Source organism: Petromyzon marinus, chromosome 3, assembly GCF_048934315.1.
Source record: "Petromyzon marinus isolate PM22_M1 ecotype Great Lakes invasive population chromosome 3, UKy_Petmar_22M1.pri1.0, whole genome shotgun sequence".
In the NCBI taxonomy this organism is placed as follows: Eukaryota; Metazoa; Chordata; class Hyperoartia; order Petromyzontiformes; family Petromyzontidae; genus Petromyzon; species Petromyzon marinus.
Window position 1 is genome coordinate 2,219,957 of NC_133669.1, and position 554,058 is coordinate 2,774,014.

The following is a 554,058-nucleotide window of genomic DNA, read 5'->3' on the forward strand; positions in this document are numbered from 1 at the left end:
GCGACTTGAAATTGAATTCGGCTTAGTTGAGCTGGAAGGGCTAACAATGAACTTGTCTTGCGTTCGCGATGTGCAGAGGCGTGTATACTGTGCACCCGTGTGCCACATTTGGATCATTCTGCAAGAGGAAATGTGGCTCTGGCACTGTGCGTGGGAGATTCAACGGTGGACACGTCGTGTGTGTTGTATGTCCAAGACATATCGCACATTTTAACGTAACTGGTGACAACAAATGGAACACACAAAAACGCTTTAAAATTGTATTTTAACGCAGGCCGACGTGCTCTTTCTTGTACACGACGCTTGTATAATGGGTTCAATAAAAAAAACAAATGAGGATTTGAGAAAAAGGGTTAGCTAATAAGCGCAAGACCGCCAAACGATACTCTCGACCAATAGCTTTCCTTCAATTGACTTCAGTGCATACTATCACGGGGAAAAAAAGACAGGCACTCTTGTACATTCCGCATATTCCAAACGTAGTCCAGAGAGTTGATGATGCTTGGTGGCACAGACTGTCGCAGCTGAATAGCCTCCACTGCTGCGTTCGAACGGAGGCAGTGGCTATCGCTCATGATATTGGCCACGCGCTAATACCGCGACCTGAACGCGTACATAATCGAGGCACTTGAGAAAAAAAAAAGACATTTTAAAGGTAAAACAGCAAATCTTTAATTAACTTTCCCAAGGTCTGCCAAAGCATAAAATCAGGACAGTCAATAGGTTACATAAGTGACCTATATTCGTGACCTCCTTCCAGTGGACGAGGAAAATCACGCGCAGGTTTATATATATATTGTTTTACTTATACAATTAATGTCTCAGACGTGTCGGTGTGCAAAAAACAAATACGCATATTAACAATGCCAAAATAATTACAATAAAACGAATTGCTGTATAGTCTTGGATCGTCGCTTGCGAGTGTTGTTGTTCGTCCGTTTTCTGGTCGCGTGTACGTGGCGGCTACTCGCAGTCTGTATGCTGCTCACGAGGTACCGCTCTGTGCGCTGCTGCAAGGCACGGCGAAGCTGTTCTCGTCTGCGAGACGCGGGCTCCTTTCAATACCTACATCAGGAAGGGGCTGCATTGGTTTATTCATGCATACATATTGGTTAGTTATATAAATTAAGCCATGTCTCGGTCGAATTCAATGCGGTTTCAGCTTCTAAACAATGCATGTTTGCGCAGGCAATGATGAATATGCACGGCCGTGTCGCACCAACAAATAAAGATCCCCCGTGTAGCCTTAACAGACTGTAGGGGCAAGTGCTGTTGGCGAGCACCTATGAAGGCCGGAACGGTAGACGAGGGGGTGGGTGGCCAGCACCACGCCCGACCGCCTTTGTCTCGCCAGTGGCAATGTTTACACACCGCACCAGGTACTCATTTGAGGCTGAGTCGACCTAGGGGAGGCCCGGGACCGGTTCAGATAATCGTCACTGGTGTTGGCCGTGTGCGGGAATCGAACCCGGGTCGCCAGGTTCACAGCGTAGCGCGCTAACCGCTACACCACCGCTCCCTACAACAACACACACGCCAGGATACACGCGTGTTTTGTCTACGTGCTACGTTTATGCAGAAGGAATGTACGTGATGTTTCCCGAACACCATCAGTCAGACAAACCATATAACACCATCGAGGTCTTCCCATCCTATTAGTGAGAGCATAAAATGCCTGTTATATATGTTTTATTTAATCGACCTATCCTTTTAGTCATACATACACTGAAGCGGCAATGTAAAAATACATCGATCTGAATGCACGTACATGATGTTTATTTACGTCGTGGTATACTCTCAGTGAGAATAATCATTACCAGCCCTTTCTTCAATCCAATTTTTTGTTGCTCGTCTGAAGACGTTGTCCAGACGTACCTCTATCTTTCTCAGAATAACATAGCTTGACACCCATACACCATGGCATACTTGTATATTAAAACAACTGCTGCCATTCGCCACTAATTCATTCGTGGTGACATCGCTTTGTGCCTGGCTCGGTACGCTTCGAGGGCATGTGGAGTGGCCAGAGAGGCTCGCTGGTTGGAGCAGGTCGCCGCACAGACCCGGGCATTGTGGGTCAGCAGGCGTTGGCGTCTGGGAGATGCGCCGCTTTCCGCTCTCTCCATTGTGCCCGGCTCGCCGTATTTCAGACGTCCCGACTTTGTCGTGGGCGTCGCTTCTCTGTCTGCCAATCGTCTCCGGAGAGGAGCAGCAGCTGCCAAGTGCCCCGGAGCAGCGGGGAAAGAAGCGCTCACACCTCCTGCGTAGCCTATTCACTAAAATGCTGATCCTCCAAGTCTTTTGACCTCAACGGTGGGCGGCTGATGGGAGTATACAGTGAGGGAAAAAAGTATTTGATCCCCTGCTGATTTTGTACGTTTGCCCACTGACAAATAAATGATCAGTCTATAATTTTAATGGTAGGTTTATTTGAACAGTGAGAGGCAGAATAACAACAACAAAAATCCAGAAAAACGCATGTCAAAAATGTTATAAATTGATTTGCATTTTAATGAGGGAGATAAGTATTTGACCCCCTCTCAATCAGAAAGATTTCTGGCTCCCAGGTGTCTTTTATACAGGTAACAAACTGAGATTAGGGGCACACTCTTAAAGGGAGTGCTCCTAATCTCAGCTTGTTACCTGTATAAAAGACACCTGTCCACAGACGCAATCAATCAATCAGATTCCAAACTCTCCACCATGGCCAAGACCAAAGAGCTCTCCAAGGATGTAAGGGACAAGATTGTAGATCTACACAAGGCTGGAATGGGATACAAGATCATTGCCAAGCAGCTTGGTGAGAAGGTGACAACAGTTGGTGCGATTATTCGCAAATGGAAGAAACACAAAATAACTGTCAATCTCCCTCGGCATGGGGCTCCATGCAAGATCTCACCTCGTGGAGTTGCAATGATCATGAGAATGGTGAGGAATCAGCCCAGAACTACACGGGAGGATCTTGTCAATGATCTCAAGGCAGCTGGGACCATAGTCACCAAGAAAACAATTGGTAACACACTATGCCGTGAAGGCCTGAAATCCTGCAGCGCCCGCAAGGTCCCCCTGCTCAAGAAAGCACATATACATGCCCGTCTGAAGTTTGCCAATGAAGATCTGAATGATTCAGAGGACAACTGGCTGAAAGTGTTGTGGTCAGATGAGACCAAAATGGAGCTCTTTGGCATCAACTCAACTCAACTCGCAGTGTTTGGAGGAGGAGGAATGCTGCCTATGACCCCAAGAACACCATCCCCACCGTCAAACATGGAGGTGGAAACATTATGCTTTGGGGGTGTTTTTCTGCTAAGGGGACAGGACAACTTCACCGCATCAAAGGGACGATGGATGGGGCCATGTACCGTCAAATCCTGGGTGAGAACCTCCTTCCCTCAGCCAGGGCATTGAAAATGGGTCGTGGATGGGTATTCCAGCATGACAATGACCCAAAAGACACGGCCAAGGCAACAAAGGAGTGGCTCAAGAAGAAGCACATTAAGGTCCTGGAGTGGCCTAGCCAGTCTCTAGACCTTAATCCCATACAATATCTGTGGAGGGAGCTGAAGGTTCGAGTTGCCAAACGTCAGTTTCGAAACCTTAATGACTTGGAGAAGATCTGCAAAGAGGAGTGGGACTAATTCCCTCCTGAGATTTGTCCAAACCTAGTGGCCAACTACAAGAAACGTCTGACCTCTGTGATTGCCAACAAGGGTTTTGCCACCAAGTACTAAGTCATGTTTTGCAGAGGGGTCAAATACTTATCTCCCTCATTAAAATGCAAATCATTTTATAACATTTTTGACATGCGTTTTTCTGGATTTTGTTGTTGTTATTCTGTCTCTCACTGTTCAAATAAACCTACCATTAAAATTATAGACAGATCATTTATTTGTCAGTGGGCAAACGTACAAAATCAGCAGGGGATCAAATACTTTTTTCCCTCACTGTAGGGTTATAAGCTAATTTCAATTAGCACAATGTTGACACTCCTCTCTGGGCAGAATGCAATGTGAATCCCCTGCTCTCCCATCCTTTGGTAGGCAAAAAGTGAAAAGTATGAACATACTTTTGTAAAATTTCTACTTTGCCCAAAATTGTATTACAGTATTATGTAGCGTCAACCATGTTGTATTATTAGTATAAATGGGGTTGTTATCATCAATGTATGGGCGTCACGTTTATATAGGGTTGCCACGTCTTCCACGGACCAAACCCGGACACATTTCTCAGCCAGCGCGAGGTCTATCGTCAAATATTCTGTTCAGTTACCATAATAACGTTCAACACAATTCCACCCGATCTCGGCAGAGCACACCTCAACTCGAACGCAGTCACCAACTCCCCGGACAGGTGGCAAACCCTGGCTGTACACCTCCTTGATGGCGTGCGCACTCTCGCGGCCTGGTTGAAACTCGCGGCGTTCTTGCTGAGCGCGAGAATGGGTCCTTTAAGGCTGTGAATCAGAGTCGCCGAAGTCGACCTTCAGTTAGAATTAGTCAGCTGTGAGTTAAACTTGATGACCTTTTGACCGAGTGGCTCGTTTACCATCACGAGCGCGTTTGTGTTCGCACGCACAGAACGCCCCTTGAGACACAACTAATTGGGAGGAAGGGGTGGGGGGGGGGTAGTGACCCGGGGGGGTGACCCTCTCCATTTATGGATGTCTGACAAACTGCAAAATAATTTAATAACGCCTAATTACCAAACTTAAACTACGGTTGCATACAATTGACACATAACACAGTTGATTAACGCCGAACAACTTATATAAACAACTAAATATTAACAATTTAATTACACTTGAAATAAATATCACTTACGGTGAAGTTTAATCAAAGTCGCGTACCATCGCCATGCAGTGGTGGTGGAAGTCTGAGGTTCACTGCATATCGGATTCTCAAGAGATTTTCTGATGGGCTTGAATAATTTATTTCGTTTATATGCATAAATAAATGTGGACACGTGAATTCCACACAACTGATGAGTGTATATCGTAAGAACTGCGAGCGCCCAAAGGCGCATCAATTGTATTCATTACAACGGTCAGAGGATAGTGCCTTTAACTTCCTCTCGCGTTTCCTACACCTGGGTAGCGTGGAGTCCACGGTGGAGATCGACTGCAGGCGACAGCATCCTCCTGCTCGCATCTTGGTTAGCGATTACGCAACGTTTTTTTTGTTTTAATTTCTCAAGTATTCATTTCGGGTAAGCTCTCTGGCTAACCCCAAATTCCAGCTGACTCGAGTCTCGCTTTGGGAGTTGTTTTTTTATCCTGATTAGCATCGTTACTATCAACGTACGGTGTGCAAGAAGTTCAACATGCATATGAAATCTAGTGCATGTGCTACATATGTTGTTTGCATGTTCGACCGCACAGCTGGCTCCCTTGATTTAATGTCACTCCGATAAACAAATATTTCAAGAGCCCGTTCATGGGCATTCCAATGCAATGTCCAATTAGTTTAGATATAATGAGAGGCTGATAGATAGGTAGGTGTGATCTAAGGATGGCTCCCTACTGGTTAACTGATTATTGTTTGATAACGATAGCCATTGCTGCTGATACAATAGGGTTGTTAACGAATTTTCTGTTGATTTTAGAGCTTGTCGTAAAAAATCGAGGCCTGACTAACAATTCCATAAATCGATATATGCTATTGCACATATTTGATTTTTATACAAGTGGAAAAATAAAAAAAACCCACTAGTGAAAGAGAAATTAATTTGTAAAAATCAAAAGCTGCAATACTTGACACCATCAAACATCTAGTACTCAATGATATTGAACATACTTGCAAGCAACGCACGAAATCGCAAAAAAGAAAGCAAAACCCCATTCGTTTTCATGATTACTGCCAATTCCGCACAGGAGGTGGTAAGATTATCGAAATGCTTTAAACATCGAGGAGCACGAGTGAAAAGGTGCATGCACTCACTCGATCAACGCGCCCCAATACAACACCACACGAAGGTTTCCCATATCACCTACCTCTAGCTCCCCCACCCCTAGCTCCCCCACCTCTAGCTCCCCCACCTCTAGCTCCCCCACCTCTAGCTCCCCCACCTCTAGCTCCCCCACCTCTAGCTCCCCCACCTCTAGCTCCCCCACCTCTAGCTCCCCCACCTCTAGCTCCCCCACCTCTAGCTCCCCCACCTCTAGCTCCCCTACCTCGAGCTCCCCGAGTTGCTTTTGCGCACCTCCATGATTCCAGACGTTACGGTTCAGCCTCTTTACCGAGGTGGGTAATCAGTATAATTACGAAGTGTGTGTTTTTTATGTAGTATCTCAATCGACAGAGACTGTAATTCATAAAGGCATAATTTGTCTAACTCTCTTGATATCGGAGAGAAACTGTCACAAAAATGTCAATGTGGTGTCGGACATCCTCAGACGGAACGGACTTTCTCACGCACGTGGGGACGATGGTGACGGTGCGTTCAGTTTTGTGTAGTTACCAAACCATTGACTTATTCCATAAACAAACCATCATTTCTAAAACCATAATTACATTCCAAATTATACCCTGTATGTTTTATTGGGATGATTTACACATTGTGACTGTGAGATTGCCTAATTTTGTCTAACGGCCCATTACGTAGAGAAGGTAACAACTAGGGATCATATGACCACACGATCTTTTAAACATGTTTATTAGTGGTCCATGCCTCGCATAGTAGAGCAAATAACACAGGTTACACCTAACCCGATCATTTATCCAGTGTCATTTGAGTCTAGTACGATCTGTACACCATCCGGATAACTGAAACCCCATCGTTTTTGGCTTACTTCTCATGCGCCGGTCACATCCTGTTGATTTAGGTGTGGCTACCTAAACCGATATAGGGCTGGTTATATAGCATTTGGGACACTACATTACTGCTACATGTTAATCACCAATTATTTAGTTGACACTGAATCCCACGCTGAGTTCAACAACAATGATGTGACTGGTGTTTCCTGGAAATGCTTGGACATCACTCTCTTGTCTGTGTGATGAATAGGTGTTTCACTGTAACATCACACTCCTTCGCCTTAGTCATGCTCACGAGCCAGCCCAGCGAGAGGTGAGCATTGGACAGAGTAAGGAGGGCCAGTGTTTGTAGTCCATTCAGAGGATATGATTGACTGTTGAAGCAAAGTATCTACCTCTCCTACTACACCCCGTCGAGTACTCTCATATAAGCGCACAACTTTATCTATCTGTGATGAACGCTGCACTTTCCATCGTTTTCATGCAGGGGGCGCTGCGAACTTACACGCCCCCTGCATGAACGACGTAGGCGCAGGGACAGACGTTCGATTCCCTTGGAATCGATCTGCAGACGGCGTTCTTCTCGCACGGCCAGCAGCTCTATGTCGCCTTATCTCGATCCCGCAATCCCAGACAGGTGGAAGTCCGCATCGAACCGAACCCCCAGCAAGGCCATCATCTACTTAACGACGATGGAAGATTCACACGAAATGTCATTCTCAATGAAGTCTTCCAGATGTAAAATGATATAAGCTTTTAATGAAGAAATACAATTTTCTAATTCAAAACATAATACAATTCAAAGATGTTTCATTTTCAAACTTCAAAACGGAGCATCGGGTGCTTGCGTGAATGCGTCGTTTGTGTGCAATTTTTTTCGTGACTTTCCTGGCCAAAGGCCGTAAATGGTTGTTCGGGGGTGCCATAGGCACCCCGGAACAACCCCGAGTACTTAATAATAACCTACACTGATCATTTATAGAAAGTGGAATTCGTGTCAATATGGTCAAACACATACAAGTGGAAACTAAGATTACTGGAATAAAACATCTATCAAGTTAAAGGACATTTGTGTGGAACATCGGCAGCCATCTTGGAAAATGGAAGCGATTTTCTATTTTCAGCTGGCTTTCTTTATTTTTTCCTGAAATATAAAGCAACGAGAATGCTCATGGCAAGCTTCATGCCTGTATCATCATTCGGACGATTCCTAAAAAAAAATCCTCTCATTGTCCTCTCTACTTTTAGGGCAGATATTGGCCGTCACTCTGTGTCAATTGTGCAGGAGCGGTAGTGTAGCGGTTAGGGCACTGCGCTATGAACTTGGCGACCCGAGTTCGATTTCCCATCACAGCCAACACCAGTGACGATGAATTGAACCGGTCCTGGGCCTCCCCTCGGTCGACTCAGCCTCAAATGAGTACCTGCTGCGGTTTGTAAACATCACCACTGGGGAGACAAAGGCGGTCGGACGTGGTGCTGGCCACCCACCCCCTCGTGTACCGTTCCGGCCTTTATAGGTGCTTGCTAACAACACTTCACTTGCCCCTACAGTATGTTAAGACTATACGGGGGATCTTTGTGTTTTTTTTTTATTGTGCAGGAATCGCTGACGAAGTGTGGTGGTGGCAACAATGGCTCTGGCCTTGATGATGTCTTGATCTTGGGTGATCATTTAAAGTTTTAACCGTGTCACAATTTACTTTCGCTCAGAGTTCTATATATCATGCTGTTCTTAGTAAATGCCGCAGCTGCTTGTGGAGCATGCAATGTGGATTTGTTTTTTTAGGTTGGGCTAATGCAATTTAGTAAGAACCTATGACTGCATCATTAGACCTCCTTTGCCAGTACCAAAATGCAATAATAAGGTTTTCCCCCTTTTTTTCTGGCAACAAAACTGAAACCTTTTTCCAAGGATTCATGTCTGCATTAACCACAATACCTGCAGTCAAAATGCAAACAAAAAACATACTATGATAATATATGCATTGTCCTTGAAACTGATTGGTCTACACCAAGGGACGGCTTTCTTTTGAGCCTCGACGCCAAAAGGAGTCATTGGGTCGAGCACCAATTGGGTCGAGGCTCAAAAGAAAGCCGTCCCTTGGTGTGGACCAATCAGTTTCAAGGACAATGCATATATTATCATAGTATGTTTTTGTTTGAATTTTGACTGCAGGTATTGTGGTTAATGCAGACATGAATCCTTGGAAAAAGGTTTCAGTTTTGTTGCCAGAAAAAACGGGAAAAACCCTATGATTATTATTATAACCTATGACTGATTAATGAATTGCTGATAAGGGGTTAACTCCAAAATGGCTCTCAAAACAAAATGTTGATTCTGGTGCCATTTCTCGACAAGTAATGTTTCTCGGTCACCCACTTAATGCAACAGTCCCTTATTTATACATAAAACATGCATTGTTGTAAAGTTCCCAATAAAGTAGTTTTGTTCACTGAAGTAAGCTGGTGTACTTACGTAAGGGAATACCATTCAATAATCTATTTAAATAGGTCAGAAACCCAGTTGCTACGCTGTCGGATACTGTCCGACTAACAGCCTGACTGGTGTGTGTTTTTTAGATTTTGATATTTCAACAATCCATCAAGAATGACTCCAATGTGCCTGACTAGAGGTGTGACAGGCTAAAGTGTGTGTATAGCAGACAGGTAGTTTTATGATTCATGAATTCCAGAAAGGTTTCTTTGGAGAAATTAGACCCAAACATATATGAGGGTGGTGTTGTTGTTAAATATTTTACACGTACAGTCGTGTAGTGAATCCCTAAAATGTTTGTTACCAACTCTCCAAATTTCAGTGGACAATTTACAAGATGCAAATCCTGTTTCACTCACATATACATCGTTTGCAGTTCACGTAACGAGGCAAATGTTATGATGACAATGATGAAGAACTTGATCATACGTGCAGAAGGCCAAACTCATAAAACATGGAACAAGGCAAGGGATAATTACGACAATAATGCTTATGATGGGGTGATAATGTTGATCATTATGGAGATAACAATGATTGAGCTGCTATTGCTGCTGATAATAATAACGATATGATGAAGCTAAACACGTGATATTAATTAATCGTGATGTTCTAGATAGTGCTCATATGTTTGCTGACTTTAACGAGGATAACAAGGACGAGTAGAATGGTAATTATGATTGTGATGATACGTGGCTTGGGAACAACATACAGCAGATGGGCTGTTGGTGGTGGCAATGATTAAAAAACACAGGATGGGACAAACACATAGGCGGGATACAATCCGATATATTAAAAAAAACATTCACGCTTTGCTTGTTAACGATATCGACGGCAGATCTTAGAACTCGGAAAGGATTTTTTAAAGGGTCCGGCGATCTGTTCGAGCGGGTGCAGTGTGGGTGAGTGTCGGGGCTTGCGAGGCAGAATCTCGGGCGGGGAGGCAGTCACGGACACAGAGAAGGTGGCTCGGAATAAGTTCTGGCTCGGGACAAACATTTGATTCACTGTGACCTTAATGTTGATCGCGGTGAAACTAATGAAGCTGACTATGGTTACAGATAACTCAGAACACGGTTATGATACTGGCGTTTGCCTTCATCTGTTAATGGTTTAAATATGACCATAGCAAATAAATTACACCATACTGTATAAAGATCGACCAGTGTGCGAGATGAGTGGGTAGGTCAGGGGATTGATGCCCAACTCACAGGACTGAGCCAGTTCCACTGGATCCAGATTGATTTCTGGAAAACTACATTGTGTTCAAATGCAAATCTCAAATTCCGTTATTAACAATCCAATGTATTTTGTTGTTGTAGATTTCCTAAGCTCGTGGCAGAATCCAAACGGATTCGCTCATCAGGACGACATTGTAATGGCTCGCGTCAACAATTTATAACGTAACGGGGAAGTGCTATAATCTGCAATTTCATCATTGGACGAGGTATCAAAGGGGAAATTGCAGATTTGATAAGTTGAAAAGTATGTCTAAAATATTCAGCTTGTCACCTGACCCGCGGCATTCTCTTAGTTGTGCCTCCTTTCACGCGTTACGTTTTGTAGCGACTATATATTTTTTTACTTTTAATGAAAACAAATACTGTAATTACAATTGGTATTAATATTAAACATGCGGCCTCACTCACCTCGTTTTCATTCGGAGCACCAAGGTGAGTAGCAGCACAGTCCCTGAAGGCCCACGGTCTCAGACCATCTGCTACCATTCGGCCATCTGGTGAAACTGGTGTGCGACAAGACTGCATCGAGCGACGGACATGCAAACCAGTCGCAAAGAAGCCGCGGTCAGATGTTGATTCTTTAAAAAAGAAATGTATCATCATCTCACGCGGACACATTTGAACGATGTGTCCATTAGCGGTGACTGCATCCACGATAAACATAGCGCTTAAGAGTCTGCGGCAATATTGAGCTGCTCCGCAATACTGCTTGGGGGGGATTCCGCATCCATCTCGCCTCTCCTGCTGCAACGAGATCGACACAATGAACGGTGCTATTTGATGAGAAGCGTGGACGATGTTTCTAGATTTCATTTGATCGCTTATTAACACAGCAAATTGTCCGACGGTGCAACGTGCAGGACACCGCATGGCGGCTTCATTTGTGACTTCGAACATTAATTTCTAATCATCTCCGTTGGCTGTCCATCCTTGAAGGTCAGTGGACAACGGGAAGAACGATGTGTCCCTTGGTCACCTTGCATCGTAGGATTCACAAGCAAGATGATTGCGTATAAGAGTCGTGATCGTCACGACTCTTTACCCATGCCGTACTCTATCCACTGCTGGAGTTTGGCCTTCCCAGTGCCCGTTACCATCTCTCGCGGTCATGTGATGCAGTAACCAATCTGGCTCCGGCACATGAGCCGATCTTATTCCTCAATCTCTTCAGTCGCGGTCCTCTCGAGCGTTGTTCGCTCCTCTGACTGCCACTTTGTAGTTAGTCTCCACCCCCGGTCACCGTCCCTTCTAGCCATGGCATCCTGCCCACGCTCGCTTACTTTTCCTAATTAATCAATGCGATGTCTCTAATTTTCATTTGTTTTCTGATCCATGTGCTCCTCGTTGTGCGTATCAGTGTGATTCCAATCACACATCTTCTTGTGCTTCCTTGCACACTATTCAGGTGTTGTTCATTATTGTAAAAATATAGCAGTTTTTAAAACACACAATATAATTCGAAGCCAATTTTCTGAAAATATATAGTCCAATTAGTTGTTCAGTATGTGGTCAGAGTAAAGATATGATCGCATATGATTCTCTGCCAAACCGATCAGATCACTCAATTTGCTCAAATTGGAAACAATTGCATTGGATCTGATCCTGAACCAAACCAATGTATTTCTATCTCCCACGAAACCAACCAGCCCCAATCCCCCCAAAGAGATGATTGGTTGATTTGATGATTTAAGCTTAAAATTCAATGGAATTGATTCAGAAATTAAAAGCTTATATGGCGCCTAATTACATAATTGTATGTATGGTGTGGAGAGCAATGTCCTTAGGTGCGATTATAAACCATGACAATAACCGATGTGGCAAAAGCACAACTGACATGTTTGGTTTTATGGTAGACAGATTAAAATGTGTTATGAAGTCAGGATAATGCAGACGTAAAGGAATTAAGATATATTCTTGGTTCTTTCGGTAAAGTCACGTAGAAGGGAAACAATAAAATAATAAAAATATAAAACAATATTGTTTCCCTTCTACGTGACTTTACCGAAAGAACCAAGAATATGAATCCCTGCAGTCACGAAAGCTTTAAATCAAGAATTAATATATATAATATTGTTCAGAGGAGATGAAATCATTACCATAATAGCATTTATAATGATGATAAATATAAAATGTGTGTAGTATTTTATTCAACAAGCTGGACCAACATGATATGAATACACAATCATATTATTATTTTCCTTTACGAGCACACGGACTGTATTAAAACTAAAACCCAGCACGAATCTGCGTGACCACAATGGCCAGCGCAAGAGGAAGTTGTACAGATACAAAATAAAATAGGGGGCAAAACAGAATAGGGAGATTTTGGGGGGGGGGGGGGGGCGGTGGGAAAAGCATAGCGACTGAAAGGATGGGTTTAAAAGCAACAGCAAGGGAGCTAGAGAGAGAGCGAGCACACACACACGAGCATGCAGGAGAGAGAAAGCCACTGCCGGGGCCACGATAAGGGCCTCCGCGCAGAGCCAGACGTCAATCGATTAAAGCCTGCGCATGGGAGCGGAATAATTGGCTCGAGTCCCTGTCGGAGGCGGTAATCGAATCTGAAAATTACGAGCGACCCGAGGACAGGACACGGATGCTCCCCCTCCGCCCCCTTTTCTCCATGTGGGTTAGCTATCTGCTGGGATAAAAACTAACAAAAAAACAGTTTTTTTTTAATCCACATGCCACGTGCTCTGCCCGGTGTGCCCCGAAATGCAGCGCGCAAAAGCTCAGCTTTAGCGGAAAAAGTAATGAATAGTAATGAGCCATAGGTGGCTTTTTTATTTTTAAAGCTCACAATATGGCAGTTATTTTGCATATCCGATTTGATCCTTTTTACCCCAAATAAGGTGGCACTTTTTGGGCCAGCTGTTATCTCATAATATTTCGTTAATAATAAAAAATATGCGATATATGTCTAAGTATTCATTTCCAATTGATGAGTGAATTTAAAAGCGTTAAATGTGAACACCGCAATTGCAATTCCTCGTAAATATACCGACCCGGCTTACCATGCCAGAGTCCTCCCCTCAAGGCAAAAAACTAAATTCACATTAAAAAAAACGTGTCGCAGAGTGCGGCGTATTTTAGAACGGATTTTGTTTAAAAAAAAAATTTGAGTGGCGTGGTGGACATCGCAGACCGCTCATAGTCTGTCGGTTTCATAGAGCAAAGGGGGGTGGTGGCAAGAGTAGAAGACACCTCAAATAAAGCACCGAGAGAATGTTCTCTTGCAGGGTCGTTTCCCAGAGCAATGGCACTCTCGACCACACCATCGCCTGTGTGGAGAGAATTCCAGAAATGGCAATCGCGTCGCGTCTCGATGCCAACGAGCAGTCGACGCCGATGGCAGTGGGAATTTGGCAGCGGTTGTTGGGACCATCTTCGGGCACGTGTAGACTTTAAAAAATGTGCCTGTAATGCACGTGAAGCTGAAATAAGCACGTTAATGTGCTGCTGCTACTACGCTATATTAGAGGCCATTCACACAGATGGCTCGCCCGGTTGGGTTCAATGTCAAAGCGACAGTTCAACCGGGGCGCGTTTTTTGCTTTCACGAAATATCGCAAACCGCGTACAATTTGATGGTTGTAAATCGTACGGTGAAGCTATTTCAACACGACGGGGTGTTTATTTTTTTACGTACGCATTTTTTTTTATTTAGGCGCGCAAACATTGTGTGTTTTTTTTCTTCATAATTCTCGTAACCCAACCAACCAACCTCCTCCATTGTAGCACGCACACGCATGCAAGATGTGTGTGGGTATAATAACGAAGACGCCAGCAATTGGTTGGGTTTGTAATTAAACAGCCCCCGAAATACGCCACCAAGCCCCCCATTCAGTTGCTGCAGTAGCGGCAGCAGACGAGAGAGGGGATGGTTGTTGTTGTGTCTGGCGACTCGTCGCCGGTATATATTTCATCAGTCTCACGTGCTCCAAGGTGATTTACAGTACACGGCAGACATTCGAATCCTCCTCCCCCCCACCACCACCACCACTAACAAAAGACAAAGATGCCCCGTGTAGCATTCGCAGACTTGCGGGGCAAGTGCTTTTAGCGAGCAGCACCACCACCAACCACAACGGCGCTCACCCTACCCCCCCTTTCTAACACCACCACCACCGCCCACCCTACCCCCCACCACCACGACCGCCCCCCCCACCACCACCACTACCGCCCACCCTACCCCCCACCACCATCACCCTACCCCCCACCACCACTGCCCACTCTACCCCCCACCACCACCACTACCGCCCCCCCCACCACCCTACCCCCCCCCCACCACCACCGTCCACCCTACCCCCCACACCACCACCACTCACACCACCACCCTACCCCCCACACCACCACCACTACCGCCCACCACCACCCACCCTACCCCCCACCACCACTACCGCCCCCCCACCACCCTACCCCCCCCCACCACCACCGCCCACCCTACCCCCCAACACCACCACCACTACCGCCCACCACCACCCTACCCCCCACCACCACCACCACCCTACCCCCCCCACCACTACCGCCCACCAGCAGCAGCATGTTGTGTCGGCCCCACGGGCACCCTATTTGCAGGAAAAGCGCATTAGCTGAGTCAACCGGCAGACTAATAGCGGCGTCTGCACACTGCGTGACGCAGCCTGCACGAGGGCCAACCACAGCAAGGCGAACTGCACGGCTTTTTTATTATTTCTCTCTCCCTTCTCTCTTACCCCCCCCACCACCCGTGATACGAGCGGTGCGTGCCACAGCTATAAGATCACTACGACTGACTTCCCCTTCACCACCACCACCAACCAACATCACCACCACCGCCGCCGCCACCACTCCTCAAGAGATATTGTATTGTTGGTCGCCACCCAGCCACTCACCCACCTCTCTTCTCCTCCTCCTCCTTCTTCTTCTTCTCCACTCTTCTCTTCGTGTTTTTTTTGTGTGTTTTTGCCCCACTAATTAATGGTCAACTATTTGCCGGCCCGGAGCCTCCACAAGAATCCCAGGTGAGGATGCTGCTTTTGCAACCTTTACTCCTTTCCTGCTGCCTCACTTTGTGCGCTCTTCATTCTTTAATGATCCCATCGCTAAGGCGTCGTCGTCATCGTTATCCTTTGTTTTTAAACTAACTGCTCTGTATTTGCGAGAGGTGTTAATCCGGGTGGTTTTACATCAGATCATTTTATTTGTCAATCTGCTGTAGCCGTACAAAAGTGAGAGTTGTGCAGACGTCTGTATGTCTGGGTGATACCACATCGACACATGCACAGACCACACAGGAAACCTCAACGTTTCCGACATGATCCATTGTGAGGATTACGTCAATCATAATGAAACAAAATGTAGAATTAAGGAAATTGTTGAAAAGAACACCTTTTGACAGCCGCGATCTTGCAAGACCCCGAGGTGATTATGAAACGTATCCTTTCCCCAGAGCTTCCTGTTTTGCCATTCAAATTGGGTAGAATCTGTAAATGAACAATGTTTGTCAATACAAAGTGGCCTTGTCAATTCTCCCGGTCCTCTGCAAGAGCTGTACCGAGGCTTGCTGGGCCCTTAGGGGGGGAAGCCAGTCCAGGTGACACCGATATTAACACCTACGGCACCGAATTTTGACTACCACTACTAACCCCTTCGATGAGCACGGATGGCTACGTACCGTACGAAAGAAGTTCAATGTACGTACCAGGGTTAGGGGTTCGGCCGTGGGGAGAGAAAAAAAACCTCTTGGAGATGTTGAAATAGTTACATAACAACTTGGACGTGGTGGTATTGTCTCAAATTGGTTCTTGAAAGCAAAAAACAAAGTACCTTTTTTGCATTCCACGCAAATGTATTCTTGTGATTATCATCATCCAACAACAATGTTGCGAGACAATATTAATCAAGTTCTTCATTGTAATTAGAGTCGTGAATAAGTTTGTGCACGTTGATGCAAGGGGATATGGTGCGTGCAGGTTATAGCAATTAGGCCATACACACAATTGCACTTAGACTGCAAAGTGGAATGTATGTCACCGTGATTTATGTTTTTAAATGTAGAGATCCCAGCAGATAGCAGCAACATAATATTCTATGATACATTTATTCTTGTAATGAGCTGCAAAAGTATGCCAATTAGGAGTGATTATGCAGATTTTATAACCCCTGTAATAACTGAGAGATAATAGTAGAGGATTGTGTTGTAGCAAAATGTGAAAGTATGCAACTGAAATAATGTGCACCGCATATTTAACTACCCACAAGTTTATGTAACAATTCTGCATCTCAAATATTTGCAATTTCAATGCATTGCAGTATACATAACGATTGTTCTGGGTAAAGTATTCCCATAATTGAAGCCTCTGGATTGCTGGAATAAAATGTTTACGGTTTAAAGTCTGATCATTATTAACAAGTAATATTGTTTACACGTGTGTGTGTGTGTGTTGGAACAACTTTATATATGATTGAGTTAATATCAAATTGTAGTTCTCCAGAACATAAGAATACAGTCTGGGTCATGTTACATAACATACATGCGAGAATGCCTGTTTAATGTAAGATGTTTCACGTTTAGGGTTTAATGTTTTATCAAATTTGCTTGCATCAGTGTGACGATTTTGTATTGTTGGGGGAAAATGAGTGATGTGTACAGTACATTACAAACTACTCTATGGGTATAGAGAGATTGAAATTTTAAAAATGCCAATTGCAGATTGTGGCTTATGGGACTACAAGTGTATTGATTAACATTTACTGAACGAGCCACACACTGATTCTACCGATTGGTAACTACAAGAAATATACGAGTGTTCTTGCAAGGAGCCCGAAATATTTAATTGAGATCAGTCTTAACATTTTTGTTTCAAAACCAAGACGACAATCCGAGCAATTTGACTGTAAAATATGTATGGTTCAACTGTGGTAGAAAATAAAAAAAATACAATTACCGCATAGCTTTTGCAGTTTATGCATCAATGTCAAACACATTCTGACATCGCTGTGTTTAAAATTGCTCTGTATCGGTGTTGTGTAGAACTCCTACGGAATGAACACCGCCAGTGAGCCCGTGGTATAGCCACACGGGGTCCTCTTCTTGTGTCTGGATTTTGTGTGGAAAAAAACAGACAAATTCATACAGTACGGAGCGTCGGCACACGTGGTTGAGACGTGGATTTTTTTTGTGTTCTTTGCTGTTCACATTGTCTCCCTCCGCCCGCACTTCGACAATGATGCTCGTCAATTTTACCCGATCAGAACCTTAAAAAAATATATATATATTGCTGAATGGGGTTGAATTAATTAATTCACCTGTGCCCCCTTTTTCTAACGATATGTCTGTCCTGTGTGGGTTAGCTTGGGCTCCTTCCTCCTTGAGTCTTAACCCCTTGCCAACCCTCACCATTTGTTGAGAGGTGCAAGGGGGTTCATATAATACGATCATCACTTTTCTGGCACATTTGAAATAAAAGCAGAAACCCTCACAATTTGCAAAGAGGACTCAAATGAATTGATCATGAAGTAAATGTTGTGTTCGGCAATGCTTTACGAGTTATTCATGTGCTGCCACCCCCCTCCAAATACCCCCTTCAACCCACACGAACAAGCATGGTGAAGTATGCCCAAACAGCACCCATGACTTGTCACGGCATACGCAGGGGCTCTCATCCAGCAGTGGATTGAAAACGGCTGTGAACGTATTATTATTAATGCGATGATAGTAACAACGTAAGATAGCCAACTTAGACATAAGTTGTTCCACGACGTACAGTGTACTACAAATATTACATTTATTAAGTTTCGTCCGAGAGGTTTCGTCGATCGAGGAGATGGAGCAATGAAATCAGTTGGGGTGCAGGTGCTGGGTGGATTGTTGAATCGTAGGATCACGAGAAGAGGTAGCGGCTTTGGGAGGGCCTTCATCCAGCAGTGCAATGACCACGTCTGACGATGATGAAGTGCACTGGAGCTGACTGGAATCGGCTGTAGTGACACCCACCTGTGCTAAGATTCAGCAGCAGCATCTGGAGTTGGTGTACGATAGAGGATATGTGGCACTTAATGTCAAGATACTGAGGTACACCTTCAATTATGGCTTTGTGAGTAAGCTAACTGCATTACCGCGTGTGACACGCGTATGCTTATGCAGGGGACAGAAGCGATGCTGAGCAAACGTACAGCTAAAAACCCCTTGCAGGGGTAAACTGTTGCCTGAAGCGTTCCATTTTTTAGGCTTACGAACTTCATTTCTAGCCTTAAAATCTGGATTGAGAATTCAAACGAGGTAGAATTTAATTCAGTATTTAGTTCGACCTGCATCGTAGAGTAATTATGTTTTAAATCTAAATCCACGAGTCAACAGCAGTTCATGGAATATCTCCAGTACTTTGTTTGCTGTATATAGAAGTGGATTTAAGAGTTGGTGGAAAAGTAGTTCCCACCAATTTCTACGTGAATAGCGATGGTCAAACCAGCAGGTCATCATGAGAATCTGTCCGTTTTCACTCTTAATGTGGTAAAACCTTTACTCTTTCATAAACCTCATGGGGATCGCTTGTGTTGGGCGAGTCGACTCCACAGAGACTGTCACAGCACCAAAGCGAGTTTGCGGCTCATTCGCACGATCCCCCAGAGCTCCATTTGATGACTCTGTCCCAGGAGTTACTTTTAAATTTTAACACCAGAATTAGTCCAGAGATTAAATTGTAACATAGCCATCGGTTAAGTATTACAGTTAGTATGCACATCCTCGAAGAGTAATGTTTCAAGGCCACGTTCTGGTAGTTTAGTATTAATTTTAATTAATGTTGCTCCCTAATTATAGTTTCCTCATGCACATATGATTCCTAATGTTTACATATGCGTAGATTTGAACTATTGTGAGTGGCTTAGAGGTCAGAGCGTTGCGCTGGCACTGCTGAGATCCTGGGTCCGAATCAAAGCAGCCACCCATGATTAAAGCTGCTTCTCAAGTCTACCAATGTTAATGGTCTTGGCCTGGTCAGTGAAAATCCCATCACCTAAAATGTTGCGTCTCACTAAATTTGGATAAATTCCATCTCTGGGAATTAAAACATATTGGCTTTCGCTGTCATGATTTCATAGCAGGATTTGGAGGAAAGTACAGCCCCTGCCGAGTAAACATAAAATGCCACCTGAAGGGCTTTTCAGAAGTTCTGAGAATATCTTATTTTTGTAACCGTTATCTGTCACACGGGGTGGTCTGCTCTGGCAGATGTTTGGATGGATTATTTGCTTTATGACTTTACGTCAATAACTCGATTGAAATAAAGGTGAGGAAAAAGATACAAAGTAGAAGGATATAACATTACTGCCTGATAGAATAATGTAAACAAATGTATTTGGTTCTAAGTTTAAGAAACCGAACATCAGAGTGGGCAACTTGTTAATACCAATTAGATTCCAATACCATAAAGAAAATCAATTATCGATTCGATATGAGGTTTTGCAATTAAAATGGGAAACAGAACACAAACTATTAAACTAGGAACGCTTTATTGGGAAAAACCAACGTTGAAGACTTCCAAGAATACGACCATACAAGAGGAATTTACCAACAACGTGGAGAATTCCACAAAATGTCCTTTAAAAAGTTCTAAGAAAAGGGTTGGAGGAGAATACGAGAGGGAAACTGGAAGGGGTTGAGTCCTAATTAGAGAACGCGGGCAGAAAACAACCCAGCAGAAGGGACATTACTATGATTATTATGATTATAATTGTGTTCCTGATTGCACTGCGACAACAGAACTTTAATAAATGACATAAGCTCTTCTAGTATCAAACAGGCAAATATTTACGTACGTGGTAAACGGACTGTTACACTAAGTTATATTGACAGCAATATTCACGGTTGATATGCCGAGTTCTGTCTGTTAAGTTATTCAGCAAATTCCTGCAGTTCATTTCCTTTGTTTGCTATCATTGCCTCAGTCCACGGCAAATCTTGAGATTGTGAATCCTTTATCCGTTCATGCTCATTCATTTATTTCTCTCTCCAGTACGATTTAAAAGACCCACATCTTCTTGGGTTGCCGTGTGTGACATTGTTAAGAACGTATCTCCCTGTCCACCTCGTCTTCCGATTTCTCTTTTGCCGCCTTCTGTGCATAATCTCAATGTAGCAGTAAGCTCCGAATTTGCAAATGGTTTTTGACTATTTACTTTTTATTTTATTATTAAGCCCTCGGAGAGCGAGACCTTCGATGACAGCATCAATTTCCACATAATTAATGCCTATTCATGGTTTATTACAGCCAGGCATAATGGCACTTGACGTGTTTTTTTCTCTGTGCACTTATTGCTAGTGTCTATGTGATCAATGGTATGAACCCTTTTCTGAATCCAGAATCTCTTAAGTTGCTGAGTCTCTATAATGTCTATTATTCAATTTTCTCTGGTCTTCGAGAACAACACAGTACACACACCTGATAGGAGGCTAATGCCTCTGGCATCCTGAACACTAGTCATTTATCATTTTTTAAACTGCAGCAATAATGTTTTGAGGCATCATTCCACAGTTGAGTTGAGGCATGTCATTTCCACGTTAATATTTCTGCGGAATTCCTCCAAAGGATTTCTCCAAAAATACATGCGAAGATATTTTCCAGCAAAAGTAATTGGGAGAAATAATGGACATGCCGGAATAGAAAATAATCGACAAATATTCTTTGAAGTTTTCAATCTTTAAAGAACAATACCATTTTAAATACACCTTATTTAAATATCACAGTTTTGCATTACTTGTCAAACTGGTATGTATTGGTCAAGCACCCCAATGCTGAGGGGTTACCTGCACATCTCTCAATCGGGATTACATTGCAGTAGCAGCAACATCGCCCCCTACTGTGAAAACTTTGGCAGGACCCTCTTGAAAAAAGTGTTGAGAGACTTTTCTGGATAAACAAGCTGAGTAATGATCATACATAGAAACAATAACCCCACCCTCCTCGCTTTGTTTGCATTACTCAGCACACTGAAGGTGTTTGATTACACAGCGCAAATATTTTAAAGGCAAAGGATTACATGTGGATTACATTTGGTTTACAATTGTAATTTTAAGGATTTAAATTACTGGATGCTATAATCCAAGCCTCTGATAGCCTTACGTTTGAAACATACATAATCTAATCCCCTTTTTTAAAGGAATTAGATTAAAGGGATTAGATTAGACTAGTACTGTAGTTGCTTGACTTTAATACGGTGATAGACAATTTTGGGATTATTTTGGATTACAATTGTAATCCTGAGACTGTAAATCGCCGTGTCCCCTGAACCTTGACTCTCGGGGAGACTCCTGGCTCGCATCGGTGCAGTTCTCTTCGGTTAAGCTGGCAACAAACATTTCAAAGCAAGGTCACTGCCCAAGGAGAAGACCTCAAGCCAGATGGCAGGACACACTGAGAACTCGACAATGGAGGTCAGGTGGCAACTGGGTATGAGCCGAGGGAACTTGCAACAGGAAACGGTGTGGTTGGTGGTCGCAGGTATGACATCTATTGGCCATAAATGACTTCTTCACATTATTTTTGTTGTTATCAAAATACCATAATTATATTTTGTCCCGTGTTGGCCCCGCACGGTTGCTATCGGAACGCTTTACGATAGGCAGAATGTTCAGGAAAAGTGTGATAATTGGGGAAGGGTTTGACAGTGGATTGAAGATGGAGTGATGACGTGTCCCTTATAATTACGACGGTTCCTAATTAGCTGTCTCATAGCATATCAAACAACCGTTAGGACATTAAAATGTAGACATGTTGTTGCTTGTTACATTAGCAGCATTCATTATCGGTGTGTATTATAAATGACATGTTATATATAATTATCAGATTCTCAGTCCCGTTACGATTCTCGCTTGGAGCTAAATGCCATTGCGGTGTGCTGGGAGAAAAAAATATTCCGGGCCACATTAACAGCACGACAATACTGTACCCACACAAGTATATACTGTACATGATACTGGTGTGAAATATAAACAGCAGAACTACGTCTGTAATGAAGGTGCGGTGGGTGCATGTATATTTCTGCATGTATATCTGCAAATGTGCCTATTTATATCGGTGATGCTTTAACTATCATGACTTTACAGTAATTAAATAATAGCCCATTCAGAGTCTGTTTAAACCGTCTTTGAAGTTTTCTTTTATTAACATCCAATTATCATGCAAATGATCAGATTATGCGTTTTACATGAATTATCTAATTAATTTATTTTGCCACTTTTTCATGTCACGTGGCAGTTACAAGATTTACGATTCATTGGATTATCCTTGTTTTCTTGAATTTTGTGAATCCAATTTAGGTTGTTGGTAATCCTTCTTTAAGATAATTGGATAAAGATTATTCAGAGGACTGTTTATTCTCTACAGTATATATGTATATCACGGGTCGATACAGGTACACCTATAATCAATGCTATTCTCCATGACAATTACCAATGTATCAATCAGAAATCACATTCATTTGACGCTCATTTGATTTTACAGGAAATCTTTTTTTTCTTAATTCATATGATGAAATAATCTTTAAAAATATTCCCAAAAGAGTAAACATTATTTTCGCGAATCTTAAAATCCGCGATGCACCGTGATAAATGCTCCAAATTCGCGGATCTTGAGAGTTTGTCCGCAAACAATTAGCAAATTTCAGGAGTCGTCTGTCAAGTCACGAAAAACTCCAAAACTTCGTGAAACATTTGCGAATGTTCGGAGTTTCAACGTGAATTATGAAGACTGAAATGGAGTGAATCTGTAATATAAGTCGACAGTACTGTGGGGGTTTGATTTTTCTTGCGTTCACCAGACCACAGCAGCAGGGAACGTAAGTTGGCTTGCCACGCGGGTAAAAAACAAGACGCAAGTTTTTTTTATTGGGGGTGTTTTTTTCTCCTTCCACACAACCAAACTAAGAAGACGAAAAAACACGTTCCCCTGGCCGGCAAAGCACATGAAGGCGATGAGAAAAAGTACGTTCACTCCGAATCGTCTTCTCGCTGGTTGGAGGTAGATCTCAGAATGAGTTACTTGGACACTTGGACCCCTGGGCCTTGATAGCCCCTGAGACCCCAGCGTGGGGGGGAAGGAGACCCCGGACCGGGCAGCCGCGGCTGCTGCTCCTCCTCTTCCTCCTCGCCCTGGCGTGAGACGCAGGCGCCTCCCGGGCAGGAGCACCGCTCGCCACAACTTCAGACATCGACGACTGCCCCGGGAGGAAATCTGTGCAAAAAGAGCTTTACAGCTCTTCGGATTCTTCCAGTACGAATACATTTCTGATCGTGATCGTGCCGATTGCCTCGGCGGTAGCTCGTTCCTGGCGAAGGCGCCTCAGGAGAGGCCTGCCCTCTGCGCCCTCCCTTGGGGAGGGACGGCCTTCTCGGGAGAATTCCAGCAAGCCGGGTCGAGCCGCCCGCAGCAGCAGCAGCAGCAGCGAGGCACCCCGCACGGCCCTCTCGACGCCAGTCTCCTTCTTTCTCCACGGCGTCTTCCTTGGCCGCGTTTTGTCGCCGTCGTTTCCGCCGCCGGCCGCTGAGCGGTGCAACAGGAACGCTCGACTCTAGGCACCGTCTAGGTCTGTGCCTCCAGCAGTTAATTGTTAACTGTGCGAATCTCTAAGGCTAGGCCGTAAAAGTAAGAGAAGATTCCCAAAGGTGCCTTAAATTGGCATTAGGAGCGTCAGGTATATATTGCTCTGTGAGGCTCGGCTGAAAATGCAGAATCCAAGTATATAAAAAAAGCAGCTGGAGTGGCTTCGTTCTCAATTAGTATCAGGCAATGGTGGAAACTCCATGAGCCTATGACAGGAAATGAATCCAGCCATAGGACAACTGTTGACCTTCAACATAGTGGTACCCCATTTTATCAACCTCAGATGAATGATTGGTAGAGTTGACCCCTGAATGAGAGTTAAACCGACAGCCCTCCTACTGGGAGTCATGTTGCTCTACCTGCTGCACCAGCCGAGTGAAAGCTGAATCCGCAGAAGGCTTTGAACGGCGTTGCCTTGTGGTGGGCTTGGCAGTCCTCACGTGAGTGCATGCCTATTGAGCAGTGGGATCGTAGATTAGACAGATTAAACATAATTCAATTAACCTTATCATTGCAGCCAATATCTGAACGAGTCCGAGCGCCCAATACCAACGTCACATCCTTTTACTGACCGTCACGATGACAACGTGTACGGTCAATCAAACATCATGGCCGTTCGTGGAAATTGGGAGGCCTTCATCCAGCAGTGGATTGACAACGGGCTGTATATTAGTATTACCACTGCTGCATTGTTATCGTTGTTGATCTTGTATAGCTGCATGACACATCGGTTGAAAGCTCCCCGCTGAAATGTGTTTCGCCTATGCTACTTTGTGCTGCTGCTGCTGCTGCTGCAGTGATTGCATTGCTGCTGCAGGAGCAATGCGATCCTAGATTTAAAAATAAAAATATATATTTTTTTAATCGCGATCTTTTGTTCCACCTGAAGGCGCTACCGGCTGAAACTCGAAACACCGTGGGTGCACCGCAGCATTTTTTTACGATGGGAGCTGTGGTCACCGGTCACACGGGCACCCCGATATACAGACCTTAACAAAGCAGCATCTAAACAAGCCAGACGCATCGGAAGAACAAAAGGGGATAATATGGATTTTGGTGGAAGAGTAGGGGGAGGGCGTGAGCAGGAGGGCGGCTGTGGTGAGAAACGCAGCACACTGTACACCAAACTATACATCGCTAGAAACAATAACACGCAGAGGTGGCAATTCGCGCTTGAGAAGTGTTGGAAGCATCGCCGCCACATCTTGTCGCACTGTGTGGACTCCAAAATAGGTGGTTAGTTTTGGCCGCGGTATTATCCACGACCACTGTAATCCATCGGAGCCCTGTGATGTTCCAATGCAGTATACAATCAACAATGTTGTATTGCAGTCATCACCACCACCTATCATCGACCGGAATTTCCACAACCATCTTATTTTTTGGTGCTGAAAAGCAGACTGCCATAGGTTGGTATCATAATGAAAAGTTACAAATTTACTAGTTTCAGAAAATCATAATATATCAGTAGGTTTAAGGTGGCCAAGCAGCTTAGCGGTTAGAGCACCGAGCCAGCGTTGTTGAGAAACCCTGGGTTGGGTTTGAATCTGAGCAGACATTTTTGATTAAACTGGGTTTCCAAGTGTTGAATAATTAATTAATTAATATATTTCACCCAAAAAGTCCCTTGAGATGCACCGCCTTGCGTGCAAAGCGTGTCCACGTTGATGAATGGTCTCAGTCCGTGTCAACAATTGGTGAAAAAAAAAAGCCATCACCTTAATGTGGCGTTTCACTTCAGGTGGCCCACGACAACGAGGGTACGCGATTTGAAACATTCAGCTTGATAGACATATGGATGAGCAGCCTTTGCATGGCATTAAAAGGGGTGCCCCTAGGGTGACTAAAGAGGCCGATTGGAGTGATGTCAAGGCTAAGGCAGTGCGTCACTGTCACAGAGTGATGCGCTGCTTGCTGCTGATTTCTGAATAAAGAGTCTTCATCTCACGATGACACCAGAAGCACAATCGCAATATAATTGGGGGGGGGGGGGTGTGCAACGAAATGTATAAGATAATGATATTACATTTAAATAGGTTTTGGGTTGGCATTGTTATTTAATCAATTGATATAATGACCTTTATATAACCATATAAGAGGCCATTGCGATTCATAGGGGCATTCATTTGATGCATTTTATGAGTTGTATATTATAGTTTGAGCTATGGTACTAGTACAAATCATCAATCTTTCTCTCTGAGTAAAGTCCTGTTCTCATGAAATTGCTGAATACTGCCTAAAAATGAATGCACACACACACTTCATAATTCCCACCCTGTGCAGTGTACACAGACAAGACGTATCCCTATGTGCAACATATTTGGCGGTGCTTATCGCCATTGGTGGTCTCACATCAGCGGTGGTGGATATTCCACCGTTCTATGCCAGGGAAGAGTTTTGCCATGCAAAGGCAGAATACTTTTTATTTTCACACTCGAGTCGACTATCGACTCTGGGTCGTATCCGTGGGGATTATCCGGGTCGTGCTCATCCTGTGTGCATCTTTGGTGCACGTTGGTCTCATTATTGGCTGCTCCTCAATCATCGAGGGTCAGTGAGTCAGTGCCCACATGACTACAAACACATCAGCAAGTAAAACGATTACTGAAAACGGACAATACATTTGACATTTCCACTACCATTCGATGTAGGTAGACAATGTTTTTAATGAGACATTTTTTTTGCATTATCCACGTTTTTGTTTTATCTGGTTGACTGTAATTTGTGCTAATGTGGAATGTACTGCCGAAGGAGGGATGATACAATTTGTAATTATAAACCCATCTGAACGTGACCCCATGTCGAGACACCGCACCACAGCCACATTCTAAAATAGATTTCTGGCTACAACAAAAAAAAAGATAACCGTGACTGCCACAGACCGAACGAACGCTCTACTTGTGCATTCTGCAGAGACACTAACCTTCTGGGACTTATTTATAGCAATGTAGCCAGAGTAATTTACAATTTCTCTGGCAATCCACTGTTGGGTGAATGCATCCCCAGGCCGTGTCAGGAACGTGGGGGTTGTTTACTTCACCACGCCGCCGTTCAGCGCGGGTTAATTAGCGTACACCCAGCACCGGTTCAGACATCAACTCGCCACTGACATTAGCCCAAAAGTCCAGGAATAGAACGCAGCCTTACCAGGTTCACGGCGCAGCAGCGCGACTACCGCTGCACCACCGCTCCAGCCTACAACGTGCGAGAGAATGTCGTCAGGCTACCCCGTGACGGAGTACTGACTGGTGGGGACCTGCACTATGCACCCCGAGATACACGGTGCAACAGGATCTCAAGGTGACGAACGGCCTGAAGAGGGATGTTGGCAGTTGGGCATGAAGAGGGCCCACCAGGGTCAGCCCGGCTCTGTCCACCCAGCAGTGGGTGCATCAGTGGTGGGGTAAAGTATGGGTATTTCCACCTCTTCAAGGACATCTGGCCAGAGCGGAAGAGTAGGGGGGGGGGGGAGGCTTTCTAAAGCTCCCTCTAGTAGGAGGCCCTTCTGTCAAGAGTCACGTAAGCAGGCAGTTTCCAGGCTGCGCCTTTACCAGTTACATGAAGAGGTAAGGAGGGGCGTACGAAACCAACACAACGAGAACAGCGTTAGTGAACAAAGTCAGTGGCAGGCGGGAGAAAAGAGGTATGTCTGGAGCCTGCGCTTGAACGTGAAGAAGAGAGCCTACAGTCCGGACAGCCAGCGTGAGAGGTTCCCAGACTAGTCTAGCTGCAGCAGAGCAAGTGGATCAGCTTCCCATTGTATGTACTGTATATTGAATTTCGTTTGCACCGTACGTAAGCCAACCGTGCTAAGCGGAGGTGCATTGAGCAGTGGCTGGTTCGGGCAATCGTACAATACACGACGGCGTACGTGGACGGCAGTGGGAGCTAATGCGGCTACATTGTTATAATGGGGTGGTTTGGGTTGAGGCTCGTGGGGGAGAGGGGGAGGGGTAAAGATGTTGAAGGAGAAAGCAGATGATTTCAAACGGCGACATCACGATCAGCGATCTATCAAACGGCGCGAGGAGCGGTGACCGACCACTCACTCAGTGCGGGGGAGGGCACGGGCTGGGGGGAGCTGTTGGTGGTGCTGGGAGAAACCAATGGGGCGCTATGATGGAGGGGGGTAAAGGGTCTAGACGCTCCTCGGTCGATTTGCCCAGTGGCACTTACAGCTTCCCCCCCCCCCCATCCGTCGTGGCGTCACCCTTGGTCGTGCCTCATCCTGTCTCAATCTAATTTTTCCATCCGATTTTTTTGCGGTGAATTCACTTAAACGCGGAGAGCGGTCGGGGATGTACAAATGTGATGCACCGATCCGATGCGCAGATCCTGTGCGCTTGCGTACGTGCACGCTGTAGTATACACGTACAAGACAAATACCATATCCCGTTTACCTCGTGCAAGTAATCTTAGTGTACACCCATGGAGAGGATTGAATGTTTCTCAATATAACATTTGAATATGGTTCACCTTTAACGACGACATGTTTAAATAACAACAGGTATACAATGAACCATTCCAGAGCGACTGAATTTTAAACTTGCACATTGGCGTTTACAGTGGGTGTAGTGGTCGAAAGCGATGAGCACACTGCACTATGAGCTCGGTGGTCCGAGTTCGATTCCCAGTCACGGAATAACATCAGTGGCAAGTGATACCTGGATCGGTTCTCGGGCGCCCCCCCCCCCCCCCCCCCGGCCACCGTTCACAAATACACACTGACCAGCGTGGTGAAGTATGGTCAAACAACTCCCATTACCAACATGCCGTGGGGGAGGCCTTTCTCTGCAGTGCAATTGACAAAAGGTATTTAAATGAACGTTTTAAATCGTGACCGTTGCAGTCTGAGCCGTGAGTTCACAATCACCGGGGCCGATCGATGGTTGTCATTTGGCATGCGGTCTCAGCAATGAATGCGCATGAGGAAAGAGTGGGGAAGGATTTTGTGTAAGAAGCATTGCAGAGCAACAGCGTTACATAAGAAATGCTCTAATGATCCCTCTGGATCGTTCGCAACTGACGAATATTATTACAGTAAAGCCGTCAAGCCTTACACAAATGCATTATAGCCGAAGTGCTGCTGCAACACATCCACTGGAATCAGAATATTTACACTGGAGGAATCACAGATGCGCTATGAAGCTATTTTTCAGACATGTCCAGAATCAGCGGTGCCTCGTGAACTCACCACCAGCCGCCATCTTCTCATATCTTTACTTTATAAACTAAAATGTGTTTTTTTTTCTATTTTACCAGGTAAGGCCCACTGAGCTACACGGCTCTTTTTCAGAAGCGACCTGGCCACAAATGATGAGCTCAACGAAGCGTGTTACTACCATTGTCGTGTGTATACCAATGGCGTTCAAACACCCATCGACCCAAATCGCGCTCAGCAATCCATAGATTTATCTACGATAAGTTATCCATAGATTCCAAGGAGTATGTGTTGAGGTAGTTGATTCACGTAATCATAGTGGGCAATTCATATTCAATATTTCCATTGCATTTTGTGAATGCACTGTCTAGCCCTATTTAATAGTAGTAATTTTCAGTGCTTTTGTCAGGCCACTACTGGATGAAGCCCTCCACATGCCAAGGCTTGTTACGGTTGTTTGACCATACTTCACCATGCTGGTCAGTGTGGGTTGGTGGAGGGGGGGGGGGAGGCCCAGGACCAGTTCAGACATCACTCGCCGCTGACGTGAGCCATGGCTGGGAATCAAACTCGGCTCGCTGGGTTCACAGTGCAGTGCGCTGTGACTATTTTGTGTCAGCCACAGCTCTGCCCCAAAAACCCCACCCTGTTAGCCGTCGCTAAACATTACAAAATAAATCATGTGTGAATATTATTTAATTGCGGCTTGACGCAAATTTTTATTTTATTTTCTCGGACTCCTAGTCGTGTACATCGAGGAGTCTGCTGGCTAGCAGCAGTTATTTTTTCTTCTCTAGGTATGTGTGAATCTGCAATGGCTGGCATCGTACACTTTGGGCACCCCGATAGGCGTTTTAACCCTTGCGGAGTTGCAATCGTCGGGTGCTATTTGGTTGCGAGGTGTGGGGGGGGGAAGTGCGTTGGGTATTTTTAGTCCCCGCGTGTCGCTCCGGGATGTGCACTAACAAATCCCAGGGGCCGGTGTCGCCGCAGATTGCACGGGGAAGGGAGGTGGTTCATTTAAAATGGTTGCGCTGTCAAAAATGTTTACCTTTGCTTATTTTGATTTTGAGATTTCTTGAGTAATTTATGAATGCAAATTGAACTCCCGTGCTGCCGAGATGGCAAGTGGGCTGGACCCGTTCACCCCTCTTTCCCGTATACTTGAGCACGCACGAAATAAAAACTTTAACTCATCAACGGTGGTTGTGCAAAACTCCTGTCATCATGGAACAATAGTAGAGGTGGGGAGACTTGAGAATGGAATTGCCCTCCTGGTGTAAACTAGGTGGAATCATTTCTACAACAGATAGGAATGATCACTGTTGATTAATATTACACGTGTGTGGACATTGGATGTGTGCATTAGATGTATATACCCTCATGTGAACAGTTTTTATACCCCAAAACCACTGCATTCTGTTATTTTCCAGGATGAGTCTATGCTGCTCAGAGGTTTTTGGGTTGTTGCATAAGGTTGTTGTGAACCTCTTCCAAGAGGAAATACATATACAGCCATCTACGTATCTCATCAATACAGGTAGCGTTGGTTGCTAGGTAATGGTGAAACTATGGAGGTTAGTGGTGGTGCTGTAGATGGCACACTGCGCTCTGAACCTGGCAACCCGAGTGTAAAATTCCCGGCTAACACCAGTGGACAGTAAAATCTGAACCGGGCCTGGGCACTTCCTTTAACAAACCTGGACTGACCAGCACAGTGAAGTATGGTCAAACGATGCCGATGACTGTTACCGTGTGGAAAGGTCTTTACCCAGCAGTGTATTGATAAAGGGCTGAAAATTACGTATTGATTGATAGACGTTAGCACAACCAGGGTCTGTACCAGCAATGCTGCAATGGCTTGAAGTACTGTCCAGGTAATTTAAAACAGGATATAACGTATGTGACCATCATTTATATACGAATCGTATCGAAGGAATCGTAGTATTCATGAAAGTCAGATAAAGTGGACCCCCAACTCTCATGCGCAAGGCGTAGGTCGATACGGTGTGAAGAAGGGAGTCGTGAATCCCGATTCATGTTATTTTGGGGGGAGCAGGAATATGGCCAAATTGATGCAAAATCTCAGCGCAAATTAATATTTCCCCCACGATTCTGGCAGTCCTTATTACGTTGCGCGCGGTTTCCGCCACGTCTGGTTTTTGTTGACAGTTTGGACCAATCCAGAGTGGTATCGGAGCAGCAGAAGCACGTAGTGGAAGAAAGAGCCCCACTTTGACACGATGCCACTGCTGAGTGGGAGTGGTGGAAACCAGGATAGGGAGACTTTATATTTGCCTCGAGCATCTGTTAAACCCTGCTCAGCCAATGAAGAAACGCGCGCGCTTCGGCGCGAGTCCCTTTGTGCGCGTGTGTGCGCGTGCGTGCGTGCGCTTCGCGCGATGAGTGGTGTCAAAGGTCACGCGCCGCACGAGGATAACGGCCACTTGGATTTGATTCCTGGCCAGGAGGCACTGCAGAGGTGGCAACTGATATCTCAAATTGGCCTCGGCATCTCCGCAGGTTAAATTAGCTCAAAATGAAAACCTGGTGCGGTCTGTCAAAATCAACAGTGGTGAGACAACGGCTGGCTGGGTACGTGTGGTGCACGCCAAGGTCTCCGCTTGCATGCAATGTTAAGGTTTAATAGGCGCTCGCAAACATTTTGTTCACCGACGTGTGCGTTTGCCTTTGCTCTCGGGGCCTGATTGGATAGCCCATTTAAAGAAAAAATATACGGTTTGTACGTTAGCGTCATGACGGTACAATATTTATAATGGGGGATTCGTTTAATATTCAACAAAGTGTTTGGCCAGATATTGCCCCCTACTTCTGCCCCCAGCACCGCCTGGAGTAGGTGCAGTGGGGGTGCTCAGCCAGCGGGGGCTCGAAGAAGAAATTATTGTTGGGTGCGTCACGCCACGAGGTACACGACCCACTGTACAGGGTGGTCCAGATGTCTTGTGACGGCCCCCCAAGTGGTCCAGATGTTTTGGGACACCCCCCACCCCACACACAATGAATTGACCCCTAAAATATTTTCCTTTGCATATTAATGTTTTAAATAAACCTTACTTCGAAATATTTAGTCTTAAGCGACCGAAATGGGGGGGGGGGGGCACAATACATCTGGACCACAGTGTAACTGCATGCTGGACGAGCTACTACATTTGGTTTCATCACTTGTGTGAAATAAATAAACTGATTGCAATTCTAATTACTGTACTTTGGGAGTATTTTATTGAATGATGAGCTCTTAGATCTGTATTGTACAAGAATCTTGAGTTTGAGCTAATATTTGGTGCACCCCTCTCTCGCTTATGAATCTTGGCCCCCCCTGAGCAGCTTGAGGGTGAGGTGAGGAGAGAGGTGGGAGTGAGGTCAGGGTGGGATGAGGGTTGAACAGGTAGGGTGAGGGATAGGTGGGGCTGAGGGATAGGTGAGGGATAGGTGAGGGATAGGTGAGGAATAGGTAGGGTGAGGGATAGGTGGGGCTGAGGGATAGGTGGGGGATAGGTGAGGGATAGGTGAGGGATAGGTAGGGTGAGGGATAGGTGGGGGTGAGGGATAGGTGAGGGATAGGTGGGGGTGAGGGATAGGTGGGGGTGAGGGATAGGTGGGGGTGAGGGACAGGTGGGGTGAGGGATAGGTGAGGGATAGGTGAGGGATAGGTAGGGTGAGGGATAGGTGGGGGTGAGGGATAGGTGAGGGTGAGGGATAGGCGAGGGTGAGGGATAGGTGGGGGTGAGGGATAGGTGGGGGTGAGGGATAGGTGGGGGTGAGGGATAGGTGGGGGTGAGGGACAGGTGGGGGTGAGGGACAGGTGGGGGTGAGGGATAGGTGGGGGTGAGGGACAGGTGGGGTGAGGGATAGGTGGGGGTGAGGGATAGGTGGGGGTGAGGGATAGGTGGGGGTGAGGGACAGGTGGGGGTGAGGGACAGGTGGGGTGAGGGATAGGTAGGGTGAGGGACAGGTGGGGTGAGGGATAGGTGGGGGTGAGGGATAGGTGGGGGTGAGGGACAGGTGGGGTGAGGGATAGGTGGGGGTGAGGGATAGGTGAGAGATAGGTGGGGGTGAGGGATAGGTGAGGGATAGGTGAGGGATAGGTGAGGGATAGGTGGGGGTGAGGGACAGGTGGGGGTGAGAGATAGGTGGGGGACAGGTGGGGGTGAGGGATAGGTGGGGGTGAGTGACAGGTGGGGGTGAGGGATAGGTGAGGGACAGGTGGGGGTGAGGGGAAGGTTGCGGTGAGGGTGGGTGAGCAAAGTCTGTGTGCAGTAGTGTTACAGTAGATGCGTGTGCATGTATGTGTGCGAACGTGCACGTGTCAGAGCGGAGCAGTAGCACAATGGTTAGCATACTGCGCTACGAACCCGGTGACCAAAGTTCAATTCCCGCCCACGGCCAACACGATTATCTGAACCGGTCCTGGACCTCCCCTAGGTCGACTCAGCCTCAAACGAGTACCGAGTGCGATGTGTAAGAACTTTGCCGTGTGCCGGCCTTCAGAGGTGCTCGCTAACAGCACTCGCCCGAACAGTCTGTCAAGGCCATAGAGGGGGGATCTTTGTCTTTGTGTTCATATTATTGCTTTGCTTCGGCAGGCTTTACACTCAACCTGCCTGAGAATGAAAAAGTAGCTTCGGCGACTAGACCGTTTTATATTTAGCTTACTCACTCTGGCACGATGGCCCCATTATATAATCCTGGCGGCATCAGAGACGCTGTCGTCATCTGCTGTTGGCTGTTTGTTAGCAGACGAAGCCCCCCCCCCCCATCTGAAAATTCACGGATGAACACCAAGCCGGCAACCATTCTGCAAAGTGAAGGGAATTGAATCCCGGTCTCGAATGCACGTGGAATTGAGTTTTATTTTAAAGAAATCTGCGCGTGGAAAATTCCCGCTGCGTTGTGAACGAGGGGACGAGAGCATTCAATAAACAAAGATCACAATGCGCTGAAATAAAGAGAACACCCTCATTTTTTTTTGGGTGGGGGGGGAGTAGGGAGCCTTGGGGTCGTTTGAATAGAGGTCATCTTAAGAAGGACATTCGCTGTCCTTGTGGTGCTCACTCCCAATACAACCACCAGGAGCCGTGGTGGTTGTTGTAAATGAGCGGCTGGTGTGTGTAGTAAACATCGCCACGATGGAGACAAAGGCGGCCGGGCGTGGTGCTGGCCAGCCAATCCCCATCGTGTGGCGTGCGGGCCTTCGTTAGGCACTGCTACTCGTGAACAGCACTTGCCCCGAAGTTTTGTTAAGGCTACACGGGGGATCTTTGGCTTGTGTTGTAAGCAAGTGGGTGAAAAACAAAAGACTTTGTACCTCGGCAAAAACCTTGCTTCTCTCTTCCACACTGCTGGCCATGTGGTTCAATATTATTAACACTGAATGGAAAAACCCCGACATTGGTGTTGTTATTAACACCAACAACTACAACAGTGACGGATAACCTTTTTGGAAATAGTGCATATTATTATTTCCGATATTTGTGTGTGTTTTTTTATTATAAATAACTATTATTAATCATTAGGGCTTGTTACCTAATGTCTTGCACGCGTGAAACTAAGTAGCCTCAGCATGGGGGAGGGGGGGGGCTTCATTCACGGCTGTTAATGTGGTCGAGTTAAGAGTTTTTTCCCCTTCTTCGTTTTTCATTAAACAAATATCTGCGGCTCCTTGGGATCCGTGGATAACGAGGAATCGTGCCGCCCCCCCCCCCCTTCCTCCTCTTCGCGTCGATGTCTCCACACTTCGCCATCGCCTCCTTCCTTCTGCCAGAATCCTCCAGCCGTCGTCGCCGCACACGTGGTGGGGTTTAATGTTGAGGATGTGAGTGTCCCCCTCCCATCTACATGCAGCATAGGGTAACACCCCCCCCACTCTCATCCATGCTCCGGAGCGAGAACTTTGGCCCAGGGCATTGCATATCTTGGCAGTGGCAGCGCACGCTGCTTCACACTTGCAAGGTTTGCGTAACTTGGGGATGTAGCAGCAGGAAGTAGTGGCACGGCACGGTGGTGGCATCAGTGTAACTCGTCTGATGGGACTTCCCTTGACTATTATTTGCGTAAAAAAAAAAACTTGTATACGATGGAAATTAAGATTAAAAGCATTCTCCACAGTCGAGGTTTTTTTTTGGGTTAGATCGCGGAAATAGGAATGTCTTTAAATCCGCCACCACCCAGCCAATTATTAAGGTTTGTCACATAAACAAAACGTGCCAATTAGTTACTATTTCAATTACAATTGTAAATGTTGTGGGTTTACTCTCAAACACACCACTGTGCTGAACTAGGAACTAATTGGCACGTTTTGTTTACATGGCAAAACGTGACAAAACGAATTGGCTGTCGGGTGGTGGCGGGTTTAACGACAAAGGCGATCTAACCCAAAAAAACCCTCTCATGGATAATATTGGTCGTGAAATCCTACATGTCTAAATCATTCTACGTGCATTGCTATATATGAACAGGTAAGGTTCACTCTCACTTGAGAGATGAGGGTTGGAGGATCAGAACAATAAAACATTTGTCATGGAATGATTGTAGTTAATTTTAATGTCAAGGTATGTGGCCCACAAGGGTCTGAAACTGGAAGCCGTTGGGTTTCAAGTAAGGATGCCGTGACTGTTGAGCAATGGTGACAGATAAATGTAAATAGGCTTCGTGCTCGCTCTTAGGCATTAGATGTATAACAATGCATCTCTCCAGCAACTCAATTAAATATCACGATTTGGGGTGGCGATTTGATTCATAATTCCAATTTGTCATATTCGCATGTTTTCGAGTCTCGTTTCTACACTCTTGTCTGCTTCTATTAGCCCAGATGTAACAATAGCATAGCATTTGCATATAGTATTCATAATTAGTAAGAGAGTGATTTTCATATGCATGCCTAGCATGTAATGATGCATCATTTGATTGAAATCCATTGTTATGCTCACAATACACTTTCACCAAGTCATACGTGCGGAAGTCAATTATTTGTAATTTATGCACATTTTGTGTAATGACATGCTAATGGTATATATATATGTAGGCCAACAGGGTGAACAGACATTAAATGAGACGTAAAAAATGAGATATAAAAAAAACAATTGATTATTTTCATAAAATTGTCAAGTGGGTGAGTCATAGCTTTCCTACATCTAGCAATGTAGCTCCAGCATCAGCAGCAGCAGCCATGCCATCATTATCACCATCATTACCATCTTCAAGGTCATTATCATAATCTTGTTATAATCATCCGCAGCATCGAGTGACACTGTCAATTTATGTTTCCATCGTCGTCGTTCGCATCGACAGCATGATCGTCAATCAGCAGCAGCGGTTGCGACATCATCATTAATATCAGCAGTAGACAGGGCAGCAACAGCATCATATTCATCAGCATCCGTCATCAGCAGCAAGATTAGCAGCTTCATCGGGCAACAGCAGCTGAAATATTGTCAGCAACAGCAGCTGAAATATTGTCAGCAACAGCATGAATTATCATGAGCACACAGTCGCTGCTGTAGTTGGGTGCAGTTGTGCATGCATATGATCCAACTGTTTGATTCAACAACGCTTGTGTTATTACAAACAGCTACAAGGCATAACTCCCGTCATGCCTCACATGCATGTTACGTGACCACCACACTTTATTTATAATACTCTCAGACTTGTCCAAACCACAAACTTAAAATAGTTGCCCGTTGGGATAACCTCATTAAAACTGTGAAGTACAGCCATTAATGTTTGATATATGTCTGTGGGAACTTCATATGTGACGATGACTTGGATTTACGCTACGGGACCCTCAATCTAATTTGCCTAAGGAAGACAGTAATAATACAGATTCAACACTTTGTGTAAATGATGAGAAAACCCGTCAACAACAGAATGCACGCAGGATGGTGATCAGTTGTTTTTTTTTAATAACAAAGGTGACTGCTCACAAACAGCTGGGAGGCATAACTCCCATCAAGCTTTGCATTTCACGTGATCACCACATTGCATGCACGTCACTCTCAGCCTTGTCCAGACCACCATCTCTGTAGCAAAATTTGTGGCTGCCTTGTTACTTAAGGCCACCAACTGATAAAAAAAAGTAAAGAAATGTGGCCGTCCCAACAGGCAGCGGAAGATGGGATGGCCAAGTTGGGATGGCCAAGTGTTTTTGAGGCAAGGGTTTTGGGATCACGACTATTTGTGAATAAGGCTGAGCTGCTCAGGGCATGGGCAGTAACAACAATTGGGTATGTGAACTCATGTGCGAACGTTTGTTTGTAATTGCCTCTTAAGAATAAGCTTTCCCTGGATACTCCGGTTTCTATCCATGTGCAAAAACTCATTAAAAATAGTGTTTATGCTCAGTGGGGCTTTACTGGATAAATAAATAAGTTACAGTATCATCAGTAACATCAGCAGCAGGTTAGCAGTCGCAACATAATAATCAATATCGTCATCTTCATCATCATCACTGTCAAAATCATCATCATGATCAACATCATTGCATCTTCACCACTGGTCTTTTTCCACGTAATAAAACTTCCCGTAGTGGCTGGAACTTCAGCACCATTGTCAAATCTCAGGTCGGATGAAGTAAACATGAACTTTCACCTCATTCACAAATCCCCTTTAGATAAAAACTAATTTAGGATGCTCCTAACATCACCTGTTTATCCGCAATACCAGAGATTCATTGCAGTGCTCAAACTGTTATCTTGTGGTGCAAAACTGAGCACACTTTTATTGTTAAGCGGGTATGTTTCACTCGGCCTACCCTAAAACGTGGACGTATTGAATGGATTCATCGTCTTACAAATACAGATTAGAATTATAACAAATTAAGTATTTGTCACGCATCATACGGTTACGTGTGAAGTAAGAAACAGGAGCTGGAGATGTTGATGATGATATAAAGAGGTGTTATATTGAGAGTAGGAACTGACTAGATAAGGCGAGAATTATAATACCAATACATGCCAGTCATATTTAAATCCACAGCTGGATGGTTTTCACATGCACTGTCATAGTTGTTAGACCATGTTTCACCATGCTGGTCGGTCCAGTTTGGTGATGCAGGGGGGTAAGGGACCGGCTCGGATCTTGCTTCTCACTGATGTTAGCCATGGTGGGTTTAAAGGGCGGTGGCACTAACCACTGCTTTACTGCAGTCACAACACGGCTAATACTGCAGTGAACAGTGAATGCGAACATTTGTAGAAGAATTAATCGTGAGATATTTGGAAATAATATTGTTAAAGGGGGATGTGTGCCAAGGCACCACAAAATTAATGACAACATTGTCAAGGCTATGAGAAGTTGGATGGTGGAGGTAAGATTTGTTTGAATAAGGAACACATTAAGACCCAAAATATGATGTTAAATTTACAGATGGTTTTGCACGCATATTTATAAAATAATGCTAATTAGGTGAAGTGACCTCTGAGAGAAGGTGAATATTAGTGACACGTATTAAGACTAAGACTATCAATAACGCAGGCCGTCAAATTATGATGAACACAAAGTGGCTTAGGCAAAAAGACTCATTGTAGAGGATTACATTTTTACAAAATGTTCAGGTGTTGATGGATTAGGTTGTATTTGGACAATGTTTTGACATTGGGGAGAGGGTGATGCTGCCTCTATCCCCAGTGCATCCTGGGGAGAATGCAGGATATAGGAGCAGGACTCGAATCAACACGCCACCACAGTGACGGTGACAACACCGTGGCACTCGTACCAGGCTGTGTACACGGCAAGGCCACAAGGGAGTGTTGGTTGGGTTGCCATTGTTCACAGCATGGTTCTTTACAGGAGAGATTAGAATATTAAATTAGCCTCCTACCATGGCTCTGCCCGACCACCGATACGTAGCTTCAGTTTCGAACGTTATACTCTACCGTGCGGCAGACTCTCCGTCATTAAGCTAATTTCCGGTGAGAGCCAACCGATAGAAAAGTCAATGACACTGAGGGCGCAGCAGCACGGAATACTAACGAAACTGGGTCGGCGTGAAATACCGGCCCCTACGACGCAGCGGTACAAGGCACTGGTTTTGAGGCTGCTGCAGCGGCGCCAAATGTCAGTTCTCAGAACACAACAAACGCGGCACGCCGTTGCAGAGGCCACAGAGAGCCCCCGGTAGCCAGAGGCTCGCAACGCATTGGGACACGGTGCAAAAGGTCGGTGGGCCCGAGCGCCCGGAAGAGAATCAAAACGTCAGCAGGAAACTGCCCGAGCAGAGCCAGCGAGCCCACGTGAGCTGCCTCGGACGTCAGGGCCCTTGATCAACTGCATGCCTCCAAGGGAGCACACTTTGCACCTCCCATTAGCGCGGTTGGCTACGTACGGTGCGAAAGAAGTTCAACACGCATGCAGGCGAAGGCCTTGCCGAGGGCTGGGGCCTTGCCGGGGGCTCAGATACACACACAGAGCAGGGCCCAGGATGATAAGTGTCTCTCGAGGAACACATCCAGAGGGCTTCCTATCAAACTCCCCAAGAGGACACACCTGTGAGCAGGAGAGCTCCGTGACATGAACATTCATGAACTTAATAAGAGTTTGGAAACATGTGTCAATAAGGGAGCTTGTGCTCACAAGAAGCGGATGATGAAGGAAACGAAATATAGGGTAAGGATAAAGGCAGAGCTTACCGCTCCCCTTTGGATTCACGTTCCTCTATGAGGAAGGAAAGTAGTTGGCATCAACTGAGCCGGAAGATGACCCAAGAAAGTATCTTCTTTGGTTCTTTCGGTAAAGTCACGTAGAATGAGAATAAAATGATAAATTGATAAAATAAAATAACACAATAATATTCTCACGACGTTTCGGCCACAACACAAGCGGCCTTCATCAGGTGAAGGGGACGAGACTGTCTGGAGGACAGCGTTGGAGTGAGAAAGCCACGCTGAGATCACGACCTTTAAGCTTAGAGTCGCGGCAAGCTTAAAGGTCGTGATCTCAGCGTGGCTTTCTCACTCCAGCGCTGTCCTCCAGACAGTCTCGTCCCCTTCACCTGATGAAGGCCGCTTGTGTTGTGGCCGAAACGTCGTGAGAATATTATTGTGTTATTTTATTTTATCAATGTATTATTTTATTCTCATTCTACGTGACTTTACCGAAAGAACCAAAGAAGATGAATCCTTGCAGTCACGAAAGCTTTAAATCGAAACCCAAGAAAGTAGTTCCCCAAGGCGGGAATGAAAACATTTAAACCACGTCTCTTTTTTTCTCGAGGGTGAAACTGTCCAAGGACAGAGGCAAAAGATTAAAGTTCTTCACAAAGCAGAATAAGCATTCTTCCTTTAACAGGATAAATATTGTGCAATCGTTGTTTGATGATGAAGAAATTCTGCCTTGGATAATGTTGTGTGGATTTTGGAGGTTTTGCTAAGTCAGTAAAAGGCGGTTTGTACGTATGTGACGCACGTGGTTCTGAAGCGTTGTTTCTGATCGTTCAGCTGCTTTCTACTGCACTGTTGCTTGCACCTGTACTGGTTACTTGCTGTTCATGCCAGAAAGCCCTTACACGAAATGAAAGCATTTCCTCATCCAGATATCACGTGCCAGAGGAAGTCCAACACGTCTGCCATGCATTGCATCACACGGTGTCATAAAATAACCTCACAGGAAAATACACCCCACGTGACTTTTGTCTGTAAATCTGGTTTATTTTATATATATTCTTCATGTTATGTTTTCAACCACAGAATTGACAAACATCATGCGAACAGGTGGGCGTTAAAAAAATCGGGAAGCACGGAGATCGTATTTGTTCAGTGGCGTTGTGAACGTCATAACTGTTTGGCGTTGTGAACGTCATAACTGTTTGGTGTTGCTCCGTCACGCGTGATGTGCGCCTTTGTTTTGTTCTTATTGTCCGCAGCATGGGGATGTGCTGAGCTGCATCGTACGCAGATCCCGCTCATGACCCGGCATGGACGTCACTGCAGCGAGCAAGGGGACTCCGTGCTAGGGGTAAGCAAGACCCACACATGGAGCGGCACCACCATACTCTTCTGCTATAAACATTTTTTGTTAAATTTTACCAGGTAAGGCCCACTGAGCTATAATAGCTCTTTTTTTCAGAAGCAACCTGGCCATCACAAATGATAGCTCAACGAAGTGGCTTATCACGTGGAGATTTATAGCAGCCAAATACTCTAAACGCGCCGATTCTAAATGTGGAGGGAAAAACCGGGAGGACCCGGAGAAAAATCCACTAGGGCAAACGCGGCAACGCCGACGGCCGACGGTTCCGCAGCCGCGTTTTCTCCCCAATTGTGGTTTTCCGGGCCTGCCCGTCCGCTGAGAATTTCTACTCTCAAAGCTTTTGCCACACACACTACTGCGGGCAACTCGTGAAGACGTCAACAGTAGTTCGTGGGGAAAGCTTGAGCAAAGAAACGCTCAAAAACGGAGCTTAAGCCAGAAAACCACCCGGGGGGGTAGGGGTTGGTCGGTGGGTGGGGGGATGGTGGGGGGGGGTTGGTGGGGGGATGGAACACTCTCTAATCTGTTGAAATCTTCCTCCACAAAGCTCATTATGGAGATGAGGTGATATACTTCCCAAAGCGCATTGTGTGTGAGTCTCATGCTTTTTTATTTTATTGCACGGTGCGTGTAGTATAAATTCATAAAAAAAAAGTTATGACAGCCATTTATTTACCTAAACATTTTGACTCAGAAGCTTTGAAAACACCCGACCGTAAAAGTTTGTGATTCTCTTTCATCAGGAACGTGTTTAAAATGCTGGAAATTTAAGAACGGCTAATTCTCCACAATGCAACTCGGTCCTGAACATGAGGCACTACACAGGCTTGGTTTTTTACAGAGTCATATAAAGCCCCCCCGTATTACGGTTGATGCCAAACAAGGAGATCTATTTTCAAAAAGCAAAAAATATATTCTCATTCACCACCAAAAAAAAACACACGTGTAAAATTTCACGGATAAACATGCAAAGGTCTCTCAAATTACCTTTTTTGGATCACCCCCCTTTAAATTACCTTTTGTATTGGCCATATTTAATCGCTATTTATTTTTATTTAATCCCGACGACGACGAGGCAAGATTTAAAGGTTTACCCGAGGAGCGGAAGAACGGAGAATGTGAGCTCTTGCAATAAAGAGTCAAACTGCAGTGGAGAAAAGTTAGAATCGATTTTGGTTTCAACAACACTCCTTGCATACATTTCGCATTCATCGTTGAAATGTATGAAATTACTTGATGAGTCAATAAGTGTATGACATCACCTGGCGTTTGACCTAAAATCTTGATTCCGATTTCAAAAGTCTTCACTTTGAACCAATGAACGCGTGCAGCTCCAAAACAAAAGTTATTGTCGGTGAATGTTGAAATGATTGCACGTGTCTGTGGATATGCTTGCATTTGATATTAATACAAATTGAGTCTTAACAAGGCTTTGTTTATGCCGAATTCTATCAAGGAAAATTATATTTCCTTTCAATTTTGATTTAAAGCTTTCGTGACTGCAGGGATTCATATTCTTGGTTCTTTCGCTAAAGTCACGTAGAAGGGAAACAATAAAATAATAAAAATATAAAACAATAAAATTCTTACGACGTTTCGACTGCAACACAAGCAATCATCATCAGGTGTGAAAACCACAACAAGAAAATTTGAGAAAAGTGGCGGTTTTTTTAACGTTAGCATCACGGAGAGAGATTTGACAGTTTGTTCAGATGGACGAGTCCATCTATGTTCGGCAAAGAGGAGGGGGGAGACAAAAATAATGGATGCGGTCTGAAAGCCACCTTAAGCGTGATCAATCAATTAAGACCCGAAATGGTTTATCAAATCCTTACAATGATTGCTAGGCCAGAATCCATCTTCTCGGTTGAAATTGTCTCTGTGTTTGTATATGTGGATAGCCTCATGAACGAATCTCTCACGGTAGCCAGATGGCTTGCAAAGAACCTCTGTCTTGGAGAAGTCAATGTCATGTGAACCTACTGAATTATAACAGTGATCTGTCTTTGGAACCAATCGCCACTGCAATCACTCGAGAGAAACTGCACGGTTGTGTTTTAATGACCAATGGGATCAATCGTTTGTAGTGATAAGGCCTCGTAAGGTCTCGGAGAAGGCAATCCTTTGGATTCAGCAGCCACAGTAGGGCAAGGCGATCAGCGCGACACGCCAGTCTTGAAATCTGCTTCGAAGCCACCGAATGTCTTTCTCTGTACGTGACAACCACGTGGTAAACATTCGCGACAAAGCGCACAACGTCACGAGTGCGTGTGACGTCATCGCACACTCTGTCCTTGGCATAACAGCAGGTGCGTACTTATGAATAGTAAAGAGATCACGAATGGAATTTCACGGTTAACCCGAATGTCTTGAGCAGTCCCCGCCTCGTCCTCAACCCACCCCCCCCCATCCCTATCGCACTTCACACAATTGATTGACATCGTACCAGCATGCAGCATTGATAAGTACTTTGCCCAGATATATAAATAGGCCTGTAAACTAAAATTACTTTTAGAAAACCAACATGCGTATGTCTACATTTGTCAATGTCCTGGTTCTGAGTAGCATCCAGCTGTTGTTTTCACTGCAAGATTCCAGTAGCGGAGTTAGGTGTGGAGTCTTTCATTGTACAGATACATTTGTTTATATGAGAATGTATAAAAATAAATATTCTTCCATTAATGTGTTATTGTACGACATAGTCACGTTGTATTTGCATTGATGGAGCGGCTGTAGTTTTACATTTTTATTGTATTGGCCTCGGCTATCACAATAACCACTGAGAACCTCGTTATCCGTACAAAAAACATAACCATGAAAATGAGATAAAAATTAATAAAGTAGCATTCTGATATATCCCCGAAAACCCCGAAGTACAAAATGTTAAAGCTCAGCCATAGGCAAAGAGATGAATATTCAAACTTTAGGAAATTACATTAATTACCTTCTAAGTGACCTTGAAAACAGCGTGGAATGTAAAAAAAATATTGTAGGTATAATATACTCAGCGATCACTAAACCCCGAGTTGACCCAAGTTGTGTTACTCTGTTTAATTTGAGGCTTTCGCATTTTGGCGACATTACACCGTATTTGTACCCGACGATAAAAGTACCATTTTAACCATCGAAAATGTAGTTCCCGATAACCTTAAAAAAGCGGGTGTTTAAGTATAAAGACACGGCAAATTCTTTAAAAACATAATTGGATCCAGCTGTCAGAAAAAAAAAACTCTCAGAACAAAATCGTGCGCTTCTGTATTAAAGTTTAGTAGTTGGCCATGTTGGGGACGTCACACATTATGCTCAAGATGAGGCCAAAATCTGCAGGTTGTATTTTTTTCCCAACCAAGGAGTCCCATGCTCCTCCACGTAGGAAGATTAGGAGATTAGCGGCTATTTTCATGTTAAGAAAATGGTTCAAATTGGCAATAGCCACTCAAACGCTTAGCTAAATCCATCTTTATGCCGTGTGGAAAGTATGTGCGTGCAAGCTTACATTGTTCGCATGTTGAGCACTGTAAGCTTGCGCGGTGGTCTCATGGGAACCAAAATGACCATAGAAACATGTGGTTGGCTTCGTAGAGTGTGAAAGAAGTTCAACATACATGCATACAAGGTTACAGGACAAATGAGATTGGCTGGTTGGCTCTATTCTAGATTTGAAGCTTTCGTGACTGCAAAGTAAAGTCACGTAGGTAAAAAATAAAATAACAAAAAAATTATCACGACGTTTCGGCCACAACACAAGTGGCCTTCATCAGGTGAAGGGACCAGACTGTCCAGAGGACAGCGTTGGCGTGAAGACAGCCAAGCCCAGGTCGTGTCCTTTAAGCTGTGTGGGAAGAAAACAAAAAATGCCTTGACAAAGGAATTAGTATAAAATGATGTACTGGACCGGCACGGTGGGGGGGGGGGGGGGGGAGTTTACATAATGTTGGTGTGAAGGGAAATAAGCTGCTGTGAAAGTTTGGGATACCACTACTTGAATAAATATACTGTACCATTGAAAATTAGTTTAATGTTTGGTTTGATTTAGAACATCTTTCCAATGATTTCTTAATTTGAAACCATCCTCGGTTGAAATTGTGTCTGTGTTTGTAAATCTGAATTGCCTCGTGGACAAATCTCTGATAAAAACCCGTGGGTTTGCAGAGAACCTTGGTATCAGAGAAAACTATATCGTGATAACCCACAGCGTTGTAGCAGTGATCAGCTACGGCAGAATAATTCGTTCTGCCGTGTTTCAAATCTGATTTGTGCTCGCGAATTCGGTCAGAGACATGTCGTTTGTCTCCCCGATGTAGCAGTCACCACAGGTGCAGCTCAATTTGTAAACCCCAGGGTACTGTAAGTCAGGAACGACATCCTTCACGGATGGGATCAGGTCACGGATTTTGTGTACTGTATTGGTACAACATGGACTAGACCCCGATACACCTGCGCTGATTAGACACTGCCTCACCAATACCTACTTTACTTGGAATGGCACCTTCTACAAACAAAATGAGGGTACCCCCATGAGTTATCCCTTATCACCAGTGATAACCAATGTTTTCATGGAGAAATTTTAATCAGACGCCATCCAGACTTCCACCCTCAGACCTTCCCTGTGGAAGAGATATGTGGATGATACTTTCGTCATTTGGCCACATGGCCTCCCAGCTTTGAACCTTTTCCTACACCACATCAATTCTAGACATCCCGCCATCAAATTCACCATGGAAGTGGAGAAAGATGGCAAGCTACCATTCTTGGATGTTCTGTTTGAGAGGAGACCTGATGGCTCACTGGGGCATTCTGTCTACAGGAAACCCACCCACACAGATTCCTACTTGAAACCTGATTCCCACCACCACCCAGCTCAAAATAATTATCTCATCAAAACGTTATTCCACCGGGCACATTGCATTTCGGACCAACACCACCTGACCAGTGAATTAAAACATGTACACCTGGCCCTCAAGAGAAACGGATACTCTGACCGTACCATCCGTCAAGCTGTTTCTCCCTCCATACAGAAACAACCACTTGATACTCCGGTCAAAACCATCACACTACCATATATAGCAGGCGTTACTAAAAATATCTCCAAAATTCTAAACACAAGATCCTGGTCCGGTTCAATACAGTACACAAAATCCGTGACCTGATCCCATCCGTGAAGGATGTCGTTCCTGACTTACAGTACCCTGGGGTTTACAAATTGAGCTGCACCTGTGGTGACTGCTACATCGGGGAGACGAAACGACATGTCTCTGACCGAATTCGCGAGCACAAATCAGATTTGAAACACGGCAGAACGAATTCTTCTGCCGTAGCTGATCACTGTTACAACGCTGTGGGTGATCACGATATAGTTTTCTCTGATACCAAGGTTCTCTGCAAACCCACGGGTTTTTATCAGAGATTTGTCCACGAGGCAATTCAGATTTACAAACACAGACACAATTTCAACCGAGAGGATGGTTTCCAATTAAGCAATCATTGGAAAGATGTTCTAAATCAAACCAAACATTAAACTAATTTTCAATGGTACAGTATATTTATTCAAGTAGTGGTATCCCAAACTTTCACAGCAGCTTATTTCCCTTCACACAACATGTAAACTCCCCCCCCCCCACCGTGCCGGTCCAGTACATCATTTTATGCTAATTCCTTTGTCAAGGCGTTTTTTGTTTTCTTCCCACACAGCTTAAAGGACGCGACCTGGGCTTGGCTGTCTTCACTCCAACGCTGTCCTCTGGACAGTCCGGTCCCTTCACCTGATGAAGGCCACTTGTGTTGTGGCCGAAACGTCGTGATAATTATTTTGTTATTTTATTTTTTACCTACGTGACTTTACCGAATAGAACCAAAGAGTATGGTTGGCTCTAGATGAATAGGGAATAGAACGCATGTGAATTAAGATCAAGGGCACATCAATGCCGCTGCCATTAAAGCTGTCCACAGCTCTGAATTCATGGAGTCATGGTTGCTGTTTGCAACACCCGTTGTCGCACATTTTAAGTCGATCCTAATATTCACTTTATTATTCATTAATTACTTTGCTTCCAATATAAATGTGTTTTCCACCTTGGGAAGGGACTTTTATTCGTCGATGGTCAATTCCATTCAAAGATAATTTAAAATACAATGGAAGCATGTTGGACAAGGAGATTTCTCGTGCATTGCTTCTCTGAAGTGCAATGCACTTGGTCCACTGATGCCAGATTCTCAAAGCATACATTCAGAGCACTGACTTCACTAGCGTTAGAAAACTTTTTCTTCAAAAGTGTCTCTTTAACAGCTGAAAGATGTGGAAGCCTCTGGGAAGCCACGGGTGGTGAGTATGTGGAGGGGTGATTGACCAATTCGAATCTGGCTTTACAATCGGCAGCTGTGCCAATTCAGGACTCGTGAACGTGGGGATGATTCCCCGAATGAAACGGTGCACTACATCGCAATTTTCCTCTACATTGTACTTTGGCGTCATTGAATAGTGTTGTGATTAGGCCTACATACATCCTCCATAGTCCAAAATCACTGACTCCATCTGCATCCCAGCCTAAAATAGAAGTTTAATTATTTGTTGTTGAGGTTCCACTGAACTCTGGTTTTCAGATAAATATTCTGGACCCACGTTTCACCCATTGTTTCAATTTTGTTGATAAAAACTGACTGGATTTTGTTTGTACTGGTCCGCGAGTCCATCACTATGCCCGACTTCTGCTTCACTTCTTGTCACCTATATGAACATTCTCGGTTACCGCCTTGCATATACTCGGTTTTATCTTCAAGTTGTTCGTAAATGTATCTTGTGTGGTACCATAGTGAAGGCCAAGGGTATCATAAATCGGTATTATGGGCAGATTATGGTCTTACATGTTGAGATCGTGGTGCTGTGTTGATCCTTCTTGAATTGTGGAGGTTTCCGGAGTTGTACTCAATGGCAAAAATGCTGTATAATATTTCGATTCCTCGAAATTCTGGTGGCCACAGTAATAAAACTGTTCCCGATCTGGCAGCCAATCAGCAGCTGGGGGAGTGCCTAGGGAACTAATTCCGTGCGTCCTGACATCATCACGCGAGCCCCGCCGACGGGCTGGGCTGACCAATAGGGCTGCCTTTCATGAGACACGCATGCACGTACAAACAGGTGCAAAAGCAAAGCGCAAATGGATTTCTGCACAAACAACAATTATACTGGTTGATGTTGATAACAAAGTGTTGTTTCTGTTACCTATGACAAAAATGAGGACAACGATGTTTCTGTTGCTGATGATGAAGCTGATGATGCACACATGTACACACAACAAGTCGCCATTCACTACAAAGTGGTGGTGACGTCACCGCAGTGGTTGTGCACAACAACGCACACAAAGATCGCCTGCATTGTTAGCAAACACCGATCAAGTTTGACTCGGAACTGATGTGTGCGAAAGGTGGTATTGTCAGGTCACACCTGCCCGCCTTTATCTCCCAAGTGGTGATATTTACGCTGCACAAAGTACTCCTTTTAAGGCTGAGTCGACATAGGGGAGGCCCATGACAGGTTCTTATATACTCACTTGCGACTGATGTGCATGGCTGGGAATTATACCCAGGTCACCGGGTTCACAGCTCAGCGCACAATTCACTTACTATGTTCCCCACTTATTCACACACACACGCCCATACATAAAAAAGACAAAGATCCCCCGTGTAGCCTGAACAGACTGTAGGGGCAAGTGCTGTTAGCGAGCGCCTATGAAGGCCGGCACATCACACGAGGGGGTGGGTGGCCAACACCACGCCCGGCCGCCTTTGTCTCCCCAGGGGCGATGTTTACACAGCGCACCCGGTACTCACTTGAGGCTGAGTCGACCTAGGGGAGGCCCAGGACGAGTACAGATAATCGTCACTGGTGTTGGCCAGGAGCGGTAAACGAACTCAGGTCGCTGGGTTCGTAGTGCAGCGTAGCGCAAACCGCTACACTACCGCTCCCCTACACACGCGGTCACATCCACACACATACCTGTACACAGCCACACACTAACATACGCAGACATAAGCGCGCACGTACACATACGTTCATAGAGCTTTTATAAAGACCAAGTACTGTCAAGTGTGAAGTGGTGGCGTAATGGTTAGCACACAGCAGTACTTACCAATCTAGCAAACTGAATTCCCATTCCCGGCTAGTCCAAACCTCTCCTGTATCACCTGCACGTCACTCCCACCTGGTACGAGCACCTGGTGCAGTGGGTAAACATCAGAACAGATGCACACGCCTGTTACCCGGCGTTTTGGGAGGCGAGGGTTGGTGGACCATCGAGGAGGCTTGTGATTCTGAAATTACATTCACATGCAGCACTCGTCTTCATTAATATATTAAACACCTGACATTCTTACACTATCGCCATCTGGATGTCGTGTATTATATTGACGGTAGTTCACTTTCCCATCGGAATATTACATTTGCATGTTTAAGCAATCTGCCCATAAATAGACGAAATAATACATTCGGAGAAGCCCACATTTCGGTGACCCTTTTTTAAACCGTTGACAATGCAAAACAAATGTTCAAATGTATTCACGACTGAACTACTAAAGTATTTATCTTCTTGGTTCTTTCAGTAAAGTGACGTATAAGGGAAACAATCAAGTAATAAAAATGTAAAACAATAAAATTATCACGACGTTTCGACTGCAACACAAGCAATCATCATCAGGTGTGAAAAGCAATCATCATCAGGTGTGGTTTTCACACCTGATGATGATTGCTTGTGTTGCAGTCGAAACCTCGTGAGAATTTTATTGTTTTATATTTTTATTATTTTATTGTTTCCCTTCTACGTGACTTTACCGAAAGAACCAAGAATATGAATCCCTGCAGTCACGAAAGCTTTAAATCAAAAAGTATTTATCGTTAATATTGTGCGCCTCGCTCTTTCTCTGTTATCAATATTTTTTTATTCATTAAAAAAACCACCTTCGGTAATTGTGGTGATGGAGTAATTTTATAAAGGCTATATTGTAATCCTGTGAGGTGGGTAGGCCTGAACATAAATACATTATGAAGCCTCTCTGGAATACAGAATTAATCTTTTGTATCGAGTGGTTGTCCATTCCACGGAGTATCTCGCCCATCTTCTAAGACTCAAAAGTAATGCACAAAAATCGGTTGTTTTAAAGTTTTATCCATGTGTTTAAAGTGTCTGCATTATGCGACTTCTGAATCCGAGGGTTAATTTCATCACCATGAGTTATTAACTGCAGCGTTGAACAGAAGTCGCCATCAACATCATCGATCTTGTGCATCGGGCCTGACTAGTGAATGATATGTTTTCATTTGCTAACGTGTTGCTGTAAGTATTCTCAGTTAACAATTAGAACTTCAGTTGAACTCTGTATATTGCACCCTTAATTAGAGACACCACTCACTCTTGCAAACAATCTCCAAGAATTACATTTATCGTTTCCTGTGTCCATGATTCTCCGAGCAATTAAAGTTCTCACATTAAGGGGGCACTGCCGTGAATGTGTACCGACCCATCTATTCAAGGTGTAAAAACGTGCAACCGTTACGTTTTTTTGGCTTTGTTAATGGCATTTTTGTTCCTTGGTGAGAAAAAAAAAACAACAACAGAGCTTGCATGTACACCGTGCACTGAGAAAAACAGCCTCATCACCTTTGGACCAGAGTAACCATTAAAGAGGTCACAGTTTAGTGCTTGAGAATTGCAACCCTGACCTGAGAGAGTAAGCGATGAGCGTAGAATGCCACAGGCCCCGCGTAAGATATTGCGAGTTTGCATGCTGCGTTGTAGTACAGTGGTTCTACAAAGTGCCACATATACATTTCAAACAACAACAAAATGTTTACTTTCAAATAACAATTAGTAACTACAGCACTCCCCTTATCCGCAACCCTATGACACGCGACCGTTGTTATCCATGGGAGCTGCAGAGTTCACGGAAACTCTTATTTACCATGGCCCTACGCTTCCCATTATCCGCGATTATCCGTGGGGTTTCCCATCCTGCTTTGCGGGACAGCTTCCTGTCATCCACAATTGTATTTGGATATGAGGAGTGGCTCATTAAATCTAGAACTTTTCCTGGAGGCAAGTGTAATAAAATCATAACCATGCCGAAAAATAGGATCTCTGATCATGATCCCCCACTTCACCCTAGATAAGAGGGATTCTCCTGGACTCTCTATAGTATATACAGTATTGTGAGTGACGTGTGCCAGAATGCACCGCTCATTCATTGCTGAATTCATTCACACGTCCCCTTTACATGAAACATGACGTGCAGCAGCGTTCTTCGCTCATTTTTAGAGGGGAGCCACTTTCGCCGATAAGACACCATCAGTGTGAGGGCCGCTACACATTTTAAACCATTGTTGGGTTTGACAGCAGCAGCACGATGGGGACGTGTTAACATTTGCGTATTGTCTGGGGCCACACGTCAGGGGCCGCACTCAAGGCCATCATTAGGGGCCGGCCAGTGGCCTGCGGGCCTTGCATAGGAAGAACACTGACACATATAGACTACAAAGACAAAGATCCCCCATATACCGTTTAACAGACTTGGGCAAGCATTGTCAGCGAACGCCTATTAACGCGGGCACAGCACCTGGCGAGAGGTGGGTGGGGCGGTGGGTGGCGAGCACAATGCCTTTGTCTCCCCAGCGTTGATGTTGAAACACTGCACCGTGCGCTCATTCAAGACAGTCGACCTCGGGGGCGGCTCAGTACCGGTCAGTGATGTTGGCCTTGAGAAGGAATCGAATGCATGTGGCCGGATTAATAAGTGCAGTGTAGAAACTACCAAATAACTGCTCGACAGATACAACAAATAATCATAATCCACACATAACTGGTGAATAATCACTGAACGTGAAATAAACTATTTGGCTGTCCATCTATCAGTCCCGTACCGTTGCTTAACTGGAGAAAGTGGTGATGCCCAAGAGATTATTTAAAAAAAAAGATATCCGTGGTCGGCTAAGTTAATTTATATTATTGGTTCTTTCGGTAAAGTCACGTAGAAGGGAAACAATAAAATAATAAAAATAGTATTATTTTATTATCTTTCGGTGAAGTCACGTAGAAGGGAAACAATAAATAAAATAAAATATATTTTTATTTTGTTTCCCTTCTACGTGACTTTACCGAAAGAACCAAGAATATGAATCCCTGCTGGCACGAAAGCTTTAAATCAAAATTGAAGTTAATTTAATTAAGCTTTACAACACATAACCTAACGGAGTCATGAACTGTTCAATGAGAGGAACTAAACAGCGTTTGAAGGCGAGTGCTGATATAGCAGCAGCTTTGAGATTGGCAAAACCAATTTACAGGCAGCAGTTGTGGTGGTGTCACGCTTTAAGGTGGGCCACACTTCTTGTATTTACACTATACAAAAATATACATAATTTAAAGCTGCTTGGAATAGGGAACAGTTGCTTACAGAACTGAAAGGTAATTATCATACCACTAGATTTATCATTATAATTATTATTACTCCGCTTGTTTACTCGGGAAAGCCTTCGCCGAGTCTCAATACTTTTTTTCAGGAGGGTACTGCTACGTTTTCTCAGTAGGGGGCGATGTTGCCGCTGTGAGTAATCCCAATTGAGTACCTTGCAGGTGATTTTGCAGCCTCGTGATGTTTGGCGAGTAGTCACAGGTTACGCCATGGGTGGTTTTTTTTTATCAGCTTCTGTTACATAATGGGGGATAGAAAGGAGTGCGCACTCCCTACGTCCGTTGAGCATTCGAAGTAAATTTAATTATTACGCTAGCATCGAACCCTGTGTGGGCATCTATTATTACAATAAAAAAAACGAAGGCATGCAGAATGCATGTCAGTGAGATAATATGCATGAGAGATAGAATCAAATGGAATCTGTGGTAAAATCACGATCCCCAACTGACAATTGAATCGTGCAAGGGAGTGAACTGTTGTGAGCCGATGGAGTTTTAACAACTTCTAACAAAAGTACAATGGCGACCTCATTGCTCCCCCCCCCCATCGCGTTTGAGAGATGCAACGATTTGCTCCCCTCGCGATTCCACGAGTAGCCGTCACTCACGGCCATCCATTAGTTCGTTAACGCCGTGGTGAATATAAGAGCCTCGGGTGAAAGGAAGACGTCACCCAAATCCATTGCATAAAAGATACCAACAGAATCAAGTCGGCTCTTGCACCGGAGGTTTTATGCGTCTATCATGAGCTTAAAGGATCGATATTTTCCGATGGATTGATGCGTCGTCATGCCAAGAGTTGTTTGTTATTATCCCACTTCCCAGCGTCTCTTGTTCTGCCAATCTACAAATTACTTCGTCCCCCAAGTCTCTCCCAACTCGTCTCACTCCCCCCACACATTTCGCAATTTTGTAACGCAATAATCTCCACAGTTCACCAATTAGGGTGGCGATACTTTAAGCTTTCTTAGCTGTGATCAAAGCGTTCCTCGAATTAAACATTTTGTAACTTGTTTGTGTTTTATTTGATTACCATAAGCACTCAAACAAACCCTAACCCTTTTAAACATTAAAAAAACCCCAGAACATCTCTACAGTCCGAAAGCACTGCGATTTCCTTTGCGAGACACGGTGGATAATGATGTAAGCGATCCGAAAGTGACTACCTGCATATCATATCACATCTACCCACACGCCAATGTTTTCCTGGCCTGCATTGAGGACGCAGCTTTCGTACATTTCTCGACGATCGCAATGAAAATACCCCGTCGGGCTTGTGGCCAAAAATAAAATAAAGTACGGTGCCGGACGACCCCCACCACCGGCACAGAATTTAAAGCTTGCTCTTTTCGACCGAAAAGCAATTCGTTTGTATTGCAGAATTTGCTGGTGTCCACGACAATGTGGCTGAGCAATTTCACGTCTCCGACTGCCAGCGCGGCGGTTACCTGCGAATTTGCCTTACCTCCATCCACGCAACATTTCGGATTAGCGCAGATAATTGAAGGAATTTGCCATTCAACTTCTCATTGCTGCAAATAAATTTCGGGTAATTGGAGTAACGATGTACCTTCCTGCGGTGCATGCTGGGAAAAAAGGGCAGGTCAGTGTCCATGGATAATTGGATTAATTTGACTCCAGATTGATGCATAATTGGAAGTCTGTGAAAGTGCAGTGGGGATCTTTGACTCGTATCTCTCAGTGTGTCTGTCTGTTATCTCTGCACGTATATCTGTAAAACAGGGACATAGAGACACATGGAGATGCAGAGAGATAAGACACCCACATGCACCAGGAAGCACACACACAGACCCACCGACAAGCACACAGACACGCACCTCAATCAGTCCGTTCGGACAGAGGTTGCGTTTTTTGTTCACTGCAGAAACTGCTAACTTCACACACAATTAACAAGTCGAGACGTGTGTAGATGACGCAGTGACCCATACAGACGTGTACATACATACATGCACACGTACAAGCACACTCATACACAATCATATATACAAATATACCTCTCGCAAAAAGTACACCGTCGGGGCGTGGATAATAGGCGTCACAGGTAGTAGGGGAACAGATAAGAGGAGTTCTCTTGTATTCACACAACCAAGCATGTATGCACAATTACATACATTCTGGAGTAATAAGAATAATTTATAAAGCACCCTTAAGCAATCGTTCTCAGCGTGCTATATCACGGACGATTTTAGTAAGCAGTGCACATTTAAACACCCAGTATTTAAGATAAAATCCCATAGCTGTTCACCGTACAGTGTGAGCGGTGTTTTGCAAATAGACTAATTAATTGTAATGATTGTAATTATGTTTAGAATGGGGTGGGAGCAGTGGTTTGTGCACTTCGCTGTGAACTCAGGAACCCGAATTTGATTCCCGATCGCGACCATCGTCAGTGGCGAGTTGACACCTGAACGTAGTTGCTGGCTTGAACCCCTTTCACCAACCTGCACTGACCAGAGTGGCAAGATACGATGAACGTATCCCGCTGAATGACCAAGGGCTGCATTTCTAACCAGAGTTCTAGCCATAGCCTGTTCAGTTGTTGCGTTTGAATGTCCAATGTGTGTTTTTTCTTTTGTTTATATCTCTCTCTCAAGTCCCCTTTTGTTCGCCCACAGTGAGCGAGGGGGCCATGCGGCTGGGTGGGATGCGCCCAGCCCACAGGTGAACCTGCGTGGCCCTCACTCGCCGTGGGCTGGTTGTGCATCCCACCCCAGTACTGGCCGACTTACAGGGCCCACCGCCATCACCACACCACCAACCCCCAGCCCGGAGCTGCACTGTTAAATCCATCACTGCCATGGCGGTGGGCAGGGAAGGCCAGTGCACAGACGCACATGAGAAGCAACTAAAACACTGCTCGTCAAACTACTTCGAGAGGAGATATAAATTGAACATATTGATTGAAATGTGTAACAACGTGAATGTGAACGAAATGACTCCTCAAAATTTGATATACTTTGTTTTTGGTCCTAAACAACAGACTTATTATTTTTAAAAGACGACGAATCCACTGGGCCAGGCATGAGTGCATGGCATGTCCTGCACCCAGACATCACTGTGTGCAGGACAGAGCACAAGCATTACCATGACTACTGTACTGTAACTCAACCGATGCCTTTGGTATTGCTCAGCAGGAGTATTCAATTTATCAATTGGTCTTTTGCCAGGCGAAAGGCCATTAAAACGACACTTCTCTTGCAGGGGAGGCAGGTAGAAACACGAGGGTTGCCTCTCAGAGAAAATTCTTTATAATTGGGATAAACATTTGTGCTTAAAAAGGTTGGGAACATGTCCCGTGTATGCTTTCCGATGAAACATCACCAAATTAAAAACGCAGTATAAATGAAATGGTTACCCACAAACGTAATGCCTTTTTTAAACTCTTAATAACTAAAGTCGTACGGCAGAGACAAAGCTGTGGCCTAGAACGCTCAGAGATCCCACGACTGCCCTTGTCGACCAGGGGGCCCCAACCCCCGGGCCACGGACCGGTACCGGTCCGTGGCCTGTTAGGAACCGGGCCGCACAGCAGCAGCAGCAGGAGGTGAGAGCGGTGAGTCCGCGCGTGGCCCGCTCCCATGATTTTATTATTCACCACTTCCATCCGCGCCTCTTCCCGCACTGCGCGCTCGTTTCAGTCACAGTGTTGGTAAGCCCACAAAGCTCTAACCCCCTAGTAGCCAAAATGAGTAAAAAAAAACAAAGGTCGCTGCAGAGCTTCTTTGAAAAGGGGGAAAGACCCAATGATAACCCCCACCTCCTCCCCCCGGTCCGTGAAAACATTGTCTTCCACGAAACCGGTCCCTGGTGCCAACAAGGTTGGGGACCGCTGTTGTAGACAACAGCAACAACAGCAGCAGTACTGGCGTTGAAAATGGCGGCGAACAGTGACACGCACATGGCGTGGCAGCGTGGTGCGATCGAATCGTAACAACTCCGCACGTGGTGCCGATTTGCTTTCACCCGCAGCAAAGATAGTTTACGTGCCATGCATCACTGTCATGTGCTGCTATGAGCAATATGAGACTGGGTAAAATGAATGGAGATCGGAAACTATTTGATTACGGTAGGAATCCCTTAATCCTGAATCTTTTACCGGTGACCATTTTCTTTTGGAACAAGGTGCAGCAGCTCATAGCTTGCAAAAAGGTTTCTGTTTGATGTTTTAACATCTTAAACACCTGTTTTATTGCCAGAAAGGGTAAAACCTATTCCTTATATTTTGATACTGGCAAGAAAGTTCCCACGTTGTAGCTGCTCACCCCGAGCTATAACTGCCCTGATAGTGGCATTGTCTTTGTGCTGTTCTTTTTGCGTTCTCTGGTCTGACACTGGTAGTGAGACTGGGCCCTAAAGAAGGCTGTCTCTGGTGTAGACCAATCAGTTTAAAAGACAATGCATACATTACCAGAGCATGTTTGTTTGCATGTTCACCACAAGTATCGTGTGGTTAATGCAGACTTCATTCCTTGCAAAAGGTTTTTGTTTAGTGTTTTAGATGGACTCGTCCATCTAAACAAACTGTCAAATCGCTATCCGTGGTGCTAACGTTTAAAAATAAATGAATAAATACAAACCGCCACTTCTTTCAAATGTTCTTGCCGTTGGTTTTCACACCTGATGATGACTGCTTGTGTTGCAGTCGAAACGTCGTGAGAATTTTATTGTTTAATATATATTTTATTATTTTATTGTTTCCCTTCAACGTGACTTGACCGAAAGAACCAAGAATATATATCTTAACACCTGTTTTTTTTTGCCAGAAAGTGTGAAACCTGTTCTTATAGCTCATAGTCTTTTGACAAACTACTGTTGTTGTTTGCTTTTCTGGTCGAGCAGAATGTTGTGAACAGCTGTTCACATCAACGGGCCGTCATCTCATTCTTCGACCAAATCTCTTACAACTTGATAGGGCTCTACATTTATTTTTGTAACATCCCCATTGTCAAAAAAAATATTGGTTTAGAAATGTTCAAAAATAAAACCCAACAGGGTCATAATAATCATCAGTCAATCTGCTGCTGGCTGATCACTCCCCGCCCCCCCCCCCCACCAAGGCATCACCATCTGTGATGATCCTGTAATCTGTAACAATCCACCACTAGGCACCTCCATCGTTCCATCTCCTCTGCGGTAAACGTCATCTCGGACGAGTTCCATACTTGTGCTGCCATTCCGTCATTATTCTTGGCCCTGGGCCATGACGACTTCCAGTGACGCGTCTTGCATAAGCCCTCTTACTTTTCCTAACAGGTTGAACGATGGTATTAACCTGCGTACGTTATTTAATCCATGATCCGATTTATTTCTCAATACAATTCGCAAGCAGCAACGTTAACAGAAGTCCCTAATTGCTGAGCGAAATTTCTGTGTTGTGACCTTGTTCTGCTCATGCTTATCCAGAGTCCGACTTTGCTGCCTTCTTTACCAAGTTCTTCTATCATATCCCGCACCTCGCTCCCATTGAACGTGATAATGACTTTGACATCGGCAATGCTGGGGTTACCGTCTTGCCATGAATAGGTAACACTGTTTCTACGAAACATTTAAAAAAATACCTTTTGTTTTTGTGAACGTTGCTGAAAGTGCGTCACCCCGTCGTTTTCTACGATGTACCTTGGTACTTTATTCACGTTATCGTAATGTGGCTTTTCTGGCTGTGTAAATGGATATTATTTCTAAATAGGGTTTTATTAAGGGCTCTGTTTGTGAGAGCTTGGATGACTTCATTGACATCTACCGAGTCAAACGCTTTCTTGTAGTCTACACAGTTTGGGCACAATGGTGATTTAAATGTATCGGTCTGTTACAAAATCTTATTCATATGTGGTCAGTGGTATAGAAACCTTTCCTAAACCCCGCATACTCGTGTGGTTTGTATCAACTTTTTATTCTGTTCCGCAACGATGTGCGTGAACGATCTGTACATGTGCGACAAGAGGCAAAGGGGTCTGTAGTTTAGTAGTGTTTGTTAATATATTTAATTCACCCTTTTTGAACCGAATGGTGGACACATTATCCTTCAAGCCTTTTCGTGCATTTCACTTCTCCCGCTAGCATTCTGGGAAGTATGGCCAGAAGGCCGTTTTCCTTCTGCCCGACCGACAAAGTCCCGCTACTTTAGACCCCAAGACAAAACGCAAATCCCAAGTGGCGCCAACGCAAAAAAGTGGGCGAATGAGCACCCCCTCCGGCAAGCGCCAGCAGCGCTGCCGTCACTTGGGAAGGTACACCGGGTTCCCCATTCCGTTTTCCTACTGCTGGCCGCCTTGCTACCTCATTTCCCACCTGGACCACGACCGGTAATGAGCCAGGGTTTACCGACTTGATTTTTTTTCACCCTGCCCAACTCCATTCTGTGGATTCTTCCCCTCCGCCACCTCCGGTGCACCCGGAGTATAACCAGGGCCCTATGCCTAGAACGAGACCATCAATCCACTTCTACATCCAGGCAAGTGGGTCAGTACCATTCAAAAACAGGGCACGAGGCCTTATTCCAAAGTTTCCATGGCGAAGAAGCAATCAGGGGTCTACAGAGCTGAGGAAGCTCATTACATTCCTCAGACTATCAACATTTAAGAGAGTCACTTGGCTCGATCTCACAAAAGCCCTTCAACCACATGGCAAGCTGACCTTGGTGGAGTTGCAGGATCTATATTCCCAATGCACCCATCCATCCACTCACACCATGATCAGTACCTACGCTTATCTTCCGGCGGCTCTTCCCTTCGGTTTTGGGTCGTCATCACGAGTATTCACCAAGGTCCTATCCTGATTGCCCTGACAGCAGTGATCAGAGAGCACATTATACATATAGATCCCTATCTAGGTGCTAACGCCTTTATCATCTAGGGGCCATCAATTTGACCGACCATTGTCTCATTTGCACTCTCGGACAAGAAATATTACTCTCCTTGCCCAATCGGCCCAAGCCTTGCAGTCTTGAGGCAACTGGGTCACAACGTCCGCCACCACAGAACTTACACCGGGGGGCTAGCCTACACATGTGACCAATGCGATGGCTCCTCCTCCGCAGCTGGTACCCCGCTACGCGATAGACTGAAACAGATGGTGACCCTCACAGACCAAGCTATCGGACAATCTCCTGCCGAAGCTCCGGGAGGCCCGCCGCCGGACTCCATCCTGAAGACAGACGGCACCGGCGCGGTGGGGGGGGGGCGGGCTGGGGGGGGGGAGCGGGCTGGGGGTGGTGCCCACGTTCAAGAGAGTCCGGTTCAGGGCGGGTGGCCACCTCACTGCCATGGGGAACAATCAATCTCCTCGAGCTTGGGGCCTGGCGCTCCGCCACTTGCAGCGACAGACACGACGGGAAGTTGATCTTGATCCGCTGCGACAACACAACGGACTGTGGTCGCGGACTGAAGCCTGGGAGTTCCTGCGCCAGGCGGAGACCCCCACGCGTGGCACTCAGGGCGAGCCGCCTGGCGGGCACCGGGGACGTGGTGGGCGGACGCACTCAAGAAGCGGTCCGTTAGAATTGAGGCACTCGTTCCTCAAATGTGCGTTTGCGCCGAACCAAACATGTTCCTGCAATATATGAAGCTGCATTTTGAATCGCTAATGAGCTGTACGGAAATGATGTGTAGTTAAGAGAAGCCAGCTATGGCAGTTGGTTTTTTGGTATTTTTATACCAAGAAACATTAAAAGGCAATTTTCTTCAAATTTAATTTTACATCATTATCACTTAAGGGGGGAGTGATGGCACAGTGGTTAGCACAATACACTATAAACCCAGCTGAGTTCCGTTCCCCAGCCGTGGCTAACATCAGTGTCAAGTGTTATCTGCGCTGGTCCTTCGACATCCTTTCAGCAACCTAGAACTGACCAACGTGGTGAAGGACGGTCAAACAACTCGCAGGACTGACATGGCGTGGGGATGAAGGTATCCCCCAATGCCAAAGGGCTAACATTTTTTTTAATTTATATCTCCGCTTCTTTTCTTTATATTTTCGGCAATGACTCACCGTTTGTTAGGAAGTTTTTTTGTTGGCTGACCATCAAACAAAGACGGTCGCTGCATTGCACGGCGCTTTCAAATACATTTCTGCGTCCGCCTGCAATGCTCTTCCTTCTGACATTAGTAAACCACTGGAGCTTACACACTTTTAAATAGAGAATGAAAACTAATTTATTTACAAAGCTTTTTAATGTTTCGTTTGTTGTCCTTCCCCCGCACATCCGATTATCGCGGTTGGCTACGTACGATGCGAAAGAAGTTCAACATACATACAGCAAGGATAGGTGACGAGACGGTTATGTACCAGCAGACAGATCATGACCTGCAGGTTTTGCAAAAAATACCAGTTTGTCGATTCGTTTTTTGACAAACATTTTTTTTAAAAGAAAGACGATCACGTGGCTCCTGAAAGGGGAATATGCCCCACCAATGCCCATCGATAGTCGCCTAGTCGGGCAGGTGCCTTCTTCCAGAAGCAGAATGAATGTTTGCCTCCAGTCACAAACATCTGGTAGAATACAAACCGAGCAAATTAACATCAGATAACTTTATCAGAATCGTCAGTTAGACTGGAGGAATCCGATGAGCTACAAAGCTCCTTTTCACAGATATCCAGTATTTCACAGATGCACTTCTAATGCAAGGGCAATTCTGGATGTATCTTCTGCATGAGGAGCGTGAGAGAATGGGGCAAGAGAGAGAAGTGAGAGGGGTGAGGGCGGGCGCTGGCTGGAATCACGGCCTTCCTACTCGTTACCATTTATTATGGGGGAGCGGTGGTACGGCGGTTAGCACACTGCGTCATCAACCCGATGACCTCGGTTTGATTTCGGACATGGATAACGTCAGTGGGGAGTGATCTCACAGCCGGTTGTGCTCCTTCCTCGCCTTCTCCCTCACTAACACCTCGTGACCAGCGTGGTGTCGTACGGTCAGGCACAGCCGCAGGACCGTCACGGCGTGGGGGGGGGAGGCCTCCATCCAGCAGTGGGCTGACTGCAAGGATTCATACTCTTTGGTTTTTTCGGTAAAGTCACGTGGGTAATTTTTTTTATAAAATAAATGAATTACATTTTTTTACCTACGTGACTTTACCCAAAAAAACAAAGAGTATGATACTCTTGACTTATCAATGTACTTTGAGGTCTATATACAGACTGTATCAGTACAAACTGTATACGTGGTGCGTTTTTCTCGGTCATTATTCAAAATTGTAGTTGTACCCATGTCAGCTGTAACATGGCCACACCTTCAGTTGATTAAAATGATGGCTAGATTGTGCTATTTTGAATATGCTACATATTCAAAAATTGTTTGATATTGGCAGTGGTACCTAAGCAATAACATTGTGGCCTTCAAAGGAAAATATATAGGCATTGCTCCTTCCTCATATCACGTAAAATAGGTTCTTGTTATACGTTCATACTGGTGGGGGAAAAATATATATCCCACCATGCTTTACCCCTTCATTTCATAGGCATGCATGAGGTGATAATGCACGCATATGTGAATGGGTGATGGGGTTTGTCATCGGCGTGTTTGTGTCTTATTGGTAGTTTTCCTCGTTCCGGATTGAAACTAAAATAAAGTTATTCCCCTTCATCAGCCATACCTCAGTCTATCTCCATTTGTCTCGATTCTCCATTTGTCTTTCAGCTGTAAATAAAAGTCCACTCAACGCACTTAAAACAAAATCGTTCCCATCGTGGTGTCTCACGAATTTTAGGAGGAATTGGTGAAGCAACTACAAAAATCCGCAAGTAATTTGGGGATTATGGGAGTTTTTAGCTTTCTAAAAAAAATCCACAAGCTCGCAGATATTGAAATTCGTGTCCTCGCGGATTCGAGGACTTGCCAACAACCACTGGCCTTGCAGATTTATGATTCACGATTATTTGGAGGTGCACTGCCGTTTCAAAGAGAAAACACGTGTTAAACATTACATAAAACTGTGCTCTGAATTATATATTGTGTACAGTAATTGGAGCAAATATGTGCGTGTGTGGTGAATGGTCAAACAATATTGTACAATTTATAAATCATTATTACAAATATTTCCAGTGCAACTCTTTGCATGCTGAAATAGACACGTGTACAGCATGTTGATAGCCTTGATATTTGTTGTACCTAATGTACTGTAATAAATCTGGCTGGAAGCTGCCACTCATCATCGTAGCTTCATTACAGATATTCATTTGCATGCGCTACAGGCATTATAATTTTTTTTATGTTTGTTACCCTTCAATGTTGGAATCATTTTAATATTTCCAGCCCATTTTGTGTGGTTTTCAGAATGTATTTCAGATTTTTTTATGCGTTTGAATGTATTTTTTTAGGCTATCATTGGTGTTTTACATGCTTTTTGTGTAAAATATAAGGATATTGTAAAAATATGTTTAGGTTGTAATGTCAGTACAGTATTACAAATCCCATGTCTGGATTTCGCATTTTTGCTATGCTCGTTACAGACGTGATTTATATATATAAAAACTTTTCCATTGTACTGTCTACGTTTGTGCTTTGAAATGAATTTATTCAAACGTATAGTCTCATTAAGAAATATTTACAATGCTACATGATATATTTAGTATCATTTCATTCCTTCAAACCAAGGACATGGCCACTATTAATATGAACAATTTAATATTTTTTTTAGTTTCAAATTCGTAAATGCATATTTTATGTTGACTTGTGTGTATTTTCATCGTTGTATTTTTTTCCCATAGTGCACAAAAAATAAAACACGTTGCACACTACCTAACGTGGATGCATATATATTTTTGTTAAATACGGACTTTACACAGTTGCAGCCTCGTGCGTATTCCTGCGGCGTCTCCATCACTAATTGGCGCAGTGATAAATGTGCATCCTGAAACAGGAAATGTCACACAACACCCCGATCCCTTTGTTGCCATTCTACACGAGCGGGGAAATAAGAAATGCGACGTGAAAATTCCCAAAGAAGGTGTCAAAACGGCTGTACGCCCACCAAATCCTTATCATAAACGTTTTTTTTTAATGCAACGGGGAAAAAATATATGTATTCGCAAGCGTTAATGGCACGCGTACGCGCTGATGATATTTGCTCGACGGATTTATTTGCACCCCAATTGTTACTCCGACCGTATTGTGAAGAGAATAAGGTTGCCTCTGCTTGCAGCCCGCAATCCCAAACCCTCAAACAGTGCCAACATCACGTGGTGTCTGCAGACGGTCGCCCCCCTTAAAACCACCCACACACACACACAGCCCCCCCCCCCCGGCGGCTCTCGAGCCAACCTCAGCCACTACCCCTCGGCATCCTCCTCCTCCTCTTCCTCGCCATCCCCAACCCAACCCACCCACCCCTTCGACTGCCTTGCACCCCGCTGGGGACCGCAGATTACGTCAGGGCTGATCAGCGTCAGATGACTGGGCAAGCCATGCACGCGGAGCAGCACATGTCTCTTCCACGAGCCATTGATTTTTTTTGGGGCAAACCGTTTTTATATATGTGTACATTTTTATTTTATTCTTCGTCTTCCTTCCACTACCCCGGTTGCGGAAGCCACTGAAAATTTAATTGCAAAAATTCCATTTTGAAATTCTACGCCAGTGTTTTTGTGCCAAACGAAACCCGGTAGCGTCTTTATTTCACGGATTAGCGTTTTTCTATCCCCCCCCCCCCCCCCCGTAAATAATAAAATCCATAAATGGTGTACACGGAACGTATTGTAACTACGTGTATATACAGTACGTACGTCTATAAATAGTGTACACCGTGCACGCCGCACATACAACGCACATACAGTATTCACGACTGCAGTGGGTTCTTTAAATCCAGCACTGCCAATGTGGTTGGATGCTCGCCGTGGCACCGTGGGGTTTAGCGGGACTGGGCTTGCGATCCCGAGAGATCGCCACGGTTCCATCTTCCGGCGGGGCAGCTGATGAAACACGATGGTGGCGGGTTACTCAAAGAAGTCCCCCCGGCTCTGTCCATCCAGCAGTGTCGTCAAAAGGCTTCACCCGCACACAGTTAAGTCGACCGGCAGGCCATGTGCGGTGGGGAAAAGTGTGGGTATTCCCACCTCTGCCAAGTCGTCTGGTTAGCGTGGAAGAGTATGCAAACAAAAAAACCACGGCTCTCTAGAGCTCCTCCGGAGAGGGCCTCTCCACCAGCAGCAGTGGCGTGAGCAAGCAATTGCAGGGGCTGCACCTTCAACTTTGGCTGTGAACGTATTGAATGTACGACAGAGAAAAAAATATATATCCAAAATGGGGATGTGGAACGGTCGATGGATGGTGGTGGTGCAAGTGTTGTGGGCCTGGGAAGCATTGAATGAAAGCTCATCACAATTCTCTCCCTGTTCAGCCTGAAAGGACTTCAATCGAGCACTTGCTGCCACTATTTGTTTGATCATCTGCATCCTTCAATGCAGAAGAAACTTGTCCAAATGATTAGCCATTACAGTGGCCAACAACTTGAGGGAGGTGAAGAGACACCTGCGGAGAATCGTGGAGGACGCGACGGCGAGGAAGGTGGAGGGAGACAAAGCCAGGAGGCAGATGTGGCAAACGTGGAAGAGGGAGACACAAAACATGAGGGCAGACACGAAGATGACTGGAGACAAAGAAACATAAATTTGGACAATAACAGAGAAAATAAGAGTGAGAGGCGGAGATAAAATTAAACAAAACTTAGAGACCGATGGACAAACATGGAGGGAAAGCGAGAGGCGTGGAGACAGCCATGGATGCGCAGACACATGCGGAGTCTCGCACGTGTCAAGCGGACTCTCGACTACTGACGAGTGGGCCACAATTCATAGCGGTGACATAATATTGCGATCGCTGTGGCAGCAGACCCAATGTGACCACCTTGGTTTAACAACACGTGCAGTTTAAGCTGAAATTTGAAGGATTTTCTTTAGTTGTATCTTTTTCCCCCCCACTTCTATTCCGCGGCACATGATCTGAAGTTGAGAAAGCAACGGAAGTATATCGCCCCCACAACACAGAGAGAGTTACAGAGTGACTCTGAAAGTCCCCCCCTCTAAGTGATGCCTTCTAGACAATACGGCAGTGTCGGTCGGTGGCTCACGTATTTGGTGTCTCACGTATTTGGTGTCTCACGTATTTGGCGGCTCACGTATTTGGCGGCTAATGTATTTGGTGGCTCATGTATTTGGTGTCTCACGTATTTGGTGGCTCACGTATTTGGTGGCTCAGTAATTTGGCGGCTCACGTATTTGGCGGCTCACGTATTTGGCAGCTCGTGTATTTGGTGGCTAATGTATTCGGTGCGGAGGTGCTGGCGCTGTGGGAGCAGAGGGCACAATTAATAAATTTCAATTAATCAGTTATGCATCATTTTAACACTGCTATCCTTGCCAATGCCACCACCATGAACGCAATAATTCCGGCTATCCTCACCAACATCGTCGTGTCACTACTATCCTCATCACCACCAGAAGTAATGTTCTCACCACCTTCATCATCGTCATCCAATACCTACCAAACAATGTATATCATCATCAGCAAATGCATATCTCCATTATCATCATTATCGCCACTATCATCAATAACATCCTCGCCAGGCCAGGAAGCATTGTGAAGGAGCTAATGTAAACATTTTACAGCCCTTTCTGAATCCATTGCAAGATGAAGGCCTACCCCTGACTTGTCAATCATGGCGATTGCATGACCATACTTCACCACGTGATCACTGATATCGATAGCCGTGGCCAGTGATCACACTCACCACTGTTAACGGGCCACTGGGTTTCAACCCGGGTCACCAAGTTCCAATCATGGTGCTCTAACCACCGCAGGGCGGCTTCCCCCGATAGACTGCGTACAATCACGTTGACTCTTGCACACGCAATAGAACGCACCTACCGTGAGCTCGTCAACCGATGGTGCACCTCCATCGCACACACCGCCAATGGCGCAACGACACGCAGCGGCTTTGTGACGTCACGCGCGAGCAAAATTCCACGGAGTTCTGTTAGCAGCCGAGTGGCTGCAATTGGAGAATTAAATGTGGATCGTCCAACTGGTGAAGGAAGAGGCCTGTACTCGGAGGAGAAAAAAGTAGAAACGCGCGGCAGGGAGTGAGCGACCAAGGTGTAGCGCAAGTGCAGGGTTGTGATGGGAGATGTTTTTGTCTGCGGGTCGAAAATAATTAGGGCGGGAGCCGCTGAGTTGTTGGAAAAGTGCGTGGGAAGAGTGAGGAGAAAGCAAAAGGTGAAGTGGGTGGATTATAATGAGGGGAGAGCAAAAGGGCAACGCAGAACCTGCGTTTATATGAGGGCAACCTTGTTGTGAAAGCATGTCCGGTCGATCGCAACTTAACGCGGCAATTCATTTAAAACATCCGACTTCAGTCCTGAAACTTGTGCTCCGAATAGACCGCTGAGGGGAGGGAGTGAGGAAGGCAATCGTGATGATGATGGTGGCGGTGAGAGTGAGGACTACTAAGGGGAAGGAGGAGTGTGGTGGGTGTGGAAAAGCGGTGGTGGCAGAGGAACCGGAGACGAAAGAGCCTCGACCACTTTTGTCATTACGAAGATAACATCCCGAGGCAATGACCCACACTCGAGCAAGCAACCCAGAAGGGTTATTGTCAAAATAGGTGGCTTTTTACAATGTATTGTCACGAGGGAATTAGTTGTAATTACAAAAGAGGCTTACGTATTTTCATTATTTTCCTTTCACATCACTGCCAATGCTGGACTTGAAATATTAAAGGCGGGAAGAGGGTTGTTAAAGAGATGGAGAGCAGGTTCTGGAAATAAAAATTGCTATTGCGCGTGTGAAGTATACACCCATGTACATGGCCTCTTCTCCACAACGATACGGACAATGGCCCGATCGGATGAATTGCACGTGAGATTGGTTTCTAATGGGCCAGGACAGCCTCGTTTAGGGTTTGACAGTGGATCCTATATTCCAAGGGCTGTGACACATGCTGCATCTTGCGTGTCACATGTGCGACAGGGCATCATTCCCATAAAGCACGGGGATGTCTCTTACTGTCAACATAATGCCCAGATTGCTCAATATACTCGGACACCCTCTTTGTCTAACAATTATCTTATCTCAATCATTGCCACTGATGTTTATTTATGACTAGTAGCCAGCGGTGGACTTTGTCAGATTTCTATTCTCTTTGGCTTCACACTTCAAGGGAGGTGAATTACTTTGTTTTACGGACGAGACTTAAAGCAATGTGTGTTCCTGTAATAACGGAGATGCTACGGACCTCCTCAATGCAGACACCGCCGTTCAAGTTCGAGTTTTCAAGTTTATTTTGTTTAACCAGGTCAAAACTCAAGGTACAGACTCTCATTTTTCAGGAGTGACCTGGGGCATTAAGTTTGCCATCAGGGGGCGATGATTGCTGCTTGCATGTTTAATACCAACTAACAGTTTAACACGTATGCGTTCGTGACCAATTGTAAATGTTGTGGGTTTACTCTCCAACACACAGGTGTGCTGAAATAGTAACGCATTGGCACGTTTTGTTTACGTGATAAACCTTACTAACTGTCTGTATTGGGTGGTGGCGGGTTTAACGACACATTTGTTTACGCAATCTAACCCAAAAAACCTCGATTATGGACCGCTCGAGTCATTTTCAGAATCGGCAAATTTGGACCCCGACGCCTACTCTTGGGATCAGGGCATCTTTAGCACTCATTGTCAAACCGACGGCGGCGCGAGTTCTTACAGTGATCACACGCCGTGACAATGATCAGGGCTGGCCAGTGGATACGAACCGTGAAAGCTCTGCAACAAATTCCGAACGAACGCGCTAATGCTAGACCACATCACCGCCCCAGTCTGGCTAATGTTGGCCAGATAAGTCATGCAGAATCATTTAGTAATAAGGATAACCTTTAAACGATTGCAAGCTTTGATCAGGAACAATATACTTTATTACATAAACGAGTAATCTGATCAAACGTAGGTGCTATAAAATGCAACCTAATAGTAGCTTGCTCGTGAGGCTGAAGTTTGAGAATGTGATGTTCCATTTCCGCAATCTCAACAAACTACTGCAATAGACAAGAGACCAAGGCCGTTGATGCCACCACACCTCTCTCACCGCCGCTTTCTACCTTCCTCCAGATCCCACAGCTGCTTTGACAGTAAAAACACAGCGACCTCCATAATCTGCCCTCAAGAGTGTCCCACCATTCGGTCTTAGGTCTTCCCCTTGGTCACCATGCTCGCGGAGGCCACTCCAATGCCCGTCTCGGTAGCCGGCCCCCTCCTCTATCCTTCAACCACGTGGCCGACCCAGCATAACATTTTTGTCGGCAAATCGTATCGACAACTCTGACTTGGAATGTTGTCTTCCGGACTCCTGTCTTGCCACAAAATTCCTGGTATTCGTCTTGAGAAACCTGAGCTCAAAATGCGAGCAAACTTCAGTGTCTCTCACAAGCCACCCATTAGAGCGCATTTCATAACACCTCCGATTTCCCGTACCTCCGATTAGCACGGTTGACTACCTGAGGTGCGAAATAACTTTTCAACATACACACAGTTTGATCAAATTCCTCCACTGGAGCGCATTTCATAGCACCTACAGTTTGATCAAATTACTTATTTACTGCCCAAAGTCAAATGTCCGCAACTTCTTTTCAAGCTGCTTAGTGAGTCTCCAGATCTTGTGATCCCTACGGAAATGCAGGCGACACTCCCTCCCGCCTCAAATACCCATCTCCTCTATGCTCAAGATTCTGTCCGCCCGGCAGTGTAAGTGGGTGTGCCACAGCAGGTCGAGACGGGATGTTGTGCGTGGTGGGGTAAAGTGTAGACACTCCCAATGCTGCCACAATGCCGGGGGTCCAGCATGGGAGAGGCCACCTCCACGGGAGGTCTCTGGAGCCCCCGATTGCGGTACGCCCTTCAACCAGTGTCCACACTGTGGTGGTGCGAGCACGGCAATTGCAGGGCTGCACCTTTATAATGTTTGTATTACCCGTGTTGTTTCTGAAATCGAAGTACAGTACGTGCAATGTACCGTATTAGCGAAGTGTACAAAGACAAAGATTCCCCATATAGCGTTAACAGACTGTTGGGGGAAGTGCTGTTGGCGAGCACCTGTGAAAGCCGGCATGGTACACGAGGGGGTGGGTGGCCAGCACCACGCTTTGTCTCCCTAGTGGCGATGTTTACACACCACTCCACCAGGTACTCATGAGGCCCAGTCGACCTCGGGGAGAGATAATCGTCACTGGTGTTGGTGGCCGTGAGCGGGAATCGAACTCGGGTCGCCGGGTTCGTAGTGAAGTGAAGTGTATGCACCGTGTCGCCAGCATTAAACACAGTGGCAGTACGAATATGGAGGCAATCTGCATAGCGGTAGTCGGAGATGCCAAGACTCTGCAGCAAGGAACCTGATGGCAACAGAAATATGTAGATAGCCTGAGGAAAGAACCATTGGGAACATCAGTCTTGAGGTTCGTGCGGCAAGGTAATTCACCAGTCAGACAGGAAAAAATGAGCCATTTCAGAGGTATAGTACAGGTTCCACGATATTATCACAGCCATTGTAACAATATTGAATGATCTTATGGTATCGAACGCCGAAGGGATACATGACAGAACAAAGCTAGGCGGGCGACATCTGCAGCTATTCTTTAATAACCGATGACATTTAGAAGAGCAATATAAATACAATGACGCTTTCAAAATTAAAAATGCAATTAAGTAGCCGAGTATTTAACATGATTGACGTTTCACAGCAGAAACTTCAATAAAGTTAAATAAATATTGCAAAGTTGAAAGGGGCCTGTGATTTGTCGTAAGGGTTGGGTGGATGCAGACTATAAATGGTCGATAATGGTCTGGTAGACTTGTTTAAAGATTTTTTTCGAGCCAAACTGAATGTTTGACCAATTGGAAGAAAGATGCAATTATTTATTTTTACAGAAAAAGATCGGTTTGGAATAGGCCTATTCTCCAATGGGTTATTTTAAAATGTTTGCTTATTTCCTGAATTTTAACCAAGGAGACCTCTTTATGAGGAATGCAACACACATTTGTAACGGGAGCATGGGCAGAAACGTCTAAGCCTCTGGTAATATCAATAGAATGGAGGAATATTAATTCCTGCAGTCACGAAAGCTTTAAGTGAAGATTTAGAATGGAGGAAACCAGACGTTTACTCTCATGTGTTTTGATCTTTACACTTCTCGGTATCTATGAGTGCTACTTTGTGTGCAGAAAAAAGTTCTCCTGCATATAAACCGCAAAACACATGGTGAATGGCGTGCTTAATTTTACGAAAAGACTGGTTCACTCAAGTTTTTTGGAATCAAGAACATAGCTTAAAGTGAAAGTGGTATCCATAACAACAGCCATCCCACATACGAGAGCAGCAGCCCAAATCTTGTCTCATTAGGGTGTCTTAGTTTGGCACGTAGTCTTGGACAATTATGCTAAATATATATAAGCCTACTACAATAATCCTAAACCGGCTAAATAGCATTACAATGTATATATATATTTAGAAGCAAATAAATGCAATAACTACTCCCACTCAGCATGCGTTAATATAGCAAATTAATTGCAGCTTTTTTTAAGGCAGCCCAAATCTGCTGATGTTGGCTCTGCTTTGTATTGCATGCCGTTACGTCACGTGGTCATTACCAGCTGGGCGATTGGTTAACCCGGGGCACATGAACCTACGGCCTCATTGAAATTGGCCACCTTGTCGTCCAGTGGTGCTTGATGAGCATTGTGAACATCCGATGACGCTTTCATCACCACCACTACCACCACCATCATCATCATCAGCCAGGATCAATCCACTGTTGGATAAAGGCCCGCCCCCAAGCCGTTGCCATATTTCACGATCCTGCGATGTGACAATCCACCCGGGCAAGTTCCGTTTCCCTGGCTTGCCACTCTTGTCATCATTCTTGACCATCGGCCGCCGTTCCTTCCAGTGACATGTCCCCTTCCCTGGTGCCGCTTGGGTGTTCGAAACAGAACGACTGTGAACTTTGTGTACGTTCTCCGATCCACGAGAAAAAAAATTACGCCTCTCGACGTCATTTTACGATTGCGCATCGCTCCACGCTTCTTTGTGAAATTTTCCAGAGGTAAAACCGCCCGAAAACATCACGCCAAGACTACCTCGACAGACTTGGTAGCCTCCAGTCAAAACACGTGTGGTTCAACCTTGAGTTGAAACTTAACATTTTCCACATCTGCTCCACTCAGGAGTCTGCTCAACGTTGCACTTAACTCCAATTACGGTGTGATACTTATAATTACTGTCATTTTAATTAGATTTATGCAATATGCAGCATTCACATACACAGCAGAACTCCTCTCATCTGTAATGAGTGGCGATTGTCATCATTAAGAAAAATAACGGATGAAACGAATGTTAGTCTTTTGATCTGCCCAAACAATAAATATTCTTACAGTTTTCAACAAATCCATGTATTCACTTATCACAGATGACGGAATACATTTAGCCCTCGACTATACAGAAACTGGTATGAACAAATGGGTAACGTGCAAATGTTTCCGTTCTCAGGATTTCTCGATGTTTGGTGTGCAGCGCACAACAACGGATTCCGCTTTACTTGGTGTAAATCTATTTCAGACAACGCAAGTCGGTGCCTTAAACCAAAATTGTGCACACTAAAAAAACCGTGTACAATTTGTGCGTGTGCAAACTGGTTGGCCGGCGACGTCGCAAGTGGCGACGATGACCGACGGGTCAAGAAGAATAATAACAAAAGTTGCGTTCAAGAAATGGAACGCACCTGAGAGGCCACTGACCACGGAGATGGAGCAATGAATAGTAACTCGTGCGCTAGTTGGAGGCAGATTTTTTTTTGAGACATGGTGGCAGCTTGGAGAGGTCTTTGTCCAGCGGTGGATTGATCATAGCTGCTGATGATCAGCACTAACACCAACCCGTCAAACCAACAGCAGCGAGGGGTTGTCTGCCTCTTACGTATAATTCATCTTGCAGGAAAGTAGGCACCGTTTCTGCAATTAAATTCACGTTCAACATTATAGGCAATTAAGTCGTTTTTAACCCCCCTCCATCACACAGTGCAAAGGGGCAAGACCTGGCATGCTGCACGCACGCACGAAGGAGCGGGATGTGAACGTAGCTTCCATATTTAAAAGAGAATGCCACGCAGCGAGCTCTGTCTGCAAAAACCGAAGCCCTTGAACCCTCATCCTGGGAGATTGGCAACGTCGTGAGTAGAAGTCATCTGATAGTGATGGGATCCCTTACCGTAGAGTTAAAATGCCAAAGGCAGATTCAGCCCATTGGCCACCTATTAGATGGCGTCGGTATTCTGAGTATTTGTGGCATTACAAAAATATGAGCCAGCAGTAGGGCAGGAGCATCCACAGACATTGGGGGAGGAGAAGCCGCTGGTCAGTTGCCTGCAAGCAACCAACCACCAATTGCTATGTACGGTGCTGAAGAGGTTCAACATACATACATACATGAGCCCCAATAAGATGTACCATTGCACCTGTGATGTCAATTGGATTAACAAGATGCGTATAGTTCACTCGGGTACTGTGTTGGCTGTTAATAGTATCTGAGTAGAACCTGTATCTCCAAATTAGAGATCAATGTTGAGTGGAAGTAAGGATACTGCAACAAAGAAACAATATATTAAACAAGGAAGTTCCCAGGTTAATGTAAAGGTCAAAAGATTGACAGAGCACTTCTATGTGGGAATACTACCAAGTGAATTTAGCAATTAAATAATACGAATAGGGTTGTTTAAGATGCCAATGGACCTTTTGTAAGTTGTCAAACAGACAGCAGGAAGAAGGCGCATAGGGGATTCTCATTAGAGTCATAATACGATTGTAAAGTGTTACCAAGTCTCTGCCAGTGGGTAAACAGATAATAATTTATATAAAATTGAAGCATAGTGATGCACCATTGGTTGAAGCCTGTGCAAAAAACCTAGGCTGCATGAGACAACACAAAAAAAGAGTGGGAAGATGAATGGAGTGTTTCCTGGATGAAGCCCGGGCTTGGCTGGTGGCCTCCTGATTCAGTCGCAGCCACACGAGGGGACATGCGTTGTATGTTACCCACCGATGAAACGGAATGATGAGCGCAGCTCACATGCGGGAGCTATTTGGGCTGTTGCATCGTGTGGTACTGTGAGCAAAGGTGATGGATTGGGGAGGCCTTCATCCAGCGGTGTATATTGGCGATCATAATTGAGATTTTTTTTTAAGTTCACTCGTAATTAGAAAATGTTTCGAAATGCAATACACATTTGAATAGATCTTAAATTGGGCAATGCATAATTGTATACCTAAAGCCATAGCATCGCCTACACGTTTATAACAATGTAAAACCAAGTAACTGCTTACTGATCACTGCATAGCATGGACATGCACCAACATATATCTCAGACTTGCTTCAGAAGATATGAACCATAATGTGTGCAAGGAGGCCTGTAGATAATGCTCTAAAACAAATATCTACTTGTAACAATTTGGCAAGCCACAATCTCTGTGCTAGGGCAGTGGCAATTGTCTATCTTAATACTGTTAATTCAATAATGGCTGAACACAATATTACGAAGATAATATCCGAATTCATCTCTTATTTAATAGGTTTGAGCATATTGGTTAAGGTGCATTGTAAATGAAAGATAATATATCATATTATTGTGGGCTTGTATAAGTTATTACTTATGTAAAAGGAATGTATACGTTTGATGAGCGAACGCAAAATTATCAACTTTAAGTGGAAGCAATTAACCCTTAACTGCCCAAGCAAGCAAAGCACATACCGAAGAATATATATTTTTAAACGACTGTACAGTAAATTTTGATTTAAAGCTTTCGTGACTGCAGTGATTCATATTCTTGGTTCTTTAGGTAAAGTCACGTTGAAGGGAAACAATAAAATATAGTCCAATGAGGCCCAGGATTCATTCTGAAAAGATCAGATTATTGGGAGCAGATTTTGTTAACTTAGTATACTGTATAAACAACAAGCAATTATTTTATTTAAAAAAAACTAAAAATACATGTTTACTATTTTTTAGTTCTCAGTAAAACAGCCAAAAAGTACCGTAGAAAGCGTTGTCTTTCTATTGAAGCGCGAGATAGTTTTAAAATGGCGGCAGGTGTTTTACAATAAAATGGCCGCGGTGAAGGTGTCTGGGGCACAGCCCAGTAAAGCCCAGTCCCAGCGCCCCGTAATTCCAGGGTTCTCAAGGGGCTCCGCTCTGTTTAGATACCTGGTTGAGATTGGCGGCCAGTACTTGATCTTTTTTGTTCTAGTTGTAGTCGGTGCGTCCTCTCATGCTTGCTCTCCTGTCATATTTGGATAGTGCTTGGGCAGTCCTCATTGGGAAAAGAGGCCTCTTATTTAAGATTTACGATTCTAAAAAAGAACGCATGAGAGTAAAGCATGCTAGGAACTAGAGAGTCCGAGTTAGCTTTAGATCACTTACGCACTTCAAGATACTTTCATTTTACGATCCTTGCCAGTAGGTTTTATTCGTGAAGCACCAGGAGAGAAAATGTAAACACTGCTTACAAAGACTTCAAATATATCTTAACAGTAATATCATCAGAGAAGCCAATTAACTTGTTTACTGCGTTACTAAAAAAAAACTCCTTCAGGATACCTATAATTTCTCTATAGGACAACTACCATAGACTTACTCACAAAGTAGAGTTTATATTTTATTGACCCCGAGAGACAATGGAAATTTGAACAAATAACCAAAAATCAAGTGCTGTGTATAATGCACCAGCTGGATGGCTAACTGTATTAAATACTAGACATTTCCCATTTTATGAGATTATTTAATTTGACTGCCACCGAGTGGCTCACGCATATATTGTTCTTCTGGCATTTACTGATAAGTAATCCAAGATGGTTGAATTGCCCAAGAGACAGAGTCCACAGTCCACGTGTCAGATTGATTTGTTTTATCATTCAAAGCACCAGGTTCATGAATGCAGAGGATTACATAGCTTTATTTTCTTTAAATGCTGTGAGTTATCATCTGTGAAAGAAATTATCTGTCTTTACAGACCTGGTATGGCTCGGGTTGAGTGTGGACACAGCGATGGTTGTGAGTAGGCCATGCTCGATAGCTATTATTAGTATGCTTGTTCACCCAGCAAAGCCTCACTTGACTCATTTTCAGGAGGGTCCTGCCAAGTTTTCACATTAGGGGTAATGATTTCTAACGTATGATCCCTATTAAATGATTTGCGGGTAATTTGTCAAATTCGGATGACTCAAGCACACCATGGTTTTCTCCTGCGAATGACGTCTAAGGGATATTTAAGGGCCATCGTGTAGCAGACAAGATGTGCTATTCTTAATACACCTGCACGCACTCCCATTCCCCGTTAACGCCGGCCGCCATACAGTGTATATATATAGGCGCCAGTAGCCAAACATCTCGCAAGATCTGAACATGTGCATATTAAAATGGCGGCGCTTCCGCTCTATTGTGACGCGCCACCATCTCTTTGGCTATTGGTTGCTATAGGATCCCACTGTCAACCGATTGGTCCTCCTGTGATCCGCCCCTCCAACAGACTAAATTTTCTTCCTCATGTTTATAGGGCGTGCACGGCGGCGTGACGTTAACTCCCGCGGCTTGGTATACACAAGTTCGTAGGTTCGATGTCGACACTGACGACTGTCTATTTGGAGTTTGCATGTTCTCCCCGTGGTCGCGTTAAATTTTTCTCCCAAGCCCTCCGGTTTTCGCCACCACATTTATAATCAACGTGCGTCTCGTGTGCATATTTGGCTGCAATAAATGTCTGCATCGTAAGGCACTTCTCATTGAGCTATCATTTGTGGCCAGATACCTCCTGAAAAATAGCTACGTAGCTCACTGGGCCTTACCTGGTAAAAAAAAAAAGTTGAGTTTTGACATCTTTCCCCTGATTGGATGGAATTTTCTATCTTCGTCATTTAATAAAATTCCTCACTGCCTCGCCTCGGCACCTCTTAGCTCACAAACAACCTTCTTAGCCGTTCACACGCGACCTTCCTCCCCACGCCAGCGAAAACACGCAGACACCGCACAATGACAACCGAACATCAGCCCCTCATTCACATTATCATCTCAAACACCACCCTTACCATCGCAATTCAACCCTATAACTTGGTCACAACAGAAGCGAGGGTTGATGAAACATTGGCAACATCATGGGACCTACTTTGCCAGTCACAAAATATAATAGGGATTTTTTACCCTTTTTTCTGGAAACAAAAACCTTTCACAAGGAAGCATGTCTGCATTAACCACAATACTTGTGGTCAGAATGCAAACAAAAACACACTCTGATAATATATGCATTTTCTTGGTTCTTTTGGTAAAGTCACATTGAAGGGAAATAATACAATATATAGACAGAGGTTCTTTGCAAGCCATCTGGCTACCTTGAGAGATTCGTTCATGTGGCTATCCACATATACAGAGACAATTTCAACCGAGAAAATGGATTCTGGCTTAGCAATCATTGGAAGGATTTGATAAACCATTTCGGGTCTTAATTGATTGTTCATGCTTACGGTGGCTTTCAGACAGCATATTAATTTTTCGTCTCCCCCCTCCTCTTTTCCGAACATAGATGGACTCGTCCATCTAAACAGTCAAATCGCTGCCCGTGGTGCTAACGGTTTTTAAAAATAAATAAATACAAACCGCCACTTCTTGCAAATGTTCTTGCCGTTGGTTTTCACACCTGATGATGACTGTTTGTGTTACAGTCGAAACGTCGTGAGAATTTTATTGTTTTATATATATTTTATTATTTTATTGTTTAGCTTCAACGTGACTTTACCGAAAGAACCAAGAATATGAATCACTGCAGTCACGAAAGCTTTAAATCAAAATGTAATATATGCATTGTCTTTGAAACTGATTGGTCCACACCAGAGACCAGAGGACGCCAAAAGGCGTATTCTGACCACAAGCAATGTGGTTAATGAAGACATGATTCCTTGTAAAAGGTTTTTTATGTTGCCAGAAAAAAGGGTAAAAAAAACCTATTCTCAATCATACGCAAGTTGTCAAACTCACTTCCCGTTCAGCATCGAGGTGCCATGCCCTAGCTCCTCAGAATGCGGCAGTGTGGACTAATCCCCGTCTGTTCCACCAGTAATTGATCATGTTGTCCCCTCTGTGCGTGGGGTTTCTCCAGGTGCTCCGGTTTCCTCACGTACAGTATATAAGCACTCAACTAATTTATTGGCTTAAAAACATATTTTAATCTATGCGTCTCTGTGTTTGCAGAATGTGCAAAGGCCCTTCATCACAGCACACACACATCAGTAGCAAAGGAGAGATGCTCTTTCCAAATTGTGGGCCTGTCTCTCCATTAATGACCACTGTTGACTTGCCGAATGAGTATGTATTTTTATTGACCCCCGAGAATAATAGGGAATGCCACTAACAAGCCTACCAAATAAATCGGGTGCTCAGACCACAGCACCCTATGGACCAGATAACATAAACACTGTGTTTATCTGCATACAATCAACTCTAGATTGTTAAGGATCATTGGGAGTGAGTTGCTTGGATAAAAAAAATACGGACAATGTAAATTAGGCTTAATAAAGTATCTATTACCTACATAGAATATATCGGTTGTTTTTCATTGCTTCTTAAAGTTATTGGTTTACTTGCCTACATGTCCGCGGTCTCGTGGGCTGGAGAGCAAAGCCCCAAATGCTTTTGAATACATGACACGATCATTAAAATACGCGTTAAACGCATTTATTCGACTCTAAATGCGATAAAGTGCGCTAAAATAACGATAACTTTGAACAGTGTCAGTACCATGTGTTGTGTATGTTGTGCACTGTGTGGTGTAGTAATTTACAGTACAGTACTCACCAATTAATCGTGCTGCCCTCACAAGAAAACAATAATCCCGAGCGTCGAGTGGCAAAAACAACGCCTCGCTAGGCATTCTATTGCTGGACTATCACCAGCACGGCTGCAATACAGTACGCTGTACAATACTCCGAAAACACGTGGCAAATACAGTTGGGTGGGGGGGGAGGACCACGTGGTATCACTGTGAGACCACGTGCTCTCACGGGGCAGTCACGTGCTCTCACGGGGCAACCACGTGCTCTAGAGGGGCAACCACGTGCTCTCACGGGGCAACCACGTGCTCTAGAGGGGCAACCACGTGCTCTAGAGGGGCAACCACGTGCTCTAGAGGGGCAACCACGTGCTCTCACAGGTGGGGCCGCGTGCTCTCGCAAATTTAAACATTTGGAGATAATTTAACAAATTTGGACCATGACGGCAAGCACAAAATGGCCGGCTCTTGCGTTTGACGTCACGTGATCTTCAACGTCCACTCGGAGGCAGAATGCGTATGTTGCTCGCTGTATTTGTGATTATTACAGCCGCAGTATACTAAGGGGAATCCGACGAGCTGTGAAGCTCTTTTTCACAATGTCCAGTGGGGGCAGGTCAGAAAGTTACAACAGCAAACAATAGAAAAACACGATGGGGGCGCAAAGTAGAGGAGGCGTGATACTCAGGGCGGCCCCCAGATTCGAACCGTGAGCCCTCTGAAACGAGCGGGGGGAACGCGCTGCCGTCACGTGACCGCCCCAATCACTGTCACCCCTCCCCCTGCTCACGCCCCATTAGCCCTCCCCCCCTCCACCCCGACCCCCCACCGCTTCACACCCCAACCCCCCTCATGCTGTTAGCGCCCGGCACCCCCCTCCACCCCAACCCCCCACCGCCTCGCGCTCACCCCCCCCCCATTCCCCCGCGCACGCTGCTAGCGGCGTTGCCCCCTCCACCCCCCCCCTCTTCCCCCCACTCACACCGCGCTGTGAGCGCGTGCTTACCCCCCACCGCCTCGCGCTCACCCCTCCCTCCCTCCCTCGGACTCGGCGTCGCCGCTGAAGCTTTGGGAATGCAAAGTGGCGTAGCCACTTAGCGGTCGCCGGCACGGATTTGTGGCGCACGTGAGGGACGCCTCGAGGTGTCTGCGGACAGACGCCTCGAGGTGTCCACGGACAGACCCCTCGAGGTGTCCACGGACAGACCCCTCGAGGTGTCCGCGGACAGACGCCTCGAGGTGTCCACGGACAGACCCCTCGAGGTGTCCGCGGACAGACGCCTCGAGGTGTCCACGGACAGACGCCTCGAGGTGTCCGCGGACAGACCCCTCGAGGTGTCCACGGACAGACGCCTGGAGGTGTCCACGGACAGACCCCTCGAGGTGTCCGCGGACAGACACCTCGAGGTGTCCACGGACAGACGCCTCGAGGTGTCCGCGGACAGACCCCTCGAGGTGTCCACGGACAGACCCCTCGAGGTGTCCACGGACAGACCCCTCGAGGTGTCCACGGACAGACGCCTCGAGGTGTCCACGGACAGACGCCTCGAGGTGTCCACGGACAGACGCCTCGAGGTGTCCGCGGACAGACGCCTCGAGGTGTCTGTCCGCAGACAGACGCCTCGAGGTGTCCGCGGACAGACCCCTCGAGGTGTCCGCGGACAGACCCCTCGAGGTGTCCGCGGACAGACCCCTCGGACAGACGCCTCGAGGTGTCCGCAGACAGACGCCTCGAGGTGTCTGCGGACAGACGCCTCGAGGTGTCCGCAGACAGACACCTCGAGGTGTCTGCGGACAGACGCCTCGAGGTGTCTGCGGACAGACGCGCACTCAAGAGACACAGTCTCGGGCGGGTATCCCAGCGCGTGCAATACGCGGCGTCACACGTATCGCGTTAACTGTGAAGGGAAAAGCGTGCATACGCATGGATTATGTAACGCTTTTTAAAAAAAATGCGTTTTTCATCGGAAGTACGTACAACAAATAGCGATCATATTTACAAGTGCTGTAGTACCCAACCCCCGTTGCATGAATGCTTAAGAGTTGGAAAGCGTTTTTAAGTATCACACCTCCACGTGTATGAATGTCACACATTGGATATTCACAGTGAATTATCGGGGGACGGCTGCGTCCCGAATGGCAATGTCATTGTTGCTTGGCTGGGCCTATGAACTTCCAACACTTGAGAACCCAACGACTGGACATGTGTGATTAAAGAGCTTTATAGCTCATCGGATTCCTCCAGTCCAAATAAATATTTTGACTCTTGACAGTCATGATTTCCCAGATTCAACGCCTGGATGGATCTCCACACCAATGCTTGCCTGGCTAAATCCTAAACGAATGTTGGCCACCTGGCCACAACTCGGCGGTCGTTTCAATCGTGATGGCATCGTCCTGTTAGACATGGGCATTATCCAGGGTGTCGGCCATTCCACTGCAGTTTCCTATGTTTTCATGCAACGAATGGTAATGGAGTTTAAGAAGATATTGGGCACTGTACACAAAATACAAATGGGGTTTTCTTTGTGTGTGGGAGGCATTTAAATTAATTGCCCATTAAGAACAAAATCACCTCTTAGGCAGATTAGCTCAAGGGCTCTTGGTAGGAACCACTTTTGCTTCTCTTGAGTCACACAATCTGGTGCTTTGCAGGAACTCTAGCTGTGCCCGTTCACTGCATACTTTCCTACAGCCATATCCTCTTATAACGATGCTATTGGGAATGCAGCAAACTTTCGTCATATCGTAATAAAATGGAGCCCACCAAAATGAACACAAATAAAAAAAAGCATAGATATGTGCAGTCCTCTCAATATAGCAGTGAAATTTACCAGAATAGCACTTTAGTCCAATTTACTTGCGTTTTATCGTATCAAACTTCAAAAACAATATCGCTGCCAACAACAGTTACATTAACTCCCAATGCATTTGCAAGTAGAGACACAGATGAAAGACTACACGTTGTACCTGGGCTTGGACTCATAAGCATTATCGGTGTTGTTTTAATTCACTCTCTTCAGACAAATCTACAATAACTTTTTCATAATCGAACAAGTTATGAATGAGTGACTCAAGTGCCTAATTGCCTATGCTGGAGCACTCTGCCATCACTGCTTCGACCATGGGTTGGAATTATGCCACCCACCCAAGATGATTAAGATTACAGGATTAAAGATATGTTGTTGGAAGATGGTCTAATCCAAGCGACCATTGACCCATCAAAAAACACCACAGTGCAAATTTTGTTTGAAGATGTCAGGCTTTGACTGCGTTGGGAGGGATTTTCCCGCACAGCCACGATGTCAATTGTTGACTCGTACAGGACAAACACAGTCTGGAGGTCATAGTAAGGTACAGAAGATACAGGATATCAAAGGTCTGATGTCCCTTTCAGGCCATTTTGAATTACACAACAATTTCCTCCTCGGTTCTTTGAAATAACGACTGGTCTACAGGAGTAATGCAGTCTGGAGGTCACGTTCAGGAGCTGCAGCGACACTTATTTACAGAAAGTTAAGATATCAGTGGTTGTAAAAACTGAGATTTGTCAATTTATCCCTCCAAGATTGTAGTTATTAAAAAATGTGTTACAAAATTTTGACCAATTTTGCATGGAAAAAAACATGCATTTTGCATAACTGATATAATCAGATACTGCAATGATAAAAAACACAACATTTGAAGTCCTATGGGGTTATTGATTTATTTTAAATGTGCTGTAATTAATTAGGACTCTGACTAAAAATGTGTAATGCTGAATGGCAAAAAATGCATGGGTTTAGAAGACTATGCCCATATGTTTTCCAATTTAAGCACAGTATTTGCACAATGCCTCACCACCATATCATGTTTTAGAGAATTAATGAGACGATGACAGAACAAGATGTGTCAGTTATTAGCTCAGAAATTGTTAGTTTGTCCGTTCGTTTTTTTAGCTGATTCAAATTAAATTGTGTTTTAATGTGTGCTGCTGCTAAACAAATGCTTCATAAGGCCAGGTTTATTTTAAGAATCTTAATAGTGTTTTCTGTTGTGATTTCATGATATTTGCATTTGCCTGTTTGGGACTCGTTTTACTGAACGGGGGGGGGGGGGGGCAGTGGGAGTGGACTTACATTTTGAACTCCCTTACTACTCTCCTGTCCCAGAACAGATATAATAAGCAGACCTCACGAATATCGCTTATCCAATGCATGGAGCAAGCAGTAGCGGCGCTCATTACGTTTTCTCGTGCGCGTCACGTACGAGTGAACGTCACTCCGTTTAAAATCCCATCGTCCCTAACCCCCCGGTCCATCTCGGAGCACCATTAATCTCACGCAGCATGCTGGCTACTTTCTCACACACATTGTACGTCTTGCAACGAGAGAGGTTTGCACTGTGACTGCAGTAGAGGGCGAACGTTTGCTCTTGTGGACACGCTATGACTGCAGAGAGATTCAGTGGGCATGTTGTTTTATTTATAACGACTCATTGCCATGTGTTACCATTATGACTGTGATGGTCACATGGTAGTTGCAAGATCTTGCGGAGTGAAGAAAGTGCTGGAAAGGTGTGGTGGCACCAATAGCTTTGGTTATGATGACATCCTGATCTTGATTTCAAAATGTCCCCACCAAATGTACCGAAATCACATTACTCCTACGTACAGATACAATTTGATTCCCGAAAACTCATCCCAGTACAGTTCATACTGTGATCATAATTTACACAAATGCCCAAACTTATCAAAATGGTCTTAATATTGATATTTAACTTGAAATTTCTCACTTTCTCATCTCACATTTGTCAGCTTTGCAAAGTCCTCCTTCAAAAGCTAAGACCATCTCCAGTCTACCGCTAATTTCCGTGGTATTTTTGATCTAGTACAGTAAACCCCCAAAGGTAGCGTATCGTACTAAACGGTAAATTGCATTGTTGGTTTGTTTTGCAGACACGAGGATTGCAGCACTCAACTGCAACGGACCTCTGAGTCTCCGACTGCTCGAGATCACGATGCGGGATCAAGCGTTGAGTCTACTACTCGCCAAGGCAGACACATGTTAATGGTACAACATCAATCCCCACGCTGCCAATAAAACAGACAACTACACAGTTAACACAGCCCCATTGTGCCCGTGCCAACAACTTCAGCCAGGACCACAAAAAGTATTTTTTTGGGTCACTCCTTTCCAACGTTTGTGGTAGGTTTACTAAAAATTTACCTTCAGTAATTCTTATTTGCTTCTTTAAACTTCCATGTTATTACATAATTACATGATAAACGCATGGATTGCAGGATAAACTCTTCGAATTACAATTGTTACGTTGAATTCTGTATATATGTTTACGTGCACAAACATTGTAACAAAAAAACAGTTCAGTTACAGAGTGGTCGTGTTCTTCATATCTCATACATAACAAAAAAACGCATTACATTACGCGTTTGGCAGAAGTATTAAAACCCTTTTTTGATAAGGTTACGTTTTAAAACACCTCATGCTGCACTACAGTACTCATATGTCCTGTCCCAGTAAACGTGGAACGTTGGGCCTACGTTAGTCCAACGATTTAAACCACGTGCCAACATTGGTGCATGTTTTATTGGAGTCTTATGCGTGAATTTGTTGTTGATATATGGCATTCATGAATGCAGCAAGTGATTGGCTTGCATTTAAAGTAACTCCACAATGACATAGTTGTGTAAATGCTGGTATTACCAGATGATGCACACACATTGTTAAGTACGATACAAGGCTGGAAGCCTCTGCCTGGTCCACCATTTTCTCTCATCCATTGCTGGGAGGTTGTGGTGTGAACTCTCCCACTCATGAAACGTGATTTTATCCACCGGGAACTTCCCATTTTACCATCCAGATTTTCTGGAGGATCAACATTTTCAATAATTCATAATATAACAAATGTCACTTTATAAAATTAGTTAATATGCACATACTGTATACGCATTAGTGCCTCGGAATCTTTGGAATTGCAGTGCAATATAAATGCAGATTATTATAGTATATTGGCAGCTTCACATCACCTTGGGCAAGCACATAGCCTGTTGTGACTAATTAGATCATGCTAGCCAGTGAAATTGGGCTTCGTGTTTATGTTGGATTTATAATGTCCACATTCCAGTAATCACTGCTGCAACTGCAGAGATTGTCCATAACCTGTGTTTAATCAAATCAGCATGCTCCACCTCTGCTGCAGGCTGCACAGAAAATTAACGATCTTTCTTAATGGCTGCAATGGTTTTTTTTGGGTTAGTATTCAGTCTGCTAACGTGACACGTTATTTGGAACTTGCCTTAAATTCTTCAATTTTTTGCATGTTATAAATTTCGGTGGAGTGTTGCAATAGTGTGTTGCATAAACTGCATACGTTAGTGATTTTCCATCAGTCTCATCTTAATACAAAAGGCCAAAAATTGTACACGAACAAAATAAACGAATGGCTTGTCGTGCGTGCTAAATTCCAGTGGGCTGAAAGCAGTACAGTGACATTTTGTGCACATTTAAGCAGTACTCTATGTATTTCATGCTGCCGTTAATGCACTATTTATTGTAGGTACTGTATACTATCGGCAACAATAATACAGGAATATGCGAGAGTACGTGTTGCAAATTATGCCATTTAGTTAAATTGCCAGTGTTAATTTCCCAAGAATGACGTTTTAACGCCAGTGCAACGAGGAGACAGATAGCTTGTTCCATGACCTGTCAATATCTTAATCAAAAGATTGTCTCAAACTCACCAAGTTGCCTTTGGTTGTAAGAGATTAGAATAACAATGAAATGCCTGTGTCTGCGTGTGTGCGCTATTATTAAAGTGCAGAAAAGCCCAAGCACCTGGATTGTTTATTGGATAACACGATTAGTCTACTTTCAGTCATACGTCACGTTTCATTAATTCCTCATATTAAACTAAATACATGAACATAGGTGGATTAAATAAGGCTGAACTCGTATGTGTAATGATTATAATCACAATTATGACAGGTAGATGCAAATAATACAATATTATAGGATATACTCATGTATCATGTGAAATGACTCTTTGGTCATACCCATACTAGGATGTCATCCTGCTGTGACATCTGCAGTATACCCACATGCTTGATGTGAACTGCTGCATTGCTATGTGAAACACAATCTTTAAAACACGTGCAAGATTTGCCTGCAATTGCCCAAGCATGAGGGACTGCTCACGTCATAGGCACCCACTGCTATTTGTCTCTGCTGGAAAGACCAATGGTGGGGCAATATTCATAACTTCTCTTGGTCAGCTGCATTTCTGGGAAGATGGTGACGAGCACTTGTTGTTGAAAGTCCACGCGAAGTTCCATGTCTGGTCACTCTCACCACTGTGAGATGTGTTCGATATACAAGTACTGTAAAAACTAAATTTGTTCACTTCTGCTGAGACACATTGGAAAAGATGAAGCGATATAGGCGCATTTCCATGAATAACGAGAAGCCTTTGATCTTTTTAACCAGATAGCACCGTGGAGACGATTAGACCTCAACAACAAACCACCGCAGTTGAGGTGCATTACCGGAGGCATCACAAAATGGCAGATTGGAAAACTACTTTTAGCTTATTCTTGGGTCTTTCGGTAAAGTCACGTAGATAGGTTAGAAGAAAATAACCAAAAAAATAACAAAAAACTACGACGTTTCGATCACAACACAAGCAATCGTCATCAGGAGAAAAAATAGCGGGAAAGCTGCTGAGGCAGGATGTTTTAAAGGTTTGAAATGGTTGTAGCCCAAGGGTCATAAGCGATGTGGGCGGGGCTAGTGATGTTAAAGTGAGAAATTTGCATGTCAATGTAAGATCGCAGAGCTACCTCCACGACGAGGAAGCTGCGGAGGTGGCCATTGTATTGTGAGAGATCAGCATGTCAATGTAAGATCGCAGAGCCACCGCCACATCGAGGAAAACAAGCAACGGTGGCTGTGTTAGTGAGACGTTTAACCTGTTAATGTAAAGACATTTAACCTGTTAATGTAAAGACATTTAACCTGTTAATGTAAAACCAGAGTCGAAAATAACTACTAACATCGGAAGGTAGGATGGAAACATCACAGCCAGTTATGACTTAAACTCGTTAATAACGTCCTTCCAATGATTGCTCAGTTTGTACCATCTTCTCGTTTGAAATTGTGTCTGTGTCTATATTTATGGATGGCTTCATGAACGAATCTTTGTTGATAGCCAGTGGGCTTGCAAAGTACCTTCATCTTAGAGAAATCAATTTCGTGTGAGTCCACCACATTACAACAATGATCAGCCACGGCCAAGGTATTGGTCCTACCATGTTTCAGATCTGCTTTATGTCGCTTAGTTTCCGGAATGTAACTACTGCTGCAGACCCAGCTTAGTTTGTAGACGCCGGGGTATTGCATGTCAAGGATCACATCCTTCACAGATGGGATCAGATCACGAATTTTATGTACTGTGTTAAATCGAACCTGGATTTTGTGTTTGCTCATGATTTTGGACATCTTTTTCAGTGACCCCTGCTATGTATGGCAAGGTGATGGTTTTTATTGGGTCCTCAGATGGTTCTTTCCCAACGGTAGGCTTTACGGATTGTGTGGTCTGAATACCCATTCATCTTGAGAGCTTGGTGTATGTGTTCCAGTTCACTGGCTAGGTGATGATGGTCGGAAATACATCGAGCTCTATGGTGTAGAGTTTTGATGAGGGAATTATTCTGGGCTGGATGGTGGTGGTAGGAATCCATATGGGTGGCTTTCCTGTAGACAGAGTGTCCCATTAAGCCATCTGGTCTCTTTTCAATTAAAACATCCAAGAATGGTAACTTGCCATGCTTTTCCACCTCCATGGTGAATTTGATGGCTGGGTGTATGTAATTAATGTGGTTGAGGAATTGGTTCAGAGCTGGTCGGCCATGTGGCCAGATGACGAACATGTCATCTACGTACCTCTTCCACAAAGACGGATGTAGAGTGGATGCCTGGATGTCATCTGTCAAAATTTTTTCCATGAAAACATGTCTTTACATTTACAGGTTAATCGTCTCACTAACACAGCCACTGTTGCTCGTTTTCCTCGATGTGGAAAGAGATCTTACATTGACATGCTAATCTCTCACAATACAGTGGCCACCTCCGCAGCTTCGTCGTCGTGGAGGTAGCTCTGCGATCTTACATTGACATGCAAATTTCTCACTTTAACATCACTAGCCCCGCCCACTTCGCTTATGACCCTTGGGCTACACCCATTTCAAACCTTTAAAACAGCCTGCCTCAGCAGCTTTCCCACTATTTTTTTTCTTGATGACGATTGTTTGTGTTGTGATCGAAACGTCGTAGTTTTTTGTTATTTTTTGTTATTTCCTTTGAACCTATCTACGTGACTTTACCGAAAGACCCAAGATTATGAATTCCTGAAGTCATCAAAGCTTTAAGTAAAGATTTACTTTTTGCTTCTATAATACCGTGAACCTGCGAAGTTTATATCGTTCACCTCACTTTTAACAACAAGGTGAGCGAGCCCCCGTACCCTGCCAGGAGAGTGCCCACCCCGTGTCACGTGATGCGTGCGGAGCAGCGAGGTCATCACCAGCAAGTGGTGGATCATGTGGGGGGAACACCGTGGTGAACTGTTGGGAACGTGGCTATGTTCACAATGTCATCTACTTCATCACCCCGGTGGTGAATGAAGGCCTCCCCATGCCATATTTGGACTTGGATAGTTCGCCTTTAGGCGTTCTCTGCTCTGACACTGGTGAGAGTCGAGACCATAAAGAAGGCCGTCTCTGGTGTAGGCCAATTGGTTTCAAAGACAACGCAATTATCAGATCATGTTTGTTTGCATGTTCACCACAAGTAATGTGGTTATTGCGAACGTGATTCCTTACAAAAGGTGTCTATTTGGTGTTTAAACACCTTAACACCCGTTTTATTGCCAGAAAGGGTAAAACCTATTGTTATTTTTTCATAAAAAGAGTAGAATTGACAAAATTATCTCTTATCTGTGAATCAGTGGAGGTTTGTATATAATGTAAGAATGTGGGCATTAAAATAATATATGAATAAGTGAAGGTCTTTGTACCAGAAAAAAAGTTTTAATACAAGAAAATGATGTGGCCATACAGTTTTACTTAGGAAGTGTGAAATATAAAGAATCATATCTGAAGCAATCAACATTGGTTTGCACTCCAATCATTAATCTACTGTACGTTGACTCATGAATTCCCCCCCCCCCCCACTTTGTGCAATAGCGCAGCTGCGTGGTCACCACATCTGCGCCTCTATATAAGGAACGAAACAGGTGGACTTCTCCACAAATCTGGCTGTCGCCTGATGAAGCTGGTTGTAATTACTGGCGAAACGTTGTACTCAGTTCGTAAATGTTGTGGCTTGGCTCTCCAACACACCGGTGTAGTGCTGTACTAGTGACGAATTGGCCACGTTCTGTTTACGTGACAACCCCTTACTAGTTGGCTGTGTCGGGTGGTGGCGGGTTTTAAAACCTCTATTATGGGTTTCTATACTTTTTCAGGCGAGCCATACATTGGTACATTTGGCCAATTTTTACGTAAGGAGTGCTTAGCACGTGGTCTGAAACCGGAGTACCCAGAGAAAGTCCACGGGGATACGAGGTCCCACAGATAGCTTCACGAACCTATTTGGTTATTTTGAAATTTCCTGGCCACCTCGCAGCCCAGAAGTATTAGAAGCTTCACAAAAGTACAAGATCTCCAACCTTCACAGACAAAGCATTGGATTACAGGCCTTTGTATTGTTTATTTTGCATATTTACTGATATTGTATGTATGTGTGTTGAACTCGCACCATACTCAGCCAGCCGTGCTAATATGTATATGATTAACCACTTGTCAATACGGTACCCACTTGATCTTTTATAGTGTTCGCGAGACACAAAAAGGACTTTACCGCAATAGTTAAATATGGTAAATGATACATAAAACCACAAGTAGATATATGATAGTCTCAAATAAAATGTTGCAATCTCTTATAAAATGATGACAACAAAAGCCTTTCCATTATGCAAAGTCTTCCTTATTATATGAAATTTAAATGGACAAGCCGTGTACCCAGAGGAACCTGCATTTTGTCATGCAAAAAATTGCATGTGTATGATTAATTTTTCATCCATTTAATATTCATTATATGCTAAAAATGGCATAACCATGAATATTAAAGTATACTACAGTATAATAGTAATATATATAGGAATAGCACAGTGACATACAAAGACAAAGATCCCCCATACAGCCTTTAACGGACTGTTCGGGCAAGTGCCGTTCGCGAGCACCTATGAAGGCTGGAACGGTACATGAAGGGGCTGGGTGGCCAGCACCACGCCCAAACAGTGGCATATGACGGTACAAAACACATGTACATTCATATCTACATTTTACAGTGAGTTCCTGTATGCCCTTAAATATATTTTTATTCACATTTGAGATTTCGTGCGTCGACCTTCCATGTTCCATCGCTGTGTCCTCTGCCATGCAAACTGGGTGTTGCTGACACAGCAACGTGGTCGCTTGCAATATCCACATTGCACCTCCGATCAGCACGGTTGGCTACGTACGGTGCGAAAGAACTTCAACCAACATACATACAAGGTATATGAGGCAAAAGGCAGTGCGCATGGACTTTAACAATAAGCAATCATTTAGTACATTTGGTATACTTCCTATAACGCAGTGACCATCCCCAAGGTGTTGTGGTTCACAGATAAAATCTGCAAGTAAGGATCAATGTCGCTATGTGTGCTCTCAATTGAGTCATTTGAGGGGTGATTTTTCAAAGTTTGTCAAATTTCAACCGTGACGCCGGAATACAATGGTCTATTCGTTTCAAATTACGTAGGGTGTGGGGGATCCTTAACGTCCACCGTCAAGCAGACAGCGCGTGCTTGTGAGGTTCATTCACTCGCAATATTGCCCAGGGCAGCCGCCGGAATTCGAGCCACGTAGTAGCTCTGCTACCGCGAGGCCACGTGACCATCCTTTAACATCGACGAAAAGTGGGAGCACATTGCATAAAACATGCGCAAAGGTGCATTGTGCACTCACAATAAAATATACGGCCCACGTGCCCAAGGTGTGCGACCTATCAGCGGTGCTCAGAGCACGGCGTTTTTTTAAATCTATGCATGGAGAACAAATCAATGGACTCGTGCCCTGTGCACACCGCGAGGATGTAAACAGCGCCTGTGCCCTCCAGGACACTGGGAGGGGCCCCCTGTCTCATCGCCAATGCATTTGTCCACAAGAGACGAGGTGAAATTTTAAAATTCTCATTTGACCTTGGCTTCGTGCAATCTGATGGAAAGCCCGTGATTCCTCCGTGCGGTATCTCACGAATGTTGAGACTCTAATAGACCATGAGCCCTGCTTCATGCTGGTCGTAAGCGTACAGGACTTGAAGTGATGGTTGGCCTGTCACCGGAGAGACCATTTGAGTCGAGCTGTGTATTATGTATATACGTTGAACTTTTTTCGCACCGTACATAGCCAACCGCGGCAATCGGCGGTGCGGGGGGAAGGACACCAATCTAAACACAAAAAGCAGTTTTGTTAAATGTTGTTTTCAATATAGATTGAAGAGTGCATAGCCCGAGTGGCTTCCTAGTATCAGAAGGAAGAGCATTCCAGGTGGCCGCAGAAGCGCATTTGAAAGCGCTAGCCAAAAGCCGGTAGCGAGGATGATTGGAGTTCGCGTGATGGTTATTACAATAAGTGGCATTTATACAGCGCCTCCCAACCTCGATTCGCAGCAGTGACTCAAGTCGAGTTAGAATGCAGTAGCAGTGAGACTCTTCCTTTTAAACACTGTGACTCTATAAGGCCTGCACGTTTGGATACATCTAAATAATTGCCACTACTGTTATATACGCCGTAAGTAGCATGACACTATTTTGTATATCAATGACACTCAAACATCACACATACAAAAGAGCTATTCCATATATGTTTTAGATTATAAGAAATAAAAAAAAGATTAGGAAGAAAATCGTATTCTTCTTGATATGTACCTTGTTGTAAAGGGAAAAAACCCATAAAGTAAATGAAGAGTACATAATATACAGGCAATTAATCCTGTGCAGTTTAAACTGAAGTAAGTTGACTAATACGGCTGGGTTGAATAGCGTATAATGACCATGGCAGGAACATAATTTGGAATTGCAGTGCTGCGCCTTTACCGTTTCGGTGAAAAAACCGAGAGGGATGTTGTGAACGGGGATGTCTTTTGCGGACTTTAAACCGTGACACACACCAGTTGCAACACTTTAGAAGTTGAAACGTAATAAAGAGCTTTCACTTCATTCATTAAAGTAACATTTGCCATTACATTTGTTTGAGGCGTGATCTGAAAGTCCATGGGCTGAAATACGACGACTCGATGCAGACGCCGTCCGCGAATGCACCTGGGAGGAGTAGATGTTTGCAAGAAGAAAAATCATGGAAGATAGAGGATTAATGATCTAAAATCAACCCTGTCAGATTGTGGTAGCTACTGATAGCAGCTGCCCGGGATGTAAACCCCTGTGCAGCGATTGATGATGATCATGACGACGATTATGATGATGGCTGACGGCAATGATCACAGTGATGGTCATGATTGCAAACTTGATGATGATGATGGATGTTGATGATTATGGGTGCTGATGATGAATGACGACACCCCCGCGCACGGAGAACGGACGAGCGCACGGATCCTGGGTTGGGTGTACGACGGAGGGGGGTGGGGTGAGTGGCCACCGCACAGACGGCGCTGGGAGGTTGACGAACGCGCGCTGTGCACCAACCACGCCGGTGACACGCGGCGCAGTCTGCCGCGTGCGTGCGTGCGCGCGCGAGACGTGCGGAGGGCACAAATGTGTGGCGGAGATGCGTAACGCGTGAGCGGTGCACACGCCGTGCTTTTTGGCACAGCAGTACCACTCCCTCCGGGGGGGGGGGGGGGGCAGTCGGTGTACGCGACTGCCTTATTTGGCGGTGCTGTGGGAGAAATTGTTCCTTGGGGGTAGCGGGGAGGGAGGGAAGGAGGAAGTGAAATATATGTTTGAAATAAACTGAATGCAATTTTTTTGGTACTGAATGAAATGTCACAAAAATAAAATAAAAAGGAACGCCCATAAAGAAGGGGCCTTAGCAGATTCACCGATCGCGTGAGTCCACCGTGCGTTCCGGTAGCGGCAGCACCTTGATGTCGTGTCGGCTGTGGGGAGTTTGATGAGAAGGAGCTGGGCCAAGAGGCGAGGGTGGCATGCAGCCCCACACCCACCACGCACCCACTCCCTTAGCCGCCACCCAGACCACGCTGCTTGCGTGCAGCACACAACACGCACGCGCGTGTGTGCTTGTGCCACGTGCGTGTTGTGCTCATAAGCCAATGCGGGATGATTGCGAGAGGGCTGTGCGTGTTCGTAAGCACACGTGCCGGCTTCACGGTGCAAGAGGCCCGTCTGGATGTCTTGTGACCCCCCAATGAATTGTCTGGTTTGTTTTGTCAGTAAGGTGGTTTATTTAAAACAGATGTGAATATGCAAGACTTTCGGGGTCAATTAATTGGGGGGTCACAAGACATATAGCACACCCTTTCGGTGCAGGGAGATTTTGTTTTTTACAAGTGGACGTTGGGGTAAGATTATTGATGTGACCAAGCTGGATGTGTCAGCCGCTAGCACCAGAAATACAAAAATTGTGGATGTGAAATTTATCAGAGGTCGTGTTTGATTAAAGGCCGAAATAGTGATTGTTGATTTCTACTTTTAGCTTGCAATTTAAACGGGCATTAACGCAACGCACATTTGCGGCACCAGCTGAAATGATGAAAGGCGGCAGTGCACAGCAGCACACACGTGCTTGCAAAACAATTAAGAGATGGGACGATTACGTCGATCGCGGGCACAGCTGAGAACAGCGATGTTGTTTCCCGATCAAAATTGTCCGAGCGATGAAACCGATAATCAGGAAGGGGAATCGATTATTGAAATAATCAGAAATCTCAGCTTCGCAAACAAGATGTGACTTTGTAAATGTAAAAAAACTAACACAGCCGTGTATTCTGCAATATTTACACCGTGTAAAATGTTTACACCGTGTACGGAAAAAATACGTAGTGTAAATAAATCAACTCACGTTCAACTATACATTTACAATCTAGATTTGAAGTTTTCGTGACTGCAGGGATCCATACTCTTTGGTTCTTTCGGTAAAGTCACGTAGGTATATAAAATAAATTAAATCACGACGTTTCGGGCGCAACACAAGCGTCCGTCATCAGGCGGGGACAACCACAGCAAGAAACAATTGCTGAAGTGGGCAAAAAGGCTGCTGTGACAAGAGGTTATATAGGTAGGAGAGGGGCGAGGAGCAAGGGAGGAGAGATAGAGAGGTGGGGTAGGGGATTTGTGGTTGTCCCCACCTGATGACCGACGCTGGTGTTGCGCCCGAAACGTCGTGATTTAATTTATTTCATACCTACGTGACTTTACCGCAAGAACTCAAGGAGTATGGATTTACAATGAGTGAAATAGCCTCTCCCACTGTGAGGCCTTGCAAAACTGGCTGGGAAGCACGTGGGTTCCGTTTGGCAGGAGCACGTCTCGTCGTGACACGGGTCCCTCCATTTAATTACATTTTAATGTTGGCGGGTTTTTTTTTTATTACCCCAAGTACCGACCGAGGCACGTGGTTACCTCTGAGCTCACGACGAGCAGCGAGCAGCATTGGAATTCCAAGCACTTCTTGTCTAGACTTAGATTAGGCAAGGTTAAGCTTATATGTATTTTTTTCCTTTTCCGTCTTTATTTTTTTTAACCTTATTCGATATATATATTTTTTATTTGTACAGCACGGTGCAGTGTTCGAATTTAAGTAATTAATTGCATTGACATATTTTAGTTTTTAAAATTCCATGAAGAAATATCTTTGCGCCTCTTTATTTTAAAGCGTGATTTTTGTTGATGACGTTTAATCTTTGAATATTGTTATTTGTGATCCATTTTCATTGTATATTCCGTTTCATGTTATTAAACTCTGACATTTATTTGAACCAATCCTTGTGGGGTTTTTCCGTACAATTTCTGTTTCTTTCGTTAGATTTTTAATGATACGTTCCCTCATTTACTTCTGACTTTCTGTTGCTATTTTTTTGTGTATTTACATTGCATCTATTACACATTAAAAACAATATGTTATGTTAGGAAAACGCACGAGTTTTGTATGTATGTACTTTTTGGCCCAATATGCAGGTCCTGGTGCACTGCTAATACCGCAAGACCAGTTGGAAACCTACGGTTTTTATCCAACAACAGTAAAGGTCCATGACAAATACAATATCTTGAAAAGAAGGTATCTGAGAGTCAAAAATTACATTCTTAAGAATGTATATTAATTTCAGAAGCTTCAGTGGCAGGTTTGCTGCATTCCTCCCAGACAACACGAAGGCCCCTCTAATTTACTATCTTGCTTCCTTGTTTTTACCCATGGGCTGAACATTTAACACGTACTTGATCACTATTATTCTATTAAGCAACCGTGTAAACAATCGTACTGTAGTAAATTGAAAAAAAAGTTTTGCTGGCTGGCAAGCGGAGAGTGGGCGGTGGTGATGTCACCACGCTTATCTCCGTTATGACGTTGAGCCGGGTTTGTGACGTCATACCCCCTCCCACCCACCCAGCTTCCACTGCGGCCATGAACCCCTTACGCATGCACGGGCAGTTGTAGTGATTTCAATACGTCATGATTTTTTTTTTACATGAGAAATATATTAAAATTAAAACCTAGGTTGGCATCAACATTTTTTTTTAAATTCAAATATCAACCTGAATAATAATGTAAAAAAGTAAACATGTCAACTGCATTTTATGAATCCTATTCCTCAAGCCTGTTGAATAATTATAATCGTCCTTGGAATATTTGTCCATTCCATTTCACATGCTGGTCTCCATACTTGTATATATATATTTATTTTTTGTGAGGAGGTGAGAAAATGATGTACATACAACATGACCCTTTTAGAGCAATGATTAGGTCTTTTTTTTTCAGCAGACAAAACATTTTTTTTTAATTCCAGACTATGATGCAGTGTGTTTCACCTGTCGCGCAGACGCAAGTCACGATCCCCTGCCAGCAGAACCAAGCCCGCTGCTTTGCTCTCCACAAAGCTGTAGACCAGCCTTCACCACTCTCATTTCACCTGCACTGTTTGCAACTCTGGAGGTAATTTACACGCATTGTCTTCACGCAGACTCGACTCAAAAGCAATGCCGTACGAAGCGATTTAATAGAATAAATGCTGCAGTAGACGCTAAGCGAGATGTTAATATACTTCTCGACCCACACCGACAAAGGCTGCCATGTTTGTCATATATATTATTAATGAAGGGACTGTATGAGACAGTGAATGTATTAATGTGTAATGCATTGGGAATTTGAAATAAAGTATTGGTATTGACAGGTACCTGTTTAAGATGCTGACATTAGCCCGTGTTGGTGAACGGATAAGCGCATTGTGGCAACGCAGGAGGATAGGAGTAAAGTGAAACGTTGCCGCAAAAAAAAATAGGCTGGGCTGCTTTTGGTCATTGTTTACTTTTCCAACAAAAATATAATGAAATCAAAGTCGTTATTTGGATTTGGAACATCCAACATTGGTGCTGCAAACCAACAGCCAACGTTGGTAATTTATCTCTTTATTTTTTTTATCAAGTACCCTCTTGAGATATTTCGACTGGAGACCCTTCTAGCGGCAGTGACATGAGCAATGCAATTGCAAGGATGCATCTTTCCCTCTGTTTACCAATTGTAGAAGTGGCTGTCACACAGCTGATTGATTCGAACGCAGCAATCATCCACTAATTTATTTGGTAAAATTATCAAAGCGCTGCCAACTTTCACGTAACCTGCATCAACTGTAAGAGTCGTCCAGATTTCAAATTTGGAAGATGTCCCACATGGCATTGCAGATACCACATCATATAGGTTATATCAAATTGCAGCCATTCCTCGTTTTCAAGGTCTTCCATGAGAAACAAATGAAATTCATTTGGCCAGCACTTGTCGAATAAAAAAAGTCCCTGATATTTGAACTCGTGTGAATATATGCATGACTGTTAGTGGCTGCTGCCTGGACCTAACCCACATATCGCAAATAATATACAGTGCTATGGTGTGCCTCTAAATATACCCGTCTCTTATGAGTGAGGAAAGGGTATTGTGACATGATAGCCTCAGGTCCGCACCTCCGATTAGCACGGTTGGCTATGTAGGGTGGGAAATAAGTTATACATACAAGGTCAAGGTTTATTTCTAAGTCCCGTTTTTGTGTTTGTTTAATGTGAAAGCATCATTATATACAGACCTTAAAATGTAACCACGAATCCTACTGCTCTTTTCTTTTATGTATCTTAGAGTCCATTACAAGCGTTTGCCGAATTGGACATTCATTCCACATTTCTCTGCACAATATAATGTTATATTCATCGCAGTCTAGAGTTAGCTATTTAAATGAGCTCACAATGCGCTGGCAAGAATGTTTTTTCATTGTAAGGGAGTACAAAGGAATATCGCCCACAATAGTCATGAAGACGTACAACCAAATCGATCTCTGCAAGGTTCCGTGTACGCCGATGGCTGCTAACATCAAACATGAAAAGTGCTTTTATAGAAATGTACGATGTTGCGCATAAAACCAATTACATGCATAAGCAAGCTCATTTGTTCAAATGTACTGTCATCGTGTACAGTGCCAATTAATGTAGGATGAAGCTATGTGGTCAAATTAATCATTGCTCAGTCGTCGAATTGCGTGCACTCGCAAGCCACTGTAATTGATTATTGTAATTGACAAACATCGTGTCATTGCATCGATGACAATTTTATTGTCGGCTTTCGTGGTCTCGGATGTTTGTGATAATATTATCGGCTCTGTGCGTATCCAAACACATGAAACACACCCTTTTGAGATGCGTGTGAGACAGTTAAACATGTAACGCGTTATAATACGGGTATCAGCGATGCTACCCACTGGTGTGATGATTGGCACACTGGAATTTCAATACCGGGGCGTGGCAGCTGCAACAATAGAGTAAGTTTTTTTAAATTCACCACCCTGCCGTCTGCTCACCCAGCATAGTTTTTTTAATCATTCATTTGACCAGGTAAGGCGTCCCCACTGAGCTATGTAACCTTTTTTCAGAAGCGACCTGGCCATCACAAACGATAGCTCAACGAAGTGGCTAATCACGTGGAAATGTATAGCAGCCGAATACTCTAAACGCGTGATGTTTATTCTAAATGTGGAGGGAAAAGTCCACGCGACCACGGGAAGAGAGACACGCAAACTCCAAATGTGCAGCAGCAGGCGTCAGGGTCGGGATCGAACTCACGACCTCCTGTGTACCAGGCGAGTGAGTTAACATCTCATAGCCACCGTGGTGCCTCCACTATAAATGAGTACGCCGCAATTATCCGATGGGCAAGACACAATGTGGTGGGGCAAAGTGTCGGTGCCACCAACCTGCTCGAAGTCGTCAGGCCAGCATGAACGAGTAGGCTAAATACCCCTCCAGAAGGGCTTTGCACAGCACCATCGAGTGGAGGGGCCTTCCGCCAGCAGTGACGTGACGATCAACTGCAGCCCTGTGCCCCTAACAGAGTATAATCAATTGTTAACGTTTTAAACGTGTTTTTTTATTATTTAGCATTCGTAAAAATTTAGACATTTTATTCTCGAACAAAATCATTGAACGGTTACGCGAATTTGCTTGTACCGGAATGTATTTTAAAAGGGGGGGGGGGGGGAGATACATGAAAAGAGCTCGTATGAATGACTGCCATTGTTGTGTGGCCGGAAAGAAGTTAACACGGCACACTAAATAGTCTCGCCGCATTACATTTGACAGCAGTCTGCAAGCCTGCTGTCGTTGCCTCATCAAATGTATGCATTTTTATATATATTTATTATTGCATCGTTTAATCAGTTTTACATTCACGGTATAATGTGCGCCACGGTATTTAGGAAACAGAAATAATTAGACCCCCTATTGGCAGATCGCATATACAGTCGCAAAGTAATTAATTTATTTTCCCTATTCTGCGGTGAACAAAAGCAGAGCCGTTCCGAATGACAACCTGTGTCAGAACTGTAACGCTGTAATAATTCAGCACCACAGTTAATTTAAATTAAACCATGAGAAGCTACTGCGAGTAAATAAATAATATGAACTCAAAATGTTCATTGGGTGTTTTAGGGATCAAACACATTCATGCATGAATGATTTGTGATACATTCGCAGCTATAAGGCTATATAGCAGGAACCTTGTGTGCATGCGTTGCAGTCTGCTCGCTCATTGAATCTTCCCGGGTTTTTTTTTCCCTCCGTTAACTCATTGTATCTTCCGCCCCGACCAATATCTGGTTTCTCAGGTCAACCCCCTCCGCGCCCCTACCCCCACGGATAGCCCTTTGAGTGGGACCTGATTATTATCAGATTAAAATATTCCCTTCAGGCCAGTTTAACACTCAAATCATCGACCTGAGCTTGGGCCGTACCGGGGGGGGCGGGGGGGTGGGGGGTGGCAGCCCGCGTCTCCGTAGCGGCACGTGGCTCTTTCAGGACTGCTTTGTGACGTCACCTTACTAAGGGTCACTATCGCCGTCTCGGATTCACCACGCAGTGCATTGCGGCTCATGAAATATTAAGATTTTTTTTTTTTAACCGAATTGGAACAAAAAGTGGCTCTTCTTGTTATTTTGGTTGCCGACCCTTGGGGCATATGAATACATATTTATATCGGGTGCCGTATATAGTGTAGGTGTTTAGATGATAACATGCATTGCTATATTATTATAAAACATTATTTTATTGGGCCCTATATAACTCGAGTGTTCAGGCATCGGTAATAAAAACAGATAATGAATGCCAATTGACTCTGAATTCTTTAGAGAATGAATTTATAGGTAAGCTATTTATATTTTTAAAGTCGTTTATGCTTGTAAAAAAATTGCCAATACATTATTTGTGAATTTTATTATAGTTTGCATATATTTACCAGCATTAATTTAAGGATTACTATCCGTCATATCATCAAACACAACATTACACGATTTATTTGGCTTCATTTGGTAGGTAAATGTCCACAGAATCGGCTTATAATACGTACAGTAATGTAAATCAGAAACCAACCAACAAGATTCTAGATTTGAAGTTTTCGTGACTGCAAGGATCCATACTCTTTGGTTCTATTCGGTAAAGTCACGTAGGTTAAAAAATAAAAAGAGGCAATTCAGATTTACAAACACAGACACAATTTCAACCGAGAGGATGGTTTCAAATTAAGCAATTATTGGAAAGATGTTCTAAATCAAACCAAACATTAAACTCATTTTCAATGGTACAGTATATTTATTCAAGTAGTGGTATCCCAAACTTTCACAGCAGCTTATTTCCCTTCACACCAACATTATGTAAACTCCCCCCTCCCCGTGCCGGTCCAGTACATCATTTTATGCTAATTCCTTTGTCAAGGCGTTTTTTTGTTTCCTCCCACACAGCTTAAAGGACGCGCCCTGGGCTTGTTTGTCTTCACTCCAGTGCTGTCCTCTGGACAGTCCGGTCCCTTCACCTGATGAAGGCCACTTGTGTTGTGGCAGAAACGTCGTGATTTTTGTTGTTTTATTTTTTACCTACGTGACTTTACCGAATAGAACCAAAGAGTATCAACCAACAAGATGCATGTTGCCTTGCCTGCAATCACAATTGTACACTTTTAATCGAATTGGTTGATTGTTAGAATCATGGCATTGTGTCGAACTGGGCTGCATGGAACCCAGCGTGGTGTTCAGGCAAGAGGAAAGGGCCCGTTGGGGCCTGACCAGCTCATTGGATTCGCCAGTGAAATGTACGGCCCATGCCGATGTAATCCATTTCTATGGCAATTCTGTCAATAACGGTCATTTGAAATTAACCCTGGGACGGGCCAGCCGGTATCGACCAGAATCGCCGTTAACCTTTACGACTGATGCCCAGCAGTGTTCGTAATTTCATTCCCGATTGCTGCGTGGCATTCAGGCAAGACGGGCAGGAGGGGGTGGGGTGGGGGGCTTGTGGGGCATGGACGGCCGAATAGGCTGACCTGGGTATGCTCCTTGCATGGATGAGACAACCTTGGTAGTGTGGGAATTCCATCCCAACAATGGATATGTATTACAATCGGGAATTACCCACAGACGAATTGTGACTTCTGCAGAAATCAAAGACGTCTAGTGTACATTTAAACATTTATCCGTTTACTATGTTTTATGAAAGGTTAACTTTTTAAACTCGAAATGACTCAATTTGGATGATACATTGCAATCATAACCCCTGATTGCAGATTAGTGCCCCAGGTCAGTCGTGCAAATGAGACTAGCCTGGTCTCTTGAGTTCTCGCCAGCCTGGTTAAACAACATAAACTCCAAACAATATACTGATAAAAATTATTTTTAAATCAGTAACAATGGAGCTAACATGTTTTAATTGGAAATTCAAATGAATGTGCCAATTTTTTGTCTGCAGCTGCAGCCCACCTCTACGTTTTTGTTGTTAATATTAAACAGTTTGATTGCGAGAAAAAAAATCTCCTCAATTCAATCACATTCTTAGCTTTTTTATTATTTTGTTGTTTCTCGAGGGACATTGCTCGGCTATTGTTTAGGATCTATGTAAAGGTAACTTTGCCATATATATTTGATAAGCTCTTCAACCACAATTCCATTTTTTTTAAAACATAAAATAAATTGGGTGTTAATTCATTCTGTCATCCGTGATATTGTAGATAAGTGATCCCAATTAAGGAAGGGTTTTTTTTGCCAATAATAGGTTCCCGATCTGCGAATTAGATCATTTGCAACCCTCTCTCTTTGCATCGCCAAAGACAGAAGTTGTTTACACAAACATTATTACTGAAATGGTACCTTTCTTGTGAGGGCTTGGCTTTGGGGGGGTCATGAAGCCATCTTTGATACACCACTAGCAGCATGTGACCAGTCTCATGAGCTCTAGTTCACAGATTACCAGCAACATTTATTCATTTTGGAATCATAAAATTAAGGTCACAAGGTCATCATGGTCACTGTTATAAATGCTACAACATCTCGCCATTGCTTCCCATGTTCTGCCAATACCGACATTTTTGCACATTTCATGGCCTTATCCACTGCCATATTTCTCACGACTGGGGATTCGTGAAAACATATCTTATTTGCAGCCCTATTCCGATCACGCGATTTTGTTTCTCTCCTCCTGTTCATGATCCTCAAGGTATGCAGTCAAGTCATTCACTATCTAATGATCTTCCCTTCGAATGGAAACCTCTGGATGCCACTGCTTTTTCTCTGCCGATAAAACGATGGTGTGTATTTGTGGCACTGCCAAGTGAAGTACCAGAAAAAAAGGTTCTGTGTGTACTTTTTATTGCTAATTCAGTGGCACACAACAGCTCCTGTTCTGTTTACAAACAGGGCGAACCTGAACACAGGCCGTGTCCCAGTTCGCGTGTTCAGACAACCCCAGGAACCGAGCCGCGTTTTCTACAGCCACCCATATACAACAGGAGCCGACACAATTACCCAGGCACACCCTGGGCAATGAATGCTTTCTTTCTCTATCCCGCCAATCAGATAAGCATTGTTATTATTTAATCATCCCGCATCCCGATTGGATCCACCTGTTTCCAATCAGGCAATGCGACAGACGCCTCTGGGATTTCCAAGAGCCGGCAAAGAAGTCTGCGGGCTTCAAAATAGCCAACGCTTTTTTTTGCTTCTTTGGCAATAGAATGCAATGCTGGCTCGACCAGCACCGCGAAATGGGCAACCCTTCCTGTTGCACTGCCCCACGTCTTACACCCGTGTCCTGGCCATTTCACCCTCATTTCGTTTCATATATCTAGAGTGCTTTACTGTCAGATTGTATTTAGAATTTCCAAATTTCCTTTGCTAACTGGCCATGAAATTCCCAGCCTCGCCCTATACACAAAGGCTGCATGCTTGTTACTCTGTAAAAAAAGATTCAAGGGTGAGGGTCAGAGCACCCAGGTGGGTGCCACTGAGACCTTCGGTTAAAATCCGTTGCAGCCCCCCTTGAAAACAACAAATGTCTCAATTGTAGCGAGTTGATGGTCTCGGCCTGGTCACAAATAACCCGTCATTACAGTAAATGTAATTTTGCTATTATGCTAAGTTCTAGCTCTGAGAATGAAATATATAAGTTTAACTTTCACCTGATGTATACTTTGTCTCTCACAGGGCAAGCGGTAAAGTGCTGCCTGCTATTGTGGAAAATAGATCACTTGAAGAGATTTTAACAAAACAATGGCCGAGGTATACCTAGCTCTGCGATCTTACATTTACTTGCAAATTCCATCTCTAGCCCCGCCCACTTACCCTTGGGTTGTATCCATCTCAAACTTTTGTAACCTATGGCTGCAGTACCTCTCTCGCTATATTTCTTCCTGCCCCAGCAGTCCACTTACTGTATTTTTTCACCTGAAGACGAGTGCTTGTGTTGCGATCGAAACGTCGTGATTTTTATGATCTTATTATTTTTCTATCTACGTGACTTTACCGAAAGACCCAAAGAGTATTTCAGCAGTAGTTTTGATATCGGCAGTATTCTGTGATATCTCCTTTCCAGGAATGTTCTCTAACACAGGGTGATGCACCACTCTCTGAGGGTTCTCAATAGGGTTATCTGTCCCATAACACGATGCTGATAGCACAATTGAGTTAGAATTTGGGGGCCATATTCCATCCCACCTTGGGCGGTAGACGCAGTGCATTGTGGCCATGGAGTAGATGGGGGTGGGGGGCATGGCTCCAAAAGTGGTTGGATAGTGGGGCATGGTGGCACAACTCTTGGATGGTTAATGTCACATAATTTACACCAATGTGTGGCAAAGAATCACCACAAAACCTCGCCAGCCACACCAAGGCTGGAAGGGATGCCGCTGCAGCGTGAGATTGTAAATCCGGCCAGAGGCGTGGTCTGCCACATACATGCCCTCACACACACACACACAGCCGTACATACGGATTGATTGGATGGAATAACTAGGGACACCATGAAACTATTAACTATTTTTTAAATTTTTTACCAGATAAGGCCCTCTGAACAATGTAGCTCTTTTTCAGAAGCGACCTGGCTGCAAATGATAGCTCAACGAAGTGGCTTATCATCATCACGTTGAAATTTATAGTAGCAGCCAAATACGTTAAATGCATGTTGATTCTAAATGTGGAGGTAAAAACTGGAGGACAAGGGGGAAAAATCAATGCGACCAGAGGGAGAACATGCAAAGTCAAAATATACAGGAGGCGTTAGGGTCGGAATCGAACCCACTAACCTCCTCCATACGAGACCTTGGCATCAAAGAAGCGGAACCAGCTGATGGAGCTGAATTAGTGGACATTTTTGCATTTTTTTACGTATAAATAAAATGCATTAGTGAAATGATGCTTCGAAACGTCGTGATTTGTTTGATATTAATTTATTCCTACCTACGTGACTTTACCGAAAGAACCAAAGAGTATGGATTCCTGCAGTCACGAATGCCTCCATCATTCTTTGATTTAAAATTGGACAGAACCCGATGTTGCATTACAGACCCATGAGCCTTTTTAGCACGCATATATACGGTGCTGTTAATGAAAAACTTAACAATGGTAACGTTAGAGGATACCCAATAGAAAAGGGGGTTCAGCCATTGACTACGTGTGGAATATAAACTATGACTTGGATTTTATGATAGACAAATTACTATAAAATTCCACTGGGCCTAGCTTTTGTAGAATGTGGAAAAGAATTTGATTCAGTGGAATCGACAAGGTCGTTGAACGACAATGAAATCACTATTGGAGCAATGTAACTGGAAAACACAACAGAGATATGTTTAGCTTGGACAATTATTGATGGTGGGGTCAGACTCAGACAAAATTATAGAATAAAGAGGCAGTGATAGCAGGATGGAGTGCTTTTGTTAAATTAAATTTGACAATAAGCAACGCAAGATTGTGCCTAAAGGGTTGCAATCAATCTGTGTGACCTGCCGTGGCATATGGATTCGAGACATGGATAAAGGGGTATGGAAAAAAGCTGAAAAGTACACAAACAAGAATAGACGAATGCATGCACGCTGCGAATTGCGCCGAGATACAGAAAGCGCAACACGTGGTGGATCAAAGAGCAAATGCAAGTGAAAGACACGATATTGCCTGTTAGAAAGGAAAGTGGGCTTAAGCAGGCCAAGTTCTCGAGAAGGCATGACAGCAGATGGGCTAATTTGGAGACAGAATGGCGGCCAGAGTATAGAGCACATGCCCGAGAGGATGTCCACTGTGGAGATAGAGCGGTGAGATCAGCCCATGCCGCGTGAGCAATGGCGGACTGTGGCATCGCAGCACCGCGAGGGATAGCAATTACATAGGTACCTCTTCATTAAACGGTGGCTAAAACATGGCCGATGATGATCGGAGGTGCGATAGAGTTTTGAGAGAAAAACACGGTTCTTTTCCTATGCACAACGTCCAACACACTAAGCGGTGCATTTTCAACATCACTGTAAAATTAAATGCATGCATGCACTGTTCAAGTGAACTGAATTATGCATAGTATGTACTCTATGTACTGTAGTCATGCAATTTATCTGCTGACTTTGTTGTTAATAGATGACAACATTAATGGATATGAGCATTTATTTAAGCTAAATAAAGAATGCAATCTTTTTTTGTTGTTGTTGTAAATTCAAACATCCCGTGTGCCAGAAATCCTAAGCCATTAAATTCTGAACACCTGGCAGATGCAAGAGGGCAGCTATCTTTAATTATTCATGGCCAAGCGACGCAATGCCATCGACGTTGCGTACGTTCATCGCGTTCATCAATGACTCATCCAGCCATTTTGGAGTGCCGATAGTTTGATATCACTTCTAGTACCTTCTTATGAGCTCTTACCCCCCTTATTAGTTAAACTAGACGTTTAAACACCCTCGATTATAGTTTTATATATATAGAATATAGGCCGTCGTGCACTTTTGTTTATTCTGCAGCCCGGTTTAATGCACGTTTGGACAAATGCATTGATGAGTAGTTTGCACATATGTTGCCTAATAACCTCTACCAATAACGATTTGATATGTGTTAACCTACAGCAGTAACTAAGCGTATAATCCGCATTATGATTTTGGTGGTCAGATTGATATTTTAGACTGTCCCACATCACAATCGCAGTCTAGGTGCAAATCTCGAAGGGGAGCCCAACAGCATGCAACTTTCTACAGTAACCAGTCATTACTGTGGCAAAGTTTACCTTTGATGTTGTAGGGTGCTGTCTAAGGGCTAAGGAATGGTTAAGGCGTCGGTTAAAGGTCACTGGAAATGAGAACATTGATGGCTCCATTTTATTGTGTTTTAATCAATGTAATGGATATGGAGGAAATTCACATTAATGTGGAAATACCACTCATAACGGCACGTATTAAGGTGTAAATTAAGTTACTTCATTTAATAATTCAAGCCTCAGAATCTTTCAGGAATGTCCAGAATTTAGGGATTTTTTTTACAAATTATTTTTGAGTACGTATAAAGAAATATATATGTATAACTCAGACATTTCAAGGGGAACAACGCTGAACATTCCACACAGACTGGTCACGAGACCATTTCTTACACTGCCATCTCCTGGTCCGTCTTGCAGCCCAGTGGGTCACAGCACACGTGATTGAACCTGAATTATTAAAATACTGTTACCCTTTCTCCGATTTAGAGTTGGCCAACGCAACGCATAACGGCTGGACAGGTGTAATACAAAATAGCGGTTCAACGTTACGCAGAAGTAGGAAAAATAGAATTTCAATATCTGTACTAGTTTGGTTTCGTTAAGATGATCAGTTTATAAAGGATAAAATGTACTTCTGTGCTTTCCTCCATACATTTATGTAATTATACGTTAGTTACGTTTTTTTTTAAAGGTATGGTTTTGAAAGCTGGCATGTCGGCACCCACGTCACTGTTTGCTTTTAAAACCACGTTTCCGTGTTTTATTGCATTCACAATTACTTGTTTTGATTTCATTCGCGTGTTCATTTATTTGCAATGTTAATTTACGCGGGTTCGGGATCGTGCACCTCGCTCAGTACACGCGAGCCGCCACGAGAGGGCAAGAGTTTCCCAATCGCGTCTGGTTCGCGTCGAATTCTGTGCGCAGACATATTTCGTTCACAATCAGTTGGTTGTTTCATTGTAACCCTTTGGGGGGTGGAGGGGAGTGGGTAAAATGAGTATCACTTTAGCGGGAAGACAACATTTGTGCTCCCATGGAGGGAGACAGTCCAACGACATGGATTCGATGAAATTTCCACCCGTGGCGTCGGGGGCCCCCCAAGGAAGGCAAAGCAAATGCCCCCTTTGGCAATTGTAGTGGCGCAGGGTGGAACCGCTTTGACCTTTGACTTTAAGTGACTCGTTAATGTGCCAGGAGGGTTTATGCAGGGCGGGGAAGAGAATAAACATGTGGGTTTGTTGTTTGTTGTTGTTGTTGAAAAGGGAGGAAGCTAAGATCGTTAAATATATTTTAGGTTGGGGGGGGGTGGCAACGTTTTGCGGAACAAGTAATGACCAACGCGTGTTTGTGGATGTCAACAAAAAAAATGCGAGCTCACACGCGGTTGTCTCTTTCTGAGACAAAATGGGTAAAAGGGCTGAGTGCCTTTGTGTCCAAACGAGGATGTTGTTTTGAAAGAAAGGCGACGATTTTGGGAGGCTGTGGATATTTTGTATTGTTGGCGTGGGTCAAGTCAATTAGCTATGACACCAGGCAGAAAATGCGTCATCTCCACCGTCATAATTTCCAAAACACTCCCACCACCACCACTGCTCCAAAATTGCCAGTCAGTGACTGCTTCGACAATGGCCTTTCAAACAATGGAGTAACAAATGAGGTGAGAGAATCAGGACAATCCAGTCATGGATGGTATGCCTAATCACATTATTTTTTCGAACAACAAGCACTGCTATATATATATTTTTTCCACCCCGGTAAGAAATAGCGAGTATGTGTTTGGGGTGCCAAGTATAGATTAGTATGTGCGGTTGAGGCTAGGAAGATTTTTTTTTTACACGCGGTGCCGAGTCTGGGCCCGCCACCCCGTGCTCTCTACTCCTCCTCCTCCTCCTCCACTGTCTGCGCCGCACTCTTCTGTCGCCGCTGGGCCTGAGCGCGGGAGCGGAGCGGGGATGGGGGGAGGGAGCTGAGTGGGGATGGGGTGGGGAGTGGGGATGGGGGGAGGGAGCGGAGCGGGGGATGGGGGGAGGGAGCGGAGTGGGGATGGGGGGAGGGAGCTGAGTGGGGATGGGGTGGAGAGTGGGGATGGGGGGAGGGAGCGGAGCGGGGATGGGGGGAGGGAGCTGAGTGGGGATGGGGTGGGGAGTGGGGATGGGGGGAGGGAGCGGAGCGGGGGATGGGGGGAGGGAGCGGAGTGGGGATGGGGGGAGGGAGCTGAGTGGGGATGGGGTGGAGAGTGGGGATGGGGTGGGGAGTGGGGATGGGGGGAGGGAGCGGAGCGGGGATGGGGGGAGGGAGCGGAGTGGGGATGGGGTGGGGAGTGGGGTGAGGATGGGGTGGGGATTGGGGAGTGGGGATGGGGAGGGAGTGGAGTGGGGATGGGGGGCGGAGTGAGGACGGGGGAAGTGGGGATGGGGTGGAGAAGGGATGAGGGGGGGGGACCGAGTGAGGATGGGGAGGGAGCAGAGTGGGGATGGGGGAGCAGCGGAATTCAGGATGGGGGGAGGTAGGGATGGGGATGGGGGGAGGTAGGGATGGGGATGGGGGGAGGTAGGGATGGGGATGGGGGGAGGTAGGGATGGGGATGGGGGGAGGTAGGGATGGGGATGGGGGGAGTGAGCAGATTGTAGGAGGGCAACAAGCCACCACCATGTCGCACCAATTGGTAGAAGCAGTGGAGAATGGAACGCTTTTTTTATGTTGCACGCAAACTATTTGCGAGAGCATCGAGTGTACGCGTACAAATGTGGCGTGCAAAGTATACGTGATGATGCATTGAAATATATAGAAAGTGCATGCGCGTACATCAGACTTAATCAGCCATAACAGCGACCACTTACGAACGTACAAATGCTATTAAAGCGGCATAACATCTGGGTATTTTGTAATGTATGGCAAATAAACTCATTCTCCCTTTCACCATAATTGCAGTTACAGGTTCCACGGCCATTACATGGGCTTTAATGGGTGTGAACACATATCTCTGGATATACCATGCTTAGTATTGTGTATGTACGTACAGCAATATATATTGTTACGTATTAAACATAAATGCTGTTTCAGCAATATACAACTAAACATATAAAACATGTAAGATGGCAATTTGTTTCCATGTCTCCCATGCCGTGGACGGGCTGGTTGAAGGATGAAGTGAAATTTGTGAGCAAGCGAATGTCCCCTCACACGCGTGTGGGTTTTCCACGCAACCTCCGATTAGCACGGTTGGCTACGTACGGTGTGAAAGAAGTTCAACATACATCCGTACATGTGTAGCGACATCGCGGATACCACTCTGGTGTGGGTGTAGTAGCGGCCCTAGAGGGGCTCGGTCCGCGCTGACTGACAGTGCTGGATGGCACCACGCTTGGCGTGCAGTGCCAGCCCCTACAGGACAGGGTGTGGGAGTGCCGGCCGTAGGCAAGGGGTTACAAAAGGCCATGGCACTCTGGTTGACCCGAGAGGACACGTGACCGGTTAAGTCTACATAGGGGCCCCGAGTGGGGGCTAGGGGCGGTCACGTGGTCGGGGTGCAGATCCTGCTCGGGGATTCTGTAAGGTGGGCGTGGCCAAGGGCGGAGCCAGCAACGCCGCATGGAATATTAGCCGGGTCCCCCAGAGGGACCAGGGTTGTTGTTCATCCTGAAGAAAGCTTCGTCTACGTCCCACGTTCTCCGAGTCTCCGACACGTGGACCTGGACCTGAGCTGTGGTCCCGGTCCGTAGTAGCTAGTTACGTTGTCATTCGTGTAGCTAGCCTGATGGTGGTCAACACCAGGCTAGCTACACCAGTCACGTAGTAACTAGTGTAGCTAGCCTGGTGGTCACCACCAGGCTAGCTACAGCAGTCACGTGGTAACTAGTGTAGCTAGCCTGATGGTGGTCACCACCAGGCTAACTACACCAGTCACGTGGTAACTAGTGTAGTTAGCCTGGTGGTCACCACCATAGGTTGTTACTCTGTTAAGGGGCAGTTACCTCGTGTGTTGGTGTTAAATAAATCTGTTGCCACCAAGAGTACGTCTGCGACTCAGTTGAACTCACTGCAGATGATTCTGGCCTATGTTCCTTTTGTATCTGTGTTTTGCTGAGTATATCTGCTTCGGCGACTCCATACACGTCACTACATATGCACGAGTGCATTACGGACAACAGGTTTTTGTAATAAAGAGGATCATGGATATAAAAAAAGTTCTCCCGTTACGTGCACACCTCTGAAACATTCTCACTTGAGAAGTCCCACCCTGTGCGCAAGAGAAACGTCAACGAACGCAGTGGGCCACCTTCGATACGGTGACGCTCCCCACACTCTTTCATCCTGACTTCTGTGCGCACTTCTGTTTTGAGTGCGAGCGAGAAGGGAGGGTTTGCCGGGGAATGGAATGTTATTGACGGGGCCCTCTCGCCCATTCGCCGCACGTGCTGAGAGGGGGCAGGAGTGGGACGGGATGTCGGGTCGATATTGTAGGGTTTTTTGTTTCACTTGCTTCTGTGCAGGAAGGAGTTATGACGGGATTCTTTGGTTTTTTAAAAAAAAAATAGAAACAACACGACGTCTATGAACATGAAATAAAATAGAAAATATTTTTTTTCATTCAATAATGAGAATCATTAAAATTGATTGGTGCGAAACGAAAAAGAAATCCAATTTCCGAAACACGATGGTAAATAGGTCACATGGAAAGCAGGTGTTTGTATATAGAGACATTCAAGCGTATTCCTTGACACCACGCAGATAAACACCGCCAGACCAGCGTTTGGACAAATATTTAAGCTATTCACATTCCTGCAACTATGGTTGTTAAATGCGTAAGCATTGCCGTTATCTATGCCTCTTCGTGACATCTCTATCTTTCATGTATCTCGTGTCTCGCTGTATCACAGCGGTATTTCGTAGCTAAGTGTTGCATTAGATCGGGGCGGTGAACTGGCCCTGTGGCAGTGCATCCGTCGATTGTTGTCGAGGTTCACACTCGACGGCCGCCCTGGTTAATACTGCGGCTGTAATAACCATACAAAGTGTACAAAGTGTGTCTGCTTGACAGTGAACGTTAAAATCAAAAGAAAAAATGCCCATATATTTATCATTTGAGAATCCACAGCAGCAATCATCACCCCTCAATGGCAAGTTAGTGCCCGCTTGCTCGGCCAGGCGCTGAGTCACCTTGTGGCCGCAGGGGCAGCTGCCACTGGGAGTGCCCCCTTTCAAACGTTTTGAGATGCGATGTCAAGCGCTCTCGCGAGACGCCCTTAGCACAAAGGGCGCTTGACTCTCTATCAAAAACAACTCATTCTCATCACACGTGCGGCCGAATTCAGATCCGAACACGCGCGTCCCACAGAATGATAAGGATCACAATCCTATTTTGGCTTAAATGTGTCTCTAATTGAATACGGGCCGGTGCGCTGCTACGGCGTTGTCACAAGCACAGCGGATATAATTAACGCGTTTTGTTTATTTCGATAATGTTGTTGTTATTATTATTAGGCGGTTTGCACGTGGCCATTCGGTTATTCGAATCCGGACATGACGAGTCGACGCCGCACGTGGGCTCTTGGCGGCTTACACAACAACAACAACAAAAAATGCCTCGTTCGGGAAAACCGGCGGAGTTCTGTCCCGTGCAGGTCCACGATTCGACCCCTGCACTAAAGCAAAGTCACCGCCGGTGATTGATTACTTTAATTACCGCCCCGCCGAAGGGAGGCGCGAGTGGTTGGAGCTCGCTTCCAATGAGCAGAGTCTCGGTGCCGTCAGGGTGAATTGTTTTTTTCAAAGCCCCCCCAAAAATCGACAGTGCTGCGTATGCTAACGTACACGGTACCTTCGATGTAGCGCGGTTGGCTACGTACGGTGCGAAAGAAGTTCAACGTACATACAGTGCCGCGTATGCCGTAAGATAGTAGTTAGGTGATGTACGGGGGATTTTTCTGAACATTTCTCACAGCTGTAAATGTTCGACGAAAGGCCCCAGCACAGAGCAATCATTGTACGTGACGTCTTACATAGACACACGATAATATCATCTGTTATGCCTATTCACGTGTACCGAATTTCACCGATGTATTGTACCAAAGATAACACAGCGACTCAAAAATGCCGTATGAATTCGGTACGAATATAATATTCACCTAATACAGTGCAAAAATGTAAGTGTTATCAGTTGTAAACGTGTCTCCGTATCACAGCCATACACAAATTGTATTGCTAGTAAAGAATAATTATACAACCTACAGTACTGAACGTGTATTTGATGGTGTACCGTCGTTTAGTATTTGTACTGTATGCCAGTTTAAAAGAAAAAAAGCGTCGAGATGACAAAAAGTTGTTGCAGAAAAGGGACATTTGTTAAATCCAGCTCCAAAAAAATTTCGGAAACTATATAAATGGGTATAGAACAGTTACAGGTTACTGTGAAACAAAATATCACTAATTTACAAGGGGATACTGAAAAGTCTGTGGTTTGGGACATGACCTTGAAAGTGGAGTGTTATTTCATCCACGCAGTCCTCCCCTTGATGTATAATGTACATGGTTCAAGGCTTTAAGCACCAATTGGAAGAGCTATTGGTCTCGATCGTCAGACGACTCATTCATCGCATCACTGTGTCTAGCTTTCCCCATTCCGTGATTCGTTCAGCGTGGAAACAAACACGAGAGAGCCAGGTGGGGTGAGTAGGGCAGGTGATCGATGATCATCAATTCAGATCCAGCATCGTGTCAGCCACGATATCTCGGCACCTGTGGACTGGATTGTAGTCCTTCTAAAACTACCATGACGCACCTCACAATTTTCGAAGCCCTTTCCTTTTGCATTTCGCAATTTACGCGATTCTGAGTTATGGTTCTGAGTTATGACACCCTGGGATGGTGCCTCCATGCGCCAGGGAATCAACGCGGATGACTATCTGCGTACTGCAAAATTGAGGCCGACACTTTGCCAGTGGATAGATCGGAAAGAAGAATGTGGCATGGATCAAGGAGAGAATGTAAATCAGTGAGATCGTATCGACTGTTGAGGAAGGCATTTCGGCTTGGGAAACACATTGCGGGAACATACGATGGCCATTGGAAGAGGCTGGGTGATGAAACGGCCGACAATTGGAGATAACAGTCCCATGCGACCACCACGGAGATGGAGCGATGACATCGGTACAGTGTCATGTGCAGGGTTGAGATGGATCGTGGCATTGTGGGACCATGATGGGTAGTGATGACGCGGGGAGGCCTTCATCCAGCATGGCTAATGATGACTTTGCGAGCAGAGGACTCAACTGAAAAGTATTATTGGGACCGATCAATGGGATTTCCACCAAATACTCGACTCTTTGGTTTACAGACCGCGTGAAGGATTGATGTTTCATCTTTTGTCACAGGCCTTGTGAAAAATGGCCATGAGATCTTCGCGGTAGTGGTCAGTGGACATTCTGATGCACACATTCTTGGACGTGCGGAGTCGCCATTGCTTGGCGAGACTTCCGATTTGGTTCTTTGTCCCGTGATGGTCCAATTGAAATACAATTGGGGAAAAGAACAAGTTTGAAAATGACGATGTCATAGCTGCTGCCAGCACATTATTCTCAACAGTTAATTTGACAGACAAACAGGATCATTTCAAACTTCATCTTTCATCTCTCGCGATCTCGTGTAAACAGCTTCCTCGTCTCTTGAGCTCTCACCGGGTTAAACGAAATCAACCGGAAACTTGAAGTCGGCTGTCACGATGTGAAAAGTCCAAACCAGTAGATTTGTATCATTCACTCGTATCGACTGGCCACCAAAGTCTTGAAGGTACAAATTCTCCTCAGGGTGCAAACATCAGTGGAGAGCAGCGATAGTATTTTCCAAGCTTTAAATAGGGAGTCTCTATGCCTCTTTGGCATAACATGTACAGTGAGGGATGAAAGTATTTGATCCCCTACTGATTTTGTACGTTTGCCCACTGACAAAGAAATGATCAGTCTATAATTTTAATGGTAGGTTTATTTGAACAGTGAGAGACAGAATAACAAAAAAATTCAGAAAAACGCATGTCAAAAATGTTATAAATTGATTTGCATTTTAATGAGAGAAGTAAGTATTTTACCTCCTCTCAATCAGAAAGATTTCTGGCTCCCAGGTGTTTTTTATACAGGTAACGAGCTGAGATTAGGAGCACACTCTTAAAGGGAGTGCTCCTAATCTCAGCTTGTTACCTGTATAAAAGACACCTGTCCACAGAAGCAATCAATCAATCAGATTCCAAACTCTCCACCATGACCAAGACCAAAGAGCTCTCCAAGGATGTCAGGGACAAGATTGTAGACCTACACAAGGCTGGAATGGGCTACAAGACCATTGCCAAGCAGCTTGGTGAGAAGGTGACAACAGTTGGTGCGATTATTCGCAAATGGAAGAAACACAAAATAACTGTCAATCTCCCTCGGCCTGGGGCTCCATGCAAGATCACACCTCGTGGAGTTGCAATGATCATGAGAACGGTGAGGAATCAGCCCAGAACTACACGGGAGGATTTTGTCAATGATCTCAAGGCAGCTGGGACCATAGTCACCAAGAAAACAATTGGTAACACACTACGCCGTGAAGGACTGAAATCCTGCAGCGCCCGCAAGGTCCCGCTGCTCCAGAAAGCACATATACATGCCCGTCTGAAGTTTGCCAACGATAATCTGAATGATTCAGAGGACAACTGGGTGAAAGTGTTGTGGTCAGATGAGACCAAAATGAAGCTCTTTGGCATCAACTCAACTCGCCGTGTTTGGAGGAGGAGGAATTCTGCCTATGACCCCAAGAACACCATCCCCACCGTCAAACATGGAGGTGGAAACATGTTTTGGGGGTGTTTTTCTGCTAAGGGGACAGGACAACTTCACTGCATCAAAGGGACGATGGACGGGGCCATGTACCGTCAAATCTTGGGTGAGAACCTCCTTCCCTCAGCCAGGGCATTGAAAATGGGTCGTGGATGGGTATTCCAGCATGACAATGACCCAAAATACACGGCCAAGGCAACAAAGGAGTGGCTCAAGAAGAAGCACATTAAGGTCCTGGAGTGGCCTAGCCAATCTCCAGACCTTAATCCCATAGAAAATCTATGGAGGGAGCTGAAGGTTCGAGTTGCCAAACGTCAGCCTCGAAACCTTAATGACTTGGAGAAGATCTGCAAAGAGGAGTGGGACAAAATCCCTCCTGAGATGTGTGCAAACCTGGTGGCCAACTACAAGAAACGTCTGACCTCTGTGATTGCCAACAAGGGTTTTGCCACCAAGTACTAAGTCATGTTTTGCAGAGGGGTCAAATAATTATTTCCCTCATTAAAAAGCAAATCAATTTATAACATTTTTGACATGCGTTTTTGCGGATTTTTTCTTGTTATTCTGTCTCTCACTGTTCAAATAAACATACCATTAAAATTATAGACTGATCATTTCTTTGTCAGTGGGTAAACGTACAAAATCAGCAGGGGATCAAATACTTTTTTCCCTCACTGTATCATGTAACACATGTATCATGTTACATCATGTTACATGATACATGTATCATGTAACACAAGTGCAACATGCAAGTAACGACGCATAATATTCACGTATTAAATAAAATATCTGACAATGGGGAATGCCACACGTACTCGGCCGATGTCAATCAAACTGTGGCCAAACCGTTGTTTTTGTTTTCAGTTGACAAACAAACCCCATACTTTTCTACATTTTATTTGTATTAATTTTAATTATGAATTGGAATTGCAGACAGATAATAGAGATTTTTAAAAAACTATATTTTTCAAAATGTGTTGCTTTGACCAAATGTAATTCGAAAAGACTGGCCTTGACTGCGTATTAGTTGAAAGCTTTTTCCTTAGAGTGAAAGAATGTCACTCACGTATTTGTCATTAAGTATGTCGTTTGCAGGGTTGATTTACCATTTGAAGTGCCCCCAACAACATTTCTCTTGGTTCTTGCTTTTAACATTGAATCATAAACCTTTTAAAATATTCTGCAAACGCTGAAGAGCATAAACCATTACAAGTATGTGGTGGTACATGGTTACCAAAGAAATAAAAGTGTCCCTACTATTATTGCTGCTCCTCCGGATCGAGAGGAGCCAGGTGGTTCGGGTTCCCAGTAAGGATGCCCCCTGATAGACTCCCCCTGGAACTCTACCGGGCAGCACGTCCCACTGCGCGAAGAACCCGGGGCCGGTGCAGGACACGCTGGCAGGACGATGTCGCTGGCCTGGGAACGCCTGGGAATTCCACGCGAAGAGCTAGTGTCTGCGTATAGTAGTGCATAGTGTAGTGTAGTAGTGCTAGAGTCCATCGCCAGGGAAAGGGAGGTCTGGACCGCCACTACTCAACACGCTGCTGCCGTGAACGAATGGACATTTGTATCATCTGAACTATTGTCGAGTTTTTATTATCCTTTCATTCAATGCAAAGTCCTGTTATTTTCCTGCATAATTTTAAGTATTTCACCTTTTTAAAGCGGTAATTGCACACGTACTACATCTTGATATTGCAAAACATCAAAATACACACGTACAGTATCTCGAATTGATTAGCAGAGGCATAACAATAGTATATAAGGATTATGTGAAAGGATGACGGTTAAATAAATCTATAGCAATCAAGCACTGCCATCGCTTCCAGTCACGTCTGTCACTCTGCCCCACCAACTTCCTAAAGCCTCGTGTATGCAGCGCTCTTTCCTTTCAGCCCACGAATGTACGATGCAATCGCCATCCGTGAAATACTTTTCCACTCGCGCCTTTCACATCCTCACGATATATTGCACTATAGGGCCGTCCATAAATGACGTCACGCACCTGGGGCGGGGGTGAGACATGTGTGACGATGGGGTTTGAGAAATGTGACGTCACATCAAAATGCGCAACTTTAAATAAATATAGACAAACGTTCTACTTAATTAAATAGACTTTTAAATAAATGTTTTCTCCTACAACATCAGAGTGCAGCGCCACATTAAATACGCACTACAATGACAATAGTTTAAAGCGATTTGAAGTATGTGTTTTTTTTGGGGGGGGCAGAGCTTTGTGACGTCATATTTGAGGGGGGGGGGTCTGACTTTTTGTGACGCCGTGTGACGAGGGGGCGGGGTCAAAAATCGTCCAAAATCGCGTGACGTCATTCAGCGTGCAAAGCTTAAGTAGAATCCATATGCTCTAAGATGTACATACCCTGTGTGTCCAGTTTAGTATCACAACCAGGGCAGCATAAAGACGCACGCATTCAACCGAACGCACCTCCATGTGTACCGACTGCACAACCCACTGTCGGTCTTGCAATGCCATGGCACGTGTGCACACACTTGTAAGTGGAGTTTTGCCAAACAGCTCAATATAGGACCACAGAACTTGGGCATACGTTGGTATCGATTCTGGCTGTCTTCGCGCTTACCTGTCTCCTCGTGCCACTGAAATTATTCTCTCCTTGAGAGTGAATGAAAAACCGTGCGCGTTACAATGTTTTAAAGTTTTTCCAATTAATTACAGGGGGAGGAAATTTTGCTTAACCTCCTTTGCATCACGAGCAAATGGCTTGCCCACGGTTCACGGTTACTACCAGTGAACGTCAATGCTTTAATGGGGGGGGGGGGGGGGGGTACTGCATTCGCAAAGATGTAGCGAATGTAATTTGTTCGAGTCGCTGCGCGCCACGGCCTGCTGCACTATGATGCGTCAAGTGACGCGGAGTTGCGTCGCTCGACGCAAACGCAACTGCTCGCAAACTGTTCGCAGACTAATTCCACGGGGGAATGTGAGCGCCACGGGATGGGCAGACGGAGAGGAGAATAGGCTCGTGGGAAGGAGGTAGTAGTAGTTTAGGGAGGACAGGTGGGGTAATCGTGTGAGCATCATTAGCTATGCTTATGATTGACTGTTGATGCTGACGTGACTCGTGATTTCAGTGAGCAGGAGTTTCTAAGCTCCTCTACCCGTATTGACTCGTTTTCATCTCTGGCCTGTCGATCGACGCGGCTTCATCGACGGTGTTTAACTATTGATATTGCACGGCCATTAACAAACAAAAAAAAACTTGGCTTATGTCAGCGGTGTCATTAAGCGCCCTTCATTTATGACATGCTTTTTTTATCAGGGTCTCAGGACTCAAAACTCGCATTACAAATATACTCACGATAAACAAACAGATGAAGCTCTTTCCTCCGTCCAATTCAGCACCTGGCGATATGTCGACATTTAAACAGCATCAAGGACCAGATATGAAACTGACAAAACAAGAATCCTCACGTAATATTAATTGTTGACAGTGTTGCGTGCAACATACAAAATGGACACGACTGTAGTTGGTCAAAAGTTTGCTATTTTCTTTTGTGGATTACCGGTAAACGCTGGACTTGCGAACCAGAGGGACGCAGGTTCGATTCCATCTCCAGGCGCGGCGGTGGAAACAATGGAGCGAGCTGCCAGTATAAATTGGTTCACCAGAGTGGTTCGATCGGCATTTTGACCCACTAATAAACCGCAGGCATCTCGAGTATTGCATTGTGGAACAATACCACGTGATATCGAGAAGCCACCCACTTGAATAAAGAGGAAAGGAAGTGCTCACTTAGCGGGCATTTCACACTATTGATCCGGTCGATTCGTTTTCAGAATATCCTTTTTAGAAATACGAGTGGACGTTGAATCCTTTAGTAATCGATCAAAAAAATCGATAATAACACACGGCTTCAATGACATTCTTTGAGTCCCAATTTCTCATACTTTTTTGTATGTGTTTGTGAGAAGACATAAGCGTACAAAAACAACGGAAAAATAATTTCTCGCCAGCTCATTATTAACAACTCCCAAGTGCACAGATATAACGTTTTGATATATATTCAGCTGAAATCCGCCCTGACCGCCTCCTACCCTGTTCCTACAGCTGTCTGTCTACATTTGCAATTCCTATTCTGACTCTGGTGGAACAGCATGCTTCACATCGCGATAGCCTCGAGTCTTGCCATCTGCCGCGGGGGTGGCTGGTCTCGTCGCATCAGTGTCTGCCCCAACTCAGTTGTGGTCGTTGTTGTTGTTGTTGCTGCTGCCCTGCATGGCCCGAGGCGAGCGGGGGGCGGGGGTTCACGGAGGGGGGGGGGCGCGGTGGTGCTGGATGGTAACGAGGAGCAGCAAACACGTGGAGGAAATACATTCGGACGATGCACGCCAAAAAGCTACGCGCTCTATTTCACAATGTGATTAAACAAAACACGCAACAAAAGTGATAGCTTTGAGCGACGCGTTAACAGCGTGTTCATGATTTGCGTAATAAATTAGGAGCTTTTGCAACACCCGAGTAGAGTATTGTTTGCGCGTGATATTTTTGGATGAGTCGCCACTTGTTGATGCAGGTGACCCTTGTAAGAGACTGTTTCAGTCTCGTTGGCGTCTCACCTCTGGTGAAACTGACTGGCTGATGTAGACACATTGTTCTGAAACGCTATTATTGCTTCTCGTATGCGCCAGGTTTTTTTTAATGTTTGATCTTGTCCATAGATTTGACATTTTAAACTTGCCTCCGTCTCCGCTTCCTCCCATTCGATGTGAGCAGGGGCAAGAGTGAGCAGCTTTGGTAGAAGTGGTGTCTCTGATATAATCTTGTGTAGACGGAGTTCAACATTACCATTGTAAAGTTACCATCATTCAACTCTCGTAAGTACATGCACTATAGTCCCTGCCTAACATTTCCCCATAACCTTGCGCTGTCTATATCCAACACCATTCTTCTGAACTCCAGTTTTCTCTATGAAATTTCTGAGTTTAATTTTGTCCTAAGAACATGGGTCAGACAAACTGTTAAACTGATTAACATAGGGCTGGTGTGGATGAGCTCGTGGGTTCGAGCACGACCCTGACGCCTGCTGTATATTTAAAGTTTGTATGTTCTCCTCATGGTCACGTGGATTTTTCTCCGGGTCCTCCAGTTTTCCCCTTCTACATTTAGAAACATGCGTTTCGAGTATTTGCTATAAATTTCAACGTGATAAGCTACTTCGTTGAGCTATCATTTGTAGCTTCTGAAAAAAAAGAGCTATATAGCTCAGTATAAGAGCTATGTAAGTAAAATAAATAAAAGTTAATATTAGTTTATCACCCCTCTGACTCTTTATGGCACCTTTATATGTTTTCTTGAGCGATTTTAAACCATTTCATTTTCGCACCCACTCCCATTGTCATTGTAGCCGCAGACAACGTTGGCTACAATGGAAAGTTCGCCTTGTGTCCAGTCGTAAAGATTACGGGCAAGACATTTACCCACCCATAGTTGTGCACGTGCATGTTTTTTGGGTGTTGTTAATTCTCGTCTGTAGTAAAACCTTAACGGAGCCAGACTCGAGTAAGCAAGACTTCTGGGGAGGCAAAAAAGGCTACCAGAATAAATTAATAAAGTGAATCGGCGGACAGGAAGTTTAACCTCCTTTCTTCTTAACATGGGCATTTATTAACGGAAAAAATGGCAGGTAAAATGCATATGAAGTCAACAAAATGGTAAGCGCAAAAGATTCAAGCACATTTAATACACCCAAAGTGCAACTTCTTAAATAAAATAAAAATGCAGTAGTAATTAGAGGATTCTCAGCAACCAATGGCTGGATTTTAAAGTGGGTCTAACTACACCGTACACACATGAAACGTAATATTGCGTATTATATTCTTCAGAATTATCGTTACAGAATAAAAGTTATCTTATCTGCAATTATAAAAGGGAAGATGGTAATTGGTTAAATACAATTATTTTTCCGAGTGTTGATGTGTTTTCATCGAGTGTGAAAAATGTTTTTTCTGTGGCTGTGCAACATTAAGATAATAAAGCAAACCACTTGAAATCAACAGCCACGAGATACGCGCTGGCGCCTCTGGTGCAGTAATTACAGAAACTATACAGCTTAAACGTTTTAAACAATCTATAGTTAGTTAAGACATAAACACTGATCCCCAAAAATGCAGGAATGGATGTCATTCAACTCTTGTTCTGTCACGCAAATAGAAATGTCCACAGAATCAAGTGTACCTCCAGATGAGATGCATAGTCGAAGGGTAAAATACACACAGATCTCCATGGGTTTATTGAGGCGATGGCACATCCAGTGCATTATTAAGGCGATATCGTTTCATTAGACCTCCTTTGACAGTACCAAAATGTTATAATAGGGGTTTCCCCTTTTTTCTGGCAACAAAACTGAAACCTTTTTACAAGGATTCATGTCCGCATTAACCACAGTACCTGCAGTCAAAATGCAAACAAAAAACATACTATGATAATATATGCATTGTCCTTGAAACTGATTGGTCCACACCAAGGGACGGCTTTCTTTTGAGCCTCGACCCAATTGGTGCTCGACCAGATGACGCCAAAAGGCATACAGCTCAAAGAAAATGCACTATCAAAGTAATGAGGGCTCGGGGTGAGCATCTACATCATTAGACCTCCTTTGCCAGTACCAAAATGTAATAATAGGGTTTTTCCCCTTTTTTCTGGCAACAAAAATGCGTGTTTTTTGTTTGCGTTTTGACTGCAGGTATTGTGGTTAATGCAGACATGAATCCTTGTAAAAAAGGTTTCAGTTTTGTTGCCGGAAACCCCCTATTATCGCGATATTGTTTGTTAGATTTGGCTGAGTGTACTTTACCAGACGTAGCAACACCTTATCAAAAGTGTCCCACAATCAAGTGTGTCAAAATATACCAATGCAAGATTGTTAACTGCACAGGAAACCGAGGTGAGCTTCATCAAAAGGTGTTATTGTGGCTACATCATCAATCCCAACTCATTGCACGGACGGCATACAGTGAGGATCCTATGGCACGCGGTGTTCCTGCTTTGTGCACTCAGCGGGAACACACAACATAATTTAGCTGCGAGTGATGAGTTAGTTAAAATGGAAAGCATTAATCCAGTCATTAAATTGATCAGTCATGAGAAGTGCTGTGTCAGAGCGTGTCTAGAGACTGTCGATCTTAGTTGGTTTGCTGCGGGAGAATCTTAAGCGTGATTGAAATCATGTTGCACAGGCACGGCCTGAACACTTTCCATTCTTGAATAGAACTCGTCAACATCGACAAAGTGATCACCACGGCCACTGTCGCTGATGCCACCACAGTACGCCCTTGCCACTTACTTCCTGCCAGAGCCGACAATCGATACACGTTCTGTAGCCAACCCCAAGCTATCCTGCTAAATAATCTCACCTTGTTGATGTAGATCTTCCACTTGGCTGCCTGTCCCGATAATATGCCCTCCATCTTAGACGTGCACCCTATCTATCACAATCTCCTCCTGCTGACTACAACTACGGCTATTTAGTTATTTCCACACTTTATTCTTAACATCCAAGCAGCTTGCTCGATCCTGCCGTTTGGAAGCCTTATCATCCTCCACATACACCTCAGCAGCATTCAAAAGTCGGAAGCATATTTGCTAATGGCTTTGTTAAAGTCCATCTCTTTGACCTGCGCCGTAACATCGACTTTGTTCTCAACTCAAACGCCCAACTCTCAACATTACAATTGACCTCGACAGTCTTCCAAGTTGGAAGAGATTTTACTGCGCGACTGGGTAACACATTCCCTCAGAGTCTCACTGTGCGGAATGATCAAGAAGATTGAAGTTTGCTCATGCGAAAAACCAGTGTGGGTTTGTAATAGGAGAGTTTTTAATGATTACATTGTTTTTACTGTCAGGCTACTCATATATATTGCGAATGTGGGAAGATCTTTGCATTAGTTTTGTAGTCTTTTAACCAAACATGATTACGTTTGGAAATGAGAGTTCTGCGAACATTTGGCGTGTTGTGATATTCCAGGTATGACAAGCCAACTGATTAAGAGCTTGTATGATTGTATTAAAAATGTGTTTCATGTCAGGAAAGACATTTGGAAAGGCTTGGGGTAAATTGATAAATGAGATTTTATATGAAGATTACTGAATTGATTGGTGACCCTGAATCATGGCCGTGCATTTGTAGCTGGTGAATCTTCTTGTTCACATTTGACCATTAGGTAGACTTTATCCACGGTGCGAGATTGTGGAATTCGTGAAGTAACAACAAATGTATCTAAAATTATTTACGTTATTTTTTTAACATCACAAACCTTTCGGCACTCTTTCCCGTTCCATCGGTAGAAAAGGATTATAAAGACGTTGCCACGGGTAACCTTGTCAAGTGAGCGGTTATTTCTTTATTTTTACTCGAATGTGAAGTAAAAAAAGTAGAAATTCAATTGTAAAAATAACTTAGTATGCAGTGACAAAAAATCAGTCTAGCCGTTATTCTAAAATATTAACGACAAGCAGATCTGATTATATATTGACTGTAAACTGGATGGTACATTTTAATTTCAGCGCATTGTTATCTAACTGCTAATCACAATAAAATGTTGGTTTCTAAACCATAATTTACGTAACACAATTGCTTTTAATTTTGCAGTTCATGTCATACTTAGTAGTAATATTTGGTCTGGACATCGCGTTCAGCAAAAGGCGTGCAATTTGTAATGTAGCAAGTGATAGTGGCTTTTTGACGCGCCAGCGGTGGCAGATATATTCATCGCTGTCATCGGTTTTCTTGATTATGAACTTCATCCAGATGTGCTTTTAGTTGTTTATGCAACACTGTTCTTTTGTATTATTTGTTACTCACGTTTGTAAGAGTTAATATTTTTTGTTACCTACAAATTGACACGTGACACTGAGTTTCGTCGTTCTCCCCAGCGTTCTCACGCGCAGCAGACCGCGCCTTCTGATTGGGTCCCTTCCACTAACTTGGAGTCTGTGACGTCAGGGGACAGAGGTGGGGGGGGGGGGTGACCCAGGGGAGGGGCCACGTGGGTGGGAGCGCGCTCGGTGGGGGTGGGGGGCAGCGTCTCGTGTGCCCGGCGAGGCGAGGGGGATCTGAGGAGCTCACTCGGGGAGGGGCGTGCGGGTGAGTGGGGGGGGGGGGGCAAGGGTGCACGCACGAGCGGGGGGGGGGGGGTCCCTTGGGGGTTGGCACGCACGAGGGGGGGTGGAGGGGACACCCGGGGTGGGGGGGGGGGGTGTTAGGGTGGGGGTTGTAGCTCAGCGATGGCTACTTAAGCTCGTTAAAAATTAAGGGCTCATGACCATGTTGAAATTTGACATGTGGTTGTTTACATTTAAAAAAATCGCATATTTTGTTTTCCACAAATAGCAAGCGCAGATCTTCTTGTATGATAAACTAATGTTGGCAAACTATTCCAGACAACATTGAACATTTGGTGTACGGTGCTGTGGGTTGTAACATGACAATATTTTCAGGGAGGATCCAACCGACTTGTCAGCTATTGCTTTGGCCCGTGCATTCAACTTTGACACTTTCAGGTGGTCTCTGACCGCGCCACGCGTTTATTTCAACAAGTCATGCGCTCGTTCTATGCAATGGCTTTTCTCTGACTCTTCAGCATATATGTACCAGATGACTGTCATTTGTATTTTCCCATTGCACAGCCAATGTCAGTCAATAGATTCCCAGCTCCCCAGCAACAACCCTGTAATTGGCTGAAACTTCAGCCACAAAGTCCGATTGCTTGTTGCAGGATTTTGGAATTGAAACCGATGTTGCTCCCTTCCATTCCCTGCCTCCAGAGTGTGCAACTTGGGAATGCGCTAGGAGATCTGAGTATAAGTGACACACACCAACACCTCCGATGCGATGTCACGTTCACCGTGGTCGACACAATCTCCTCCGATTACCACGGTCGGCTACGTACGGCGCGAAAGAAGTTCAACATCACACACACACACGCGCGCGCGCGAGCGAGCAGTGCGCTACGACGGAGTGGGGAATTTTGGTGTTGAAATGCAGCACGAGGGTTGTGACGGATTTGAAGTCATGAAGTAGGCCGCTTGGTTCCCGAACGGAGGTGGAACGGTGGCGCGCACTTGCGTCGCAGTGGTTTGAGGCTAGCCGTCCGTTAGTTACCCTCAGAATGAATGGCTGTGAGGGTCAAGTGCGTGATTGGAAAGGTTGGCGAGGTCTAGCTGAGAGACATTTCCTTTGTTGTGGCGTCTTCTCGTGGAATGAAAACGTTTTTGTTGTTGTTGTTGTTGACGCGTTTGCCAAAAGAGAGCTTGACACTGGGTGGGGCGTGAGAGGGTGAGGCCTGGGAATGTTTAATGGATGTTGGTCCAACAATGCGGCGTTAGAACACAGCCACCTTTGGGTAAGCCCTGTTCGTGGACTCATTAAGTGTTGTTGCATTGGGTTTGCATTTGTAGCGAGCTGTCTTGTGGTTAGTGTCAGGCAGGTCACGTAGAGACCTCTCAATGTATGGGTTATTTTTGATGGCTTTATTGATATCCTAAGTTGCTTTGGAGAAAAAGAGACATTAAGACTGACATTTCCTCATTAGCAGGATTTGTGTACTTCACTTGAGCACAGGCATGTAGACGTTTAATGTTCTCCTGGATTTGCCCTGAGGCTTATTTTATATATATAGTTTAACAAACAGGTCAATTTAAGTGTTCTACCATGGAAACAGAAAGAGATCCGAATTTTGCTAATGTTTTGGTTGGATAGTTGAATAACTGTATGTTTTCCAGATGCTTAGGCCTTAGGCCTGACTTGTGCAATTGCAGCAACACTTACAAGTATCTCACAATGGGACTTCCAAAAATGTGTTTGATGGAATTGATGACATTGCAACACTACCTTTATGAACATTACACTATATTCGCAGATCAGCTGCAAGATTACATCACAATTAATATCAAACCAAAACTCCAGATGTATCTAATAGGGGTGTTTCTCATAAATATTCTGTTAAGATTTTTATATACCAGTTTTCACTGAAGTTCTATTGGATATTTTCAACGAGTGGACCTATTTAAATGCATTCCCAGGAGCATTAAACACTGTCTTGTGCATGAACAAGATGTTAAAAAAGCAAACACTACTTTATGGAAGTCCAGTGGTTAATAATGTCCCCACTTCAGGACTTAGTGCCAAAGGCTTGGGATTAGCGTAATCGTTCGACTGGTTCAAGCATTGATGAAAACTCTGTGGAAATGTCAGGCTGCGGTGGTGATGTTTACCGTTCCACCACCCAAAGTGAGAAAATTTCTCTAAAGGGAACAATCAAAGAATGGCCGAGATGCTGCAAATAGAGAGTTGGACAGCTGAAGACAAATAAAATACATGAAGCGTTTTCACGATCCCAATAACCCTGCCCTGGTACCACGACGGTGGCACAAAGCCCAGGGGTAACACTGGCCGGAGTAACACTGGCCGGAGTAACACTGGCCGGAGTAACACTGGCCGGAGTAACACTGGCCGGAGTGGACACTGGCCGGAGTAACACTGGCCGGAGTAACACTGGCCAGAGTAACACTGACCGGAGTAAACACTGGCCGGAGTGGACACTGGCCGGAGTGGACACTGGCCGGAGTAACACTGGCCAGAGTAACACTGGCCGGAGTAACACTGGCCGGAGTAACACTGGCCGGAGTAACACTGGCCGGAGTGGACACTGGCCGGAGTAACACTGGCCGGAGTAACACTGGCCAGAGTAACACTGACCGGAGTAAACACTGGCCGGAGTGGACACTGGCCGGAGTGGACACTGGCCGGAGTAACACTGGCCGGAGTAACACTGGCCGGAGTAACACTGGCCGGAGTAACACTGGCTGGAGTGGACTCTGGCCGGAGTGGACACTGGCCGGAGTAACACTGGCCGGAGTAACACTGGCCGGAGTAACACTGGCCGGAGTAACACTGGCTGGAGTGGACTCTGGCCGGAGTGGACACTGGCCGGAGTAACACTGGCCGGAGTGGACACTGGCCGGAGTAACACTGGCTGGAGTGGACAAGTCCAAACTAACTAGAGTCCAAGAACCAACGTATTTCCTCACTGGCATGTGTAATGAGGAGGACATTCCACATTATTATGGCAGGAGTTAGTTAATCTTACCGGGCAGATAATGGGCTGGGGTTGACCGCAATACCCCGAAAAGTTATTTAAAGGGCTCAAGTGTATGTTGGAAAAGGAGGAAATGAATAAAACTGTAGGGATGGACACGAACTATGCGTGGAACTAGAAAGAATAATAAATATTGAGGTGAGATAAGGAATGAGGAAGAGGAGACGTCATTTGGTTCAACTCGATGACCAGAAGTCAACGATAATGCCGGTGTCACAAATGTAGTTGAACCATAAATGGCATTCTACCTTTGCCTCAGCGGGAAAACCAGTTGTGGTACAAGAGATCAGCTGGCGTATTACAACGGGTGCGGCATTATTATTGATTTTAAAACATGCCTGTGAAAACACCGCGAAAACACGTTCAGTATCACTAATAACAGCAACAACAACCATCGCGACAGAAGTGATTCAGGATATCGTAAGATAACGTACATAAACTTTGACGGTGTGTTTTCATGAATTTTTTTTATTTTAAAGAACAGAAGGAGGAAACATCAGCATACCTGGTAAATGCTTTACAAATAACCGAGAAAGTAAAACATTACGATTAAGGTTGCATACCACATGAACGAAAATATCACTGCCTGATGAAATCAGGAGCTAAGACAGCTTATCCAAGAGAGAGAAGTTGCCCATTGTCCAACACCACTGAGTCTCTAGGTCACCGCACGCCACGTGTTGCAATACACGATGACGGCAATTAATAAACATTAACGTCATAATGATAACAACTACTTCCAAATGTACATAGTTACGGGTATTAACAGCAAATGTGGTGCCCACCTCATCTTCGTTAGAGGTCCCGGTCTTACGAGATTCTTTGCAAGACCCTGGCATCATAGCGAGAATTTCCGTTTGCGCCTAAGCACGATCGGACACCACACCTCGTTCTCCCGAGCGAACAAATGCGAGAAAGATGAGTGGCCCCCTCTTATGCCTCCCTTCCAGGGCCGGTGAGAGGAGGGATGCTGGGGGTGAGCCCTGCGTCACCAAATGCTCCCTTTGACACCACCCAAGTTCACTCTCCTTAGCGGCATACATTATTATTGTGGTGACCTCCCCACACACACACAACAGCTCTGCTGCCTCCCTCACTCCCTCCCCGGCCGTCTGAGAGGAGCTGGATGGAGTCAGCAGCCTGCTGCCTTTCGAGTCATGGCTGAAGAAACCTAGCATGGAGTGTAGTTGTTAACAGGTGAAAAAGTATGGGGGATCGGACGTGGCGGAGGGAGCTTGAGTCAGGGACATGCCCTTGGGTAGAGAATGCAGGATGAGAATAAGAGAACCCTTAAATAACAATGTACCTTGTGGCTGCAACATCAGCGGTGGCTGCAGGTGGCAGAGAGATGAACACGAGGACAATATTATCTTATTGAATCCCGTAACGATATATTTTGTGCAGTATTTGTTGTTGTTGTTATCTCTCCTGCAACGGAGTTGCCCTTCTCAAATCTTGTTTGATTTATCTTGTTGTATGTCGTCTTGTTTTTTTTTTCTCTCTCTCTCTCTCTCTCTAATTTTGGTGACCCAGATCACGATTGCAAATGAGAAGATTCTGGTCTCTTGAGTTCTCACCTGGTTAAACAAAATAAAGCAAGCTAAACATCCGCATGATCCATCATCATTATCATCATCCTTATTCATCCATTCTAATCATCATCATCATCATCTGCCTCTGTCATCCATCAGCGTCGTCTTCATCGTCCATCCTCGCATCCATCATCGTTATCCCCTGTAGGCGGTGCCCTGTTGACACCCGACCTCCAACGACGACCCCAACAGTCTTCCCGCACACGTAGATAGTCGATACTCCACAGCGTCCTCATGATCGCGGACCTCGGAGTGGTCCCGCCGTTGCCAATCACTCTGAGCAGCTTGCGTGGCAACAATGACTGGCGATGGCAGAGGCGATGATGACCCACCATCTTCTTGTCATCATCATACACTTCGTCGACAGCAGTGACTGGCAACAAAAGGATGGTGCTACGGCTCTTTTTAATGTGTCCATTTCCCAACGTAAGCCAATTGTGCTATCTGCGTTGTGTCTTGAGATGGAGAATCCATTTGGAAATCCCTTAGAGCAGTGCACTCTGAGAGTCAGAGAATGGCTGCAGAAGACATTTATTATTAGACTTCTGGAAACAACCCCAATCGTGGTCTTTTTACCCTTGACAGAGCAGGGGTTGTGCTTCCCCCATACACTCTGTTATGAGATTGCTGTAAAGGCAAAACCACATTGTATGTGATGGGGTTTTTTTTCGCTTGCATTGGTAGCTAGGCTGAGACCATTAACTCACTGCACCTGAGAAACTGGATTAATCACAATAAGGCTGACTGAGTTGATTATCATTGTCAACTTCATCACTAAATCTTGACTTAAAGCTTTCGTGAGTGCAGGAATTCATATTCTTTGGGTCTGTCGGTAAAGTCGCGTCGATAGGTTCGAAGAAAATACAGAAACGACGACGTTTCGATCACAACACAAGCGATCGTCATCAGGAGGCAAAAACGATGGGGAAAGCTGCTGAAGCAGGCTGTTTTAAAGGTTTAAAATGGGCGTAGCCCAAGGGTCATAAACGAAGTGGGCGGGGCTAGTTATGTTAATGTGAGAAATTAGCATGTCAATTCTTGACTTAAAGCTTTCGTGACTGCAGGAATTAATAATTTCGCTGTAATTAGGCGGAGAGAAAACGCTCTCCGCCTGATGACGAGCGCTTGTGTTGCGATCGAAACGTCGTAGTTTATTTATTTATTTGATTTTTTATTCAATTTGAACCTATCTATGTGACTTTGCCGAAAGACCCAAAGAATATGAACTTCATCATCCACTGTCATCATCATCAGCTTTACCATCATCGGCAGCAGCAGATCTGAATTAGGAGTGATTTGGTAATTCCTATTAAAAGCTCCCATGAAGAAAATGTTCGCAAATTATCCAAAACGTCTGCAGTGCAAGCCTATCTAAATCCAGTTTGATAAATTCAAAAGTGCACATTTAATTTGAATACATTTCACACTTTTTTCTCAGCTTGAAAATCCCCCATCATTATATGCACGTGATCATAAAGTGATGTGTTGCAATTTCATTCCAGACGATGAACACTTATACGGCATTTATTAAAATCCGTTTGTAACGTAAAGTGAACAGCGTGCCATTGGATGCATGAATCTGCAAAATGGCATTTCTGTAGACAAATGCCAGGATTGCAATAATGAGAAACAAGGTTGGATTTGAAAGCAGGTTCCATCATTGCGAGGTTCAAAGCTCTGTGAGTCACGGTGCTCACGAGTGTTTGTGGTGGTTGGGAGGTTATTCGACTTATCAACGCGCTGCGGTTACAATGAATACATTTCTGCGTGTTGTGTATTCCCTGCAATCCAGTAGCACGCCCACAGATACATTTAGATCAATGATGTGTTATGGATGGGGCTAAACTTGTACATTTCCACAGTGGGAATAATGATGGTGTCTCCCATTGCAAGGCACAATCCTTTACAATTCGAGACAATTAATTTGAATCCTGCGTGATTTATTTAGGGTTGTGTGAATTCAATTGGGCAGAGTAGTGGTTCAGTGGCGAACACACCGTGCTATGAACCCCGCAACCTCAGTTAAATTACCGGCTGTAGCTTCATTAGTGGCGAGTCATTTCTGAATCAGTTCCCGGGCCCGCCCTCACTAGCCCACACTGACTAGATTGGTGAAGTATGGTCAAACAACCGCTATGACCGACAATGGCGCGTGGAGCTATTCATCCAGGGGCTGTGAATTAACAAGGGACCGTACATTTAAACGTAAGCTGTATCAAGTAATTAAAACGATGCGTGTGTCCGTTCAAAGCGATGTTTTTCTGACTTTGTTGAATGCACTTTCAAATTAGTAACCAAGTCGATTTCAAATGGATGGACTGATTTGGATTCAATCGCAAGTTATTCAAATCTGTATTCTTTGGGTCTTTCGGTAAAGTCACGTAGATAGGTTCAAAGAAAATAACAAAAAATATTTTTAAAAAACTACGACGTTTCACAAGCGCTTGTGTTGCGATCGAAACGTCGTCGTTTTTTTTATTTTCCGCGAACCTATCTACGTGACTTTACCGAAAGACCCAAAGAATATAAATTCCTGCAAGTCACGAAAGCTTTAAGTCAAGGTTTAGTCAAATCAGGTTCTGCAGTTTTATCTCGAGCACCGTACGATCTGGTCAAACCTGGTGTAATTCAAACACTCCGTGAATGTTGAATAAAAAAATCGCAGTTAATTCAAAAAGGTAATTATCCAAAAAGCAGAAAAGTTATTCAAATCATATGCACACTTTTTTTGTAATTCGGTAATTTGGTTTTTAATTCATTGCATGGTATTTGACTCGTGGGCACACTGGTTATGGGGTATTTTTTAAAAATATATTGATACCCCTCCACAATCCCTCTGATTTGCAAAAAAATATATAGAGAGACGGAACTATAGGTGAAGAAAATTTTCCAAATAATTTATACAATTTTTTTTTACGATGTCAAATATGCTCAACGCGTCATGCTTACGATCGAGCGCTTGTGCGGCAACGGCAGGATGGACGTGGCCACGCAGGGAGACGTGGGCGATCCGATGGGGAGGGAGAACGCGAGACGGACACCAACGACGGGGATCAAAGGGGGTACGCTGCCGATGAGACGGCGGCAGCAGCGGCAGAGTACAAAAGAGGAGAAAGCAACAGGAACGAGAGCACAAAATTTGAAGCGGGGCACAAAGCAAGGTACTATAAAGAAGAAAAAAAGACGCAAAAGTTAAAAAAGAAAGGGGCACGCAGCGCACACGATAGAGATTAAACACGAGACAGATGAGGCGGCGTGAAAGGGAAAACGGCGCAAGTGCAAAGCGTAAAAAAGGTCCGAAACAAGACAGAAAATACAGCGCAGATGACAAAAAATGTATGTCTGATTCAAGAATAGAATCTGTACCTCTAATCGGATACGATGCATCGAATTGCCAGCTGATGGAATCCTTCCTCATTTACGATTGATCCTTTGTGTCCTCCACCCGACACAACCAATTAATTAAATTTATCACGTGACGAACAAACATGCCGATGTTACTACTGCGTCAGCACACGACCGGCTTGTTGGAGAGGAATCTCGCGACATTTATCAATCGTGAGTCAATTATCGGTCGCGAAAGCTCACGTGTGGAATCGTTCCTTTTTTTCCCGGTGGATAATATCAATTTAGAACCCAAATTCCATCTCACTCGCGAACTCCTGCAAGTAAGATGATATAGGTGGGTGTTTGTTAGGTCCCCTGTGTGTCCACAGCATCTCATCTCTGGGGACTGTTGGCAGACCTCCGGCTTACGGAGAGGCCCTGTGGACATCAGGAAGAGTTAGGCATCGCCCGTGTCTCTCGTCTCTCTCTTATCTGCAAAATTTCAGATAATCTAAAGGCCCTAACCCGTGGGTCATAGACATTGCAGACAAAAAGGGCCACGGGTAAACGGAGTTGCACAGTAATGTACGCGAGTTTCGGTTGATGACATTTTAGATGCCACGAAGGGCAATTGTTGAACTAAACCTGGTGAATATGGATCTTAAAACAATTGTGCCGCTTATTTTGTGAGACGAGGGCATGCTTCACTTCCGACATTGTTGTTCGACAAATGAACCTTATGGCGGGACCTCGGGGTCCCGAATAAACGGAAGTAAAAAAAAAATCGTCATTTATTTATTCTCGGCGACTCCGTCGCACCGCGCAAATAAACGCCGCGACCCACCTGGCGCGGATCGTTCTGTTGTCGTGCCGCCCAAGCGCAGCAGCAGCAGCGAGGACGAATGCGCAGAAGAGCTGAACAAGCGAATGCACTCCATGCTCGGGTATGGGCAGGATCGTAACAAGTCTCATCCAAAGCTGCTCAAACTGCCTACACGACTGAAGTCCTTTATTTTGTTATAACGGTATGCATAATACAGTGAAACTGCTCTCTTATCTTCATTATTATTTGTGACCTCCCAATGTCTGCAGCCAGGATCAATCGATGACAATCTTATTACCTGCAGATATTTAACAGATGAGATGCGTTGCACCGTGAATTCCTCCTGTTTGATAATACTTCTCTTGTCCGCATGCATCTGTGCAGATAGGTTTTTTTGTGGTTAAGCCATAGTCCCCACATACCGCTCGTGTCAATGCGGATAAGAGGAGCGGCGACCCACTACTCTGTAGAGTAACATTGGTATAAACGCTTGTTACAATATGAACAGCGCATTGAAAACGCGTACTATTTTACGTACTGTTTACAAGGCGTGTTTACAAATCCCAAATGAGAAACACGATGATTGACAGAAGGGTGTAAATTATTTTCTCTAGTGTATTTAAATAGAGGTACTGCAGGTAAATCGTTTTCAGCTTTAAAGGCATTGCTTAACAAGACAACACTTAAATTTTGATTGAAAGCTTTCGTGACTGCAGGGATCATATTCTTGGTTCTTTCGGTAAAGTCACGTAGAAGGGAAACAATAAAATAATAAAAATATAAAACAATAAAATTATCACGACGTTTCGACTGCAACACAATCAATAATCATCAGGTGTGAAAACCACAGCAAGAAAATTTGAGAAAAGTGGCGGGTTTTTTTCACGTTAGCACCACGGAGAGCGATTTTGGCAGTTATTCAGATGGACGAGTCCATCTATGTTCGGAAAAGAGGAGGGGGGAGACGAAAAATAATGGATGCGGTCTGAAAGCCACCGTAAGCGTGAACAATCAATTAAGACCCGAAATGGTTTATCAAATCCTTCCAATGATTGCTAAGCCAGAATCCATCTTCTCGGTTGAAATTGTCTCTGTGTTTGTATAAAACACATTGGTGAAAAAGAGCAATGTTTTTGATTGCATTATACCTATCACCCAGGAATGTCCTTAGCGCTAGTGACGTCACTCCACGTCGACCAGCCCCCCTCATTAATATTCATGAGCAGGTGACGTCCTCCAAATGGACACCCCCCCCATTATTATTACCTACCATAATGAGCCAAGAATGTCTGTGTGCAACGCACGTGACGTCAATCCACAACGACCAGCCCCCCTCATTAATAATCATGAACAGATTTTGATTTAAAGCTTTCGTGACTGCAGTAATTCATATTCTTAGTTTTTTCGGTAAAGTCACGTTGACTTTACCGAAAAAACTAAGAATAATCATGAACAGGTTACGTCTTCCACATGGGCCCCCCCCTCATTAATAATCATGAGGAGGTGACGTAACTCCACATCGAACAGCCCCCCTCATTAATAATCATGAGCAGGTAACATCACTCCACATAGAGCAACCTCCCCCCTCATTAATAATCATGAGTTGACGTCCTCCCAATGGACACCCTCCCCCCCCCCAATATTTAGCGGGTGACGTCACTCCACATGGGGGGGGGGCGAGGCGCCTCCTCCCCCCTCCTCGGCGTCAACTGACAACCCTCACTACAAAGGCAGAACCCTCACGGCATCACGTGATCTCCGTAACGCTGTTGAGACATCAAAGTAAAAAAGACGTCATGATGAACAAGGGATTATAACCTTTAAATGAAATAGGTCTGTAACCGCGGCCTTACAAATTGCACACGAATTGATGCAATTAATATATCACTTCGCCGGCTGAGTTTTGCTTGCAAGTTTCAGATTTACTGTAATACACCCGTCCTTGGACGGGCAAAAGGCTAGTAATATAATATTTATGCGAGAGCCGGGGGCTTATGGGACCCCGGGGTCCCGCCATAAGGTTCAAATGTTGAACGAGTGAAGGATTTCGTTTGAGAATACTCAGAACATCAGCAGACGGATACTGGTACATACTCATGGCTATATTTATATCAGTCTGAAATTGATGCGCGACAGCTAAGTATGTTTGAAGTGATCGCATAATTTGAAACACGACTGGCGTGCATCAATTCTTCTCGTAATAGTTGTTTTTTTATCAATGGAAAAAATACTGAGGGGGTTCCTTTATTTTAATCAAAATGATGAGCGGTTGGGGGGGGGGTCTTAGGAGAAAACCTCTACACAACGTGTCGTGTTGCAGCGTATTGTTAGGGTCATTCATGACTCGAGACATTCTTGTCAACATTTCCCTGATAGGTGAGATCATTGGTGAGCTAATCGTGGCGAGTGAGACGAGCGGTGAATGCGTTCTTAGCTTCGTCGGTGACTTGTGGCCAACGCTTCTGTCCGACTCCAGCAAATGTAATGCAGATCACGTGACACATTCTGCGGTGGAGGCTGCATCCAGTGTAGATTTAACCCCTGCATCATATTACATCGGGTATATGTGTCTGTAATGTATTGTTTTATATATATATTTTGGGGGATGGGTGGGATAGAATTGAATGAGTACATTTTTTTTTCTGTTTTATATCTGTACTTTATTTAACGCAATTTGTGTCACTAATATTTGTTTATGACTTTTGTTGCGGTAACGTTTTGGCCAAACCGCTCCAAAACTCAAACTGAACAGAAGCTTTGAAAATATAACGTCAATACGTACAGTAAGGATGTGAATCGTTCTTCTGAAATATAATACGCAGTCGGTATTTACACGCGCACCTTGTTCCATCTCAAAGTGGGTAAACATTTTACTCTCTATCAAAAAGCGTCCCACGAACGTTGCCTCGGTGTGCGGTAGTGGTGGGGCAGTGTTCATCTCCGTCGGCAGTTGTGAGCCACTGGGGGACAGCTCTCACGTTCCTGTGGTGGGCAGCAGTCTCCCCACATCGTGGTACTATGCTGGCTTTATCGACCCCAAAGTGATGATGAGTCAGGTTTGGCGGTTTTAATGGTTGGGTTGAATGCATCATCGTGATCAAAGCTGCAGTAAGTGCAACAGCTGTTTATACTGTAAACATATGCAATGAACAAAACGTGAAGAGGGAAAATAGCCAATTTCAACGTATTCAACTTTCGACTATGATTCTACTACTCGCAATACATGCGGTGAATTGTGCTCACATTAATCGATTCAGTATGCTTATCTTACGCAACTATTTAAGTGTAATGGAGTGAACAAAACTGCACGAATGAGACAAAACGGAAGCAAAATTAGTAATAAGACAATGACATTGTTTTATGTACACATACGAGGAATCGATCTCAATATTCTCCCTGTTAGCCAACAGTCTTTGTCGGCATCACCGGAGTTACAATTTCCCTGACGCTGGGCCAGTGTTCTCTTCATTACAAGGCCCCGCGGGGGCCAGTGGCGGCCCCCCAACAATACACAAATCGTGTAAACACCCCCCATCATTTTTTTTAGATGGACTCGTCCGTCTGAACAACCTCTAGTCGCTGCCCGTGGTGCTAACGTTAAGAAAAAAACCCGCCACTTTTTTCAAAAAATGTCTTGCTGTGGTTTTCACACCTGATGATGATTGCTTGTGTTGCAATCGAAACGTTGTTAGAATTTTATTGTATTATTTTATTATTTCCCTTCTACGTGACTTTACCGAAAGAACCAAGAATATAACCCCCCCCCATTCATGATCGTCATCAACGTGCTGCTGTCAAACCCGACAATAGTTTCAAATGTTTGGGGGGCCCTTCTCACACTGATGATGTCTTATTGGCCAAAGTGCCCCCCCCTCTCTCTCTCTGATAAATGAGTGAAGAACACTGGGCGTTGGCAGGGGTTCATGAGCACAGCTAACTAAAACAGCCAACAGATTCGTCAATAACACTGCCTTAAACATAAAAATGTGTATTATAATAGGTGACGTTTTAAGCAATGGCTCTCATGCACAGCCAATCGCGCCCTTCTCTCACTCTCTGTGCTGTGAAGAAGGACCAATGCCAAATCATCACCTATTATATACCTTTTAAGGCAGTATTATTGACGAATGTGTTGAAATTCCCATACAACTCTGTCACAGCAGTGCCTTTTCCCGTCCCAGCAGTGCCTTTTCCCGTCCCGTATATTTTATATATATTGCATAAGCTGCAATCGGTATCATAACTCATAACCAAATCCATAAAATAATGGAAAAAATAGTAAAACAATGAGGTTATAATCTGTATATCCTGAAGAGATTACCGTTGTCATTAATTATATTGATCCAGTTATCCACAATTTCCCACAAGTAAGTCGTAGGCTACCTGTGTTCAGCTGGGCCTACTTGGAGAGTAAGAATCGCTCGTGGACGAACGTGAGTTGTAAACTCACGCCCAGCCTCGTCGTGGATTAGACGATGTTAAGCAACAGGGATAGAGCAGCTATCGCTTCCTGTTATGTATGCCTCGTTTGCAGATAAGCACTTCCATGCCATGTATTGTGCGAAGACTTGGATAACAGGAGTTGAGATTAGGACTATGGAGAGTTATTTTTCTATGAAAACCAATTCTCAAGGTTGTTTTCAGGCCATAAGCAATATGCTCGATGCACTGCTGGTCACGGGCGAATTTTTTTGTCAACTTGGTTATTTTAATATTTGGTGATGAATTAGGGACTGGTTTAGCGTTGTTATTAGGATCCTGGCATGCTAAATGCCATTTTTGTTGTTGTTGCTGTGAGGATGTATGCATACAGTAAGCATTTTTGTGACATTTCGAGTAGTATGTGTGTCGCAGCCGACTGTTGGTATGATATAAATTGTGACCAAACGGGCCAGGCATGTATTCAAGTGTGGTGTGTGACCAGTTAACGAGATAATAAAAATGCTGTTACATTTAGCGACCGGTGTAGTGGCCACCACCACCCTACTCTGAACAGCCTCGGGAGGGATGAGGAAGGAAGGGAATTGTGGGAGATGGGGTAGACATGGTCGAGGGAAGGTGGGAAGCCGGGATGATGATGATGGTGGCGGGGGGGGGGATGTAGGGGGAGGGTGTAGCAAGCACTGCGTGCACATGGGAATGAGTTTGACAGACATGCGGAAATACATGCGCGTGTGTGCATTGGTTCGTACACGTGAGGTGTGTATTGCAGCCTTGTGTGTGTGCGTGTACCGTGTTAACACGTGCATGTTGAGCATGTAAACGGCACTGCCGTACCGGTCTTCATGAGTGCCAACAGCACTTGTACCAACAGCACGTTCAGGCTATATGGGGGATCGTTGTAATTTTGTCTTTGTTATGCATTATATGTACGTGTATGAAAGTAAATATTTGTGTTACAGAATATATGTCATATGTGTGATATTGTATATGTTAGAAAATAACATTGTATTAAACAGCACAGTACTACTCTATATTGTAAATTAGGTGTATGGGAATGCTGTACATATGTCCGTATTATATGTACCAAATTATCTATATTGTATTTTTACCTGTTTTATAAGAGCAGTGTGTATATACAGTATGTGTATATATGGACCACAAGTATATAAATATTATATTTTAATTGAACTGTATTGTATTTACTCCTTTAAAAAAATGTGAGATCCTAAATTTTGTATTTGTTCTTTTTTTAAAAATCAATGAGTAGCGTGCGTGTTGATAAAATATAAATACACGATACATAATGCATACCCTTGAAAACTAAAATAACTGAGTACTACATTTAAACTGACATTTGTTCATCTTAAGAGGGCGTATTAATACGAATGTGTTCTTGCACCAGTAATATCAAAATGATTACATCAATGCACTTGTGTGCTGTATGCTTAGCGAATATGCAAAGGCAATGAATCAGGGGGTGGTGGTTGTGGTTCGAGTTCAAATCATGAGCAGGAGGTCACACCAGCCCCATTTTCTCCGGGGTTGATAGAACCATGCGAGCGACATTGGATGTCCCATGGGAAGACCGGCACCCGTGTAAGAATGTGGAGTTTCCAGTTTTGGCTCAGGCCAAACCAATGGAGGCGGCCACTTCTCAGTGCTCCCGTCAGCACGGGGGACACGTGAAATGTTCCTGAAGCTTTAGTCAATGGAATTCTGAGATATTTTGTGGTTCTGAGAAAATTATTCCAGGCGACATGTAAGAGAGAAAGGTGCAGGGTGCTAATGAATCCTGCTTTAACGACTGAATGCATAGATAAATAATGTGGGTACATCTTCTCGTGTCCTACAACCGCAGTCATATGTGAATGCAGTGTCGGGCACGTGATGATATGGACAGCAGTGGATAGACCTTGGCTTACGGTCTATCCACTGGCCAGGTCCTAGACGTTACACAGCTCTGCCCCCTCCAGGATCCGAGGGGGAGAGAGAGAGAGCGATGGATGTTTCACGGTCTGCGTCTCACCGCAGCCACGTGTGTCAGTGACAGCGAGGACTCGAGGTGATTGATGTTCCCTTTCTCAGAAGGACCTTCTCTTCCACGCGAGCCACTCATTTTCAGCGATTTCAAATTAATACTCACAAGTTATTTATTATTAAGACCACTACTACAGTACTCCGATAGCAGTCCAGTTTAAAAAACACCTGCAAAAAATGGTCACGTATGAATTATATCGCCCATTTTAAAATATATATTTTAACTTAACAATACGGTACAATAACAATCAATCAACGACTCGCATATAATGTAGCCTGATATTAAAAAAACCTAATTAACAATACCTATACTGTACTGTGTGTACTGTGTGTCTGTAACAGCAGCCGACCTTAGGTCGAGAGATAACGAGATAATGTAAAGCGAGAGGAGACGGTGACGTGGGATACATATTATATTATAAGCGAAAGAAGCCGCGACGGAGATGCTGTGGGTAGGCGCACAATGTGGACGCGCGCCATGCTTACAACAGCAGCCGACTTCAGGTCGAGAGATAATGTAAAGCAGGAGGCGACGTGGAATATTATCTGTATTATAAGCTCATGCAGAGGCGAGGAATGTAGACGAACGCCGGCTGCTGCTGCTGCTGCTACTGCTGCAGCAGCAGCAGCGATCGATAACCCCCGGGTCAGACAGAGAGACAGAGAGAGAGAGAGTTGTGTGAATTGGTTTGGGGAGCAGAAATCAATAGCATCTCCTCACCGTCGGGCATGCGAAATGTTCTTCTCTGGCGGCGGGAAGGGGACTGCTTTGATTGCGAGGATGTATGGACAAAACATTATATACAATGCACGGTTTTTACTGCCTTTTAGCCCAGCCTCAGCCGGCTATCAAAATCGCTCAGATACAAATGTGGCGTCGTCATAATTTGGACGGGCTACGGTGTTCCATAATGAGGCTTTGCTCTCTTTTTTTACTTACTTGCTTGTCAGTGCTCTGAAAGCTCATATGCATTTGAAGCTTAATTTTGTCTAATTTAATTGTATATGGGCTTCACAAGTATTAAAAAAGCGCTATAATTGCATAACCACCCTAAATGCTCTGCACAGTCATAATTGCCAAAGTGATGTCCAACTTTAAAAGCGCGGTGAGCCTCGACTTCCTCGCTATATTTCAACGTGGTAAATACAATCCGTCCTAAAATCATAAAAAAAACGTGTTTCAGTGTCACATGTATTAAAGACGATTTGTTGTTGTTGTACGTAGAAGTCACGTTTACATTCCGAAGCGGTGTAATGAGCCCGCGCGGCCTTTCGAGGGGATCTCGTGCTCGTGAGAGTGGCGTCTTATCTGCATCTTAATGTTGGCTTTCTGGCCCAAATCATAAGTCGTTTTTTTGTCTATTGTTGTTGTCCGTGTGTCACGGCTGTTTTCACCTAATGCGCTTTGTGTGGGATGGATGGGACGCGTCCACAAGTGCACGATGTTATGCTGCTGTTGCGCACCCAACAACAACGCCACAAAATCTGCACAACCAATTAATTACACCCACGCACGCGCACGCACGGGAGGATATTATGAAGCGTGAAAGCCCTTCCCTGCTAACAAGGCCCTTGCACCCCCCCCCCCCCTCGATTAGACACCAACAAGGACCGCAAGATAGACTCTCCTCCTCCCCCAGACGAGCCCCACGTGTTACAGCTACACGCACTGCATGGCAATGGCTCGCTTGAGTGGAGAAAGCGATAGCCTACCGATGGAGTACGGGCGAGGGAAACCTTGAGAGGCGCCTGTTTGCTATTTGGAAGGTGCCTTTGGTCACCGTAATGATCCTGCGTTCGAACGTCTTGGCGGCACACTGATGGTGCACGGTATAAATTAAAGCAAACATTCGCTCGAGAATTATTTACTTCGCCGCGATTCGCAAACCCCCAGTCAGAATATCTTGCGAGGTGGTGGCGTTGCGTCAACATCAGTTCTCGTGATGTCGAAGCAGTCGGAAGATGAATAGTGAGTTAAAATTTTGATTTTAGACTGTGTTATGGTGCACCGGCGCACTGCCAATACCTCGATTTCCAGCTCATCCAGATTCACAAATACTGGCGGCTACCTCGACCGGTTTGCCGCGATGAGGATAACCTCGACCCTGTTATCTCAGAGTCCTCTCAGACTTGTCAGCGGGTGTTCAGTGCCCCCGGAAATCTTTCTTGCTTAGTTCCCCGGTCTCTGGTAGCTCATTTAATGGGTGGTGCGCTCTCCAGGTACCTGGAGGCTACGGCCCCATGCTCGGTCTGGTGTGACACTGGGGCAATCAGGGGTAGTGTTCTGGAGAGGGGGCTGCCCTCTGCTGCCACGACGCTAGACTCCCCTCGGTCTGCTTGGTTCGTGGCTGTCTGGCTGAACACAGGATATTTTGAAGCCTGATCAGGCATCACGACGTTTGTCATATGCACAAAACCTTGGAAATACCAGCATCCATCCAGGTAAAGCATGGAATCTTCCTCATTTGCACAATTAAATGTCGTATTTGTCAGCCCTCCACCTTTAAGATTGGTCTTCGTATCCAACATACTTTCGGGTTTCTAGCCTATGAAATGCTTCGGATTTTGACTAACTACTCGCAGTAACTTGTCTTTTATGTCAACAAATACGAACCAATCTCCTGGATGAATTACCCAACAGAGTACAACACCCTGCATACTGCTCACATACTATATATCATGGCCTTCCGCTTCATTCTACTCTGGAGATTTCAGAATGTGTGCCTATAGTCATCTAAGAAGGTTGGAAAGTAACTCCACGGCAATCCACGTACAAATCCACATACAAAGCATTTGTTTTTACACGTGCAGTTTTGGGTCAACTCAGCCAAAAATGAATGACAGCCTGAGTCATGAGAGATATCAGAGCGCTGAGCTGGCACCGCCGAGATCCTGAATTCGTACCAAGGTGGCCACCCGTGATTTAAACTGGGGTCCTAAGGGCAGTGAGTTGATAGTGTCAGGCTGGTCATCAATGACTGCACAACACAATCATCAATTTATATTAGTTTTTTCCCACTTGATTAAACTAAATTCAATTTCTGGTAATAACAAGTATTTATAATATTAAATTTGCCCGCCACTGCGTGAAAGGTAAAATAAAATTAAAATGCCACTTCAAAGAAGTACCAGTAAAGACCGGCTTCTACGGGTGATTCTGGACACCCTTGCAAACGACCCGTTTAATCTCGAGGGAAATATTTTGATATATATTTTTAAAAATCCTCTGACACAGAGGGTGCGCTGCTCTGCGAGATTTCCAAAAAGGATTATTAATTTCTTGACGTGACGCCAATAACAGAAATGGAATAAATTGTGAGAGAAAAAAACATATAGGCGTGAGAAGGCGTGGATAGAAGAGACCAACGTGTATTCTCAACACGCGTTCCTCTTGATTCAATACATACATACAATACGTACAAATGCTGCTCACACCACCCATAATTCGCCCATTGTAGCCACACCTTACCTGATTTGGCCGCCGATGCTTCGACACAACTTATTTTCAAACCGTCACCGAACTGAAGTCCTGACCGTTCTTTTCATCGAGGCATCTTGGTCCTGGCACACATCATCTCATTGTTGGATGGATCCCATGGGATCGGCGCTGAACCGCTGAATCCTGGCCAAGGAGCTAACTCTTGTGGCGATCAATGCAAGGGCCACCAAACTTGGAGCAGCACGGCCCATAAGCCATTTCGTACCAGAATCACAATTGCTTGCCCTTTGCTGCCATTATCTGATCAAGACTCACATCTTGACGTAACCCAGGTCGCCTTTGCAAAAGAGGCAATTTTTCATCCGTCTCAATGGATTTATTTCAACTCCTGGTTAAATAAATACAGGATACAGCATCGTCTGTAATGAATCTGGCTTCGTATAACGCATGTGAAAAGGTAAACATCGCCGTTACAATGTGCATCTATAGGTCTTGGAGGTTCCAACGTCTCTTGCAAGTGCTCACCCACAGAAAACAGATGGTGGGATGCTGTGAATCTGCTCAAAAAAACAAATTCAAACGATACGTTGAGTGCCAACTATGCTATGAAGTGGAGCAACTGATATGTATGTTGAACTTCTTTCGCACCGTACGTTGCCACCCGTCTAATAGGAGGTACGGGTATGAGCCCAAATAGCGCAGAAGGCGAACAATTAAAACGTGTTGCTTTATAAACTACACACGCGCGCACACACAACAGAGCATGTCCAAACTATCCCAGTGAGCCAGACACTGCAGTCCGTGTATGCAGTGGGCACGCTTTGCTTCAAACCCCTGTCTCACAATCTCGCGTCGACCACTGTGGACATGACAGCCGCGATGTGCCCCTCTGCAAAGAAGAGGTGGCAGCTGGTAGCTGGGGATCCCTCCCGGGGAGGGTCGCTCTATCCTCCACGCGTGACTGCGTGGCCCACTCTCTACTCGCTCTGTCCTTCACACGTGACTGTGTGTCCCACTCTCTGCTCGCTCTGTCCTCCACGTGTGACTGCGTGGCCCACTCTCTACTCGCTCTGTCCTCCACGCGTGACTGCGTGGCCCACTCTCTACTCGCTCTGTCCTCCACACGTGACTGCGTGGCCCACTCTCTGCTCGCTCTGTCCTCCACACGTGACTGCGTGGCCCACTCTCTACTCGCTCTGTCCTCCACACGTGACTGTGTGTCCCACTCTCTACTCGCTCTGTCCTCCACACGTGACTGCGTGGCCCACTCTCTACTCGCTGTCCTTCACACGTGACTGCGTGGCCCACTCTCTACTCGCTCTGTCCTCCACACGTGACTGTGTGGCCCACTCTCTACTCGCTCTGTCCTCCACACGTGACTGTGTGGCCCACTCTCTACTCGCTCTGTCCTCCACACGTGACTGTGTGGCCCACTCTCTACTCGCTCTGTCCTCCGCACGTGACTGCGTGGCCCACTCTCCGGTCACTGCGGTCACTGCGGGCACTCCGGTCACTACTCGCTCACCGGCAGACAGTCACCTCCTCACCACTCGTATCTCGCTACTTCCACGATTGCTGTTCCCGTGGCAGCTCGAACCAATTTTTTTTTTAATACTAAACAATTGTTTTTATTTGACCAGGTAAGGCCCAGAAGCAACCTGGCCACAAATGATTGCTCAACGAAGTAGCTTATCATCATGTGGAAATTTATAGCAGCCAATACTCTAAACACATGTTTCTAAATATGAGAAAAAAAATATGGAGGACCCAGAGAAAAATCCACGCGACCACAGCGAGACCCACGACCTCCTGTATACCAGGCGAGGTAGTTAACATCTCCTAGCCACCGTGGCACCCCACCCCTTGATTCATCCTGCCATAACGAGGACTCGTTCTGCCACAGCGACTGTTTCGTCAACTTCCACACTGTGCTCATTGGTTTTTTCGGTAAAGTCACCGAAAAACCAATGAGTAAGTTATGCAGTCACGAAAGCTTTAATTCTTTATTTCCACACTGTACTCACACTGCGGGTCACAACACCTCTCTTGTTCGCTTCTTCCCTCTCACGCTGCTCCACATTGCGATTCTCTCGCCACACTCACCTTCCTCGACGAGCTCTTTGTGACCTTGCTCGATTCTGAAAACCTGCTAACTCGAACCGATCACAACTTTGTTCCTGCTGATCGTTTCCGCTTGACGTTACGGGCCTTTGGGCTTGTGCTCAATAACCGCGCTTAAATAATTATGAATAAACAAACGCTCTTCTTATCATCTGTCTTGCAATTGTTTGCCAAATGTGTTCCAAATACATAAAAAAACGCCAGAGTACTGAGCGTCAGACACACGCCAAACACGTGGAATTTCATTTCTCACGCAGGATTTGACTGCCGCGCGGCATCCCTACGAACTGGGCTCTCAGACTTTGTATCCCCCTCCTACCTTAACACGTCCGTAGTAGCAGTTTTTTTTCTCTTCCCTCGACCGGCGTTGCAACCAGACGGGGAATAGAGCCATCGGAATTACACATTGGCATGGACCCTGCTCCCCCGTGCAGTCCTGGAGTAATGTCCCTCGTAAAGGGCAGATGGGAAGGTTTGTAAATATGACCACTTTTTCTGGTGTTGCTCACAAGCTGATGTTCCTTCTCTCTGTTTGGTTGACAGCCACTTTATTCGAATGTGAGAATAGGGCCCAAGATCTGTGATTTGAAAGCATAAATATCACAGTTTTGAGATGCTTGTTATCACGTAACATTAGAAAGCTGTTCTATCGTAATGTTTTATTCAAAGTTTCACGTTGTTTAATGTTTCAAGTATGTGTATTATATTGTTTCATGTTTTAACGTGCATTTTTGTATACTGTTATTGTGTTCACAATTTGTTCAAAGGAGTATTTTAGCGTCCTCAAATTGCAATATAGGTTTGTCTTTAAGCAAAGTATTATTTGCTTTTAAAATTGTGCTTTTTTTTACTCAAGAAGGTCTGAGTCTCAAGACTTTTCAGACCATATTTCAATGTGTAATCCCAATTTTGTAATTTGCAGGACATTTTTCAGCATTGGGATGTTTAGCCAATGCCCACGACATTGTATATTATTGTTTTAGCTATGGGAAGAAACCAGGAGAACCTGGAGGAAACAGAAGGAGAGAACATACAAACTCCACGCAGATACGGGCCAGAGTCAGAGATCGAACCCAGGCCCTTCTTGCTCTGAGGCACAAGTGCTACCACTGCGCCACACTGAAACATATGAAAAGTTTTCGCGATTCATGAGAACGTGCTTTCAGCTTCAACTGGCTTTCCACGACAAAGAATGGCAGAGCTCGACAATGCCGAGCCAATAATCTGTGTCGCTCCTAGGCAGATACAGATATTTCTGTTAGACCAGCGGAGATGTTCCGACTAAGGGTAGATGTGGGGGGAAGACACGCTGAGCCTTCTCATGCTGTTGATACCGTCAAGGGAAATCCTTTTTTGTCGCTAAGTGGCAAACACTTTTTAAAGTTTCTCATGCACCTCAAAGTTGCATTACCAAGTAAAATAAAGAGCTGGTTTACACCAGGATAAACGAAACAGAAAAACATTCACGTGGAGCCGAATGTTTCCCACGAAGCGGAAACTAATTGAGCCTCTCAGAAGAAACACGTTCAGCTTTTTAGCACATGGCAATGTCCATCGTAAAACCCCAGAAGCTCTGCAGATCGTATCACTTCCCCACAGCCGGGAACGGGGGTTTACCCAGCCAGTAGCAGCGTCAATGTCGTAGCCTCTCGTGTGCCTTTGCCTCCGTCTTCAGTTTAGCAGTACTTGAGCAACAACAACAACCACCACTCACCACTAAGTGGCGGTGACGTCACCACGGCGCCTGTGCCAGGCTATGTGTACGTTGAGGCCATTTGAAGTGTGGAACGCCCGCTGGCAGGAGGTCACGGGGCAGACCCAGCAGGTGCCATGGGTCGACTGACTGAGATGACTGAGATGACTGGCTGATGCACCAGCTGTGCCCCCTACTGTGCCACCTTGCTGTGTTTTATCCGCCCGGCGTTCCGCTCGTTGTTGTGAGCGTTGCTCCTCTGCCCTCCAACTGCCCAGTAGCGTCCTTCATGAGCCTCCTCCACAGAGGCCGATCTTGACACTGCTGGTACCAGTCATCGGCAAGTCCACTCAGCTCCACATCCTCCTGTACCACATCACTCTATCTCTTCTCTAGCCTGTGCCACACCTATTTAGCCCCCTCTATCCGGCTGAACAAAAGCTGTTTAGCCATGTGGTGATTGGGCATGCAGGCTACATGACCCAGCCAACGCAGCCTTGCCTGCAGGAGGTGCTCACGGATGCGACTTTGTCCAGATCTTTCAAGGATTTGTGAGTTCCTCACACAATCCAGCCTGGTTAAACCCAGGATGGATCGTTGGCAGGCCAGCATAAATGTTTCTAACTGGCGAAGATGTTCCATTAGGGGGGTCCACGTTTCGCAAGCGTAGAGAAGGAAGGGAATGACTGTGGCCAAGAAGACCTGAAGCTTCGTGTGGAGCAACAGACCAGGTAGCTTCCACACAGCGTTACGCAACTGATGAAAAGATAATGCCTCTCGACTGATTCGGAGAGAGACCTCTGCTGTTAAACCGGAGCCGGTCATGAGCACACTGCCCAGGTATGGGAAACTCTCCACTCTCTCCACAACTGCCCTATTACCAATTGGGAGTTGTGTGGGTGGATTGACCGATGGTACAAAATACCCAGGCAGGTGCTTAGTTTTGGTGGGGTTGATGGTAAGGCCCCACCTCTAAGTGGCAAGCTCCAGGTTCAGCAGCAGCGCCTCCAACTCCTTTTCTGAGTGAGCAGCAATTACCAGATCATCGGCATACATAACATGGTTGAGCAATAGGGAGCCATCCCTTGACCGCACCCGGGCAGCCTCCCATTGTATCTGTACCAGATGGAAATTCCTCCAGTACAGCTATTGAAGGCCTCACAAATTATGTGGTCGAAATAGATGTTAAATAATGTGCGAGCCAGAGGGCATCCCAGTCGCACCCCAAGGTGTACAGGGAATGGCTCCGACTCCTGGCCACGTAGTTTTACCTGGGCCCGCTCACCATCATGAAGGTTCTTAATGATCGTAAGCAGAGTGTCAGGGACTCTGAAGCACAAAGAACGACCCAGAGCCCAGGCCTACTGATGGTATCATAGGCCTTGACGAGGTTAATAAAGCAGAGATGTAGGTCTTGTTGGAATTCCCTACACCTATGCTGTAGCAGACGGACAGAAAATATGGCATCTGTGTAGGACCGCCCTTTCCTGAAACCGCATTGGGGCTCTGCAAGCCTCTTCTCAGCGTGCCTAGCAAGGCGATGTTGAATAATCCTTGCCAGGTCCTTTCCCGGCACACTGAGAAGTGAGATGCCCCTATAGTTGTTACAGTCTGTGCGGTCCCCCTTCTTAAAGAGGGGGACCACCAGGGCATCCTTCCAATCCTGCACAACCTGTCCAGTGGTCCAGACTGTTGTTATGATGTCATGTAGGGCAGTCTGTGCACAAACGCCACCCTCCCTCAGCATTTCGCTTGGGAGATCATCTCTGCCCGGTGCCTTTCCTGGTCTCAGACTCCGGATTCCCTTCAGTACTTCCTCAACAGATGGCACCTCAGCCAGCCACTCACATGAGGGTCACTTCTTCTTCTTCCAATATTTGAGGCAACGCAGCCTCGGCAGGGTCACCCCCACTTTATGCCACGTTGTTTTCTAGGCTGAGGGATTTCCCTTCACCCAGGACCTCAGAAATGCTCAGCAAATCTGCGAACCTGTTCCTGGGGGTCAGAGATTGGATCACCATTCTTTCCTCTAATGATGGTAATAGGTGTGGCGCTGCAGGTTATTTTTTGGATGGAATTAAAGAGCGATTTGTGATCGCAGGCCATTGTGGCAGACTCCATCTCCTCAGCAACCCGCGAGCACCACCCATCTTTGCAGTGCCTCACGGCTCTCCGAATCTCCGAGCGAAGGCTGCGGTAAGCCTCTTCATTCTCCGACGTGGGATGCTGTAGCTGATGAGAGTGGGCCTGCCGCTTTTTCTCAGCTAGCCTGAACACCTCCTCTGTCAGCCAGGGTCTCTGGGGAGGTCTGGACCGTGTACCCTAAGCAGCCATTGCAGCTGCATGAGCCACAGTCCTAAACCTCGCCCATTTCCCCTCGACATCAGGAGGAGTCGGGGACGATACCAACCATAGCCGCAAGCGATGATGAAATTCTCGCTTGCAGCTAGCTGAAACCATGCCACTATGGGTTTGAATGGGGTCCTGGGTGTACACCCACCACCGGAGTGGAAGAATGGCAGGCTCATCTTACAGATGACAAGTCAATGGTCAGTGGGCAGATCAGCTCCACGGTAGGTCCTGGTGTCAAGGACATGGGCCCGCATCCGCTGTTCCGTCACTATGTAGTCCAGCAGATGTTCTTGCTTGGATCCGGCATGCATCCATAATGTTGTGTGAATGCGCCGATGCCGGAACAGCATGTTGGTAATTACAAGCCCATGGGCTGCACAAAAATCGAGCAGCCTCCTGCCATTGTTATTGAGCTGATCTGGCCCATGCCTTCCAATTACTCCAGACCAGGTGCCAGCATCATGACTAACTCGGGCATTGAAGTCACCCAACATGATGACTCTATCCCGAGGGGCCACTTTAGCCAGCACCTGCGACAGGAGGTCATAGGAGGCATCCGACTCTTCGGCCTTGCCTACATCCCTCCACGGATGTTCGTCTTTGGTGGGACCATAAGGAACCACGACCACCACTCCTCGCCTCTGGTTGATGGGAAGGCGAGCCCAAAGTAGCCTGGGGCTTACAGCTTCCCACAACTCACCACCACGCTCCCACGTCCCCTTAATTATTTTGTTCAGAAGAAGAGCCACTCCCTGTTGTTTGGCAGTCTCCTGCCCTGAGTAGAGGACTGTCCATCCGTCATGGTGGCAGGAGCCAGAGCCGATCCACCAGAACTCCTGAATACCACAGAGATCCAGGCGGTACTGGTCCAGCTCCCTACAGAGGAGTGGTAGCCTCTCCTCCGCAGTGAGTGTTCGAACATTCCACGCGGCCACACGTAGTGGTTTTTTGTTGTTTCTGGAGGAGCCCCGAGGGTAAGGATTCAGTCTCCTGGCTCCGCTAAATGGGGTTTGGCCAGGAGACGTCATAGACGCCTGTCCCCCCGGGGCCTCCAGAACAAGCTTAATACATTTTTAAACTCGTAGTTTAGTGGTAGTTAATTGAAGGTGGAGGGGTTACCAGCCGCTCGCACCCATCCAGAGCCCCCATTTGGCCGCTGTGGTGGACACAGACGCCATGAGGGGAATGGCCAATTTAAGTTGGCCCTCCTCCCACGGCACTGCCCACCACAGCGTTGCCCTCCGGCACCACGAGGAGGTAGGGGATTGTTTTTGCCGGACTTGAGCATGCAGGATGGTACATGCAAATTGCTGAATGAATCCAGTTGCATGTACTTTGTGTGCCGTTATTAGCGGACACTTTTGTCCGCCGTTTCTTTTTTGCATTATTTAGACCGACTATGCCACTGGGCTCGGAACAGCGGCGCAGTGGTTAGCCCGCTGCAACCCTGGTGTGATGAGTTAGATTCCCAGACACGGCTAACACCAGAGATGAATGATATCAGAATTCTCCTACTCTGCACCAATTGGTGCTGACCAGTGTGGTGAGGTATGGTCAAACCCCTCCCCCCACCCCCACATGACCAATGTGGCATGACAAAGTATTCATCCAGCAGTTGATGTGTATATACTCCTTTGGGATATACATGATTGTAATTATTGTCACAATGGGATCTGAAGTTATTTACTGAAGGGTATATTTATCTGACAGAGTACGTTTATCTTGTAAAAAGAGTGGGGGAAATATCTAAACGTGATGGGAGTTTGCCGTTGACTACATTTCTTTAATTTTCGGCGTAATACACACAATATATAAAACAGATTATTGAAAAGTAATGGATATTTCCTTTGCACAGCACCCATCACTATTTCTCACCAATGCTCCACATGAAAGCTCTTGTCATCTCATTGCTATATAATATTGCACCACAAGGTGATTAGTCCGGAATAAGATTATGTAGTGTTATTATTTTTTTTGCAAATAATTGTTTTCTTTTGTTTCTAAATGTCTGGGAAACGTGACTCTTGAGTTGAAATCTACTCTTCGGTTGGCCTTAGAATGCCGCTGCACGTTGAGAGTTTATTTAGTTCCACGGATGGTCCCGTGTAGCCAGTTACCTGGCCATTTTACACAGCAGATCCGTGGTGCTGCTTGGGCACAACAACAAAAATATCCATAAGTTACTGAACAGTAGTTGAGTTCTTGTTCCACTTTTGATAATTAGTCTTTCCTGACCAAAAAGGTATCATCCAATATTAAATAATTACAGCAGGAAGCTTACGATCCTGTGGACAGTCAACCCACACACGCATATCTCCCCCCCCCACGCCACCCCGCATCACCTCTCTCTCCCTCGTCACCCCCTTTCTCCCCGTCTCCGCCTTTCTCCCGTATCTCCCCCGTCTCTCTCTCCCGCGTCTCTCCCACCGGTGTCTCACTCTCTCCCCGTCTCCCCCTTTCTTCTATATCTCCCTCTCTCCCTCGTGTCTCCCTCTCTCCCCCGTCTCTCTTTTCTTTTTACGATCAGAGGAAACAAGAAGATGCTCGGTGTAGTCGGCACTTTGCTCTGTTCATCATTTCGGTTTTTTATGCTTTGCGTTATGTAACCCCCCCCCTTTTAAATGAAAGACACAACAACATATATTTTTCTTTTTTTTCTGCTCTCCTTACCCCTTTCCTCTCTCTCTACCCCCCTCTCTGCCTCTCCTCTCTCTCTCTACCCCCTCTCTCTACCCCCCCCCCCTCTCTCTCTACCCCCTCTCTCCCTACTCTATGTCTATGTTCCCCCTTTGTTCTCTTCCTCCCTCTCTCCCACTCTCCTCACTCTTCTCTCTCCTCCCTCTCACCCCCCTCTCTCCCACTCCTCACTCTCCTCTCTCCCACTCTCCCCACTCTCCTCTCTCCCACTCCTCACTCTCCTCTCTCCCATTCCTCACTCTCCTCTCTCCCCCACTCCTCACTCTCCTCTCTCCCACTCTCCCCACTCTCCTCTCTCTCCCACTCCTCACTCTCCTCTCTCCCACTCTCCTCTCTCTCCCACTCCTCACTCTCCTCTCTCCCTCTCTCCCCACTCTCCTCTCTCCCACTCCTCACTCTCCTCTCTCCCACTCTCCTCTCTCTCCCACTCCTCACTCTCCTCTCTCCCTCCCTCTCTCCCCGTTTTTTTCCCTCTCTCCCTCGTCTCTCTCCCGTCTCTCCCCCATGTCTCCCTTCGTCCCCCGTCTCCCCATCTCTCGCCCCCTCTCTCCTCCGCTCTACCCCTTTCACAGTTTAAACATTATATTTGATCAACAAGACGCATTCGGAAGGGCAGAGCTCTTCCCGAAGACTTATATAATGTGCTGCACTTATTACACACGTGTGACAAGCTTTTAAATAGACTCAGAATAAATACACTTTCATCGTGACTTCTGTTTCATGTAAATGGGATCCCTTCTATATGAATTAATGCTTATTGGCTGTTACAGATGATATTTTTTTTGCTTAAGTAGTTTACCTTTAGGGTTATCTTCCTTTTATCTGAGGCAATGAAATTGTCGAGAATGACTGAACTGCTCTCAGCAGTAAATACATTTGTATTCTTTGGGTCTGTCGGTAAAGTCACGTAGATAGGTTCAAAGAAAATAACACAAGCGATCGTCATCAGGAGGCAAAAGAGATGGGGAAAGCTGCTGAGGCAGACCGTTTAAAAGGTTTAAAATGGGTGTAGCCCAATGGTCGTAAACGAAGTGGGCGGGGTTAGTTATGTTAATGTGAGAGATTAGCATGTTAATGTGAGAGATTAGCATGTTAATGTGAGATATTAGCATGTTAATGTGAGATCGCAGAGCAGCAACATCGAGCTCGGAGAGCGAGGTGGCTGCGATAGTGTGGGAAATTTTACCTGTTAAAGTAAAATCAGAGAGCCCAAAATAACAACAAACATCGGAAGGTGGTAGGATGGGAACATCACAGTCAGTTATGACTTAAACTGGTTCATAAAATATTTCCAATGATTGCTCAGTTTGTACCCATCTTCTCTATTGAAGTTGTGTCTGTATATGTGGATGGCTTCATGAACAAATCTTTGTTGATAGCCAGTGGGCTTGCAAAGTACCTTCGTCTTTGAGAAATCAATTTCGTGTGAGCCCACCGCATTAAAACAATGATCAACCACGGCCGAGGTATTAGTCCTACCATGTTTCAGATCTGCCTTATGTTCACGAACACGGTCCGAGACATGTCGCTTAGTTTCCCCAATGTAACTACAGCCGCAGACACAGCTTAGTTTGTAGACAGCGGGGTATTGCATGTCAGAGATCACATCCTTCACAGATGGGATCAGATCACAAATTATATGTACTGTGTTAAATCGAACTTGGATCTTGTGTTTGCTCATGAATTTGGATATCTTTTTGGTGACCCCTGCTATGTATGGCAAGGTGATGGTATTGATTGGGTCCTCAGATGGTTCTTTCCCAATGGTTGGGGTGATAGCTTTACGGATTGTGTCGTCTGAATATCCATTCATCTTGACTTCAATGAGCGCAATGGTGTCAGGCACAGGAACTTTGGTAAACAAAGAGACTACATCGAAACTAACGAGCAAATCACCTGGAGATAGTGAGATGTCCTTAATGATACCAAGTGAGCTGAGTTAAGTACAGCTGAGGTGGTCTTACCAGTGAAAGATCTAATAGTCAAGATCTAATAGTCAACTATTAGATCTTTTAACCCGCTATATTTTTCACCTGATGACGATTGCTTGTGTTGCGATCGAAACGTCGTTATATTGTTATTATTTTATTATTTTTTATAATTTTTTCTATCTACATGGCTTTACCAAAAGACCCATAAAATATGAATTCTTGCAGTCACGAAAGCTTTAAGTCGGTGATTATATTGTTGGTTTTCCTAACGAGGCTGTTGGCGGGATCTCTTTTAATTTTTGTATAGTTACCATCATTAAGTAGGTCCTGAATTTTGTTATTGTATGTAGTTTTGTCCATGATGGCTGTGGCATTGCCCTTGTCGGCTGAGAGGATGACGATGTCATCTCTCTATTTTAATTGAGAAAGCTAAAAAAAGGAGAGATCACACCGTCGTCCTCTCAGCCTGGTATAAACTGAGCAATCATTGGAAGGACGTTATCAACCAGCTTAAGTCACAACTGGCTGTGATGTTCCCATCCTACCACCTTCCGATGTTTGTTGTTATTTTCGGCTCTCTGATGTTACATTAACGGGTTACATTTCCCGCACTAACGCAGCCACCTCGCTCGCCGCGCTAGACGTTGCTGCTCTGCGGTCCTCCATTAACATGCTAATCTCTCACATTAACATAGCCACCTCCGTGTGCTCGTCGTGGAGGGCGCCCTCTGATCTTATATTAACATGCTAATTTCTCACATTAACACTTCGTTTATGACCCTTGCCTCCTGATGACGAACGCTTGTGTTGTGATCGAAACGTCGTAGTTTTTTGTTGTTATTTTTTATTTATTTTCTTTGAACCTATCCACGTGACTTTACCGAAATAACCCAAAGAATATGAATCCCTGCAGTCACGAAAGCTTTAAGTCAGTAAATACATTTACAAACAACTCGGAATGAAAACAACAATACGAAATTAAAACCTTCCTGTTGTGTCCTCTGATGACCTCTAATGAGACCCAGCACTGTTAAAGTCTGACGTCACTGCGTGTGAAGCTGACTGGAACCACAGAGTTGCATTGAGCAGGGAGACCTGCAGTCTCCAGGGTCAAGGCAAAGTATACTTAAATAGCGGTGCAAATGGTGTGAACAAGCGACAATGGCACACACAGTCGCCATTAAAGAATGCACGGCCATTACATGGAGTACAAGACAATTAAATGCAATTTTAGAGAACACAATAACCTTTGAAATGTTTGTCCTTAAAAATTTAGATGATTGCAAAACACAAATAGACTTGTACGAGGGAATCCGCAAGATGCGGCACATTTGCAAAAAAAACGAGATGTGATTGCGTTTGTAAATTTTCTTAAATGACGTAAATTCGGGATAACCGCATTTTCAGATGTTCAAACATTTACACATATGTTCGTCCGTCGGTGAAACAATCAGCGATTTTTCGTGTTGGCAAAAGCCACTTTTCTGTTGATGTCAAATCAGGGCAAAATAGCGACAGAACCCTCATATAAACAGTTCTCCACTTTTCATTTGAAGCGGTTTCCGCTGTGCGGAGAGGTGTTTGTGCACAGGAGCCGTGCACGCCACCGCAATGCATGCACGCAACGTTCCACTTCTTTCACACCCTACATAGCCAACCGTGGCTATTCGGAGGTGTGTGGGGGGGGGGGGGGGAAGAGGACAACGAATTAAACACAAAAAAGCAGTTATCAAGAAATTAGTTTTCAACCTCGATTATTTAAAAGTGGATGGCTCCAGCGCCTGCCTAATAGTGGAAGGAAGAGCGTTCCAGACGGCCGCGGAAGCGCACCTGGAATAGTGCGATGCGGTGGTCGTCTTTGTTCGATGGGCGGCCAGACGCCGCCACTGCGAGGATGGCCCGGAGTTGGCGTGCTGGTTTATGCTCTTTGGCGACATCAGCTAGGTGTTGCGGTTCATTTGTGGCAAGCACTTCGTGTGTAACGGGGTAGGCCGGGCAGGGAGAGCGCGGAGGTCCACGTTTTCGTGGCTTCTGTCAGGGACGTATGATGAATGCTACGAATGAATGAATGGACGTACTGCGTGAACTTTTGTTAATCCGCTGTTGGATGAATTCATCCCCATGCAACGTCGACCTTGGTGTTTGACCACATTTCACCACGTTGGTCGGTGTGAATAGTGGAGATGTCCAAATTGATTATCAAATAGCCTTGAGCAAGTGGTGGAGATTCCACATTCCCATGGTGTGGTTACTCTTTCCATAGAATTCGAACTTTAGACGTCCTGGCTGGATTATGGAGCGCAAGATATTCGGTGTTAAAGAATGTACATACATTAGCAAAAGGCCAGATATTAATATATGCTGAAGAATGCTCATTGCTCAAGATTGTTTATTTTTGTTGTTGTTGTTGTTGTTGCTGAAGACGCATTATTGTCTCGACAGCAATGGAGAAAATGTCCAGCGTTGTTCTTGTACGGCTCTTGCAGCAGGACGTGAACCGATGGCTCAGGAGGTTGTTGCCACCTTACTCGCCTCACGAACTCGAAGGTTTCAAATTAACGTTCTCGTTCGAGGTCACCTGCACCTCATCATGCCTCAAGGTTGATTAAATGAGGACCATTTTAAATGAGGTCAACGCTTGTTGTCCCGTGGAGAGATTGGCACCCGTAACAGCAATGTGAATGTTCCACCACTGACTGAGGCCTATCAACCGAGATAACCACTGCCCACTCATTATTTGTACACTGGGAGACAATTTTATTTTTTTATCAACGAAGTCAACATACACGCTGGAGTGGCGGTACAATGGGCAGCGCACTGCACTCAAAACCCAGCCACCACAGTTCAATTCCTGGCCATGGCTGATGTCAGTGGCAAGTGGTATCACACTGGGAAGACAAAGATGCCAGACATACCCCCCCCCCCCATGTACTATAATATCACTTGCCTCCTTTCGTCTCCAGTCTACAAGGCTACACGGTGGATCTTTGTATTTGTGTGTCAGGAGTAAGGGACTAATTGGTTGACTTGGTCCCGGGTGGGGTCTTCACAAGAGCGTTATGAAACCTTTGGGGGGCTTTTTTATTTTCCTGCCTCCGTCTTAGGATTGTGTACATTCCCGATGGAAACGTGGGCTCAGTCTGATTTCATTGCTATTGGGATTTCTGGGTGAATGCAGCAGAGCGCACTATTACTGTCACTTTTAATAAACACGTGGGTGAGGCTTGTACAGTGGTGCAGTCATGGAAAGCTTAACAGCTTTTAACACCTGTTAATGATGTGCATTTTAATATCCAGTAATTGCTACAAAAGTTTTGAACTTGTTCAAATTTTGTGATTGGCAGCATCGTGCCTCTTGCAAAACAGCATTATAAAAATTGTAAGATGTGCATTGGCCATTGTGAAACAAAATAATATATTTTAATCTATTGCATGTATTACTTGTCAGAATGCACCGTAAATATGTTATTATTTTCATTAAAAAATGTTAATTACATTCGAGGAATTATATCGACAATCGTGGTGAAGCAGACATAATTCACTGCGGCAGCATTTGCTCCACGAGTACATGCAATACAACAGCGACAACCGCTGTTCGCCACTAAGTGGCGGTGACATCACCACGGCGCTTGTGCCAGGCTAGGTGTACTTTGAGGCCACGTACCATGTCGAAGGCTCGCTGCGGGAAGGAGCTCAGGGGACAGGTCCAGGTACCATGCATTGGCTGAGGTGACTGGCAGATGCAGCACCTGTGTTGCCCCGCTGTGCGGCCCCGCTGTGCCGCTTCGCTGCCCGGCGCTCCGCTCGTTGTCTTGAGCGTCGCTCTTCTGCCCTCCGCTGTTGTTGGAGGGTGGCTGCCTCCAACTGGCCAGTAGCAGCACAACCGTGCACTATACCCGCACCTCCGACGAGCATGGTTGGCCATGTACGGTGCGAAAACAGTTCAACTATATACAAATTGCATTTGTTGGTTTTATGCTACATTCAAAGGTTGATGATAACATGAGCCATGGGGGAGTTTATTAAGAAAATAAGTTTAAGTCAATAATGATACAATTTTAAATGACTTGGTAATGTCTGAAATATGGTGAAGTGATAGAGCACTGGTTGGCGCGCTGCCATTTATTAATGCACAAGGCTGATAACCTAGGTTATCACGGGTGCGATACGAGTTCAAATCCCCGGCCTCGGCTAACATCAGTGGCAAGTGAAATTTGTGCTGATCCTGGGCATCTTCTTCACCAATTTGCACTCACCAGCGTGGTGAAGTATAGTCAGACAAACATCCATGATCGCATGGCACGGCGAGACTGTAATCGAGCAGTTGGTAGATAGAGGCTTTTAAAATATAATTAATGTCCGAGACATTTTGGATTCTCACAGCTTGGCAGAAATGTAATGTATGTATAAAATATAAAGACCATAGGACTGTATATGGCCATTACTATGGTCATTATCCTGCAATATGGTTCCCACATATTGGGGTGAAATTCTTCCTGCCTCGGTGAGAACGACCACAGCACGGGTGCAGCTGCAAGATTGATGATGAGGCACCTTGCCCTTTTATAATCGGCATGGTGCACATGCTTCATTACGCCTGTCTGTCTGTCTGCCTGCCTGCTTGCCTGCCTCCCGCGCTGGCAGAGAATGCCTCCCGCGTGCAATGCCCTGAGCTCAGCCAGCCAGTCTGGGCAGGCGCTGAGAAATCTGCTGTCGGCTGCACAATTCACGCGGACTCTGCCAACCGCAGCCGGCAGTGGAGGTAAGGGGATGTGAGCTCAGATGGATACCGTTTGCATCGAGCTGACCGTTTGGGCCGCGTCCATCGATGGGCGTCAGTTGACGCTTCGTTATGACCGGGTGACGAAAAAATAGCGTCTGAAAAGTCGTGCTGGATCAACATGAGAAAGGAAAGGGGGTTGTTGGGAAGGAAAGGAGGCTGCGAGAAATTTGGTTTGTGTGACATGAAGCAAGAAAACGATTATTTCGCTTCTATGTTGGAAATCATTTAACCTTTATTTGTTTAACTCCTGCATTTCCCTCGAAGTTGAATTTCATGAAAAGACTGTTATACGTTCAAATGTATGTAAATGAAAGAGAAAGCGTGATATTTTAATAACACAAGGCACCCTAGAAGACAGCTGGATTAGAGATGTAAATTATATATTGGGTAGGTTGTATTTTTCCTGCATAAAACCTTTTAAGGTCCCTATGATACTTGATGCTACCATACATTCACACATCTTTTTTGGCGACGTGATGTACTTTGATATTTAATTTAAATGTATAGTACAAAGCCCAAAGCTAAACCGGGCCTAAATGTGAAGCCTCATGCTCCGCTGTAGCCCACGCGTCTGTGTTCATCGGGACACGCATTTCCCTGGCACACATGCGTGCGGCTGCGCTTGCTCATATACTAACCATGACACGTGACATACTTATAATCAAAATTGCAATGCATTCATCAATAACACTGCCCTAATAGGATACATATATATGTAATAGGTGACATGTTGGGCAATTCCCCTTCTTCATGGCAGAGGGAATTGTCGGGTTGTTGTTTGTGTCTGTGCGGCACTGCCAATGCAGTATCGCAAAACATTTATAATCGGGCTGATGTATCGACCTATATGCCACCTACATCATGCACCCTCCACTACAATTAGACGTAATCTCACATTGTGTGTGAGTGTCCCGTTAAGTTGGCTTTAGCTTATCACTTGTAATTAGAATGCGACATTGGAGGAGTTAAGTATTATTATTTTATTAAAACCACGATACATTCAGGCCATTTCAGAGGAAATCGCCACCAGCGTTCTTCACTGGGCAATCTTTGAAGGCACCATTTTCTATCGTCGTCCGGGCAGAATCTGTCACTCTGTGCCAGTTCCGGACAAACGCCGTGGCCGCTCATGGCAAATGTCTCGCCGCCAGAGTCGAATGCCGAATGACTATTGCCCTAAAAATGGCTTGCGCTACGTCCTTCAGGGTATGCAACACTGCCGCACGTAATTAGAACACGTTAATAATAATAATAATAGCACTGTATGTTGCTTGACCTGCGCTTGTGAGACTCACTAGAGCACTAGATATACCCCCCATAATTGTATACATTAGATGTTTGAGCGTGAAAATAAATGTATATACATTACATGCGTACACATTACATGTGTACACATTTATGTGCACGCTCAAACATGCTGTTACCTAAATACATCGGTGTGCGATACATACATATCGATACGATTTTATGAGTTCCCAGATGCGTTTAATTAATTGAAATTGGTTACACGTGATCAGTTGGACAAATATACCCATACAGCAACGGCATTCCAAGTCAGTGTAGAATGTGCGAGTCTCTCGTACTGCAAGATTGTTGGCCTTCTCTCTCTCTGTGTGTGCATGTGCTCTCTCGTCCTGTCATGATTATCGTCGCTGTGAAAAGCTGCCTCACACCCATTCCGTGGCCCACCTGCCAATATTTCAGGGACCGTGGACCTGCGCTGTTAGAATATTGATCAAATTATGTTGAACATACAATGCCTCTTTGATTGATTGTTTATTGAAAGCAATAGGATCAATATGTAGGGTGTACTCGGAGGAATAATTCATTATTAATGAATCATTATTCGCAATAACATGGTTGCTCAACCTATGGTATGACAAAGATTTAATCAGAGTGTTGTAGTTTAGTCTTTGTAAACTCACGCATGCTTTTTGGTGCTTGTGCAATTTTTGCTCACTATTCTTAAGTTACGTTTATTTCTTTAATGATTTTTGTCGTGACTTTCTTAACTCTTCTCTATCTTACTCTGGTATTCTTGATCGTGTGTATTGTTGAAGTAACTTGCTGACCCACCTCCTACTGGACATCTGTGAAAAAGAGCTTTATAGCTCATCAGGTTCCTCCAGTATAAATAACTGAAGAGAAGAAAAAGTCCAAGCCTCTGGCTGCTGTTCTAGCAACTTACTGACTTTGTGGCCTCGCAGGTTCAAACCCAGCTGGGTGTATTATTATTATTCTGTTAAACAGTACAATTAAACATGCATTATAATTTGTTTTGTCCCAGTAACCGTAGTTGCATTAGTAATTAATGTTAACATACACGTAATAACAGAGGTTTCTGTTAACTATTAAACCCACTGCACCCCATACATTTCATTTTCTAGACGACTTTGAACACAACCTTGAATTCCCAAGCAGGGGAGCGAACCTGGCGAGCAACAGAGCAGTATATAATTAATAATTAACACGCTCTGTAATTAATACACTGTAATTAGGTTTTACTATTTTTACACTCATTAACAACTAAAAGTAATACGTTTTAAAATTGTTGGGCTAAGCAAATAAATTAAAGCAACATACTCCGATGTCTAATTTTATAATTTTATCTCAATTAAAACCAGATCAGATTCTACTATGATCAGCTGATTGGATAAGATCAGTGCAAGGGTGTATTTGGGGCTGCTCAGATTATCTTGGATTCGTTCAAGCACGCACCCGCGATACATTTAACTTCACAAAATAAATATCTTGTTAGAAACAAAAACCGTGCTCAATGACCATTGTTATGATGGCGATGTCGCAGCCTTTTCTCACTGCACTGCCTCCACAGGCCTTATGAGGTTGTTTTACCACACGGGACTTAATGCTGCTCCATGTAGGATCGCTTTAAATATCGCTCATCCCCAAAGTGAGCCGTGGCTGGGAATGTAAAGTCTCGTCACCAGATTCCGTAGCGCGACGCAGTGCATTCACCACTCCCGTGCCACCGCTTCACCCGCAGTTGTAATATTCAGCCACGGGTCTATCAACTGCTGGATGAAGTCCTCCCTCAGCCAACTGCACCTCTCACGATCCTGCCATGTAATAGTCCACCTAGCAACATGCCCTCGAGGAGCTGATTTCATCCCCGCGATGGGCGTCTCTCGGATGCGTTCCATTCCTTGCCTGCCACTCCGTTATTACTCTCGACGACCATTCATCGTCCCTGACAGCGACGAGTCCTGTCCAAGCCCACTTGCTTCTCTTAGCAGTTAGGACGATGTCATTAGCCTGCGCGTGCTCTACAATGCAGTGCTTCTCTTCCCGTCCCTCAGTGTCATTCCAAGGGTGCAATCTCTCCATAGTTTTCGATTTAAAGCTTTCGTGACTGCAAGGATTCATCTTATTTGTTTCTTTCGGTAAAGTCACGTAGAATGAGAATAAAACAATAAAATAAAACAATAAATTTCTCACAAGTTGTGGCCTTGTGTTGTGGCCGAAACGTCGTGAGAATTTTATTGTTTTATTTTATTATTTTATTCTCATTCTACGTGACTTTACCGAAAGAACCAAAGAGGACTCTCCATTTTGATTTAAAGCTTTCGTGACTGCAGTAATTCATATTCTTAGTTTTTTCGGTAAAGTCACGTTGAAGAGAAACAACAAAATAACAAAATATATATAAAACAATAAAAAAATTCTCACGACGTTTCGACCATAACTCAAACGGTCATCATCAGGTGTGTCGGTTTGCATAAATTTATTTTGAAAACGGCATATTTATTTATATATATAAAAATAACGTTTGCGTCAATAATAACGTTTGCGTCACGTGACGCAAACGTTATTATTTTTATATATATAAATAAATATGCCGTTTTCAAAATAAATTTATGCAAACCGACACACCTGATGATGACCGTTTGAGTTATGGTCGAAACGTCGTGAGAATTTTTTTATTGTTTTATATATATTTTGTTATTTTGTTGTTTCTCTTCAACGTGACTTTACCGAAAAAACTAAGAATATGAATAGGACTCTCCATATTTCCTTTGCGGACTCTCTCTGTCATTAAGGACCATGCCTCTGAACCGTACCTCACATCGGGGTAGTAACACGTTCGAGTCTAACCTTTCTTCTCGAGGCACACTGATGCGCTACTTTGCATTCCCACGCCGCAGCGTCCTCCAACGCACTCCAGTCTGCTTGTCGTCCGACTAATTAGTTCCAACGTTGTGGTCCCGGGGCGTCCTTCAGGAGCATGCCGTAGGGTTCGCGGACTCTGCTGGAGTTTCCATTCGTGTCCGCTCCGACAGATGGATTTGTTTCACGAAGTTTTGCTGTTTTGCTGGGCGTCTTGCTGGCTCGTTCCCATCGGATGCAATGATGACGATGCCGTCAGAAAATCTGAGATGGAAAAATATTAATTACGATGGGTTAATTACATGACTACGTTATATAACGGACGTCATTTTCCCTTAAACCCATTCGCTTTTGACGTGCTCGCTTGCATCCGCCAGTGTTAGCAGTATGGCAGGGGTTTTTTTTGTTCTAGCTGTTGTCCTAAATGAATAAACTACTGTGTGCTGTAAGCTTTGATTAGTATTACTGATTGGCGTAAATTACGGACTTACATTGTCAAATTATGTTACGGAAGTCACGTTAACGGCGTACACAACAGGCACAATGAGTCACAAGCAATCCACGTGATTGAAACAGGCAATGAATGCACCGCGTAAGAAGGAGAAGAAGAAGCAAAAACGACCTCCGCCGTTTGACAAAGACGCCGCCGGGAGGCTAGAGCAGCCCGACTAGTGACTCGGGGCTCGCTCGCTCCTCCTCATCCTCCGTGCTGCTCCGGGCAGTGCTGCACTCTGTTTGGCCACCGTGTCAACAACAACAGCACGCGCACGGAAAGTCCGGGGGGCCCGGACAGCCGGCAATGCAATAGCCCCCCCTAGCCACCACACGCCGCCGGTGATGTGCAGGCGACAGAGCCGCCAGACAATCTCACACAGCCTCACGCCCTTGCTGATGGCCACCTAACGTGGACAAAGCCGATGCGTGTGTGAGCGAGTAAGCGCCGCCCATGCTGCCACTAAACAACACAATGTTAATGCGGTCTTGAGCCGGTTTGCAAAAGGGCAACGATGCTGGAGCCCTGCGAAGCTTGTTTGCTTGCCGAGACGATGCGTATTTAGCATTTGGGGCTGTGGGGAGACCATTCGGGTCTTTTGCCTTTGCTTACGGTGCAAAAATAGAGTTCCAGTGCTAACTACGTGGGTAAACATGTCTCTGATATCATGAAATACTGACCAGTTATTTCTGTTATTCTGATATGTTTTTTAACACGTGTGTTTGACTTTTTCCATTGTTCCCTGGCAGATGGAATTTGGTGCTGGGGTTAGAAGATATTACACTCAGCCGAAAGGGCTTGTGGGTAAGACTGCACTCGCATACATTAAACACAGTAACTGCGCCGTGTATACAATTATAGACAACGGTTAGTTTGGCCAGAGGCTGACTTAACATCCTGTATGACCAAACTATCTGGCTAATACAGAGTTCAGTGGCCACATGTTTAAATGCACGTTTTTTTACGCCGCATTTTATTGCATAGTGATGTAAAAAAAAAGTGTTATTGTTTTATCTGTTAAGGGTTTTATTCAGTTTTATTCATTCTGGGTTTTTGTAAGGGTTGGGCCATTTTATGTAAAGTGCTGTCAAGCAGTTTGTGAACGGCGCAGTGTAAAATATGTTTCATGGGCGTGTGTTGTAATTCACGATTTTAATTTCTCCTTTCCCTGTTTGTCTTTTCTTCCGAGCTGAGTCGTAAGAAAGTGGGCCGATTTAATCAGGACCTGAATACAAAGCTGATATTCAGTTCCCCTCCTGCTGTAATAGAGCTCGTTTATCACCAATACATACACACGCCAGACTGCTAGTTAATGTAACACTACATGAATATGGTCAAAATACTCATAAATAAATAGGAATATAATAAATTAATCGTCCTCGCGATTCCATAAATTGCCACACGATACAAAGTTCGATTGATGTGTTGCTATTGTAATGAGTGTAGCACCTCTGGCGGATGTAGTATTTAAATGAACCAATGACATGCAACTACATACCAGTTAAAACTAATCAATTCTGAGACGCACCATTCTATGCGTGTGTCATGAGTGTCTTAATTAATTTTAATTGATGCACGGTTACATGTCTACAAAACAGTGAGGTGTGTCTATCAACACTCTCGTGGCTTACGACTCGAGCGTCTTATCAGTTTTACGTGACAGAGGATTTTCTCAGCCTTATAATACGTGTCCCTTTTTACGGGCGCGTAAAAACTCGACTAAAACCAGCCGGTATGGGATGGTATGCCGCCAATAGTTTCCCATAAAGTCTCCCTTAAACGCCTTCCGTTATCTGACGTCCATTTACTTTCTTGTCGTCATTTGAAGTCTGTCACCACGATTAAACTTTGCAATCAAAAATAAACTCGTACATGATCCCGAGTCGTTCCCCACCAACACCGCCGCCACCACTCCCACGTGCAATTAACAATATGGTGGCGGCCACAGCCATTTTACAAAAGTGACTTTGCTTACCAGTTGCCCAAGTGTGGTCGTTTGACATTGCATCCCACAGTGGGATCACGATACATACTGTACATAAGTAAATATATGTATGGAACTATTGTTTTTGACATTGCTACAGCCTCTCACCACGTGTGGGTCAGAAGATTATTTTTGTAAACGTTCACAATGTTTTGTTGATGGGATCTTATCACAAGATAAACATCTCTGGAGCTCTTTGTGGTTAAGTTGTTTATCCTACTCTGCTTTTTTGCATGATTATTTTTTTTGCAAACGGTCATAAATCCAATTAATCATTTTATTGACCGCTCATACCTCCCACACTTAATACAGTTTTAATTCCTGGTTAACAAGCTCCCAGCAAATCCATGGCTTGCAAAACAACTCCTGATTCACTCAGAGCCAATGTTTATTTGATCCTGTATTGTGGATTTGTCGATATTGTTCAGTGTCACCTGAATATATATATTTTTTTACCAATGCTTGTATTTATTACGAAAGCGGGAATGGCTCATGCTCATCGTCTGTCTAATGAGAAAATGAAGGGCCAACCACTTCACCGTTCCACACCTTCGTAGAGTGGAATAATTATTTACATTCCCTCAAGTATTACGTGTATCTAATCCACCACGGACTAAAGCGTACTGTTGTACTAGCGATTTCATAGTCCACGCCATAGCACATCTTACCTGATCTCGTTGATGACTATACATGATAGAGGACATTTTTTTTTAAAGAATCGCATGCATCCAGTGCAGAATGCAAGAGGCCGTGATCCTTGGTGTGACGTATGTATATCTACGTGGAACTTCTTTCGCACCGTACGTAGGCAACCATGCTAATCGGGGGTGCGTGACATCGCCAGCGAGCCAAGGGGTTACGTAATTTGAATAGTGTGTACCTGACAGTTATAAGAATAAACAAACATGATTACCAAGGAGGCCATTACCATTTTAGATTAACACCATTCACGTACCCGATTAGTTCCCGCACCTCCGATGAGCACGGTTGGGTAGGTACGGTGCCAAATAGGTTCAACGTACATGCCTTGTAATTACTGTAATGTGCGTTGCAGGATATAGCAAAATATTTTAAAAAGCAATTTTTTTTCTGCAAATGAATACATCCATAGATATATAATTCGTATTGGAAGTGATTATTCTGTTGGATGAGTGTCAAACACATCTTAGATGCTCCAACGTTCTGAGAAAAATGCTCAGACTGTGGCATTTTCCAAACGGGGAAATTGGCTGTAATTTCGTTGCATGGAACCGTTCGAATTTCGGGGCAGTGGATTAATCTCTCCTCATTTGAATCCGCTTGGAATGCCATTTTGCAGTGCTACCCTTCCTGTGGTGGTAATGCATAACCGCTGTACGTACTTATTATGAAACAGTCCATCAGAGCAGAATGTAGGTCAGCAGACATGCTGAAAATTGTTCCCATTGTTTTGTAGCACACTGGTGTACTGCACATGTTTGAAGTATCCATATCAGGACTTAAATAACACATTGAACACGATACTTAAAACAAGTTTAATAATGTTATGTACGTGCTGTTAGCCCACTACCGTTGACTCGTTGCAGTAATAGTAATGTCAAAGAATGTGGTGCAGTGTAACACACACACACATTCTCAAAGTCCTGAGTCCTACTATACATTATAGATGAGTAAAACGCCCACTCCTTTATTGATGCTATAGATCAACACCGTTACACAACTCTTACGTAACTTTTATGTAAACACAGCAGCAAGTGGTGAGCCAAATCTTCACCAGTCCTGCACCTCCCCCACCCTCCACCTCCACCAACCATCACTGCCTAGCTTGGCCAACTATGGTCAAGCTATCCCCGCGACTAACACAGCGTGAGGTACGCCTTCATCCTGCAATGGATTGACAAAGATCGACAAATAAAATAACCGATTCGTATGTCAACATTTTAACGCTTTCTCAAATGGTCCAAATCGACGCTTTGCAAAACGACGCACACGTCGGATGTATGGGCCTGCGCCGAAGTGTGTACAATATCCAGCCACGTGATGCTGCTGGTGTTGAGGCAAATGACTCGCTCGCCCTTAGAAGTTTGCAATTCCAATTTCACATTCTCAGTGACTCGGCCAAGCATCCACCCTGGCCTGGGAACACGGAGTACCACGTTGCGGACAGTAAAGAGTGGTCATCCTTTAAACGAACTCATCCCTGTTGAGATTAAGCGGATGTTTACAATGCCGTACTGACGCAGACATATCAACAATATTTGTATCACCTTATATACGTGTGTGAGTATATGTCGTGCTTTTTACGTCTTTGTCAAAGGTATGTTGTAATCCATTGTTTGCCGTCTACTTCTGATGAAGGCAGGCATAAAATAAATGTCACATGCAACGTAATTATCCTCAAAGCATTACCCCGAACCGAGAGAACACCAGTGAATGGCATTAAAATACACATCTTGAAATTATAATTGGGAATTATAAATGTATTTAAATATAACCGTATTTCAAGAAGTAGGCATAATAAGGGCAGGGCAGGTGCGAATTGAGAGGGCGAGGGAGGAGGGAGTTGTGATCAAGGATTGTGAAAGAGGGCTTCTTCAATATTTATTTGTTTGCATGAGCAGGTCTTGGGGGTGGGTGTCCAGAGAGCAGTGGTGTAGCAGATAGCGCTACGCTGCGCGACGAACCCGGCAAACCGACATCGATCCCCGCTCACGGCCAACACCATTGACGATTAAATTTTGATTTAAAGCTTTCGTGACTGCAGGGATTCATATTCTTGGTTCTTTCGGTAAAGTCACGTAGAAGGGAAACAATAAAATATTACAAATATAAAACAATACAATTCTCACGACGTTTCGACTGCAACACAAGCAATCATCATCAGGTGTGAAAACCACAACAAGAAAATTTGAAAAAAACGCCACTTTTTTCAATCCCGGTGCAGCGGGCAAGTCTATCTGGGATGGGCGAGTCTATCTGGGAAGGGTGAGTCGATCTGGGATGGGCGGGTATGTGTAAAGGGCGAGTCTATCTGCGATGGGCGAGTCTATCTGGGAAGGGCGAGTCGATCTGGGATGGGCGGGTATGTGTAAAGGGCGAGTCTATCTGGGAAGAGCGAGTCTATCTGGGATGGGCGAGTCTATCTGGGATGGGCGAGTCTATCTGGGAAGGGCGAGTCTATCTGGGATGGGCGAGTCTATCTGGGATGGGCGAGTCTCTGTGGGATGGGCGAGTCTATGTGGGATGGGCGAGTCTATGTAGGAAGGGCGAGTCTATCTGTGAAGGGCGAGTCTATCTGCGACGGGCGAGTCTATCTGTGCAGGCCGAGTCTATCTGGGATGGGCGAGTCTATCTGGGATGCGCGAGTCTATCTGGGACGGGCGAGTCTATCTGGGATGGGCGAAGCGAGTCTATCTGGGATGGGCGAGTCTATCTGGGATGGGCGAGTCTATCTGGGAAGGGCGAGTCTATCTGGGATGGGGTAGTCTATCTGGGATGGGCGAGTCTATGTGGGATGGGCGAGTCTATCTGGGATGGGCGAGTCTATCTGGGAAAGGCGAGTCTATCTGGGATGGGCGAGTCTATCTGGGATGAGCGAGTCTATGTGGGATGGGCGAGTCTATCTGGGAAAGGCGAGTCTATCTGGGATGGGCGAGTCTATCTGGGCAACAGCGAGTCTATGTAGGAAGGGCGAGTCTATCTGGGATGGGCGAGTCTATCTGGGAAAGGCAAGTCTATCTGGGAAGGGCGAGTCTATCTGGGATGGGGTAGTCTATCTGGGATGGGGTAGTCTATCTGGGATGGGCGAGTCTATCTGGGATGGGCGAGTCTATCTGGGGTGGGTGAGTCTATGTGTGAAGGGCGAGTCTATCTGGGATGGGGTAGTCTATCTGGGAAAGCCAAGTCTATCTGGGAAGGGCGAGTCTATCTGGGATGGGGTAGTCTATCTGGGATGGGGTAGTCTATCTGGGATGAGCGAGTCTATCTGGGACGGGCGAGTCTATCTGGGATGGGCGAGTCTATCTGGGGTGGGTGCGTCTATCTGGGATGGGCGAGTCTATCTGGGGTGGGTGAGTCTATGTGTGAAGGGCGAGTCTCTCTGGGACGGGCGAGTCTATCTGGTACGGGCGAGTCTATCTGGGATGGGGTAGTCTATCTGGGAAGGGCGAGTCTATCTGGGATGGGCGAGTCTATCTGGGAAGGGCGAGTCTATGTGGGAAGGGCGAGTCTATCTGTGAAGGGCGAGTCTATCTGCGACGGGCGAGTCTATCTGGGCAACAGCGAGTCTATGTAAGAAGGGCGAGTCTATCTGGGATGGGCGAGTCTATCTGGGAAAGGCAAGTCTATCTGGGAAGGGCGAGTCTATCTGGGATGGGGTAGTCTATCTGGGATGGGTGAGTCTATCTGGGATGGGCGAGTCTATCTGGGATGGGCGAGTCTATCTGGGATGGGTGAGTCTATCTGGGAAGGGCGAGTCTATGTGGGATGGGCGAGTCTGTTTGGGATGGGCGAGTCTATGTGTGAAGGGCGAGTCTATCTGGGAAGGGCGAGTCTATCTGGGATGAGCGAGTCTATCTGGGATGGGCGAGTCTATCTGGGATGGGCGAGTCTGTTTGGGATCGGCGAGTCTATGTGTGAAGGGCGAGTCTATCTGGGAAGGGCGAGTCTATCTGGGATGGGCGAGTCTCTCTGGGACGGGCGAGTCTATCTGGGATGGGCGAGTCTATCTGGGATGGGCGAGTCTATCTGGGATGGGTGAGTCTATCTGGGAAGGGCAAGTCTATCTGGGAAAGGCGAGTCTATCTGGGAAGGGCGAGTCTATCTGGGACGGGCGAGTCTATCTGGGATGGGGTAGTCTATCTGGGAAGGGCGAGTCTATCTGGGATGGGTGAGTCTATCTGGGAAGGGCGAGTCTATCTGGGATGGGCGAGTCTATCTGGGAAGGGCGAGTCTATCTGGGATGGGCGAGTCTATCTGGGATGGGCGAGTCTATCTGGGATGGGCGCGTCTATCTGGGAAAGGCGAGTCTATCTGGGAAAGGCGAGTCTATCTGGGATGGGCGAGTCTATCTGGGATGGGCGAGTCTATCTGGGATGGGCGAGTCTATCTGGGCAACAGCGAGTCTATGTAGGAAGGGCGAGTCTATCTGGGATGGGCGAGTCTATCTGGGAAAGGCAAGTCTATCTGGGATGGGGTAGTCTATCTGGGATGGGGTAGTCTATCTGGGATGAGCGAGTCTATGTGGGATGGGCGAGTCTATCTGGGATGGGCGAGTCTATCTGGGAAAGGCGAGTCTATCTGGGATGGGCGAGTCTATCTGGGATGAGCGAGTCTATGTGGGATGGGCGAGTTTATCTGGGAAGGCCGAGTCTCTCTGGGATGGGGTAGTCTATCTGGGATGGGCGAGTCTATGTGGGATGGCCGAGTCTATCTGGGATGGGCGAGTCTATCTGGGAAAGGCGAGTCTATCTGGGATGGGCGAGTCTATCTGGGATGAGCGAGTCTATGTGGGATGGGCGAGTCTATCTGGGAAGGGCGAGTCTATCTGGGAAAGGCGAGTCTATCTGGGATGGGCGAGTATATCTGGGCAACAGCGAGTCTATGTAGGAAGGGCGAGTCTATCTGGGATGGGCGAGTCTATCTGGGAAAGGCAAGTCTATCTGGGAAGGGCGAGTCTATCTGGGATAGGGTAGTCTATCTGGGATGGGGTAGTCTATCTGGGATGGGCGAGTCTATCTGGGACGGGCGAGTCTATCTGGGGTGGGTGAGTCTATGTGTGAAGGGCGAGTCTATCTGGGATGGGGTAGTCTATCTGGGAAAGGCAAGTCTATCTGGGAAGGGCGAGTCTATCTGGGATGGGGTAGTCTATCTGGGATGGGGTAGTCTATCTGGGATGAGCGAGTCTATCTGGGACGGGCGAGTCTATCTGGGTTGGGCGAGTCTATCTGGGGTGGTTGAGTCTATCTGGGATGGGCGAGTCTATCTGGGGTTGGTGAGTCTATGTGTGAAGGGCGAGTCTCTCTGGGACGGGCGAGTCTTTCTGGTACGGGCGAGTCTATCTGGGATGGGGTAGTCTATCTGGGAAGGGCGAGTCTATCTGGGATGGGCGAGTCTATCTGGGAAGGGCGAGTCTATGTGGGAAGGGCGAGTCTATCTGTGAAGGGCGAGTCTATCTGCAACGGGCGAGTCTATCTGGGCAACAGCGAGTCTATGTAGGAAGGGCGAGTCTATCTGGGATGGGCGAGTCTATCTGGGAAAGGCAAGTCTATCTGGGAAGGGCGAGTCTATCTGGGATGGGGTAGTCTATCTGGGATGGGGTAGTCTATCTGGGATGGGCGAGTCTACGTGGGATGGGCGAGTCTATCTGGGATGGGCGAGTCTATCTGGGAAGGGCGAGTCTATCTGGGATGGGCGAGTCTATGTGGGATGGGCGAGTCTATCTGGGATGGGCGAGTCTATCTGGGAAAGGCGAGTCTATCTGGGATGGGCGAGTCTATCTGGGATGAGCGAGTCTATGTGGGATGGGCGAGTTTATCTGGGAAGGTCGAGTCTATCTGGGATGGGGTAGTCTATCTGGGATGGGCGAGTCTATCTGGGATGGGTGAGTCTATCTGGGAAGGGCGAGTCTATCTGGGAAGGGCGAGTCTATCTGGGAAAGGCGAGTCTATCTGGGATGGGCGAGTCTATCTGGGAAGGGCGAGTCTATCTGGGATGGGCGAGTCTATCTGGGATGGGCGAGTCTATCTGGGAAAGGCGAGTCTATCTGGGAAAGGCGAGTCTATCTGGGATGGGCGAGTCTATCTGGGATGTGCGAGTCTATCTGGGATGGGCGAGTCTATCTGGGCAACAGCGAGTCTATGTAGGAAGGGCGAGTCTATCTGGGATGGGCGAGTCTATCTGGGGTGGGTGAGTCTATGTGTGAAGGGCGAGTCTCTCTGGGACGGGCGAGTCTATCTGGTACGGGCGAGTCTATCTGGGATGGGGTAGTCTATCTGGGAAGGGCGAGTCTATCTGGGATGGGCGAGTCTATCTGGGAAGGGCGAGTCTATGTGGGAAGGGCGAGTCTATCTGTGAAGGGCGAGTCTATCTGCGACGGGCGAGTCTATCTGGGCAACAGCGAGTCTATGTAAGAAGGGCGAGTCTATCTGGGATGGGCGAGTCTATCTGGGAAAGGCAAGTCTATCTGGGAAGGGCGAGTCTATCTGGGATGGGGTAGTCTATCTGGGATGGGTGAGTCTATCTGGGATGGGCGAGTCTATCTGGGATGGGCGAGTCTATCTGGGATGGGTGAGTCTATCTGGGAAGGGCGAGTCTATGTGGGATGGGCGAGTCTGTTTGGGATGGGCGAGTCTATGTGTGAAGGGCGAGTCTATCTGGGAAGGGCGAGTCTATCTGGGATGAGCGAGTCTATCTGGGATGGGCGAGTCTATCTGGGATGGGCGAGTCTGTTTGGGATCGGCGAGTCTATGTGTGAAGGGCGAGTCTATCTGGGAAGGGCGAGTCTATCTGGGATGGGCGAGTCTCTCTGGGACGGGCGAGTCTATCTGGGATGGGCGAGTCTATCTGGGATGGGCGAGTCTATCTGGGATGGGTGAGTCTATCTGGGAAGGGCAAGTCTATCTGGGAAAGGCGAGTCTATCTGGGAAGGGCGAGTCTATCTGGGACGGGCGAGTCTATCTGGGATGGGGTAGTCTATCTGGGAAGGGCGAGTCTATCTGGGATGGGTGAGTCTATCTGGGAAGGGCGAGTCTATCTGGGATGGGCGAGTCTATCTGGGAAGGGCGAGTCTATCTGGGATGGGCGAGTCTATCTGGGATGGGCGAGTCTATCTGGGATGGGCGCGTCTATCTGGGAAAGGCGAGTCTATCTGGGAAAGGCGAGTCTATCTGGGATGGGCGAGTCTATCTGGGATGGGCGAGTCTATCTGGGATGGGCGAGTCTATCTGGGCAACAGCGAGTCTATGTAGGAAGGGCGAGTCTATCTGGGATGGGCGAGTCTATCTGGGAAAGGCAAGTCTATCTGGGATGGGGTAGTCTATCTGGGATGGGGTAGTCTATCTGGGATGAGCGAGTCTATGTGGGATGGGCGAGTCTATCTGGGATGGGCGAGTCTATCTGGGAAAGGCGAGTCTATCTGGGATGGGCGAGTCTATCTGGGATGAGCGAGTCTATGTGGGATGGGCGAGTTTATCTGGGAAGGCCGAGTCTATCTGGGATGGGGTAGTCTATCTGGGATGGGCGAGTCTATGTGGGATGGCCGAGTCTATCTGGGATGGGCGAGTCTATCTGGGAAAGGCGAGTCTATCTGGGATGGGCGAGTCTATCTGGGATGAGCGAGTCTATGTGGGATGGGCGAGTCTATCTGGGAAGGGCGAGTCTATCTGGGAAAGGCGAGTCTATCTGGGATGGGCGAGTATATCTGGGCAACAGCGAGTCTATGTAGGAAGGGCGAGTCTATCTGGGATGGGCGAGTCTATCTGGGAAAGGCAAGTCTATCTGGGAAGGGCGAGTCTATCTGGGATAGGGTAGTCTATCTGGGATGGGGTAGTCTATCTGGGATGGGCGAGTCTATCTGGGACGGGCGAGTCTATCTGGGGTGGGTGAGTCTATGTGTGAAGGGCGAGTCTATCTGGGATGGGGTAGTCTATCTGGGAAAGGCAAGTCTATCTGGGAAGGGCGAGTCTATCTGGGATGGGGTAGTCTATCTGGGATGGGGTAGTCTATCTGGGATGAGCGAGTCTATCTGGGACGGGCGAGTCTATCTGGGTTGGGCGAGTCTATCTGGGGTGGTTGAGTCTATCTGGGATGGGCGAGTCTATCTGGGGTTGGTGAGTCTATGTGTGAAGGGCGAGTCTCTCTGGGACGGGCGAGTCTTTCTGGTACGGGCGAGTCTATCTGGGATGGGGTAGTCTATCTGGGAAGGGCGAGTCTATCTGGGATGGGCGAGTCTATCTGGGAAGGGCGAGTCTATGTGGGAAGGGCGAGTCTATCTGTGAAGGGCGAGTCTATCTGCAACGGGCGAGTCTATCTGGGCAACAGCGAGTCTATGTAGGAAGGGCGAGTCTATCTGGGATGGGCGAGTCTATCTGGGAAAGGCAAGTCTATCTGGGAAGGGCGAGTCTATCTGGGATGGGGTAGTCTATCTGGGATGGGGTAGTCTATCTGGGATGGGCGAGTCTACGTGGGATGGGCGAGTCTATCTGGGATGGGCGAGTCTATCTGGGAAGGGCGAGTCTATCTGGGATGGGCGAGTCTATGTGGGATGGGCGAGTCTATCTGGGATGGGCGAGTCTATCTGGGAAAGGCGAGTCTATCTGGGATGGGCGAGTCTATCTGGGATGAGCGAGTCTATGTGGGATGGGCGAGTTTATCTGGGAAGGTCGAGTCTATCTGGGATGGGGTAGTCTATCTGGGATGGGCGAGTCTATCTGGGATGGGTGAGTCTATCTGGGAAGGGCGAGTCTATCTGGGAAGGGCGAGTCTATCTGGGAAAGGCGAGTCTATCTGGGATGGGCGAGTCTATCTGGGAAGGGCGAGTCTATCTGGGATGGGCGAGTCTATCTGGGATGGGCGAGTCTATCTGGGAAAGGCGAGTCTATCTGGGAAAGGCGAGTCTATCTGGGATGGGCGAGTCTATCTGGGATGTGCGAGTCTATCTGGGATGGGCGAGTCTATCTGGGCAACAGCGAGTCTATGTAGGAAGGGCGAGTCTATCTGGGATGGGCGAGTCTATCTGGGAAAGGCAAGTCTATCTGGGATGGGGTAGTCTATCTGGGATGGGGTAGTCTATCTGGGATGGGCGAGTCTATGTGGGATGGGCGAGTCTATCTGGGATGGGCGAGTCTATCTGGGAAAGGCGAGTCTATCTGGGATGGGCGAGTCTATGTGGGATGGGCGAGTCTATCTGGGATGGGCGAGACTATCTGGGAAAGGCGAGTCTATCTGGGATGGGCGAGTCTATCTGGGATGAGCGAGTCTATGTGGGATGGGCGAGTCTATCTGGGAAGGGCGAGTCTATCTGGGAAAGGCGAGTCTATCTGGGATGGGCGAGTCTATCTGGGCAACAGTGAGTCTATGTAGGAAGGGCGAGTCTATCTGGGATGGGCGAGTCTATCTGGGAAAGGCAAGTCTATCTGGGAAGGGCGAGTCTATCTGGGATGGGGTAGTCTATCTGGGATGGGGTAGTCTATCTGGGATGAGCGAGTCTATCTGGGAAGGGCGAGTCTATCTGGGTTGGGCGAGTCTATCTGGGGTGGGTGAGTCTATGTGTGAAGGGCGAGTCTATCTGGGATGGGGTAGTCTATCTGGGAAAGGCAAGTCTATCTGGGAAGGGCGAGTCTATCTGGGATGGGGTAGTCTATCTGGGATGGGGTAGTCTATCTGGGATGAGCGAGTCTATCTGGGAAGGGCGAGTCTATCTGGGTTGGGCGAGTCTATCTGGGGTGGGTGAGTCTATCTGGGATGGGCGAGTCTATCTGGTGGGTGAGTCTATGTGTGAAGGGCGAGTCTCTCTGGGACGGGCGAGTCTATCTGGTACGGGCGAGTCTATCTGGGATGGGGTAGTCTATCTGGGAAGGGCGAGTCTATCTGGGATGGGCGAGTCTATCTGGGAAGGGCGAGTCTATGTGGGAAGGGCGAGTCTATCTGTGAAGGGCGAGTCTATCTGCGACGGGCGAGTCTATCCGGGCAACAGCGAGTCTATGTAGGAAGGGCGATTCTATCTGGGATGGGCGTGTCTATCTGGGAAAGGCAAGTCTATCTGGGAAGGGCGAGTCTATGTGGGATGGGGTAGTCTATCTGGGATGGGGTAGTCTATCTGGGATGGGCGAGTCTACGTGGGATGGGCGAGTCTATCTGGGATGGGCGAGTCTATCTGGGAAGGGCGAGTCTATCTGGGATGGGCGAGTCTATGTGGGATGGGCGAGTCTATCTGGGATGGGCGAGTCTATCTGGGAAAGGCGAGTCTATCTGGGATGGGCGAGTCTATCTGAGATGAGCGAGTCTATCTGGGATGAGCGAGTCTATGTGGGATGGGCGAGTTTATCTGGGAAGGCCGAGTCTATCTGGGATGGGGTAGTCTATCTGGGATGGGCGAGTCTATCTGGGATGGGTGAGTCTATCTGGGAAGGGTGAGTCTATCTGGGAAGGGCGAGTCTATCTGGGAAAGGCGAGTCTATCTGGGATGGGCGAGTCTATGTGGGATGGGCGAGTCTATATGGGATGGGCGAGTCTATCTGGGAAGGGCGAGTCTATCTGGGAAAGGCGAGTCTATCTGGGATGGGCGAGTCTATCTGGGCAACAGCGAGTCTATGTAGGAAGGGCGAGTCTATCTGGGATGGGCGAGTCTATCTGGGAAAGGTAAGTCTATCTGGGATGGGGTAGTCTATCTGGGATGGGCGAGTCTGTCTGGGATGGGCGAGTCTGTCTGGGACGGGCGAGTCTATGTGGGATGGGCGAGTCTATCTGGGAAGGGCGAGTCTATCTGGGAAGGGCGAGTCTATCTGGGATGGGCGAGTCTATCTGGGATGGGCGAGTCTATCTGGGATGGACGAGTCTATCTGGGGTGGGTGAGTCTATGTGTGAAGGGCGAGTCTATCTGGGATGGGCGAGTCTGTCTGGGACGGGCGAGTCTATCTGGGACAGGCGAGTCTATCTGGGATGGGGTAGTCTATCTGGGATGGGCGAGTCTATCTGGGATGGGTAAGTCTATCTGGGAAGGGCAAGTCTATCTGGGAAGGGCGAGTCTATCTGGGATGGGCGAGTCTATCTGGGATGGGTGAGTCTATCTGGGAAGGGCGAGTCTATCTGGGAAGGGCGAGTCTATCTGGGAAGGGCGAGTCTATCTGGGATGGGCGAGTCTATCTGGGATGGGTGAGTCTATCTGGGAAGGGCAAGTCTATCTGGAAATAGCGAGTCTATCTGGGAAGGGCGAATCTATCTGGGATGGGCGAGTCTATCTGGGATGGGCGAGTCTATGTGTGAAGGGCGAGTCTATCTGGGAAGGGCGAGTCTATGTGTGAAGGAACGAGTCTCTCTAGGACGGGCGAGTCTATCTGGGAAGGGCGAGTCTATGTGTGATGGGCGAGTCTATCTGGGATGGGCGAGTCTATCTGGGATGGGCAAATCTATCTGGGATGGGCGAGTCTATCTGGGAAGGGCGAGTCTATCTGGGACGGGCGAGTCTATCTGGGAAAGGCGAGTCTATCTGGGAAGGGCGAGTCTATCTGGGAAGGGCAAGTCTATCTGGGAAAGGCGAGTCTATCTGGGAAGGGCGAGTCTATCTGGGATGGGCGAGTCTATCTGGGATGGGTGAGTCTATCTGGGAAGGGCAAGTCTATCTGGGAATAGCGAGTCTATCTGGGAAGGGCGAATCTATCTGGGATGGGCGACTCTATCTGGGATGGGCGAGTCTATGTGTGAAGGGCGAGTCTATCTGGGATGGGCGAGTCTGTCTGGGATGGGCGAGTCTATCTGGGACGGGCGAGTCTATCTGGGATGGGGTAGTCTATCTGGGATGGGCGAGTCTATCTGGGATGGGTGAGTCTATCTGGGAAGGGCAAGTCTATCTGGGAAGGGCGAGTCTATCTGGGATGGGCGAGTCTATCTGGGATGGGTGAGTCTATCTGGGAAGGGCGAGTCTATCTGGGAAGGGCGAGTCTATCTGGGAAGGGCGAGTCTATCTGGGATGGGCGAGTCTATCTGGGATGGGTGAGTCTATCTGGGAAGGGCAAGTCTATCTGGGAATAGCGAGTCTATCTGGGAAGTGCGAATCTATCTGGGATGGGCGAGTCTATCTGGGATGGGCGAGTCTATGTGTGAAGGGCGAGTCTATCTGGGAAGGGCGAGTCTATGTGTGAAGGGCGAGTCTATCTGGGAAGGGCGAGTCTATGTGTGATGGGCGAGTCTATCTGGGATGGGCGAGTCTATCTGGGATGGGCGAGTCTATCTGAGAAGGGCGAATCTATCTGGGATGGGCGAGTCTATCTGGGAAGGGCGAGTCTATCTGGGACGGGCGAGTCTATCTGGGAAAGGCGAGTCTATCTGGGAAGGGCGAGTCTATCTGGGAAGGGCAAGTCTATCTGGGAAAGGCGAGTCTATCTGGGATGGGCGAGTCTATCTGGGAAGGGCGAGTCTATCTGGGCCGGGCGAGTCTATCTGGGAAAGGCGAGTCTATCTGGGAAGGGCGAGTCTATCTGGGAAGGGCAAGTCTATCTGGGAAAGACGAGTCTATCTGGGATGGGCGAGTCTATCTGGGAAGGGCGAGTCTATCTGGGAAGGGCGAGTCTATCTGGGACGGGCGAGTCTATCTGGGATGAGCGAGTCTATGTGTGAAGGGCGAGTCTATCTGGGAAGGTGCAAATTGTAGGCAGGGGAAATTCCACGGAGGACTTTTAAAAAGAGTGAGGCCACTCTTGGAGTTGACCCGAAATTATATGGGGAGCCATTGGGGTGGAGTGGTGCAGGTGAGAGGTCTGATTTCAGTATCGTGGATCACCTATAGTTAACGGGGAGTGAATTAAGGATGCCATGCAAGACACACCATCAATAATCTCCTAGAAAAGGAAACGAGTATAGAATACCATTATGTTTGACCCTTACTGATTAAGAAAAGCTGCTTGTGCTGACTTCAAGCTTTCGTGACTACTGGAATTCATACTCTTTGGGTCTTTTGGTAAAGTCACGTAGAAAGGGAAAAAGAAGTTACTAATTATTATTTTATTATTAATGATTAATTTCTATCTACGTAAAAAGGTACTGGAATTAATTCTACAATTTGGGGCTGTGGTCCGATTCAAGAATGGATTATCTCTTGCTTTGTCTCATGTATCATGTAGTGTGTTGTCTGTCTGATTTGTTCTGTCTGTCTCATTAGCATAATCTCCTTCATTTATTCCATCTTGTTTGTATTGTCCGTGTCATTTATACTCCGTCTCGTTAGTGTTGTCCACCTCGTTCTTTTGCACATCATTGTCCATCCCCTATGTTCTACCTTAATTTATCTTCGTCTCCTTCGCATCGCCTGCATCGCCTGCATCCCGTTGTTTGTCTATCCTGCGTCGTTAGCATTGCCTGCTTTGTTTCGTCTCGCGAGCTCACGTTTCTACGTAGCGCTTTTAATTTGCAACGAATTGTAATAGGCAATCCTTGCGTGCTTCGACGCATGTATCACGAGCAAAAACAGATTGGACGTTGGTGGATGAATCGATGCATCGTTACATGCCTAGAGATTATCGACACCATCTGCAAAGAAACGACCGATGAACCGGGATCCCATGGGCAAAATACAAATCCGAGACGACGCAAACAAAGGAGACTCGCTCACCCTCAGCTCTATTATGTATGACGCCCCGTATGTATATACGGTGGTGTAGTTACATTCGTCTGTGACTGCATGTTTTTACGCTGTTTAAAAAAAAAATTGTATTTAAGCACAATTATTCATCCTGTTTGCAGTATGTTGTCGTGTTAAACAGTTGTTGTAGTTGTTTTTGCTCTTTTTAGTTTACAAATTTCCCTCCACCCTGCAATGTCATGTAAACTCGCCAACACGGCCAACTGTCTAGGATTGTGGTCTGCGAGTCTCTATGTAACTCTATGGGTCTCTGTGTAACTCTGTGGATCTCTATGCAACTCTATGGGTCTCTTGGCAACTCTCTTTGTCATTATGTAACTACATGAGTCTATGTAACCATATTGATCTTTATGCAACTCTTTGAGTCTATGTAACTCTATGGGTCTCTATGTAACTATTGAATTGCGTTGTCTTGGGCTGTGGTCATCCTTGTAGAATAGCTGATTATCTCAATGGGGCCTAATCAGCTGAGTTAATAACGTCTTAGATATACGCACATCAAGCCTGTTCACAACAACAAATTATTAGTTTTCTACCAAAAACTGCTTTGGAGAAATAAAGCCATGAATATAAATGGAGAAAATACTATATCCATCTTAGCTTTGCATGGCGATATAGCCATTACAGCAACCAATGAACATTAATCACAGGAGTTGTTTGAAGGAGTGCATGAAAAGAAGGCTGTAAATGAAATTCACGATGAATATAGGCAAAACAAAAGTCACGTGAAGAAAGTTTGATGGACACATAAAATTTTTTTTTGGCGAAACACATTTGCAAACACAACAAACGATGCAAACTCAATACGAGTCGTTCGGAGCAGGCATTGTCTACCGTCCATTGCTGTCAAACATACGATGCCATATTTGGATTTGGCGCCCTTTCAACCCTACAGACACAAACTTTTGCTGTCCTAGGGTTGACAACAACAAAAACTTCAAATGTTGATGGCCAAAACTGTATTATTTGTGTTTTACGGATTTCAAACTGCAATGCCAGACTTTAATTCAGCACACATTAAAACCTGCATAGGGGAAGGCTCGTAAAGAAATGAACGTTGAAACTTTGTTATTGTCCTCCAATAGGCAGAACAATGGACGCTGTACACATATTTTGGTTTCCATACATTTTAAGTTATAAGCCAGATGATTGGAGCATATTTGTGTCAATTTATAGCCCTTGAAGACGCTCACTTGAATTTACGCTCAGCTACTCGTAACCCAACATTGAGATGAGTGTGGATCACGATACAAAAAAAAAGGGAAACAAGAGCGGGCGAGGGTGCTTTTGGGTCGCTGAATCTGATTTTGAAAAGACAGCGTACCGGTGTGCACGAAGGGAAGAACGCAGTTGCAACGACGGCGCATATCGCCGGCTGTGACGTAACCATAATGAACGTGGACAGTGACAGAGGGAACGACGCCGCACAAGGTGAAAAGTGCACACAGAAGTGTGGAAATAATAATATTCATGCTCAGCATTTGCACGGAAAGACAGGAAGAGGAAACGCATGTATCGGGAAGCAAACACATTGGAGACATGAAAGCAAGTGGGCTTGGGCAGGACAAATCAGCAGAAGGTATGATGGCCGATGAACAAGACTGGTGATGAACGTGCAGCCAAATGAGTGAACCTCCGATTAGCATGGTTGGCTACGTACGGCGCGAAAGGAGTTTAAGGTACATATGCACAACCTGCCCGAGCACATGACCACCATGGAGATGAATCGATGAGATCGATGAATGTGAAGGAGTGAGATGTACGTTGGCATTGTTGAGGGACGGTGGTGGTATGGGGGAGCCCTTAATCCAGCAGTGGATACATCGTGGTCTAGGCGAGCTGTGATGAAGACAGCAAATAAAGGTCTGAGCAGCAATGGGAGAATAAATAGCAGATGCAAGCAATTTTGGTTGCACAGTATTTGTTTTATACTTATGCCAATATTTTAGCTGGATACAACTGTACTTTGAGATGGAATATCTAATTGGCAAGGGTGTCCAGTGTGTCACGTGATACATGTAAAGCAAACACATCATAACACAAAAAATTTCTAATCTACAACTTATGCAGTGTATGTTTATACAATGTCAAACACATTTGTTCGGCTTCAAGAACAGAAACAAGACAGCCGAGGCAGTGTGCATGCATATCACGCAGCAAATAAATAAATAACTAAACAAATCGACGCACAACCACGAACAAGATTGATATGGTGCACACCGTGGGTTCGTATATGGAATGTTCTCTAGCTGTAACAGTCGCAAACAAATATAACAGTTGCAGCTGTAACACCCATGTAAGTAAGTGGTTTAAAGGGAGAAGGATGGTTTGGGATCAAGGATGACACTAATGTTCCATATGCTAATTGCAAAATTGATATCTGAGTTTAAGGGGAGCATGGTGTAGCATAAATCTTTACTAAGGACTGACTTATTGCCAATAAGGAGGGCTTATGTTTAGTTACTCTTAGCCGTAGGAGAATGTTTTGGGCTGATCGCAGACCAGACAGAATCAAGAGAAGAGTGAGGCAATGGAGATTCACAGCGGAGTGTCATCAGCAGATACAGTACATTGAGATCGATGTCGATACTGGAGGTGAGTTTGCCAAATGGAGAAGATACACTGAGAATAGGGCAGGACTTCAAACAGAGCATTTTGGAACACCGTTTGCAAAGTATGAGCAAAAGCCTGCGAATACTAACATAGTCTTGAAGGAATCTGAGGAAGGTTGAATGATCTATGGTGTCAAAGGCTGCGATTCGGTTCAGATGATGGAAACAGAGAAACACAGTGATTGGAGGATTGGACACGTCGTTGAATAGACACAGGAAGACAGTCCAACCTTGGATGGATTACCTTGATGGAACCAAGATTTTCCTGGGCCATGGCAAAATACATTTGTGCCCAGATTTCTCGAGCCAATGAAATTGTCCAAGGTGCTGAATCTGGGCAGTGCAGCCGACCCAACTTTAACCTCATATGCATGATCATTGGGAACTGCATTAGAACCAAGCTAGCCAGGAGCATTGGTCCCAAGCTGTCTGTCCCCACATTGGCCCATCTGGTGGAACGTTGCACGATGAGATTTTGAGGCAGGCCAGGGAGCTCACTTAGGGGAAACTATTACCCCCCTGTGACATCCTGGGGTCAACAAGGAAATGAGACACATGCCAGGACATCACTTGCCTTGCTCAACCACCCAACCACGTTCGTTTTAAAACGACACTATATGACCGCAGTGCTTGGAGAGAGAAAAAAAAAAACAATTGCATGCAGGCATTAACTTACAATAACGTAACCCCACTTTACTGCCGTGTTAATCTTTGTCTCCCGGTGCGGCAATTGAAAAAATGGGGCACTATCTTAACCGTCCCCCTTACCCCACCGCCTCTATCCGACCAGCAGCATCAATGGGGACGGTGCCATCGTGCCGTTGATTGGCAGGTCGCGTCTGGCGGCGGAAATTTGTGGGTAATCCCATCTTTCCCATCTCTCCTCTTCCAAGAGATGGGAGTACGGGTACTAACGTTGAGTACTATACGTAATTACCGAGCTTACATTTTTTTTATGCAGAGGAACATTGCGAAAACATAAACACTGCGTACTGTAATGATGACCATAGATTGTACTGTACAAGTTTAACTGAAATAAAACATGCCTGGAGCATCTGCTGTAGTCGCCTGCATTAGAAGATTACAAAACATTAGGCAATTGCCGATTAGAGATTCAGTCTGTGAAATGGAAATTTCAACGTGATGGGTCAAGATTGTATTAGAGAAGCACTCATCAAAGAAGAATTAGCCTGGCTGGTGGTGGTGGCGGCTACGCATGTCCATGATCGAGCACTGTGGAGGCGGGGGTTGGTGGATCACACACAGAGGTGTCGCTAAAGTTCCCTTCCTGTGGCCTTCGATGTGCCACAACCCCTGGCTTGCCAGGAAAAGGTGGTCCACCAAATACGTGGACTCCACCTGTTCCTTCTGCACGGTGATATAATGTTTACGCCTCGCGCACACGTGTCGTTTTTTTTTAACCGGGTGCTCCGGTTTCCTCTCACATGTCGACACTTAGTAATTGGCCGTTAATCTACCGTTACATATAGAGGACTGCAGAGCGTGGGCAATTATTGATGCCGGCTCACCGCGTGGCTGCCTCCCTGTTTGTCTGTGGTTCTCTGCGCCTCTGACTCACGTTCTGTCTCTCCGAGAGTGAATGAACACTGTGCGTGTGACAGGTTTAAATTATTATTTTATCATGATTTTTTTCCACGCTCGTGCGACATCATGCATATCGGGGATTTTGGCGTGTACACATTTCACGAAGACAAATATTAGTGCGTACATACACTGTATGCATACACGAGGTTAGTGAAAAAAAATGTTCAGAAAAACAGACAAAAACCACAGCAACCTAATCTAATACTTGCCAAATTATTTGCACTGCAATAATAACGATTGCCTCTTAGATATGATCCGAAATAAGCTTCCCCTATATATTGACAAGACAGGCTTGTGTGGAATGGCGATGGCAGAAGCATGAATTGTGTGAAATCGAGCCCACTGTGAATAAAGCCGCATGCACTTTCACAGAGCTGCATACAAAGTGTGATGTGTGTGTGTGCCCTGCCGTCTGGAAGCGATGCTGCTGCTGAACGCTGCTGCTGCATGCATGCTGCATGCACAGTGCTGTGTACTATTGCAACCTCCTTTCCAATGCTCGTGCACAACTGCAGATTTTGAGCGTGCACCCTTTACAGAAACGCAACTGCAAGCTGCCCGTGCTATGTTGCAGCGGCCAACCCTGCACATGCAGCTATAAATACACGTGCACCGTGCCGGCCTCCTTGCTCATTGCACGCACGTCCAGGGGGATCCGTGCGTGCCGCTTGCATCCTGCAGATGTGCAGGGCTGCTGTGCTTCGCCATAGCATCGTTGCTGTGCAGCTGTTGTACCACACGGTACTCTATAGTGCTGCGCCGCTTCACCGTAACATGCTGTCCAGAGTGAGCGCCAGACACTGCGCTGGCTACATCTGCACGCATGCCGCACACGTGTTGGCTTGTTAGGCTTGAGTGCAACACGCATGCACGGGGAACGCCTGATTTCATGGTCCATAACATTGCTTGTCAAGGATAATGGGATACATTTTTTTTCCGCCCCACATTTTTAATCATGGACACCGTGAGTCAGGGTAGAGGGGGAGACGTACCGTTATGCTTGGGTTTCAAACTGGAATTGCAACAAAATAATATTTCACAATATAATTTTTTGGGGGGGAAGAAAAGTGTGGGGTATTTTTGTTTGCTTCGTTTCTTCTTATTCTTAATTATCGACCTTGCAATGATAAATCTTGACTTAAAGCTTTCGTGACTGCAGGAATTCATATTCTTGGGTCTTTCGGTAAAGTCACGTAGATCGGTTCAAAGAAAATAATATTTGAACCTATCTACGTGACTTTACCGAAAGACCCAAGATTATATAATAGTAAGATATGTTTTACACTTTGTAAAATATACTACGTCGGACGAGGCTTGGCGAGAATAATCTCGCTGTTGGTTATGTAACAGGCACGTTACCGAAATGGCAAAGAGGGTGGGAGTTGTTCTCCGAGGCTAAGAGGCTGGCCACTCCTCCCTGAAATTCATCTCTTGACACAGCAAACGCAGTGGACTTGGAATGCAGAGAAACGCCGGTTCTCTCTCCCAGCGCGGTGGTTTGGACAACTAGGTCCTCGCACGCTGACGAATGTGCGGACGGCTAAATAAGTTCGTGCAACACAGATTGGACGCGATTGTGATTGGGCATCGGATTTCGCCAAGTCCGTCCAAAAAAACGATTGTTGCGACCGTAACTGGACGGCATTAGCTTAAATGAACTAAAAGTTTGCCGTGTGTCATTAAAACAAATTGTACACAGGCAAGTGATGTATAATACTGCATTAGCATATCTCAGCATTGTTTCTTTTTGTTACAATGAAAATCTAAACTGTAGCCCGTATCTGAATACAAATCACAGTATCTCCACGAAATGGCATTTATCGATCTGGTCTCATTATTGCAATCAAAGCGCGGAAGGAATATCTGCTCGTTATTACTTTTTCTGCTTTTGCACTCTTTAATTTGCAATCGGCAAGTGAGGCGAGCAATCGTGGTTTTCCATAGATTTCCAATGGGAAAACCAAGACTGTAAGCTTCTGGTCGACTTGGGTGTTTTTTTTCTTCTTCCAAAATGACCATCGTGTTTGCAATTGTTACGTCTCCACACGGCGGCGTGCAGCGACCTCCTAGAGCGAGCGCTCTCGTCACGTTCCATGCTGTGAACCTTATAAAGCCCCGACCCTTCACCTCTGCCATCGTGGAAATCTAAAAAAATTATGATTTTTTTATACCAGGTAAGGCCCACTGAGGCGTGTAGCTGTTTCTTTAGAAGCGACCTGGTTATCACAAGTGATAACTCAACGAAGTGGCTTATGACGTGGAAATATACAGCAGCCAAATGCTCTCTCAACGCATGTTTCAAATATGCAGCAGGTGTCAGGGTCGGGATTGAACCCACTGCCTCCTGTATACCAGGCAAGGTAGTTAACATCTTGCATCCCTCCTGCGCGTTACATTTAAGGATGGCGTGAAAGGGGTTTGGCATGCTCTTCATTTCCGCCGTGATTTGTCCGTGATTTCCCTTCGGCTGCACATTCATGGCCAGGCGTGGGATGTGGTATCAACGGAACGTAGAGGAAGTCTTTTCCAGTTGGGCCTCTTTTTTAAAATGAATAATGGAGTCCCGTGATGAATTACTCCTGGTGCGCAAATAACAGCACTTTGCAGTTATTTGCCCAACAGGATCCATTGCACTCCGCAGATAACAAGAGTTGTGGATACAAGGGTCGTAGATAGGAGGCATTCCACTGGAGTTAAAGTAATTTACAGTAACATTTCAGTATGGGTTTCTAAATAATATTGACATGGTCACAGAGGGTGTTCGTTTTAAGGGTCTCGAGTGTGTTAAGACTATAGTGTAAATGAAGTGCCCTGTGTGTGTGATTTACATAGAAGCTTGCAATAATTTTCCCTCCCCCACAGTACTTTGTGTGTCCTTTCATGCGCTGCTTTTGTTTAATTTGAAGTAAACTTCCGTGAGAACGTTTGACGAGTCTTGTTTTTCTCGTGGTAGCAGCAAGTGGCTATCTAGCACGGTATCCGGCACCACTGCACATGCCTTACCAGTCTTCTCCACCGCTGCTCTTGCTAAACAAACAAAAAATAGATAACACTGGCCATCCAAATGGCTCTGAAGGTCAAAAGCATACCACTCATTGCTGGGATAGAACTTGAGGACACCTCATCACGCTGGTGTGTACGCTTAGCTGTGAGGCTCCAGGGTTAGCTAATGTGTGCACAACGTGACTGGCCCGTGATATAAGATTGCTCAAGCAGGCCGTTCGAGTTGTATCGCACACATACACAAGACAAAGCTCCCCGTATAGCCTTAGCAGACTGTTGGGGCAAGTGCTGTTAGCAAGTAGCACCTTGGAAGGCCGGCACGGCACACGAGGGCGCGGGTGGCCAGCGCCACGCCGGGCCGCCTTTGTCTCCCCCAGTGGCGATGTTTACACACTGCACCAGATACTCATTTGAGGCTGAGACGACCTAGGGGAGGCCCAGGACCGGTTCAGATAATCGTCACTGGTGTTGGCCGTGAGCGGGAATCGAATCAGGGTTGCTGGATTCGTAACGCAGCATAGTGCTAACCGTTGCACCACCACTCCACACGCATACACACATGTACAAACTCACTCCTCCACAATGCTTCCAATTTTCCTGGGGACTTGGAGCCCTGCTGGCCCCGCAGTTATCTACTTAGCCTCTTCATTTTCTTCCTTACGATGAACGGAGGGACGGTGTTTGTTTTTACTCTTCCCATTGAGCCGAGTAGCAGGGGTGGTTGCTCTGCTTCTGAGCATCTCATTTGGCATTCCCAGCCAACTGCTAACGCCGCCGGTGTAGCAATCCCAGAATATTGAGGCAGGGTCCATTACAGATGTAGCATTCCTAGAATGATGAGGCAGGGTACATCCCAGATGTAGCATTCCCAGAATGATGAGGCAGGGTCCATCCCAGATGTAGCATTCCCAGAATGATGAGGCAGGGTCCATCCCAGATGTAGCATTCCTAGAATGATGAGGCAGGGTCCATCCCAGATGTAGAATTCCTAGAATGATGAGGCAGGGTCTATCCCAGATGTAGCATTCCCAGAATGATGAGGCAGGGTCCATCCCAGATGTAGAATTCCTAGAATGATGAGGCAAGGTCCATCCCAGATGTAGCATTCCCAGAATGATGAGGCAGGGTCCATCCCAGATGTAGAATTCCTAGAATGATGAGGCAGGGTCCATCCCAGATTTAGAATTCCTAGAATGATGGGACAGGGTCCATCCCAGATGTAGCATTCCCAGAATGATGAGGCAGGGTCCATCTGTTGTATACGGCCCTTTTTCAACACATCCCAGATGTAGAATTCCTAGATTGATGAGGCAGGGTCCATCCCAGATGCAGTATTCCTAGAATGATGAGGCAGGGTCCATCCCAGATTTAGAATTCCTAGAATGATTGGACAGGGTCCATTACAGATGTAGAAATTCTATAATGATGAGATAGGGTCCATTACAGATGCCACACATTTATTTAAAATGTCTGTAACAATAAAAGATGAACCCGTTTATGTTCATCTCGCTACAGAGCACACTGCGCACTACCAATGGCTTCCATGCTTCACTCCGAGGGTGCCTCCTGCTGCCAAACCACATTGAACACTGTTTAAACGCACAGTGTTCACCAGTAATAAGTGATAACCACTGTAAGCGAATAATTCCTGAATTATTCCCTTAAAGTGCTTAAAAGTGGTGGGCATTGTTATTATTATGATGGCTTGCCATGTTACACCGCTATATATATAACAAAAATTTTTTTAATCGAGTCTAAAGTAAGTGCCAACATCATTGCTGGCGAGCTAATGCTAATAACGCGTACTACCCAGGAGTATAGAGTTTAAATGGGGAATCCTTGTTGTCTTTCAATGGATGTCATAATAGCAGTTGCCTAAAGGCACGTTTTCAATAAGTAAAGCATAATGCTGTTTATAACATTTTTTTAAAACGTAAGGGACTGCTTTGGCAGTGGTGTATAAAAAAAATATGCTGATAAAAACTATACAACGCCTGGCATTAATACCTCAGTCTATAATAATCACGTGGAAACTGATATAGTTGGAAGTTTCTCTCTTCAGATTGCAGAGAAAGGGAAACCACTGTGACCATTTTGACTTTCAATGAAATGGAAACTTTCCTTGAATAAGACCCGAAATACTATTGTATTATGCCTGACGTGTTTGTTTTTAAGAAGGGTCGTAGCCCAGAAGGTTATATTATTTAATAACAAGTGAGGTAGTGATTTATTTATATGCCATGCACTTGTCATATATATGATGTAACATTGTTATGTAGAGATGCGCTAATTTCCGTCATGTGACCTGTACCTAAATATTAACGTGATCTGTAGGGTGTCCTTCATACATTTGTACGAGTGACATTTCTGACTTTTTCTGCTGATCTGTTTCTCTCTTTTTTATCCAGTTGAACCTACGGATTACTTCAGGTAAATATTAATGTCCATTAACAAACCATCCCCGGTGTTTCTTACGCATCCACCTTAGAACCAAATCGCCAATCACCGAATTGTTTATTTTCCCCTCTTTACCCTCCGATACCTTTGACATCTTCGGTCGTTTTCACGCCGTCTCTTCTGTCTCTTCCCACCTTTTCCTCGTGTTTTGTTCCCCGAGTTCAGCGTGTTCTGTCTTTCGTTTGACAGTCTTCCCTTTAAATAGCTCCCTCTTTTATTTGCTTAACGTCCCTCTTTGCGGTTTCAAGATAACTTGTTATCTTTTTCGCTTCTTTGTCCCATATGTTCAGTGCATCGTCCATTAGAGGTGGTAGTTCATTTTTTTTAATGGAAATCAATTGAATCTTTTTTTTTGTCAAGGAATTTACATTTATTGCTTAAAAGCAGTATAAATTATCCTGCCTCTTGAAGACGATTTTTGATGTTAGCTATCTCGGTTTGTCCTTGTTATTAGTGGCAACGTTCAAGTGTACATTGCATCTTACCAGCCGGCGATTACTTTCATGTGTGTTGAATTTGCTGAGGATAAAAAACATATCTAACAATCCGGGGTTGTCCGTCAGAATTGCCAATATAATTTATAGCTTTTCCACTTCTGCCTCCATTTTCGTTTTTGAGACCGCACTCTGCAGTGAAGACTTTTAACCTTAATATCCACTACAGAATGCATTACATCATGTATGGATGTGGTGGGTATGAGTAATACACAATAGGATACAGTAGCGTATACTGTGCATACAATACCAGGTGCTGCCGTTAGATTTATACTTGGCAGTGGGCCAATCTGGGAGTGACATTTCTACAGAAACTGTGATGGTTGGATTGCTATAATAAAGCATCTCCATACTGATTATGGCACATATTCTTTGGGTCTTTCGGTAAAGTCACGTAGATAGGTTGAAATAAAATAACAAAAAAGAGGGGGACAGCTTTTTCTTTCCTGATAACGAACGCTTGTGTTGCGATCTTAAACGTCGTAGTTTTTTTGTTAGTTTTTGTTATTTTCTTTGCACCTATCTACGTGACTTTACCGAAAGAGCCAATGAATATGAATTCCTGCAGTCACGAAAACTTCAAGTCAAGATTATGGCACCGAATAGCGGCAGGGACGTGGAGTTGGCAAACTAACTGTGGCCTACTCCTCGCCTGCCCTACAAGTTGTTTATTTATTGAGGCTTTTTCAGTAAGAGAGTCAATTATTGAATTCATACTCAATTTGAAAACTCAATACTTACAACAACAAAAAACATCTCACCAAATTACAACGTTCATCTATCATTTTATAGATGTCTGTGACGGCTACTACTAAACACGTTGAAGAATTCAATAAAAAAAATGGACGCACATACTTATATGCTTTGGACATGCGTTGTGCCATATAAAAACACATTTTAACATGTTGAGTTCAGGCACTTACAATATACGTCTATCTTTTGACCTATTACTCATTTCCAATATATTTAAACGTTTGCTTTTAAAAACAACCCCCCCCCCCCCCCCCCGAGTGCGTGATGGTGATAAGGCTGCGTGAGTAAGTTCCAACATGATTGGATACAAATGGTCACTTACAGCTGGCTTTAAAATGGTCACATTTTAGTTTATGGTAAACGTAAACCGGCAAGATGCTGTGTAATTACATCCAAAAACTTTAATACGAATAGTAATGTTGTTTATGTGTGGTTAATCAACGTGTCCACTTAATTCTGTCCATATATTACTGCGGTACCAACAACAAAGAAAATGCTATTGAAAGTCCGTCCTGTGTCAGATCCATTCGCGAATTTGCCACATTAACCGGTTCCATCTGCCGCACCGTTCATGGTTACTGGCACCTCTGATTAGCGCTGTTGGCTACGTACGGTGCGCACAAAGTTCAACATACGTACGTACTGACACAGAATGCGTTGCACATGCTTGTAATTTCTTTCTGTTTCCTCAGCTGTCCACCGTACAACTGTGATACAGGAGGGCACCTTGGTGGGAAATTGTTTTCCAGACACAGAAGGTATGACATTGAATTGAAGCCACCATGACCAAAATGATACTGAAATATCTACCCATATACGTACAGTATATTAATAAAACACTGTACGACAGAGTTTTCATTTAAACCACTGTAAAACAAAATGATAGACAAATATAACAATGTGTTATCAAGTTGAATCTGATATTACTTATCCACTGATTATGAAAAATAAATTATGGATAATATTTGGGTTAGCAAGCGTTAAGGGTGTTTTAGTCTGGTACAGAAAAACTAAGCTGTGGTGGTCACTTAACTAGTTGGGCAATGTGGCAGACCATCCGATTCACGATGATAAGTTTGTAAGTTGCAATCCCAGTTGGGAGTATACTGTACCCATGATCTTTCCAGATTTGCTAAATTGAATAACAATATGAGAAGCCAGAAGTAATTTTCCTATGGCATAGATGATGAAGCCCGTGACCACAAGTTGCACTTTTAAAAGCATAAAAGTGCAACTTGTAGTGCTGCCCCTTTGATCAACAATAAAGAGGACCGGTGGCAAATTTTATCTCTGAAAATCAGGGTCAGATTTGGCAATTTAGCGAGTGTTTCTGTGATGTCCCAGTGGAAAGGGAGGCCCGAGGCTCACACACATCATTGGGCAAAGGGAGAGATGACGTTGCCAGAGTTGCAGGGCCTCATTGGGTAGAAGACATAGGCACAATCCCTGTGCATTCGAGACAAATGTGTCCTCTGTCAAGGACGCGTGGAGTGTGACCGGATAAACTAACAGGCGTGGATGACCTCTGTGGCGAGCTGCTTATGGAGGGGAGTGATAATAACAACGGGTGAGCCGCTCTGCATGACGTCAACGCAACTCCCTTGGACAACGGGACGTGTTATGTACGCGAGGGCTATTAAGATTTCCGTGGTGGTCTCAAATTATAAGAGTAACCAAGGTTGCACCGATTGTAACGCATATTGGGGAATCTCTCTTCTCGTCATACTGGGTAAGGTGCTGGCGGAGGATTATTCAACATAATTTTGTGAGGCATGCTGAGAATCTTGCTGAATCCCATTGTGGGTTCAGCCAAAGGATGCCCTCCCACTGGTTAACCATATTGACTCCCTGCGTGCAATGTACACTCATGACCTGATGATTACTGCACATGCTATCAAGTTAGAGAAACCCTGCTGTTGAACCTGGAGCTTGATTCAATGAGGTGGGATGTTACCATCAGCCCTACGAAATCCAATCACTTCACCAGACACACTCGCCGTGTTATTCCACCCGCCTCTTATTAAGGGGAGGCGGCTGTTTAGAGGGTCAAGGACTTCTTTTGCACCTTGCAGGATGTTCGTGGGCAACTGGAATTTGGAAGCAGATATCTCGATCTGAATAATCGCACAGAATGGCTGCGTGATCCAGGTTTATTTATTGGTTTAGCGACGTGTTGGTGGCTTTATACTGAAATTAATGTCATGAACCCTCTAACGCCCACAACAAGGTTGTTACGTTTACAAAGATGTCATTCATACTTGGCCAGCGTTTTGATGATCAGATTGTGACTGATGAAGCTCCTCCTCGTTTCGAGCTTCATCAGGCGGTCGGCTCGGACATCGAGCGTGGCCCCTTCACCTCACTCTGTGCTCGAATATCCAGCCCCTGAAATCAGAATCAGAATATTTATTTGTACTGGAGGAAATCCGATGAGCTATGAAGCTCTTTTTCACACATGTCCGGTCGACCAATCGCCACATCGTTGGTCGCTCTTTGTATTTCGATCTAGCTCATTATAATGTTAATTATCTCCGATAGCTTAAAAGAGAACATTGTAAATGGTCTTCAACGGACTGCTATTTCAATGGGCTACTTTTACATCCGTTAATACATTCAAATATGTTTTCTTCAAATAAGTCAATTTGATTTCAAATGACTTCATTTGAAATGGATGCCTGTTGAGCTCTCGTGCCATTACGCTTGAGTGGTTATCGAGTCATTGTTTTTACAATTTACTTGTCAGGTTACATATATATTAGTTGCATTGGTTCTGTTGGTTTATAATTGAGTGCAGTTTGTAGTGTAGTTTTATATTTACTTATTATTGATGTGTTACCAAGCAGCGTTTCGTTTTTTCTTGGTTCTTTCGGTAAAGTCACGTAGAATGGAAATACAATAATAACAATAAAACATAACAAAGTAAAATTCTCACGACGTTTCGGCCACTACACAAGTAGCCTTCTTCAGGTGAAGAAACAGGTCTGTCCAGAAGGCAGCGCTTGAGTGAACGCTGCCAAGCAAGGACCGCGTCTCTTTAAAGGTGTGTGGGCGGAGTAAACATGTGAATTAGTATATTACCCAGCCCCCACCTCAGGAGCGGAGGAGGGTGGTGGCTGGGCACAGGAAAACACCAAAGCAGAGCAACCAAGGTGCGTTGCTCTGTCCTGTGCTGCACCATAACCATGTTATAAACTGGACTACTATACAATATTATACCTTCCAATCTAAACTACATGGTATAATATCATATCCATAGACAAATTCCACCTTTGAATTATACAGTGCGTTACTTTACACTACCCTATACTTTAGACTATAAAATATTAGACTTGTAACATTACACTATGTCTTATTCTATGAACCCAACTATATGCAATTGCATAGTGAATATACAGTAGTGTCTTTCAAGATGTATATATTTAACCGTAAGTGATTAAAAGGTATCAGTTAATGCATTGTTTTGTTTTAGAGGTCCTCGTGGTCTGTCGTGGCTTAAATTATTTATATATATTGCAATGCTTGCTGGACACATTGCATTTCTGCCTCCGAAGCGCTCCGCATCGGAGGCTGTTCTTGCTCGGTGCAGAAGCGTCTTCGTGAGGTTAGTCCGTCCGTTGTGGATGGTGGTGCGAATTCTCTCGTCGGTCCACATCAGTGTGAGTGTTCTGCCTGTGCGCACCGTGTGTGCCATTCTCCACTGAGGTTTGTGCTCAATTGGTACATCAAAGAAGGGGAGTTTACCACTTCCTTTCACTTCCACGGTGAAGTTAATTGCTGGGTGTCAAGAAATGTTCTAAATGTACCGCGCGTGCGTGTCCCCATGTGGTCAGACAACTCAGTGTGTCATCTGAAAGTAGCCCGTTGAAGTCCATTGAAGCACGTTCGAAATGAATTTCATTGAAGTTGTTCGAGATCATGTACGTATTAAAAGCATCCAAGCCAGAATTAAAAAGGAGCGGGGGTGACCCCCCCCCCCCCCCCACACGTAGCGACAGTTGGTGACGTCAGGGAGGATTCTCGAACACCGACGAAGCTCAAAGCCGTTGGAGAGAAACGTCGCCGATCGTTGGGGTCCGGTTTAGTCACGAAAAGTCGGAATGCCTCCAGCGAGGAGGAGCTTTATCGGTCACAATCTCATCATCAGCACACTGGGCACCAATACGTAAGATATCTGTAAACGTGACAATCTTGTAGGGTGGTGGAGGGTTCATGACAAGGATGTCGGCATAAATTCACCACCACCACGTGGCCGATCCCCAAAACAAATATGGGCCATTGCTGCATTGGGTACGAAAAACCCTCGAGTTGAGTGTGATTGTGAGCCGGTTGGGCACGAGGAGATGACGTGGGCACGAGGAGGTGACGTGCCTGAGAGGACGGTTGGCTACGTACGGTGTGAAAGAAGTTCAACGTACATGAAATGAACGTTGGCTAGGACAAATTGCTTTTGAAAATCGCTCTTAGGAAGATTAGTTACAGAAATATTAAAACGAATGTAAGATCATTAGTATGTAAACAGGCAAGGATATATGTAGTTAATTAAACTTCTGTGTAATTTTACTTATTTAACAATGAATTATATCTTCATGGGCTTTCTATATATAACAATACGTATATACACATTTTTTTTGTAATATGCCTCATAGTATTTTATATTTCTTTGGACAGGAATAATCAACATCCTTTATGCAGCCAAAATAATCCATTACGATTCCCGAGCAGCTGTTCTGCGCAAAGAAATGGCCAAATATTAACTTACACAGTCCCATCATGTAGTGCAGTACGACGTTGCATATCGTTGCAAACAAATGATAGTTCAACTTTGGGGTACAATTTCGGAGCGCCACAGCGGTGAGATGTTAACTACCTCGCTCGGTATACAGGAGGTCATGGGTTCGATCCCAACCTTGACGCCTGCTGTGTATTTGGAGTCTGCATGTCTCTCTGTCTCTTTCATCATCATGGTGGCTATGAGATGTTAACTACCTCGCCCGGTATACAGGAGGTCGTGGGTTCGATCTCAACCTTGATGCCTGCTGTGTATTTGGAGTTTGCGTGTCTCTCTCTCTCTCATCATCATGGTGGCTATGAGATGTTAACTACCTCGCCTGGTATACAGGAGGTCGTGGGTTCGATCCCAACCTTGACGCCTGCTGCTGTGTATTTGGAGTTTGCGTGATCTCTCTCTCTCTCCTTGTGGTCGCGTGGACTTTTCTCCGGGTTCTCCGGGTTTTCTCACCACATTAAGAATCAACATCGCCACGCGTTTAGAGTGTTTGGCCGCTATCAATTTCCACGTGATGGTAAGCAGCTTCATTGAGCCATCATTTTTGGCCAGGTTGCTTCTGAAAAAGAGCTATATAGCTCAGTAGGTCTTACCGAGTAAAATAGAAATAGCGAACTTAGCTTAGCAATAGGACACCATTGCAGCAACTTTGTGTATTTACCAACAGGCCAGAAACCGTCTCTTTTGCATGGAGACCAAGGATGTGAGAGTAGTTACCGGAGGACGGCCATTTCGTTGAATAATTAAGTCAGAGTAACAGCTTCATCAATTTATAATTTGAGCTTCAACACCATTCCACAATCAACGGCCTCCCCTCAAAAGCCAGGCGCCGCCGCCGCAGCAGCAGCAGAGGCCGTTTTGGTAAATCTCCGACAATGCCACCGATGTGGGTGACGGTGACGCTCCGAGTGAGCTGGGCTCGAACGCGGCGCCCACGGAGGTGACAGCGCAGAAAGCGAATTCCCAAAAAAGAAACCTCCTCCTCCTCCGTCAAGCCCCCCCCACCTCCTCCTCCCGCCGCGCCTGCCTGCGTGTGGACGCGTTTGACCGCGGCCGTGGTGACGCGGAAGGCCACGTTTACATTCCCCGTGGCTGCCGTTGAATTCCCCCATCGTGCACACCGCCCGTCAATTGATGTCTGCCTCTCCCTAAGCCAGCCGCGCGCTAAAATAAGCACCTCGTGCAGTCTGTTACCATCACCACGAGGGATACGATGGCAGGACATCACCGCGGCTCCCATGTGTAGCGCGTTGGCCATCACAGTTGCTCTCGAACGCCGCTATTCCCGGCAGTCGAACGGGGTTAAAAGGCGAACCCTCTGCGTGTGCATACGTGAGTGCGTTGCATGTGTGAAGGAATTCGTCTGTACACGTACGCGTACACGCGCGCGTACACGCGCGTACGTGTACACGCGCGTGCGCGCGCAGGCAGGCAGTGTTAACAGGATTCGTGTTTCGATGTCTTACGTAAGGGCAAACGAGGTTTGGAATTTGCCGGGGTGGATTAGTGTCGTTCTTACTGACCAATCACACGCCTCACCACATTTGTCTCCCAGAGCTGTCAATTATAGCTTTGGGCACCTTTATTTATTTATATTAAAGCCGAGGTGACCTATGGCGTATCCTTGCACCGTCTTGCAGCCAATTAGACACCAAACGGGACGGATCGTATCTGGGGTTTTTTTACTCCTAATTAGAGATACACTCATCAGGGTCACTGAAAAGCCTCATAATCACTACGCTACGAGAAATCCCCGAATTTCTGTTGTGCGCACAGTACTATAGTTCTTTCAGGACAACAGCGCCCGGTGTCTTACATAAGCACCAAATAAGACAAAGGTGATTCTATTTAGATATGATTTGAAAATGAGGAACATTGACATGGTTTTAGAAGATTGTGTGTGTTGCATAAGAGTCTGCTTTGTATTCAACGCCATAAGAAGCCATATTTTGTTATCCTGTAACGTTCGTCATATGGAGTAACTAAACCCTGCCACCGAAATGTGGAATTGGCTAAGGGTCTCTAGCATTATTTGGTGCCCTTGAGATTTGACAGTTGACAATGCACCGTGAGAATCATCACGGACGTATGTTCCGGATTGCTTGATATCTCAATTATCGGGACTAAATCCGAAACGAGTAACGAGTAGCCTTGCCCATTACTGCCACCGGCCGCTTGAATGTCGAGCCGCCTCTGCAGGAACATCCCCACGTCCCCATGTATTGTGTTTTGTTCCATGAGTGGGCGAGAGATCGCGTCACTGTACACCCCGGCGGTGCGTAGCGTCCCTCCGCTCAGTGCGCCGAGACTCTCCGCTCAAGGTCAAGGAACGTGAAAACTCCCATTGAACGTTTCCACAGCGGTCCCTTTGGAGAATGTGGGCAGCATCACAGCGTATGGCAATCATTATTTAATTAGTCCCCCCCTCCCCTCCCCAAAAAATATATTTAGCCAGTAATGCGGGGTCCTGCATTTGGTGATGTTTAACCAACACCCAACGACGTTGCACGGCATTAGCTTTCGTGACTTTGTAAACGGCAAATGAATTGCGTTTTATTTTACGCTCCCCTGTTTCACGTACGTATACGACTGCCTCTCTGTTTATGAGCAGCCGCACGCAAATCCCCGCTGCATTAACGACAAGAGCCTCTCGCAGGCGGGCAGGGCAGTGCATCATGTGGCGCACTGTGCCATGCGCACCCTCGTGCCAGCTCTCTCTCTGCTGCTGCTGCTGATGCCACCATTTGCTCTCAAAGCAACGGCACTGCGAATTCATTCGCACCTCCGATTTGCACCGGTTGGCTACGTACGGTGCGAAATAAGTTCGACACGCAGACGTACATAGCACAGCAGCCACGGAGTGAATGAAAAAAAAACATCGTGAGCGTCGAGAAGACTTTTCACAGCTCCATCGCGCTCCATCCCTGCACACCCCCCCTACTCTCTTGTTCCTCCGGTTTAGCTCCCCCCTCCCTTCTCTTAAGCCCCCCCTGACTATCCCTGCCCCCCCCATTATAAACCTGTGGGGAACCACACGAGGAACTGTTTCCGCATGTAGGGACTCATTTGCTCGTTATGCTCCTTTACCCGGCAGCCGTGTGGAGTGGTTCTCTCTCCTCCACAATTGCAGTGGCTCTCAATTCGATTCAAGAGATTCATTATTTTTGCCTCTTGCTAAAGAAATGCTTTTTTCTTCTTACCCCAGTTTATTCCCGGTTGTGCTACCAGTGTCATGCCAGACGTTGAAGAAGCCATTCGCATCTTTTGCAGAGCAGTGCAATGTTTTTTGTTGTTGTTAGAGAGCGTCCTGCCGAAGTGGATATCACAGAGCTACTTTTGAGCCACCTTCAAGTGACCCTCTGGTCCACAGATTAGGGGGCAGCACCTCCTCCCCCCCCCCTGCTCTGCCACTGACATTAATGTCCGTCGCACGAGTAATACCGATGTTTTTTTTTATACTCAGAGGTGAAACTTATCCCAATTCAGCGCGTGATGTTTTGAGTGCAAGGGCATTGTCACAAATATAATCGTCGCTCTCACACAAGCAGTTGCGAAATACAACACTGATAATATACTCGAGTTAAGTCTGTCAAGCGCGCATTCTCATCATCATCGTAGCGCTGATGTATGCTCGCTTAATGTTGCGTCAAATTCAAGTTATTTGAGCTGCAGTTTCCCACTGTTTTGCCGTTTAGTAAATCTCTAAAGGCTGATATCGTACAACTTGTGACGGTTATGTATTTTTTTTAAGTTGGTTATGGACTTTTCACAACGTAACAAGCTGCGTGCATGGGCGTGCATCGCTTGAGCCAGGCAGGCCCCTACTGGATGATGGGCTGGCTGACACGTTAACAAGTGGCCTTTTCCCAAAATGTCAAGTTGAACACCGTGTATACCGATAGACTTGTCAATTTGAATTCTACATGACACTTGGGGTGTTTTAATGCGAATACAACATTTAGACCTCGGTTTCATTCTTTAAAATATTTTCAAGGATGTGGCATGATGGAACACGCTCAGTCAAATATTAGAAGACTACACAATGCCAACTTTAAGCGACTCTCCCCTCTTAGTTAAAGACGGTCACCACAAACGAACAACAAAACCTTGCTGATCATCCCGTTATGCACACTCCGATCATCCTCTTAGCGGCTTTGGCCTATCCGTCGAACAAAGATGGTCACCGCATCGCGCGCATTCAGATACGCTTCTGGAGCTATGCACTTTTACGTCATCTCGATTGAAAACTCATTTCTTTAGAACTGCTTTTTGTGTTTAGTTTGTTGTGCTATGTACAGTGCAAATGAAGTTCAACATGCATACATAGTTCAGAATTGCCAAAGAGCGTCTCAGGTACACTGGTTCGAAGCCAACATTATTTGTGTTTCCCACTGCAACACGGCGATCGTCAATATGTTACAGTATGAGTACAACTGTCTTCCCAAGTTACTTTGAAGAATCCTTCCGTTGTGGCGCGCATTCCCTTCGGACAAAGCTGCACGTTACTTTCGACAAGAATTAACTAATTAATCATCCTTAATCTGTCATCATCAGCAGCAATAATGGATGACGGCTTTCCCCAACGCCGACACCATCCATCACGGTCTTGCGATGCCAAGATCCGTCTCGCTCCTGCTCATGAGCTAGTCCAGTGGTCGGCAACCAAAAATAACAAGAAGAGACGTATTTTTTTTCGAATTCGATAAGAAAATCAACGCTTCAAGAGCCGCTAATGCACGCACGTGGTGAGTACAAGACGATGGTGGTCCTTGACAAATAACACGTCACGACGACGCAGTGCTGAAAGAGCCGCGTTCGGCTCCGGTGCTTGTCCCGTCACACAATTGTGTTCCCGCCTTTGTCTGCCATTCCGTCACCAGTCTTGTCCATCGACCAGCACCGTTTCCCTGCCCAAGCCCACTTACTTTCCTTCGCGGTTTGATGCCTCCAAGTTGCGTTTGTTCTCTGGTCTATGTGTTCAACCTTTAGCGTATCATTCCCAGCGTGCACCCATCTCCACGTTCCTCGGTATACTTGTTAGTTTTGCTGCTATAGTTTTATTTTTCCGTGTCCACGTTTGTGATCCGTATGCATCACAGCAAGGGGGAGGTAGATGCCAACCGACCACGAGCGTGAGCCGGAATGAGGGGGTTTTCTGCCACCAACAGCGTACCTAATCCGAACCCTAGAAAATAACCGCATGGAAATTAAATACCATCGTGCCTCGCTTTTCTACGAGTACGAAAAGCTATTCGATTCAGTGGAAGCTTCGACTCTACGTGCACAAATTTCAGAGACGTTGACTGTCTAAGCAAAATAAAATATCTGAGAAAACGATGTAAATTATCATACACTTGAAACAGAGTTACGCGACGATCACACATGTCACAGTATTATACACTCATCGATTCTTCAGTGTGGCACGTATACGGCGTCTTTTGTATTCTTTGTCCCGTTTTTTTTTTGCTCAGTCCGATTGTCCCATTATCCTCGTCTGATCGTCGTTTGCACGCATTTCAGAATCACATGCTCTTCGTCGGATGCGGCTGTTGTAAGCGTAAGAATTCACTGTACTTGGGAGAATTGGATGCATCGTCACCATCGTGCTTTGATGAGGCAGAGAAACCCGAGCCACTGCCGGGTCTCCTGTTGCAGAGAGATTCATTAATCAGAGCCCGCAGCAGAGACGCGCACTTCCCTTCCCAAAGAGCTCTTCTCAGACCAAGGCTATCAATAACTGATGATCTCTAGTTAGGTGAAACCAACGTGTTATTTACATATACTATTGAAGCTCTTACATGTGAAATTATGTGCAGGTAAATTACGTATCTAATAATTATTGCCCATGCATATATATTTTTTACCAGCTGGTTATGTAATGGGGTCATTTGACCCTCATGGCCCCTAGCCCGGGGAACCAAATAATACAAAATGGGCCGAGCCAATTAAATCTTTTATTTCTGGGACACTATTTTTGTTTCCAGGGGTGTACTTCAACTCCGCGACTGGGGTACCAAGCAATCCGAAATCAGTGCCACACTTCGCGATGTCGAAACGCAGACGAGGACGATTGCTCTGAAACCCTGAACGCTCGCAAGCACCGTAGTAGTGGTGGTGGTGCATCGTAGTGAAACAGCTCGAGATGAGTCGATTGCCGCGTCGCCGACCATCAACAGACTAAAAATTACTGCATCACGGACATTATGCGGGGTACCGCCATAAGGTTCATTTAATGTGGACTCTAACATTACCAACGATACAATTTAAATGGCAAAAGTCTTGCAACATGTAAAAAAAAACACCCCATAATTTTTTTTTAAATGTGCTTATAAACAAAATCAACCCAATGCTACGAATTATGTTTACTCATGACAATTATAAAGGTAATGCGATTGGGAAGGATGTGCTTTGTTTTATCTTCAATATAATCACCTTCTGGCACATGCAAAATGCGATTCAAGACGCATTTGGCAACGCATTCCTAATAATTCACTTGGCAAATCACATCCCTTTAAAATGGCTGCCCGGGAAGTGTGGTTTGGAGTGGGGGAGTGAAGGAGATCACGGGGGGAGAGAGAGAGATGGTACCTCGGGGGATCCATGACTACGGTTGGTTATTCCTTGGCTCTGGCAGACAGTGTTGCCTTGTTGTGTGAACCTTTAATGAGCCATTTGAGACGTAACCGATCGAGGTAATTTATAAAGATAAATTTGCCGAAAAAAAATTCCGCCCGTGCAGTACTTCGCCTATTGTGAAGGTCATGAACCTTGTTACATGTTTTGGACGTGTCGGTAATGTTAGAATGTGGCTGTGCTTCAAAATTGTAAAAACAAGTGCTTAATTATGCTTCATAAAGGAATATTTTGATTACTATATACTGTATTCATATCAAGCGGATATGAACGCGTAAGCCATGCACACATATAAAGCATTGGTGAAATCTCTACACTTGACATATTTATACAGTAACTAGTAACTAACAAGTATATCACCCGAATTTAATATATGCTGAATAACAATGATGAATTTAAAATGAACATACATCTATGAACCGTTGATTGGCTTTCACAATGACGTGAGCGTTTTCTTGTTAGTATTCAGAAGTTTCACCTACTATGCAAGTGGAACTTTATGTACGGAGTATGGACACATCTGGGGACTAATTCGTGCATTGGCAGAAGAGGTCACGAAGAAAATCCTCACCCTTCAAGTGTCCAAAAAGTCCTGATTTGTCACGCAAACGCACATAAACACACAAGCGCACATGCACGCACACACACACGTACACACGCACACGTACACACACTACGGGAGAGCTTCACGTCGTGCCTAAATTACTGGAACACAGAAAAGTGCCTTGATGGTTTTCCACTATTGTCGGTGACTCGAGACATTTTAGCATTGTATTACAAATTCAACAGACAAACACGAACCCCCCCCCCCCCCCCCCATCGACATTAGAATCTGGACCTCTATGTTTGATACCGCTTCGATGAGGCTGAAAAGCAGGGATGAAACACGCGCCGACTAAAAAAACATGTGCACGCACATATATAACATACTTAGGATAGGTGCTGTATGTATAAACGTGGGTGAGCTATGCCAGTGACAAGCGACTTACCGTAAGCCATTGGGTTCAAATTCAGGCCAATATTCGACTGGGCACATCGTCCCTCCGAGCGCGGTGAGGGTTCACAGCGCAATGTAAAGTACCACAGTCATCGTTGCACGGATGATTGCCTGGTCCCTGGCGGAGTAATGTGGAATATGCACCACTGGTGCTCGTCTGCTCATTTTGGGATTCCTAAAATCTACATAAACTTCAATACGGGCACGTGTGTGTCTGTGTTCACTTAAGTGAGCGTAGTTGTGTGCACTCGTTACACACACACCGCCTCACCTTTTCTCGCATGGCTTTGTCATAATTTTATCCCAGATGACACTCGTCACTCCCAAGCAAAACATCTTCCTCCACGTGGCAAAAAAAAAATGATCACACAGGCTGGGAGGGGCGGTTTCTTCTGAAGGGGGCACTTGTCCCTTCATAGGGCAAGGCACTTTTGTCCCTTCACGGCAATTGCCCCTCGAGAAGAATAAGTGTTCAAATAAGGCACGAGGAACGTCACGGTGCAGTGTTGTCTCCCGCTGAACCCAGACATGTCCTCTCGCAAGGGCAAGTGAATCCTGTGGAAGGGCTGTGCACAGCTTGACCAAGCTTACTGGACATCTGTGAAAAAGAGCTTCATAGCTCGTCGGATTCCTCCAGTGTAAATGCATATTCTGATTCTGAAACTTAACAAGCTCACTAAACATCAGTGAGGGCATTGCCACCACCGCTGGCACCACTAATTCCCATCGCTTCCTTGGTGCCGCCAGAGCCCACAGCTGTTATGCAGATTATGCCAAAATGCCAAAGTTCACTTTATAATTTGGAATTAAGCCTTTCCCTTAATCACGTACCTTTGGGTACCGCCTACAATGCGTGACTCAGTAACGTGACCTGACCTGCACACGTGCCCAGACACCTTCCCTGGAATCCTCATTACACATATCCGTCTTGAGCTACCGTACCCTTTCCCGTTCCTCTTGGCATGTAATGGTATGATAATAGCATTCACACGGTACTACGGTAACATTTTCCTACTCCATGCGGCCAAGAATACCTTCCACATTGCCGGCAGCGTTTTATTGGCCACCATCTGTCTCAGCGGTAATACTGCTCACTCCCGTTCCCTACCAAGTTGCAGCTGTTTCTATTGTTGTTGTGACCTCTCATAGGGTTATATTCTCTCCGGCTTCTCATTATTGTTCACCTTTGGACAATTACTGCTTCCCTTACTTCTTGACGCTTCTCAGTAACTTTCTTGAGTCTGCCAAACCTCCAAGACTTCCTCCGTCTCCAAGAATCCTGTGCAGTTGTTAACCCCATATTCTTTTAACATACGTCCCCCATCGTGTAGTCTTGGCAACTTCAGAATGTCTCCCACACCCGTCTTTCAGTAATGCCTTCAGTGGTTCTGCTTTGATTCTTGTGGAGTAGTTGGATGTTCTTATCCTGGCTCCTGAGGTTTTGGCTGAGATGGATCCACTGGGATAACAAGCCTCCTTCGTTAAAACTTTTTATTCAAGTCATTAGACCTCCTTTGCCAGTACCAAAATGTAATAATAGGGGTTTTCCCCTTTTTTCTGGCAACAAAACTGAAACCTTTTAACAAGGATTCATGTCTGCATTAACCACAATACCTGCAGTCAAAATGCAAACAAAAAACATACTATGATAATATATGCATTGTCCTTGAAACTGATTGGTCCACACCAAGGGATGGCTTTCTTTTGAGCCTCGACCCAATTGGTGCTCGACCAGATGACGCCAGAAGGCGTACAGCTCAAAGAGAATGCACTATCAAAGTAATGAGGGCTCGGGGTGAGCATCAACATCATTAAACCTCCTTTGCCAGTACCAGCGTCATCTGGTCGAGCACCAATTGGGTCGAGGCTCAAAAGAAAGCCGTCCCTTGGTGTGGACCAATCAGTTTCAAGGACAATGCATATCTTATCATAGTATGTTTTTTGTTTGCATTTTGACTGCAGGTATTGTGGTTAATGCAGACATGAATCCTTGTAAAAAGGTTTCAGTTTTGTTGCCAGTCAAAAGGGGAAAAACCCTATTATTATATTTTCATACAAGTGTTCAGTTACTCTTGGATGATGCGGCCTGGTCTGTCTGTGTTTTGTGAAAGTACGGAAATCCTGCATAAATTCACTAGAGTACTTATCTTGACCGCATTATCCAGAGGAACAGATTGCCAAACTCAAGCAGTATTTATGCAACTGGCACTGACCTGCGATGTGTTGGAATTCACGTATTATAATCAGGAGGACAACAATATGCGCTTCGAAGGCTCTGCATCCCCCGTCCGAAAGCACAGAGCAGAAGCTTCTTCCCGCATTGAGGCCTTCATTGTGCAACGGTTGGAGTCGTTCCCAATTCCCCGCTTGGAGAGCAATGGATCATAGAAATACCGATGGGGGTGACTTCGTGCCGATCAAGAGACCGTTCCACGAGAGTGAAGATCCTATGCCACGTGATAGGAAAGCAGCAGCAGCAAAATTCCCTGGGCTCCAGGTTTTTTTACTGCTATGGTGCCTGCAGGGTGGAGCATTCCAAGGGTACAAACACAGCTCTATCATGGCTATCACGGATTGACACTTTACCGTAAAGAGTTAGGATTGGGAAGGGAGCTCGCTTCGGCCGGGGGGGGGGGGGTGTTGCCTTTGGATTATTTTCAGATGGTGGATTGTGCTACGCGCCGTCTGTACACATACTTTCACACATTCGACTTTTTTTTTCAAGAAGAAACGTGACGTGCTCCCGTTCCTTAAGTTCCTCCGAGTAAAAGCAAAATTTGCAGCAGCATGTTGATTACAACTGCAACTTTTTACGGAGTCGGATTTGTAAAACTGCAGTGAATGGCATTGCAAGAATGCAACGGAGCTGCGATGAAAAGCGAGCATGGGCATTTCTGCGGGAGCTTAGCCATCATGGTATGTGGTTTTACGTTGGGTAACGTGGCAGAGGTAATACAGCGGTTTGGGCATGAGTCACTAATTTGCCCTTTGAAAGGAAGGCGTGCACGTAATGTATTGCCCAATTTGCAAGCAGTAAGTTTTAAATTAACTTAAGAATCAGCAAAGTGTCCAGGACCGAGCTTGAAAGTTTCCACTACACTGCTGGGACCATGGACAATCGCATCAGTTCTCGGAGAGAGTTCAATTACGAAAGGTTTCCAGACATCCAATCCTGAGAACAAGACAGGCTTCAGTCGTGGGTAAAACAGAAGAGCTCTAATTGTTTTTTATTGAAGGATAAACTTGAGTGTCATTGTGAGACATTCTCAACATTCAAATCAAGACTTTGGAATGTATTACCCATGGAGAGCAAATAGCCTAAAACAACCTTGCGGCATGCCAAATCCTCTACGGACTGGATTACAGAGTTTTCAGCAACGAGGTTTTAGGTATCTGAAAATTATTCTGTATGTATATTCAAATGACATGGTAGCATACATGCCTATGTATGTATGTATGCTACATTTATTTCGCACAATGCGCCAACCGTTCTAATCGGAGGCGCAGGGGAAAGACAACAAACTAAACAGTGTTTGTATTGTGTGAGATGTATGTCCTGCAATCAGTCCGGTTTAGATGAGACTGAGCAATGGGACAAGTTGTGCGTACGGTCGGGTGTGAACAGAGTGGAACAGGGGCTCATGTGCACGTGCTCCTATTTTATTTGGTATTTTGAACAGTAAAAAAGTGACATTCATGACAGATCACCTGACTGTGGGTAGTAAAAGTGACGCGCGTCTCTGCGGGCGTCGTGAGCCGGTGTGAGGTTTGCGTCTCCTGCTTGGCATTCAAAAAGCTTGGAGTTTTGTAACAAGACTCACACTTAGTATTGCACCGTATGTTGTTTTAAATTAAAAAAAACGAATACACACTCTACACTTATACGAATATGTATAACTGAGATAGATTCAACCACAATGTGTATTTTAACCGTTCAAAATAGTTAAAAAATGTACTATTCCAAGTTGGGTTGTCAACCCAAACCTGCTGGGAATGTTTCCAAGAGATGTACAGTAACGTATTGAGCAGAGCAATAGTCTTGGCTTGGGATGTTTCTTCAACTAATCGCGGTGTCTTTGATGAGTCGCTTCAGAGTTGCTGTTTCAGCGCACTAAATTCCATTGGCAATACCGTTGGCACTGACACGACATGTTGAGAATTAGAAACACGGTCTGGTGTCAAGACGTAGGCAACCGAGTTAGATTGTCGGTGGTGGCAGCTCACATCAGTTGTGAGATATACCTGAACCAGTCCTAACCTCTCTACACCATCCTACACTGCCAAAATGGTAAAGTATAGTCAAACGACACTCATCACTGGGGAGGCCTTCATCCCGCAGGCGAGCGTAGATAATAGGAAGGCGTGCAAATCAATTCAGGGCAGCAGATAATATGAGGGCAGCTCAGAGGGTTTCACTCTACTGCTATTTTACACGGTATAATGGGAACTCATTAGGGTTCATGCAATCCCAGTAAAGGGGATAAACATTCAACTGGAATTCAGATTTCAAATGTCTGTTTTTTTAACGAAAGTATTTTTTAATAAGTGTATGTGGCCATACTACTGTTCCAGTTTAGACAATGATTGTGTTAACCTGTGCACCTAGTTATGAGTCAGAAATGTGACGCTTGCCAAAACGTTGCGAAAGTTTGCATTCGAGACTCGGCTCTAATATCGTAGCCTGACGATATTAGAATAATTCTTCATTCAGCGCGGTGCTGCTGCTGCTGCTGCCTTCAATCCAGGGGCTGTTAATACCCGGTGGTAGATCGTATAGGAATGCGTCTTGAATCACTAGGAGGCGTGAAATGATTTACCGCACCTCCGCTAAATCCCCTCGCGTCCCCCCGCCCAGAAATTCAAATGAACACAATTTCAGGGTTGCAATTCGATTCAAAAATCGATTCCCTTTATCATTTTCTATGTACCGTACATACCATCTGCCGCACGCGTTTCGTTCTTTTGCCCGTACTATCTGTGCTGCGTTTCTTGTTCGTGTTGTCTGTCTCATTTAGACTATCTGCCTCCTGGGCTCTGGCTGCCACGTGTTGTGTTGTTTGTCTAAGTTTGTACGGTCCATTGTGTTTGTACTGCTGTCCTCATTTGTACTGCCTCGTGTGTGTGTGTGCCCATCTCCTTTGTTTCACCTGCATTGCCTCTCTCATTTGTGCTGGCCTGTCTCATTTGTTCTGCCTTTCCTCATACAATCTGCCTCTTTTGCATTGTCTGTGTCATGTGTTCCAATTACCCGTGCGTGTGTGTGTGTAGATATATCATTTGCTCAAACCGTAGTCGTTTCTTCTGCTCGTGATGAGTGGGTAGTGAGTGTACAGATGGATTTGAGGCAATGGACCGATGCAACGTTTCATGCAACGTTGCAGTACCAAAGTTGTGCATGGCGAGGAGGCCAGCCGGCATGCTAACGCTTAAGCAGTTTTCAAGTTCATTTCAATGTAACCAGGTGATAACTCAAGAGGCTCATTTGCTAGAGGTCGCCTGGGTCACCGAAAATGACACGAGCGACGACGTAGAACAAAGTGCAACAATGATGCAAAGAGAAATCGGAGCAAAAATAAGCGTTTTGCAAAATAAATCGAAATCAGTGCATGAACATAAATCAATATTTACGCCAATTCATTTTAAATTTCGGACCATCCGACGCCAATTCTTTAAGTTCGGTTCTCGGCTCTTCAGATCGATTTGAGGATTTTAATCAGTGCCCGAAGGATGTCGCCGGAACGTCGCCGGGGCAGAGATCGAACGGCGCCGGGGCAAGAACGGATCCCTGCGGGAGTCGGCCGCTCGATCTCCGTGGGCGCTGCTGGCAGCTCCACCAATAAGGGGTGGGCGGTGAACCGTCGCTCGCTCAGTGTCTCCGCCACGAGTGTGGCTGTGGGTGGCGACGCTTCGGCTGGAGAACCCCTCCGCCGTACGGCGGCGCGTGCCGAGGAGAGGTCGAGGAAGGCGGCCAGCAGCGCTACCGCTACCCCCACGTGTTCCCTCAAGTCCGATTTGAATGCTGCGGCGTGTAGTCGTTCAGAGTTGGACGAGGAACGTCACGAGCGTCTGAGCTGAACGTGTGAAGGTGCGGAGCGCACAAGCACACACACACACACACACCGAGGTAACATAGGATTGACCGTGTTGTCAAGGGCAACACCTTGGCAATTGTGGACAGGGAATTTAATAATGAAAACCCTTGTATCCATCTATGTCAAGCTAAGGAATGCATGTAGCATAGATAATATTTTTTAGCCGGAGCTTGCTTCACCCTCGGCCCGATTAAATCGAGCTCTTTAAGTGAGAATTGAGGGAACCTGGATAGGGCCTTGGGTGGGACTTAGTTGGACCAGGAGGTATTACTGAGGATGGTGGAGATTTGGAGGATCAGGAGAAGGTGAATCGTGAATTTCATGGGTGACATCTAGTGTTGTATAATCATAAATATGTAGGGACCTGCATAGGTAGATAGAGTTGCAGTCGTTATATATTCGCCAATACATTTTTCATGTGAAGGAAATATTTTTCTTTAACGGAGTGCTGCCTTGCTGGGGCGAAGAAAGCTGAGTGCCTTTGATGGCTGATTGTCAAGTCTTAATAGCGGGAGTGGCACCCAGGAAACGTGACGCATCTGAGAGGTCATCCACTGAGGAGATGGAGCGATGCAGTCAGCCCATGTGCAGATGCCGGATGGATGGTTGCATCGCAAAATCGTGAGAGGTGGCGGCGGCGGCTCTGGCGAGGCCTTCATTGACAAGTGGTGGATTGAACTTTACTAATAATGATGACAAAATGAAATATATTAAGCAGAGGTCATATCTGCCGGCTAATGACCACCGCCCTTAAAACCTCTCCCTCTTACACATTCTCCTTCACATGCCTTCCTAAAACTAAGCAATTTTTATCGTACCAGGTAAGGCCCACTGAGCCATATATCTATTTTTCAGAAACGACCCGGCCACAAATAATAGTTAAATGAAGTGGCTTATGTGGAAATGTCTAGCAGCCAAATACTCTAAACGCACGATGTTGATTCTTAATGCGGAGGGAAAAACAACAGAGGAACCGGAGAAAAATCCACGTGACCACGGAGAGCGAGAGACACGCAAACTCCAAATATACACAGCAGGAGTCAGAGTTGTAATTGAACCCACGACCTCCTGTATACCTGGCGAGGTAGTTAACATCTCGCCACCATGTTGCCCCCACAACCCTTTCTGCAAACTCCCGCCTCTTTGCTCCCTTAAAAATGCTACCTTTACACATTGTGCCCGGCTGGTGGGTGGAGATCACATGGTCAGTCTGGCTGCAACTGGAGATTATTCCACGTAGCCATAGCGACGGGACCTCCCTGGGTATCGTTACGGGCTGTCGTAAATCGGACTGAGCTGCTAATGGGCCGTCTGCGACACCTGAATACTGTATTTCTATGCAGCTTCCTGCACTCATTATTCTCTAGGCTGCTGTTATGTTGAGCCGAGTAGCCAGTTTGCGTTCAATAGCTGTTCCGGTCAATTATAAACATTATACGAGCTGACTCCTTTGATAGACTGAATGTAATAATTATAACAGGGTGATTTGTTATTTTTTGTGTTTTTGACGGTGTAATTTTTAACGCACTTGGCGTGTGAAATTCAAAAGAGTTACGTGATTGATTAACTTGATGCCAACATATTAATCTTTTTGAAAAATTCCCGTGGAACAAATTTGGAATAGCAATGCAGACCTGCGCCGTGGATGCTCATTAACTGCAGGGCGTGAAATGCCCTGGCCCAGCACGTTGCATCGGCAAGTTACATAACCGTTCCAAAAACACTCGGACGGGTGCAGCCGGTTTGTTCCATTTACAAACCCGACTACGTACAGAACTTCAGTTTAATCGTCTGAAGCAAATACATTTTTTTTATCCACTGCCATTGAGTATTTAGTTCACATGATATAAATTTACATAGCATCTGATCATTATTTGTTTTTTGGGTTTCGCCACAATAACCTATGTTTTAAGTTAGAATAAGTATATTTAACGAATGACGCATAACACAATATTTTCAATAGATTTAATATTATTGCTTCATCACTCTTATTTTTCAAGCCTTCTTGGTTATTTCTTTCATCATGAGTAAAAATATATATCAGTGGCAGGTGATACAGTATATGAATCATCACTGCCATTCCTCCTTCACCGACTTGTACCGACCAGCGCGGTGAAGTATGGTCAAGCAACCCCCATGTCTGACACAGCATAGGGAGGCGATCATCTAGCAGTGGGTTGACAAGACGCCTGCAGATTATTGAAAAAATATATTGTTAAATGTTGCGGATTAAGTTCGTGTTATTCGTGCATCCACTCGAGGCACTAAAATTCAATGCAATGCTAACTAAAACGAATAATTGCTTCTTAAGTGACCGTGAATCGCGACAACTCATCAATTGAATATAGACATTCAATCACACGCACTTTTGTTCTCGAATTCTCCAGCTATACGCTGTTATTTTTCCATTAAAACCGGACAACCGTCAACCATTTGTTCTCTTTATCAATTTTATCTCAAGTCTGAATACTCCCTGAAGCAGCGCGATCGTCCTGATTAACTCCCGTCTTGGTCGCCGCTCTCGCATCCTCGTGAAAGCGGTCGTGGCGGTGTTTCCTTGCCCCTTGTCAAAAAAAAGTTACTCTCATCGGGAAGCCCTCCGAAGTTAAATTCGTAACCACACGTGTACGAGTAAACTCCCGAGGGTGGCAAATGGTAAAGGTAAAAAAAAAATTCTAATTAGTTTGCTCACAGAGGGCCACTTTGCCTAACAATGACAGTGACTCATGCCAGGCGGAACTGGTTGTCAGTCGGAAAAATTCTGCAAGAGGCGCCTTGTCAGAATAATTAGGCTCGGATGAGATTTCAAGCAGATGCAATGGGGGCCAGGAGCCTGCCACACACACACACAGAGATGGCGAATTTTTAGCCCAGCATGAATATTTATAGTTTTTGCTTGGGTGCGGTAGGAATTGTCGTTCAGGGCACAGATGGTAGGATGCCATGAGGTCAGCAGAGGACAGTGCGAGAGGTACATATGTTAATGCGGCGATGAGAAATGTAACTGCAAGAACGTCTATTTCTTTGTGTCCGAGAAAATGTACGGAGCGTGCAAGGCATTGAGAGGGCTACAACATTATTGCCTCCTCGTGTTTTGTTACAATATTGTTTGAGTTGGAGACACAACACTTCGGCGTGCGGGAAGGTCACAGCAATGGCGAGTCCCCTGCCGCTCGGTTACTTCTACCGAGGTGCTACGGACGGCGGCAGTGGAACATTCATTAAAAAATGTTATCAGTGAAGGACATAAAAAAGCTGGCCACAGCGATTGAAATCTTGACATCTTTTTTGCCGTTTTTTTACATTTAATTCCTTAAACTCTTCATTCGGTGTTTACCGAGGATTTGATGGCAGAAAACAGTAAAAAAAATATATACAATCAAGCCAGACCAATTATGAGTGAGCATTTTCGGCGATGGGAGCTTCAAGTTTATTTTGTTAACCAGCTGAGGAGCTCAAGGGACCAGAATAGTCTCGCTCGCCAGAGTGACCTGGGGCGTTAGTTCCCGATGATTGCTCGACGTATAATCCGAATTTGAGTCATTTGCGGTGGTACATTTCCGAATTTGGCAGATTTGTACCCTGACGCCGCCGCCGCACGCCGGCGTGCTGTCGTGCGTGGCGTCACAGGGATCCCCAGCGTCTCCTGTGAAGTAGACGGCATGGTTTTTGTGTGCGTGTGTTGGTGTGTGTATGTTGAACGTCTTTCCCACCGTACGTAGCCAACCGTGCAAAAAAAAAAGCAGTTCTAAGGAAACGGGTTCTCAGTGTTGGTTTGCAAGTTGCGTAGCTCCGGTGTCTTCTTAATATCGGAAGGGAGAGCGTTCCAAGCGGCTGCGGAAGCGCATCTGAAAGCGCCGCGCGATGCGGTGACCTGCTGCCTTTGTTCGATGGCCCGGCCAAAAGCCGCCACCGCCGCCAGGATGCCCGGAGTGCCGTGCCGTGGTTTGTTTCTTGACGAGATCAGCGAGGTATTGCGGTTTTCATTTGTGGCGAGCGCTTTCGTTGTGCGTGACGAGTGCGACCTTCTAATGGCTGTGCCACAAGCAGCGGGCGGCGCTGCCTCTCGGCCGCGAGGGGTCACGATGTCCGGCATCCCGCAAATAATTAAATAACACGTAATTACTACGTGCCAATCACGTTTACATGCACTGTGATTAACACCTAGCACTTTTAATTAACACGCACCAGCGTCATGAGAATGAACAAAATAATTGCATCTTAATATTTACAAATGAACGAGGCTTAAGAAATTACCAATGTACTGTTTATGATCTGAGTGAATGGTCATCACCGTGAAGCAGAGGTGGAAGGCTGGGGTTCGGTGGATGTGGAAGGCTGAATACATTTTCTGATGGGCTTGAATAATGTATGCATTTGTATTTGTAAATTAAATGTGGAGAAATGAGAGAGAGAGAGAGCACCAACAACGCATGCCGATGACCGTGATATCCACAGGCACGGGTTCACTCGGAATAATGCACTGTATTTATTATAACAGTTGGGGATAGCATCTTACATGTCCCCGTGTTGACAAATACACCTCAAATTTCCTTTCATTATCATAGAGTTGACCCCAGATTTACTCGAGTCTGCCTCTGAGAGGTCAACATATATCACCGTAGAGAAAAAACACTAAATATGACGACGGTGTATGTGAACCGCCAAAACACCTTCAGTTATGATCAATATATGTGTGTCTGTGTGCAATAAGCTACAAGAAGGAGCGGAATGGGCGTTAATCAAATGACTATTGAGGCAACGTTGTGCGATGTCCCCCGTATGGAAACAAGGTGGTGATCACCTAAACGTTGGAAGCTAGGTTTTTCAGTTTCAGTTTATTTATTTTCAGTTTATTTATTTTGGTATAGCCCTGTGAGCCATTCGGCTCTTGAATCGGGTGCAACCACAACAAACAAAAAAACAAAAAAAACGAACAAGAAAACATCTTAATGTGACTACGTGACTGTGCAAACAGAAAATCCATGAAAAAAAACAGCAAAATATTCCTGTGAATAGCACCGTACACCAACGCTGTGTGCAGCAAAATCCCAGGTGGTGAATGCAACCAGATACAAAGATAACACGAGGCCAATGGAAGAAGAAAAAAACAGCACGGTACACAAGCTTCGGGAATTAGTGATGGGCCGCATCGATACGGGAAAGCCAGCCAAGACAAAAACAGATTCCTGTAGTGGTGATTAAAGTCCTGGGGGAATCAGTTTTCAGAGGCGCGGCAGCTTGTCTTGTCTGGCGAACAGAAGTTGCTTGAGAACGATGTTAGGAAGCGCAGTGTCTTAGGAAAGGAAATTTCCATGAAGATGGCTTTTTTAACCAAAAGGAAAGTCACTACGAAATGAAATGTGAGTGTTGCGGCTCGTCAACAGTCGTCTCTGCTTGTGAGATATAATTATTGAATAGAGCTGTTGTTATAGGTTACATTTAGCTGCAGCTGAGGAGTGACTCCTTTAAAGAATGATTGCAATCGGCTTAACAGTAAGAAACAGAGGTGTAAAATGGTGAATCGGTGTTTAACGGAGGGGACCGTAAGGAAGGTTTCTACATTTTGCAAATGAATAAAACTGGTGACCAATGAGGTATTAATGACCTAAAATGAACAAGACAGAGTGTGTTGGAAATCGATAGCCACGAACGCTCGAATTGGTAAGGTGCATCATCTGATCTGACGTCTGTTTAAAAGCTCTCGAGATTCAATAACCCCTCTGTTCGCCTTCGTATGTTGTTTATAACGTGTATTTACGCGATGAGACTTTTAGTGGAGTAGTTTTCCCAAAACCTCAATTTATAATCAGCAAATGGCCGCCCAGGTCATTGTGTGCAACCCTTTATAAACCACGTGAATGAACTTCAGGACCAATGTGTCCTAACCTGTTTAACCTGACCACAAAGTGTAACTGTTGCTGCTCAGTAATAAGATGCTGCCATGAGTTAGGGTTGATGATTCCTTCGAGGGCTGCACTCCGATGGCTTTAAAATCCACAACTCATCCATAAGACGTTTCCAGAATACATTTCATACATATAGCGGTGGTCTTTTATGTGAACAAACCTGAGTGAGAATAACCCCTGGGTGCACAGCTGAGCACTGCGTGAGGGACAGGTGAGTTGCCGCTATAGGTTTAAAAAAATATTGGTTTAAATAATAATATTGGCCAGAGGATTGCTGACAATACGTATGCACGTTGAACTTCTTTCGCACCGTACGTAGCCAACCGTTCTAATCGGAGGCGCGGGGGAAGGACAATAGAACTGAACGCAACAACAACAACAATAACAACAAGTTCTAAAGAAATGAGGGAATGTAAAAGTGCACGGCTCCCAGCGGGCTTCCTGAATATCGGCAGGAGGGAGCGACGCAACGGGACGGCGACCGCCGCCTTTCGTTCGACGGTCGAGCCAAAGGCCGCGTCCGTGTCACGTGGTTGCTGAGCGCCGCAAACCCTCACCAGGGAAGGGGCACAGCGGGGGGGGGGGGGCACAGCGAGGGGGGGGGGCACAGCGGGGGGGGGGGGCGGGCACTGCAGCCCCCCCCCTCGTTGCGTGCGGCCTCTGCCTTTGCTGCCATCTCGTGGCCCTGTGCGGAATTGAGTTGGTGCGCGATGGAACTTTTTTTTTTTAGAAAAAATCTTGCCCGAAACGTCGCCCATTATACATGCTCATGAACTGAATTGCATTTGTGCGTTGTTGAAGGACGTGTTGAGTTTGTTGTTTTAGAGTTTGCGTTCGTGCACTACTGGCAACGCAGCGTCACCAAATAATTTAACTGTCATCATCAGACTGTCATCCTGCATTGGAAACAAGTTTTGCTGGATCCATATACTCTTTGGTTCTATTCGGTAAAGTCACGTAGGTAAAAAATAAAACAACAAAAATCACGACGTTTCGGCCACAACACAAGCGGCCGACACGTCGTGATTTTTGTTGTTTTATTTTTTTACCTACGTGACTTTACCGAATAGAACCAAAGAGTATGGATCCTTGCAGTCACGAAAGTTTCAAATCTAGAAGTTTTGCTGGCTGGAGGCAGCGAGGGACGGATGCACGGACGTCCACAGTTCTGTAGTAAGGATTGAGAATGGGACCTCCTTGTCGAGTGAGAACTCGGTTGGTCTCGAGCAGCGATATCTTGCAGTGATGAGAAAACCCATCATAATAAAAAAAACTCGCAAATGCGTTTGCCAAAAGCACTCGCCCTTTCTGCGTTATGCAAAACCCATCGGCAGCAGCTCCCGAAGTACTGCACTGTGGTCCTGTTGTCTTACATCAGCGTCAAGATAGAATTGATCAAATGTAACTGATTGACAGGCAGCGGTGAGACGAGAGCTAGGCAACTGTGGACCAGCTTTGTCCTGATTAGGACTCATCAGCGCACTATAGTCATCAATGTTCGCTGCTGCAAAGTCTGCCCCTGTGAAACTAGAGAGTGCCCACATCTACACGATGGGGTCCATTAGCTTGGCAAATGCCAATAATAATCAAATCTGTAGATGACAAGGAAACCCGTCAACATAACAGATGGATAGGACAGGCCGGAAAAACGTCGTGTTTCCAACAAGATACAAAATAACGCGAGAACAGTACCAGGAGGAAGTTGACAGAGGAGTCGATTTGTCGTGCAGTGTGGATGTGTGGATGTGTCGGTACCTTAACACTGCTTGCACCGTGCATCGCCGTGAAATGGTACGTCTGCATGTAGCAAACATCAGAAATGAACAGCACAGGTACTCGAGTGTGTGAATGATCACTGTGGCAACAAAAACAACTGCCACTCTCGATCGCAACATCGCCTACAAGACCTCAGTTCGCCCTCCTCGTCCATGCACGGGGAGGAGACAAGGTGGAGCAATCATTCACCGAGCCGGAGGCGTTTGTCACGCACGAGACGCCCTCTGGCCTCCCACCGTTCACAAGAGACGTTGGGCATTTATACATAACAATATATACACACACAGTGCAGTGTGCAATTCCCTCTGCCTGCGGGAAGTACATACTTCTTGGTGTGAAGCCACATCGGTATCGGGAGATGTTGGGTTCTCACCAGACTGGTCCCTCATGTGCCACTGGGTTGGCAAGATCTGAATTGCGAGGACTCCCACTTGATCGCCAGCTACTGGAGAGTTTCTGCATTAGCGGGGGGCTGCGTTAATTAGTAATTCGTGGTGTTAATACATTATTCTGAAAATGTCCCACCCATCGCAGCACGCATGACGCAGCATGTTGCTGTTCGTCGCGTAACACAATTGGCAGCTCTTTGCAGATAATGTGAAGGTAACTGCTTTTATCCGCAAATTCATCGAGGAGGGGTATCAATGCTCATTCGCAACAGGAAAATGAAAGATCCCGCCAACCTTTTCCCAGCAGCAAGATAACGTGCCAGCTGTTTTTGACCCTGGCGAGGGATGCCGTTTGCAGTGTCTATCTCCGCTCCTGCCAAAAATTACACTCATCACTCGTTTAAGTGCAATCATCAAGACTTCACGTATTAATACAACTCTGAGACGCTATGACACAAGCTCAGCCAGATGTAAATTCCGCAGCGCACTACCGTAATCCATTTTATATATATAAAAAATTGTGACAGTTTTGTTATTCTGTAATCCAAATTAATACTTGCAGTTCTAATTGAGCAGTGTGGGTAAATTAACATTAATGTGACGGAATATAATTGCAGTATATCACTCAAACACGCCAAAACAAAGGGAAATAACAAATGTATTGTCAACACTTAATTTCACACTATACATAACCATGTAAACATTTACTTTATATTCTAGATGTCATCTTTTGTTTATGCAATTCAAGTTTTAACTTGCTGTGATTATTTTTTAAAACATATTAAAGCATGCACCTTGAATCTCTACACCACTACGATCTTTACAATCATCCTGCTTTTCTTGATATGGCATTAAGGAGACCTTTATCTATTTTGTTTATATCAGTACTTTGCATTCCAAAATATTGCCACTTTAGCCAACACGCTTGCCCAGTGCACAGAAAAAATCCTCAACGTTTTTTGTCGTAGCCCTGAAAGCAAATACAAACTTCAGTTATAAATCTTTTAAATACAATTGTATAGTTGAACTGGATATCTGCTTATTTATATTGCATTTTGGTACAGATGTTGTACAGTACATTTCTTAGTTATTTATCTTCACTATATAGATAAGGTTCCACGGATTGAGTTGCTCATTGGCAATCTTGAATGCAGAGTTTTAGAAACTGGTAAGAGTCATCTCTACCAACTAAAGTCGAATTGATTTCTATTGTTTACGATCGCAATTCATTTTATTCAAACACCATAGACGTTTAAAGTATTTTTTTATTTTGATACTTTGCAGTGTATTTGCAAGACATTCGATGCACACTTATCCATTGCCCTCTTACCTGCGACTGCGATTATCCGTGGCATCAAAATGGTCTCTGTGGATAGTCACTTTATCCGCACAATTATCAACCCTATTGTCCACGATTATTCACGTTTTTTTTGCGATGGAGTCAACGATGCGTATACCAGGATCGGCAAAGTTCCTTCTCCACAACTGCACGGATAAGGGGATTTCTACTGTGTATAGCTTCATCATATTAACAGTTATCGACACTTTATTACTTTAACTCCTGCACTTGATGTATATGTTATGACAGTCATTTCCTTATATCCAAGTATCCCTTGTGAAATATACCTTTGTCTCAATGCTGTTCCCAAAGTAGAGCTTCCATAGGACGTGAATATCCCTCAGCACTGTATCTCACCGCGCGTACGCATGCGGGGCACGATGGATAGGGGCCTTAAATGGCACCTGCCATCAGGTGATCTGCACAGCATTCAAGGATATTGACTGCTCGAAAATAGACATTAGATACCACATGCCATCGTAATGTGATGATTTTTACATGCGAATGTTAAGTCATAAAAGCTCAGCATGCGTATTATAGTTTATCGTCTTATATCACCTGCCAACACGTTTGGGAACATTTAGCATTTTATGGAATTGTTTAAGCATAACGTTTTTATTTTTTAATCACTATTTAATCTCAATATATTCAAATTGTGCTGTCAGTGGCATGCGATGATGAGATGTCCTTTGGGAACTCTGAGAGTCAGCAGTGTTAGAGAATGACCCGTGCAAGGTGATATCAGAACTCTCAAGTATTCTCTTTCGGGTTAGACCATTGACTAACATTTTGAGTATGAGTGGCTGTGAAAAAAATCCTCCGTAACTGAATAGATATAATAACTCCACTGGAGGTCCCTTCAAGTGATCGTGTTGATGGGTGGGACTTCATCTTCCCACGTGACCTGCTATAGGGCTGTTGGCCACGTGGCAGTCAACACTTATTAATTTTGTCATTGTCAGAGCTGGATTTTTAAAAATACAAAATTAAGTAACAGACTAAATGTAACGTGATTATGTGTGCGTGTGTGTGTGTGCAATCATTGATGGCTGGACCCAGTTTCATAAACTCACTACACTTAAGAACCCAGTTTTATCGTGGGCGGTTGCATCCTGGATCGGAGCCCAAGGCTCGGCGCGCAGAAGACACCCGGGTCGCCGGGCCATCTCGAAAGCGCAGCGGCACCATCGTCCGAGTGTAACCCAACGTACGCCGCCGTCTGTGTGTCCGTTCGCGTGTGTCCCGACAAACGCAGCTCATATGGCTGCCCACTGCCGAAGAAGCGGCGCAGCATGGACAAGGCAGTGGTCGCCGCACCGCCCCCTGGCAAGCGCCGCTACCGATTGCTCAAGCTCAACGGCTCCGCGCAGGAGGAGTTTTTTGAGGTTGAGGAGGAGCCTGAAGAGTCTGATCGTGGGGATGCCACCCTCGAAACGGAACGCCAAGATGATCGGCAAGGAGAGGAGGAGGAGGAGGAGGCGGGACGGAGAGTAGGGGGTGACGGAAGCGTAGAGGAGTGCGTGAAAACGAATTACCATGACGAGTCAGGTACGGTCATTTACGTTCGATTTCAAGTGCCCCACTATACATGTATTTTGTTAAAATACTTGCTTGAGCGGTTGTATCATGCTATCTCCCTGGCTTGTCTTAACATAATATGTATTTGCTCTGCATCATATGAATGTGTTTTTACAAATGCAGCAATTACAATAACTTTGGTATGTTTATTCGTTTTCATAAGCAGTGGCAGTTCAACACAATTGGTATATTTTCCACTATGACATATCGGTGAAACACAGAGACAATAATTTATCAAATGAAAGCAAAAGCTGAAAATAATGCACGTAAACTTTGAGAACTGCATGCTTCAATTCCACTGAAAGACAAAAAGAGGAACAGATGGATATGCTGACCCGACCATACTGGACATCTATGGAAAAAGAGCTTCATAGCTCATCGGATTCCTCCTCCAGTCTAAATATAGACTCTGATTCGAATGGGAACAAATATACACACGTGAGAGACATCATCATGACTGTCTGGGAAAGTGCAGTCAGTGGATTTGAGCAGGACACATCGTTGCGAGAGATGATGGCCAATGGTCAAAACTGGTGACAGAATGACAGCGGAAGGGAGATAGACATCCCCAAGAGGACAAAGCACAGTGGCGTTGGAAAGATTAAATGAGCTCATGGTGCTGGACTGAGATGGATTGTGGCATTGCGAGTCCATCAGGCAATGTGGGGAGGCCTTCATCCTGTGTGTTGAACTTTTTTTGCACCGTAACGCAGTCAACCGTGCTAATCTTGCGGTTCATAGATCGCTGATGCTGATCATGATGGCAATGACAAATATGGGTTATCACCACATTAAAACTGCTCTATTCCATTATTCAATTAATACCAACGCTCGGCATCTTTACAGTGGGAAGTTTTGGCGAATCTCACGAAAGTTTTGGCTTATCTCACAAAACAGAATAAAGACGAGCACTGGCCGGATAGAAGATCCACTGGGGATAAATCAGGATATAGATCTGTGGTGCCTTATAGTCTGCGATTGTTTCCCGGGATTTCGATTAATTGAAGTTTGCTCCAATTTGCACTATTGCGATCTCATTTGTACAAAAAGTAAAAAAAATGCATATGATGAGTTGGCATGGAACATACTGTATATCTTACAAAAACATTCACCGACTGGGGCTAACTTGGCACTTGATACCAACTACCCTTTTTACTGTTTATTTAAAAACATTACGCTGGGAAGACATGAGTAAAGTGTTCACTTTGGTTTGGGAGTACTGTGGTTAAAGTACTTTAACTGTGTGGGGCTGCACACTGTTTTGCATCATTTTATGCTTTGCTTTCTTTGACAGGAAGATAGCTCCCATTTTTGAACTACTGCTCATGTAACCACCGCAGTTTTTTTTATTGGACTTTCCAGCTGTAAACTTGGCATGAAACAAAAAGCGTGAAATATTTTTGTTTATATAAATTTCCCCCCCCAAATTTTACATTTCCAGCATTATTTTTTGTATGTTGTAAATTCAAAACTCCCAGTCATGTGAACGAGGTGAGAGCAAAAAAAAAAAGTTCCATGAATAATCAATGAGGCAGGCCTCATGTATTATTTGTGAGTGCACCAATGCTCGTCCTGCCTTATGTAAAGGTGAGAGTGGTGCAAAACAGTGATGTCACCTGCTGTTAGCATGCATTGGATGTTGTCTGCGGATGCATTAATTCCATTGCATACACACAGCATGTACGTATGTGTGTGCTGAACTTCTTTCGCACCGTATGTAGCCAACAGTGCTAATCGGAGGTGCGGGCGAGGGGGAAGGACAACAAACTAAACACGAAAAGAAGTTCTAAACATAGATTTAAGAGTGCATGGCTCCAGTGGCTCCCTAATATCGGAAGCATAATGAATAATGAGAATCATCGTCCATGGTCAATCCACTGCTGGGTGAACGGCTGCACAGTCTCGCAACGCAGGGATGTCACAATCCACGTAGCTCCTCCTGAGCTGATTTTATCGCTCCGTCTCCACTGTTGACGTGCCCTTGGGCAGATACCGTACCACATATATTTGTAATTAAAACGTAGAGTATATATAACAATACATTATTATGTACTGTATGTAATAATGTATTGCTGTATTACACGAAATAATATACAGTATGTAGTAAAGTTATATGTCGCTGTGTTCATGTTGTGACGTACCATTTAAACATATTACTGTCGCTTGTAGTTCGGTTTAAATGCCTGAGATGCATTCAAGCAATCAAAGGCATATTCCTAATTCTTAAGTTTCAGTGCAAATGTCCGACTCAGAACCCAAAGCATTTCATATTTAAGATTTGATGAATAAGTTTTGTCATGTTCCAAATGTTACTCATGCAGAACTAGAATCGCAGGCGATATCACGGAACTCCTCCTGATATCCCTCGTGCACACAAGAGATGCTTGCGCTTATCACGGATTTTGCAAATGGGGATGTTTGTCACGTCACAGGCAACCCCGCAGTTAAGCTTTTGATGATCAGAGCTGAGCTTTGTGCCAAATTAAGTCGAAACCCAAATTAAATAAGCGGGCATTTTGGCACACATATCGTCAAGTCTGTCCTCCTAATTAAAAGCATAATGATTATCTAAATGTTTGATTCTTGGATGAAAATGTTTGAACTTAAAAAATCCACCTTGTGCCCCTTTCTCATCCCTAACATCAGGGGTACTCGAACTGCTCAGTGTTTTAAAAGCGGAACCCTCCAACAGTTTGTATCTGGAGATTTTTAAGGGTGCTGAATCAAATATGACGTCATCCTTCTTTTGGTATTTTCCGGAAGATCGCGAGAGTGTGATGCTTGTACAGTGAGGGAAAAAAGTATTTGATCCCCTGCTGATTTTGTACGTTTGCCCACTGACAAAGAAATGATCAGTCTAAAATTTTAATGGTAGGTTTATTTGATCAAGGAGAGACAGAATAACAACAAAAACACCCAGAAAAACGCATGTCAAAAATGTTATAAATTGATTTGCATTTTAATGAGGGACATAAGTATTTGACCCCCTCTCAATCAGAAAAATTTCTGGCTCCCAGGTGTCTTTTATACAGGTAACGAGCTGAGATTAGGAGCACAGTCTTAAAGGGAGTGCTCCTAATCTCAGCTTGTTACCTGTATAAAAGACACCTGTCCACAGAAGCAATCAATCAATCAGATTCCAAACTCTCCACCATGGCCACGATCAAAGAGCTCTCCAAGGATGTTAGGGACAAGATTGTAGACCTACCCAAGGCTGGAATAGGCTACAAGACCATTGTGAAGCAGCTTGGTTAGAAGGTGACAACAGTTGGTGCGATTATTCGCAAATGGAAGAAACACAAAAGAACTGCCAATCTCCCTCGGCCTGGGGCTCCATGCAAGATCTCACTTCGTGGAGTTGCAATGATCATGAGAACGGTGAGGAATCAGCCCAGAACTACACGGGAGGATCTTGTCAATGATCTCAAGGCAGCTGGGACCATAGTCACCAAGAAAACAATTGGTACGCACTACGCCGTGAAGGACTGAAATCCTGCAGCGCCCGCAAGGTCCCCCTGCTCAAGAAAGCACATATACATGCCCGTCTGAAGTTTGCCAATGAACATCTGAATGATTCAGAGGACAACTGGGTGAAAGTGTTGTGGTCAGATGAGGCCAAAATGGAGCTCTTTGGCATCAACTCAACTCGCCGAGTTTGGAGGAGGAGGAATGCTGCCTATGACCCCAAGAACACCATCCCCACCGTCAAACATGGAGGTGGAAACATTATGCTTTGGGGGTGTTTTTCTGCTAAGGGGACAGGACAACTTCATCGCATCAAAGGGACGATGGACGGGGCCATGTACCGTCAAATCTTGGGTGAGAACCTCCTTCCCTCGGCCAGGGCATTGAAAATGGGTCGTGGATGGGTATTCCAGCATCACAATGACCCAAACACACACGGCCAAGGCAACAAAGGAGTGGCTCAAGAAGAAGCACATTAAGGTCCTGGAGTGGCCTAGCCAGTCTCCAGACCTTAATCCCATAGAAAATATGTGGAGGGAGCTGAAGGTTCGAGTTGCCAAACGTCAGCCTCGAAACCTTAATGACTTGGAGAAGATCTGCAAAGAGGACTGGGACAAAATCCCTCCTGAGATATGTGCAAACCTGGTGGCCAACTACAAGAAACGTCTGACCTCTGTGATTGCCAACAAGGGTTTTGCCACCAAGTACTAAGTCATGTTTTGCAGAGGGGTCAAATACTTATTTCCCTCATTAAAATGCAAATCAATTTATAACATTTTTGACATGCGTTTTTCTGGATTTCTTGTTGTTATTTTGTCTTTCACTGTTCAAATAAACCTAACATTAAAATTATAGACTGATCATTTCTTTGTCAGTGGGCAAACGTACAAAATCAGCAGGGGATCAAATACTTTTTTCCCTCACTGTAGCTGCTCGTGAATGAAGCCCGCTGCCAATTATCAGGAAATCATATCATATATTGAGACCTCGAATTAACATTGTAATTTTTTTAAGGTGACAGTTTTAGAAAGCCTTCAAAGCTAAATAATTTGCCTTTAATACGATAATTTAACAGCAAGTGCAGCAATGTACGGCAAATTAACTTCCTATCTTTACAACAGCATGACATTGCGTAAGCGTCTGTGACAGCACCTGCATTATACGAGATATATATACTGACTTTTGAATTTTGCTCTCTTGCAGGTAACCGGTCTGTGTTAGCGGTCACGCAGCTAGATGATGTAAGGGATGACAGCAATCCGGACGAGTATGGAAACTATGAGGAGTTGGTGGCCAAGTCTCTACTGAACCTGGGGAAAATTGCAGAGGAGGTGGCCAATAGTGCAATGAATGAGCGTCGAGGCAGCACTGGTAGTTCCAGTGACAGTGAAGACTCACAAGACTCGGACTGGAGGAGTCACAACCATCTTACGGCACTGGAAGCTGATACACAAGGAAACCGGGGCTTCTACTCAGAGCAGGAGAAGCCAGGTGAGAACTTTCAGATTCCCGCAGACGGGCGAGATGGCGGTGGCAGAGATGAAGTAGAAGATTCTGTATGTTTGAGCAGCCTAGAATGCCTACGGAATCAATGCTACGACCTGGCTCGCAAACTCAGTGAGTATTCGCAACAGGAAGACGAACGCCCGCACCCGGGACCTGCCACCGACGACAACGCCGACGCCTATAACGGAAGCAGCAGCAGCATTAGCGTCAGCAGCAACGTGTGCGAAAACCCCCTGTCGGTACAAACGCAAGAACACGGCTGCTCAGACATGGTCAACCTCCTCAAACTGGAGGAGCAGCTGAACTCGAAGTCTCCCACCTTTGAAATATCCCCGTCCATGGGGGGCAGCACGGCCAGAGACGACGAGAGCGAGATCAACGATATTGACTGCGAGAGGGACAGCGAGTATGAAGAGCACGAGCGCGACGGGTGCGGCCTTGACAACAGGAGCGATGATAGCGACGACTGCGAAGAGGGCGAAGATGAAGACTCGACAAGTTCTGACAGCACAGATCACTCAGATGAATTTGATTTGGTTAAAGGGAACCTTTGCCTTCTGGAGAAAGCCATTGCTTTGGAGAAGGAAAGGTCAAAGGTCACCAAATCTAAGCACACAGCGGAAGGGCACGTTAAGTACTCCAGAAAGGGGAGCAGAGAACCAAAATATGGAGCAAAAGCGGCAGGACGAATGAAATCGGCTGAGTCCCACAACAGAAAAACGTATCATTCAAAAGGTAACATTCAACAACAACAGAATAACCACTCTACGTTTCCACCACGAGCATACAGTTGCCACTGATTAGCGCTAATGCTGCACTTCAGTACACACGCATTACCTGATGTAGTTTCTTATTAAACGTCTTACACAACCAATAAGTCCGATGCAGTCCAATTCTGCATTACATTTTTCATAAGCACTCATTATTAATAGGATATGAAACACGATGTGTAACAGGGGTGTAACCATGCACCGATTCATCAAATAATGATTATTAAGTTCGCGATACACGCATCAACTTGCAGACCAATAAACGTTATACAATTCCTACATGTTGTATGTAATGGCTACATGTGACTCCCTACAGCCACTAGAGGCCGCTAAAGTGACCACATTATTAAAATAATGGATTCTCGAATCAAATCGCGACCCTCAAATGCAACGATCCCGATTGCATCGCCAGAGCTGCAAATTGTTACGCCATCGATGTTTTACTCATCCCTATTACAATTCCATTATAAATAAAATATCCTTCAACATTACGGATTCCTTTTAATTCGGACAAAACGTTAACTTACTTTGGCTTTGCATTCATGCCATTTACTCTGCATTTTCTATCAACATCGAGCCGACTGTTAAAGGAAGAAGTTACAACATACGCCTTTTCTCTGACAACTTTTAAACATCTTATTTCGGTGCAACTTTCACGATGCGAACTTTGAGCTATTTAACTTAAGCGATTTGCTCTGAGGTTGCTGGTGAAATCGATCAGAGTTTGACAAGCAGGTGATTGATTTAAATTGCTTGGGAATTTATGACTTAAAGGAACGCAGCGCATAAAGCATACTCATGTGATCGAACTCCACGTGGCGTGAGCTGAGACAGGATAGGTTTTGTGCTTTGTGAGTTTAAATTTTCTATGGAGATGTGCATACATTTCCTCCTCTAACTTATAGATTATCTCTATCATGAGTTTTAATTTCATATATCTAAGCGCTGATTGGTACTTCACAAATAAAAACATCGATGCATAGATAACGTTTTGTTTCACCAATAAAAAGCACAAGAGAGTTTAGGCTCATTTACGGGCCTTTTGTACCAATGTTTTCCAGGCGAACGTTGTTTCAGCAGGGCTTTCTTATTTTCGGGACGCTGTTTAATACGTCCCGTGATGTACATGGAAGGCTTTTCCCTATAAATGAACATCGAACAGGCCCCACGCTGTTTATGATACCTGGAAAATGAAAACTACTACAATTTTTTGGCAGCTTCAATGCTGCTTAGTCCTGAAGTCTCATTGGCTAATTTACCTAAACGTTATTTCATTCCGACAGTTGAAAATTTTAAATATTGCGATGCCTGGAAAATATTTGTCTCTACATCTTAGAGCACGTAACTACAAATCTCTTGAACAATTGTGACAAAACTTACCAACACAGTTTACAATACCATTGCCTACAACACAATTAGCAGGTGTGCATTAGGGTCCAAACATGTGAGTTTTATGCACACGTAACTCGTGTGCCCATTTGTGTGTTTGCATTTTGGCCACACACGCATTTCTTTGCGTAGTTGAATATCCTCTATCAAAATCGAGGCTCCCTTAATGGATTGTATTGCCAAGCTGTTTACATTTTTGGTGCTGTATTCGAAGCTTTTCTGTTGTCGTTTAAGTGTGTGCTGAGAAACAACACTGACGTTTCTCAGTTCACTGAAGTGGCAAGCACATCGCACCGTATAACCTGGATTCGTACAGCATCAACGTGTGACTGCATCCGAAGATGCTGTGCAGAAACAGGGCGCCGATTTATTTCATGGAGAGGGGGGCAATCATGTGAAGAGGAAACCGAACGACGGCCTGGAGCCTGAACTTGAGCAAGAAGGGATTTGAGAGCACAGGTGGTGTGGGAGAATGGACTTCCAGACTTTGAAGGGCAGCAGAGGTGAATGAGCGACCTCCCGTTGGGCGAAGGTCGGCTGGGGGGCTTGGACAGAAAGCCTTGGCTCCCGGAGCCGAGAGGTGCGTGGAGGGGAGTGGTGAGATAATAAGGAGAGAAGGGTAGGCAGGGGCAAATCCACGGAGGATCTTGAAGTTGGTGAGTGCAATCTTGATATTGATCCACGAAATTGATTGAGAGGCGGTGGAGGGATTCGAGCATTGGGGCGGTTTGGCCTCATTTACGGGTGCGGGTGGTGAGATGACTTGCAAGGGGCATTTTGTTGAATTTGCAGACGAGGGATTTGGGAGAGGCTGTAGAAAGGGAGCGTTGCAAGTAGTCGAGTCATGACGCGATCAAGGCATGGAGTAGCACGGTCGGCTTCGTACGATGCGAAAGAAGTTCAACGTGCACACACACACATACATGGACGAGGGTCGTAGCGACAGGAAATGGCGGATACGGGAGGCGTTGCAGAGGAGCAGGCAGAGTGAGATGCGTGGGAAGAGACCGGGAGCCAATGCTGCTACCACCACGATCGTAGCACTCGTCCACAGTGCAATGCACTTTAATCTATAGTTCACAATTAATGCACAGAATGTGAGAAATGCATTTTTTTACATAAAGAGAAGATTTCCTTTAACCGTTAAAAATCAAGATAAATGATAATCAGACAGACGGCTTGATTAACCAATCAGAATGTGACGCCGTGTTAGATGATCGCATTCCTGACCCTGAAGACTGTCGGCTCAGTCACGTGATCCGATTTCAGTTTGTGAACCGAAATGAATTTGGATCCAATTCTCTAGAATGCGGTACCGTTGGTGCGCGCATACTTTTGGCACGGTGCTTTACATAATTGCCATGAAATTGATGGAAAGGCTCTGCATTTTCGGAGTGTTTTTATTTGTTAAAATAATGCCTTGTAATCAACAATGAAGGCATATCTGCCAAAGTTTGCCACGCGGTCTTCTTCATCAGGACTATTCTATGAAAGAGTGTGATAACATTATCCTCAGAATCACAAAAGCTGTCATCACTATTTTGAAGAACAGTTCTAATGTAAAACTTAATATCAATGCAAGTCACGTATGCCTGACATCCAATCAGTTGGGTGAAATGTGAGTAAAGACTCCTGATAATTATAAGATAGTCAGGAGAAAAAAAAAAAACCTTTCCTTTTTTTAAGGGCAAAGATTAGTTAAAATCGTACATTAGACAATTTTTAAGCGTTCATATGAATAATGCACAGCCCTCTGTCCGTCTACTGCCGGATGAACGCCTTCCCACACCGTGTCGGCATTGAATCTTACTTCACCACACTGGGCAGTGCGGGTTGGAAAACGGGTGGAGGAGGTCCCAGAACTGGGCCAGAAATCACTCGCCACGGACGATAGCCACGACCCAGAGTCGAACTCAGGTTGCAGAGTACACAGCACAATGTGGTAACCACTGGCCAACCTTTAAAATTGGTCTGTTAATGAAATCGTACAATGTAAATAATTCAAAATACCTTACATAGAAAATTAATTGCTTGTTTTCCACCTTTAACCATTTTTAAAACGTAATTAATCACGTGGCTTACCACGTTCCTCAAGCCGCGAATTTTTTTTTTATCGTCTTCACATCGCGACTGCGTCGAAGCACATCGGGCTACACTCGCTCTGCATATTTTTTGACTCCACAGTAATAATAATAATGATGATCCGCGATTAGCCTTGTAATATTATTCGGTGTCTCCAGTCCCTGGGCCCCCTCGTACACCGCTGGCGCTCTCCACGTGAGCTGCACTCACGCTGATGGCCTTGATGCCCGGCTGCACGGTTGCAGGCGGCGTTCTTTGAAGATCCGCCAGTGTCCAAGCCCCCAACGCTGCTGCTGCTGTATTTGATGCCTGTAGAAGCTGGCCGTGTGGCAAGGCAGCGTCCACGCTGGTAGCTGCAAGGCACGGATAATGTTAATGAGGATGATGGGGTTTTTTATCCAAATGTTTTTCCCATTTTTTTTACTCTTATTATTTTGAATTCTGAATATCAAAATTATCAATTGAATTCTGAATCGCAAAATTATCTAAATTACGTCGTGGTGTGTTGTTGTTTTCTTTAAACCTATCTACGTGACTTAACCGAAAGACCCAAAGAATATGAATTCCTGCAGTCACGAAAGCTTTAAGTCAAGATATAATATCAAAATGAGTTTAACCTTTCACATAGTTGACATACTTTACGTGTTTTTATTTATTTTTCACATTCATGCCATAAATTGCAATCATGATGTTGTTGCGTCTATACGTACAATATAGGGGTCATTAGTGCAGAGTTTTATTCACTGTCTACAGATTGTAAATGTTGTGAATTTACTCTCCAACACTCCGGTGTGCTGTACAAGTAACGAATTGGCATGTTCTGTTTACGTGACAAACATTACTAATTGTCTGTGTCGGGTGGTGGCGGGTTTAACGACACATTTATATATTTACGCGATCTAATCCCAAACAAAAAACCTGTATTATGGTTGGCTTATACTTTCAGCGGTGAGCAATTATAAACATGAAAGAGCAACTGCATTGGCCACTTCGGATTTTGTTTGGTTAAATACAGTATTGTCCGAACAAATCAACGTTTCCCCCTTTCTGCGCTTACCCGGTGATGTAATCAGGGATGTGTTGAATGAGCAGGGTACCGGTCGGTTCGACTGCTCATGCTTGCAGATGCAATGAATGGTCCACAGTATTTCATACCAATTTTGAGAGAGACAAAATACGAGCCGATTTTTTTTAAATAGAATGCACAACTCTAAGTATTTAAAGGTGTAATTTAGTTTTCATATAGTTTTATCCGATTGTATTGTAGTAGGTGTTAATAGTAGAAGGTAGGTACAAAGAAACACACATGCAGGCATTGTAATTGAACCATACATCTAAAACTAAACACGTTTGTCAATAACACTGTGGCCTTAAAGAAAACATATAACGTGACATTACGGACTCCTTATATTGTAAGTGTGTGTTGGTTTGGCTCTAGGCGCTTCGGGCATTAACAATGAACCCTAAGTATCCTAATAGTGCCGAGGTCTCTGTGAACTCAGGGAATCAGCACTGGTGTATATGAACACTGCAGGCGTATGCACACTCCAGGCGATGTATATGAACTCTACACGAGTCGCATTCAGCTGTCGGAGCATTTGGAATGAGCAATACACTTAGGATCCCAATACAGCGGTATTCTCCCTCTGCAAGCCGTACGAATGGAAACGTAACACAAAATCCCTACGTAGGTCTGCATCCACGAGATTTATGTAAAGGGCTCGTCCCTCATTGCGGTTCTATCCCATTAAGCAGTCCTATTCGTTGTGGTCGAACTCACTCGGTTTAATTGTGAAGACAGATTCCATAATTTGCGTGTACGTCTCACGCAAGTGTCGCTGTTTGCACTTTTCAGTCTATGCAGTCTACATGTTAACGGTGTAAACATCGGTGTCCCAGACAGGGGGAGAGAGCCACAGACCATATGCATTATTGGGCAAATCCACTGAAGCGTATGGTGAGGAAGTGGGGGGGGATTTCGTGATTATAGCACACTTTAATGGAATTGCCCGGCAGCATGCTCCATCTCGCCCGTGGATCCGATTTTTTTTTGGTCAGCTTTGTAGCCTCTTTTTGCCTGGGTTTTGCGCTAATGCGGAGCATGGATATGAACATTGGGGACTGGAGCAATTATGGGGGAAAAATGGAGAATGCACCATCAAACAGGAAGCGTTAACCGCTGCAGTCTGTAATGCATATGATGCAAATTGTGTGTCGGTAATGAGGAGAGTGCTCTGCTTCGTGTAAAAATAGATATGCTGGTGCATGTCGTGCACAGCACAATCGTATTTGCATGCGAATGTTTTCGTACGTTGTCTCTGACCTTGCAGCAGTATCCGTGCAGTTTGCTGATAATTTCGTGCTACTTTAACAATTATATATAATACTAATTAGTCACCCTATGTCAGTCCACTACTGGAAGAAGACCTCCCCATGCCACGCTGGATATGGGTGTTAACCATAAAATATTTATATATAACAATTGTTCGTCTTAAGGACCCCTTTTTCAGTAGGGTCCTGTCAAGTGTTTGCAGTAGGGGGGTGATGGTTGCTGCGACATAATTCCTTCAAGCACGTCGTACGTGACTCTGTAGGCTTATGCGACTCAATAGCTCACTCCTTAAACACATCAGCAAACTGGTGGCGTTGTGAGTGGAAGATGACGAATCATAATTACAAAGTTGTAATAATGTTGGGAGGCAAAACAGTGCCTTGCAGGAAGCCGGAGTTAATGGCGAAGGTATCAGAGTGGCTACGTTCAATTGCTGCATATATCAGAACGTTAGAAGTCTAAGCTTGCTGATTTAGAGTTACAAATTATGTTTAGCTTGGCAAGTAGTGTACGATGCTGGACACGATCAACTGTTTTAGGAATGCCAAGGGCTGTGATCATGGACTCGAAAATGTACAAGGCTTGAGCTCCAAACATGATGGACACGAGGGTTGCCTGTAGAACCAGCTTGACGGAATCCATACCAGTGGTCACAAGGACGTGGTCGTGACTCCACGTGATGGTAGAGCTGATTGTGATGATGTCCACGTTGTTGGTACCATGTGGGTGCTGGTTGACAGCTTGAAGAGCAAGTTGTGAAGCCACGCGTGTTGAGCACAGTGCCTGGTGTGCCATGAGGACCACAAGCCCCAGACGTATTAGGTTTGGAGAGTACTCGACGTACATCAGTCACTGTGAAATCCTCGTTGGGGGCTTTTTCTGTCATAAGGAATCACTATCCAGGTGGTATTTTAATTTTTGCCAGAGTGAAATGTGATGGCAAATCGAAACCACGCAGATCAAGCGTACCTTTTGCATTCATTATTGGTGCATGCATGCATACGCTTATAAAGGTGTTTATTGCTTTTCCACGTCACAGCAGGTATTACACATTGTTTAACATGTCCTTCTTTAGACACATTGATATGTCAATTTTCATTACCCAGTTTCAGCTTTCCAAAAGCACACCTACCTGTTCCTATCTAAAGAGTAATATGTTATATGTACGTAAAAACGAATCATACAATGACACTTTGTTGTTCTATAATAACGACGGTGATACAAATGACGAATTTTTTTTAATATTCAGCTTCTCAGCTCTTCGTCGTTAATGATGAGGGTGTAACTGCCGAAAAGAAAAAAAACATGGAAAAACGATTCGTCAGCGACACCTGCCTTAAAAAGCAAAAGTGTCGTGTTGTTTGAACAACAAATAAGAAAACACGTGCTACGCATGGAAATTACGTCTTCGAGAAATGTTAAAGAAAGAAACACCGTGCAATATTGAAAAAAAACGACATGAGGGAAAAATAGAGAAGCCTCGAATGGCTGGAGGATTCCAAATAACTTGATTGGAACGTGACGATTTATCCCCTCCCAGCAATAATTCATGCTTCTGGGTCATGCTCTTACTCAAGAATAGATTAATTGTGTTGTGTATGCTGTTTTGTTTGTATTGCATGTCTCATATCCTCTGGTATTGTTTGTTCTGTCTTGTGCATTACATTCGCCTAAAGGTTACATTAGCATGCAATTTGCATATTCCCCCATTAACTTTAAATCATCAATTTGTAGGCGCACAATCGCATGCATGTACCGTGAACATAGGACGTTAACTTTCATTGATTAATCGATGCACACGCCTAAAGCTTGCCAAAGGCTCAGCAGGAAGCTTACAGTGACTGGGCCGGAGCCGGGTTTGCTGAGGGGAAGAAAGGAGGCCTACAAAATTGGGGTGCTGGGAAGAAAGCCGGAGTCGAATCTTCAGGCCGAGATGAGAGGGGGCAGTTTGGGGGCGCAGTGGGATTGCACTTTGGAGTGGCGGGAGAACGTTTGGGGATTACTTACAAATATGGGGCTCACAAGGTCAAGTTTGGGAACCGCATACACGTACACACAAAACAGCAATGACACCCCCCCCTCCGGAAGATAATAATTGTGAAACAAATATATTTATGTTTTGAAGGCATTAACGTGGACAACACATTGCTAAAAGGGACAAGGATGTAAATGCTGCTCAGCGTAAAAAGGAGCGGAAGCTCTTGGCAGCCGTAGTGGAACAAATAAGAGACGGGAGAGCGAAGTAGAATCAAGGCACACGTGGAACAGATTTCTGGCCCACACAAGGGCCCATGGGCTATAGCAGCAGCATAGGCGGTGTGGGCATGACACTTGCCAATGACGTCGGTATGAAACTTGCATAAATGTTAGCTCCGAATGATTAATTATTTCGCAACATTAGGATCTGAATACGGTTGGCTCGTGACTGGAGTGCATCTACTCTTGAAGCAGCAGTCAAACGAGCCTGCAGTGGTGTGGTGATGTTTCATTTGAAAATCCTTTGAGGTTGATTTTTTTAAATTTAAAACTCACACTTGGCCAAGATCCTAATGAAAAAAAAAACTCCAGCCACAGAAATGTGTGTGGTTGTGGGCATGCTGCCATACTAGCCAGAGTTTGCATTCTATCCACGCAGCACTGGGAGACGTAATCCCCCGTCTGTCGCATGGCGGGCACTTCGCTTCACGGCTACATTTTTTTATTTAAATGTTCGCCCCCAGCCCCTCTCGCCCCACCACCACCCCCCTTCTTGCAGTGGCACCTCTAGATATGGGCCCTTGTAGATGAGCCAAAAACACGGTGGGCAGCGTACTGGAAATTCAATTTCCTAGATGAGGAATACCGGGGCAGGAGCAGTGCAGCCTCTTTAAGAAAGGCTTAGACAGGCTTTGCACCGCATTATAATTTGTCTTGCAAAGATTTGCTCAATAAAAAACGTACAAATGCAACGCTTTACTGGGCTGTTACATGACGCACATTTGCTATCAGTTTGTGACGTAATTAAAACTGCACTTAATGATCATCTTCGCGTATAAAATGACTTCATATAAACGTTTGCAAGAAAGGATTTCTGAATTAATTGACAACTAAAACGTGCTACGATACATACAATAGGAAGCACATACATCGTTTGGCGAACATATATCGGGATTGCTGTGCCATCTCAATGCCTTCTTTAACGATATAAAAGTAGCTGAAATGTGTAAACAAAATACACGTTTGGGACGGCATCGTTATTTATATGCCATGCCCATTGTTTAACAAACTCTCTCTGGCGTTATCTCCACTTGCAAGATGTGAAGAATCAGCTGGCTATCGCCCCAAAACGTCGAGACAATGTGGAATGGCATTCCTACAGTCTGCGTTCCACCTCGCATTTATCTGTTCTTGCTTCGCCACTGCCTTGGCTTGACACCCCCCTGCTGCTCACCTCTAACAGTGACACCGCCACGGTCTGCTAACAGACTCTTCTTATCTGCTTGACTCTGCAACCACCACAATCATTCCCACCTGGTTACCAACCCTAGTTCCCTATATCACAGCTGTTGTTCGTGCCTTCATCTGGTTTCTCTTGCCCCTTAGTAATACTGTCGCCATGCTGATTCTGAAAAAATATAAATACATCCATTAATTCCTGCAAACTGCCACATCTGCATTAAGCCCGCTACATTTGCAAACATCGTTGGAAGGATTAATTTATTCCCACCACCTTTGACATCTCTACATCCATGGTGTCCTAATTGTTTAGCTCTGTCATCTTTGTACCTCTCCAATGACCACGGTTCTCTCTCCCTGTTCTAATCGTAACTGCAAGTTGTAGAATAATTAACCAATGCATCTTCAATGAACACCTTAAAGACTGCAGACATATCCTGCATACGTATCTCATGATCCTGCTAAAACCCCTAAGCTTACTTGTTCGTTGACTCTACAATATATTTTACTTTCGTCCGAAAAATCCACCAGTTTTGGTATTCTCTATGTGGTTCAATCCTCAGCCTGCTCAGCTTCTGCTTATATCCACCACTTTCCTACTCCCTATTCTGCTGAGATGCCTATTCATTATTGTCTTCTCTTACGTTCTACTCTGTGGCCTAACAAAACCCATAACCCTCGAAAATCCAAATAAACCAGAACGCCACTGTAAGGCTGGTCGCGAAAACCCATGCACACATCCCTGCCATTGGCTTCCAAAATCCCCAGAGAAACTACAAAATCACATTTACTGCTTTCAAAATCCTCTGTGGACTTTCCCCTGCTTACCTCTCCGAATTTATGGCACTCTGTTCACTCCGTTACCCTCCCTCTGCAATAACAACGGCTGCCTTATGTCACAACCCCACAGACAACATCCACTCAATGCAAGGTTGTCCCTTCTCCTATGTTGCTCTGAATGCCTGGAACTTCTTCCCATGGCCGTCTGTATGTACTGCTGACTTTTCTCTTTCCCTGCACTCTTCTCGACCCTGTGTTTCCCCCTCCGATAATGTAGTCTTGTGCAATGGCCCTGTAGCCACCACTGTCCCATACCAAAACAATTGTCTACAAATACATTAATTTCCCCTATCACATCCCTCCATCCATGTATTTACATTGGCGTTATTTCGCACCGTACGTAGCTAACTGCGCTAATCGGAGGTGCGAGTGATGGATCCTATCTTTTAACATCATCTTGAGATAAGGTCGCATTGAGGATCATCATTAACGCACGTTATATTGCATCAGTCGTGCGGTGAATATTCATTTCATATTCTGTTCATTAACACAAGGCAGCCATCACAGCTGTCGTTATCCATTTTTTTTAACATCGCCCCTCTCGCCTGGCTCTTCATCGCTGAAGCCAAGCAACGTGCAATTCGCCGTTTGCCTGCATTGACGAGCAGTTGTGGCGATTCCGTGATATTTAACCTTGCAGATGCTACACAATTATCATTGTATTAGAACTATTTTTGTTTTGCTGGCTGTATTTTTTTGCCTGGATTCCTGCCTGATTGACTGTCTGGCTCGGCGAAGTGCGTGGTGGTGACTGTGTGATGACGTTGCCCGCATCCCAGCCGTGTATCCCGCGCGAGTGCGCATTGCAAATGTGCATTTGAGACTTTCATATTGTAGTGCTAAGCGAAGGGATGGCTTTGCACTCATTGAACACAGCAATGATGGCAGAAGATAATGAGTGATGATGATGATGACTCCGCTGTAGCTGATGATGATGATGATGATTCAAACATATCCCAACCCCACAAACCCACGCCGACCCCTATACCGTGGCGATTCAGCGAGCCTTGCTTGCAAAGCGCTCGAGTTCAGATGTGCACCTACCATGTGCACACCCCACCAGGCAAAGGACACAGGTGCCACTGATGTTTGGAATCTAATTCATGTCACTGGGTTTGTTGCGAAGTTCGTGAGCCACTGTTTTCTGGCTTGACAAATAAATGTAATTTTTTTTTTATTTTGGAAGATCAAAGCTAAAACATATTTTATTTAGCAATGTCAAAGGCTGTAAAGACAGCCCACCTGAGGAGCAGCGATGCTTAGGCCACCGGTTAAAGGACTGGCAGCCAGAGATTATCTTAACATTTTGGTGATGATAAACTATTTTGAACAAATATGAAGTCCAGCCCTGTGTCAACCCGCTGCTGGATGAAGACCTCCCCAAAACCATTCAGTCATGTAGCTTGACCATACTTCACCACACTGGTAAAATATGGGATGGTGAAGTGGAGGTGACCAGGTCCTGTTCCGATATCATTTGCCACTGATGTTAGCCATGGCCGGATCATGATGTGTTTATATGTGCGGGGAGCGGTGGCGCAGCGGTTGCGCTACGAATCCGGCGACCCGAGTTCGATTCTCGCTCACGGCCAACACCGGTGACGATTATCTGATCCGGTCCTGGGTCTCCTCCCCTCGGTCGACTCAGCCTCAAATGAGTACCTGGTGTGGTGTGTAAACATCGTCACTAGGGAGGCAAAGGCGGTCGGGCGTGGTGCTGGCAACCCACCCCCTCGTGTGCCGTGCCGGCCTTGATATATGCCCGCTAACAGCACTTGCCCCAAAAGTCTGTTTCAGGCGATACGGGGATCTTTGTCTTTGGAGCGGAAGTGTTTTGGTGAGCACACCGCGCTACGAATCCGACGAGCAGAGTTCGATCTCCGCTCATGACCAATATCAGTGACTGTGAACATCCGAACCTGTTTCGAGCCTCCCCTAGGCACTGTGCACATGATGCTTGCAACATGTCACTTTGGATGTATGGGCTGGTGGATCACGTGGCTGCCAGATGACCAGAAGACAGTACAGCAAGTAGATTCTTTAATCTATTTGTGCGGACATTTTGAGTATTGTACCCCGCCAGCATGGTACGCCACTTTCGTCCCAAATACCAAACACTCTTCAAGACGAGGTTGTGGACGTGAGGCTTTCCAGGCAACACTACCTTCTCTGCATCATCTTCGTCATCATCATCTTCATCAGCAGCAGCAGCAGAAGTTACATCAGCAGCAGTAGTGGTGACAACGCCGTCGTTTTCATCATCATTCAATTAAAGCATCACAATCATCAACGGAATTGTTTCCATCACTATCCTTGTCTTCACCATTTTCATCATCACTTGCAACTTCTCAACGTGAGTGCCTGTGTGTGATTCCATTTCACCGCTCCCGAAAAGTTTCGAGCACCAACAAGTCCTGCTTTAAATGTTGTGCATACATATGGAAGAGGGGAAAAAGCGACAGATTGGAGGTAATTATTGTGCACATAAATTAGAGAGTGCATGGCATGGGCTGCCATGCCCTCTTGACACGTCCATGTACAGGCCCCACTCCCAAGGCGTGACCGACTTTGATTCGGCACAAGTGTGGAAGTTTCCGCTTATTTGCCCACTGTGGGTCACTCGACACGCACAACTGTGGTCCCTGGCATGGCTTGGGGAGGGTTTAGAGTCGTCAAAATTAAAAGTTAATAAAAGTGTGAAATCAGGGCCTCTACAGCAGAGTCGGCGGGGACATGGCAGATGAAAGCGATGATAAACGGAAGCAGCTAAGAGTTGTGCAAAGTTGATAAATGTATCAGGAGAGTTCTGGCTCAAGAATAACAATATTGTTTCTGTTGTTTATTGCAAGCTTTCCCTAAGTATTTTGAGAGAAGCATAAGGGAGACGGAGTATTTGTTTTCTGAAAAGGATTACTTCATTTTTTTTGTACGCGTTAGCTAAACCACAACAGATTTTGAATTAATATTTCTACACGTGACTGCATCTCCGTATGACCGTCTGCTCGAGTGACATTCCAACCGCAGCCACCTTGTTCACTGCACCACGTGGCTACAGACGACAATCACGTGGCGTGGCGGATGCGGCGAAATAACCAAAGCGGCGAGTAGCAGCAGCAGCACGCTGCTCCGTCGTGTTTCTGGTTGCAGCGTCTGTCAGTGTCGTTGTGGGCCTTTGGCGAAGACTTATGCTGTTTTTGTTGTAGTTCCTCGTTTTTAATTCGTATTGTGAATAGCCTCATTGAGTCTCAAGACGTTTTTTTAAGGGTCAAGTTTTCGGATACATATTCTTGGGTCTTTCGGCAAAGTCACGTAAATAAAAAAAATAGCTCGCGACGTTTCGATTGCAACGCGAGCAATCTCTCACCTGAAGACGATTGCTTGTGTTGCGATCGAAAGACTCAAGAGTATGAATTCCTGCAAGTCACGAAAGCTTTAAATCAAGAATGTTTTCGGATGTTTTAGCAAATACCGGTTACACTGTATGTTTGTTTTTGCTATTGAGGGAAACCCGAAGAATCCAGAGGAACCCCCACGCAGAACTGTGGAGAACATACAAACGCCACCGAGAAAAGACGCCAAGGTTGGGAATCGGACCCAGAACCGTCTTGCCCCAAGGCGCCCACCCTGCCTCCGACTAAACAATTCTCACGCCAATGAACGCTGCGTTCTTCGTGAAAGAAGAAGTATTATTATTAAATAGGTGTACACGATTACAGTAGAAGCAATCTCATGACAGCCGTTACGAACTTGACTTGCCCTCCATGACGCCTACATTAATTCACATTTCGTTATTTCACGAAGCAGATAATGGTTGCTTCAATTGACAAGTTCTGTTTCGCTCTGCCCTGCGTTCTCTTTTGTCACCCTCACAGCCATATAATTTACCATTCATGAACATTAACTCTGAAAATAAACTCAGCTATGAAGAAAGGTACACAAAAGAAGGGCCATTGCCTAAAACATTGACGATTACATATATTTTTTGAACGAATGTGTAGTTTTGTTGCTGTTATTTGTCCTTGTGCACCACTGCTAATGCAGTATCGTCAAAATATAGTTTATGAATTTTATTTTATGAGGCGGGGGGGGGACTCCCCATATTACATTTTATTCTACAGGGAAGCCAAATCACAATGAGATGAGATGATCATAACATCGGAGTGGTCTGTCACCAATATCGCACCATTGCATGTCTGCTGGGTCCCGTAATTGGTTGAATGTAGATGCTTGACCTTCAAGCTCTGCTCTTACAGTGTCCTATCATCTGGCGTTTGGCCCAATCCAATAGTTCTGGGTTGTATACATACCTTTAATTGTTTAGCAAACCTTTTGTACGTGACATTTGTATCGCTCATTTATTTGGAGCCTTTTATACATTCTTAAATAACTTCCTGTAGTTCATTTTCATTGGTTTTCAAAATAACCATGTTTTCAGCACACGAAAGATGATACATTTATATTTATGCCTATTTCACCAATCCAGTAATATATAATGCGTCAATGTGAATAGTCGTGTTGAGAGTACATCTCTCCGTGATTCTTGTGCTGACTTGCATTTTGTTATTTTTCATGCAATACCACAATGAACTGACTCATATTCATGAATAGTTTTGATAATTTATAGATATTTTTATTGAGAGCTTGAATGACTGCATTCATATTCACCGAGCCAAATACCCTCTTTATAGTCTGCAAAAGTCATAATGTTGTTTTCATGTTATTTTTTTCTACGATCGTATTAATGAAATATATGGTTGGTTTGCTTCTAATTTGTCCATTCAGTTTGCTATAATGTTCATGAACAATTTATATGTGTGGTAGGAGAATAGTGAATGTCATTATTCAAATCGTTTTGGCTCCCATGCTGAATAGCAGAATGATTGAGGCATCCTTCCATGACTGGGGTGTTTCATTTCAGTGTAAAAATTGACTAATTCGCTTTGCTAAGTTTATTCAAACAACCAGCTCTCCACTTCTTCGATGCAGTCCAAAGTTACGAAGCAGATTTCCTCCCACGGCAGCGTTTACTTCTGACACCTGGAATCTGTGATGGAGTCGTGGATGTCATGGACATCTGGGGGGATGTGCCTCTCTGCGAGAGTTCTGAATGCATTCTCCATTGTCTCGTGACAATGATGCTGATAGCACAACGGGAACAACATTGGAGCAATAGACAAGAAACATTTTAATGTTTAATGGGGGCTTCATGTGAAACAAATATTACGCAAGTACGATCCCACTCTTTGTGCATCATCGCAGACAGTTACAGAGGGCTCTTTCAAGTACGCTTCTCCGATCATTTACACGGATAAATTGGGGCAAATGAAGAATATATGACCCCATTAAAACATTTGCTCGTACCATTTTCATGTTTGGAGTTGCATAGCTTCCTATTATGATCCATGTTATTGTGATACTGTGACCATATCGCAGTTATCGCAATAACATGTATCATGTTGCGAATCTGTCACATACTGCAATATGACAATACCACGCATGACCTCAAGTGTATCACTTCCAGTATTATATGGTCTCAATTCTAGGAAAAAGCAGAAGAAAGATTACGGGTCTGGAGGCTACGTGGCGCCGACTCGTTTGTGAGCCAGATTCCCACGTTGGTGAAATGTAAAAATGCATCACCTTGATTGACAGTGGTTCGCCCCATTGTTGGTGACTAAGATTTGTTGTTGCTGTTGCCAAAAATCCGTTGAAAAGAAACATTTTCCAACGTGTAACCAGGCCCCTTGGCCGCCAACTTTGCCACTTCTTCACTTTTGTTGCGAATATATTGACACAGGAGGTTGTGTTGAAGCCTCACTTCCCAGTGGAATTACTTTTGACTTGTGGCAGTGGTAGACGAGCAAACCGATGCGATCATCTCTAGACGTAAAAGGCGTCCGTCGTACAATAACAAGGCGATGCACGGACTCCGATGTAGCCCCCGTGCGGCATCCCAGTGCTCCCTAGAGAGTGACGTGGGTTGCACGTCACGCGAGGAATGCATTGTGGGTAATCGCCAGGTTAAAATAGTGGTAGAAAATTAGATGCTCGAGTGCGACAACCCAGAGCACAGATTTGCCAAGGCCTGAATGTTCGTCGATTTAGTTTGAAGGCGATAGAAACTTTACACGTACAAACAGAAATGCGTCAGGTTGCATGGTGACATCATATTACTCATGGCACGTTTCACCCAAAAACCAAACGTGTCGTGATGAATATCAGCATCCAAAGCGAATGGGTAAAATGTGTAAAAATGTTTCAGAATAAAGCTCCTAGTCCCGCATGTTATATTATGCTTGGAGTGTGTATGTGTATATTTATCGGCAACAGATCAGTGTGATTTGTAAAAATGAGGATGTCCATTTTGCAAATGACAACATAACACAAATGGCACTTGGTGAACGTTTTTGTTTGCATTTTGTAATCGCAACATTTTGGCAAGAAGTGACTTAGGCTGATGGCCCTTGTTTTCTTCAAACGAAGTCACGTGATCTGTGCAATGTACAGAAGGAAGGCTTCATTTTATTTATCCTTAAGGTGTTTCGAAACTACGGCAACACATTTTGGCTACACGCTTTAAATTTTGCGCAGTTATGCGGAACTTGCGCCCATGGGCACGCGCTCTGCTGTTTTTTGTGCACGAGTACATTGCGGAAGCCACACGTTAAAGTGACGGACGTTAAAATAAATAAAGTTGGTAACAAACTGTCAAACCAACGGAAAATATGTTTGGGAAAAAAACGTCCCCGCCTATTCTAAGCTAGCCTTCATGACTGCATTAATTCCCCAGTAATATTGGCAATTTAATTAAAACGGGCCACCAGTCAAGCAGACATTCCTGCTAAGTTTTTCCTGGAGTTGAGCCATTACACATTCGGGCCGATTTAAATCTGAACTTTAGTCAATGAGCAGTGGCTAGATGATGGCTGATGATGAGTGGCGATGACCCTGGTAGAAGAATGAAGATGGAGGCCTTGTATATGACAAATTTTTCGAAAATGCTGCAAATAATGTCATTTGAAATAATGTCCACTCTTAGTTCTTGTGACACTAAGTAAATTCATTTTATACATGTTTTTTTTTCCTGAAGACGACCGCTTGTGTTGCGATCGAAACGTCGTGTTTTTTTTATTATTATTTTCTTTGAATCTATCTACGTGACTTTCCCGAAAGACCCAAAGAATATGGTTTAAATGCATAACATGTTTGTCCTTTATTATGGTTACGGTGTGTGTTATCAAAATATTTATAAATTAAGTGTAATATGAGCCACTAACAGTTCAAATCGAAAAAATATCGATGCTGAAGACAATTTTTTTTTGCCTGGTTTAACTAACATGCTGTTAAATCGTTCAGGCGAAATGTTGTGGGGGAAATTTTCGAGGCGGGGCATTTGTTAGAGGGCACTTGGCTACAGAACCCGGCGACCTGAGTTTTGACTGTCAGCCAGCGGAGACCAACGCGCACACACACGGGGAGTGATATCGGACCCACTCACTGGCACCCACCCACACTGAACCGACTCGCACATTGGCCAGCGTGGTGAAGTATGGACAAAGGACACGCGTGACCGACATAGCGTGGGGAGGGAGACCTTCATCCAACAGTGGGTTGATTAAAGGGCTGTACATTTCTAACGATTGTTATTACCGTTTACAGTGCAGTCATTCTTTTGGGAAATCAACGTGTACCATTCATCTGTGTGTTGTAAATCACTGGACATTACATATATAGTATTATAGGGTTTATCATATGATGTATTGTTATTAAAGGAAGAGGCAGGCCACACTACAAAATTACCGCGTCCCAGGCTGTGAGTTCAAAGCTTCTGTAATGAGGCAAATGCGCAGCCCAGAAATAGCTCGCTCGTGCCACTGCTGCCAGAAGGGCTTACACTGGAGGCAGAGCCGTGGAAGAGCCCCTCTATAGAGAGAGTACATTTGGCCTGACTCTTCTATACCAAGCCAGACCTTGCTGGTTGACTTATCCGTGGCGAACACGTTTGCCCTGCTGGGCCGGTGGGGGGGGAGGATTTAAATACATTTTAAACTGCCGCACCGTGAGACGGAGTTGAACCGGCGACCCCCTCTGGATTGCAAGTTTCCATCGGTGCTGCTAACCCGTTGCTGTAGACTTGAGTAGATATGACGGCGTGAGAGTGGCGTCCGAGGACGCCACGATAACGCTCTGGTGACATCGATGCTACGTCGGCCGCGCTCTGTTTGTGTCCCGCCAGTGCGGGGACCATCACCGAGGCATAACGTGAAAGCGTTGCTTGTTCGTGAGGCCGCAAACTCCGTAGACAACCCGAGAGGCTGTGTTGTCTTTTTTTATATATAGTGCACCATACCTACAAACCTCATTTAACCACGCAGACGTCTCTTACTTAACTCTGTTGCAGCTTTAGGGTGTCTTAGAGAGCCCGAATTTACGTGCTCTTTTAATACAGATTTTAAAAAAGCCATAAAGTGCAACGATTTATTTCTCCAGGAATTTTATTGGAACAAGTTCAGTTAGAAATCAAAATGAGGACGTTTACAAAATGTAAAAGTGCTTTTTACAACTCTTATTTAACGCTGGGGGGGGGGGGGGCAAAAAAATAGACTGCCTTTTGCTCATTTTCCACATGTTCTAAAACACAATTCCTTGTGTGTGTGTTTGTCTTGTGTGTCTGTGTGTGTGTCTGTCCGTGTGTCTGTGTGTTTGTCTTGTGTGTCTGTGTGTGTGTCTGTCCGTGTGTGTTTGTCTTGTGTGTCTGTCTGTGTGTGTCTGTCCGTGTGTGTTTGTCTTGTGTGTCTGTGTGTGTGTCTGTCTGTGTGTCTGTGTGTTTGTCTTGTGTGTCTGTGTGTGTGTCTGTCCGTGTGTCTGTGTGTGTGTGTGTGTCTGTGTGTGTGTGTGTCTGTGTGTGTGTGTCTCAGATCTGCGTGGGGATCGCAGAGAGAGTAAGTGCCCCACTCCTGGCTGTGACGGGACGGGTCACGCCACGGGCCTTTACCCGCACCACCGGAGCCTGTCGGGCTGCCCGCACAAGGATCGCGTCCCGCCCGAAAGTAAGCCCTCTCGCTCCTCAATGCCGCCAGCGCCGCTCTCGGCAAAGGATTCCCCGTGTAGCCCTAACGGACTGTTTGGGGCAAGTGGCTGTTAGCGAGCGGCACCTATGAAGGCCGGCACGGCACACGAGGGGGTGGGTGGCCAACACCACGCACGGCCGCCTTTGTCTCCCCAATGTTCATGTTTTACACGCCGCACCAGGTACTCATTTGAGGCTGAGTCGACCTAGGGGGAGGCCCAGGACAGATTCAGATAGTCGTCACTGGTGTTGGCCGTGAGCAGGAATCAAACCCGGGTCGCTAGGTTCATAGTGCAGCGCGCTAACCGCTACACTACCGCTCCCCACACTGACACACACACTCTGGAATACCTACACAGCAGCATCATCATCATTGTGCTGCTGCTGTCAAACCCCCGGTGGCTTCACACGTGTGGCGGCCCTCAAACTGACGATGTCTTATCGGCGAAAGTGACCCCCCTCCCCTCTGAAAATGAGTGAAGAACTCTGGCCTATAATAGAGGGGTTTTTTGGGGGGTTAGATCAAGTAAAGACGATCTAACCCCAAAAAAACCCTCCATTATGGATGCTTTTGGTCGCGAAAGCCTACGTGTTAAATTAACTCTGGCCTACACCACCTTAACCGTTTTGAACTCTTACACCGTCGCAACGCTTTAAATCCCATCATCGTCTGTGTTGAACGTGCTTCTCCATCATATTTGTAATTGTTCGGGAGTTTGATTGTTTTTTTTTAAATACTGGAATCGTTCGTTTAACAAATCCCCTGCAATGAGAACCGGGCACCCGCCACCCCCCTTTCACTGCATCGTACCCATGGTACCCTTCGCCAATGATAGGTTTTGGTCTGGCATCTTTTTCATTTGACGCCCCTCGTTTCTGAAATTACTTGGTCTCCCAACTGAGCCTTCATTGAACTCTGACCATAGCGGTGTTTGAATATAAATTGATGAATGGGGCTGTTGGAAACCTTTTGTCAACGTCAAATAAAGAAAAGCGCGGTTGCCTTGCTCAGACAAAGTTGCAATTTTCTTTACACGCACAAAGTTTGCGTGGTGCAAACTCCCTGTACGGGGCTTCAGCTGATTTACTCAATTAGCGTGTGACGTGCGTAAACATTATCGCATTGAATGTGTGTTTCGCGGGTCGAATGGGCAGTGTCACCGTTTTAACGTGCTCTTTTAATTCTATGCTTTTTTGTTTGTTTGGATTGCTCACCCTTTGACAAAACCCGACGTGAACCCAGTCCTCGCTCTGCATGAAAACGTGTTGAAGTGTCCCACGCCTGGCTGCAACGGGAGAGGTCACGTGAACAGCAACAGGAACTCCCACAGGAGGTGCGTACGCACCGGACATCTCGCGCACCATCTATGCAGTGACCACATGCACCGCTATCGGTGGAATTAAATGTGGGCAGGACTCCGTTTGTTGCCGCGACGGTGGCAAGATGTTAACTACCTCGCTTGGTATACAGGAGGTCAGTTCGATCCCAACCCTCACACGCCTGTATATATGGAGTTTGCATGTTCTCTCTCTCCATTGTCGCGTGGATCTTTTTCTCCAAGTCCTCCGGTTTTCCCCTCCACATTTAGAAACGCGCGTTTAGAGTATTTGACTGCTATACATTTACACATGATAAGCCACTTCTTGTTGCCAGACCGCTTCTGAAAAAGAGCTATTTAGCTCAGTGAGCCTTAACTGTTCAAATAAATGAACATCATTTTTAGTCCATCAGCCTAACGGCTATCCAGATCAATATTAATCAAGCAGCATTTGTTTTTAGAAAGCACCCCCAAGACCGGTTTTGATTTTCTGGGTCTCATCAGCAGAGCCAAGCTTGTTAAACAAGTGCTGCTGAATGACCAGCTGACATTGACAATGGTTGGATTGTGTTCACTCTCCGGTGTAAGTAAAGATTAACGTTATGGAGACTGTAATGTATGTGTTTGTATGTTGAACTTCTTTCGCACCGTACGTAGCCAACCGTGCTAATCGGAGGCGTGGGGGAAGGACAAAAAACTTAACACAAAAAGCAGTTTGAGATAAATGAGTTTTGAATCTAACTAGTAGCTCTTGTCCAAGACATCCACCAATATCGCCAAAAATCTTAAACCACATGCGAGAAAGTTGTAGTTTAAGTCAGGTTATTAAATAAATAAACAAGTTTCAAGAAAACTTGCACTTTTAGTTAAATAAATATGAAAGTAAAGTGAATGCAACTTACCTGTTTTGTATTCCCCTGTTACGTGCACATATTTTACCCATTAGTGCTTTACAAACGTAATTATACACATTTTAATTCTCTAGGACAAATACACAGACATTTCATGCCATCTGCTCTCAAAACCAGAATTGTGCAGACTTGAAAACCAGAAGGGGACTCCACGTATGTTTTCCCGGGGCAGAATATGTAGCAGCGTGCATTGGTGACTTCAGAGTTGTCTATCACTGCGTCACCGCTACTGTCAGTTGGTCACATTGCCTCAAATGTATTGAGATAGTGGCTGAGGACGAGAGGACCACAATGCACTTCTTCAGGAAATGCTGATGTTTTGTGCATATGCACAGATGGTGTGTGATCTTTACATGTTTCTGCGTGCTATTTTATGCAGTTTTCAGTTACGTGCTATGTAAATACAAATGTTATTGTTACGTGGCGCTGAATGTACTTTTGAGAAAATATGTTTGCCGAGTAAGGGGGATATTGTCCCTCTGCTTCTTCCGCAGGAGATGTACAGTAACTAGAAAATATTTCTGGGGTTCATATTACAGAGCCTGATGAATTTCTGGTACATTCGTATTATACCCATGCCTAACTCCCAGTACAGCCATATCATACCCGTGTTTAGTCATAGTCACATGCTTAAGATGTGCATTGCGTAACTGCAGACAGTTTAAAAACAAGTCGACTATGATTTCAACTTCCAAACTTGCAATTGTGAGTCAAGTGTTCTAACACAGCATGACTTAGCTAGATTTTATATATACTTTGTTTCACCATTTCACCCTCTTATCCACTCAGATTATCATTGCATTGTTCACCGTGCCATTAAGAAGGGCCTTGTTTCCATGGGTATCATGTAAGCCATATGTGTAGCAGCAAGAGATTCCCGTGTGTATGGATAAGGCTTGGGTGATCACGATATAATTTTCTCCGATACCAAGGTTCTTTGCAAACCCACGGGTTCTTATCAGAGATTTGTTCACGAGGCAATTCAGATCTACAAACACAGACACAATTTCAACCGAGAAGATGGTTTAAAATTAAGCAACCATTGGAAAGATGTTCTAAATCGAACTAAACATTAAACTAATTTCAATGGTACAGTATATTTTTTCAAGTAGTGGTACCCCAAACTTTCGCAGCTCTTATAAATTCCCTTTTCACACCATCAATAGGTAAACTCCCCCCCCTCGCGCCAAACGGCAAGTCCACCAGCACGTACATCGGCCAATCAAATGGTAATTTTTATGCTAATTTCTTTGTCAGGACACCTTGTTTGCTCGCACACAGCTTAAAGGTCCGTGGTCTGAGCGTGGTTGTGTTTCGCTAAATTATCCTGTTTGATTTGTACTAGGTGCCTCGGTGAATGTATATGCTTTAACTTTAACATAGCCATTTCTGTGACCAGTCACAAGCTAATCACTCAGCCATTTCAATGCTAAATTATATGCTAATTCCTCTGTCAAGGCACTTTGTTTCTTCTCACACAGCTTAAAGGTCGTGATCTGAGCGTGGCTTTTTTTCACTCTAGCGCTGTCCTCCAGACAGTCTCGTCCCTTCACCTGATGAAGGCCGCTTGTGTTGTGGCCGAAACGTCGTGATTTTTTTTTTTACCTACGTGACTTTACCCAATAGAACCAAAGAGTATGGATAAGGCTTGTCCATTTAAAGGTAGAACAATATACGTCCGCAGCAGTGTGACATTTTAATTCCACCAAACACCGCATTTTGAATAATTACAGAAGCATTTGCAAGCGTGAGCATCTCAAGTAATCCACCATTGACCAACGGTGAGGTCATGTGACACTTTTTTTTGTGATGTTTAACAGCCTCCCAGTATATTCTTGGTTCTTTCGGTATAGTCACGTAGAAGGTAAACAATAAAATAAAAAAAATATAAATAAAACAATAAAATTCTCACGACGTTTCGACTGCAACACAATCAATCATCATCAGGTGTTGAAAACCACAGCAAGAAAATTTGAAAAAAGCACTTGATGCATCACGCCACTTTTTTCAAATTTTCTTGCTGTGGTTTTCACACCTGATGATGATTGCTTGTGTTGCAGTCGAAACGTGATAATTTTATTGTTTCATATTTTTATTTTATTGTTTCCCTTCTACGTGACTTTACCGAAAGAACCAAGAATATGAATCCCTGCAGTCACGAAAGCTTTCAATCAAAATTTAGTGTTATAAATGTTGGAAATCACAATATGAAGGGTAATGCGGGCTTTGTCATACGCCTCTGCTGTTAGCTCTCTGCAAAGTTGTAATTACATTTCACTGATTGTCTTCTTTAGAAGAGTGTATGGCACAATATGAGTTCATAAACACACGAGTAAAGTGTTATGCAAGATTTGCTGGCCTTGAGACAGGCTTTTAGCATATTGATGCAAGTCAACCACTTGACATGAGTATTTGTATATGCACTTAGAAAAGTAATTAAAAAATCATTAGTGTGCATTACATATATGTTATAGCCATTTACATGGAGCCATTCTGCATTTAATTTTTGAAACACTTGTCTTACATGTGAAGCCGTTTGTAATGCTGCTGTTAACGCGAGTGTGTTTTGTAAATTCGCAAACGTTGTCAACAGTTTGACATTGCGGTGTTAAAAAAAAAACCTTTTAAACTCTCACAGAGGGCACATGATGTTGGTCGGCAAAAAAATAAAGTCTTGAGAGTTTGTTGTGCATGTTGTGTGTTAGCGTCGATGTGCGCCTGAAAATGGTGGACTGTTATTTGTATGTTGGACTTGTACGTATGTTGAACTTCTTTCGCACCGTACGTAGCCAAACGTGCTAATCGGAGGTGCCAGGGTAAGGACAACAAAACTAAAGCCAGAAAGCAGTTCCATTGTGTGGCTTCCTGATATCGGAAGGATATTTCTACTGTGCCGGTCAATACTGTGAGTTTCATCGGTGGCAATGGCGATGACAGACCTGTGTAACATCCCGTGGCAGATTCCGCTGTGGACACGAAGAAGGCGCGACAATATGCTCCACACTCCGTTTGTACCATCAGCTGCAGAGCAGCCAGCTAAGGAATTGCTAACCGCTCTGTCCTTCCTGGAAGAGTGCCACAGTCTCCTGGTTTCACTCTCGCCTCTTTCTTCCACGTGCATTACTCTTCCTCCTCCTCCTCCATCTTATTCTCCGCGTGCATACCGAGTCGGCCGCCGAGGTGAAGTGGGTGATGGCACAAACACCAGGGAATCTACGAATTGAAAAGCAGTTCCTTTTTCTTCCTGCCACCGCTTACGAGACGCATCGAGCGCTTTTGCCGAGCCCCTTAACGGATGAAAGCCCTCTCCGCACCCTGTCAGTCACGGCGGTTGCTCGACCATACTTCACCACACCGGTCGGTGAACGGCGTTGCCCTTCACCAAGCTGCACTGAAACAGGTTCGGTGACCTCAGGTCGACCGCCAGCCGGCCGGTAATTGAGCTTGGTACACCAGGTTCATTGCGCAGCGCATTATTAATTCATTAGTGCTGCAATCTCGCTCCGCCAAATGGAGGTGGTACACGGCTCTGTAAATGCTCGTACACAATCGTTTCCACGTTGGCGTTTGCGGGGTGGCGTGCCGATGACAGTGGTACAACTCGTAATAAATTGCACTGTAGGCTTCACTCTGCTGCACCCTACCCTGTTCTAAGAAATTAGTTCAGGAGATGTGTTAACACCAAGCCCTATGAAATCACTTTACATGGCAGTCAGTCAGAGAAGCGCGTGTCATTGCCTCCTGTCAAATTTCCCGACACCTCCTTCAAGCCGAATGAACGTAGACACAGTGCTGTTCCACTCTCCAGGTGCCTTGCTCAGAATGCTGCTGGTGAGCACTCTGCTAAGGTCTGCACGGGCGTAGAATACCAATGCGCCCGTGGTTGTTGTAAGGATAGCTTTGTGCATGCGTGAGATTGCTTGCGAGGGTAGTGGCCTTTCTGCGGGTGGTGTGTTTCTCCTGGCCCACCGCGGGCTGTATGTTTGTGTACGTGTCCAACGCCCCGCAGAGATGAAAAAAATGCAAGTTATTTAACGTCACTGCACTTGCATGGCTCCAAGATATTTGTATTCTGCTCAACGTCGAGCCGCCGACTGGTATGTTAGACGGTTCTGATCAACGTTCATGGCACCTCCAGTGTTCCAGTAACTTGCCAGCCTATCGTTCTGGCGGCCTAAGACGATTTGTGCCACCAAAATTGAATGACACGAGCCAACAGATGGTTCCAACATTTTCTGGCAACTCCACTGTGCTAAGCCCCACTTACTGAATGTGTTGTTCATGCTGGTGGATGTATCTAAATCAACCTCTTCGTTCCACGATTGAGTTTGCGATGGATCCTATGAGCTAAAAGGAACACTCGTGACTAGTACGCAAATGCGTACCCTCCTTACAGCCACGTCATTCCACTGTGCTTATGGGTTCTGATACGTACAAAGATGCTAAGACTGCAGAACAGTGCCTCCGTTATAAATCAATGCAAAACCCCAACCATACGTTAGCTTTGCCTCAAATGTCCTTGACCAATGACCACATCCCTTTCTCATTCTCTCAACACAAGGCCTCGGATTTGTCGAATGCTTAATGGAGGACACCCTAAGACCACAGGAAGAATAAGATCGACAACGATGCCTCGCAGAGTTGCTCAACCTTCTGTAGTGTCCACTCCTCCTGGTCCGACCTCTTCCTCTTGTACCTTTTCAGAAAAAGTCTTCATATCCGCGCATGCTGTACTCTTCAAGTAAAGGGATTATGACCGCAGTAATTCCTTCATTAAAATGCAATGTGATTGATTTGGAAATCACGTTATTAATTACAGAGTGCTATTAATTTACAATTTAATTGGACGTTAATCATTTTATCTATATCAATTTCAAATCCTTAAGATGCACTTTGAGTCACAATTTAAATGTTGAATCGCAACGATAAAATTAATTGCAAAGTGGCCGCGAATCTATTGGGGTATTTTTAAACTAAAGCAATGGGTTAGTTTTAAAAACGAACAAACATAAGGGGCTGCTTTGGCAGTGGTACCCAAGCATTGATGGTGATATTTTTATTACGTTATCGCGATCACGTTATCGCCAAGAAAACATCTCTTATTTAATGACATGTGATAAAAAATATAAAAAAACGGTTTCTCTCGTTATTTTGTATCTATGCAACGTTTAAACAATTTGCAAAGCTAAAATGAGTGCAAGACATCATTGGGTTCAGTAGTCACATCCATCGCCCAACATCCTCAGCACATCAACATAGGATATTCTGTTGATAAATGTTCTTAATTACCATGTGCATTTAATTCCTTTCCGTTAATGCAGTAGCAGATATCAGGAAAGTAATATTCAACAGAAGACTTAAAGAAGAAAATGTATTACTAAATTAATCCATAATAGAGGTGGTTGGGTTAGATCGCGTAAATATATAAATGTGTCGTCAAAACCCGCCACCACCCAACATAATCAACTAGTAATGGTTGTCACGTAAACAGAACGTGCCATATCGTCACTTGTACAAGCCACAATCTTAGTAAATGTTGTGACTTGGCTCTCCAACACACCGGTGTGCTGTACTAGTGACGAATTGGCCATGTTCTGTTTACGTGACAACACTTACTAGTTGGCTGTGTCGGATGGTGGCGGGTTTTGACGACACATTTATATATTTACGCGATCTAACCCAAATACCTCTATTATGGATGATATTGGTCGCGAAAGCCTACGTGTTATACTAAATAAATGTTACAAAAAATATGTGTATCTTAACACATGTTCGATGTTGCAGTGTTTCTACTGTATATTCTTAACTATAATATCGTTGATGTGATTGCTGTTATTGCATCGCTAACTTTAAGCAACAGTGGTCGTAACGATTATTTACGTTGTGAATGCTCTGGGTGCTACACAGCCTCACTCCCGTTTGCGTCGCTGATACCGCTGTACTAAGAGCAAGGGGCTATAGCCATAACAAGTACGAAGAGCAATTAGTAACAGAGCATCCTTTCTCTATTTTTTTTTCCAGTGCTGTGAAAGGTTAATCTGGGAATGGCTTTGGATAGTGGGCGTGAACTACATGGACCCAATCATATATTTTGGGGTGGGTGCTACACCCTTGTAAGGTAATCTCTGTCCTGAGCACTGTGCAATATATTCGGACAACTATGAACATTAATTGAACGTCGCGTGTGACGTGTTTGAATGGTCGTTAGAGAGGCTTATTTGGGGGTTAGATCGCGTAAGTATTAATGTGTCGTTCACCCGCCACCACCCGACACGGCCAATTACGTAAACAAAACGTGCCTCGGGAGAAACCTTAAAAATTGGCCGTGTCGGGTGGTGGCGGGCAAACGACACATTTACACGTACGTGATCTAAGCAAAAAAAACACTCTATTATGAATAATAAATGTTCGCGAAAGCGTTTGGATATATTGCGTGATTCGCTTAAACTGCCATTCGAATTTGTGCAATCAGATTGAAAGCTGCGAGTAGTTGAAGTCACGTGTTGTCGGTGTACCCCCAGAGGTTAGGGATGAAATAGATACCCAAAGAGGAACTGGCCAAACATATCGAGCAAGACGCCTGATAGTGTTTTGAGATTGCCTGATGCTTTACTTGAGGTAAACATTTTTGAAGATGCTATTTTTTGTTGGTCTCTATCTGTCTAGGCATATAGCTGGAATGTATTTGTTTCCTGTGCTATTTAGCACCACCTTTGCCCAAATAGTTCCGTGAGGCTATACATGAGTGGGATACAGATGCAATTAGATGCTGATTAATTACCACTTGCTGTCTTGGGGCGGTTTACCGTGTTATGTGTTCCGATGACCTGGTGATAATCGCTCATTGTGATAGTGAGTTCAAAAACCTATCGTTCCGAATTCTACCTCAAGGTCGATATTGACTGGGTTAAGGTTGTCTGGGAGTATAATCGGTTTAAATTAGTGAGACATTCAGGCATGCTGTGTGTGCTGGATGTTCTTATTGTCGTGACTTTAACAGTTTACCCACGAAAGCCTCACCGATTCTCATAACACTTTAGCAGGTGCATCCAAGTTATCGCAGTAGGGGTTGATAATCACTCTGTATGAATGTCGTAATTTATGGTCCCATTTATATATCTCTATCAAGAAGGTTTCTTTAAGCAGAGAGCACATTCGTGCTACGACTACAACTGAGTTTAGTGGGAAATGTATTGAATAAATGTTTAGCTTTATTTGTCAAGCTACTGCTGGATAAAGGCCTCCCCATGCTGTGTTGATCACGAGGGGTGTTTGACCATACTTCACCACGCCGGTCATTGCGGATTAGTAAAGAAGGGAGGGGTGTCCATGACATGTTCAGATGTCACTCGTCACCGATGTTGACATCCCGCGATATAATTAGTATATTAATGTATATTTTTATATGCGTATAGTATATATCTGTACCGTTTCAGGACGCCCAAGAAATATCTACAGTGAGGGAAAAAAGTATTTGATCCCCTGTTGATTTTGTACGTTTGCGCACTGACAAAGAAATGATCAGTCTATAAGTTTAATGGTAGGTTTATTTGAACAGTGAGAGACAGAATAACAACAACAAAATCCAGAAAAACGCATGTCAAAAATGTTATAAATTGATTTGCATTTTAATGAGCGAAATAACTATTTGACCCCCTCTGCAAAACATGACTTAGTACTTGGTGGCAAAACCCTTGTTGGCAATCACAGAGGTCAGACGTTTCTTGTAGTTGGCCACCATGTTTGCACACATCTCAGGAGGGATTTTGTCCCACTCCTCTTTGCAGATTTTCTCCAAGTCATTAAGGTTTCGAGGCTGACGTTTGGCAACTCGAACCTTCAGCTCCCTCCACAGATTTTCTATGGGATTAAGGTCTGGAGACTGGCTAGGCCACTCCAGGACCTTAATGTGCTTCTTGTTGAGCCGCTCCTTTGTTGCCTTGGCCATATGTTTTGGGTCATTGTCATGCAGGAATACCCATTCACGACCCATTTTCAATGCCCTGGCTGAGGGAAGGAGGTTCTCACCCAAGATTTGACGGTGCATGGTCCCGTCCATCGTCCCTTTGATGCGGTGAAGTTATCCTGTCCCCTTAGCAGAAAAACACCCCCAAAGCATAAATGTTTCCACCTCCATGTTTGACGGTGGGGATGGTGTTCTTGGGGTCATAGACAGCATTCCTCTCTCCTCCAAACACGGCGAGTTGAGTTGATGCCAAAGAGCTCCATTTTGGTCTCATCTGACCACAACACGTTCACCCTGTTGACCTCTGAATCAATCAGATGTTCATTGGCAAACTTCAGACGGCCATGTATATGTGCTTTCTTGAGCAGGGGGACCTTGCGGGCGCTGCAGGATTTCAGTCCTTCACGGCGTAGTGTATTACCAATTGTTTTCTTGGTGACTATGGTCCCAGCTGCCTTGAGATGATTGACAAGATCCTCCCCTGTAGTTCTGGGCTGATTCCTCACCCTTCTCATGATCATTGCAACTCCACGAGGTGAGATCTTGCATGGAGCACCAGGCCGAGGGAGATTGACAGTTCTTTTGTGTTTCTTCCATTTGCGAATAATCGCACCAACTGTTGTCACCTTCTCACCAAGCTGCTTGGCACTGGTCTTTTATCCCATTACAGCATTGTGTAGGTCTACAATCTTGTCTCTGACATCCTTGGAGAGCTCTTTGGTCTTGGCCATGGTGGAGAGTTTGGAATCTGATTGATTAATTGCTTCTGTGGACAGGTGCCTTTTATACAGGTAACAAGCTGAGATTAGGAGCACTCCCTTTAAGAGTATGCTCCTAATCTCAGCTCGTTACCTGTACAAAAGACACCTGGGAGCCAGAAATATTTCTGATTGAGAGGGGGTCAAATACTTATTTCCCTCATTAAAATGCAAATCAATTTATAACATTTTTGACATGCGTTTTTCTGGATTTTGTTGTTATTCTGTCTCTCACTCTTCAAATAAACCTACCATTAAAATTATAGACTGATCATTTCTTTGTCAGTGGGCAAACGTACAAAATTAGCAGGTGATCAAATACTTTTTTCCCTCACTGTAAATATCCTGAGTAATAATAACAATGCAATTGCCGCAATGTTAAAGCGTTGTAGCGGAGAACAAAATGTGCTGTCCTTTTCGCCTTCGTATTCCAATTGCGCCGTTGGCACCACGACGAGGAGACGGGGTGGGTTTCCGGACATCTCTCACGGAGCAGGGCCACTCCGCGTGCTCGACAGTGGCTCGCGGTGTCGTCGACGCGCTCCTGAGACGCTTCAAGTGACCTCTATTTATCCAGACACTAGCAGGCACACACATTCCCCCTCCCCAACACTCGTGCGTCGTAGAAATGGTTGATGTTGCATGGCAATGGAATTGACATTTTTTTTATTCTCAGTGATGGAATTTAGCCAAAACGTTTTTTTTTTCTAAAACCCTATATTTTATTGAGTTATTGGTCACAAGGCTAAGACTATCAACTCACTCCATTTGAGACTCGCGTTTAACCATGGATGGCTGTCTGGATTAGAATCGAGGATCTCAGCAGTTCCAGTTGAGCGATCTGAACCCTCAGCCACCTGGCCAACTCACATTATACTCGTGCGTACGGATGTTGAACTTCTCTCGCACCGTACGTAGCCAACCGTGCCAATCGGAGGTGCGGGGGAAGGACAACAAACTAAACACAAAACGCAGCTCTACTTGTGTGTATCAGCCAGCCCTAACATTTGGCTTGCTTTCATTAGTAACTTTTGCTTACGACTGCCCGGTTTGAAGTCTTCATGGCAGGGTTCATTTACCTAATTCACAGCATAGTTTAGAACACCGGTTAACAGCAGTTTATTGACAGATACACGTGTACTTCCCGTATCTCCGATTAGCACGGTTGGCTATTTGCGGAGCAAAAGAAGTTCAACATACATACATCCGTGCTTACCTGCACGCTCATAAAAAGTTTGTACCAATTCACGAGTGTGTTAATTAGGTTCAAACTCAACCTACCCCTTTTTTTGTGTGTGACTGGATTTAAAGTCAATAGATATACCATGGAACAGAGATCGTGTTTAGTGTTTTCCTTGTGACACTTGGAGAGATGCAGAGAGAGGTGGTGGGGGGGGGGGGGGGGAACGGCAGGGACCGCGCGCTCGTGAGACAGTCCGAGTGGGGCCACACTCGAACTGCCCTCGTGACTCGTGCGGCACAACGTGCTACGGAATCGTAGGTTTCCCCTTGCCAACGCAACGGGAATATTGTCGTCATAGGTTGCACTGCGTTGGAAATTGTCAGACAACAAGAAGAAGAATTTTGAGCCCGTTCGGCAGGTACGGAAATGCAGAATTCATTGAAAGGTGATTGCGAACGAGAGGAATTCTACAAACCATGCGAATAATGAATTATTTTTTTGGGAAAATACGCCGTCATTTAGCAGTGTAGCAAGGATACTGTGAGCTTTTCCTAATGAATAACATGTGTAGCTAGTAAGTTTAAAGGTTTGATACCCCTGCATTAGGGTTACACAATGCTCCCACCATGAAGCAGAGGGGATGAGATTTATGTTTTAATTAGTAAACTTTGGACAAAACAAAGGAACGTATTTTGCATACGGTATCTTACATAAGCATCATTATTGTGCAAATTTTACCAACATTAAAAGTGAAATACTCCATTAACAATTTAAATGGAATGTGTCCATATTTAATTTTAATTAAGGACAATTTGATTTATGACCTTTCATAGCAGATATAATTAAATGAATTAATCTTTCCTATCGCTTGTCATACGAATGTCACAGTATTAAATTTGTTTGATTAACAAAAAGTGAGGTTAAATCATAATTGCAGTATATCTTTTTGTCGAGATTTGTTTTAGGGATCGGTGGTGGTGGTGACTTTACGCTGCCATATCCTTGTCATGGACCCTCAAACACCCGACAAGATTGTCACGTTTACAGATATCTTACTTTTTCGTGGCCAGTGTGTTGATGATGAGATTGTGACCGATAAAGCTCCTCCTCGCTGGAGGCTTTAAGACTTAAGACTGACTAAACCGGACCCCAACCAACGGCGACGTTTCTCTGCAACCGCTTTAAGCTTCGTCGGTGCTCGAGAATCCTCCCATGACGTCACCAACTGTCGCTACGTGTGTGGGGGGGGGTCACTCCCTCTGCTTTGTCATTCTGGCATGGATACTTTTTCATACGTGCATGATCTCAAACAACTTCGAATTGTCTCAAACAACTTCGACGAAAGCCATGTCACTGTACTTCAACGGGACTTGCTATTGGAAACCTCATTTGCCAGTAACAAAATATGATAATTGTTTTTTTACCCTTTTATCTGGCAACAAAAATGACACCGTTTTTACAAGGAGTCATGTTTACATTGACCACAATACCTGCGGTCGGAACGCAAACAAAAAACAACAACTCTGATAATGTATGCACTGTCCTTGCTACTTCAATGGGCTACTCTTAATGTGTTAGTTATATCAGTGGTTTTTGTCTTCAAAGAAGTCCTGTGAGCTTCATCCACCTGTGAGCAGTATTGGTTAGAATTTGATCAGTACATTGTACACGTAGAAATGTCTTTGTTAACATTACTATCTTGTTTCTGTGGTGTAGGGTTAATGCCTTTGGAAAAAAACAATATGTATATATAAAACCTCTGTATGGAAACATTTTTCAGTTTCACACTTATTATTTTCTTCAATAAAATATCTATGTAAATCGAGTTTTTTTCGAGAAGATTTTTAAGAAAGTACTTTTAACATATACAAACACATTTTGTCAGACAAGTGCCTTATTTTTGTGTTTTCCTATATCCGTATACGGATTTTCAGAAAATGAAATATCAAAATGCGTAGCGCTGACCCCTGCCGGCTTCAAGATGAATGTAGATGTGCACAATTCCTCATCTTTTTCTCACTGCCTCAGTGCCTGGGTGAGGCACGAGCTAACCTGAGTTAAGGACATGGTAGATTGATGCCTCTTGATGGTCCTGATCTTTTACAATAATTTAAGTTCATGAAGCGCTCCCTTAAACAATCGTTCTCAAGCCGCTATGCATGGAAAGGCGGAAATAGTTTAACATCAACCAAGGAAAGAACAAGAAGTGAGAAAGACGTTTGGAAGTAACTAAAGACAGAGGCAGACATTTTAAACAGATACGTCTTTAATCTTGATTTGAAGCTTTCGTGACTGCAGGAATCCATACTCTTTGGTCCTTTCGGTAAAGTCACGTAGGTAGAGAAATAATAGATCACGACGTTTCGATCGTAACACAAGCAATCGTCATCAGGTGGGACAACCACAGCAAGAAAAAAAACTGCTGTGGAAGAAGAACCAAAGAGTATAGATCCGTCTTTAGTCGAGATATAATTTTATATTCTTTAAACAATCTTTGTAACCATTCTCTTTTGTTTTCCATCTTGCCTTTGTCTATCCTGGCTTCCGCACTCTAGCCTGTCGGGGTGCCCCATTGCAGCTGCAGAAAAACTCGCCAAAACCCACCACGTGAAGCAGCAGCCCAGCAGCGAGGGCCTCAAATCCAGCCCGCGGTCCGACCGCGTCCTCAGGTAACGCTCGTCGCATTTGCCGGGTTCGCCTCACGGATTTTACAAACAACGTGTCTCTCCCTCTGCCGCTCCTACTGGCTCTGGGGCACTGCCTCCCATCCACCAGACTTAAGAGCGTTCCCTTTCACCTCTGACCTTGTCTGTCTTCCGCACTCAAGTTGATTCATCGACATTTATACAGGGTATGTATATATAAAAAAACAACTTTAGATATTTACGCCGCAGTTTTTCACGAGGCACAGTTTGCGTTTAGATGCCATGTAAATCCAGATTTGTGTTTACTGTGTACGCGATGTTTCCTCTGTGTGCTAATTGACGCTCGAGACACCCTTACAAATGAGGTTTTCCATCTCGAGGTGTTATCCGGGTGAAATATTTTAACTAAAGTTGTTTTATTTGCATTCATAGTTACAACAAGCCCATTGATTACCGCAGATGTTGTGTTTGTTTGTTTACATATTCATTACTGTATTTACAAATTTACACCTGTATTGTTGATTATCAGTTACCAACACTTATATACCTCTGAGGAATTATTGACAAAGTAACACATTTCTTGCAGGGAAAGTTTTCAGTCCTTCAACTAACTTTCGTTGTTGCTCAGCTAAGAAGTAGGCGCTAATGCAATTGAGCCACTGAGCGTCGTGACCAGACTACGGTTCCTCGCACACCCCCAAGTTGATTCAATTTTATAAACTTGGCAGAGTGCATGAGAATGTAGATGCAATTAAGCACGCACACCTTAAGCAGCACAATTATCTAATTAGCGTGACCTTCAAAGCGTGACATCATGCACAATTGGGCACAGGTAACATCTGTCTGTAGCTTGAGTAATTCTCAGTTAATAGTACACATTAGTGAACAGGCACACATTAGTCTGAATCTTTAATTGCATTAATTTATATGAGGGTAATTGCTGTAACCGGTCTTTTGTGATGGAACTATGCACCATTTGATGCATGATTTATTGGAGTTGGTCGTGAAAAAATTGAGTTGGCCATATTATAGCAAAGTAGATTGGTGGTGATGTAGTTAGCGAACAGTGCGCTGGGTTCCCAGCCACAGTTAACGTGACGACTGATATCTGAACCGGCCCTGGGCCCAACGCCCTTTACGAACACGCACTCCACCAGCGTGGTGAAGTATGGTCAAACAATCATCGCGGTGGAGGTCTTCATCCGACAGTGTTTTTTTAATTTAAAGAATGGCTCTAAATTATTACGTAACTATTGTAATATTTCGCACAAATCTCTGAACGTTAATTTGACTTAAGCTCATGGCCACTTCAGACCCCCAGAGGGTGGCAGGCAGAAGTTGACGTTCCCGCTCTATGCTGCCCTGCATGGCATGCAAGCGTTAGAGAACTCTGTGGGTGGATCATTGGTCACGGGGCATGTGAAGAATGTGGAGTAGCCTATTGACAGCTACATCGTGACGACACTGGCCAAGAGAAGTCGTATTCTTCTTATTCTTCTTGTTGTCGTGTGGCTGCTGATGTATACGCAGAGCAACAACTACAATCTCACATCGAGGTGGTCAGGGAGTCAGCGGAGTGTGTTGCCGTGGTGTCTCCTTTGTATTTGTGGATCGGACATTGCCACACATATTAGCCATCGTCATCATCATCATCATCAAGTGGAAACTGCCAAAACGATGAATAATAAATGGAGAAGTGTGATGGCCATCCTCGTTGATTTAGTGGCACAGGGCAGCAGAAGACAAAACTCTCTTGGCGGGGCTCACCCACCACGGTCGAGGCTCTGCGAGGATGCTGCGTGTGGCGACTGGCGCGGCCACCTGTTGAAACCGCAGCTGCCTAGCGTCAGAATCAAAATATGTATTTATACTGCACGGGGTCAGAACGTTACAACAACAAACAGTACAGAAAAAACGATATGAGTGCAAAGTATAGGAATGGTAAACAAATCACTAAAACAAAAACTTTTTATTTTATCAGGTAGAGCCCACTGAGCTATTAGCTCCTTTTTCAGAAGCGTCCTGGCCACAAATGATAGCTCACCGAAGTGGCTTACACTGCTTATCTTGATCGCACGCAAACCATAAACCCTCAGCATTGTTTCCCAGGCTACAGCTCGACAATCTCACAATCTAGGAATAGATTTTACCCTTTTAACTGGCACAAAAACTGACACCTTTATTCAAGGCATCATGTTTGCAATAACCACAACACAAGCAGTCAAAATGCAAACCAAAAAGACAACTCTGATAATATGCACTGGCAAAGGAGGTCTCATAATGTAAATCTCACAATCACCACCCGCGTTGGATAACTTTGTTGCATACGATCCTGAACAATATGGTGAGCTGAGGTATTTTTAAATAAAGTTAAATTATCATTACAGCACTCTTGACTTACCATTGGCACTTGTGCACACATCAGCAGTTTCCTTTCAAGCCTAAAAGCACTCGTTAAAAAATAGCACGGGCATGTATGTACGTATGTTGAACTTCTATTCACACTAAATGTAGCCAATGGTGCTAATTGGAGGGGCGGGGGAGTGGGGGGAGGGATATTTGAGAGATTCTCACAGCTTTGGCTCGCTCCTCGCTTACTCGTGGGACATTCTCACATGTTTTTCTCGACTTGCAAGTGCGTCAAATTACTGTTGTGTTAGCATCCCTCTCCTGGTACTTCACCTGAAAGAGTTGCCCCGGGTCCACACAATCTCATGTAAAGGTGCAGCCCTGAAATGTTGCTTCCTCACTCCACTGTTGGTGGAAGGGCCTCCGACTCGAGCGAACACCGCCAAAACGAATGCCAGTCTAGCCCTCCACGTTTGCCCAGACGCGTTCGAAGAGACGGGCATACCCACACTTTACCCCACCACACGTGACCTGCTGATCGACTAAATGTGGTGGGACCTATTTATACTGACGGGGGGGGGGGGCAGAAGTGGTGCTGGGGGCGGGGGTGCTAAGCAAAGAGTGGTTTAGGGCCTCACTCTGAGGTTTAGCTTTTTAGATGAGTTTATTTTGTTGAGATCTCGAGAGACTAGGATACTCTGATTTGCAAGAGCGACCTAGAGTGACCTGGGGCATTCGCCTGCCAGTTGGGTGCCCATGACACCAGCGCACGAAGGCCGACTATTACGGACGACGTCAGGGTACATTTTAACATCCACCGCGAGTGGAGCAGACGGAGCGTGTAATCATCCGTGATTGTTACACCAGCGCAGTATTCATCGGGGGTGGGGGGTGGTGGGTCACCGGATCCTCTGCAACGAGCGGTGGACGCGCCAGCTTTGGGCCCATGTCACTGCCCGTGGGAGCATTCGTTGAAACGAGAAATAAATGTACGACCGATGTGGCTGTCAGCAGACATCACAGGAAGCTGCCTCACACGTGACAGTCATTCTGCAAGAGCTCGTCCGCCTCGCACCGTTGTGGGAATGACCATTATAGTAATAGGGTTTTACCCTTTTATCTGGCACAAAAACTGACACCTTTATACAAGGGACCATGTTTGCGATAACCACAACACAAGCAGTCAAAATGCAAACAAAAAAGACAACTCTGATAATATGCACTGTCCTTGAGTTTGATTGGTCCACACCCGAGACGGCTTTTCTTAGAGCCTAGTCTCCACTGGTGTTGGACCAGAAGACGCCAAAAGGCGTGCAACTCAAAAACAGCACACCATCAAGAGTATTGAGAGCTCGGGGTAAGCATTTGCATTATGAGACCTCCTTTGCCAGTAACAAGATATAGTAATAGGTTTTTACCCTTTTTTCTGGCACATTTTTTGTTTTCCCCCCCACCGCCCCCTCTCCAATCACAGGCCCATGTGCTATGTTAAGCAACTGGACATCCCAGGCTACGGTGAGAGGACTAACGTGTCGCCCGTGACACCTCGCTCGAACCTCACCAAGGAGTTGGAGAAGTACTCCGAGAGTGTGTATGAATATCCGACATTCGATGTGCCCGATTTTGGAAAGTGTGCCGTACTATCCAAAGGACCCGAACGGGAGTCTTCACCGCTGACTTACACGGGTGAGTCGCGGATTCTTCGCTTCACATATGTCACTGCACCGCTCACTCTGGCCCGAGAACTGGGGTTGCTTAAATATGACGATACTATGATATAGCCTATGTATGTATGTTGAACTTCTGTTGCACCGTACGTAGCCAATCATGCTAATCAGAAGTCCAAATATAAGATCCACAATAATCCTAAGTCTGCTTTGCAAATTATCCTCATATCATAATTATCGATGCTCAAATTTGTTTTGATCAGATTAATAACACATCAGATTTCAAGGAAGTTGAAAATAATAGGAATAGAAGAGGAGTTCACAACCAACAAAACCTTTTCTACATCTAATTTTATTAAGGCTATGAACCGACAGCAGAATACTCAGAGAGAGTGTTTGAAACATTTCATGAAGACATGAGAGATGCTATCCACTTCTTCTCTATTCGCTGACTGTAAAAATACGACCTAAAGACGTTTTATCAGGTGATTGAAAAAGGGGATGCGAATAATTATTTTACGATTGTTGGTGGCATAAAAAATGACATTGGATTGAAACTCGACGATTATCTGAAACGGTCCTGGGCCTCCCTTAGATCGATTCAGCCTCAAATGAGTACCTCGCTGCGATGTGTTCAAACATCGCCACTGGGGCGACAAAGGCGGCCGGACATGGCGCTGGTCACCCACGCCCCTCACGTGCCGCGCCGGCCTTCACAGGTCCCACGGCACTTGCCACAAAATTTCTGTTGAGGCTACACGGGATGCCGTCGCCTTTTATCCGCGTGCGCAGGTGACCACTACGTCAAACCGCTGGCTTCGTGCAGCCCGGCGGACAGCGGCTACCCGCCGAGCTGCAGCCAGCCGGCCAGCTTCGACTACATCCACGACGACGAGGCAGCTCACATGGCCGCGACAGCCATCATCAACCTGTCCACGCGCTGCTGGGAGTCGCCGCAGCCGCTCTTCAGCCGCAGCCAAGAGCTCACACCCACGCAAGTACGTCGCCAACACCTCCTCGGCCTAACGACGTTGCATCCTGCGGTGGCGGGCTGTTAACTACCTCGCCTCTGTCCAGCCAGCATGATAAAGTGGTTCACCGCAGCTATTTGATGGGCAGGTCGAATAGCTGTGGTGCGGCACCATGGTGGCGAGATGTTTACTCCCTTGCCTAATGTGCAGGAGGTCGTGGGTACCGATCCCGACCCTGACACCTGAATATTTTGAATTTGCATGTTCTCCCCGTGGTCGCGTGGATTTTTCTCCGGGTCCTCTGGTTTTTCCATCCACATTTAGAAACATGCGTTGGCTGCAATAAATTGCCACGTGAAAAAACACGTATTTGAGCGAGCATTTGTGGCCAGGTCGCTTTTTAATCAAAATAAAAATTAGTTTTTAGTTTATTTGGGTTAATAGCCCACTTTCAAGCAACTGCTGGATAAAGGTGTTTCCATAGCTGGATCGGCCATTGGTTTTGTTTGACCATACTTCACCACGCTGGTCAGTACGGGTTGGTGAAGGAGGGGGCGCTGATGTTAATTAAAACCCCCACCACTCCACCAAAGAACCATGAATAATAACAATATCTAATTCTTGCATTTATGTTGCATCTATAACGTAACAAAATGTCTCAGAGAAGTTTTTTTTGCCCAGAGGACCTCCTAATGGCAGGTTATCGTTGCGTGGCACAGGGTGATCCAGGAATAACGTGCCTGAGAGTGGAATAGAGTACTGTGTTCATCGTCAGGGGTTAACTGCCACAATGTAACCGAGGGCAAATTGGCTCCCAGAGTGTGAGTGCGGTGTTATTCCCGTGAATTGAAACTGAAATGCTTCATCAATATGGAAATAATGAATTTCTTACTGGAAACTGAAACATAAGTAGTAGTATAATATTGAAAAAAAGTACAATTTCGATGAAAGAGAGCTGGTCACCAACTGGGATTTCAACTCACCCCAACCACCGCACCAGCTAGCCGGACTGCACTGTTGCGCGGACGTACATTTGTGCAGCCGAAACAAACGCTCAAAGACTGCACAGATCCATAATAATGCTCCACAACAATGCGCAATAGAGTTTCAGTCTTTTTATTTATTTAAAATACGTCATTAACATTGCGGACGACTCTGCATAGAACTAATGAACGACTCGTCCGCAGAGGATTCTCTGGCGTCGGTAACAAACCGCTGCAATTGTTATCATAATTATGATTCCTTTTTCGTAAAAAAAAAAATAATGTCTTGCGCAGAGTCAGCCGCTGGACATGGGCGAGAGAGGCAGCATGGAGCTCGGCTTGAGCCAGAACCGCGAGCTGGTCGGTGGAGGCGGTGGCAGCAGCTTGGTGGGCTCGCCAAGCCCGTACTCCCTGCACAGCCCTGGCGCCAGCCTCCTGGGCGGCGGGGGGCGCGCCTGCCTGCTGGCCGACGCTCACAACCCGTGGGACACCCCCGGGGACTACCCTCCCCACACGGGGAGGCCCATGGAGGCGGAGCCGCAGAAGGAGGTACGCAGTCCGTTCTCCTGTAACGCGTCGGTGTAGCGCGAGGCGAATCGGATGTAACGCGACGACTGCATTAGGGAACACGTTTATTTTTATTTTTTTTACGCGGATGAAAATTGGGCACAACGCGATCCAGTGAACGGAACTACGTCGTGCGAGTAGGAATAAGCGGACCTGCGGCTGCCTTGGCGTAGCGTCGCACAAGGCGGGATGCTGCTGGATGCTTCTAGATGCTACCCACGCACCCTCAGTCTTTGTTCAGCCTGCATATGCATCTCACGTGTTATCGCGGGCGTTATAGGAGAACGGACCGCAATATAGCTACACCACTGAATGCACAAATGGAGAACTAAAAACTCTCCGGTAGTCTGCGACTTGTGGTCATCCAAAACAGAACGCACAACATATAACGACGCAATGGCTCGATCAACAAATATGAAGGAGACATCACAGCGATACACTCCGCTGCTCTTGACGCGCTTATCTGGCTTGACCACCTGAATTTGAAATTGTGGTGGTTGCTCTGCATCTACATCAGCCGTACGAAAGAAGAATGCGCAGGATACACGGTTGGGGTGAAGTGGGAGGGGGGGGGGGGTGGTGCGTGATGAATCAATTATAAATTAATCTTTCTGTGTTGTGTTGACTGCAGAGGAAAGTACACATACAAATCATCATCTGCCATGATCCATCCACTGCTGGATGATGGCCTCCTAACTCAGATTGTGTTGCTCCATCCCGTCGGTAGACATGCTCTTGGACACGTTGCAGTCTTTGGCTGCCACTCCGTCATTATTCTCGGTCATTGTTCTCCGTCATTGTTCTCCATTATTGTTCTCTGTCATTGTTCTCCGTCATTGTTCTCCGTTATTATTCTCCGTTATTATTCTGCGTTATTATTCTCCATCATTGTTCTCTGTCATTGTTCTCTGCCATTGTTCTCCGTTATTATTCTGCGTTATTATTCTACATTATTATTCTCCGTTATTGTTCTCGACCATTGTCCACCGTCCTTTCTAGCGATGCGTCCTGCCCAAGCCCGCCTATGTTTCTTAACAGTTTGGATAACGTCATTAACCTGCGTGTTCTCCAAGCCAGATGTTCCTCTTTCTCTCTCTCTCGACGTAATTCCAAGCGTGCATCCTTCCTTGCTTGTATGTATGTATGTTGTATGTATTTTGAGCTCCTTTCGCACCGTACCAAGCCAACCGTGCTACTCGTAAGTGCACGGGGAGGGACAACAATCTAGTGTCACTAAATGATGCTGCTGCTCTATGACCACACCAGGTTGAAGACTTGCCAGATTTTATGGAGGAGAGGAGATATTCAAGAGAAATCAGCTTACGAGGACCCAAAGTGAAGAATGGTCATTGTAAAGATGGCAAGAAAGAGATTATTGCGTGAGTACTTATTTTTGTAATAACCAAAGTTACCCTGGTCACTGCAATCGCCCGCTTTCACATCCAATAAAAAAAACCTGTGCAGAAATTACCTATAGAGGGGATAGCCCAAGTTGGCATTGCATAAGCTGTAGTTTTATTTCAAATTCTCCTCTTTATTTGGATGAATGAAGTGTCCTAGATATCAACAATCTTGCAAATTTTACGGCAATTATCACACTTGCCATGACAAGCTCTCCATTGTTGCGTGTAAGTGCACTTCGATTGTCACACTCGGCTTGGCAAATATTGGTACCTGACTGAAAGCTTCGAGGCCTATGGACAGATGGGGATGTATTTTGACCAACTGAAGTATATGGGTGCTCTTTGGACTGACGATTTAGCACAATACTGGCATCACACCTGAGTATCATGTATATCATTCATATCGGAGAGTCTCATTAGCCTAATAGACTAGCAAAGCGCTGGTACCAAGCACCTTTTAAGATATGCACTAATAATAATAGTTTAGATTGATCACGCGCACAGCTTTCCCTCACTCTCGAAGAGAGAGGACAACTCATAAGCCACGAGGAACCAGAGACAAGCGTGGAGGCAGCCACGCGATGAGCAGGCGCCGACATTTACCCACGCTCTGCGGCCCTCTATATATGTGCGAGGAAATCTGATGGCTCGGAGAAAACCAATGCGTACGAGGGGGAAACACTCTATCCCATACAGACGGAATAGGTGGAGTACACATTTATTGCCCTGTATACTCCTGGCGAGCCAGGGCATAGCACCACGACACCCATGGAAAGGGAATTTCACAACATATTTGTGTGGTAATCCACCAACCCTCACCTCCACAGTGCTGAATTACAGGTGTGCGCCACCACCACCACCACAAGATGGCGTTGCTAGGACAATTCCCTGGCCACCTTTGTCTCACAAGCTATAACTTTGGCGCAATGCACCAGGTCCTAATTATGAGGCTGAGTCAACCAAAAGGTGACTCAGACCAAGTTGAGATAGCAGTGTTTACTAGTTTTACGCATGTCTAAAACTTGTACTGAATCATGATAAACTGGCCGCTAAGAAGGCATGATAGGTTCAGCTCAGATTGTGTACCAAACAATTTTTCGTGCATACACTGAGGATGTCCTGCAGGAGGGGCCGTATAAAATCAGGGGTCAAAAATCATTTTTTTGAGCGCAGCCCCCAGTGAGGATCTGCTAGCTTCCTACAGGCCATGGAAACTTTGTGGCCCTTGGGCAGTAGGTTGCACACCCGGGAGGTTACACACCCGGCTCCAGATGTTCCTCTGAAAGAAGGAGCACATTGAGGAAGGAGCGTGGAAAAGAGATGGCATCATCTGCCACCTTTTGGCAGAATGGTGGGAAAATACTGGCATTAACGTCGCTCGTGATTCATCCATTTCTCCATGCCTGCTTTCTGTGACAGCGCCTAACATAGAGGAAACATCGGTTAAGTCCAAAAGAGGGATTTGGTCCACTCACTTGATTGAGTCTGTGGAGCTTTGCGTGTTATCTCGGCGGATGCATAGGTGTCCTCCAAGTACTCCAAACACTCATAACCGGAATTGGTCAAAATCTCAACACTGAATCATCTTAAACATTAGTTTTTAGGCTTTCCTGGGTAAATACTAATTACTTTATACTTTTGCATACCTCGGTGTTCGTGCTACTTGTTGCGTGACCACATCGAGGAGAGATGATTGTATGTAAGATCGCATACACACAAGGTCGCCAAGCTCCCTCACTATTTCACTAGATGAAAAATTTTGCGAGAAACCTTAGCAAGCTGTGCGTTGTCGTTTTGCGTCTCCTCGGCAAAAGGCGTGCACGCCAGTCGCCTACATGGTTTGGGCTGCCTGTGTGAATCTTTAACTATTTAACTGTCCTTAGCTTTATCACCGGGGATGGAATTCAAATTTAGAAATGGTAGTTTTCAGCCCTCCTTCTATGCACATGCCCTTCTCAAAAGCGCATAGAAGCATGCAAATGGAAGCACGTTTTCTGGAAATATCGCATATATCATTTGCCAAGGTCTTCGTTTCCTAAAGTCCTTGTCACGTGTACTCTTTGTCGGACCTTCATCTGATGCTTTGGGTGGCATTCAAAGTTCATGTATGTAACAATGGATGGACTCGCCCTGGGTTGTGGGCGCTGAGCAAGGCGACTTTACGTTTCGCTGTGCACCTGTTCGTTCCACCTCACGGGGGCTGCCAACAGCCGGGCCCTCGGTCCCTGGCTTTAAGACATCAGCTAGCGAGCGCCTCCACATTCCTTGCTCAGCTGTGTCATCTTGAATCTAAGCTACGTGCCAGCGCAGCCTGCCTTCGTACATCTGAAAGTGTGGTTACCAGTTACCTGGTTTGTATCCACTGATTATTTCTAGGGCCCCTAGCAAGAAGCCGAGATGCTTGCTGGCAGCGTTCTAGTAAAACATTCAACCGTTCTCTTATGTGTATTTAACTTTCAAACAGTTCATTACCAACTGAGAAAATAGGCCTTGACCTGTACCCAAGAACAAGAGATGATTTGGCCAAGCAAGAATGAGCGAATTATACTTAGAAACGTACACGTATATCGACGCACAGATTCAAGTTTAAATGCCATTTTCTGGTGGTAGAATCATGTTTGTTTTTTGGCAGTTGCCCAACTCCAGGGTGTGATGGAAGTGGCCATGTCACTGGGAACTACGCATCACACAGGAGGCAAGTGTCACCTGTAGGGTACCCAACGTAAACCAACGGAGAAACCGAACAGCACAACCACAACCATCGTCATCGTCACACTCACTGTCGCCCACCCCGTCACTGTCCTCCTATTGCCATTGTCATCGTCATCACCATCATTCAAAATTGCAAACTGCATAATTTGCAAACTGCTGTGCATATTATATTGACTTGTTCATATGTTAACATTTTGGTGTTCTGGTTCAAATTTGATATCTGTGCATTTAAAACTGTCATGTTAATTAAATGACCAAGCAAACTTATAACGATTCTTCGAGGAATGGGATGGATCCATCAGCCAACAAGCCAAATGTAGATTATATCCAAATCCGACTTGATCCACTGTACCCACAGCTGAATATGAGCACTTCTGATTCTCAGTATGATGACAAGAGTAATGAAGTGTATTAAAACGGTAACCTTAGTACCTTTCTAAAAATACACATACAAATCTAGAATACTTTAATATGCAGCTAACATCTAAAACCACATATACCATGACATGATACTGTACACACATTGTACACAAACACTCAAACACAGGTCATGGACATTGATATTACATAAAACAAACTTGTACTTTCATTTATATATGGTGTGGTTCCTCTTATTTATTATGAAGTGGGGTATGGCTTTATAGTTATGTTTACACAATTCTAAGACGAGAAATTGCACTTGAATAATTTCTAATTATCCATGAGCCATGTTGGTGGTCCTAGTTTACTCTACACCACACCATAGGTGTGCTGGATATGGGGCAATGATAAGACCATGTACAATAAATTATTTAAAGACTGACGTAAATATTTTACATCCCCCAAGGCTCATTATATTTATCGCGAGAGCTCACGATGATGTGAAATCGATACGAAGGACTCTCCTAGCCCAGTTCGGACATGCGAAGACACGGGTGAGACGAGACGATTTTATTTTTGTCCCGCCCTTCTTTGCAGACGAATGTGGGGAAAGCAAAGGGTCTTCAGTCTGTGCTCCTTGTGTGCTCAACGCGTCTTGTATTCATCAATGCGACCCCCCCCCCCCAGTGAATTGCACCGCTCCGTCTCTACGCATAATTAGCAAAACCTCTCCCTCTCCGGAGACAAAGGTGGATGATCAGATGACAAGTTACAAACAGTTGTTGTTTTTTTAAATAGCAAATGTGTGTTTAGTTATTTATTTCCAGTGCGTGGTGCGGTGGTGAGCTTAACCACGATTCCCAAAATACCATTCCTTGGCAACAGCTGGCAGCGCCGCCATTTTGTGAGTGGTGTGGTTGACTGACTTGATGGTGGCGGCTGCTTCTGTGGGGGGTCTGGGCAGCAGCTGGGAAGCCAGGGGGGTCAGGGGGTCAGGCAACGCCAGTCCAAGTGATGCACTGCAATTTTTATATCTTCGGGCAAAAGAATATCGTGCAGTTGGAGAACGCCCTGTAGCAGAAAGGGGTAATGCACCCTCACTTTTTCATGGGTTTGATTCCTGTTTCAGGAAAATAATTCAAGGTGTTATGTCTATCGCATTTAAACATTACTTAATACATAAAGCCTTCATTAACGTCTGCTAAGCATTAATTCCATACTAAAGTTGTTTTTTTATTGTAAATAAATTGTTAGCCCAAGTGTGTCATCCTTAGCCATGATCTATTTACTGCTGGATGAAGGCCTCCCCAATCCACCACCATCTCTCACGGTCCTGTGATGCAGAAATCCACCTCGCTCCTCGCACCGGCTGATTCCAGTGCTCCACCTCCACAGTGGTGCCCTCATGGGCTTGGTCGTTCCTCGGTAATCAGACGCGAGCCCATCTCGTTACCGTCTCGTCGAAGCCCTCTGACCGTAACAGTAAATATGGTGTCTCTAATTTGCGTTTGATGTCCGATCCATGGGTGTCTTTTTCCATCTCTCTGTGCTATCCCATGCTTCTTTATGCACTCTCCAGCTTTTGTTACATTCTCTTAGTCAGTGCCCATGTTTCTAACCGTGGTCTGATCCCTCTATGTGTTGCACAATACAATGCGATACAACTTATCATACGTATAGGCAACTGCATCTCAATACGTTGTACAGAAAGTAGGACCTCTGGATCACAGGTTACACAGGGAGAAATATATATATGTATAATACAAAGACAAAGTTCCCCCGTATAGCCTTATCAGACTGTTGGGGAAAGTGCTGTTAGCAAGCACCTATGATGGCCGGCACAGCACACGAGGGGGTGGGTGAAAGAACACACACAAACGCACGTCTTATATACATACAATAATTGTGGTCAGTGATGGACAAAAGAGAAGATATAATCATTCATCCTAAACTTAAACAGCAGTAGTAGGCAGTCAGCAGCATGGATGGCTGAGGAGAGAACATTCCAGATTATAGAGCAGCAGCAGAGAGTGACCTCTGACTTATCAGAGGTCGTCTCAGGGTTTCAAGAAGAGGCTCTGGTTGCAAGAGTGGAGATCACACCCGGCCAGGATGAAGTGAAGGCAGTGAGAGCGGTCTTGTAGTCGATTTATACCACTGGATTGAGAGCCATTGAAGGGTAATGAGGATTGGGGTGATGCGGTCTTGATTACGAGCGCGGGTGAGGAGTCTTGATGGACGTGAGGCCGTAGATGAGAGCGTTGCGGCTCAACGCAGTCGCTGGGGAAAAGAAGTGGAGGATGCGGGAGTTGTTTTGTGTAGGTAGGAGGTACAGCGTCCTACAAACCTGAGAGATGTGGGAGGAGAGAGGCAGGAGGTCTTTGAATAAATGAGGACTCCAAGATGTTCTTCATATATTTTTACTCTTCCCCCAATTCATCCCGTCCGTGACTATCAGTGTCGCGTCGTAAGACAAAGCGTGCGTTCAAAATCATCGGAAGATGTTTTTATACTGAAGGAATCCGATGAGCTATAGAGCTCTTTTTGTCACAGATGTCCAGTCGGGGTGGGTAAGAACGTTAGAACCTCTCGTGTTAGAGAACGGCCCACAGTAAGAACGTTACAACCTCTCGTGATAGAGAACGAGCCACGGTAAGAACGTTACAACCTCTCGTGATAGAGAATGGCCCACGGTAAGAAGGTTACCACCTCTCGTGTTAGAGAACGGCCCACGGTAAGAACGTTACAGCCTCTCCTGTTAGGGAACGGGCCACGGTAAGAAGGTTACAAACTCTCATGATAGAGAACGGGCCACGGTAAGAACGTTACAACCTCTCGTGATAGAGAACGGGCCATGGTAAGAACGTTACAGCCTATCGTGTTAGAGAACGGGCCACGGTAAGAACGTTACAACGTCTCGTGTTAGAGAACGGCCCACGGTAAGAAGGTTACCACCTCTCGTGTTACAGAACGGCCCACGGTAAGAACGTTACAGCCTATCGTGTTAGAGAACGGGCCACGGTAAGAACGTTGGAACCTCTCGTGTTAGAGAACGGCCCACGGTAAGAACGTTACAATGTCTCATGTTACAGAACGGGCCACGGTAAGAACGTTACAATGTCTCATGTTAGAGAACGGGCCACGGTAAGAACGTTACAACCTCTCGTGTTAGAGAACGGGCCACGGTAAGAACGTTACCACCTATCGTGTTAGAGAACGGCCCACGGTAAGAACGTTACCACCTGTCGTGTTAGAGAACGGCCACGGTAAGAACGTTACAGCCTATCGTGATAGAGAACCGGCCACGGTAAGAACGTTACAACCTCTCGTGTTAGAGAACGGCCCATGGTGAGAACTTTACAACCTCTCGTGATAGAGAACGAGCCACGGTAAGAATGTTACAGCCTATCATGTTAGAGAACGGCCCACGGTAAGAACGTTACAACGTCTCGTGTTAGAGAACGGGCCACGGTAAGAATATTGCCACCTCTCGTGTTAGAGAACGGCCACGGTAAGAACGTTAGAACCTCTCGTGATAGAGAATGGCCCACGGTAAGAACGTTAGAACCTCTCGTGTTAGAGAACGGGCCACGGTAAGAACGTTACAACGTCTCGTGATAGAGAACGGGCCACGGTAAAAACGTTAGAACCTATCGTGATAGAGAACAACCCACGGTAGCAGACAAATACGACTCTCGGAGAGCAGCACAGCCCTTCGTGTTATAGAGAACAGGCCACGGAAGCAGATAGACACGTTTACTAAAAGTATGTTTTCACAAAGCCCCACTGAGTCTCAACACTTCTTTCAGGAGGGTCCTGCAGTTAGAGGGCACCGGTGTATTGTGTGTTTCCCGATTAAGTAATACGCGAGTATTTTTAAAATTTGGTCATGTTGGACCATGATGCCAGCACACGATGGCTGACTCTTTTTTTTCCAAAAGACATCACGCGATCTGTAATGTTCACTGTAAAGCAGACGGCACGTATTTGTATGGTTAATACGCCCGCACGATTAACCAGGACGGCCTCTCCGGTTCCAACCTTGAACCTCTGAAACAAGCTGGTAACTGAACCATGTGTCACTGCTCCGGCATAACGGAGCTGCCTCTAACAATCCCACCAAGTCATCAGTGCCCCCCCCCCCCCCACATTCGAAGGCAGGACTTCCCCAGCCGCTCAGCATACGAGAGGAACGTTCGCCACGTCGACAGTCAAAACTGATCTCTTAATTATCTGAGCTGCAGTTGATCACATTTCAGCGGGGTGCAGTATTTATGATGTGACGGGGGGGGGGGGGTGCTTGTGAAGTCGTTGACGCCTGGGCTGAGACCATCAATTCGCCACACCTGAGCGACGATCCGGTTTAATCACAGGGCAAGCTGCCTGGGATTCGAACCCAGGATTCTCGGCGGCTGGCAGCTCTTGAACCCTCTTGGGCGATGCGTGTGAAGCATCGCCCCCGCCAGTGTCCGCCCTCCGTAACGACTGCGGCTCCAAGCGAACGATGCTTGCCACCTGATCCGTGCTCGTGTGTGTCACCATTGGGCTCACGCGAGGGTTCTAGTTAAAACCGTGAACATTATATATTATATATAAAATTATAAATTATATATATAATTATATATATATATATATACGTGAGCAAACCCAATTAATTATTCATCTTCTCCGCGCCGCTTCACTATTTTAATGTCCCACCGTTGCAGGATTTACGTCGGGTAAAAAAACGACACGCACCGGCAACACTGCCACGTTTTACTGTAAAGCTTAAGGTGAGGTAGTATATAGTGTATTTATACAGATTACGTTACAAGATAGACACTGTAAATGTGTGTATTACATGAACATATTGTGTGTATATATATGAAGACACGTAACATACTCTTTGGGTCTTTCGGTGAAGTCACGTAGATAAAAACAAATTACGACGTTTCGATCGCAACACAAGCAATCGTCTTCAGGTTACTATTTTTCTATCTACGTGACTTTACCGAAAGACCCAAAGAGTATGAATTCCTGCAGTCACGAAAGCTTCAAGTCAACACAGAAAATACTCATACGAAATACATGTACATATAGAGACATATTTATCACATATACTCTGATCCATGAACACACAACAGTCCTACAATTAAAACTCCTATTATCTGTGCCCCGTATTACCCAACCCTTCCTATGCCGTGCCAGTTAACAATTGGGCTTTGTGGTTAAGAAGACATAGTAGTCACAAATGGGTTGCACTGCTTTGCAACATAATAAGAGGAATTATATACAGTACACAACAATAATGACGGTGGCCAGATCTTTCAAAAAAAGATCTCTGAGCTCACCAAATCCAGTCTCGGTTAATGTTTTAAAGCTGGTTTGAAACTGGTTGCCAGGCCATCGTTTCACGAGCGTCGAGACAAAGGCGGCAGGACTTGCGGCCGAGAAGACTCGGAGCATCGTTGGAAGACAGAGAAAGCAACATCCGCACAGCGTTATGCAGTCTATTCAATCTCGGGTTTGAGATTTAAAGATAACGCCAGGTTATCGATCTCGGGTTTGAGACCTCCGCTGCCAGGCTCGGCTCGGGCTGGACAAGAGCAACAGAGCCCCGGGTATGGGAACTCCTTTCCCTCAATGCCCTCCACAGCCAACCCCCATTGCTCACGAAGAGTCGAGGGAATGGAGTGTTTAATGGAATCAAGTACACCCCGGCAGGTGCTTTGTATTTGTGGGGATGCTGATAGCGAGGTCACATTATCGTGACGTGATCCAGCTTCAGCAGCGGAGTCTCCAACTCCTTCTCAGTGGGCAGTAATTTACCAGGTTGCAAGGCATGCGCTAACAACTACACCACCGATCACCCCACATACAGCGTGTACATAAAAACGCGTACATACATAAAGACACGCACGTACATGTAATTGTGCCCCACACATACTCGTGCTCAAGCGTAACTCTGTGTGCCGTAAGTGCCAAAAAGTCATCGCACTTGCCCACCCTCCTTGCCAGTTGAAAGAGCCTCCACCTGTGTGGCTGGCCACAGAAACGTCCTTGGATCTGACGGGGATCTGGAAAATGGATCTGGATCCAGGAGATCCCAGCAAAGCCACAGACCTGGATCCATCCCATTCCTAACGATGTAATACGTCAGCCAAGATATAACTTCAAAAGGAGTCATGTTAATAAATACCCCCTCAATGGGATTTTTTAAAGTAAACATAGATTACTTTCCATTTGCATCAGATACATTTATTGTCACCTATACAATAGCACAATTACATATTAACGAATACTATACGACAATATTTCATAATGTAAAGGAGTATTTCAACTTTATGACTAGTTGTAATCGAAGCACAGATTTTTATTTATTTTATACGTCTGTTAATGTTTCCCATCTGTTAATGTAGGGGCAAACTGCAATGAATAAAGTAAACAATGTAGTTGTATTTACAGTCTCTCTGGCTGCCCACTGGCAGACAAGAACATCAGGAGCATTATCACCTCCAACACTCAAGAGTTAAAGTAAGTCTGTGGACCTTCTGTAATTGTACATGTAATACCACAGAGAGAAAGCAATAACACGTATCTTAATGGGCTATGCTGTTCCATTATACACACCTCTGTCTACGCTGCAGTGTTGTAATAATTTATTGTAACTGAAACCTTTTTGCACTGCGTAGGGGGCATGTCCTCATCCAGTAATGTGATTGAAATGGGAATATGCGTTATATGTAATTAACAGATGTTATTAACATATATAACAACTTTATCTACAAAGTTATTTTCGGGGGTAGGTAATTGTAGTTATTTAAAGGTGGGAATGTAGATTGTGGTGGTATATTTAACATGTAATGTTTTTTAAAATATTTTACTCAAAGATGAAACTCCTCTATATTATGGTTATAGCGACAACAATTTGCATAACTTGTACGATTGTGTGTGTGTGTAAACGAACAGACACACGTTGTCGATAGATCTCCAGCAACCAATATGCATCCTGAATGTTTAAGGCCATTCGCCAAAACAAGAAAATCCACACTGGCACGCATGGCATTTGCTAGATACATCTTAAAGAAAAATCCCAACATAATGTACATTGCAGGAACAACGTGTTATGCCACTCAGACTTGAGTAATCATGTTAGCATAATACAAATAATACATTTATACCATGCCCTTCATACGAGACCCAGTCTAAAGCACCGTATATTATACACATCCTACACACTTGTGTTCACACCGCACTCAACTGACAGAAATGCAAATTCACCCAGGTAATGCATTCAAGCACTGATCGCACTTCTCGTAAACAATATGCTGATTAAACATTCCTTAATAAAGGGCCGTATTTTTTTGTGCCTGGCTTCAAAAACGAGACATAGAGTTGCGTGACCGCAGTTGTCGAGGAAGATGCGTCCGAAATATGAGAGCAAATTTGACCGAAGCGCTGTCACTAACAGGGGCTAGATGGGTTTGGAAGGACTGTCAAGAGGTAAGAGTTTTCTGATTGCAGTGCCTGAGATGGTCCGTACAGAGTGATGAGTTCAGTCAAATATTCATTTACAAATCCATTTTAGCGTCAAGATAGGTTGATGTGTTATTTCACTGGAGGCAAATAAAGTTGCATGATTTGGCATTACGATCACATTTCCTGACTCGGCAAATGAGTCGAGCGGCTTCACGTGGAACGTGTTTTAGTTGGTGCTGAGTTGAGTGAGCAAGACCACAATTGTAACACACTTCAGTTGGGATATTAATCGGCATTGTTCTACTCAAGGCTGGATGAACTCATGCGTTCATGGGGCATTTCTTCAGGTTTTCTATCAAGGAGTAACCTTTGGTAGGCAAATGCTACGTACACACGCAACGGTTTTGTAGGAGTATAGGATGTGATTTTGGAGTCAGTGTTAACGGACATGATTTTGTGATGAATTTAATATTAATGAGAATAGGGTTTCCCCTTTTTTCTGGCAACAACACAGCTGTGTGAAGATGTTAAAACACCAAACTGAAACCTTTCACAAGGAATCATGTCCGCATTAACCACAATACTTGTGGTCAGAATGCAAACAAAAAACATACTCTGATAATATATGCATTGCCTTAGAAACTGATTGGTCCACACCAGAGACAACTTTCTTTTCTACACAATAACGCGTTCAATATAAAACCATTAAAAAGATAACGTCACATCAATATATAAATCAGCTTTGACAGCTGCTACAGACACTGCAGGGTATTTCATTCACACTTCCCTTGCAGCGCTATTGCGAAGATGCCTAATGAAGTGATTTGTTTACAATCAAGTGATGTTTGCAATAGCTTAGAACTTATGTACTGTTCACCAAATGTGAACACTAAAATAGTGGTAAATGTCCCCTTTTTTTGGGTGCTTGTGAATAACTTTATTCACGCCTCCATCATCATCATCAACCTACCTCTGCTCCAGCAAAGCCGCCGGGTCGGTCAGTCAGCGTGCAAAGCTTCTCCACATTCCTTTATCTTCTCAGGTCTGCTCTAGTTGCATCATGGGACTGTGAGCCATGGTGACGGCTCTGTGACGTCTTCATCTAGCAAGGGCATCATACATCGTGGCTGATGTGATGATGACCGATGATGACGATCATCATTATCATCACATCAGCTTCTCGCCAAACCACTTAATCAGTAGCGTGAGGGGGCCCTGCGATTACTGGCGAGTCCGTCAGGGGCCACTCGTAGACATTGTACCACATGGTGCATCGCTGAGCACACCCATAGAGCAGGTTCATGATGATGAGCCACAGTTCGCGGGCTTTCAGATGCACTTCTGCGGCTATCTGGAACGCTTTTCCTTCCAATATTAGGAAGCCACTGGAGCTATGCACTTTTCAGTCATCTAGATTGAAAACTAATTTCTTTTTAACTGCTTTTTGTGTTTAGTGCGTTGTCCTTCCCCCGCACCTCGGATTAGCACAGTTGGCTAGGTATGGTGCGAAATAAGTTCAACATACGTACATACACAGTTGTCCTTTAAATATCAAGGCTTTTTCAGTACAGCCCTGCTTGGCATGTCTGGTCAATTATTTATTGAGTATTTCACAGGTAGGGTATCCTCAGAATTAACACATGCCTAAAGGGAGATAATTCAGTGTATCTGCACATACAAGGCAGCATCCAATTGGTGTACTGCCTCCTACATGTGTCTCACAGATGGGTCCCTCTGGCATGCAAAAGAGAACACACGATCCGCTAACCCCACCTCTAGACCACCACATTGCAGGCGTCCGCTACCATGGTCAACTCTCTCAATGGGCTGTCACGTGGTTAAAGAACATCAAACAATTAAATAATACACTGGCGTCGATGGCGTCACAATGGCAAGAACGTCTGACGTAATGAGATATGTTTTGACTTAAAACTTTGGTGACTGCAGGAATTAATATTCTATGGTTATTTTGGTGAAGTCACGGCGGTAGAAAAAAAAATAACAATAAAATAATAAAAGTAAAGTGAATAAAAAATATCACGACGTTTCGATTTCAACGCAAGCGGTCGTCATCAGGAAGAGGGAGATTAGCCTCTGAGGGCAAGCTGTTTATAAAGGTTTAGAGATGGGCGAGGCAGCTAATGTTAATGTGGGAGAAAGCTTCGACACCCGCAGTATGTCTACACCAATTACTTTCCTGTAGACAGAATGGCTTATTGAGCCATCTAGTCTCTTTTTTATTAGGACATCCAAGAAAGGTAGCATGCCATGCTTTTCTACCTCCATGGTGAATTTGATTACATAAAATCCGTGATCTGGTTCCGTCTGTAAAATATGTGATTCCGGACATACAGTACTCTGGCGTCTACAAACTAAGTTGCCTCTGTGGTAGTAGTTATATTGGAGAAACCAAACGACATGTCTTGGACCGCATTCGTGAACACAAAGCAGACCTAAAACACGGTAGGACCAACACCTCGGTCGTGGCAGATCACTGTTATAATTCAGTAGGCTCACATGACATTGACTTCTCCAAGACAGAGGTTCTTTGCAAGCCATCTGGCTACCATGAGAGATTCGTTCATGAGGCTATCCACATATACAAACACAGAGACAATTTCAACCGAGAATATGGATTCTGGCTTAGCAATCATTGGAAGGATTTGATAAATCATTTCGGGTCTTAATTGATTGTTCACGCTTACGGTGGCTTTCAGACCGCATCCATTATTTTTGTCTCCCCCCTCTTTTCCGAACATAGATGGACTCGTCCATCTGAACAAACTGTCAAATCGCTCTCCGTGATGCTAACGTTAAAAAACCGCCACTTTTTTATTGTTTTCTTGCTGTGGTTTTCACACCTGATGATGATTGCTTGTGTTGCAGTCGAAACGTCGTGAGAATTTTTTTGTTTTATATTTTTATTATTTTATTGTTTCCCTTCTAAGTGACTTTACCGAAAGAACCAAGAATATGGGTGTATGGAATTGATGTGGTTGAGGAATTGGTTCAGAGCTTGTCGGCCATTTGGCCAGATGACAAACGTGTCATCTACGTAGCTCTTCCACAGACGCCATCCGGGCATCCACTCTACGCCCGTTCCTGTAGAACGTGGTGATATTTTATTCACTTTATTTTTATTATTTTATTGTAGTTTTTTTCTATCTACGTGACTTTACCGAAAGAACCATAGAATAGTAATGTGATACGGTTACGTAAAGGGCACTGATCCAGAGATATTGATCTCGTTGGCCAATCAAGTGGCCAAACAATGGATATAAAATAATCATGAAAAACAATGGGGTTTACTCTTTGGTTCTTTCGGTAAAGTCACGTAGGTAACAAACAAATAAATAAATAAAATACATAAATGAAAACAACTAAATTAAATCACGACGTTTGGGAGGCAGCACCTGATGAAGGAAGCTTGTGTTGCCTCCGAAACGCCGTGATTTAATTGAGTTTTCATTTTAGTTTTATTTATTTATTTTTACCTACGTGACTTTACCGAAAGAACCAAAGAGTATGGATCCTTGCAGTCACGAAAACTTCAAATCAAGATTACAATCGGGTTACACCTTCCTCTATAGGTCGGCAAAACATGTAATGAATCCCGGATGTCACAGTAATACAAAAGACATGAAGCACAACTGTGACACCCCATCTTAATGGGGTGTCACAGTTAAAGGTTGTTCAGAAAGTATGAATCTCATCGTGCCTTTGCATGGTTAAAGATGGTCTCTCAGGCCCGTGAAACGTTGATTCTCAGGGCGGCTGCGCCTGGTTAAAGCGCGTCAAGAATGAATGCAACAGAATGGGATGTCATGGTTAAATAAAGGACATGAATAAATAATGTCATGGGCTCTGGTTAAATTGAGGACATCAAGAAGACGTGATTTTCAGTGAGGTTATTCCTGGTTCAGAAAGTCTCATGAAGAATTAATGCATCAGAATGGGATTTCGTGGTGGAATAAAGGACACGAAGGACCCTCGTTCAATGAACAAGGTGTGCAAATAATACATCTCAAAGGGGTCACACGGTAAAGCACACACTGTACTTTATAATAGGGTGTCAATGTTAAATTAAGAAATAATAAATATTCATGGGCTCTTAAATATAGGGCGTTAAGATAATAATATTCTCAATGGGCTCTCATCTAGTTAAATAGAGTGCATGAAGGCCGTTTTTGGAGCTAGGTTTAGGCATTAAGGTTTGAAAGGTAAATATTTTGCTATGAAGGTACCACCCTCCCTTTGTAATAATCCAATGATGTGGCTCAATAAACAATGCCATTATGAGTACAATATATGTGCACATTACGAATGGATATTGTTTAGTATATTTTGCGCGAATTTATTTTTTGCTGATTGTTTCGGTATGTAGGTGTCGGTAGGAAGGGCTTTGTATTTAGAGAATAATGATCCTCGTACGGGATGGTGAGAAGGAGGTTCATTTATGCTGTGTTCACAGAGCAAGTTTGATGGACTACATGAAACCATGCTGATAGTGTAGAGAGGTTAGCATCAGTGTTGTGTTGGAGGCAGGCGTAATGTCTGTTACCGCATGGATGACAGAACTCGACTATTTCTGGGGGAAATATATTTTTTTATTTTCATTTAAAGCTTTCGTGACTGCAGGGATTCATATTCTTGGTTCTTGCTGTGGTTTTCACACCTGATGATGATTGCTTGTGTTGCAGTCGAAACGTCGTGAGAATTTTATTGTTTTATATTTTTATTCTTTTATTGTTTCCCCTCTACGTGACTTTACCGAAAGAACCAATAATATATGTTTTATTGTTTAACAGCAACCTCGGTGGCTGCTTTACAAACTAATGGAAGTGTAAATATGACCCCTGTGTTTGGTGGAATATCAATGTGATTATATAAAAGGAGGGTACAAAAATGCACCAATTTACAAAGATGGAATCATCTGGAAGTATATTTATTTTCGTTTACAAGTAAACAATGTGGGGTGGCATCATCATTGTACTGCTTTTATTATCTCTGTCCGCTTAAGGTGTCCGACCCCTGGCTGTGATGGCTCGGGGCACATCAGTGGCAACTATGCATCGCACAGAAGGTCAGTAGCTAACCCACATTTGTCATATTCAGTATTTAATATCTAAAGTGTTACATGTGCCGTCCGTTTCGTGTCGGTGAATGCGTAACTACTTGCCGTCTTTTTTTTTACATAACTGTCAGTCAGTATGTGTAGTAAAATTTTAAGAACTGAAGTTACAGACATGTAGGAATGTGGCAGAGTAAAAATTTCCCACCACTTTCATTACCAACCTGTAGCCTCGATTTGAATAATCCATAAAGTCGTGTTTCTGAAACGGCCCTTCTTTATTCCGAGGGCCCTATTTATGTATTACTTCGCAAACGCTGTTACGCGTGATTTCACAGTCGGCAACGTATACACAGCGTTGAAACAAAGTCCTCAGGCAGACATCAGCTGGCATAGCCATGAAGTCACGTGGCAGCCCCCTCCTCCTGAACCAGGGCCTGGCTGCCCGGTGCACCGCCCTTGTACCTCACAGCCAGAGGCAGCGAGCGCTGTTGTCTCCAGCTCCGCACGTTCGCACAGCGGGCAGCTGTCCCAACGTAGAGCATAGAGGAGCTATGCCTGTATCATAGGGGACCTATGCTATATGCCTATGCTATAGCCATAGGAGACCTATGCTCTGCTATAGACAAATATTATTTTTTACATCCTCTGCTGAGACTGCACATGATCCATAGATGGACATTTTTTTAAATGTTTTTCTTGTCTCAGCATGGGTGTATGGCTGACCGAAACTTGAAGTTTTAATGATGTTGGTAGCCATGAACTCAGCTGACCTCAAGCTATTCAAGTAATCATAACATAGGCGAAGCAGATGTATCCCTTTAGAAGAGGTTATATGAGAGCTGTTGAGCCAGTGCCCACCTATGGATTGTTTACCTGGGTTCATGTCCACTCGTGACCTCTGCATCCTAAATATGTTTACACAAGCAATCCCTTTTAAAACAAAGAGTATTGTGGTGTTTGTAATGCAGTCGGGCGGCACCGCGGTTAGAGCACTTTACTCGCGTTCTTAAGGTTGTGCATTCACATCCTGGTCAGGGGTTGAATCAGGGACTCCGTGGTCTGGAGATGTTATCTCCCTCACCTGGAGTGCAGGAGGTCGTGGGTTCAATACTTTGACCCTAACGATGCCTGTTGTGTAGTTGGAGTCCTCATGTTCTCTCTCTCTCCCTGTGGTGGTCACGTGGATTTTTTCTCCGGATACTCCAGTTTTGTCCCCCTCCACATTTAGAATCAACATCCGGTCATATTACTTGGCTGCTTCTATAAATTCCCACGTGTGATGATGATGATATCAGCCACTTCGATGAGCTATCACGTATGGCCAGGCGGGTTTTACCCAGGAAAATAATATAGTTTGGTTTTAGTTTTTCATCCCTCCGGGGTTATTGAAATTATTAGTAGTTTGTAGGAAGTCAAGAGTGTTCGTCCTGTGAAGGGACAGGCTCCCTGACTATCAAATGTGTATTTATCCCACTGGCTTAGGGTCTCCAATGAATAGAAGCCCCACTCACTGACCAGGGTGACATCGACTTTGAACAGATACAACTGCACCTTGATAAAAAAAATAAACCTCAATTAAGTAAAAAAAGCTCACGTAATTGAAATCTGTGTTTATATCAACTCCCATGATCACATTACAAATTATTAAGCCACGAAGATGGAATTTTATCCCAAAAAAATTACTTGGTATTATTTCGGAAATTAGACTTTTATTAGATGTATCTGAAAACTGCATTTCTTTTTAAATCAAACTTGACATGAAACACGTTAGGAGTGAGGTGTAAAAAGGAGAGACAGGAGAGACAGGACAGAGTCCCTGGGAATTGGAACAGGACAGGGAGACAGAATAGTGTCACAGAAAATAGAAATCTAGTGTCAGAGGTAAGAGCCACGGGGAGATTCATACAGAGCCTCGTTGCCATGAAACTATAATGCCACTCTGTTCTTGTTGGTATTTTTATTTGTTATGTTTCCATTGACATTTTCTCTGAGCCTTTTGTCAGTGATGGGAGGCAGACTCGCCTGAAAACTTTGGCACTTGTCCTCTGTACGCACCGACTGCCGGCAATCGTTCCATTGAATTGGGCAGCTGTATCTCAAGACACTACGTGCCATTGGAGGCAAAGGCTCTCATATAAACATTGTAATACATCATTGAACACTTGTACACTGCCTAGGAACTGTGTTCAATGAAGCATAGTTGAATTAATAATTTCACTGCACCACTGCACGTTTAAAAGTACAGTTCGTCTGCTCTCGAAACACGTACCTTTGATTGTCCTTCCCCCGTACCTCCGATTAGCACGGTTGGCTACATACGGTGCGAAAGAAGTTCAACATACATAGAGTTGATGTGCAGGAGTGAGATGGATGGTAGCAGCACTAGGCCTTGAGGGATGGTGATGGCGTAGGGAGGCCTTCATCCAGCAGTGGATAAACAATGGTTGTTGCTGCTGCTGCTGAAATAAAATATACTGTATATACATTTTTAAATAATTATATAAATTTACTTAAATTGCTCAATTAAACCATTTATCCTCACAGGGTGAAAATATTCCACAACACTTATGGACAAAACATTCATCAAAAAGCTACATTACTCTCAAATACAACCACAAGGGAAGGGTAAGTGATAAAAAACATATTTATGAGCTGAAAAAAGGGAATTGTGGACATAAACAACAAATATATCGAGACAACGATTACTTATATACGGTGGGAATATGCAGGGGGGGGGGGGTGGGGACGTGAGAAAGTAAACAGCCTTCAAGCTCAGAAGGAAGATGACGTTCTTTTTTTTGCCTGAAAGTGGAGGGGGGGGTCAAAGAGGAGGAGGGGGTTAAAGGGGGGTGGGGTCAAAGGGGGGTGGGGTCAAAGGGGGAGGGGTGAAAGGTAGGGGGGTTCAACGGGGGGGAGGGGGGTTAAAGTTGGGGAGGGGTCAAAGGGGTGGGGGGCAAGGGGCAAGTGAGGTGGCATCCACAGTGATGAGAGCCAAGAGGAGGGCGTTCTAAGCAGCACACACAGGGCAGGTGAAGGAGAGACTTCCCGTTGAGCAGCACACATGACGCTTTGCTCATCAGTGATCCCTAGGGTTTTATTGTACGTCCACTGCAGGGCACAGAGTGCACGTTGTTGCTATAATGAAATTGCTAGGATCATTTGCTGGGATGAGTCGGCTAACTCTGTTGTCCTGGCTCTTTGTCTGTTCCTTCTGTTATTGAAGTTGTTGCCGTATGTCCAGAAGAACACTAAGCATCACCACCATCGATCCAGAGTTCACCTTGCTGTCCAGCATCTCTCAACTCATGGAGACAGACATCCTGGATACACGTTTACAGCATCGATATTCTGCATTTTTGCCTTCACTATCTCTCGTCTTTAATCCACTAATGCTTTCATCTTTGAACATCCCAATTTCCTAACTTACAAACTATACATAATCCGCAATGCCACTTGAACGCTTATCACTGCACCAATACACCGGATCACATTCCCTTCTCATGTCACTGTAGCCACCGCCTCTGGCTCTCCGCACCAACACAAAGCCTTCTCTTATTACCTTGATTTCGCCCCAGATGTATCACAGGTGTCAGGAGAAATTTATAAGTGGAAGATAACTTGTTTATAAAGTCAATGTTGTTACAATTACTGATGAATGTTATTGCATTCTTGGTTCTTTCGGTAAAGTCACGTATTATTTTATTATTTCCCTTCTACGTGACTTTACCGAAAGAACCAAGAATATGAATCCCTGCAGTCACGAAAGCTTTAAATCGAAATTTTATGTTATTGTAGATAATGCACGCGGGTTTTGGGGAATAAGAAGTGTTGATTTAGGACATGGTTGTGATGAACAACATTGTTCACTTTGGAGGAGGAGCTAGGAGATCAATGTTGTTGATTAGGAGACGGGAGTATGAGCCAGGATTCACTTCTGTGATACTGCACGGGTGGGAGAGTAGTATCTTCACAAAGCAACTGGAAAAGGACGCTGGGCCTTTGAATGTCGATACACATGGAGGACACTAGGAATATCATGGCCGGATGACACAGGTGACTTGAAAGTTCGGCACATAAATCGGCAATAATGTACTGTGAACGTAATCGTGAGCAGGTTACAGTGGATGGGCAATGTCTGCAGAATGGATGAGAGCAGATGTTTGAGACAGGAAATTGGAGATGTCACATTGAGGTTGGTGACTAAGATGAAGACCAGCTGGTGGGTTATAATAAGAGCTGTTGGATGTCGAGTGAGCAACAGGGGAGGGAATCAATGGAATGGCCCATGATGCCCACTTGACCGTGGCCTTGGCCTCTATGGACTGTGTACTGATGGAGCACTGTTGAGCTCCCACGTTGTAGCTCACCGAGCCACCTCGGCTGTTCACAGAGCAGGCCTGGCAGCACGCTTAGTGATTCCACACGGTGTAGATGCATTCAACACCTTTCCAGCTCACTCTGTATTTTGCAGAACAATTCTGTTCAGTTTGGAGCCGTGCGATGGGGACAAACTGAGACCGCTTGGTTGATGCCGTGACCGTGGGGGGTGGGGGGGGGTTACGCCATCTTGTCGTGATGCTCTCGGGCAGAATCCATTGGTCTCACCCCTGACTTTTGGTAATAGCTTTTGTTCGAAAACAAATTTGGGTTCTGCGTAATTAATTCGCCTGGTGGAATAACACCAAAAATGGACTTGTGAACTGTGCACAGTTTGTTTGACAAACAGTTTTCGGTTCTTGCATCCTATATGGTTATAGAAATATTCCACTCAGCACTGCATTGCCACCTTTCCTCATGCGCACGTTGATGGCCAGTGGGACATGAATCGCATAAACTGGATACCCACCTAAAAATCAACTCCTAGATAATTTTTTTCCAGTTTATTTATTTTGGTATAGCCCTGTGAGCCATTTGGCACTTGAATCGGGTGCAACTTCAACAAACAAAAAACATAAACACGAACAAGAAAAACATCTTAAAGTGACTATGTGACTGTGCAAACAGAAAATTCATGAAAAAAAAGCAGCAAAAGAAGGCATTTGGCCTAATCTTCCACGCTGGCCAGACGTGTTGGAAGAGGTGTGAGTACCCACACATTACCCCACCAAGCGAGACATGCCAATCAATGACTAACTGTTGAAGACCCAACCCATGTAAACTGCTGCTGGCAGGACCGAGATTGGGTGAGTTTCAGGAACTGGACCATTGTTTCAAACGCCTGCACGGGGCGATTGAACCAGACCGGCGACTTCTGGAGTGCAATCCTCAATGTGCCCACCGTTACACCGGTGGGCAGTCGTGGAGGAAAACATCTCCAATTATAATTTTTCAAAAAGAAAAAATCGAAAACAGTCCAAAAAAAAAATCAGCGGACGGATCTTCCGTGGGGAGGTTATTTAGTAACGTGTACGCGCATTCCACGATGCTTCCTTGCAGGTGCCCTGTGCCGGGCTGCGATGGGCAGGGCCATGTGACAGGCAAGTACGTGTCGCACCGCAGTGCCTCCGGATGTCCCATCGCCACCAAGCGCCAGCACGAACGCTTTCTCAGCGGGCCGCAAGTGGTCCCATGGAAGGCCAGCAAGGGAGATGGCGTCTCCTGCCCCACGCCGGGATGCGACGGATCAGGCCATGCCTATGGCAGCTTTCTCACCCACCGCAGGTAAGTTTGGCTTCCCTGTAAGTCACGAGGCTTTGGGAGGAACGTCACCGTGCTTTCTCGGGTGTAATGAGCATGGTACTTTTTTGGCTTGCGCTGATTGTGACAAGTAACTATCCGTGATTGTAGACGTCGCCGAAGTGGCTGGGTTAAGACAATCTTGGCGAGATTTGAAACGACAGAGATTAGTTCACGAAAATAAAAGCAGAATAAAAAAAGGAGCGAGCGCGGGGTTGCCACGTGGACACCGGCCGCGCAGCCCGCCACACGTTCTGCTGGTCGCGACCTGACACTTGTCTTTGAAACATTTTACTTGTAAGTTAAGTACGCTGTAACTAACTTATACACATAATTAGTTACCGACCGCAGAATACCGTATGCTTCCTTGCACAACTTCATTAGTGCAAGATAGTATCGCGGGAAGAGTATTTTTTTAAAAAAATTACCCTTCATTTTGTTTTTATCTTTTTGTACCCTTTTCCGGCATACTCCAAATTCCGGGTCACCCGAGTCTGGCTTTGAGAGCTTTTACCGTACTTGCCACTGTTTCCGAGCAATGCTTTATGAGACAAGCGTGTACCGGTTGTTTGAGTAGACGATATGTTAATACTTATCTTGATATGCATTTGTTGGGTGCAAATTCTGTTGGTCAGGTGTATGAGATAACTTAAGTACTTCAATTAGAGTTGACAGGGTCGAGTGACACGTTTAAAGTGCATTGAAAAACATAATTCTGAATCCTACTTTACCATCCATCTAACTCACCGAAGGTCAAATCGTAATATAGTAAATCAAAAGTGTGATGGAAATTCCCCGTAAGAGACAACAACCATTTTTGGTGGACAGTAAATTTAAACATCGTCTCTTCCAGCCCTACAACTCTGTCTGTGTGTACAGGCATATACCAATAATATGTCTCATTGCTAATTGAGAAATTATTTTTCCTGTCCATCAACTGAATGGGAGGACATGGCCACAAACACAAACGTTTGGAAATGAGGCATCACCCTGGGATTCTCTGCAGTCTGTGTTTCCCCGTAGCGTGGCATCTATAGGGCAGCCTCATGCTGTATCACATCAGCACCCTGACTTGATTACAATCATCATCATCAGAGTTAACCTCCACACACTTCACTTCCCTCGTATGAGACAAGGTGAGCAGAGCTGTGCTTCACGTGACACCGTTGCCAGCCACTGGCACCATGACCTGTGCATTGGGACAACTTTCTCCAATTTAGTTCGTTTTATTTGGGGGTAGCCCCACAATGAATATCTCAATTTAAGGACCTTTGGGGAATCCTTCAACTCACAACGTTAGAGCAGCGTTTGCCTCGTATCTCCTACAGCGATGCAGGGGATACGTAAGGCATCATGAATCTTGGTGATGTTACCCACTTTTATTTTTTATAATGGGGATCTCTGCATGTTTAGGGTTGATGGTGAAGTTCGCAACAGCTACAGCAGACATGGCATGAATGTCATCGTGGTCATGATACGGTGGCTAGGAGATGTTAACTCCTTTGCCTGGTATACAGGAGGTCGTGAGTTCAATCCTGACTCTGACACCTGCTGTATATTTGGAGTTTGCGGTCTCTGTCTCTCCCTGTGGTCGCGTGGAATTTTCTCCGGGTCCTGAGCTATGAAATTGTGGCCAGGTCGCTTCTGAAAAAGACCTATACAGCTCAGTGGGCCTTACCTGGTAAAATAAAAAAAATATATTCGTTTTAATAATATTTCATTTAAAGACACACCATACAAATATGTTTTAAGGTTGGGAAGCACTGATAATGAGAAGAAATGTAGATCTCCTGTCTATTAAAGTCTTGTTACTTTATTGGTATAAGTGTACAGGACTTGCATCTCCTTTTAATATAAATCAACAGCACAGTACCCGGAAGACAACGCTTATTTCAAGCGAAGGGTCATTTGATTTTAGCAGTGTTCCTTCTTGCACAATCTCAGGATTGGATGAGTGCAAAGTAAATCAGACATTGCCATGCTGTGTTGTACAGACTATACAGAACTCATACCTGTCAACCCATACGGTTTAGCCGTATTCTTGTACAGGGAAATTGAGTGAACAAAAATGTTTGCCTATTTGATTTTGTTTCTCCCTTGTGCAGGATGAACGTTGACATTTATAAGGGGCACGGGGTGACCAATAAGGTCTGAATTGGTCTGTAATAAGGGGAGGCACTGATAAGGGGTTGACAGGTATGAGAACTCCATTTTGAAATACATGCATTCAAAGAATAACAAAGTACATTTTGATACGTTCGGTGGACATGGGAAAGTGTGTGGCATTACTCGTGGTGTTTGTCATGGGTGGTGCTCTATGCACGACAGTGTTTTCTTCTCCCTGGTTTCTCATTTCTACAAAGTCAGACTGTACCTCCTCCTCATTGTGTCACCCCGCTGCTGCAGTGTGGCACTGTATTCTAATTTGCACAAATGGTAGTGAGAAGACTTATAATGCCAAACTTGGCAATTGCAGACAACGTTTAGCAGATGTTTTTTTTTGTTCTTCTACATTGAGCGCAATATACTGCAGTTGTTATGTTTTATTAAGTAACAGGAGTGGGGTTTCCCCCCCCCCAAAAAAAAACATATCTTCAAATTCGCAGCATATATTAAACTAGTAACTGGCATTTTTCTTTGGCTTTTTCCTATTGGTTTTCACATCAAACTCCACACGAGGCATATTACTTGGTTCACCAATGGCTATTGTATAGTTTTAATTGCAGAGCCAGAGACAACCAACGTAGAACTCTAGGCTTGACCCTTGACGCTGCCACATATGGGATACCAATCAACCTCCAGGCCATTTTTTGAAGCCCAAATTCGAAAATTATGGTTTCCAGATTGTTCTGGATATCAGCATAGAGTCGACTCTATTTAATGCAAACACAAAGAGGGCATAACAACTGTTAGCTACTGTAAGAGGTTTGGATTCCTGTGTAATAATGCAGTGCTCAGGTCTGCAATGTATTTTAATACAGCACAACAAAATATCAATGCTGACATATCAGAGATAGATGTGCTGTATTCAGCAGAGAGATACGAGATGGATGGGAGATGTATTCAGAAGAGCAATATGAGGGTGGTGTAATCTAAAGATGAGTGTGAGATATACGAGAGATTTAAAACAATATGTGGAAAGAGGAGATATTTGAGAATATACAGCGAACATTTGATTTAGAGCAAGTGCTTACAGCTGGTGAAAAGTTTGAGTGATGCCATGAGCCATATAAATGTATCCCCAGGGAGTAGTTGGGACAGCCCTGGTTCATCCACTCACCGCTGTGATTTGTATAATAAAAAATATATTATTACGACACGCAAAAAGGAGCACCCCTTTTTCTATTAAATTCATCCAATTTAAGGTGGCCACATTTTCATCTCGGAATAATGTTAAAACATCTCAATTGCGCATGACTAAAAGCACTGGAAGGTGCTTAGATTTATGCTTCTCAGAATCACATTCACTTTAACCCCGTTGCATGCCGGTCTCTCCTGTTGCACTGCAAAGCTGGGGGTTACCTAGGGTGGTCTGTGGGTAACGTCTGGTCTACAGAGGCTCTTGGAGTTGCCTGCTGAACACTGACCTGTATGGATAATTTGCTTACTGAGACATAAATAAATACAGATGAGTGAAATGAAAGAGATGAGAGAATTGTAGATTGATGGTACACATTAGCGGTTGCATGCACATGATAAGTTTTTTTAAAAATATATATATAAAGAAACACTGACAAAGAAAATGAACAAGCGTGCAAAAGTGTGAGAAGAAGCATGGAGAGGCGCATGCTTGGGATTTCACTGAGGCAGAAATAAGAGATGAAACACAAATCAGAGACATACATGTTGACTTTTTGAGGAAGGTAAGTGAGCTTGACATGTTGATAGAAGAGATGATGGCTGGTCGACTTAATTACTGTCTTGTAAAAATATGAATGCACTGAATTTAGTGCTATTGGGCGTTTTTTTTGTTGCTCCCGAATAGAAGAGCTTCATTTTAGCCAGAGCTGTGTGCGGGGTGGAGGATTGCGTTCAAATGCTCATGGCAGTCTTCACGGCACTCGTGCCTTGCAGGCTTTGCAGCTTAATTGGCACAAATGTCAGTTGTTCTATCTCTCTAAAGATTTCCGTTGAACATTTTAGGTTGTCAAATACCTATAAAAAAAATAACGTAAAAAAGTAAACACGTGAGGCAAAGTACAAACGTGTACATTTCCAGCAAGAGATTAAAGCATTTAAAATGAATTTAGCGCACAAGTTACCTGCATTGTAAAACTCATAAACTTTTTTGTAAATCAATTTGTCAAGCCTTTTTGAGTTCACCTTCAGAGAGAGGAAAGAAACATGATAACTTTGGTTGACTTTAGTGCTTCGATGGCTTTATACCAAAGCTAGCACCTGAAAATATGAACACATGTTGTGTGTCTGGGTTGGGCTTGGCAGCCTGTCAGGTTGTCCCAGAGCGACTTTCGCCATGAAGAAGGCCAAGCTCTCAGGGGAAGAGATGATGACGATCAAACTGCGAGCCTCAAATGGTGAGTTGACTGCCACGAAGCCCAGTGGCAGGAGGGTGCATGCTGGGTTGGAGAAAATCTCTCTTTGACCGTCCACCACTTCAAAAAGAAAGACCTTAAAAAGTTACGTGCTCAGCCTGGCGTATACACACGAAGACGTATATGGCGTCGCCAAATTTATGGGTTTTTTTTTTTTTAGGTTAACATGAATGTTATTATTCTGTTTGCATGGCTTTAAAGTTGTATTGATAGTTTATGTGCAGCGCCTTGGTTTAATGAGGGTGCCGTTAAATACATATTTAATTGATTGATAAGCAGATGTGTCAGCCTGACGTCACAATGCGTCTACAGCATACGCAGGAGGGTGCATGCTGGGTAGGCCCGAACGTGAAATTTGGTTATAAGAAATGCTTTAAACCCTAAAGATATATTTTGATTTAAAGCTTTCGTGACTGCAGTAATTCATATTCTTAGCCCTTTCGGTAAAGTCACGTTGAAGGGAAATAATAAAATAATAAAAATATATAAAACAATAAAATACACCGTTTAAAAATAAATAAATACAAACCGCCACTTCTTTCAAATGTTTCTTGCCGTTGGTTTTTCACACCTGATGATGACCGTTTGTGTTATGGTCGAAACGTCGTGAGAATTTTATTGTTTTATATATATTTTATTATTTTATTGTTTCCCTTCAACGTGACTTTACCGAAAGAGCTAAGAATACCTAAAGATATACATCATAAACTTTTGTTCACTGTATTTGCATTGATTTCATATTATCAAAATGCATGCTCAGCCAGGTGTCGAGCATCAATTATTCAACTGCCAAGCGTGCATGCCTCATCGACGGCTTGGTAGCGGCAATGGGAGACAGATGTACATTTTTACATCTTTGATGATTAAATCCAAAAGAACAATTATATTTCAAGTAGTTTATTTTTATTGCATAAGTATTAAACGCATGTTTTTAGTTGCTCGTAAAGTAATATATTATTTAATGCATTACTCAACACAGTACTGTAATTAGAAATTAATTACAACTGAATGTTCCTGGTCTGTCACATTTGACCGTTTTAGAATCAAATTCAAATCTGGAGCCCGATTCCTATGCTGGTAAATTTTCCATCCCCTGATTTGATTTTAAACGTTTGTATGATTCTGTATTAATGTCTCGAATATCCACAATAGAATACGTAACCATGGGGATCCAGTACCATCTTGTATCACGACACAGCAATATAAATACATAAACCTCGAGAACCGTGGATTAATTTAGTTAACCTAACTTTTGTGTGACCTGAAAAATAATGCTTAGTACACCTTTTCTTGTTTGTGTGTTAAAATTTATGATGGTTACATGTTGCGTCAACCTCGATTAGGTGATTCTACATGGAAACATTTTATTTGAATTATTACCCCCCTGTATAAGTAGTTACTTGCTTACCGGTTGATATTTTAATTACGTAATAATATGATAACCTTTTTACTGATCCTGGACATAATCCATGGGGTGGGTTAACTTGTAGAAATCAATTTATGTCACCCAGTAACCAATTCTGTGACTGAAAATGGAGTCATTTAATAAGTTGTAAATGTTTAGTACTTAGTCACTCAAAAATATCAGTAAATTTAAAGTAGCCACTTATTATGTGTTGTGGTTCTCTCTTATTGGTTCGGATTTATATTGGTCATCTATAAAATGATTTTAAAACGATATATTCTTACTATACATAAGTGGGATTGTTTAATACATTATATATTTTAGTCATTATTCTTGTGCAGTAATCACGTTAATAATAATGGCGGTGCACAGTTGAGACTCTGTCTGAAGTCAATCGTGACCAATCCAATACAACCTCAATTTGTATTCTGGGTCAATTATATCACTTACAGAATGTATGCAGAGGTCATTTATTCGTTAACTACCTCTATAAAATATTTGTTATTCTCTTTAGCTATCAGACTTTATATAACCTATGTTTACTAAAGTAATCATGGAATCTGTGAGTTAATGCCAAGTAGCCAGATGTTTCTGTATAGATCAATATATGGGCCCTACCTTGAGATCTGATGGTTTTGTGTTCAAAGTGTGGCTGGCGATGCATTTCATTATTTTTAATTGTAAAAAAAAAACCCCACTATTAATAGAATTATAAAATGACTTCAACGTTATTCATTGCAATCATGCATGCGCTTATTTTTTTTATTTTTGGTACATTATGATAATGTTGTACCAGTGCTGCGCAATTGTGCTGCATTGAGCCCATTTAACCGCGCTTCTGGATACATATTCATAGCAGTATAGATACAGTTGTATTCTTAGCGACTTGAGCATCAAGCATAAAAATATCTGTCATCAAAGTCTGTATAGACCTTGTGATGTGGTAAGTAATCATGATTTACCTAACGCATTGGACGGATGCACTTTTCTACAGTTGATTCAAATTGTAATGATTTTAGAGTGAGGCTTTTGATGAAAAAAATGTACTCCTTAAGAACATTTAAATGTGAGCTTTGAGGACGATACAGTTATATGAGGAAGCGTATGATTGCCTGCGTTTCATATGTCGCGCATAGTCTAAAACGATCGTGTAATTTTCTTTTTAAGTTTTATTAAAAAATTGATCCAACTTATAAATAAGTGGAGATATTTTCATCAAACATCAAGTACTCAAAAATTACGTTTTTTTTTAATTTTAAATCCTCAAGTGAATGTGAAATTAAATAATCTTACAATTTTATATAATGTCGGGGTAGACCAAAAATGTTTTATACATTGTCCAGGAAACAAATTAGCATTCAAAATATCAAGAGATTTTAAATCAACCTATAGCATATTTGTAGCACATTTGTCCTACAAATTGTATAATACAGTAAAACCTTGGATTGCGAGTAACTTGGTCTGCGAGTGTTTTGCAAGACGAGCAAAATTTTTAAATAAATATTAATTTGATAAACGAGCGAGGGTCTTGCAATACGAGTAGCACGTATACGCTTTGTACAGCCGAGCATCACGTGATCATAACTGATATACTAAGTGCTTTGATATACGAGTGCTTTGGATTACAAACACGTTTCCGGAACGAATTATGCTCGCAATCCAAGGTTTTACTGTATATTTGAAAGCATTTTCAGTTGGTTATCATATTCCCTTACATGCAAGTTTATTTAGTGTTTAACCAGGTGAAATCTCAAGAGGCCAGGATGAGTATCATTTGCAAGCATGACCTGGGGAATTAGTCTTCCAGTTGTCTCTATCTTTGACCTGCTCTTTCGCTGGTGCAGCCCATTATCCTTGCCCGTTCTGGATGTTGGGGAAAGCTCACTGGGTGCGGCGCTGAGCTCACGGTTGTAAGATAATTAGTTAATATTCAAGGCAAGGTTAGCTCAAGATTCCATCCCTTTAGTGTTGACACCTGTGTGCAACATTGCTCCTCATCATGGGATCGGAAGACATGATGTCAATCTTTCACACAAGACAGGCAGGGAGCCTATGGCAGCCGACGGAGAGAAAACGCTCGAGAGGATGACACTCCCGCGGAGATGGAGCGATCAAGTCAGCTCCTCATGCACAGTAACGAGATGGATTGTGGCATTGCAGGCCCACGAAGGTTGGTGAAGATATGGAGAAGCCTTCATCAAGCAGTGGATAGAGCATGGCTGTTGGTGATGATGTAGGAAGCCTAATGATTTATTACAAGATAACTGATGTTATGCATGGTTTAGTGGTGGGATGAGGTTGCAGATGAGAGGCGTTACCTGTAATTGTTACACCAAGGACTCTTAACCAAAGGTCCACAGACTCCTAACAAGTCACAAGGAGTGTTGGCGTCCACAGAGATGAGCAATAGTGGAACAGAAGGAGAAGACCGGTTACTGTTGTATCAGCAACAGGTCACAAGAGGCACCACAAACAGGAACCTTATGAACTATTAAGGAGTGGCTGCGCTGAACACAAATGCGCCATTTATCTACAGTGCAAATGTGCGCACAGTAAAAAAGCAAGCCATTGCAATTTCATAATCACGGATCTTTGTTAGCCCTCTCATCTTACTTTAATGCTTCCTCTTAACTTAATTCTTGCTGTGACTATTTTCTCACGTGGTTGCCATGCACGAGTCTCTACACAGTACTCACATTGATAGTCAAATGGAGGTTCAAGCAATTAAGACTTCACATTGGGAATTTCTTTAAGGCCAAAATCATATTTATATATTTTTAGTGCATTTTCATTGGTGACTGAACTGATAGAATTAAATATTCTTTTCGTTGGTAAATGTCACAAGTGAGATCCATTAACTAAATAGTGAAGACTCATTATCCAGATATTGGCATTTGCCTCCAGCGTCACCCAGTGGCCACTCCAATTAAGGCCAATATTGAACATTGTCATTTAAAAGGGCCTGAATATAACGTTGAATAAGTAACTGTGAGAATGAGAATAAAAATATCCACAGTTTCCATTGCATATCTCATCTTTGTTTCACACACACACTCTGACTTTCCAACTCGGGGAGAGGCATGCTATTGACAGAAGAGTAGACTAACTTCAGCGTACCCAAAATTCAACATGAAGCTCTGGGTGATTATCGCTGTGCCTTTTGCGGCCACATCCTTGAAAGCTCTGGCTGCTGTCTTTATCTGCTGTTGCTTGCGCTTGTCAGAACAAGCTGGCTGGCAAGTTCAGGAAATTGTTTCCATCGAGAAAATCTGCACTGGTAAATTCTGACTGGAATCTTGCAATTTTTTATTATTATTATTTTTCTGTTCCATGTTGGAATTTTAATCCGAATATCCATGACAAACAAATAATATTTTCCCAAGTGAAATGAGTCTGCGTGCGGAAACATCACTAAAGCAGGGACTGAATGCCCCTCCTGGCACCCTAGTTATGACATAGAGTACGCATCGAGATATACTCATCCGTAGGGGGAGTTGGAATATCCTGCACCATGACATCTACGCCATGCATATCAACTGCTTTTCGTATATAGAGTTGATGTTCTTTGAGGAGTCAGACATCTGTACATAGTGCACAATTAGATCAACGCTATGTGAGGCACGTGTATATCTATGTATGTTGACCTTCTTTCACACCGTACGTAGCCAACCATGCAAATCGGAGGTGCGGGGGAAGGACAACAAACTAAGCACCAAAAGCAATTTTAAAGAAATGAGTTTCCAGCACTGTGGGAGTGATTTTATATTTAATAAACTAAAAGTGATTACATTATGATGCGTGGTTGTAGTTTGTTATATTTCGTGTACAGTATTTGCAAACATCAAGTGCACTTGCCACATTTAAAGCAACTTATCCGTGATTTGACGTCAAATATAAAACATTTTTACATGAAACTCATCTTCATGCAATACCTCCTTATGTTTCCTGCTCTGGTTTCTATGATTATGTGTACGTGTTGCCTGTTTAACGTAGACAAGTTATACGGAATGCGTAATAACACAACACAAATTGGAAATGTCACGGTGTTAAACTGGACAAAGCCGCGACCAGTCTGACTTTATTTGAATGAGAAACCATGAAAAGAGATTCGTGGCGTTTGTTGTCCCCGACTCAATCACTGCATTTCAAAAACGCTTCTGCTTTTTACTTGTTGCAGCTTCCACGAAACGCCACGGTCATGTGCAGCCTCTGTGTCTTGTCAATATTCGACAGTTGCGGTGAATAAGAGTTGCCGTGACCGATGTTCAGATACTCTCAACTTTGTATTGTGCAATGGGAGAGAACAAAACTACGTTGAAGTGACGTCACGGTTGACTTTATTGTCTTCTAGGTGGCTTCCTGTCATTTTGTAATAAATCAAGAAGCTAATATATACCAATATAGAATATAAGTACACTTTTAAATGTGCCTCGGCTCTAGCATACTCAGCAACATGATTGTGCGCGACCGGGAGATGATATTAAGCATTCTAGATGGTATTCATCATCAGCCATGATATATCCACCACTGGACGAAGGCCTTCCCAAGCCATTGCCATCTCTCGTGACCTAGCGATGTAAGAATCCATCTCCCATGACCTCGCGATGTAACAATCCATCTCCCATGACCTCGCAATGTAACAATCCATCTCCCATGACCTCGCGATGTAAGAATCCATCTGTCGTGACCTCGCGATGTAACAATCCATCTGTCATGACCTCGCGATGTAACAATCCATCTCTCGTGACCTCACGATGTAACAATCCATCTGTCGTGACCTAGCGATGTAACAATCCATCTGTCATGACCTCGCGATGTAACAATCCATCTGTCGTGACCTCGCGATGTAACAATCCATCTGTCGTGACCTCGCGATGTAACAATCCATCTGTCGTAACCTCGCAATGTAACAATCCATCTCTCGTGACCTCGCGATGTAACAATCCATTTCTCGTGACCTCGCGATGTAACAATCCATTTCTCGTGACCTCGCGATGTAACAATCCATTTCTCGTGACCTCGCGATGTAACAATCCATCTGTCGTGACCTTGCGATGTAACAATCCATCTGTTATGACCTCGCGATGTAACAATCCATTTCTCGTGACCTCGCGATGTAACAATCCATCTGTCGTGACCTTGCGATGTAACAATCCATCTGTCGTGACCTCGCGATGTAACAATCCATCTGTCGTGACCTTGCAATGTAACAATCCATCTGTCGTGACCTCGCGATGTAACAATCCATCTGTCGTGACCTCGTGATGTAACAATCCATCTGTCGTGACCTCGCGATGTAACAATCCATCTCTCGTGACCTCGCGATGTAACAATCCATCTGTTGTGACCTCGCAATGTAACAATCCATCTGTCGTGACTTCGCGATGTAACAATCCATCTGTCGCGACCTCGCAATGTAAGAATCTGTCTGTCGTGACCTCGCGATGTAACAATCCATTTCTTGTGATCTCGCGATGTAACAATCCATTTTTTGCGACCTCGCGATGTAACAATCCATCTGTCGTGACCTCGTAATGTAACAATCCATCTGTCGTGACCTCGCAATGTAACAATCCATTTCTCGTGACCTCGCAATGTAACAATCCATTTCTCGTGACCAAGCAATGTAACAATCCATTTGTCGTGACCTCGCAATGTAACAATCCATCTCTCGTGACCTCGCAATGCTACAATCCATCTTTTGCGACCTCGCGATGTAACAATCCATCTCGCTTCTGATTGCATTGCCTCATCTCCGTGGTGAATGCCCTCTCAGGAGCATGTTCCCCTCAGGCTGCATCCCATCGCCATCTTCTCTTTATCAGCCAGCCATCATCCCCACGAGTAACACGTCCTGCCCATGCCCACTCTTATTAATAATAGTGGATGTCTCTAATTTTAATTTGTTGTCTAAGCCATTGAGTGTCTCTGTCATTCAGTGTAATTCAAAGTGTGCACCTTTCCATGCGTTTTTTGTTGTTGTTTAATTGTCAGATTGTGCTCGATTTCATGTTTCACTGGTCATGCTTCCGAGCCATTTCATGGCTGTAAATATGCACCGGTCGTTACATTGCTTTACATATTTTTCTGAGTTTTCCTACTGTGTCCTTCCAAGAATCGTTTTATTTAGTTTAGTAATCTTTTGTTTTGGTCATATTTATCTTGACTCCAACTTTTCAGCTTTATTTAAATCAAGTCATTCCTATAGATCATTTAATTGGTTGTTATGATGACTGTCAGTACATCTGAAATGGTGTAAGATGGTGTTAATGCGATAACCTGAGTGCGTATTATTTTACAATGCAATACATGGCATAATCTACCCACCGTTGGAATCCGTGACATTTCAAGTTGTGTGGCTTTTGTTGTTGTTGTCTCTCGCAGGCATAGAGAACGACGAGGAGGTCAAGCACCTTTACGAGGAAATCAAAGATCTGGGAGAATCCAACTCGCATGTGGAAGTGGAGATGATCAAACTACGGACGCAGGTGAGGGGCAAGGCCACGGACCCTGATGGCGTGTGCAATGATTCACACTCATCGCACACAGAGTGCTCGCCCCGAATGAACCACAATGCATTGCTAATCTCGTCAAGGGGCATTAACCGTCATCACGCGAACTCTGGTCATCCTCGCAGTGGCGTTTGGCTAACCATCGAACAAAGGTGGTCACCGCATCGTGCGGGGCTGTCAGATACACTTCTGCGGCCGTCTGGAACGCGCTTCAGATATAAGGAAGTCATTGGAGCTATGCAATTTTAAATCATCTAGATTTTAAAACTAATTCCTTTAGAACTGCTTTTTGTGTTTGGTTTGTTGCCCTTCCCCCGCACCTCTGATTAGCACGGTTGGCTACGTACAGTGTGAAAGAAGTTCAACATACATAGTACTGGGTTAAGAGGAGGCTTCTGGGTGGTTGTTTCATTTGTGAAATGAACGAAGGGGCGACCATCGGCCCGAGTTCTCGCTCAGCCGCATTTCTGATCTTCATGTCCCAGCGTGAACCAATCAGAAGAAGCGTAGAGGTTAAAGGCCGTACAAGCATCAACCATCACCCGTAGAAATCTCAAAATAATAAATATGAGTTTCATATTGCCCCCTCAGGCAAACAATGCATCCTTTAATATCATTTTCTTATTGGAGAATATTCAGTTTCAGGATGTAGGACCATAAAGTTAAACCCTGGCTCACGTTTTCGAGTTGTGAAAAGGTACGACGAGGTATAACATCACAAATGAGGGAATATTGTGCTGAGAGGTGCTTTGATACGCCACACGGCACGTAAGCGCTGAACACGTGCAAATCGTCATCATTTGCACACCTTCTCAGTGCTTTTGTTTGACAAATTAATTTTCAGATCACCAGTCTCGAGGACAATCTGAAATCATCGCAAGAGAAAAACAGTCGGATGGAGGGGCAGAGCGAGACCCTTCTGAGCGAGCTGTCCAGCCTGAGTCAGACTCTGATCAGCAGTCTGTCTGGGGTGCGTCTTCCCAGCATGGTGAGGATAGGAACCGGAACATTGGCCGGAAACATTGCCCAGTTAAATTTACAGCGTAACGATTAATTATGGGTGGGAGGGGGGAGGGGGAGTGTGTGTGTGCAGTAGTTACCCGGAGTCCTGAGTAAGATTCCTGGCATGGCTAACATTAGTGGTGAGTGATATCTGACTGACCAGCGTGGTGAAGTATGGTCAAGAAAGCAATCCCAGAGCTCGACATGGCATGGAGAGGCCATCATCTAGCATTGCAGTGATGAAATGCTGTATATTCTCAAGTAATATATTTGTTTCAATGTTTTTACTGATATTCAGAAAACCTTTATGCTTATTAAAAGGTATTAACTATCCAATGAGTAACACGTATTCACTGTGATAATAATCACCAGATTACAATTCCATGTTGGCAGCAAAATGTAACTGAGGCTGTTTTTAGCCTTTGGTACTCAAATGTTATTATACCCCTCACCCATCCATTCTGGAAACTATAAGCCTTTATGTACGTGTCATTTAAGGATCTAAATCCAAGTTGGTAGCAACAGCATAGTTTAGTAATGTCTATTATAAAAGGAACCGTTCATAATTTAACAAATTATTGTTGATGTTATGTTAGCAGTGGTGCACCAGCGCAACAAAGAAACTCAACTCATTCGTCAGTAAGACCGTGGCCTTAATAGAGAATATATAATAGGTTTAGGACCATGGCCTTCCATCATAACACGTATTATGCTACGCTGAAGGGCCTTGTAATCAGACACTAAAGTACAAACTTTACCCCCGTGCACCAGTGATAGACGACAACGCTAACAAGCAACACGTGCGACTTTAAATGTCACGGGTCCTTGTGCGCAAGGCGCTTGCACAAGCATGCCACTGTATCAGACGGAGATGAGCTGCCAGTGAAGCGAAGCAGTGGAGACAGAGCAATGTACGTGTCTCATCTTCTTGCTGGAGAAAGATTAGCGGAGTGAACCCGCGCCCTTATAACAACGAAAGTAGTCCGAGTTAACCCACTTTGAATCGTTATGTTAATATCAATGAGGAGCTCACGCTGGGTCTGCGGTCAATGTTGAAGTGTCTGTGCTGCTGGTAACTTGCATTCCCGAGTTGTGAAAGAGCGTTGCTTTTACTCATTGTTTCGACGTTTGTGGAAATACTTTTGTGTTTTGTTGTACCCACAGGATCCGATCAATGAACAGAATTTTGACACCTACGTGACAAAGCTGACAGACGTATACAGCAACCAGGAGCACTACCATAACCCGGAAAACAAAAACCTCTTGGATAGCATCAAGCAGGCCGTGAAAGGTATCCAAGTTTAATGCCGATAGAATGAAGAAAGAAGGCCCATTTCTGCATTAATGTCTGAAAGTGTTCTCATTCTTTTCCTTCGAAAAAAAAAGTTCCTAAAATGTGTGACTTTTACAGCACTTTGATTCACTGTATGATGTAAGACCTGTTTATAAAATCCTAGGTATTGGATGGCCCTGCTGCTGGCTTTTAAAATGTCATCATTTAATGGCTTTTATATTGCTTGCACATTGGCAGCTAGTGTGTTCAATTATAAAAAAAACATTCACGTATTATAAACACACTGAAAAAAATGCAGAAATATATGAGTTCTCGTGGGTTTTAAATGACGTACTTAGAGGTGAGGTCGCGATATGTACTGATGCACAATAATGATGATGATGTATCACAAATATTTGTGAAGCAAGGTACCTATCTAACAGTGAATTTTATTAAAAGATAATCATTCCAGCCATTTTTGCTGCATTACATAATTTTTAAAGTTATCTAGTATTTTGTTAGCTCTGCAATGGTGAATTTTAAGGGTGACGTTGTACTTGTTATTTAAGTTTAATAGAATGCTATTTTTTAGAATGGGAGTATTTTACATTGCTATTTGTAATATTGCTTAGCAATTGACATTTCTGAAAGCTACATTTGTGGATAATGTAAAAATGTAAGGTGATGGCACTTAAATGTGAATTTTGTTCCTGTAAAATTGTGAAAATAACTGAATATATTGATTACAAATGAGTGTATCGCACTACCTTGACAAACATATAACAGCATGGCGCTTATATGCTTTAGTCATCTGTGTTACGATAATCCTGTTTCATACCAGGATCTTATTTTGTAGTCGGGGTTTCTCTCCTTGTACCTGCTGCTCACGTACGGCATCCTGTTTGGCTTCACGAGCAGAATGGCACGGTCTTTCCGGCCCGCTTCGATCGATATGTTATCTGCAAGACAGAATTGTAGAAATATGGACAATATAGTACGTGTTACTTTTACATCTTATGTTAATTTTTAACACGTTTGAATCGATGAAAAATTAGATATTTTTACACATTACATTGTATAAAACGTAACTCACTCTATTGTCTATGTTTCCAAACGGTTTGTGCACCATTAAACAAATCTCGTTATCTGTGCAATCAGATAAGACATGCCACTTGCTTAATTTGAAAATATTCACATGTTTTCTATGTATGGTAATGTTGCAAATCAAATTACAAAATGACTGAAAATCCCCAGAATTTTTTTTTTAAATATAATTGAACATTTTATACTTTTTATGTTTCAAATGACATTTTATTGAGTGGCAGCCTCCGCCGTCGATGTCACGGAAAGGTAATATTTTCTGTGAAGTGTTTTTCTCTCGAGCTCGCGTATAGGAAGTGATTGCAAGTTCACAGTGACGTTGGTTCGGTTGAGGGAACATTTGGCTGTGCCTGGGTCTGACAAGCGGGCACGGCGTCTGCATCGTCAGTGCATTCCGGACGTGTTGTAGCCGAATCGTTTGGGCCGTCGTGGACCAAAGGCGAGGCAGTGAGAGTAATTAGCACGTTTAATGCGAGTTAAGCACACGCGCCAATAACCGATCCCGACGATCGATCCGTTCGTTCAGAATTTTCGCTACCCCACTTCTCCGCGAAAGGACCCACGCGTACAGCCACGAAACTGGGCCCCGCTAATTCCGTATTATTCTGTATTATGCCATGAAGTCATCCACAACTGAGGGTTATATTCGGGAGCCTCTTACAACATTATTTATATTTCTGATGTATTGGAACCAGAGCAATGATATCTACATTGAAGTACAGTATGTTGTTTATAAAAACAATTGTAAGTAGTTTTTGGAAAAGAATGACATTGGCACTAAGGTAGGATGTGTTAAGCACTTTATTTTCCCACGATGCCTGAACGGCTCCTTCGGTATGACTCCCGTTTTTGCTCGATGATTTTACTAATCCCCTCCCATCCCCGGAACCTATCTTGCTGCTTGCTACCGCTTTTTATCTATAGCACACTTTGTCAAAGTGCTCTGTGTGGTGCTTGTCCCGTGCCTTGACCCGTTTCGTAGTTTGCTTTTTCAATGTGTGCGCTGCCCCCCCTCCTCTCCTACCCCACCTCCCCCCCCCCCAGATTTTGAACTGTCTCCCACCACACCGCCCCCACTTACTCTCCAGCCCCCCTCTCCTGTACCCCCCCCCGTCCCCTTACTCTCACCACTACCCACCCTGACACCTAAACCACACGATTAAACAGAGTATTCCATATACGTAGTTGATGACAAATGTAGTACAGTTGTAATATCCTTGCATGTACAGTATATGTGTTTTGCAAGGACAAGTTGTACAATGCACCCATAGCATCAGATTCACATCCAGGAGGAGTTTAAAAAAAATTACTTAAAAGTACTTAAAAAAAACTTCCTCAGGCATTTTGGTATTTGTATGAAGACATGTTGGTAATAACCAACAAAAATATGAATATAGGTGTAAAAACAATTGCTGCAAGCAACAAAATGAAATAGTTTACCAGAATACCTCTCCTCTTTGGATTTATATGTGAATTATAATGGCCGTTAATAGAAACAGGACACATTTTCAGAATCCATATTTTACTTTTTTGGTTATCTGTATATATAATGCAGGGTTATTGAACCCTTATTTTGATTCTGCTTAAGCAATACCTGTAGCATGCCTGATTTGTTTGAAGTAAAAGTGAATGTGCTTTGTTTATTCTGCATCAGCCTTGAAGCACAAGTTTATGCATAGGCCCAATTTTCCTTGCTTATAAGATGAAAAACAAAATGCATTTTGGTATGTTAATAGGCTTAAGACGAAGCTGTAAAACTGTACATTCTCAATTAATTTCCAAAAAATAGATTTATCATTTTTGGGTTTTCCATTTGTAATTACGTTTTAAAAAAGTACGGTACTGTGATATTTTGTGAAGACATAATTTATTGTTGGGTGAAAAAAAAGTTTATTTTTTTGGTAATAAGTGCTGTAACATATATGTTACATTCCTATTCCATCAGAATATGTGGATTATAACAGAAACTGGACCATATTTATTGAAAATTGAGTAGGGATATAAAATCCTTACACTTGATAAACAGTTTGATTCTAATGTTGACAAATGCACTTGTTCATGTCGCATTTAGTGTCGTTCATAATGTTTGCTGTAGCTGTTAAGTTAAGCAGCCAAATGTCAATATCAGTGGATTGTGATAAATTTAATAAAGTCACTCGAAGGCACTATCGTATGTGGTTGCGTACATGTTATACATTGTTCAACATGCATGGCTGATGGTGTATGTAAAATCTTACGCCAATCGTGTGGGTGCGTGCGGGAGCGGTGGCGCAGTGGTTAGCGCGCTGGTTAAGACTGCGGGGTGTAACGACGTCACGGATATGCGCCGTCTGCTTCACCAAGTGCACGTCACACATCCCTTGACATCATTCAAGACGAGTCGGTCCTTGTGTGTGCCCGCGTCATCGGCACGCTTGGACCATTTTCTTTCGCCATAAGGGAGAAGACGGTTCAATGTTGCCGAACCTAATGCTCAATTGGGATTACTGGTAGCGACGTTGCTTCCCACTCGCAGACTTTACCCGCGTGTGAACCGTAGCGTCTTCAGGGACATCCCTGCATTATAGGAATTGCGCGGATACCAAAATGTGCTAAATCTTGCTAAAGCCTTACATGGCTGAACTAATGATGGGAGGCTGATAAATGTCTGGGTGCACCAAAAACGGCTGGCTCCCGAACGGTTAACCGTGTTATTTATGCCATTGATCTGGTTATCGATACCGTTTCCCAGGAGTTAGAAATAAATTAAGCTCAGCGAGTTAATTACATCGCTTCAACAATCGCACGTTGTGTAATGTCTTTAGCCCCAGTAAAACAGCGATCTTAAGACAAACGCAGGCGCATTTGCTACCCACAAAAAGCCTCATCGGTCTTCCTTCAATGAATGCCTGCGCCAAATGAAGTTGGGACTCTCCGCGGACAGACGGATTCTCTGGATTCAGCGGCTCGTCGGATATCACAGAGTCCTGCGGGATGGGATGTGGAGAATGTTGGGGCTCCAACAGTCATCCGTAATTAGATGTAGAGGATTTGTCCGGCCCAGATTATATTGGCTGTGCAGACTCGATCGGAGCCTTAAGAGCAGTGGTTCTTAACCTTTACTGTAGGCTTACACTCACTTGGTTCTCAATCGTAAAAAAAAAAATGTGTAGTGTTAATAAATACTTAGGTTTGATGAAACAAGTAATTTGTACTTACGTGCCCTTGCTTCATTCGTGTTTCGATTATTTACCTTCTAACAAAAATCTGGCACGTCTCGCACCCCCAGAAAGGGCATCTCACACCCCACGTGGTGCCTGCACCCCCAGGTCAAGAACCACTGCTTTAGAGGATTTAAGCCCCCTATCGTGGGTACTTTGGTCTACTCTTCCACGCTGGCCCGACGCCCTGGGAGCTGTGGGAGCATTCACACTTTACCCCACCACACGCGGCCTGTCGGTCGAATAACTGTGGCTCAGGAACGTGCGGTCCGAGTAGCCAGGGGATGCACAGCCTCACCTGGCATACCCCAATGAAAAATGGCTGTTACCAAAAGTTAAAAATAATCAGATAAAAATTAAGATTTTTTTCCCCCAATGATCTGTGTTACGTCATTTCTGTATGATTCCAATAATTTTTAGAGTCAAAATCGCCAAATTTGCGTCTCTCCACTGCAAATTTGGCAAATGCAGCGGAGAGACGAGAGAGCGAGGAGGCAGCTCCAAGCTCAGCAGCCTCCCCGCTGATTGGCGCAAGCCCTCAGACACTGGATGGAGCCGCGGGCAACAAGCGAGTGCCTGTTACTATCTCCCTAATGACCGGAATCATACAGAAATAATTACATTTATAACACAGAGCAGTGGAAAAAATCTTTGATTTTATTTTATATATTTTTTTTTACTTTTCGTCACAGCTTTTTTCATTGGTGTGTGACAGGTGAGGCTGTGCCTCCCCCTGAACCGCACGTCCCTGCACTGTGGCTGTACCAATTAATACTGCCACGTGGACAGAGGCGGAGTGCGGAGGGTTAAGAATCTTGCCCCATTGTTTAAACGGCCGATTCGGGACATCAAAATCCAACCAGGATCTGTGCTCGCCATATCCTGCACGGCAGCGTGGAGGATATGGCTCCTCCGGAAACACAATTCGATAAAAAAATGATATTGGACAACCATGGCAAGGATGAGCAGGGCATCTAATCATTAAGGAGGAGAATACTGTGCGAATGCGAGTGCACTTTACGCATTAAGAAGACAAGCCGAGGACATTAAACAGCTGCAGGTCGGAGAACAATAACCAATGGGCAAACATAATGAAAATCATAGACAATGAGATAATGAGATGATCTCGGCGCACACAGAGATATCGTTTTAACCCAGCTCACACCTGCGGAAGGGTGCAGCGGTGGGCCGAGTGGTGATTACTGCACTATGGCTGAGTTCTATTCCTGGCCACGGCTAACATCAGTGGCGAGTGATAGCTGAACCGGCTCTGTCCCCCTGCCCCCTCCACCCACCTTCACCAACCTGCAATGACCAGCGTGGTGAAGTATGGTTCAACAATCCCCATGACAGACGTAGTATGGGGAGGCCTTCATACCCAAAAGTGGTTTGACAAAGGGGTGGAATTTATGTTTGTAACTAATATTTAATAATAATACTCGTGAATATACAAAAAAAGTGTCATTTAATATAAAATAACACAATCCAGCTATTCATCTTGTGAGAACGTTGGCTTATTGTGGAAGAGATCTGCATTGGCTTTTTTATTGCAGTACGAGTCCCTAGGAGGGCACATGGGCTGCTGGGTTAAAGCACAATGGGGTTTGCCTGCAGCTTGCCATGCTGGAAGACATGCTGGGGTGACAACGCTGATGAAATGTCCATGTAACCAAACCAAGTGAAGGCGGTCAATTCTCGTGATGAACATACGCATTATTTATGAACAAGTGTTCGATTAAATTTTGATTTAAAGCTTTCGTGACTGCAGGGATTAATGTTCTTGGTTCTTTCGGTAAAGTCACGTAGAATGGAAACAATAAAATAATACAAATATAAAACAATAAAATTCTCTTCTACGTGACTTTACCGAAAGAACCAAGAATAAGTGTTCGATTAATGACGGAGTCTGGTTTGTGTGAATTACTACGGTTCACCACAAAGGTTATCAAATCATTGGAAAATGTAGTTTAAGAGTTGAAGAAAATTTTGAATTTTATGTAGCACACTTTAATACGATATTTCATGATACGGGAATACGTTCCACACCCAGACTAAAGTGCCATAGTCATCATCACGATACATGGGCAGATAGCCATAAGGTGTCCACTGAACATTTCGTCATTTGTTTCCACTAATCGTATCCTGCCTTCCAAATGGGAAATATCACCGCGAGGGTAAAACACTGGGGTGGAAAGGTTCAGAAAGGCTATCCAATATCCTCCACTGTCGTGCCGTCGTGAGCTAATATTACCCATTGAGTGCAGCAGAAATATTCTGTTTAGCAAAAAACAAAGTATTTCGCGGTTTATTTCACATTTACAGTATACAAATATGAAACACATCTCAAGAAGCTGGATGATTATAATCAATAGTTAGGGCTGCTGTCTGCCATAAGCCCTTGGCGCATGATTTGTTCATGCGTATATTACTGAGGATGCATCCAGGTTGCGTGTGGTTTTGTGGGAGCCGTGGCATAGCGATTTAGACCCTGCCGACCCGACCTGGTTTTGGCTCCCGGCCATGCACATCAGTAGAAAAGTTGTATCCGCGCCAGTACTGGGCTTTCCTGAAATCAACTATTGTCTCGTGCGAACATCAGCAATGTGAAGACAAAGTCACTGAGCATTTTGTTTCGTATCACTGGGCCACAGCAGCCTTAGTGAGTGCTCACTCACCATACTTGGCCACGTATTCTGTTTGACACAGGTAGACAGGAATCTGGATTTTGTGCGTGGTTTACCGAGCCAATTGTTAAAACGAACAATTGTTGTTAAGATACGGTATTTCTGTTTTTTTATGCTGCTGGCAATGGGACTAAGCAAGCTCTTGATTAGCTTTTTTTTTTTAGTCCCTCAATGAATCCCACTTTCCAAACGTTGAGGATTAGATTATGATACTGAATGCTTAGGTTGCACAGTTCAGGTCTATTGGGACCTCATAGTGGCAGGAATGATCACAACTTGAAAGATATGCACACAAACATGATAACATATATCCTGGCTTATTCACTCACGACAATTGCACAGGAATCTTACGCGCAGAAACATTAAACGATTATCGCTCATTAGCCACTGGCAAATCTTCTCACCTGTAATGCCAATTGTACGTATGCACGTATGTAAAAATGTATGCCCTTATTCTACAGACTAATAAAGTGTGAGCCAACACGTGCGCTTGCATGTTTTGCTGACCATGATTGCAAATGCTGCACAGCCGAATACGCCGACGGAATCACGGTTATCACGCGCACCCTCCATCCTCTGCCGGTGGGGAGCGAAATCGCGATGGTGCGTGTCTCTTCGAGAGCCAAATTGAGAGCGCACGGAAATGTTAAGAAGTTTACTCGTGTCATTCACCACCCACCACGAACTGATACCACGTATTAAAATGAAAAGGTGCCGTGGCCACGGCGTGGAATATAAATTGGACAAGATGGTTACGTTCTACTCGAGTTGAGGCTAGCAGCTCATTAGCCCACATTCCACGGGGGAAGTCAAGCAGGACGACCGTCTTCTGCAGCCATAAGAAAGGTAAATCATTGCATTCAAAATGATCAAACACTTTTGTTAGTTTATTATTTAGCCGACATTATTATACGTCGTAATTTAAAGGTGTATGTGATTAATGCCGACAGCGAGGTATGTAATACCTTTCAAATAAAGATTATAAAATATAAGGCGTGAAAACGTTATTCATTTGTCCATGTGGTACATTTAACAAAAACATTTCGTTAGATGCGTTCAACGAGAAACAATTATTATCGCAAGGATCACAACCTGAAGATTTCCATTCTTGGACCTCTCACCGACTCGGAATATATTTTTATAGATTTAGTGCGCTGTACCGTTTCATAGAAAACTCAAACTACGCAACAACACAGCGCTGCTTGCGATTTTTGTACAACCATACTGTCAAAACTTAATTAGATTTAGATTTTCGAAATCACGTTTGTTAGTCAGATATATTATTTTTGTAAAGGATTATAAGCGAGTAGTCTTGATTAGATGGATATCATATTCTTAGCTTTTTCGGTAAAGTCACGTTGAAGAGAAACAACAAAATAACGTGACTTTACCGAAAAAGCTAAGAATATGAATTACTGCAGTCACGAAAGCTTTAAATCAAAATTTAGATGGATATCGTTTGAGGCCTGGTCTCAACATTTTCTGGGCATCTGTGAAACTAAACGATATCTGTGCAGAAGAGCTACATAGCTCATCGGATTCCTCCAATATAAATAAATATTCTGAGGATGCAGAATGAATCAACATCCATCAACCTTTTCTTTCACTCTTGTGTGTTGGAGGTGGCTAGCGCCTAAAATGTCCCCCACCCCACCCCACCCCCTTCTATGCCTGCTTTAGATCACTTTGCGCAATCTCCAATTCGCTTTCAGCTATGGGGCTTTTCAGGCTGCACTCTTTGCTGAAATGTCTCCTCCTGGTGACGATGGCAAGAGGCCACCAGCACGTGGCGTGGGATGCTCACCGCTATCGGCAGGCCACCACCAGCGACTTGGTGGGGCACAGCGAGAGCTTTGTCCAACTGCCGAGCCTCGGGGCCAGAAGGAGCGTCCAGGGATGGCAGGCGCCCTTGGAGGCGAGGGTGGCACAGCTTTTCTTAGAGAAGGAAAGCTACACAAGTAGGTTCGCGTCTCTTGCTCTCTGCGAAGCTGCACGTAATCAGGTGTTTGGTTGCAGTTGTTATGACTTCGAGAATCTCAGTGACACATGGGGCGAGATCCTTTTCCCCACTCCCACCCACCTCCATCACTTGCCGCTCACGATTCATGATTTATGAGCACGATCCACGCCTGCACCGGGGCTGCCCGACTCGGTGGTTTGAAGATGCTGAGCACGAGTTCGCGGTTGCGCTGTACGGGCTCGCCCCCCCCCCCCCCTTGTTTTCGGGTCGTACCGATGTTCGACGTTTCGCTCCACGTGCTGGGAGTTTCTCCAGCAACTGAATTCAGTTCCTGAAGAATAGTCATCACATCGGAGAGATTAAAAAAAATGTGCACTGATTTGAGAGACATTTGCTCCGTTTTCGTTGCGATTTTTGGCACATTTTGTGTGTTTATAATACTCGTGGAACAGAGATCAGAGCTCTGAGGTGGCACCGTTGACATCCTGAGCTGGACTTATTTGTCCAACTGCCCGTAATAGAATGAGGTTCTCAGTGCGGTGAGCTTAGAGACTCAGTTGGATTTACATTTGATTCGGATGAATTTCAGATTTAAGAATTTAAAAAATAACCGGCTGACTATCGTGCCACTTAGCAGGGCAGATGGGGGGGGGGTACTACTGCCCCCTAATGTGGAGAAATTGTCAATTTAATTGATAAATATTTATTTCCACGGACCATAATCTAGCACATAATTGATGCACTGCTTACGAGAGTTCCGAATGTATTATTTTGCCTCATGACATCCCGATTGCTTTCGACGATGGCCCAATCAGAACGGTCGTGGTTTTTTTTTTCACAAGGAACTCGGAAGGTACACAAATTCATATTTGGTTCGCTCTCTTAAGGCCAAGTTATTCCTCTCGGTCATCTGAAGCTGAAGATCAGGAGTGTCAGTTGCTCGCATGTAACATTAAAGTGGATCATGATCTCTCGCTTTTATTTGAATATTAACCGTCGGCGGTTCCGATGCGCGATTGTGAGTCTTTGGGTTTCACCAGCACGGGGCACCCACAGCATCAAGAATGCCTTGTTGCTGCTGCAGTGGCAGGGACACGAATTACTCGGCTCGTCTCCCACACGACATTCTCAGAAACCCAGCTTCGTCTGCAAATGGGAACGCTGCATTTGCTTGTCCCCTTGATCTCCGCAGATATCAACGCTTTAAAACTATCTTAGGAAGCAGAATTCCGCCTTTTTTTGTTTTAACAAACGATTACCTTGTTTTTTTGTTGTTGCGAAAGGTAACCAGACTACCATTGGTGTATGCTTGGGTTATTTGTAAACCAGTGGTAATAATCAATGGAGATGTCTAAACACATTGAGCAGCGTGTGATCTATGATATTTACGCTGTGCTGTGGAAGTCCCGTGCGAGATGAATAGAGCATACTGCGGGTAAGACTGCTGGAGTGAGATAATAAATTATTGATTGACAGAAGAAAAAGTATTGGAGACAAACCCCGAAGCCTGAGGGACAGCAGGGTTTATAGCCGTGTCCAAGTGATGCATGCCCACGGTAACACTGTAGATATTGATCCGATAGTGAGAAAGTAAAAAATGCAAGCTTGCAGCTGAAGACAAACCACATATTGAGTGATAATTTACTACAGAAACGGTACAATTCCAAACCAGCGTAACAGCATTATATATATATCAAGCACAATTTTCGCGGTTATTTACATAATGTTGTCATTCTAGAAGGGGAGTCACGTGCACTGGCATGTAAACATTTACGCGTGGCTGATGAGAATTCGTGTAGGTCATTCAGCTGGGCCAAGGAGACGACGAGGAGATGCGTTCGTTATCCGTCAATACGGCACCATCATGGGGCCTTTTGGGCAGTATCAAAGTAGGGAAATTAAGAATAGGTGTAACCCTTACTGGCAATAAAACAGGAGGTTTTAAGATGCTCAAACACAAAATATAAACCTTTTTGCAAGGAATCAAGTCTACATTAACCACACGTACTTGTGGTGAACATGTAAATAAAACATGCTCTGATAATATATGCCTTATTTAAGGCTGTCCCTAGTGCAGGCCAGTCAGTTTCAAAGACAAAGCATATACAGGGGCTCCTCTACTTACCAACGAGTTAGGTTCCAGAAGTCTGTTCGTAAGTCGATTTGTTCGTAAGTCCAACTTTACTCCTGTCCATTCCAAACATGTACGGCATGTACACTAAACACGGAGAATTGCTTTAAAAGTTGCGTAATCTCCTGTAGATGTAGATGCCACTGGTTCTTCACGTTCTACAGATGTAGATGCCACCACCGCCATCTATTGCGCAGCAGTTGAACTTACGACTCTCGATCCGAATAGGCAACTGGGCATACAGACAGGTTTGTTCGTATCTCTAAAAGTTTGTAAGTCGAATGTTCGGAAGTAGGGGAGTCCCTTATTGCATAATATGGTACCAAATTTTGATTTAAAGCTTTCGTGACTGCAGGGATTCGTATTCTTGGTTCTTTCGGTATAGTCACGTAGAAGGGAAACAATCAAGAAAATTTGAAATTTTCAAAATTTGAAATTTTCTTTTGGAATTTTCAACATTTGAAATGTTCTTGCTGTGGTTTTCACACCTGATGATTGCTTGTGTTGCAGTCGAAACGCCGTGAGAATTGTATTGTTTTATATTTGTATTATTGTATTGTTTCCCTTCTACGTGACTTAACCGAAACAACCAAGAATAATATGGTAGCATATTCTTAGTTTTTTCGGTAAAGTCACGTTGAAGAGAAACAACAAAATAACAAAATATATATAAAACAATAAAAAAAATTCTCACGACGTTTCGACCATAACTCAAACGGTCATCATCAGGTCGAAACGTCGTGAGAATTTTTTTTTATTGTTTTATATATATTTTGTTATTTTGTTGTTTCTCTTCAACGTGACTTTACCGAAAAAACTAAGAATATGAATTACTGCAGTCACGAAAGCTTTAAATCAAAATATGGTAGCAGTTTACATTTTACCCTGCGCATCAGCCCTTGCGTCACCTCCACTGTCCTATTCGGGTCTATTCATGTGCCATGAAAAATGGACCATTGCCCGAAACGTCGCATATTATATTTTCCCTTTTAAGGCGGCAGTGTTGTTGACGAACGTGTTCAGTCGTTGTGACGCGGATGGGGGGTTAATGCTGCTTAACGTTACGTTGCGATTACAATTTGAGTATTCTTAGCTCTTTCGGTAAAGTCACGTTGAAGGGAAACAATAAAATATTAAAATATATATAAAACAATAAAAATTCTCACGACGTTTCGACCATAACACAAACGGTCGTCATCAGGTATGTCGGTTTGCATTAATTTTATTGTTTTATATATATTTTATTATTTTATTGTTTCCCTTCAACGTGACTTTACCGAAAGAGCTAAGAATATGAATTACTGCAGTCACGAAAGCTTTAAATCAAAAAATACAATTTGAGTACTTGTAAATGTTGTGGGTTTTACTCTCCAACACACCGGTGTGCTGAACTAGTAACTAATTGGCATGTTTTGTTTACGTGACCACCCTTACTAATTGGCAGTGTCGGGTGGTGGCGGGTTTAATGACACATTTAACTAGTGATGCCCTTCATGGCTCTCTATCCGCTCCTCTCCATCCCTCTCACCGCCTCTTGCCCATTCTCGGCTCTCGCTGTCCCCCAATGTTCGCGCTCTCTCTCTCATCACTCCCCCAATCTTCTTCTTCTTCTGCCTTCTCTCGTGCCTTGCACATCGAGCCACCACGAACGTCGTCGTTAAACACCGCGGCGTTGCGTCCAGAGCCATCGATACGCCGCCTATTGCCTGGTGGGAGCGATGCATTTCAAGGATGCGGAGTTGTGCAGCGCCGAACACGCCACGAGTCGCATCCGCTGCGCTCTTGCGTTTACCGAATTAAATCAGCGATGCTTAAATATAAGCATATATGACACAAATATCCCCGGCCTTAACTTAGGGTTGATGTGAATTGGGCATCGCAAGGACAAAGCCATTTAGGTCCCACCTTCGTCCCATCGTGATACATTTATCTGCGAGTTTCTGACGGGCAGGTCTGACTCCATTCACCGAAGTGTTATGCGGGGCCAATTACCTGAAAATAGAGCCCTAGAGGCGGTGTATTTGGCCACGTAAATTGCTCCGCCATGCATTTAACAGCCCGTGGGTCTCGAATCGTCGCCAGCCAGGGTGCATCGTGGCTGCAGCTTGACTGGCACCTCGCGTGAAATTGACACAGTTGGCTCACGATATTCTTTGGACGCCGACTAAGTGAGAATGGCATGCGAGCATCTTGCATGCGAGAGGCGCTGCAGTATTCACAAACAGTATTACGCGTTGTGGGGGGTAGGGGGGTTGTTTTGTTTGGTGCAACAATTACACGGTCAAGAATAAAGTCGTTTGCGTGTTGCTCAACGTAATTGTTGATAACGAAGACGACGCAGGCTCTATTGAGGTGTTGAGTGTTTTCGGTTGTTTGTTTGCAGGAGCATCACTTCCCGCTGAATGCAGCAAGCACTTTCGCCGGCTGTATTACAACACCAGGGACTGCATGACACCAGCGTGTACGTAAGGAAGTCTGCACCCAGCCTCGTTCGTACAATTGGGAACAAACAAAAACCGAGTAAACGTGCTATTGATTGTTTTGAACTACGTTGGTATTGTAGACATGGTTGGGAACGTATTATATATATTAAATGAGACAATGTAATATATTACTTTAGTGTTATTCCGATGGAGTGACTCAGAACCAACCCATGGCGATTTAAACACAAAACCACTTTGACTTTTCATATAAACGATTCTCTGGCTGAATGCCATTGGTCACAAGGGGCCGTCCATAAATGACGTCACGCACTGGGGGGGGGGGGGGGTCAGACATTTGTGACGATATGTGACGAAGGGGGAGGGTTGAGAAATCTGACGTCACATCATAATTCGCAACTTTAAATATAGACAATACGTTCTACTTAATTGAATAGACTTTTTAATACATATTTTCTCCTACATCAGAGTGCAGCGCCACATTAAATACGCACTACAATGACAATAGTTTAAAGCGATTTGAAGCATGTTTTATATTTTTTGGGGGGGGGGGGGGGGCAGAGCTTTGTGACGTCGTATTTGACGGGGGGGGTCTGATTTTTTGTGACGCCGTGTAACTAGGGGGGGGGGGTCAAACATCGTCTAAAATCGCGTGACGTCATTTATGGACGGCCCCCAACACTCGACTCATAGCTGGAAGGCTCTGAGTTTAAATACCAGTGGAGGTTTCCATTCGTGGTGACATCCCTTTGGGGATTCCATGCAGCGAGTACAAATTTGTTGGAAGTCAAGTGGTCATCCCAGGGAGAGAGTCTCTCTGCCACACTGGATGGTACCGAATAAGCCATGATTGGGCCCAAGGACCAAGCCTCAAATAGTGCAGGTGGGGTTGTAGTTGGTGGCAGATTTTGATTAAATAATAACAAGTTTCATGAACAATTGTAATATGCAGTATTCAGAATCCTCCTGTCCATCACCAAAATGTGCCATAAATGCACACACGTTATTTCCGTGTTTCCGCTTGTTGCTCAAGATAACTTTTAAATGACTCTCAATTTGTGTTCTTTGCACGACCCCGATTTTAGATTACAAGCGTTGTGCGAGACTTCTCACGCGACTTGCGATGAGTCCACACTGCCTGGCGCGCTGACCGCTCGAACCGTCACACACTCACAACACTGCCCACGTGTGCTGCCGTGGTATGACATTTGCTGCGATGTTTGCTCCTTAATGTGCTTTAATATATTGGTGAACATTAAACAAACATTAAAGATCATAGCAACAAATATTATCATATGGTTGCTGCTGCTGCATGTTTCCGAGGCCCACGCCTCTACCCCAAATATTGCGTATGCTTTCGTTTCACTTTTAACCAAACGCATAAGTTCGATTTTCGGAAAAATGCATAAAATAGATTTCAATGGCAACTGTTTTGAATTTCTAGGGCGCAAGTTTTTTTGTTTTGTTACACATCAATTACAACCACCACAACTGTAAACGTCGGAGTGTCGTAATTGTAAGCTGTGCCGGTGGGATTCTCTTTGGTCGCCATCGGGGAATTCTCTCTGCCAACAGCCTACTTGCTGCTCCTCTCACTTTGGCAGGTCTACCGAGATCTCTATAATCCGATGCTTTCCCTTATATCAGAAAGCGTCTCAAAATGAAGAGCACAACAGCAGACCTCACGCGGCCACCTGTGCAACAAAATAAATGGGCTCGAGATAATTGCTTTGTGATTTTTTTTGTCGCACAAGTAAAACATGCGTGCGTGTAAACGTATGATTATTCCACTGTATAAATGCCACAGTACAGTACTTTGTAATACACTGCTGTTATTTCCGTATTGCCAAGTTAGTGTGCGATTATATATCTTTACTCATAAACATGTTCACGCTCCAATCAACAAAGCGTCTGTGTGGTGATTGTGTGAAGTGAGGTATGTTATACGGGGCCTTTTTACCAGTAAAAAGACTACATTTTAATAGACCACCCTACATTTGGCTTCCTCTGTTACGGTATTTAGTTTTAGCCATGAGTTATTCTTCTTCTTGGCGATGTTTCCTGCCTAAGCCAACTTAATCTTTCCAAGTTCCCCAGTTAACTACACCACGCCATTTTCTTGCAGCACAAGGGACAATGTTGACCCGCCATCTTGGAAATACCCAGACTGCTTTGCAAGTTTTCAGTTGAAATAATTTTATTCAGCATATTGTAGTAAAATATGCATTTTGATTTAGGCTTATTATAAGCAAATGTTATGACAGTTTGTTCATATATGAATGTACCAAGTGTTTTTTAAGCAATAAAGATAGGATTCCCAGTGGGGTAAGAGATTTTTGCACTGGAAGCCATGGACAACTTAAGCTGCTGCAAACCACGTGTTTAAAGTGCAGGGGAGCATATGAAGGTGTTTACATTGGGTTATCCGCAAGGTAGATGCTGTGTTAAAAAAACTAAAATAGCATCCCTATTCTGCCCCACACTGACAAGCTTGCACATGTAGTTATGGATTGTTTTAAATGCAAATGTTACATGTAATAAAGTCGGGTGTGTTCTTTTACATTGGCTTCCATTGTTCTGGAGGTTTGGCCATCGTCCCTTCTCGTGATGTGGACTGCCCAAGCTCACTTAACTTTCTATTATGGACACAGCTTAACCAATTTAACCAAAAAAGTTTCACCAGAAAACAATGCATATCCATGGACTCGGTAAAACTTTGCAACATAATTAAATATGTAAATCAAATCATTTGAAAGCACAGATTTACATATTTGTTGTTTCCGTTAAATTACGTAGAGCAAGGAAATGTGTGTGTGTGCGTGTGTGTGCGTGTGGTGTTGCTGCTGGTGCAACTCTAAGCCACGGAGCTGAGAAAGGCCTTGCAGCAGCGTAAACATTGCTGGTACACTTCCTCAAACCCTTCATCTCCACCCTGAGAGAAAGACAAAGAATGATCAGCCTTTATAGTTCACAACAACGCTGACACTTTGCATTATTTATTTGCAAAATGATAGCCATTTTTTCATTTTTGGTAAATATCACGTGGTTAAGTTCACCGTTAAAACTCTTGCAAGAATCCATTACTATGCATTTATCGTGATCAATGAGCCGCACAAACATAAGTAACACGTAAAAAAAATTCATTTCACGTAATTAGCCATAAAACACTGCGATAGACAGTATAATTAAAAGTTAGGTAAACATGTGCCTCGGTATCATCTCCTAACACTTTTATGCGGCAAAAAGAACAACATAGGTGATGCTTGGAATGTATTTAAAGCAAATAAGACCACCCAATGAGAGGAAGCGTGCGGGTGGAGGAGTGTGGGGGGCGAGGGTGGAGAGAGACGAGGGAGACGAGGGAGGGTGCGAGAACCATCACGGGGAGAGTGAAGGATCAGGCGAGGACGGGTTCACACAATCGCGAATCTCACTCTCACCCACAGTTAAAAATAAACGTGCTGTGCATGCGCACTTGCTCCCGTGTGTGGTCATCGAAAGCATGGATAGCCGCGTCTACGCGTAGCATGGAGTCGATGAAACCAGTCAACATTCCCATTTTTTTACCGCAATATATACACCAACAGGACATTTTGTGCATCTTTTGTTCACATTACATGATGCTTTGAGAAACCAGTGATACAGCACAATGCATTTCGTTTACGTTTCTTATCTTATGGAGATTTCGTGGCGCCGCGTGCTGCCTAACAACAACACATCACTCGTTGACACCACGCATTCACAACTTACATAGTAGGGGTCCTTGATGATGAGTTGCTTCTGAGGGTCAAACTTCCCCAACAAATCTATGCTGGCCTTGCAGTTGCTCACGTTCTTAGCAGCTCGCTGCAGATCTCTGTTAAAAAAGAACACATACTGTCATCAATTTGAAGTGTACCTCTTCCCACCCCTAAATACTACCAATACACTGTTATCCAAATGCCAAACATTTACACAATGTATGGTTGTCGTTATCAAATATGCTATTCAACAAGCAAGAATATATTCAACAACTTCAGACATTAAACAAATAATGCTGCAACGTTCAAACAATGCATCTTTTTCAAACCTTTATTTTCATTTATACTGAGTGAATTACCGTAAAGCACTTTCAAAACTGAGCAATAATACACAAGTAATATAATATGCTATCATCTGAGAGCATACAAAGGGCCATTTCACAATAACTGAATTGTGGACTTGAGCTGCGTCCATGAGCTATTTTTTCTGCACACACGTGATTAATAATTCTTAAGCCCTAGGAGAGGCCAAATTTAAACAATCCCAAAAATATTTTGTAGTTTTGTGCAGTTGTTTGTGAACATGCTAAGACAACCTTTGGTTATGGCTGTCTATTCAAAAAAAAATTCCAGGGAAGTCTGAGCCACCAAGCATCTATAAACAAGACATTCGGGTGCTATTTTGCAATATGTACGAATGCTGTTAATGCCAGTGACTGCAGCAACAGTGAGCTCCCTCAAGAGGCTAAGACAACTGTCGGTGACCAAGTGGCAGGGGGGGGGGGGATCGACTCTCATGAGCAGAAGAGAGTAAAAGTTAAAATGCCTCTGGATATAAACAAAACATTGAGCGCACATGTGCGAAATCAATATTTCACAGTTTCGCACCAAGACAAAGATCCCCTGTATAGCCTTCACCGGAACGTAGGGGCAAGTGCTCTTAGCAAAGCACCTATGAAGGCAGGCATAGGTGCTCGCTATGAGGAGGTGGGGCGCCCAGCACCATGGCCGGCCTGCCTTTATCTTCCCAGTGGAGTTGTTTTACACATCGCATCAGGTACTCATTTGAGGCTGAGTCGACATAGCGGAAGCAGGGAGAAGCACAACATCTTGGAGTCCAGATTTGTTTAAACGAACCTGAGATTGCTTTCGTCCATACAAAATATGTAATCAAATGTTTTGAAGTCATCCTTGGTTATCTAAAACAGACACACAAAAATATGCATTAGTTCATCATCAAACACCTGTAAAAAAACAGTTCACTGTCAGTAATGTACTCCCAATTAACTTTATTTACAAACAAGGTACCTGCAGAGAGAGTCTAACAAATAATGAAATCACAGAACATACCAGAATTTTTTTGTCGTTTCAATCACCGCCTATAAACCTGAAGGTGTGATCGTCTGTCTCAAAAATGGAGATCGCTGTGTGATATTTAAACTGTGAAGGGTGAGGAACGAGAAGGGAAGAAATAATTGAGTATGAAGTGGCATGAGTGGGAGTAGTAGCAAGAGGGGGAAGTGCTTCAGACATCACATCTTGTTATAAAATGGCACACCTGACAATTTAAATGTAATATCTAAGATGTAACGCATTTGAATATGCTATGACTATACGTACGAACCAAACAAGGAACAAAATCCATGCAGTAACATTTCCCAACTTATTATGAGATGTAAATCAAGTACTGTAATTCGAAAGCTGAGAAGTAAATACATATTTTGGATGTAAATCTTTCAAGATGCCTCAATGTCATGGCAAAAAGTACGCTGTTCTCCACAATCATGTGACCTAATGATTACAGTTTGAATGTTTTGCAATATATTTTGATTATGCTTATGGTTACTTATATATCATTTGTAAATAACTTAAGTTAATGTTAAACATTCAGGTATTCTCCCAAGCTCCTAACTTAAAGTTTGGATTTAAATGACTTTGTTTTTATCTACACATGTTTTTGTATGCTTGGAACCCTGAATTTGTATCTTATCATTCAAACTTTCCCCAAGCGTTGGAAGCAATATTCGCCTCAGTAGATTCTGTAAAATAATTTAATGAACTGATTTTCTCAAACTATGTTCTAGTTTACCATGTTGGCCTTAAAAACCCCCATATTATTGAGACTTGACACGAACATTTATTCAAAGCATGCTTTAAATTTGCACACGTTTCATTTTACACATTCGTTACGGAAAAGTAACTTTTGCCTTTAGTGCCATTTCACATGCAACATTTTCCTAAGAGTGTTTGATATAGTTAATAGACAACGATTGAGATGACCAACTTAATTCAAGGACATCGTGGCACCAAGCCCCTTGTTTCGCACCTGTCGGGCGTGGTGGTTGACATTTACATCGTGCTTACTCAAGCAGGCAAGGGCTCGAGAGTCAGGGGAGCTTCCAATGTTCCAGTCACTTGTTGCGGCACTGTCTATCCTCCACTGCAGGATGGTCGTTAGAGGTGGGGGGAGAGTGGGTGGAGAGAGATAGAGCGGACCACACACAGATAGTTCACAGTGAGTTGATGGGACATGGGAGGCTTTACCTCTCGAGCAATGTGCTTTGTGGATAGCTTGTGCTTTCTTAGGCAGGCTTGTGAGCGATAGTCTGCTGGGCTCCCCGCTTCATGCCCGTAGGTCCCAGCACTGTCAATATGCCACTGCATAATAAGTACCACGTGAGGTGGAAATAGAAAATTACAGAAAAATGTGTAAAGCCACAAATATACAAGCCTTCCTTTTACAACCACCGCATGAACTGGCATAATTTTTATTTTAAACATTGCACACCTCACTTAAGGTGTTATGAATGGCATATTCATCTTGAATGCAGATGACAGTGCAGGACAATACAAGAAGTTGACAAGGTTAACACTGATTTTTCCCTTAAAAAACGTCGACGTTGTGCTTTTTAAAATCAATTCATTTGCTTGGATTGGCTTCAATAAATCTGGGGAGGGGAAACCAAAAGCAGTGTTTGTGGTGGATATGGGATAAGGCAGAAGTGCTGACAGTAACAATAAACCCCTTAACTCATGTTTCATTACGTTTGTCTCTTGAAACCCTAAGAATGCTTTGGCTGCCACTGTCATCCACCTCAAATTGGGTCGTTAAATTCATAATAAAGTATTAAAGCTTTCGTGACTGCATAAAATTACTCATTGGTTTTTTCGGTAAAGTCACGTATGTAGAAATACAATAAAATTATATTAAAACAAAAAACAATCACGACGTTTCGATCACAACGCAAGCTATCTTCATCAGGTGTCAAGAACAAATCACGGAGGTAAATACAACAAAAAGATGAGAGACGAGAATTCAACAAACCTGAAAAAACATTATGTGAAGCACATCCAGTCAGGCCAACAACACAGTTAGACGCTTCCTGGCGGACCACGAATTTCAGAAGTGTTAAATTTCGTGTTCAACCTTTGGATTGCACATACCAGCATAGATAGAATGAAAAATACGAGGTACACGGTCAGTAGAAATACATATACAAGTCCACCAAGAGGTCTTTCCTCCCTCCTTACCTCTTGGTGGACTTGTATATGTATTTCTACTGACCGTGTACCTCGTATATGAACGTATAGAAATATCCAAAGTAACAACCACATGTTCAGGTTTATTAATTGAGAATAGAAGATAACTTCTGCAGTGTTAATGGTCAGCACCCCGGACTCAAACGGTGCTCAAGCTCGCTGGTTCTCCTCCATCTCCCGGCAACGACAGTTAAAACGACGTGGCATGTTTAATACATTCCCGCCGTGCCTGAACCCCCCCCTCCCTCGAAGTAGAATAGGTACACCATAGTTTAACACGTAGGAGGCTTTCGCGACCAATATCATCCATAAGAGGTTTTTGGGGATAGATCGCGTAAATATATGTGTCGTTAAAACCCGCCACCACCCGACACAGCCAACTAATAAGGTTTGTCACGTAAACAGAACGTGGCCAATTCGTCACTAGTACAGCACACCGGTGTGTTGGAGAGCCAAGTCACAGCATTTACAATCTGTGTACGACGTTTCGCCAGATGAAGCTAGTTGTAATTACTAGTTGGCTGTGTCGGGTGGTGGCGGGTTTCAACAACACATTAATATCTTGACTTAAAGCTTTCGTGATTGCAGGAACTAATATTCTTTGGGTCCTTCGGTAAAGCCACGTAGATAGAAAAAAAAATCACGTTTCGATAGCAACACAAGCAATCGTCATCAGGTGAAAAAATGATGACGATTGCTTATGTTGCGATCGAAACGTTGTGAAAAATTTTTTCTATCTACGTGGCTTTACCGAAAGACCCCAAAAATAAGACGCATTTATATATATATTTAAGCGATCTAACCCACAAATCCAATATTATGGAGGTACACCATAGTTAATTGGCACATCGCACGGTATGGGCTAAAGTGTGGGTATGCCCACCTACTCCAGGTGTGGTCAGAAGCACGGAGTGGATACAAGACTCCCTGGAGCTTCCTCTACTGGAGGCTCTTCCACCAGCAGTGCAGGAGATCTTATGAGCAACATGTCCTGCTCAAGCCCACTCACTTGCTTTGATTTCGTTAACAGTCAATGATGTCTCTTAACTTGCACATGCTTTCTTGAATTTTAATTCTAAGCACGCATATCTCCATGCTTTTTTGGCACGGTGTTCGACTTTTGTTCAATATTCCTTATGTATGTGATCCATGTCATAGCAGATAACATACGCAGATTCTAAACAATTTTATAAATATCGTGGCATGTTGCTTTATATTCAGTTTGGTTTCCCAAAAAAGCTCTCCATCCTACTGCCGTCCACCTATTAATTTCACAATTACTGTCATCAGGAGGCACCTACGATAGATAATGACATTAAGGAAACATACCTGGTCGGCAATCCCTTGCTCTGTTACCATCTTGCGGAACACGGCTTCCGCAATAGGTGAGCGACAGATGTTACCTTCAGTGAAAGCACAACGGTTGCCATTAACATTGGGATACACTTGAGCAATTTTGCAGTGTTATTATGCTCTATTAAAAACCACAACGCAGTGCGATACCACATTCTTTTGGTCTTTCGGTAAAGTCACGTAGATCATCTACGCGACTTTCCAGAAAGACCCAAAGAATATGAATTCCTGCAGTCACGAAAGCTTTAAGTGAAGATTCAGTGCGATAAGGGGCCATGAATGTTTATACGGCACTGGAAGGGTGGTATGCTGCAAGGGTGTGCACAAGTTTGGCGTGCCTGATGCGGCAGAGACTATTACCCGGTATCAAATCACACAAATCTACAGTCGACTTTAATAACTGTGCAACACGAGTTATAATAATTCAGAAGTGGCAAAAGCAATGTTTTAAAAACTATTTTTTATTCTCAAAATGATGATGCAGGTTACATTATTTTAATGTCACCTATATGCTGCTATGTTGTCCCCAACCCGGTTTGGCGATTGTAAAGGTCGTGACGAACATTAATCGCCCACGCCCGTCAGGAGCCTGCCCACGTGCAGCACGAACGTGGCTCACTCACTGCCACGAGAGGCAGGCGGCCATGCACACAGCTGGCCACTTATGACACCAAAGACCCCACGTGTAGCCTTAATAGGCTGTTGGGCCAAGCGCTGTTTGCGAGCGCCTATTAAGGTCGGCACGATACACGTGGCCAGCAACCACGCCCGGCCGCCTTTGTCTCCCCAGTGGCGATGTTTACACTCCGCAACCAGGTACTCATTTGAGGCTGAGTCGACCTAGGGGAGGCCCAGGACCGGTTTAGATAATCGTCACTGGGAATCGAACCCGCGTCGCCAGGTTCGCAGCGCTAACCACTACACGACCGCTCCCCACACCGATGACACCACAGGCACTCACCACATCCTGCCGTTAGGCTTGTGTATACGATGTTGATTGTGTGCATGTACGGTGCGAACTTCTTTCGCGCCGTACGGAGGTGCGGGTGCCACGACCGCTTGGAACTGAGCTCTTCCAGCTCGCGAACAACAATGAGCAACTGTGCTCCACTCCACCATTCACACTCCTCCATCAACCACCTCAGACAACTCCCTCACTCCTCCATCGTCTCACTCCTTCCATCACTCCTCCATCGCCACACTCCTCCCTCACTCTCTCACTCCTCCATCACTCCTCTCTCACTCCTCCCACACTCCTCCATCAACCACCTCAGACAACTCCCTCACTCCTCCATCACTCCCCCCTCACCACACTCCTCCATCACTCCTCCCTCACTCCCCCCTCACCACACTCCTCCCTCACTCCTCCCTCACTCCCCCCTCGCCACACTCCTCCCGTCACCCCGGGGCTCGGGCAGCAGCGACAAGAGGCGCGCAGGAGCCAGCCTGGAGGAGCAACCCGCCCGGCGCGCCATTAACAGAGGGCGAGCTGCCTCTGGGGCTCCCCTCGCCAGCCACAACTACAGCGGGGGCAGCGGGCGTGGTGGTGGTGGAGACGCGCGGTGTAGGGCGAGGACAGTGTAAAAGCGAGCGCCGTGTACGCGGGCCCCCCCCACCACGGAGTTGTTCCTCCTCCTCATCATCCTCCTCCTCCACTCTTCCTCACCGAGGCAGACGAAGAGCGCGGACGAAGAAGCCATGACGGGGCAGCATCCACGGGCGATCCAGAATCGAAGAGAGCGATACCAGCACGGCACGAATCGATTCCTCAGCGCGTCTTGCTTACGTTGAAAACGCAGCAGAAATGACGCGCTTCCCCCCCCCTTCTCTCCCCACAAAAAGGCCGGGCGGCCGTATGGGATGATGGGCGCAGTCGCGGCGGCGTTCATTATTCACGAACGCCATGCGCCGTCCACGCGCGATTCCAAACGAGTTTCGCGACCGGAAAGTTATCTGATTGGAATCGATGACCAGTTGTGCAACCTGGCGCGGCGGTGGTAGGGACTGCATCGATTACTCCGAACGAATCGATTCGCGGTGTGTGCAATGGGTGAATGTAATTTGTATATATTTTTATTTTTTATTATTGCGGCCCGCAGGCGAAACCGAAGTTGAGAAGTAATTTAGTTTCAGCAGGGGAGAAGAACTCGAGAGAGGGAGACGAGTATTAATCTCACGAGAAACAAAATAAACGTGTGTTTTTTTATCTGACCAGGTAAGGGCCCCACCGAGCTACGTGGATCTCTTTTTCAGAAGCGACTTATCACAAATTATAACTAAGGGGCCGCCCATAAATGACGTCACGCACCTAGGGGGGTGGGGTCAGACATTTGTGACGTATGACGAGGGGGGGGGGTTTGAGAAACGTGACGTCACATCAAAATGCGCAACTTTAAATATAGACAAACACGTGGTTTTCACACCTGATGATGATTGCTTGTGTTGCAGTGGAAACGTGAGAATTGTATTGTTTTATATCTTTATTATTTTATTGTTTCCCTTCTACGTGACTTTACCTAAAGAACCAAGAATATAAACACGTTCTACTTAAATTTCTATTTAAAGCTTTCGTGACTGCAAGGATTCATCTTCTTTGGTTCTTTCGGTAAAGTCACGTAGAATGAGAATAAAATAATAAATTGATAAAATAACACAATAATATTCTCACGACGTTTCGGCCACAACACAAGCGGCCTTCATCAGGTGAAGGGACGAGACTGTCTGGTAGGACAGCGCTGGAGTGCTGTCATGAGAATATTATTGTTATTTTATTTCATCAATTTATTATTTTATTCTCATTCTACGTGACTTTACCGAAAGAACCAAAGAAGACGTTCTACTTAATTAAACAGACTTTTTAATAAATGTTTTCTCCTACATCAGAGTGCAGCGCCACATTAAACACGCACTACAAAGACAATAGTTTAAAGCGATTTGAAGCATGTTTTATTTTCCAAATGGAAATATGGTTTGGGGGGGGGCAGAGCTTTGTGACGTCATATTTGAGGGGGGGTGACTTTTGTGACGCCGTGTGACAAAGGGGGGGGGGGGGGGAGTCAAAAATCGCGTGACGTCATTTATGGACGGCTCCTAAGTGGATTATCGTGGACATTTATGGCAGCAGCCAAATACTAAACAATGTTTTACTTTACTAGGTAAGGCCCACTGAGCTACATTAGCTTTTTTTTAGAAGCGACCTGGCCACAAATGATTGCTCAACGAACTGGGCTTATCATGTAGAATTGTATAGCAGCAAAAAAAAACTCTTTAAACTCATGTTGTTTATTCTAAATGTGGAGGGAAAACCTGGAGAACCCGGTGGAAAAAAACCCCACGGGGAGACACGCAAACTCCAAATAAGCAGCAGCAGCAGGCGTCAGTGGGCATCAAACCCACGACCTCCTGCGTACCAGGCGATGTAGTTAACATCTCCTAGCCACATTGTTTTTTTTCGGTAAAGTCACGTATGTAGAAATACAATAAAATTATATTTAAAAAATACAATAAAATTATATTTTAAAAATACAATAAAATTATATTATATATTATCTCCTAGCCACTTGCAGGAGTTATCTCGGGGTCACCTAATTTTTGAAAAAGCTAAAGTACTATACAGCGCCGAAGGAAAATAAACTCTTTAAAAAGTTTTCTTTAAAAACGGTTTTATTAACGACTTCGTTTAACTCACGGTCTTTGAGAAGTACGCCAATGGCGCCCGAGACACGTGGCGCCTGCGTTTTGTGCGAGCCGATTCCACAGTTTAGGGACCGCGGCGTTTTTGACCGACAAATAAATAATAAGGCGTCCATACAAAATGTAAATTGATTTAAAATAGCGAATTAATTCATGCCGACTTTAATACAGGCATGCATTGTCACCGGATCACAGTACGTGTGCAAAATGTAGAATTGATTGGACAACGGGAAGTGGACGAAATTTTGATTACAAGATTTGACCCAGAGGAATCATGTAACACCGTTTAAAAATATATACGTGTATAGCCCGATGTCACTTGCACTATTAAAAACTGTCCGCTATGGAATTGATGTTAAAGTAAGATTAAATTGCTTCCATGATCTCAATAAACGCAATACGCCAGGGTGGCAAATGAAGATGGCTTTGAAATGCATATTATAGGCTTGTGGAGGCCTAAGTCCAGCAGTGGATAAAGCATGGCTTTTGATTGTACTCTGCGTTTGTCCTTCATTGGCAGCATGTACCCTGTTCCCTGGTTTCACTTACGCATTTTAAGAGTGGTCTTAAAGTGGTTGTCATTTGTAAATGTTACAGAATATGGACTCCCAAGTCGTGCAATAAAAAATCGTTCACAATTCCACAAGTAACTTTACAATCCCCAAGTTATAATTGTTTACATTTTAAATACTGTACACACTGCTCGACTATTCATCATACAATATGGACGAGAAAAATATGGAATTTAGCTAGGTTTTCACTTCACATTTGAAATTAACCTCTACCATTGATTTGGTGACCTACTCTTCAAAGAGGCATGCTCCCTGTTGGCATGAGGGGGGGGGGAAATAGCTTTTGAACTCACTAGGAGGAACCGTGGGACAGAGAATCACCGGGAATTTGCTGCAAACAAAAAGCATCGATATTTACAATTTATTAAAACATGAATTCGACATTTCAAAAACATTTAATCATTTTCATAAAAACTGATAAAACTTATTGCATGACTCATCGAGTGGTTTTCATTATAAGGTGGTTCAAACTTCTGGGCCATATATTGTTGGATATATCAGAGAATGGTGTTGCAGCTTTCATCTATTTTGAGAATACTCAAACAAGTGGAACATTCTAGATTGCTTTGACCTTTATTTATTATTGGGAATGCATGAAACAATAACTAGGGTACTGGATGTCCAATACCAAGAGAGGGAGAAAACAAATCAAACAAAACACATTTATTTGCCAAAATATTCCTTTTGAAACGTCCTGAATAATGCATCAGAAAAGAGACTCTTCTTAATGGTAGGCTTCTTCCGATCTGCAGGTTTGTCTTTGGCTTTTCTTCCCCGGTTTTGTGCTAGGATCTATAAAATACAAAAATATATAATCTTGTTTGCATAGCGGTGAAGCGATTTGTTTGAATTAACAAAATGTATTCTGCGAGAACACAACCCATTCAAATACATAAAACCAGTGACAATCGTAACAATGCATAACCATCTCAGTCTGCATATGAGGCACATGAACTTTTGCTTATTTTCGGTTATTTGAATTTTAAAATCTAGGAAAAAACAACGGTAGGATTTTACTAATCAAACATTCACCACAAATTACTGACAGCAGCTGAATATTTCATGGATTATTTAACTTGCGTGCTGTTCAGTATACACTATTTCAAATTGTGTTATTTATTCATGTGTTTAGGTGGTCCAAGATGAACAAAACATTGTGTCCATCACTAACATGCAGTGACAGACATGTGGCTGGGCTTAAGCATATCCTTTACCTTTAATAACGAAATAAATCAGGTGCAGTGACCAAACGTGATAGCATTGGGTGAGCCAATTGAGTTATAAATAATTATTTTTAATGTTTTTATTTTAAAAAGTTATGTATTACTTTTATAATAAAGAAATGCTAATTCTTTGAGGCATTTCTCCCATCTTATTCTGTGACATTTGTCAGCCAGGTTTTAAACCCAAAACGGCATCTAAAGGATAATATCCAATTGGCTTGACTGAGAAATGAAACTAAATCCAAGTAAGATAAATGTTCTTTGGTTCTTTCGGTAAAGTCACGTAGAATGAGAATAATATAATAAATTGATAAAATAAAATAACACAATAATATTCTCACGACGTTTCGGCCACAACACTTAAGCTTAGAGTCGCGACTCTAAGCTTAAAGGTCGTGATCTGAACGTGGCTCTTTCACTCCAGCGCTGTCCTACCAGACAGTCTCATCCCTTCACCTGATGAAGGCCGCTTGTGTTGTGGCCGAAACGTCGTGAAAATATTATTGTTATTTTATTTTATCAATTTATTATTTTATTCTCATTCTACGTGACTTTACCAAAAGAACCAAAGAAGATGAATCATTGCAGTCACGAAAGCTTTGAATCGAAATTTTAAATAAATGTGTTATTTAAATAACACAATCTACGTTGTTATTGATGACTCCTTAAAATGCACATTCATTAAATGTGTCGGTTATTTGCCCACAACGTGAACATTAGAACCCTGGCGAGTACCTTTTGTGTAATTTTCTTTGTAGAAGATGACTGGTTCTTCAGCAGGTACTGCACATTCTTTTTATAGGGATTGGCATTTTGTTTGCGTTTATATTCCTCTGCAAAAAAAACCCAAATATCACGTTAACGTTTGCAAAATTTGTACGTTTCATGCAGTATAAAATCGCACATCCAAACATCCATCACAATATTCCTACTATACACCTCCACACCATTGGATTATGGCCACGTGAAAACAGCGAGGGGAGAATACAATAGGCTGTCAATTACTATATTATAATAGGGTTTTGGAACCATATTGTTCCAAGTGTAGTATTGTTACTAATGTATAGAAACCCACATAAGATTATATTCCACATTTGCAATCCTATCACAACTTTTGCAATTCCCCATTCACAGGAAACGTGATTGTCATGACAATATAATGCACACTTACCGACGGCAGATTTTACACTTTTATGTTTTACTGTTGGTTGGTTACGCATCCGTTTCCTTTGTAGTTTCTTGTTTTTACTTCTCTTTGCAATGCTTTGAACTGAATGTCCAGCAGACTTCGTTTCCCCTAAAAAAAACCCCACACACAACCCCAAATAAACATAACATTCTTCAAAAGTTAAGCAATGACGTGTGTGTATTGTATACGAAAGGGCTTGCCAGGAAATTCACATTTAAGATCCGCAAGATCCTGAATACACTTCTAAAACGTACCCACTCCCATAACCACCTTTGTAAGAAACTTTAAGCCAACAGTGGCCGTCCTCAAACTTGCCCCCGTACTGACGAAATGTGGAAGAATTTCCATAGCTGGTGGTATGAGGCAAAAGCACCATCCCAATGTACGTTGAACTTCTTTCGCACCGTACGCAGCCAACCCTGTTAATCGGAGGTACTTCACAACGGACGATGCTTGTTCATCACGGAGTACTGTGCCTTATGCTGTATGGGTCATATACAATACCTAAGGCATCATATCATAAAGTACCCGCAGTTTTATTCAAAAGGTACATTTAGGAAAATGTGTACTGTACACGCACCCAAGATATCACAATCATGGCCCATCACTAACACGAGACCTCCCATCCAACCAGTTGAGAGACAATAGCCGCTTATGACGATGGCGTGGGGGGAATCCTTAATCGAAGCGGTTAAAAAAATAGACCCCACTATTTAAGCCCTGCCAACCAAAGCCGTCCCTATATGGTTACATTTTAGCAAACGATTGGAGCGGTACCCACAGCCGCTGTAACAACACGATGCCGAATCCAGTACCAACACAGCATGGCCCCACATGTACAGGAAGGTCCAAATGTTTAATCCACCCCCCCAAAAAAAATATAGACCCTAACATGTTTTTACATTGAATATTCATTTCCGTTTTAGATAACCCTAACTTAGATTTTAAAAAAAACATTAGGTCGAAAGAATTAAATGTGGGTCACAAGACATCTGGACCACCCTGTAACAGGCCACGTGGTCGGCACTGCTCAGGCGCAGCGTAGGCCCCGCGCGGCCTTCTCGCCCGAGAGGGCCGCGCGGGGTTTTTGTAGAGTTCCCTTCCTCACCCTTGCGCGACGCCGTGGAGGCCCGCGCGGCCGCGTCATCCTCGGCCTGCAGCAGCTCGAGGCCGCGACGCACCAGCGCTGCCGACATGGCGCCTTCTCTACAGCGACTTGAGTGGGTGTGGGCGGGGCGGGGTGGGAGACCCGAGGTACCGTGGTAATTTTCAACGCCGTAAGGGTCCGCGGCGAACCACATGATCCACTTTCAAAGGGACTATCGGAATATTTATATTTGTACTATAGGAGGAATCCGATGAGCTACTAAGCTCTTTTTCACAGATGTTCAGAAGGTGCACGGGGTCAGAACATTACAAGAATAACCCAACAGATGTGAAAAGTATAGGTATGGTAAACAAGTCATTTTAAAAAATTCAAGTATTTTTTTTTATCTTACCAGGTCAGAATCAGAATATGTATTTATACTGAAGGAATCCCATGAGCTATTAAAATCTTTTTCACAGATGTTCAGAAGGGGAACGGGGTCAGAACCGTTACAACAATACAAAACACGATAGGAGTGCAAAGTATAGGTAAATAAAATCACTTAAAATACAATACAAATAAAAGGAAACTTTATTTAATCTCACCAGGTAAAGCCCAATGAGCTATTCGCGTATTTTTCATAAGCGACCTGACCACAAATGATAGCTCAACAAAGTGGTTCATCACGTAGAAATTTAAAGCAGCAGCAAAATAATCTAATCCGTGTTTATAAATGTGTAAGGGACCCCGTGTGGGAACTCGAAGCGACCAGGATAGTGGGTCATTTTCAAGTGAACTGGGGTCACCAACATGACAATAGCAAAGATAATAGTGCACGAAGCAGATATAAAACAGGGCAAAAAAACGTTAAACGATCAAAAAAGCACGCAAACAAACTATAATTTAAATTACATTGTTCTCTAAATTACGCGAGTGGATATCGTATCCCATCCCACTATATTATAAAACACTGCCTCATGAACTGATACTGCATTCATATTCTTGGTTCTTTCGGTAAAATCACGTAGAAGGGAAATAATAAAATAATAACAATTCTCACGTTTCGATTGCAACAAAATCAATCATCACGTGTGAAAACCGCAGCTTGTGTTGCAATCGAAACGTCGTGGGAATTTTATTGTTTTATTTTATTATTTCCCTTCTACGTGACTTTACTCAAAGATCCAAGAATATGAATCCCTGCAGCCACGAAAGCTTTAAAACGAAATTGATACTGCATTCATATTTAACATTTACTCACAACATACGACATTTGGTTCATATTACCATTTTTAATATAACAAAAAACACTTATGGTGTAGAACAATTGCACAACACAGCATATATCATGTACTTTTTGGTTGACTTTATCTCGGAATATATAATATACAAGAATCTAAACTGTACAAGTGTCATACTTTCCTTTACAAGTTTTTTTTAAAGTTCTTGCTGAATTAGAATGTACAGTAAAGCACTATAAAACATTTTCAAGAATACCTGAATGGTGCACACATCAGATTAACTTTTGGCAGTATTTAACATGTAAATATAACAAACGCTTGTGTTATTTATTGTCCGACCAAATCAGCCGAGTTGAGCTTGATATTGCTAGATCTCAAAAGAAGGGGTGGAACTGGATAGAGCGTGGACAACCAAAACGTAATTTGTAGGCAGATGCGGGGCAATATTTCCAGCAGAGGGCAGTGCAGAAAAGCCCATTGTTGTACTGTACTTCTAAGCGGCGGTCATTTTACTTCCGTCTTCAGCAACCGACATTGACCAGTGTGGTCAAATAACCCCCAAGGCCCACACAAAGTTGGGAGGCCCTCATCCAGCAATGGACTGACAAAAGGGATGTACTGGATTTGTAATTTTACTCTCCTGAAACAATCATTTGTTCATAGGACAAGTTGTCCTAATGTGTCCGGGTTGATGGCAGATTCCACAAGTTCTTTTGGCTCTCACTGTGGTGTGCTCGCCAGCTGTTCGATTGTTTGACGTGGGTCTTGCATTGTCAGGCCGCGGTGAAGGTCTTGTAACGGAATGAGCTGCGTAAGCAAAGTCACAATTACTACTGCTCAAGTCTGTCAGTAGAAAGCAACAAAGGATGAATACAATGAATTGCTTATATACAAACATGGTATTGTCATAGGTTATGCGTCAAAATATGAAACCTTAATATATTAATTATTTACATGACTACCTATTGCACAATAACTATAAATTTCACACATTTAATCAACTACAAATGCTTAATAATAAAAAAAACGAAAGCATTATCTTCATTAGAAAACAAAATAGAATAAATTACATCCCTGTGTCAATCCACTGGCGGATGAAGGTATTCCCACACCGTCAGTCATGGGAGTTGACCATGTTTTGCCACATTGGTCAGCGCGGGGTGGTGAAAGGGGGAGCACAGCGCCGGTTCAGACATCCCTCACCATGGACATCAACCGTGGCCTAATATTGAACTCAAGATTACTGGGTTCATATTGCAGTGTGCTCACCACCGGAAAATTAATAATTACATATCATATTCTTTGGTTCTTTCGGTAACGTCACGTAGGTATAAAATAGAAAAAATCACAAAATACATTTTATTTTATACCTACGTGACTTTACCGAAAGAACCAAAGAGTATGGATTCCTGCAGTCACGAAAGCTTCAAATTAATTACATATCAGTAAGTGTAAAGATTCAAATGTACACATTTTGTTTTGTGTCATTGTGTAATTCACTGTGATGCAAAACTATTTGTGTTAATACTATATGCCAAAGTATTAACTAATTTATCCAATATATTTCAACTTTAGTTAATTTCAAATGGTTACTAGAACAAAATTAAGATCCGTTTTAATCATCAAGCATACAATACGAACACAAGATCCTCATTATCCATGCGAATAGTATAGCAAGGCTATTACTTTATTAGTAGCTTTAATTTAGGAAAAAAGCACACGTGAATATACATACCTGAATTTGAGGGTTCATCAGCCATCCACAGGAAAAATCCACATTGCTCATCTCTAGGTTTGGAGCAAGTGTAAAACTGGCGACCCTTGTTCGGTCCGTCTTTTACAATAGTGCGCATTACGGCTGGATTGTTACAAGAGCACATCACTTCATCGTGGCCTCCACGAGATACTGCGCTTGAATGAAAAGAACTTTGGTTGCTCTGTGCAGATCTGAATCCACCGTCTTGTTGATCTGCCCAAAGGAAAAAGTTGCATACACTTGACGAACACTTGTAGAACATTCGCCCCTTGTTGATGCCTTCCTTTTTGACGGTAAGGAGGGTAGCCTCAATTCCACAGTTGCAGACGACAGCACTTTCTTCGTTTCTTCCAGGAGGGATTTGTAACATAGCCATAGGTGGAGGTGCCTGCTGTGGTGGCCGTTGTACGTATGCGTTTGAAGGCTGGCATGTACCCCTTTGTCGCGCAACTGAAGAGGGTTGATTTTGACGGGACTGGTTGGGAGTTGTAGCAGGACGCAGGTATTTCAAATCCGCTATGTCGTTTATGACATCATCGCAGCCACCAACGCATCCAACATAATCCAAAGGTGTGCAAGGAATTACAGAGTTTTTCTTGAACTTAAATTTTAACCTAAAATTAAAACACACATTTCATGAATGAATGAATACACAATTTTTATTATTTCATTTAACGCTTCAATATCCTTGACATTGCACTAGACGACCACACAAGTCAAGCAACTGATCTCTGAATATGACATTGTAATACTAATGCGACAACACAAGATCAAGTGCTCAATTCTGTTTAGTCCATGACATTCAACAGAAGGTGCTAAAAAAATATTACATATTATTCACGTAAAATAAACTATATGCATTGTTCAAATATTAACTTTCATGAAATCACACCGTTTACATATTTAAAACCTTAACATCATGTGATAATTTTCATGTGTAACTATGGCAATCAATGTTCCATGCATAAATGATTAATTACACAATTATATTATTGATCGAAAGGTAAGACATTAATTCAAGTGAGTTTTGCTCCAAAAACGCAGTGTTTATTTCTTAGAAATAATTACTTTGCGCATGCCGGGTTTTGGCCGGAGGAACGTGTGCTTGCGGAATAATCATGAAAAAAAGTATTTAACATGAAGCTTTTCTGAAAGTCAGTGGTGACCAGGATGATTTAATCATGGGATTTCTGCCTAGATTTGAACCCAGAATTGCAGTGGTCCTTGCTTAACGCACTATACCCCAAGCCACGTGGTCACCTCTGAGTATAATAAAAAAAGAGTTAAGTATATAGTTGAACCATATAAGGCAAAGTGCAAAGAATACAGTACCTGCTGAACCAACGGTGGACAAATTAAATTACGATCGATATGTAACCCGCTTACCTGTGTATTGCATTTGGCTGGCAAAACTGACAAATGCTCTCATCTCTGGTTGCTTCTAAAACAAAATCAGGAAAAAAGACTGCTGCTCTACAGTTTGGAAAACCCAGGCAGGTCAACATGAACCTGTTAAAACATTGCAGGGAAGTTAGAAATAATAGGTTATTTTGTAAATATAAACAATATGGGCTGCAAATTTTGATTTAAAGCTTTCGTGACTGCAGTAATTCATATTCTTAGTTTTTTCGGTAAAGTCACGTTGAAGAGAAACAACAAAATAACAAAATATATATAAAACAATAAAAAAATTCTCACGACGTTTCGACCATAACTCAAACGGTCATCATCAGGTGTGTCGGTGATGACCGTTTGAGTTATGGTCGAAACGTCGTGAGAATTTTTTTATTGTTTTATATATATTTTGTTATTTTGTTGTTTCTCTTCAACGTGACTTTACCGAAAAAACTAAGAATATAATATGGGCTGTATTACCCCTCCCCCTTCCATCCTCCCACCCCCAGCACTCCACTGATATTCGGCTTCGAACTCAGATCGACAGGTTTTTAGTCCAATGCACTAACCACTGGGCCAATTCTCCAAACATAAACAATATACAGTGAGGGAAAAAAGTATTTGATCCTCTGCTGATTTTGTATGTTTGCCCACTGACAAAGAAATGATCAGTCTACAATTTTAATGGTAGGTTTATTTGAACAGTGAGAGACAGAAAAACAAGAAAATCCAGAAAAACGCATGTCAAAAATGTTATAAATTGATTTGCATTTTAATGAGGGAAATAAGTGTTTGACCCCTCTGCAAAACATGACTAAGTACTTGGTGGCAAAAGCCTTGTTGGCAATCACAGAGGTCAGACGTTTCTTGTAGTTGGCCACTAGATTTGCACAAATCTCAGGAGGGAATTTGTCCCACTCCTCTTTGCAGATCTTCTCCAATTCTTTAAGGTTTCGAGGCTGACATTTGGCAACTCGAACCTTCAGCTCCCTCCACAGATGTTCTATGGGATTATGGTCTGGAGACTGGCTAGGCCACTCCAGGACCTTAATGTGCTTCTTCTTGAGCCACGCCTTTGTTGCCTTGGCCGTGTGTTTTGGGTCATTGTCATGCTGGAATACCCATCCACGACCCATTTTCAATGCCCTGGCTGAGGGAGGGAGGTTCTCACCCAAGATTTGACGGTACATGGCCCCGTCCGTCGTCCCTTTGATGCGGTGAAGTTGTCCTGTCCCCTTAGCAGAAAAACAGCCCCAAAGCATAATGTTTACACCTCCATGTTTGACGGTGGGGATGGTGTTATTGGGGTCATAGGCAGCATTCCTCCTCCTCTAAACACGGCGAGTTGAGTTGATGCCAAAGAGCTCCATTTTGGTCTTATCTGACCACAACACGTTCACCCAGTTGTCCTCTGAATCATTCAGATGTCCATTGGCAAACTTCAGACGGGCATGTATATGTACTTTCTTGAGCAGGGGGACCTTGCGGGCACTGCAGGATTTCAGTCCTTCACGGTGTAGTGTGTTACCAATTGTTTTCTTGGTGACTATGGTCCCAGCTGCCTTGAGATCATTGACAAGATCCTCCGTGTAGTTCTGGGCTGATTCCTCACCGTTCTCATGATGATTGCAACTCCACGAGGTGAGATCTTGCATGGATCCCCAGGCCGAGGGAGATTGACAGTTCTTTTGTGTTTCTTCCATTTGTGAATAATCGCACCAACTGTTGTTACCTTCTCACCAAGCTGCTTGGCAATGGTCTTGTAGCCCATTCCAGCCTTGTGTAGGTCTACAATCTTGTCCCTGACATCCTTGGAGAGCTCTTTGGTCTTGGCCATGGTGGAGAGTTTTGAATCTGATTTATTGATTGCTTCTGTGGACAGGTGTCTTTTAGACAGGTAACAAGCTGAGACTAGGAGCACTCCCTTTAAGAGTGTGCTCCTAATCTCAGCTCGTTACCTGTAGAAAAGACACCTGGAAGCCAGAAATCTTTCTGATTGAGAGGGGGTCAAATACTTATTTTCCTCATTAAAATGCAAATCAATTTATAACATTTTTGACATGCGTTTTTCCGGATTTCTTGTTGTTATTCTGTCTCTCACTGTTCAAATAAACCTACCATTAAAATTATAGACTGATAATTTCTTTGTCAGTGGGCAAATGTACAAAATCAGCAGGGGATCAAATACTTTTTTCCCTCACTGTATGTATCTATAAGTGCATAAATAATACACACACAAATACATAATACAACACACAGTAACACGGATGTAACATATACATAATTCACATTCAAAACACAAAGCTATACTTCATATACATCTGTGACCAAATAACCCTGCACACACCCAAATCTCAAGAATAGGTTTGTTTTAACATTGTGGTGAATGTGAAACCTCTTAAGGGCACGAAGGGACCACGTGAAATTATTGTTAAACATGCAATGTGATGCACGAATCGTGACCATAAGAATACATTTTAATAAATGCATAGTTGCATGCCGACGATATGTACTGGCAGATAAAGGAAAAAAATGTAAACTAGATGAGACTTGAAGAAAGTGATTGTGTAGAGAAATGGTCAACCGACTCCGGTGAGCAGTGAGATTCAAAAGTTGTAATTGTAAAATATTCCAAGAAAACTAAATTACTAGGAATGTCAATACAAATTCTAAATGCAGTAAAAGTAGGGTCCATATTTTTTTGCTACAAAACAAAGTTCATACCTGGATATATATGATATATATTAAATATAGTATGCCAAAAGGACATTTAAATAGCAGTATCAAATATTGGTATATAGCAGCAGCAGCGGCAAGGAAAATAAATGCAGGACTCAAGTGCTCACTTGCCATCCTTGGTTTGCTTCAGCACCATGTTGCTTTTACACTGTGGGCACTTTCTCACAGGTTCCAATCTCCTGGGGATAGTTTCTTCATTCGCAATAGACTGTTGAGGCTCTCCAAGGTAACATGATAGGGCTTCATCCAACCTACAATTCAACGATAACGTTAACATGTGGTACCTCTTCAACACAGCACTGCCTTCCCGGAGGCATAGAGGATTGAGTGGCTTATAGCCCGAGTAATTAGACTAGATATCTGGCGAGAGGCAAGACAAAATGTGTTCCCTTCAACTTGCGCTGACGAGCGGGGTGAAGTATGGCCAACTTCTCGGCAATGACTGATGAACCTAAGCCACGGGCCTCAGTTCCCAGCAGCTCTGGATCAGCTGGGTTGGTAAACGGAGCAAGGGGGTGCTAAAACATTACTGGGGGTGCTAAAACATTACTGGGTATGAACACAACTATTAGATTTGTCCATTGCTACATACAATACAAAAAATGTTGTCTATTGAATAAAACCACATGATTTACTGGAGCCAACTTGGCTTGGCAAGGAGCTGGCAGTTTTGTGTTGCAAGTGTGAGACTTACTTTTCAGCTTTAGAAACAGCTTCCAAAAACACCTGCTTATACTTTTGGATTTGCTGTTGCAAAACTGTGGTGTTGTTCTTTTTTCCTTCACATATTAGCTTAAGGTCAGCTTCCAACTCGGCACGAAGGTCAGGCTTGGACATTTCATACCCCATTGCATCATAGCCTAGGAATGAAAAGTAGAAATGTTACCATATTACAGATTGTAAATTGACCATCACATCTCATTGAATAGCCTTGAAAAATTATACAATTCTTTAATTGGGCCTCTTACCCCAACACTAGGTGGTGCTTTTCTATATAAAGAGCGATTCACGTCAAAAACCACACGTGTTTCTACATAGTGGATATGAGATGCCCACTGATATGTGACTGTAGCACGTACAAAGTCAATACAGCACAACATGAATCATGTAGAATTTGAAATCCGGACCTTCCACCAACCCCATTCCAAGCTCTCCTGGTAGGAATCTTTGTGCAGGCGTCAGCCCAACGTACATTCTGGACTTGATGGTTTCAATGTGATCTGCATGCGTGGCATCTGTACCTGTAACAATAACCATACAAAACTAAATCAGCATATGGGACTTTAATTAACACTGATTAGGTATAAGTCATGTCTGTTTTTTTACTTAATTTAACCAACGTTCATATGCTTTATCAAGGTTAGCTTAAAAACATCTTTTTAGAGAAAAGTCTTTGACAACATGGATATTTTAACCCACAATATACTTTGTTTGCTGGTCACGCACACCTTTAATCCAGAGCTGTGGAGGCAAGTATATTAGTCTTAGTTTAATCAGGTAAGTGTACTTAGAACTGGCAATGTACATGCAACTAACCAATTCCATGTTTTTCCATGAGGGAAATTAAATCAGCTTCAGACAAAAGCTGCGGGGGACTGGTTTCCCCGTCCGTCATTTCAATATTGCTGGGTTGGAATTTCACTCCTGTAGTGTAAACAGGGATGACCTAAAGATGTAAAACAAAAAAAATACATTTGTGAATAACACGTAAAAAAAAATTCAGTGATAAAATATTACTTTGAGATTCTTATTGTGGCATGAAGGGTTGGGATCAGTGTTTAGCCAAACTTGTTCATTGCTCCAGTCAACCTAATGTGAAATTATGTCAAATCTCTTATATGCTTGTCTAATAACATACCAAATGTGCTAATGTTTTGGCAACAAATTTTGTTAAAGAAGTAAAACAATTAATTTAGAGATGCTGCAATGGTAATGGTGTACAAGCACAAATAACAAAAAATCCCTCACACATTCGTAAATAAGAGACTGCACGATACACAGTAGGGCCTCTTAAAATCAACTTTACATTGGTTTTCCTGAGAAAAAAATGTGAAATAGGCATACGAATAGTTACCTATTATTAGAGGAACAAACGCTTTAATAATAATAATAATAAAAAAATGTATTACCGTATACTAATTTATATTAAAACCAAAATTAAAAAATGTTGCCGACAATGCATTATGGGTAACGCTGTTAGTTAAAACAGCTAGTTCTATATTATTACCTTAGCGTTCCATTTGTCATAAGGATAAACATCCAGATAATTCCGAGCTGTGATCATGAGTCCATTTGCAAAAAACCTCTCTCCAGCAATTTCAATTTCCACTGTGGTTTCCTGTCCTTGTGCATCTTGGGAGCAACAGGCCAGGAAATGACGAACAATGAATTCATACAAGCGCTGATCATTCCCCTAATTGAATAAAAAAACAGACACATTAGTAGTCGAACTAGTAATGTACTTAGACATCGTTATGCCACTCTTTGGATGAAACTGATGGTGCCACTGCCATGCTGAGGCATGGATGGCAGGGCTATTTGATTCAGAGACAGCACTTTATGTTTCAAGTAGTTTCAAGTTGATTTTGTTTAACCAAGAGAGAACTCAAGATACCAGGATGAGTCACATTTGCAAGAGTGACCTGGGAGACTAAGTCTGTCAGTAGAGGGCGATTATTGCTGTTTATTAATCACGATTCAGAAATTTGCAGGATTTTTTTCAACATTGGCAAAGATTGGACCCTGATGTCCTTTGACAATCATATGCACTGACGGGCACATCACGTACTTACATTCAGGTCTGCAGTGTATTTAGTTGGGTGGATTGGAGGATGGGCTTGATCAGACTTTGTGCCATTTCTTGGATTTGGCCCAGCTTCAAGGAGCCTTTGGGCAAATGCACCCCAGTTTCGATCTTGTGTTTGCATCTCAACTAACTCGGCAAGGTTCATGCCTTTTGGGAAAACGTTGGTTTCTGTTCGCGGGTAGCTAATGAACCTGCAGTAAAAAAATATACAGTGAGTGACAATATGCAGACTATAATTGAAATTACATCCATTTAAAACAAAACATGCTTTCTCTAGTTGCAGTTACTTCTCATTCCACTGCTGGCAAAAGGACCTCCACAAGATGTTAACCATGGCCAGAGTCAAACTTAGGTCTCGAGATTCATCAGCACGGTACACATACCACTGTGCCACCTGTCCCCCCGTCCCCCCAGAAGACTTGCTGTTCCAGAACATAATTCAAATTTACATCAGTCACTCATTCACAATTATCTATATGTATTAAATTAACTATAGTCTATGAACACTAATTGGATAACCATCGTCAAAATACAAAAATAATTTACCCTTTGGTGTAAAGCTTTTCAGCAATCTTCATAGTTTCTTTCGCATTGATTTTCAGCTTTCGAGATGCCAGTTTCTCCATTTCCTGAATAAAATGACAATATACAAAGACACGTTCATTTCTCACAATTGTATTTTATTACAAATATATAGTATTAATAATTGCGCTATTTTGTTATATTAATGGATATACTACTCTCAGGAATTTTCTCTTCACGATCAGATTTTATGATAACTTTTTGGATTCTACTATGACTTAAAAATGTATTTCCTCCCTAACCATTTCTCTCATTTCAACCTAGGACTGTTGATGTTATGAATATTATGCTAATTCTCATCTAGTGATTTTTTTCTGCAGTCTCAATCATCTTTTCTCATCACCTCAATTAAACCGAGGTAATGAAGATGTCTCATATCTATAGCAATTCTTCAGCCAAAGGCTGGGTGGTAATGTTTTCCAAAAGTGTGTTGTAATTGAGGATCAGATAACATCACAAAATATATTACATTTCACACTTCAACAAGACCAATTAAAACACGTGTTCTTTTTTAAGTTCATGGGGATTCTCATCCTCTGGTGGGGATGCTATCATTCATAATACAGCTGTACACCAAAGGAAAAGTCTGTGTTGGCTGAAAGCGGTTCTCCTGTATCACCTATATTCATGTAACGAACATTGTTTTAATTGTATTTCATTCATATACTGCATGTGCTCAGGTTGCAATACGTACCACTGTGTCCAAAGGCTGTGGCCTCCACTTGCTCTTTGGCTTGCACGTCACTTCTAAAACTTCAGCAGTGGGATTCTAAAATGTAAGTTACAATGTGTTAGACAGCGGCAAATGGATTTAAATATTTTTGTTGTTTTTAATTAAAAGGTATAAACTCTCACCTCAATACACAACTGGTAGAGAATGAGACAAGCAGTGTGGTTAAACAGTCGGTTTCTCTTCCAATGAAACTCCACCAGTCCATCCTCATTCTGGTGTGTAACTAAATGGGAAATTCACAACATATTAACAAGGCAGAATTTACAATTACATTTATAAAAGATTATTGGTTTGCTCTGGATATACACTTATGTTCTACAAAAGTGACAACTATCCTGGCCAAGTATTGTATGCTTTTTTATATTTAAAGAGTCACAAGTTCTCGAAGTCTTAATTAAGTTGTGTATAAATTAAAAGTCGGGGTCAATAGCAATTGTAATCGTGTCATTCGTAATGGATTGCAATCAGTGTAATTTTCATTGCAGCTAACAATACTGTTGTAGATATAATTATGATTAACCCCAGGTCTGGTATAAATTATATTCAGAAAGAGGATATGATATAAATATAGGGAATTCTCTGCACTGCATTCTCACTATTGAAAACACAAAAATATGAATACTTATAGTGTGATTAAGACCTTTGTAAGGTAGCCATAACTTTATAATCAAAACCTAGCCATAACTTTACAATCAAAACATATTTAGGAAACTCCTTGAGGATAAAATAGCATATCACACCATGTTGGAGAAAAACGTGGTTATACCATCAATGATCTCAAGTTAATACCATGTTCTTGATTTGAAGCTTTCGTGACCGCAGGAATCCATACTCTTTGGTTATTTCGGGAAAGTCACGTGACTTTACCGAAAGAACCAAAGAGTATTAATACCATATTCTCCAGGTTACAAGCCACTCGGTAAAATGTTCCACCTCAATATCAAAAAAGTATTCAAATCTGATACACACACAACCTGTTGGATTAAAAGATACATCCGAACTTGTGCTTTTAAATAAAGGGGAAGTAGTGCCTTATAATACAGTAAGTCTTCACAAAATAGGAGTGGTTGCAGCCAGTACCAGGTGTGGCTACCTCCACCTCAGTGAAGAGATTCAGACAGATCTCCAAATCACATTTTTAGGTACCCAAGTTGGGGTGGCCCAGGCTATGTTCAGATGCCAATTATCACCAATCTGTAAATCCAGCATTTGACCAGAGATAAAGAGAAGTAGAGCACACTGCTTTACCACTATAAGACTATTCCCTTGAAGGTCTAACACTGTTTTCAGTGATGAATGAAGGTGAAAGAAAGGAACTCTGTAAACCATTCCCGTGTTCAACCCTGCAAAAAACAAATCATTTCTTACCCTTAATCTGATGGAAGGCTTCTGGAATGAATGCTTGAATTGCTTTGAATCTTTCTACGACAAAACCAAGTGTTGGAAACTGGCAACTTCCATAGCTGACCAGTTGGTGAGCAAGAGATGCTGGAAAAATCTTTTGTAACCGTAGCGTCTGAAATCTAGTGAACGCTGCACCTAAGAGATAAAAACAATACAAATGCTTACCAAAAACACAAATTTAAATGTTTCATCATTAAAACAATACAAAATGTAAATGTCAAGTGTCAGCGTCTTAAAAATGTATCAATGCTAAGAACAAATGCAATATTCTTATATATCTCAAAATACTAAGCTACTTCAGAGTTGGGGCACCACAATATAGCAGTTTTCTGAACCCTGTTATTTCCATGAAGACCAAATTTAGCCCATCATGACACTTCAATATTATCCTGCATATTATTATTAATGTTTCGATAACTTCTTAAATACCCCTACAGCAACAATTATCATGGTTGGCTACGTACGATGCGAAAGAAGTTCAACATACATACAATATAGTAGTTTCAAATGACCATGTGATAATAATGTCAACGTTACTTACCTATACGCAGATCCAGCTCCTGACGAACGTCCACAGCTTTGCTCGTGTTCTCGTCGGGCAGTGTCAGGTTTCTACATGCGTTGTGAATAGACTGTTGAGTAATCTCAGAAAATCTTGCTCGGAAAACTTGCAAGTTTGGCTTCACTGAAAAGAAGACAACAGATTTTCCAAGGTTAATGATGACGAACATTTTATAATTGGTCTTGTGCTTTACCATTCACCAAAATTTGTGTTTGACCTTCCACATTGGCTTTTTCTCAAGACGCACATCCATGAAGGTGAGGTGTGTCATCGTTAGTGACAACGGGTGCCAACTACTATGCGCCATGTGTCATTCTACTGAATGTGAATTTTGGCACACAAAACAATCGAACTGTCTTACAAATGATGCAAAGGGTAATTCGGCTATACAACAGATAACGTATTTTGATAATGTCCAAATAATGTGTTCAATTCGTCAATTAGTACTTGAATGCAAAGACTAAACCTAAACGCAACCCTGTTACTTGTCTCACGCTAGGCAAAGAACGAGCAGAATGAGGAAGAGGAGTACGAAGAGTGGTCGCAGTGGTATCTGTTCATTGGCCCAGCAGGACGTAACAAGATTTTCCCACTGGTAATCACGACTCTCAGCTGTTCAAGAGGCAGTCAAAGTTTTAACTGCCACCGGTTGATGTGTTGATCTTCTTCTCTTGTACCATTGTTTCTGAGGTGTGCCACTATGTGAACACAGGTTTCAAATAAGCAGTTAAAAAGTCTACCATAAGCCTTCAACTGATAATGCATTTGAGTGGGGAGTTAAGTTTAAGTTGTTCATGCAAAGTGACTCAGATTAGCCACTACTCGAATGCAATGACTGTGAAAATAGACAAACTAGGACCTTTAATATCAACTCGCCTTTTGCCCAAGGACGGGTGTATTGCAGTAAATCTGAAACTTGCAAGCGAAAAGCAGACCGCGACGTGATATTCATTGCATCAATGCGTGTGCAATTTGTAAGGGCGCGGTGCCACAGACCTATTTCATTTTAAGGATATAATCCCTTGTTCATCAAGACGTCCTTTTTACTTTGATGTCTCAACAACAGCGTTACGGAGATCGCGTGATGCGAGGGTTCTGCCTTTGTAGTGAGGGTTGTAAGTTGACGCCGAGGATGGGGGAGGAGGCACCTTGGCCCCCCATGTGGGGTGACATCAGCTGCTAATTATTATGAATGGGGTGGGGGGAGTGTCCATTTGGAAGACGTCAGCTTATGATCATTAATGAGGGGGGCTGTTCGATGTGGAGTAAAGTCACCTGCTCATGATTATTAATGAGGGGGGTGGGTGCTCCATGTGGAGTGATGTCACCTGCTCATGATTATTAATTGGGGGAGGGTCCATGTGGAGGACATAACCTGCTAATGATTATTAATGAGGGGGGCCGTTCGACGTGGAGTGATGTCACTTGGGCATGATTATTAGGGGGGGGGGGTACTCCATATTGAGTGACGTCACCCGCTCATGATTATTAATGAGGGGGGCTGGTCGATGTGGAGTGACGTCACGAGCGTTCAGGACAGACATTCCTGGGTGATTATAGTCGGTTTGATGAGGGTAAGCTGAGTGTTCTTACATCAATTACAACATCAAAGCATTTTCTAATCCAGTCATTTGTCTTCAGATTTGTGCTGCGATATACATACCTGCTTTGCAGACATCGATTATTTCAAAACCAATGTTCTCTCCCTCTCTGTCACAATCCGTCCAAATAATCAAAGCTTGGCATTGCCTCACTTCTCTTTCCAATGTTCTCTAATGGAAGATCAAGGCATAAATATATACACACACACCAGCAACATTGCTTTTGCTTACAGGTAGTAACAATTCAGTAAAATGTATTTACAACCAGAATACAGGACGTAGGAAAAAGTCTAATTTAATGAAGACCTATGGTAAATTACAAGACAACAAATATTTAAAACAATTCTGTGAATGTAACAAATAAATGTATGTAGTAGACAAAGTGTGCTTCAATATACAGTACATTAAAATGCAACAGTGCAAAGTAACAAAATACTAAAATGTGCTTAACAAATGATATTGCAGGAAAAAATAGAATTATTTCAGCAAATCAGAAATAACTGTATGCAAAGATTTTAACAGGTGCCACAATTGACCAAATTGTCAAAAAGCATTTAGGAATCCCAATCAGTAATACAAATTGCAGATAAGGGAAAATATGTCTTTGGATTATAATAATAATGATCTTATACAATACAGTACTGGTCTTACACGTGTTTAGTGATGTGGTGCAACCATCAGTCTCCCAGCCTACAAGCCCAAATAAAAAACGCGCAGAGGATGGGACACTTCCTCTCTCAGCGCAGAGACAACACGTGGCGAGCAAGTGCGTTCACACTTTGTATGTACCACGGGCTTGGTTTTAAATGTACACCACAGGAAAAAAGAAAATTCAAGACAAACCTTGATGGCAACCAAGTCGTTTAGACAAATTTTTTCGATTTCGGCATCAAAGAGATCCACCGGGTGGCAGCCTCGCCTGTTAAGTGACACAGTATGTTAGGTCCAAGTTAAACGCTCATTGCAATTGAACTACATTACATGGTGGATTCGTTTGTTTTTTCAATCAAGTGCAGATTTACAAGAACCCAAACTAATATGAAACGTAATGTGACGAAAAGTAAAAATATAACTGGTGATTGTTTTTTTGCTTTCAAATATTACGAATGAAACAATCGAAATGGTTTGCAAATTTGAACCAAAAATATATGCAACGACGAATGGTAAAAAAATGTAAAAACAAGCCGTAAGACTTGATTGTTTGGTTGATTATAGATGATAAAAATGTAGAACATTGGACTCACCAGTTTTTGAAACCCGCAATGAATTCCAACCCCAATAAATGTCCAGACACCGAGGTCATTACAACATTGACATTCTGCTGTGAAGCACAATGACAGAAATCACTCACAAAAAAATTTAACATTTGTATTTAAAACTGTGCATAGTTTGAGATTGTAAACTCATATTATGTAAAAAAAAATACATGATGTATAGTTTTATTTTAGTTATTATAAAGATAATTACAATGATTTAAAGCTTTCGGTAAAGTCACGTAGAGGGGAAAAAATAAAATTATAAATATAAAACAATACAATTCTCACGACGTTTCGACTGCAACACAAGCATCATCATCGTCGTGAGAATTTTGTTTTATATTTGTATTATTTAATTGTTTCCCTTCTACGTGACTTTACCGAAATAACCAAGAATACAGTTACAATGATTTCATTCGAGTGACAAGGTGAAACAACAGCACTGTCCAGTTCTGTTTCTGTAGCCCTCCTCCACCCCACCAGTAATCCACAACTTTGCCGACCAGTTGCTCTTTGTGTGCTTCTTGGTGCAAATAATTACATGTCATAAGACATATCACGAATGCCATTGCCAAATAACATGCAAGAAACCACTGGTATACGGTACTTTGATCAGCAGTATCTCCCACAGAGACCCGTCAGGAGAAATAAGACTAGCGACTTCCTGCGTCCGGGAGAGATTATTGCACAATTACGGGTCAAGTCGCTTGTGTTTTTCAACATTTTGTTGATTAACATTCAGGCGTTGCATTTAATAAGCACTCGTCATGCATGACACGATTTCATGAGTCACAACACTGCCGGCAAATATCATCACACGCGATACAAGGAGAGTTACTCTTGTCCGTGAAATTTCATTATCTACAAGGCCATACCATACGATAATTCGAGTCTGATTAATTTAACCACTAACCTACATAAACGGCTAACCACCGAGAGGCAGGTTCGCTCATGGCCGAGGAGTTTTTAATTAATATATTTCATACCTGTCAAACCCATACGGTTTAGCCATATTCTTGTCCAAGGAAATTGAGTTTTCAGGTCCATACGGCGTACAGCCGTTTCAATACGGGCAAAATAAATGCGTCTATTTGTTTGTGTTTCTCTTCCTTGTGATGGAACTTTGTAGGATGAACGTTGAGATTGATAAGGGGGCACGGGGTGACCAATGTCTGAATTGATCTGTAATAAGGTAGGTACTGATAAGGGGTTGACAGGTATGTATATTTTACACTTCAAATAAAGTTGTATTGAAAAGTGAAGTATTATAGAGCCATTAAGGAGCATCACTTGGACTGCCCCACGGTTTGGCCCGCCTTGTTATATAGTATATTATTACTTATCATTGAAAAATCGCACCATAATTTGACATTTGCAATGTCTCTGGGTAGTGGCACTTTTATTAATATATAAACACTTACCTGTCCACTAAAGGAGTAGTTGTACTCATATATCTTGTTGAACTTCGACAGGCCTTCCCTCTGAAATGAAGAGAGTCGTAGAATCTGTGTAAATATTGAGTCAATTTTATTTCACCAAACAGGTACCCATCCCATTGGCGAGGGGGAAAAAACTAATTGAAAAACAATTTCACATCCCCCACGGAAGGGGGCAGTATTTTCGCTTTTAACCCTGAAGTTGTAGGCGACTCTTACCAACACCAAGATTGCCGGTACAGTCCAGTCAGTAGGCTATGTCAGACCAAGGGTGTGCAAGGTTTTCCCTACCACGGGCTAAAGAACTTTCTTGGCACGCAGCCACCCACGAACACAGGGACATTTCAAGTTACTTTGCAGGCCGCGGTGTGAGCCCAGCACGCAAAGCGTAGAAGCAGCTTCGGCCGGGTGTGCGTTCCTGCTGCTCCTGCTGCTGCTGTTGTGGTGCGCTTGGTCGATCTCGCCTCTCGAGTTTGTTTAGCGCGACGCCGCAGAGACAAGAAAGTTCACCCACCCGCGTGAACCCGCCGCGAGACATGATGTTGGCGATGCCTTTCGCCGCGTCGTTCTTCTCGGCCACGCACAGCGCCCGCTTGACGCCGCGCTCCAGCCCGCCCGCCGGCACGTGCCCCGGCGCCCTGCCCGCCCGTGAGGCCATGAGGCAGCGCGCCCAGCAGCGGCCGTGGCCTCCTCCTCGTCCTACTTCGCGTCCTACTTCGCGGCCCAGCAGCAGCAGCGGCGACGGCGGCGCGACCCGCGCTCTAACGAGGCCCAGCATCCACACACTCAAAGCGCGATCTAGGAATCGACCCCGACAAGATCCGGCCACGCACGCGATTCCACGGCTCGATTACCACGTTTGAGCAAATGAATGAATCGTGGGGGGAAAAAAGGAATCGACGGTTCGATTTCTGTGCGGAGTGTCGAAGGAATCGATTCGATGTAACCCCCCTTTTGAAGCCAGCGAATTGGCGCGAGATGCTTCGCGGCGATGAAAGTGTCCGGCTTACTTCAAATAATAATAATTATAATCCGCAATTGCTGAAGTGTAAGAGCATTCTCCTTGGTTCTTTCGGTAAAGTCACGTAGAAGGGACATAATAAAAATAAAACATAAAATATTTTATTATTTTTAATAAAATAATAAAAATAAAACAATAAAATATTGTATTACGTTTTATATTTATTATTTTATTATTTCCCTTCTACGTGACTTTACCGAAAGAACCAAGAAGATGAATCCCTGCAGTCACGAAAGCTTTAAATCTAAATGTAAGAGCACTTTCACAGAACGCAGTTTATTCATTTTAGCTGTTGCGTGTGCAGGATTCCAATGCAGAAAGTTGCAAGCTATTTTTTTTACTGAAGGAGCTTTCAGTGAAGCGGTGACTCTAACAAAGTAACTTGTAACTAGAAAAATCTCGATACATTAGTCAATCACATTGTGGTCTTGAAAAGAAAACAAATATATAAGCGATGTGTCGAACAGTGGCCCTTCAAATTAAGTGCGACAGTTAAGCGTTCTAGATCGCATCCATTGTGAAACAAGTGTAGTGACATAGAATCGGTCACGTAGCATCAAAGCGCTGTTTGCTGGCAGGGAAGGGGGCATCTGCAGCTTACAGCAGCCCTGACTGACAGCAGGTCACGTGATAGACCAGAGAGGGATCGAGGTTACGGAAGGGGCACATCGAGAACCCGCTGGTAGGTTCCAGAAGGGGGCGTGGCCGGGGGCGGAGCCAGGCCGCGCTGGCAGTATATAAGAGGAGCCCCGGGAGGGGACCTCGGGGCTGTAGTGTGGAGTGGGGGGCCCATCTCCGTCGTGCTGCTGCTGGAGTCTTCATTGTCGTCTCCGTCTTCACCGTCTCGGCGTCGCCAGCCAGGCAGTCTGCCAGCCGTCCTGACTGGGAACCGTAGTTACTAAATGTTACTGTCGGGCCGTGTTCATAAACAGAGTGCCTCCTACTCTTAGTGTCTCTGAGTCAGTCACTGCACATGTATGAGATACAAATGGCAGGATGTTGTTAAGTGAACTGCAGCTTTATATATTTTAATCAATCTACATTTGTATTGTACATCAAATCACAATGACGACGTAAATAATGTAATGTGAAATACAATTACGGAGTAAAGAAAATACAGTCGTGTCGCTTTAATCGTGCAACCAACCCCTGTACGGGCAGCCCTCTACTTACGAACGGGTTCCATTCCCAAGCCCTGTTCGTAAGTCAGAACACAATAATGTAATGCACGGGGGGCCATCCCTAGAGCCGTGGGGATCCTTGGCCGTCGTGGCTGGGAGAGAACGTGACACAAGCGCATCTTACTGGTGGGGTAGCGTACCGCGAATTCACCCCAGTGGACACCAGCGGCAAGACGGGAGTTAACAAATACATTGGAAAAATGATGTGTAGGATACCCCACACTATACCCGAGCTGCCCATCGCCTTACCCTTGTGGTCCTTCTGTCGTGGTGTACCCATTTCGACTGCTGAGTGGACACATTGGGGCGATTTGAGAAAGGCACCCTTCTATTTACACCGATGCAACCAATTAAACACACTGGCTTTCGCGACCAATATGGAAAGGGCTATATATACATCCTAAATAGATGGCGAATTGACATGTTTTGTTCACGTGACAAACCGTACTGATTGGCTGTGTCGAGTGGTGGTGGGTGAACGACACATTTATGTTTACGCGATCTAACCCAGACACAACCATTACACTACCGCAGTTCCCCGAGTGGGGTGAGTAATATATACTGTAGGACATAATATGGTTACTCCGTTCCATCTCCACATGTAAATACAGCGTATTTGTTGAGTCCATCTGCCTATTGGCTTTCCAGACGAATGGTATCGGGCAGGGTTTGTTTAAGCGTGGAAACTCTCGGTCGGTTTCACCTTCTGTCTCATCAGCAGACTGTAGCTTCTAAAAATATTTGTGCTTGGAGTATCACAAAATAATGTATGTATTAGCGCAATCGTATCGATATTTACCTTATAGTGAATCAGGTTTAACACCTGCAGTAATGCGACATCACACTGAGGCCTTGCTGCAGTTCACAGGTGAATCAATGAGATGTGACGCTTCAATATCTTTAATATAAATCCACTGCACGCCCTCCAAGATATGAACAAAACAGTGAAGAGCGTAATGCATACATTTTACCCATAAATTGTTAAATGTAATGCAATGCAGGGCCTGTCACACACAGATCAATCACGTGCACAAGGCTAGAAATGTTTAACGCTCGAGCAATTATTTCATTGGGTTCTCAACGAATTATAATAGCTAACCCTCCATAAATGAGACAAAGTGAAGAGCAATGGAAATTATTGCTGCACTAAAAAATAAAAGTAGAGATTAATTTCAAAAGCAATGCGTTTGTTTACTTTACATTTTTCCAAACATTGTGCATTCATAGATAATGCCATAAACGAATGCTATATTTTTGCATGGTGTTTGTATCCAGCCATGAAAATCATGCACACAATGCAGACAACGATCATTATTGTTTTCATAAAACTACAATGCATTTATTTTTTAGACGTGTAAAATCAGATTAAATGAAACTTATTTTACATTGCCAAAAAAACGTATCAACCAAAGTGTACCCTATGTCAAAATAAAACTCGGCTCAACAAATCAAGTTTAGTTTTGCAGACATTATTTATAACGTAATTCTGTATTGTTTATTGCCAACTTGTTATATTCTTGCTAGAACAGCCAATCAGTATTCATGTTGTTACGACTTGGTGCAATTACATGAGGCATAAACTTCATCAAGCATTAATCAGAACGAATGATATCCGGAACAGGAAATGCAATGCCTAAGATAGTAATGATTAAAAAAAGCTTCAAAATAACACAATATGCTTCAAGTCAGCTGATAACAACATTAAGCTCTTTGTACAATATTATAATTACAGTGGATGGTAAAGTGTCGTGTTGTTTACTGTATTTTTTACATACAGAAATACACCATCTAAAGACAATTATTCTCTTTTGATCTTTCATAGCATTTAGCAGTTACAATATAAATGAGTGACCAGTTCTGGAATTTTCCCAAAAGATAGTGGTATTAAAGCCATGTTCTGCGATGGTTGTCAATACAACAGACACAACACTATTCTTAGTTTTTTCGGTAAAGTCACGTTGAAGAGAAACAACAAAATAACAAAATATATATAAAACAATAAAAAATTCTCACGACGTTTCGACCATAACTCAAACGGTCATCATCAGGTGTGTCGGTTTGCATAAATTTATTTTGAAAACGGCATATTTATTTATATATATAAAAATAACGTTTGCGTCACGCGCAACGATGGCAGTTTGCCAGGACTAGTCCATCTATTTTTTGAAAAGAGGAGGGGGGAGACGAAATTTGTTTTTATGTATTATGTATGTATGTATTATGTATATTATGTATGTATTTCGTCTCCCCCCTCCTCTTTTCAAAAAATAGATGGACTAGTCCTGGCAAACTGCCATCGTTGCGCGTGACGCAAACGTTATTTTTATATATATAAATAAATATGCCGTTTTCAAAATAAATTTATGCAAACCGACACACCTGATGATGACCGTTTGAGTTATGGTCGAAACGTCGTGAGAATTTTTTATTGTTTTATATATATTTTGTTATTTTGTTGTTTCTCTTCAACGTGACTTTACCGAAAAAACTAAGAATATGAATTACTGCAGTCACGAAAGCTTTAAATCAAAATTTAGACACAACACTGTTTTGTACTGAATTTAACATTGTTTTGTTTTCCTGAAGGTATTAATTGTCATTTAATGATTGTAAATGCTTGCAAAGTTTTCAAACGAGGGTGATTATGAGTGAATGTGAGTCTTCAATGCGTGAATGCACGTAAGGTGACAATTTAAAATGGTGAATTGCTCAATCTGTGGTATAGTTTAACAGATGCAGGGTGTCCGGATAATGTTAGCCTTAAGATTTATAACATGGGAGAAAACAGCCAAGGTAATTCAGTTAACACTGAGAAGCTGTTGACAAAAAGAAAAACAGAAGGTAATCCAGGTGAAAATACAATTTATAGCATCACATCTTGAAAGTCATTTACAAAAAAACATTTGGTGTCGTGATTTAACAGATAAGTCAAAATAAACCCATCACAAAATACGAAAACATGACTTGCTTTTCAGAGTAGTCTTCTGTATGATGATTCATTTATTAAAAGTCATTTTCCTTGTTTTGCTATTGACTGCTCCACACCATAAGCTGTACAGGCACCGAGGTTGCATGCATTGGGCCTTCTAGCCCAAACAACAGGTTTGAAGTATGATTGAGAAAAGTGCACTTTCAAAGTGGAATCCCAAGGCTTGTGGATGCCACCATCATTAACTTGCCAGGACCTCACACAGGTGGCGTTATTGGTTTATGTAAATGATAAAAAGTCACATTTTCAATATGGTTACAAACTTGGCCTTGCTATTATTCTACTCTCCTGCAAATTAAGGGATCCTTCCAAACTTAAAACAAAATTATAGACACCCTGAACGAAATACCAGCACTTGCTCCATTTCCACTTTTATCATGCACCTTCAAGTAGTATGGGCAGTTGCAATATCGCCGCTTTTATTCCAGAAAATTGATTTATTTTCATGCCACAGAGCAAGAATGGGCATTCTAACGACATACAATACAAACAAAATAATACACAGTTGTTTTTGAATTGTCACTTTAGGAGCAAAGTTACAACAACTATTTTCTGGCTTTCATTTACTCACAAAAAATGTTCCACAAATGTAGAAATTTAAGTACCACATTATGTTGATCATTTAAACGATGTATAACTGCTGTCAAAGATTGTATCATTATTATTATTATTTGTTTTACTCATGGTCCTTTTACATCAGAAGCCGGCCCTTGGAAAGCAATGGGTCCATGGCAGGCTGGGTCACAGTAGCCTGGAGATCCTGGAGGCCCTGGAGAACCAGGTCGTCCCTGTCGGCCAGAGGGTCCAGGGAGGCCCTTGGGGCCATCCAAACCATCGCGGCCATAGCTGGGAGAGCCTTCTCTGCCTGCAACACGCGATGGGATGATGGAGAGAGGATGTGGTAATCAACAAACTGAAAAGAACATTGTTGTGTAGGGATCAAGTATGGTACTGTGTATATAAAGGTGCAGCCCTGCAAGTTCTCCCTCAAGGCACTGCTGGCCCTTCATTTGGGAGAGCTCTAGTCTCATGACTCTTTTCAGGAGGGTCTTGCCCAGTTTTCACAGTTGGGGGGGGGGGTAATTTATGTGTATGATTCCAATTGAGTAATTTTCAGGATTATTTTTACGTTTGGCAAATTAGGACCGTAACGCTAACACACAATGGCCTATTCTTGTGAGTGACGTCACAGTATCTGTAATATCCACAGTAAATCAGACGGCGTGCATTTTGTGGGTTACTAAAATAACCACATTATTCATCAGGGCGGCCAGTGAATTTGAACCGTGAACCTATGCAACGAGAGGTGAACATGCTACGGTCGCCACCCTTGGTACAATTAAAAAGGCAGAGTAGCAGCTCATGGAGAGATAATCTGAGCAGCCAACTCGATTAAATCCTGAGGTTTTTTTGTCTTAGAAAAAGAGGAGGAGGTTTCTGTGTAGCGTCCGTACCTGTTAGTCCTATATTGCCAAGGAGACCTTTAGGCCCATAACCTGCATCACCTTGGTCTCCCTTTTCTCCATGAATTCCTGCAGCAGCAGCAAACAGCAGATGTCTCATCACACGTTTAACCAAAACCCCCAAAATATTTTTTTTCCAGGTGTGCGAGTGAAATAACATCGCATCTTGTAAACCTGCTGGGACAACTCGCAAATGCTGACATTGGGAATGTGTGAGGCTGTAATGAACATGTTTAATGTTTAAAAAAAGGCTTTACCCTTTCTGGCATCAATACAGACATTAAGATGTTCAATATCTTGATATTGCCAAAAGGGTCCCATAGATATAACTGATTAATCCTGGCATGAACAGCTATGGTAGAGTATGATGAGATACATTACCCTTACATAAAGATACAAGTTGGCATCAATAAACATAACATGCTTTCGAAGAGATTAGATAATGTATTTGTGCCTTTAAGAATGAGAGAACACTTTAATTATTGTCTTATGAAAACATCTTATCCTGCTCGGTAGTGGTAGGATCAGAATGTCTAACAACCTCGATGATGTGGTTAGCACCACAAACAGGACACAAATAAGCTTCCGATTCCAACTACAGTAAAACCTTGGATTGCGAGCATAATTCGTTCCGAAAACGTGTTTGTAATCCAAAGCACTCGTATATCAGTTGTGATCACGTGACGCTCGGCAGTACAAAGCGTATACGTACTACTCGTATTGCAAGACCTCGCTCGTTTATCAAATTCATATTTATTTTAAAATTTCGCTCGTCTTGCAAAACACTCGCAGACCAAGTTACTTGCAATCCAAGGTTTTACTGTATACCAAAACGGGCAATCTGGTTATACACATGCAATAAGACGGAAAATAAAAACGTAGACAGACTGGTAACTTCGTATAACCTCGACAAGTGTCGCCGCAGTCTAACCGGGGTTGATTGGTGGTTGCCATGAGATACCTCGGAGGCCTAGCTCACAGTATCCAGTGGCAAGGTTCATCCTGCATGCTGCCATTTAGTAAATCTTTACAGCTGAATATTGTACATTTTTCTGCATGACTTACAGATGACCAATTTTGGATTCTCTGCGTATGTACAAGTCATTTCTTAAATGCAATACATCGTAAGAGGATTTAAAAAAGAAATGCATTATATATAACAAAGAACAAACCTCTGGCTCCTTTGTTTCCAATGGGGCCCTGAGAGCCCTCAAGGCCAGGCAGGCCACGGAGACCTTCGTGGCCCATGACTCCGTTGGGGCCTGGTAGTCCTTGGGGCCCCGGTAGCCCAGGAGGGCCCATAACCCCCATGGCTCCGGGATCTCGGCGAGGTATGCCAGAAGCCAGCTGGGCAAGTTGTTCTGAAAGATACACGTTTCAAAATAGTTTATTTTTATTTTTAAAATATATATTTTTAAAAGTGATTTGATTACCCTTCCTATATTTTGCACTCCTATCGTGTTTTTTAAAAATAGTTTTGTTGCTGTAATGTTCTGACCCCGTGCCCCTACTAGACATCTGTGCAGAAATAACTTTATAGCTCATCGGATCCCTCCAGTAAAAATACATATTCTGATTCTGAAGTCCTTTTTTTAATCTCCACCTTTGACTGTTTCCTTCTATGTATATATATTTGTGCTTGCGCAGGACACGTCACTAAAATAGATGATGGCAGATGGTCAAGGATAGTAACCAAATGGCAGCCAAGAAAATCCTCTTTCCCAGTCTCTTGTCCATAAATGCCCTCTTTTATCTTACGATTTAAATCACTCCTTTTCCGATTGATCTAATGATACGAATGTATTCCTGTGTGCACCGCATCTTAGGATACATTTCTACTTGGACCTTTTATAAATGTAAGTTGTATTGCCATGTACTTCAATCAGGGATTGTAGACATTTGTAAACTAATTCCATGATATATTTGTCAAGGGGTTGTTTGACAACTTTTCATCAGGCCGGCCAGTGAGGGTTGGTGAAGGCTTCGGGGGTGCTCAGGGCTGGTTCAGATATCACTCCCCACTAATGTGGGCTGCAGCTGGGAATTGAACTCAGGTGACCAGCTTTATTGTACGTGCGTATTGTACCAATCACTGCGCCGCCACTCCGCCCCATGTTGTAGTTACGCGTGGTTCAAATTATCTGACTGAATGGTGCTTTGGAGACTACCTAAAAAATGGACATGAAATACAAATAAAAAGTGATTAAATTTGTATACATCATTAAAGAGAAGTGGGACTTTACATTTTTCAGAGTTTGTATCTGTAACTGGTGGCCGCTTCATTTCACCGGATTCATATTGTACTCTATAGAGGCACGTACACCAACCTTGCATCACCCTCATGCACACGTCCTGTATGTGTTCATTTGTTGCCTCCTTTCCCTGTGATAGAAAGAGCGAGGGTGAGTTTCTCCCCGCGCAGTGCGCAGAGCGACCGTAATAAACAAGTCGTAGACATCGTTGCGGGAGCGATGGGAAGTGCGGTGAGTGGCGCTCGATGCTCTTACAGGCTCGCCCTCCTTCCCGGTGCTCCCTGGCAGCCCCGTCTCGCCCTGCTGGCCCAGCGGGCCCGGCAGCCCGAGGGCCCCCTCCTTGCCCACTTCTCCACGGGGGCCCTCGCCGCCGCGGTGCCCAGTTTTTCCCGCAGGTCCCGTCTGTCCAAGCACAAATGATGCGTCGGCGATTATTGTTTTGTTGTGTGTTTTTTTTGCAAGGGCTGTTTTAATTCGAGGCGGGTGGGGGGGGACAAACGTGCCGTTAAAAACGTTCACCGAGATGAAAAAAAATGAAGACACATTGCGCAATATGCGTTAGGGTTAATGCTTGACATGAAGACGGGCACGTTTACTTTGGGGTGAAAATATTTCTGTTGCATGGTTGGTGCCCCGTTATCCGTCATCGCCAAAAGACGAATAATGTCACATGTAACGACATATGCAAATACAAAGAATTCCAAAAGGATCATGTAAATGAATGGTCCATATACAGCACCGCATTGCTTATGTGGCAAGGAATTTTATGGCCAAAAATATATAAGGCATGGTGGCTTGCTCACTTCATATTCCTCAACGTATGAAGACAGTTTATCATTCACAATGAGTTTGGATGACCACAATCATTTCCATGGCCCCAAATGCTTATTCATAGTCAACAATGCCTTGGCATTGTAATTAATATTCATTTGTCTTTCACCAACTCATGCAGAAAGTATCTACGTGATCAATGGTGGAGACACCTTTCCTAAAACCTGCAGTCTGATGATGAAATATGACAGTGGCATGATTGTAACTACAATTTTTACATGCATGAGACGCAATCATCAATAACTCACATCTCCTTTGGGGCCTGATTCACCTTGAGGCCCCTGGGCGAGAACAAAATAACACACGTTTAAATATGCAGGAATAAAAAGAATACAAATCAAAATTCGTGAAGTGATATGAATAAAATTCTAAAATAACGTAAGGGCACAGATCGGAGGGTACAATTCACGCGTGAGCAGAGAGACAATCGTAGCCTGACACCCAGTGCCCAGTCCTGTTCGGACCGAGAGCCAAAGAGCACAAAGCGCTTCCTCCACCCAGCACGCGACTCGCGCCCAAAGTGTCCCAATGTACAACCGGTGTCCCGGAGCCGCTCATGTAAATTCCAAATTCCCACCGCGGGGCCCAGTCTCCGCGTGGAACGGGCAACTCTCGACTTCCCCCAGTGTGAGGAACGGGCAACTCTCGATTTCCCCCAGAGTGGCACTGATTCTATCGCCGCTGGTATGGTGATGGAGCAACTGAGAGTGGAAGATCTATGACCAACCCGCCTGGGGAGCGCGGCACAGTACGACATTTTGTTGTTGTGCCTGTTTGCGTTTTGCTCTGACAACAATTAACTTGTTGATTGATGTTGCACGGATACGTTCAGTTTAACGCGTCATACGAGAAAATGTACGTTTCGCCAAGAGCAACTGTTATACCGTCCGGAGCATTTTAACTGTTGCATGAAAAAGGTATCTTACCACATCACCGATGATTCCTTCATAACCATCAATCCCTGGAATACCCTAGAGAGAAAAAAAGACATTTCCAGTGAATAGTAGGATATTGCACGTAATAGTCATTAAACATGTACCTCTCAATTATAATGCACAATTAACATTTTAAATATCTTACGTTGCATAAATGATGCTACATATTGTGTACATTTTCCCCATCAAGAGTCAGAAGGTATATACACTGTATGTTGTTAGCGCCCCTGATTTAAGAGGGCTATCTGATCCTTATGGCGGTACGGGGCCATACATTTAGTCTGTATGCATGGAGGGGGGAGGGGGGTTAACCCAAATGCATACGCTTGCATATGGGGGGGGTCTATTGACAATGTGCGTACGCATAGGAAACGGGGGGGGGGGGGGGGGGGTGAAGCCTCGATAATAATTTGTCTACATTGGCCTTCAAATGAGTTAGATAGTCTGGCGGTGGACTATCTGTTTGCTTAAACACGTGAATAATATTATGAATTCTTGATCGTTTCTGCGTGGATTAAATATCCGCCATTCTATAGGATTCAGGGGGGGTGCGTCAAGCGTATGTACGCAGGTGGGGGGAGGGGGGGGTGTAAAAAGTCCGCGTGCCTACAGGGAGCGGGGGAGGGGTCAAGTTTTGACAGATTTTTGCGTACCTCCTGAATGGATGGCCCCCCTACCCCGGGGTACCAAATAATACAAAATGGGCCGAGGCAATTAAATGTTTTATTTCTGGGACACTATTTTTGTTTCCAGGGCTGTACTTCAACTCCGTGACTGGGGTAACCAATCAATCCGAAATCAGTGCCACACTCCGCGATGTCGAAACGCCAATCATTATCATACAAAAAATCCGTTATCGGTAAAATCAACTTTGAACAGTGCATCGTGTACAGCTCGTTGAGATGAGTCGATTGCCGCATCGCCGACCATCAACAGACTATAAATGACTGCATCACGGACATTATGCGAGAGCCGGAGTACTATGGTACCGCCATGAGGTTAATCTGTTATACACACTGGTAAAAGGTCACCATTGTCTTCATTGTCAGTTCATCATTGTCTTACCCAGGGATAAATCATCATTTAATTCTCATACACATTCAATATTTTTTATAACTTTGAAAACTAAAATATGTTATCAGAGGGGAGTAATGGCGCAATAATAATTAAATTCATGCTATTGGCATCACATTAATGTGGTCTTTATTGCTGTAGAATGTGTTGACTCTTCACACTCAGGGACAAGCATCAATAATTATTATTCTTGTCAAACAAAAACCACCGACTGTGTGAAAGTGAAGTGAACCCCCTTAAAGATTAAATATGACAAGCGAATAAACCAAAGACAATGATTCAGGGCCGCTCCACTCAGATGGGGAGGTAGTGGATTCACCCTTGAGGAGGGCAAGTGATTTAGACTTGATTCGAAGCATTCGTGACTGCAGGAATTACTCTTTGGTTTTTTCGGTAAAGTCATGTATAAATAAGAAATAATAAAATAACATAATAGCGTACGACGTTTCGGTTGCAACACAAGCAGCCATCATCAGGTACAGAAGAGCTAAATTTACGAGAGAGAGGAAACACATAACCCCAGATGTATATACAGACACCCAAGTAGGGGGAACTAACACAGATACAACAGGGGACACCGAGAGAGAAGCATACCAAACAAACAGGGTTTAGCAAAATTTGGAAACCATATAAAGTAACACAGACGGTCGGTCAAAACACAATTAACGCATAGTCTGGAGGAAACACATAACCCCAGATGTATATGTGTTTCCTCCAGACTATGCGTTTTGACCGACCGTCTGTGTTACTTTATATGGTTTCCAAATTTTGCTAAACCCTGTTTGTTTGGTGTGCTTCTCTCTCTGTGTCCCCTGTTGTATCTGTGTTAGTTCCCCCTACTTGGGTGTCTGTATATACATCTGGGGTTATGTGTTTCCTCTCTCTCGTAAATTTAGCTCTTCTGTACCTGATGATGGCTGCTTGTATTGCAACCGAAACGTCGTACGCTATTATGTTATTTTATTATTTCTTATTTATTCGTGACTTTACCGAAAAAACCAAAGAGTAAGACAAGTGATTTGTTTTCCTTTCCAATGCTGTGCACTCCTATAGTGGTTTTTGTTGGTACTGTTTGATATTGTAACGTTCAGACCCGCCCCTGTTGGACATCTGTGAAAAGGAGTGTTAGAGCTCATCGGATTTCTCCTCCGTTATAAATAAATATTCTGATTCTGAACCTGGGCGGTGGTGCAGGGCCCAGTCCATCAATCGCCTCACACCGGCCCTGCAGTCAAATATCCTATGACATGTGTACGCTTTCATGGGACATTATAAACATGCTTTATATATATAAAAAAAACAATGCACTTACAGCGGCTCCCTTTTCTCCAACTATTCCCGTTAAGCCCTGTAAAAATAAAAACAATACAATCATTAATATGTGGAAAATGTGACCCTTTAAAAAGTTGAATTATGTTACTCATCATGGTTTAAACGTGTGAATGAATCCCTGACGGTAAAACACGAAGTATCCGATATAGCCAAGGCCATATAAACTAGCACATGAACAAACAACATTATTATTGTCTTAAATATGTTGAAGCAGAAGCTTTTTCAATGTTGTATATTGGTACATGTTCATGAATACAGGTGTAATTCAGGCTGCTTTGTAACTACTTTATCAAGAACATGAATCATATTGATATGTACGTATTCTGAACTTCTTTCCCACCGCATGTAGCCAACCGTCCTAACCGGAGGTGTTAGGGCAGTAACATGATCCAGTAAACTACCTCAAATTGGAAGTTGTGGGTGGGAGTTATATATTCCGAATTCTCTAGATAATGGAGCGCACTTTGTTCCCTGCATTATTCTGTAGTGTATTATTCAATATGGAACATGCATGTAAAAAAATATTGCACAGCATCGTATTGCAGCGATAAATTGATGCATTGTGACGTGTCAACACAGATTGTCTTGGGTCTCCCCTCCTGTTGTCATACATTGCCTCTCGTTAAAGGAGCTATCACAATCTTTTTGGACAACGAACTCCCGTGTCGCAAGCTGTTTTTTTCCCCACCTTTTCTCCTTTAATTCCAGGCAGTCCTGATGTCCCGGGAAGACCTTGGAAGCCGGGATTACCTTTTGAACCCTAAAAAAATAAAGAAGAATGAAAAAAAGGCAAAGGTGCAGCCCTGCAATGTCTTGTTCACGTCACTTCTTTGAGAAGGGCCAAGAGAGTGGGAGGAAGCTCTAGAGAGACCCTCTTCTAGAGGGTATGTTGGGGGCCTCCTCTTCCAGAAGTCAGTTTAGCAGACTAAGAATGCTACAAGGCAGAGAGGCAAAGAAGCTGGGAAGGCACAACTCACAGAGAGTGAGCAGAGAGAGGCAGTCAGCAATAGGCAGAAGAAAAGAGAACACTCTCAAGCCTGGACTTAAACAGAGGAAGGAATCAGCAGTGCGGGTTGCGTCAGAGAGGGAATTCCAGACTGTGGGGCCAGCAGAAGGAAGGAGCGACCTTCCGAGTGCACATCGTCATGATTATTAATATTTGAACCAATGAAAATCAAAGTGGCACACACCGGCATCACTCTTAATATTTGAACTATTGATTCGTTTTAAAATGATTTGTTGGAAATTAGGTGCCACATCAGAGGGATCACGGCCAGAATTACTCTAATCATCATCATCATCATATATGATGGCATCAGGGTTGTGTCACTTCTCAACTCCACTCCCCCGCCTCTGGGACTACTTTCAGTGGATTCCAGAAACATTCCAAAGATCACAATTTTCTGCAAGGGGTTAACAGTCAACAAGCACCCATTGGGGAACTGTTGAACATGTCTAATATTGCAGTGTTGAATACTGTTGCTCTGCAAACTCAAACGTGCTGGACTTCATCCCCGCATTACCATTTACGTAGTACACATTGAGGACAGAAAATCAAGCGTCTTTACCGGAAATGGCTAAAATACCGTAAAATCAGGTTTAAAATATACCATGCATGAACATATTCTTACGTGTGAACAGCAAACTCAATTTTCCAAATGTAAACTCTACTTATCAGTAAAACACTTTGTACTCACCACGATTCCATGTACTCCGACATGACCTCGCATACCACGCTTCCCTGCAACACCCTTTTAAAGCAAACACAACGGCATTAACACCACAACTATGGCGATGCCATAACAAATACAACCGTGCACACAAAACTACAGTACAGTATATGCACATTTGGTGTGCCTATTCATGCTAGAGCGTTGAACCCTGACTTTGGATTAGGTTATGGATAAAGGTGATTGGGTTCCTGGACAGATGATTGGTTTGACAACATCACACCGGGGTTCATGCATGGTAGCTGAACGAGTGGCAATGCATTACATTTCACTGCTATCGATGGTACAACCAAACCCTTCATTCCAGACAAAATCCAGTCCACAATTACTGGAATGTGTTACTTACAAGATAGAATTCTGAATATCCCACTTTGTAATGTTATGAAGTACAGAAACAAATAACTCGAATTAAGTGCAGCTTAATATTATGTTGTACCAAACCATAATAAATCATAAAGCAACTTAATAATGAAGAAAAGTCTACAAGCAAAATCACTCACGCTTACAGATTCCTCACTCATCCACAGCTCATGGGCTCAGCTGGCTCATTCAACTGGCACACTCGGGTGCTCGCTTGCACAGCCCATTAACACGTTTCCAGACTCGGTGCATTTACTCGCTCTCTGACTCACCCACTTCTTCACTTAACTCACATGTCCATGACCACACTCATTAGTACTGTAATCATGGACGCATTATAAACTGCACTTTTATATATATATATAAAAAAAAGAAATATTAAATGTTCAAACGTACCGGTGGTCCATCTGATCCCATGAGTCCACCTTTTCCGGGAGGTCCTTTGTCACCCTGACGAACGACATGGCACCCGTCAATGTCATCCCACTCATCGCACCCAGCCCGCGTTAACAGAGCAGGCGACGTCTCACGTCCACCGTGTCTCGTGCGGCAATGGAGATTTGAACAAGTACAAACTTACAAAAAATGTTCTCTCTGCTCACAAGTATCCACCGCAAATAGGGGAATGGGTCTGACCTTTGGGCTCTTTGAGTGAACTTTGAAAGAGCAATGCAATTGGTCAATCAACAGGCAGAAAAGTTGAGGTGGAGGGGGGGGTCATTTTTTATTAAATCACCACCCATCAAACCTTATCATTGCAGTGTTAATACGAACGCGATCCGGGGGTAGAAATACCCGAGGGATCCCAGGTTAGTGTTAAAGATTACGTCACGGACTAAAGGAAAGAGAAGGCGGGGCGTCAGAGAGAGAGGGAACACCCAGGAGGGGAGGGGGTGGTGACGTCACAGAAGGAGGCGGGGCGATCGGGGCGCTTCCTGCTGGGATTTGGAGTGGAGTGGTCACATGGGGCATGAGCTCGTGTGGGAAAATAAAGAGTGGCGTCGTCTCAACCTTCATCTGGTGGACTCATTACTCAAGTATAAAATAAAATAAAGAGTGGCGTCGTCTCAACCTTCATCCGGTGGACTCATTACTCAAGTATAAAATAAAATAAAGAGTGGCGTCGTCTCAACCTTCATCCGGTGGACTCATTACTCAATTATAAAATAAAATAAAGAGTGGCGTCGTCTCAACCTTCATCTGGTGGACTCATTACTCAAATATAAAATAAAATAAAGAGTGGCGTCTTCTCAACCTTCATCCGGTGGACTCATTACTCAAGTATAAAATAAAATAAAGAGTGGGGTCGTCTCAACCTTCATCTGGTGGACTCATTACTCAAGTATAAAATAAAATAAAGAGTGGTGTCGTCTCATTCTTCATCCGGTGGACTCATTACTCAAGTATAAAATAAAATAAAGAGTGGCGTCGTCTCAACCTTCATTTGGTGGACTCATTACTCAAGTATAAAACCCCACAATTCACAAACTCTGACACTAGTCACAGTGGCGACGATTTAGAAGGAGCGCGGTCCTCCGTGCATGAGGGCGATGTATCACCTGTCCCCTTTGCTAAGGGTGTAAATCTTAGAGTAAATTCCCTCTGGTGGGCAGAGATATACAGTGTAGATGCCCACAATTGTCAAGGCAGAGTAGACATTCAAGTCTACTTCTATTATAAATCTGGACCATTCATCTACCAGATTTCTACACAGGCAGTTGAGGCCATAATCCATCACCTCGACTAAATATGGTTTTACACATTGATCACTGGAGCGTGTGTGTCACCCTCTTGAGGGCGAGTGTATGGGCCTTATCACCACTCCTCTTCCACCCTTAATCTACCGGAGCACCGTCTACCCGCACTCCTTCATATTTGAAGTGACATGTGATGGTCTATTTCTTAAGACTTGAAGATGATTGTACTTTTTAAATCTGCAAAATTAAACTACATATATGTGACACTATCCGCAGAGTAATTCACCAAACACCACATGGCAATAACATTTTCGGTTCATAACGACTTCAACATTCCATTTGTTTTATCGCGTAACAGAACATTATCATGAAGTGGCAGCACGTGGCTTGGGCAAAACAAATATCCACTCTGGACGAGGCGTCACAAATAGGCGGCAAACAGATGAGCGGGATCATTACCGATTTCCCTTGTGGGCCAGCTGGCCCCACAGCTCCTGATATTCCTTGTTCGCCCTGTTTGAGAATGGGCAACAGACAAGCAGGAACAAATGCAGCACAGAACAACAGCAAAGAGTTACAACGCGACCGCGGTTAAACCATCCTGACTGCGCCCAGTAGTCTCGTCTGATCTCCGCAGCTAAGGAGGCTCGGGCCTGGTTGGTTTCTGGGCAGGGTGGCCACCGGTCCGTTGCAGATGTTGTAGGAGGCGTGGGGTTGCAAGGGCTGCGAGGTGCCAGGAGATGGCAGTACAGCAGTGGTTGGTGCAGTCCACTCACCGTATCATCGAGTTTGTCTGCTTAAGTGGTTGTCTCAGGGCAGGGCTGTGAGTGGGTGCGTGGGGTTTTCTCCAGTTTCCTCCCAAAAGCCAAAAGATCAGTAATGGTAAAAGCGAAACATCCCAACACAGGACGCTTCTTGATGCTCCTTAAAAATAATATGAAGACGTAGTGTGGCTTTCATGGGTAAATCATGGGAATTATTATGAATATGTATGTCACGCAACACTAACGGGTTCATTATACCTTTGTTTAATTCGGGGTACATCCCTGCAGCTTGTTAGAGATGAATGCACTCACTTTATCTAAGACGACTGAATTTAGTAAGAGAGGACAAACGTTTGTGAAACTTGCCAGTGGTCGCGGGCAACAATTTGCTACGATCCGTGAGCAAACTGCATGGAACCTCTTTCTTTGCATCGCTAACTGCATTACGCTTCATGTGAAAATGCGCAAAATAATTGTGTTTCCACCCCAGCGTCAGTGCTATGATCATCGTCCGAGTTCAATAAAATCCAGGCAGCAACATCTTGGTTGGGCAAGTGTTTTGTATGTTGGTATTTTGAACTTCTTTCGCACCGTGCGTAGCCAACCGTGGTAGTCGGGAGGTGCGAGGGAAGGACACCGGCTCTGTGCTCAAATGTTTGTCTGCGTGGCGTCTACAAGTGCACACATTTGGACTGTGTGTGTGTATTCACGTGTCAGAAGAATCAGAAGTTTTATTTCCCACTGAGTAAGGAGAGCCCAATGAGCTAAGAAGCGATTTTTCAGAGGCGACTCGGCTGGCAGGCAACATCAACATTAATATTCCTACTGCTTTTATTGTTGATGACAAAAAAATATATAATTACCTTTCCGCCTTGTTCCCCTTTTGCTCCAGAAGAGCCGGGTGAGCCCTGAAAGTAAAAAAATAGAGGGTTTTTTAGCGAAAATATTATTATTCTGTGAACATGAATGAACAAATTGTAATTTGTGGATATTTCTTAAACCCCCTGCCAGAGGTCTGACTAGGACCTCCAATCAGAGAAATTACAATGTCAATTATATATTTCCTCCACGTCCATTGTACATTTTCTCTATGCCTGGAATAGTCTGACAAACAATTGCCTTTGCAGTGGCATGCCGGCGCCAGTCTAAACATGAATCCTAATGAGGACGAGACACTGATTACCTCCTTAATGTATCTGCGATATAAGGATATTGCTTTTAGATGTCGTAAATAAGCAAAGCTGTAAAACTGAGAGTAATCATTCACAGTGCCACAGATATAAGTGCACTGTACTTCGAACCTCATCACCTGAGTTCGATCCCCTGCCATGGCAAACACCGGTGGTTAATGTCACCTAGACTGGTCCTAGGTACCGCTAATCACCAGACCACACTGACACACAGACAGCAGAGAGAGACATACACAGAGACACACACAGAGAGACACACAACATAGACACACAGACAGACACACAAGCAGAGAGAGACACACAGAAACACAGAGAGAGACACACAACATAGACACACAGACAGACAAACAAGCAGAGAGAGACACACACAGAGACACACAGATAGAGACACACAACATAGACACACAGACAGACACACAAGCAGAGAGAAACACACAGAGACACACAGAGAGAGACACACAACATAGACACACAGACAGACACACAAGCAGAGAGAGACACACAGAGACACACAGAGAGAGACACAACATAGACACACAGACAGACACACAAGCAGAGAGAAACACACAGAGACACAGAGAGAGAGACACACAACATAGACCCACAGACAGACACACAAGCTGATGAGGCGTTTGGTGTACGGTGCTTTTTCTGGAAGATTTTTGCTGTTTTTTCCCGGATTTTTCTGTTTGCGCGTAGTCACTTTAAGATGTTTTCTTGTTCCTGTTTTTTTGTTTGTTGTGGTTGCACCCGATTCAAGAGCCAGAATGGCTCACAGGGTTATACCAAATGAATAAAACTGAAAAACTGAAACTGACCAGCATCGTGAAGAGTGAATATATAACCATAAGATGTAGGCAAGTCTTCATCCAACAGTGGATTGACACATATGTGTGTCTATTATATTTCACACACACACTTGCAGAGCAGGTGATCACAACGAATGCTCACCGGAACGCCCGGGATCCCAACCTCTCCAACGCTTCCTGGCTTGCCTGGGTCACCCTGGACATGGGGAATGCATCGACAATAGGTTTGTAAAGTTACAGACTCTTCTGTCGTCACGAGCATCTCTTTTTTTTATGTAAGTGAACAAAAATGTTTCAGTCTTGGCTTAAAGCTTTCGTGACCGCAGGAATTCAAATTCTTTGGGTCTTTCGGTGAAGTCACGTAGATAGGTTCAAAGAAAAGAACAAAAAACGACGACGTTTCGATCGCAACACGAGCAGTCGTCATCAGGAAAAGGGGGGCGGGGGTGACGGCCGCTTCGTCGTAGTTTTTTTTGTTATTTTCTTTGAACCTATCTACGTGACTTCACCGAAAGACCCAAAGAATTTGGTTCAGTCCAATTGTAAAGCTTTTATTTTTCATCATGGGGCCTCCTTTGCCAGTACCAAACTATGATAATAGGTTTGTCCACTTTTTTTCTGGCAACAAAACCGGTGTTAAGATGTTAAAACACCAAACTGAAACCTTTTACAAGGAATCATGTCTGCATTATAACCACAATGCTTGTGTTCAGAATGCAACAACAAAAAACATACTGATAATATTCTGACCACAAGCGTTGTGGTTAACGCAGACATGATTCCTCGTAAAAATCTTTTATTTTTCAATTAAACACTAATGGAGGTGGTGATATCAGCAGCGAGTGATGATATGTGAACCCCATCTGGGCCCCCTCAATCTCCAACCAGCATTGACCAGCACGGTGAAAGGTTAGATGGAGCGTGTGCGTGGTTGCAAAGCTCCCAAACGTCTGCGCTTGCCACGAGTTGGCCATGAGTTGGCGGCACAGCAAGTCGCTGCACGAGTCCAACTTTTGCAGAGTGTTCCCTTTGAGCGTTGCTTCACGCGACCAGCAAAACACTCAACTCCGTGGCATTGGCCAAACATCCCAACGCAGGAAAAGTCTTGAGACTCGGTGACGTTTTCCTGGATTCACTAGTGACATTAGAATTTGCAGAGGTTTCAATAGTTTATGTTATTTCACTGGAGGAGTTTTTTTATGTTTAAAAGAGTGGTACGACAGAGCTCCTGGTTTGTTACCTTTTTGCCGGGGAGTCCTGTAATCCCATCACGGCCATTGACCCCTCCAAGGCCCTGAAAAACAATGCAAGTTCATGGCATTTGGTCCCAATATTTAAATCCGACAACAATACACTTTTTTTAAGCCGCGAATATGAAAAATGGGGGAATTGGTGTTGGCAGAGTTGGTTAGCGCACTGCACAATAAACCTGGCAACCTAAGTTTGATTCGCGGCTAGGGCTAACATCAGCAGCTGAATCTATTACGCCCATACCCTCACTCCCACCAAAGGCCATCTTCACCAATCCCAACTGACCAATGTGGTGAAGTGTGTAGGTCAAACAACCACCATGACCAACGTGGTGAAGTGTGTAGGTCAAACAACCACCATTACCAACGTGGTAAAGTGTGTAGGTCAAACAACCACCATGACCAACGTGGTGAAGTGTGTAGGTCAAACAACCACCATGACCAACGTGGTGAAGTATGTAGGTCAAACAACCACCATTACCAACGTGGTAAAGTGTGTACAGTCAAACAACCACCATGACCAACGTGGTGAAGTATGTAGGTCAAACAACCACCATGAACAACGTGGTGAAGTGTGTACAGTCAAACAACCACCATTACCAACGTGGTGAAGTATGTAGGTCAAACAACCACCATGAACAACGTGGTGAAGTGTGTACAGTCAAACAACCACCATTACCAACGTGGTGAAGTATGTAGGTCAAACAACCACCATTACCAACGTGGTGAAGTATGTACAGTCAAACAACCACCATGACCAACGTGGTGAAGTGTGTAGGTCAAACAACCACCATTGCCAACGTGGTGAAGTGTGTACAGTCAAACAACCACCATGACCAACGTGGTGAAGTGTGTACAGTCAAACAACCACCATTACCAACGTGGTGAAGTATGTAGGTCAAACAACCACCATGAACAACGTGGTGAAGTGTGTACAGTCAAACAACCACCATTACCAACGTGGTGAAGTATGTACAGTCAAACAACCACCATTACCAACGTGGTGAAGTATGTAGGTCAAACAACCACCATGAACAACGTGGTGAAGTGTGTACAGTCAAACAACCACCATTACCAACGTGGTGAAGTATGTAGGTCAAACAACCACCATTACCAACGTGGTGAAGTATGTACAGTCAAACAACCACCATGACCAACGTGGTGAAGTGTGTAGGTCAAACAACCACCATTGCCAACGTGGTGAAGTGTGTACAGTCAAACAACCACCATGACCAACGTGGTGAAGTGTGTACAGTCAAACAACCACCATTACCAACGTGGTGAAGTATGTAGGTCAAACAACCACCATGAACAACGTGGTGAAGTGTGTACAGTCAAACAACCACCATTACCAACGTGGTGAAGTATGTACAGTCAAACAACCACCATTACCAACGTGGTGAAGTATGTAGGTCAAACAACCACCATGAACAACGTGGTGAAGTGTGTACAGTCAAACAACCACCATTGCTAACGTGGTGAAGTATGTAGATCAAACAACCACCATGACCAACGTGAAGTGTGTAGGTCAAACAACCACCATTGCCAACGTGGTGAAGTGTGTAGGTCAAACAACCACCATGAACAACGTGGTGAAGTGTGTAGGTCAAACAACCACCATGACCAACGTGGTGAAGTGTGTAGGTCAAACAACCACCATGACCAACGTGGTAAAGTGTGTAGGTCAAACAACCACCATGACCAACGTGGTGAAGTGTGTAGGTCAAACAACCACCATTGCCAACGTGGTGAAGTGTGTAGGTCAAACAACCACCATGACCAACGTGGTGAAGTGTCAGTTTAACACGTAGGCTTTCGCGACCAATATTATTCATAATAAAGGTTTTTGGGTTAGATCGCGTTTATTTATAAATGTGTCGTAACCCTCCACCACCCGACACGGCCAATCAGCAAAGAAAAGTGTCACGTTGACAAAAGACAAATAATTCACTACTTCAGCCCACCGGTGTGTTGAAGAGTTAATCCACATTTACAGTTTGAGTACGACGTTTCGCTGGTAAATACTTCCAGCATCATCGGGCAATTCGCCAGAATGGTAAAGCCCTCGCTTGCTCCCGGTTTTATATAGAGCAGAAGAGTGACGTCATCACTTAACTCATCAGGTGCAGTGATTAGAGGCGGAGGGGGGGGGTAATGTAATTATATAATCGATTAGTAATCAGTCATTGGTTATGATTAGTAATGAGTTGTAGATTAGTAATTCTTTAAATCAAAATGTAATGTGTATTATTTAATAATACGCTTCCAGGCCGCACTGAGCCGGTAGCTGTCAGAGCGATTAAAGTTATTCTTGTTCCTCTCAATTTCAATGGATTCTCTGATTAGTCTTTGCCAGTAATAATTAGTTTTACACACCACTGCAACATTGTCAAAATCAATTGAGTGTCCTTGTTGACAAGCATGTTCTGCCACTGCCGACAGTTGTGTTTGAGATAATTTAATATTTCTCTGATGTTCTTTTAGTCTTACGCTGATGTTACGTCCCGTCTGCCCAATGTAGCAGCTGCCACATGAACAATTAATCCGATATACACCTTCTGTTGATAGTTTAGGTAATGCGTCTTTAGTGCAAGATACTAGTTTTTGAATTTTGTGTACTGTACCAAATCTTACTGTAATGTTTTGCTTTTGCAAAACGCGGGCTAATTTGTCAGTTACTCCTGAGATATATGGAATTTTTATTGTTTTAACAATCTGGTCGCTTTCAGTAGTATTGCTTTGCGATCGTGATTTGGCATTCAGTGCTCTGTTAATTTGAGCATTATTGTAGCCATTCTGTCGTAGTGCGTCTTTAACGTGTTTAATCTCTTTCACTAGACTCTCACCATCTGACACTGTTTTCGCCCGATGCACGAGCGTCTTAATAAGAGAGGATTTTTGAGCTGGATGATGATGTGATTCTGCATTCAGATAGGCATCAGTGTGCGTTTGCTTTCTGTAAACGCTGTGTGTTATTTTACCGTTTAGGCCATGTCCAAGCAAAATATCTAGGAATGGGAGTGTATTATTCACCTCCATTTCCATGGTGAACTGGATGGCCGGGTTTTGTGCATTGAGATGATTTAGAAAATCATTAAGTGTATCTTTACCATGTGGCCAGACAACCAAAGTGTCATCCACATACCTAAACCAAAAGGATGGTTTTAATGTGCTCGAGGCAAGTGCTCTTATTTCAAAATTTTCCATGTACAAATTTGCTATAGCAGGGGATAAAGGAGAACCCATTGCTGCTCCTTCCTTTTGTTTAAAGAAATCCCCTCTCCATAAGAAGTAAGTGTTATTTAAGCAATGGCCAGCAAGTTTCGGAATATCTTTTTGTAAACCGGTATTCTTTACTAGTGTATCAAGTAATTTAAGCGATTCGTCCACTGGAACCTTAGTGAATAGAGAAATCACATCAAAGCTTACCAGAATATCATCAGGAGTAAGTTTAATATCTTTAATCACATTCACAAGATGTTCTGAATTTTTTTATGAATGAAGATGTCTTACCGATGTAGGGCTGTATTTGTTTGGTTATATATTTTGCTAATTGATATGTGGCAGAGCCAATTGTACTGACTATGGGTCGTAATGGGATGCCGATTTTATGAATCTTTGGTAGCCCATAGAGTCTAGGTGGTTTTGAGGCCCTTGGCTTAATTAGGTATTGCTCATTTTTAGGGATTAATGAATTTGCAATTATTGCAGTGGTCTTACGTTCTAAAGTATTAGTTGGATCTCGTTTAATTTTAATGTAGGTACTTTCCTCTAGTAAATTTCTAATTTTATTATCATAATCGGCTCGTGACATCAGTACAGTAGTGCGGCCTTTATCAGCTGCTAGGATTTGGATATCCTTATTTACACGCAGCTCTCTTAAGGCTTTTGCCTCGTTAGAGCTAATATTTACTTTTGGAACTTTGCTATTCTCAATTATTTTAGCAACCTCATGTCTAGTCATCTCTGCCTCATTATGTGGAAGGAGTCTAACTGCTGATTCTACCTCAGCAATTATCTCATCCACTGGAATTGTGCGTGGGGTAACGGCAAAGTTAAGGCCTTTAGAAAGGATAGAGACCATGTCACCGGTTAATACAGTGTTGGTCAAGTTCAGTACAGTTTTGTTTTTACATTTTTGGTTTTCAGTAGGGATTTGTTTATTATGTAGTCTAGAAAATTTATTAATTTGGTTAGTTTTTGTTAGTTTAAACACATTATCAGCCGATTGTTGTGTTATGTTATCGATTATATTCCAATAATGCATAGATACACTATTGCTTATATCTAAGTGTAACTGCTTTAGCGATTCCGAAATGTAAGATAATTCACTCCTATTGTGCTGTATTCTCTCTATTAATAATAATTCGCTAGCTTTGTGTAGTATTTGGTTAGCTTTAGAAGACTTTATGTGATGTGTTATTTTAACTGCGTTTGGTATTACCTTTGAATCTCTGCACCTTTTGAGGAACGCCAGTGAAGATATCAATTTCATCCGCTTAATGCGAAGCTTCTCCAATTTTCTGGTTTTAAGAAAAGTATCCTCCCCATAGAGGTTAGTCAGTTTAACACGTAGGCTTTCGCGACCAATATTATTCATAATAAAGGTTTTTGGGTTAGATCGCGTTTATTTATAAATGTGTCGTAACCCTCCACCACCCGACACGGCCAATCAGCAAAGAAAAGTGTCACGTTGACAAAAGACAAATAATTCACTACTTCAGCCCACCGGTGTGTTGAAGAGTTAATCCACATTTACAGTTTGAGTACGACGTTTCGCTGGTAAATACTTCCAGCATCATCGGGCAATTCGCCAGAATGGTAAAGCCCTCGCTTGCTCCCGGTTTTATATAGAGCAGAAGAGTGACGTCATCACTTAACTCATCAGGTGCAGTGATTAGAGGCGGAGGGGGGGGGTAATGTAATTATATAATCGATTAGTAATCAGTCATTGGTTATGATTAGTAATGAGTTGTAGATTAGTAATTCTTTAAATCAAAATGTAATGTGTATTATTTAATAATACGCTTCCAGGCCGCACTGAGCCGGTAGCTGTCAGAGCGATTAAAGTTATTCTTGTTCCTCTCAATTTCAATGGATTCTCTGATTAGTCTTTGCCAGTAATAATTAGTTTTACACACCACTGCAACATTGTCAAAATCAATTGAGTGTCCTTGTTGACAAGCATGTTCTGCCACTGCCGACAGTTGTGTTTGAGATAATTTAATATTTCTCTGATGTTCTTTTAGTCTTACGCTGATGTTACGTCCCGTCTGCCCAATGTAGCAGCTGCCACATGAACAATTAATCCGATATACACCTTCTGTTGATAGTTTAGGTAATGCGTCTTTAGTGCAAGATACTAGTTTTTGAATTTTGTGTACTGTACCAAATCTTACTGTAATGTTTTGCTTTTGCAAAACGCGGGCTAATTTGTCAGTTACTCCTGAGATATATGGAATTTTTATTGTTTTAACAATCTGGTCGCTTTCAGTAGTATTGCTTTGCGATCGTGATTTGGCATTCAGTGCTCTGTTAATTTGAGCATTATTGTAGCCATTCTGTCGTAGTGCGTCTTTAACGTGTTTAATCTCTTTCACTAGACTCTCACCATCTGACACTGTTTTCGCCCGATGCACGAGCGTCTTAATAAGAGAGGATTTTTGAGCTGGATGATGATGTGATTCTGCATTCAGATAGGCATCAGTGTGCGTTTGCTTTCTGTAAACGCTGTGTGTTATTTTACCGTTTAGGCCATGTCCAAGCAAAATATCTAGGAATGGGAGTGTATTATTCACCTCCATTTCCATGGTGAACTGGATGGCCGGGTTTTGTGCATTGAGATGATTTAGAAAATCATTAAGTGTATCTTTACCATGTGGCCAGACAACCAAAGTGTCATCCACATACCTAAACCAAAAGGATGGTTTTAATGTGCTCGAGGCAAGTGCTCTTATTTCAAAATTTTCCATGTACAAATTTGCTATAGCAGGGGATAAAGGAGAACCCATTGCTGCTCCTTCCTTTTGTTTAAAGAAATCCCCTCTCCATAAGAAGTAAGTGTTATTTAAGCAATGGCCAGCAAGTTTCGGAATATCTTTTTGTAAACCGGTATTCTTTACTAGTGTATCAAGTAATTTAAGCGATTCGTCCACTGGAACCTTAGTGAATAGAGAAATCACATCAAAGCTTACCAGAATATCATCAGGAGTAAGTTTAATATCTTTAATCACATTCACAAGATGTTCTGAATTTTTTATGAATGAAGATGTCTTACCGATGTAGGGCTGTATTTGTTTGGTTATATATTTTGCTAATTGATATGTGGCAGAGCCAATTGTACTGACTATGGGTCGTAATGGGATGCCGATTTTATGAATCTTTGGTAGCCCATAGAGTCTAGGTGGTTTTGAGGCCCTTGGCTTAATTAGGTATTGCTCATTTTTAGGGATTAATGAATTTGCAATTATTGCAGTGGTCTTACGTTCTAAAGTATTAGTTGGATCTCGTTTAATTTTAATGTAGGTACTTTCCTCTAGTAAATTTCTAATTTTATTATCATAATCGGCTCGTGACATCAGTACAGTAGTGCGGCCTTTATCAGCTGCTAGGATTTGGATATCCTTATTTACACGCAGCTCTCTTAAGGCTTTTGCCTCGTTAGAGCTAATATTTACTTTTGGAACTTTGCTATTCTCAATTATTTTAGCAACCTCATGTCTAGTCATCTCTGCCTCATTATGTGGAAGGAGTCTAACTGCTGATTCTACCTCAGCAATTATCTCATCCACTGGAATTGTGCGTGGGGTAACGGCAAAGTTAAGGCCTTTAGAAAGGATAGAGACCATGTCACCGGTTAATACAGTGTTGGTCAAGTTCAGTACAGTTTTGTTTTTACATTTTTGGTTTTCAGTAGGGATTTGTTTATTATGTAGTCTAGAAAATTTATTAATTTGGTTAGTTTTTGTTAGTTTAAACACATTATCAGCCGATTGTTGTGTTATGTTATCGATTATATTCCAATAATGCATAGATACACTATTGCTTATATCTAAGTGTAACTGCTTTAGCGATTCCGAAATGTAAGATAATTCACTCCTATTGTGCTGTATTCTCTCTATTAATAATAATTCGCTAGCTTTGTGTAGTATTTGGTTAGCTTTAGAAGACTTTATGTGATGTGTTATTTTAACTGCGTTTGGTATTACCTTTGAATCTCTGCACCTTTTGAGGAACGCCAGTGAAGATATCAATTTCATCCGCTTAATGCGAAGCTTCTCCAATTTTCTGGTTTTAAGAAAAGTATCCTCCCCATAGAGGTTAGTCAGTTTAACACGTAGGCTTTCGCGACCAATATTATTCATAATAAAGGTTTTTGGGTTAGATCGCGTTTATTTATAAATGTGTCGTAACCCTCCACCACCCGACACGGCCAATCAGCAAAGAAAAGTGTCACGTTGACAAAAGACAAATAATTCACTACTTCAGCCCACCGGTGTGTTGAAGAGTTAATCCACATTTACAGTTTGAGTACGACGTTTCGCTGGTAAATACTTCCAGCATCATCGGGCAATTCGCCAGAATGGTAAAGCCCTCGCTTGCTCCCGGTTTTATATAGAGCAGAAGAGTGACGTCATCACTTAACTCATCAGGTGCAGTGATTAGAGGCGGAGGGGGGGGGTAATGTAATTATATAATCGATTAGTAATCAGTCATTGGTTATGATTAGTAATGAGTTGTAGATTAGTAATTCTTTAAATCAAAATGTAATGTGTATTATTTAATAATACGCTTCCAGGCCGCACTGAGCCGGTAGCTGTCAGAGCGATTAAAGTTATTCTTGTTCCTCTCAATTTCAATGGATTCTCTGATTAGTCTTTGCCAGTAATAATTAGTTTTACACACCACTGCAACATTGTCAAAATCAATTGAGTGTCCTTGTTGACAAGCATGTTCTGCCACTGCCGACAGTTGTGTTTGAGATAATTTAATATTTCTCTGATGTTCTTTTAGTCTTACGCTGATGTTACGTCCCGTCTGCCCAATGTAGCAGCTGCCACATGAACAATTAATCCGATATACACCTTCTGTTGATAGTTTAGGTAATGCGTCTTTAGTGCAAGATACTAGTTTTTGAATTTTGTGTACTGTACCAAATCTTACTGTAATGTTTTGCTTTTGCAAAACGCGGGCTAATTTGTCAGTTACTCCTGAGATATATGGAATTTTTATTGTTTTAACAATCTGGTCGCTTTCAGTAGTATTGCTTTGCGATCGTGATTTGGCATTCAGTGCTCTGTTAATTTGAGCATTATTGTAGCCATTCTGTCGTAGTGCGTCTTTAACGTGTTTAATCTCTTTCACTAGACTCTCACCATCTGACACTGTTTTCGCCCGATGCACGAGCGTCTTAATAAGAGAGGATTTTTGAGCTGGATGATGATGTGATTCTGCATTCAGATAGGCATCAGTGTGCGTTTGCTTTCTGTAAACGCTGTGTGTTATTTTACCGTTTAGGCCATGTCCAAGCAAAATATCTAGGAATGGGAGTGTATTATTCACCTCCATTTCCATGGTGAACTGGATGGCCGGGTTTTGTGCATTGAGATGATTTAGAAAATCATTAAGTGTATCTTTACCATGTGGCCAGACAACCAAAGTGTCATCCACATACCTAAACCAAAAGGATGGTTTTAATGTGCTCGAGGCAAGTGCTCTTATTTCAAAATTTTCCATGTACAAATTTGCTATAGCAGGGGATAAAGGAGAACCCATTGCTGCTCCTTCCTTTTGTTTAAAGAAATCCCCTCTCCATAAGAAGTAAGTGTTATTTAAGCAATGGCCAGCAAGTTTCGGAATATCTTTTTGTAAACCGGTATTCTTTACTAGTGTATCAAGTAATTTAAGCGATTCGTCCACTGGAACCTTAGTGAATAGAGAAATCACATCAAAGCTTACCAGAATATCATCAGGAGTAAGTTTAATATCTTTAATCACATTCACAAGATGTTCTGAATTTTTTATGAATGAAGATGTCTTACCGATGTAGGGCTGTATTTGTTTGGTTATATATTTTGCTAATTGATATGTGGCAGAGCCAATTGTACTGACTATGGGTCGTAATGGGATGCCGATTTTATGAATCTTTGGTAGCCCATAGAGTCTAGGTGGTTTTGAGGCCCTTGGCTTAATTAGGTATTGCTCATTTTTAGGGATTAATGAATTTGCAATTATTGCAGTGGTCTTACGTTCTAAAGTATTAGTTGGATCTCGTTTAATTTTAATGTAGGTACTTTCCTCTAGTAAATTTCTAATTTTATTATCATAATCGGCTCGTGACATCAGTACAGTAGTGCGGCCTTTATCAGCTGCTAGGATTTGGATATCCTTATTTACACGCAGCTCTCTTAAGGCTTTTGCCTCGTTAGAGCTAATATTTACTTTTGGAACTTTGCTATTCTCAATTATTTTAGCAACCTCATGTCTAGTCATCTCTGCCTCATTATGTGGAAGGAGTCTAACTGCTGATTCTACCTCAGCAATTATCTCATCCACTGGAATTGTGCGTGGGGTAACGGCAAAGTTAAGGCCTTTAGAAAGGATAGAGACCATGTCACCGGTTAATACAGTGTTGGTCAAGTTCAGTACAGTTTTGTTTTTACATTTTTGGTTTTCAGTAGGGATTTGTTTATTATGTAGTCTAGAAAATTTATTAATTTGGTTAGTTTTTGTTAGTTTAAACACATTATCAGCCGATTGTTGTGTTATGTTATCGATTATATTCCAATAATGCATAGATACACTATTGCTTATATCTAAGTGTAACTGCTTTAGCGATTCCGAAATGTAAGATAATTCACTCCTATTGTGCTGTATTCTCTCTATTAATAATAATTCGCTAGCTTTGTGTAGTATTTGGTTAGCTTTAGAAGACTTTATGTGATGTGTTATTTTAACTGCGTTTGGTATTACCTTTGAATCTCTGCACCTTTTGAGGAACGCCAGTGAAGATATCAATTTCATCCGCTTAATGCGAAGCTTCTCCAATTTTCTGGTTTTAAGAAAAGTATCCTCCCCATAGAGGTTAGTCAGTTTAACACGTAGGCTTTCGCGACCAATATTATTCATAATAAAGGTTTTTGGGTTAGATCGCGTTTATTTATAAATGTGTCGTAACCCTCCACCACCCGACACGGCCAATCAGCAAAGAAAAGTGTCACGTTGACAAAAGACAAATAATTCACTACTTCAGCCCACCGGTGTGTTGAAGAGTTAATCCACATTTACAGTTTGAGTACGACGTTTCGCTGGTAAATACTTCCAGCATCATCGGGCAATTCGCCAGAATGGTAAAGCCCTCGCTTGCTCCCGGTTTTATATAGAGCAGAAGAGTGACGTCATCACTTAACTCATCAGGTGCAGTGATTAGAGGCGGAGGGGGGGGGTAATGTAATTATATAATCGATTAGTAATCAGTCATTGGTTATGATTAGTAATGAGTTGTAGATTAGTAATTCTTTAAATCAAAATGTAATGTGTATTATTTAATAATACGCTTCCAGGCCGCACTGAGCCGGTAGCTGTCAGAGCGATTAAAGTTATTCTTGTTCCTCTCAATTTCAATGGATTCTCTGATTAGTCTTTGCCAGTAATAATTAGTTTTACACACCACTGCAACATTGTCAAAATCAATTGAGTGTCCTTGTTGACAAGCATGTTCTGCCACTGCCGACAGTTGTGTTTGAGATAATTTAATATTTCTCTGATGTTCTTTTAGTCTTACGCTGATGTTACGTCCCGTCTGCCCAATGTAGCAGCTGCCACATGAACAATTAATCCGATATACACCTTCTGTTGATAGTTTAGGTAATGCGTCTTTAGTGCAAGATACTAGTTTTTGAATTTTGTGTACTGTACCAAATCTTACTGTAATGTTTTGCTTTTGCAAAACGCGGGCTAATTTGTCAGTTACTCCTGAGATATATGGAATTTTTATTGTTTTAACAATCTGGTCGCTTTCAGTAGTATTGCTTTGCGATCGTGATTTGGCATTCAGTGCTCTGTTAATTTGAGCATTATTGTAGCCATTCTGTCGTAGTGCGTCTTTAACGTGTTTAATCTCTTTCACTAGACTCTCACCATCTGACACTGTTTTCGCCCGATGCACGAGCGTCTTAATAAGAGAGGATTTTTGAGCTGGATGATGATGTGATTCTGCATTCAGATAGGCATCAGTGTGCGTTTGCTTTCTGTAAACGCTGTGTGTTATTTTACCGTTTAGGCCATGTCCAAGCAAAATATCTAGGAATGGGAGTGTATTATTCACCTCCATTTCCATGGTGAACTGGATGGCCGGGTTTTGTGCATTGAGATGATTTAGAAAATCAAATCGGCATCCCATTACGACCCATAGTCAGTACAATTGGCTCTGCCACATATCAATTAGCAAAATATATAACCAAACAAATACAGCCCTACATCGGTAAGACATCTTCATTCATAAAAAATTCAGAACATCTTGTGAATGTGATTAAAGATATTAAACTTACTCCTGATGATATTCTGGTAAGCTTTGATGTGATTTCTCTATTCACTAAGGTTCCAGTGGACGAATCGCTTAAATTACTTGATACACTAGTAAAGAATACCGGTTTACAAAAAGATATTCCGAAACTTGCTGGCCATTGCTTAAATAACACTTACTTCTTATGGAGAGGGGATTTCTTTAAACAAAAGGAAGGAGCAGCAATGGGTTCTCCTTTATCCCCTGCTATAGCAAATTTGTACATGGAAAATTTTGAAATAAGAGCACTTGCCTCGAGCACATTAAAACCATCCTTTTGGTTTAGGTATGTGGATGACACTTTGGTTGTCTGGCCACATGGTAAAGATACACTTAATGATTTTCTAAATCATCTCAATGCACAAAACCCGGCCATCCAGTTCACCATGGAAATGGAGGTGAATAATACACTCCCATTCCTAGATATTTTGCTTGGACATGGCCTAAACGGTAAAATAACACACAGCGTTTACAGAAAGCAAACGCACACTGATGCCTATCTGAATGCAGAATCACATCATCATCCAGCTCAAAAATCCTCTCTTATTAAGACGCTCGTGCATCGGGCGAAAACAGTGTCAGATGGTGAGAGTCTAGTGAAAGAGATTAAACACGTTAAAGACGCACTACGACAGAATGGCTACAATAATGCTCAAATTAACAGAGCACTGAATGCCAAATCACGATCGCAAAGCAATACTACTGAAAGCGACCAGATTGTTAAAACAATAAAAATTCCATATATCTCAGGAGTAACTGACAAATTAGCCCGCGTTTTGCAAAAGCAAAACATTACAGTAAGATTTGGTACAGTACACAAAATTCAAAAACTAGTATCTTGCACTAAAGACGCATTACCTAAACTATCAACAGAAGGTGTATATCGGATTAATTGTTCATGTGGCAGCTGCTACATTGGGCAGACGGGACGTAACATCAGCGTAAGACTAAAAGAACATCAGAGAAATATTAAATTATCTCAAACACAACTGTCGGCAGTGGCAGAACATGCTTGTCAACAAGGACACTCAATTGATTTTGACAATGTTGCAGTGGTGTGTAAAACTAATTATTACTGGCAAAGACTAATCAGAGAATCCATTGAAATTGAGAGGAACAAGAATAACTTTAATCGCTCTGACAGCTACCGGCTCAGTGCGGCCTGGAAGCGTATTATTAAATAATACACATTACATTTTGATTTAAAGAATTACTAATCTACAACTCATTACTAATCATAACCAATGACTGATTACTAATCGATTATATAATTACATTACCCCCCCCCTCCGCCTCTAATCACTGCACCTGATGAGTTAAGTGATGACGTCACTCTTCTGCTCTATATAAAACCGGGAGCAAGCGAGGGCTTTACCATTCTGGCGAATTGCCCGATGATGCTGGAAGTATTTACCAGCGAAACGTCGTACTCAAACTGTAAATGTGGATTAACTCTTCAACACACCGGTGGGCTGAAGTAGTGAATTATTTGTCTTTTGTCAACGTGACACTTTTCTTTGCTGATTGGCCGTGTCGGGTGGTGGAGGGTTACGACACATTTATAAATAAACGCGATCTAACCCAAAAACCTTTATTATGAATAATATTGGTCGCGAAAGCCTACGTGTTAAACTGACTAACCTCTATGGGGAGGATACTTTTCTTAAAACCAGAAAATTGGAGAAGCTTCGCATTAAGCGGATGAAATTGATATCTTCACTGGCGTTCCTCAAAAGGTGCAGAGATTCAAAGGTAATACCAAACGCAGTTAAAATAACACATCACATAAAGTCTTCTAAAGCTAACCAAATACTACACAAAGCTAGCGAATTATTATTAATAGAGAGAATACAGCACAATAGGAGTGAATTATCTTACATTTCGGAATCGCTAAAGCAGTTACACTTAGATATAAGCAATAGTGTATCTATGCATTATTGGAATATAATCGATAACATAACACAACAATCGGCTGATAATGTGTTTAAACTAACAAAAACTAACCAAATTAATAAATTTTCTAGACTACATAATAAACAAATCCCTACTGAAAACCAAAAATGTAAAAACAAAACTGTACTGAACTTGACCAACACTGTATTAACCGGTGACATGGTCTCTATCCTTTCTAAAGGCCTTAACTTTGCCGTTACCCCACGCACAATTCCAGTGGATGAGATAATTGCTGAGGTAGAATCAGCAGTTAGACTCCTTCCACATAATGAGGCAGAGATGACTAGACATGAGGTTGCTAAAATAATTGAGAATAGCAAAGTTCCAAAAGTAAATATTAGCTCTAACGAGGCAAAAGCCTTAAGAGAGCTGCGTGTAAATAAGGATATCCAAATCCTAGCAGCTGATAAAGGCCGCACTACTGTACTGATGTCACGAGCCGATTATGATAATAAAATTAGAAATTTACTAGAGGAAAGTACCTACATTAAAATTAAACGAGATCCAACTAATACTTTAGAACGTAAGACCACTGCAATAATTGCAAATTCATTAATCCCTAAAAATGAGCAATACCTAATTAAGCCAAGGGCCTCAAAACCACCTAGACTCTATGGGCTACCAAAGATTCATAAAATCGGCATCCCATTACGACCCATAGTCAGTACAATTGGCTCTGCCACATATCAATTAGCAAAATATATAACCAAACAAATACAGCCCTACATCGGTAAGACATCTTCATTCATAAAAAATTCAGAACATCTTGTGAATGTGATTAAAGATATTAAACTTACTCCTGATGATATTCTGGTAAGCTTTGATGTGATTTCTCTATTCACTAAGGTTCCAGTGGACGAATCGCTTAAATTACTTGATACACTAGTAAAGAATACCGGTTTACAAAAAGATATTCCGAAACTTGCTGGCCATTGCTTAAATAACACTTACTTCTTATGGAGAGGGGATTTCTTTAAACAAAAGGAAGGAGCAGCAATGGGTTCTCCTTTATCCCCTGCTATAGCAAATTTGTACATGGAAAATTTTGAAATAAGAGCACTTGCCTCGAGCACATTAAAACCATCCTTTTGGTTTAGGTATGTGGATGACACTTTGGTTGTCTGGCCACATGGTAAAGATACACTTAATGATTTTCTAAATCATCTCAATGCACAAAACCCGGCCATCCAGTTCACCATGGAAATGGAGGTGAATAATACACTCCCATTCCTAGATATTTTGCTTGGACATGGCCTAAACGGTAAAATAACACACAGCGTTTACAGAAAGCAAACGCACACTGATGCCTATCTGAATGCAGAATCACATCATCATCCAGCTCAAAAATCCTCTCTTATTAAGACGCTCGTGCATCGGGCGAAAACAGTGTCAGATGGTGAGAGTCTAGTGAAAGAGATTAAACACGTTAAAGACGCACTACGACAGAATGGCTACAATAATGCTCAAATTAACAGAGCACTGAATGCCAAATCACGATCGCAAAGCAATACTACTGAAAGCGACCAGATTGTTAAAACAATAAAAAAAAATTCCATATATCTCAGGAGTAACTGACAAATTAGCCCGCGTTTTGCAAAAGCAAAACATTACAGTAAGATTTGGTACAGTACACAAAATTCAAAAACTAGTATCTTGCACTAAAGACGCATTACCTAAACTATCAACAGAAGGTGTATATCGGATTAATTGTTCATGTGGCAGCTGCTACATTGGGCAGACGGGACGTAACATCAGCGTAAGACTAAAAGAACATCAGAGAAATATTAAATTATCTCAAACACAACTGTCGGCAGTGGCAGAACATGCTTGTCAACAAGGACACTCAATTGATTTTGACAATGTTGCAGTGGTGTGTAAAACTAATTATTACTGGCAAAGACTAATCAGAGAATCCATTGAAATTGAGAGGAACAAGAATAACTTTAATCGCTCTGACAGCTACCGGCTCAGTGCGGCCTGGAAGCGTATTATTAAATAATACACATTACATTTTGATTTAAAGAATTACTAATCTACAACTCATTACTAATCATAACCAATGACTGATTACTAATCGATTATATAATTACATTACCCCCCCCCTCCGCCTCTAATCACTGCACCTGATGAGTTAAGTGATGACGTCACTCTTCTGCTCTATATAAAACCGGGAGCAAGCGAGGGCTTTACCATTCTGGCGAATTGCCCGATGATGCTGGAAGTATTTACCAGCGAAACGTCGTACTCAAACTGTAAATGTGGATTAACTCTTCAACACACCGGTGGGCTGAAGTAGTGAATTATTTGTCTTTTGTCAACGTGACACTTTTCTTTGCTGATTGGCCGTGTCGGGTGGTGGAGGGTTACGACACATTTATAAATAAACGCGATCTAACCCAAAAACCTTTATTATGAATAATATTGGTCGCGAAAGCCTACGTGTTAAACTGACTAACCTCTATGGGGAGGATACTTTTCTTAAAACCAGAAAATTGGAGAAGCTTCGCATTAAGCGGATGAAATTGATATCTTCACTGGCGTTCCTCAAAAGGTGCAGAGATTCAAAGGTAATACCAAACGCAGTTAAAATAACACATCACATAAAGTCTTCTAAAGCTAACCAAATACTACACAAAGCTAGCGAATTATTATTAATAGAGAGAATACAGCACAATAGGAGTGAATTATCTTACATTTCGGAATCGCTAAAGCAGTTACACTTAGATATAAGCAATAGTGTATCTATGCATTATTGGAATATAATCGATAACATAACACAACAATCGGCTGATAATGTGTTTAAACTAACAAAAACTAACCAAATTAATAAATTTTCTAGACTACATAATAAACAAATCCCTACTGAAAACCAAAAATGTAAAAACAAAACTGTACTGAACTTGACCAACACTGTATTAACCGGTGACATGGTCTCTATCCTTTCTAAAGGCCTTAACTTTGCCGTTACCCCACGCACAATTCCAGTGGATGAGATAATTGCTGAGGTAGAATCAGCAGTTAGACTCCTTCCACATAATGAGGCAGAGATGACTAGACATGAGGTTGCTAAAATAATTGAGAATAGCAAAGTTCCAAAAGTAAATATTAGCTCTAACGAGGCAAAAGCCTTAAGAGAGCTGCGTGTAAATAAGGATATCCAAATCCTAGCAGCTGATAAAGGCCGCACTACTGTACTGATGTCACGAGCCGATTATGATAATAAAATTAGAAATTTACTAGAGGAAAGTACCTACATTAAAATTAAACGAGATCCAACTAATACTTTAGAACGTAAGACCACTGCAATAATTGCAAATTCATTAATCCCTAAAAATGAGCAATACCTAATTAAGCCAAGGGCCTCAAAACCACCTAGACTCTATGGGCTACCAAAGATTCATAAAATCGGCATCCCATTACGACCCATAGTCAGTACAATTGGCTCTGCCACATATCAATTAGCAAAATATATAACCAAACAAATACAGCCCTACATCGGTAAGACATCTTCATTCATAAAAAATTCAGAACATCTTGTGAATGTGATTAAAGATATTAAACTTACTCCTGATGATATTCTGGTAAGCTTTGATGTGATTTCTCTATTCACTAAGGTTCCAGTGGACGAATCGCTTAAATTACTTGATACACTAGTAAAGAATACCGGTTTACAAAAAGATATTCCGAAACTTGCTGGCCATTGCTTAAATAACACTTACTTCTTATGGAGAGGGGATTTCTTTAAACAAAAGGAAGGAGCAGCAATGGGTTCTCCTTTATCCCCTGCTATAGCAAATTTGTACATGGAAAATTTTGAAATAAGAGCACTTGCCTCGAGCACATTAAAACCATCCTTTTGGTTTAGGTATGTGGATGACACTTTGGTTGTCTGGCCACATGGTAAAGATACACTTAATGATTTTCTAAATCATCTCAATGCACAAAACCCGGCCATCCAGTTCACCATGGAAATGGAGGTGAATAATACACTCCCATTCCTAGATATTTTGCTTGGACATGGCCTAAACGGTAAAATAACACACAGCGTTTACAGAAAGCAAACGCACACTGATGCCTATCTGAATGCAGAATCACATCATCATCCAGCTCAAAAATCCTCTCTTATTAAGACGCTCGTGCATCGGGCGAAAACAGTGTCAGATGGTGAGAGTCTAGTGAAAGAGATTAAACACGTTAAAGACGCACTACGACAGAATGGCTACAATAATGCTCAAATTAACAGAGCACTGAATGCCAAATCACGATCGCAAAGCAATACTACTGAAAGCGACCAGATTGTTAAAACAATAAAAATTCCATATATCTCAGGAGTAACTGACAAATTAGCCCGCGTTTTGCAAAAGCAAAACATTACAGTAAGATTTGGTACAGTACACAAAATTCAAAAACTAGTATCTTGCACTAAAGACGCATTACCTAAACTATCAACAGAAGGTGTATATCGGATTAATTGTTCATGTGGCAGCTGCTACATTGGGCAGACGGGACGTAACATCAGCGTAAGACTAAAAGAACATCAGAGAAATATTAAATTATCTCAAACACAACTGTCGGCAGTGGCAGAACATGCTTGTCAACAAGGACACTCAATTGATTTTGACAATGTTGCAGTGGTGTGTAAAACTAATTATTACTGGCAAAGACTAATCAGAGAATCCATTGAAATTGAGAGGAACAAGAATAACTTTAATCGCTCTGACAGCTACCGGCTCAGTGCGGCCTGGAAGCGTATTATTAAATAATACACATTACATTTTGATTTAAAGAATTACTAATCTACAACTCATTACTAATCATAACCAATGACTGATTACTAATCGATTATATAATTACATTACCCCCCCCCTCCGCCTCTAATCACTGCACCTGATGAGTTAAGTGATGACGTCACTCTTCTGCTCTATATAAAACCGGGAGCAAGCGAGGGCTTTACCATTCTGGCGAATTGCCCGATGATGCTGGAAGTATTTACCAGCGAAACGTCGTACTCAAACTGTAAATGTGGATTAACTCTTCAACACACCGGTGGGCTGAAGTAGTGAATTATTTGTCTTTTGTCAACGTGACACTTTTCTTTGCTGATTGGCCGTGTCGGGTGGTGGAGGGTTACGACACATTTATAAATAAACGCGATCTAACCCAAAAACCTTTATTATGAATAATATTGGTCGCGAAAGCCTACGTGTTAAACTGACTAACCTCTATGGGGAGGATACTTTTCTTAAAACCAGAAAATTGGAGAAGCTTCGCATTAAGCGGATGAAATTGATATCTTCACTGGCGTTCCTCAAAAGGTGCAGAGATTCAAAGGTAATACCAAACGCAGTTAAAATAACACATCACATAAAGTCTTCTAAAGCTAACCAAATACTACACAAAGCTAGCGAATTATTATTAATAGAGAGAATACAGCACAATAGGAGTGAATTATCTTACATTTCGGAATCGCTAAAGCAGTTACACTTAGATATAAGCAATAGTGTATCTATGCATTATTGGAATATAATCGATAACATAACACAACAATCGGCTGATAATGTGTTTAAACTAACAAAAACTAACCAAATTAATAAATTTTCTAGACTACATAATAAACAAATCCCTACTGAAAACCAAAAATGTAAAAACAAAACTGTACTGAACTTGACCAACACTGTATTAACCGGTGACATGGTCTCTATCCTTTCTAAAGGCCTTAACTTTGCCGTTACCCCACGCACAATTCCAGTGGATGAGATAATTGCTGAGGTAGAATCAGCAGTTAGACTCCTTCCACATAATGAGGCAGAGATGACTAGACATGAGGTTGCTAAAATAATTGAGAATAGCAAAGTTCCAAAAGTAAATATTAGCTCTAACGAGGCAAAAGCCTTAAGAGAGCTGCGTGTAAATAAGGATATCCAAATCCTAGCAGCTGATAAAGGCCGCACTACTGTACTGATGTCACGAGCCGATTATGATAATAAAATTAGAAATTTACTAGAGGAAAGTACCTACATTAAAATTAAACGAGATCCAACTAATACTTTAGAACGTAAGACCACTGCAATAATTGCAAATTCATTAATCCCTAAAAATGAGCAATACCTAATTAAGCCAAGGGCCTCAAAACCACCTAGACTCTATGGGCTACCAAAGATTCATAAAATCGGCATCCCATTACGACCCATAGTCAGTACAATTGGCTCTGCCACATATCAATTAGCAAAATATATAACCAAACAAATACAGCCCTACATCGGTAAGACATCTTCATTCATAAAAAAATTCAGAACATCTTGTGAATGTGATTAAAGATATTAAACTTACTCCTGATGATATTCTGGTAAGCTTTGATGTGATTTCTCTATTCACTAAGGTTCCAGTGGACGAATCGCTTAAATTACTTGATACACTAGTAAAGAATACCGGTTTACAAAAAGATATTCCGAAACTTGCTGGCCATTGCTTAAATAACACTTACTTCTTATGGAGAGGGGATTTCTTTAAACAAAAGGAAGGAGCAGCAATGGGTTCTCCTTTATCCCCTGCTATAGCAAATTTGTACATGGAAAATTTTGAAATAAGAGCACTTGCCTCGAGCACATTAAAACCATCCTTTTGGTTTAGGTATGTGGATGACACTTTGGTTGTCTGGCCACATGGTAAAGATACACTTAATGATTTTCTAAATCATCTCAATGCACAAAACCCGGCCATCCAGTTCACCATGGAAATGGAGGTGAATAATACACTCCCATTCCTAGATATTTTGCTTGGACATGGCCTAAACGGTAAAATAACACACAGCGTTTACAGAAAGCAAACGCACACTGATGCCTATCTGAATGCAGAATCACATCATCATCCAGCTCAAAAATCCTCTCTTATTAAGACGCTCGTGCATCGGGCGAAAACAGTGTCAGATGGTGAGAGTCTAGTGAAAGAGATTAAACACGTTAAAGACGCACTACGACAGAATGGCTACAATAATGCTCAAATTAACAGAGCACTGAATGCCAAATCACGATCGCAAAGCAATACTACTGAAAGCGACCAGATTGTTAAAACAATAAAAATTCCATATATCTCAGGAGTAACTGACAAATTAGCCCGCGTTTTGCAAAAGCAAAACATTACAGTAAGATTTGGTACAGTACACAAAATTCAAAAACTAGTATCTTGCACTAAAGACGCATTACCTAAACTATCAACAGAAGGTGTATATCGGATTAATTGTTCATGTGGCAGCTGCTACATTGGGCAGACGGGACGTAACATCAGCGTAAGACTAAAAGAACATCAGAGAAATATTAAATTATCTCAAACACAACTGTCGGCAGTGGCAGAACATGCTTGTCAACAAGGACACTCAATTGATTTTGACAATGTTGCAGTGGTGTGTAAAACTAATTATTACTGGCAAAGACTAATCAGAGAATCCATTGAAATTGAGAGGAACAAGAATAACTTTAATCGCTCTGACAGCTACCGGCTCAGTGCGGCCTGGAAGCGTATTATTAAATAATACACATTACATTTTGATTTAAAGAATTACTAATCTACAACTCATTACTAATCATAACCAATGACTGATTACTAATCGATTATATAATTACATTACCCCCCCCCTCCGCCTCTAATCACTGCACCTGATGAGTTAAGTGATGACGTCACTCTTCTGCTCTATATAAAACCGGGAGCAAGCGAGGGCTTTACCATTCTGGCGAATTGCCCGATGATGCTGGAAGTATTTACCAGCGAAACGTCGTACTCAAACTGTAAATGTGGATTAACTCTTCAACACACCGGTGGGCTGAAGTAGTGAATTATTTGTCTTTTGTCAACGTGACACTTTTCTTTGCTGATTGGCCGTGTCGGGTGGTGGAGGGTTACGACACATTTATAAATAAACGCGATCTAACCCAAAAACCTTTATTATGAATAGTGGTGAAGTGTGCAGGTCAAACAACCACCATGACCAACGTGGTGAAGTGTGTACAGTCAAACAACCACCATGACCAACGTGGTGAAGTGTGTACAGTCAAACAACCACCATTACCAACGTGGTGAAGTGTGTACAGTCAAACAACCACCATTGCCAACGTGGTGAAGTGTGTACAGTCAAACAACCACCATTGCCAACGTGGTGAAGTGTGTACAGTCAAACAACCACCATTGCCAACGTGGTGAAGTATGTAGGTCAAACAACCACCATTACCAACGTGGTGAAGTGTGTAGGTCAAACAACCACCATGACCAACGTGGTGAAGTATGTACAGTCAAACAACCACCATTACCAACGTGGTGAAGTGTGTACAGTCAAACAACCACCATGACCAATGTGGTGAAGTGTGTACAGTCAAACAACCACCATGACCAACGTGGTGAAGTGTGTAGGTCAAACAACCACCATTGCCAACGTGGTGAAGTGTGTAGGTCAAACAACCACCATGACCAACGTGGTGAAGTGTGTAGGTCAAACAACCACCATGACCAACGTGGTGAAGTGTGTACAGTCAAACAACCACCATGACCAACGTGGTGAAGTGTGTACAGTCAAACAACCACCATTGCCAACGTGGTGAAGTGTGTAGGTCAAACAACCACCATGAACAACGAGGCATGGTGCGTGCATCCCGAATTTAACAATACTATTTAGAATGCTTAACCATTAAACAACACTATCTTTGAGGAAACATACAATAGGCAACGCTTCAGGCAATGGACCTCCTTCATAGCACATAGTGAGGCCACCCTATCTCATTAGCCTCTATAACTATGCGCTATGAGGGGGGGGGGGGCATTGCCCAAAAAGGCACCTATTATATATTTTCCTTTTAAGGCCACAAATGTATTTTCTGAAGTAGACATTTTTTGTATTTGGTATTTACAATACATTTGGAAGAGTCTTTTGCCCAATTCTAAATATAGGCTCGAACGAATGAACGATATTTACTCACCAGGTCTCCTTTTGGTCCTGGATACCCAATCTTTCCCCGAGGACCGGGTAGACCCTGGTAAACAACAACAAACACAGGACGCATCTCTAAACGACCGGCAAAACTCACAGACGGATACACACGTGTACAAGAATCGCAACATAGCCATTGTTTGAACACTAATATTAAGGACAGAGGCACATTTTAAACCAAAGCACGGTATTATGGGAAGTGATAACATAAATCCCATATGTGTGTGTGGAGTATTTGCATTTCTAATAAGCAAAGCTTCATGAAAAGTTAACATTTTGCATCATTTTGGTAGTTGTGTATGTATGTTGAACTTCTTTCGCACCGTGCGTAGCCAACCATCCAAATAGGAGGTGCGGAACCAGGATCATCAGGCAGTAGCGATGCTGGTTGTAGCCATCAGTGAAACGTTGTGCTACCCGATTGTTAAATGTTGTGATATCGCTTTCAACATTACTAGTAGTGCTGCTGGAGCAGTAACAATTTTGCACTTTTGTTCACGTGGAAATGTTATTAGTTGGCTGTGTCGGGTGAAAGACGGTTTACGACACACATTTTGATTCACGCGATCTGACCCCAAAAAAATAAATTACGAAGCACAACATAGGTTGCGAAAGCCTGCGCATTAATTCAGCTCATGGTAGTATCGGTATGAAAATTGTGTTCTACAGAAACAGCAAGATGATATGAAATGGAAACCAAACTCGAGTGTACTCACGGTGTCTCCTTTAATTCCAGGCTTTCCAGTAATACCCCTGGGCCCTTCATCGCCCTGAAGTTTGTAAACAAAAGAGTGAAATGTATGAGCATATCATAAAGTAGCACATTACATGCAGTTGAAGTTTGTAAAGGGATAACACGCGTACGATGGATTGTGAAGTCAAATTCCTATGGTGGGTCGGCTCAGCTAATCATCCCTCCGCAGCTGATAAAATGAGGACTCTTACCACTTTGAGCAAAGTCAACAGTGATCATCCTGTGGCCTCCGCCATGGAAACGTGGAATTTACACCACAGGTTCAGGAAATGAGCGCCGCCTCATTGGCTTTTGAGGAGTAAGATAACGCATTTTATTTACGTCAACAAATGGAAACTATCGCATCTCTGGATTGCTAATGCGGCTCGGAAAAAATATTCCGACTACCACAGTTAAAAGTACCACTAGCGGCTGACTGGTAAACCTTTTTTTTTTAACAGAATCATATCTCGTCTTGAACAAGGAAGGTGTGCGTATATGTCATTCTACTGTACTCGACAATACGTTCAGGAGCTAAATGCCAATGTCGAGGTCTGCGAGCCATGTGATGGCTTCGTGTGGTTTTGCCGTTCCTCCTCCAATGAAGGAGAGCAGAGACTACGGTCGTTTCCTACAGGGTCCATAGTTCTGGTTGCGTGGCCATGGTCACGCTGTGGCTTGAGTCTTTCATTTACCCATTAAAAAGGAGATGTGCTGTTAATAGCACACCGGTGTCTTCCAGGAATGTCAATGCCAGCTGCGCAACGCTTGTGTCCCGAACAAGGTGTTTATTCTGAACGTCCGCGTTGTTCCACTGTCGGCACGGTGGCGTTTCTTCCGGATCTCAGTTGTCAGATTCGCGGATGGTGACGGCGGCACGATCCCAGAAGGGGGATCGGGACCTGTATGTCATCATTAAAGGAGGTGGACATACATTTGGAGGTTGAGAATTGTCAAGAGGATTTACCGAAGGTCCAGCGATGCCCACGACACCTTGTTTTCCATCCTTTCCTCGAAGACCCTAAGGACACAATGATATATTTATTTGCACGTGTTTCCATTTCACATAAACATTTTTAAAGTACCGTATATGGGTTGACACCACTATAAAGAATACAGCCCGTGATACAATTGTACATAGTTGTTTGTTGAACGTCCATTCGTAAAGCCGCACACGGGATCCAGACCCCAGGCAGGGTGGGGAGCAGCCGGGGAATTTGCGCCGCAGTGCCCCCAGTGAAGAAGGCTTCGTTGACTTGCATGGGGAAGGCAATGTTTGTGAGGTGGGAACTTTGAAGTCAGTAGACTTTGTTTAACTCACCTGCGGAGGGCTTGTTCAAGCTTCGCACCACCCCCCCCCCCCCCCCCCACAATGTGTGCAAGGTACTACTGACTCTATTGTATGTAGGGTGTGTAGGCATGTATGGGGGGGGGTGACATTTTTTGGGGGCGAGGGTCGACAATGTTTGGAAACCTGTTGGATCAACTTTTTACCCCCACATCTGGGGGAGGGATCCACTTTCTGTAAGTGTTTGATTCAGGCCATTTGAAAGGGTCTCATAATTTAGTTGACGGACAAACGAAACGCCGGGCTTTTATAATAGAAGTTCAGTTTTATTTTGTTTCAACTGGTTGTTTGGGACTGTCAGCTGCCAGTGAGGAGGGGGTGGTGGGCGATGGTAAACTTGAGAAATTGTGGAGTAAGGAGTTCCCGTGTCTCTGGGTCAAATGCCAGCCAAGTGAGGAGTTCACGGTAAAATATGGGGATCGAAGCCCAGATGGTTTTAAGTGTTGAAGAGAGGGAGCCAAAGTACTTGAAGACCTTTGAAATGTTTTTCAATTATGTTATTCTCCAATGTTTGGCCAAGATTTTCATGAAGCTCTGTTTCATCCCCAGCAGGGAAGGAAGATATTACCACCGCCACCTGCTCAACTATTTTTTTTATTTTACCAGGTAAGGCCCACTGAGATATATAGCTCTTTTTCAGAAGCGACCCAGCCACAAATGATATCTCAACGAAGTGGCGTATCGTGTGAAAATGTATAGCAGCCAAATCCTCAAAATGCGTGTCTATAAATGTATAAGGAAAAACCGGAAAAAAATCCACGCGACCACAGGGAGAACATGCGAAATCCAAATATACAACAGGTGTCAGGGCCGGGGTCAAACCCACGACCTCCTGTATACCAGGCGAGGTAGTTAACATCTCGCTACCACGGATCTTGGGCGAACACCATTAATATTGTTTAACATCGCTAATCTGCGTGTGTGGAGGAATGTGCTGGGTGCTTACTGTGTCGCCTTTAGCGCCCACCATACCAGTCACTCCTTGAAGGCCAGGAAGCCCCTTTAATTGAAAGAGACATGAATATATTTACAATAAAATGATGCCACAATTTACAATGGTCACTTAAATAATATATATGCAAAGGGTTTTACTTAATCACATTTTGTACAGAAAAGTGTGTATTATTAGCATACATCACCATGTCTTTGTGAGAAAAGATACTCTTGTGTGAGTTAGACCCAGAGTGATAACAATCTAATACCGTACAAAGGTGTATAACCAACCTATGCAAATGTTCAAAAAAGCAAAAGCCAAATAATTATTAATGAATTACATTATTTTGGATTTCGCCATGACAATAGCAAGCAACGACTTGTCATAGTCAGCTCTTGCAAATGTCACGGGGTATTTTAAACGTTCCTCCAAACTGTCTGTTCCTCAGATTACAAAGTGTGGCTAAATTCCATGACCAAGAAGGGTGGAATAAAAATGGACATTCCTGCACTCACAACTCTTTGAATGTCTTACAGTGAGTGACTTCCATTACATCATCAGATTTTAATAATCTGTGTCGAGTCAAATAATTTACATGCGGGTGAGAAAGTATTTTAATCGCTGCAGTTTATTTCACATTGTCGCACCAATAGATACGCGAATCTTTATTCATGAACCAACCTGGCTGCCCGAGTCCCCAGGTGGGCCCGTTTCTCCCTGCAGTCCTTCTTCTCCCTGTGCAAAGATTGGTTAAAGTACGAAGAGTCACGTGCACCGCACATGTTCGTTCGAATGCCCTTCCTTGACCATCCGTCGTCACAGTGTCGTGTTGACACGCGTTCACCATGCCCACCTCCGTAGGGAGCTCACCTCTTTATAGGAGCCCACACACGAGTTTAGATTATTTGGCTGCTATACATTTCCACGCGATAAGCCACTTCGTCGGGCTATCATTTGTGGCCAGGTCGCCTCTGCAAAAAAGCTCATAGCTCAGTGGGCTTTACCTGGTAAAATACAATAGTTTAGTTTTGTTTGTATTTTTTTCGGGGATGTGTTTACCTTACCCCTACTTTGCTGCACTCTTCACTGTGTCGTTGTACTGTTTGTTGTTGTAATGTTCTGACCCACCCCTACTGGACATCTGTGAAAAAGAGCTTTATAGCTCATCGGATTCCTCCAGTAATAAATATTCAGATTCTGGTTTGTACATTCATCACAGTACGGGCCCCCAAAAGTATTGTACATGTGTCAAGAGTTAAATTCCCCGGGACAGATTACCCTGTCTGCACAGACCCTGAACCGGTGTATGTTTTAATTACTATATATCGGACTTTATTATGAACCATCATCTTTAAATATGTTATATGACCTTCACATACTTTCCTGGCTACCATCTCGAAAAAAGCACCGTCATATCTCTTAACGCTCCCTTTATTGTGGGAGGTTTAGAGATGGGAGCCACAGCATAAATGATAAACGATGGTGATGATCCGTGTGATGGAAAGTTGTCTCCTTGTTGCCTTTCCCTATATTTTAGTCTATCAGTGTCTGCAAATACACTTAAAATATATATTCTTATTTGAATGCATATAATATGTAAATGTTTTAAACCCTCACCCTCGTTATGCAATATCCAATCACGACCGTCGAGTCTAGAGGTACACGCTTTGTGTTTGTTATATAAAATCAAGACTGTATCCTCGTCATCTTCAGCCATGCCCATTTCACTGCTGGATGAAGGCCTCCTCAATCCACTCCCGCCGTCTCTCACGATCCTGCGATGTAACGATTCCACTCGGTATCTGGACACCAAACTCATTTCCTCACTCCATCTTTTCGGCGGGCGCCCTCTTGGACGCGTCCTGCACCAAGCCAACTTAACTTCCCTTCGTAGTTTAAACGACGTCGTTCACCTGCCCAAGCTCTCTCTAAAATACGCAATCCGTATTGTACAATATACTAATGATAAATATAGAGGCAGAGCTTTTAACGTTCAACGCCAACAGACATACTCTGGTTGACCAAGCTGAATGTGGTACCTCTGCTTTTTTAAAAACAAAAGCAGCGTCTTTTTCATATAATAGCAGGCTGCACGCGTTATGGAGCCATGTGACCTTTCACCACTTTCCCACTGTAAGCACAGCGTGAAGCTGGACAGCTGCACGGGATATTGCGAACCTCTCACCTTGTAACCTCACCTCTCACCTTGTAACCTCACCTCGTGACCTTGCGAACCTCACCTTGTGACCTTGCTTGCCTGGCACGCCCAACTCTCCCCTTTCACCTTTTTGACCCTTGGCAAGAACACACAAAATAAACGGAGACGTAAGCAGCAGCGGCAGAAGCTTCACCATTGAGGCGAAGCAGATGCTGAATGTGATTGTCAGTATTCTTTGCCGTTCTTCAAGGTGAGATTGCCTGGTCTAGTGTTCTTCATTGCGAGGCCCACGGGCCACTGGCAGCCCCTGGTGGCCTTTAGTGCAGCCCCTGACGTGCGGTTCCCGACAATTCACTAATTTGACAACACCGCATCGTGCTGCTGCTGCTGCTGCTGTCAAACCCCCAATGGTTTCAGATGTGTGGCGGCCCTCACGCTGATGAAGTATTTTCTGCGAAAGTGGCCACCCGCCTCTGAAAATGAGTGAAGAACGCTGGCCCAGTGGCTGCGTGAGACCGCGGGGATCGTGATAGCGTGCGGCAGACTCCGTGACTCTGTCGTCTACAGGCGGGCGGTGGTGGCTTCGCACGCGCCCTGTAATCCAGCACTGTGGAGGCAGCGAGAGTTGTTGGCTCGCACAAATGTCGCGAAACGCCTTTCCGCTGGGCTTCGAGGAAAAGGTGGTGCAGCAGAGTGCGGACGATGGGATAGAACGTCGCCCTCGTCGCATGCGTGGGTTTTCTCTGGGTTTACACCCACATGTATGAACACTCACTAATCGGCTGAAAAGATCCTAAACTATAGAGGACTACAAAGCTTGGGTAATTGAACCTTATGGCGGGACCCCGGGGTCCCATAAGCCCCCGGCTCTCGCATAAACCGCGTTGCGATGTAATTTTATGTCTGTTCAAGGTGAACGATACGGCAATCTATTCCTCTCGACGAGCTCTACACGATGCGGTGATCAACGTTTTGTTTCTTCTGCGCATTCGTCCTCGCTGCGCTTGGACAACATGACAACAGGTGGGTCACGATGTTTCGATCGCAACACAAACGGTCGTCATCAGGAAAAAGGGGGGTTAGCCTCTTAAGGCAAACTATTTATAAAGGTTTAGAGATAGCCTAAAGTCGGTTTTGGCTAAAGGGATGAACTTCGCAGTCACCCCAAAACACATACCTGTGGATGACATTATTGCCCAGGTCGATGTAGCTCTTAAGGGTTTGGGACACATCGCTGCAGACGTGACAAGATCTGAAATCGCTGCAACCCTCAAAAGCGCTAAGATACAGTGAGGGAAAAGAGTATTTGATCCCCTGCTGATTTTGTACGTTTGCCCACTGACAAATAAATTATCAGTCTATAATTTTAATGGTAGGTTTATGTGAACAGTGAGAGACAGAATAACAACAAAAAAATCCAGAAAAATGCATGTCAAAAATGTTATAAAAATGTTATAAATGTTATAAATTGATTTGCATTTTAATGAGGGAAATAAGTATTTGACCCCTCTGCAAAACATGACTTAGAACTTGGTGGCAAAACCCTTGTTGGGAATCACAGAGGTTAGACGTTTCTTGTAGTTGCCCACCAGGTTTGCACACATCTCAGGAGGGATTTTGTCCCACTCCTCTTTGCAGATCTTCTCCAAGTCATTAAGGTTTCGAGGCTGACGTTTGGCAACTCGAACCATCAGCTCCCTCCACAGATTTTCTATGGGATTAAAGTCTGGAGACTGGCTAGGCCACTCCAGGACCTTAATGTGCTTCTTCTTGAGCCACTCCTTTGTTGCCTTGGTCGTGTGTTTTGGGTCATTGTCATGCTGGAATACCCATCCACGACCCATTTTCAATGTCCTGGCTGAGGGAAGGAGGTTCTCACCCAAGATTTGACGGTACATGGCCCTGTCCATCGTCCCTTCGATGTGGTGAAGTTGTCCTGTCCCCTTAGCAGAAAAACAGCCCCAAAGCATAATGTTTCCACCTCCATGTTTGACGGTGGGGATGGTGTTCTTGGGGTCATAGGCAGCATTCCTCCTCCACCAAACACGGCGAGTTGAGTTGTGCTCCTAATCTCAGCTCGTTACCTGTATAAAAGATACCTTGGGAGCCAGAAATCTTTCTGATTGAGAGGGGGTCAAATACTTATTTTCCTCATTAAAATGCAAATCAATTTATAACATTTTTGACATGCGTTTTTCTGGATTTTTTTGTTGTTATTCTGTCTCTCACTGTTCAAATAAACATACCATTAAAATTATAGACTGATCATTTCTTTGTCAGTGGGCAAACGTACAAAATCAGCAGGGGATCAAATACTTTTTCCCCTCACTGTACCAGGCAGCAACATCAGTAAGGATGAGTGTTTTGAGTTATCTCAATTGAAAAAGAGGGATGATATCGTCGTCCTCTCAGCAGACAAGGGCAATGCCACAGTCATCATGGACAAAACCGTGTACAATGACAAAATTCAGGACCTACTTAAAGATGGTAGCTACACAACAATTAAAAGAGATCCCACCAACAGCCTCGTTACAAAAACAGAATCATTACTGATTCACCTTCATTAATTGAATAGACCAAAAGGTTTTCCTTAAAACATTCTGCTGCTAGACCACCCAGATGATGTGGCTTACCAAAAATACATAAACAAGGTACACCCCTTCGTCCCATCGTCTCCACCATTGGCTCACCCACCTACAAACTGGCCCGATATCTATCTGATGCCTTACAGCCATTCACTGGTAAGACCACATCTTCTGTACTTAACTCAGCTCACCTGGTATCGTCAATTAAAGACATCTCACTGTTCCCAGGTGGTTTGCTCGTTAGTTTCGATGTAGTTTCTTTGTTCACCAAAGTTCCTGTGCCCGACACCATTGCAATCATTGAAGATTTGGTCCAACAAGGATTGAATGCTGATGTACCAGCCCTGGTGAGACGCTGCCTCACCAATACATACTTCACCTGGAATGGAACATTCTACAAACAAGTTAAAGGTACCCCAATGGGTTCTCCCTTATCTCCGATTATAGCCAATATTTTCATAGAAAAATTTGAGACGGACGCCATCCAGGCATTCACTCTACATCCGTCCTTGTGGAAGAGGTACGTGGATGACATTTTCGTCATCTGGCCACATGGCCGACTGGCTCTGAACCAATTCCTCAACCACATCAATTCCAAACACCCAGCCATCAAATTCACCATGGAGGTGGAAAAGAATGGCAAGTTACCATTCTTGGATGTTTTAATTGAAAAGAAACCAGATGGCTCAATGAGCCATCCTGTCTACAGGAAAGTAACCAATACTGACACATACCTGAAACCTGATTCCCACCACCATCCATCCCAGAAGAATCCCCTCATCAAAACGCTACACCATAGAGCTCAATGTATCTCCGACCATGAACACCTGACCAGTGGACTCAAACACGTACACCAAGCTCTCAAGGCGAATGGATATTCTGACTGCACAATCCGCAAAGCCATCACCCCAACCGTGAGGAAGGGGTTATCTGAGGATCCAATAAAAACCATCACCTTGCCATACATAGCAGGGGTAACCAAAAATATTTCCAAAATCATGTTCGATTTAACACAGTACGTAAAATTCGTGATCTGATCCCATCAGTGAAGGACAAGATTCCTGACATGCAATATCCCGGCGTCTACAAACTAAGCTGTATCTGCGGCAGCAGTTACATTGGGGAAACTAAACGACATGTCTCGGACCGTGTTCGTGAGCATAAGGCAGATTTGAAACACGGTAGAACCAATACTTCTGCCGTGGCTGATCATTATTTTAATGCGGCTGGCTCACACGAAATTGATTTCTCTAAGACGATGGTACTTTGCAAGCCCACTGGCTATCAACAAAGATTCGTTCATGAAACCATCCATATATACAGACACAGACACAATTTCAACCGAGAGGATAGTTATAAACTCAGCAATCATTGGAAAGATGTCATCAACCACTTTGGGTTATGACTTGATTTGTGTTTTGTCAACCTCCACCGTCAGCAATGTGGGTGTGTGAAGCAAGGTGCAATGATTTCCTGGAGGCCCTTTTGGTGGAGACCCACTAACTCAGGGGTCGGGAACCTATGGCTCGCGAGCCAGATGTGGCTCTTTTGATGATTGCATATGGCTCGCAGATAAAACAAAATATTCTCACTTGTTTTAATCCATCCATCGATTTTTCACTGCGCATGTCCTGTTCAGGGCTGCAGGAGCAATTGTCCATTATTTTAATTGGATGATACTGGCCTACGTTTGCCGTTGCTGGGTAAAACAGGTAAACGCCCCCTTTTGAATCAGTCTGAGACTGCGTCTGCTCGGTCATTAGCTCAAAGCTAACCCTTCGACGAAGAAGATGGCGAAAAGAAAAAAAGACGATGAGTATCGTACATTTAAGGACGAATGGACCGAAGAATTCGCCTTTGTGGAGAGAGCGGGTTCTGCGGTGTGTCTAATTTGCAATGACAAAATTACATCGTTGAAACGGTCGAATGTAAAGCGGCACTTCGACACGCGCCACGCTACCTTTGCATCAAAATACCCTGCGGGAGACAGCAGAAAGAAAGCGTGCCAAGAGCTTCTGAGCAGGGTGCAAGCTAGCCAGCAGCAACTCCGCGTATGGACCCGGCAAGGTGACTATAATTCGGCTAGCTTTGCTGGTTCTTTAGCAATAGTGAGGAACGGAAAACCATTCACAGATGGCGAGTATGCTAAAACGTTCATGCTGGATGTAGCCAATGAACTTTTTGATGATCTTCCGAACAAAGACAAGATAATCAAACGGATACAAGACATGCCTCTGTCGGCAAGAACTGTTCATGATCGTACCATCGTGATGGCAAACAAAGTGGAGGAAACGCAAGTGAAGGACATAAATGCAGCGCCGTTCTTTTCTCTGGCTTTGGATGAGTCAACAGACGTGAGCCATTTGTCGCAGTTCAGCGTGATTGCAAGATATGCTGTTGGTGACACACTGCGCGAAGAAAGTCTTGCTGTTCTGCCATTAAAAGGGTCCACAAGAGGTGAGGATTTATTCAAGTCTTTCATGGAGTTTGCTCAAGAAAAAAGTCTACCTATGGATAAACTTCTCTCAGTGTGTACTGATGGTGCTCCGTGTATGGTGGGGAAAAACAAAGGATTTGTGGCGCTTCTCCGTGAACATGAAAATAGACCCATCCTAAGTTTCCATTGCATTATACACCAGGAGGCACTTTGTGCTCAGATGTGTGACAGGCAGTTTGGCGAAGTGATGTCGCTGGTCATTCGTGTGATCAACTTTATTGTTGCCCGAGCCTTAAATGATCGCCAGTTTAAAACACTGCTGGATGAAGTTGTAAATAACTATCCTGGTCTGCTTTTGCACAGCAATGTGCGTTGGTTGTCAAGAGGGAAGGTGCTTAGCCGTTTTGCGGCTTGCCTGAACGAAATCCGGACTTTCCTTGAAATGAAAGGCGTCGGGCATCCTGAGCTAGCCGACACCGAGTGGCTCCTCAAGTTTTACTATCTCGTAGATCTGACTGAACATCTGAACCAGCTCAACGTGAAAATGCAAGGCATTGGAAATACAGTGTTATCCCTTCAACAAGCTGTATTTGCTTTTAAAAACAAGCTGGAGCTTTTCATCACAGATCTTGAAACAGGTCGTTTACTACATTTTGAAAAACTGAGCCAATTTAAAGATGCATGCACAGCAAGTGAGCCCATTCAAAACCTTGATCTCCACCAGCTAGCTGGCTGCACATCCAGTCTCCTACAGTCCTTCAAAGCACGCTTTGGAGAATTTCGTGAGCACACTCGTCTTTTTAAGTTCATCACCCATCCAAACGAGTGTTCACTGAACACAGCCGACCTGAATTACATCCCTGGTGTCTCCGTCAGAGATTTTGAAGCAGAAGTGGCTGACCTGAAGGCCTCAGACATGTGGGTGAATAAGTTCAAGTCACTGAATGAAGATTTGGAAAGAATCACACGACAGAAAGCGGAGTTGGCGAGCAAGCACATGTGGACAGAAATGAAAAAACTCCAACCCGAAGACCAGCTGATTCTCAAAACTTGGAACGCGCTTCCTGTCACATACCACACACTGCAGCGTGTGAGTATTGCTGTATTGACCATGTTTGGATCTACGTATGCATGTGAGCAGTCAATCTCACATCTTAAAAACATCAAGTCCAACCTACGATCACGTTTAACGGATGAAAGCCTCAACGCTTGCATGAAGCTTAACCTCACCAAGTACCAACCCGACTACAAAGACATCAGCAAATCCATGCAGCACCAGAAGTCGCATTAATGGTGAGTGTTATAACAACATTATTTAAAAGAATAAATTCAGAGGTTTATTATACTGACATTTAGTTGAATTCACTTTTAAAATATATTATATGGCTCTCACTGAAATAAATTTGCAAATTTTTTGCTTTCATGGCTCTCTTAGTCAAAAAGGTTCCCGACCCCTGCACTAACTGCTTAGTTGTTTCCCATGCTGCTGACACACTTGGGCTACATTAACATTAGCTGCCCCGCCCATGCTGCTGACACAATTGGGCTACGCCCATCTCTCTACCTTTATAAACAGTTTGCCTTTAGAGGCTAACCCCCCCTTTTTCCTGATGAAGATCATTTGTGTTGCGAGCGAAACGTCGTGGTTTTTGTTTTAATTTGATTTTTATTTTATTCAGGTTAGAACCAGGCTACAGTCTAAATCATAAACTGCCAATACACTCACCAGCTTAAAAACCAGGCTACAGTCTACATTATAGACTGCCAGTACACTCACCGAGGTTAAGAACTAGGCTACATTCTACATTATAGACTGCCAGTATGCTCACCCAGTTTAATAACCATTGTTACAGTTTACATTATAGACTGCCAGTACACTCACCATACTTAGTAACCAGGCTACAGTCCACATTATAGACTGCCAGTACACTCACTCCGATTTAGAACCATTTTTATTTTTATTCACTTTCTTTTTATTATTATCATGTTTTCTATCTATGTGACTTCACCGAAATAACGAAATAAAACCAATATATGTTGTCGCTGTTGTGCACGGAATAGTTTTGGTTGCTTTACCTTGGGACCCATGACGCCACTTGGACCCGGAAGTGAAGGGTGACACGAAGCTACGCACTTGGGGGAGAATGATCAACATTAGCAAAAATTACAAAACAAAGCAAGAAACAGAATCATATCACGGATAATACATATTCATATTAATACTACATTCATTCTTGTGGAATCTACAATAAGTGCTTGGCCATTCCGTCACTTTTGTGTGTTCATCATCATATGGAGAACGGCTTGCTTCCATGTGATAGTCTTCAGGCACGAACGTCAGGCCAACGTTGGTTCAATGGTTCCAACCACGTGCCATCGTTGACCCAACGTTGGCATGTTTACTGGGGATAAGTATGTACGTATGTTTCTCATTGAAAAAATAAATCCTTTTCAAGTATGTGGGTTAATATTAATGTCGCTAAAAACAGCCGTGATTACAAATGTATGTGGCGAGCCGTTATTTAATCCTGCATTCGTAAAAGTTGTACACTCTGTGCAGACCACAGGCAGAGTGGGTGAGCAGCTGGGCCATTTGCACTGCAGTGCCCCAGTGAAGAAGGCTTCATTGACTTGCATGGGTAAGGCAGTTTCTGGATGGCTGGATTCATGAAGCCAGTTACCCACCACTCTCCTTGTCTACCGGGTGTGCAACTTTCCGAGCAGTGAGCGTAAATCAGAAAAATTCTGCCTGCGTCAATTCAACAGGGATAGCAAAAATGCTTAAACTGTAAACAATGAGCATGAGATCATATGGCTTATTCAGTAATTAAAATAACAAATTAATTCACGTAGCAACTAAAATAAATCATATATAGCACCCTTGTATGACAATGATCTCACCTCAATCTCTGCATTGCCATCTGCACTCATGATTCCAGGAAGACCCTATCGAAACCGCGGGGTAAGACAACAAAAACAACATACAGCGCACATGTGCTTAAGTGCCGGCCACCAACATGTCACTTTTACTCACACACACTTTGTTAATTCACTACAATGCCAGAGGCTCCCTTTGTAAATAACGGGAAGGTGACCGTATTGGTGAGGAGGTGAAGTTACTCCTGCAAGGTTTTCGTGGTTGTGCCGCATGGCTCTCCGGGCCCAAAACAGTCGTCCGAAGGTTTGTTGGCTAACATTTCAGAACGCATTTGTACGCAAACAGGCATTTCAGTGCGTGGAGGCTTAGCTGATAAGACTGGAGCACAACGCTGACAATTGCAATATGGCGATGCTCAAAGCTGTGCCTTCTTTTTTTTTATCTGGGAGCATAAACATTTCAGAATTCAATCCAGGGAGGACAGCCGATATTAATATTTGAGATCGAGACCGGCATTAAATATTGATGACCATTTCCAATATCGCTCGTTAGAAATGTGACACCACTCAACAATATTTTGAAATGAGAATTTTTTTTTTTAAGATATTGCCCCATTACGATTTCCAAGACCTCAAAACATCACGAAACAATATTTTATATTTTCGAATGTAGGTGTGAATAAACGTGCAATTTTGAATAATAGTGTCCACTTCCAATGTGCTGCACAGTCATCGCTCACTCTCACAGACAGAGATCAACTGAGCGGTGTGAGGAGGAACCACAGACGAACGGAAAAAGCTGGGCGCAAAATCCCCCTCCCAAGCTCTGTGGTCCTCTGTATGTGAAAGGTGTTTATTGGCCAAGTAATGAGTGTTTTGAGGGAAAACACGTTTAAATGTTAATGAAAATGAGGACAAATGTGATCAAATTTGTCAAACTATATTTACAACTTCTCATATTAGCCTTTCAAAGTAAATAAATTAAAGCCCATCCGTATTTATTAGTTACAAACCAGAGAGATGTGAAAGATCAACAACAATACTTCACAAGAGTACGCTAAATATTTGTCTGGTGCCAAACATGATTGTTGATATGCATTTTGGAACTGTCCAAAGATTACTACGTTATGAATTAAAGTGTTTTATAAAATACGGTTTTAATCTTTACCACTAATCAATAGATAAACCCACACCCTAAGAGAGTGACTATATTCTGCATGTATAAGAGCAAAGAAATAAAGAGATTGTATTTTAAATCACGGACTTCGACAGCCCCACGCTCTAATGGGATCAACGCCACCTCGTGGGAACACCGAGTAATTTGCTTTAAATTATGAGACCTTTGCCACTAACAAGATATAGAAATAGGTTGTACGCCTTTTGGCGTCTTCTGGTCCAACACCAGTGGAGACTAGGCTCTAAGAAAAGCTGTCTCGGGTGTGGACCAATCAAATTCAAGGACAGTGCATATTATTATCAGAGTTGTCTCTTTTGTTTGCATTTTGACTGCTTGTGTTGTGGTTATTGCAAACATGATGCCTTGAATAAAGGTGTCAGTTTTTGTGCCAGTTAAAAGGGTAAAGCCTATTTCTATAATTTGCTTTAAAGTTTCAGGGAAACCCAACATCATTGCCCAATAACCGCCAATACATTAATTTATTTGCTTCGTACATCTATATATTTTTTCGTGAGCCACTATCCCGCGTGGTCATAAAACCACGTGTCCGTTGGCGTGCACCGTTCGGCGTTCGTAGATGTTTTACGCGTGAACAAGTTTGTAATTTGCCTTTATTGTTGTTTTATGAGAGACTTGGAAAAATGTGTGTAATCTCACCTCCAGGCCAGGTGGCCCTGGTGGTCCGGGCAGGCCTTGAGGCCCACTGTTCCCCTGCATTTGAAGACATTCCAATGTTAGAATGACAACCACTGGAAAATTGCGTTAATGTTCACCTCTGAATTCATGTTATGTTTGAGGAATTTCCATCATCTAGTTAGATCTTAGATAACAACTTTATTTTCGTTTGTTATTAGAATCACACCGGGTGGCAATCGTTTTACAGCCATGATCTGGTACACGTTTCTGATTGCTCCACTTAATCTTAGTAATTAAGCTGCTTACGACTAAATATCTCAACGTTTGGACCGACTGATAAGAGGTTTGGCATCACCTGCATCATGCTCCATAGAGGCCTGTAACTTACCTGATGACCACCACATTAACTTGTTCCGCTGCAGCGTGCATATTCAAAAAACTTACCAAAACCGTCAAAACAGGTTCTGCTCTGTTCTGGAGTTTTCCGAAATTGTTGCGTAACATCATTGCAATGTTTATACCTCTCTAAAGGTCAAATAAATTAGAGTTCACGTTCTAAAAAGCTGCAACAAAACGAATTACTTAACGCCACGTTTGTGTTCCTCGAGTTAGTGGCGTGGGTAGCGTGGTCGCCTTGGGCTCCGGGTGCAAGGAGTTAAATGCCCCCCACCCCCACCGCCTACACACTCAATAGTTACGCCGATGCCTCGAGTCTACGTATGGGCGCTCGCATCCCACATGACTGCGTGTACGTGTGCATGGTCAACTTCTTTCGCACCGTACGCAGCCAACCGTGCTAGTCGGAGGTGCGGAGGAAGGACGACAAACTGGACACAAAAGGCAGCTCTAAAGAAATCAGTTTTCAACTTAGATTTAAAAGTGCATAGCTCCAGTGGCCTCCTAATATCGGAAGAGCGTTCCAGATGGCCGCAGGGGCGCATCTGAAAGAGTGCAATGCGGCGGTAAGCGTCTTTGTTCGATGGCTAACCAAGAGCCGCTGCCGCGAGCGGCTCTTGGTTTATGCTCGTCGACGAGATCAGTGAGGTGTTGTGGTGGTTCATTTGCGGCAAGCGCTTTGTGTGTGTAATGAGTGTCACAGTGATAGGGGATGGCATTCCCCACAATCCACTTACGGGAGCTCCAAGAAGACCAACTCCTCCTGAGGGTCCTTTTTTCCCTGGGATGCCCTGCAACAGTCACAGATGGAACTCAATTAAAGGCCTCGCCGATGAGCAGGCGTAGCTAACGGTGATTTAATTCTAGCCGTGGTCGTATTGATTTGCTAACCTTCCCCATACGTTGCACTCCCATCGTGTTTATGTATTTTTTGTTCTTGTAACTTTTTGACCCGCCCAAACTGGAAAAAAGAGCTTTACAGCTCATCGGATTCCTCCAGTTTCATAAGTAAACGTTCCGATTCTGATTGTGCCGCTCGTCGTTTAAGTCAAAATGTTAAAACTTGGACGCATGAATGATACGTAAAAGCAGGCTACTGTACGGAACGAAAGTCACGCGGCTTGGAAGGCAGAGGCCGGTGGTTCTTTTTTTTATATTTTGTCAAATGATGTCATACTCCCAGCCTGGCTGAGCCAGGAGACAGCCAGACCAGGGCAGCACGGCAAATTTCCCCATCTGTACGGACAACTCAACACACATGTCAGGAACAGTGCCTTAAAAGGAAAATATAAACATGGACTCCTCTAAATTTTGATTTAAAGCTTTCGTGACTGCAGTAATTCATATTCTTAGTTTTTTCGGTAAAGTCACGTTGAAGAGAAACAACAAAATAACAAAATATATATAAAACAATAAAAAATTCTCACGACGTTTCGACCATAACTCAAACGGTCATCATCAGGTGTGTCGGTTTGCATAAATTTATTTTGAAAACGGCATATTTATTTATATATATATAAAAATAACGTTTGCGTCACGCGCAACGATGGCAGTTTGCCAGGACTAGTCCATCTATTTTTTGAAAAGAGGAGGGGGGAGACGAAATTTGTTTTTATGTATGCTGTCTGAAAGGCACTGTAACACGGTAGGACCAACACCTCGGCCGTAGCAGATCATTGTTCTAATTCAGTAGGCTCACATGCCATTGACTTTTCCAAGACGGAGGTTCTTTGTAAGCCATCTGGCTTCCATGAGAGATTCGTTCATGAGGCTATCCACATATACAAACACAGAGACAATTTCAACCGAGAAGATGGATTCTATCTTAGCAATCATTGGAAAGATTTGATAAATCATTTCAGTTCTTGATTGTTCACGCTTACAGTGCCTTTCAGACAGCATACATAAAAACAAATTTCGTCTCCCCCCTCCTCTTTTCAAAAAATAGATGGACTAGTCCTGGCAAACTGCCATCGTTGCGCGTGACGCAAACGTTATTTTTATATATATATAAATAAATATGCCGTTTTCAAAATAAATTTATGCAAACCGACACACCTGATGATGACCGTTTGAGTTATGGTCGAAACGTCGTGAGAATTTTTTATTGTTTTATATATATTTTGTTATTTTGTTGTTTCTCTTCAACGTGACTTTACCGAAAAAACTAAGAATATGGACTCCTCTACTTACGAACGAGTTAGGGTTCCAGAGGTCTGTTCGTAAGTCGATTTGTTCGAAAAGTCCAACTTTACTCCTGTCGATTCCAAACGTGTTGTACGGCATTTACACTAAACATAGGGGATGGCTTTAAAAGTTGTATCATCTCCCGTAGATGTCGATGCCACTGATTCTTCATATTCGGCAGATGTAGATGCCACTACCGTCATCTATTGCGCGGCGGTTGATCTTACGACTCTTGGTCCGAACAGGCAACTGGACATACGGACAGGTTTGTTCGTATCTCTGAAAGTTCGCAAGTCGAATGTTCGTAGGTAGAGGGATCTCCTGTATATATGGTATATAATAGGTGATGGAGCTTGACCTTACATTATACTGTACATAAGTATAATAACTCTCTTTTCTGCCTCCACATACAGTGAGGGAAAAAAGTATTTGATCCCCTGCTGATTTTGTACGTTTGCTCACTGACAAAGAAATGATCAGTCTATAATTTTAATAGTAGGTTTATTTGAACAGTGAGAGACAGAATAACAAAAAAATACATGTCAAAAATGTAATAAATTGATTTGCATTTTAATGAGGGAAATAAGTATTTGACCCCCTCTCAATCAGAAAGATTTCTGGCTCCCAGGTGCCTTTTATACAGAGATCAGGAGCACACTCGTTAAAGGGAGTGCTCTTAATCTCAGCTTGTTACCTGTATAAAAGACACCTGTCCACAGAAGCAATCAATCAATCAGATTCCAAACTCTCCACCATGGCCAAGACCAAAGAGCTCTCCAAGAATGTCAGGGACAAGATTGTAGACCTACACAAGGCTGGAATGGGCTACAAGACTATTGCCAAGCAGCTTGGTGAGAAGGTGACAACAGTTTGTGCGATTATTCGCAAATGGAAGAAACACAAAATAACTGTCAATCTCCTTCGGCCTGGGGCTCCATGCAAGATCTCACCTTGTGGAGTTGCAATGATCATGAGAACGGTGAGGAATCAGCCCAGAACTACACGGGAGGATCTTGTCAATGATCTCAAGGCAGCTGGGACCATAGTCACCAAGAAAACAATTGGTAACACACTACGCCGTGAAGGACTGAAATCCTGCAGTGCCCGCAAGGCCCCCCTGCTCAAGAAAACACATATACATGCCCGTCTGAAGTTTGCCAATGAACATCTGAATGATTCAGAGGACAACTGGGTGAAAGTGTTGTGGTCAGATGAGACCAAAATGGAGCTCTTTGGCATCAACTAAACTCGCCGTGTTTGGAGGAGGAGGAATGCTGCCTATGACCCCAAGAACACCATCCCTACCGTCAAACATGGAGGTGGAAACATTATGCTTTGGGGGTGTTTTTCTGCTAAGGGGACAGGACAACTTCACCGCATCAAAGGGACGATGGACGGGGCCATGTACCGTCAAATATTGGGTGAGAACCTCCTTCCCTCAGCCAGGGCTTTGAAAATGGGTCGTGGATGGGTATTCCAGCATGACAATGACCCAAAACACACGGCCAAGGCAACAAAGGAGTGGCTCAAGAAGAAGCACATTAAGGTCCTGGAGTGGCCTAGCCAGTCTCCAGACCTTAATCCCATAGAAAATCTGTGGAGGGAGCTGAAGGTTCGACTTGCCAAACGTCAGCCTCGAAACCTTAATGACTTGGAGAAGATCTGCAAAGAGGAGTGGGACAAAATCCCTCCTGAGATGTGTGCAAACCTGGTGGCCAACTACAAGAAACGTCTGACCTCTGTGATTCCCAACAAGGGTTTTGCCACCAAGTACTAAGTCATGTTTTGCAGAGGAGTCAAATACTTGTTTCCCTCATTAAAATGCAAATCAATTTATAACATTCCTGACATGCGTTTTTCTGGATTTTTTTGTTGTTATTCTGTCTCTCACTGTTCAAATAAACCTACCATTAAAATTATAGACTGATCATTTCTTTGTCAGTGGGCAAACGTACAAAATCAGCAGGGGATCAAATACTTTGTTCCCTCACTGAAGATGTAAAAATGTACAGTACGTGTCCATCAGCCAATCGGATTTCTAGGCCAACATTACGTAACCAGCAGCATTTGTTTCATCAACAAACTCTTGGACCAGTTTTTTTTCTTCTGGGTCTCGTGAGCAGCTTTGAGTGTGATTGCCACGGAAGTGTAGGTTTTGTTCTGTAATCCTGGTTTAGTTCCACAGGTAACAACACTCGCTGAGAAACTGGTCAAACTTCCCTACGCCTTGAATTTCCTTAAAGCTAAATTTCGATTTTGCGTGCCAACACTTTACCTTCTATTTATGAGATAAAGCGTGCATTCCACACCTTTGTACCAGGTTGCAATAAAGATTTAGATTTGTTTAGTTTATTTAGATTTTGCTCTGGCAGAACGGGTTGTATAGGTGGGAGCATTATATCACCATTACATAAGCCTTGCATTTGCTGGGTGTACTGGATTCCTGTGTAATTCAGAGACCACAACAAAACGATTGCAAGCTGACTCATATAATGCAGGCAATAGATGCACTGTGGAGATGAAACAAAACATGACAGTATGCTGTGCTGATGATCTCGACTAAGGCTAAAACCTCTATGCAGTTGTGGAAATGACCTGGTTTCCACTGTACAGAGCCCTTTCCCTTTACAAGCATGTGCAGTTAAATTTTGACAAAGGTATTCAATATGTCTAGAGGGGAGAGGTGGGAGATAGGTTAATGCACTGCGCTATGAACCCAGTGACCTCAGTCCAATTGTCCAATTGCTGGCCTTGGCTGATATCAGTGGTGAGTGATATCTGAACCGATTCTGGGCCTCCCTTCTTCACCAACCCACACTGGGCAACGTGGTGATTGTCCGGTCAAACAACCTCCACCACTGACTCAACATGGTAATGCCCGTGGATTGACAAATGACTAAACTGTTATTAATTAAATGGTTTAGTATGTTGATCAGCGTTTATTTTAAACAAGGGACTGCTGAACCAATTTTACTTTTTGAGATTAACCTCTATTGTTTGACTCAACCAGCGGTATGCATCCGAGTATATACACTTCATTAAACCAAACAATGCAACAATGTCACGGAGAGAAGACGATGATGGTACATACCGGGGGACCGCCCAGTAGTTGTCCCTGGATTAAAACAACAAAATCACAAGAGTTAATAAGGACCCGTGCCTTGATGACAACGCACAAATGTATGTGCGCATTACACTGCATATATAATGACATGTATAATTATTTACATAATTGCATTAGCACAAGTGCCCGTATGGCTGAAAAACTAGAATGTATCAATTTATCAATTCCTCTACTCACCGATGACCCAGGGGGACCCGGCGGTCCTTGGTTTCCCTGCAGGTAAAATAAGTCAATAATCAGAGGCCATACATTCAAAAACTGCCTTTAAAGCACAGCAATTCACAAGAAACGTTTTAATGAGACAAAAGTAATTTGCTGTTGTGATGATGTGGTAGGGTGGAGTGGTGGTGCAGTGGCCGTGGCAAACGACAGAATTGATGTGGGTTATTTTCCGTCTCATTCCTACAGATGTTTCTCTTCCATCAGCGTCAACGTAACTCCGTTTGATTGTAACTGATGATTCGATGCATCGTTACACTTCTAGTGCCTACTTGAAAGTGTAAGCACCAGGTGGTGGGGCAACGTGGCTAGTTGCCTGGGCCCGCTGCGTGCTGACCGAGGTACAAGGAGGTGAGGTTTGGCGCTGTGTGTGCTTGCATTCAGTGGCAGTGTGGAAGTGATGCAGTCGAAAGTGTTTTGGACCGCGCCCTATACAGACAGACACACACACACAAAATTCCATATTTCAAGAATGAGGTTTTTCTAAATCAGGATCACAGTACCTTTTGTCCCAGGCTCCCTGAAGGTCCAATGTCACCAGAAGGACCTACAATTCCCTACACACACACAGGAAAACACGCTAAATGAATAAACGTACATCGTTCTCTATCGTTTAAAAACAAAGGCTCGTACTTGCAAATTAGCACAAATACGGTACGACGAGAACAATGCAACCTGAAATGAACGTGAACGTTTAAGCGTGCCCACAATTATTTCATCAAGGTTCGTTCATTCATCCGTTCGCAGTTAAATGACTGTTCAACATCACGGTTAGCGTTGCAAGTGTTGTACACAATGAGGAATTAAAGAAAAACGATGCAAACTAACAATGGGGCAGCGCTTCTCTGCGCCAGAAGCCCTGAGCCGAGCGGAGGAATCTCCACATTCCGAGAAGCGGGGTCAGTCTCTCCATGAGATGATGATTGATTTCCCACAAAGCGGCACTTGTTTTTTATCAACTTGAAATCGTTTAATTGGCTGAGCTGACTCCCCAACAAAGACTTGAACATGGGAACATTTTATCCTGAGTCTCGAGCTCTCGTGACAGACAATGTTGACGTCATGAACGTTCTCTGTAAATAAATCCTCTGAGCTGCCACTGTTCAAGTTCAGAGTCTCAGCTTGGTCATCCTTGACTGCACAAAACGAGACCGACCCGCCGTGCCGAATTTGATCCGGCGCTTTGTTTGGCTGAATTTCAATTGAGAAAATCGGACAAATATCAGCAGGCCGCGTTAGCGGGCCTGTGACAATCTTATCGTAGAATGTGTGGGTATAGTGCACCCCCTCCTGTGTAAAGGATAACAAGGCAACTTCTCTGGAGTTATTCTCTGACACGCGGCGCGCATTGCATCCCGAGTGGATTACTCTTCTCACAACGCCGCGGAGGCTGAGCTGAGAGGACACTTTTGGTGGTGGTGGTGCAAGTCGGGTCACAACAACAAAAACACCATCTGACAAAATGTTTTACACGACAAAATCGCAAGTTGTGTTGCATGTCGGGAGGAGCAGCAGCGGCACTCACGTCGCTACCGGGAATGCCAGGTGGCCCAGATTTTCCCACGACTCCCGAGGGACCAGGGTTTCCTTTCTCTCCCTGGTGCCACGACAAACACACACACACAAAAACAGAACGCACATTGCCTCACCATCACCATCAGGACGCACGCAATGTGTTGTGTATATCGAGGGACGATTATGGTATGCCGTGAAAAAAAAGCGTGTACGGGAGGCTGGGTGCTGAAAAAAATGAAACCGGGATCGATCTTACAGTTTGTCCAGGTGCCCCAGGAAGTCCTCTCAGACCCTAAAGAAACAGATGTAAGCATGAATGACACATTGTAAAACGCTTGATGATGTTAATGTACACACAGTACACAGAGTCTACAATAAACACATTAACAACAAGTGAAATCCTTACTACAAGGGCATTCGTGATTTCATGATCTTTTGCTCCGTGACCTGAGATAACCATGAATTTGTATACATTATAGGTGCATTGCACCGTTGTAATCCACAGGACCTTGAATTTGGCTTCTTCTGCAGTAGCATAACCAGTGGCAAGGCATCAGGGTAGTGAGGGTAAATCTTCTCAAGACAAACTTCAACAGCTAAATCCTGTAAATTGTAAAAAAAGGAAACTTAATTTTAAAAAAATATATATCTAACCCCCCTGCTTCGACTAAGCCAACTTTCACTGCTGAGTAACAACATTCAGGCGGCTACCCCTGACAGATTGCTCACCAAAGCATCCCAGTATGGTAATTGCTCGTGCTGGAATCCACGAGACCGGTCTAAGGCAGCACGTGCTCACGAGACCCACCACTGCCGCTGCCTCTCTCACCGCTGTCATGGGCTGTGAATACGAAGACGCAATCACAGTGACGTCATTTTCACGCACGTGCGTGTGAATGACGTCACCGTTTTATTCCAAAGGCCAGGTGTGATTTTTTTTTAAACAATGTGATGGCACTTCGATACCACATCGTGATGCAATGGCTTCACAAGACATCTGGGTCTGGCTCGGGGCCAAGTAGGACCAGGGGCAGGACTAATAAGGAGTATGAACAATATTGCATCCTCTGTGTGTGTGTGTATATATCACGTTGTGAGTGTGTGTATAGATATGAAATAATAAATATTCTTCATCATGGGACCTCCTTTGCCAGTATCAAAATATAAGAATAGATGTTAGCCTTTTGGCGTCCTCTGGTCTAATACTGTTTGAGACTATGCTCTAAAGAAAGATGTCTCTGGTGTGGACCAATCCGTTTCAAAGACAATGCACATACTTCTTTGGTTCTTTCGGTAAAGTCACGTAGAATGAGAATAAAATAATAAATTGATAAAATAAAATAACACAATAATATTCTCATGACGTTTCGGCCACAACACAAGCGGCCTTCATCAGGTGAAGGGGGCGAGACTGTCTGGTAGGACAGCGCTGGAGTGAGAGAGCCACGTTCAGATCACGGCTTTTAAGCCTCAAATTCACCTGATGAAGGCCGCTTGTGTTGTGGCCGAAACGTCGTGAGAATATTATTGTGTTATTTTATTTTATCAATTTATTATTTTATTCTCATTCTACGTGACTTTACCGAAAGAACCAAAGAAGATGAATCATTGCAGTCACGAAAGCTTTAAATCGAAATTTAATGCACATACTGTCAGAGCATACTCTTTGCTTATTTTGGTAAAGTCACGTAGGTATAAAATAAATCACGACGTTTCGGGCGCAACACAAGCGTCCGTCTTCAGGTGGGAAAGAACCAAAGAGTATGGATTCCTGCAGCCACGAAAGCTTCAAATCAAGACTGTCAGAGCATGTTCTTTGTTTGTATCTTCACCACAAATATATGTGGTTCGGGGCCGTCAATCATATATGACGTCACGCACCTGGGGCGGGGGGAGGAGGGGGATCAGACATTTGTAACGATGTGTGACGAGAGGGGTGTTTGAGAAATGTGACGTCACATCGAAATGCGCAGCTTTAAATAAACATAAACAACACGTTCTACTTCATTAAATATAATTGTTATAACAACACTAATTTTGATTAATTTTCATGATTAACTATTTGATTATTTAAATGTATCAAGGTCACCTTTTATTTATTCCATGAAGCAGCATTGTGCTTCTCCATGGGAGAAGGGAGAAGCATACATTTTGTAATTTTTTGAATTATTGTTATTAAACATTTTGATTCTAATGATTCTACCAGGGCTTTTCATTCTGTGGAATGAATATGTGATTGTTATAATTGTACTCTCCATTTTGCTTCTTTCTACTACAAAGCTTCAAGTATTTTTTTATTACTTGTAATATTTTATAATTATAAGATAATTTAAATATAATATTCTGAAAATCTGCAGTTTTAGTTAGACGTTGAATATTTTCAAGTGAATTTTATGCTAAATTTCAGATTTCCAACGCCATCTTCTTAAAACGTGTTTTCTCCTACAACATCAGAGTGTAGCGCCACATTAAATACGCACTACAATGACAATAGTTTAAAGCGATTTGAAGCATGTTTTATTTTCAAAATGGAAATATGGTTTTGGGGGGGGGGGGCGATTTTTGTGACGTCATATTTGAGGGGGGTCTGACTTTTTGTGACGCCGTGTAACGAGGGGGGAGGGGGGGGATCAAAAATCGGCCAAAATCGCGTGACGTCATTTATGGACGGCCCCTTAATGCAGACATGATTCCTTGCAAAAGGTTTCAGTTTGATGTTTTAACATCTTAACACAATTGTTTTGTAGCCAGAAAAAATGGGAAAACCTATTCTTATAATAAATATTCTGATTATGATCTGGGGATGTGTATATCTGTGTGTGAGTCAACTCAAACACAGTTTCTCCTCGTCCTCTGCGAGAGACTCAACGTCGCACATTGCATGCGACATCAACGGCACGGCTTGGCTTTTGCAGTGGAAAAACCACCTGCAGCTCCTGACTTCCCTGACCCGGGATGGCCTCTAGCTCAGCACCGACTCCGATGTCCCAGTGGAAAAGAGGTAGTTGGAAGCGTACTGTGCTAAAGAAGTTCAACATACATATATATGTGGCTTCATCCCTTCACGTTCTGCTCACACTGCCCTTCCCTATCTATCTCACCTTCCTCTGCTGCTCAGTGACTTTGACATAGGGAGGGTGGACTTCCACTGGGCAGGAATGTAAAAGTAAGGTCTGCGGGGTTGTGATTACAGAATACAGTTTCACGCAGTGTTTTAAAGTATATTACTTTAACAAAGGTATGTTGTTAGGGAAGGTTATAATCGTATTATTTTTCACAGATATGTTTTGTTGAGGCTACCACTTTTTTAGGGTTGGAGCTGATAACCCCCCACCCCCATCAGCCCCGCCCACTTTTACATAACCACGCCCACTCGACAACTAGCTCCACCCCTACACAATGAGGTGGCCTCCCCTTTGCTCTCTCTGCCACTGACCCTGCCCACTTGCCCACAGGCCCCACTTGCTCTGCAGCCAACCGGGCCCACCAACCCAGCTGGGAACTGTCCCTTTGCTCTTATCGTGAGTCGTGCATGAATTCAAATCTGTAGACGATGATAAAAGCCATCAAAAGAGAAACAGTGCAGGATGGGAAAAGCAAAGGTTTGCAACAACCATACGACAACCGTGAACTGTGTGCACAAATAACTGTCAGCCTAAATGATTTTACAAACAACCCCAGTTCCTAAAGGTCAAAACCGGTCTAGAGTTGTCTCTTTGTCTCACTGCTGCCCGTTGGTTGGTCGTATTTTCTCAATTTATAATAGATGGTGACTTAAGACAAGATGACCGCAATACTTTTATTCAGGAACTGGTGTTGTTACATATGTATAATCTGAAAGCTCTTTGGACACACAATGCACGTTTCCATCTTGTTTAAACGTATCATGAAGCCATACAATCTAAAACTGGGACAAAATCCATATTTTCACAGGCGCTTCGGGGAAATGACAGACTTTTTTATCGAGACTGCCACGGTGAAACTGGGACATTGAGTAGCATTGTGCATTGTGTAATTTTACCTGACGAATATGTTAACAATCTGAAAAGTGATCCAACTCCCTTTTAAAGAATGGCTGAGTATCCACCTTTTTCCTCCACCCCCACCCCCTTCTCTCCCTCGCTCCCCAAATTTTGCCTGGGTTAGAAAATTAACCTGGCACACCTTATTTAACCTACTCTTATTCAGAGAGGAAAGCCTACCCAGAAGGCACATACTGATGTTATTCGTGTTTGTATGTGCACTCTGATGTGATCGTTGATATTGGTTCAATATAAAAAATATAATGGATGTGTGGGTTTCAGCGCAGTCTGCTTATGATAGCACAGGCACAGGTTTAGAGATGTTGAAAATACAGGGATCTCGTATCATGGGATATGCCGGCTTAACACTGGTCATGAAAACAAGGCCTTGGGTTCCAGTTAGGCTATGGTAGAATCTGTGGTGTTAACATTAAAAAAAATGTTAACCACCATCATCATTCCTCATTTCCACATGCCACACTGCAGGATTTTTACGTTTAAAAAATATTTCTTGCTGCAAAAAAGGGCATTGCCAAAGGCTGTCAGCTATTATTATTTAATCTTGAATTAAAATGTATTCAAACTCATTCTAGATTTGAAGTTTTCGTCACTGCAAGAATCCATACTCTTTGGTTCTTTCTTTCTTGACCATTTCAGAAATTGTTTTTTTTGCTGTGGTTGTCCCACCTGATGACAGGCGCTTGTGTTGCGCCCGAAACGTCGCGATTTTATTTATTTATTTTTATTTAAAAAAATTCACCTACGTGACTTTACCGAAAGAACCGAAGAGTATGTATTCAAACCGTATGTCTATATATTTATATTTCTTTTCACTGACAAGTTTGTCAAGTGTTATTTTTTTTCTCATTCGTGTTTTTTTTTGGGAAACAGCATAGTGTATCTGTCTATTTAACGGCAGGTTATTTGCTAATTAACTACTTTTTGCTTATACTTCTCCTACTCGGCCACCCTGTGGTCCATCCATGTCCCACTCGAAAAGGCAGAAAGCAGTTTTCGCTTGCAAAAAGCAAGCACCATACCTCTTTCCCGTAATCAGTGGCAATAATAAACACACGTATTCAACAAATTATTAGGAGATGCTGTGTTGACAGTGGTGCACAGGCACAATTAACAAGAAAAGCCTCCAAATGTTCGTCGATATAATAAATAAATATATAATGCTGGACATTTCGGGGAAAATGGCTTTTATTCAAAGCGCATGGCCTCGCTCCCCTTTTCAGAGACGAGGTGACTTGAGCTGTCCCTTTATTGTTTTTTTTTTAATGCGAGACTGCTCTGGGTTTAGGGTTCACGATGAAGTGCACATTCCCACGGACCACTAAACCCATTGCATTGCACGGAAAGCTGTTGAAAGTACAAACACTTCAGTACAATTATACAGGTTGTTTCAAAAAGATGGAACCGATTTGAAATTGCTATATCTCTGCAACCACGAACCGCCCATCAATGAAACTCTTACCACTTGAAAGGGCGGGGCATAGAGTTTCAAATGATTACCGCTAAGATGTCTCTCACAGCGCAGATACAGCCCCTAGCCTCAGTCATTCGCAAGATGACCCCACAACACAAGGGGCGTTTTGCGTTCTTCAGTTCAAAGAGCATTCATCGTTGGTACCGACAATTTAAGGAAACAGGCTGCTGTTTATGTAAGGGCAAGAGCACAAGGGCGACCACGCACCTCAGAGGAAAACGTGAGAAGAATTAAAGAGAGTTTTCTGCGTAGCCCGCGCAAGTCCACTCGTCGCGCCAGCCGAGAACTTGCGATCCCTCATTCGACTGTCTGGCGCGTGTTAAGGCGACGTTTAATCATGAGGCCATGCCGGTTGCAAACGGCACAGGCTCTTCGTGCAGGTGACAAAGGAAAGCGTGAAGAATTTTGTGATGCGATCTTACAGAACATGGAGGGCGACAGCGTCTTACCGCGTTTGATTTTCAGTGATGAAGCAACGTTTCATCTCAGCGGTAAAGTTAACCGTCACAATGTGCGCATATGGGGATTAGAAAATCCACACGAAACTGCAGAGCGTGAGCGTAATTCCCCGAAAGTGAACGCGTTTTGTGCTGTTTCTCAAAGAAAGGTTTATGGCCCTTTCTTTTTCGAGGGAAACACAATCACGGGGCAAGCGTATCTCGAAATACTGCAGAAATGGCTCTTTCCACAACTTGATGAAGATTCCGATGACTTCATTTTTCAACAAGATGGAGCACCGCCACATTGGCACCTGCAGGTGCGACGTTTTCTAAATGACGCACTGCCTCAACGCTGGATAGGTCGCACGGAACCCCAAGACTTTGCGCTACACTCTTGGCCCCCAAGATCCCCAGACATCACCACACCCTGTTCGACTTTTTCTTGTGGGGATACGTCAAAGACCCGTGGTGTTTTTGTGCCACCATTAGCGACTAATCTGGATGACCTCAAAAAGCGAATCACGGCAGCAGTGACTTCAGTGGAAGAAGACACTTTGAGAGGTGTTTGGGACGAATTCAACTATCGTCTCGATGTTGTCCGTACAGCAGGTGGAGGGCACAGAGAGCATTTATAAAATGGTTAGTAAAACTTGCTAACTCATTAAACCGTTTGTAACTTTTTGTGTAATTGTAACATGTTGCCATCGTGAAATATACTGCTTTGAAATTGGGTCCATTTTCTGAAACACCCTGTACATTGCAGAATAATTTGGACTTACAAAGGATCTAAATGTCGCTGCATCTCAAGATGCTGTACAAATGAGGGGACCATGCACAGCAATGATAATTTGAAGCAGATTTTTTTTCAGTATTTTTTAATGCCGCAGAAAGAAAAGGGACCACAGTATTGTAAAGGTTTAAAATGAAGATACTTCACGGAAGAAGACGGCCAAGACTCATGATGCACATCCTGCATCATAATGCAAAGCCTTGGCTAACGTGCGAACAAAGACACGGTCAGCCACAATTGTGGCAAAATCGCCCGATGATGCTAAATGTAATTACCAGCGAAATGTCACAGTGCTCAAATTGTAAATGTAACTAATTGGCACGTTTTGTTTACGCGATAAACCTTACTGTTTGGCTGTGTCGGGTGGTGGCCGGTTAACGACACGTTTATACTTATGCGATCTAACCCAAAAAACACCTTTAATATGAGCCACAGGTAAAGGAAAAAAAAGATTCTGCATGGAATCAACAGGGACAGGGAACTGGCAGTGTGGCCAGCCACGGGAAGTGGAATGCAGACAAATTAAATCCATTCTAATTTTGTGTCATCACTTCTCTTGGTGGCTATGAATTTGTGCTCTCGTATTGTGCTCGGTATCACTCCGCTCGTGACCTGCAAGCATGAGCACGCAAGTCCAGTGCTAATAATTCCATTTATATAGCGGCTTTTTCATCAGGGATATCAAAGCGATGTACAGGGCACAGCAGCAGCCAATCAGCATAAAACGAATTATATTATGAACACATTTTAAAAATCCAAATTTCAAAGTAAAACAAATTATTACCTTCACGACCTGTGTGGCTAACAGCCATTGATTTGTTCAACACGTTTTTAGGATACCCACACTTCGATGGAAACACCCAAGGCTGTTGGGCCAACTGGGGCCAAAATTGTCATTTCACTCACCATCTTTCGAAATTTATTCCAGTTATTGTATAGAATTTTGTTGGATAGTGTTCATCATGTAAGGCAAAACTATTTTCACCTATTTTTTTATTTCACCAGGTAAGGGCCCCCACTGAGCTACACAGTTCTTTTTCAGAAGCGACCTGGCCACAAATGGTCGCTCAACGAAGTGGCTTATCATGTGGGAATTTATAGCAGCCAAATACTTTAAACGCATGTTTATAAATATGGAGGGGAAAACTGCGACCATTGGGAGAACATGCATACTTCAAATATACATGCATCAGGGTCGGGATCGCACCCACGTCCTTCTACATACCAGGTGAACTATTTAACGTCTATGTTTTTTGTAAAGCTATAATTTCGGTGTGATCAACTATGATTCAATGTGTATAAGTGCACAACATTAGAACTATTTTTGAATATTTGGCAACATTTTCCTTGCATGCATAAGTTTTAAAATAGAGAAGTTTAAATTATCTTCACCTGGACAGAATAATAATGATACCTAATAGCACCTTTGGCTCTCTTAAATCTCAAAACGAGATGTGTCGGCATGGCAGACACGCTGAGGATTAATGGGATGAGACTTGTACGACTAAAATATTAATGCCACTGTGTGTGTGGTTTTATGAACCTGGCTTAAACTGCTATCTAATTCTAATCGTGATGATATCTTTATTAACACTGCGTATTTCTCTGTAATCGTAAATGAAACACAGCATTATTAACTTAACGGATTGGTCTGCAAACTCAGTCACAGATGTACACTTAAAAGTCAGATGCAGTAGCAAAAAATCCATACATCTCTACTATATTTCATGGACTCGTGACATACAAATGTCACTCTATGCCGAAAATGTAGGCTCGGTTACAGCACAATGAATACAATGAACAAAAGTAGATATTTCAACATATATTTAAGAGGTATCCAGTTGCTGTTTCAGATAATTACTACAACGAGTTAACATATTTAATGAATATCCTATTTAATATCAACTTAAGTGAAAATTACACGGAGAACTCGCTGAGTGAACTCTAGCAACTACTCTTCAGTGAACCTTTCCACGAAAACTCATTCATGCCATCACAGCATTTTTCAAGCAAGAGGCAAATTTCTGTGGCTTAACGATAGGTTTGGGAGACATTTACCGAGGCTAAGAGCCACGAATAATTCATCGAAAAGCAACAACTTACATCGTTTCCATCACGGCCAGGAGATCCCGGGGACCCTGCAGGCCCCCGGGTGCCCACAGGACCCTGGCCTGGGCTCGGTGTCCGTGCCTGCAAGTCAAAGAAGAAGTCAAATATTGGTTTAGTCCCCCCCCACCCACCCACTCTCCCCGCCTGCCCGCAGAGCTCGTGAAAGCCACGCAGTGTCCTCTTGTGTGGCAGGGGTCTAAAGGCCCATTTTCTACAACTAATTTTTCGATTTGAATCCCACGGTACAATAAAGTTTCCTTCATAAGCAAACGCAAATGTGAACCTGTGCACGCCTTTTTTTCTCACTCGATAAAAAATGTTAAGCGCAACAAGTACAATCCTTCCATTTGCAAGAAAGTACAGGTTATTTTTTTAAACATTAACCGTTAAATGCTCAGAATTGTCGTAAATGTATTGATAGAGAATTGTGAATGAATACAGCCAAGGTTGAAAATGGCATTGAAGGAATACTAAAACTTAGCTCATTAAGCTATATGTTAAAAATAAAATTGTACTCCAATGTATGTTAACACATTTGTACCAAATGATAGCTGAATGCAAAATATGATAGTTCTATAAACGCAATAAAATATTAAAGTCATTATAGAAAGATCACTCACCAGAGGTGGCTGTCCAGAGCAGAAGTATACCAAGACGTGCGCTAATAGTAAAACATTAAAAAACCCCATATTTATTCGGCTACGCGGCACCCGACACAATGTTACGCTAAGAGTGAGCTCTTATTGCTTCGCGAGATTTTGGCCGTGCCCAGTGGCCAGGGCTTGTGGGCTCGAAGCTCCGCCCTGTGTGACCACCAAGCGTCGATGTATGAACATGAAGCTTGTTAATGAGCTGCGGTCAAAATGGGTGGCATATTACAGAGCAGTCTCCTGGGGGCATAAGGTGCATTTAATGCCACGGTATATTCAATGATGCAACCGCTCACGTATGATCACTGCGTGTGTGCCAAGCTCGCAACCTGCGAATGAGACGATCCTCGTCTGAGACGATCCTCGTCTCTTCTGCGTTGTCACCTGGTAAATAAAAAAGACAGAGAACAAATCCTATCAAGGATATGCTGGGGACATGAGAAAACAAACTTTTAAAGTGACGGGTGGGGGAAATGTAAACACATTCATGGCCAAATAGAACCTATAAATCAATTAAACCCTATTTTTATTTTAGGTAAGGCCCACTGAGTTACATAGCTATTTTTCGGAAACGACCTGGCTATCACAAATTATAGCTCAACGAAGTGGCTTATCATGTAGAAATGTATAGCATCCAAATACTCTAAACACATGTTGATTCTAATTGTGAAGGGAAAAACCGGAAGACCCGTAGAAAAATTCACGCAATCACGGGGAGACCATGCAAACTCCAAATATACTGGCATCCAAGTCGCGATCGAACCCACAGCCTCCTGTATATCCGGCGAGGTAGTTATCATCTCGCCACCGCGGCATCCATTAGAGAAAACGTTTGCCCATTAGAAATGAGAGAAAATAACTAAAGTCTACTTCGATGTATTCGTAGTATAACCTCAACAACTGAGGAAGGTAAGTGGCAGGATGCAATTAAATTCAGCGCTGGTTTTTGGGGTCAGTCTGTTGCTCTTGCTAATGCACAGAGGTGTTTTACGAGACATTTTTAGAAAAAAAACAACATACCTGTATATATATAGAGCAACATATATTGCACACATTTCTGAGGAATATAGCAGGTGTGATGAAATTCAACTGTTATTTATATTAAATATATATTTTTTAAAAACTGCTTTGCTCCATGCACTAAATAATCCATATAATATGGAGCTCAAAATTCTGGAATGAAAGACTGTTCTGTATAATTATAATTACTGTTTCTATCAGCCATTCCAAAAACCACGACAAAAGTGCAAGGATCTCAATTGCTCAAACGAAAAATTGACATAGCACTTTTCTCCAATGCTGGCCCTGAACCAGTGCGAGAAATTCCACATTCCTCTGGTGGATTACACTCTCAAGCTCACATGTCCTTTGGATTGCACTCTCACGCTCACATGCCCTTTGGATTGCACTCTCATGGTGCTAATCTCTCCTTAACACTGCTGTTGTGCGCATATGCGGGCATGATACTCTTATGCGGCGACGGAAGCTCATTCATGCTAATCTCCCTCTCTCCCTAATCCCTCGTTGACACAACCGAGGTGCTTGCGTCCGGGGGTGGAATTCCTTTCGAGCTCAGACCCCGCTTGATTGCCCATCGCCACATATATAACCTCCTTGTTGTAGCTGCTCTCTCGCTAGTTCAGCAGTTCCACTGCTAGATTATATTTTTTTCCGCCCGAGGACGACCGCTTGTGTTGCGATCGAAACATCGTGATTTATTTTATTTTATACCTACGTGACTTTACCGAAAGAACCAAAGAGTATGGATTCCTGCAGTCACGAAAGCTTCAAATCAAGATTGGTGCCAGTTTGTCTACAATGAAAATGGCAGAATGAAAGTCACTATCATTGACTTTAAAGAAAGATCCCAGGTGTAAACAGTATGTAACCCATTTCAGTATGTTTGTTTATTTTTATTAAACGAATTAAGTTTGAAGTGAGCGTAAAGAATACTCATGTCTTTAACGCGTTAAGATGTCATGTGAACGGAAGACCACCGCCGCGGAGATGGATGCACAGGACGGAGATTAATTAGCAGGACCACGAGAGATGGTATGGACTGCCTTCAGCCGGCAGTTCGGTAGACAATGGGTGATGACACAACAATGACTACAGCATGTCATACTGCACAGTTGAAGTATCACGTGAAAGTTCATACACAACCAAATCCATAAAACTATAGCAATAACGGAGACAATTTTAAACACCGCAATTTGTTTTTATTTAAAATCACAAGTTTGAGGACATAAATGTACCGCACAAGTATAATCATATACCATTCCTTTAACATTGAACATACTGAATAATAAATTGTTTCTCGGAAAAATGCTATGTGAATTAAATACTTACTTCGTAAAAAGGCTGCTCGTATAATTTTCACTTTTATTTTCACAAAGTTCAGAGTACTATACTCTTTGGTTCTATTGGGTAAAGTCACGTAGGTGGAAATAAAATAGCAAAAAATCACGACGTTTCGGCCACAACACAAGCGGCCTTCATTAGGTGAAGGGACGAGACTGTCTGGAGGACAGCGCCAGACAGTCTCGTCCCTTCACCTGATGAAGGCCGCTTGTGTTGTGGCCGAAACGTCGTGATTTTTTGTTATTTTATTTCCACCTACGTGACTTTACCCAATAGAACCAAAGAGTATGGATCCTAGCAGTCACGAAAGCTTTAAATCTAGAATTCAGAGTACTAACTAACAGCACGTATTTTTTTATTATTTCACTTGTTTCCTCAGAAAAGCCTCACCGACACTCATGAGGTGATGTTGCTCAATGTAATGTGAATTGAATGACAAATCATTTTTCAGCAATGTAATGTTTGGCCAATACTGTACCCGTTGTATAAGTTTTTTTTTATCAGAGGAAACCCATCCAGAACAAACTCCACACTGCAGCCACGACATGCGGTTTTGAAATATTTTAAACTGTAGATAGCACATTTTTCGCATTGTACCGGAATGTTCTATCCTCATGTTGATGAGTACAGTTTTAATGTGATGGAGCTTTGGCTGGCAGATTTGTGCCAGAAAAGCGCCACGTGTTTAACCAAAAATAAAAAAGTACTTGATTTGCCCGAGCTGGGGATTGAGCAGAGGACTTTCTTGCTGTGAGGCTCAAGTGTTACCAGAGCACAGGTATCCCACCAATGTGGCAAATTAAAAGCCTTGGATGGCTCCCTTTATTCTGCAATGTTATATTTTGCATTTGCATGTGAAAACGGCTGGAATGTTTAGTGCACACAAACGTGAGGCTGCGAATGCCGCCGATTGTTCACGTTTAAAATCGACTTCAAACTGTAAAACTTTCGCACTGCACACATTATGAATGTAAACCATTCACTGTATCGTTTTGCTTTTTAAAATACATTTTGTATATTTTAACACCCTTGTGTGTGAAACAATTGCAAATTGGAGTGGCAAGAAAAATTCCCATTCAACAAACAAGCAAAAAAAATGTGTTTATGTCGCCGAAAGAGAATGACAATCCAGGGTTTTCCTGAAACCACTGTTATTACGTTGCACTCATTCATAGCGATTCTTCGAGCTCACCATATGAGTATTGTTTAACTATTATCGATATATTGATAATCGGGTTCGGACTTTATTGCGAACTTACATTTGTCATTGCACCCTTTATTTAGCAAATGTCGCTCCGTTCTGAATCGATAATCAAACCAAATGAAATTTTCGCAATGACCGGACAAGATTGGCACGTGGGAAAATTCAAACTGAACAGGGCTCATCGGTTACCACGCGCTACCCAATAGACACAAGAGCGCTGGAACTTATTTTTTATTGTTAAGATATTTTGATCAGTCTTCATCAGCATGATCAATCCACTGCTGGATGAATGCCTCAAACTGCTTCGTATTCTGTTTGTTGTCCTTCCCCTGCACCTCCGATTTGGGATGGTCGGCTTACGTACGGTGAAAAAGAAGTTCAACATACATTATCCTGCTGTGTAACAATGCACCTACACGTAAACTTATCTCATCGCAATATCTCCTTGCTGAACGGACTCTCGCGGAAGTTCCTCCTTTGACTGCAACTCGGTGTTGATTCTCCACCAGCAGCCATCGTTCCTGCTCACGACGTAGTTTTTGCCCAAGCCCACGTGCTTTTCTTAAATCAATGTCACTGTGTATTTTTTAGATTCCACGTGTTCTTCTGTCTCTTGCGTAATTCCCATCACGCTTTTCTGTATATTTTCTATCACGCTTTTTTGTGTTGTTCCATTTTCTTTGTTAACGTTCATTTCTAATACATGGCACAGCAGTTATTACAAACTGATTAAAATAGTATTTTTTTGGGTAAATTGTTACGTTGCTTTTAATTGATCAAGTTCAGTTTTTAAAAAAACATACCCACTCCCATCTGACGTGTCATTATTTTGATTCCGGCCAGTCATCAATAAAGGTTGTTTTTTGTTCTATTTGTGTATGCTCTATGTAAATAAAGGCCGCTACATTCACCAATGTCAAGTCGCAGGACCGTGCAAGATGGTGACAACTTTGGATGAAAATTACATTCAACACGATATAAAAAAAAATCTTTATAAATTCATAGCACTTCAACTTGAATTGCCACAATTTCTTGGATGGCCACGGAGGTGAATCGACACACTCCAGACATGAGAGAAACGGCGGAGTAATGCGGGGGTCAGAGTCGCAAGGTAACGTGACATTGTGTACATACTTCAGGGACTACATCGTAAAATAAAAAAAGCAGCGATGGATAACTGCCTGTGGAAGAGCCTCTTTGTCACTCCACTGTTGGATGAAGGCCTCCCCCCATGCCACGTCGGTCACGAGAGGTGTTTTGGCCGTACTTCACCAAGCTGGACTGGTTGGGGTATCACAGATGCCACAATGCACAGAGCGTGCCGATGTCAAAGATAAGAGCGCATGCTTTGGTGTCGCAGCAGAGCAGCCTGCGATGTCACAGCGCGCGTTGTGACGTAAAATGAGCACAGCGAGCTGTGACGTCGAAGATCAGAGAGGCTGCGATTGCCGTGAGATCAGAGCATGCTGTGATAATCACAGTGCACAGAACACGCCGTGCGACACGCTCAACACTGCCACGTCAGAACGGAGCACACCGACGTCACGGAGAAGGCTGTGAAGTTTCAGAACACGCTTTCATGCAACGTCAGAATATAGTGCGATGTCAGCGTACACAGAGAACAGTGATATGGCACACATTTTGCTCGTCTTGTTTGTATAACTGTTTTGCGTGTTCGCTGAATAGTGACAGGAGCATTTCATATGTATACTGTACATGAAAATAATAATTTATCAAATATGTGATTCAATGCATGTATTTGCAGCACCAGGAATTAATAGTAATCAATATATCAATAATTGCACCCATACATTCTTGGTTGTAATTTTAAAACCAGATGTTATATTCTCCTTTATTTAATTTAAAACGCGCATTCACCTGATTGGACTATATTTTGTAATAAAAAAAACATGATGATGCTGTTCCTGTCAAGAGAAAAAAACACACATACGACTGTTTATTGGGGTTTTTGTCGCATCGTATCTGGGGTCCGGTGAGAGTATCTGGCACTGGAGCAGTAGCGCAAAGCTGCTCTGGCGCTGGGGGAGCGAGGCTGCTGGAGTGGGGGCAGCTACAGCTGGGGGTCTCCTTTAGCTCTGGAGCCAGCCCGGAGCTGCAGCCAAGCTGCCGGAGCTGGGGCCAGGCCAGAGCTGGAGTCAGGCCGGAGCTGGAGCCAGGCTAGAGCTGGAGCCAAGCTGCCGGAGCTGGCGCCAGGCCAAAGCTGGATCCAGGCTGGAGCTGGAGCCAACCCGGAGCTGGATCCAGGCCGGAGCTGGAGCCAGCCCGGAGCTGCTGTCAGGCCAAAGCTGGATCCAGGCTGGAGCTGGAACCAAGCTACGAGAGCTGGAGCTAGGCTGGAGCTAGTCCGGAGCTGCAGTCAGGCCAAAGCTGGATGCAGGCCAAAGCTGGAGCCAACCCAGAGCTGGAACGAGGCCAGAGCTGGAGCCAGGCTAGAGCTGGTGCCAAGCTGGAGCCAGACCAGAGCTACAGTCAGACGACCGGAGTCGCTCCAGGGTTGGAGTCATGCAGCCCGGAGCACTACTCATCGTAATGAAGTACATTGATTTTGTTTACAGTCAAGCCCAACTCTAGCCTCTCCATCAACACGCTTTTCAATGCCATCGAAACGGTTTAAAATACAGAGTAGCCCAAGAACTAGTTTACCAAGATAAAAGTGGAACTTGTTACGGCATTTTATGGACACTTTGTAAAGTAAATTTTGGTATGTTATTGGTGTGATCCAAATCCCCACCATGTTTTATCAGGAGCTCAAAGTGCCAGATGTGCCTGTCTGGGGATGCGTCAAAATTGTGCTCGCATTGTTGCAGAAAGGACACCATCGTTAAGTCGAGGCTGCCTGAAGTAAATAAATAATGATAAATATATAAATAACAAAAACCCAACACTGCTGGAGCGCTCATCAAGCCGCGTGCGACAGGAGACGTCATGCGTGTGGCACGTGCCGGACTCATCCGTTGTGCGGAATTAGGCGAGCCTGTGCACAAACATTTATTTAACATTTATCTTGCAAATGAACGAAATAAATGTTTCAAACGTTTGTCTCAATTAACTCTGCCGCCTTCCACATCCACCGAGCCTTGTCCATCCACGTCCGCTTTGTGGTGATGGTAAGCGACTCGAAATAGTAAAAGTGTATTCGTGTTATTCCATCGAAAATATGTAGCGAAGGGTTAGTAACCGTTCATTAAATTATGACTTGTGATTAAATGCGAGTGTAGTTAATATGCGCGCGCACCATTTTTTCCCATTTTATTTTACGCGCCGGAAAATTTCCCCAGAATCGGAAAGATTGTACCCCAATTAAGTCTGGTTTCGAGAGATTTTACTGCAACTATTGATACGAGGAACTTGTGCTTCGACATGGGCGAATGCGGTTGATGTTCATGACTTCTGCGTGAACATTTGTGACCAAACACTAGTAAAAATGTAAAGAGTAATATGTAATGTGTATAGCTTGGTAGACTACCTTTTGGGCCCCCCTGTATATATGCTCTGAACGCAACATTAGGAAACGCTGGTTACACAAGTTTATGGTGCAAACGGCGGTAGTACCAATACATATTGCAAACGTCACACGCAGGCAGCAACATTTCATCTGTATTTGTGTATCGGACAATCAATTAATGATTTTTTTTAAAAATAAGAAAATGCAAACACTTTTACCTTTCAAATAATACAGTAAAAAAAATATCCAAAATGCATTTAATTACCTTCACCAAAATACAAAAAGGCCCCACTGCATTCTAGAGGCATCACTATTATTCCGTCAAGGTTTGTTTTTTTACGTATTTTCTGAAGACAAACTTCAAAATATCAATGAGGAAAAGCCAAGAGATTAGGTAGATGCCCACTCCGCCGATCTTAACGAGCAGCAAAGACCGACGGGAAGGAATTATGCTGAAAATCAGCATGGTGCCCAGTCCGATGCGCATGCAGATAAACAACAGCACAAACACCATGTCCAGGAGGACGCCAAGGGTCGCTCCGTCGTACCTGTGCAAAGACAAGGGGGGACACCCCACCCCCGGTGTAGCCTCTATCAGACTGTGCGTGCGTTTATATCACATTATGCTAGTTCAGGGGGTCGGCAAAACCAAAATAACAAGAACAGTTTTTGTTTTTCATTAAGGAAAAATAAACCCCTCAATATTTCAAGAACTGCTAAGCATGCTAATGCGGGAACGTTGGCCCTTAATAGATAGCGTCACGAAGCAGGCCTCATAAAGAGCCGCATGCGGCTCTAGAGGTGCATGCTGCCGACTCTCTGCTAGCTGCTCAGGCTCTGGATAACATTATTTTTTACACAGTTCTGAAGGATGCAAACCAAACAATTTGCAGTTGGCTGAAGTGGCCTGCAGCTCAAGATTGCCACGCCGACAACGAGGTTAGCGACCCCCTTATCAAGCCTGTTTGATTAGCCCCACCTCGTGATAATTAGGTAAACTTTCTGTGGATTTGATAGCGTATCACGAACGTACCTTCCTTCTTGCCGTAGAAACCAGCGCAACTGCAGGATAGGGTTGGTGATCTCGGTCGCAAATACAACTATATTTGTCTCAGTTGCGCACACTCCCAGAGCGAGGGATATTGTCAGTCCACAAATGCTTATTATGTGGTGAGCAATGATGACGCGACTCTGAATGCTATATAATAAGCACCAGACGATGTCAAATAGAAAATACCCTAGGCACAGAGACAACGTAGAGACTTGTAGCTCTGTATTAGGTCCACCTGTAAAGATAAAAAAAAAGTTCACAGCACTGTCATATGCGCTGCTTGATGAAGGACTCTATGGGAGCCATACCTCACCACACTGGTCAGTCGGATTGGTAAAGGGGTAGACAAGTCAAGACCGGTTCAACAGTCATCACTGATGTTACCTGTGGCCAGGAATCGAACCATGTTTGCGGCTTCATGGTGCAAAAGGCTAAGAACAGCAACACCACTCTTCCCCATAGAATATTACCGTCAGTACAATATGCAGGGTTAACACACAAAATGTATTCCTGAAAATATATCATCACCAATATTTTAATTTAAAATACATTATTTAAACATTATTGAAGTGTCAATCATTATATATATATTTTTAACTATGGATTGAATTTAGCCTCTATTAAAATCACAAGTGAAGAAAACACACATTAATCTATTGATGGGTTTCCCTAGTTACACGAATAACAAGTTCAACATAAAAATTGCCGAGACGTTTTTACAATAATCATAACGATACAGCAATTTCATGTTTTTTTGCATGTGTGCGTGAGTGAAAGCTGGAGTGCATGAATAACATCCACGCATATGGGAGAACACTGAAATTCCAGATAACCTGCCGGGAAACTACAGCCCTTGCTGCGACTCACTAATCCTGCCTACAGATTGCTTGCAGTGAGCCACCACACACAGCAAAATCCACACGGGAGCCTTCAGACTAACAACGACTATGGGGAAAGCAATAGTGCGTGAACCCATCCCCTCACCATATTCTTGTCTCTCTGACTCCTGCCCATCCTCTACAGCCTCCCTCCAGGGTCTGGAAAAACGAATGATCATTTTGTACCCAGTGATACAGGAATTTTAGGCATTCATTTGAATCTTACTACAATACTATAACGAGTGTCATTTAGGAAAGGGAACTCTAGAAAGAGAAAGGATTCCATTACACCTATAAATGGACTCCATCACACATATAAATGTAGAGAGGGATATGTTTGAAAGGTTACAGAGGGTTAATAACAGGGCTAATGCAAGAACGGTGTGTGCAGCCCCTGGGATTAGAGACGAATCTGCACATGACCCCACACGCAAGGCAGAGGCACAGAGAGGCAGATACATGAAGATGCAGACCCAAGGAAAGTCAGATAGACAGATAAATACGTACATAGGGAAAAGGGGATGAAGACACAGTGAAGGTTGCAGAGAGACCCCGAGCGAGACAGAAAAATGTGAGTCGCTGAGAGTGAGAGAGAGTACAACATGGGAGGCACAGAAAATCAGAAAAATAAAGAGACATTGGAGGCACAGAGAAAAACGACATTCAGACATAGGCTTGGAGACAAGCACACGAATTGAGGCACTCAGAGACAGAGACACGGAGACAGACACAGAGGCACGTAGAGAAAGGGGCAGAGAGACACAGATAACTGCCTCCTTGCCCTCAACCCCCCTACCCTCCTGATTACAAAGTTATGGGTTGCCGGACTTCGTACCTCGTGCCCAGCCCAGGACAAAGTTTCAAGCACAGAGTTGAGTCGCAGCAAGGGGGAATTCATGGTTTTTGAGGAGTAGAATTGTGTGGAATGGGTATGATGGCCGGGACAGGTAAAAGATGGCTCAATAGAACGTCTGTGAGCTTAGAGGACGCAGAATTAACTGAGAGAGGGTAGAGTGAATTGTGTACTGTTAGTCGTCGTAGTGGTAGTTGTACATGCGTGAGCAAATAAACGTGTGAATGCAGTCACGGAATGGTTCAAGTGAAGATGATGAGAGTTGAGAAATGAAAATTATGCGGTTGATGATGGGGCAGTAGGTGGAGGAAGTTATGTATAATTTACAATCCATTTTCATGAAATGAGGAAGCAGGTAACTGGATTTTTTTTTTTACAGAACCCTCCTGGAAAGGTTTGTTTAGCAGGGTTACTGTTGATCATGGGTGGGATAGTGCCATAACACTGATAAGGTATTCATGTTGTACATACTGTAACCAGGAGCGAAAGGAGCTGACTGACCTGCTCACTTATCTCCAGGAGTATCAGTTGTTGAATGAGAGGGCACCACCATAAGTGAAACATTCTTAAGTGAAAAATCAGATTACTTCTCTACTATGTATTCTTATTTGTTTTGGCCACCATCCATCTTGCATATACTATGTTTGTATTTGTATCAAAGTATTGATGAAAGTCTTGCCTATAAAATGTTAAGAGTTAATACTTGTCTAGAAATGTAAAGATTTTTAAATGTAGGACAGTATATAAAACCTAAAAGGCAATGTGTCTTTTCAAACAATATCTTTAAAGAGCATGATATGCAAGTCAAACATTTTTCCGTCTGTGTGTTATTTTAGAATTCGATCTCCCGAGGTCGCCGTTTCAAAGGTCAGTGCGTTGAGGCAGCAACGTTGAGATCTTAATTTGGCTAAGTTTAAGCTGTGCAACTTAAACATTTCACGCTGATTGACAAGCAACAAATACTTATCGCAGGGCACGTTAAAGGTGTGTCTATAATGTGCATAAAAATAGGCTCTTAAAGTAACTTCAGAAGTCGTTATTCCGAGGCTGTTCTCTGACACAGACTGATTCACTGCTAGCTGCTGGGATGCGATTGGGTGTCTCTTTATCTCGTCACATGATGCCGATAGCACAATTGGAATATACTTGGGGGGAAAGGGGGACACCACATACCTGGATGCGTGAATGGTGAAGGCCCCGCTATGAAGCTGACATATCCCGAGAGCATGGCTATTATGCTTCCATGTAGGAGGGTGATCAGTCGACAGTTCCACTCGGTACTTCGCGATGAAAATATTCGACACAGCACCAAATAGATGAACAACCACAAGACTGTGCTGCCAGCCACCAGGGTCCCCACGCTTGTCATTTTCAACCTGACAAAAAAAAAACAAGGATATACGGGTGTCAGTTATTTTAACAAGTAATACAAAAATTTCACGTGAATAACTTACGAGGTTACAAAACACTAACTTCTCTTTGCGTTTCCTTCACCTCTTTTGTGAAATACAAAGCTACAAGGAAAATACAGAAAACTTGTATCCTGTTCAGTCGGTTCGTGTCTATTCTGGTTGCTTTCCAAAAGCTATTTCAAACAATCTCTGCAAAACTTCATTTCCCATCACCAAGTGATGAAGTTGAGTCTGTAAGCCTTGACACAAAACACAAGGCCAATCTCTTGGGCTCCTATTTTGCATCTAATTTTAATCTATGACTAAAATAAATGCCGCATTTAGTGATTCCTTATACGAATCAGATGAAACAATGAGGATTTTCGTAATGAATTATGTACGTCGAGTACTCTCCAAACCTAATAGGTCTGGGGCTTGTGGTCCTCATGGCACGCCGGGCACTGTGCTCAACACGCGTGGCTTCACAACTTGCTCTTCAAGCTGTCAACCAGCACCCGCATGGTACCAACGACGTTGATATCACCTTGAGTCCTGCCAGTCCCCAAAGAGTGACCGAGTGATCACTGGTATCGTTTCCACCAAGCCCGTTATACAGGTTACCTTTAATGTATATCTCTGCTCGCAGCTCAAGCCTTGTACGTTTTGGCGCTTATGATCACTGCCTATATGGTCACAGCCCTTCGCATTCCTAAAGCATTTGCTAGTGTCGGGGATTGTGCACTCCTTGCCAAGCTCATATAATTAGTCAACTCTCATCTCTTTATACGATCAGTAAGGCCGTTTGTTGCTGGCCACTTGGCATTTTGGAACGATAGGAAACAGTGATCAAAACACATACGATGGTGTATTAATCCTTACCTTTAATGTATATATTTTGTAATAACTTTTCTTCAGTAACATCAATGTAAAAGTGAATATTCTCCCAGAGTAATAAGTTAAAATATTGTCGCTGCCTCTGTGTGAATGAGACTTACCTGCCAGATTATACTTCAAGAAAAAGCTCAGTCATGACCTTGGTATACACATACATGTGTTCTATGCGGTTAGTGCACATGCATGTCTCTCTTCAGGTAAAAAGAATACATGCATCATTGCTATCACTATGGACAATACTGGGTGCATCTGCACAAAACCATCCAGACCAGTTGGTCCCCACGGGCAGGATAGCACCAGTAACGCTCCGTCAATTCTTAAACCTCAGATAACACTGATGGCAGATTGAGATTATTGGGTTAACAATGCAGAAAAACTTTCATCACCTTCGAACTACAAGTTAGAAAGCAGCCAACGACGTATTTTGTGTTGTAAACAAGGTGGAAATCATGGAAATATAGAGATGGATTCAACATTCCACATTATGGCATGCTAATTGAAACTTTTTATTCTTTATATACGTTTTATTTTAAACAATATCGTTTATAAACTTATTTAGTAGCTCATTATTAATCAGGAAAATATTAAATAACGTAATATGTTGTCAACAACTGAGGATATTGCATACGTTTGTTAAATATTTTGCCAAAATATCAAATATTATGACTAATCAAACAAAGCAGCCACGAGAATGGCATGCGATATTCACGTCGTCTGTGTCAGGCAGACCCGAGCAATCTAATCACTCACACTTTCAAGTGAACATATATTGAATAGAAGTATGGTGTATATATTGTAGATTTATATACATTGTAGATTCAATCGGCACAAGCTGTAGAAAATCTAAAACATTGTAACGCAGCATCTTTATAACGCTTCATCTGATGATTTAATGTTGTCGATTACTGAGGCGACATGAAATAAATGATTTAATACGTTGTCGAGAATTGAGGATATAAGTGTATTAAATATATTGTCGGAAAATCACACGTATATATAAGTAATCAAACACAGCGACAAACGGCACGCGCGTAGCTTAAAAGCCCTTCAAAGAATAGTTGTGGGACATTTGACAGAGAAACGCCATACAGGGTTGCACGATAAACCCAAAGTGTGTATACTTCAAGGAAGGTGGTTTGCGTGTTGTGACATGCAAGATAGGCATAACTGAGCTGTCGGTATAAACGTGCTCGGCGAGAGTGAATTATGTAGTTGTTGTAAATGTAAACAATGTGGAAAGTTAAATATTCAGAAAGTACAATTTTCCGCATCAAACAAAAAAAACCCCATCGGTTAACTTCCAATTCTGAAAGTTTAGACCACGGGAAAGAGTCAAATTCGACATCGGTTCAGGAGCACTCCAATCACTTACAATGTGGGCCAGTAAAGTCGTCACGGGCAGAATACCAAGGATTCTAACATATGCTTGCAAATTCTGGATGTGAATGTGCACGGGAGATGGTGTAATATATTAGTCTGTGCTCTTGGTACCCTCAAAAACCTGACACTGTACGAAACCTATTTTACCCCCAACATAATTAAGGCCCTCAACCACATGTTCAACATTTAATAATAGGGTATTTCCCCTTTTTTCTGGCAACAAAACTGAAACCTTTTTACAAGGATTCATGTCTGTATTAACCACAATACCTGCAGTTAAAATGCAAAGAAAAAACATACTATGATAATATATGATGCATTGTCCTTGAAACTGATTGGTCCACACCAAGGGACGGCTTTCTTTTGAGCCTCGTCCCAATTGGTGCTCGACCACATGACGCCAAAAGGCGTCACACAGCTCAAAGACAATGCACTATCAAAGTAATGAGGGCTCGGGGTGAGCATCTACATCATTAGACCTTCTTTGCCAGTACCAAAATGTAATAATAGGGTTTTTCCCCTTTTTTCTGGCAACAAAACTAAAACCTTTTTTTACAAGGATTCATGTCTGCATTAACCACAATACCTGCAGTCAAAATGCAAAGAAAAAACATACTATGATAATATATGATGCATTGTCCTTGAAACTGATTGGTCCACACCAAGGGATGGCAGACATGAATCCTTGTAAAAAAAAGGTTTCAGTTTTGTTGCCAGAAAAAAGGGGAAATACCCAATTATTACATTTTGGTACTGGCAAAGGAGGTCTAATGATGTTCAACATTGTTGAATTCAAGTAAACACAAGTGTTTGTGGTTCGTCCTCGTTGTTATTGTCGTCTTTGAATAACCGAAACACCCACAGCAACGGTCGACATGGGGTTTGGCGTGAGGGCAACCCAAGGGAGTGGACAGCATCGTGTTGCAATGAGGAGGTGGGTGAATGAGTTCTAGCTTGTAATTCTGTACGCAATCTAAAGTAAACACCAGAAACAGCCTCCACAGTACAGCCAAAAGTACATCAGAGACAGCCTAAAGAAGGCCGCTTTATGATTATTATTATCAGAGCGTGTGTGTTTGCATGTTCACCACTAGTGACGTGTGTGGTTCATGCGAACTTGATTCCTCGCAAAAAAAAAGTTTATGTCTGGTGTTTGAACATGCGAACTTGATTCCTCGCGAAAAAAGGTTACCAATTTGGTGTTTGAACATCTAAACAGCCGTGTTATCATGGCTAGAAAGGATACAACCCTATTCCAGACACTTTGTTTATTTCGCTAAAGTCACGTAGATAGAAAATTAATAAATCACGACGTTTCGATCGCAACGCAAGCAACCGTCATCAGGTGAAACAAAGAGCTGTTCTACCTACTACGCGACTTTACCGAAAGAACCATAGAGTATGGATTCCTGCAGTCACGAAAGCTTCAAATCAAGATTGATAAAACCCTATTTTTTTCTACTTTGATATTGTAAAGTCAAACAGTGGTTTGCTGACAGAATTCAACTGTTGGCACGGTTTTAGCAAATTGGAAAATGACATTCTCCACAACGGACAGATACTGTACAATACTTGTATATGCAATACAGAAGCACACCAATAATACGAAGGACTGCACAGAACAAGTTTAAGAAAACAAAAGAATTACCTTGACAACCAGTAATTTTAATAGCCGTGGGTCACTACGGTGGAAGTGACCTTAACAGTTTTCACAACCGGCCTTTTTTTAATGACTTACAGTACTGCTAATGCTGACACTATTACAGTACAACGACACGTATAATAACAATACAGTACCGATAAAGAATGAAATACCTTCACAAGCGGTGCACGGTCGTCGAAGAAAAACACCAAAACAACTTTTTTTAAAAAAAAAAATTCGGCCGCCCAACTTAAACGCTTCCCAAACAGCCAAAAGAAATCGACTTTAGTCTCCAGCAGGCTGAGCGCCTAATGCTGCTGCTGCTGTTGTTGTTGTTCCATAACAACGTTTAACATTTCGATAACAAGACAACTTCTACAAGAGATGTAACAACAACAATAACAGCAGCAGCATCATCATCATACCGTCGTCAACGCAGGGCGTCGTACGTACAACACAGCGCTTCCTCTCCCTCTTCACTCATCAACGTACGAATCCATCGCGACCGCAAATGACCCCCAGGCGCCCAGATGATGATGATGACGAGATGAAACTACGGCGTCGTTCTTCCCCACGGCCCCTGTGTGCATCCAACCCACACCCCCACCCCCACCCGCCCACTGATGAGCAATTCTAGTTGAACGGTTGGGTATAAACACGCCGTGCTGTTGGCGCAGTGACACTTGGAACCTGTTGGGAGCTGTCGGGACCTGTTGTTGTTGTTTGTTTGTTTGTCGAGGTGGTCACAGGGATTCCAGGTTCGTGGGCGGACGCGTCACGAAAGTGAGCGACAAGAACGCGAATCGAACTCCTATACCGCGTGATCGGTGTCTATTTTTGGTGATGTTAATGTATCCCAAGCGTAGGCAATTCACGCGCTCATTGTATGCACATGTAAAAATTTAATAACCCCCACCCCCCCCCCCCAAAAAAAAACGGGGTGGATAAAATGAGACGAATAATACATCATCATCATCCTACCTGTCAACCCCTTATCAGTGGCTGCCTTATTACAGAGCAATTCAGACCTTATTGGTCACCCCGTGCCCCTTATCAATCTCAACGCTCATCCTACAAAGTCCCATCACAAGGAAGAGAAACACAAACAAATAGACAACACTTTTTGTTTGTACGCCGTATGGACGTGAAAACCCAATTTCCCTGTACAAGAATACGGGGTAAACCCGTATGGGTTGACAACTACGCATCACAGACAACAATTATCACTGCACGTGTTCGCAAATAAAGTATTGACAACATGCTCGGTGTGCAAGGATATTTTTTTCAGAATATGTATTTATACTGGAGGAATCCGATGAGCCGTAAAGCGCTTCCCCCCCCCCCCCCCCCACAGATGTCCTTATTGTGTTCGTCTATAGAATGACAACAGGGTGATGACTTGAAGACAAGAAGTTGAGAGATGACACGAGAGAGAGAGGCAGTGGTGCTGTTGTGCCCGGCACTCACCGCCTCGGTCCGACCCGCTGATAATCCGGCTATGGGGACCGATGCTGCCGTGGTGGGAAGAGTGCGGTGAAGAGACGGGTTAATATACACGACATGTAAATCATAACAATTTACTAATTTATCCGAGGAAAGTCACACCGAGTCGTAAGACTCTTTTTAGGGGAAGGGTTGTTTTTTTTATTTCGAGATGTTTTCTGCCCACTGATTCTGAGTTGTGTTCGTTATTCACGCGGGAGGGTACAACCCACGCATTGCGCGAGGGGGCAACACGCTATCCCCGTACGGATATAATAAACAGCTGATAGGCGTATTAGCCAAGCTGTTGTACTGCCTTCCCTTGGCGAGCCAAGGTTACTGCAACTTCCTCGACGCCCACATGAACGTCTGTGTGTGATCCATCAACCCTCGCCGCCTCCACAATGCGGGATCGCAAACGTGCATTGCCACCACCGCCGCCACCATTGCCTTTGCAGCCACATTCATATGGCACGCGTTGCATATCTCGTATTGTATTGCTGTAATCAATATTACCAGGCAACATGGTTTGTTGAAATCATGAACGCATTTCGGCGGTATGAGGAAACGACGTTCTGGATGCCCAAGGGGCCCAAACCTCCCCCCCACCCCCTCCCCGTGTTGTGAAAGCGTGGATCGAGATTCCAGGGAGTCGGGGCGTTGCGGCACTGGAATATTATATTATAAACAGCTGTTGTAATTACGTGTGTTTTTATTGATATGGCATGTGACTTGAAACGTACCACCCCTCCCATCGTGTCCACTGGTATGCCCCTTGTGTTGCATCTCTGGTGGTTTTAATGCAGTCAGCTGAAGCTGCAATCACGACTGGTAAACACAGACTACAAAAGTTCGTGCGTTGTTCTAACGTTACTAAAACGTGAAGGGCACGCAGTAGGTAACATTTGTTGAACAGGCTTACGACCCTGCTGATGAGACTGGGTGAAATCAAAACTGGAGGTCCAGGTTTCGACTTTCTTAAACAAATGCTGCTGCAGGAGATGGGGATTCAGAGGGCCGCCGTGGTGAGATGTTGACCACCTCGCCTGGTCTACAGGAGGTCGTGAGTTCGACCTCGACCCTGACCGCCCGCTGTATATTTGTGGAAGTGTGCGGTGTCTCTGGATATTTTTTTTTCCCTACGGGTCCTCCCGGGTTTTCCCCTCCACGTTTAGAATCAACATCGCGCCTTTAGATGATTTGGCCGCTTTAAATTTCCACCCGACAAGCCACTTCGTTGAGCAATCATATGTGGCCAGGTCGCTTCTGGAAAAAAAAAACAGCTAATGTAGCTTAGTGGGCCTTAGTTTCTTTAGTATTTTAAAAATTATCTACGGTATATGAATACCGTAAACCCTTGCTCGTCCATTCCACTGCTACGTGTGTTAAGAGAGGCAGGTTTTGGCAGGTCTCTCATTCCACACGGACGAGCCTGTCTACAAAGTACTCACGCAATCTACAGGCAATGCACAATACCCACGCGCCACGGTTTACATGTGATACACACTGCAATACTGTGCCCCTACAATCACCCTTCATTGTACTTTCTCACTTCTCATCTTCTTCACTTGAACCATTCCGTGACTCGCGCGCACACACTGCTAACACAGTTCTGCACTAATCACCCTACCGTCACGCATTCGCCAAGAAGAGCTTTGTTTTTGTTTTAAAGAGTACTTACTAGCTGTGCTCGGAACGTTTTATTTTTATCCAGCTAAGGACTGTTGGGATTTCGGGGGGGAAAAAAAGCGATTCATACAATTCATACATGATTCATATAAAAGCTTCGAATCTAGAATCATATAAATGAATCCTAGAGTAAAATGCACACAACGACATCGTGGTGACCTGAAACATGCTGCCAGCAACGGCCTTCGATCTCCCGCTTTGTTAACTGGAAACCAACAGTGGGAGAGGAACAATAAATCAACGTTCAATTGGCTCATTGTGAAACTTGCCGAGACCACTGTTGCAAGTGTGTTGCATTCTGAACTCACACACAACCACGCGCACACAACCACGCACAACACACAACCACGCACAACACACAATCACACACACACACAACCAAAAAAAACCCGGTTGGCTTTTAGAAGTTCAATTCAGATGTCCGTATAGTGTGCAAGTCCACTCACCTCCAACAGAAAGAAGGTCGTCGTCTGTGTAGCGTTCGGTCACCACGCTGTTAAAACCATTGCATCTTTTACACGATAAAACGCCAATTGCAAAAGGAGACTTCTCCTTAAGCATCACTTTCCTGGACTGCTTGACTAAGCCGCAACGTTTCTCTGCGCAAAGCGTGTATTTAAAACTCGTTTTTTCCGGTACAACCGCATTCCCTTTCAATCGAGACAAAAAAAACCGTGGGGCTCGAATAGACTCTCAGCCTTCGTGGTTTTTTTTTTAAAAGAGAGAAAAGCTATATAATTAAGCCGTATTATTCGCGCTTTTAAAAATAAATTTGAGTTAAAGGTGTATTTTAAAATGTCGCTATCCCCAATTTCTTTTGAGCTCCGAATCAACCACAACGCTGCGTAACTGCTGGTCAAGCCAACCAGCACAGCGAACGAACTTCCAGACAACAGCCAACAACCACCACCGCCACAACCACCACCAACAACATCACCAACAACCACTACTACCAGCAGCAACACCGCGTCGCCGCTGGCTCCACGCATTTGACGTTCACCCAACTCTTGATATCGAGGCTAGAGGTCACGCGAACAAGCAAACGGTGGCGGAGATTGGCAACGAAGCTGATGGCAGACGGGGGAGGAGAATGCCATGGGATTTTGAACACGCGGGTTACAAACAACCAGCCACCACCCAAACACCCACCCCCTCCAGGCTGACACCGTCAGGTTTAAGTTAAGTAGACTGGTTGTGATATCGTCGCGATCGAATGTGGGCAGGTCGAGCATGTATAGTGGGACCTGTTTTTGTTGTTCAAGTCGAGTGTGGTCTGCAAAGGTCCAAAAGAGAACAACAATATATAGTCTCGTGAAGAGGGCTGGATTCGTGGGGGGAGTTGGTTCGTGGGGTTGAGTACCCAGCGACCCGAGTTCGATTTCTGGCCACGGCTAACATCAGCTGCGTTCTTTGGGGGGTGTTGTTGGTTTGCCACCTGTCCGAGTTTGACCCAAGCTGGGAGTGCCTGGTCACTGCGTGAGACTGGGCAATAGGTGGCGTTATTGGTACGGTACTCGAAGCGCCTTCGAGCAACTCTATCCGCCGACAACCCACCCAGGCCATTCTGTTGAACCCCGCCAGTACCGGGGAGGTCGCTCATTCGTCTCTGCTCTCAACTTCTGCTCCCCACCCCAACCACAGTCCGTGCTGTCGACCTCCTGTCCCTCTATTCGTGCCCAAGTTATAACGCACCTTCGATTAGCACGGCTGGCTACGTACTGTGCGAAAGAAGTTCAACATACATACAGGTTCGATACCTTTTTTTCCTCTTCCTACGATCGACTAATTTTCTGTAAATCTAATATATCCACTGTTTCTATGCAGTCTTGAGATGTAGTCACACTGATGCACTATACAGTATAAACATCCAAATTAGATTGTATTGGGTGATGATAAGATTTGTGACGCTGCAAGAATGTGATAAATGCATAATTACATCACCACAAGCCAAGGAAGGAAAGTTCGAAGAATATTCATAAATTGTTCTGTAGTGAGACCACCTTGATATGATTTCAATAAACTGTCCACTTTTAAGTCTATACATGTACTGTATAATTAAATGACCTTTAAATGCATTCTAAATGTGACCATTGTACAAACGATTAATGAGTATTTTTTATAACCGATGAAACAGAATTAACACTGTCAGACAAACTTGAATGGATGCATATGTTGTGCAGCAGTACAGTGTATATAATTCATGACTGGACATAAGTCCGCAAAACACTTTATTTAGAGATCATTGCTTTTGTCCAGGATCAGCATAAAATTACGGTACCCGTACCGCACATGCGACAAAAAATTGGAAATACATCCACACAGTAGTTAAATTTGTTAAAAATAGTGCATTTTCAAAAGTCACACACTCCGAATATGCAAACATGTATCCACACAATGTCGTCCCACTTCCGACCGTACAGCTGCATATGAGTGCATTCAACCCGCGTAATCCAGCGAAGTTTCGGTAGAAAGAGGTTCGCCGCGTATATGCTAAATTGCACAAACCGAACCCGCATAAAGCGAGGTAAATCTCCACCATAAGCATTATAGCATTCCAATCTCAATAGAAATTCTTCGTTAAAACGATCGCAGAGATCAAGCACATTGTGATCGCCTGGTCTCTCTTCTGCTGCTACTATCCGTTTTCTAAAATGTGATCTTGGCTGACTCCTCTCAAACTGCACGCAGCTGCCTCATTACACCGCGGGGCATATGCAATGTGTTTTTTGTGTTTGCCCCCACTTTGGAACTCATTCTATATTTAAAAAAAAAATCAATGTGACAATTCCAGAAGCTTGTTAATTCATTTTAGCCAGTTTGAGAGTATGAAAAAACAAGAATATATTTTAACCTTCCTGGAAATAAAACAGGCGTTAAGATGTTCAAACACCACAAAAAAAACACACACATTTGCAAAGGAATCAAGTCTGCATTAACCACACGTACGTGTGGCGAACATGCAAACAAACATGCTATATGCCCATATACGCATTGTCTTTGAAACTGATTGGCCCACACCAGAGGCAGTCTTCTTTAGGACCCAGTCTAACCAGTTTCAGACAAGAGAACGCAAAAAGGCAGACGCTTACCCCGAGCTAAAATGCTCTGATAGTGCGGCGTACTCTTTGCTTTTTGGCGTTCTTTGGTCTGGCACTGGTGAGACAGTTTCAAAGACAATGCGTATGTTATCAGAGCATGTCCGTGTGCATGTTCACTACAAGTACACGTGCGGTTAATGCAGACTTCATTCATTGCAAAATGTTTCTATTTGGCGTTTGAACATCTTAACACCTAAATTTTGATTTAAAGCTTTCGTGACTGCAGTAATTCATATTCTTAGTTTTTTCGGTAAAGTCACGTTGAAGAGGTGTGTCACACCTGATGATGACCGTTTGAGTTATGGTCGAAACGTCGTGAGAATTTTTTATTGTTTTATATATATTTTGTTATTTTGTTGTTTCTCTTCAACGTGACTTTACCGAAAAAACTTTCGACCATAACTCAAACGGTCATCATCAGGTGTGACACACCTGCTTTTATGTGTGTCACACCTGATGATGACCGTTTGAGTTATGGTCGAAACGTCGTGAGAATTTTTTATTGTTTTATATATATTTTGTTGTTTCTCTTCAACGTGACTTTACCGAAAAAACTAAGAATATATCTTAACACCTGTTTTGTTGCCAGAAAGGGTAAAACTATTCACATTTTTTTCATAACTGTTCATTCCTACCTGCCGTACCATCTCCAGTTCTCTCTGTTGCTGGCCACTTTAGTGTTTAGACCATACAACTTCTGCGTAGTTGACTGTGATTTTAATAAAATGAATATTTGAAATGTGTTTTTAAAAAAAACCTTTCAATCCGTGATTTTACACAAATACTGAATGCAGAATTGGATTTTCCCGACGTGACTATGCAGAAGGAAGTATGCACGACTGCAAATGACAGTGCATGCCATTCAAATAGGTGATGAAACATTTGGCACAAAACACAACAATTCTGCAGATCATGCATTGCTATACGGTACGATAAAGGCGTGCGTGTCACTTACATAACTGCATCAGTCGAAATGTTGGGTCACAGTGTTAGGACTAAACCAGACTGACTTTATCAAGCGGAATGGACATTGAGACCAATTAACGACACAAACGGTAACAACTGCATAAAAGCAATAACGGTTATATTTCACTACATACTCACTGCTCAATTCCTTTTTACAGCACAAGAATTCCGGTTATCTATATAACAAAAAAAAACCGGCTTCAAAGAGAAATAACACAAACAAGAATTGCAATGATGTGAATGTACCTCTGCTAACTACTGTTGTTCTCATATACCACTTAAATTAAACAAAATCGAGGGGGAAAGCATAGGTATCTTCACCACGTGCATGAATTATAGCATTCCTGTTATTCTGGGTGGCTGGGTTTATTTGAGCTGCGGGTCACGTTTGCCGCAGCCGACCTTTAAGGACGTCAGTGCACTAGCGCCATCTGCAGCTCGGTCTGTGTGTGGGCTTGCATGATGGAGTGTACAATCGGTGTGGATTTAAAATCATTACGATAAGACGCCCGATTATGGAGATGATCTTGTATTTTAAGCAAGCCTATGACTCTGGGTTGCGCGAAGGCTTGATTGAACTGCTAGGCTGCTATGGAATCCCAAGTAAGATAAGTCAGCTGCCAAAAAAACGTGTATGATGGGACCCAGGCCTGTGTACCGATAGAAAGTGAGACATCAGAATGACTTGGTCAGTTTAACACGTAGGCTTTCGCGACCAATATTATTCATAATAAAGGTTTTTGGGTTAGATCGCGTTATTTATAAATGTGTCGTAACCCTCCACCACCCGACACGGCCAAACAGTAAAAAAATGTGTCACGTTTACAAAGGACAAATAGTTCACTACTTTAGCCCACCGGTGTGTTGAAGAGTGAATCAACATCATTTAAAATTTGAGTCCGACGTTTCGCTGAATACGTTAAATGATGACGTCACCCAGCTGCTCTATTTAAGACCGGGAGCAAGCGAGGGCTTTACCATTCTGGCGAAATTGCCCGATGAAGATGGATGTAATTACCAGCGAAACGTCGTACTCAAATTTTAAATGATGTTGATTCACTCTTCAACACACCGGTGGGCTAAAGTAGTGAACTATTTGTCATTTGTAAACGTGACACATTTTTTTACTGTTTGGCCGTGTCGGGTGTGGAGGGTTACGACACATTTATAAATAACGCGATCTAACCCAAAAACCTTTATTATGAAGAATGACTTGGTGTTAGGACAGGTGGTCGTCAAGGTTGTGTTTTTGTCTCCCGCGTTATTTTAGACTGTGCGTGACAATTCACGAACACCACTACTGGAGTTGGCACAGGAGATACCCCAGGCATCGAAGTGAGATGAGTTGTGCAGGACTTGGAGCAAATGCGGATGATGCATTAGAGTCCTCCTCACAGGCCCTTGTCGCGACAGGAATGACTGAGCATGGTAATATTAGAAGCAAATGTGTTTCTAGGTTAAACAAAATACCCCATCCCCCTTTAGTACCGATTAGTCCAGCTAAGATGCTTACAGTGATGGATGGGCCGTATCCGTGCCCTATCAGTGATTTATTAATAGGGCACGGATATGGCCCATGGACTGTAGGTTCCCAACCTACCCCTGTTGTAAAGGGCTGTCCATAAATGACGTCACGCGATTTTGTACGATTTTTGACCCCCCCCCCCCCGTCGTCACACGGCATCACAAAAAGTCAGACCCCCCCCCCTCAAATATGACGTCACAAAGCTCTGCCCCCCCCCCAAAAAAAAAGAAAACATGCTTCAAATCGCTTTAAACTATTGTCACTGTAGTGCGTATTTAATGTGGCGCTACACTCTGTTGTTGTTTATTAAAAAGTCTATTTAATTAAGTAGAACGTGTTTTCTATATTTATTTAAAGTTGTGCATTTTGATGTGACGTCACATTTCTCAACCACCCCCCCATCGTCACACACCTTCACAAATGTCTGACCCCCCCCCCCCAGGTGCGTGACGTCATTTATGGACGGACCCTAAATCTAGCAATGTTTGTGGCATAGAGCATTTGAGATACACTCGACTTGTGTTTACTCTAGAGCAGCGTTCTTCATTGCAAGTTTCGGGGGCCACTGGCGGTCCCTGGTGGCATTAATTGCGGCCTCTGACACACCCCATCATCATCATCATCGTGCTGCTGCTGCTGTCAAACTCAACAATGATTTCAAATGTGTGGCGGCCCTCACACTGATGGTGTCGTATCGGCAAAAGTGTCCCCCCCCCACCCCGCCTTTGAAAATTAGTGAATATCACTGCTCTATAGAGATTGCGTATTTATTTAAGGCTGTAGTTTATATTTGAACATGACCTCCGATTCGGGATGTATAATTCCAATACCAGCACGTGTCTTATCGGGAGGTGGTACTTTGCTCTCGGGATCAAGGAGTTGTAAATCGTAGTAGGTAAGCATAACGATCATGAACTGCTTGACTTCATTCACTGCAAAGTAACGACCTGGGCACTGGGCAACACCAGAACCAAAGGGTAGCCAGTAGTTCTTGATTTTTCTTTCTCCGAGGGAAAAGGATGTTTTTTCGTGTCCATTTTCATCAAGGAACCGATTAAATATGAACTCCTAGGTGAAAGAAAATGTCATGATCAGATAATTGCTCACAAGGTCACAATCTATTTGCAATGGTTAGACATACAATTGTTTTGCACAGTGTATATAGCGTTGCGCTTTTGTCAAATGTCGGTGAAATGTCTGTTAAGCAATCTGCTGGGTGTTCCACAGAACACTATATCCCAAAACCACAACAAAGGTGCAAAAACCCGTCTGGTTTTTAAAGGGTTAATGTTCTTCCCAGTGGAATATGATTCCCTCTACACAGAACAGGAGAGAGCGTTGTGATCACCACACCACCGTCTCTACCTCCACGACGATACGGTAACATCTCACTCTGTATTCTCACTCCAGCCCCTTCAGTCGAACTTAGCTCCCTTATATCTTGTGCCTCCTGTCTATCTTTCAAAATAACTTATCTCTTATTCCCCCCCCGAACCCATCTTTCTGTGTCTGTTTTTATTTTATTTCTATGTCACCTGTCTCCCAGTAATTATGCCTTCAATTGTCGCTCTCGTCTTCTGACACCTATATAATTATTTTTGTTACATTTCCCCAACTGTTGCCTATTCATAAATCTGTCTACTCTCACCTCTCTGAATTATCCATTTTCTCCACGCTCATTATGTCTCTGATTTGAATTTGTCTCTCACACTTATACCTATAATATGTTGTTGCGTCCTCTCCGCCTCTATTCTATCTCATCTGTCTTTGTTGTGTCGCTATCCCTCTCCTGTATGTTGTTTATGCTTCTCACAGCCTTTTTTGTTGCTGTTGAATGTCACTTCTGCTGTTGTCATCTTTTCGTTGTACTCTATCTCTGCGTTCCTCCATTTTTACCTGTATTGCTGGTATTGATTTGTATTCCTCCATCTCTTATGTCGATCGCTTACATGCCATTCTCGTTTCCATCCCTATTCATCGACATTGTTCCTTCACCTCGAGGTATATAAATATAAATCGTATCGTATCTCATTGTTTGCCCCATTCAGCATAAATTGTGATAAAGACCTTCCATGGAATGAGCTGTTAATCACATGTACCGTATACAAACATACCTCTGGTTGTTCATAAATATTTGGATCAAAGTGGATCAGAGGTGGGTACACAGCGATGCCATCCCCCTTTCGAATGTGGTACGCTTCCCCGGAGTCCATGACCAAATCAAAGTCTTCCTTAGCAATCCTAAAGTGGAGGGATGCGCTTGACAGTCTGAGGGCCTCTTTGATTGAGCTGTCTGTACATTTCAAAGAAACAGACGTAACTCCATTATTATTAAAAACGTTGGCAGGACCCTCCTGGACAAAAGAGCCAAGATACTCAATGAGGCTTTGCAGTGTAAATCAGCATAATAACAGAAATATTAAAAACTTCAAAATTAATTTAAATAATTTTGCTACAAAAGTGAAAAAAGAGTCGTACTCACTCAAGATTGGCAAACTGTCAATTTCTTCACGAGTCAAGCGTAGTTTCCCGTTGAGGCCGGTGGACTGCTTTGTGTCTTGAATCAGCTTCTGAATTTCACTCCTGAGAGCTTTCAGAGCTTCAGGAGACCTTTAACAAAATCAGAAATGTCGTACAATTATGAATGTATCGAGCAGTGCTGAATTACAAGCACACACAACATACCAGATTGTATCATGATAACAACAAGCTATGCAATAATATAGTAATTTAGTTACCTTATGGAAGAACCCTGACCTTCTTACTGATTATTTGCCAGATCAAAGTCCAAGGCTAGGAATAAAACTCAATCATTGTATGATATTCAACCATTGTGTTAGCTATAATTACTCCGTTATATGTTAGTTTATTCTTTGCTAAGCGAGCTAGGATTTTGCCATGCTTATCCATGGAACAAGTACTGAAATTATATTTGAATGGCTGACTCACATACACTCGTTTATAAATGTGGCAGACTATAGAGCGGTGACATTAGATATCTGATCTTCGGTTCAATTATTAATTTAAAACATTTCAGAATATAGAGTTAACCAACTATAAAGATCACAGCAAAGGCCTTCATGTCTCCTAGTATCCAAATTTCGAATCACATCAACCACGAGCCCGAAGATTTCTGTGCATCTTAGCATGTCACCTTTGCTTCCGTCGTGGAGATTCTGAGATTAAATAACTCGAACTATTTTCCGTGCTCGAGCGATGTAACTCAAACACAAGTTGGCGTGTTTTCTGTCTTACTATTGCTGTTGACAATGGGTACCTTGTTCAACATGAAACGTGTGTGACAAGGCACACACCATAGCCCACAAGCATTGAGAATCTGTGTGCATCGTTAACTCATTCTTTAATTCCCCGACCGCAATCTGACAGGGACACCGACTTATCTATACATTCTCGAAGTTCAAGTTTACTTTGTTTAACAAGATGATAACTTAAGAGACCACGATAGTGTCATATGCAAGAGTTACCTGGGGCATTAGAGTCTGCGAATAGGGGGGGGGGGGGACGATGATGATTGCTGATGTGTCTAATCCCAAATTAGTAACTCGCGGGGTCATTTTCTAATTTGCCAAATCTGGACCCGGACGCCGGCACACAATGGCCTACTATTGTGGATGATGTCAGGGGATCTTTAATGTCCCCGTGTGAAGCGCACGGCTCACATTCCAGCGCGCGTCATAGATTGGATCGACCCCACACAGATTTCATCGGCGATCTGGGGCAAGCTTGCTCAACAAAGAATGTGTGCAGTAAAATTAATCCAATTGATGTTAGAGGTTACCTTAAGACGTAATACAGGCTCCAGAAAGCAGCCGGCAGTGAGTTGGCTTGAGATGCCCATAACATGGCAACATGTGTTCCTGCCTTCTCCACCTCTTCATATATGGAAACGGTGTCGTTCAAGAGAATTCGAAGTGAAATTAAGGCGGACATGTTTTCCCTCTTTTTTAACTTGTCTTGCCGATGAATGTCGGCAAGTATTTCTCTGGCTTTGTAACCTCTCCTTAAGAGACGAATGGGGACTCCGGCTACCAAGGTAGGGAAAATTTTGTCGAAGTTTTTAAACTGTTCAAATGTGTTTGAGAGAGTTAATATTTTGTTGACACCACACGTCTGTGCTTCCTTTCCAAACAGAGTGAGGTATCCAGCTTCAAACATTATCCTAGAACAGAACGAAAACAGTTTATCCTCTTTCCACTCGAGGTTCGGTTTCACGCGTTCGTTGTTGGATATTGCTTCTCGCAGATTCTCCATCATGCTTTCAGTCACTGGATCCAGGGCGTCACCTTGGAGAGTTTTATGGAATGTCTGATGCAAGTCTTCACCGGTGAAACCAAACTTGGGGTCCATATTTCGATAGCCAAAAACCTACACAGGAACACCACACGCCAAATGTAACAACAACAAATTACAGAGAAAGAACTACAACTGATACCGCCACCTATGATATTCAAGGGGAGTGTGTTCGCTGTAACTGAACGTCTTTGTTAAAATAAAATGAAAAGCCGAGATAAATGTCAATTAAGTATTAGTTGAAAACAACTACACCGTACACACACAAACACACGTGTGAAGGATGCCACGCAGCTGTATAAAGGTCTTCGTTTATTCAGCCAGTCCAGCCAATCCCCTTTTCCATCCATTCACAACTCTCAACATTAACATACGTAGACAACAATTTTTGTTATCACTAAAAAGGCAATAAAAAATATCCGACTTAAGAATTGTGGGTTTACTCTCCAACAAACCGGAGTGCTGTACTAGTAACAAATTGCCATGTTTTATTTACATGACAATCCTTACTAATTGGCTGTCGGGTGGTGGCGGGTTTAACGACACATTTACGCGATCTAACCCAAAAACATCTATTATGGACCAAAAAAATATTAACGTCTATCAATAGATGGCGCTAGTATTTAATGTGTTTAACCTGCAGTCGCAAACGAAGGTAATAGCTCTCTGGCGGATCGAACTGCGTCCGTTGAGATCTATGACAACGAATCACCGTGCTTGGCGTCCTGCTCTATAGCGACCCAAGACATGTGCTACAATTTTCATGTTTATATTGGGTCTAAAAGCCACATCGTATACGTAACATAAACAAACACTCAACAGATCTCGAGCTCCTGGTGACAAACCTATATCCTGTCAACCCATACCGTTTACCCCGTATTATTGTACAGGGACATTGAGTTTTCAGGTCCATACGGCGTACAGCCGTTTCAATAGGGGCAAAAAAAAATGTTTTTGTGAATTTGTTTGTGTTTCTCCCTTGTGATGGGACTTTGTAGGATGAACGTTGAGATTTACAAGGGCACGGGGTGACCAATAAGGTCTGAATTGGTCTGTAATAAGGGAGGCACTGATAAGGGGTTAGGGGCCGTCCATAAATTACGTCACGCGATTTTTGACGATTTTTGACGCCCCCCCCCCCTCGTCACACGGCGTCACAAAAAGTCAGACCCCCCCCCCTCCTCAAATATGAGGGGGGGGGGGGGTCTGACCTTATTGTTTTTTGTTTGTTGCGGTTGCACCCGACTCAAGAGCCGAATGGCTCACAGGGCTACACCAAATAAATGGAACTAGAAATGGAACTAATGACGTCACAAAGTTCTGCCCCCCCCCCCCCCCCAATAAAACATGCTTCAAATCGCTTTAAACTATTGTCATTATAGTGCATATTTAATGTGGCGCTGCACTCTGATGCTATAGGAGAAACATTTTTTTAAACGTGTATTTAATTCAGTAGAACGTGTTTATATTTAAGGTTGCGCATTTTGATGTGACGTCACATTTCTCAAACCCCTCACCTCGTCACACATCGTCACAAATGTCTGACCCCCCCCCCCTAGGTGCGTGACGTCATTTATGGACGGCCCCTTAACATGTCTGCAACCCAAAGGTGCTGGATTCGATTGTGTAACATCGGCAATACATTTACATCGTCGTCACATTCCTCTTCAACACAGGTGGCGCTGCTGAAGCAGTAACACATTTGGCCACGTTTAATTGACTGTCGGATGGAGGACGGTTTACGATACATTTTATTACACGAACTAACTCAAAAAGAGACCAATAATGAATCATAATGTATGTATGTATGTGGAAATTCTTTCGCACCGTACGTAGCCAACCGTGCTAATCGGAGGTGCGAGAAATCGGAGGTGCCGGGCTAATCGGAGGAGGTACGGGATAATAATATCGATCGTGAAAGCCTACGTGTAAAAATAGATTATGGTTATATTTGGTCATATTTCATAACTCACCTTTGCAGCTGTTTCATACTGCAGCTTTTTAGAGTCCAAGTGTCTTCCCGCTCTAGTCATGGAATTATAAGAAAATGGATCTGCAATGAAGTGGAAGTAATCTCCTACAATTTTGCATGTGAATATATCTCCATATTTTTTCCTTCGAAGTCGTAAAAACTCCAAAGGATTCCTTCCAAAATCCAAAGCACACCCGAGATGAGGGATCCACCCATTCTCCAATGGCGGCTCACCATCCTTCCTGTTGCACAGAGCACAAGGACAAGAAATCTTCCATTCATTGGCATCGCTTTTTGCAAAATGTGCATATCATTGCATCGCACCATCAACATTGTTATTTGTGCTCACATGGCGATAAATATATATATTTTTAAAGATGTAGAGTATCTCTTCTATAAATTAAAGTTCAGCATTTGTAAGGCGCACAGTTTTAAGAGATTCAGATGTGTGGGAATCCACGGACAAGTGGGAAGGCAGCCAGAACAACTGGCGCCAACAATTTCCAAAGCTCCATGGCCCTAAATTGAGATGGTTGGCAAGTTTCTTTACAAACGATTTTTTTTAACTAGGTAAGGTCCATGGAGCTATATAACTCGTTTTCAGAATAGAGCTGACCACAAATGATAGCTCAACGAAGTGGTTGATCGTGTGGACATTTATAATGCTCTAAATGCATGTTTCTAAAATGTGGAGGAGGAAAACCCGGAGGACCCCGGAGAAAAATCGTCGGTGCCCCTCAACGTGTGGCAGTCAGAGGGACGAAACTGAAGCGCCCGTTTAAATCCCACGCAAACGAGAGAGCAATACCCTATACCAGGTCGAACGGATGGAGTCCACATTTGCTGTACCGCTGTCTTAGCTGCCATGGGTTGACTGACCGAGATGACTGAGAGATGCACCACCTGTGCTCCACACGATGCCAACTCGCTGCATTTTAAAGGATCAGGGACCCCGAAATCACGAATAACGCAGTACACAATCACGCATGCGAATGACAGTACACACTGCATGCATGCGAATGACAGTACACAGTCCATGCATGCGAATGACTTACGGTACGCACGGAATGCACATCTACTAGTAACTGTAAAATGCATCTTTGCATTACCTCTTGCGCGTTCTCACAAACACGAACAGAAGCGAGAGGAGCAAGGCAGCGACGAGGATGAGCGCCGGAGACATGGTGACGGAGTAGCAGCAGCAGCAGCTGCAGATGATGATGCCCCAGATCTCAGGAGCTCTCAGTCCCGGCCAGCGCCGACCCGATGGCTTTTTGTTCCTCTCTGCTCTTTGATCATCAGCTGCATCACTCCCCTGTGCCCGCAAGTAACCCCCCAGCCACCCACCTCCCGACCCCGTAATTGACATTTGCCCTGTGTAGCCACGATACATCCTTGAACTCGTGGCAGGCAAAGGGCGTCCGGCCTTATCGATCACCGATTTTAGCGGGGTTGGAAGTAAAAAATGCGTAATCCTCCAGTTGTAATTTGCATCGCGCGATAACCACAAATTAACAAATATGCAGAGGCAGCCCGTGCGTGCAGGCGAACTAGGCCTAGGACGCCAAGTTAAGTGGGGTGCCGAATTGCTAGGGGAAATGAATCATTTGGCGGGACCCTGGTGTCCCGTAAAAATCAGGTCAATTATTATTATTTTTCTTCAGCCCGCCCACTCGTGATCCCGACAGCAACGCGCCGCCCGCCCAGACTACCGCGCCACCAAGCGCCAGCAGCCGGCGGCGATCGACACGATGGGCGCCACCCCACCGGCCAAACGCAAGCCCCGGGGGGCGTCCGCCGCAGTCGCGCGCGGCGACGACGCCCTCCGGTCAGCCGTCGATCCTCAGCTTCTTTGCCAAGGCGAGCCCGCCGCCCCCCAGGCAGTGAATTTAACGAGGCCAATCGATTGACACTAGTTTTGTTGTCGGAAAGGCAACAAAACTCGTGTCGCTACGCGGTTTTTCCCACCCCGGGGCAGTGATGGGACCCCGGGGTCCCGCCAATTGCTTCAAATATATAAATAGAATTATACAATTAAAATAACGAAGACGTCATTACTTCAATTCCCGTGCGCGTACAGAGGGAATATGAATTATAATTAATTTCTCAACATTTCTGAAAATGTTTTGGTTGGACAGACAAACCGTATAATTATGCTTCTGTTAAAAGAAACATGCTTTAAAAAAAAAACATTATACGGAAAATAGGGGCAAAATGTTTCCCCCCCCAAAAAAACCTCAGCCGAGATCTTCCCTTGGAGTTTGGGGGCGCCTCTTGCGTGGTTCGCCTTGGGGCGTCAGTTGCTGGCAGCTCGTCTAGGGCCGCCCCTGCAAATACGAGCGACACAAACAGGCCACCGGATTTGCAGCAAATGTGCGCTTCTGTGGTCGTCTGGAACGCTCTTCCTTCCGATACGATGAAACCACTGGAGCTGTGCATTTTTAAATCATCTAGATTGAAAACTAATTTATTCAGAAACGCCTTTTGTGTTTCGTTTGTTGTCCTTCCCCAGGTCTTCCCAATTAGCGCGGTTGGCTATGAACGGTGCCAAAGAAGTGCAACAAAGGGGCCGTCCATAAATGACGTCACGCGATTTTGGACGATTTTTGACCACCCTCCCCCCCTTCGTCACACGGCGTCACAAAAAGTCAGACCTCCCCCTCAAATATGACGTCACAAAGCTCTGCGCCCCCCCAAAAAATATAAAACATGCTTCAAATCGCTTTAAACTATTGTCATTGTAGTGCGTATTTAATGTGGCGCTGCACTCTGATGTTGTAGGAGAAAACATTTATTAAAAAGTCTATTTAATTCAGTAGAACGTGTTTATATTTATTCAAAGTAGTGCATTTGATATGACGTCACATTTCTCAACCCCCCCCCACCCATCGTCACACATCGTCACAAATGTCTGCCCCCCCCCTAGGTGCGTGACGTCATTTATGGACGGCCCCATAAACCGTACATACAAATGTAGACGCGGTCAAGAATTAACGTGACCACTTTGGCTTTGCATGCGGACGCAATGCAAACTCGTACTGTCAATGAGAAACGGAGGGAAATTCCGCAGTGGTGTGACGGTTCGCACACTGGGCTCGCAATTAAAGAGGTCGCTGCCTCGATTCCTATCACCCGGCGTGGCAGGTCAAACAACGGGGAATACATTCATCAGTGACGGTGCTAATTCCGAGCTGTGAGGAGGGAGGCGATTGTTCCGAATTCTCTTGTTGCTGATGATGTAACTTGTTGACCCACCCCTACTGGACACCGTGTGAAAATAGAGCTTCATAAGCGTCCTCCAGTACGGGATAAATAAGAGATCCTGATATTTGCGTCTGTTTTTCTTACCAGTGAGGTGTATCCTGAAAAGTGCAGTTGCTCAACATCGCGTCGATTATGTTTACAGTAGAACAGCATTATCTAATTTGGCGACCTTTAAGTTGCAACGGTCCGTGACGTCCAATAGTGTCAGATGCGGGTGTAGAGGTCAATGTCTGCTTTTCAAGTTTTCTGTTGGCGCTGGAAAGCCAGCTTCTTTATGAGAGTGGGTTGAAGGCAAAACGCTCTGTTTGCAGCAGACACGGCCAGTTCGACGTCCCGACTTGTTCGGGAAGCATTTGGATGGTCAATAATTGGGAGATGTGGCTAGCTACCATGAGCCCTGGAGGCGAAGGACGAGAGAGGGGCATTCTCCCTATAGCTGGAGGGCGATTCTTTCAAGCCTTATTGACGTTGGCTTGCTTCCGTTATTTTAGGATGTCAGGTTTGCAAGCCCAGTGTTGGTGGCGTGCGAATGTGATTGACTGGACTCATGGCAGTGCACGATAAGTAAATGTTCAGACCTTACTTGGTAATGGATTTTCTTCAAGAGTCGATCGGCATGCTGCACGTGTGTGTGTGTGTGTCGGGGCAAAGTGTGGTTACTCCCCACTAATTCCAAGATATGCTAGCCAGCACGGGATAGTAGTCCATATAACCGCTAGAGAGGGTGCTCTCTCGTAAGATGTTGGACTGCACCTCTCAAACTCATTTGGCAATGACATGCCAAATCTTATTCCGTCACTGTAATTACAGAGTAATGTTTGGCACATCAGAGTATGCATGTTAGACCACTGTTATGATGGAGAGAGCATGCAGCACGACACTTAAAAATAAAACGTTTCTGCCGAGTTTCTAACTTGCAATCTTTAATTTTTAACACCACCTTTGATAAGGCAGTCAAGGTTGTGCTACATATGTATTCTGCTCTTGGGTTAAACATTAACATATGATTAGGAGTTAAAGCACAAATGCCTATGGTAGTCGTTGGCAATGCAATAACATACATTAAAAATGTCGTTTTTTTGTATCTTCTATTTACGTCCAGTATAGAAATAAAGCTTTCCCTCGCTTTATTTGGTGGATGCGTTCCAATAAAAAAAAGGGGCACACGAAGCAAAACTGCACGGGACGGCTGCCTGCCAAGTAACGGAGACAGCACAGCACACAGCGGAGTCCCACCCCCAAAGGCAGATCTAGGCCAAGGTTTTTTTTGGTAAACTGGGAAAATGTTGCCCCGATTTTGCGTGTACTGTTTTTTTAAAGCGTATTTTCTTAATGAGGCATAATTATTCGCTTCGTCTGTCCGTCCGTCTGTCCAACCAATACATTCTCAGAAATGTTGAGATATTAATTATAATTCATATTCCCTCTGTACGCGCACGGAAATTGAAAGAATGACATCTTCGTTATTTTATTTGTATTTTTTCCCTCGAATTTGACGCCCCACTTAACTTGGCGCCCTTGGCGACCGCCTAGTTTGACTAAATGGACGGGCCACCCCTGACAGCACACACAACCGCATGAGTGGATTCAAACCGCATATTTTTTGGTAGAAATAGGATATCCGCATACACGCAAAAAACCCTCAAAGCGAAATAAACCTGCACGTTGTATTGTGCTCAATTTTACTGTCACATCAATGGAAAGTAGTTTTAACATGTCCAGAAAATGCCGTTTAAACACATTTTCGCAGCTTTCGTGTTTTGCAATATTATTCGTTAACTGTATATCACCTGCATTCCTATTGAGAAGTGTCAACTCCTGCGTGAGTTGACATCACAGCAACACAACTCTTTCAGCTCGCTATGTGCTGTGGAACGTTGCGTTGTGACATTTTGGTCAAGGTAAATTGTCAAACCATCTGACATGTACCGGTTAGCTCCACGACTTCTACGTGTGCAAGTATTTGAGAGGATATTTTATGGTTCTTTCTACGTGACTTTACCGAAAGAACCATAGAATATTAATTCCTGCAGTCACGAACGTTTTAAGCCAATATTTTAGAGGCGCTAAATGTCTAACATTGTGAAAGCACCAGCTTCGAGAGCCATGAAGCCTGAAATAAACAATCTTTCGGGAGTCTACGGAGTTGGCCACTACAACCGTCTCCTTGCCCTGGGGCAACCTTCCACCACCGATTCGGTCTCCCGTTATGATCTACGGCAGTCAGAAGCTTGACCACGATACGCGATCTCCGCACGACAAAGCTACCATTGGTTGCGGGTCCGGCAGCGTGTCAACTTCCAACCTGGGCTGTGTACCAACAAGGCACTGCATTGGATCAGCTCCACACCCACCCCCGCAGGCCAATTACCGAGCAGACATCCGCGTACCCAGTGTCCGCCAACGAGTCCAAACGTCGCCCCGGGGTCCGCTCTGCACCTTGACTCGCGCGTTCCCACGACGAAAACGATGTTCAGCCACCGCCCCTTTGCCGTTGGCACTGCACGCGCAAGCGGCCAAGTCGCTGCCGGCGTTCTAAAACGCGTGCAAAACTCTCCTCTTCAGTAGCCACGACTGACACCTATTTACCACCGCAATGGACTGAGCACTAATGTAAAATGTGTCTGTCGTTTGTGGAGCGTCCTTGGGATGCCTTGCCATGTTATTGCACTGTACAAATTACCGTCACTATTTCAGCACTGCTGGGACAAATGTGTATGTTCAACTTCTTTCGCACCGTACGTAGCCAACCATGATAATCGGAGGTGCGGAGATATTTGCAGGGGGATACATTTGAAGAAAAGTGTTTTTACTGACCTATAACCCAAAAATAATGCAGTGGGTCTTTGGGGCAGATTGTAAATGGAGCTTAGAATGTATTAGTTCACCTTGTCCCCCCCCACCCTCCCCTCAAAGGTTGCATGTAACCATGCAAGCCTAATAGTGGGAAAAAAATCATATTGGTGAGGATTACAATCACCTTGAAGCATCCTGTCAAAAGGATGGTGTGCCCCAAATTGTCATGTTTCGGTCTATATTCAAACAACCTTTTTAAAGACACGTTGACACTTTGAAATACATTAATTTAAATTTATAACTTTGTTTAATAGCCATTCTACGATCATAGTTTTAAACGGAAAGTGTGGCAACATTAAGTATTGGAGAGAATTTTAGGTGTCCTGAAAAAGTCCAGAAAAGTAAATTGAGATAAAACTTCTTTGTCTTATCTTCATATCACCAAGTTGTTATATGCATTACAGTGCTGTGTCCAAAAGGATCCCACTGTCTTGTGTGAATTAACAAAATATGACCAATGTAATAACATACTGCAGATACATGTTTAGTTAATAACATGTTTGGGTGAATCATGGTTTATAAGGCAGCCACAATTCCTGCTGTGATGAACGTCAGTGCCAGCACAAAGTATCCACTCTGCGAGACTTGTGGTATCTTAAATCCTTTTCCAGCATCCCAGGCCTGGTTAAAAAACAAAGTCACATACAATATGTATTCTTGAAAACTGGAATGTTATAATCAATACAAACTAAGAGTCATGTATCCATCATACAAGCTATGTGTGACTTATCAACACCTATACTTGGTAAAGGTACATTTTATATGTGCGCATTTTATTTAAACCATCACAAAAATATTGCTTGTCAACTATTAAAAATATCTATTTTTTTAAATTAATGTTCAACGACAAGGTTCCATGACTACTATAAAAACTCTCACCACGCGTCATTCCACCAGCATATAATAAAAATAAATACCATGTCATGAGTTTATATTTTACAAAGAGTGACCTAAAGAGTGACATTGAACAAAGCCAATTGCTTAAACCTTATGTTGATTTACAAGGCAGTGCCAGACGCATTAAAAAAATTTGGATTCGTTCTTGTTCCTGACAATGAAGCGTCTGTTTTCATTGGACCTCCTTTGCCAGTACCAAAATATAATAGGGGTTTTCCCCTTTTTCTGGCAACAAAACTGAAAGCTTTTTTACAAGGATTCATGTCTGCATTAACTACAATACTTGCAGTTAAAATGCAAACAAAAAACACACTGATAATATATGCATTGTCCTTGAAACTGATTGGTCCACACCAGAGACAGCTTTCTTTAGAGCCTAGTCTCAATTGGTGCTAGACCAGATGACGCCAAAAGGTGTACAGATCAAAGACAATACTCTATCAAAGTAATGAGGGCTGGGGGTTAAGAATCTACATCATTGAGACTAGGCTCTAAAGAAAGCTGTCTCTGGTGTGGACCAATCAGTTTCAAGGACAATGCATATATTATCAGTGTGTTTTTTGTTTGCATTTTGACTGCAAGTATTGTGGTTAATGCAGACATGAATCCTTGTAAAAAAAGGTTTCAGTTTTGTTGCCAGAAAAAAGGGGAAAAACCTTATTATTATGAAGTGTCTTTTTGCATGAAAAAGATTTCGAAACAAAAAGAAATGGTATCACAATGCCTAACCATTTCACCTCTCTAGTTTGCCAACTTACCAGATGTCTGATTCCATTCCAGCTGTGGTACATAAAAGGCCAGGCAATTATAAATTTTCCCATGTAGATCAACGTGCTATTAAGCTCCAGGTTTTTCACAAATTCTAGTTTCGTGGCAAAGTCTCCAGGAAAAAGCAATGCAGCCAAGGCAAATGCTGACACACCTGCGCACACACACACAATAGATATTTTTATTGGAGCCTCAAAGTCAGGAACATCTTTGAGTGGCAACATAATATTGACAGTTCATTTAGCAAGCATATGCTTATTGTGTAAATGCAAATTCAGAACATTATAAGTATCAAAATATGTATGTATTTTCTACATGGATTTTTTTTCTCCATGATCGAAATAGATCATGGAAAATTCCAAGGCATTACATCAACATCCAATAAATCACAATAAAAATTACTCTGAAATCTAGATTGAAAACAATATTTTTTTTAAACTACTTTTTGTGTTTAGTTTGTTGTCCTTCCCCCACACCTCACGATTAGCTAGATACGGTGCGAAAGAAGTTCAACATAAATACAGAAAATAAGTATGCGCATAGCTCGTGATCCCACAACATTTCATTATACGCGTTCCAAAGTGATATACAGGGTGTTTGAAAAGGATGGACCCAATTTCAAAGCAGTATATTTCACGATGGCAACATGTTACAATTACACAAAAAGTTACAAACGGTTTAATGAGTTAGCAAGTTTTACTAACCATTTTATAAATGCTCTATGTGCCCTCCACCAGCTGTACGGACAACATCGAGACGATAGTTGAATTCGTCCCAAACGCCTCTCTTCTCACGTTTTCCTCTGAGGTGCGTGGTCGCCCTGTGCTCTTCCCCTTACATCAACAGCTGCCCGTTTCCTCAAATTGTCGGTACCAACGACGAATGCTCGTTGACATTGGCGGATCAATGCCAAAACACCGTTGAAACGCACGCTGCACCGCAATTACGGATTCAGTCTTGCTGAACTGCAGAACGAAAAACGCCCCTTGTGTTGCAGGGTCACCGTCTTGCGAATAACTGAGGCTAGGGACTGTTTGTGCGCTGGGAGAGGCATCTCGCAGTAATAATTTGGAACTCTATGCCCCGCCCTTTCAAGTGGTAATAGTTTCATTCATGGGCAGTTCGTGGTTGCAGAGATATAGCAATTTCAAATCGGGTCCATCATTTTGAAACACCCTGTATAACTTTAATAATGTTTTCCTCATATTTACAGTATTGAAAAATTGCAGGCAATGACCACCGATCCCTCTATTTTAAAATATGGCCTGAGCTATTTTTAAAATTGTATCGAACAAATCCAAAATATGCTATGCATGCTCTGATCGCGTGGTTTACTACGAGTGCTCAAACACAACGTGCAACTGTCAGAATGTGTTGGTGGAAAAAAAGTGAAATGTTCTCAACCTCCACTTAAAGCAACTCCTGTTCCACGGTGTGTGATGGACATCAACATTGGTACAGACCATCTGTTGACAGACGTACAAAATGCCTTTAATACAGCACTGAAGTGTAATGCACAATATAACAATTTTATGGATAAATAACCATGGATAATTATTTATAGCTTTATCATAATTTGCTGTTGAGAAATAGTTAAAGTAATTTTGAATTAATATTTACAATATAATCTCAATCCTGTATTTGTTGATAGGTTGTGTAAGGAGAGCAGCATTATTTTCACCTGACATATCTAATTGAAAATATCCCCAATAATTAACAAAAATGGATATCCCTATTACTCTCAAGGAGGCTTCCAAAATTAGTATGAATAGTTAATGTCACCGTTTCATTTCTGCACTGAACACAATCTATAGCTCTGAATGTGAACAATTTAAATAAATGTGGTCAATTCTATGGAAACTGAATTGGAGCATATGGGGCACTGAGCCGAATAGATAACAGCAACATTTAGCATATCATTATTTGGCGATTTATGTTGAAATGTTCTTAAACTGCATGCCGGTGCAATGCATAACAGCTCATTTAATCAACTAGGCCTGCATTGTTCCTTGTAGCTTCAGTGCCACGGATTCGCTCATGAGTACTCTAAATTCCTAAGTGATTATTATTTTTTCTCACAATATCATGAATTTAAGACTGCGTGAAACAATGGTTTTAACTCGTGTTCTAAAAGTGAACAGGGGCTTCTATTTTCATAATACACCACTGAAAAGATTTAACAATTCCTTACCTGTAAATGGAGACGTGTGGAGACAGCGGCCGTTGAAGCTGTGTGTTCTTATCCCAAAATGTATCCATTTCTTTCTTGGCTGAGGTTGCCATGGCTACAGAACTGATTAAAAACAAATATACATTACATTTTAACACAAAAGTCTCTAATTTTCCTTTAAATACAAATTCAGAAAAACATAGTTTGAACCTCTTGTAAATTACATTAAGTAAAATACAATAATTCATCAATTGTCAATGTGGCCATGTTTACATAAAATTGTGTTATACTGGTAGGAACGAAGTTGTAAACTGAGTGTACCAGCCTGCAATAGATTAATGTGTCCGTCCGTCCCCTTTCAATACTTTAGAAGTGAAATCTCGTGCTGTTGGGTGTAAAAAAAATCCAATGTTCCTACCAGCCCACCCTGCAAGGACGTGTTATATGAATAGGGACCACTCGAATCAGAATGTGCAACTGACAACCACAAGGTTACAAGAACATCCTTGCCAGGGATTAAGTCCATCATCAATTATAAATATATTAACACTTTGTAGGAAGTCAAAAGTGCTTTTCCTCTGCTGTGATTGGTCCCAGCAATAGAAATGTGTAATTTCCACTGTTGGCCCGGACGAGTCACGTTCGAATGTGCGCATGACCCATTTCACTTCCCCAAGATAAATAACAGTTAAGACGCACATTCATGAATATTCGTATTTTTTACTTAAATAAAACATTTTTTATGAAACCAATACATTTGTGGCCTTTATAAATATTGAAATGGCCCCAAAGTGATATAAGCTTATTGGCTGGAATATTTAGCAACGTTATCACACTTTATTTGTGGAGTTCAGCATTAAGTTCTACAAAGTACAAGAAACATTATTTTTAAAAATTGCAATATTTTATACATATTAAATTGTACTCTGCTGCATTGAGGTTGGCTTTGAGCAAAAGTCTACTCCAGGGCAACGTTGATTATTACATGAGTGAAGATGTTTATTAAGACTTCAAGGGTGTTGAATGTATGGTAACATGTACAGCCCTTGGGCAATCAACTGCTAAATAAAGAATGCCCCACACCATGTGGGTCATATTGTTTTTTTACAATACTTTACCATGTTGGTCAATGCAGGTTGAAGGTGGGAAAACATTAAGTTGGTGCACATAAGTACAGTACATCGGTGGATGATTTTGCTGTAAATACCCTCTATCACCCACAACACATCGCACAACCCTGCAGCCTACACCACCTACAACGATGGTGGTCGCCCATACAAGAATTGTTCAGATTAATGCCAGCTTAGCTTCCAAAATGTGAAGAGTATCGGGTGCATTGCAGGTGATTTGTTCACAGGCCAATACACTAAACGTGACATTGATATTGATGAAGATTATGATCTCGAGGATAACAAAGGGAATAATTTGCAGCTGTTTAGTTGAAACAAAGTCGTACATTAACAAGACCATTGACTACTACTCAAGTGGCTTAATGATTCATGCAAAATTGTGCGTACCATGGTTGTAGAGGAAACGCCGACAGCTGTTTGCGCGCGCAATGGCGCCCTGCAAGTCTGTAAGAGAATATACGGAAACCACGTTTAAAACCAGAGTACTTCATAATCATATCCATGTTGTTGTTATTTAAATGTAAGTTCAATACATGGTCTAAGCAATAAAGGCGCCTTACTTAGTGCATGGTGCTCAGTGCACAGGTATGTGATTAGGCAACATGCCTCAACAGTGGCCACCAGTGAGCCATGCAAAAATTTAAAGACAGCTCAAACCACATGGGCAACAAGGAGTAAAACAAACTACCTGATGTAATTGTGGTCACTGGTTTTATTGTCACTTTTAATTAATCAACAACTGGATCTCAAGAAATAATTAAAGGTGTTCACATGACATCACGGTCCTAAACAAATACAAGGTTCTTTATGGGTTGGGAGTCGTTTTTACCCGATAGCGTATTTTTGTGAAAATGCAATAACCCCGAAGATTAAGGACAAACAAATACTAACTGTGTAAGGATAATGAACATGTTTTTTTCAAATATGACGAATATTTGGCAATTTTATTTAAATGTAAAATGACATTGACATAAATAAAGTGTTAAAATAACAAACTTGTACGTATAACCTCCCGATTAAGGAGCCGCTTGCTCTACCTCTGAGCCAACTGGCTTTTAATGTCTCAATTACTACAAAGCGTGACTGCAATTACAGAACTACTGTTGCAGACTGACGTAAAAAGCTTCTAATTACGACCGCTGGGTTATGAGCTTTAAAAGGCAGCCTTCCAAACGGACTGTCGTGCTCGGCTTGCCCAACCAATTATTGTGTACGCATTTGTCCCCAGATGACCTCTCCCGTGCTCCAGTTCGCGTCCACTGTCAGGGTCATGCAATACAGGAAGCTTATGTTCTAGTAACGTGACGAGTTTGACGGCTCTCATACGAAACAGTGTACGCACTGAATTAGTGTTTGCTCTTCGTGTTGTCTATTGTACTTCGTGTTCCTACCCAAATGTAAACGTTGTCACTTTTATTTGAAAAAAAATACATCTTTTTTTTTAATCAAATTTTTAAGCTATGTGCACTCCCCAATTTAAGTTTAGATTACAGTATTTTAATAGTAAAAAAAAAACCTTATAAAAAGTGCACTATTACGGAGGTCATGCTTACTATAATACCTTCAAATGCGTTATGTTCATGGCAAGTTCTACATACCCCATCGTCTGGCCTTGGATTAAAAAAGCAGCCTCATTCAAAGCACTCTTCGATTGAATTATCGTGGGACCACGGGGGAGCTGGGGGTGGTGCAGATACCACACAAATTGGACACATTTCGGCACCATACCACATTGTGCCCGCCAAAGGGCACGAGACGATGTCCCTCCTCTCTTAGCCCGTGAGTCGTGGTGTAGTACCAACCCTTTTAGCGGTCGCGATTTAGTTTACACGGCCAATTAAACGTGCAATGCGTGTCTGTGAAAATCAACTCACGTGAAATTGATGTACCACAGCTCATTTTGTATTGGCCATTTAAGTCGACCACCTTTTAAGGCTCCCCCACCTCAAATGCTTGGGCCACCTTCCGTGCAAGCGCGTTTGGTCTCAATGGGTTACAAAGGGACCTTTCCACTGTGAGGAGTGTGTAAACACCGCGTTCGGAAAGAAAATAAGAATTGAGGTTATCCTTTCTGACAATAAAACAGGCGAATGTTTTTCATCATGTGTGGCTAAATGGTCACTGGTCGCTTTTTGGCGTTGTTCTCTGGTCTGACACTGGTGGTGAGACGGGAGTCCTAAAGAAGTCTGCTGTCTCTGACAGCAGACAGCCTCGAAGAAAATGCAAAAAACATCAGAGCATGGTTTTTGTTTGCATGTTCGCCACAAGTACATGTGGATAATGCAGACATGATTCCTTGCAAAAGGTTATCCATTTGGTGTTTGAACACCTTAACAACCCGTTTCATTGCCAGAAAGGGCAAAACCTATTCTTATTTTTTCATACTTTAATACTGCCAAAAAAGGTCCCACACTGCAGTGTACCGAGTCCGCATACCAAGTCCCCCAGCCCTGCCGCGACTCTCACAACCCACAAGGTCAACGCCGCCTCATGGCCGCATCCTTCCACGAGCCCCTACGGCTCAAGCCTGGCTACTGCGCGTCTTGGTGATGATGATGATGGTGGTGATGATGATGATGGTGGTGATGATGGTGGTGGTGCCGCCTGCCCCATGTCAAGACCCCGATAGCTGTTACGCATTCGCCCCGTCCCCTACGGAACTCCCCTTACAGTGTCCCTCCTCCAGTGCGACCTCTGAGTGCCCACTCCGAAACGCAAACGGCCACCATCATTATCAGCAGCCATGGTCAATCTACCGCTGGATGAAGACAGCCTCAAGCCGGTAACCCTCACGGTACCCGCGATGTCAACGATCGGCACCTGCACCACAGTCCATGTAATCGCTCCGTCTCCACGATAGTGGTCACCTTTCGGAACGCGAGACACAACTACCATGGTAACAAATATCTATTTGTTGAATGTGGTGTCTGTAAGACCTCGCGATGTTCGTGTTGGCTGTGCGCTGCGGTTCTTGTTGTTATTTAGTGAAAGTTCCGACGCTTACTCCTCACCCACCTGAACAGCAGCGCCATCTTGTTCTCTCTGACCCCTCCGAGTATCGCGAGAAGTCAGCGCGATCCCGTGCGGGAACCCGCCCCGCCCCTATACACGCCCCGCCCCTATACACGCCCCGCCCCTATACACGCCCCGCCCCTATACACGCCCCGCCCCTATACACGCCCCGTCCCTATACACGCCCCGCCCCGCCCCTATACACGCCCCGCCCCCCCGGGCCCTATCGCCCCCTACGACGCCTATCTCCCCCACCCCCCCGGGCTCAATGCCCCCCCCCCAGTTCCTCTCGTCTCCCCCCGCCCCACCCACCGCTCCCACGCCCCCAACCTAGCCACGTGATTCTCTGCCAAGACCGATGGATGGGCCGATGACAACCATTTTTGGAATCAATTCCATGTTCCATTCACAAATAATAATCAATAGGTGGAATCGATTTGAATTTTCGATTCCTATTCCAAACTCCATCCCGCCAAAAAATAATGACACACTTTTCTTACAAACAATTTATTTGGTTTAGAATGCATTATTGCTGGATTAATACAGCATGAACAATTTAATAATTGATAAAGACTATGTACAGAAACAGAATAAAAATGAACTTAATGTTCTGTAGTTACTTGAATGTTTATTAAATACTTCAGGAAACCTACAAATGCATATATTAATAATAAAAGTACTGTACATATTTAAACGATGAAGAATCACATTTCACGCAGAGATAATTATTAAAACCAACAAATCATATAAATTCACACCAATTATTTGTTAAACCTATCTCCATATATATAAAAAGGCAAAGTTGTGATTATGTGTGTCTGTTCAAAATGTTTAGCGTACTTCCCGACATGCAACAAAATTGAAATTTGCCATGTGGGTACTTTCCAGACTGTACACCATGCAAACATTATAAAAATACACTTTTTTTGGGGGGGGGGGGAGCTCAATAATGCATTTATTTTTTTTGCACGGCAAGTGAGCTGTGACGTCAAATCTGTCACGTGACTCACGCGTGTGGAAGTGTAACGCATTGTAGTGTAGTGGTTAGCGCGCTGTCTATGTGTCTGTGTGGAAGCGTAACGCATTGTAGTGTAGCAGTTAGCGCTACGAACCCGGGTTCGATTCCCGCTCACGGCCCCCACCGGTGACGATTCTTTGAACCGGACCTGGGCCTCCCCTAGGTCCACTCAGCCTCAAACAATTAACTGGTGTGGTGTGTGAACATCGCCACTGGGGAGACAAAGGTGGCCAGGCGTGGTGAATCCAAGTCCCGGGCAAAGCCGGGTAGCATCCAATGAACGATTCACACTATAACTATTTGCATACTAACCACTTCAACAATGTGTGTCAACTATAGGACAGGAAACGATTCGTGTTGACTGGTTGGCACTCAGGCTTGAGTGTCTCTGTGAAATTGCCTCTCCTCCAGGTGAGGTGTGGTCGAAGTCCCTTACTCTCACTCGGCACTTCTGATATTTTCTTATCGTATGGCTGCTGATGTAGATGCTCACAAACAACTACAATTTCACATTGAGGTGGCCAAAAATATTCTGCGCCCAACGTGGGGGTCGAACCCACGACCCTGAGATTAAGAGTCTCATGCTCTACCGACTGAGCTAGCCGGGCGATTGTAGTGTGTGACCCCTGTCTAACTTGGGGTGATTGTGAGTCATGTCACCCACCGTATATTTCAAAAATACATGAATTTAAGAAAAAAGGAATTTGTAAGTTTATAAACTGTCTGGTTACTTTACCTACATATATGAACAATTTAAGTCGAAACAAATCACACGTTGTATCTCCGCCCAACATGGAGCATCAAACCAACGACCCTGAGATTAAGAGTCTAATGCTCTACCGACTGAACTAGCCAGGCTGCTGTTGTGAGTGACCCCAGTCGAACTTGGGGTGAATGTGAGTCAAGTGACCCACAGTAAATAATATAAAAACATGACAATAAATAAAAGGTAATTCGATTGTTTTAATAATGAGTGCTAAATTGGTCCACAGAAATGCACAATTGTCGTCAAAGTAAATCACAAAATTATTATGCGCCCAACGTGGGGCTCGAACCCTGTCACCCACCGTATATTTCAAAAAAACATGAATTTAAGTTAAAATAAATTCGTAAGTTTATATATTGCCTGGTTACATTCTCTACATAAATGGACATTTTAAATTAAAACAAATCACACGTTGATTCTGCGCCCAACATGGAGCATCGAACCAACGACCCCGTGATTAAGAGTCTCATGCTAGACCGACTGAACTAGCCAGGCTGTTTTTTGTGAGTGACCCCAGTCTAACTTGGGGTGATTGTGAGTCAAGTGACCCACGGTGTATTTCAGAAAAAAAAACCATGACAATAAGTGAAAGGTAATTCGATGTTTTCATCATGCGTGCTAAATTGGTCCACAAAAATGCACAATTTTATCGAAGCAAATCACAAAATTTATCTGCGCCCAACGTGGGGCTCGAATCCACGACCCTGAGATTAAGAGTCTCATGCTCTACCGACTGAGCTAGCCGGGCGTCTGTGGTGTGTGACACCTGACTAACTTGGGGTGATTGTGAGTGATGTCACCCACCGTATATTTAATAACTACATGAATTTAAGTAAAAAGGAATTCGTAAGTTGATATATTGCCTGGTTACTTTACCTATGTACTTGTCGTGTATGGAGACGGAGTCGTAGTAGGAAGCAACACGTTTAATTTATATCTTTAACAATTCACTAGGATTTAGCGTGAAGGGGTAACGGCCCCTTCGACCCACAACCTGTGGAGGTACAGCCTCCGGGCTATCTATCCTCGCCACTGACCTACTCCTATAGTCCTCCGGCTGGATGGAACTAAGGAGGCTGACCCACCGCTGGCACCGGTGGGTCTCTGACCACTGGCTCGTCCAGACCCGGCCCTCAGAAGGACGTCGGGCTGAGGGAACCTCAGGGTCCTAGCCTCTCGACCTCTGGCACAGCACTGAGCCCCGGCCCTTAGAAGGACGTCGGGGCTTGGGGTCCAGGGTCTCGTCTCCAGGTGGCTCCTCGACTTCGGCTTGAGGCGAACTGAGCTCTGCTCTCAGGAGCCCGCCTTTTACACGATTCCCCACGGAGGGGCGGGGTTCTGAGGGATCACAGTTCTGAGATCCCTCAGAACCCCCTCCCCTCAAGAGGGGTTCTGGCCACAGGTAGTCCAACCGATCTGTGTTTGTTTATCCCGCTTTCTGCCTAGAGGCAGGGTCCTGGGGGATCACGCACACACTCCACAGCCTCTACCCCTCAGGCGGGGTCTTGTCAGGGTTATCAATGACGCGCTCTGGTAGATACTGTGTAGTGTTTGTGAGTTTAAAGAGTGACCACCACACCTACATAAATGGACAATTTAAATCCCAACAAATCAAACGTTGATTCTGCGCCCAACACGGAGCTCGAACCAACGACCCTGAAATTTAGAGTGTCATGCTCTCCCGACTGAACTAGCCAGGCTGCTGTTTCGAGTGACACCAGTCGAACTTGGGGTGATTGTGAGTCAAGTGACCCACAGTGTATTTCAGAAAAAAACAAGATAGTAAGTTAATTTGATCGTTTTCATCATGCGTGCTAAATTGGTCCAAAGAAATGCACAATTGTCGTCAAAAGAAAATCACAAAACTATTCTGCGCCCAACACGGTGCTCGAACTCACGAACCGGAGCTTATGCGTCTCATGCTCTACCGACTGAACGAGCCAGGATGCTGTTGTGAGCGAGCCCGGTCTAACTTGGGGTGATTGTGAGTCAAGTGACCCACAGTAAATTTCAGAAAAAAAACATTACACTAAGTTAAAAGTAATTCGATTGTTTTCATTATGAGTGCTAAATTGGTCCACAGAAATGCACAATTGTCGTCGAAGCAAATCACAAAAGAGTTCAGCGCCCAACGTGGGGCTCGAACCCACGACCCTGAGATTAAGAGTCTCATGCTCTACCGACTGAGCTAGCCGGGCGTCTGTGGTGTGTGACCCCTGTCTAACTTGGGGTGATTGTGAGTCATGTCACCCACCGTTAATTTAAAAAAAACATGAATTTAAGAAAAGAGGAATTCGTAAGTATATATGTTGCCTGGTTACTTTATTTACATAAATGGACATTTTAAATTAAAACAAATCACACGTTAATGCTGCGCCCAACACGGAGCTCGAACCCAAGAACCTGAGGTTCAGAGTCTTGAGCGCTACCGACTGAACTAGCCAGGTTGTTGTTGTGAGTGACCCCTGTCTATCTTGTGGTGATTGTGAGTCAAGTGACCCATAGTGTATTTCAGAAAAAAACATGACAATAAGTTAATTTGATTGTTTTCATCATGCGTGCTAAATTGGTCCACAAAAATGCACAATTGTCGTCAAAGCCAATCACAAAATCATCCGCCGCCCAACGTGGGGCTCGAACCCACGACCCTGAGATTAAGAGTCTCATGCTCTACCGACTGAGCTAGCCGGGCGTCTGTGGTGTTTGACCCCTGTCTAACTTGGGGTGATTGTGAGTGATGTCACCCACCGTATATTTAATAACTACATGAATTTAAGTAAAAAGGAATTCGTAAGTTGATATATTGCCTGGTTACTTTACCTATGTACTCGTCGTGTATGGAGACGAAGTCGTAGTAGGAAGCAACACGTTTAATTTATATCTTTAACAATTCACTAGGATTTAACACGAAGGGCTAACGGCCCCTTCTACCCACAACCTGTGGAGGTACAGCCTCCGGGCTATCTATCCTCGCCACTGACCTACTCCTATAGCCCTCCGGCTGGCTGGAGCTAAGGAGGCTGACCCACCGCTGGCACCGGTGGGTCTCTGACCACTGGCCCGTCCAGACCCGGCCCTCAGAAGGACGTCGGGCTGAGGGAACCTCAGGGTCCTAGCCTCTCGACCTCTGGCACCGCACTGAGTCCCGACCCTTAGAAGGACGTCGGGGCTTGGGGTCCAGGGTCTCGTCTCCAGGTGGCTCCTCGACTTTGGCTTGAGGCGAACTGAGCTCTGCTCTCAGGAGCCCGCCTTTTATACGATTCCCCACCGAGGGGCGGGGTTCTGAGGGATCACAGCTCGCTCAGAACCCCCTCCCCTCAGGAGGGGTTCTGGCCACAGGTAGTCCAACCGATCTGTGTTTGTTTATCCCGCTTTCTGCCTAGGGGCAGGGTCCTGGGGGATCACACACACACACTCCACAGCCTCTACCCCTCAGGCGGGGTCTTGTCAGGGTTATCAATGACCCCGCTCTGGTAAATACTGTGTAGCGCTTGTGTGTTTAAAGAGTGACCACCACACCTACATAAATGGACAATTTAAATCCCAACAAATCAAACGTTGATTCTGTGCCCAACACGGACCTCGAACCAACGACCCTGAAATTTAGAGTCTCATGCTCAACTGCCTGAACTAGCCAGGCTGCTGTTTCGAGTGACACCAGTCGAACTTGGGGTGATTGTGAGTCAAGTGACCCACAGTGTATTTCAGAAAAAAACAAGACAGTAAGTTAATTTGATCGTTTTCATCATGCGTGCTAAATTGGTCCAAAGAAATGCACAATTGTCGTCAAAAGAAAATCACAAAACTATTCTGCGCCCAACAGCGGGCTCGAACTCACGAACCGGAGCTTATGCGTCTCATGCTCTACCGACTGAACGAGCCAGGATGCTGCTGTGAGCGAGCCCGGTCTAACTTGGGGTGATTGTGAGTCAAGTGACCCACAGTAAATTTCAGAAAAAAAACATTACACTAAGTTAAAAGTAATTCGATTGTTTTCATTATGAGTGCTAAATTGGTCCACAGAAATGCACAATTGTCGTCGAAGCAAATCACAAAAGAGTTCAGCGCCCAACGTGGGGCTCGAACCCACGACCCTGAGATTAAGAGTCTCATGCTCTACCGACTGAGCTAGCCGGGCGTGTGTAGTGTTTGAACCCTGTCTAATTCTAGTTTTGAAGCTTTCGTGACTGCAAGGATCCATACTCTTTGGTTCTATTCGGTAAAGTCACGTAGGTAAAAAAACTAAAAATGCAAAAATCACGTGAAGGATGTCATTCCTGATTTACAGTACCCCGGGGTTTACAAATAGAGCTGCACTTGTGGTGATTGCTATATCGGGAATTTAAGAAAAAAGGAATTCGTAAGTTTATATATTGCCTGTTTACTTTATTTACATCAATGGACATTTGAAATTGAAACAAATCACACGTTGATTCTGCGCCCAACACGCAGCTCGAACCCACGCCCCGAGGTTAAGAGTCTCATGCTCTACCGACTGAACTAGCCAGGCTGCTGTAGTGAATGACCCCCGTCTCACTTGGGGTGATTGTTAGTCAAGTGACCCACAGAAAATAATATAAACACATAACAATAACTAAATTTAATTCGTTTGTTTTCATCATGAGTGCAAAATTGGTCCACAAAAATGCACAATTGTCGTCAAAGCCAATCAAAAGATTATTCTGCGCCCAACGTGGGGCTCGAACCCACGAACCTGAAATTAAGAGTCTCATGCTCTACCGACTGAGCTAGCCGGGCGTCTGTGATGTGTGACCTCTGTCTAACTTGGGGTGATTGTGAGTCATGTCACCCACCGTATATTTAATAAAAACATGAATTTAAGAAAAAAGGAATTCGAAAGTTTATATATTGCCTGGTTACTTTATTTACATAAATGGACATTTTAAATCCAAACAAATCACACGTTGTTTACTGCGCCCAACACGGGGCTCGAACTCACGAACCGGAGCTCAAGCGTCTCATGCTCTACCGACTGAACGAGCCAGGATGCTGTTGTGAGCGAGCCCAGTCTAACGTGGGGTGATTGTGAGTCAAGTGACCCACAGTAAATTTCAGAAAAAAACATTACACTAAGTTAAAAGTAATTCGATTGTTTTCATTATGAGTGCTAAAATGGTCCACAGAAATGCACAATTGTCGTCGAAGCAAATCACAAAAGAGTTCAGCGCCCAACGTGGGGCTCGAACCCACGACCCTGAGATTAAGAGTCTCATGCTCTACCGACTGAGCTAGCCAGGCGTCTGTGGTGTGTGACCCCTGTCTAACTTGGGGTGATTGTGAGTCATGTCACCCACCGTTCATTTAAAAAAAACATGAATTTAAGAAAAGAGGAATTCGTAAGTATATATGTTGCATGGTTACTTTATTTACATAAATGGACATTTTAAATTAAAACAAATCACACGTTAATGCTGCGCCCAACACGGAGCTCGAACCCAAGAACCTGAGGTTCAGAGTCTTGAGCGCTACCGACTGAACTAGCCAGGTTGCTGTTGTGAGTGACCCCTGTCTATCTTGTGGTGATTGTGAGTCAAGTGACCCATAGTGTATTTCAGAAAAAAACATGACAATAAGTTAATTTGATTGTTTTCATCATGCGTGCTAAATTGGTCCACAAAAATGCACAATTGTCGTCAAAGCCAATCACAAAATCATCCGCCGCCCAACGTGGGGCTCGAACCCACGACCCTGAGATTAAGAGTCTCATGCTCTACCGACTGAGCTAGCCGGGCGTCTGTGGTGTTTGACCCCTGTCTAACTTGGGGTGATTGTGAGTGATGTCACCCACCGTATATTTAATAACTACATGAATTTAAGTAAAAAGGAATTCGTAAGTTGATATATTGCCTGGTTACTTTACCTATGTACTCGTCGTGTATGGAGACGAAGTCGTAGTAGGAAGCAACACGTTTAATTTATATCTTTAACAATTCACTAGGATTTAACACGAAGGGCTAACGGCCCCTTCTACCCACAACCTGTGGAGGTACAGTCTCCGGGCTATCTATCCTCGCCACTGACCTACTCCTATAGCCCTCCGGCTGGCTGGAGCTAAGGAGGCTGACCCACCGCTGGCACCGGTGGGTCTCTGACCACTGGCCCGTCCAGACCCGGCCCTCAGAAGGACGTCGGGCTGAGGGAACCTCAGGGTCCTAGCCTCTCGACCTCTGGCACCGCACTGAGTCCCGACCCTTAGAAGGACGTCGGGGCTTGGGGTCCAGGGTCTCGTCTCCAGGTGGCTCCTCGACTTTGGCTTGAGGCGAACTGAGCTCTGCTCTCAGGAGCCCGCCTTTTATACGATTCCCCACCGAGGGGCGGGGTTCTGAGGGATCACAGCTCGCTCAGAACCCCCTCCCCTCAGGAGGGGTTCTGGCCACAGGTAGTCCAACCGATCTGTGTTTGTTTATCCCGCTTTCTGCCTAGGGGCAGGGTCCTGGGGGATCACACACACACACACTCCACAGCCTCTACCCCTCAGGCGGGGTCTTGTCAGGGTTATCAATGACCCCGCTCTGGTAAATACTGTGTAGCGCTTGTGTGTTTAAAGAGTGACCACCACACCTACATAAATGGACAATTTAAATCCCAACAAATCAAACGTTGATTCTGTGCCCAACACGGACCTCGAACCAACGACCCTGAAATTTAGAGTCTCATGCTCAACTGCCTGAACTAGCCAGGCTGCTGTTTCGAGTGACACCAGTCGAACTTGGGGTGATTGTGAGTCAAGTGACCCACAGTGTATTTCAGAAAAAAACAAGACAGTAAGTTAATTTGATCGTTTTCATCATGCGTGCTAAATTGGTCCAAAGAAATGCACAATTGTCGTCAAAAGAAAATCACAAAACTATTCTGCGCCCAACACGGGGCTCGAACTCACGAAACGGAGCTTATGCGTCTCAAGCTCTACCGACTGAACGAGCCAGGATGCTGCTGTGAGCGAGCCCGGTCTAACTTGGGGTGATTGTGAGTCAAGTGACCCACAGTAAATTTCAGAAAAAAAACATTACACTAAGTTAAAAGTAATTCGATTGTTTTCATTATGAGTGCTAAATTGGTCCACAGAAATGCACAATTGTCGTCGAAGCAAATCACAAAAGAGTTCAGCGCCCAACGTGGGGCTCGAACCCACGACCCTGAGATTAAGAGTCTCATGCTCTACCGACTGAGCTAGCCGGGCGTCTGTAGTGTGTGAACCCTGTCTAATTCTAGTTTTGAAGCTTTCGTGACTGCAAGGATCCATACTCTTTGGTTCTATTCGGTAAAGTCACGTAGGTAAAAAAACTAAAAATGCAAAAATCACGTGAAGGATGTCATTCCTGATTTACAGTACCCCGGGGTTTACAAATAGAGCTGCACTTGTGGTGATTGCTATATCGGGAATTTAAGAAAAAAGGAATTCGTAAGTTTATATATTGCCTGTTTACTTTATTTACATCAATGGACATTTGAAATTGAAACAAATCACACGTTGATTCTGCGCCCAACACGCAGCTCGAACCCACGCCCCGAGGTTAAGAGTCTCATGCTCTACCGACTGAACTAGCCAGGCTGCTGTAGTGAATGACCCCCGTCTCACTTGGGGTGATTGTTAGTCAAGTGACCCACAGAAAAGAATATAAACACATAACAATAACTAAATTTAATTCGTTTGTTTTCATCATGAGTGCTAAATTGGTCCACAAAAATGCACAATTGTCGTCAAAGCCAATCAAAAGATTATTCTGCGCCCAACGTGGGGCTCGAACCCACGAACCTGAAATTAAGAGTCTCATGCTCTACCGACTGAGCTAGCCGGGTGTCTGTGATGTGTGACCTCTGTCTAACTTGGGGTGATTGTGAGTCATGTCACCCACCGTATATTTAATAAAAACATGAATTTAAGAAAAAAGGAATTCGTAAGTTTATATATTGCCTGGTTACTTTATTTACATCAATGGACATTTTAAATCCAAACAAATCACACGTTGTTTACTGCGCCCAACACGGGGCTCGAACTCACGAACCGGAGCTCAAGCGTCTCATGCTCTACCGACTGAACGAGCCAGGATGCTGTTGTGAGCGAGCCCAGTCTAACTTGGGGTGATTGTGAGTCAAGTGACCCACAGTAAATTTCAGAAAAAAACATTACACTAAGTTAAAAGTAATTCGATTGTTTTCATTATGAGTGCTAAAATGGTCCACAGAAATGCACAATTGTCGTCGAAGCAAATCACAAAAGAGTTCAGCGCCCAACGTGGGGCTCGAACCCACGACCCTGAGATTAAGAGTCTCATGCTCTACCGACTGAGCTAGCCGGGCGTCTGTGGTGCATGACCCCTGTCTAACTTGGGGTGATTGTGAGTCATGTCACCCACCGTTCATTTAAAAAAAACATGAATTTAAGAAAAGAGGAATTCGTAAGTATATATGTTGCATGGTTACTTTATTTACATAAATGGACATTTTAAATTAAAACAAATCACACGTTTATGCTGCGCCCAACACGGAGCTCGAACCCAAGAACCTGAGGTTCAGAGTCTTGAGCGCTACCGACTGAACTAGCCAGGTTGCTGTTGTGAGTGACCCCTGTCTATCTTGTGGTGATTGTGAGTCAAGTGACCCATAGTGTATTTCAGAAAAAAACATGACAATAAGTTAATTTTATTGTTTTCATCATGCGTGCTAAATTGGTCCACAAAAATGCACAATTGTCGTCAAAGCCAATCACAAAATCATCCGCCGCCCAACGTGGGGCTCGAACCAACGACCCTGAGATTAAGAGTCTCATGCTCTACCGACTGAGCTAGCCGGGCGTCTGTAGTGTTTGACCCCTGTCTAACTTGGGGTGATTGTGAGTGATGTCACCCACCGTATATTTAATAACTACATGAATTTAAGTAAAAAGGAATTCGTAAGTTGATATATTGCCTGGTTACTTTACCTATGTACTCGTCGTGTATGGAGACGAAGTCGTAGTAGGAAGCAACACGTTTAATTTATATCTTTAACAATTCACTAGGATTTAACACGAAGGGGTAACGGCCCCTTCTACCCACAACCTGTGGAGGTACAGCCTCCGGGCTATCTATCCTCGCCACTGACCTACTCCTATAGCCCTCCGGCTGGCTGGAGCTAAGGAGGCTGACACACCACTGGCACCGGTGGGTCTCTGACCACTGGCCCGTCCAGACCCGGCCCTCAGAAGGACGTCGGGCTGAGGGAACCTCAGGGTCCTAGCCTCTCGACCTCTGGCACCGCACTGAGTCCCGGCCCTTAGAAGGACGTCAGGGCTTGGGGTCCAGGGTCTCGTCTCCAGGTGGCTCCTCGACTTTGGCTTGAGGCGAACTGAGCTCTGCTCTCAGGAGCCCGCCTTTTATACGATTCCCCACCGAGGGGCGGGGTTCTGAGGGATCACAGCTCGCTCAGAACCCCCTCCCCTCAGGAGGGGTTCTGGCCACAGGTAGTCCAACCGATCTGTGTTTGTTAATCCCGCTTTCTGCCTAGGGGCAGGGTCCTGGGGGATCACACACACACACTCCACAGCCTCTACCCCTCAGGCGGGGTCTTGTCAGGGTTATCAATGACCCCGCTCTGGTAAATACTGTGTAGCGCTTGTGTGTTTAAAGAGTGACCACCACACCTACATAAATGGACAATTTAAATCCCAACAAATCAAACGTTGATTCTGTGCCCAACACGGACCTCGAACCAACGACCCTGAAATTTAGAGTCTCATGCTCAACTGCCTGAACTAGCCAGGCTGCTGTTTCGAGTGACACCAGTCGAACTTGGGGTGATTGTGAGTCAAGTGACCCACAGTGTATTTCAGAAAAAAACAAGACAGTAAGTTAATTTGATCGTTTTCATCATGCGTGCTAAATTGGTCCAAAGAAATGCACAATTGTCGTCAAAAGAAAATCACAAAACTATTCTGCGCCCAACACGGGGCTCGAACTCATGAACCGGAGCTTATGCGTCTCATGCTCTACCGACTGAACGAGCCAGGATGCTGTTGTGAGCGAGCCCGGTCTAACTTGGGGTGATTGTGAGTCAAGTGACCCACAGTAAATTTCAGAAAAAAAACATTACACTAAGTTAAAAGTAATTCGATTGTTTTCATTATGAGTGCTAAATTGGTCCACAGAAATGCACAATTGTCGTCGAAGCAAATCACAAAAGAGTTCAGCGCCCAACGTGGGGCTCGAACCCACGACCCTGAGATTAAGAGTCTCATGCTCTACCGACTGAGCTAGCCGGGCGTCTGTGGTGTATGACCCCTGTCTAACTTGGGGTGATTGTGAGTCATGTCACCCACCGTTCATTTAAAAAAAACATGAATTTAAGAAAAGAGGAATTCGTAAGTATATATGTTGCCTGGTTACTTCATTTACATAAATGGACATTTTAAATTAAAACAAATCACACGTTGTTTACTGCGCCCAACACGGGGCTCGAACTCACGAACCGGAGCTCAAGCGTCTCATGCTCTACCGACTGAACGAGCCAGGATGCTGTTGTGAGCGAGCCCAGTCTAACGTGGGGTGATTGTGAGTCAAGTGACCCACAGTAAATTTCAGAAAAAAACATTACACTAAGTTAAAAGTAATTCGATTGTTTTCATTATGAGTGCTAAAATGGTCCACAGAAATGCACAATTGTCGTCGAAGCAAATCACAAAAGAGTTCAGCGCCCAACGTGGGGCTCGAACCCACGACCCTGAGATTAAGAGTCTCATGCTCTACCGACTGAGCTAGCCGGGCGTCTGTGGTGTGTGACCCCAGTCTAACTTGGGGTGATTGTGAGTCATGTCACCCACCGTTCATTTAAAAAAAACATGAATTTAAGAAAAGAGGAATTCGAAAGTTTATATATTGCCTGGTTACTTTATTTACATAAATGGACATTTTAAATCCAAACAAATCACACGTTGTTTACTGCGCCCAACACGGGGCTCGAACTCACGAACCGGAGCTCAAGCGTCTCATGCTCTACCGACTGAACGAGCCAGGATGCTGTTGTGAGCGAGCCCAGTCTAACGTGGGGTGATTGTGAGTCAAGTGACCCACAGTAAATTTCAGAAAAAAACATTACACTAAGTTAAAAGTAATTCGATTGTTTTCATTATGAGTGCTAAAATGGTCCACAGAAATGCACAATTGTCGTCGAAGCAAATCACAAAAGAGTTCAGCGCCCAACGTGGGGCTCGAACCCACGACCCTGAGATTAAGAGTCTCATGCTCTACCGACTGAGCTAGCCGGGCGTCTGTGGTGTGTGACCCCTGTCTAACTTGGGGTGATTGTGAGTCATGTCACCCACCGTTCATTTAAAAAAAACATGAATTTAAGAAAAGAGGAATTCGTAAGTATATATGTTGCATGGTTACTTTATTTACATAAATGGACATTTTAAATTAAAACAAATCACACGTTTATGCTGCGCCCAACACGGAGCTCGAACCCAAGAACCTGAGGTTCAGAGTCTTGAGTGCTACCGACTGAACTAGCCAGGTTGCTGTTGTGAGTGACCCCTGTCTATCTTGTGGTGATTGTGAGTCAAGTGACCCATAGTGTATTTCAGAAAAAAACATGACAATAAGTTAATTTTATTGTTTTCATCATGCGTGCTAAATTGGTCCACAAAAATGCACAATTGTCGTCAAAGCCAATCACAAAATCATCCGCCGCCCAACGTGGGGCTCGAACCCACGACCCTGAGATTAAGAGTCTCATGCTCTACCGACTGAGCTAGCCGGGCGTCTGTAGTGTTTGACCCCTGTCTAACTTGGGGTGATTGTGAGTGATGTCACCCACCGTATATTTAATAACTACATGAATTTAAGTAAAAAGGAATTCGTAAGTTGATATATTGCCTGGTTACTTTACCTATGTACTCGTCGTGTATGGAGACGAAGTCGTAGTAGGAAGCAACACGTTTAATTTATATCTTTAACAATTCACTAGGATTTAACACGAAGGGGTAACGGCCCCTTCTACCCACAACCTGTGGAGGTACAGCCTCCGGGCTATCTATCCTCGCCACTGACCTACTCCTATAGCCCTCCGGCTGGCTGGAGCTAAGGAGGCTGACCCACCGCTGGCACCGGTGGGTCTCTGACCACTGGCCCGTCCAGACCCGGCCCTCAGAAGGACGTCGGGCTGAGGGAACCTCAGGGTCCTAGCCTCTCGACCTCTGGCACCGCACTGAGTCCCGGCCCTTAGAAGGACGTCGGGGCTTGGGGTCCAGGGTCTCGTCTCCAGGTGGCTCCTCGACTTTGGCTTGAGGCGAACTGAGCTCTGCTCTCAGGAGCCCGCCTTTTATACGATTCCCCACCGAGGGGCGGGGTTCTGAGGGATCACAGCTCGCTCAGAACCCCCTCCCCTCAGGAGGGGTTCTGGCCACAGGTAGTCCAACCGATCTGTGTTTGTTTATCCCGCTTTCTGCCTAGGGGCAGGGTCCTGGGGGATCACACACACACACACTCCACAGCCTCTACCCCTCAGGCGGGGTCTTGTCAGGGTTATCAATGACCCCGCTCTGGTAGATACTGTGTAGCGCTTGTGTGTTTAAAGAGTGACCACCACACCTACATAAATGGACAATTTAAATCCCAACAAATCAAACGTTGATTCTGCGCCCAACACGGAGCTCGAACCAACGACCCTGAAATTTAGAGTCTCATGCTCAACTGCCTGAACTAGCCAGGCTGCTGTTTCGAGTGACACCAGTCGAACTTGGGGTGATTGTGAGTCAAGTGACCCACAGTGTATTTCAGAAAAAAACAAGACAGTAAGTTAATTTGATCGTTTTCATCATGCGTGTTAAATTGGTCCAAAGAAATGCACAATTGTCGTCAAAAGAAAATCACAAAACTATTCTGCGCCCAACACGGGGCTCGAACTCACGAACCGGAGCTTATGCGTCTCATGCTCTACCGACTGAACGAGCCAGGATGCTGTTGTGAGCGAGCCCGGTCTAACTTGGGGTGATTGTGAGTCAAGTGACCCACAGTAAATTTCAGAAAAAAAACATTACACTAAGTTAAAAGTAATTCGATTGTTTTCATTATGAGTGCTAAATTGGTCCACAGAAATGCACAATTGTCGTCGAAGCAAATCACAAAAGAGTTCAGCGCCCAACGTGGGGCTCGAACCCACGACCCTGAAATTAAGAGTCTCATGCTCTACCGACTGAGCTAGCCGGGCGTCTGTAGTGTGTGAACCCTGTCTAATTCTAGTTTTGAAGCTTTCGTGACTGCAAGGATCCATACTCTTTGGTTCTATTCGGTAAAGTCACGTAGGTAAAAAAACTAAAAATGCAAAAATCACGTGAAGGATGTCATTCCTGATTTAGAGTACCCCGGGGTTTACAAATAGAGCTGCACTTGTGGTGATTGCTATATCGGGAATTTAAGAAAAAAGGAATTCGTAAGTTTATATATTGCCTGGTTACTTTATTTACATCAATGGGCATTTGAAATTGAAACAAATCACACGTTGATTCTGCGCCCAACACGCAGCTCGAACCCACGCCCCGAGGTTAAGAGTCTCATGCTCTACCGACTGAACTAGCCAGGCTGCTGTAGTGAATGACCCCCGTCTCACTTGGGGTGATTGTTAGTCAAGTGACCCACAGAAAAGAATATAAACACATAACAATAACTAAATTTAATTCGTTTGTTTTCATCATGAGTGCTAAATTGGTCCACAAAAATGCACAATTGTCGTCAAAGCCAATCAAAAGATTATTCTGCGCCCAACGTGGGGCTCGAACCCACGACCCTGAAATTAAGAGTCTCATGCTCTACCGACTGAGCTAGCCGGGTGTCTGTGATGTGTGACCTCTGTCTAACTTGGGGTGATTGTGAGTCATGTCACCCACCGTATATTTAATAAAAACATGAATTTAAGAAAAAAGGAATTTGTAAGTTTATATATTGCCTGGTTACTTTATTTACATCAATGGACATTTTAAATCCAAACAAATCACACGTTGTTTACTGCGCCCAACACGGGGCTCCGAACTCACGAACCGGAGCTCAAGCGTCTCATGCTCTACCGACTGAACGAGCCAGGATGCTGTTGTGAGCGAGCCCAGTCTAACTTGGGGTGATTGTGAGTCAAGTGACCCACAGTAAATTTCAGAAAAAAACATTACACTAAGTTAAAAGTAATTCGATTGTTTTCATTATGAGTGCTAAAATGGTCCACAGAAATGCACAATTGTCGTCGAAGCAAATCACAAAAGAGTTCAGCGCCCAACGTGGGGCTCGAACCCACGACCCTGAGATTAAGAGTCTCATGCTCTACCGACTGAGCTAGCCGGGCGTCTGTGGTGTATGACCCCTGTCTAACTTGGGGTGATTGTGAGTCATGTCACCCACCGTTCATTTAAAAAAAACATGAATTTAAGAAAAGAGGAATTCGTAAGTATATATGTTGCATGGTTACTTTATTTACATAAATGGACATTTTAAATTAAAACAAAACACACGTTTATGCTGCGCCCAACACGGAGCTCGAACCCAAGAACCTGAGGTTCAGAGTCTTGAGCGCTACCGACTGAACTAGCCAGGTTGCTGTTGTGAGTGACCCCTGTCTATCTTGTGGTGATTATGAGTCAAGTGACCCATAGTGTATTTCAGAAAAAAACATGACAATAAGTTAATTTTATTGTTTTCATCATGCGTGCTAAATTGGTCCACAAAAATGCACAATTGTCGTCAAAGCCAATCACAAAATCATCCGCCGCCCAACGTGGGGCTCGAACCCACGACCCTGAGATTAAGAGTCTCATGCTCTACCGACTGAGCTAGCCGGGCGTCTGTAGTGTTTGACCCCTGTCTAACTTGGGGTGATTGTGAGTGATGTCACCCACCGTATATTTAATAACTACATGAATTTAAGTAAAAAGGAATTCGTAAGTTGATATATTGCCTGGTTACTTTACCTATGTACTCGTCGTGTATGGAGACGAAGTCGTAGTAGGAAGCAACACGTTTAATTTATATCTTTAACAATTCACTAGGATTTAACACGAAGGGGTAACGGCCCCTTCTACCCACAACCTGTGGAGGTACAGCCTCCGGGCTATCTATCCTCGCCACTGACCTACTCCTATAGCCCTCCGGCTGGCTGGAGCTAAGGAGGCTGACCCACCGCTGGCACCGGTGGGTCTCTGACCACTGGCCCGTCCAGACCCGGCCCTCAGAAGGACGTCGGGCTGAGGGAACCTCAGGGTCCTAGCCTCTCGACCTCTGGCACCGCACTGAGTCCCGGCCCTTAGAAGGACGTCGGGGCTTGGGGTCCAGGGTCTCGTCTCCAGGTGGCTCCTCGACTTTGGCTTGAGGCGAACTGAGCTCTGCTCTCAGGAGCCCGCCTTTTATACGATTCCCCACCGAGGGGCGGGGTTCTGAGGGATCACAGATCGCTCAGAACCCCCTCCCCTCAGGAGGGGTTCTGGCCACAGGTAGTCCAACCGATCTGTGTTTGTTTATCCCGCTTTCTGCCTAGGGGCAGGGTCCTGGGGGATCACACACACACACACTCCACAGCCTCTACCCCTCAGGCGGGGTCTTGTCAGGGTTATCAATGACCCCGCTCTGGTAGATACTGTGTAGCGCTTGTGTGTTTAAAGAGTGACCACCACACCTACATAAATGGACAATTTAAATCCCAACAAATCAAACGTTGATTCTGCGCCCAACACGGAGCTCGAACCAACGACCCTGAAATTTAGAGTCTCATGCTCAACTGCCTGAACTAGCCAGGCTGCTGTTTCGAGTGACACCAGTCGAACTTGGGGTGATTGTGAGTCAAGTGACCCACAGTGTATTTCAGAAAAAAACAAGACAGTAAGTTAATTTGATCGTTTTCATCATGCGTGTTAAATTGGTCCAAAGAAATGCACAATTGTCGTCAAAAGAAAATCACAAAACTATTCTGCGCCCAACACGGGGCTCGAACTCACGAACCGGAGCTTATGCGTCTCATGCTCTACCGACTGAACGAGCCAGGATGCTGTTGTGAGCGAGCCCGGTCTAACTTGGGGTGATTGTGAGTCAAGTGGCCCACAGTAAATTTCAGAAAAAAAACATTACACTAAGTTAAAAGTAATTCGATTGTTTTCATTATGAGTGCTAAATTGGTCCACAGAAATGCACAATTGTCGTCGAAGCAAATCACAAAAGAGTTCAGCGCCCAACGTGGGGCTCGAACCCACGACCCTGAAATTAAGAGTCTCATGCTCTACCGACTGAGCTAGCCGGGCGTCTGTAGTGTGTGAACCCTGTCTAATTCTAGTTTTGAAGCTTTCGTGACTGCAAGGATCCATACTCTTTGGTTCTATTCGGTAAAGTCACGTAGGTAAAAAAACTAAAAATGCAAAAATCACGTGAAGGATGTCATTCCTGATTTAGAGTACCCCGGGGTTTACAAATAGAGCTGCACTTGTGGTGATTGCTATATCGGGAATTTAAGAAAAAAGGAATTCGTAAGTTTATATATTGCCTGGTTACTTTATTTACATCAATGGGCATTTGAAATTGAAACAAATCACACGTTGATTCTGCGCCCAACACGCAGCTCGAACCCACGCCCCGAGGTTAAGAGTCTCATGCTCTACCGACTGAACTAGCCAGGCTGCTGTAGTGAATGACCCCCGTCTCACTTGGGGTGATTGTTAGTCAAGTGACCCACAGAAAAGAATATAAACACATAACAATAACTAAATTTAATTCGTTTGTTTTCATCATGAGTGCTAAATTGGTCCACAAAAATGCACAATTGTCGTCAAAGCCAATCAAAAGATTATTCTGCGCCCAACGTGGGGCTCGAACCCACGACCCTGAAATTAAGAGTCTCATGCTCTACCGACTGAGCTAGCCGGGTGTCTGTGATGTGTGACCTCTGTCTAACTTGGGGTGATTGTGAGTCATGTCACCCACCGTATATTTAATAAAAACATGAATTTAAGAAAAAAGGAATTTGTAAGTTTATATATTGCCTGGTTACTTTATTTACATCAATGGACATTTTAAATCCAAACAAATCACACGTTGTTTACTGCGCCCAACACGGGGCTCCGAACTCACGAACCGGAGCTCAAGCGTCTCATGCTCTACCGACTGAACGAGCCAGGATGCTGTTGTGAGCGAGCCCAGTCTAACTTGGGGTGATTGTGAGTCAAGTGACCCACAGTAAATTTCAGAAAAAAACATTACACTAAGTTAAAAGTAATTCGATTGTTTTCATTATGAGTGCTAAAATGGTCCACAGAAATGCACAATTGTCGTCGAAGCAAATCACAAAAGAGTTCAGCGCCCAACGTGGGGCTCGAACCCACGACCCTGAGATTAAGAGTCTCATGCTCTACCGACTGAGCTAGCCGGGCGTCTGTGGTGTATGACCCCTGTCTAACTTGGGGTGATTGTGAGTCATGTCACCCACCGTTCATTTAAAAAAAACATGAATTTAAGAAAAGAGGAATTCGTAAGTATATATGTTGCATGGTTACTTTATTTACATAAATGGACATTTTAAATTAAAACAAAACACACGTTTATGCTGCGCCCAACACGGAGCTCGAACCCAAGAACCTGAGGTTCAGAGTCTTGAGCGCTACCGACTGAACTAGCCAGGTTGCTGTTGTGAGTGACCCCTGTCTATCTTGTGGTGATTGTGAGTCAAGTGACCCATAGTGTATTTCAGAAAAAAACATGACAATAAGTTAATTTTATTGTTTTCATCATGCGTGCTAAATTGGTCCACAAAAATGCACAATTGTCGTCAAAGCCAATCACAAAATCATCCGCCGCCCAACGTGGGGCTCGAACCCACGACCCTGAGATTAAGAGTCTCATGCTCTACCGACTGAGCTAGCCGGGCGTCTGTAGTGTTTGACCCCTGTCTAACTTGGGGTGATTGTGAGTGATGTCACCCACCGTATATTTAATAACTACATGAATTTAAGTAAAAAGGAATTCGTAAGTTGATATATTGCCTGGTTACTTTACCTATGTACTCGTCGTGTATGGAGACGAAGTCGTAGTAGGAAGCAACACGTTTAATTTATATCTTTAACAATTCACTAGGATTTAACACGAAGGGGTAACGGCCCCTTCTACCCACAACCTGTGGAGGTACAGCCTCCGGGCTATCTATCCTCGCCACTGACCTACTCCTATAGCCCTCCGGCTGGCTGGAGCTAAGGAGGCTGACCCACCGCTGGCACCGGTGGGTCTCTGACCACTGGCCCGTCCAGACCCGGCCCTCAGAAGGACGTCGGGCTGAGGGAACCTCAGGGTCCTAGCCTCTCGACCTCTGGCACCGCACTGAGTCCCGGCCCTTAGAAGGACGTCGGGGCTTGGGGTCCAGGGTCTCGTCTCCAGGTGGCTCCTCGACTTTGGCTTGAGGCGAACTGAGCTCTGCTCTCAGGAGCCCGCCTTTTATACGATTCCCCACCGAGGGGCGGGGTTCTGAGGGATCACAGATCGCTCAGAACCCCCTCCCCTCAGGAGGGGTTCTGGCCACAGGTAGTCCAACCGATCTGTGTTTGTTTATCCCGCTTTCTGCCTAGGGGCAGGGTCCTGGGGGATCACACACACACACACTCCACAGCCTCTACCCCTCAGGCGGGGTCTTGTCAGGGTTATCAATGACCCCGCTCTGGTAGATACTGTGTAGCGCTTGTGTGTTTAAAGAGTGACCACCACACCTACATAAATGGACAATTTAAATCCCAACAAATCAAACGTTGATTCTGCGCCCAACACGGAGCTCGAACCAACGACCCTGAAATTTAGAGTCTCATGCTCAACTGCCTGAACTAGCCAGGCTGCTGTTTCGAGTGACACCAGTCGAACTTGGGGTGATTGTGAGTCAAGTGACCCACAGTGTATTTCAGAAAAAAACAAGACAGTAAGTTAATTTGATCGTTTTCATCATGCGTGTTAAATTGGTCCAAAGAAACGCACAATTGTCGTCAAAAGAAAATCACAAAACTATTCTGCGCCCAACACGGGGCTCGAACTCACGAACCGGAGCTTATGCGTCTCATGCTCTACCGACTGAACGAGCCAGGATGCTGTTGTGAGCGAGCCCGGTCTAACTTGGGGTGATTGTGAGTCAAGTGGCCCACAGTAAATTTCAGAAAAAAAACATTACACTAAGTTAAAAGTAATTCGATTGTTTTCATTATGAGTGCTAAATTGGTCCACAGAAATGCACAATTGTCGTCGAAGCAAATCACAAAAGAGTTCAGCGCCCAACATGGGGCTCGAACCCACGATCCTGAAATTAAGAGTCTCATGCTCTACCGACTGAGCTAGCCGGGCGTCTGTAGTGTGTGAACCCTGTCTAATTCTAGTTTTGAAGCTTTCGTGACTGCAAGGATCCATACTCTTTGGTTCTATTCGGTAAAGTCACGTAGGTAAAAAAACTAAAAATGCAAAAATCACGTGAAGGATGTCATTCCTGATTTAGAGTACCCCGGGGTTTACAAATAGAGCTGCACTTGTGGTGATTGCTATATCGGGAATTTAAGAAAAAAGGAATTCGTAAGTTTATATATTGCCTGGTTACTTTATTTACATCAATGGGCATTTGAAATTGAAACAAATCACACGTTGATTCTGTGCCCAACACGCAGCTCGAACCCACGCCCCGAGGTTAAGAGTCTCATGCTCTACCGACTGAACTAGCCAGGCTGCTGTAGTGAATGACCCCCGTCTCACTTGGGGTGATTGTTAGTCAAGTGACCCACAGAAAAGAATATAAACACATAACAATAACTAAATTTAATTCGTTTGTTTTCATCATGAGTGCTAAATTGGTCCACAAAAATGCACAATTGTCGTCAAAGCCAATCAAAAGATTATTCTGCGCCCAACGTGGGGCTCGAACCCACGACCCTGAGATTAAGAGTCTCATGCTCTACCGACTGAGCTAGCCGGGCGTCTGTGGTGTTTGGCCCCTGTCTAACTTGGGGTGATTGTGAGTGATGTCACCCACCGTATATTTAATAACTACATGAATTTAAGTAAAAAGGAATTCGTAAGTTGATATATTGCCTGGTTACTTTACCTATGTACTCGTCGTATATGGAGACGAAGTCGTAGTAGGAAGCAACACGTTTAATTTATATCTTTAACAATTCACTAGGATTTAACACGAAGGGCTAACGGCCCCTTCTACCCACAACCTGTGGAGGTACAGCCTCCGGGCTATCTATCCTCGCCACTGACCTACTCCTATAGCCCTCCGGCTGGCTGGAGCTAAGGAGGCTGACCCACCGCTGGCACCGGTGGGTCTCTGACCACTGGCCCGTCCAGACCCGGCCCTCAGAAGGACGTCGGGCTGAGGGAACCTCAGGGTCCTAGCCTCTCGACCTCTGGCACCGCACTGAGTCCCGACCCTTAGAAGGACGTCGCGGCTTGGGGTCAAGGGTCTTGTCTCCAGGTGGCTCCTCGACTTTGGCTTGAGGCGAACTGAGCTCTGCTCTCAGGAGCCCGCCTTTTATACGATTCCCCACCGAGGGGCGGGGTTCTGAGGGATCACAGCTCGCTCAGAACCCCCTCCCCTCAGGAGGGGTTCTGGCCACAGGTAGTCCAACCGATCTGTGTTTGTTTATCCCGCTTTTTGCCTAGGGGCAGGGTCCTGGGGGATCACACACACACACTCCACAGCCTCTACCCCTCAGGCGGGGTCTTGTCAGGGTTATCAATGACCCCGCTCTGGTAAATACTGTGTAGCGCTTGTGTGTTTAAAGAGTGACCACCACACCTACATAAATGGACAATTTAAATCCCAACAAATCAAACGTTGATTCTGTGCCCAACACGGACCTCGAACCAACGACCCTGAAATTTAGAGTCTCATGCTCAACTGCCTGAACTAGCCAGGCTGCTGTTTCGAGTGACACCAGTCGAACTTGGGGTGATTGTGAGTCAAGTGACCCACAGTGTATTTCAGAAAAAAACAAGACAGTAAGTTAATTTGATCGTTTTCATCATGCGTGTTAAATTGGTCCAAAGAAATGCACAATTGTCGTCAAAAGAAAATCACAAAACTATTCTGCGCCCAACACGGGGCTCGAACTCACGAACCGGAGCTTATGCGTCTCATGCTCTACCGACTGAACGAGCCAGGATGCTGTTGTGAGCGAGCCCGGTCTAACTTGGGGTGATTGTGAGTCAAGTGGCCCACAGTAAATTTCAGAAAAAAAACATTACACTAAGTTAAAAGTAATTCGATTGTTTTCATTATGAGTGCTAAATTGGTCCACAGAAATGCACAATTGTCGTCGAAGCAAATCACAAAAGAGTTCAGCGCCCAACATGGGGCTCGAACCCACGACCCTGAAATTAAGAGTCTCATGCTCTACCGACTGAGCTAGCCGGGCGTCTGTAGTGTGTGAACCCTGTCTAATTCTAGTTTTGAAGCTTTCGTGACTGCAAGGATCCATACTCTTTGGTTCTATTCGGTAAAGTCACGTAGGTAAAAAAACTAAAAATGCAAAAATCACGTGAAGGATGTCATTCCTGATTTAGAGTACCCCGGGGTTTACAAATAGAGCTGCACTTGTGGTGATTGCTATATCGGGAATTTAAGAAAAAAGGAATTCGTAAGTTTATATATTGCCTGGTTACTTTATTTACATCAATGGGCATTTGAAATTGAAACAAATCACACGTTGATTCTGTGCCCAACACGCAGCTCGAACCCACGCCCCGAGGTTAAGAGTCTCATGCTCTACCGACTGAACTAGCCAGGCTGCTGTAGTGAATGACCCCCGTCTCACTTGGGGTGATTGTTAGTCAAGTGACCCACAGAAAAGAATATAAACACATAACAATAACTAAATTTAATTCGTTTGTTTTCATCATGAGTGCTAAATTGGTCCACAAAAATGCACAATTGTCGTCAAAGCCAATCAAAAGATTATTCTGCGCCCAACGTGGGGCTCGAACCCACGACCCTGAGATTAAGAGTCTCATGCTCTACCGACTGAGCTAGCCGGGCGTCTGTGGTGTTTGACCCCTGTCTAACTTGGGGTGATTGTGAGTGATGTCACCCACCGTATATTTAATAACTACATGAATTTAAGTAAAAAGGAATTCGTAAGTTGATATATTGCCTGGTTACTTTACCTATGTACTCGTCGTATATGGAGACGAAGTCGTAGTAGGAAGCAACACGTTTAATTTATATCTTTAACAATTCACTAGGATTTAACACGAAGGGCTAACGGCCCCTTCTACCCACAACCTGTGGAGGTACAGCCTCCGGGCTATCTATCCTCGCCACTGACCTACTCCTATAGCCCTCCGGCTGGCTGGAGCTAAGGAGGCTGACCCACCGCTGGCACCGGTGGGTCTCTGACCACTGGCCCGTCCAGACCCGGCCCTCAGAAGGACGTCGGGCTGAGGGAACCTCAGGGTCCTAGCCTCTCGACCTCTGGCACCGCACTGAGTCCCGACCCTTAGAAGGACGTCGCGGCTTGGGGTCAAGGGTCTCGTCTCCAGGTGGCTCCTCGACTTTGGCTTGAGGCGAACTGAGCTCTGCTCTCAGGAGCCCGCCTTTTATACGATTCCCCACCGAGGGGCGGGGTTCTGAGGGATCACAGCTCGCTCAGAACCCCCTCCCCTCAGGAGGGGTTCTGGCCACAGGTAGTCCAACCGATCTGTGTTTGTTTATCCCGCTTTTTGCCTAGGGGCAGGGTCCTGGGAGATCACACACACACACTCCACAGCCTCTACCCCTCAGGCGGGGTCTTGTCAGGGTTATCAATGACCCCGCTCTGGTAAATACTGTGTAGCGCTTGTGTGTTTAAAGAGTGACCACCACACCTACATAAATGGACAATTTAAATCCCAACAAATCAAACGTTGATTCTGTGCCCAACACGGACCTCGAACCAACGACCCTGAAATTTAGAGTCTCATGCTCAACTGCCTGAACTAGCCAGGCTGCTGTTTCGAGTGACACCAGTCGAACTTGGGGTGATTGTGAGTCAAGTGACCCACAGTGTATTTCAGAAAAAAACAAGACAGTAAGTTAATTTGATCGTTTTCATCATGCGTGCTAAATTGGTCCAAAGAAATGCACAATTGTCGTCAAAAGAAAATCACAAAACTATTCTGCGCCCAACACGGGGCTCGAACTCACGAACCGGAGCTTATGCGTCTCATGCTCTACCGACTGAACGAGCCAGGATGCTGCTGTGAGCGAGCCCGGTCTAACTTGGGGTGATTGTGAGTCAAGTGACCCACAGTAAATTTCAGAAAAAAAACATTACACTAAGTTAAAAGTAATTCGATTGTTTTCATTATGAGTGCTAAATTGGTCCACAGAAATGCACAATTGTCGTCGAAGCAAATCACAAAAGAGTTCAGCGCCCAACGTGGGGCTCGAACCCACGACCCTGAGATTAAGAGTCTCATGCTCTACCGACTGAGCTAGCCGGGCGTCTGTAGTGTGTGAACCCTGTCTAATTCTAGTTTTGAAGCTTTCGTGACTGCAAGGATCCATACTCTTTGGTTCTATTCGGTAAAGTCACGTAGGTAAAAAAACTAAAAATGCAAAAATCACGTGAAGGATGTCATTCCTGATTTACAGTACCCCGGGGTTTACAAATAGAGCTGCACTTGTGGTGATTGCTATATCGGGAATTTAAGAAAAAAGGAATTCGTAAGTTTATATATTGCCTGGTTACTTTATTTACATCAATGGGCATTTGAAATTGAAACAAATCACACGTTGATTCTGTGCCCAACACGCAGCTCGAACCCACGCCCCGAGGTTAAGAGTCTCATGCTCTACCGACTGAACTAGCCAGGCTGCTGTAGTGAATGACCCCCGTCTCACTTGGGGTGATTGTTAGTCAAGTGACCCACAGAAAAGAATATAAACACATAACAATAACTAAATTTAATTCGTTTGTTTTCATCATGAGTGCTAAATTGGTCCACAAAAATGCACAATTGTCGTCAAAGCCAATCAAAAGATTATTCTGCGCCCAACGTGGGGCTCGAACCCACGACCCTGAGATTAAGAGTCTCATGCTCTACCGACTGAGCTAGCCGGGCGTCTGTGGTGTTTGACCCCTGTCTAACTTGGGGTGATTGTGAGTGATGTCACCCACCGTATATTTAATAACTACATGAATTTAAGTAAAAAGGAATTCGTAAGTTGATATATTGCCTGGTTACTTTACCTATGTACTCGTCGTATATGGAGACGAAGTCGTAGTAGGAAGCAACACGTTTAATTTATATCTTTAACAATTCACTAGGATTTAACACGAAGGGCTAACGGCCCCTTCTACCCACAACCTGTGGAGGTACAGCCTCCGGGCTATCTATCCTCGCCACTGACCTACTCCTATAGCCCTCCGGCTGGCTGGAGCTAAGGAGGCTGACCCACCGCTGGCACCGGTGGGTCTCTGACCACTGGCCCGTCCAGACCCGGCCCTCAGAAGGACGTCGGGCTGAGGGAACCTCAGGGTCCTAGCCTCTCGACCTCTGGCACCGCACTGAGTCCCGACCCTTAGAAGGACGTCGCGGCTTGGGGTCAAGGGTCTCGTCTCCAGGTGGCTCCTCGACTTTGGCTTGAGGCGAACTGAGCTCTGCTCTCAGGAGCCCGCCTTTTATACGATTCCCCACCGAGGGGCGGGGTTCTGAGGGATCACAGCTCGCTCAGAACCCCCTCCCCTCAGGAGGGGTTCTGGCCACAGGTAGTCCAACCGATCTGTGTTTGTTTATCCCGCTTTTTGCCTAGGGGCAGGGTCCTGGGGGATCACACACACACACTCCACAGCCTCTACCCCTCAGGCGGGGTCTTGTCAGGGTTATCAATGACCCCGCTCTGGTAAATACTGTGTAGCGCTTGTGTGTTTAAAGAGTGACCACCACACCTACATAAATGGACAATTTAAATCCCAACAAATCAAACGTTGATTCTGTGCCCAACACGGACCTCGAACCAACGACCCTGAAATTTAGAGTCTCATGCTCAACTGCCTGAACTAGCCAGGCTGCTGTTTCGAGTGACACCAGTCGAACTTGGGGTGATTGTGAGTCAAGTGACCCACAGTGTATTTCAGAAAAAAACAAGACAGTAAGTTAATTTGATCGTTTTCATCATGCGTGCTAAATTGGTCCAAAGAAATGCACAATTGTCGTCAAAAGAAAATCACAAAACTATTCTGCGCCCAACACGGGGCTCGAACTCACGAACCGGAGCTTATGCGTCTCATGCTCTACCGACTGAACGAGCCAGGATGCTGCTGTGAGCGAGCCCGGTCTAACTTGGGGTGATTGTGAGTCAAGTGACCCACAGTAAATTTCAGAAAAAAAACATTACACTAAGTTAAAAGTAATTCGATTGTTTTCATTATGAGTGCTAAATTGGTCCACAGAAATGCACAATTGTCGTCGAAGCAAATCACAAAAGAGTTCAGCGCCCAACGTGGGGCTCGAACCCACGACCCTGAGATTAAGAGTCTCATGCTCTACCGACTGAGCTAGCCGGGCGTCTGTAGTGTGTGAACCCTGTCTAATTCTAGTTTTGAAGCTTTCGTGACTGCAAGGATCCATACTCTTTGGTTCTATTCGGTAAAGTCACGTAGGTAAAAAAACTAAAAATGCAAAAATCACGTGAAGGATGTCATTCCTGATTTACAGTACCCCGGGGTTTACAAATAGAGCTGCACTTGTGGTGATTGCTATATCGGGAATTTAAGAAAAAAGGAATTCGTAAGTTTATATATTGCCTGGTTACTTTATTTACATCAATGGACATTTGAAATTGAAACAAATCACACGTTGATTCTGCGCCCAACACGCAGCTCGAACCCACGCCCCAAGGTTAAGAGTCTCATGCTCTACCGATTGAACTAGCCAGGCTGCTGTAGTGAATGACCCCCGTCTCACTTGGGGTGATTGTTAGTCAAGTGACCCACAAAAAATAATATAAACACATAACAATAACTAAATTTAATTCGTTTGTTTTCATCATGAGTGCTAAATTGGTCCACAAAAATGCACAATTGTCGTCAAAGCCAATCAAAAGATTATTCTGCGCCCAACGTGGGGCTCGAACCCACGAACCTGAAATTAAGAGTCTCATGCTCTACCGACTGAGCTAGCCGGGCGTCTGTGATGTGTGACCTCTGTCTAACTTGGGGTGATTGTGAGTCATGTCACCCACCGTATATTTAATAAAAACATGAATTTAAGAAAAAAGGAATTCGAAAGTTTATATATTGCCTGGTTACTTTATTTACATCAATGGACATTTTAAATCCAAACAAATCACACGTTGTTTACTGCGCCCAACACGGGGCTCGAACTCACGAACCGGAGCTCAAGCGTCTCATGCTCTACCGACTGAACGAGCCAGGATGCTGTTGTGAGCGAGCCCAGTCTAACGTGGGGTGATTGTGAGTCAAGTGACCCACAGTAAATTTCAGAAAAAAACATTACACTAAGTTAAAAGTAATTCGATTGTTTTCATTATGAGTGCTAAAATGGTCCACAGAAATGCACAATTGTCGTCGAAGCAAATCACAAAAGAGTTCAGCGCCCAACGTGGGGCTCGAACCCACGACCCTGAGATTAAGAGTCTCATGCTCTACCGACTGAGCTAGCCGGGCGTCTGTGGTGTGTGACCCCTGTCTAACTTGGGGTGATTGTGAGTCATGTCACCCACCGTTCATTTAAAAAAAACATGAATTTAAGAAAAGAGGAATTCGTAAGTATATATGTTGCATGGTTACTTTATTTACATAAATGGACATTTTAAATTAAAACAAATCACACGTTTATGCTGCGCCCAACACGGAGCTCGAACCCAAGAACCTGAAGTTCAGAGTCTTGAGCGCTACCGACTGAACTAGCCAGGTTGCTGTTGTGAGTGACCCCTGTCTATCTTGTGGTGATTGTGAGTCAAGTGACCCATAGTGTATTTCAGAAAAAAACATGACAATAAGTTAATTTTATTGTTTTCATCATGCGTGCTAAATTGGTCCACAAAAATGCACAATTGTCGTCAAAGCCAATCACAAAATCATCCGCCGCCCAACGTGGGGCTCGAACCCACGACGCTGAGATTAAGAGTCTCATGCTCTACCGACTGAGCTAGCCGGGCGTCTGTAGTGTTTGACCCCTGTCTAACTTGGGGTGATTGTGAGTGATGTCACCCACCGTATATTTAATAACTACATGAATTTAAGTAAAAAGGAATTCGTAAGTTGATATATTGCCTGGTTACTTTACCTATGTACTCGTCGTGTATGGAGACGAAGTCGTAGTAGGAAGCAACACGTTTAATTTATATCTTTAACAATTCACTAGGATTTAACACGAAGGGGTAACGGCCCCTTCTACCCACAACCTGTGGAGGTACAGCCTCCGGGCTATCTATCCTCGCCACTGACCTACTCCTATAGCCCTCCGGCTGGCTGGAGCTAAGAAGGCTGACCCACCGCTGGCACCGGTGGGTCTCTGACCACTGGCCCGTCCAGACCCGGCCCTCAGAAGGACGTCGGGCTGAGGGAACCTCAGGGTCCTAGCCTCTCGACCTCTGGCACCGCACTGAGTCCCGGCCCTTAGAAGGACGTCGGGGCTTGGGGTCCAGGGTCTCGTCTCCAGGTGGCTCCTCGACTTTGGCTTGAGGCGAACTGAGCTCTGCTCTCAGGAGCCCGCCTTTTATACGATTCCCCACCGAGGGGCGGGGTTCTGAGGGATCACAGCTCGCTCAGAACCCCCTCCCCTCAGGAGGGGTTCTGGCCACAGGTAGTCCAACCGATCTGTGTTTGTTTATCCCGCTTTCTGCCTAGGGGCAGGGTCCTGGGGGATCACACACACACACACTCCACAGCCTCTACCCCTCAGGCGGGGTCTTGTCAGGGTTATCAATGACCCCGCTCTGGTAAATACTGTGTAGCGCTTGTGTGTTTAAAGAGTGACCACCACACCTACATAAATGGACAATTTAAATCCCAACAAATCAAACGTTGATTCTGTGCCCAACACGGACCTCGAACCAACGACCCTGAAATTTAGAGTCTCATGCTCAACTGCCTGAACTAGCCAGGCTGCTGTTTCGAGTGACACCAGTCGAACTTGGGGTGATTGTGAGTCAAGTGACCCACAGTGTATTTCAGAAAAAAACAAGACAGTAAGTTAATTTGATCGTTTTCATCATGCGTGCTAAATTGGTCCAAAGAAACGCACAATTGTCGTCAAAAGAAAATCACAAAACTATTCTGCGCCCAACACGGGGCTCGAACTCACGAACCGGAGCTTATGCGTCTCATGCTCTACCGACTGAACGAGCCAGGATGCTGTTGTGAGCGAGCCCGGTCTAACTTGGGGTGATTGTGAGTCAAGTGACCCACAGTAAATTTCAGAAAAAAAACATTACACTAAGTTAAAAGTAATTCGATTGTTTTCATTATGAGTGCTAAATTGGTCCACAGAAATGCACAATTGTCGTCGAAGCAAATCACAAAAGAGTTCAGCGCCCAACGTGGGGCTCGAACCCACGACCCTGAGATTAAGAGTCTCATGCTCTACCGACTGAGCTAGCCGGGCGTCTTTAGTGTGTGAACCCTGTCTAATTCTAGTTTTGAAGCTTTCGTGACTGCAAGGATCCATACTCTTTGGTTCTATTCGGTAAAGTCACGTAGGTAAAAAAACTAAAAATGCAAAAATCACGTGAAGGATGTCATTCCTGATTTACAGTACCCCGGGGTTTACAAATAGAGCTGCACTTGTTGTGATTGCTATATCGGGAATTTAAGAAAAAAGGAATTCGTAAGTTTATATATTGCCTGGTTACTTTATTTACATCAATGGACATTTGAAATTGAAACAAATCACACGTTGATTCTACGCCCAACACGCAGCTCGAACCCACGCCCCGAGGTTAAGAGTCTCATGCTCTACCGACTGAACTAGCCAGGCTGCTGTAGTGAATGACCCCCGTCTCACTTGGGGTGATTGTTAGTCAAGTGACCCACAGAAAATAATATAAACACATAACAATAACTAAATTTAATTCGTTTTCTTTGGTTCTTTCGGTAAAGTCACGTAGAATGAGAATAAAATAATAAATTGATAAAATAAATAGTGCTAAATTGGTCCACAAAAATGCACAATTGTCGTCAAAGCCAATCAAAAGATTATTCTGCGCCCAACGTGGGGCTCGAACCCACGACCCTGAAATTAAGAGTCTCATGCTCTACCGACTGAGCTAGCCGGGCGTCTGTGATGTGTGACCTCTATCTAACTTGGGGTGATTGTGAGTCATGTCACCCACCGTATATTTAATAAAAACATGAATTTAAGAAACAAAGGAATTCGTAAGTTTATATATTGCCTGGTTACTTTATTTACATCAATGGACATTTTAAATCCAAACAAATCACACGTTGTTTACTGCGCCCAACACGGGGCTCGAACTCACGAACCGGAGCTCAAGCGTCTCATGCTCTACCGACTGAACGAGCCAGGATGCTGTTGTGAGCGAGCCCAGTCTAACTTGGGGTGATTGTGAGTCAAGTGACCCACAGTAAATTTCAGAAAAAAACATTACACTAAGTTAAAAGTAATTCGATTGTTTTCATTATGAGTGCTAAAATGGTCCACAGAAATGCACAATTGTCGTCGAAGCAAATCACAAAAGAGTTCAGCGCCCAACGTGGGGCTCGAACCCACGACCCTGAGATTAAGAGTCTCATGCTCTACCGACTGAGCTAGCCGGGCGTCTGTGGTGTGTGACCCCTGTCTAACTTGGGGTGATTGTGAGTCATGTCACCCACCGTTCATTTAAAAAAAACATGAATTTAAGAAAAGAGGAATTCGTAAGTATATATGTTGCCTGGTTACTTTATTTACATAAATGGACATTTTAAATTAAAACAAATCACACGTTAATGCTGCGCCCAACACGGAGCTCGAACCCAAGAACCTGAGGTTCAGAGTCTTGAGCGCTACCGACTGAACTAGCCAGGTTGCTATTGTGAGTGACCCCTGTCTATCTTGTGGTGATTGTGAGTCAAGTGACCCATAGTGTATTTCAGAAAAAAAACATGACAATAAGTTAATTTGATTGTTTTCATCATGCGTGCTAAATTGGTCCACAAAAATGCACAATTGTCGTCAAAGCCAATCACAAAATCATCCGCCGCCCAACATGGGGCTCGAACCCACGACCCTGAGATTAAGAGTCTCATGCTCTACCGACTGAGCTAGCCGGGCGTCTGTAGTGTTTGACCCCTGTCTAACTTGGGGTGATTGTGAGTCATGTCACCCACCGTATATTTAATAACTACATGAATTTAAGTAAAAAGGAATTCGTAAGTTGATATATTGCCTGGTTACTTTACCTATGTACTTGTCGTGTATGGAGACGAAGTCGTAGTAGGAAGCAACACGTTTAATTTATATCTTTAACAATTCACTAGGATTTAACACGAAGGGGTAACGGCCCCTTCTACCCACAACCTGTGGAGGTACAGCCTCCGGGCTATCTATCCTCGCCACTGACCTACTCCTATAGCCCTCCGGCTGGCTGGAGCTAAGGAGGCTGACACACCACTGGCACCGGTGGGTCTCTGACCACTGGCCCGTCCAGACCCGGCCCTCAGAAGGACGTCGGGCTGAGGGAACCTCAGGGTCCTAGCCTCTCGACCTCTGGCACCGCACTGAGTCCCGGCCCTTAGAAGGACGTCGGGGCTTGGGGTCCAGGGTCTCGTCTCCAGGTGGCTCCTCGACTTTGGCTTGAGGCGAACTGAGCTCTGCTCTCAGGAGCCCGCCTTTTATACGATTCCCCACCGAGGGGCGGGGTTCTGAGGGATCACAGATCGCTCAGAACCCCCTCCCCTCAAGAGGGGTTCTGGCCACAGGTAGTCCAACCGATCTGTGTTTGTTTATCCCGCTTTCTGCCTAGGGGCAGGGTCCTGGGGGATCACACACACACACTCCACAGCCTCTACCCCTCAGGCGGGGTCTTGTCAGGGTTATCAATGACCCCGCTCTGGTAGATACTGTGTAGCGCTTGTGTGTTTAAAGAGTGACCACCACACCTACATAAATGGACAATTTAAATCCCAACAAATCAAACGTTGATTCTGCGCCCAACACGGAGCTCGAACCAACGACCCTGAAATTTAGAGTCTCATGCTCAACTGCCTGAACTAGCCAGGCTGCTGTTTCGAGTGACACCAGTCGAACTTGGGGTGATTGTGAGTCAAGTGACCCACAGTGTATTTCAGAAAAAAACAAGACAGTAAGTTAATTTGATCGTTTTCATCATGCGTGCTAAATTGGTCCAAAGAAATGCACAATTGTCGTCAAAAGAAAATCACAAAACTATTCTGCGCCCAACACGGGGCTCGAACTCACGAACCGGAGCTTATGCGTCTCATGCTCTACCGACTGAACGAGCCAGGATGCTGCTGTGAGCGAGCCCGGTCTAACTTGGGGTGATTGTGAGTCAAGTGACCCACAGTAAATTTCAGAAAAAAAACATTACACTAAGTTAAAAGTAATTCGATTGATTTCATTATGAGTGCTAAATTGGTCCACAGAAATGCACAATTGTCGTCGAAGCAAATCACAAAAGAGTTCAGCGCCCAACGTGGGGCTCGAACCCACGACCCTGAGATTAAGAGTCTCATGCTCTACCGACTGAGCTAGCCGGGCGTCTGTAGTTTGTGAACCCTGTCTAATTCTAGTTTTGAAGCTTTCGTGACTGCAAGGATCCATACTCTTTGGTTCTATTCGGTAAAGTCACGTAGGTAAAAAAACTAAAAATGCAAAAATCACGTGAAGGATGTCATTCCTGATTTACAGTACCCCGGGGTTTACAAATAGAGCTGCACTTGTGGTGATTGCTATATCGGGAATTTAAGAAAAAGGGAATTCGTAAGTTTATATATTGCCTGGTTACTTTATTTACATCAATGGACATTTGAAATTGAAACAAATCACACGATGATTCTGCACCCAACACGCAGCTCGAACCCACGCCCCGAGGTTAAGAGTCTCATGCTCTACCGACTGAACTAGCCAGGCTGCTGTAGTGAATGACCCCCGTCTCACTTGGGGTGATTGTTAGTCAAGTGACCCACAGAAAATAATATAAACACGTAACAATAACTAAATTTAATTCGTTTGTTTTCATCATGAGTGCTAAATTGGTCCACAAAAATGCACAATTGTCGTCAAAGCCAATCAAAAGATTATTCTGCGCCCAACGTGGGGCTCGAACCCACAACCCTGAAATTTAGAGTCTCATGCTCTACCGCCTGAGCTAGCCGGGCGTCTGTGATGTGTGACCTCTGTCTAACTTGGGGTGATTGTGAGTCATGTCACCCACCGTATATTTAATAAAAACATGAATTTAAGAAAAAAGGAATTTGTAAGTTTATATATTGCCTGGTTACTTTATTTACATCAATGGACATTTTAAATCCAAACAAATTACACGTTGTTTACTGCGCCCAACACGGGGCTCGAATTCACGAATCCGGAGCTCAAGCGTCTCATGCTCTACCGACTGAACGAGCCAGGATGCTGTTGTGAGTGAGCCCAGTCTAACTTGGGGTGATTGTGAGTCAAGTGACCCACAGTAAATTTCAGAAAAAAAACATTACACTAAGTTAAAAGTAATTCGATTGATTTCATTATGAGTGCTAAATTGGTCCACAGAAATGCACAATTGTCGTCGAAGCAAATCACAAAAGAGTTCAGCGCCCAACGTGGGGCTCGAACCCACGACCCTGAGATTAAGAGTCTCATGCTCTACCGACTGAGCTAGCCGGGCGTCTGTAGTTTGTGAACCCTGTCTAATTCTAGTTTTGAAGCTTTCGTGACTGCAAGGATCCATACTCTTTGGTTCTATTCGGTAAAGTCACGTAGGTAAAAAAACTAAAAATGCAAAAATCACGTGAAGGATGTCATTCCTGATTTACAGTACCCCGGGGTTTACAAATAGAGCTGCACTTGTGGTGATTGCTATATCGGGAATTTAAGAAAAAGGGAATTCGTAAGTTTATATATTGCCTGGTTACTTTATTTACATCAATGGACATTTGAAATTGAAACAAATCACACGATGATTCTGCACCCAACACGCAGCTCGAACCCACGCCCCGAGGTTAAGAGTCTCATGCTCTACCGACTGAACTAGCCAGGCTGCTGTAGTGAATGACCCCCGTCTCACTTGGGGTGATTGTTAGTCAAGTGACCCACAGAAAATAATATAAACACGTAACAATAACTAAATTTAATTCGTTTGTTTTCATCATGAGTGCTAAATTGGTCCACAAAAATGCACAATTGTCGTCAAAGCCAATCAAAAGATTATTCTGCGCCCAACGTGGGGCTCGAACCCACAACCCTGAAATTTAGAGTCTCATGCTCTACCGCCTGAGCTAGCCGGGCGTCTGTGATGTGTGACCTCTGTCTAACTTGGGGTGATTGTGAGTCATGTCACCCACCGTATATTTAATAAAAACATGAATTTAAGAAAAAAGGAATTTGTAAGTTTATATATTGCCTGGTTACTTTATTTACATCAATGGACATTTTAAATCCAAACAAATTACACGTTGTTTACTGCGCCCAACACGGGGCTCGAATTCACGAATCCGGAGCTCAAGCGTCTCATGCTCTACCGACTGAACGAGCCAGGATGCTGTTGTGAGTGAGCCCAGTCTAACTTGGGGTGATTGTGAGTCAAGTGACCCACAGTAAATTTCAGAAAAAAACATTACACTAAGTTAAAAGTAATTCGATTGTTTTCATTATGAGTGCTAAAATGGTCCACAGAAATGCACAATTGTCGTCGAAGCAAATCACAAAAGAGTTCAGCGCCCAACGTGGGGCTCGAACCCACGACCCTGAGATTAAGAGTCTCATGCTCTACCGACTGAGCTAGCCAGGCGTCTGTGGTGTGTGACCCCTGTCTAATTCTAGTTTTGAAGCTTTCGTGACTGCAAGGATCCATACTCTTTGGTTCTATTCGGTAAAGTCACTTAGGTAAAAAAACTAAAAATGCAAAAATCACGTGAAGGATGTCATTCCTGATTTACAGTACCCCGGGGTTTACAAATAGAGCTGCACTTGTGGTGATTGCTATATCGGGAATTTAAGAAAAAAGGAATTCGTAAGTTTATATATTGCCTGGTTACTTTATTTACATCAATGGACATTTGAAATTGAAACAAATCACACGTTGATTCTGCACCCAACACGCAGCTCGAACCCATGCCCCGAGGTTAAGAGTCTCATGCTCTACCGACTGAACTAGCCAGGCTGCTGTAGTGAATGACCCCCGTCTCACTTGAGGTGATTGTGAGTCAAGTGACCCACAGAAAATAATATAAACACATAACAATAACTAAATTTAATTCGCTTGTTTTCATCATGAGTGCTAAATTGGTCCACAAAAATGCACAAATGTCGTCAAAGCCAATCAAAAGATTATTCTGCGCCCAACGTGGGGCTCGAACCCACGACCCTGAGATTAAGAGTCTCATGCTCTACCGACTGAGCTAGCCAGGCGTCTGTGGTGTGTGACCCCTGTCTAACTTGGGGTGATTGTGAGTCATGTCACCCACCGTTCATTTAAAGAAAACATGAATTTAAGAAAAGAAAAATTCGTAAGTATATATGTTGCCTGGTTACTTTATTTACATAAATGGACATTTTTAATTAAAACAAATCACACGTTAATGCTGCGCCCAACACGGAGCTCGAACCCAAAAACCTGAGGTTCAGAGTCTTGAGCGCTACCGACTGAACTAGCCAGGTTGCTGTTGTGAGTGACCCCTGTCTATCTTGTGGTGATTGTGAGTCAAGTGACCCATAGTGCATTTCAGAAAAAAACATGACAATAAGTTAATTTGATTGTTTTCATCATGCGTGCTAAATTGGTCCACAAAAATGCACAATTGTCGCCAAAGCCAATCACAAAATCATCCGCCGCCCAACGTGGGACTCGAACCCACGAGCCTGCGATTAAGAGTCTCATGCTCTACCGACTGAGCTAGCCGGGCGTCTGTGGTGTGTGACCCCTGTCTAACTTGTGGTGATTGTGAGTCATGTCACCCACCGTTCATTTAAAAAAACATGACTATAAGTAAAAAGGAATTCGTAAGTTTATCTACTGTCTGTTAATTTATCTACATAAATGGACAATTTAATCCCAACAAATCACGACGTTTCGGGCGCAACACAAGCGTCCGTCATCAGGTGGGAAAGCAAGTATGAAACTGCTTTACTAATTATTACTTACGATTTCTCTTGTCTGCTGACTCTGGATCTCGTTCTTTCCTGGTTCTCCTTAATTTATCGCCTGCATTTGACACTATCGATCATTCTATTCTCATTCTCTTGGTTCTTTCCCTGAATCCCTGCAGTCACGAGAGCTTTAAATCGAAATTCATTATCTTCTCCTCGAGCACCTTCATAGCCATGTCGGCTGCTCTGAAGCCTTTCTAACTTGGTTTAATTAGTATTTATCTGATCTGGTGTATTTCGTAGTTATAAACGGTATCTCTTCCTCTGACATATCTCTGCTTTTATGGTGTTCCAAAAGGGTATATTCGAGGTCCGCTTCTATTCACGATACTGTATCATCTTCCCTTCGGCAAATTCATCTCCAGTTTGGGTATAAAACACAATTTCTATGCAGACATATATATATCAGTTTCAGTCAATCTGATTTCAATCCAACTTCCACTCTGTCTTCCTGTCTGACCGCAGTTTCTGACTGACTCGCAGCACATTTTCTTCAAATGAATAACAGTAAAACTGGTCCAACACCAATGGAGACTAGGCTCTAAGAAAAGCTGTCTCGGGTGTGGACCAATCAAATTCAAGGACAGTGCATATTATTATCAGAGTTGTCTTTTTTGTTTGCATTTTGACTGCTTGTGTTGTGGTTATTGCAAACATGATGCCTTGAATAAAGGTGTCAGTTTTTGTGCCAGTTAAAAGGGTAAAACCTATTCCTATATCTTGTTTCTGGCAAAGGAGGTCTCATAATGTTAATGCTCACCCCGAGCCCTCAATACTCTGATAGTGCGCTGTTTTTGAGTTGTACGCCTTTTGGCGTCTTCTGGTCCAACACCAATGGAGACTAGGCTCTAAGAAAAGCTGTCTCGGGTGTGGACCAATCAAATTCAAGGACAGTGTATATTATTATCAGAGTTGTCTTTTTTGTTTGCATTTTGACTGCTTGTGTTGTGGTTATTGCAAATATGATGCCTTGAATAAAGGTGTCAGTTTTTGTGCCAGTTAAAAGGGTAAAACCTATTCCTATAGTAAAACTGAAGTTTTCTTGGTTGGGAAAAAAATCACTTACCTTTAAGGTCTGTCACTCCACTGTACGTCTGCTTGACTGATCTTCATAACAGTCAACAGGCACGGAATCTTGGTTTCATTCTTGACTCTATCCTCTCCTTTTATTCTCACTTTTTCTTTATGTGCAAAACTGCTGTTTAAATTTATCTTAGTAATATTCCCGTATCCGTAACTGTCTCTCCGATATGGCTGCAGAAACAATAATTCATGCATGTGTTACCTCCAGGCTAGATTATTGCAATTCTCTGTTATATGGTCTTCCCTTGTCTCTCGTCCAACGTGTACAATATGTGCAGAATGCAACTACAAAAGTGCTTATACCTGTAAGCGTCATCATATTACACCCATCTTACGATCCCTCCACTGGCTACCTATTCAGTACAGAACAACTTTCAAGATTGCACTTACCGTTTATAAAGTTATTCATGGGCTAGCCCCTCACTATCTTCCCACTCTCATTTTATTTTATTCCCTTCCGCTTCAGTCGAGGTTTGCTGTCCATCCCAAAAATGTAAGACAACTCGATTGGTGGACGAGCGTTCACATGTGCAGCCCCCACAGTCTGGCACACTCTCCTACTACACGTCCGACAAATCATTTAACGTATCAAATCTGAACTAAATGCCTATTCATTTGTCCTCGCCTGACGATGGAGAATAGGCATTTACATTAATGTCCAACTGGCTCGTAACCTTTTGGGCCACTCCACCACCCCTCCAGTGAAGGTTCTCCAAAATCCAGCGAAATGTTGGCTTTGCCGTCTGGGGTATGGAGATAGAACGGATTTATTTATTTTTACTCCGCAATTATGTTTATTGTTACGTGCATTTTCTCGTTATTTATGTATTATTTGCTAAGTAGTGCGGTTTTATTTTTGTTTGTATAATGTGCAGCGTTGTGGGATGCTATATCCAATGAAAGCAAATCACAAAATGGTTCTGCGCCCAACGTGGGGCTCGAACCCACGACCCTGAGATTAAGAGTCTCATGCTCTACCGACTGAGCTAGCCGGGCGTTTATGATGTGTGACCCCTGTCTAACTTGGGGTGAATGTGAGGCATGTCACTCACCGTACATTGAAAAGGAAACATTAATTTAAGAAAAAAGAAATTCATAAGTTTATATACTACCTGGTTACTTTATCTATATAAATGGACATGTTAAATCCAAACAAATCACACGTTGTTCCTGCACTCGACATGGGACTCGAACCCACTGACCCTGAGATTAAGAGTGTCATGCTCTACCGACTGAACTAGCCAGGCTGCTGTTGTGAGTGACCCCAGTCTAACTTGGGGTGATTGTGAGTCAAGTGACCCACCGTGTATTTCAGGAAATACCATGACAATAAGTAAAAGGTGATTCGTTTGTTTTCATCATGCGCTCTAAATTGATCCACAGAAATGCACAATTGTCGTCAAAGCAATTCACAAAACTAATATGCGCCCAACGTGGGGCTCGAACCCACGACCCTGAGATTAAGAGTCTCATGCTCTACCGACTGAGCTAGCCGGGCGTCTGTGTTGTGTGACCCCTGTCTAACTTGTGGTGATTGTGAGTCATGTCACCCACCGTTCATTAAAAAAAAAAACATGACTTTAAGTAAAAAGGAATTCGTAAGTTTATCTACTGTCTGGTTAATTTATCTACATAAATGGACAATTTAATCCCAACAAATCACGACGTTTCGGGCGCAACACAAGCGTCCGTCATCAGGTGGGAAAGCAAGTATGAAACTGCTTTATTAATTATTACTTACGATTTCTCTTGTCTGCTGACTCTGGATGATCTAGTTCTTTCCTGGTTCTCCTTAATTTATCGCCTGCATTTGACACTATCGATCATTCTATTCTCATTCTCTTGGTTCTTTCCCTGAATCCCTGCAGTCACGAGAGCTTTAAATCGAAATTCATTATCTTCTCCTCGAGCACCTTCATAGCCATGTCGGCTGCTCTGACGCCTTTCTAACTTGGTTTAATTATTATTTATCTGATCTGGTGTATTTCGTAGTTATAAACGGTATCTCTTCCTCTGACATATCTCTGCTTTTTTGGTGTTCCAAAAGGGTATATTCGAGGTCCGCTTCTATTCACGATACTGCATCTTCTTCCCTTCGGCAAACTCATCTCCAGTTTGGGTATAAAACACAATTTCTATGCAGACATATATATCAGTTTCAGTCAATCTGATTTCAATCCAACTTCCAATCTGTCTTCCTGTCTGACCGCAGTTTCTGACTGACTCGCAGAACATTTTCTTCAAATGAATAGCAGTAAAACTGAAGTTCTCTTAGTTGGGAAAAAAATCACTTACCTTTAAGGTCCGTCACTCCACTGTACATCTGCTTGACTGATCTTCATAACAGTCAACAGGCACGGAATCTTGTATTCATTCTTGACTCTATCCTTTCCTTTTATTCTCACTTTTTCTTTATGTGCAAAACTGCTGTTTAAATTTATCTTAGTAATATTTCCCGTATCCGTAACTGTCTCTCCGATATGGCTGCAGAAACAATAATTCATGCATGTGTTACCTCCAGGCTAGATTATTGCAATTCTCTGTTATATGGTCTTCCCTTGTCTCTCGTCCAACGTGTACAATATGTGCAGAATGCAACTACAAAAGTGCTTATACCTGTAAGCGTCATCATATTACACCCATCTTACGATCCCTCCACTGCCTACCTATTCAGTACAGAACAACTTTCAAGATTGCACTTACCCTTTATAAAGTTATTCATGGGCTAGCCCCTGACTATCTTCCCACTCTCATTTTATTTTATTCCCTTCCGCTTCAGTCGAGGTTTGCTGTCCATCCCAAAAATTTAAGACAACTCGATTGGTGGACGAGCGTTCACATGTGCAGCCCCCACAGTCTGGCACACTCTCCTACTACACGTCGGACAAATCATTTAACGTATTCAAATCTGAACTAAATGCCTATTTATTTGTCCTCGCCTGACGCTGGAGAATAGGCATTTACATTAATGTCCAACTGGCTCGTAAACTTTTGGGCCACTCCACCACCCCTCCAGTGAAGGTTCTCCAAAATCCAGCGAAATGTTGGCTTTGCGGTCTGGGGTATGGGGTATGGAGATAGCACTGATTTATTTATTTTTACTCCACAATTATGTTTATTGTTACGTGCATTTTCTCGTTATTTATGTATTATTTGCTAAGTAGTGGGGTTTTATTTTTGCTTGTATAATGTGCAGCGTTGTGGGATGCTATATCCAATGAAAGCAAATCACAAAACTATTCTGCGCCCAACGTGGAGCTCGAACCCACGACCCTGAGATTAAGAGTCTCATGCTCTACCGACTGAGCTAGCCGGGCGTCTGTGATGTGTGGCCCCTGTCAAACTTGGGGTGAATGTGAGTCATGTCACTCACCGTACATTGAAAAGGAAACATGAATTTAAGAAAAAAGAAATTCGTAAGTTTATATACTGCCTGGTTACTTTATCTATATAAATGGACATGTTAAATCCAAACAAATCACACGTTGTTCCTGCACTCGACATGGGACTCGAACCCACTGACCCTGAGATTAAGAGTGTCATGCTCTACCGACTGAACTAGCCAGGCTGCTGTTGTGAGTGACCCCAGTCTAACTTGGGGTGATTGTGAGTCAAGTGACCCACCGTGTATTTCAGGAAATACCATGACAATAAGTAAAAGGTGATTCACTTGTTTTCATCATGCGCTCTAAATTGATCCACAGAAATGCACAATTGTCGTCAAAGCAATTCACAAAACTAATCTGCGCCCAACGTGGGGCTCGAACCCACGACCCTGAGATTAAGAGTCTCATGCTCTACCGACTGAGCTAGCCGGGCTTCTGTGGTGTGTGACCCCTGTCTAACTTGTGGTGATTGTGAGTCATGTCACCCACCGTTCATTTAAAAAAAAAACATGACTTTAAGTAAAAAGGAATTCGTAAGTTTATCTACTGTCTGGTTAATTTATCTACATAAATGGACAATTTAATCCCAACAAATCACGACGTTTCGGGCGCAACACAAGCGTCCGTCATCAGGTGGGAAAGCAAGTATGAAACTGCTTTACTAATTATTACTTACGATTTCTCTTGTCTGCTGACTCTGGATGATCTAGTTCTTTCCTGGTTCTCCTTAATTTATCGCCTGCATTTGACACTATCGATCATTCTATTCTCATTCTCTTGGTTCTTTCCCTGAATCCCTGCAGTCACGAGAGCTTTAAATCGAAATTCATTATCTTCTCCTCGAGCACCTTCATAGCCATGTCGGCTGCTCTGACGCCTTTCTAACTTGGTTTAATTATTATTTATCTGATCTGGTGTATTTCGTAGTTATAAACGGTATCTCTTCCTCTGACATATCTCTGCTTTTTTGGTGTTCCAAAAGGGTATATTCGAGGTCCGCTTCTATTCACGATACTGCATCTTCTTCCCTTCGGCAAACTCATCTCCAGTTTGGGTATAAAACACAATTTCTATGCAGACATATATATCAGTTTCAGTCAATCTGATTTCAATCCAACTTCCAATCTGTCTTCCTGTCTGACCGCAGTTTCTGACTGACTCGCAGAACATTTTCTTCAAATGAAAAACAGTAAAACTGAAGTTCTCTTAAATTTTGATTTAAAGCTTTCGTGACTGCAGTAATTCATATTCTTAGTTTTTTCGGTAAAGTCACGTTGAAGAGAAACAACAGAATAACACCTGATGATGACCGTTTGAGTTATGGTCGAAACGTCGTGAGAATTTTTTATTGTTTTATATATATTTTGTTATTCTGTTGTTTCTCTTCAACGTGACTTTACCGAAAAAACTAAGAATATAAAGTTCTCTTAGTTGGGAAAAAATCACTTACCTTTAACGTCCGTCACTCCACTGTACGTCTGCTTGACTGATCTTCATAACAGTCAACAGGCACGGAATCTTGGTTTCATTCTTGACTCTATCCTTTCCTTTTATTCTCACTTTTTCTTTATGTGCAAAACTGCTGTTTAAATTTATCTTAGTAATATTTCCCGTATCCGTAACTGTCTCTCCGATATGGCTGCAGAAACAATAATTCATGCATGTGTTACCTCCAGGCTAGATTATCGCAATTCTCTGTTATATGGTCTTCCCTTGTCTCTCGTCCAACGTGTACAATATGTGCAGAATGCAACTACAAAAGTGCTCATACCTGTAAGCGTCATCATATTACACCCATCTCACGATCCCTCCACTGGCTACCTATTCAGTACAGAACAACTTTCAAGATTGCACTTACCCTTTATAAAGTTATTCATGGGCTAGCCCCTGACTATCTTCCCACTCTCATTTTATTTTATTCCCTTCCGCTTCAGTCGAGGTTTGCTGTCCATCCCAAAAATGTAAGACATCTCGATTGGTGGACGAGCGTTCACATGTGCAGCCCACACAGTCTGGCACACTCTCCTACTACACGTCCGACAAATCATTTAACGTATTCAAATCTGAACTAAATGCCTATTTATTTGTCCTCGCCTGACGCTGGAGAATAGGCATTTACATTAATGTCCAACTGGCTCGTAAACTTTTGGGCCACTCCACCACCCCTCCAGTGAAGGTTCTCCAAAATCCAGCGAAATGTTGGCTTTGCGGTCTGGGGTATGGGGTATGGAGATAGCACTGATTTATTTATTTTTACTCCACAATTATGTTTATTGTTACGTGCATTTTCTCGTTATTTATGTATTATTTGCTAAGTAGTGGGGTTTTATTTTTGCTTGTATAATGTGCAGCGTTGTGGGATGCTATATCCAATGAAAGCAAATCACAAAACTATTCTGCGCCCAACGTGGGGCTCGAACCCACGACCCTGAGATTAAGAGTCTCATGCTCTACCGACTGAGCTAGCCGGGCGTCTGTGATGTGTGGCCCCTGTCAAACTTGGGGTGAATGTGAGTCATGTCACTCACCGTACATTGAAAAGGAAACATGAATTTAAGAAAAAAGAAATTCGTAAGTTTATATACTGCCTGGTTACTTTATCTATATAAATGGACATGTTAAATCCAAACAAATCACACGTTGTTCCTGCACTCGACATGGGACTCGAACCCACTGACCCTGAGATTAAGAGTGTCATGCTCTACCGACTGAACTAGCCAGGCTGCTGTTGTGAGTGACCCCAGTCTAACTTGGGGTGATTGTGAATCAAGTGACCCACCGTGTATTTCAGGAAATACCATGACAATAAGTAAAAGGTGATTCGTTTGTTTTCATCATGCGCTCTAAATTGATCCACAGAAATGCACAATTGTCGTCAAAGCAATTCACAAAACTAATCTGCGCCCAACGTGGGGCTCGAACCCACGACCCTGAGATTAAGAGTCTCATGCTCTACCGACTGAGCTAGCCGGGCGTCTGTGGTGTGTGACCCCTGTCTAACTTGTGGTGATTGTGAGTCATGTCACCCACCGTTCATTTAAAAAAAAACATGACTTTAAGTAAAAAGGAATTCGTAAGTTTATCTACTGTCTGGTTCATTTATCTACATAAATGGACAATTTAATCCCAACAAATCACGACGTTTCGGGCGCAACACAAGCGTCTGTCATCAGGTGGGAAAGCAAGTATGAAACTGCTTTACTAATTATTACTTACGATTTCTCTTGTCTGCTGACTCTGGATCTAGTTCTTTCCTGGTTCTCCTTAATTTATCGCCTGCATTTGGCACTATCGATCATTCTATTTTCATTCTCTTGGTTCTTTCCCTGAATCCCTGCAGTCACGAGAGCTTTAAATCGAAATTCATTATCTTCTCCTCGAGCACCTTCATAGCCATGTCGGCTGCTCTGACGCCTTTCTAACTTGGTTTAATTATTATTTATCTGATCTGGTGTATTTCGTAGTTATAAACGGTATCTCTTCCTCTGACATATCTCTGCTTTTTTGGTGTTCCAAAAGGGTATATTCGAGGTCCACTTCTATTCACGATACTGTATCTTCTTCCCTTCGGCAAACTCATCTCCAGTTTGGGTATAAAACACAATTTCTATGCAGACATATATATCAGTTTAAGTCAATCTGATTTCAATCCAACTTCCACTCTGTCTTCCTGTCTGACCGCAGTTTCTGACTGACTCGCAGAACATTTTCTTCAAATGAAAAACAGTAAAACTGAAGTTCTCTTAAATTTTGATTTAAAGCTTTCGTGACTGCAGTAATTCATATTCTTAGTTTTTTCGGTAAAGTCACGTTGAAGAGAAACAACAGAATAACACCTGATGATGACCGTTTGAGTTATGGTCGAAACGTCGTGAGAATTTTTTATTGTTTTATATATATTTTGTTATTCTGTTGTTTCTCTTCAACGTGACTTTACCGAAAAAACTAAGAATATAAAGTTCTCTTAGTTGGGAAAAAATCACTTACCTTTAACGTCCGTCACTCCACTGTACGTCTGCTTGACTGATCTTCATAACAGTCAACAGGCACGGAATCTTGGTTTCATTCTTGACTCTATCCTCTCCTTTTATTCTCACTTTTTCTTTATGTGCAAAACTGCTGTTTAAATTTATCTTAGTAATATTTCCCGTATCCGTAACTGTCTCTCCGATATGGCTGCAGAAACAATAATTCATGCATGTGTTACCTCCAGGCTAGATTATCGCAATTCTCTGTTATATGGTCTTCCCTTGTCTCTCGTCCAACGTGTACAATATGTGCAGAATGCAACTACAAAAGTGCTCATACCTGTAAGCGTCATCATATTACACCCATCTTACGATCCCTCCACTGGCTACCTATTCAGTACAGAACAACTTTCAAGATTGCACTTACCCTTTATAAAGTTATTCATGGGCTAGCTCCTGACTATCTTCCCACTCTCATTTTATTTTATTCCCTTCCGCTTCAGTCGAGGTTTGCTGTCCATCCCAAAAATGTAAGACATCTCGATTGGTGGACGAGCGTTCACATGTGCAGCCCCCACAGTCTGGCACACTCTCCTACTACACGTCCGACAAATCATTTAACGTATTCAAATCTGAACTAAATGCCTATTTATTTGTCCTCGCCTGACGCTGGAGAATAGGCATTTACATTAATGTCCAACTGGCTCGTAAACTTTTGGGCCACTCCACCACCCCTCCAGTGAAGGTTCTCCAAAATCCGGTCTGGGATTTTTAATTATGTTTATTGTTACGTGCATTTTTTCGTTATTTATTATTTGCTAAGTATTGGGGTTTTATTTTTGTTTGTATAATGGGATGCTATATCCAATGAAAGCAAATCACAAAACTATTCTGCGCCCAACGTGGGGCTCGAACCCACGACCCTGAGATTAAGAGTCTCATGCTCTACCGACTGAGCTAGCCGGGCTGCTGTAATGCCTCTCTCCCACTTCGAGTATTGGGAGTACAATGGGTAGGTGGGGGGAGAGGGGGGGATGATGGGGGAGGGGGATAATGGGGGAGGTGGGTAGGAGGGGTGGGTAGGAGGGGAGGGGTAGGAGGGGGGGGGTAGGAGGGGGAGGGAGGGGTAGGAGGGAGGGGTAGGAGGGGAGGGGTAGGAGTGGGAGTAGGAGGGGGGGGAAGGAGGAGGGGGAGGGAGGGAGGGGGAGGAGGGGTGGGTAGCAGGGGGAGGTAAGAGGGAGGGATGGAGGGAGGGGTCTGTAGTTACGCGTGGTGGGGGCGCGGCCCAGGCCCCGCGTTATCTTCCCCCGTGCGGCGGCGTCGTCGTCGTCGTCAGGGCCCTGGTGACCGCTTCCCCTCTCCTCCCGCACGGCGCCCCAGGCTCCTAGCTGCTGAAGCCCGAGTCGCGCTGTCTGTCCGCGGCGTTTCGCCGCCGGCACCAAGTGCAGGTACCCCGCGGGGCGAGTTTACTTGGTGCCCGCGTCCTGTAAAAGACGTCGATGCCGCGGGGACACGGCGTGACCGCCGTCGCCTCTGTGTGTGTACGTCCACTCGGCCTCAAACCACCGCCCGGTGCGGTGTGTCGTAGACGTCGCCACGAGGAAGACAAAGGCGGCCGTGCGTGGTGCTGGCCTACACACAACCCACGTGTGCCGCAGTGCCGGCCTTAATCGGCGCTGCTACTGGCGAACAGCACTTGCCCCAGCAGCCTGTCGCAGGCTATACGGGGGATCTTTACGTGTGCGCGTTATGATTTCTGTGGCATTGTAGTTATATGTGTGTGTGGGGAGCGGTGGCGTTGTGGTTAGCGCTACGAACCCGGCGACCCGAGTTCGATTCCCGCCCACGGTTTATCTGAACCCTGTTCCGGGTCTCCCCTAGGTCGACTCAGCCTCAAATGAGCACCCAGGCGTGTGCCGTGCCGGCCTTCACAGGTGCTGGCACAGTCTGTCACAGGCTCTGTGTTGGGAGTTTGTGTGTGTGTGGTGTGTGAGGGTTCGTGTCTCAAGGTGCACATGGCCTGGCACGAGCGTCGTGGTTCACGTCACCGCCACTTAGTGGTGAATGGCGGTCGTTGTTGTCGTTGTTGTTGTCGTCGTTGTTGTTGCGTCTAGACAAATGAGCCACTTGGGTTGTTGCGAGAGACCAATTCACTCTACTCACTCAACTCTCTCGCGGAGTCGCGAGTTCATGCTCTCGTTTTCAAACCCAGGAAGGCATCGTCGAGGCTTGAGACTCCGCTCAAGGAAGGTGCTGCCAAATTGTTTTGTAGTAAGTTGGGGGTGGGTGGCGGAGAGACTGGAGGATATGGGGAGAGAACATCGCCGCACACAAAGGCACCCCCCCTAGACGGCTATCGAACACATCATTACCCCTCGGTTGTTGCGGAGCAATCTTAACAGCTTGCGCTGTCAGCCTGGCCAGCCCTTGCTGCTATTGCTGCTGCTGCCTGTCTCATCAATGCCGTGATGCTGTGATTGATCCCCCCCCCCTCAGCTTGTGTTTGAGATAGTCCCGTATACACGAGGATTGTTATTAAACATCGCGGATAAAATCGATTCTTCCACACGCAATGATTCGGTACTGGATTATCGACGTTGAAGAATGGAGTGGTTACGCGCAAGCTGCTGCCTGCACCAGAGCAACAGATACGTTATCGCTTAAGTCAACTATTTAGTGATACCGCCTAGATCGCGCTCCACAGGAGCAACACAATGCAACGCCTTTGTCAATGACACGGCCATAAAAAATAAAATATATTAAAAGGCGGCGTTTCGGACAGTGGACCTTCTTGTGCCGTGAATAAGGGACATTTGCTCCAAAGGTAGTGTCGGTGACGAATGTATTTTATTTTTTTAATATCTATTGAGTGCCCATACGTACAGTTAGGTCGTGTCTACAACTACCCCACGTCAGTGGACCGAAGCTTCGTGACAGAAACGAAATGAACGCGACTTGCGACTTGCCCCAGTCACTAACTCTACAAAGTGTCCTTTCGAATTTGAACGAGGGTTCAAACTCGTGTGGGGTCATATAGCCCCATAAACTCTCACATCCTCTTTACAAGTATCGTCGCATTCCTTGCAAAACTGCTCTCTGTGTGTACAGGTCTCCGTATAAAACTGCTCTCTGTGTGTACAGGTCTCCGTATAAAACTGCTGTGTGTACAGGTCTCCGTGTAAAACTGTTGTGTGTACAGGTCTCCGTGTAAAACTGCTGTGTGTACATGTCTCTGTATAAAACTGCTGTATGTACAAGTCTCCGTGTAAAACTGCTCTCTGTGTGTACAGGTCTCCGTATAAAACTGCTCTCAGTGTGTACAGGTCTCCGTATAAAACTGCTGTGTGTACAGGTCTCCCTATAAAACTGCTCTCAGTGTGTACAGGTCTCCGTATAAAACTGCTGTGTGTACAGGTCTCCGTATAAAACTGCTCTCTGTGTCTACAGGTCTCCGTATAAAACTGCTGTGTGTACAGGTCTCCGTGTAAAACTGTTGTGTGTACAGGTCTCCGTGTAAAACTGCTGTGTGTACATGTCTCCGTATAAAACTGCTGTGTGTACAGGTCTCCCTATAAAACTGCTCTCTGTGTGTACAGGTCTCCGTTTAAAACTGCTCTCTGTGTGTGCAGGTCTCCGTATAAAACTGCTCTCAGTGTGTACAGGTCTCCGTATAAAACTGCTGTGTGTACAGGTCTCCCTATAAAACTGCTCTCAGTGTGTACAGGTCTCCGTATAAAACTGCTGTGTGTACAGGTCTCCGTATAAAACTGCTCTGTGTGTACAGGTCTCCGTGTAAAACTGCTCTGTGTGTACAGGTCTCCGTATAAAACTGCTCTCTGTGTGTACAGGTCTCCCTATAAAACTGCGGCTTTGTTCTGTACGCTTAGTTCCATTTGAACTATTGCGGTGTAAACCAAGATTTTGGCCTTAATGATGTCTTTTTTTATGCAAATGTAATTTTGCTTTTGATATTACTTAAAGGTATTATGCACAGCAAAACATAAACCAATGGTAAAATTTTGCTTGCAAGCCTGCACATTTTTATGGAAAAAACTAAATCTGGAAATATGGTAAATTAGGTGACATGCAAATGTAACATAGTATTGTTATTTTGTTCACGAGTTGATGACCGCCTTGCAGCTGGAATCCAGGATCTCAACGCGGTGTTTGGTTTTAGGTTGGGTTCACACAGGATTTTAGACTTTTATTTAGGTTGGCGAACGTCGCATTGGGGTTAGGTGGTATTTGTGTCTTCGCTTTTTAAAATCATCTCTGGGAATACAACTTGAAATATTCTTAATCGATGGATGATTTTAAAGTTCCTAGAGTCCTTTAGATCTTGCCCATTTTGCAACACCTCAAACCCTGGTTGGTTTACCGTTGGCTGCGATTGCCGCTGGTTATTTTACCGATGAGCAAAATTCAACCTTGGGAATATTGTCCCAGGTTGGCATTACACCCTTGCGATGTCACTTGACACTTTAATAGCAGTTACTTACGTTAAGCCATCCTGTGTTAACCCATCATTATCCCTCTTAAGTCTAAGCCACTTGGCCACCTTACAGTGCAGTACTAGGTTGCTTGGCTGATGCACACATTATCACAAAGCCTCAACACGGAGTGTTTCCAGTAGTAAAAGACAATGAAGCAAGTTCAGTCACCAATTTTTAATTATTATAAAGGAAGGTGTCTCTTTTCACCTGCACGTCTGATGGAGGAAGTGGAATAATGAAAGCTTTCACAATGTTTTAGAGTTGAGACAATTGGCAGTCCAGCGAGAGTCATGCTTTATCTTTGATGAAATAAACAAACTCACCTAAAAGGCTCTTGCAGTACTTTGGCCTTGAAATCGCCTTGAAAATGTCACCTTTACCGCCTTCGTGTGCGACTGCAAGATAATTCTTGCATGCAAAAATTGCACGCTCATTTAACCATGCATGCAAAACGACAAAAAAACCTGCTGAGCAACTTGGTGTAACACCATAGGATGTGTTTTTAAACATTTTTTTCGTATTTTTTTCTCAAAAGTTCCCTTTCGTAACTTGAACAAAGCATTGCATCATTCCACGTAGCAAACAGCCCGCAAAAGGTGATACAATATAACTATTCCTGACATCTGTTTAAATAACTCCTGGTCCTCACTATGGGTGCTGCACTTTTATATATTTCTTTTTATTATAAGTGCTGGAATATTTCGCAATTGAAGTTTTATAATATGATTGAATATTATCTTACTTCATGCAGTGCCTGGTGACCATGAACTGTTGTGCTTCACTTGACAGCCCAGTTTAACCACATGCCCTCAGCGATTCAAGCTCGCTGCTCTGACCCCTGAAGCACTTGGCCATCCCACCAAGTGCGACCCTTTTGAACAAGTTAACATTAAGTGGTTTGCACAATGGTCAAAGGCATTTCTATTTGGTTGTCTTTGCTCCGATATCTATCTTCTTCATTGTTGTGCTTGTTTTTGTTCGATTGCTTTTTATCATTTTGGTGACCCCATGTCACTTGCATGTGAAACCATCCTCGTATCTTGAGTTTCCACCTGGATAAACAAAATAAACTTGCGGTGTAAAATTCGCGTTTGTTTGTAAGTTGCTGTGCGAGTTGAGGTTTTTAAAACACGATCTTGTTTTTTTCTACTTTGCCCATCAGCTTGAAGGCATGACATCGTTCCCAGTGTTCCTCGTGTCTGCGAGCACCGTCTGGTGGTCACTGCTCTACTTCGTCCTCTACCGCCTTAACCCATCGCACGGCAAAGAGTGGAACTGCCGACTCGTCACCCTACTTCACGGGTGCCTCATCGTTCCACTGTCAGCTTACATCGGCTTCATAGCAGGCCCTTGGCCATTTACGCATCCAGGTAGGATGTGATGCTATCTTTTTTTTAAAGTATGCACATATCAACAGTCGAGGTTCATTTTTTGTATGTATGCACTTATGTATAACCATAGTAATTAAAATGTAAAACGTCATTATAGTGTGAAATAAATGAAAAATGTTATTGGTCTGTCTTGTACATTCTGCCTGGGTTTTCCTGCTGCCCTAGCTACTTCACGTTGTGCATGTTCATTCTGTCTTGTTTTTATTGTACTGTCTGTAGCGGTTTTTACTTTAGGTTGTGGTGTATTCCTGTCGCCTGTTAAATATGTTCTGGCTCTTCGAGTACAGATGGGACCTGTATAACATGTCTCACTTGCATTTATGGTCTCGTGTATATTGTGCATCTTGTGCATTGGTGTCTGTCCTGTAGTGTAATGTGATCTAGAATGTACACCTCGATTTAAAGCTTTCGTGACGGCAAGGATTCATCTTCTTTGGTTCTTCCGGTAAAGTCAAGTAGAATGAGAATAAAATAAAAAAATAACACAATAAAATTCTCACGACGTTTCGGCCACAACTCGAGACGGCCGCTTGCGTTGTGGCCGAAACGTCGTGAGAATTTTATTGTGTTATTTTATTATTTTCTTTTCTAGATTTGAAGCTTTATTATTCTCATTCTACGTGACTTTACCGAAAGAACCAAAGAAAATGTACACCTCATTGTTACTACCACAGTTGTTTTGACATTTTCATCTCCACAACATCTAACGCATCAGCCACTTCCTCACTCCAGCATCAGCTACTTCCTCACACAAGCAGCTGCTGAGACCCCCATTTATGCCTTTACCACCCCTCTGACTTGACAACTGCAACTATTCCCCTCTATGGCCTCACCAAATCCCTCGCCTCCAGACACCACGATCCAATATATCACTGCCAGGTGAGAAATCGCCCACAGCCGTACACAAACCCACAATACCTCACCGCTATAATATGTTCAGTGGCTCCAAATCCAGTCTTTAAAATCTTCAAAATCGCTCCCCATCTTCATGATCATTCACGAACCTGTTCCTGTCTAGCTCGCCCTCTCATCTCACTTTACCCCCTGTGCCTCCAGTAGCCAAGGCTGTGTCAAAAGTCCAATTCTCATCCTTAATTGTGAGGTTGCACCTTCTCTGCCACCCCTATAATCTTGAACTCCCTCCACCAACTGTCTACCTTGTTGACTTGCTACCCATGTTCAAACTCCGGATGAAGACCTTCTTGCCTTCCTCTGCCAATGACTTACTGCTTTTCTCTAAAACATTTAAGTATAGCCACTTCCGTTTTCCCCATAATGCACATCGAAATTTTTCTAAGGTATCTCTAGATGCAGTTGCCATTATATCATCTATTAATCCAAATTCAGTAATGCTGCATACATGTGCAATTATGGTACCGTGTTTAACACATAACTTACATTTACAGTGGGCACTGATATGATATTTACACGGCCGTAAAGTGCACATAGCCTGGCACAAGCACCGTGGTGACGTCACCGTCACTTAGCGTCAAATGGAGGTTGTTATTGTTATGATGTTTATTAATACAATGATCGATCTGAGAGACCTTTGGACTATCTTGTGGTCCTCAGACACCATGCCATTCTTATGATTCTTTGGATTTTTTCACATTTTTTATTGTTTTGGGATTCCATCTCAATTAGATACAAAGTGTGCTTTACTTTAATAACATTTACAAAGCTGTTCCAGCTGTGCTGTAGCAGGACAGACAAATATGGGAAGGTTTTGACTTACATGTCTATCCGGGGTTCAGCTTAGCCCACTGTCCTCCTGATCTCAGTGAAATTAATACCACTTGGTGGGAAGTTAATAGTGATGGCCCTATGGAAATATGTATCCTTGCCATAGAAATGTGGAATTTCCATCACTGGCTCAGGATCCCTGGTAGAGATTAACACTGCCACACAGACATTTTACATTACTGATACTGGTAGGAACGAAGTTGTAAACTGAGTGTACCTGCCTGCAATAGATTAATGTGTCCGTCCGTCCGTCCCCTTTCAATACTTTAACGAAGTGAAATCTCGTGCTGTTGGGTGTAAAATCAGCAATAGACAGCGCAGAGACTTGTCCTATCAGCCCACCCTGCAGGGACCTGTTATTAATCATCATATCACAGATTGGGTTGGGTTAGTAAGTGCATTGTAACTAGGAGTCTTCTGTCGTGTACAAACGTGCATACGTCATTGTTACAAACAAAGTAGCCATGAAATGTGATTGCATTTTGTTTTAACTTTCTACTTAAAGTACAGTCTAGAGTTACATTACATAATGTAATTTACTTGGACAGTGCATTGCCACCAATGGAATGTGTGTACATATTGCCATATTAATGTAAACAATTGAATAGTATTTCACATAATGAACCAGGTATGTAAGAGTGGCATTGATTGTTAATTTTGATTATTGTATCAAGTGTATGAAGCAGTTGTAACTGTATTCTCCAGATGATAGTGTAGTTTAGAATGCGGTAGGTGTTCCCATGTGACCTTATTTGTACACTTATTGACATTGGCACAAGTTTGTGATGCATATTATATAACCTGGAGAATACGGTACTCTTTTGAACGTGCTGTATGGAATCTGACTTGTATATGTGTATTCTTTGTTTTTTTCAGGTGGCCCTAATTCAGAGCTGCAAGTTTTTGCCTTGTCCTTTTGTCTGGGATACTTCATATTTGATTTATTGTGGTGTGTCTCATATGGAAATGAAAGCATTGTAATGCTTGCACACCACATAATAAGCATTTTAGGACTGGTAGGATGCTTGTTCCTGGGTGTATCTGCAACAGAGACAAATGGTGTTATATTTGGGAGTGAAATTACCAACCCTCTACTCCAACTCCGCTGGTTTCTTCGTAAAATGGGACGGTACGTACAGTGTTGTGAAATTATTTTCTGATATTTTAATAAGAGTTGGTAAAATAATGATGAAAGCCATGTTGTTGTTTTCCACATTTTTTTCCCAAACAGTTCTGCGGAACTGAATTTCCCCCCGTGTTTAGAGTCGAGAGGTTGCGTTAGCAGGAGGGTACATTTGGCTAGGGACAGTTATGGATTAAGCTATTAGCCTCCAAATAAGTCTGTGGACACGAACTGAACAGTTATGTAGGTATAACGTCTATCTAAGTACCTTGTCTGAGGGGGAGTCGTGGTGCAGTGGTTCGCAGCCTGTGTTATCAATCTGGCTACGCATGTTCGATTCCCATCCATGGGTAACATCTGTTTCAAGCATTCCATCAGCAAATACTGGGGCCGCCACTTCACCAACTGGTTTATCCTTAACTCTTCAGGTTAAAAGCCTAGCACATATAAGGAAACGTGTAATCCACAGACTGTATCTCGAGAGAGAGAAACATGTTCCACAAAGCCTGCAAAATGTTAAATTAATTCCATATAGAAACGTTGACATGTACAAATACTATTCATTTATAAAGCAAGACATTTTCACTGGAATTCATTGTTATTTTATTAAATGTTGCCATTGTGTATGCAGGTATGAGGACACCACCCTTGGCTTGTGCATCGACGCCACGTTTGTTATGTTGTTCTTTTGCGTCCGAATGGGAGTTGGCACTATCCTCCTTGTCTGTGTACTGCGATCACCCACACCTATACTCGTAATGAAGATCAGTGGTGTGGGAATGTACACCATTTCCTGGCTGTTCATGGTCAACATTTCCAAATATGTAATGCGAAGATATCGAAAACTCAAACAGGCATGCAAACCTTGCAATGTCATTTCATCATCAAGTCCTGCACAAGAAGACAGTGAAATTGAAACTGCTGAAAATGGACTTTCTTCCAACCCTGATGTTTACAAGAAACATAATTGAAGGGCATAATATAGGTTTTGTATTTTATTAAAAAAAAGTATTTTCTTGCCTTTAGTATTTTAAACGTAATATATTTTCAATGCTGTGTTCAAATATTAATGAGGTTATAAATGGTAATGTATGTACAAATACAATATAACTTAAATTTTGATTTAAAGCTTTCTTGACTGCAGTGATTCATATTCTTGGTTCTTTCGGTAAAGTCATGTTGAAGGGAAACAATAAAATAATAAAATATATATAAAACAAGAAAATTCTCACGACGTTTCGACTGTAACACAAACAGTCATCAGGTGTGAAAAAACCAACGTCAAGAAGCATTTGAAAGAAGTGGCGGTTTGTATTTAATTAATTATTTTCAAACTTATATTTTTTTATTTTTAAACGGTGTTTGTATTTATTTTTAAAAACGTTAGCACCACGGATAGCGATTTGACTGTTTAGAAGGAAAATAGGAGGGGGGAGACGAAAATTTAATGTATGCTGTATGAAAGCCACCATAAGCATGAACAATCAAGACCCGAAATGGTTTATCAAATCCTTACAATGATTGCTAGGCCAGAATCCATCTTCTCGGTTGAAATTGTTTCTGTGTTTGTATATGTGGATAGCTTCATGAACGAATCTCTCATGGTAGCCCGATGGCTTGCAAAGAACCTGTCTTGGAGAAGTCAATGTCATGTGAGCCTACTGAATTATAACAGTGATCTGCCACGGCCGAGGTGTTGGTCCTACCGTGTTTTAGGTCTGCTTTTTGTTCACGAATGCGGTCCGAGACATGTCGTTTGGTTTCTCCAATGTAACTACTACCACAGAGGCAACTTAGTTTGTAGACAAAAAAAAACACCGCTTAAAAATAAATAAATACGTCGCTGGTAAATAAATTAATAAATACAAACCGCCACTTATTTCAAATGCTTCTTGCCGTTGGTTTTTTCACACCTGATGATGACTGTTTGTGTTACAGTCAAAACGTCGTGAGAATTTTATTTTTTATATATATTTTATTATTTAGTTCCCCTTAAACGTGACTTTACCGAAAGAACCAAGAATATAATATAACTTAAATAAAAATTAAACTTAAGTTGTAATTTTGACCAGAAGGAACATAGGATCTGTGGTATTGATGTCACTGTACAACCTATGAACTTTGACATGTTATAAAAACTGACCAAAAATTTATTATGCACTATATTTAGAGTTTGCAAAAAAATATTAAATGGTTGTTGCTATGTGTCCCACGCCGTTCCTTCAGCTGCTGTGAAATAGTATTTAAGAGGAATGTATGAATGACTAGCCAACTGCATACCTGTCAACACTTTATCAGTGCCTTATTAGAGACCAATTCAGACCTTATTGGTCACCCCTTGCCCTTATAAATGTCAAATGTTCACCCAACAAAGTCGCATCACAAGGGAGAAAGACAACAAATGTGCGCAAATGTCCGGCTGTACTCCGAAAGGACCTGAAAACTCAATTTCCCTGTACAAGAATATGGGTAAACCGTATGGATTGACAGGGTATGCAACTGTGCTAAAACGTAGGTGTGGGAATGGATGGGTATGCTGCACTAGTTAACTGCACTCGAGGACATTTAATTTCATGCTGAAAAATTTGCCATGTGTGTAAATAAAAAATTGCAGCAGGCTGTGAAATGCATCTGCATGTCATTCACAAAACATGTATGCATCGAAAGAACCCAGCAGATGTATGCATCTGTATATTGTGCATGCTTTGCTAGTTACATACTTCTTGATGTAGGGTTTGTTAATGTGCAAAAACATGCACAAAGCTCAAGATAATGAAGCGTTTTGCAGATGGTGGAGACTAAGTCTTAAAATTAGTTTTGCAATCTGCTGCTGGATGAAGGCCTTCCCACTCCATGTCGGTCGTGAGCTTTGACCATTGTCGGTCAAGTGTGCGTTGAAGGATTGCAACTCGCCACTCATGATAGCCGTGACCAGGAATTTTACTCCGGTTGTCGGACACATGCAGTGTGCTAACCACTGTCCACTACTAGTCTTAAGTAACAATCCCACCTATATGTTTAAGTTATTGTACCCGATTAACATTACAATGACTGGCGAGATGTTAACTACCTCGCTGGGTATACAGGTGGTGGGTTCGACCCCGACCGCTGATGCCTGCTGTATATTTAGAGTTTGCGTGTCTCGCTCCCCATGGTCGTGTCGATTTTTCCATGAGCCTCCGATTTTTCGCTCCACATTTTGTATCTACATCCCGCGCTTATTGTATTTGGCTGTTATAAATATCCACATCATGATAAGCCACTTTGTTGAGCTGTCATTTGTGATAGCCAGGTCGCTTTTGAAAAACAAGGCAATTAGCTCAGTGGGGCCCCTTACCTGGCAAAATACAAAGTTTAGTTTAAATCATTCCCATGACAAATTATGAATACCAAACCATTAGCTTAACACATGCTTTTGCGACCAGTATCATCCATAACACAGGTTTTATTGGTTAGATCGCGTATGTGTCGTTAAATCCGCCACCACCCGATACAGCCAATTAGTAGTAAGGTTTGTCACGTAAACAGAACATGCCAATTCGTCACTAGTACAGCACACAGTTGTGTTGGAGAGCAAATCCACAACATTTACAACCTGAGTACGACGTTTCGCCAGTAATCACAACCGGCACCATCAGGAGGCAGCCAGATTTGGGGGGAAAATCCTCAACAACAAAAAAAACGCCGCATATTACAAAACCATTGTTGATTTAAGGCTTTCGTGACTGCAGGAATTCATACTCTTTGGGGTCGTATTTTATTACTTAATTTATTTCCTACCTACGTGACTTTACCGAAAGAAACCAAAAAGTATGAAAACCATTGTTGTGTTTAACACGTGTAAATCGATTAGCGAGTATCGATTAACATCGTGAATCTCTTCTGGATCGTTACGCGAGAGTCCAGCGCGGCGACGAATCGGCAAGAATCGACTCGATAATTTGGTGAGACGAGAATCGATTCTTCGCACGTCAGGCTCGGGTGCTGGTTCCGGGGCCCGCAGGCGGCCGCTCTCCCCCCCGCCCCCCCATCTGGAACGAGGTCGCTGTTGGTGCGGGTGGCTTCAGAGACGACGAGGAGGAGGAGGTTGGAGGCTCGCTGTGTTCGCTGCGAAGATGTCGACCACGCAGATCAAAGAGGAGAACACCGCCTTCGTCCCGTTAATCCACGACATCATGAAGAGGTGCGGGCCCCCTCCCCCCCCACCGTGTTTGAGGGAGGCGGCATCGCGGGCTGCACATCTCCAGTTTAGTAGGCCGCGGGGCTCGTATAACAGATTACTGTGCACTCTACATCAAGAATAACAATAATAATCTCGCGCATAATGCATGTTGTTCTTGGGTAGGATCGCGTAAGTATAAAGGCGTCGTTAAATCCACCACCACCACCAGCCCGACGCAGCCAATTGGTACGCTTTTGTCACGCCAACAACGTGCCAGTTACTGTTTCAGCACGCCCGGGATGTTGGAGGGTCAAGTCACAATCGTGAAAGCTTTACTCGCTGTCTTTGTGGTGGGCTCACGACACATTCACGCGATGTAACCCGGCAAACCAGTTATCACGGATCATATTTGGTCGCGAAAGCCTACGTGTTAAAATAATGTCGTACTGTGTTTATCCGGGAAAGCGTCGCGTGAATTGTTAGAAAAAAAGTTTAAAATACGGGATCGGAAAAACAGCCATTGAGAAGGGAACGTCTAAGCTGTCGAGATCGGAAGCAATGCGGTTTGAAGAGGCATTTATTGAAAGCCTTTGTGTCTGTTTATATACGGTGCTTTATGTTGTTGTTTTGGTAGCATGGAGAGAGACAACCAAGAGGTGCAGCAGGAGCTGAGTCGGCTGAAATCGCGGATTCAGGAGCTGCGCGAGACTGTCGCTGTGATGCCGGGAATCGACCTGAGCCCAGAGGAGCAACACAGAAGGCTGCAACACCTCCGTGAACAAGTCCACATAAAGAACCAGCTGCTGCAGAAATACAAAACCCTCTGCATATTTGATAATTCTAAGTGACTTCATCTCGTCCAAGTATTAGGTCCAGTCCAGAAGAGGAACCGGGGAAAGCTCCAGAATTATTGCTAAGAGGTCCGCATAAAGAACCAGCTGCTGCAGAAATTCAACCCCCCCCCCCCCTGCATATTTGATAACGTTAAAAGACTTACAGTTTTCCCTGCAGGAAAAAAAAAACTGGACAATATTTCCTTACATGACTTTGAAAGGGCAAGATTTGTGAAGGCGATGCAGATGTTGGCTGACTGACGCCTAGCTTGTTAATGTAGTTGGTTATCGAAAGATGTTTATTTTGTACATCGTGGGTAACTTGTGTAAATAAAGATGATATAAGTTAACGTTCACATGAGTTTTACGTTCACCTTTAGACTTGAGGATCTGCCTCTATGGCAAGTTTGTTGACGAATGGGTATCCACACGTCCCTTGTGTTTTATTACTCAACTTTTGAGTTGTGGCCTAAACAAACAAAATGGCTCATTGGTTTTTTCGGTAAAGTCACGTATGTAGAAATACCATAAAATTATATTAAAATAAATCAATCACGACGTTTCGACCGCAACACAAGCAATCTTCATCAGGTGTAAAACACAAATAGCACATAGGGTGACATCAACGCAACACATAGAGAGCTTTAAACTGCACGGAGGTAAAAACAAGATGAGAGACGAGCATTCAACAAACCTAAAAAAAATGTACGTGATGCAAAACCAGTCGGCCAACGACACAGACACTTGCCTGGCAGACCACGAATTTCAGAAGGGTGCTAAATTTCGTGTTCATCCTCTGGGTTGAACATACCAGCATAAACACAGTGAACAAATACGAGGTATAAGATAGCAGAAATACATATACTGGAACACAAGAGGTAAGAAGAGGAAAGACAGACAGAGAAGCAAGAAAAAAGGGGCCGGAGGGATGAACAGACAGAGGCTTAAAATAAGTAGTGGAGGTGGGGGGAGGAGGAGGAGGGGCCGAAGAAGCAGAAGAGGGGGGGAGGGGTAGGAAAATGTAAGGGGGCGCAATTAGTTTAGTACAGAATTGTAAAGGTAACGTCCCTCTAGAAGTGTGTTAATAAAGAATTAAAGATTTCGTGACTGCATAAATTACTCATTGTTTTTTTCGGTAAAGTCACGTATGTAGAAATACCATAAAATAAATTAATCACGACGTTTCGACCGCAACACAAGCGATCTTCATCAGGTGTAAAAAACAAATAGCACATAGGGTGACATCAACGCAACACATAGAGAGCGTTAAACTGCACGGAGGTAAAAACAACAAGAAGATGATGCATTCAACAAACCTAAGGAAAATGTGTTGAATGCTCGTCTCTCATCTTGTTTTTACCTCCGCGCAGTTTAACGCTCTCTATGTGTTGCGTTGATGTCACCCTATGTGCTATTTGTTTTTTTACACCTGATGAAGATTGCTTGTGTTGCGGTCGAAACGTCGAGATTTATTTATTTTAATATAATTTTATGGTATTTCTACATACGTGACTTTACCGAAAAAAACAATGAGTAATTTATGCAGTCACGAAAGCTTTAATTCTTTATAAACAAAACGGCTACACGTTTCTGCTTCCAGGGTGGTGGCTTAGACAAGACAGTGCATTCTACATGCAACGTGGTCAAGTGACATGCGTGCTAGGCATGATGGAAATTGTGCCTTTTTTTGTAAAGATAAGTTAGGAAAACGATTGGCAGTGTTCTGGCTTTGCTGGTTCTGGATCCAGAGTATATCAAATAGCTGCGCTTCAGCCTCAGCTCCATGCTGGTTCCAGCAGCCCCATCTAGAGCCACAAAATCCCGTGATCGTGTCTTCACGCTAACAGCATCATCCTATGTTTGTAAAGTTACTTGTATTAATGTACACTTGTCAGCTTAATGTGTTTTAAATTCTATTCTAGCGCATGGCAATATTTGCAAGAGCTAAATGCCAATGACTAAATGCCGATGACTGCTCGACAAGAGGGTTTCAGGAGAGTTAAAGTAGTTTTGCTATTCCATTGGAGGGCATACTACAGTGGTGTTACTATATGGTCTTTAATTTTGGTTGCATTGCCACAATCGTACTGTGATTTTGTCCTAAAATTTCCATTTATGAAGAAGTACGCAGCGGCCTGTTGATGGTTCTGATGTCGTTGAACGTTACACCAGTGTTTGCGAGGATTGTCAAAGCCAGGAGATGCAGTGTTTGGGTCTCGAATGAGGCGTTTATTCTGGATGTACGCAGTTTTCCACACTATGCCAGCATTATTCTGAATTTGTGTAAGATTCTAGGATTGTGACAGCGTGATCCCAGAAGGGGAATCCGAACTTGAGTTGGTGGCATGTGGATTGTGGCATCACGACACAGAGGGATGGCAGCGACGTGGGGACATGTCCAGTCTTGGAACACATTCCTGCGGAGGGAGCTGGTAGGAACGTTGGGTTGCTCGGTCAATGGCCAGGGTCAACGAGCGGCATGGTGTATTCCGCAAATATGCCGGACTGTGAGGGTGGGCACAAGCCGGCGTGAGTAGTAAGGGCACCACGGGGTGACCAGCCCCACCCCACCCAGCCCCACCCCTCCCATTGTTATATATCCGGGTGTCCGGACACACGTGGACAGACATCCATAGACATACACAATTAATCCCCTGCCTCCTGTGAATTAATTCCGGTTGGGCTTCCAGTTCATTACGTTTCCTACCAGTAATATATACCCCGTTAAGCTCCCACCTTAATACTACCAGTGACGTACACCTGGCGCGGCGAGGTTGGGGAGCTGGTCAAGGTCAATAGGCCATGACCTGCTGACCTTGACAGCCAAAGTTGTCCCCGCTAAGAATCGAGCGTTGCTCTTCCAATGAAAAGTTTCGATTCCTCGGATCGCACGCGAGGCGTCATGGGAGCTTGGCTCTCGGCGTGGGTCACGCGACCCGCCCTCGTGCGTCGTGACGCCCCCCCCCCGCGCGTGAGGTCACGTGGTCCCTTTGTGGGCGCGGTGACGTCAACATGCGACCCCTGCCCCTTCGACCCGAGTGATGACGCCCCGCACGCGTCGACGTCAAACGGCCCCATCCACGCGTGACGTCACGCACCCACGCGGGCAGTCAATGAGATCACGTCTGAGGAGCACAACGCGCTGTGTGGCGACGATTCCGTTTGCGAGATGACGTAATAACGCAGTAACCATCGCGACGAATAACGTACGCGCCTGGCTTTATCCTGCGCTAAACAACCCCCCCTCCCCCCATCTTAGTAACTTCACCTTTACCACTGACTCCCCGTGACGTCACCCTATCTCCGCTCCCTCCCCGCGCGGACGTTATCCCACAAAACCTGCCTCGGTGACGTCATCCCGTACACCCGCCTCTTGGTAACGTCATTCCGTCACCCCTCCCCCCCCACCGGCCTGTCGGTGACGTCACCCTGTCCCCCCCGCCCCTCGGTGCTGCCGGGCCGCGGCGGCACGGCCCGGGCATGGACTGCGATATGGATGTCGACCAGGAGCTCATGCAGAAGTTTAGCTGCATGGGCACGACGGACAAGGACGTGCTCATCTCCGAGTTCCAGAAGCTGCTGGGTTTCCAGCTCAACCCCGCGGGCTGCGCCTTCTTCCTGGACATGGCCAACTGGTGAGGGAGGGGTGGTGGTGGTGGGGGGGGACGCGCGGGGCTAGGCCTGGCACTAGGCCTCGCTCGCCGCGCTCAGGCGCCGCGGCTCCCCGCGCGTAGCCGCCTCGCTCGCTCGCTCCGTGCTCGCTCCGTGCTCGCCTCGCGTCGCCCCCTGTGCTCGGCTCCTCAGCGGGGCGAGAGACGCGAGCTTGAGAGAGACGCGAGCTTGAGAGAGAGGCCTGGCCCTGACGCGGCCTGCTTCCTACGTCATTGTGTGGGAGTGGGTGGTGGTGGTGGAGGTCTGGCTGGGCCTGCCCGGGCACAACAAAGTGACGAGCACGGGGGGCCGCGGGCCGTGCTGATGGGTGCCGTAACAACGCGAGAACCCAGCCAGGTTTAAATCCCTGCTTACACGCGTACTGACGCTGCCAGGTGTATGGGGTCAGCAGAGGGACTGGTGGACCTACGCGGCATGTTTAACGTTGTGTTTAGGTGGTGACACGAAGCCTTACATGGTTACGTCGTGTTGTCTCGGTAATTTAATGTTTTGTTTGCTACACACATTGCGTTACTGCACCACCCCCCCCACCTCCCCGCTTTGTGATGTGTTTTTTTAATCGAGTTGGCACAAAGGCCTCGTCATCCCACTCCTGACGTCGGCACCGCTAATTCTGGTTGTTGTTTACACTCGGCCTTACTCGCGTGCGGGATCCCTATTGTGGTGGCACGGCTGTGGCTTTGCCATATCAGAATCTTTATTTATTGTGGAGGAAATCCGATGAGCAACGAAGCTCTTTTTTTCACGGATGTCCGGTAGGCGCGGGTCAGAAAGTTACAACGACAAACGATACAAAAATCATGAACAATAAATACAATAGATTAAGAATACAAGTTCAAATTGCATAAGTACACCATTTATCAAGCTTGGGCAAGGCAGCAAAACTACAATAAGTAATATTTCAAAATACTTTAAAAAAACACGCTTTAATGAAATGTACCGTACTCGTAATGGAAAAACTCCACGGCTCAGGACGTGGCACCGAAGCTTGCCATAACGTAAGGGACCATGGGCAATTACAGCCAACGTTAGTTGAGCGTGGACAATTAGACCCAAGCAGAAACATAACAGAAAAAAAGAATGTTTAAAAATATCTTTTTTTTATTTTTCATGATAGAATATAGTATTGTCATCAGTATGACATAAGTATATCAAGTTTGCAGTCGATACCACATTGGGAAGTGGGTTAAAATTGAGTTACAAGATTTGAGGATACAACAACGACAACAGAGTGAGTTAAATAAAAGCGTGTAAAAACAGTAAACAACAAAAACAGTCCCAGACCACACCAAGACAATATACACAGTCCCTCTATAAAATTGAACTATCGATGAGTAAGGATGAAGATGTATCTGATATTTCTGATACCGGTTCTCGAAGCCACACGGTTCACTTCGTTGCCTTTATCTGGTGTGTGAAATATAAGTTCTACTTTGTGGGAAATTCGCCGTTATCCTGCCAAGTAAGTCACCTCTGTCTAGAAATATCGAATTTACACCATTGGCCCATCGTAATCATGAGGTGAGCTCTGGCCCACGCTTATCTTAGCGTGAATTTACATTGATGGAGTTTGTATTTAAATAACTTTATAGTTAGACCATTAAGCCCTGTTATGCAATTGGCCACATCACAATAGGAATGCGTGTGATGGTGCGTTTCAACTACAAAGTACGTGACATTAAGAGCTGAAGTTTTCACCTTATGTTGTTGGCAAAAGTAATTGTACGTCTCCTCTCGAAAGTGGCTCACTGCTCACCCACCACCTGTTTAAGAGCATTGAGCCAGTGATGCCAATTCCACATTCCCATGGCGGGATAAATTTTACAAAGGACGACCACTGTTGACTTCCCACTGAGTGGCACCTGTTTTTATAAACCCCCATGGTATGAAAATGACTGGGATTTGATTCTCATGTGGTTACGAACCCTCGAAGCTGGATGTAAGACAAGAGCTTAACTTAGGATGAGAGAAGACTTTGCCAGTTCCGTGACAATCACGTTTCACAGACTGCAAAGTCACGTGATGAAGTGGAAAGACCAACTTTCATTGAGTCGCATTCAAGTGACAGGTCTGTTGATGTGAATTTGAAATCATGCATTGTCTGCTACAACAATGAAGTCAAGTGGTGTGGATGTATAAGGCCTTAACACATTTCATCAATCAAAAAAATATTGGAGCTAATTGAGACAGCACCAATTTGACAAAAAAAATAAGTGGTAAGTGCACAGGTTTAGGTAAGGGTAAGAAAAAATGCATATGATTGTTTATGGAAATATATGCATATATTCTGGTTTAACAGCAACAATGTAACATTGTTAATTTCTTTGGAGATGTCTGCGTCACATGTCGCATGTGACGCCTATGAGCAATGAAGAGCATTGCTTTTAGCATAGAGGCCCTGCCTGCTTCCACAGGTAAAATAAGGTGAGTACTAAACTTTCTGAGGACCTTGATTTTGCAGACAAGAGGAAATTCTGGCACAGACACATATGCCATCCTTCTTGCCATGTAGTTGGTGGTATAGCACATCTTCGGTCCACAATATCGCTTGCCAAGCTTGGAAAGTTTTTGCAACATTGCATTGGCGATAACAATAAAGCTAACAAGTATTTTTTTCATCCACTTTTGGAATTTGTTTCAGTATTTTAGTAGGAGAGAGAATTTACTGTTTAAAACAGTCTTAAATTAATGTGTAGAGAAAAATAATGGCACACAACAGGAGTTAATTTGAGATTGTCTTAAAGCCAGGTTTAGTCCATTTACCTGTAGTATGTTTCTAAAGTTAAGCATTAAATTGGGCACGAAGAGGATCAAAGCAAGATGGTGGGATACTGTAATAGTAAACCTTGAAGCCCAGATACTAAGTTAACAAGAACTGGAGCATCACATGCAAGCAGATGCACGGTTGAATAGTAGCATTAGCAAAGTTGGTCACTGTTGACCTCATAACCTTAATCAATAGCATGGTATCCCCATGCTTCTTGGTGCAGCAACCACATATGCATAACACAATGTATGATGCCCACACAGTAAAAGAAACACTTGTAAAAAAATATGTATGGTGACTTGGGTTTAGATGATCTGAGTGACGTCCAATATGACCATGAGCAGCCACTCATGAGTGATCTTTTTTATATAAAAATAAAGCTTCAATTTCAAGTCTTTTGTGCCAGACAAAATCCATTTCCATGTTCTGGAATGTATTCCGGAAGTTCTAACAAAGGGAGAGCAGATTATGGAGAGCCACACCTCCACATGTGGCCATTGTCTAGATCCTCTCAACTCTTACCTCTGTTTTCCCATTTCCTCCCAATCCAATTCTTTCTCTTCCCTCCATAACTACCCTTCATATGTTAATGCTGTACATTAACCTTGCCATATCAGAAATGAAGATGATCAATTTGTTACTGGTGATTAACACAGTTAAATATGCGGTGTCACTATTCTGCTTAAATTAACCTGTAAGATCTTGTTGAAGATTATATACATATTCTTTCTTTTAAATCAAGATTATATACATGTTTTATGTGGTTTGTCGAGTTTTTCTTTCACATTTCCTAATGTGAATGTTTGATCTTAAAATTGTCCAGTGAAAATAATGATCGCAGGGTTACTTACGCTCTGTCGGAATTAGAATCATGTCTATTCCGCTTTCACGACCCACAAAAAAAACCTTTTATGAAACCAGCAAACACCCTGGAATGATCATTATTAAATTAATACTTAACCAGTGACAATTGATATGAGAAAATCAGGCCCAAAATAAGTTAACACATACATAATACAGTAATAAAAGTGGAAAATTATGCTGATTACAAAGTCTACCTGAAACGTTGAGCATTCCATTATCGAGTGGAACACGTGTTTTGTGGTTTATTTTAAAGTGGGCTCTTGTGTCCTGTTGACACTGTTTTATTACAGGAATCTCCAGGCAGCCATTGGCGCTTATTACGACTTTGAAACTCCCAACATCGTGACGCCGTGCATGTCGTTCATCAAAGACGTCACGATTGGCGAAGGGGAGTCCATCCCTCCCAACACAATTTTTACAAAGACGTGGAGAATACAGAACTCAGGTATCTTGCACAGCAACATGCACATTGTACTGAATACACGGGCAGTGATGACTTGGAAATTTAAGACCGCTTTAAATCCTCACGTAATGTTGCATCCTGTCTTCTTACCTATTGGCCCTCCTGACTCACCTCCCATCATGCCAATGACAAAGACAACCCACACATTGCTTTGTGACATCCATAGTGAATGACTTTTCCCTGGGAATTCAGTTGTCTTTGGCTAATCCTCCCATGTAATCACGAAAGACAACAAGAGGTCTAATGCATGGCTTCAACTCTGGCCAGATTAAAAAATGATGTGTGCACTGTCAGGCTGCAGCACATCAGGGTACCCTTAGTTATCAATACTCTATAAAAGAAGCAGTTATGAGTCGCTTTTTTAATTGGGTACGCATTTTATTATTAACTGAAAGTCAACATGACATATTCATGGACTGGAGCACATTCGAAAGCTTGCGTTATGGATGTCCACATTTCTGTGGTTGGTTTGGGCCAGTCTATCCAAAGCATGACCACTGTTGGCTCATCACTAATTGGTAAAAGTTATCTTGACACATGAGATGATTAGCTGAGTTACCCTTGACGAGGAATTGAAATCACAACTTTCTGACCTGTGACATGGCGAGTTCGTAATTTCACCACTTAGTATATACAGAATACCCCCCTATTATCTAAGCTGTGCAGGGAGAAGTTACATTTACAATCCAGGAGTTATACATTTACGTTTAATCTAATAGTGTTTTTCATTGTCAAAGTATGTAATATCATGACTTTCCACAGCATCTTACTCTACTTAGTGGCAGCACGAAGTCTCATTCCTCTGCCCCTGCATTGCGGTGTTACTCTTCCTGGCCTGTTTGCCACCATTCTCTGGCCAAGGTTCTTCCACCCCACCCACTGATTTCTTCTTCACATTACTCAAAATAAGAATAAAAACGAACACTCTACTTGTTAATGTTTAGCTTTTTTTGGTATGTTTTTAGTGAAGCTCTGACCTCTGACAAATATATTTAAAGATTAGCCATGACTGCAAAACATTTATTAACTCTGCTTCTTTGCTTTGTTTGTAATTGTGAAAATGCAGTGCACGGTTCTGCACGAGTATCACATCGTGGACTTCAAGCCAGTACAATTGTTCAGGTTACTGTGAATGCTACTAAATTGTAAGAGGGCTACAAACCTGGTTTATTTCATTAATAACCAAGATTAGCGTGCAGGCCTTTCTACAGCTACTGTCTGACATTGAGAGGTCTTGCAGAGAGCGTGGATACTATCAAGCACTGTTTAAGAAGCCCACAAACCAGCAGAACATGTCTAGTCCATCGGTGTTATTCCGGACGTAATAATTCTGGCCATTTGCCTCGGAGCCATGTGCTAAGCCAACCCAAGATTTCATTCCAGTTCGATGAAGTGAAGGGTACAGGTGTCCAAAGTCATCTGGCTTGAGATGCAATTCTCAACACTGCTGGTCATGCCAAAACCTGGATCAAGGAAGGTCTATCTCATATGGTCATTTTAAATGTCAGTTTATTGTGGTGGAAACGTTCCCTGTCAAGCTCAGCAAAATCTATTTTATTTATTCACTCAAACGCTCAAGTCAAAAGTTATATGTAGAATTTAAAACCTCTACTGTTCTGGCTGGGTCCGAGACAGCATACATGTCGTTTTGCTCCTCCCAGGTCCCAGCAACACATGAGTCAGAGCCTGCGAGCTCCCCAGTGCACTGTAGAAGGCTATCTTTTTATAGTTTCATGGGAGGGTGGGGCACAAGACTGTAATCACCTCCTTCGGCAGCCAAGTGAGCCCAGAGTCAATCCCTATCCCACCTTAATCTTTAATCATTCACATAGGGTGGATGCTCAAATATTGTCAGGCAGGGTCTAAGCATTCAAACAAGGTATTTTAAATTGTGTTTTTTTGTTTGGCAGTCTGAATAGGTCACCTTGGTTTGGTTTGTTGAGTATAGGATTTCTTAAACTGAAACCGAATAATCCTGAGTAAGGTATTAAAAATACCTCAAGTCTAACACTACTCTTACAGGAGAAATATATTATAGGTGATTTTGTACAGCAATGTTATTGACAAATGTTCAGTATTTAATCTTAATAAAGGTACTATATAAGGTGTCTTAATTTACAACATAATTGTAGCGTACAAATAAAATACAATTACATTCAAGTAATGAGATAGTGATTGGGTCTCGGAATGAATTACTACGTGGATCGTACCATGTGCTCACAAGAACACTTTTTCCCACAATGAAATGCGGCAGCAACATTTTATAATTGAACTTGTAATATAAACATTTGTTTAATTAGTCATTTTTTTAAATACTGCCATGCTGTTAAGTGCTATCTCCAACCCGTATTATCCACTCTGTCACTGTGGCCTCTATGTGCAATGAGAAATGGATATTGCCAAAAACGTCAAGTTTGTTCACTGCTTGTGCACAACTATCAACAAAGGATCACCAAAATAATTTGTTCAATAAGGATCATGTGGCTTTTTTCATCTAAGGAATTTCAAATGACTCTTAAGAATCTGAAGAAGTCCTCCGTTTGGCTGTCTGTAACTCCTTAAGAATTCCAAACTTGCTTAATTTTGGCTCTGATGCTTTTTGGAAGCTAAAGTGAAACCTAATAGTTCTATAAATACCTTGTCTGACATTGAGACTGGGAAGTGACCCAAGACTGTGTCACAAAACCTAAGAATCCTAGGTTGCCTCCTGAAGGCTTAGGAATTTTCACCTATTCCTAATATTTTTTTAAATGCTAAAAATGTTTCTGATCCTTGAACAACATTCTGAAGTCATTAAATATGTATTCTTGGTTCTTTCGGTAAATTCACGTAGAAGGGAAACTATTTTCTTGTTGTGGTTTTCACACCTGATGATGATTGCTTGTGTTGCAGTCGAAACGTCGTGATAATTGTATTGTTTTATTATTTTATTGTTTCCCTTCTATGTGACTTTACCGAAAGAACCAAGAATATCAATCCCTGCGGTCACGAAAGCTTTAAATCAAAATTAAATATGTTTAATGTTTTAATGGTTCTACTAATGTTAGCCAACAACTTTTGTTTCCAGAATAAGAAAAATGTAGCCTATATATTTTAATTACTTCGTGTCACTTCAGTAACATCTCTGAGGCCCAGGCTTTATTATTATTTTAAGAAGCAACAAAAACGAAAACACACAAAGGCATTGTTTCTTTCTATTCGCGTCACATTTTGTCCTCTCCTTGGCACTTCTGGTAGTGCAAAATGCAACCACCAGCCCGTTTTTTTTCATTGCGTGCGCAGGGACGGAGTGTTGGCCTGCTGGTGTCGTGCTCAAATTTGTGAACGGGCACCAGTTCGGGCCGGTAAGCTGTGTGCCGGTACAGGCACTGGAGCCGCAGCACATGGCGGACGTGAGTGTGGACATGACGAGCCCTGGCCCACCTGCCATGTACCAAGGCCAGTGGAGGATGTGCACTGCCAACGGGCTCTTCTTTGGAGGTGAGCTTATCACTTTAATGCATTCTCATGGGTGGTGGTGTTTTTTTATGGTTGTTTTTGTGCCCAAAGTTAATAGAGTCACCGATGAGTCAGTATTGCTGCTTAGAGTTTCACGGTTGTGCCCGTGCAGCTGTGTCCGATGGGTGTTTGGCGCGATGTCCGACTGGAATTTAATATTCAGTTCCTGGAAAAGCTTCTGGCACATGAAAGGAGATGTTGCACGTCGTGCCGAACAAAATATGTACGGCACAACCCGAAAAGCCGTCGTCGGAGAGCTACACTGATGAGTGCACCAAATTGCTCTTTAAATTTCTGATTCTGGACACTATTTCTGTAAAGCGTTTGCAGAGTCATTATCCACTGCTAAGAGGTTCTTGCAGTGCCCTTTGAAATCGTATGCAAGAGTACGGCAGTTGCCATCAAATATCTCGGTCAGGACTGGGAGAATATTGACTTATTCTAAGCAAAAGATTGATATCCCCACACAAAATTATTAACAGAGTATCGTTTTAAACAGTGGAAAAAACTAGCATTCTCGTGGAGAGCACGAGAATAGAAAAGGAAAGGTTAATAAGCAATGGAGAATCAGCTGTCTGAAACCACAAACATCAAAGTGAAGACAGAGATAAAAAAAGTGTCAAATGTCAAAAAAATTGAACATATAATTATAAAAAAATCATCTGAAGACCAGGATTGCTAATGAGACAAAACAAAAAACAAAAATTCCAATACAAGAAAATAGTCGGGGAGAATTTCAATCTGCCTGCTTGGAATTACACTGAGAGGGGAAAAAATAGGAAGACATTGACGGATCAGAGAAAATGCACGCGTTAAAGATATATTAACTGATATGAACATTTAAGTGGGTTTAGGCTTGACATCGAGGTATGATGGCCAACTGATAATGGAGTGGCAGCCAAAGGGGAGAACATGACTGCAAATACAGCAGAGAGGACAATCACTGGAATGATTGGACAATTAAATCAACTCATGTGCAGGAGATAGATGGATTTTTGTATCACGAAATTACTTGGGGATGTTTTCAGCCAGCAGTGGATAAATGTCGGTTTGATAATGATGATACAATGAAGCATACGGAGCATTTTCGGTAGTGTGAGGGACTCGGTTACACAACTGCACACACTAGAAGGGACTTTCATCACTGACATTTTGTGGAAATGTGGTTGATTCAAATTGTGTTCAAGCCTTGGGCAAAAGTGAGCCCCATAGGCAGGATATTTGATTACTTTTAGAATTAGAATTATCCATATCCTGACGTATACCATATTAATCTAATTATAAGATATTCTTGGTTCTCTCGGTAAAGTCACGTAGAAGGGAAGAACCAAGAATATGAATCCCTACAGTCACGAAAGCTTTAAATCAAAATTTTAATTATAAGATGCGAAGGAAAGTAACACGCAACCTAAACCTGTGAACCGTGTCAATAAAGTTTAACTGGTCTGGTCACAGGCAACCTACCGGATTATAAGACATCCCCAAGCTTTGCTTTCAAATACAGGCGAAAAATGCCCCGTCGTATAATGTGGAGGATACGGGAATATGGAAGGAATATGTGGACGTAAAATTGAAGCAAGGGAACTCGTCACCACAGTGTGGATGCTTCACCACGGTCATGACAACACAATCCATGCTGAAGTCCCTCTCTGTACCATTGGGGGTCCACAGGCAACAAGGTAGAGTTGCCGATTGTGCTCTGTACTGAAAGTTCAGAATCAGAATCTTTATTTTATCTTGGAAGCTCTTGTTCACGAGAAGTTGTGGTTTCTGATGAGTGTATTTCCTAATTTTCTGTTTATGTTCTCATTGTGTGTGTGTGTGTCTCTGGTTTGTTGTAGATGTCATTTGGGTGATCATCTCCGTGGAAGTTGGAGGAGTTCTTGGAGTAACACAACAGCTGTCTACGTTTGGAGCGGAGCTTTCTGCTCAGCACTCAGCGGTACAGCCTGACTTTAACCCCTTTGCGTCACCACACAAAGAAGAACAGCCCCAAGATAACCAAGAAAGCTGCCATCAGAATCTGTTCGGCAGACAAACCTTGAACAATTCTGAAGCTGTGTTTTTCCAGAATGCATGGAGCCCTACTGGCATCGATTGTGAACAGGACAGCAAATCAAATGAACTTGTTCAAAATACGCAATTAAAAATACAGAAAATACACTTAGAAGATGTAACCAATTCAGCTGACTGTCACCCTCTGCACACTGCTCCTTGTAATCTGGTAAGCGTGCTTTGTCGTTGATTTGTTCAACAACATTTACAACAGTAGAAAGGATAGTTGATCATTATGTAATTCCGAGTTAAGTGATGCTTTCATCTGTACAAGCATATGAATTAAGGCATCTGCAACTGGACGTTTATGAGGTAGTCCCCCTATTCCCACGTGGGTAGCACAGATAAAGTGAGCTTCAAGGCACATGTTCAAATATTTAACAACTCTGTCATTGCATTTGAAATGCGTTGCTAGTGAGATACCATGAGAGGCACCCAAAGTCGAGCGTTGATTTGTTGGGTGCTCGGGACCCAACACTCGTGCCAGCCTCATTGTTAATTACTTTGACTCGGGAGTGATGCAGTAGATAGCATCTTTTCTGTTTTAACATTAGCATAAAAATCTGATAGAATATTTTAAAGCAGTGGTGATTGATCAATTTGGAAATCTTTGATAAATAAATGGTGCGTATTTTAAGATTCCCCACAGGTCTCCAGAATGTTTAAAATTGCAGCTAAAACTGGCGAGTCTTGATGAATTGGAAGTTTGTCAGGTATTTTCCCGAACCGCTTCCCTTTTTCTCAAAGCAAGACTTGGTCAGTTTTTGCACAAATGGAGAGAGCCGTTTATTGCCATGCTGTGGGTTTTAAGTTACAAAAAAAAACTAATGTTAATGTCACTCTGTTTCCCTTTTCACAGAATTGCTGCAATGAACCGGAAGGTTTTGGCAAGTCGTAAGGTTGTGCTGGCGTTTCCGTGTGTGGGACGTTTGTCAGCTGTTTAAACACAGCAGTGGCCCTACCCAGCTGCACCTCACACTTTACCGGTGGATGATTTGGCCGTTCGTTTTATCAGACTGCTTTGCTTCGCTTTGACAGAACAAGACTTGGTCTGATTCACACGAGGAGAGCTGCATATAGCCATGCTGTAGGTTAAAGCTGCTCCAGACTGTAATTATGTGTACAGAAATCTATCTTGATTCTTTTCAGATTTGAATAAAGTTATTCAATTTTTTTGACAGCAGATGTTTATGGGTTGTTTATTTTCTTCAGCTGTCATAACCGCATGCATTATATCTGGGGTTGATTGGTTTCTGCAACTGATAATTTTCAATGCTTAGTTATTTTTTTGTTCACATTGCTGATCCTTTTACAAAACCATGAAATGCAGGTAGTAAGACAGGTTGAGTGTACATCCACTAATCTGGTATGGGTTGCTGTACAAAGCATGGTAAATTTTAACTTGTTGAATTAAATTTTTCAATTATAATTTGAAAATCCTTATTCAGGATATTTAACCTTGCGTCATGAAATTCATTTAAAATGTAACATCTAATGCTCCTTGGATGGTGATGGGAAATGTGTTAAATTATTTAATTGAGATGCTCTGGGTCACATTTTTGTAGGTTGTCCCCATTTCGAAATTTTAACATTGAGTGCCATTTGTGATCGAGAAATTGGCATTTTACATTTCATTGTGGAAGTAAACCATGGCATTATAATAGCCGTGTTTGGGTGGTGTACTGATGGTGGCGCAACCACCCGCCCATGGTGTTGAAAATCACCTTGTGTTAACCCGGTTGATCGAGCATCAAATGCATTTTAGCTACCAATGATGAGAGTTGGTTTCAATGAAATAATTTGGTACTCCACATGATGTTAACTAAACAGGTGGAGACATTTGCCAGGTTTAAGATGCATAGCCAGACCATTTGGGTTTTCTACACTCATGCCTCTACAATGGGGGGGTGGGGAGGGAAATTGTCTCGACATCTCAAAATTATGGCTTTGTCCTCGCCACACATTTCTAAATTGGAATCTCTTACAATATGTCCAATATACCCTCTTCTATCATATAGCCATAGAACTGACCTAGTTAGTAATGTCATATAATGTATTAAAGTTTAGTTATTCAGTGTGTGTGGTGTGTTTGCTGACCCTATAATTGTGGATTTTTATTTGCCGCAGTGTTAACTGTTTATGGTTTTATACACTTTAAAGGGTGCATACAATCTTATTTATTTATATTATAGGTCCAATTTAACTTTTGTCGTGGATTTAACATGTTTATCTTCATAACCATTAATTTTTCACGACATTGGCAATGTGTAACATGCATATGACCTGTACATCAAATTAGCCATGTTTTGGCCACTGTAGTCTTAATTTTGTTAAATATTGTCCCGTTTCATATGCTCAACCTGCAATTGGGATTTCACCTGGTTACATATGCACTACAGTGAAAAGTAAATAAGATTTCATCAACATTGTTTAATGTAAAAGTTTTGTTTAGTTAACATATAATTCAGCTGAATAAAAGACAATGGCATTACTAAAATTCTGCCTGTTAATATAATTTTATATAAAACCGAATAAACTTGCATTGACACAATCCTCTTTTTTGCTTTAGAGATCTGCATAAAATTCCTCAAATTTCACGATTTTATCATGTTGTGGTTCCATCATTCTCCCTAAGGCAAGAGGCTCTCAACCTTTTTGGTATGGTTCCAAGTTAACACCACTGCTTAGGCCACAAGACAGTGATCACATGTCCACGCCTCTCGTCAACGTGGTGCTTGGGCATTTGTGTTGTATTGTACCTTTTCTTTTTCCCACTTGCACAACTGAGCCATGCCAAGGCAGTCCCGAGCCAGAATCCCAAGTCGTGCCGCTCGCATCATGCACAACGAACTAGTCGAGACACGTTCATTGTGCGCTCGTTGCACGTTACACACTCACGAGTCAGGCTTTGTCTTTTTAATATATATTATTGATCTTAAGGTGTAGTAACGTCACAATATGAACGTTATGATCGATGCCCCTAGCCTTTGCCCAAATTCAAATTCCTATGCCTTCCGAAGCCAGCAGAGCACTCTGGTTGTTTGTACGTAATGTATGTTGATCTTCTTTCGCACCGTACATTGCCAAGCGTGCTAATCGGAGGTGCTGGGGAAGGACAAACTAAACGCAAAAAGCTCAGTTTGGTAAATTTCTGGTGAAAATCGCCCATTCTGTGATGGCCCGATGCTGGCTTGGACCGGATGTGCCAGTGGACAAGGGAATACTGTATTTTTGTTTTGTAGATGCGACGTGGTGCTGTTTACTGCACACACAATTTCGCCTGCACGGTGTCGATGCCGCTGCCTGCCTCCCCCTCCCTTCCCTGAAGAGGTGGTCACACCTCTTCACACCCTGTCAAGGGTGTGACCCACAGGTTGAGAACCGCACCTTTCAAGGGCTATCATTTTATGTATTGATGCAATGTTCATTATTGATATCTACATTTCTAAACTCATTTTAAGATCCTCTGTAATGTGTGCTTCCATCTCTGTTTGTAAGGGCTACAATTAATCATTTTCTCTGCTTTTGATCCTCTTAACTGCGTGATATGTTAGCGTTGTGTTTCTGATTGTTTTATTATTTTCACTAATCTTAAATAGTTCTTCATAAACATTTGGTTAGCATCTCTTATTGAAACTTCTCTTCCTCAACATATTTTGTGGTTTCAGACCATTGAGTTTTTCTCTTTTTCTAACACCCCCCCCCCCCCCACTCACTGCACTATAACTGTTTCAGTAAATGCGTAATTCAAAAGGGTGATAACGATTTCATTGTTCTCTCCAGGTATTGTTAATATGTTTTAGAGTTCAAAATCTGCCACCTGCTGGCATAGATTCGTTGGTGTTATTAGGATGGCGCCCTCTGCCTGCGTCGACCAGCGCTCATCTATGATCGTTTTGCTCTGTCGATTGTTGAGCACAGAGACGCCTCCAGCACTACGGCAGGGGGGGGGGGGGTGTCCGTTAGCACCAGCTCAGTCTTGCTCTTAATTTCACCGTTTGGGCATCTCCACGAAAAAAATCCTAAATTGTTTTTTTGTTGGCCGAGAATGATAAAATATTGCAACTTTTAATTCGTCACTGCGATGCAAACTTACCGATAATTTTCCCGTCTGAAACTTTGACTGAATTTTGCATTAAAGTCACCTTTTACGGTGTAATGCATTGTATTGTATTTAGTAGTTGGATAATTTATATATTTAATCTACTTAATAGTGGGTTATTGGAGCATATATTGATAAACCTTTAATTTGTAGTTCTTCAAGCGCTTTGTGAACAGGGCAACTCTACCTGATTAACTCTTGAACCCTAAATCTAATTCCGAGAGACAGAATCCCACCTCTCCATAATTACTGTTAACCCTGTCTTATCCGGGAATAAGACTTTATCAGATAAAGATAAGTGTTCCAGATGTCACATTTGAAGTAAATTCTGCCCTTCATTGTGAAAAAAGGAAAAGTTCATGGACCAGATGTAAGAAGCTGGACATCAGAGGTGGAACCCATTGTTGGAACAAATATTCAGTGTTCAGTCATTTAACATCTTCCTGATGGCATGATGCCCAAATCACTCATAAAAACGATTATACTTCAAGACAGTTAAGGTTTACAGACGCAAAATTCTCTTATCTCACGTGAATTGTTCATGAAGATGACCAGGAGCAGATTTAGAGAAAGGTCAATCAAGCAAGTGAGCAGGCACCGTCGAGGGAAAGTTTTCTGCCATTAACCAAATACGATCGCGTTCTGGAGAAGAAGAATTGCATTTAAATTATCATTGTGCTTAGCCTTTGTAGACTTGGAAGAATTTGATGCTGTCAAACCAGGGCATATATAATTTATTATTAATTGACCAGTTACTCTTCAGATGACACGAGCAAAGCACAAATATGTTCAGAATCAATGTCTTTACATTGGAGGAATCCGGGAGTCGGGCAAGGTGACACGCGTTGGCTTCATTCATAGCGACATTGGGAGATGTCTCCCCCCCACCCCTCAATTTTGGACTGGAGAAAGAAAGGGATACTTGACCATGGAGAGAACCTTGAGCAGCTCAGATCTCAAGCCAGCGCGACACACGAACCCGTTCCGGTGCTGTGGGATGACGGAGACGTTGCTACCTCGCACTCGTGTGCCAGCCAGCCAAACTTTTTTTGAAGCAATATAAGTTCTACTGTATTATTAGGGCAGTAAAAGAAGATGGGATGAGAGGTGGTGCACTGGTTACCATACTAATCTATGAACCGAGTGACCTGCAGTCGATTCGCGGCTATGTCCAATCCAAGGTTCTGCCCCGACCACTGCATTACCAGCGTGGTGAAGTATGGTCCGACACCACCGATGACCGACACGGCATGGTGAGTTCTTCATCCATCCGTAAATTAACAAAGCATAAGTTGTTTTAGGAGAAACATACAATAGCAAGCCGTGCGCAACATCCTTATAAATAACATTTTAAATATCAGGGCCAGCGGATTTATGTAGCGGTTTTTTTTGGTTTTGTCAATGGACCCATAAAAGTGTCACGTGTTTTCCTTGCGCGTGCAGTATGGTGACAGCCGTGGTGCATCACCCAAAACTGCATGCGATGAACCACGACGACGAGGCCGCGCATTGCCACGCTCCAGTGATCAAAACAAAACCCACGCCAAACCTAACCGCCCTCTGCAACGTAGCAGTTTGTAAAACTCGTGTTGGTTCGAGAGTCCAAACGATGATTATGTGCTTTCGTGACTGCAGGAATTACTCTTTGTTGCTTTATATAGTTTCCAAATTTTGCTAAACCCTGTTTGATTTAGCGTGCTCCGTCTCTCTCTGTGTCCCCTGGTGTGTCTGTGTTAATTCCTTTTACTTAAGGTCTGTATATATATCTGCGGTTATGTGTTTCCTCTCTCTCTTAAATTTAGCTCTTCTGTACCTGATGATGATTGCTTGTGTTGCAATCGAAACCTCGTATGCTATTATATAATTGTATTTTTTATTATTTCTACGTGACTTTACCGAAAAAAACAAAGAGTATGTCCAAACGATGTTAAACTCGCTCTGCAGGTTGACATTTTGCTGGCTGAACAGTAGAACAGAAGCAAACGCTTCAGTTTACTGACCAAATGCTACGATGATTATTTTTTAATTCACGCGCAAATAGTGGCGAGCCAAAGCGCACAGTTAAATCCAATTATATTACATCTGATGATGCAATGGTGGCAGTCGTGATGTATAAGTGAGTTATGAGTTGTCAGTGCAGTGAAATGCATTTGCATATACGTAAACTACCCCGTGGTTGTCGAGGTTAAACATTTACATTCAATATTTTGAATTAAACACGTACAGGAATGTTGTGTTTCCTGCAGGATGGGAGAGCTTATACGTCAAATTAAAAAAAAAACTACTTTTGTGTATATAGTGTACATACATCTCAAGGTACCATATCCCATGAAATATCACCAACATGTTCATTCATTAGTGAAAAATCAAATCATTGAAACTTATTTTCTGTGAATCCTAAGCAACGTGCGCATTGCTATTCCAAACATATTGGACATTATACTCTTAAGGTTTTTTCGGTAAAGTCACGTAGATAGGGAAATAAATAAATAATGATTCACGACGTTTCGATCGCAACAGCAAGCGATCGTCCTCGGGTGAAAGAGAGAAACATGCCTCTGTGACAAGGCATTATATGGAGGGGGGGAGGATGCAAAATGTAGCAATCTTTGGAAGGACGTTCATCAACCAGGTAAAGTGTTAACTGTTGTGTTAGCCGACTCTCTGAGTTGCATTACATTTCTAAATTTTGTGAAGTTTTATATCTCAGCTTCCTTGTCACATTTCTGTTCTCTCTTTCACCCAAGCCCTCTTTGAATGTTATTCTCGCCCCTTTACGGCCTCCCCTCCCCCCTCTATATAATGCCTTGTCACAGAGGCAAGTTTATCTCTTTCACCTGAGGACGTTCGCTTGTTGCGATCAAAACGTCGTGATGCAATATTTATTTATTTTCCTATCTACGTGAGCTCACCGAAATAACTTAAGAGCATGAAATCCTGCAGTCACGAAAGCTTCTAATCGATATTGGGCATCAATGTCTGACGTAATTGTTGAAGTAATCTCTGCTTTATTGCATTTTTGTAGCAGCTGGAAGTTATTTTTTTTTCGTCTCGTCTCCTTCCCACAATAACAACTCAGTGATAACCCGTAGGATGAGTATGGTGTCTGTGTAGTGACGTAAATGGTGACACTCGGGTGTTCGCGCCAGCTGATGTTACAGGAGTGCAGCTGTGCGTCTGGAGCCTCTCTAGCACCAGATTGGGTACGGCATGTCAGCCAGCCCTAGGGGGCGTGGTCCTGCTGGTGGCCTGAGTGAACTTGGGAAGGTCACGTGATGCTCGGCCGAGATCCTTCGGGAAAGGTCTCGAAGGGGGCGTGGTTGAAGGCGGAGCGAGGCCACGCCCAGGATCATAAAGGGGCAGTCCCGGGAGTGTTCTGGGCTCGTCTGTGGAATTAAGCCTGGGGTCCCGCGTCTCGTCGTCTCCTGGTCTTCGTCTGGAGTTAACTCGCTACTCACATAGTTAGCCACATCACCTACTATAGAACTCGAGTTACGTTCAGTGTTAGGGAAGTTGTTAAAGGAAAGTGTTGCCTCCCAGTCCAGAGTGTGTACCTCCGTGTTGGTGAACAACACTACATCTGGATGAAGCCACGCACTCGCTGAATCGTGTGGAGAGTTAAAAAAATACTGTTACACGATTATTGGAACATCATATTCGAGCAGTTTTGTCTGGGAATTCCTGAATCTTGAAACAAATATAAAACTATGCTACACAATGGTATTACAGTAGGAACATTTATTTTAATTCCATCACAGGTCCCAAAAAATATATCTCATGCAAGAAGACGGTTTTTTACTTGCACTGGGTGGAAATCAATTTTTTTTTAATCTGGCATAAAAATAAAACTCTCACCCAATTTAGAATTTTCACACGGAGGAAGCAAAATCTCCATTCCAGATTTCGAACTTACCGCCTCTCTCTGTCTAGCTCTCGATCCCTGTATCCGCGCGACAATGTGGTGTTCACGGGAATATACAAAACTCTGAATCCTGAAAATCACGTTTTACTTTTGGAATGTAGAATGCTGGGGTTTATACAGTTCACCTTTAAGTTGCAATTGACATCTTTTAAAAAAATTACACACGTGACATGAAGCATCGTTGCAGAGTTTCGCAGTTCGAACGTACGGCGGCCCTGGTAAATACCGCGGATGTATCGACCATAAATACGCACCTGCTTCACAGGGGGTATTGAAGAGCCCATGACGTTAATTAGCAGTTTGAAATACGTTGTCGACATTTGAGAACAGAGAAATGATCAGCAAGCACCCTTTGCTGGCTGGCTGTGTGAAGCCATAGCGAGACACGATTTGTATGTTCTCCGCCGCATCTCCTTAGGAAATTGCATGAAAGAAAAAATCCGGAGGTCCTTCTCTTGCGCACAGACACACACACACGCGATAGATCGAGCACAAGACGCACCACATGCAGGAGGTACAGCAAACGTAGCTCGTAACGATCCACAGCAAATTGCCTTTACGCACGATGATCGCTCCACCTCATTTCTCTCACAGAAAAGTGATGAACAACAACACGCCGTTTCTATAAGCAATTACAATAACAGTTGGCAATGTTACCAGTTTATTTATGTATTCTTATTTTGGCTAGATCCACGTCTCAAGCGATCTTTGCCAATGCCCTTACAAATCTACAAACCAGGTGTCATGTTGATATTGTAAGCTACAAAACATATTTATTTTCCATCATTAACTGTCTTCCAATTCCTTTGAGATCTACAGACAAAGAGACCAATTGTAGATTATCTGGTCTTCAGAGATAAGAGGATGACCGATAGGAAGACTAAACAATTACTGTATACGAATCATCGTCAGCCATGTTCACTCCACTGCTGGATGAAGACCTCCCTAAGCCACAACCACATCCCACAATCCCGCGATGTAAATGATCCGCCCAGCGCCTGCATCCGATCCGATTTCATGACTCCGTCTCCACGGTGGGTGGGCTTTCAGATTGCGTTCCGTTCCTTGGCTGCCACTCTGTTATTAGCCTTGACCATCGCCACCCTTCCATCCATTACGCGCCCTCTCCAAGCCAGTGCCGACTTTTCTTCGCAGTTCGAGCGATGTCAGTGACAATGGCCGTCGCACGTTTGTCGACACCGCGTGCTCTTCTCCCCGTCTCTCGCTGTAATTCTAAGCCTGCGTCTGTGTGTATACGCAATGTACAAATCATGTTGTGTAAGTGAAGGAAACTCGCACATAGCATCGGGCTTGTATGTCAAACTTGTTGACACAGTTCTTGTGGACCCGCACCATATGGAATGGGACTCTACATGATGCCGTGTATGGCAAAGTGATTTCCAAATAGCCAGCCAATTCCCGGCAGCTAAATTCCTGAATGTTTTTTTCTTCTTCTAAAGTGCAATATTTTATGAAAACTGTTCCAAACTGGTCTATGACTGCTCGTGAGACCAAGTTCAAAGAGTATGACATGAACGCTTCTGCTAATTAAACGGAGTATATATTTTTTGTGTGTTATTGTAATTTAGTTGTACATCAACGACTCGATAAATCTGCAGCCCACTTGGCGCTTTGGGGAAGAGGTAATCGGGTTGTGCTGCGACTCGTGGCCTCTGGATCCAATTAACTTCCATGTCTACCCCCCCCCCTCCCCAGGATAAGAAGGCTTCAACACATGTGTGGAAGGAAACACGATTGCGCCTCTACAATTGGGCTTGATCGCATCATTCTGCAAAAACAAAACCGTTGCCATTGTTGCTGACGTGTCTCAGTGCCCGTGACGCCATCGCGGGGCTCGAGATGAGACACCCGAGATGGCGTGCTTGAAGAGACAATTTCTACCACTGAGTTGCAATAAATTTGCTGTGGGGCTTGCAAGTGTAGTTCGTACACGAACAGCTCCTTTTGTCAATCGATTGCTGGATGAAGGCCCCCTCCCCTCTCAAGGTTGGGCGGGTCATTTGGGGGGGGGGGGGGTTATTTGACCATACTTCACCACGCTGGTTAATGGGGTTGGTGAAGGCGGGAAACACTCTTTTTTGTATGCCTGGTAGCACATTTGCAATGTTGGAAATATAAATATCTGGAAGAAAAAAAACACAACAAATGCATGTTTTTTTTTAAACAAAGAATGGTATACATTGGAAAAGAAATGCACATTTAGTACAACATTATTTATCAAAGAAAGCCCCTAAGCATGCAACGCGCTGCAAAGCCGGTGGATGTCTTAACCTGTAAAAAAATATATCAAAGCACTACGATTACGCGTTTTAGTAAATAAGTCAACAGCGTGTCTTTATACAACTATAGTGCCCCTTTGAGTCGTGAATACTGCCTGCCTCGGTGTGCCCACAGCTGGACCGAGTCACAAGGACGCCACAGTCCGATGTTTATTTATTACTCTCCAAACACACTGACTCATAAATGGCAATTTATTCCGGGATGTTTGGCCCAAGCAGAATGAATCCACTGTGGTTTTGCTGGCCCAGATAGTGGGGGCAAGATACGCGAACGCCCTCCGAGGCTGCCAGTGAACACACACGAGACTCGTTTAAGAAATGCCTCCTGTCTGCTGCTGTGGGTGTGTCTGTGCATTTACCATTCATTAGGTTGCACCCCCCCCCCTCTACTAATATGCATCAGTTGCTCATAGTGGTTTGTTGTATTGATATCCATAAGACTCGTTTTCAACAGCTATTGTTAATAGATATTTATAATTAATATGTGTTGTGGTTAAAGTGTTCAATTAAAGGCTTACTATAAATTTCGATTTAAAGCTTTCGTGACTGCAATGATTCATCTTCTTTGGTTCTTTCGGTAAAGTCACGTAGAATGAGAATAAAATAATAAATTGATAAAATAGAATATTATTGTGTTATTTTATTTTATCAATTTATTATTTTATTCTCATTCTACGTGACTTTACCGAAAGAACCAAAGAAGAGGCTTACTATAGTTAAGCAGACCTTGTAGGTGCGTTTCTGGTAATAGTTTTACGCCAAATTAACAGGTGTCCCTTATGTGTGCCGTGTGGGTGGGGGCGGTGGCACGGTGGTTAGGTCCCCTGTGCTCTGAAACCAGCGACCTGACTTGGGTCCTGGCCTACGGCGAATATCAGTGGCGAGCGATATCTGAACCGGTCCTGGGCTCTCTCCAACCTTCATCAACCCGCACTGACCGGCGTGGTGAAGTATGGTCAAACGACCCTCACGACCTACAAAGCTGCAGGACTTCATATTCTTTGGATCTTTCGGTAAAGTAACGTAGATAGAAAAAAATAAAAGAAAAACTACGACGTTTCCATCACAACACAAGCGATCGTCATCAGGAGGAAAAGGGGGGTAAGGCCGCTGAAGGCTAAGCTGTTTTAAAGGTTTAAAAATGGGCGTGGCACAAGCGTCCTAGTCTCAGAACGAAGTGGGCGGGGCTGTACATTAGAATTGTTGTTATTTGT

At 43.9% G+C, this 554,058-nt stretch overlaps 12 protein-coding genes, 2 long non-coding RNA genes and 50 other non-coding genes across 102 annotated transcripts; 5 read left to right on the forward strand and 59 right to left on the reverse strand.

The window, feature by feature from the left end:
- Window positions 1–15,069: 15,069 nt before the first annotated feature.
- Window positions 15,070–306,307, forward strand: LOC116951355 (myelin transcription factor 1-like). Of its 24 annotated transcripts, XM_032969903.2 has the most exons (26): window positions 15,075–15,490; window positions 41,107–41,198; window positions 83,468–83,582; window positions 95,646–95,758; window positions 163,416–163,470; window positions 188,611–188,632; window positions 190,599–190,664; window positions 219,083–219,375; window positions 224,074–225,111; window positions 238,727–238,804; window positions 244,143–244,274; window positions 245,538–245,628; window positions 258,987–259,100; window positions 262,900–263,111; window positions 263,885–264,090; window positions 265,341–265,595; window positions 266,880–266,992; window positions 269,649–269,711; window positions 276,533–276,601; window positions 282,567–282,629; window positions 285,165–285,245; window positions 288,057–288,281; window positions 292,740–292,831; window positions 300,639–300,742; window positions 301,611–301,754; window positions 302,933–306,307. In XM_032969903.2, exons 5-26 carry the CDS (start codon window positions 163,416–163,418, stop codon window positions 303,071–303,073), a joined length of 3,657 nt encoding a protein of 1,218 aa, XP_032825794.1. In that variant the 5' UTR covers window positions 15,075–15,490; window positions 41,107–41,198; window positions 83,468–83,582; window positions 95,646–95,758; the 3' UTR covers window positions 303,074–306,307. The 24 variants fall into 24 exon arrangements, with proteins under 24 accessions (XP_032825956.1, XP_032825949.1, XP_032825883.1 ...); XM_032969924.2 differs by lacking the exon at window positions 95,646–95,758 and having other exon boundaries at window positions 15,073–15,490; window positions 301,611–301,736; XM_032969888.2 differs by lacking the exon at window positions 95,646–95,758.
- LOC142930199 (uncharacterized) lies at window positions 19,966–79,301 on the reverse strand. Its single transcript, XR_012946259.1, has 2 exons — window positions 78,558–79,301; window positions 19,966–24,522 (listed from the first exon to the last, which is right to left on the reverse strand). It is a non-coding gene; the product is annotated as an uncharacterized LOC142930199 (long non-coding RNA).
- Window positions 48,878–52,910, reverse strand: LOC142930203 (uncharacterized). 2 transcript variants are annotated; one of them, XR_012946261.1, is made up of 4 exons: window positions 52,825–52,910; window positions 51,816–51,954; window positions 50,926–51,011; window positions 48,878–49,520 (listed from the first exon to the last, which is right to left on the reverse strand). It is a non-coding gene; the product is annotated as an uncharacterized LOC142930203 (long non-coding RNA). The 2 variants fall into 2 exon arrangements; XR_012946260.1 differs by lacking the exon at window positions 48,878–49,520 and having other exon boundaries at window positions 50,787–51,011.
- A 97-nt stretch (window positions 306,308–306,404) lies between the features above and the next one.
- LOC116951473 (ALK and LTK ligand 1-like) lies at window positions 306,405–319,485 on the forward strand. Of its 3 annotated transcripts, none has more exons than XM_076072451.1 (4): window positions 306,405–310,872; window positions 311,707–311,984; window positions 316,501–316,578; window positions 317,644–319,485. In XM_076072451.1, the coding sequence occupies exons 2-4, from the start codon at window positions 311,741–311,743 to the stop codon at window positions 317,706–317,708; spliced, it is 387 nt and encodes a 128-aa protein (XP_075928566.1). In that variant the 5' UTR covers window positions 306,405–310,872; window positions 311,707–311,740; the 3' UTR covers window positions 317,709–319,485. The 3 variants fall into 3 exon arrangements, 2 of the variants coding, with proteins under 2 accessions (XP_075928566.1, XP_075928568.1); XM_076072453.1 differs by having other exon boundaries at window positions 311,739–311,984; XR_004404246.2 differs by lacking the exons at window positions 306,405–310,872; window positions 311,707–311,984 and adding an exon at window positions 315,767–316,285.
- Window positions 318,947–327,012, reverse strand: ACP1 (acid phosphatase 1). 2 transcript variants are annotated; one of them, XM_032970084.2, is made up of 6 exons: window positions 326,858–327,012; window positions 325,168–325,241; window positions 322,625–322,738; window positions 321,436–321,497; window positions 320,309–320,414; window positions 318,947–319,490 (listed from the first exon to the last, which is right to left on the reverse strand). In XM_032970084.2, exons 1-6 carry the CDS (start codon window positions 326,889–326,891, stop codon window positions 319,413–319,415), a joined length of 468 nt encoding a protein of 155 aa, XP_032825975.1. In that variant the 5' UTR covers window positions 326,892–327,012; the 3' UTR covers window positions 318,947–319,412. The 2 variants fall into 2 exon arrangements, with proteins under 2 accessions (XP_032825975.1, XP_032825983.1); XM_032970092.2 differs by lacking the exon at window positions 322,625–322,738 and adding an exon at window positions 322,843–322,956.
- Window positions 327,013–329,802: 2,790 nt separating this feature from the next.
- RPS19BP1 (ribosomal protein S19 binding protein 1) lies at window positions 329,803–333,119 on the reverse strand. The gene is made up of 4 exons (XM_032970119.2): window positions 332,977–333,119; window positions 331,851–331,976; window positions 331,415–331,512; window positions 329,803–330,248 (listed from the first exon to the last, which is right to left on the reverse strand). Exons 1-4 carry the CDS (start codon window positions 333,062–333,064, stop codon window positions 330,120–330,122), a joined length of 441 nt encoding a protein of 146 aa, XP_032826010.2. The 5' UTR covers window positions 333,065–333,119; the 3' UTR covers window positions 329,803–330,119.
- A 411-nt stretch (window positions 333,120–333,530) lies between these two features.
- Window positions 333,531–351,301, reverse strand: TOP3A (DNA topoisomerase III alpha). Of its 2 annotated transcripts, none has more exons than XM_032970164.2 (19): window positions 350,981–351,301; window positions 350,452–350,511; window positions 349,019–349,092; window positions 348,618–348,693; window positions 347,837–347,945; window positions 346,153–346,296; window positions 345,576–345,746; window positions 344,330–344,430; window positions 344,169–344,243; window positions 343,439–343,521; window positions 342,879–343,083; window positions 342,314–342,499; window positions 341,623–341,752; window positions 341,214–341,327; window positions 340,781–340,946; window positions 340,194–340,337; window positions 337,339–337,461; window positions 335,932–336,566; window positions 333,531–335,003 (listed from the first exon to the last, which is right to left on the reverse strand). In XM_032970164.2, exons 1-19 carry the CDS (start codon window positions 351,242–351,244, stop codon window positions 334,846–334,848), a joined length of 3,018 nt encoding a protein of 1,005 aa, XP_032826055.2. In that variant the 5' UTR covers window positions 351,245–351,301; the 3' UTR covers window positions 333,531–334,845. The 2 variants fall into 2 exon arrangements, with proteins under 2 accessions (XP_032826055.2, XP_032826044.2); XM_032970153.2 differs by having other exon boundaries at window positions 349,019–349,095; window positions 350,981–351,300.
- Window positions 351,302–355,337: 4,036 nt separating this feature from the next.
- Window positions 355,338–425,954, reverse strand: LOC116951499 (uncharacterized). Its single transcript, XM_032970177.2, has 32 exons — window positions 425,634–425,954; window positions 425,008–425,094; window positions 416,417–416,452; window positions 416,171–416,242; window positions 415,149–415,202; window positions 414,604–414,639; window positions 414,394–414,417; window positions 409,853–409,906; window positions 408,741–408,794; window positions 406,931–406,975; window positions 406,106–406,162; window positions 399,090–399,143; window positions 397,531–397,584; window positions 396,862–396,915; window positions 395,535–395,588; window positions 394,551–394,604; window positions 393,824–393,877; window positions 371,335–371,388; window positions 370,237–370,290; window positions 368,959–369,003; window positions 367,791–367,844; window positions 366,031–366,084; window positions 365,242–365,295; window positions 364,233–364,304; window positions 363,525–363,560; window positions 361,130–361,174; window positions 360,452–360,484; window positions 359,628–359,774; window positions 359,448–359,502; window positions 358,293–358,481; window positions 357,112–357,189; window positions 355,338–356,522 (listed from the first exon to the last, which is right to left on the reverse strand). The coding sequence occupies exons 1-32, from the start codon at window positions 425,700–425,702 to the stop codon at window positions 356,338–356,340; spliced, it is 2,067 nt and encodes a 688-aa protein (XP_032826068.1). The 5' UTR covers window positions 425,703–425,954; the 3' UTR covers window positions 355,338–356,337.
- Window positions 425,955–430,206: 4,252 nt separating this feature from the next.
- On the reverse strand, window positions 430,207–449,673 carry LOC116951506 (TLC domain-containing protein 5-like). 7 transcript variants are annotated; one of them, XM_076072456.1, is made up of 5 exons: window positions 448,008–449,673; window positions 442,251–442,294; window positions 436,650–436,852; window positions 433,728–433,980; window positions 430,207–433,242 (listed from the first exon to the last, which is right to left on the reverse strand). In XM_076072456.1, exons 3-5 carry the CDS (start codon window positions 436,843–436,845, stop codon window positions 433,008–433,010), a joined length of 684 nt encoding a protein of 227 aa, XP_075928571.1. In that variant the 5' UTR covers window positions 436,846–436,852; window positions 442,251–442,294; window positions 448,008–449,673; the 3' UTR covers window positions 430,207–433,007. The 7 variants fall into 7 exon arrangements, with proteins under 7 accessions (XP_075928571.1, XP_032826081.1, XP_075928569.1 ...); XM_032970190.2 differs by lacking the exon at window positions 448,008–449,673 and adding an exon at window positions 444,401–445,088; XM_076072454.1 differs by lacking the exon at window positions 442,251–442,294.
- Window positions 449,674–449,760: 87 nt separating this feature from the next.
- Window positions 449,761–458,423, reverse strand: LOC116951536 (cytochrome P450 7A1-like). Its single transcript, XM_032970233.2, has 6 exons — window positions 456,936–458,423; window positions 455,828–456,068; window positions 453,343–453,929; window positions 452,026–452,153; window positions 451,658–451,836; window positions 449,761–450,611 (listed from the first exon to the last, which is right to left on the reverse strand). Exons 1-6 carry the CDS (start codon window positions 457,217–457,219, stop codon window positions 450,315–450,317), a joined length of 1,716 nt encoding a protein of 571 aa, XP_032826124.2. The 5' UTR covers window positions 457,220–458,423; the 3' UTR covers window positions 449,761–450,314.
- Window positions 458,424–460,743: 2,320 nt separating this feature from the next.
- Window positions 460,744–470,021, reverse strand: SDHC (succinate dehydrogenase complex subunit C). 4 transcript variants are annotated; one of them, XM_032970253.2, is made up of 6 exons: window positions 469,927–470,021; window positions 467,299–467,355; window positions 465,803–465,904; window positions 465,016–465,077; window positions 463,602–463,765; window positions 460,744–462,567 (listed from the first exon to the last, which is right to left on the reverse strand). In XM_032970253.2, the coding sequence occupies exons 1-6, from the start codon at window positions 469,941–469,943 to the stop codon at window positions 462,463–462,465; spliced, it is 507 nt and encodes a 168-aa protein (XP_032826144.1). In that variant the 5' UTR covers window positions 469,944–470,021; the 3' UTR covers window positions 460,744–462,462. The 4 variants fall into 4 exon arrangements, with proteins under 4 accessions (XP_032826144.1, XP_075928573.1, XP_032826155.1 ...); XM_076072458.1 differs by having other exon boundaries at window positions 469,848–469,941; XM_032970264.2 differs by lacking the exon at window positions 469,927–470,021 and adding an exon at window positions 468,786–468,922.
- Window positions 470,022–471,476: 1,455 nt separating this feature from the next.
- TRNAK-CUU (transfer RNA lysine (anticodon CUU)) lies at window positions 471,477–471,549 on the reverse strand. Its single transcript has one exon. It is a non-coding gene; the product is annotated as a tRNA-Lys (tRNA).
- Window positions 471,550–472,382: 833 nt separating this feature from the next.
- TRNAK-CUU (transfer RNA lysine (anticodon CUU)) lies at window positions 472,383–472,455 on the reverse strand. The gene has a single exon. It is a non-coding gene; the product is annotated as a tRNA-Lys (tRNA).
- A 1,377-nt stretch (window positions 472,456–473,832) lies between these two features.
- Window positions 473,833–473,905, reverse strand: TRNAK-CUU (transfer RNA lysine (anticodon CUU)). The gene has a single exon. It is a non-coding gene; the product is annotated as a tRNA-Lys (tRNA).
- Window positions 473,906–474,326: 421 nt separating this feature from the next.
- TRNAK-CUU (transfer RNA lysine (anticodon CUU)) lies at window positions 474,327–474,399 on the reverse strand. Its single transcript has one exon. It is a non-coding gene; the product is annotated as a tRNA-Lys (tRNA).
- Window positions 474,400–475,772: 1,373 nt separating this feature from the next.
- TRNAK-CUU (transfer RNA lysine (anticodon CUU)) lies at window positions 475,773–475,845 on the reverse strand. Its single transcript has one exon. It is a non-coding gene; the product is annotated as a tRNA-Lys (tRNA).
- A 547-nt stretch (window positions 475,846–476,392) lies between these two features.
- TRNAK-CUU (transfer RNA lysine (anticodon CUU)) lies at window positions 476,393–476,465 on the reverse strand. The gene has a single exon. It is a non-coding gene; the product is annotated as a tRNA-Lys (tRNA).
- Window positions 476,466–476,893: 428 nt separating this feature from the next.
- TRNAK-CUU (transfer RNA lysine (anticodon CUU)) lies at window positions 476,894–476,966 on the reverse strand. Its single transcript has one exon. It is a non-coding gene; the product is annotated as a tRNA-Lys (tRNA).
- Window positions 476,967–477,387: 421 nt separating this feature from the next.
- TRNAK-CUU (transfer RNA lysine (anticodon CUU)) lies at window positions 477,388–477,460 on the reverse strand. The gene has a single exon. It is a non-coding gene; the product is annotated as a tRNA-Lys (tRNA).
- Window positions 477,461–478,835: 1,375 nt separating this feature from the next.
- Window positions 478,836–478,908, reverse strand: TRNAK-CUU (transfer RNA lysine (anticodon CUU)). Its single transcript has one exon. It is a non-coding gene; the product is annotated as a tRNA-Lys (tRNA).
- A 547-nt stretch (window positions 478,909–479,455) lies between these two features.
- TRNAK-CUU (transfer RNA lysine (anticodon CUU)) lies at window positions 479,456–479,528 on the reverse strand. The gene has a single exon. It is a non-coding gene; the product is annotated as a tRNA-Lys (tRNA).
- Window positions 479,529–479,956: 428 nt separating this feature from the next.
- On the reverse strand, window positions 479,957–480,029 carry TRNAK-CUU (transfer RNA lysine (anticodon CUU)). Its single transcript has one exon. It is a non-coding gene; the product is annotated as a tRNA-Lys (tRNA).
- Window positions 480,030–480,450: 421 nt separating this feature from the next.
- On the reverse strand, window positions 480,451–480,523 carry TRNAK-CUU (transfer RNA lysine (anticodon CUU)). The gene has a single exon. It is a non-coding gene; the product is annotated as a tRNA-Lys (tRNA).
- Window positions 480,524–481,896: 1,373 nt separating this feature from the next.
- On the reverse strand, window positions 481,897–481,969 carry TRNAK-CUU (transfer RNA lysine (anticodon CUU)). Its single transcript has one exon. It is a non-coding gene; the product is annotated as a tRNA-Lys (tRNA).
- Window positions 481,970–482,397: 428 nt separating this feature from the next.
- TRNAK-CUU (transfer RNA lysine (anticodon CUU)) lies at window positions 482,398–482,470 on the reverse strand. The gene has a single exon. It is a non-coding gene; the product is annotated as a tRNA-Lys (tRNA).
- A 428-nt stretch (window positions 482,471–482,898) lies between these two features.
- TRNAK-CUU (transfer RNA lysine (anticodon CUU)) lies at window positions 482,899–482,971 on the reverse strand. The gene has a single exon. It is a non-coding gene; the product is annotated as a tRNA-Lys (tRNA).
- Window positions 482,972–483,392: 421 nt separating this feature from the next.
- Window positions 483,393–483,465, reverse strand: TRNAK-CUU (transfer RNA lysine (anticodon CUU)). The gene has a single exon. It is a non-coding gene; the product is annotated as a tRNA-Lys (tRNA).
- A 1,375-nt stretch (window positions 483,466–484,840) lies between these two features.
- Window positions 484,841–484,913, reverse strand: TRNAK-CUU (transfer RNA lysine (anticodon CUU)). Its single transcript has one exon. It is a non-coding gene; the product is annotated as a tRNA-Lys (tRNA).
- A 547-nt stretch (window positions 484,914–485,460) lies between these two features.
- TRNAK-CUU (transfer RNA lysine (anticodon CUU)) lies at window positions 485,461–485,533 on the reverse strand. The gene has a single exon. It is a non-coding gene; the product is annotated as a tRNA-Lys (tRNA).
- Window positions 485,534–485,962: 429 nt separating this feature from the next.
- Window positions 485,963–486,035, reverse strand: TRNAK-CUU (transfer RNA lysine (anticodon CUU)). The gene has a single exon. It is a non-coding gene; the product is annotated as a tRNA-Lys (tRNA).
- A 421-nt stretch (window positions 486,036–486,456) lies between these two features.
- TRNAK-CUU (transfer RNA lysine (anticodon CUU)) lies at window positions 486,457–486,529 on the reverse strand. The gene has a single exon. It is a non-coding gene; the product is annotated as a tRNA-Lys (tRNA).
- A 1,375-nt stretch (window positions 486,530–487,904) lies between these two features.
- On the reverse strand, window positions 487,905–487,977 carry TRNAK-CUU (transfer RNA lysine (anticodon CUU)). Its single transcript has one exon. It is a non-coding gene; the product is annotated as a tRNA-Lys (tRNA).
- A 547-nt stretch (window positions 487,978–488,524) lies between these two features.
- Window positions 488,525–488,597, reverse strand: TRNAK-CUU (transfer RNA lysine (anticodon CUU)). Its single transcript has one exon. It is a non-coding gene; the product is annotated as a tRNA-Lys (tRNA).
- A 429-nt stretch (window positions 488,598–489,026) lies between these two features.
- TRNAK-CUU (transfer RNA lysine (anticodon CUU)) lies at window positions 489,027–489,099 on the reverse strand. Its single transcript has one exon. It is a non-coding gene; the product is annotated as a tRNA-Lys (tRNA).
- A 421-nt stretch (window positions 489,100–489,520) lies between these two features.
- Window positions 489,521–489,593, reverse strand: TRNAK-CUU (transfer RNA lysine (anticodon CUU)). Its single transcript has one exon. It is a non-coding gene; the product is annotated as a tRNA-Lys (tRNA).
- A 1,375-nt stretch (window positions 489,594–490,968) lies between these two features.
- Window positions 490,969–491,041, reverse strand: TRNAK-CUU (transfer RNA lysine (anticodon CUU)). Its single transcript has one exon. It is a non-coding gene; the product is annotated as a tRNA-Lys (tRNA).
- Window positions 491,042–491,588: 547 nt separating this feature from the next.
- TRNAK-CUU (transfer RNA lysine (anticodon CUU)) lies at window positions 491,589–491,661 on the reverse strand. The gene has a single exon. It is a non-coding gene; the product is annotated as a tRNA-Lys (tRNA).
- A 1,373-nt stretch (window positions 491,662–493,034) lies between these two features.
- On the reverse strand, window positions 493,035–493,107 carry TRNAK-CUU (transfer RNA lysine (anticodon CUU)). Its single transcript has one exon. It is a non-coding gene; the product is annotated as a tRNA-Lys (tRNA).
- A 547-nt stretch (window positions 493,108–493,654) lies between these two features.
- TRNAK-CUU (transfer RNA lysine (anticodon CUU)) lies at window positions 493,655–493,727 on the reverse strand. The gene has a single exon. It is a non-coding gene; the product is annotated as a tRNA-Lys (tRNA).
- A 1,373-nt stretch (window positions 493,728–495,100) lies between these two features.
- On the reverse strand, window positions 495,101–495,173 carry TRNAK-CUU (transfer RNA lysine (anticodon CUU)). The gene has a single exon. It is a non-coding gene; the product is annotated as a tRNA-Lys (tRNA).
- A 547-nt stretch (window positions 495,174–495,720) lies between these two features.
- TRNAK-CUU (transfer RNA lysine (anticodon CUU)) lies at window positions 495,721–495,793 on the reverse strand. Its single transcript has one exon. It is a non-coding gene; the product is annotated as a tRNA-Lys (tRNA).
- Window positions 495,794–497,166: 1,373 nt separating this feature from the next.
- TRNAK-CUU (transfer RNA lysine (anticodon CUU)) lies at window positions 497,167–497,239 on the reverse strand. The gene has a single exon. It is a non-coding gene; the product is annotated as a tRNA-Lys (tRNA).
- Window positions 497,240–497,786: 547 nt separating this feature from the next.
- TRNAK-CUU (transfer RNA lysine (anticodon CUU)) lies at window positions 497,787–497,859 on the reverse strand. The gene has a single exon. It is a non-coding gene; the product is annotated as a tRNA-Lys (tRNA).
- Window positions 497,860–498,287: 428 nt separating this feature from the next.
- On the reverse strand, window positions 498,288–498,360 carry TRNAK-CUU (transfer RNA lysine (anticodon CUU)). The gene has a single exon. It is a non-coding gene; the product is annotated as a tRNA-Lys (tRNA).
- Window positions 498,361–498,781: 421 nt separating this feature from the next.
- Window positions 498,782–498,854, reverse strand: TRNAK-CUU (transfer RNA lysine (anticodon CUU)). The gene has a single exon. It is a non-coding gene; the product is annotated as a tRNA-Lys (tRNA).
- A 1,375-nt stretch (window positions 498,855–500,229) lies between these two features.
- TRNAK-CUU (transfer RNA lysine (anticodon CUU)) lies at window positions 500,230–500,302 on the reverse strand. Its single transcript has one exon. It is a non-coding gene; the product is annotated as a tRNA-Lys (tRNA).
- Window positions 500,303–500,900: 598 nt separating this feature from the next.
- On the reverse strand, window positions 500,901–500,973 carry TRNAK-CUU (transfer RNA lysine (anticodon CUU)). Its single transcript has one exon. It is a non-coding gene; the product is annotated as a tRNA-Lys (tRNA).
- Window positions 500,974–501,402: 429 nt separating this feature from the next.
- Window positions 501,403–501,475, reverse strand: TRNAK-CUU (transfer RNA lysine (anticodon CUU)). Its single transcript has one exon. It is a non-coding gene; the product is annotated as a tRNA-Lys (tRNA).
- Window positions 501,476–501,897: 422 nt separating this feature from the next.
- On the reverse strand, window positions 501,898–501,970 carry TRNAK-CUU (transfer RNA lysine (anticodon CUU)). Its single transcript has one exon. It is a non-coding gene; the product is annotated as a tRNA-Lys (tRNA).
- A 1,373-nt stretch (window positions 501,971–503,343) lies between these two features.
- On the reverse strand, window positions 503,344–503,416 carry TRNAK-CUU (transfer RNA lysine (anticodon CUU)). The gene has a single exon. It is a non-coding gene; the product is annotated as a tRNA-Lys (tRNA).
- Window positions 503,417–504,466: 1,050 nt separating this feature from the next.
- On the reverse strand, window positions 504,467–504,539 carry TRNAK-CUU (transfer RNA lysine (anticodon CUU)). Its single transcript has one exon. It is a non-coding gene; the product is annotated as a tRNA-Lys (tRNA).
- A 1,049-nt stretch (window positions 504,540–505,588) lies between these two features.
- On the reverse strand, window positions 505,589–505,661 carry TRNAK-CUU (transfer RNA lysine (anticodon CUU)). Its single transcript has one exon. It is a non-coding gene; the product is annotated as a tRNA-Lys (tRNA).
- A 547-nt stretch (window positions 505,662–506,208) lies between these two features.
- On the reverse strand, window positions 506,209–506,281 carry TRNAK-CUU (transfer RNA lysine (anticodon CUU)). Its single transcript has one exon. It is a non-coding gene; the product is annotated as a tRNA-Lys (tRNA).
- A 421-nt stretch (window positions 506,282–506,702) lies between these two features.
- TRNAK-CUU (transfer RNA lysine (anticodon CUU)) lies at window positions 506,703–506,775 on the reverse strand. The gene has a single exon. It is a non-coding gene; the product is annotated as a tRNA-Lys (tRNA).
- Window positions 506,776–509,025: 2,250 nt separating this feature from the next.
- On the reverse strand, window positions 509,026–509,098 carry TRNAK-CUU (transfer RNA lysine (anticodon CUU)). Its single transcript has one exon. It is a non-coding gene; the product is annotated as a tRNA-Lys (tRNA).
- A 429-nt stretch (window positions 509,099–509,527) lies between these two features.
- TRNAK-CUU (transfer RNA lysine (anticodon CUU)) lies at window positions 509,528–509,600 on the reverse strand. Its single transcript has one exon. It is a non-coding gene; the product is annotated as a tRNA-Lys (tRNA).
- Window positions 509,601–511,346: 1,746 nt separating this feature from the next.
- Window positions 511,347–511,419, reverse strand: TRNAK-CUU (transfer RNA lysine (anticodon CUU)). The gene has a single exon. It is a non-coding gene; the product is annotated as a tRNA-Lys (tRNA).
- A 429-nt stretch (window positions 511,420–511,848) lies between these two features.
- TRNAK-CUU (transfer RNA lysine (anticodon CUU)) lies at window positions 511,849–511,921 on the reverse strand. Its single transcript has one exon. It is a non-coding gene; the product is annotated as a tRNA-Lys (tRNA).
- A 1,966-nt stretch (window positions 511,922–513,887) lies between these two features.
- TRNAK-CUU (transfer RNA lysine (anticodon CUU)) lies at window positions 513,888–513,960 on the reverse strand. Its single transcript has one exon. It is a non-coding gene; the product is annotated as a tRNA-Lys (tRNA).
- Window positions 513,961–514,389: 429 nt separating this feature from the next.
- Window positions 514,390–514,462, reverse strand: TRNAK-CUU (transfer RNA lysine (anticodon CUU)). The gene has a single exon. It is a non-coding gene; the product is annotated as a tRNA-Lys (tRNA).
- A 1,888-nt stretch (window positions 514,463–516,350) lies between these two features.
- Window positions 516,351–516,423, reverse strand: TRNAK-CUU (transfer RNA lysine (anticodon CUU)). Its single transcript has one exon. It is a non-coding gene; the product is annotated as a tRNA-Lys (tRNA).
- A 297-nt stretch (window positions 516,424–516,720) lies between these two features.
- On the forward strand, window positions 516,721–526,832 carry LOC116951557 (TLC domain-containing protein 5-like). The gene is made up of 4 exons (XM_032970275.2): window positions 516,721–516,904; window positions 521,112–521,319; window positions 523,960–524,212; window positions 524,838–526,832. The coding sequence occupies exons 2-4, from the start codon at window positions 521,121–521,123 to the stop codon at window positions 525,175–525,177; spliced, it is 792 nt and encodes a 263-aa protein (XP_032826166.1). The 5' UTR covers window positions 516,721–516,904; window positions 521,112–521,120; the 3' UTR covers window positions 525,178–526,832.
- A 277-nt stretch (window positions 526,833–527,109) lies between these two features.
- Window positions 527,110–529,557, forward strand: MED9 (mediator complex subunit 9). Its single transcript, XM_032970291.2, has 2 exons — window positions 527,110–528,389; window positions 529,003–529,557. The coding sequence occupies exons 1-2, from the start codon at window positions 528,322–528,324 to the stop codon at window positions 529,214–529,216; spliced, it is 282 nt and encodes a 93-aa protein (XP_032826182.1). The 5' UTR covers window positions 527,110–528,321; the 3' UTR covers window positions 529,217–529,557.
- A 3,051-nt stretch (window positions 529,558–532,608) lies between these two features.
- Window positions 532,609–543,700, forward strand: ILRUN (inflammation and lipid regulator with UBA-like and NBR1-like domains). 2 transcript variants are annotated; one of them, XM_032970302.2, is made up of 5 exons: window positions 532,609–532,836; window positions 536,795–536,949; window positions 540,250–540,447; window positions 542,307–542,689; window positions 543,380–543,700. In XM_032970302.2, the coding sequence occupies exons 1-5, from the start codon at window positions 532,682–532,684 to the stop codon at window positions 543,416–543,418; spliced, it is 930 nt and encodes a 309-aa protein (XP_032826193.1). In that variant the 5' UTR covers window positions 532,609–532,681; the 3' UTR covers window positions 543,419–543,700. The 2 variants fall into 2 exon arrangements, with proteins under 2 accessions (XP_032826193.1, XP_032826210.1); XM_032970319.2 differs by having other exon boundaries at window positions 532,610–532,836; window positions 542,307–542,407.
- The last annotated feature ends 10,358 nt before the right edge of the window (window positions 543,701–554,058 follow it).

Excerpts from the sequence above, each read along its gene's own strand:
- LOC116951499 (XM_032970177.2), bottom strand. The coding sequence starts at position 425,702 with ATGGGGTTTTTTAATGTTTTACTATTAGCGCACGTCTTGGTATACTTC. Across the intron at positions 406,163-406,930 it reads ATGGCAATGCAGAGATTGAG|TGCGTAGCTTCGTGTCACCC; the intron begins GTGAGATCATTG and ends TTCTCCCCCAAG. Across the intron at positions 358,482-359,447 it reads GTGCATGAGGGTGATGCAAG|AACAACTTGCCCAGCTGGCT; the intron begins GTTGGTGTACGT and ends TGTATCTTTCAG.
- SDHC (XM_032970253.2), bottom strand. Across the intron at positions 465,905-467,298 it reads GCGTTTCCTCTACAACCATG|TTCTGTAGCCATGGCAACCT; the intron begins GTACGCACAATT and ends GTTTTTAATCAG. Across the intron at positions 462,568-463,601 it reads GGAATGGAATCAGACATCTG|GCCTGGGATGCTGGAAAAGG; the intron begins GTAAGTTGGCAA and ends TTTTTTAACCAG.
- LOC116951355 (XM_032969888.2), top strand. Across the intron at positions 265,596-266,879 it reads AGGCGGAGCCGCAGAAGGAG|GTTGAAGACTTGCCAGATTT; the intron begins GTACGCAGTCCG and ends TGACCACACCAG. Across the intron at positions 282,630-285,164 it reads AACTATGCATCGCACAGAAG|GGTGAAAATATTCCACAACA; the intron begins GTCAGTAGCTAA and ends TTATCCTCACAG.
- ILRUN (XM_032970302.2), top strand. The coding sequence starts at position 532,682 with ATGGACTGCGATATGGATGTCGACCAGGAGCTCATGCAGAAGTTTAGC. Across the intron at positions 532,837-536,794 it reads TTCCTGGACATGGCCAACTG|GAATCTCCAGGCAGCCATTG; the intron begins GTGAGGGAGGGG and ends GTTTTATTACAG. Across the intron at positions 542,690-543,379 it reads ACACTGCTCCTTGTAATCTG|AATTGCTGCAATGAACCGGA; the intron begins GTAAGCGTGCTT and ends CCCTTTTCACAG.
- LOC116951473 (XM_076072451.1), top strand. The coding sequence starts at position 311,741 with ATGGGGCTTTTCAGGCTGCACTCTTTGCTGAAATGTCTCCTCCTGGTG. Across the intron at positions 311,985-316,500 it reads AGAGAAGGAAAGCTACACAA|GAGCATCACTTCCCGCTGAA; the intron begins GTAGGTTCGCGT and ends GTTTGTTTGCAG. Across the intron at positions 316,579-317,643 it reads GGACTGCATGACACCAGCGT|ATTACAAGCGTTGTGCGAGA; the intron begins GTACGTAAGGAA and ends CCCCGATTTTAG.
- MED9 (XM_032970291.2), top strand. The coding sequence starts at position 528,322 with ATGTCGACCACGCAGATCAAAGAGGAGAACACCGCCTTCGTCCCGTTA. Across the intron at positions 528,390-529,002 it reads ATCCACGACATCATGAAGAG|CATGGAGAGAGACAACCAAG; the intron begins GTGCGGGCCCCC and ends TTGTTTTGGTAG.
- LOC116951506 (XM_076072454.1), bottom strand. Across the intron at positions 433,981-436,649 it reads TTCACCATTCACGCATCCAG|GTGGACCTAATACAGAGCTA; the intron begins GTATGTGGTGTC and ends TTATCTTTACAG. Across the intron at positions 433,243-433,727 it reads TTTCTACGGCAAGAAGGAAG|GTACGACGGAGCGACCCTTG; the intron begins GTACGTTCGTGA and ends GTCTTTGCACAG.
- ACP1 (XM_032970084.2), bottom strand. The coding sequence starts at position 326,891 with ATGGCTTCTTCGTCCGCGCTCTTCGTCTGCCTCG. Across the intron at positions 325,242-326,857 it reads CGCGCTCTTCGTCTGCCTCG|GTAACATCTGTCGCTCACCT; the intron begins GTGAGGAAGAGT and ends CTTTCACTGAAG. Across the intron at positions 321,498-322,624 it reads TCAACCACCACGCCCGACAG|ATAACCAAGGATGACTTCAA; the intron begins GTGCGAAACAAG and ends TGTCTGTTTTAG.
- TOP3A (XM_032970153.2), bottom strand. The coding sequence starts at position 351,244 with ATGCTGGGCCTCGTTAGAGCGCGGGTCGCGCCGCCGTCGCCGCTGCTG. Across the intron at positions 343,084-343,438 it reads GAAAAGCTTTACACCAAAGG|GTTCATTAGCTACCCGCGAA; the intron begins GTAAATTATTTT and ends TTTTTACTGCAG. Across the intron at positions 341,753-342,313 it reads ATGACAAATGGAACGCTAAG|GTCATCCCTGTTTACACTAC; the intron begins GTAATAATATAG and ends TTACATCTTTAG.
- RPS19BP1 (XM_032970119.2), bottom strand. The coding sequence starts at position 333,064 with ATGTCGGCAGCGCTGGTGCGTCGCGGCCTCGAGCTGCTGCAGGCCGAG. Across the intron at positions 331,513-331,850 it reads AAGTGTAAAATCTGCCGTCG|AGGAATATAAACGCAAACAA; the intron begins GTAAGTGTGCAT and ends TTTTTTTTGCAG. Across the intron at positions 330,249-331,414 it reads CAAAGAAAATTACACAAAAG|ATCCTAGCACAAAACCGGGG; the intron begins GTACTCGCCAGG and ends TGTATTTTATAG.
- LOC116951557 (XM_032970275.2), top strand. The coding sequence starts at position 521,121 with ATGACATCGTTCCCAGTGTTCCTCGTGTCTGCGAGCACCGTCTGGTGG. Across the intron at positions 521,320-523,959 it reads TTGGCCATTTACGCATCCAG|GTGGCCCTAATTCAGAGCTG; the intron begins GTAGGATGTGAT and ends TGTTTTTTTCAG. Across the intron at positions 524,213-524,837 it reads TTTCTTCGTAAAATGGGACG|GTATGAGGACACCACCCTTG; the intron begins GTACGTACAGTG and ends TTGTGTATGCAG.
- LOC116951536 (XM_032970233.2), bottom strand. The coding sequence starts at position 457,219 with ATGTATCGTGGCTACACAGGGCAAATGTCAATTACGGGGTCGGGAGGT. Across the intron at positions 453,930-455,827 it reads AGTATGAAACAGCTGCAAAG|GTTTTTGGCTATCGAAATAT; the intron begins GTGAGTTATGAA and ends GTTCCTGTGTAG. Across the intron at positions 451,837-452,025 it reads TGACAGTTTGCCAATCTTGA|ACAGCTCAATCAAAGAGGCC; the intron begins GTGAGTACGACT and ends TGAAATGTACAG.